The sequence below is a fragment of the Neolamprologus brichardi genome, chromosome 18 (assembly GCF_056152115.1).
Source record: "Neolamprologus brichardi isolate AB-2024 chromosome 18, ASM5615211v1, whole genome shotgun sequence".
Taxonomy (NCBI): Eukaryota; Metazoa; Chordata; class Actinopteri; order Cichliformes; family Cichlidae; genus Neolamprologus; species Neolamprologus brichardi.
Window position 1 is genome coordinate 13,664,823 of NC_142121.1, and position 568,676 is coordinate 14,233,498.

General features: G+C 40.3%; 16 protein-coding genes, 2 long non-coding RNA genes and 1 other non-coding gene across 28 annotated transcripts; 10 read left to right on the top strand and 9 right to left on the bottom strand.

Annotated features, from left to right (window-relative positions):
- Positions 1-36,829: 36,829 nt before the first annotated feature.
- trnaw-cca (transfer RNA tryptophan (anticodon CCA)) lies at positions 36,830-36,901 on the bottom strand. Its single transcript has one exon. It is a non-coding gene; the product is annotated as a tRNA-Trp (tRNA).
- Positions 36,902-52,847: 15,946 nt separating this feature from the next.
- piezo2b (piezo-type mechanosensitive ion channel component 2b) lies at positions 52,848-146,937 on the top strand. Of its 3 annotated transcripts, XM_006792301.3 has the most exons (54): positions 52,848-53,421; positions 59,442-59,537; positions 64,737-64,862; positions 72,197-72,239; positions 75,898-76,060; positions 77,629-77,896; positions 81,031-81,244; positions 85,956-86,130; positions 91,386-91,499; positions 92,181-92,216; positions 94,096-94,213; positions 95,236-95,405; positions 97,114-97,350; positions 98,059-98,179; positions 98,576-98,769; positions 100,521-100,669; positions 101,829-102,002; positions 104,980-105,266; positions 107,279-107,439; positions 108,937-109,113; positions 109,881-110,003; positions 111,347-111,547; positions 111,934-112,138; positions 113,188-113,274; positions 113,719-113,884; positions 117,482-117,725; positions 117,923-118,025; positions 118,532-118,688; positions 118,865-118,954; positions 121,086-121,207; positions 121,432-121,500; positions 122,652-122,758; positions 124,996-125,094; positions 125,860-125,980; positions 126,064-126,144; positions 126,737-126,903; positions 127,030-127,223; positions 127,579-127,752; positions 130,109-130,771; positions 132,214-132,472; positions 132,788-132,964; positions 136,033-136,360; positions 136,619-136,751; positions 137,717-137,864; positions 137,985-138,196; positions 138,388-138,546; positions 139,980-140,127; positions 140,621-140,809; positions 141,114-141,206; positions 141,737-141,906; positions 143,153-143,281; positions 143,998-144,077; positions 144,408-144,609; positions 145,324-146,937. In XM_006792301.3, the coding sequence occupies exons 1-54, from the start codon at positions 53,358-53,360 to the stop codon at positions 145,574-145,576; spliced, it is 8,940 nt and encodes a 2,979-aa protein (XP_006792364.2). In that variant the 5' UTR covers positions 52,848-53,357; the 3' UTR covers positions 145,577-146,937. The 3 variants fall into 3 exon arrangements, with proteins under 3 accessions (XP_006792364.2, XP_087688755.1, XP_087688754.1); XM_087832629.1 differs by lacking the exon at positions 92,181-92,216; XM_087832628.1 differs by lacking the exons at positions 52,848-53,421; positions 59,442-59,537; positions 64,737-64,862; positions 92,181-92,216; positions 124,996-125,094 and having other exon boundaries at positions 72,203-72,239.
- A 3,353-nt stretch (positions 146,938-150,290) lies between these two features.
- On the bottom strand, positions 150,291-156,611 carry napgb (N-ethylmaleimide-sensitive factor attachment protein, gamma b). Its single transcript, XM_006792300.3, has 12 exons — positions 156,440-156,611; positions 156,187-156,254; positions 155,996-156,080; positions 155,319-155,336; positions 155,203-155,233; positions 154,988-155,097; positions 153,920-153,986; positions 153,747-153,817; positions 153,458-153,536; positions 153,060-153,139; positions 152,693-152,822; positions 150,291-151,386 (listed from the first exon to the last, which is right to left on the bottom strand). The coding sequence occupies exons 1-12, from the start codon at positions 156,493-156,495 to the stop codon at positions 151,246-151,248; spliced, it is 936 nt and encodes a 311-aa protein (XP_006792363.1). The 5' UTR covers positions 156,496-156,611; the 3' UTR covers positions 150,291-151,245.
- Positions 156,612-159,287: 2,676 nt separating this feature from the next.
- On the top strand, positions 159,288-169,676 carry rab12 (RAB12, member RAS oncogene family). Its single transcript, XM_006792299.3, has 6 exons — positions 159,288-159,681; positions 160,806-160,866; positions 163,946-164,084; positions 164,490-164,579; positions 165,092-165,196; positions 166,603-169,676. Exons 1-6 carry the CDS (start codon positions 159,453-159,455, stop codon positions 166,708-166,710), a joined length of 732 nt encoding a protein of 243 aa, XP_006792362.1. The 5' UTR covers positions 159,288-159,452; the 3' UTR covers positions 166,711-169,676.
- A 284-nt stretch (positions 169,677-169,960) lies between these two features.
- mtcl1 (microtubule crosslinking factor 1) lies at positions 169,961-248,673 on the top strand. Of its 6 annotated transcripts, none has more exons than XR_015716755.1 (16): positions 169,961-171,302; positions 175,972-176,196; positions 176,909-177,067; positions 207,105-207,164; positions 208,307-209,695; positions 215,306-215,452; positions 217,953-218,054; positions 219,011-219,235; positions 222,347-222,517; positions 226,586-226,753; positions 232,706-232,978; positions 236,159-236,500; positions 237,021-237,100; positions 237,602-239,177; positions 247,471-247,969; positions 248,118-248,673. XR_015716755.1 is itself a non-coding variant. In XM_087831384.1 (16 exons), the coding sequence occupies exons 1-15, from the start codon at positions 170,469-170,471 to the stop codon at positions 241,740-241,742; spliced, it is 5,790 nt and encodes a 1,929-aa protein (XP_087687510.1). In that variant the 5' UTR covers positions 169,961-170,468; the 3' UTR covers positions 241,743-241,761; positions 247,471-247,567. The 6 variants fall into 6 exon arrangements, 5 of the variants coding, with proteins under 5 accessions (XP_087687510.1, XP_087687508.1, XP_087687509.1 ...); XM_087831384.1 differs by lacking the exon at positions 248,118-248,673 and adding an exon at positions 241,704-241,761 and having other exon boundaries at positions 247,471-247,567; XM_087831382.1 differs by having other exon boundaries at positions 247,471-248,673.
- A 16,275-nt stretch (positions 248,674-264,948) lies between these two features.
- On the bottom strand, positions 264,949-278,922 carry acss2l (acyl-CoA synthetase short chain family member 2 like). Its single transcript, XM_087831745.1, has 18 exons — positions 278,658-278,922; positions 278,310-278,505; positions 276,679-276,770; positions 276,429-276,532; positions 274,337-274,409; positions 273,634-273,709; positions 272,639-272,723; positions 272,206-272,343; positions 271,518-271,688; positions 271,294-271,427; positions 269,678-269,810; positions 268,823-268,879; positions 268,465-268,545; positions 267,977-268,085; positions 267,756-267,824; positions 267,423-267,599; positions 265,532-265,606; positions 264,949-265,449 (listed from the first exon to the last, which is right to left on the bottom strand). The coding sequence occupies exons 1-18, from the start codon at positions 278,779-278,781 to the stop codon at positions 265,322-265,324; spliced, it is 2,022 nt and encodes a 673-aa protein (XP_087687871.1). The 5' UTR covers positions 278,782-278,922; the 3' UTR covers positions 264,949-265,321.
- A 1,456-nt stretch (positions 278,923-280,378) lies between these two features.
- On the top strand, positions 280,379-288,713 carry ndufv2 (NADH:ubiquinone oxidoreductase core subunit V2). Its single transcript, XM_006792292.2, has 8 exons — positions 280,379-280,527; positions 283,376-283,429; positions 285,389-285,451; positions 285,880-285,996; positions 286,091-286,259; positions 286,688-286,797; positions 288,348-288,424; positions 288,517-288,713. Exons 1-8 carry the CDS (start codon positions 280,486-280,488, stop codon positions 288,608-288,610), a joined length of 726 nt encoding a protein of 241 aa, XP_006792355.1. The 5' UTR covers positions 280,379-280,485; the 3' UTR covers positions 288,611-288,713.
- Positions 288,714-290,442: 1,729 nt separating this feature from the next.
- ankrd12 (ankyrin repeat domain 12) lies at positions 290,443-328,564 on the top strand. 2 transcript variants are annotated; one of them, XM_006792290.3, is made up of 13 exons: positions 290,443-290,650; positions 310,498-310,612; positions 313,011-313,161; positions 314,448-314,519; positions 314,940-315,080; positions 316,824-317,027; positions 317,256-317,398; positions 318,763-318,910; positions 319,021-323,429; positions 324,298-324,396; positions 325,693-325,836; positions 325,938-326,033; positions 327,248-328,564. In XM_006792290.3, exons 2-13 carry the CDS (start codon positions 310,553-310,555, stop codon positions 327,431-327,433), a joined length of 5,853 nt encoding a protein of 1,950 aa, XP_006792353.2. In that variant the 5' UTR covers positions 290,443-290,650; positions 310,498-310,552; the 3' UTR covers positions 327,434-328,564. The 2 variants fall into 2 exon arrangements, with proteins under 2 accessions (XP_006792353.2, XP_006792354.2); XM_006792291.3 differs by lacking the exon at positions 314,448-314,519.
- Positions 328,565-330,685: 2,121 nt separating this feature from the next.
- twsg1a (twisted gastrulation BMP signaling modulator 1a) lies at positions 330,686-354,022 on the top strand. The gene is made up of 5 exons (XM_035908330.2): positions 330,686-331,084; positions 331,822-331,982; positions 343,858-343,957; positions 350,468-350,728; positions 353,527-354,022. The coding sequence occupies exons 2-5, from the start codon at positions 331,857-331,859 to the stop codon at positions 353,706-353,708; spliced, it is 669 nt and encodes a 222-aa protein (XP_035764223.2). The 5' UTR covers positions 330,686-331,084; positions 331,822-331,856; the 3' UTR covers positions 353,709-354,022.
- A 1,672-nt stretch (positions 354,023-355,694) lies between these two features.
- ralbp1 (ralA binding protein 1) lies at positions 355,695-366,008 on the top strand. The gene is made up of 10 exons (XM_006792289.3): positions 355,695-355,768; positions 357,708-358,010; positions 360,099-360,530; positions 360,612-360,961; positions 361,469-361,630; positions 362,359-362,490; positions 362,819-362,929; positions 363,010-363,131; positions 363,988-364,108; positions 364,286-366,008. The coding sequence occupies exons 2-10, from the start codon at positions 357,761-357,763 to the stop codon at positions 364,586-364,588; spliced, it is 1,983 nt and encodes a 660-aa protein (XP_006792352.2). The 5' UTR covers positions 355,695-355,768; positions 357,708-357,760; the 3' UTR covers positions 364,589-366,008.
- A 2,084-nt stretch (positions 366,009-368,092) lies between these two features.
- On the top strand, positions 368,093-378,740 carry rab31 (RAB31, member RAS oncogene family). Its single transcript, XM_006792288.3, has 7 exons — positions 368,093-368,293; positions 370,341-370,420; positions 371,630-371,711; positions 373,759-373,830; positions 374,145-374,251; positions 375,770-375,879; positions 376,749-378,740. The coding sequence occupies exons 1-7, from the start codon at positions 368,258-368,260 to the stop codon at positions 376,844-376,846; spliced, it is 585 nt and encodes a 194-aa protein (XP_006792351.1). The 5' UTR covers positions 368,093-368,257; the 3' UTR covers positions 376,847-378,740.
- Positions 378,741-383,396: 4,656 nt separating this feature from the next.
- LOC148097700 (uncharacterized) lies at positions 383,397-384,626 on the bottom strand. Its single transcript, XR_015716784.1, has 3 exons — positions 384,306-384,626; positions 383,969-384,142; positions 383,397-383,587 (listed from the first exon to the last, which is right to left on the bottom strand). It is a non-coding gene; the product is annotated as an uncharacterized LOC148097700 (long non-coding RNA).
- Positions 384,627-384,835: 209 nt separating this feature from the next.
- On the bottom strand, positions 384,836-386,605 carry LOC148097701 (uncharacterized). The gene is made up of 5 exons (XM_087832013.1): positions 386,379-386,605; positions 385,691-385,799; positions 385,282-385,371; positions 385,015-385,182; positions 384,836-384,902 (listed from the first exon to the last, which is right to left on the bottom strand). The coding sequence occupies exons 2-5, from the start codon at positions 385,755-385,757 to the stop codon at positions 384,850-384,852; spliced, it is 378 nt and encodes a 125-aa protein (XP_087688139.1). The 5' UTR covers positions 385,758-385,799; positions 386,379-386,605; the 3' UTR covers positions 384,836-384,849.
- A 364-nt stretch (positions 386,606-386,969) lies between these two features.
- LOC148097702 (uncharacterized) lies at positions 386,970-388,269 on the top strand. Its single transcript, XR_015716805.1, has 3 exons — positions 386,970-387,236; positions 387,357-387,420; positions 387,783-388,269. It is a non-coding gene; the product is annotated as an uncharacterized LOC148097702 (long non-coding RNA).
- Positions 388,270-390,352: 2,083 nt separating this feature from the next.
- On the top strand, positions 390,353-409,967 carry vapal (VAMP (vesicle-associated membrane protein)-associated protein A, like). Of its 2 annotated transcripts, none has more exons than XM_006792287.3 (6): positions 390,353-390,587; positions 396,372-396,524; positions 398,292-398,395; positions 399,373-399,453; positions 402,992-403,171; positions 403,497-403,702. In XM_006792287.3, exons 1-6 carry the CDS (start codon positions 390,530-390,532, stop codon positions 403,518-403,520), a joined length of 600 nt encoding a protein of 199 aa, XP_006792350.1. In that variant the 5' UTR covers positions 390,353-390,529; the 3' UTR covers positions 403,521-403,702. The 2 variants fall into 2 exon arrangements, with proteins under 2 accessions (XP_006792350.1, XP_006792349.1); XM_006792286.3 differs by lacking the exon at positions 403,497-403,702 and adding an exon at positions 408,922-409,967 and having other exon boundaries at positions 390,356-390,587.
- Positions 409,968-412,496: 2,529 nt separating this feature from the next.
- LOC102777074 (protein APCDD1-like) lies at positions 412,497-436,138 on the bottom strand. The gene is made up of 5 exons (XM_006792285.3): positions 435,750-436,138; positions 428,316-428,499; positions 426,911-427,436; positions 416,537-416,858; positions 412,497-415,229 (listed from the first exon to the last, which is right to left on the bottom strand). Exons 1-5 carry the CDS (start codon positions 435,787-435,789, stop codon positions 414,766-414,768), a joined length of 1,536 nt encoding a protein of 511 aa, XP_006792348.2. The 5' UTR covers positions 435,790-436,138; the 3' UTR covers positions 412,497-414,765.
- A 45,615-nt stretch (positions 436,139-481,753) lies between these two features.
- Positions 481,754-484,533, bottom strand: LOC102776778 (zinc finger and BTB domain-containing protein 14-like). Its single transcript, XM_006792284.3, has 2 exons — positions 484,410-484,533; positions 481,754-483,762 (listed from the first exon to the last, which is right to left on the bottom strand). The coding sequence occupies exon 2, from the start codon at positions 483,737-483,739 to the stop codon at positions 482,567-482,569; it is 1,173 nt and encodes a 390-aa protein (XP_006792347.1). The 5' UTR covers positions 483,740-483,762; positions 484,410-484,533; the 3' UTR covers positions 481,754-482,566.
- A 1,873-nt stretch (positions 484,534-486,406) lies between these two features.
- epb41l3b (erythrocyte membrane protein band 4.1-like 3b) lies at positions 486,407-530,535 on the bottom strand. Its single transcript, XM_087832267.1, has 27 exons — positions 530,399-530,535; positions 522,882-523,078; positions 518,721-518,864; positions 510,846-510,950; positions 510,569-510,611; positions 510,375-510,450; positions 509,951-510,169; positions 508,983-509,070; positions 507,744-507,788; positions 506,952-507,104; positions 504,658-504,755; positions 504,026-504,201; positions 503,547-503,752; positions 502,562-503,146; positions 501,157-501,210; positions 500,068-500,103; positions 499,571-499,636; positions 498,732-498,920; positions 497,963-498,022; positions 496,583-497,266; positions 495,731-495,763; positions 495,484-495,555; positions 493,909-493,992; positions 492,095-492,193; positions 491,293-491,373; positions 490,832-490,947; positions 486,407-487,542 (listed from the first exon to the last, which is right to left on the bottom strand). Exons 2-26 carry the CDS (start codon positions 523,065-523,067, stop codon positions 490,837-490,839), a joined length of 3,693 nt encoding a protein of 1,230 aa, XP_087688393.1. The 5' UTR covers positions 523,068-523,078; positions 530,399-530,535; the 3' UTR covers positions 486,407-487,542; positions 490,832-490,836.
- Positions 530,536-543,672: 13,137 nt separating this feature from the next.
- On the bottom strand, positions 543,673-548,710 carry LOC102776489 (transmembrane protein 200C). The gene is made up of 2 exons (XM_006792283.3): positions 548,595-548,710; positions 543,673-545,981 (listed from the first exon to the last, which is right to left on the bottom strand). Exon 2 carries the CDS (start codon positions 545,946-545,948, stop codon positions 544,401-544,403), a length of 1,548 nt encoding a protein of 515 aa, XP_006792346.2. The 5' UTR covers positions 545,949-545,981; positions 548,595-548,710; the 3' UTR covers positions 543,673-544,400.
- Positions 548,711-568,676: the final 19,966 nt, after the last annotated feature.

Consider the following 568,676-nt stretch of genomic DNA (forward strand, 5'->3'; position numbering starts at 1 on the left):
GAAGCTTCTGGGCAGCTTTTCCCTCAGCAGTGCTCAGCTGTTTGTTTTTTTTATTTTCATAAACCGTATTTATTTTGGTTATCAGGCCAAATGACGATTCATCACATCATAAGCAGAAAAGCTACTTTTTTTAAGTGCTCTGCTTTTTCCAGGTGGAGGGCCACTTGGTTCAGAAATGAATCCCATCATACCTTGCTCTTCTCCTGCATAATGCACTTCAGGGGGGACAGCAGCATTAAGCATACGTCTTGTTAATAGTGGCATTAAATTTAAAGTCATAGTAAAAAGAAAACTTATTCGAGTGTAATATCAGAACCTAAAAAAAAAATAGCAGGTTCTAAATTTTTTTAAATACAACCTAATGCAAACAACAGCACAATGACATATTACGCCATGTAATATTAATTTAAGAAGAACTGAGGGAAAATGCAGAAGCAGACAAGTGAAAAACTTCTAAAGGACATAAAGGGTAAGTAGCAGAACCTGCCTTCTTGATTGACTGACCATTAGTAATTATGAATGCCTCTTAAAAGTAGGTGTTTTGGCACTTAGCTGAGTTGGAGCATTCGGCTGTGTGTTGACACAATACCTAAAAGAAAAGACATCAGCAATGATCTTAGAGAAGCAACTGTAGCTGCCGGACGATCTGATATCCTCGTGTTGGTGTTGTTCCCTCGTCATCAAGGATATCAGATCATCCGTAGCTGCCCATCAACCTGGGGAAGGTTATAAGGCCATTTATGAACAATCCATCATTCTACAGTGAGAAAGATTATGTGAAAAACATCCAAGACAGCTGCCAATCTGCGGATGTCCCAGCAAATTCATCTGGGACACTCCTAGCCCCACTCCTGCAGTTTGAGTTAACATGTACTAGACTGCATGTTAATGTTTAACATGCAGTCTGAGCACAGCACAAGCCAGTCTATGCAGTGCTGAGAGAAACTGCAAAAAACCTTAGAGCTACTCCACAAGCTTCATTTAGCTTGTTAAATGTTGAAGTTCATAGCATTACAATTGAAGATATTTTTTTTGTCTTTAATCTCCAACGTGGAGATGTTTGGCACAACACAATGTTTTGCAAAAAAACAACAAAAAAAACCAAGCAGCATATCAACACAAGTACCTCATACCAACTGTCAAACACAACAGTAGCGAGGTGGTGATTTGGGCTTGTTTTGCACCTTGCAGTCACTGAGTTCACTTAGAGTGAAACACAGGACAGTCTGTCTGACAGCTAAAGCTTGACTGAAACTGGGTATGCAGCAGGACAGCGTATCAATGTTCCAGTTAAAGTACAGACCTCACCCCAACTGAAATACTGTGGCAGGATCTTAAGAGAGCTGTGCATAAAGGAATGCCTGCAAATGTCAATGAACTGAAACATTTACAACACTGTTGTAAGGATCAGTGGCCCAACATTCCTCCATGCAAGGGACTGATGAAGCCATAAAGAAAGTTAGGATTTCAAGCTATTGCTGGTCCTCACTGCTGCTGATATCTATGAATTGAAGGAAAAGCCAATGTGAGGGAGACCTTAACATTTTTATTATTGTTTCATTATTTTCAGTCTAAATTAGTACTTTTCACAGTATTCAGGTCTATCAAACCATTTCTCATTTGTATTTTGAATATATTTGTTCCACAGCTATAGCATTTTGGAAGCAAGAAGATTCATTTGTGTTTCAGTAGAAAAATTATTACACAAAATTTGTCTGTGGTGTCATGCTAACAAATAGCTCTAACATCAAAGATCAGAGTCTCAGAAATTTCTCAGTATGCTGGTGCAAAATTCTAGCTTTTATTTTAAAATCATGTTCAAGCAAATGAGTCAACACCAGCTTTCAGTACACCGTGCTCAGAGTGCTGGAGAAGCTCCAGGCAGCTTTCTTAATGACATTTTGCCATCCATGGAGATTTTATGACTCACTTAAAACTGAATAAATGAATGGAGAAACATGATGAATGCAGGTATCTCCATTAAAAACACATTAAATCAGATGAACATGTTTTCCAAACACGATGACAACATTTAGGGAGCCGATAAAGGATTTCAGCCTGGATAGGAGTCCTCCATGACGACAGTGTCCACATCTACAGGATGGTTCACCAAGTGATTTGACAACACAGAAACATGGCCAACAGACTCCTGGAAAAGTAAAATCTTGTTTCTTCTATGTCATTCCTGCTGACTGTTACTTTATCTGTGCAAAAATTGTGATTTTTAGCGACGACACTAATTTGTACAGATCTGCTTGCAATATGTACATATGGCAGTAATCCTTTCATAAAAATTCATTTATAATCTGTGAAAAAAAATGCTTTCATAATAACATCTGGTTACAGTGAACACAAGTGAATAGATGCAACTACAATGATTGTCAAATAAATAAATAAATAACCAATACCTCTGGTGTCTTAGAAGACTGGGTTTCATCTTTTTCAGCACAGATTTTCCTCTAAACTGTTCTATTTTCTTTGTTAAATTTTTACCACTCTTGTGTCTGTGTGGTATAGATGAAGAATGACCTTAAATATTGGAAACCCCCCAAATGTTTTAATTAGTTAGAATATTACAAAATCTGCTAACGAATTACCACTGTTATTTATTCTGCACACAAACAGAAATGTTAAATGTCAAAGCATTTTTTCTGATAAACAACACTTTATCCATCTGTGTATCCTCCCACATTGACTCACTGAGAGAAGTCTGACTTTCAACATTTTGGTTTCTGCACATATTTAAGAAATGAGATATAAAAAGTTCATTCCTGACCTTTGGAGATGCTGACAAATGGTGAAATAAGGCTGAATGTTTCCCTGAAAATAAACAAGTGTTTCCACAAATGACAAAAGAAATAAAAAAAATATAAAAGTAATTTTTTATGTCAAATTACTCAACATTCCGTTACAATTTAAATTTCAAACAGTGTATTAAAATAATAACTTTATGACCAAAAACTAAAATTTAAGTTGACCAATTCACCAGTGTAAAAATATAAAAAAGACTCAATGTGTTTTCCTCCTTTATAAAAAGGTAACATTTATTATGTTTTGACGGGGTAATTCTGACCTGTTGTAACAGTCCACTTCATGCACATTGACCAGTATGCTTTTCATCATCCTCTACTGAGCAACCTCTGAACTCTGAAGAAACTTTCCTTAACTTTAATGAATGATCAGTGGCATTTTTGTTTGAATATTTGGAAATTTAAAAAAGCATCCTGAGGCTCTGAACTGAGCTGTAGATCACGTTTGTTTACCCGCTCAACAATTAAATTACATGTTACTAGAGAAGATGTTTTCTTACATTGTTTAGAATTTGCCCGAGAACTGAAAACATTTTGGTAAAATTAATTTTCCTGCAAGCAGAAACAGACAAGGCCTGTTTTTGTGGTCAACTGGATTAGACTGGAGTGGTTATACTGCACCGGTAGGCGTCGCTGTTTCTCTCTGATATAGCTGTACCAAAAGGGATCAGGTCATAAGGAAAAGTCTCCTCTTGAAATTCATAAAATTTTCGTCTTGGGCGTCCTGCTTGTTTGGTGTTTAGAAATTTTATGATTAAATAGCAAACTATGCAATTATACAATTATAAGATTAAAGCAGACTCACGGCTGTTTATATTGCACGCCCCACGTTTTGCTTCCAATTATCTCAGGAGGCTGGCTCAGCAACCAGTCGCACTTCTGATTGGCTGAATCCGAAGTCAATCCCAGGCTTGTCCTGGAGCCTCCTGTTGGCGACCAGTCAGTCAAATGTAACCAAAAGAATAGAGGGACTTATGGCCTCAACCCACCTGCTTGTTTTTAACGAAACTCAAAAACGAACTGTAATGAGACCATGTAATAACCTAGTTATAGTCCCTCGTTCATGTGGTTTAGTATTGAAAGTGGGTTTAATTGGACTTGTTGGCTCCTTTGTCCGGTTTTTTTTACGCGCCGTGCCAGCGCAGCTGTTTGCGCATCTGAGTCCGCTGCTCAGCTTGTGCAGGGTCAACATGACTTTACAGCATCTGAGCCACTAAACTACCATGGTGATACTGTTTTCTGGCGATGGAGCTGGTGGGGCGAACCTTAGTGAATGCGCAGTGTCCCACTGTGGAATAATCGGAGTCCAGGTGTCACCAGCGGAGAGCCGATGTGTCCGTCTGGAGCAGCCAGCTGGGAGCGCATGAGTTTGGGATGCAACAGAACCCTTAGAGAGACAGTTTTCGGTGTCTTTTACGTGGATTCATCACGGCCTGCCCAGAACCATGGCCTCTGAAGTGGTGTGCGGGCTGGTCTTCTGGTTACTGCTGCTGGTTTTCCCTCTAATACCCACTTTTTTACATCTTTGTTGGCCTTTTGTGTTATTGACAGTGCGCAAAGTAAGAGTGGGTAATTAATAACATGTATAAATGATTATACATATTATTACTAATCCCATCCTGTTCTGTCCTTGTACTTTAAATGTAATTTTAAATAATAACTGTACTCTCGTTTGTGTTTTCCCGCCTTCCTACACTGATAAATAAGCTGTGACATTAATTCAAAGCCTCATATATATTAGAGCGCAGTTCCAGTATATTTGTTCAGGACATCAAGAGCAGCTTTCATATTTATTAACAGAGCCGTCAGCGCTGTCCTCCACCTGTCAGCGTTTATTGGAGTTAATGAAGGAAACACAGCCGGCAGCAGTGACTGCAGAGTCACACCAAAGGCATGGTGTCTGTGTTTCAGGTACAAACGTCTGATGGTGAAAATGAACTGGTATGTAATTCTTATTTTAGTTATTTGTAATTACAGACAGAACAACAAACTTAGAGTTTACTATTTTCCTAGTAATCTAACCCCTTGAATTTATTCTGAATTAAACATTTATGGCTTTCATTAACTGTGCTATAGCAGCTTTCACAGTATTGGTTGTTAGTTTTCATACTCAGTGACTATTAATGAATCATCAGTGTTGTTATTGAACTGTTCGGCTTCTGACAGTGTGATTGTTATTCATTATCATTTACATTACAATGACATTGTTTGAGCTGCACGTCTTCAGCTGTTTCACTGCTCTGTGTTGCAGTCAGCTGTGTTTTGGTCTGTTTACTGAATTTGTTACTCTGTTAACAAAAGTCGTTCTGTGAGAAGGAAGAATCTGTTGGTCTCTTATTAGATGTTAGTGCTTGATTTACTTCTTTCTCATGCAGATTAAATTTTTAAATACTAAATGAAAATCCTCTAGAACCTGTGGATTTCATCTGATGCTACATGCAGCTCCAGTTGCTTCTTGTTTGTTGGTCGCTTTGCCTTCAGCTTTGTCTCGTGTAACTAAAGTGCATGCTCTGTTGAGCTGAAATCAATTGACTGATCTTGCTATTGAAGAATGACCAATTTCTTTGACTTCAGAAACTTGCTTTTCCAGCTTTGCTAAGAGCAGGCTTTTAATCAATAGGCCTCATTCAGTAATACCATAATGGATCATCTGACAGCACAGACCCCTTTAATTTCTCACAGCAGTTGTGAGTCTATGCATTTTGTCCATTAATTTGTGGGAAGACATTTTAACAGTATGAATTAATAATACAATTCAGAGGATAAAATTAAATGCTTCAAGGTTCAATGGATAGCGTTCACTACAGCTGCACACACGAGTAACTGTCAAAATGGAAGAAATGTAACGTAGAAGGGAGCATGCATTCAGTGGGCACTTTATTAGGTACACCTTGCTAGTAAAGGGTTGGAGTCTTCAGAGCTGCTTTAATCCTTAACTGCACAGATTCAACAAGGTGCTGGAAATATTTCTCAGAGATTTTGGTTAATATTGACATGATCGTGTCACACAGCTGCTGCACGTTTGTTGGCTTCATATCCATGATGTGAGTCATGCTCCACTGCATTGAGAACTGACTTTTCGAGATCATTTGAGAACAGTGAATTCATTTCCATGTTCAAGAAACCAGTTTGAAATGATTCGATTTTGTGGCATGACGTATTATCCTGCTGAAGGCAACATTCTTAAGGTGGGTACACTGTGGTCATGATGGATGGACAGGATCAGCATCAATTACCTTTTTAAAAAAGTTTATGAAATGATGACATCACACATTCCTTATAGCTGATAGCTACAGGAAGGAAAAGAAAGGCTCTGTGTGTTATAGTCAATAAATAGACCTAGTAGACACATGGTTGGTTCCAAAATTAATATGGTTTATCTTCGAAACTTGCTGTCAGGATCTGCGGCTGCATATCGTGTGGACCCAAGCGCAGATGGCACAGGAAAACAGATACTTAATTACAAAAGGTGAGCCATTTATTTTGACTGAACACAAATGTACAAAAAAAGGAGAAACCAACAAGTAACCTAAACCGGGAAAATACAAAATAACCATGAAACCTGGAAGACATAAGGAAAGGTGAGCAGAGACTGGGACAAGGAGCAACTGAGTGATAAGGAAACTGGAAACACACGGGAGCACAGCAGGCACAAATTAAACATAATGAGACAGGGGAAACAAACTGAACAGAATGCACATGAGACAAGGGACCATCAAAATGAAACAGGAAGTGGCACGCAGACTGAGACCCAAACAAGGACATGTAAACTTGACAGTAGAACAGAAGAAAGACAGACAGAGAGCAAGGGACATGGCTGGGGAGACAGACTGACAAAACAACATGAAGACGAGACTGAGTAAACTGGGAGACACTGAGGAAAGGGCACAGAGATGAAACAAGGACATAAAAGAAGACCATATAACAAACAAGACAACCTAAACTAGAAATACAGATAAACTCAAGAGTGGAAGGAAGTAAAATAGGGAACATAAGTCACACAGAGAATAAACAGTAATGAATAAACAAGAGTCAAAAAATCAATAAACACAAAACACTGGGTCAACGACCCAGGTATCCTGATACCTGCAACACCACAGTAAGGTGGTAGGAAACCCAAAATCCAGCAAATGACTCAACAAACAAGGCAGGATGGTAACAGGTCTCACACCAACAACAACACCGCCACATTTATATTCACTTAAATCACCTTTCTTCCTCATTCTGATCCTCAGTTTAAACTTGGGCAGATCGCCTTGACCACGTCTCCATGTCTAAACGCAGTGACCCGCTGCAATGTGATTGGTTGATTTGCATTAACAAAGCAAATGAACAAGTGTACCTAAAAACATGTAGAATCAGCATCACGGATGACACATGCAATGCATGTAATCAAATGCAAAATATCACGATGCTGTGCCGTATAGATTGTCACGTTTGTTGTGTTGTAGTAAAAGAGTTTTTCTGTTGTTTTAACTGGAAGAGGCAGAAGCTGGATTCAACCATGTATGTGCACTGTATTAAAACAAGACCAGTTTATTTTTATTCCCTGTCTAAACTTCTTCAGATGGTGAGTCATACAGCAAAGGCAAAGGATCAGGAAGACTAGCAGTATGAACATCACAGATCAATACATCAATTAATGGATTTTGGAAGTATATACATATATATATATATAGCAGCTGCATAGTTTTGTAAAAAGTTCTACTTTTAAAAATGAGTCCATTAATTATCACTAGTTGTCCATTATTTACTGTTAAAACACTAAGTGAATTCAAACTAAGAAACTATTTTAAATGTCTTAATTTTACTGCCACATTGAACTGAAGAAAACTGAGTCGAATTCTTTCCTTTGACTCATTTAATTCTAGTAAAAGATGCATGAAACAAAATTGCAATCGCAACTGCAACAATGTCAGGAAGTTTTCTCTGTCTTTTCTATCTCTTTCATCTCCTACAGTAACTTTCCTTTGCTCTCAGGTGGAGGTGGAGGTCCGAGGTCCCGCCTTGGACTGTTTGTCAGCGGACCCACGTGTTCCTCATCGGTCCATTACCTGCAAATACTTAAGGACCAAGTTGGTCTGTTCCTGGGAAATGTGATTTTGCTCTCTTGTGAGTAAATTCAGGGGCGTTACCATCTTTGCTCCCTGCTTTGTAAGGAAATCCGAGTAAGAATCCTAAGATAACATTAACTCACAAATCTCCAAGTTTACACTGGTAACATCGGCTAATCTATTTCTCCTCCTTCACAGAAGCCCATCGCAGCTCAGTGAACTGAAACTCATGTGTGGATCTCTCTGTTGCAAATTCCTTTGCTTAGACCGGTGCACTTGTACAAAATAAACATTGGAAAGTTGCATGTTTTGCATGCCTTAGAAAACTCAGAATTCATCGTCTTCTGTGGTTGTGATAATTAAACTTTATTTTAATGCTCATTTGAAATCAGACTCTTTGAATGAGATTGCACACACTTCATGCTCCCGTATTTTAAGAGCATCTGGCTCTTGCACTGCTGCATTCAGTGATATTTTTGTGGCATTTCATTCTAAAAATGATCTGTTTTACAATCCCTGAAAATTTTTTAGGTTCTTGCAAAAATGAAATCTGCACTTGTGATCTAAAACTATGCTTAGTGAGGTATTTTACAGCATGCAGGCAGATATAACCGCAGGCTGTCCCTTTTAACATCCAAGGACTATCAGGTCTTTACTGTTCTTCAAAACAAAAGCCGGTTCATTGAATGATTTTAGCACAGGCTGTTTTAGTGATGCGGGCCAGATGAACAGATAATGAGGTTTGTGAGTAATGTTTGATGTTTTACTACTATGAGCCAGCAGGAACATTTTAATGAAAGAAACTAGAAATTATTTGCCCATACTGACTTCTCTTCATTGGCTCACTGTTAAATCCATAATCAAATTTAAAATCCTTTTAATCACATACAAGGTCTTGAATAATCAGGTCCCACCTTTTCATCCTACCTCATAGTCCTGTATCACTGTGTGGTAAGACTTGACCTAAGCGGCCAAAGAATGGCAGGAGACAGATGCTGTCCAGTGTAGCGAGTGATTTAATCACCATTTTTGTGACCAAACAATATTTACAAAAATAAATAAGAAACAACTCCATAGTTAACTCAGTTCAAATAAACATAACTGAATTTAAATCAACAGAAATTAAGGTCACATGCACACAGCTGCACTGACCTGGTCCTTTCTCCTCAAACACCTGCATCCTTCTGCTTAAATAGTCCACTTAACCAAACAATCTCACCCCTGGACTATTCCATTACGTAGGTAAAACAAACATTTCCCTACTCAGTCCTATACTGCTACTCTTTCCTAGCAATAAAAACTCTAAACATACTCTAAAAACATACATTTTCCCCTTTTTTTTATTATCCTGGAACACAGGTAGGTGAGGTGAGTTCAAACTACACAAATTAACATGTGAAATAAATAACATGTTAACTTAACAAACTTGTCAGAATTGATTTAAACCAAGATGTTACATTACGTAGTCTGTGAAAATGCAAAACATAAACAAACCTGGGATAGTACATGTTTGCCTGTTACAGAATACATATGGCTAAATCAAAACAAGAATGTTAACTAAGAATATGGACAAATGGTGTTCTCACCCACTTTGTCACACACTGTGTTAGAGCACTTTGAGCTAAGACTGCTGGTTTACTTGTGGTTCATAGGATATTTAAAAGAAGAAGCAGAGCTTGCAGCTTTTTGGCCCTTCTTCTTTGGCACCAGCCCCCAGTTTGGAGTCAGGAAACAGACACCCACTCAACTTTTAAGATTAGGTTTATGTATATATATATTTTACTCCTGCACAGTTGGCATGGAGCATATAATTCCATTGTACATGTACATTGACAACAAAGGGCTATTCTGTTCTATTCTAAAACTGCCCTTTTTGATCAAGCATATAGTAAGTGCTGGATCAGGTTAGGCTGCTGGGGGATTCCCATGATGCACTGAATGTTTCTTTTTCACTCACCTTTTTTTCACCCTCTGTGTGTTTATACACCTCTCTCCATTTAATCATTAGTTAATAATCTCTGTCATTTTTCACAGCATGTCTTTGGTCCTTTCTTCCTCCCCTCCCTGGTTTTCTTCTACCTCATCCATCTCCTGCTGATCCCACTCTTCCCAGAAACTACAAGCACAACAGTGGAAGGTAAACTCTACAATCCCATTCAGTTTGAAGCTGTGCACTTTCATTGGTTTTGTGCATTTCCTTGCAGATATTGACTGTTTCCCAAAAGCCTCCAGTTTGAACTGCATTGTTCTCTGTAAAACAAACCACCCCTTCTGCAGGAGAGCTGAGTTTCCTTGAGATTAACGTGGATTTGGAACATCTGTCTTTAGAAGATTTTTGTTTACTCCACTCATCTTCTGCTAGAAGCCTACAAGCTAAAACATAAACCTGATAAATCCCCCATAATATAAAATATTTATGTGAACTTATATAAGAAGGCTGAAAGACTCCCCTAAGGAAACGATTCAGTCAGTACTGATTTAAGAATGCAGCACATACTGTTAGTATGCTTGTTGGTCTTATGAGAGCAACAGCTTAGATTTTGTTCACCTCCACTGATACTACAGTTACGACATCTGAGAGTTAAAAAAAAAACAAGTTGTCACTGAGCGCATGAACGCTCGGGTGCTGCACTGCAGCTTTTTAAAGCAAAACACACCGAATGAATTATTCATGTCAAACATTTGTGTTAAATTAACATCACCGATTTAATGGAGCGCTGCAACAGACTGCGGCCTGTCCAGAGTCTTTTGCCCTGTTGTAGCTGAGATAAGGTTCATCCTTTCCCCTCGCCCTGGGATCCTGAATTAGACGAGTAGTAAAGCTAATGAATGGATTTAACTGCTGCAGAAAAAATGAGAAAGAAAGACACAAAGATAAAAATGAAACAAACCATCACAACAAAGCAGGGGATTTATGTCGATTGCCTTCTAAATCTATCCTGAATAATTTTAAAAGAGTAGCATTTGTGAGTTTTAGTCATAAAATACTTACAATGTGTTGTACGTCTAATATCTACAGTAAGATTGAAAAAGAAATACTTCAGAGGAATGTTTTGCTGACTGCAGCGAATGACAAAGTATTCAGCTGGATGTAAGAAAATGAATTATCAGTGTTTAAGTTCAATGAGGTGATGAGAGTCTGTAACCATAATTATAAAAAAGTATCCAAAAAACAAAAACAGTTTTTACAATATGGTCATGTATCCATTATTGACAGAATATCAATGTATTCATTATAAATATTCTGTTCGTCATTATACCTGATGTATGACTCTTGAAATCAGCAGCTATCAGCTTCATGAGCGTTCAGCTTTACTAGAAGTCTCTTTAAGTATTGATGAGACTGTAAGTGGTCCACTTTCTCCTCTCTCTCTCTTCCTCCTTTACTTTCTTAATGCTATTTCAGCTGGAGACGAGCAGAGACGAACCTCGGACTGGACGTCGCTCCCTCAGACAAAATAGGTTTATGTATTATTAAACACTACATGTGGTCTCCTGCAGAAGCCTGTATTATTAGAGGTCTGGGAGGTGTGCTGTTTAGTGTTTTGTGGTGGATGAAGTGCATAAAAGCGAGGCTGAAATCCCACATTCATCACCCGTAAGGAGAACGGTCACCTCAGTCACTCCTCATAAACCGCAGAGGTCCTCCGTGATTCATATTTCTTCAGAGGATGAATGGATTCTAAATAGCTGTCAAAAAATGATAATTAAGCTCTTTTCGAAACCAAAACAGCAGAAAGGTTAAAGGTCACCTCTACCTTCAAATTGGATGGATTAATGAATAGCAAAGACGCACACAGATTGTTGTATTGTGGCCTTGAAAGAGCAACTTTCTCACTTTCCCTTTCAGCAAGGTAATAGTTAGCTGTTTCCTCTCTTGTCTATGTGTTATGGTTTGACCGGGTTAGCTTTGGAGCCTGTTTGGAGTGAAACCAGCTGCAATGTCCCACGCTGAGCCTCAGTACCAGTGTGGATCTAGAACTGGCTAAAATCCTTTATGGCATTCTGGGAAATCAGCACACATCATTTATACTTCAGCATTTATTAAGGCCATTGTGTTGTGGTGTTGCACACATTTGATACAATTAGCTCTCAGCGACCTGAGGCTGAGGATATTACCCCACTGTAGTAAAACTGTTGTGATTAAATTTAATGAGATGGAGATGTTGCCCAGTGAAGAACCAAACTGTGCAGATAAGTAAAACTATTTGTTAAAACATTACAGTAAGACATTGCTGTTGTTTATTAATCAAAGAACCAGAGCCTGATCCAGCTTCATTCACCTTCCCTTGAGGATGAAGATTTTCATTTTCATAATTAGTGGGAAACCTGCTGCTGAGAATTTTGACCATAACAGCTCCTGAAATTATCCCAAATACATGTAGGTGCACCATAAAGTGGCCATGTGTTGAACAGCTGTGGCAGCTCCCCTGCCCGATCTCTTCCACCCTCCCAGGATCAGTCATCCACCGACAGCTGTATTCTTCACAGTCAACGCCTTCATGTTCACGGCCTCCAACAGCCAAGTCCTTAACTGTGAACACCAACAGACACTGAAGCTGAAGAACAGAATCAGGTTCAAAAACTTCGACGATAAGTTAAAGACTTAGAGGTCTTGTGGTCCACCAGAATGTTTATTTGACTTGTCAGTGAAAATTAGCTTTGCTCAATAGAAATGTTACCAGCTCTTGGCCAGGATATGTATTGTGATCCACTGAAAATCATCTTTAGGTGCTGTCCCAGTCACCCTCACTTTCTTTAATAATTACAATGGCAGAAAGAACTTGTGGGAATCCGTAAGCTGAATGATATTGAAGTCACTGTAGCTCCTCTTCTGTTTGAGGCCACACGGGGTGTTTGCTGCTGTCCCTCTTCCTGCTTCACATCACCTATCAGATTACTTCCACATCCACAGCTTTGTGGCCGGGAACTTTAACTGTGAGCATGTTGTACAGCTGATTATACTTTCTGTGTCTGAGTCTGCTAGAGTCCATGTGATGTTAATTTTGTCATCAGATACAGGTGAGTGTGAGGATTTGTTAGGACATCTGCGTGCCTGCCTGTTTCATTGTGACCACCCTGAGTCATCCACGGAGAATTTACATCATGCACCAAAGACACATTTGCACCAGCCCAGCAGACATGCCCTCTTGGGGCCCATGCGAGGTACACCCATACAGTCCAGACAACCTCCAAAAAATGTATGCCTTCTCCCAAGCTCGAACCAGGAATCTTTGTCTTAGTAATCAAACATGTAAACAAAACTACAAACTTAGTCATACTGAGAAAATGGAATATGTCCTTGCACATTTTGACTTCTCTTGCAGTGTATCAATAAAATGCAATTTAGTCGGTGCACCTCACCCGTGCCAAAGCGCTCACGGGCGGAGGACAGTCCTCCCCCAGCTGCTATCAGGGCAGGAGATGTTCACACCTATGGGTCCAAACTGCAAATGAATCGCGCATCAGTGAAGCCGCTGCTCCCGCACTGACTGTAACGCAGTCAGATCTTATTTTACTGTTATGCTGTTTTGTGGATCACAACTTTTAAAAATACTAATAAACACACACACACACACACACACAAAGTAACTCTCCCAGAGTGCCAATTTCGGGTCACTTTTGTCGGTCCAAGCCCGGGAAAAGGATCAGGGTTGGAATTGTGACATTAAAAAACAATAATTGCTAAAAGAAATTGAATTTGTAGTTCTAATTCTAAATGCATTTAGGACGTTTTTTACTCACTTTATGTCTCTTCCACGATGTTATTTCTCTCTCCAACAACGTAGGTTACAATTACATTAGCATGGCCAATTATTCAAATTAGGCGATGACATCATTTAGTGACTTCTAGCGACTTTTAGGACAACCAATAGCGATTTTCCTTACTGAGGAGTTGGCAACACTGAAGACAGGTTCAACTGTCTGTTTGTTGAAAAATAGTAACGCAACCGCTCCGCATTTTCTTGGTAGAAACGGTAACGGCGTTGTAACGATAGGAATAGTAATTAGTTAGATTACTTGTTACTGAAAAAGGTAACGCAGTTAGTAACGCCGTTGCTTGTAACGCCGTTGCTTGTAACGCCATTTCAAGACGGTTACAAGAAGGATCTCAGTGCCTTTAAACTTTAATGCTAAGAGAACCATCTCACCCTCAATGTCACAAAAACAGAAGAGATGATAGTGGACTTCTGGAGGTGTAGTAAAGCACATACCCACATCACCATCAACGGCGCTGCTGTAGAAAGAGTGAATAATTTCCGTTTCCTAGCTGTACATCTGGCAGAGGATCTCAAATGGTCAGTTCACACGAACAACATACCCCTTCATAGACGGCGCAGTGTGACGAGAGTGACAAACCGCGCTAGCCGTTAAACTGCGCTACCTGTGAAAATGCCAGTTAAACCACGCAGGCAGCACAGTCTGGTGGGTGTGACGGGCAGTGTGACGGCAGTGTGACGGCAGCGCGTTTCTAATCTGTGTGACTGATGTGACGTCATACAACCTTCGCAGGCAGCAGCGAGGTGCGACTGGTGTGACGGCAGCGCGGTGTGGCCGGTGTGGCCAGTGTGGCGTGGTGTAACGTCAAGCAGCCTTCGTAGACGGCAGCGTGGTGTTACGTCAGGGGTGTATATTGAACTCTACACCTACGACTGCACGGCAACTAGTATCTCCAATTTCATTGTGAAGTTTGCAGACAATACAACAGTGGTGGGTTTAATACCCCGGTGTGACCGATGTGACGGCAGCAAGATGTGACCTGTGTATCCGATGTCACTGGTGTGACGTTACGCAGCCTTTGTAGACGGAAGTGTGGTGTTACGTCAGAGGTGTATACTTTCATGTACTCACACTACACCTACGACTGCACGGCCACTAGTATCTCCAATTTCAATGTGAAGTTGGCGGACAATACAGCAGTGGTGGGTCTTATCACCAAAGGTGAAACCCGGATGTGACGGCAGCACGGTGCGACCTGTGTGACCGGTGTGGCGCGGTGTAACATCATGCAGCCTTCACAGACGGCAGCGTGGTGTTACGTCAGGGGTGTATACTGAACTCTCGTGTACTCACTCTACACCTTTGACTTCACGGCCACTAGTATCTCCAATTTCATTTTGATGTTTGCGGATGACACAATAGTGAGGGTGATGTTACAAGAAGGATCTCAGTGCCTTTAAACTTTAATGCGAACCATCTCACCCTCAATGTCAGAAAAACAGAAGAGATGACGGTGGACTTCTGGAGGTGTAGTAAAGCACATACCCCGATTACCATCAACGGCGCTGCTGTGGAAAGAGTGAATCGCTTCCGTTTCCTAGCCGTACATCTGGCGGAGAATCTCAAATGGTCAGTTCACACAAAAAACATACTTCCATTCCCTTCAATGACAGCGCAGTGTGACAAACCACGCTAGCCGTGAAACTGTGGTACCCGTGAAATCTTGCTGCCCGTTAAACCGCGCTACCCGTGAAACCGCGCTACCCGATAAACCGCGCTACCCGATAAACCGCGCTACCCGTGAAACTGCGCTACCCGATAAACCGCGCTACCCGATAAACCGCGCTACCCGTGAAACCGTGCTACCCGATAAACCGCGCTACCCGTGAAACTGCGCTACCCGATAAACCGCGCTACCCCCGTTAAACCGCGCTACCCGTTAAACCGCGCTACCCGTTAAACCGCGCTACCTGTGAAACCTTGCTGCCCGTGAAACCGCGCTACCCATTAAACCACGCTGCCAGTTAAGCCACGCAGGCAGCACGGTGTGATGGGTGTGACGGGCAGTGTGATGGCAGCGCAGTGTGACTTGTGTGACTGGTGTGACCTGTGTGGCCAGTGTGGCGTGGTGTAACATCATGCAGCCTTCGCAGACGGCAGCGTGGCGTTACGTCAGGGGTGTATATTGAACTCTAATGTACTCACTCTACACCTACGACTGCACGGCCACTAGTATCTCCTATTTCATCTTGAAGTTTGTGCATGAGACAATAGTGGTGGGCATTGTTGAGCAAGTTACTTTGAAAAAGTAATTTATTTTAGTTACTAGTTACTTCTTCAAAAAAGTAACTGAGTTACAAGATTCTAAAAGTAATTAATTACTTGAAAAGTAACTATTGCATTACTTAGGAAAAAAATTAACCCTTTGGGGTCCAGGGTGTAATTGGCCATTTTTCACTACATTTGGTTTTACCTCATTTCACTGTTAAAAACTATTTACTTTACCCTGTTTGGTATCATTCTTTTCAGCACAACCTCACGTGTCTGAATTTATATTTATATTTTCATTTTGACATACTGTATTAACACAATTGATCTAAAATCAGACGAAAAACCACAAACATGTTTACTGAATCATATTTCATGACTTTAAATGCAAATATAAGATGCCACACAAATTATTTGTGCCACGCCAAAAAAAATAATTTCTGTCCACTATAAAGGAGAACATCACAAGCCTGACACCTGCAGAAAACTATCTACAACACTACACACTAACTACACAAGACAACACATTAACTACACACTCCAAAGATGCTCTCTCTCTCTTTTTCTGCTCTCTCTCTCTCACTGTCACTCCTAAAACTTACCCCTCTTTCTAAACAACCAAATGTCATGTTGCCATATCATTTTTTGATTGGTCGACATGGTGCATTTTTCCACCAACATGAAAGGGGTAGGGTTTTTTTATTTGTTTGTTTGTTTGGTGTTTTTTAGTCATAGCAGAGAGTGCTTGCTAGTGCTGTCCTTACACAGTAAAACAGACGAAAATATTGAGGAAAAACACTACATATATATTGTTTATCATGACTCTGGTTTTATGTGGCCTATCAACACAATTAAAAGACTGGTTTAAATATCACCTTGTTGCTTTGTCATCTTGAAGTGGTCATGTGATTGGCTTATCACGACTACTTTATTCTTCCTCAGGCAAACAGCAACACTCATGCCATTGTTTTGCCCCCTAGTTCCAGGTGTTGTGCTAGAAAGTGATCGTCTGGCAGAAAGTGATTGCCGTCCGCGGAAGCTACTTAAAGCTGTAGCGCCCAGATTATGTAGAGCTACTTCTGTGCAACTGATATAAGGTGCAGTAAGCTGAAGACAGCCAGTGTTGCCAACTTAGCGACTTTGTCGCTATATTTAGCGAGTTTTCAGACCCCCTTAGCGACTTTTTTTCTAAAAAGCGACTAGCGACAAATCTGGCGACTTTTTCTGGTATTATTGGAGACTTATTTATGACGACTTTTTGACGTGAACACGCATATCGCTCTTACTCTCAACAAGCAGCGGTGCTGCCGTGGGCGCCTCACCCGTGCCAAAGCGCACCCAGGCAGAGGATAGTCCTCCCCCAGCTGCTATCAGGGCAGGAGACGTTCACACCTGTGCGTCCAAACGGCAAATGAATCGCGCATGAGCGAAGCCTCTGCTCCCACATTGACTGTAATGCAGTCAGTTCTTCCTTTACTGTTATGCTGTTTTGTGGACCACAAGGTTTAAAACTACTTAAACACACACTCTCACACACAAATTAACTCCACTAGAGTGCCAATTTCGGGTCACTTTTGCCGTTCCAGGCCCAGATAAAGGAGCAGGGTTGGAATTGTGACATTAAAAAACAATATTTGCTAAAAGAAATTTAATTTGTAGTTCTAAATAAATTCTAAATGCATTTAGGACGTTTTTTACTCACTTTATGTCTCTTCCACGATGTTATTTCTCTCTCCAACAACGTAGGTTACAATTACATTAGCATGACAAATTATGCAAATTAGGTGATGACGTCATCTGGCGACTTCTAGTGACTTTTAGGACAGCCAATAGCGATTTTCCTTACTAAGGAGTTGGCAACACTGCACGCCACACTGGCCACACAGATCTCACCAGTCACACAAGTCACACTGCGCTGCCATCACACTGCCCGTCACACCCATCACACTGTTAACCTTTCCTCGCCATCAGTCCCCTGACCGTGGTCGGGAGACGCGAGGGGAGATGCTTCCTCCAGGGCCGAAGTTTGTCCTCCTTCGGGGTTAACTCCCTCCACTTTCGTGGAGTAGTGAGGCAGACAGAAATCAGCCGAGGCACCGGAGAGTACTGAAGAGATGAGGCTTTAATAACAGTACTGCACACTTCGAAAACACCCTGCATAGGCTGTAGCCCGTTAGAACGCTGCTCCCGGTCGCCCTCTCTACCCATGACACACTCACTCTCTCTTTTCCCTCTTTCGCTCCCCGCGTTTCCTTCACGCGCATGCTCACACACACATCACATACACTCCTTACTGCACCCAGTCACACACAAGACAGCAATTCCCGCAACACTACCCCCACTCTGGATGGCAATTAAACAATAATTCCACTCCAGCATTGTAATGCATAAAACTGGTACACAATCCCCTTTACCACTTGGAGCCCACAGGAGATAAAAGTGTTAGCCATTACCGCATATAAGGTGAGGTTTAGTATCAACTAATGCACTTCAGTGACAAAGACATTGACTTAAGTAAGGTGTACATACATGTGCAAAATAAAGCATTGCAAGTGTTGTTAAGTAGAAAAGAAATTACACAATTGTAACTATTACATGGCGACCGGGAATAACTAACTTATCCTAGCATCTAGGAAGGCACAAATACAAATGGATAAGTGCATGTAGATAACCCCGATAACTCACTTTTTTAAAAAAAATGTAAACACTGGAACAATGAAAAATATAGGTCTCTCTTACACCATTGTAGCTAACAATGTAGAAGGCTGAAACGATTTAAACTTGAACTGAATCTTCAGTCCTACTTGGAACTGTCTATGGTAAGTAAACCAAGCTAAGTGATCCACACTCCATACCGGTGTGGAGCTCTGCGCCGACGAGTTGGTCGCTGAAACTGCTGGCCCAGGTGGTCTGGCTCACCCACCACACCCCCACCATTCTCATGGTCTACATGGGGAGGGGATGATGGGATAACCACAACCGGAGCGGGATCAGCTACAACTGAGACAGATGGCTGAGAGGAGCTGGGGCCATTGCCAGTTGCAGTAGAGAACAGACTGTGCAGACCCAGATCACGGTCTGCTGGGTCATCCTCTAAAGCTGGTGGTGGGACCTCTGTAGGGGACCACTGATGAGCTTGATCAAGGACCCAGGTATTGTCCAGGGGCTCGCGGCAGCGATAATGCTTTAGCTGGTCATGGTGGACAACTTTCACTTTAGACCTTGGGTTCTTCTGGATCCGATAAACTAGGTCATCCAATTGCCCCAGGACAAAGAATGGTCCTTCATACGATGGGAGGAACTTTCTGACCTTGTTCTTGATGTGACGTGTTCCTTTGATGAGATACCACACAGGATCTCCAGTCTTATACTGTGTGTGGCAACAGTTCTTGTCATATTGCCTTTTTGCGCGCTTGACTGACTCACCCAGGGCTTCCCTGGCGATGAGGTGGGCCAGCTCCAGCCGCTCACGCATTTGCTGCACATACTCTGGAGCTGATGGTTGGTTGTCTGGATCAGGAGGTAGACCTGCGACAAGGTCCACTGGCTCACTCAGTTCTCGGCCAAACATCATGAAGTTTGGGGTGAAACCTGTAGCACTGTGTTTGGTCGCCCTGTAGGCCATGACAGCGTACGGGATCATCAGGTCCCAGTCCCAATGGCAACGCTCTGCTGTGGAGGCCAGGATCTTCTGGAGAGTGGCATTGAAACGTTCAACCTGGCCATCTGACTGGGGTCGGAATGGCGTTGTATGAGTCTTGTCTATGCCAAACAAACTGCACACCCCCTGGAACACATCAGATTCAAAATTGCGCCCCTGGTCACTGTGCAGTGCTTGAGGTATCCCGTAGCGGCACACCCACTCAGATGCAACGACCTCGGCAACGGTTGCAGCCCGTTCATCTGGGATAGGAAAGGCTTCAGTCCACTTTGTAAAGTAGTCTTGTATCACAAGCACATATCGGTTTCTGCGCTCCGTCTCATTCAGTGGTCCCATAATGTCCAGCGCAACGCGCTCCATAGGGGCTCCTACCCGGACAGTTCCCATCGGAGCTTGCGGTGTCTTCTGGGGTCGGGCCCTGGATGCACAGCTGGTACAAGTACGGCACCAAAGAGCGACGTCTTCCCTCATGTGATACCAATAGAATCGGGTTCGTAGTCTGGCCACAGTCCTCTCGACACCAAAATGTCCACCCACTGGCCCTTCGTGCATCTGGTCCATCACTTCTGGTTGTAGCTTGCGTGGCAGTACGATTTGTGGATAGAACTGGGTCTCGTCAAGGCAGTAGAAGCGACGGACCAGAACTCCATCTCTGAAGTAGAGCCGTTTCCATTGAGCCCAGTATGTCTTAGTGGCTGGGCTGCATGGTGAAACAATAGTCCATGGGGGGCGCTCACTGCTGGCCTCCATCCAGGCGCGTATGGGTGCAATGTCTGCATCAGCGTCCTGGGCTTGGCTCAGCTCCCCCATGGTCCAGCCGTGAAACAGAGAAGCAGTATCAAGGGTTTTAGCCACATATACTTTCTCAGTCAGCTTTACAGTGTGTGTATTAGTGGAAATGTTCTGGTGTGATATGTCTGTTCTAGTGTGAATTGTCTGTTCTGAGATGTCTGTGTTGGTAGGAGCGTTTTGACATAAAATGTCTGACTTTGTAAGAGCAGTTTGGTCTAAAGTCTTTGTTTCTGGTGTAGTGGTGTTATGACTTACCCCCACTAGACACACCGCTGTAGTAGCCGGTTGTCCCTCCACCCTCACCGGACTCAGCAACAGGGAGCTGGTGTCAGAGTCCAACTCGCATTGGACTGCCTGATGACTGGTCCCCCCGAGATGTTTGGGAGGGTCCTGCACTCTGCATGGACAGGACTGGCGACAGGGTCTTCTGGAGAGGCTATCAGCATTGGTGTGCACTCGACCTGGGCGGTGGATGATCTCAAAGTCGTACTCGGCAAGCTTCTCGAGCCATCGAGCTAACTGTCCCTCTGGCTCTTTCATTTTTGTTAGCCACCGCAGGCTGCTGTGGTCTGTGCGCACTTTGAAAGGCCGTCCAAGGAGGTACTGGCGAAAATGGGACGTGAAATCCACGACGGCTAGTAGTTCACGTCGTGTGGTGCAGTAGTTTTGTTCAGTTCTTGATAGCTTACGACTGCTATATGCCAGCACACGCTCCACGCCCTGTTGCATCTGTGACAGCACCGCGCCGATGCCAGTGTCGCTGGCATCAGTGTCTAGTGTCATTTCTCCATGGTCAAGTGGATAGCCGAGAACAGGGGCAGAGGTGAGTCGACACTTCAGCTTGTCGAAAGCTGCTTGGTGCTCAGCATGCCACTGAAAATGTGCGTTCTTCTTGGTCAGGTTGTGTAGGGGTTCGGCTATAGAGGCAAAATCTTTCACGAACCGGCGATAATATGAGGCCAGGCCGATGAAGCGTCTGACCTCCTGGATGGATGTAGGTGTGGGCCACATCTGAACTTTTTGAACTTTGCTGGGGTCGGTAGCCACACCGTGCTCGGATACCACATGGCCAAGATAAGCAACTTCGCGGCGAAAGAGGCAGCATTTGGCAGGTTTCAGTTTCAAGTTAGCTTGTTGAAGTCTATAGAATACCTGGCCAAGCCGTTGCAGCATCCCCGACACGTCCTTAGCCAGCACGATGATGTCGTCCAAGTAGACCAGGCAGGTCTCCCACTGCATGCCAGCCAGGACGCGGTCCATCAGCCGCTGGAACGTTGCCGGGGCATTGCATAGTCCAAATGGCATGACGTTCCACTCAAAGAGGCCTGTCCTAGTGCAGAAAGCGGCGGCCCTGCGTGCTCTAGGCGTCAGCTCAACCTGCCAGTAGCCTGAGGCGAGGTCTAATGTGCTGAACCATCTGGCAGTTGAGAGTGTGTCCAGCGTGTCCTGGATGCGGGGCAGCGGGTAGGCGTCTGTTATGGTGCGGTCGTTGAGAGCCCTGTAGTCAATGCAGAGGCGGTATGTCCCATCTTTCTTACGCACCATAACGATAGGCGAGGCCCAGCTGCTGCAGCTGCGTTGGGCGAGACCGCTCTGTAGGCTGTCGTAGATCTGCTGATCAGCATTTTGCTGCTTTTCCCCTGCCATTCTTCGTGGATTTTGTTTGACTGGGGCACCAGGACGGGTTATGATGTCATGCTGCACAAGGCTGGTTCGGCCCAGGTCAGCAGGCCCTGTAGAAAACACATGTCCATAAGTGCAAAGCAAGCGTTTAAATTGGAGCTGTTCATAGTCATTTAGGTCTGTGGAGCTCTGGGCATAGAGCTCCTCCAGGTGCTGAGGAACCACAGGAGGGCTGGTCAGAGAGTCTGCAGCTGGGGAGACCACGGAGGGTTCCACGGCCTCAGCTGGCTGGAGGAGCCCGGCAATGGATCCCGCCTTAATTGTTACTGCTTTATTGCCGAGGTTAAAAAGGCGAAGTGGGACAGCTTTAGAAGGCTGTGCGTTGACTAGAACTCTGGCGATAAGTACTTTGTGCCTCTCAACAAAACCTTTGGTGGGACTAAGCATCATGTCACCTCGAGCTGCTGCACCAGGATGCACATTGCCTTTCACCAGATATTCTTGCCCCGGTTCCACCACCACAGTTCTAGCTATTCTCACTGCGTGTGACTTTGTACTGGCTTCGGTTTGGTAGAAGAGCACCTCTTCACCGAACAGGATGATGCGGCGTTTGCCGAAATCAAGACGTGCTTCAGCTTGAGTGAGGAAGGGATGCCCAAGCAGCACCTCATTTCCTTCTATATCTGCCACCAGGAAATCAACATTCACCTGTCGATTGTTGATATTGACAGGTATCTGGGCTTCACCTAGCACCGGCACGTCCCCAGGTCCCACACCAAGTAAGGTCTCAACAACTGAGGGCTGTAGTGGTGGCCTCACATCTGGGTGGATGGAGTTGTAGTAGGGCAGTGTCAACACGCTCCTCCGGGCCCCACTGTCCAAAACAGCACTTACCTCCACTTCGTAGAGGCGCATGGGGATACTCATTTCTTGGCTTTGGCACTTAAGGTGGAGCACGGTGGGTTTTGGGCTGTCCCAAGGGCTACTGTTCAATGTTAAGGCCTTGGTGGTTTTGTGAGGAGAAGGGCACTGTTTTTGGACATGGCCCCAACCTTGACAGTTATGACAGCGAATCCCACTCCTTTTAAAGTTTCTGTGATTGTTCGGTGTTGTTGAGGGTGTGTGTGGGACAAAACGATTCGGCGTGGGGCTAGCTGCAGGTGCATGCTCAGCAACATTCTCATCTTTGTCTTTTTCTCTGACGACGGCAGCTCGGGGCCGGCGTTCAGCTGCGTTACGGGCTCCTTGCTGCATGGCACTGGTTACATAAGACGCAGCCCTTTTAGTGGTTTCGTGTCGGTGGGCTATTTCGTATGCACAGGCAAGTGTGGCTGGGTGCCTCTCTAGCAACTTCTGTACTATTTCTGCATCACCCAGCCCATTGGTGAAAACTTCAACAGCTATGGAGTCTTGTTCAATCTCTGCTCTATCACCATATGCAACAGCCACTTTTCCATAAATGTCATCTCTGAAAACATGCAGGGCCTCCCCAGGTTTACGCACTCGCTGCCTCAGTTCTACAGCAACAGCAGCTGCATGGTCAGAAGAAGGGCCATATGCAGTTTCCAGTTCGTCCACCAGGCGGCGGTAATCCCATTTGGATGAGCGGGGATTTCTGTGGATAATAGCCCCTGCTGCTCCAACTAGGCAGAATTTAAGCTGAGTTGTCATTGTTTTTTCTGACCAATAGTTGGCTTCAGCGCAGCTCTCAAACCTGTGCAGAAATTCCTTCCACGGTGTGGTGCCGTCATATTGGCCCGGACGTAGGGTGGGGACTCTCTCTCTAGGGTCACCGTCCTCTTCACTGTCAGATGGGGGCTGACGGGGCACACAGCGGGTCTTGCCTGGTTTCGAGCGGGGTTTATGTTGTGCAGTGGTTTGCCCATAGCTTATGGCTTCATTAAGGCTACTGAAAGGCATACATTGCATGGGTGTATTTAACATTGCGTTAAATTGAGCCGGTGTGCTGTGTACAAAACTGTCCATGTGAGCGGAGGAAAATGGGTTTGAGTCTGGATAGTGGATTTTCGTTTGGGGAGTAGGAGCTGGATAATAGTTCATGCTGCTGCCTGTGTTTCTCTCACGGCCGTAGCTGCGGCATTCAGCGTCAACGAAGGGATTCGTGCGGGAAAACTGCGGCCGGGCAAGACCACCGGGCGGCGCGAATACGCCCTCTCCATTAGCGTGTGTGTTAGCACAACTTTCGGCACACAGGAATGGGTTCATATGTTCACATTCAGCCACAGCTCTGTCTCTGTTAGCTTCCCTAATGCTCGCGGCACCCTCGGAGACACTGGTCAGCGATATGAACGGGTTGGAGTAATTGGTCTCGAGTCCGTAGTTTTCACGAGAATGGCGAGCAGCGGCCATCGCGAGTTAGCTTAGCTACGGGCTAATGCACTTGTAATTACGGTCACTCGGCTTTATCGTTAGCCGCTTTAGCCTGTCGGTTTTTCTCAGTGCTCACCACTCCTTTAACAACGTGAGAGGGTCCCTTCGTGGTCGCCAGTGTTAACCTTTCCTCGCCATCAGTCCCCTGACCGTGGTCGGGAGACGCGAGGGGAGATGCTTCCTCCAGGGCCGAAGTTTGTCCTCCTTCGGGGTTAACTCCCTCCACTTTCGTGGAGTAGTGAGGCAGACAGAAATCAGCCGAGGCACCGGAGAGTACTGAAGAGATGAGGCTTTAATAACAGTACTGCACACTTCGAAAACACCCTGCATAGGCTGTAGCCCGTTAGAACGCTGCTCCCGGTCGCCCTCTCTACCCATGACACACTCACTCTCTCTTTTCCCTCTTTCGCTCCCCGCGTTTCCTTCACGCGCATGCTCACACACACATCACATACACTCCTTACTGCACCCAGTCACACACAAGACAGCAATTCCCGCAACAACACCGTGCTGCCTGCGTGGCTTAACTGGCAGCGTGGTTTAATGGGTAGCGCGTTTTCACGGGCAGCAAGGCTTCACAGGTAGCGCGGTTTAACGGGTACCTGTCAATTTAAGACTAAATTGACCCAAAAAAAAGAAAAAGAAAGAAAGAAATCACAAAACACAGAAGCAAACAATATAAACAATATCTTATATATAAAACAAATGAGTCATAATAAATATTACATAAACGCACAAAAAACTAAACACTTAACTTATTTGGTTTGGGCAACATTTTGAGTAAAGTCCGTAATTACTGATCTGAAAGCCAAACATCAGTGTGAATGTTACGTTTGCTGTTTTTTTTCTTCCCCTTAAATCTCCCAGAGAACACGGGGTAGCGCGGTTTATCGGGTAGCACGGTTTCACGGGTAGCGCGGTTTATCAGGTAGCGCGGTTTCACGGGTAGCGCGGTTTATCGGGTAGCGCGGTTTCACGGGTAGCGCGGTTTATCGGGTAGCGCGGTTTATCAGGTAGCGCGGTTTCACGGGTAGCGCGGTTTATCGGGTAGCGCGGTTTCACGGGTAGCGCGGTTTATCGGGTAGCGCGGTTTATCGGGTAGCGCGGTTTCACGGGTAGCGCGGTTTATCGGGTAGCGCGGTTTCACGGGTAGCGCGGTTTATCGGGTAGCGCGGTTTCACGGGTAGCGCGGTTTATCGGGTAGCGCGGTTTATCGGGTAGCGCGGTTTAACGGGCAGCAAGATTTCACGGGTACCACAGTTTCACGGCTAGCGTGGTTTGTCACACTGCGCTGTCATTGAAGGGAATGGAAGTATGTTTTTTGTGTGAACTGACCATTTGAGATTCTCCGCCAGATGTACGGCTAGGAAACGGAAGCGATTCACTCTTTCCACAGCAGCGCCGTTGATGGTAATCGGGGTATGTGCTTTACTACACCTCCAGAAGTCCACCGTCATCTCTTCTGTTTTTCTGACATTGAGGGTGAGATGGTTCGCATTAAAGTTTAAAGGCACTGAGATCCTTCTTGTAACATCACCCTCACTATTGTGTCATCCGCAAACATCAAAATGAAATTGGAGATACTAGTGGCCGTGAAGTCAAAGGTGTAGAGTGAGTACACGAGAGTTCAGTATACACCCCTGACGTAACACCACGCTGCCGTCTGTGAAGGCTGCATGATGTTACACCGCGCCACACCGGTCACACAGGTCGCACCGTGCTGCCGTCACATCCGGGTTTCACCTTTGGTGATAAGACCCACCACTGTTGTATTGTCCGCCAACTTCACATTGAAATTGGAGATACTAGTGGCCGTGCAGTCGTAGGTGTAGTGTGAGTACATGAAAGTATACACCTCTGACGTAACACCACACTTCCGTCTACAAAGGCTGCGTAACGTCACACCAGTGACATCGGATACACAGGTCACATCTTGCTGCCGTCACATCGGTCACACCGGGGTATTAAACCCACCACTGTTGTATTGTCTGCAAACTTCACAATGAAATTGGAGATACTAGTTGCCGTGCAGTCGTAGGTGTAGAGTTCAATATACACCCCTGACGTAACACCACGCTGCCGTCTACGAAGGCTGCTTGACGTTACACCACGCCACACTGGCCACACCGGCCACACCGCGCTGCCGTCACACCAGTCGCACCTCGCTGCTGCCTGCGAAGGTTGTATGACGTCACATCAGTCACACAGATTAGAAACGCGCTGCCGTCACACTGCCGTCACACTGCCGTCACACTGCCCGTCACACCCACCAGACTGTGCTGCCTGCGTGGTTTAACTGGCATTTTCACAGGCAGCGCAGTTTCACAGGTAGCGCAGTTTAACAGGTAGCGCAGTTTAACGGCTAGCGCGGTTTGTCACTCTCGTCACACTGCGCCGTCTATGAAGGGGTATGTTGTTCGTGTGAACTGACCATTTGAGATCCTCTGCCAGATGTACAGCTAGGAAACGGAAATTATTCACTCTTTCTACAGCAGCGCCGTTGATGGTGATGTGGGTATGTGCTTTACTACACCTCCAGAAGTCCACTATCATCTCTTCTGTTTTTGTGACATTGAGGGTGAGATGGTTCTCTTAGCATTAAAGTTTAAAGGCACTGAGATCCTTCTTGTAACCGTCTTGAAATGGCGTTACAAGCAACGGCGTTACAAGCAACTGCGTTACTAACTGCGTTACCTTTTTCAGTAACAAGTAATCTAACTAATTACTATTCCTATCGTTACAACGCCGTTACCGTTTCTACCAAGAAAATGCGGAGCGGTTGCGTTACTATTTTTCAACAAACAGACAGTTGAACCTGTCTTCAGTGTTGCCAACTCCTCAGTAAGGAAAATCGCTATTGGTTGTCCTAAAAGTCGCTAGACGTCACTAAATGATGTCATCGCCTAATTTGAATAATTGGCCATGCTAATGTAATTGTAACCTACGTTGTTGGAGAGAGAAATAACATCGTGGAAGAGACATAAAGTGAGTAAAAAACGTCCTAAATGCATTTAGAATTAGAACTACAAATTCAGTTTCTTTTAGCAAATATTGTTTTTTAATGTCACAATTCCAACCCTGATCCTTTTCCCGGGCTTGGACCGACAAAAGTGACCCGAAATTGGCACTCTGGGAGAGTTACTTTGTGTGTGTGTGTGTGTGTGTGTGTGTGTGTTTATTAGTATTTTTAAAAGTTGTGATCCACAAAACAGCATAACAGTAAAATAAGATCTGACTGCGTTACAGTCAGTGCGGGAGCAGCGGCTTCACTCATGCGCGATTCATTTGCAGTTTGGACCCATAGGTGTGAACATCTCCTGCCCTGGTAGCAGCTGGGGGAGGACTGTCCTCCGCCCGTGAGCGCTTTGGCACGGGTGAGGTGCACCGTGCCAAAGGACCGCTGCTTGTTGAGAGTAAGAGCGATACGCGCTTTCACATCAAAAATTCGACATAAATAAGTCTCCAATAACACCAGAAAGTGTCGCCAGATTTGTAGCTTTTTAGAGAAAAAAGTCGCTAAGAGGGTCTGAAAACTCGCTAAATATAGCGACAAAGTCGCTAAGTTGGCAACACTGGCGTGGTGTAACATCATGCAGCCTTCACAGATGGCAGCGTGGCGTTACGTCAGGGGTGTATATTGAACTCTAATGTACTCACTCTACACCTACAGCTTCAGCACCCCCAAAGATTTCTTACTTTTTTTGACAATATTTGTTGTTTGTGTGACACACTATTAAAAATATAAAAAGCATACAGTACTTAATTGAGACGGAACATTGTAACAGCAAAAGTTTAGATAACCCCTCCCCCCTCCCAAAATGGTTTGTTCCAGCTCGGCTCTCCCTTGCTCTGCAGCGCCGTTGCTGCCAGAGCGATAGTGGCTGAGACGCAGCGGAGCGGAGGGGGAAGTGCCTGGCTTAAAACAGGACATATTAGCTGCATTTAACCTTCATTTACTCTTTATATATAGTTGGTAGGAGTCAGACCATGTTTCTTTTTAGCTGAAAAACATTACACCAGGTAACCTGCAGTGTTGAAAATGTCTTTTCCGACGATGTTTGCTACCCTACAATCCGTCCTGCTCTGTAGTAAAATCAGTGATATTTGACCGTCCCGTTGCTGCCATTGAAATTTATGCAGCCTATTTAAAATCTAAAACTTAACATTATCTTGCCTGCTGTTGTTACCACTGTCCTGTTTGAAATGTAATGAGAGAAACTGGTTATTTTGTCATATGTGCATGTGCCGATATTGAACCCAAGTTACTAACTAGCTAACTGACTGGATGCAGTACAGAGAGGCAGCCTCTCTGTACTGCATACTCATTATGAGCATCATTCATTATCCTCCCGCAGTAATTAAGGTTAGGATATGTTTTTTGTTTTTTTTTATTCCAATCCATTCTTCTTTTGCAGCATTTAAATAACCTTGATCAGATTTGATGGTTTTGTTACAGACTTTTCAAAAAAGTGTTTTGCTTTTCTTTCACAAATGTGGGGATTAAATTGTGTTAAAATGTACAAAACAGTGATGTCATCTTTTGTGACGAGGAACCAGGCACAGAGAGACTTGATGAATTTAAGAATCGTATGATTTAATAAAGAAATTTGCAGACTTGCACAGAGAGGCTTAAATTTTGATGACTGATAATGGAGATGAAGTCAGCAGACGATGAGGACAGGGAGGAACAGGGGTTTAAATGCACCAAGGAGACAGTCAGAGGGAACTCGGGACAACTGGAGACATTTAAGGATGCAGGGACTGACAGAGACGGGGAAGACGCCTCATCGTGACGAGTAAAGTTTATCTTGCCTGGATGGGCAGCTCTCTGGGTGCTCAGCACCCCCAAAGCTCTGATCCTAGAATCGCCCCTGTTCCAGGCTCATATTTCAGACGATGTAATAAAACATTTTCATCTTCTCTGTAATAGTTCCCTGTATGGTGTGCCAACAAATATACCCATGCGTGCCCACAGCAGGTACGTGTGGGTGAATCGTGGAGCGGTTCTGTTCTGGCAAAGCAAACACACACCTATCCCATGTGAGCCCCAGGTGGGTGTGCTTGGGCAGGGATGAGCCCCATATCATATCAGTTTTCTGTAGTTGAGCCAATCAGATGTGGGCAGTGCTATTTGTTTGACCAGCTGCTGTTTGTTTTTTAAAGACTATGACACAATTATTATTATTGAAGGTCAATTTTGTTGCCAAATAATATCTGTTTCTGTACAGCTCTCTAATGGGAGAAATTAATAACAACTCTGCATATATATAAGATAAACAATAATGATACCGTGGGCCGTTATATTTTGACAACACGTTCAACGTTTGGCAATCTCAGTGATCTTCATGAGTCACAGTTCTCTGGTAAAGAGTTGCTTCTAAATGACCTCTCCCTCGATGATCAAGTACGGATTTTATGTAACCCAGATTTTGCCTTCCAGTTTTGGTGAATCAGATGCTTTTGACTGGTGAAATGAAGGTTTTTGAATATAAAAGCGTAGACACGTGCACATCGTCTAAAGTGCAAAAACACATTTAGATAGATGTTTACTTAAATTTTCAGTTAAACTTAATAAAGTGGCTGGTATGTACAATGCTTATGAGTGTATTTTACTGCCTGTATTGATCATAAGTCAGGTATACAGGAGTCAAAAGAGGTTTTGTAAGACTTTTCACTCAGACTGCTCCTTCACTTTAGTCAGGGCTGACCTTTGCAAGCTGTTTACAAATACCAAAGAATTATATGTGGGCATATTTGCTGTGGTCTGTATTCATGGGTTTTCACTGATTCTGCATGACTGAACCACAGAATGGCCAGTGTGTTGTGTTTGTTTTAAACTGTGTAATTACACATAGAGCCCATCATGAAGTGTGCAACACTTTAGTGACTAAACTCATATAAAAAAGGTTGGATGACTTTTTTTAAGAAGTTTTTTTTTAAGGTTTTAATGAAAAACAAAGGTTTGTAGACCACAAATGGACTAATGTGATGTGTTTATTAAATGTCAGGTGAATTTTTAACAGACCTCACAAAATCAACAATGTCTTCTTTTATTTTTTACTTTTTAAACTAGATGGAAGAGGAGAAATGGGGTTAATTGTGCCACCTCGTTAGAAACAAAGGATGCAATTTCGAAGGGGTAAACATGTTTTTCAGAGTTTAGTTAAAAACAGAAAACAACACTGCCTCTCTTGTGGCCTTTATAGTGGAATATAATTTAACTCCCTTGCTATCAGCAATATGTTTAAAGCCTCGGTTTATTAGAGAGGGTGTTGCTGCTCATACAAGCTGAATACAAAAACAAACTGGTTGCAATAATTACTGCAGTGATTTCTGTTCTCATACAGTTTCAGTCTTCTTGAACAAGCATCAGACAATTTGTGTGTTTAACCATATTTTCTCTCCAAAAGTCAGCGATAATGAGGGACCTGTGAGCATCAACCACAGGACAGGACCTTCATTTACGGGCCAAAGTAACTCTAACAAGTCCCTCGATTCCTCAGAAAAAACTGTTTCCTATTAGACTTCATTGTTATCAGTCTCGTCCCAATTTCAATCATTTGGTTGTGATACTACCCTCCAAGATTGCTCCAAATCACAGTTTTGGCATTTATTTCTACTTTGTGGAACCAGGCGTCTGCTTTCTATCAACATGTCGGTCCTCTTTTCTTTTTGCTTTTTCTTCTCCAGACTGAGTGAGTGCATATGCAAGAAATGGCATCCCAGAGATCTTCATGTTTGTTGTCTATTTGGCCATCTGTTGCGGTCTGGTCCAGAAGAGGGCGCCATTTATTTTTTTGTTTGTGTGTTTGTTTGGGGGTTTTCCATCTTTAAATGCAGCCCCCCTTTTTCAGAGGCTCAAAACTTTACAATATGGTCATATATCCATTATTGACAGGATATATGTCAATATAACTTTAAATATACGTTTTTAATACTTGGAAATCATTTCTAGTAAAAGACTAACTGAAATCTAAAGATCATGGACACATCACCAAATGCTGTGTTTATTCCCCTGAGATCTGAGCTCTGCTCGGCCTGGAGCCAAAATGTCCCTCGATTGTAAAGGTGGAAAATGATTCTCCTGTGATGGTTTGATGTTCAGAAACAGTTTTTGTCAACCATGGAAATAATTCTGTCATCCACATTTTCGTTTGAGATCTTTCAGGCCTTTAAGTGTTTGGACAAGACATCCTGTCCATCCTTGTCCTGAGTTGGACAAGACATTTATTCTTTTCAGGAATGAACCAGAGTGTTGATTCGGTCCCTCCTAATGTTCTTTGCTGCCTCTGTTAGGTTTATCTTGTTTTGCTCAGACTAGCGATGGCTTTCCTTATGCATAGATTTAAAGTAGCTCCAGTAACTTATAATAACAATAATGTAGTTTTCCAGACCGGTTGTGTAACACTGCAGAGCCCTTGGCGTTGCAGGGTTTTGTTGATCCCGTCATTTGTGAGCTGTGAGTCAGGAGCGAGGCTGTTTACAGCCATGTAGCTGAAACTGCCTTGATCAGGCTCTGTGCTCTCTCGCATGTAAACTCCACACAGAAATGGCCCCAGACTGGATTCAAACCCAGAAAGCAGCATTGTTTGAATAGTTACTTTAAAATGAACTTAACGGCTCTTTTACATACAGACAACTTTAATGCGATTAAGTTGATGTGTTATGCCTTCAAATTTACACATTACTAACCCTACATCTCATCTGTTTCTTTGGATGTGTTGTAGGCTTGAATGATAGAAACTGGCATATAAAAAAGGCAGTCTGTTTCCATTCTGTCTTAAATCAATTTAATCAAAAATTTGGAAATAACTGTTTTATTTATTTTTTTACTTGTGCTGTTCCTGCTGTCCAAACATTTTCCAGGCTATTGTTTATGTTTATTCTTCATTAGTCACTCATCCCCAGCAGAGCTGCAGCATTTTTTTTTTAAACATTTCCCATCTCTTCAGGCCTGGAGCGTCACGTACATCAGTTGGCTAATGTTCATCTTACTCATCTGGTCCTGCCTGCTGTGCCTGAAGCTAGACCGGAGACCGGCTGCCTTGTGGCCTGTGGCAGCACACTGATAGTTCTGGACTACATGTGGAGTTTGGACATGAACATGAACACGTTCATCTAATTTTTGGCAGCTAAAATTCATAGCCAAATACTTTGAAACTTTCCAACTAAATATCAAAGCAGTCACTAAACTTGATATTTAGCTTGGCAACCTGCAATCTGAAAACACAGCGTGGTTTAAATACGTGCAAGGATTTCAATTGCAGTCTGTATTGTTTTTTTTTCTGAAACAATTTCACTACCAAACTGAGACGTGCCGAAGGCCATTTAATAAAATAAGACTGTAGTTATCCATTGTGCTCCAGAAGATGGTCAAGTTTTAATAATAATAATAATGGATTGGATTTATATAGCGCTTATCAAGGCACCCAAAGCACTTTACAATGCCACTATTCATTCACTCTCGCATTCACACACTGGTGGAGGCAAGCTACGGTTGTAGCCACAGCTGCCCTGGGGCAGACTGACAGAAGCGAGGCTGCCATATCGCGCCATTGGCCCCTCTGGCCAACACCAGTAGGCGGTAGGTGAAGTGTCTTGCCCAAGGACACAACGACCAGGACAGAGAGCCCGGGGATCGAACCGGCTTACAGATACGCTTCCCAACTCCCTGAGCCACGGTCAGTTTTAGTGTTTTTTGACATGTGTTGGAATAACTCTGAGGCTTTCATGTTTCCAGTTTCTCAATTATGTCTCACTACAAACCTGAAACTGCCTGAAAATGGTTCTTTTTCTTTTGGTTCACCTAGATTTCTGCTTCCCCCCCAAATGGTTTATATGTGTTTATTAATTTTAGGAATATAGATGCAACTGTATTTCACACCTTTGTTAAACTGTTTTATGTTTATTTGATGGCCAGATAAATAAAGTATGGGTAATTAGTTAAGCAATAATTTGACAAACTCAATTCTCATTTCCGACATATAAAGAATATCTCCTCTTATTATTCTGACCATCAGCATTTTGCTTCCACAGAGTTAAAGTAAACTATGTCTCATCTCTTTTTAAACATTTATTGTGCGTAGGTCCTTTGCATGAGGACCTTCTGGTTACTGCTGAGACAGACGCTTACAGAGAGACAGAAGAAAAACAAAAGGAGACAGCACTGGTCTCTCAGACGTTCGTGTGAAGCCAGGCTGGACCACATACAGCCCGCTTTGATCTTGGGTGTGCCAGACCAGTGAAACTACTCTTTCTGTCCACGTAAAGAAGTTTAACTACACATTTAATCTCTGAGGTATCTTTAAATGAGAAAAAAAGTGCATATTCAACAGTACGTCTCAGTTTTTCCACATGATAAAGAAAAGGAGTAAATTAGAGAATTCTGTGGACACAGCTCTTTGGGTTTAAATTGTAAGAAATTACTGTGCAAAACAACAGAAAGATTCTGCTAGCTCATTGTCCAGACTGTCCTGTAATTATAAAACAGAAATCTTTTGTTTGTTTGTTTTAATAATGTGGATCTACTTAATCTACTTAAAAACAAAACAAAGCATTTTTTACAGAACTTTATTAGTAGAAAAAACTATAAAAGTCCAAAATGTATTTTCTAAAGCTGCCCAGTGGACCAGATTGTCATCTATGGTGTGCTGATTGTGGTCCCTGGGCCTTATATTTGTCACCCCTGATGTAGAGGATCAGAAGAAGGAGCAGGGTAAGCCCGTTGCTCTTTTTTTTTTTTAAACTTACAATAAGATATAAACTGTTTAATATGGGTTACAGGCAAAGTTAATAAACTAATTATGTTAAAGACAATGAAAGATATGGACAAATATTATATTACATGCAGGTATAAGAACTAGAACATAATGGGGCTGAAAAATTTACTTCATCTGTTTATTTTATTTGTGTCTGATCATAACAGGACAGGCTGTGCTTTCCAAAACAAAAAGAAAAAGGGGATGAAAAAGAGACAAAAAGTAAATGAGTTAAAAAGAATCCACTGAGATCTTCTAGGTGATGATGTTCCTGTTTTGTGTGGTATCAGGTACCAAAAAATACCGGACAATGATCAGGCTTTCTTTGTTTTTTCATATGCACCAAAAACCCAGCAGACCTTGAATGTGACACTACTCATCCCATTTTTGTCACACCCTGTTAAATGCCTCTTTTGATCGTCTGTTCTCATCGGTGATTGCGTGCTTTATTGTTCAGCTGTGTGTCATAACATCCTCACTTCACAGTCTGTGGCATGGGCCTTTTAACTTTATTGTTGTTTTTGTGGATTCCCCGTTGTTCTGCTGTCACTTGCTCAGCTCAACTTCCTGTTGCTTCTCTCTGTGAGCTGTTGCCGCCTTTCCTCTGTCATCTGTTTCATTCACGGTAAATTGATTCATGGGTTCTATTTAATCGTTGGGTATCTGCTCGCTTTTGCCATGCATCACCATCCCAGTTCATCTCTGAATTTAAGCGTCTTCCTCCTTTACCTCCCACTCTGACTTGTTCCTGATGCTTTGTTTTTGGTGGTGCTTTACATTAAGAATATAACTAACCTTGCTTCTAAAGTTCAGGTATTCTGCATGGCAAGTTCATTTTGTCTTTCTTTTTGTTTTGCCCGTAGCCAAATTCTTACCCTCTTTTAATCCTTTTTCAAATAAAATCTCTCTACTTCTGACAGACAACCTCTTTCTCATGCATGTTTGGAATCTGCAAGAAGTTCCTCCTCCAGTGGCTTTCTGATGATCCACACCCTGATCTGTCCACTGAACCCCAGAAAATTACCCCCTTCCTGAAAAAGCTCCCTTCCCCCAAAACCACTGGAGTCCTGCAGCCAGTTTGTGTGGATCTTGACAAATCTCCATGGATCTATTCTAGTTTCTCTCCTCACTGTGTATAATGACTTCTGTGTAACTATACTGGCCTGAGAAGCATCAAAGGAAAAAAAAAAACACTCAAATAAGTAAGTGTGACCACAAAATGGCAAAATGTTCGCCTTGACATGCAGCCAGTGCGTGCAGCCAAGCCTGAACTTTGACATGGCTCCATTATTGCCTGAGAACACATTAAAGTTTTAATGTCTTAATGCGATTATTTATCAGCTGCTCAAAGATCAGACACCATGAAATCAACACAGATTGTTTTAAGGAATGCAGCAGAAACGATTACAGCTTTTTGTTTAAAATGTCGGGTGAAACGCTGCTCTGCTGAGTCATTTGTACTATGTGTGTAGCATTTATGTACTTATGAGGACAGAATACCTGTAGGAAATTTACTGAAAATATACATTAAACACAGTACGAAAAAGTTAAAAAGCCCGTCAAATGTTAGAAAGTTACTCAGAATTATATTGGCTTAAGTCAGGCTTACGTGATCCAGTGACTCCAGCCCTCGAGGGTCGGTGTCCACGTGTCCCTGCTGCTACTTTATATTTTCTAATATGAAGTCAGAACGGCAAGAACCAAAATTAAACACAAAAAAAGAAAATCAGCATCTATCTATCCATCCATCTATCCATGTTATGTCTATCCAGATATACATAACATTAGACAACAACATAATGTATGAAAGTATGAAACAACATGAATGCCAAAAGTGTCACTTTATTGAACCATTTTAGGTGAAATAAAGAGTACAGGGCTCTTTGGTCTTCTGTTTTTTGTGTGAATTGTTTTGCTTTTCCCTTCTTTTTTGTCTGTTTGTGTCTGGATTGCTTGGATTTGTAAAGTGTTCAACAAATTTAGTAGACCACCTGTCGTAAAACAGGAAAGCACAAACATTTCTAATTCTTTTACTTGTTTAAAACTAAAACAAATTATATTGTTGTTATTGTGTATTAGGCAAATAATAAACTGAATTCACATTTTTATTCCCGAATTTGACTTCTGGAGAAGTCTGAAATTAATCAAGCACAACATTCAACCACTGAAACATCTTTTTTTCTGTTCAGGGATGTAACGTGTAGTGTAATTTGAAATCTTAATCAAAAAATAATAATGGGCTCTACTCGTTTTTTCTGTTTTTCATAACAACAATATTTTAGCTTTAAAATTATAATTCTAGTTAAAGAGCGCATACTGGTGGATTAACCACGACAGAAACAAAAACAATTACTTTGGTAATTACCAGTACTGTTAATTACATGTTTCTTGAGTAATAATAAAAAATAATAATGGGGGGAAAACGGAAAAAAGTTGCCAGCTCCAGTTTATATATATTCTTAAATACTGTAATGACAAAGTTGCCAAAAGTTACAGAATTTCAGTGTGGTAGTGGGTGAAAAACGCAACCACTACATAACATTTCATAAGCAACGCATAAACCAGAAGATGAAGGACAAATTACACGGACACGCTGCTGATCAGCAGCACCAGCGGCGATTATTAACCCGGTCACAGAGCCGGTATGGAAACCTCGATCTTGATGATCTTCATGTTTGATTGGACGTCAGATCTTCGCTGTTATAATTTGGGACGAGCTCTCCTTTAGTCTGCGTGACAAGACTAAAGGATTGACCCCGACGTGATTTGAACACGCAACCTTCTGATCTGGAGTCAGACGCGCTACCGTTGCGCCACGAGGTCGTCGGTTCTGCCTGCGTCGCCCCCCCTCACCCCCCACCACACAACAACAACGGAATAAAAATAAAAAATGTGTGTGTGCGTGTGCGCGCGTGTGACGAACGTGATCATTTATAGAAATTCACCACAGGACTGTCTGCTTTCCTGAGGAACGTTAGTCCTTAGCTCAACACTAAGAGCCCACGTGGAGCTCTGCAGCTGAAGCAACAAGAAGTGTCATAAAAACAACAATCGTGAAAGAGAACAGTCCAAAGACTGTCCGTGGTTCTAAATTGCTTATATTGTGAGTGTGAGTGGGTCTCTGTTAGTCCACTGGCCCTATTGCAGCTGGGATAACTGGGATCTGCTAAAGAACTGCAAGGTGCAGGTGACCGCCACTCCCTGAGCCTGGCTCTGCTGGAAGTTTCTTCCTGTTAAAAGGGAGGGGGGGTTGTCATATGATTGTTGGAGTTTTTTCTGCTTTCTTTTTATTATTGTAGGACCTTGACCATATAATAGAAAGCATCTTGAGGCAACTGTTGTTATAATTTGGTGTTATAAAAATCAAATGGAATTGCACTGAATTGAAGCGTGTAGGTGAGTGGACTCGAAACTCTACTTTCCTTATTTATTTATTTACATTTCCTGTACAGCATGGTGAGATATTCTATTCAGTCTTATCAAAAACAATCTAAATTAAAAGCCCTGTTTGGATTTCATTGTTTGCTGCTTGTTGTTAAATTGAACCCTAAAATGTTTGTTTTTTTAGTGTAAATCAGCGTGGTCTTTATTTTGACCCCACAGACAAATCACAGTGAACTGAAAATGTAGAATTATTGTGCATACACAGAAATTAAAACTACTGAAAGACTTTACAATTTGCATTCACAGATTTCATCAGTTTCACCTGTAATTAGAATACCTTTCAAACGGACTCCTTAAAGTAACTTAATTTTAACAAAAATTTGACATCAGTTCCACTGCTTCTCACTCATGGAGAGAAACTGAAACAGTTTGCAATAGCTGATAATTATGCACAATATTTGTATTGTGCTGCCTGGTTTTTATCGTGTAAAGATATTTATTAGGTTTCATCAAATGAATTTTAATGACATACAGGGCTGTGTTCCAGCTCATGATGACTTCTGTGAGCTCCCCAGTGATGACACTGAGAGACTCTCTGCTTTGTTTTCCTGCTGTTGCAGAGATGAGTCCTTATGAGCTGCTACTTTCTCCACGTGGTGGCGTATCACATCAAAAAACATCACAGACCCTCGCTTCTGTACACTCGAATGAGCCCGACAGCCACATAAAGCCAGTCAGGTCACAGGTTTGATGCTGGACTAACTATATTTGTGTAGCACACATATAACATAGTTACACTCTGGCATAAGGTAATATTTAAAAAAGCCAAAACATCTTTGTCTTACAAACTAACATTCCACAAAACTGGCCTAAAGATAACCTCAAGTGTTGACCATAAAACTGAAAAACTCCTCCGTGTAGAGAGCGATCTGTCAAAGTTGAATTTTTTGGGAATTTGGGAGGTCAGCAACTATCTTACTGATGACTGCAGCAAGACAGTTTAATAAGAAGACTGTGGTTTACTTTCAAGACCCAAAAAGAACTAAGAAAACGTCTTTGTAATCTGATGCCAGAACGATCGATTCAAGAACAGGACGGAGTCTGCTGTGTTGTTGCCACAGTTCTTCAGAACATCCTAAAGGACGTTTTCTTACGTGTGACACACACAGGCACACAAACTTAGACAAACATCCGAGTCATTCCATTCCTTCCCCCCTGGAAACATCTCCTGAGGTCTCCAACCTTACACCTCCTTAATGGTCACACAATGCCAAGCATTTGCTGGAAAAACAAACAATGATGGTATCATCCTCACATCATATTAATGTACTTTGTCAAAGAGTTGTGTTTCACTTTTAATTTTTAAAGAATGGTTATGTAATGCATCAGGTAAATGTGAAACTTGTTTTTCTATGTGTTCTTGAGCTTTTTTCCTATTTAAATGCTTCTCTATGTAAGCAGTGCTGGTCACTGATTTCATGCCGCAGCAAATAAAGTAACTCAACAGGCCCGTATGACTTCACCATGGTAACAATGGAGTATATAATCATGCATTTCTCACTCACTGTCATGCTTCCCGCTTTGACTGGCAGTCCAATTATGAGCCGAGCCAAGGTGCAGATGAGGATGGTAAAGTAGTGTCTAAGTGCATGAACATCTTGCTGATGGATTCAAGGAATACAAACAAGGACAATCAAAGACTCCCTCATCTTGACCTTGCACCTATAACTGCAGAGGCAGGCCTTAACGTCCCCTGCGCTCTAAGGAGAGTGGCCCAAAGACTGCCCCCAGCCTGAAGAAGAGAAATACCTTTTTGCTGAGGTACTTGAAGGCCTCTGCTCTTAGATCCAGATCCAAGCGACAAACTACAGGCCCCACCCTGCAGGAAAGACATTGTTCCCCCTTCTTGGGAGACCTGACAGGGGTTTGTGAGTAGAGTTGTGAGGATACGATAAACGCGGGTTAGACTAAATTTAAATTAATTGTTAAATTTACATTCAATAGTTAATTCATGTTATGGATGCTCCCTCCATGGGACTCTGGAAGAAGGAAATTGCAGTCTCTCTAGGCCTGGAAAGACTAACATATATTGCCAAGGGCAAACAATGGGACTTTGTGAATATGTGGAAGCCATATATGGATATTTTAGGGAGTGGAGGTGAAGGACATTTATGAAAAAGAAGGAAAAGAAGAAGGGAAGGAAGGGAAAATCTTGTCTATCCTAACCCATTGTATTTTTGTATTACTGTGAGAACTATGCTCATTTCTACATTTGAATGTGATGTAGGCAGGTTTGATGTATGGATGGGTGTGTGAATGTGAGGGTGTTCAAGATGTGTTTGTATTGTACTATAAAAAATTTCAATAAAAATATATGGAAAAAAATAGTTGATTCATGTTCATTTATTGCATTTATAACTGTTAAGCTGATTTTCACTAATCTCTGCAACTTCTGCAAGCATCGGCATCCTCTCCTCAATAATATGAAGTATTTCAGATTAGAGAGACGCAATAATGAACCAAAGTGCTTTCATGTGGTTGGCTAATAGGAGTGCTTATGATAAGGTTGCAGGAGAAACTTTGGGAAGAAGATTAATCTGAATATTTCACCCTTGATTAGACAGAAAAGCTAATGACACGGCTTTAATGTAAACGGGGGCCTCTGTACTGAGGTAACAACAGTCCCACCTGAGATCCTAAAATACAGTTATAATGAAAAACATTATGCCATAACAAACATATTTAACTGGCACCACTTTAAAATGAGTCTGGAAATCAAGATGAAGGATTAAAAACTGAGAATGAGCAGTCTGGGAAATGAGAAAGTGCTTATGTGTTTTCCCTTGTTTCTGGTCCTCCTGGGTGCTCGCCAGCATTCCTGTGGATGACTTGCTTGTAGTTTGACTAATGTGTCCTTTCAAGGGAAACTGACAAGTTTGTCACTGGTTATCTGGTGGAAAACATGCTATCAGAAGGAACTAGCTATGCAATGAAATGAAGTCAGAACACTCAGCAGTAACTGTGCAACAGGCTACCTATCTTTGGATGAATAACCAACAGTAATCCATGTTTTTTGCTCTTACAAATGTCAACCATTCTTCAATCACATTTTGTCTGTTTGCGGCGGTGTAGAGAGGAAAAACTACAAAGCCTACAAAAACTCTGTCGCTCTCCAACAAATTATAGACCTTAGTGTAAATGCCAGTCATGACTATTAAACATGTCTATGGCTGGAGTTTGCTAAAGCTAACATTGATGAATGATACAGCCTGGATAGTAAGTTACTCTGTCACACCAACACATACAGTCTAATTTAGAGAGAAGTAAAGAAAGCTGTTTGTGAATATAACTTAAAGACATAAAAACAACAATCAGCCCTCTTATAACAGTAGTCTCGTAGGAAGTACAAACACATGTAAAGTTGTATGTCAGTGTCTTAAATTTAATTTTTATTTAAAGTTTTTTTCTTCTAAGCTCACATGTCGAAAAACACAAAGTAAGATAAAAGCACATTAGCTCATTTTAGCTGATTATGATCAACTATTAAATTTGGTTCAATTACAGATAACCAGACACGAGTCATTAAGGAGGCTTTTGATCAGATAAATATTTCTCTACATTAAAGTTTTTCCTCAATCGATTTGGCTCACAGCAGAAAAATCATTCTCACCACTTTATTTGAAATTCTAAAAAACAGTTAAGACATTTTTCATAACACAGACTCACCTGTGTAAAAGACACCAAAACAATCAAAACCTTTTTTACATTTGTCAAAACATGAACCGTCAGTAAATCACACAAAACCATTCACGACTGAGTCATCCATTTTGTTTCTCAAAACTTTACTGACTTTGGAAAGACTGCAGTAAAAATGTCAGTATTGTAAAATGAAATGTGAAGGATTTTTTTTGAAGCATTATAAAATTATTGAAATTGAGAAAAAACAAAAATAGCATCAGAAAACAAAGAAAATATGCAATCTGAGAACAGCACAGACTACTGTATAGTCTGTACGCCTGTTCCACTGATTATCAGAGTAATCTAAATATCTAATCAGCCTTTTGCATCGGCAGCAACTCAAAGCATTTAGTCGTGTAGTCATGGTCAAGACAGTCTGCTGAAATTCAAACTGAGCATCAGAATAAGGAAGAAATATGATGATGTCAGACGGGATGATGTGAGTATTTCAGACTTTGTTGATGTACTGGGAATTTTTCCGCACCACCACCACATTCACCTGGGTGAAAACACTTTGTTGATGTCAGAGGACTTCAAACTGATAGGAAGACAACAGTAGCTCATTAACCACTCGTTACAAACAGAAAAGTATCTCTGAAAGTTCAACAGATCTGACCTCGAAGCAGGCGGGCTACAGCCCCACCTGTCAGCTAAGAACAGGAAACCAAGGCAACATTTCATACAGACCCAATGTGGGACATATCATTACAGCTTAATTTCAAAAACATCTTACCAGCATGAATGGAAGCTTAAGTTTTCTTTTGTACTTTTCTTGGCTGCGTAGTTTTTTGCACACATGTGTATTCACAGTTTTTCTGTCAAGACATCTGTCTCTTATTTGGAGTTTCAGAAAGCATGCTTGCAACCATCGTTCAGTTAATCATACTTTTGATTTGAGACAGTTTCACTTTTCTTAACTGGAGCCAATCAAATTAGTATGTATAATAATTAAAATTATATTAATTAAATTCAAAAGGCTAAACTTTTATGTTTTAAATTTGTTTTTTACACACATTTCGTGTAAAGTGTAAAGAAAAAAAAATGGCGAGCTTTTTTGTTTTATTTTGAAATTTTGAAATTTTGCTATCTCATAGCATATATATTTGGACTTGTCATTTTTAAACAACAACAACAACAACAACAACAACAACAACAACAACAATAATAATAATAATAATAATAATAATAATAATAATAATAATAATAATAATAATAAAGGCTGTTCTCTTTTCAATTGTCCCAGCAAGCACAGTACCACAAGAGCTTAATTGAGCTGAGGCACCATTAAAGGAGACTTATTCCGCTTATTCTTGGATGCCAGTAGAGGAGCTTTCCATGTGTAAATAGTTCATAATTATCTTATTATTTTCATGTTATACTGAGCCTTTGTGCAAACCCCCATCATTTATTTTAGCTTGGCTGCCTTCAAGCCAGCTTTCTTCTGATTGTCTGCTTGTTTTAAAGAAATGATTTGAACAGCAGGTGGGCGGGGCTCGTGTGCCTGCAATGACTGCGTGAAGAAAATGTTCTTGAAGGGACGATAAACAGACGCAAGAATAGAAAGAAAACTGTCTGAAACAGTGTTCAAAGCAGCCTGGTGAAACAGCTTTGTGGTCACAGGCATAATTTGGAGTTGCACTGTTAAAAAACGTGTCCATTCTAGCAGAAAATAAGGAAAATCACAAGATCTTTCATTTAAGGACAGTTGTAAGAGAATCTATTTTGTGTTTTCAGGTTGCATATTTGTAGGAATATGAAACAAGGCCAGCTCTGTCCAAATGCCACTGGGTAATTTGAGATAGTCCCAACTTTTTGAGTGTGCGATGAATACAGCTTTGCTTTATTGATATAAAAAGCACATAAAGTTGTGCCACCTTAAATCACAGGACAAGTAAAGTTGTTCAGCAGCAGTTTGGAGGCCTTCTGGGGTGGCTGTAGCTCAGGAGGTAGAGCAGGTCACCTACTGATCGGAAGGTTGGTGGTTCGATCCTTGGCTCCTCCAGTCTGCATGTCAGGTATCCTTGGGCAAGATACTAACCCCAAGTTGCTCTCCGATGCATCCATCGGAGTGTGAATGTAGTTAGATAGCACTAAGTATAGATAAAGTGCTTGTGAGAATGTGTGTGATTGGGTGAATGTGGCATGTTGTATAGAGCGCTTTGAGTGCTCCGAGAGAGTAGAAAAGCGCTATATAAGAATCAGTCCATTTACCATTACCATTCTTTTCCAGAGTACAAATCTAATGTTGTGAGTTAAAATAATTTTATTATGTTAATATATATGAAATATAGAAAAGGGGATTCCTTTGTTGGTCAAGTATTAAAATCCTTTTATCAGTTTTCTGCTTTCATTATGAAATTCTTTGTTTTACTTTTAACTCAGTCGTCAACAATTGAACATCTTTGAAATAGAAACCAGTACTGGGGCCAGTGTGCATTTTGTATGCTCAGCAGGAAACTTTTAAATAACACACTCAGCTCCCAGTTACAATTACATTACACTTAATGGAGTGCACATGATTGGTTAGGTTATATTGGAGAATATGAAGCTCTCAACAAGATTATTATGTTACAGGATGATGCTGAACTTCAGTGAGATCTATTTTTTTGTGTGGGGAATGGGTGTACACAATTGTTTGTACTTTAAATGAGTAAAGATTGGATGTGCATTAGGCACCTGATAAACTCTGAACAGGAAGTCTATAATTCAGCATGCTATTTGCCACATGATCCATCTTTAGATTGTGGTTGTTCTGATTATGCTGAGCAGCTCATGTTCAGCAGTAAGAGTAGAAAGAGGCACTTGTGGTGTTAAATATAGGAGATGGGTTCTAGAAATTACTTTCATAATTGCTGCTGGGTCCCAACCGTGGCTGGAGTGATATAAACACAAACATCAAAGCGGAATATCAAAATGAGAATAAGACTTTGTTTACAGAAAAATTCACTTCTATGTGTTTCAAATGGCAATTTCCAAATTAAGTACACATTTGGGTCAACTGTTATTTTTATTTTATTTTATTTTTTTAAAAAAAGATATAAATATACAGTGATAAGCTTTAATGTAGATTCTTCCTGCGTTCGACTGAGGACCTGTTCAGAATGAATCCTAATAAATCACAGAAATAAAGAATAAGTGAATATAAATATATTAAAAGTAAAAAAAATATAACGTGATCCCTAGAAAACATTTATATAATAAATAGGGGAAATGTGCACCGGGAGCTTCGTGGCGGGGGTTCAAAATCTCCTGTAGATGTTATATTTGTTTATGATAGCCATGCCTATATGACTCACATCACATTCAGTTTCAAGGAACATCTAAGTTAGCCCTTTACCCTGATGCATGAGCCATTCTGATCCCAGAATTGAAAGACAGAAATGTTTTCAATCATTTTAGCAGCATCGCACTGATTAGCATGAACTCTTCTAATGGACCCGAACTTGACAGTAAACTGCCGACACATCATGACACGGTCTGGGGTTCTGATACACCTAGGAAACAGATTTAACAAGTATATAACTACTGTATCTGTAGGGGTCAAGTTTCAGGGATCCCTGGTTTAACATATGCATACACAAATAAATAAATAAATTTGCTTAAAGAAAAAAAATTGCTCAAAAAAATGAATGATAGCCAAAGGAAAATATTCTACTTACACTCCACTAAATTGGTTTCAGAACTGGTCTATAGGTGGTTTTTAATGAAGTTTACATATTAAGATTTTACATGATCAGTTTAGAAAACACAGAAGTGATGGTCACATGCATATCAATTAAAAAATTATGATAAAAACAGTAATGTACAATCTGACTATGGGACAAATTAAAAAACTGTAATATTTATCAAATATAATGATTAATCATGAAAATGCCCATTAAGACATTAAGGAAGTGGGTGGTAGGACATCTGGGAACATATGGCAGACCTGCTATGGCTGCCAGATTATAAGATAAGGCCTTTTTAAATAAATACTTCTTACTTAGCAGATCTCAAGGATGCTCCACTAAACTGAGATCTGGTGACTTACTTACTTACTTACTCAAATATGTAAGTAAATACGTAAATGCTTTAATTGATTCTTGGAAATGGGGGCAAACACTAAACCTCTTTGAGAGAGGCTAGGATAGAGCTGGTAGCATACAACTGTAAACAGCACTTTATCACTAACTCCTGACTCTGTGTGGACACGTGACCATGGGCACAGGAAGGTTGTGTGTTGCTAGAACGAGTCACTGACCTCAAGTGAGTTACTGCTGCGGGTTTGAAGGTTGTGAAACATCCACCAAATCATTTAACTTTGGTCGTTAGATGCAAAGTAAACTAATCAAATCAGTTTGTACTTTTATCAGTCAGAACTACACATCTCCCACTTTTCCTAATACTATCGAGCATTGAAGGAGTAAAGCCAGCCACACACTCACAGTTGTAGTAGAGAAATTTCCTTTTATTTGAAGTAAATAGAAAGAGATGCTCTTGGCCTGGTATCACAGATGCACTGCTAATTACACACAAGCACTTTTATGTAGTGTGACTGTACTCTACCACACAGTACTTGGTGAAGGGATCTAATTTTATATTCTTTTGGTCTTTTTTTCTGATTTATTTGTTGTCCGGAGTGATTTGTGACAGAAGGATAGCAGCAACTTCACTACTAGACTATTCTAGATGCTTTGAGTTGCTGACATGTGAAAGGCTGATCAGATATTTGGATTAATAAGCAGTTGAACAGTGCACCTAATAAAGTGACCAGAGTATACAGTCATTGGCGCTATGTTCTCAGATTGTGTACATGTTCTTTGCTTGTTTCTGACACATACTGTGCAGTTTCAAAAGTATCATATTGCTTTTCACCATTTCAGCTTTTGTAAAGTCTCAAATAAATCAGTTGCAGTGAGTGGAAAAAAAACATTTTGATTGTTTTAGTGTCTTTTGCACAGGCGAGTCTGTATAGTGAAAAATGCTGTTTTGAGAACAGAATGACATTCCTGCTGTGAGAATTGCATCAAAGCAATTGAGAAAAACTGTCAAAGCAGGCACATTCAGCACTCCTCCTCCTCATGAAGCAACTTTCTCCATGTTTTTCAGACACTCCACCCTTCCAAAGAAGTCCATTGTGTTACCAAACACAGACACTGTTGTGAGCAGCAGGGCCAGAGGAATGAAGTCCCAGTGACCTTTGACCTCTTAGGTCATGATTGTTAAAAGCTGAACTCTTCCCCGCTTTGGGATTCCTGTAAAAGCACACACAGTCCTCAATAATGCATAGCCTTACAGCATATCCTTCATCATGCCACTTGCTGTTTCAGTGTGAAGGATGTAAATATTTCAGGATGTAAAGTGATGTTCGGTCAACACGTAAGTTCTTTCCAATGACTCCGACATCCTGTGTATGTGCTTTAACACGAGCATCTTCCTGCTTTCAAACGCTGAGGCCATAGAAGCTTTATTACACACAAAACAGGCCTTCAATCGCCCGTTAAGGAATGCCATTACCCTGAGTCAATTTGCACTAATAACATGGATAACGAGTCGGTCTCCTACACTACAGACAAATGGGAACATAGTCAGGGAGTTAAATAACGTTAGATCTTCCGATTTGCCTTGTCAGGTGCCGCATCTGTAATTAAGACAGTTTAATAATGAAATCAGAAGCTTGACTTTTCAGAAGGATGCTCTGCTGCTCTGTCATTCAGTTAAATCAACTTGATTTCCAAGCTATCTATAGATACTTGCAGCTAAGTTGGCAGATTACGACATATTTTAATACAAAATACTGCAAAAGGTATGAAATGTGATGCTTACTGTCGTAACCCCGACAGAGTATTGGCTCTGAGGGAGAACAACACCAGGATCCCACCTATCCCTGAATCACTGGATGCCCTCAGATGGCCTAAGTCTGATACAAGGGCAACCAGTGACTCCTAACCAAAGATGGCGCCTCTCTTCTCAATCACTGGGGCTCTAGCTGATTTTCTCCAAGTCTTTGTCCCTTGTGCCAGTTCCTCCAGAGACAGTTTTCAGTGCCTACACCACCTCACCAAGTGCCTGTTTTATGTGCCAGATCGGACACCGAGGTACAAGTCTACCTGTTTTCCTTATCAGCCTCCAGACAAGTCAAGTGGCTCCTCCACTTCTGTCGTTGGCTTCCTGCACAGCTTCTAATGAGATTTTGTCTCCATGACTGACCACATGTTCAATCTTCAGAGATCCCTCCGCTCTGTTTTGACTCTGTGCTGTTCCCCTAAACAGCTTCTCTCCACTCTTGGGTGACAACCCCCCCCCCACCTGTATTTTATCTGACCTCAAATTGCAGTTTTTGCTCTGTGACTGTTCTAATTGTCTTTACCGGTGTGTGTACGTCCATGTGTTTATCCACCTTTGTCTACTTACCCTCCTCTTGGTCATTCCCCAGTCAGCCTTACTTGACAATCAAATCCATAGAAAAGTAAAGACCTTCCCAGCAGAATGGGTTATAGTTTGCTCATACTTTCAGTATGGCTGTAAACTTGATTTTATTACATAACCACAGACAAAACAAATCACATGCATTAAACATATTTTTCATCTTTAACCTCCTAGGACCTGGCGTCCACATATGTGGACATCACATTTTGGGTTATTTAGACCAAAATACTCAATTTTGCTCTAGAAGGGCCTGATATACACCTACGAGGACATTATACTGCTATAGTTCTATCAAAATTTTAAACAAATATCCTCATATGTGGCTCTTATTTTTCTTAAAAACAAAAATAAGGTAAAAAATAAAATCTGGTAATTCTTTGTTTTTACATTCATCGGGCCCCAATATGCCCAAATTTTAAGAGAAATTAAAAATGAATGCCATGGAAGAGTTCGGGTCTTAGGAGGTTAAATTTAGCAGCCTGATTACAATGATTGTCAAATCATCAGGAAATTAACTGACATCATTAAAATATGGACAGAATCCAAACTGGACTTATCTGGTTTTCATATGAGTCTTAATTCCCGAAGAGACTATCTGCCCTCAGACCACAGAAAGACACTGAAAAGCCCACTTAAGCTGGGGCACCTTTAAAGTGCATGGAAAGTGCATCCATGTAAATATTGAACATGCTCACAGTTTGAATTTCACTGGTGGATCAATACTGAAGCAATCTGGGCCCTAATTTCATTTTCACTTGTGTTTTCGTCTTGGCAAATGCTGCTGCAGACTGGCAATAAAATCCAAAGATATTCAGGATTTAGAACAGTGCGGTGGCTTTCTGTGTTCTTAGATTTTACTTCTGATAATCGATATTTGTCCATCTAATTCCATGCTCATGCAAGCATTTTTCTGAAAGGCTGACTTGAAAGGACCGTTTTTGGTTGTAAAACCGTTAAAATCTGCAAACTAAAATCTGCATATTCTCCTTTTTCTGGCTTAACCTACTTCAGAATTAAAAACAATAAAATAAAAACATTTGTTTGTTCTTTTACTTAAACCTTGAAATTACAATGATTAAAATTAAAGTTATTTAAATAGAGGTGAAAATGTCATCAAGAATCTCATCTTTAATCTAACTACAAAAATCCATTCGGACTAATTTCACTCCCTATGTTTCCCACCTGTTGTAGCCCCACGTCCCACCAGTCAGCACTGTTTTAGAGCAACATTTTGAAATCGACTGTCTTCTCTATTTTATTCCTAGAAGTAGATCATCTCCTGGACATGTACAAATATAGAGGAATGCGGGAGGAAAAGCATAAATATAAATTCTCCAGTTTCAAATACCAGGAGCTCAAATACTCAGTGCTGAGATCTAAATTTGACCAGAGGGCTGTACAATACTTTTTTCCCCATTTTTTTTGTCAGACTCATGTATAAATCTCGCTGTTATCTGAGGAACTCTGTCTGTCAGACAACTAAAAATCAGTGCAGCGATACAAAAACAGGAATGTTTCAGTATCTTACCCTGACATCAGGCTCAGACCAGAGGAGGGCTGCTTCTCATGAGCTAAACTGAAATGATATGGACAAAATTGTGAAAGACTGTTTTAATGTTGAGGTCAGCCAGTTTAGGACAGATAAGCTAGATGAAGAAATGCTGGCTTCACTGTCCTCATTGTCATTCATGCTTCTTTGTTTTACTTTTACTTTTTTTCTTGTATTTTTCAGCCTCAGGCTTCTTTCTGTGCTTTGTTTATCTTCTTGGTTTTTGTAACCTTGAACCCACATTTTGTGAGTAAAGCTCAAGTTTTAGCCTTTTAAAATCCGCCTTCTCAGTCACTGTCTTGGCTCAGCTTGTCTAAATAAATAAAGCAAATAAAACCTTACTTTTTTTCTTTTCTTTTTTTTTTTAAACTTATTCTGACTTGCTTTCATTGTATTCCTGACCTTTAATTTGGAAACAGTCTTATTTACTTTGGTTTATTTGAGAATTTTTAGTGTACATTCGATGTTGATTTAGTGACTGTTGCATATAATGTATATTTTGTTACACCTGTAAAACACATTGGTCAGCTGAGGTTGTTTTAAATATGCTATAGCCATAACATTTGACTCTACTTGACATTTTTATGTTTATATGTTTGTTATTTCTGAATCCTCATATTTCAGTGTTATTCCATGTTGTGACATTTTATGTCCCATGAGGAGGGCGAACGATGTGATGCAGAGATGAAGTTATTTTGCACAAAAAAGTGCAAATTGGCTCCAAGCAAAACTAAGATGACAATATATTTATAGCATCACTATGCTAAAGTGCAGTCTTGCAAGACTGCTAGAACTGCCATAAGTGTTTAGTTTTTAGTCTAGACTAAAAAATATTCTGGATTTGAGACTCACTTTCACTGTCTTTAAGCTAAACGGTGCCCATTTAGAGGTTTCATGAGCTTCAGGCTCCTGATAAACAAAAATTATCCCTCTTGCTCTTGAAACAATCTTGACCTAAAAATTGAGGTGAGGGACTCAAGAACAACTTGACCCAGAGCGCCACAGCGTAAAACTGTTGAGTCCATTTTAACCAAGAGTTTATCAATAAGTCGCTCTCAAGAATCCGGTAAATAATGGATCAAAGACAAATGTTGCTTAAGATTCACATCCATCTGAAGGATTAGATCAGCAGGTCCAGACTTCAAACAGTAGAAACAAATCAAGGGCTCGCTGACATGTTTTGAGGTTGGTTATTGATTGTTGCTGGCTGCAGCTTAGGGGCATCGTGGGTCACTCTGACTGCAGACCTTTCAGCCGCTCTGGATCTCTAGTGAAAAGCGAAGCTTCTGGGTAGAGGTTGGCAGCGAGCAGCTTTTCCCTCAGCAGTGCTCAGCTGTTTGTTTTTCTTATTTTCATAAACTGAATCCATTTTGGTTATTAGGCCAAATGACGATTCATCACATCCTAAGCAGAAACTTTGCTTTTTTAATTGCCCTGCCTTTTCCAGGTGGAGGGTCAGTTGGCTCAGCATTGACTCCCATCATACCTTGCTCTCATTCTGTATAATGCACTTCAGGGGGAACAGCATCGTTGATCATTTCCTTGTCAATAAAGTTGTTAAACATATCAAAGCATGCTTTATTGATTGCATTTCTTCTTAAGTTAATGCACTTCAGAGTTTAAACTTGGATGCTCTTCCCTGTTTAACACACAGGTAAACATTATGTCAGCACTCCTTGCCTTAAAGGCCTTTGCTTTACTGTGGTGATAAGTAACCATTAATGAAAATTTGATATCTTTCAAATGAAGGAAAAACCAATACAAGAAACAGTTTCCTATATGGTTTTTTTTGTTATTGTTATTTTTAGTCCACATTAGTGCTTTTCACAGTGTCCAGGTCTATCAAACCAGTTCTAATTGGTCTTTTGGGTATATTTGTTCCACAGTTACAGTGTCCTCTAACATCAAACATCTGACTCAGAAAATTATGTTCAAGCAAATGAGTCAACACCAGCTTTCAGTGCATCATGCTCAGAGTGCTGGAGAAGCTCCAGGCAGCTTTCCTAATGACATTTTGCCATCCATGGAGATTTGATGACTCATTAATGACTCAAACCTGAATAAATGAATGGAGAATCATGATGAATGCAGGTATCTCCATTAAAAACACATTAAACAAAAAAAAACTTGTTTTGTGAGCTGGCAGAGAACATTTAGGGGGCTGATGAAACATTTCAGCCTGGATAGGAGTCCTCCATGATGACAGCGCCCACATCTACACCATGGGTCACTGACTGATTTGACAGCACTAACAGTTAGCAGATATCAACCCAATGGATGAAAGTTCAGTCAGGAAAACTGGGAAGTTAGAAAAGGCATCCCGTCACCTGCAAACTTGTAAAAATGCTTCTTTTCCTTCTCCTGCAAACTGTCAATTCAGTGTCAGATCAATGAACACCATTCACTTTACCATCATTTTAATCAGAAGCAGCATCCATGTGGACACTTTTTGTTTTTCTTTCATCAGTCACTTGTGTAATTAGAAAATAATGCCAAACACTCTGGAAAATATTCTCAGTTGCACGCTTTCTTTTGATTAGATGACGCCACGCTTTTGCCTCTGTGTTATAAATTAAGATAGAACTTAAATACTGGAGACTAAACAGACACTGTAGCTTGGCTCTTTTCTGGGTTAAAAAAATCTGTTAACACCTCTCACAAATGTATTGTGTATACAAACAGAAACTTTAATGGAAGAAGTGTATTTTGTGCATCTTCCTACACTCACTCACACTTTTTAGTTTGTGTACAGATGCAACAAATGAGACACAAAAAGCAAATTCTTGGATTTAGTTTCCAGTCTATGTGCCATTTTAACTTCACTTCATGGATCTTTGTATTTCAAAAGTAAATTTAAAAAAATATTTTCTCCTCAAATTATTAGGCCTTTGTTTAAAATGTTTATTTTAATCATTAAAAATTGTGCCATAAAATGTATTTTAAGCTGATGAGTTTAGGTGAAGAACAGGGGTCACCCATCTGACAGGGCGACATCTGCAGCTGCATCTGCACAAAATCCTATTTAAACAGCAAATATGCTTCCAACCTTTTGTTTGAATATTTGGAAATTCAAAGAAGCATCCTGAGGCTTCAAACTGAGCTTTAAATCATGTTTGTTTACCCGCTCAGCAATTAAATTACGTGTTACTAGAGAAGATGTTTTCTTACATTGTTTAGAATTTGTCCGAGAACTGAAAACATTTCGGTAAAATTAATTTTCCTGCCTGCAAGCACAAACAGCGCAGGCCTGTTTTTGTGGTTAACTGGATTAGACTGGAGTGGTTATACTGCACCGGTAGGCGTCGCTGTTTCTCTCCGATAAACAGTTGGACCTGAAGAGATCAGGTCATAAGGAAAAGTCTCCCCCCTGAAATTCATAAAATCCTCCTCGACGTGGCCGTGTTTATCTGGTGTTTATTACTTTAAAAATTGTGATTAAATAGCAAAATATGCACTAATATAATTCAATTATAGAATTAATAAAAGGCTGCGTGTGTTTCACGTTATCGTTTCATTCTTGTGGTATTTTCATCCATCTCCGCGTCCCACCTCTTGCTTCCAATTATCGCAGGGGGCTGGATCAGCTACCAATGGCGCACTTCTGATTGGCTGAACACGACGCCAATCTCAGGCTTGTCCCGTAGCCTCCTGTTGGCGAACACAATCCGGACCAGAAGTCAGAAAGTCAAATTTCACCACGGGGGCTAAGGAAGAAGAGTAGCGTTATCCGGTTATACTTTGGTCTTCTTTCATTCCTCCTCTGTTAAGAAGTATACACAGACTATGTAATCCGTTAAGGATTAAAGTGGTTTAGCATTGAAAGGGGTTTAATTGGACTTGAGGACTTGTTGGCTCCTTTGTCCGGCTTTTTTACGCGCCGTGCCAGCGCAGCTGTTTGCGCACCTGAGTCCGCTGCTCAGCTTGTGCAGCGTCAACATGACTTTACAGCATTTGAGCCACTAAACTATCATGGTGATACTATTTTCTGGCGACGGAGCTGATGAGGCGAACCTTGGTGAATGCGCAGTGTCTCACTGTGGAATAACCAGAGTCCAGGTGTCACCAGGGGAGAGCCGATGTGGCCGTCTGGAGCAGCCAGCTGGGATTTGACAGAGCGCAGGAGTTTGGGATGCAAGAGAACCCTTAGAGAGACAGTTCTCGGCTTCTTTTACCTGGATTCAACACGGCCTGCCCCGAGCCATGGCCTCTGAAGTGGTGTGCGGGTTGGTCTTCAGGTTACTGCTCCCAGTATGTCTTGCAGCTGGTGAGTTTTCTCTCTAATACCCAATTTTTACATCTTTGTTGGCCTTTTGTGTCATTGGCTATGGTAAGTAAGGATGTGTAATTAAACTAATAATATCTATAAAGCTTATTTACTGATCCCACCCTGTGCTGTGCTTGTACCTTTAAATTTAATGTTAATTAATAACTGTGCTCTAGTTTGCGTTGTCTCGGCTTCCTACACTGATATAAATCAGTTGTGACATTAATTCAAAGCCTCATATATATTAGAGCGCAGTTCCAGTATATTTGTTCAGGACACTGAGAGAAGCTTTCATATTTATGTTTGTGGGAAAATGTCATTGATTTTTTTTTATATGATTTGTGATTGACCTCACAGTGATGGAGGTCACAGATCACCTTTCATCACTGCCGAGGTCTTTTCCTCTAAAAGTGAATCCAAACGAAAAACGACAGACTGCACAGAGTCATGCACCAGCTATTAAACACAGATTACAAAGCAGAGCCGTCATTTACCAGCAATGTCCTCCACCTGTCACCTTTTATTGGAGGTAATGAAGGAAACACAGCCGGCAGCAGTGACTGCAGAGTCACACCAAAGGCATGGTGTCTGTGTTTCAGGTACAAAAGTCTGATGGTGAAAATGAACTGATGTGAATTAAATGGTGTATGTTTATTTATATCTAAATACAGAATCACAGCATCAAAGTTTTAGTTTATTATTTCCTTTCAATCTGATTTTTTTCGTCTGGAAATGAAACATGTATTGCAACACTAAATACACAGCCTTTGCATTATTGGTAATTCGTGTCTTTGTTTTTCACTGTGGTTTCTGAGTTTTCCTTTAATATTAGTGAATCATCAGTGTTGTAATTGAACTGTTTGGCTGCTGACAGTGTGATTGTTATTCATTATCATTTACGTTTCGATGACAGTGTTTGAGCTGCACGTCTTCAGCTGTTCCACATTCCTCAGAGTTGTAGTCAGCTGTGCTTCCTCGTTTTGTTGTTTACTGAATTTGTTACTTTGTTGAGAAAAGTGTTCTGTTCCAAGGAAGAAGCTGTGGCCGTGTTGATTCACTTCTTTGCTATGCAGATGTGGACGATGACTCATGCCGTCAAACTTTGGAGTTTTTTATTTTGTGACTTTTTGCAGGATTAATCTGCCTAGAAAAGCTGATGAATTTCACTGAAGGTGACACATTGTTCGATGGTTATTTGCATTTTGTGGAGATGATTTGGAGGCATAGTCTCACCTTGGATGCAGACTCCTTGAATTAAATGCACTTTACTTTGCGTTTTCAGTTGTAATCCTGTGGTAGGCCACAAGCGAAAAGTGATTAGTGTCTAACTGCCTTTGAGGTTCCAATGTGGTGTCTGTGTAAGACTTATGAGGGCGGGGTACTTTTAAAGCTAACAGCATGCTTTCTATAGATAAGCCCCACTCAGTACCACTATAATGCATCATTTGACAGCCTGATGCCCCTTTTATTTCCAAAAGCAATCGTGAGTCCATGCATTGTCTCCATTAATTCGTGGAAAGTCGTTTTAACAGTATGAATTAATAATGCGGTTCTGAGGGAGAGAATATTTGCCTTCCCTTTTATCGTAAACATACCTCTTAATATTTTATGTTTTTTCAAAGTGCAAATGAGCGTTCGCTACGCCTGTACACATCATTAACTGTCAGGATGGAGGAAATGTAAAGTGGAAAGAAGTGAACGTATAGAAACAGACAGCATCAGCGATGACAGATGCTGTTTTTGGTCATCAGAGTCACCTGATCAGCTGATTTTCTTTCCTTTTTGAGAACTAAAGCCCTTGCCATAAATAAGACATGAAACCAAATGCTATCAGCCGACAGACAGTATTGGTTTTTGTCTTTGGGATATAAAATATAAAAGTAAATTTTCTGGCTTCTCACTGCCAAATAAACTGAGAGGAAGTGAACTGCACCGCAGCAGATGTTATCTTACCCCAAACACCTACATAACAGTCGCACTATATGTTTAGTTGTGCGTTATATGCAGAGACTGACACTTTTCTCATGTCCTAGTGAAAGACTTGCCTACTGACGTTGCATAGTCTGTGTTTCCTGTTGGCCATCTGACAGCACCTCTATTGAATCCGGCAGAACTGCTGGGCCCATGTGTACACAATCCCCTAAACCACCACACACACACACACACACACACACATACACAAACAAACACACACGTCTGCACACAGCTCGAGTTTTGCTGATCAAACAGGCTGCTGTTTATGTGTTTACTGGCAGAGTTTGGAGTGCGGACTTAATTGTGAGCACGCACTTTTCCAAATGTCTGATCTGATATCGAACCTGCGGTGTGACCGTAAAGAGGGAGCAGCTAGTCAGCTGGGTTGTGCATCTTGCAGATGCTGCAGTGGCCATCGCTAGAACCACAATGCTTTAGGTGGTATTTTGATACGAAGATGCTCTGCTGTTTGATCAGATATGTTGACTAAGAATCTTTGACAAGGTGGCAAAAAGTGTTCTGTTTAGGCTAAACATCAATTTCAAAACTATAATATTCTTAAAAATAATTTTTTAGTTAGAAGATTGCCCAAATAAGGTGAAATCCCAGATACAGAGCAAATTCTTTGTGGAAAGCAAAGACATATTAATGCTTTCTCTCATGGGTAAAAACAGGCTGGAGAGAATTAAGCAATAATTTTATTATTATCAGAAACCATTAAAGAGAAAGGAATCAGACATCAGGCAAATTCTTCAGCAGTTGAACTCTGCACGATAGTTCAGTGTATGAATGTTTGAATTGAAATAGTTTTTAAATTGATCACCCAAATAAAAAATATCACATATGATAGAAAAAAAGCTGACTGCATGAAGTTCAGATGTTCTTGGTGCTTTGCTCAAAGTCTGAAGCAGTTAAATTTATATTAAAAGAGGCCTTAAAACCTTCTCTGCTTCTCATATGAGAATATCTGACACTAAACTAAACAGATGATATCCTTATTTTCTCTGATAGTAAATGGAACATATTTGGGTTTGAGCTGAGAAAAAAAGAATCCATCTACAGTAAAGTTATCACTTTAACCTGTTAAAGCTTTGACCCATCACAATTTGCCAACAGCTCAAACAAATAGTGAAGGAAATAAAATGTTGTTTAATAATGAAGATCGCTGTTTAATTTGAAGCCCAGATTAATCGTTTGCTCTCTGAACATATTTTATCTGGAAAGTAGTACAAGTGCATTGTGGATATCTGTCATGGTATCATAATAGACACAAGTTTTTAGTTTAATGCTCAGATGAAAACAGCTGATGTGGTATCTCGTTCATGACTTTCTTCTGAACGGCTTCATTTTACTCCTTTATCTCCCAGTGCTTGGCTTCGCTTGGCACTGCGCAGTCTTATCTCCTGCCACGTTTCATCATTTATGAGGCCTAAAACTGTGAAATTAGTTGGTTGCAAAATTCTGGGTTGGCTCGCCTGTGTTTAGGCTTTGTGTGTTTGTAATAGTAGGTTTAACTGGAAGAGACAAAAGCCCGATTCAACCATGAATGGGGACTTTTGCAGTAATCCGATGTCTCAAAAGAAGGGCAGTTTATTTTCATTCCCTGTGTTAAAATCTTCTGATGGTGAGTCATGCAGCAAAGGCAAATGGTCAGGAAGGCTGCGGTCAAGCGTCTGCAGGCTAGCAGTGGGAGCAGAGCCATATAGATACATTTGGATTATCTGTACGTCAAATATGGTTAGAGACCAATTTAGACTTAAAGCTCAGAGCAGACGATTAATGGGGTTAGCATGAAAATTTGCAGGTTTAGAAAGTGTTTAATGCCACATTTAATGTGGATAAAAATTCAAGTGGGTGGATTAAAACAGTGTAAGATGAAAAATAGATTGTGAGTCATTCCCTCCTCAATCACCTGAGAGGCTTAGGCTGAAAAACCCTCGCCTACTTGCTAAAAAGCTTTGAAAAAGAAAAGAAAAAAGATCAATAATGATAGTGCTCTATTTATGTCATTATATTTGTGATTTCGGCGTGTGGCAGGCCAAGCATTCATGCGTACTTGAAACGAATCCCAGATGTTTGCAATTTGCCCAAAGATGACAGCCCCAACAACTTTTATTAACTTTTGTTAGTTTTCGCTGGTCTGCATCTGAGCAGTGAGAAAACCTGAAGGTGCTCTTACTTCACAGCTTCAGCAAGGGAAAAGTCAGAGCCAAGTCAAATGTCAATGAATGGGTCCATTGAGCGTGCAAAGATAAATAAAAGCACCATTTTCAGCATTTAAATGTAATTTTTCAGTAGTTCAAGAGCAGTAGCTGCCGATGTCTGTGACTGAGACGATAACTCGTGCGGCCGACCAGGTTGTAAACTCTGAGCTTGTTGATATAACCGCAATGAGAAACTTAGGAGGTCAGACTGTGTGTCCACATTTTATACTAAGTCACTGTGTACTTTCTTCCCCGACTCCCTTCCCCTGACCTAAAAAGGTTCAACAAAATATAAGCAGCTATGCAGTTTATTACATTCGTTTTGCACAAACTAAGAAAAACTTGAAATATTAAGCAGATGTCACAGAGCAGAGTAACCGAGCAGAGAGTATACACGTCTGGGAGTGTGAGTCACTTTATTTGGACAGCAGAGCTGCTTAAATAGTTAAAAAATGAACTTGTCAGTGCAGATGGTCAGCCTGCTTCAGGAAATGAGGAGCATCATGGATCAATGCATCAATTAATGGTTTTTGGAAGTCATGTTTGCACTCAAGCTTTTTAAGACATCATGAAACCAAAAGGACCTTCTTCATGTGCCTGGATGGGGCGTGTGTATGTGTTTGTGTGTGTAATGCTGGGAAGGTGTTACATAAGCCAGTGTCATGTGTGGTTTTACATCCTAAATACTGAAACAGTGTTCTAAAGTGAAGTTTGACTAAATTCATAGTGGAAGCGTGACTGCAGGTTGTATTTTTTATTGTAAATTAATTCATATTATTGTGAAAGGGAAAATGTGTAAGCCAGTGATAAACACCTTATTTCTTTGATAGGTGAAAAATGGGGAAAATCTGAATATTTGAGAAACTGCAACCAGTGAACGTTTCGCCAAAACAGTCGTTTTATTTCCAGTAGTTGCCAAGTAATTACTGTTGAAGCGCTAAGGGGCTAAAAAGTAGCTAACAGCTTCACATTTATGTGTTTTACTGCTACAATAAACTGAATAAAAGCCAGCCCTGGTCTTTCATTCTGTCCTGATTTAAACTTTTGTTAAAAGATAAATGACATGAAATTGGAGCTGGAATAAAAAAAAAAAATGTAATAATTTTACAGCAGAATTAATTAACCTTCATTTTGTGTTTTGGTTAAAAATCAAACACTGTACTTTCAGACTTTTGTCATGGGATTACACACTCTTCATGCTCCAGCCACATGGCTGTGATTCATTTAAAGTTTTGGCAACCAGACGTTATTTTCCTGTTTTGAAATCTCCGAGGTACATCGAGTATTTTAAGGGCATCTGGTGCGTGACGCTCGCCGCACTGCTGCAAAACATTCAAAGATTTCATTTTGTAGAGTTTAATCCTAAAAAAATGATCTGGTTTCAATAACGTCCCTGCAAAACTCTGAAATCTGCACACGTGATATAAAGCTGCGCTTAGTGAGGCATTTTACGGCATGGAGGCAGATATAACCGCAGGCTGCTCAGTCAGCTAATTGTCCCTCTTCACATCCGAGGACTATCAGGTCTTTACTGTTCTTCAAAACAAACGCCAGTTCATTGACTGACTTAAGCACAGGCTGGTTTAGTGATGCGGGCCAGATGAACAGATAATGAGGTTTGTGAGTATGAAGTTTAGTTAGAGGAATGTTTGATGTTTTACTACTATGAGCCAGCAGGAACATTTTAATGATTCTCGCCACATGTTTGTCTCAAATATCTGTTCAGTGATGATCTGACTGCTGCCAGTTTCTGCACTTTATTTACTCCTACACGTTATGTAATGCAAACGAAGCTGTAAACACATTATTGAGCTGGTCAATTTTCTGTCTTTGTCCCTGCAGCTTGCCTGTTCAGGTACAATGTCCTGTCCTTCGTCTACCTCATCTATCTCCTGCTTATTCCACTCTTCCCAGAGCCTACAAGCACAACAATGCAAGGTAAGCTCTACAGTGCCCCTCTGAAGCTGTGTAGTTTCAGTGCCTTTGCCATCACCTCAAGAATCTTGACTGTTTCCCAGAGTTTGAATTGACTTGTTGTTCTCTATAATACAAACCAGCCCTTCTGCAGGAGAGTTGAATTTCCTTAAGATGAGCATGGATTTGGCACATAGCTCAGTCCATGAAAGGTAATATTGGTTAGCGCAGGCATGAGTCCATCTGTAATAATAAAAATGATCTGCGACCGGCCAGAGCTGAGATAGAAAGATGTGATCCATTAGGACCACATCTAAGGAGCTCTTCATGAAAATTGCCATTTTAGGCTCAGGTTTAGTTTATTTGCTCATATAATACCCATATAAATGATACAAAACTAAACACGCGAGTTGTTCTGTCGAGAAGACAAACACAAAAGAGCTTGTAAAATATCTCTTAGAGAAGAAAAGAAAAAGAAACTTGGGATGAGGACTGGTTTTGATAAGGCTAACCATTTTATTTGCAGAACAGAAACTGAGAAGTTTCTCTTTCCAGGCCATAACATCACGATCTGCGTGCGTCTGTGATGTTCATTAATTCATCCAATTGGAAGGTGGAGGTGACCTTTAACCTTTCTGGTGTTTTGGTTTAGATAAAAACGCAGGAAGTATACAGCCGGTAAACAAGCTTCCATATGATTTCTGACAGCTATTTAGAATCCATTCATCCTCTGAAGAAATATGAATCACGGTGGACCTCTGCGGTTTATGAGAAGTGACTGAGGTGACTGTTCTCCTTACGGGTGATGAATGTGGGATTTCAGCCTCGCTTTTATGCACTTCATCCACCACAAAACACTAAACAGCACACCTCCCAGACCTCTAATAATACAGGCTTCTGCAGGAGACCACATGTAGTGTTTAATAATACATAAACCTATTTTGTCTGAGGGAGCGACGTCCAGTCCGAGATTCGTCTCTGCTCGTCTCCAGCTGAAATAACAATCGGGAAGTAAAGGAGGAAGAGAGAGAGAGGAGGTGCGGGAGAGGAGAAAGTGGACCACTTACAGTCTCATCAATAGTTAAAGAGACTTCTAGTAAAGCTGAACGTTCATGAAGCTGATAGCTGCTGATTTCAAGAGTCGTTCAACAGTCATGACAGGATATACATTAAGGATAATGATAATGATATTTAAAAAATAATATATCGATAACGTGTCGACAATACTCATAATAATGCTGTTACTATTTGTGTAACAGATTTTTTTTTTGTCTAGCTTTTGCAAACACTGGCCAAAGTAAAATTGCCCCCAAAAATCACATAAACACTGTTATAGATAAATTAGACTGACGGACATTATTGTTGTTACGTTTTTGTCATATTTTCCTGCCTTAATGGGTGTTTTAATATCTATATTCTATATAAATATTCTTAAACTGCATGCTCCAAAAAACAAAAAATATACAAAGTATTCCTGTTACTAATACGGCTGAAATTAATATTTAATTTTACATCTGATTATTCACATTTAATGTCTAAACAACTCACTTTTGTCAAAAGTACCAAACCCAAAAGACTAATCTTCACCCAGGTAATTTCCCAATTGAGGGATGGAACTGGCCAGTTCATTAGGTACAACTCACCAAGTGCTCATTAACACAAATCTGATTAGCCAGTCACATGGCAGCAGCCCGGAGAGGATGCATTTCACACGTGCTCACCAAAATTATACAATAAAAGTTTGGAAAGCTGTTGCCTTGTCTGATGAGTCATTCTTTCTGCTTCGACTGTGAGAATTTGGTGTGAACACCATTAAAGCGTTGCTCCACCCTGCCTTGAATCAGCAGTTCAGGCTGCTGCTGGTGGTGTAATGGTGCGGGGGGTATTTTCTTGGCGCGCAGTGGGTCCCTTAGTACCAACTGAGCATCATTTAAGCTGGAGGATTGTTGCTGCCATTGGTTAACTTCTCAGATTCTGATTTTATGAACTTCAGAACATATTCAACAGGTTTAGAGTGCAAACAACTTCACTCTGGTATAAAAAAAAATACTAATAATAAGCACTGAAAAAGAAATAAACACTAGAATAAATGTAAATGTATTTTATTGTTGTTTGATTTGATTATTAACAATAATTGGTATGTTTTCTTTTCTTATAATCAATCAATGTTAATTATTTCGGCAGTCCTGAGCAGTAACTTCGAGTTTCCCTAGAGAGGCATTTCCAGGCATAATTACCAGCTGCTAAAAAATCTGTGGCTTATAAAAAGCTCTTCAGACCCATTGAAACAATTCAGTTTTTCTTACTTCGTAGTATAATTTTTTGTAGCTGCAAACTAAAACCAATCCACAAAAACGTATAGATGTCACAACGTCACACGTACGTGACAAGGGGCGATGACGTGCTGATTAAAAGGTCATTCAAACTACTATTAAAAAATGTTGGTAGACCGCCACCCCGACTCATCACAAAACAAAATGCCAGTTCTTTTGTTTACCCTTAAAGGAAAGTGGATTAAATTTTTAGTAGCTTATGTTTATGTGACCTTTCACTGCGCATTGTCAGAGTATCCAAAACAGGAGAGGAGTGAAGTCATCGGCGTCAGAAAGTATGAGATATCCTTCCAGTGCAACCTGCCAGGACATGCGTCCCATCTGTCTGCCTCAGCTGTCTGTCATCAGGGAGGGGGCTGCAGGCTGACAGGCTCACTATGAGGAAGTTATGGCAGCAGGACTTTAATAACAGGATAATACACTGTGTACAAAACAGCTGGAACAATTACGATGTTGTCATTGCACAAACAGCTGATTGTAGGTAGATATTGTTTAGAAAGTTGAAGGGGAGAAGCGTCTCATATTTCTACCATGTACAGTCCAATTCAGTACCTTTAAGATGCACATTGGCTTAAAATAATCACCATGGAAACATTTAATCAAATTCATTTGATCTCTGTTTATATTGTTACCAGATAATCATAATTTCTAGTAACATTCCTGTTAATTCATATGTTACAAATCAGCTTTTGACACTAAGCACCGATTAAACACAGGCAGCACAAACTTATAAAAAGCATCTTATTTTGCAGTAAAGACTCACATGTTCAAAATCATTTTAGAGGGAATTAGGTAAATAGATTGAGCTAAATTCACTGCTTTGTTTTGATGGTCTGTTTCATTCAGTCTTTTCATCTTCGAGGACATGCAGCAGTTAAATCTGTTAAGTTAATTTAAAACAAATGTTTGACATGAATAATTCATTAGGTGCGTTTCGCTTTGAAAAGCTGCAGCGCGGCTGTGTGCCCGAGGATACGTGAGCACAGAGACAATATTTTATGCAACTTGTTGTTGTTGTTGTTTTTGTGATTTACTCTCTAATGCCGTAATTGCAGTATTTAGCTCGATGTACCTTTGAAGGCATTCCCAGTGGAGGTGAACAAAATCTAAGCTGTTGCTTTTAAAAGAGCAACAAGCATTGCGAGAGCTTTAGCAGTAGGTGTTACAAGCTTAGCTGTCTTACATGACTTCACAGAAATATTTGATGTTATGGGTTATATGGTTATCAGGTTTATGTTTTAGCTTGCAGACTTCTAATTTGGCTTTTTGTCATGCTTTCATGCTTTTTAACGACCTGAGATGCTTTTTCTCTTATTGTTAAGTCGGACAGCAGGCTTCCCCATAAATTGAACTGGCCTTTAAAAGACTTAATTAGGCTTTTCTGAAACTGTGATTTGGCAGGACAGCGTGTTTTGTCAGGTCTTAACGCTGTCAGATGGATGAAGTTCTTTGACTGTTTAGGAAAAAGAAGGAACCGTTAAAACCAAACAATGGCCTCTGTTTTGAAAGGGGGGGAAAAAAGTGCTCTTGGGACAGAATTTTGAAACTGAAAAAGTGACGTAGATTACTTTTTCAAGATGAGCATTGGCAAACAAGTCAGATGGCCGTCAGGCAGCAAAAATGTTCTATTACAAATAGGAAAAACAGGGGGTAAAGCCAAACCAGTTGCAATGTCCCGAGCCTTAGTACCAGTTTGGATGCAGAAGCTCGCAAAAACTCCTCATACCTCACATTTACAAGCATTCTTTTCCCCCATTGTGAAAGCATTGGGAATTGCAAAGGGAAATTAGCACAAATTGTTTTTACTTCAACGTTTACTGCGAGAAGTTCAACGTGATGTGTTGTTGCACACGTTTGATAAGGTTAGCCCTCAGCGGCCCGAGGCTCAGCAGTAGCGCCTCACCTCAGCCAGGATATTACCCCACTGTAGTAAAACTGCTGTGCATTCCCCCACAAGGATGCAGTAAATTTAATGAGATGGGGATGTTGCCCAGTGAAGAACCAAACTGTGCAGATAAGCAAAACTATTTGATAAAACTTTGTTGATAGCCCAGCGCAAGACATTACTGTTATTTATTAATCAAAGAACGAGAGCCTGATCCAGCTTCATTCACCTTCTCTTGATCAAGATTTTCATTTTCATAATTAGTGGGAAACCTGCTGCTGAGAATTTTGACCATAACAGCTCCTGAAATTATCCCAAATACCTGTAGGTGCACCATAAAGTGGCCATGTGTTGAACAGCTGTGGCAGCTCCCCTGCCCGATCTCTTCCACCCTCCCAGGATCAGTCATCCACCAACAGCTGTATTCTTCACAGTCAACGCCTTCATGTTCATGGCCTCCAACAGCCAAGTCCTTAACTGTGAACACCAACAGACACTAAAGCTGAAGAGCAGAATTAAGTTCAAAAGCTTATAGATGGTAACTTATCGACTTAGAGGTCCTGTGGTCCACCAAAACGTTTATTTGACTTGTCAGTAGAAATTAGCTTTGCTCAATAGTAACGTTACCAGCTCTTGACCAGGATATGTATTGTGATCTACTGAAAATCCCTCTTGGGTGCTGTCCCAGTCACCCTCACCTTCTTTACCAATTTATTCAAAACAGCTCCAGACTCCAGGCGCTGACTTTTTCTATGAGAAACAGCTGTCTGTTTTCAAATCCATTCAGTCCTAAACTGAAGTCCTAAGAAAACTACACGAAATGGCACTTTTTAAATATGTCACTCAAACTCAAAAAGAAGCAAAATTTTACTTTTGTGTTTGATAAAGTTCTCAGTATCTACAAACCAGCGCATAGACTTTTCTGTGTTTCAGTGGATGAATGAACATGTGGGAATCTTTAAACTGAGCCCTGTTGAACTCACTGTGGCTGTTCTCCTCTGTTAGGCCACACAGGGCGTCTCCTCCAGTCGCTCTGCTTCACCAGTATGTCCTTCCTGCTACTCCACATCATCTATCAGATTACCATCCACAGCCTCGTGGCCGGGAACTCCATCGCCTCCAACTTCAACTGTGAGTACACTGCAGCCATTGTTGTAAACGCTCTAAGAGTAGCGACGTTTGTTCTGTATACAGAAATCAAAAAAATCCCTCACGGGTCAAGAATCCAAGAAGCAGGAATGGAGTTTATTGATTGAGTGGTCTTTTGTTGTTCTTGCCTTCTGGAAACATTTAAAAAAGACATGCAGGAAGCACCTTATTCGTTTTTAGAAAAGGGGATAGACTAATAAAGCTGAATTAATCCCTTTAAAATCATTTTCTGCCAAAGTGTGAGTCAAGGCAGAGGTATGTGACCGTTGCAGTTTGTTTCTTTGCACGATTACATGAAAACTAGCAAGGTGGAGTTCGTGAAACTTGGTAGAGTGGTGGAGTATGGGTAAAAGTAGAGCTCATTAATTTCTGGTGTAGATCTGGATAGGGCAGAGGTCGGCAGCTTACCTCTGGGTTAGGACATTGGCACTGGCAGAGCATTTAAGGGTATTTTTCTATAAAAATCATATTTTTATTGGATCAAATGTCTTTTGCAGGGAACTTATTGCCTTGGTTGTATTCACTGGTAAATCAAATATGGTAAACAAAAACACCATCTTTTTCTAACCTGTAAGAGCTTAACCCTGGTTTACACTTGTGTGGGTAACCTAACGGTAGAACCAGTAGTATTACTTAGATGATTTGGTTTAATTTGGTCATGTTGCACTTTGATTATTTACCCTGTAAACATTTCTTTTCTGAGATTACCACAAATACTGTGTTTTAAATCATGCACGTTGAAAAAATGTCCAGCCTGCTTTAAAAATGCAAATTACCTGCATTACTTTCAAACAATTTGAATTTAATGAGCCTAAGATGTCAAGCTGAATCAAATGTTTGTATCTGAGTTTTTAGGGCTTCAGTCGCAGGCCTAGAGAACATAAAGTTCTCTCTGATCAATCATAGACTTTTTTCATTCCCACATAGCCAAAATAGCTCCAGTGTCTGATTACACTTTTTAAAGAGGTGTACACATACGAGCTGTGATGTAGCCTCTGTGCTCCTGCAGCTGCACGTAGCTGCTGGAGTTATTGCGTACAGCAGAAATATAAATGAGGTTAAACCTGACTGTAAAGACATTAACCATGATTTACTTGCACAGAATGGATGTTTTTTGGGGGGTGGGAAAGACCAGATAAGGCGGATTCTCTTCCTGTTCATGACCGACTATGTGCACACGTGTGTCCCATCAGTCTCACGTCCCCTTGTATACCTGCACTCTGACCAGCTCCTGATGCAAGGTCCCAAAGTTGTATATCGCCAGAGAAAGTTGTAGCTTTTTCACAGCCTGAGGCAAGATTTCAATCCAAAATACTAAGTGAAGACACGCACCATTTGCAGGAGAGAGCACACTTCGCTCTGAATAGTAATTCAGTTTTTTTTTTTTGAGATACCTTCATTCTTATTGCATTTTGTCACATCATGAAGATTTATGGATCCGACACATTCCTCAGTGTAATTAGCTTCCTTGTGCCATATGGCAACGCAGAGAAAAAGGATACTTGGTGCCAGTAAAGCAAACATTGTAAGTTCCTGACTCAGTGTTGGGAAGGTGTTAATAGCTGGCCTTGGGTTTCTCATGAAACTCTGTATCAAACTGTAAAATATGAACGTGTCTAGACGGGACAGACCCTGACCTTATGTTATAATGACTTGTTCTCTCTAATGGAAGCGGCTCAATTTTCTCACAAGGTAGAACGAACCTTATCGCCTCAGGCAAAAACACACGGCACCTCTCAGAGAGGGTAGACTAAATATTCTGTCAAGGAAGTCCTTATTCCTAAAGTCTCAGGGGCTCCAGTTTTTTTGGCAGATCAAACCCTGGAGTGACACCATAAATTCTGTCCAGTTATTTTATATAAATTTGTATTTTTCATTCAGTGGAAGCACTTTGAAACGCATGCTTTGAACGTGCTATACAAATAAACTTTCATTATTATTATTTTGTGTAAAAAATGAAACAATCCAGTAAAAACAGTGAAAACAGCAACTTTCTCTCTAGCCAGAGCAAGTTGTTGTGTGACAGTAAACGTCAAGGATTTGCTGTGTAAAAGGCAGATTGTGTGCAAGGACTTGAGAAACAGGAGTGAACTTAAAAATCAGCTTTAATGCTGTTAGCTCACAATAATACAAAAGTCCAAACATCTGCATGGCAAGAGCTGGGTATCTGAACGCCAGGAATCTTTAGGAAAACAGGCTAGGGAGACACACGGCCATGAGGAACGACAATACAAAGGACAAGAGAAGACTCAGAAACAGATAATGTGGGGAGAGATAACAGGTGGGAGGACAGCTGTAACTAATCCAGAACCCGAGACAAAGGAAGTAAAACATCACTCAAGACACAGAGAAAAACAGTAACTAAAATAAAACAGGAAGAGATAACGGCAGCAGAGATTAAGCATGACACGGAAATAGAAGGAAGACGGGAATACCAGGAAATTCAAGGAATTAAATATAAAACAAATTCTAACCAAGAACAACCTAAATTTGAAACTGAAATCTGAGAATATGAATAAACAGACACCAACCAGGAAATGTTGTTATAAGAAAAATACAAAACTCAAAACACATGATTCGTATCTCCAAAAGAATCAAGAACCCATAAACCTGAAACCCTGCGGCCAAGACCCAGAGCCCATGATACAAAAAACTGTAGCGTAACCAGCCAGATGTTAAAGTTTCTGTAGCCCAAACCTTCTGCTGTAAAGCAAGAAATACAGATTATTGCAGTAAAGAACACAAATACATGACTTTTTAGAAATCAGCTGCATTTTAACTGACAATCTATTCACTCACACAGCAGATTAACTCAAGACAAATAAGATACGCTTTAGCTTTGACATCCAGAGTTAGCGTGACTAAATTCTGGAAGAGATGTATGAATCACAAGAGAAAGAAAAGAGAACATTTTACTGAATGAATATCAAATTGGTAGCACGGTGTAAAAACCCACAGATATGTAACATGCAGAAAAGCACAATGACCAGCTTTAAATAATAAGTCTGTTTATATTTTTTATATATTTTTGGTTATAATAAATCAAGTCAAAGTGAACTGCCGTCGATTTATTAATTTAATTCCGCTTATCCAGCTCGGATTCACGGGCTCTTGAGTCTGTCCCAGCTTCTAAAAAAGGACACGAGGTTAGGTACCCCCTAGACAGGTCGCCAATCTGTCGCAGGGCCAACAGAGAGACAGGAAACCATTCACGTTTTAGCCAGTTAGCCTAACATGATAGTCTTTGTGGGAGGAAGCTGGAGTTCCCGGAGTGACGGGCAAATTACACAGAAAGGCCTCAGCCAACCTTCTTGGTGGTTAGTTGAACTGGTTCTGCTATCAAATATTGTGTGTGCAGCTTAGCATGTTCTAGTTTTTATCTGTTTGCCAGCCCATTGTTACTCAGACACTATTAATAACACATTAGTGAAACACTGCTATTCTAGTTGACATGTTCCTTAATGAGTGCTCGGACTGTTTTATTCTGACTCGGTCCATATCCTGTCTCTAAATGCTCGTGCGTTGCCGTCGGACATTGTGGAGCCTTTTTAAAAAAGAAATTAAAATAAATATTTGTCAGTGGGTTTTAAGAATCCTGCTTTCAGCTTGAAGAAGTAGTGGATGTTGACACACTGAGGAAGTCAGAAAGTCCTTGGACTGAGCAGTACATTGTTTGTTTTGTAGATCTTTGAGATTAGCTGAAAGTAAGAAAGTAAAGGATATCAGACTTAATTGTTAAGACTGATTTAAATCAATAGAGTCTTTCAATTCAAATAGATACCCTTGATAATAGTTTGAGCAGGAACAGTAAATATATTAAAACAAAAAGCCGCTTTGTTCCTCTGGGAGTGCAAAAAATAATAAACAATAAATAAATAATTTGGTGTACATGACTTACTGTCCTCCCTTGAATGCACACCACTCCTGGTATTTTAAACATGCTTAGTATGGATTCTTGCTATCTAAAGTCAGGCTATTTATGCTTTGCCTTATCTCACACTGGAATTTCAGTAAAAACCACACTGAGTAGATCAAAAACATCCTCGTATCGTGTCAAAACAACATTTCGCAGCACACTTCTTTTAAACAATCTGCACCCAATCTTGCACAATATGCAAACCGACGATTTCGATTCACTGTGATGATTTGTATACATGTTGTTGGCTTTTCCACTTCCTGAAGTTAATGTCAGCCTGTTGATATTGATATTTTAATGTTATTTCTAGACAACAGGAAGTTAGGCATTACTCTTTGTCTTCTCATTCTGCCGCCTGAAAAATAGCCTTATCTCAGTTTTTCTATATCTGGCATTTAGCCTCCTTGACACCCTTTTCCTTTTGGCAGTCGAGTATAAACAAGGAGTCCTCCTTTGCAGTTAGGTGGTTATCCTCTCCCCGGATAAATTCATATAATTTCCTCCGTTCACCGCAGCCAAATACGCCATTAGAGCAGTAAGCTGAGTATGAATGAGAAAACCTTTCCAAAAAAGCTGACACCTCCAGCTGTTGGAGCAGGTCAGCGACTGGTCACCAGATGAGACCGGGGACGCCTTCCTTTGGAGTCATCCGTCATTCCTGCATGCTGACTCGACATTGCATTTACAAACATTTGTATTCCAGATGGGTGGAGTTCAATACATTGCAGATCTAAATTGCCAGTTTGTGACTAAAAAAAACAAGCTCCACTCACTTCCATATACTTTCCTTTGATTGTTTAAACTTTATGGTAGTTTTTAGCAGCAATCTTTTCACTAAGGAGCTTTTTTAAGTATAATAAAGGATTTGTGCATTCAATTTGTGTGATGGCAGTAGACATTTGTCCAGTCTGTAAGGGCTAAGCAGCCTAAAAAAAAACACGGCTGTGTAGCGGTGGTCTTTGTAAAGCCCCATTGTTATTCCCTTTTGTATCCACACATGTCTTTCCTGCTGTTTCCTTAATGTGCCACACTTACTAAACTCTCAGATTGTCTGATATAATTATGATGTGCTGAAATGTCGATTGTGCTTATCACCATCCTCTGTGGAAAAGGGGCAGCTGGCATTATGTCTCAGAGATAGAAGCGAGAGTGCAAAGAAATGCAGCACTGAGAGGTTAACAGCCCAGCAAGTACAAAGGGTGTTTTATGGTGTTCGCATAAAGTGTGAGGACAGGTATTTTTGGTGCCCAGCTGGGGTGAAATGTGGCCTCGCCTCGGCAGGCAGAAAGTCTCTCTTCTAGAGGTCTCCGTGCTGAGTTCAGTCTGCACTAGAAAGTATTCCTAAGACATCCTATGCATCAGACTGGCCTTGCTTTACCTCTGACATTCCTCGAGCATGATCTCACACACAGGATGGATTTCCTCTTACATTTGTAGGTTTGGTTTTGGGGGTGGGTTGAAGTTGCATGTTGCAAACTGACTGCATTTGCTTAATGCATCACTGGGTTTCTATTTTAAGATTTAAACAGGGCATTAAGTAATCTATGAACTCTATCAAGCTCTGTGGGTGATTTTTAGGAATTAGGACAACATGAGTGGAGCTTATCTCCTACTGTGCAAGTTTCTGGCACTCCCCTCTTTCCTGACCACTTAAGCTACTTGTAAATGACACAAACAGCAAAGCAGCGAGCAAAAGCAAAAGAGCAAAAGGTGCACTGAAGAGCTGGTGCTAGAGATGTTTTAATATTCACTGAAACTGCTGCTCAAAATCTCTAAAGTCTAATTTTGCTTATGTCATTTTGATTGGAGTTTTCACTGTTGTTTAATCTCATGATTAAAGCTGGCGTAAGTAATTTTGGACCTTTGGAGGAAAAAAAAGATTCCAAAGGAAAACACAGCCACGATAAACCGTTGGCTTGTAGGTTTGTTATGGTTACTAACAGATCCAGTGGACACAGACCAACAAGTTGTTGGATTCATGTTTCAGGTCAGTGGAATTTGCAGATTTTAAACTCAGGTTTGGTGCTTTTACTCCAAATAAAGACATGTGTGTCTTTAGCTTTTAACGTTGATGTTTGGCTCTCTGCTTTCTGCTCTTCTGAGCTTGTGTGGCTCAGTTTTATGCAAGTTACTGAGAATCAGAGCCGTACCGCTGTGTGGAAACGTGGCTGAAAGCTGATGAGAGCTACACAGAATCTTTTTTTACATCGAATTGAACAAATACTATGTTTAGCTTTGCTCTCAGCGTGCAAATAGATTGTTTGGTGTTTCAATTCTCTGCTCCACACATGATAAAATGGTTGCTAGTCACTGGTAAATGTATTGCAGTGTTGCTTAGTACCACAGAGACAATAATTACTAATTTCCTTTTGTTCTTTTGGGTGTTTAGCTATTACTGAATGAGTCATTCACACAACCTAGTTTGTTTCCTCCACCAGTGAGCTCTTTTAGATGGGAGTAACTGAGTGGAAGTGGACTGATGAGTCTTAAACAGTTGAGGAAGCGTTTGATGTCAGGGTATGTCATGTAGCCCCCTCCTTTCACAGATGTGTGTATGTTTGTTTTCTTTCTTTCCTTTTTACTTTGTAAATTTCTTAATAACTGTGGTGATTTTTTTTTTTGATTAACAGGAAGACATTTTATTTAAAGAAAAATATATATTTATATATGCCTCTCGCCCTAAGACAGCTGGGATAGGCTACAGCCCAGTTTGATCACTGATGAAAGATAATTGCACTTACTTGTTTTGCTCAATGTAGTAAATGTGTAACAAGAATTTGCTCTGTTTTTTTAGCTTGACAAGCTTGCAGTAGCTGGCTTGCACAGCGGAGACACGGCAGATAAGATGAAGATGAAGTGTTTTATCTGCTTTATCTGTGTTGAGCTAAATTCAGTTCAGCATATAATTACTACCAATATACAAAACAGATGGACTGTACTGATACGTCATTTAGTTGAGTCACACTGACGTTGTGTTTTCTGTGGCAGTAGAACAAAGGCCGAACGAGTGCTGTTCTTTCGTTCTCCCGAGCTCATGAATTGAATACCTGGAAATCTCCTTGTGGGTGTTGGAGTGATGGTCAGGAACACTTCAACCAATGCAAAGTGTGGAAACGAGGCTTTGGTTTTTATTTTCTCGTTTATACATGAAGGTTACACGAGCACCGCGAACGATCCTCCGTATGAAATTAAAAGATGAGCTGATGCTATCACTGGATACATTAATAGAAATGGTTTCTTTCTAATTATTAAGTTTTTTTTGTGTTTAATTTGTTTCTTGATCAACCAACTTCCTAATTGTTTCTAATGACTGTGATCTAACAATTATTAACTTTAAAGGTGCTTTTCTTTGCCAGACCTTACCTGTACTCACTAAATTACTTCATATATTTGTGTGCAGGTTCTTCATGGGAGAAATCCATAAGACAAATTGGCTTTGAAAGGTAAGATAAGATTGAAACTAATAATGAGTTATAAATAATAATGATGCTATAGGCTGTTATATTTTAAATCTCCTGAGACCCCCATGTCCACATTGGTCATCAGGCTATGGATTTCCTACAGCTTATACTTTTCTTTTAAACAATACTCTTTTAAAAATAACTTTCTCCTCAAAGATGATTTTGGATTAAAGATCCCTCTCAAATAAAGGCTTGTGTCTCTGCAGTAGGGATGGGAATTGAGAATTCCTTTGAATTTGTTTTTTATCCTGCTTGTCTGTTGATTCCACTCATCGGTTCTTCCTGCACTTGTGCTACAAAATGATTTCAGTTCATGTGCTGAAGGTGGAAAACAGTGGCACAGTCTACAGAGTGGATATGGATACTTTATTTATATTTTATAGCACAAAAACACGAGTGAGCGAGAGCGAAAATCAAAATTAATGTAAAGAGTAGAGTAACAAATTACTTTCTCTGGGAGTAATTAAGTAGCGCACTGCATGACTTTTAAGAAAAGTGTTCTGTGTTATATGTGTAATAATTATTTTTATTACAAATAAAAAATAAAGAGAGAAACAAGACAAAACCAAGGTGCTGTACACATTATGTGGCCGACAAAATTAAAAATATTTATGAAAAAGTCAGGATAACAGAATGTTAATGTATGATCAGTTAGTTTGGACACTGTTACATGCAGGGATGTAAAGCAGGGACACAGACATTGAGCATTTTGTCCAAGTGCCAACCTGACCCGAATGCACTGTTTTTTAGAGAAATAAAAGACCTTAGAGTCGAGTCTGAGCAAGGAATCAAGCAGTCTGCACCAACTAAAGATGAGACACTATGGACTGAGCGGTCTGCAGACACAGTGTGTGCAGTCAAAACTTTGTAATTTTCTGTGGAAAAAAAATTAGGTGAAATAAGATTTTTTAAAAAGTAGAATTTAGAAAATAAACTATTGTATAATGTGATAAACGAAATAACAAAAATATACCTTATAAAATAACTATACAAAAAAAGGGGTCACCTGTAAATCATTAAAAACAAACTAAAACTAAATATTTGTACGAAATAAAAACAAAATCAAAATAAACAAATTCAGTTTTGAAATTGAAACCCTACTGAGCGATGATAACACATAAATAGTACAACTGTGGTTGCAATAATAATGCAGTTTTCAGGAGATATCTTTAAAAATAAATTATTTTAAAATTCACATTTTCGCTTCACCTTTTTGTATCACCGCTCTGTTTGCAGGAGTTGGCACCGACTGTGCAAAGTGTCTTAAATATAGCAGCCCCATAATAACATTAAACATCACTTATTACTGTAGCTGCAGTGGCTCGTCATGTGCCCAGCTTCATAAAAGCTCCAAACCTGTCCCTGTGTCGATTCTTGTTGAACGCTAAACCCACTTATGTTTGACAGAGGGTGGACGGGCCTATTTTTCAAAGCTTTTGCTGTTGTGTCTGCCCCCCCCCCCCCCCCCCCCCCCCCCCCCACACACACACACACACACACACACATGATCATATTAGATGTGGTTTCCTGAGTACGGGAATGTCCTAACTCAGCCACGTCCTTTTTTCCAGTACTCAACATCCTTCATACTGTAAGTGGCGGAAGTAGAGCCATAAACATTTCATCCCATATGCATTTACCTGTTTGTGTCGAGGGTCACATACAGTATATGAACAGTGATTACAGTTGGCTTTGGTGCATTTTAATGCCTAAATGGACCTGAGCTCAGATGTATCCAAGCCTGAAAAAGATTCACAGCTGTTATGTGACTTTTTCAGTCATGCTGAGTGTTCAGTTTACTCTGACCTTTGCAGAGCCTTCATAAATACCAAATATTTATATACAGGGCATATTTTATTTGGTCTATATTTAAAGTTTTTCACTGAGGTGGCGTGACTAATTCCAGCTGTAGCTTGGACCAGTGAGGACAGGTCCGAACACTACTGATGTTTTTGTGATTCCCTCATACGATAACTATGGGAAAAGTGGGAGTCGCTGAAGTTACTGGCTCAGCCCCGTTTGGCTCTGATGGTTTCCATCTCTTTCATCCGTGTGAGGATGCGCGAAGCTTCACAACAATGAAGCAAATGGAAACAGGCGTCCTTGAGCAGATTAAACTCCACAACAGAAGCCAGAGGGGCATCTATTTATCGGTGTGTGCGTTTTTCCATCAAGATGATTAGCACTCTGGTTTCAACTTGTTAACTTTTATAAGCTTTATATAAGCTCAAGACCAGAATCCAGAATGACACTGGCTGTTTTTTTCTTCTTTTTTTTTTTTTTTTACAAGTATTTGGTCTGCTTTTTCTCTGCAGCCTGAGCCGCAGAATCACCAGTATGGTGTGTTTATTGTAAACTGTTTAATTACTCTTGGAGCCCAGCATGAAATGTAAAGAAAACACTTTAGTGGCCAAGCACAGGATGGAGCGCTATTGCTGTAAAACCAAAATAGAAATTGGTTTGGATGATAAAAGAGAGTTTTAAAGCTTTTGAAACCTGTTAGCCATTTCAGGGACAATTTTTATTTGATTTAATAGAACATGCAATCATGACACCTCATAAAGTGCGTCCTCGCGCAGCTTAAATGCATCTCTCTGGATTATTTGAAGTCTGAGATTACTGCAGCAGTCATGGCAACTGTCCGCCACCAGTGTTTAGCTTCCTGTTTGAACAAACCTTTTTGTATTTAATTAGACGTGAACGGACTAATCAAATAACAAATGTTGCAAAGGCGGTGTTTGTTCACGGCGCTATAACTACAAGTTTAAACAGCGTCATGTTTTAATATATCAGTAATAAAAAAAACCCGAGCTGTCTTCATGTAAATATGATTTGTTTATTAAGTGTTGTCAAGAGAATTCAGACAGATGTACAAACATCTCAAAATGATCCCTTTATTTAGTCCTTACTTTTCTTACTCCATGCAGATGAAAGAGAAAAGAAATGGGGCTAATTACGCCAGCTGCCTCCGTATGAACAAAGGATGCAGTTTTTAGGGAAGTAAACATGTTTTTCACAGTTTAGTTAAAAACAGAAAATAACGCTCTCGCTCTCTCATGGCCTTTTTGTTTGAATGGAATTTAACTCGTTAACAGCAATACGTTTAAAGCCCGATTTCATTAAAGAGGGTGGTACTGCATATAAAATCTGAGCACAACACATATTAAAAGAACAGTTGAGTAAGGGAAAAATACAGATTCCCATGCGTTCATGTGAACAGGTGGTGTTTTGCTTCAGTAATACCTGTTCTCGTGATTCTCAGTGCAGCTCCCGTCTGCCTGAAACGGATTAGAATGAATTAATAACTTTTCTTTATTTTAGTTTTAAAAAGTCAGAGATACAGAGGGACATGTGACGAGGAACTCAGCCAGGTTCAAACACAGGGCAGCACCTGTTTATGGGCCAAAGTAAACTAAACAAGCAACCAGGAGTCCCTGGATTTCTCAGAAAAACTGCTTCATATTAGACCTCATTGTCCACGGGCAGTTAAGCCTGTTTTGTCTTGTCCCAATTTCCATCCTTTATGTGTTATTGGCCTGCAAGATTGCTCCAAATCACGATTTTTGGGATTCATCTGCACTTTGAGGAACCGAGCTTTCCGTCAGTGTCTGTGTCCCATCTTTTGTCTGTTTGTCCCCAGCGTGAGAGGTGCAGATGCGGGGAATGGCATCCGAGTGTTCATCCCCGATATCGGCATGTTTATGGTCGGCTTGGGCATCTGGCTGCTGTGTCGCAGTCTGGTCCAGAAGAGGCCGCCTGAGGACATGGCACAGTACAATGAAGACTTCCAATCAGAGGAACAGGTAGGTTTCATTTGAGCTGAAATGAAGTCCGTCTGTGTGGATGGTTTGAAAAGTTCTTTTAATTTTGTTGTTGTTCATTGTAATATTTTCTTACTCCATGAAAACTCCACACAATTAAGATATTGACGGTGGGTGGAAAAACAAAGTATTAGATACAAAGTATTGGTCGGTTTCACGCAGCACGAGAATCAAGAAAGAGAAAGGAATGGAGAGCAGTCTACTAAATAAATACTAAATGTTTGAAATAGAAAGTGAAGGGAGGTGTGGGCTAAAGTGTGGATTTCATAAAAAAACAATAAATTATTTAGGAAGCTGAGTACAAGCAGATTTCTGTGCCTAAAACAAAGAATAAAAGTGTCTTGAAGAGAATAATGTCTCAGTCTAGTCGGAGGAACTTTCAGTTGGCCGTGAACTCCTATGTAAACAATTTCACACAAACTGATTACAGACTTCGGCGCTGAGGAAAGAAAAAGTTGTTCATTGTACGCTGTCAAAATTATTCCTATAAGTATATGAAAGGAGACTAAAAAGTTCACAAATCTGTTCATTATAAATACAAAAACCTGAGCTTGTTTAAATTGCACAGCTACTGGCATCCCCTTTCTGAAAACCTGTGTGCGCATTCGTGATTTCACCACGGACCTCCAACTCATACAGAGAGCAAATCTCAAATTCAAAGTGACCTGACATTTATGTTGAGAAACATAGCTGCATCTTTTCTAGACCTTAAAAAAAGAACCACATTTAACACAAAATAATAATAAAATATTTGTGTTTTTAATGACCGTCTAAACTAAATTCACCTTGTTACAAACAATCACTTCAGTTCAGTTTTATTTATATGGCACCAAATTAAAATGATAGTTCCTCGAAGGCGCTAAAATAGCCTCTTGTATAGGGCTCTTCAAGTCCTAACCTGAGCTCTATAAGCTGTAAGCAGCAGAACTCAAGTAAACTTCCCCGTGAGCGTTGGTGACTTGGACAACATCCCTCGTCTCCTGGCAAGTCCTCCCTTCTCTTTATGACTTGTGTTAATTAAATCCACATTCACTTTCACTTCCACTGTGCTACTCTGGTTGACACATGGCCGCTTTATTACTGAGAAACACCAGAATTAATCTACAGCGCCTGTATTGCGTTCTGTTATAACAGGATTTTCCGCCTGCTTCTTTCTTTGCCTAGCACTTTATGTGTTGAAGTGAGTGGCCTGCTTGCTATGATGTTTCTCTTTTACAGAGTCTTAGGGAAGTCAGGGACACATAATTGCTTAGATTCAGCAGCCAAGGAAGAGCTGACTGGATTAGATGTCAAGCCAACATGTAGTTCCAGAGGAAAACATCTGCTAAGGCTTTCAAGCAGCTACACAGGCCACATATATGCTCTGATATGTTGTGTTACATGCTAACCGTGCTGAAAGACCCTCGCAGGAACACACGTGACACACTTTACTTTTTTAGTATTAGTAGAGGTTACCTGTAAGAAATAGTTTTCAGCACCATGGAGAGCTCTGACCTCCGAGCTGCACCCGTATGTGCACCTTAAACGTGTCGCTGTTATCTCCTCCCAAGGAGGAAGACGAGAAGCTAAGCCTGGAGGACAACATCCTGTTGGAGGAAGACTATGAAGCAGGGTACGAGGCTGAGGAGGACGAGGAAGATGATGTGCTGGAGGATGAAGAGGAGGAGGAAGAGGAGGAGGAAGAGGAAGCAAAAGAGAGCACAAAGATGAAGATTCTGCGGATGGTGGCAGAAGTTGCTTCCAAAGTGAAGGAGATCATCGGGAATTTGATAACCACTGCAGGAAAAGTGGTGATCACCATCTTGTTGTGTATAACAGGTGAGGAAATCTTTTCTGTTTGTGGGGCAAATAAATAGTTTCAGATTATCATGAAACATACAGACTGTTTGCTTATGTGTTCAAGTTGGGCACCTTACATTCACTTGAATGATGTTTGCTTTACAATTCCACCAGTTTTTGCTCCTCCAGCTAAGAGCAGCCGGGTTTTTTGAACACTTTTGAGTTTAAAACATTTTTCTGTTTAAACTTGTCTCAGTGGCTTTTAATCAGGGCTGCTTTATAGACATTTAAATGGGGGGATTAGTCTGATGTTTTTAATGATTTTGACTGTAAACACCAGTCTTTTTTTGTGGAGGAGATGCAGTTCCCAAGCTGTGAAGAAACATGTATGAGATATACAGTGGGGCAAAAAAGTATTTAGTCAGCCACCGATTGTGCAAGTTCCCCCACTTAAAATGATGACAGAGGTCAGTAATTTGCACCAGAGGTACACTTCAACTGTGAGAGACAGAATGTGAAAAAAAATCCATGAATTCACATGGTAGGATTTGTAAAGAATTTATTCGTAAATCAGGGTGGAAAATAAGTATTTGGTCAATAACAAAAATACAACTCAATACTTTGTAACATAACCTTTGTTGGCAATAACAGAGGTCAAACGTTTACTATAGGTCTTTACCAGGTTTGCACACACAGTAGCTGGTATTTTGGCCCATTCCTCCATGCAGATCTTCTCAAGAGCAATGATGTTTTGGGGCTGTTGCCGAGCAACACGGACTTTCAACTCCCGCCACAGATTTTCTATGGGGTTGAGGTCTGGAGACTGGCTAGGCCACTCCAGGACTTTCAAATGCTTCTTACGGAGCCACTCCTTTGTTGCCCGGGCGGTGTGTTTTGGATCATTGTCATGTTGGAAGACCCAGCCTCGTTTCATCTTCAAAGTTCTCACTGATGGAAGGAGGTTTTGGCTCAAAATCTCACGATACTTGGCCCCATTCATTCTGTCCTTAACACGGATCAGTCGTCCTGTCCCCTTGGCAGAAAAACAGCCCCATAGCATGATGTGTCCACCCCCATGCTTCACAGTAGGTATGGTGTTCTTGGGATGCAACTCAGTATTCTTCTTCCTCCAAACACGACGAGTTGAGTTTATACCAAAAAGTTCTACTTTGGTTTCATCTGACCACATGACATTCTCCCAATCCTCTGCTGTATCATCCATGTGCTCTCTGGCAAACTTCAGACGGGCCTGGACATGCACTGGCTTCAGCAGCGGAACACGTCTGGCACTGCGGGATTTGATTCCCTGCCGTTGTAGTGTGTTACTGAGGTGACCTTTGTTACTTTGGTCCCAGCTCTCTGCAGGTCATTCACCAGGTCCCCCCGTGTGGTTCTGGGATCTTTGCTCACCGTTCTCATGATCATTTTGACCCCACGGGATGAGATCTTGCGTGGAGCCCCAGATCGAGGGAGATTATCAGTGGTCTTGTATGTCTTCCATTTTCTGATGATTGCTCCCACAGTTGATTTTTTCACACCAAGCTGCTTGCCTATTGTAGATTCACTCTTCCCAGTCTGGTGCAGGTCTACAATTCTTTTCCTGGTGTCCTTCGAAAGCTCTTTGGTCTTGGCCATGGCGGAGTTTGGAGTCTGACTGGTTGAGGCTGTGGACAGGTGTCTTTTATACAGATGATGAGGTCAAACAGGTGCCATTCATACAGGTAACGAGTGGGGGACAGAAAAGCTTCTTACAGAAGACGTTACAGGTCTGTGAGGTCTTGTTTGAGGTGACCAAATACTTATTTTCCACCCTGATTTACGAATAAATTCTTTACAAATCCTACCATGTGAATTCATGGATTTTTTTTTCACATTCTGTCTCTCACAGTTGAAGTGTACCTCTGGTGCAAATTACTGACCTCTGTCATCATTTTAAGTGGGGGAACTTGCACAATCGGTGGCTGACTAAATACTTTTTTGCCCCACTGTATGAGAGGGAGTCAATTTGTTTCTATAATTAGCACAAGATCTCCCAGCGCATATACTCTGATTTAATCTTAAGTAGTTATGTTTACAGTGATTGAGGATTGCCAGAAAAGGGGGGCGGGTGGGGGGGGTGGGGGGGTTCTTAATCTGTCCTAATATACTGAAAACAGATTTTCAGTGATGATTTATAATTTTTTTTTTTATTCTGTTGAAGTATGAGGGGTAGGTGCTGAAAAATATCTTCATGAGAAAGAAAGAAAGAAAGAAAGAAAGAAAGAAAGAAAGAAAGAAATGGCCTACTTCCAGTCATCCTATTAGCAACGTGTATTTAGCGTGAGTCTGCTGGCTTTAATTTCAGACCGGTGCTCATAAAACCTGTTTTTCCACAGTTTCCCACGTGTTGTTGAACTCACCTTGAATAAAGTGTTTTCAAAACAGTAACTACATAGCTATGACGTTGTGATAATGAAAACAAGTGTGATGCAAGGAATTTCAATTCAATTCAATTTTATTTATATAGCGCCAAATCACAACAAAAGTCACCTCAAGGCGCTTCAATTTAGAGGAATTTAGATTTAAAATCTCATAATCCCTGCAAAAACAAGGCAGCAAAACCCCTCACCTTCATTCAAGACTTTAGAGAAAACAAATAATTCATTAATTCTCATATAAAAAAAATATTGAGACTCCAGACCACTGTAACTACTGCTCGGTCATGCCTAATTTAAAATCACTAGTTAACCTGACATACATGTCTCTGGACTGTGAGAGGAAGTTGGAGGAAGCCCACACGTGTACAGGGAAAATATCCAAACTCCACACACAAAGGCCGCAGCTGAGGTTCAAACCAAGAACCTTCTTGCCAACAATGCTACCACTGCACTGGACTTTATCGCTATTCAGATTTATCTGGTGACAGTATATAATATAAAGTGTATTTGAACTGTAGTTTGACGGCCAAGACGTAAAACTGCATGAATAACTATGTTAAACCATATTTGGAATTATTTCTCAGTCATTATTTAACAGCATTAACGATGTGAAAGTTTTGCCACATTCAACATATTAAAACATTAAAAAATTACGGGAACACAATCTGAGGCTCCATGTGGGTTAAAAAAAAGGCTTGTATTTATATACCACTCTGGCAGATGTCTGACTGGTTTTTACTGGTTTTATGTTTGCAGGAATCACGCTGCCCTCGTTGACCTCAGCTGTTTACTTCTTCACCTTCCTCTTCCTGTGCACCTGGTGGTCCCTGCGCCGGACCTTGAGCACGCTGATGTTCAGCTGCATGTGTGTTCTGATGGCCATCTTCAGCGCCGGACATCTGATCGTCCTCTACCTCTACCAGTTCCAGTTCTTTCAGGAGTCCGTCTTGACCAATGACGGCTACATCAGGTCAGAAATGCGGAGCTCAGAATTCAGACATTATACTGCTTTAAATTTTTGGCTTCACATCAGACAAACAAGACTTTATATTATTATTGTTTTATTATTTTCCACAATTTACCTCTGTTGGGCAAAACGGATCACTGATCATTACAAATAATATGCTGACTCTATGTTGTTTGTATTTGTCATTCTCAAAAAATCAACAAAAACCAACAGGCTTTAAAAACTTTTAAAAAAGTCTTTTTTTATTCTCAGATAGGTTAGCGAAAGCAGATAATCAGACCTCAGAGGGTTAAACTTGGTCGGTGCACTTGACTTTCACTCGGCACACAAAAGGAAAGGAAACCAACTCAGGAACAAACACAAACTGTTGTCCCAACAACACACAGTGAAAGTTAAACTGTGGCATTACAATTTGTCTCTCTCCTGTCATTTTGATGAATTGCTGAAATGTATTTATAGTTAAACATCACAATCTGATACTAACGCTCTTTTATCATGTGAATATAAATGACGTGTTGACAGGGCTCAGGAGCCAGAGCTCCTTCGACTCAACGAGATTTATTGCGCCCGAGGCAAGTTTGTTTAAACAACAAATATTTACTGTTGTTACAACCTAGAAAGCAATGAAAAGAAAAACTTAGCTGGAGGGTAGATTCATCAGACTCCTACTCATAGCACATCAGTGTCAAACGCAGAGCTTTTAAGCTCTTCACTACGACCAGTGCTGTTTTATTATGCATGAAAAAGGAGGCAATCAGCTGTCTGTGGCTGCTGCGGTGAAGCGCTGTGGTTGGACTAAAGCCACACTGTTGAACGTCTTGCCAATATATGTTAGTCACAGTTGTTCAGTGAGCTGACTTTGTAGCAGGCAGCCTGTCAGCTCATTGTTTCTATTCTGACAGCTTGGGATGAGAATGATGCTGTTTATTTAATAACCGTGAAAACAAATGTACACTTTTAAAATATCTGCTAGAATTCTCTCTAAACATGTCCTCTATTGACTTCTGTTATTAATTTGACTTTGTTTTGTTCACTGGTGTTAATCAGTCATCTGATTTTAATTGTTTAATTTGGCTAACCAGGACATTCCCTGCTTTTGTTCACTTATCACGGACATTGGAGTTGGGGGTGAAGTTAGGCTCAAAGTGGAGGAGTTTAAGTATCTCTGGATCTTGTTCATGAGTTGGGGAAGAACGGAGAAAGAAAGATTGACAGATGAACCGGTGCAGATGCTGAACCAATCAATCTGAGATGGTTGAGCCATCTGATTAAGATGCATCCTGGATACCTCCTCAGTGAGATGTTTTGGACATGTACAACCGGGAGGAGGCCCCTGGGCAGATCCGGGACATGTGGGAGAGATAATCTTTCTCAGATGGCTTTGAAATACACCAACATCCTCTCAGAGGAGCTGGAGGAGGTGACTGCGCCTTAGAATGCTAACTGGACCTCGAGAAGCGAGGGTGGATGAATGGATGCCAATGTCATTTTAGTGGAGTAGTGCAGCTCAAAAAAAAACTGGAATATCAACAAAAAGTGAATGATTTCACAGTTTGATTTAAAAGCTTTCTTATTTAATACACATGAAGATAAATATTTCAAACTAATCTTTGGTTTAATTTTGATGAATGATGATTAGAGAATTAAGTCCAACATTAATTTTGTATTAAAGATAAAAAATTGGAGTCCAGCAGCCACAGTAAAAGTAATTTATCACAGTAAACTAAAAAAATGCAAATGTGATGCTTAAATTCACTAGTAACTCAGAAAGATCAATTAAAAAATGGCTTTGAATGTAAAGTAGAAAAGCTCTCTAAAGTTGATGTACGCCCACTGCTGCACAGCAGGTCCTTTAACTTATAGTAATGATGCGGTGTCTTCCAGATCTTCCCAGTAGCACTGCAGCTGTCTCTGTGTAGCTGGTATCTCAGTGCCCTTGGTGTTGCAGTGTTTTATTGATCTCAGACTTTCTCATTTGAAAGCTGTGCTGCTGTTACAGCTATGTATAGCTGAAACTGCCTTGATAAAGCCCGTGTCCTCTCCGTCCCGCTCCGGCCTCAAATGGCAGATAAGGAAGCGATTACAGTGTCCCACTGACAGGTTTTTCATTAGGAAACAAAGTCATTAGAATGAATGAACCGCTCACACCATCTACACAGGGTAATCTCTTTAAATCATCCAGCTTTAGTGACTGCGCAGTCTGAGTGTGTGATAAATTTGAGGGGTCATCACGTCACTCTAGTATGCTTTCGTTTACCTTTACTTCTTAGGTTTTCTAAAAATCCTCAAATTTAAGAGAATAATTGTTGTTATTGGTCCCCTGAAATACTTAATTAAATGCCAGATATTGGAAAGTAAAATACTCAAAGGTGAGTGTAGGCTCTCGCCTCCAGAAATCTTTTAAATGAGACATAAAAGGAAAAGAATCACTGCCGTTAACGCGTCACTGAGGAAGTAAAGTTGTGAAGGCCAAAATTAGACACACATTTTAAGGGTGATTGGCATAAAACTGTTGAGAACTCGATGCCCTGTGTACAAAGCATAAAAAGGCACTCTTTACTTTTTAAATCCCCTATTTTATATTTAGTTAGTGTTTTATGGGGGGAGGGTTCCCAAACTGTGGTCTTCTCATTTCGGAAATAAAGAAGGCCCTAATTTGTCTGTCTGAGGGCCAGCATTTGGAAAGGTTGTCACTGTTCCGACTCTTATTACACAAACAGACTGTCTGTTTCATCATTTGCCGTCTACTCACACGTTCATGTTGACTTTCCACATCACTGAAGTATTTCTGTCTGCTGCTGTGTAAAAACTGAGGCATGATCTCCTCTGCTCTGGCCTGTTTAGTTCGCACTTCAGGTCGTCAGAGGGAAACTATTGGCCCATATATACGTGTAGCCTCGATTTGACAATAGGCCACCTCGGTGCCTGTCCTAATTGTCCTTGCTGACAATGACTCGGCCTTGCTGTGGACCTGGTGCTGAGTGAGACTGTTGAGAGTCCTGGCTTCCACTTCACTTCCTGCCTCACCGCCTTAAAGTGGAAGTCCCCTGTCATGTGACTAACCGGCCTTCCCCAGCTGTAACAAGAAACTGTTCAGGAAATGTGCCGGGTTCTGGGGGTCGTTCGCTCCTCGACATGGCATGAAAGACAAGACTCTGGAGGCTTCTAAATCTGAGTGTTTGTCACTGGAATACGTCAGTGCAGTTCCTGAGTAGATGACCTTTATTCTGCTCAGAAGGAAAAGGAGTGAAACATATGACATCCTTTGTTTTATGAACACATTTTTAGCCTGGCTGCATTGTACAGAATCCAGGGTTAGAGAGCTTCTTGCCAAAATGACCACTAGAAGAGAGTTGCTACCAAAATCAGAAAGTATATTTAGGTTTTTAAAGTTCATTACAGAAGTCGACTGGAAGAAACTGTAACACTGGTTTTTATTAAAGTGGATTTATGATGATGATACTGTGGCCACTTCATCCACTGTCAGAAACAAACTGCTTTAACTCCTCTCCCTTAATCCCACTTTCTTCTGATTGGCTGCTTTTCATCAAAACGTTTGGACAGCGTGTGCGTTTGGCTTGCGTGCTCATAGCGAAACCTGTATACTTGAAGTGAGGAGCAATATTTGCCCTCCGTGAGATCATCATAAGCTAGTTTGATCATCATTGTTTATGTAGTGTCAAATCACAAACAAAAATTGCATAAACCATAAATAACTTGCAGTGTTATAGAAACTCCAACAATCCAGAAATCCCCTGTGAGCAACTTAAAGTGACTGTGAGGAGAGAAAAAACAACAGGCAGCAACAGGCTCAGGAAGGGAGCCCTCTGCCGCAGCAAGTTGGGGGTTGAGGGGAAACAGATGACAGAAAAGGTGATGAACAGGATCAGGATGATCAACAAACAGGATAAATCACTACCTATGGGAGAGCTTGGATGCAGGTTAATAACAAGCAGTAGAGGGAAATAAATGCACTGAGAGTCAAAGAGAGAAAGAGAGCATAGAGGAGAAGAGCTCAGTGCATCATTTTACAAGTCCCCCAGCAGCATCAGCCTATGGTAGCACAATAAGGGCTGTTTCAGGGTCAACTGATCCAGCTCTAAGAACAAGCTTTCAAGTTTTTAGCTTGCGTCTGTCTCCCTGACTCAAACTGAGAGCAGTTTTGACAGTAGTCAGACATAGATGAAGGCCCTGCCATAAGTAAGCCTGCACAGAGCGAAATGCTCTGCTGCGATCACATGGCACCATTTATTTTAAATTTCTTTCTGTACTGCCATTCTCCATAATTACCAAGCTTCCAATTAGATTTACCCTAAATACTGTTCCTTTAAATCATTAAACTCTCAACACTGAACTGAACTGGATTTACTCGGAGCATCTGAGCAAAACAGTCCAGACATCCGTCTCCCCAGCAACACGTTCCCACACCTTGCGGGAAATCTCCAGGTGAAGCCAGATGAGTTACATAGTCTCTCTCATGTGTTCTGTGCAGTCATCAGAAGATTTACTCTCCAGGATACGACTAAAGGAAGCCAGTAAACTCTGTTTGATTTAAATTTGTTTAGTAAAATGTTTCTTTTCATGTATAAACTAAAGAAATTTACAAAGTAAAACATTAGGAGACAAAAAAGCGTTATAAAATCTTATTTGTCTGCTGTTTTTACTGCTTAAAAACCTTTTTTCCATCCTCATAGACCTTTCTGTCTCTTCTCAGTGTGTTTGGCATCTCCCCCATTGTCCAGAGCAACTGCTCCTGCACGTGGAAGCTCACTGTGCACCCGCGGCGTAAGTGGTACCACTTTGTCAGTCCCATCATGCTGCTGATCCTCTATTACACCCTGGCTACTCTCATCCGCCTCTGGCTGCAGGAGCCCATCGACCAGCTGATGGTGAGGACAGAGAGAGCGCACACACGCCTTTTTTTTTAGTCAAAACGTTGTGACATGTTTTGTAAAGCACATCAATAATTTATTGATTTTCATTTATATCGGGTGTTTTTGATTTGAAGGCAGCTCCACAGCTGTATTTAGGATCTGGCTAAATTTAGATGTTATGGGTCAGATTTAGTAACAGTCTCCATCAGTCTTCTGTTCTTGAAACTGTACTGCAGGATTTACTAAATCACACTGTTTGTATGACATGTACATTTGTATGAGTTTAATATAATAATCCAAATCTCCAAGACAGCATATCTGCTGTTACAGACAGAGCTGAGTTTAGGTTTTAGTCACGTTCATATACAGAGATTCATCCATGAAAAAAACTTTCAGGGAACATAGAAGCTGCTGCATGTCTTTTCTCAAGACTGTGCACACACAGAACTCTGCAACATCACAATTCAGCTTTCACAGAGTTTGATCCTTTTCCTGTTTCTGTAGCGTTGGATCTGTTAAATAAATATTTCAAACAGCTTTTAATGGAACTCGGACAGATGTTCAGTTTTGAATATTAGCTTTGCAGAACAATATGAGCTACCTGTGCGTTTACTCACTTGTACAGTAACAGTAACTTCATTAGCACATGTTTGGGGCAGAATTTGGCGATCAATAATAAACAGATTTTAGGTTTATATGGCAGGGTGTTTGTGATAAAGCTGCCCCTCTCTGAGTAAACCCTACATCAAATCCTACTACCTGCAGATCGATTTCTTTCGGCTACATCTCATTGATCTGGGTTTAAGGAGACACGTGTGTCAAAGAGATCCTCATACTGAGATTTTGTTGGTTAATAGACTCCCTGACCTGCTAATTTGGGTCAGTTTGTTGCTGTTGCTCTGCAATACCTGAATTAAACTGGTGGACAATATCGACTGATATCGAAAATGGGGGGGAAAAAATCATTTTTTCACCAAAAAGCCATCATCAGTGTGATTTTATGTGAAATAACAATCACAGTACATGAAAGTTAGATGAGATTTCTGTACTAATCAAATAAAAGAGCCAAAAATTACTTTTTCAAGAATTGTATCATCACATTACCACTATACACAAATACACATGGGATATGGAAGGGTCAGTGTTAAAACTTGAACAGGAACTTTCCTTAATGTTTAAAGGGGCACTGTGGGTTCTTTCTTCTGTTACCTCCGTGTCTGGAAATCACAATTTTTTTAAATTACTTTTCCCCTACTAGCTCACAAGGCCATTTCAACAACTGGAACACAAATTTGGTTCTACAAGAAAATTTGTTTTTAATTTCTCATTTTTGACAAGAGAAAAATTACACATTTGGGCTTTACATTGTGACACTTTAAATTTTTTATTTTTTTTTTTGCTTTATCAGAGCGTAAATGTGTTTTTCAAGCTCCCTGACAATTTCGACTGACTACTTCCTGTATTTGAAGTTATGAGGGATAAACTATAAAAAAAAAACCTAAAAAGAACCCAATTTCCAACCACCCCAGTTTGAAAGCCGGTGACAGTTATTAAGTATAATGTTGCATGGATTAGGTTAATTTGCAAAAGATTTGGTTCTCAGGGATTCAGCAATGAACTTTTCTCAGATTTGACTGCTTTTGAGTGAAATACTGTCATGATCCTGGGCCATGTTGGCCCAGCATTCTTAGTTTCATGTATTTTTGTATTTTGTTCCTTATTTGACTTCCCCTTGTGACTTTTACCCCCTGTGTGCCCCTCTGTGCATCTGTGAGCCCTCGTTTCCCCTCGTGTTTTATTCCATGTTTTCCCCAGCCCGTTATGTCTGTGCTCTCCCCGTGCTCCCTCTCTCCTCCTGTCTGCGCCTCTGTGTACTTCCTGTTTTACTTTGACAGTCTCCCGTCAGTATGCGTCATGTTGTGTTGCTCCCGTGTGCTCCCACCTCCCTCGTTAAACCTCTGTGTATTTATGTCCGCGTCTCCCTCTGTGCAGTGTCGCATTCTCCCTCATTCATGGCCGTGTGTTTCTCTGTGTGCTAGTGTATTGCTTCCCAGTGTAGTTTCTTATCAGTTTGTTTCGCCGTTTCCCTCCAGCAATAAAGCTGTGTTTTGAGTTCATTCCTGTTCTGTGAGCTTGCGTTTGGGTCCACTTCCTGCCTGCCACACAGCCGAATCATGACAAATACACTGGGTTACAGACACCAGCTTTTCAATAGAAAAGTTACTTTTTTTAAAAAACGCCTGATGACATTTAGCTACGACTGCCTGATTTCACTCTATCCAATCAATCCAATATCACGCAAAGCTTGTAGTCAACTCACTTCATACAATTCTTGACTTCTTCAACTTCACACAAACTCAAAAATCTGTGACTATTAACACAAAGTTAGACCTAATAAATTATATCTAACTGAACAATAACAGTGTAGAGAAGAAACCTTGGTGGACAAACAGCATGTGCATATTTATGCTGCCCAATTTAAATGAGCTCCTCCTTTGGAAAGTGTGGATTCTGGATTAAAAGCAGATGCAAAAACTGGGTGGGTGTCAGAGACACGGTTTGAATGCAGTACACACAGCCTCCATGACAGCTCCACAGTAAATTCCAGACAGTGAACTGAAATAGATCCAGATTGAATTAAATGGGCAACCAGGTGGCCTTGTGATCAGAGAAACCGTACTGATGGAAGATTTCAGGGCGATCGATCACTGGTGGAATCTGTACACAGCTTAGGTGTTATCTGAGACACTGCTGGTCTAATTTTGACAAAGCATAAAGGGAGGACCGGTTTCGGCGCTACGTTCCTGTGTTACAGAGCTCTGTACGAGAGAAAAATGCAGCTCTTACATAATAACAGAATCCACTGCTCCAAAAATGTTGAATGAATGAAAGATCGGTGCTAAAATCTTTTCTATAGAGTCTGTAATTTCACACTTTTTCTCTTTATCAAGTTTATTCCTCACCTCTGTGAAATTATTTTGTATATTTTAAATGATTGCTTTGGGGTTTTATTGCTAATAATATTTTACAATTTTGTTTCTAACGTCTGGCCACAATAAGCAGCTCTTTAAAACACAAAAGTATCAAATGCACCCAGCACTTAGGTGTCACAGATTTGTTTTTAAGTGTAATCTTTGATTGCGTTGTGAGTTTCACTGCCACTGTACTAGTGGAGAGACGAATCACAGATATGGAAGGAAAAAAGGAAGGAAGGAAAAACCCACACTTCACTGACAGAGTATTTTATTTTAACAGTTTTGGTGAACTGACCCGGACTGTATTTTTGCTCCCACCACTGAGTTGAAACTAAAGTCCTGAGTGAAATGTTGTGCAATCATATTCAAGAAGACCGCCCCTCCTGAATTCAACCTGCCTTCCTTAACCTCAGAGCTCGAGCTCAGCTCCGTTGTCCTGTAATGGAGTTATAGATTAGTGTTTTTATAGAGAGATCAATACCAGCCTGTAAACTGGTGGGGCTGTATGCATTATTGATCACTTCATAGAGCGGTTTGTGTGTGTGTGTTTACGTGTACGCGTGCGTGGGTCTGTGTGTTTTCACCCACTCTTACACTTTAGATAATAAAAAAAATGATTGTGGCTTAAATCAGCAGCGGACAGGTTTGTTCGATGGTGGAGATGCCAGATTATGATGGACTTCATGTTTGCCAGAAAAATAAGGCGGATTATAAATCACTTTACAGGTTGATTTATAGTTTGTCATCTGTGTTTATTCAGCAGCAGTTCATCAAATTCTGAAAGCAGAGTAATAATCCAAAGAAGTGAGACATAAGGAATCTGCTTCAGATGAATTTGTAAGGTTTCACACTTTAAGATCTGTATGATGTCAGACACAAAGTTCAATACACATTGTTTTCTGAGGGGCAGCCAATCAGAAGAAAGTTGTGTTAAAGAAGCTAAAACAGCTTGTTCCAGGGAGCAGGAAAGGACCCAGATGCAAGACTTATAAACTTAAAAAATAACAAAACAAGTCATTTATTAAGGTCAGAAGCAAATAGTGTCAAAATTCAAACAGCTAAAGCCAAAAGCACACAGGACAATAAGCAAAAACACACAAGGAGGAAGTAAACAGAAAAAGAACATGATTAAATACACAAAAGAGGTAATTAGAAATTAGAGACACCTTGAAAACTAGACACATGTAAAACCAGTTAAGGTAAGAAGAAGCAAAGAAAGAAAAATGGCTACCAAAATAAGGGATTAACATGACAGGGATAAACTGACACTCAAGGAATTAAATATAATCTATGATCCTAACTACAAACAAAAACTACATTTCAAAGGTAGAAAAAACTAAGACTGGGAATATTATCATAAAGAAGTCAGCCAGTAAATATCTGCTACATAAAAAAACGTAAACAGAAGTCCAACACCATCAACACAAAGTCACGTGACGACTTGCCTGATCAGTAGTGGGCTAAGGACCTTTAGGACCACCTCCAGAGGGGACAGCCCTCCTAGCCTAGTGGGCTAGGCGTATCTTACCTAAGACTCTGCCAGTGCAGTTGCCTTTTTTCCGTCATTTAAGACTAACCTGGATGACTGAGAATCTGCACAGACAATAAAGTCCCTTATTTTACCAGGCAGTCTTAATAAACTTGGATCTCACTTTCTAGACCTGCTTACAAAACCCCAGTGCACCAACACCTACAGAGAGATAATAGAAAGAAATGCATGAAACATTTGCAGAATTAAGAAGTCAAGTGCAAGAATGAATGTCGTTACATAAATATAACAATTTAAAATGTTTCAATAACAAAATGTAGCTGCTTAAATTTGAATACTGCAAACTAACTGAATAAAGTAACTGGTAATATATAAATGGACATCACGCAGTACTGCTTCCTCGTGATGCAGTAAATGATGAGTGGAGAAATAATCAGCTGTGCAAGACAAAATCAAGTCCAGACAAAAAAATATAGACTGTACAATAGTCTTACCTTCTTTATTATTGATTTATTTATTTATTACAAAAATGCAATTGATTTTTGTCTTTAGTGTTCATGGTAGGTGCTGAAAATGAGCTTAACAGCTCCTCTTTAAATAACTTCATGTGCATTTTTACTTCGCGGTGACACTCTCGTCAGGGACGCTAACTCAGTTCATCCAAGTCCTCCTCAGTTTCTTCCCTCACAGACTGTAAAACAGTGTTTACTAGAAGCAGATTGAAACCATAACTCTTAAGAGTATCATCTCCGTTGCAGTGGAAAGATTCACATTAAACACGAAACTCTCTATCTGTGTTTTTTCAGGACGACAAGGACGATGATGTGTGCGAGGAGGAGGAGCTGGGCAAATCATTTATCTCAGCCAACAGGAAGCGGCTGCTGTGGTGGGGATCACGCCAGGGCACAGACGAGAAAAACGTACGTCAGGGTTAAGACACACGCGGACACAAGCCACTCAAAGTATTGATTATTATCATTTTTTTTCCACGATGCCGTCCTTTTAAAACAAACCGGATAAAGGTTCAGAAACAGAGAAAAAATAATAATTTTTTTAACTTTGTAAGCGAGAAAAAAAACACTTGTTTCTTTTTAACGTTGTCAGAACTGATAACAAATGTTGTCGTGAAACACTTTGATTTAGTTTTACGATTCAACAATAACAGGCAGTCTTAATAAAGCAGAATGGAACAAATCAGTAATATTAAAGTTTCAAATAACAATAAAAACAACTCTATTAAACTCTAACGTCAAGCTGCAGCTGTTGATTGTTTCCTTAAACTTCCATTTGCTTCATCTTCATGATAATCGACTCATCCCTGGAAAGATTTCAGACCAAGACACTTTGCCTCTCTCGCACACGCACGCTTATTGTGACCTTGTTCCTACATCAAGGCCCGTACGCTGTCTCCACCGTTGACCTCCTGAGGTTTAAAAGCTTTCAGGGTGTGCAGACGCAGATGAGCGATGGTCTCGATTTACAGATTAGCAGCACTCGGCTTTGTTCTTGCTTATCAACCACTATAAAGAACACGGAGGCCTTTGACTTCAGCAACTCATCGATAACACACCTTGCCTTGTATGCTCTTTTTCTCCTCTTAGCTCCTCTCCACCCAGGATGGAATCAGTACAACAGAGGTGCGGGTTGTTCTGGATGTGTCTTAAATCTGTGCATTTTCACCCCTTTTAGTCTTGCTGCAAGAAAGGAAATCGCTGCAAAGTGCTTTTCACACTGCATCCTCATTGAACGGGGTTCCTTTAATTTTTACATCCTGATTGGTTCTGTTAATCGAGGGCTTAAGTAAACATTATATATACACGTGTTGCTAACCTGATCTACCTTTATCTTCTCAGTTGAAAAGCTGTGCAAGTATTTCTTAGCTGGAAAAGTTGGAAGAGGGAGTACCTGTACAGCTTTTACAATACAAAAATCACAGGAATTATATCTGATGAATATTGATGATATTTAAAGGTTTGGTTCTTATTTTTAGACGCTCTTGAACACCCATTGGTTAAACTTTAGATTGAGGGTACTATTGCCTCCACTTTGAACTGTCCTCCTGTTCATATCAACATTGAATAAACATCTCCTTTATTGACTTCCAGTATAAGTGTGAAAGAAAATCTTTAGCCCTTTGTGTAAAAATACCTGCTACTGGCCATTACAAGGCTTCAGAAGACAACGTTCAGACCAGTTTATCAGTGGGCCATACAATCAACAAATATTGGCTGTTTTCAAATCTTTCAGCATTTATAACAGTGGAACATGAATTAAATTTTGAAAGTCATAGCGCATTAACAATTATAAATAACAAATGTTTTATGTTGCGTGTTTTTTTTTGTTATATTAGTATCAGTATTGTTCTAAATGTGTTCAAGGTTGAAGACGTCTTAGTACAAAAATGACTTCTTTGTGTGCAACATTTGAGCAAGAGAAACATTGTTTGCAGGAGCACAGAAAAGTCATTTTGCACCAAACTCTCAACTTACAGCATTGTCAGTCTGCTGAGGCCTCACATTGTTTTAGGTAGTGATTTTTTTAGACATTGTTTCTGCACAGGAAACACTTACAGCTAGCATTATGAAGGGAAATTATTACACTAGTACATATGTGCATTTGGCTATTTTTTTAAAGAATTTACAGGCCTGTCTGTAGAAACCACAATTTTTCAGATAGGGGACTGATGTTTTGTTTCTAGCTTCTCATATACAGAGGACATAATAGCCTTTTAAGCTTAACAGTGGGCTCCTGAAATTTTTGCCTAACTCTATTTAAGAAGTTTTTCTTTCCCATGAAACCTTTTTCAGGCAGATCTGTGATTGTCGGATGGGAATTTCTTTGTTTGTTTGTTTTTTAATTTTAATAAAATGGAGACCTACAGCCCACGTTGTATTTCAAAAACTACAAATGAGTAGAGATCAAACTAACATCACAATGTGAGAATGCTGTCACCTATCCACCACCAGCACACTTTCTAGTTTATCACAGCTCTATTTTCTCTCGATAACTACTTTAGTGCGGCAACAGCTTATTTACACAATGTATAGCTAACAAAAATTGAGTTAATAAAGTTTAACAAATAAAAATAAATGGATTTTAATGTATATCACATCAAATTTGACATTCTACAGATACAAATATAATATGGATGTTATTCAAATATTTTGATGAGGATAATCATCCATTAAAAAAATATGAAAGCCCTCGATCAAAGTAATTTTAATTTGATTTCATTTCATTACATTTTTTTTTTTAGAAAAGGGGTTGTATCGACTTCAAAAACCATGCAGTGTGAAAAGTAGAAATCGTGCCTCTATTGCCCAACAAAGCCAAAGTGTGGTAACTAAAGGCTAAAGTTTGCTGTGGAAAAAAACAGTGTCCAGTATCAAACAACATTAGTTACTCCTCTTTGCCTTTGTGAGGCATGCTAAACTGTTGTGTGAGCTCATAACAACAAAAAAAAAAGTTCCGCATCTACTGAAGTTTATTTGTTATTTATTTAAAAATGATCTGCAGGCTGTGCCCACTTCAAACGGGACCTCCTTTGAGTTTGCCGTGACTGAGAATGGACCAGTCTGTCGGGACTTGTACTCAACCCCTCAGTACAAAATGGACCAGCCCAGTGATGGCACAGGTGAGCTGTTTATTCATTCTATTATGAGCATTTCTAGTCTGCAGTGAATCTGTAAAATAGTGCTGCTACCACGTAAAACATTCAAAAATTGTCATTTTGATATTAATCATAAACACCTCTATTCAAAACCGCATTTTGTGTTTACTTGTTTTATTTAAATTTGTTTGATGATGTGAAACGTTTCAGTGTGACAAAGATATGAAAAGGAGAAATCAGGAAGGTGGTTGAATTCCACATTTGTTTGTAAGGGTTTAATTAAGTTTCATATGCTTAGTTACAAAGGCTAAATAAAATGTGTGTGAGTGTAACCGTAAATATTTTTTCTGATTAAATTAACTTTGTTAGGTTTTTTAAGTTAACTGTGTGAGGAATAAATAGTCATAATCATAAAGTGATTGGAAGTAATTAAGTACCTTTGATGAAGTTTTTACCAAATATGGTATGTATGGTGTATTTCCACCATAACTTTTAAAATAGACTATACATGTTATGCACTGAATTAAAATGTGCACAGTTAACAGTACATAAAAGCAGCAAAGATGGCTTCAAGATAAAGTAAATTATCTTTCATATTAAGTGTTAAATACATCTGCTACTTCACCCTTCCCGCCTTCATTTTGGTTTTATGTTGCACTTATTTGCAGCTGAGTTCACTGAATTGTTTTAAAGGTTTCCTTCACTTATTTTAGTTAATATAGTAATTATGAGGTGAGATACTTAATAGCCTGTGAATGGCTGTTTAATGTACCGAGGAACTTGTAAAGTCTTAAAAAACTTTTCAAGGGACATGAAAAGGGAAGATAGGGTAAGTCTTATTTGTGTTTCTGCCGAGTTACTTTAATGTGTAAAATCTGAGGTGTTTAGAGCTTTTTGCAAACTAAGAATCGAAAGTCAGAATCTGTCTTCTGTGCTTTGTGAAGTTAAACTCTCACAGTTGCCCCCAACTTTATGGAAGTGCAATAATAGATCCACACAGTTCCACAGTACAAGTGTTGTAACGAGCTGTTTGTTTGTCCAAACAGAGAAGAAAGAAGAGTGTGTGTATGAAGTGTGTTTGCCCCCGGAGGAGTCATCTGTGAAGGAGACCGAGAGTGAAGAGAATATAATAAAGAAAAAAGGAGTCGGGGCGATGGTCAAAATCTTCCACTTCATCATGAAACAAAGCTACATCGGTGCTCTCATAGCCATGATGGTGAGTAATGTTGAAAGTCAGTGCTTAGTTTTGCTTAATAATATGAATGAAATTTTAAAAATATACATCTTATTTAGTCTGTCGTTCCTACTTGTTCTCCAAAAATGCGCTTGCTGTTTATATGAACAGATTAATTTGACATTCAAGCTTTATATCCAGAGAGTAACAGGCCCAAACCCGCAAACCTGGTGGAAAAATGTCGTTTGCAAAACACTCCTGCCTGCTCGATCAACATCAATGCCCTTGAGCAAGGCACTGAACCTCTTTCTGCTCCAGTGGAACTACTGGCTGGCTAGCAGTAGGAAACTGTGGCTTTACTGGGCAGCGTCTATGGTTGCATGTGTGGCAGAATGCAACCAAAAATGAGCATCTGTTCTCAGTTTAGACATTCCTGGAGTAATTTTTTTTTCTTTTACAGAAATACAAGTAGCGCTACTGTTTGTTAAATTGTTGTCATGTCACGACAGCATATTTTGCTCCAAAATATCAGCATACTTGTCAGAGCTAATGGCGCCTTCACAGAACTGCAAGTTACCGTTCCCAAAGGCACTGACGCAACTCCAAACGTTGCTGGTAACAATCTGTCCTTTGCTCTGGAGTGCACAGCCTGATTTTACTAAAAGAGACCAGAAATATTGATTTGTCTAACCACACTGCAAGTTACCATTATATGACAGTCCATCGCACCGAGCCTCTGAGCACTGAGAAGCGGACGGCTGTGTTTTGCACGATGACATTTGCAAATTTTAGCCTAACGATTGCACTGGCACTTCTGTTATATCGCCTATAGATAAATATTTGTGATGTAGCACCTCAGGATTGGGTCTTTGATCTCTATGTAAATAAATTCCTTCAGAATCCTGAATTCCTGAAATCATTGAATTATGTTTTTCACTTAATTAATTATTCAAAAGTCTTCCTACCTTTCTTTGAAGAATATTGTTTAAAACCCTTTCTCTCATTCATTCATGGGAAAATGTCAGTGCTGAAAGGACTAAATGCTGCTTTTATAACAAATCATAATTACCATCTTCTAAATACATCAGCAGTCTCAAATTGCATAGTTACCATACTTTTTGTTTTGTTGCCATTACTGTTTTTTTTTAATTTGCGTTATTTATTTTAATCAGTTAGTTTAGCAAATAAATTTGTTCAAATACCTGTTAAATAATTTAAAATTTACTGTTTTTATTGTTATTTAACAGTAAGTTAACAATCTGTAATTCTAAACTTGACACGTTCTGATACACCAGTGCAAATCTCAGCTTTTAGGGAGGCCATAGACAAGATCTTTGCATTTTTACCAAAATGTTTGAGCATTAAATTGAAAATTAAAAAAGTTATTGATGCTGTTGCTTCATTACTTTGTCATGTTGTGCATTATAACAAACGTACACATTTTTAGTCATCTGTGTTTGGATATCAGTCGTTTTTGCGGGTCTGAATAGTAGAAACTGATTTATATTTAAAAATAAAATTAAGCCAAAGTAACGAATCATTGTTGTATTAATTCTGTCAGAAGTGAAAAACGGTTTGATGATCATCTGGGAATCTGCTTCCCTTTGTGTTTGTGTATATATGTGTGTTTGTGCGTGTGGTTTCTGCGCCAACGCACTATTTCCGAGCAGTGGTCATATTTGGCCTTTTTTAGTCATTCATGACTGCAGCATTTGTTGTAAATTTTTCTCTCTGATTTGTTTGTCTCCAGGCGTGGAGCATCACGTACGTCAGCTGGCTGACGTTCGTCTTCCTCATCTGGTCCTGCCTGCTGTGGATGGTCCGTGATCGGAGGCGCTACGCCATGCTGTCGTCTCCCTTCATGGTGGCCTACGGCAACCTGCTGATAGTTCTGCAGTACATTTGGACTTTTCCGGACATGGATTACAGCAAAGTCAAAGGCTTCTTTGTTGAGAAGAAAAACCCATTCCACTCACTTTCATCTAAGGTTTGGGAGTTCACATTAGCCAAACAACTAAACATCCGTGAAGCCACTAAACCTGACATTTAGCTTGACAGCCTGCAATCTTGACCACGTAATATGGTTTAATATGTGCAGGGATTGAAGATGTACTCTGCATATGCTGCACCAAGCTTTATTTTTTAAGATTCTGAAACAATCTCGCTAACAAATTGTGTCTCTCCACTACTCGGTTAATAATATAAGACAGTGTAGTTACGCAATGTGCTCCTGAAGAAGGTCAGGTTTTAGTGTTTTGACATGTGTTGGAATAACTCTAAGGCGTTCAGGTTTCCAGCTACTGAACTTGACCTGATTATGTCTGGAATGAGATTTTATGATTTTATACAACACACAAACTTGGAATTACCGTAACATATTTTTTAAATTACTCACATTTCTGTTGTAGTGCAGAGCGTATGTGTTTATTAATTTGAAGAGTGAAGATGCATTGCACTGTATTTCACACCTGGGTGAAAAATGATGATGTTTATTTAAAGAGTCGATGCAGACAAATTTTAGACAATCCAAGTATAGTTTACAATCTCAAGTCTGATTTACTACATGCAGTATACAGAATATCCTCTTGTGTTATTTTGACCATCAGTATTTTTGGTCCCACACAGTTAAAGTAAACTCTGTGTGATTTGTTGTTTCATCTTTTTGTTTTCTTTGCTCCTCGTCTTTTTTAAAAAGGTCCTTTGTATGCTGACCTTCTGGTTACTGCTGAGACAGACGCTTACAGAGAGACAAGAAAAACAAAAGGAAGACAGCACTGGTCTCTTAGACGTTCATGTAGAGGATCAGAAGAAGCAGGGTAAGCTCTATGCTATTATTTTGTTGTCTTACAGTAGTATATACGTAAACAGTTTATAAACAGGTTATAGGCATGACCTATGTTACAATAAACTTATATTGATAACATTTTAAAAAATGCTTAGGAAATATACAAACTTTGTTAACAACAATTAAAAACATGAACAAATATCTCATACAAGTATTAGAATTAGCACATAACGGCATTGGAAAAGTTATGATAGAGACTTTTAACACTGATCAGCAATGTCACTGGAGATCTTGGGTGGGCCCAAAGAATTTTAAAGAAGAAGAAAATATGCCTTTATTCATGACAAATTCAGGAATTTGGTTAGAAATTAAAATCCAGAAACAAATATGGTCTACTACACTGAAAAATGCAAAACTGCTTTTACAGAGGAAGAGGAGTCTGAGGAGGGAGGGGAACAGGACCTCATGCACGTCCTTGGTAACATGGTGATGGCTCTGATGGTCAAATATTGGATCTACATCTGCGGTAGCATGTTCTTCATCGTCACCTTTGAGGGACGTATCGTCATGTACAAGATCATCTACATGATGATGTTCCTCTCCTGTGTGGCGCTATACCAGGTACGCACCGAAAGCACGCCAAGTGATTGACAATAAACATGCTGACGTTTCTATTTGAGATGTACAAGTGCATCAAAAAAATGGAATATTGTGATACATTTTTTGTTTGTTTGTTTTTTGTAATTTAATTCAAAAGGTGAACAATGACAGTGTGTATTCATAGCACGTAAGGTGAAATATTTCAAGCCTTTAAGATTTTAATATTTATGATTACGGCTTTAAAAATCAGAAATTCAGTATCTTAAATTATTAGAAGACGAAATTTCAAGTTTGAGTAAATTACTATACAAAAAGTATAAATACTATATCTGTTAATATCTTGGTCTACTTCAGTAGAGGCAGCCTAGATCATGTGGAAGCTAATTTGACAGTTTTCCATATGGGTCTTCGACACCCTCCATATGGAGGGTGAGCCACCGGTCATTCCTGAAAAGGCTGGCTGTATCAAAGCACATTAATGGAAAGTTGACTGGAAGATAAAGGTGTGACAGGAAAAGGTGCTCAAGGAGCATCTTACTTGGGTTAAGGAGAGGAAGAAATGGACTGGTTGTCTGGTTACTTTCAGATGAAAGTACATTTCTCATCATGTTTTCAATTTCCACTCTTCCCCTACTCGTAAACAAAACTCTGAGACACTTAAACTCCTCCATTTCACTGCAACCTGTCCATGACAGAGGTGGGCACTCCACCAAGTTTGCAACCGAGAGCCATGGCCCTGGACTTGAAGGTGCTACTTCTTAGTCCTTCATTGATAATCGAACCGGCAACATGCTAATCACTTTCATGCCACACCACACTGATGCAGTAATTCATGGTAGAGGAGCCCCAACCAACAGGAAACTGGATATTTCTTTATTATAATTTAAAAAAAAATCTAATAATTTAAGATGCTGATACTTCACTTTAAATGTAATAAATATCAAATATTTTAACATCTATAAACAAAAAATGAATTTTTTCACTATTACATTTTTTTGCGTTAGGACCAGTTTGTGATGGTATATCATGGCTTTGAGGCCAAAGGTCAAATTGTGGATATCTTCAAGGTCACAGCAACTTTGACAAAACATCAGTATTTTGGGAATAAGGATCAGTAATGACTTTTAAATGTTTTTGGCATTTATTAACCATGAGACACATAATTCACAACAAAGAATTAATATAAACTGTAAAGTAAAATGTATTGTCATTGTATTTGATGGAAATGATGCAGTTTAACATTCTTCCAATTTAGGGCATGTAAATGATTTTCATTCTACTAAAAGGACAATGGACTAAAGATATAAAACCATAATACATATGCATTTAACAGGGGGAAAATATACAAGGCCAAGCATACTAACAGTGCTTATTATAAAGAATTGCCTTCTGTTTATGTGTAAATACCTTGCATATTTCTATATTATTTATTATTAACATTTGGGGAATATGTGGGATGTTTAAAATCGTGATCTGTATAATTGTTTTCGAAGCCTTCCAAATGTGGAAATAAGTCTGTGAAATAAGGATATTTAATGCTGTTTATATTATTTGGAGTATATATTTAAAGTGTAGATATGAATATGATGCCATAAACTTCCCAAATTCAATTTCCCAAACACAGAATTTGCTGTCATTTGTTAAGTGAGTTCATAAAGTATGTGCTTTCCAGGTTCGTAGCACATTTTGTATTCCTAACTCCCAGCAACAGCCAGAGGCAGACTGAGAAGTCACATAAATCCAGATGTCCTCTTCTAATTCTTGTCATGAAGGTGCACTACGAGTGGTGGCGAAGGATCCTGAAGTACTTCTGGATGTCGGTGGTTATGTACACCATGCTGGTTCTCACAGTTGTCTACACCTTCCAGTTTCCTGAGTCAATACACACCTGGGGTAACATGACAGGCCTGGATAAAAAAGGGTGAGCGCCACTGAGCAACTGCCGGTCTGAGCGGCAGGATACTGACTCACTGCCTACTCCGTTTCCCAGAGAGGCACAGCTTATGGCTTAGTCATCAAACCAACTGTTTGTCTTGAGGTTTTTTGTTTTGTTTTGTTTATTTTAGTAGCTTTGTCCTGCTAGTGTAGCAAAGCATATGTATAGTGGCTTTAGTTGGGGATGGAGGAAAATTTTAGAACAGAATTCACAGATGTCTTATTTTCTTTGATTTCTTTTAAGTAGACATATAGGTGGATATTCATGATGTTACCTAAAAAATCTATTACAAATTGTAGTAGTTCAGTTCTAGCTGGCCAGAGTAAAACTACTTTAGTATGTATCTGTTCTTCCAATTTATAGAGCATAGTTGCCTCACAGCTGTTCAAGATGAACCTGCATATTTTAGTAATGAAAAAAGCTACAGGAAAGACTGAAACTATTGTTTCTTGTTTAAAGAAATATACCTACACACTACCTCACGTAGTATACTTAGTTATGTTGATATACTCAGCCATGCAAATATAATCAACTATAGTTGATATGTGGTTGTTAAAAGCCAATAAACAGAAAATGATATTGTTACAGTGTGCCTGATTACTCGTGACAGCTGTCTCCAGGGACACTATGATATTAAACTGTTTTTCTGTAACATAGCATTGTAGTGATTTTTTTATTTTTTAATTTCATTTTTATTTTGAGTTTGGTTCAGATTTAGTTTTCAGACCTCCCAGTCTCAAACATAGGTGCCAGTGCCTCGTCACGCTTGCTGTGTTGGCAAATTTGACTAAATTACCTTAAGTACTTTAACTATAATTACAGTGATTTAAAGGGTAAGGGTCACATTTATGTGAGAATTTCTTTACATTTTTACGTAAACGGAATAAAGTCTTTTGGTTTAAGGTCATACTGTAGGTTGCTATGATGTCACAATAAACCCCCAACATATAATTATTACAAAACGTTATATAAACACCTGGTAGTATTAGATGATGAACAGATTCGATTTTATCTACAGAGTCAATATTCAGCTTCGCTGTGCTCAGTCTTCCAAACCTCAGCAGTTCTTCACACAGTAACCTTGGGAGTGATTTAAGCTTAATCTCACAGTTTTCTGTTTCCTTTCAAATGTTTGTGAATGCAGTCTGGAAGCCCTGGGCTTGAAGCAGTTCGAGCTGGGCGAGCTGTTCATCAGGATTTTCATTCCCACGTCCTTCTTGCTGGCATGTATTCTCCACCTGCACTATTTCCATGACCGCTTTCTCCAGCTCACTGACCTCCAGGCTGTAGTGGCTAAAGAAGAGAGCACTATCTACAGGTGAGACACATGCTGCTTTTTTTCAATTCATACTTATAACAACAGTAAAGTGATGGGAAGTTGTTTAGATATAGAAATGGTAGAAAAGCTGGTTTTATGGGGTTATCGTGATTCAGAATCATTGTAAGTACATTTTCTTTGCTTTGAAACTAAGTGTCTTTTCTCCTTGTAACTTGGAAGCTTTTGGTTTGCTGTAGAGCCCGACCGACACCAATACCGATATTTGGTGATCTAAAAATCCAAAATATCGGTCAGTATTTTGCTTTGTTTCATGCACACAAACAGATTTCCCTAACATTTATTATGTGTAGTTTTTTACAATTTCATACCAAGATAGTGCAAAATAAAAATAAACTTGTTTTATTGTGGATTAATTGTGGAGAATAGTGCCCTCTGTTGGGAAAACTATGCAACGTAAGCACTCATAACATCGCTGAAGGGTGTTTCCCCTTTTTCCTCTTTGCTTTTTTAAATTTTCATTTATCAGCCAGTAAATGAAAATGATATGCCTGATATATCGGAAAATATTGGCCCATGCGGTCATGCAGTAATGCAGTATATTGGTCATCCGATATATCAGTCAGTCTTTAGTTTGCTGTGCCGCCCCACCCCGACTTCTGCTTGTTACATTTTGTACTTCACAACTCCAGTGCAAATTAATTAATAGATAATTATTGCAATAAATTTCCACTACTCACGAAGTATGCATGTAAAACCCAGTTCATCCGCTTTTATGTCACACCTTGTCATATGGCCGCTGTAACCTCATCGGTCATTGCGTGCTGTGTCGTGCAGCTGTGTGTCATAACATCCACATTTCACAGTCTGCGGCATGGGTCATTTAACTTTAGCGTTGTTTTTGTGCATTTTGTTGTTCTGCTACCACTTGCTCAGCTCTTCTTCCCTCTGCTTCCCTCCATCACCTGCTGCTATCTATCTTCTCCGCCTGTTTCACTCACAGCCACGCCAAAGTCAATGGGCGTGTCTATTTAATCATGAATAGGTGGGTATTTGCTCGCTTTCTGTAGCATCAATCACCATCCCATGTCACCTCTGAATCTTAGCGTTTTCTTCCTCTTGCAATACATCCTCAGCACCCACAGTGACTTACCCCTGTTACCTTGTTTTTGATGGTATTTTATCTTGAGAATCTGAAATATCTTGCACCTGTAGATCAGGTATTTTTCATGACATGACTGGTTTTCTTTTTTGGGGTTTTGGGGTTTCTTTATTTTGCCTGTAGCCTCCTCTTATTTGGATTTTCTGTTAGCTTTCTGGCTCTTTTATGTTTTTTTGTTTTTTAATAAAAAAATGTTCTACTTCTGACAGGCAACAAACTTACTCATGCATGTCTAAAACTGCAAAAAGTTCTTGCTCCCCTCCACTAGCTTTACACTGATCCACACCCTGATCTATGCACTGAACCCCAGAAAATTACCCCCTTCCTATAAAAGCTCGCCTCCCCCAAACCACTGGAGTCCTGCAGCCAGTTTTCGTGCATTTTAAAATGACGTTTCAGTCTGTTTTTGTGTCAGTTTCTCTTCTCACTGTTTATGATGACTTCTGTGTAACTATATTGTTCTGAGCAGCATCAAAGAAAAAATTCCCACTCCACAGAGCAAGTAAGTGTGACTACCAAACACCAAAATGCTCGTCTTGACATGCAGCCAGTCCGTGCAAGCCAAACCTGAACCTTGACATGGCTCCATTATTGCCTGAAAAGACATTGAAGGTTTAAAGCCTCCCCTTAGTTGTTTATCTGCTGCTCAAAGATCAGACACCATGAATACAACACAGATTATTTTAAAGAATGCAGCAGGAATGTGCACTGCTTTTAGTTTGAAATGCCTGATGAAACACTGCTCTGTTGTTCAGTTAGCAGAACGAGCAGATTCCCATCCTGCATCGGAGTCATTTGACAGTCATCTTGACCTTGTGTATAATTTGTGTATAAGTATTTATATACTTATGAGGACAGAATACCTTAGAAAATAATAAAAGAGATTTTTTTTTTTGTTTTTTGTTTTTAGGGATTTGGTTTTTGTTCACTGTGCTGATGTCTTGGTCGAGTTTAAGATCAGATGCAGATAAATTTATGGAATATTAGGACGAAAAACTTATGAGGAACACCTCTTCTTATCTTACAATAATGATCGTAGCACATCCTTGTAGATATGTCTGTATGTATCCCGTCGCCTCCTTTTAACGTGTGGGCCAATCTTTTTTTTAAACAATTATCATAACTATTCATTAATAATCTTCAAATGTACATATATGACCCAATGGTTGCCAAATTTTGTATGCACTAAATACCAACTATGAAGTTTTTTATCACAAGAAATGCTGGTTGGATTGTATCGATAAAGGATTGAGAATTAAATATATTGTTTTATATCTCTAATACCAAACAGTTTCTAGTCTTTTTTATTTTTATATATTTCTTTTGGGTTTTATATGTCTTCACTTCCCATTTGTCCTTTACCTAAAGGAAATATGGGTAAAAACATTATCAAATCTAGGAGCATATTCATGCTCGAACCAATAATGCCTTTGGAAGTTTTGAATTTAGTTGCCACATGCTCCACAATTACAATTAATTTACAGCATATAATTTGACATTTTTTAATGGATTATTGGGACATGACCAGCAACAGCAGTGAGTGCTGGCATGAAGATGGCAAGTGGAAATAAGAACAAAAAAAGACACATTAGTCCTGAACCTGTACAAACACAACCATTACTGCTGTCCTGTCAGGTTCACACCATTCACACCCTATGGTTAACACACAAAATATGGAAATTTCATGTCAGTTTCATAACAACGTGATAAATAATAAAATGTTTAACAACAACAGGAGCAATCATATTTACAATCCGTAAGTCACAGAAGGTCCTCATATGTATATTAATACAGATCTGTGCCCAGAGTTGCGTGTTCGTGTGTGTTTTTGTGTAATAACTCCTGCCGTGTCTTCAGACTGGTGGACCCGGATGGCAGCCTGCCAGACCTCAGCATGCTCAGCGCCAGCTCGGTGGACGCGATGCTTCTCAGAGAGGAATGTGAAACACATGTAAAGCAGAACATGCAGGAGGGTTGGGATATGGAGAAAGAGAAGGAGCAGGCCCTGGTGGTGGTGATGGATGACACTGACATGACTAATGAGAAGCCCAGGAGCTTGTCTGACCCACGGCAGTCCAGCACAGAGGAGAGCCAACAGTGCAGTGCGAAGACCGAGCCGGAGCCGAGCACGGAGCAGAGCTCAGGTACCGAGCAGCACGGCGGGTCCATGGCCTTAAATGTGATTTCAAAAAACTGTGAAATATTTCACTTGATCTAATTCATTTTTGTCTAATCAAGCATAACATTCAACTACTAAAATATTTTTTTCTGTATAGGAACACTAATAAACATTTATAATTTATCATCTTAAAAAAAGTTTTATGTAAAACGATTAATTTAGAAGTTCATGGTTAACGACAACAATTATGCTTTAGTATTAAAAATACAATTTTGATTAAAGAGCAAATTCATACTGGTAGATTAACCATTACAGAAAACAAAAATGATTTTTGGTAATCATCAATCCTGTTAAATTAGGGCACCTTAGATTGGCTGGTGGTCTAATAAACTATTGCATTGTGGGTGAAAGCTTTTGGAAATATCTAAGCCAGACATTAATCAAGCGTAAACATTCAGCCACTGAAACAAATTTTTCTATTCAAGAATGAAAGTAAATCATTTTAATTTCACATCTTAATCAAAATAACACACTGTTTGTATGTCAGTAAATTAGAAATTTGATTTAAAACTGCAATAATTATGTTTTAGCTTTAGTTTCCACATAAACTTTAAGTCAAAACTGTGTTTGTGACGGAACATTTCCGTCAAAGCAGCGTGTTTCTTTTTTTATAAAAAGAAATGGCACATTAATATCATGCTGATTGCAAGTAGCTGTCATAGACATACGCGCGATGGTAATAAAAACCTAGCCAGCGCACAAGTCATGCATCGTGCATTTAGTGCATTTAGTGCTAAGCCTCTAGTTTTTCAGTTTGCTCTCAAGTTCGTTGTGGTCTTTAAAGGTCAAAGCTCTGTGCTGCCGCCCTGGTATCTTCTGCCTGCACTCACACCAGCCAGTTATTAATCACTCCTGCAGAATTTGTAAAAGTGGTTGTACTGCAGGTTTTTGGTTTTTAGCTGATTTATCTTGCACATAGCTCAAGCGCTTGCTTTTACCCTCCTGCTAAGGCCGACCAAAGCTGCATTACTAGCATATTTACACAGACAGTCTTGAATGAAAATGTTGTTTGCATGCACAGAAAAAAAATGGGTGATAAAACACAACCCTGCGGACCTGCAGGGCCTCTTAGTTTATAATGAGTTGTGGGCTGTACGAGGTATATTCTCTCAGAGTTTTTTAGCCAAACAATGGGGCCTCTATTAAAGCCTGAGATAATATGGATTTTGTAAACGTATACACGCTCTACCACAATGTAGTGGTTTTTATGGGAATATGAAACAAATTATAAAGTCCTGTTTCTCAGCTAAATAAAACAGCAGTTTGGAATTTGCTTGTTAATACATTTTTTAAGCTCATTCTCATCAAACTTCACAACTTTAACATTGGAAAAAAATGCTGTTAACAATCCTGTAGCAGCTTCAGAATTAATATGAAACACGTGTTTGCTACCATAAAGTAACCAAAAAATTGAAATTACATTTCTGGAATTTAGTTTCTAATAGTTTACTCTTCGTCTGTAAACAGACTAATGAAGTGGAGGAGTAATTGTTTTAGGCTTAATTAAATATTTACAGCAAGGTATTAGTGAGTAAAAGCTCTATTTTCTTTACTTTTTTACTTTGATATCAAACATTCTTTAAATTTGTTAGATTAATGTGCATTATTAGCTTCATATTAATCTAACATGAATCTGTATTGATAATTTTTTTTTTTATCAATAGAGGGGTTGACTCTAAAAATACCACGGCTGCGTCAATTACATATATATATATAAAGGGCTATAAAGAAGGAACTGTATATCTGCCTTTCATTTCTGAATTGTAGAAAAACTGTAGAAAACTACAAACATCTTGAATGGCAGCTAACGTTGTCCTGAAGTGAAGCTTGTGCAATCTCCCAGCTTAAGTTGACAAACTTGCAGGTGAAAAATAGAAGTAACAGGGATATTCGTTTTTAAACTCTTTCCGTTTGCACCTCTTCAGTCTTGTCGCTTTCCCATTTAAACGTGTCTGGTTTTTGTCTCTTTTTCCTCAGACCTGAAGAATAAATGGCACCTTGTGGTTGACCGTCTGACAGTGCTCTTCCTCAAGTTCCTGGAGTATTTCCACAAACTGCAGTTGTTCATTTGGTGGTTACTGGAGATCCATATCATCAAGATCGTTTCCGCCTGCGTTGTCATGGTTGCTATCGGAGAGGTAAGAAAGCTGAAGAATTGACTTACTTTTGTACCTGCAGCAAGACAAACTTAAACCTGCCTGAAAGTCATATTTTATTTTATTTGGCCAGCTTTCATATCAAAACACCACAGGTGGTAATGTGTTTCCCTTCCTGTTGGTGCTAAAACTGAGTACTGTTTATAACTGCTCTTACTTGGGTCCCATCTTCTCTTTCCTGCCTTTGTTAGCACTCCGCAGTATATCCTGGAGAGGCGCTGCTATTTTAGTGTGATTACTTCTCAGATACACAAATAAAGCTGATTTCTTTCAGCACTAATCTAAATTGAACTGTTTGCTATACAGCATACAAGCCAAATAATAGTGTGGGGGATTCTGGAGAATTGTAACAGCTTCTACACTTTGGAGATGTAAAGAAGAGTCTGAGATTTTTTGAGTTTACACATAAACAATGAAGTTTAACTTGGATAACCATACCAGTCTTATGAAAACTCATTTGACAGTCTTTACAGTCATAGTAAAAAGATAAGCTAAAAAATAGTGTCATTATTAATTTAACAAAAGTTAATCCAAAATGAAAAACTGTGTATTAAAACAGTACACCCCATTATTCGGTAGCTTAGAGAGCCACCTGAATAACTTAAAGCACAGTAATCATTTTCTATCTGGCTTCATCAGCTTCTCATGTCATTGTGGAGGAATTTTAGCCCACTCATAGGAATTCATGTAGATCAGGTTTTTACTGGGTCACTGCTTTTTAGATTAAGCTGGGTATCGATCGGTTTCTTTTATCGATTCGATTCCAATTCCCAAGGTCCCGATTGGAGTTGATCCCTGAATTAATTCGATTTGATTCAATTTTGACTGAGACAGTCAGAAATATTATAATTCTGATAAATTATCAGTACATATGCTTATTTTTATATCTATGTATACAAAGCTGAGGTGTGAGGATCACAGCAGATGTCTTTGTGTCAAAGTAACTGAAAAATATGAAAGAGATTTTCCTGGCCTGACTTTTTATATCAAATAAATTATTCTGCAGTAGATCAAAAATGAAAGAAAACCATGAATCAACATATGAACATTACTTGATGCTGCTGAAGTGAAACAGAGCAATGTTAAAGAGGTTTTATTAGAGACACAGCTAAGCGTTTTGCAATTTGGCATACTTTTAAAAAGTTTAAATTTTTTCGGTATTGAACAGCTTTCTTGTCGGAGGCGAAACAGCGAGCGACAACGCTGTACACAATTGTGTTGGCAGCAAAACAGCAAAAGAAAGAGGGAATTAATGACGATGTTTATCAAACATGAAGCGTAGTTTTGATCCTCTTTTGCTGCTGGTTCAGTGAATTTTTCAATCATCACTGATTTACACCTGTTTTCTTTTCAGCGTACAGTGTGTGTGTGTGTGTGTGTGTGTGTATTGTTAAAAATTTATAGCCATAGCTGTGGAAAAGAGGTATGAATGACAAAGTAGTTTTTTTGTCCTCATCACATCTATTGTCTTTTGTCCAGGTGTCTTTGTTCAACTATGTGTTCCTTGCATCCTGGGCGTTTGCACTGCCGTACAGCCAGTACCGGCCCCTTGCCTCTAGTGTTTGCACTGTCTGGACGTGTGTCGTCATCGTATGTAAAATGTTGTACCAGCTGGACTTAATAGATCCCAGCAAGTACTCCAAGGACTGCATTTTGGTAAATATTAATGCTTCTCAACCAAAGTTGTATAGAATACATGCTGTTCTTTAGCATTGTCCCTATTATCCTTAATTAAAGCCAGATTTTTTGTAGATTCTCTTGATTTTGATTGATGTGCGCCTGCTTTATGTCATGATTTTTATTGGCGTTTGGCATAAAAACTCTGGAATAAAATGTTTGCATTCCAAAAGAGACAAAAAGCCTCACTGCTAGTTTCCAAGATTTGAATTAAAATTCTATGGTTCTTTGAAGCCCCATATTTTTTATTCTTGGATTCTTCTAGTAAAGCTTTGGATGATTTACAGATCAACTAAGCCTTGTTTATCGTATACTCACCTTAGTTGAGCTACTCAGCTACTCACGTCATCCATTCCAGGAGATCTGAAACAACAAGTTGTTTTAGATCCTCTGCCTTTGAGCTAGGTGTCTTCCCATTGTCTGACCCTTATAAAAAGAAAGTTTAAATTACAGGTTGGTGGGACTTTTATGCTTACAACCAAAGCAATGTGTCTGAAATGACCAAAATAGGCTATATCTGCTCTCTCTGACATCATTCAGAGCCAAGGGTAGAAAAAATCTTTCTTAAAATTTGTGTTTAGAGCAGCCTGAATTTTTGGCTCATAGCGACTTACTCTTACGGAACTCGATATTTGAAACATTGACCATGTTTGATGAAAACATAATTCCTACTTTAGGCCTAGCTTTTAATTCTACTAGACTTAGTCCATATCTGGAAAACTGACCCATTGTGTTTTTGTCCACAGTTATGCAGAAACTCAACAGGTAAGAATTCAGCGTTACCAGAATCTTTGTTGTATAACGGAAGAGTGGATCCAGCCAACTGGGTGGGCCTCAGGAAGAATGACGACCTGCTGGGCTACCTGAGGGTAAGGTCGAAATGAACCACAGTTCTTTTATCGTTGTTATACACTGCCTATTGGACTCTTTATTCTTTATTCTTTATAGAGCAATTATGAATTTAGAACTTCCGTGTTTACAGGAAAATTGTAATGCGTTTTTTAAAAATTATTATTAACTTTTATGTCAGCAGTAATCTCTATTTCATGTTTAATTCAGTCAAATATGAGATGTTTAACACATCACCCACCTAGTGCTATTTGGCTGTTTAAAGTCAGTATTTAATTTGAAATAATATCAAAATTCCACAAAATGCAGTCAACTGAAAAAAGAACAAATAAATATTCCACTGCAATACATTCCTAAGAAAACAGTCTGTGTTGATGGTGTTTAATTTTTTTTTCTTTACTTTCCTGTGTCACCTGCCGAGTGTCACTCTGTTTTACCCACACCTCCAAATCTCTGTACAGGGAAGGAGGTGTTTTATTCAGTGAGATGAACACAAGACTTTTGGATTTTTAAAATAAACAAAATGTATAAAAAATGTATTTTAAAAAAGCTAATATTGAGTGATAACAGTTCATAGCAAAGGCTTTCAACTACAGGCTGTCACAGACAGCAGGCCTGGTGCTTAACTGTAATTCAACTGGTTGTAGCGCTCACCTTTGTACGGAAGTCTTATGTAGATGATGTTTGACAGTTAGGAGGAATATTTGTAAGATTCTTTTGTGAGTATCTTTCCCCATCCCCTGGACCTTTTAGGGGAACTTAATACTTGTGAGATCTCAGACTCTGAATACTTAGCATTTCTATTTTATTTAGTTAGCAGTGGTTTTCATATTGAAACATCTCATTATGTGTTTGTTGGCATAATGAAAAGCCAGACTGGGATTCAGATCATCCCTCCGTGTGGTTTCATCTCCACTGTCTAAGAGCAAAAGGGAATTTCCTATTAGAATTTCTTTGTAACTTAGATTGTTTCAATGAGCAGTACTGAAATCAGTCACTAGGGATACAGCAATAAAGAAGGACACATACAGACACACCAGCAAATCACATCTTGATTGCAGTCTTGTAAGTCGGGTTTGTGTTTTTGTTTTCTTCACACTTTTAGTAGTTTAATGTAATTCCCTTGACCTTGTGAAAATATGAAGTGCCAATCAAAGCCAATAACTGGAACTATTCTGCATTTTTTGTCCTTTAAATGAGTAAAACCAGCAATGTTAATGTTGGTCTCTGGATACTCCCCAACCCATCGTAATCCTCAGCCCATTTAATCACATTTAAATATTTTTTTTAAACTATATTATAAAAACACAGTTTATAAAAACTAAGCATTTTGGGGAATTTTCTCTTCCGACCATCTAAGCAGAACAACTTCTGGATGCTGGCTCTGTTAGCATTGGAGGTAACCATCTACCGCCATCAGAAATACTTCAGACTGAGGAACAAATTGTCACCTCCTGCTGCCAGGATTATCTTTCATGACATCACACGACAGCACCTGGACATCAACATTGTCTGCTTCATCAAATACTTCATCAACTATTTCTTCTACAAGTTTGGACTTGAGGTAGGTGGCATAATGAAGTAGAAATAGTCAAATTGGGGCGATCGTGGCTCAAGAGTTGGCAGTTCGTCTTGTAATCGGAAGGTTGCCGGTTCGAGCCCCAGCTTGGACAGTCTCGGTCGTTGTGTCCTTGGGCAAGACACTTCACCCACCGCCTACTGGTGATGGCCAGAGGGGCCAATGGTGCGATATAGCAGCCTCACTTCTGTCAGTCTGCCCCAGGGCAGCTGTGGCTACAACTGTAGCTTGCCTCCACCAGTGTGTGAGAGTGAATGAATAATGGAATTGTACAGTGCTTCGAGGTTCTCAAAAAGCGCTATATAAATGCAATCCATTATTATTAAAGTGTGTACTGTGCTTCATGTACACTCTTCTTGTGTTTCCCTTAGACTTGCCTGCTGTTGGTCGTCACCGTCATAGGGCAGCGTATGGACTTCTACGCCATGCTTCATGCTTTTGCCTTAATAGCGGTGCTGTACAGGCGTAGAAGGAAAGCCATTGCTGAGATTTGGCCCAAGTACTGCTGCTTTCTGGCATGCATCCTTACTGTTCAGTACTTCGTCTGCATCGGGATCCCACCTGCAGCCTGTAAAGGTTTGTGTAATCAAATGTGCCAGATTGCACTCACAATAACCAGACACTTGGTGAGTCAAAAGCTGATTAATTTCCTCGTAGAAGCCATTCTTAACAATGTGTCTGGTCCAGATAACTGACTGATTCTCTAAGATGCTTATCTATCTCATCACCATATCACCATGGTGAAGTAGGTGAGCAAAATGTTTCAGGCACCAGGAAGACAGGAAATTTTTACTGTGCAGATTTGTCTTTGCTTGTGTTCAGGAGTTAAAGTGGAATTTGTGAAGTAGTGAAGTGTGGGGAAGAGAATCACTTAGAAATTTGAAGTAGATTTGTTTTCTTTGCATACAGGCTGTGATCAGATAACATTTTCTGCTGCTGCTCTGAGAATTACTGCTGTTTGTGGATTTAGGAATCCAACTGAACTCAACAAGAATAAACAAACTTTACATGAGCTATAAAGCTTAAAAACTGTATAAAGATCGTATAAAGTTTATACGCTGATGAGTGAATCTAATCAGGAGCATCAGCTTATTTTAAATTGATACACTAAACCTAATGTAACCTAGCACTGACGATGAGCACCACAGTTTAATGCAGTTACCCTGCATTAAACTGTAAAAAATGTCTATTATTTTCATGCAAACCGTAAAACAAAACCATAGCGAGTTGGGATATTTTTATTTTATTACTGAGTAAGTCTCTCCATCCCATCAGCTGGAAGCAATGCCAGGCTGCAGCACAAAAATAAATAAATAAATAAACAAACTCACTCTGCAGAATAACACGTTACCATCGGATTTAATTACTCATTAAATGAAGGGTATGTAATGGTTTAAATAATGTAAGTTAAAAGTCAGTTCATTATTGTTTCAGAGATAAATTAAGGCTGTTTTTCATGTAATTACAAAAATTGTCAACACGTAAAAGGTGTTCTCTCTTTATGTTTATGATGCACTTTAATCCGTTAGCATGTCATGGCTCCGTTCTTTTACGGTTCTTCAAAGCGAAGCGTGATATTTTTATGATGTTCTTACATATGTCTGATGATAATGTTTTCTTTTCAGGTTATCCCTGGACAGAAAATGACAATGTGGTCAAGTGGCTCTATATTCCAGATTTCCGCAGCAGTCCCGATCCTTTGTTCCTCGCCTGTGAGTTTTGTAGTTAAAGTGAAAATTTGTTTGAAGAATAAATGAAAATCCTTCATTAGAAGTTAGAAACATGCATGTAAATCTTCATGCGATTAATCATATTAGTGGATTATTCTTACTAATATATAAGTATATCAGAAGCCTTTTGTTATTACAATAGTTCGTAGTTTAAACTCCAACATGACATAATTTTGTGTTAAAATTATAATGTATAAAGTAACTAGTAAATAAAGCACTCAAACACATCTAGTGGTGCAAACAAACTTTCGACCTCGACCGACTGTCTGCAGTCTCTAAATAACTAAGCTAACTTTTAAAATTTGAGACTTGAATACAGTAAAGCAAATGTACCGTCACAGGCAAAATGAAATAATTGTTTTATCTTATGAAGATTTAACACTGATTCCACAAATAGAAACACTTTCATCTCCTCTTCTCTTTTAGATGACTTCATGTTGCTCCTCTGCGCCTCCCTCCAGAGGCAGGTCTTTGACGATGAGAACAAGGCAGCTGTCCGCCTCATGGCCGGTGACAATGTAGAGATCTGCAGAGACCTGGATGCAGCTTCCTTCAGCGTCCACAACCCTGTGCCCGACTTTATCCACTGCAGGTACCACAGATAACACTCCAAATTAGATATACTTTCATTTTGCTTTTAGTAAGAATTGCTGGAAGTAGTACTTACTGAAAGTAGTATGCCTTAAAATGTTCTGTACATGTAGCTGAGGCAGAGAATTGTGGCCAGAAAACATGCTGTATTGTATACTACAAAATGCAGCTAAGTGCTGGTGCAACTCTTAGTATTGTTTTGATACATTTATTTCAACATACTGTGTATTAGGACATTTTTTTGCCATGTCAGTTAGTGTGGCAGCACTGGTGTTGGATCCTTGATTCAAAGCTTTGTTCACTACAGTGGTTGGCCTTGTGGCCTTGCATATTTCTATTAGTCCTACATGGATAAAGTGTATTGGTGTATGTACCTTTTTAAATGATTTCCAGTTTCTGAAATATATTTTACATTAGATTCTCTTTTCATCATTTTGTGGCTATTGCGTGGCTCAGCCACCATTAAGACAGAGGTCAACATGCTGAAATGGAAAGGAAGTGAAGTAGCCAGTCTAATTGATGCTTAATGATGTTGGGTGCCTATCTATGATGTCGGATACAAAACTGAAATGTGCTCCACACAAGTGGAGCTGTTAAAAGCTAAGTATATGTATTTGAAGCTTTTTGAAAGTATTTTACAGTCAAAAATTGGTTTTAGAAATTTATAACAGGCTTCAACATTAAAGAAAAACCCATTTGGTTATTTTAGTATCCATAATTTATTTCTACTCAGGACCTTCTGTCTTTGTCCCTTATTTCCTTTCTGTCTCCCTGTTGTCTCTATCTTTATAAAGCCTAATATATCTCTCTCAGCAAAACATTAAACTCAAATTGCTTGTAGTGAATAGTCCAGCACAACACATGTGTACTTGCAGTTATGTATGTACATGTGTGTGATTGACGGATTAATTGTAATTATTTCTTTAATGCATTTTCAGTGTTTTTTTTCCATGTCTCCAATTCTCTTTGCTTTTTTTGTGTGTGACCCACTCTCGTGACATCTCAAGTTGGTTCTTGTTTTATTTTGTTACCTTGCTTGTCTCACTCTGCAATTATTGCCCCAGAAGTATATGACTTGAGACAACTTTGGAATTACTAAATGATGGATACTAAACAGTTTTCACATTCCTGTTGCAATAACACAATTGTATCTCTTAGAGCACTGGTTTTCAGACTTTTTCTGGCATGTCCTGCTTCACAACCTGACAAAATAGATCAACAAACAGGCTGAACATCCCCCTTTTCCTCCATTTGCATTGTCAGAGGTGTGCTCTGAAGAAAACTGTTGTGCTTGCAAACTGTAACTGCAGAAATCTTAAGTGGGATGGTGCTGAATAAGAACGTTCTCAGTTAGCAAATACTTTCTCCCAGAAAAATAAAGGTAAGAAAAAAATGACAGCTGACAGTAGCTCATGTCAGAGGCTTAGTGAGGAATGTTATTAAATACATGCTGTATACATAATTTAGAAACTCGCCTGATCTGGATACTGACTTTGCACATAAAGAGTGAACGCAGGATGTTGAGGGGAAGAGGGCGCGAGTTAAAAAGACAGCAAGAGCATCCTGACCTGTCCACACTCATTGATTATGTGCTCTTCAGATTCCACTGTTTTGGTGTGCAAAGTGGACAAGTCTTTTATTAACGCACTCTGTGTCCATCAACAAGCACTAGTAGTGCAAGAGAAAGAGCTGTACAGCCCGTCTGTCCATGCCACAGCAGCTCTGCACTTATTCCATCGTTTCCCTCCAGAATCGAATTACGGATACGGGGTGGGGGTAGAAATCCATAATCCACAAAAACACTCTGTCCGTCACTCCCCGACTCAGACGCTTTTTCCTTGTACTCTAACTCAATAAATAGCTTTTAAGTATGGAAAAGGTATTTTCTCCCCCTGATGAAGAAGGACACTCACTCAGCTGTTCCGGCCCTTCAACGCATCGTCCCATCCAAACCCACTTCATCAGAGCTGCTTTCTAAAGAGTTGAAGCTGTTACTGTGGCCCCATGTATCTGAAATTAATGCACGCTACATCTCATGTTTCCACTCTGCGCATCATATCGTCAGCTTTTCACATGGAGCCATAGACATGCGCCTAGCATGTTAGAGACGCGCAAGACATGCAGCAGTGTACCTGTGCTGAGCGAAAGGATCGGGTTACAGCTCTCATTCCTATTCATTGATCAGATTCTAAGTGACATTAAGTGATACCCTAATTGTGAATGATGAGCAGATAATTCTCTTTTGACTTTTGCTATGTGGTAAACATGTACCCTAACCTGTAATAGCAGCTAGCTGGGGTCCACGGGGATTAAAATCAGCTCATCAACTACATCCACCTCCCTCATTGCTTTTTCATGACAGCAACAGGCCTTGTGTAAATATACGTCTTACTCTATGGATTTATTTGAGAATTAAAGTGCTCAAATAAGTCCACACAAGATGACATTGTGAGACATGATTGAAAATTGTTGAAAAACGCTAGTTGCTGAACACAGAGTAACGACTATTTTGCTAATTACTTTTAATTACCCAGGATTTTATTTTTTTAACTTTTTTTCCAAGCAGAATTCTAATGATTTCAGAATATAAATAAAAGCAGTCCAAGACTTTATACACCCACCAGCACTGAAAATGAGTTACAAAACAACTATGAATCGAGTCCCTGGATCTAGAAAAATATATGTAACTAGATTAATTTGGGAGGTTCAATATTATGTCACTCTCAATCTCAAAGGGAGAGACCAGCTACTCTTTGGAGAAAGCTCCTTTCTGCTGTTTGTATCTATGACAGCTTCACTCTTTGTGCTCATCATCAGCAACTCATTCCTGACCCGGAATTCGCCCTCCACCGTTTTCCAGATGAGGACCATTGCCTCAGACTTGGACGTGCTAATTCTTATTCCTGTTGCTCTACACACTTAACTCCAAACTAAATTATGAACTGAATCCATGACGAAGGGCGGGCCTGGTTGAGTCGAAAACCACATTGTTCTTCCTGTGTATCTGAGGTTTGACTAACAGGTGAACGTTTCTAGTACCCTGGCATAGATCTTCCCAGGGAGGCTGAGTAGTGTGATCCCCTCTATACAGCTGGAGCAAGATGGGACCCACTACCTCAGTCTAGCAATCCAGAGGCATCACCCCAGGTCTCTATGCGACGTTGCAGAGGCATGTCAACCAAGACGGCTGTTTTTGGGGTCATTGTCCACATGCTCGACCCAATTTCAGCCAACCATTAGCTGGTGGACAGAGTCAGTTTTCTAATTATAACATTATAAACATTTAACATGCTAAAGGTCTGTGGAGGGCGAGACGTAGCTCTTGTTATATAAATAATAATGACACTGTGATATGTCATGTGTTGCTGTTCATTTGAGGTTGTATTTGCCTAATGTTAGAACCTGATAGTCACCAGATGAAAGAGGATGCACTTTCATTTTCACATGACTCCATGTTGGGATGTCATATTTGATCTCTCTGTTTATTTATTTATTTTTGTGGAGGTTAGTAATTTTCATTCACATTTGGAGCTGCCACTGTGACACCAGACACTTGTTTGTCTTTTCATTTACAAAAACTGTTTTTCTCTATTTCTAGGTCCTACCTGGACATGCTAAAAGTTATCATGTTCAGCTACCTTTTCTGGTTTGTCCTCACTATTATCTTCATCACTGGAACCACACGTATCAGCGTCTTCTGTATGGGTTACTTGGTGGCCTGCTTCTACTTCCTGCTCTTTGGTGGAGACCTGTTGCTGAAGCCAATCAGAAAGATCCTCCACTACTGGGACTTCCTGATTGCCTACAACATCTTTGTGATTACTATGAAAAACATTTTATCTGTAAGTAATCTATGACAAACTGATTATAATACCATTATCATCATTATCATATCAACATAAAAAGAGATAAACCGCTGAGATTTGAAAACATTATCTGCATAGTATTTACAAAGCAATATAAATGTGAAGTTTTAACTGATACGTTGACAGTTAAAATGCAATATTTATAGTGTGTAATAAAGCAACATTGTTTTTAGATCCTGGCTTGTGGGTACATCAACCAACTGCTACAGGACCACTGCTGGTTAATCCAGGTGTTCAGTCTGGCATGCACCATCAAGGGCTACGACATAAATACAAGTAAGCAGAGGGTGAATTGACTCAAATTTCTACTTTCATTACTAAAACATTGCTTTAACTTTCACGAACAACTTGCAGGTATAATCCTATAACTTAGTTAATAATCATTTAAAAAAACCCATCCCATCCAAGCCTCCACGGATGGCACTTGTTTGTCCAACACATCCCAAAAATACTGTATTGGATTGAGATGTGGGAATTTTGGAAGCCAAGTCAAAACCTTAAACTTGTTGTGCTCATCAATCCATTCCTGAACCATTTTTTGCTTCATGGTAGGGTGAATTATCCTGCTGAAACAGGTTTTATGAAAGGGTGTACACGGTCTGCATTTTTCCCACTTCTAACACCTTAACTTTGATGACAAAATATTCACCTGCTCCCTGAGGTAGCTCACCCACTAACAGGTGCCATGACGAGGAGATAATCAGTGTTAATCACGCCACCTGTCAGTTGTCGTAATGTTGTGCCTGATTAATAAATATGGCTGTGTTGTGTGTGAATTCCAGATGCTAAGGATATTTGTGAGGTGCCAAGCAATGAGGCCGGCATCATCTGGGACAGTATCTGCTTTGCTTTCCTGCTCTTGCAGAGACGAGTCTTCATGAGTTACTACTTTCTACATGTGGTGGCAGATATCAGAGCATCACAGATCCTCGCTTCCAGGTATTTAACTGAGTGAGACAGCTACATGGAGTCAATTTAATTAGAAATACAGATTTGGTTTATTCAAGACCAATGCTCGTGCATTAAAATTTCTTCTCAAAGCATAAACTTTTCTACCTGACAAATACAGGCGTGCCAAACAAAATGTTTTCCTAATGTCTTTCTGTGTTTTTCAGAGGTGCAGAGCTTTTCCAAGCAACTATAGTGAAGGCAGTGAGAGCCAGACTGGAGGAGGAGCGCAAGTCCGTGGAGCAGCTGAAGAGACAGTGAGACTCCAAACATTTAACCTTCCTCTGATGAAATGATGTGTCTGTGATGTCACTGTCTTTTGAGCCAACACTGAATGGAAAAGTGATTATTTTCCTAAGACACGTAACTGCTCTGCAGTTGTCTGCACAAGAAAAAAGCAAAACCAATGACAAGTGAAGGATTTTTTTTAATCATGAAATTGAATTTTCTTTTAATTTTCTTTAGATTAAATCAGAATTCATTTTTTTCTACCCAGTAGCTGCTATAATTAGCTGCTTTTCTTTCCTCTTATCTGAAATCTATCCTTACATTCCTTGAAAAAAAATTTAATTTTACTACTTCCTGCCTTGCTTCATCGTGGCACTTGGGTGCAAATATATACCCACTGGTCATTTTACTAGCTACACCTGTTTGTTAACTCAACAGTAACTGAATTACTGCACATTATAATTAAGGTATGCAGAAGAACATCTCAGAATCCATAACAGGTCAAATCTTGAAGCAACTTGGTTACAGAAGGCCAAATGTGGTGCCACTTTGGGAAGCTAAGAACAGGAAACTGAGGTTATAATTTGCCCAGGCTCACCAAAATTGGATAACAGAAGGTTGGAGAAACATCTTCACTTCTGCTGTGATGAATTGTCTCAGGGGCCTCTATGCACAGCTTGCACCTGGGGTCTTGTCTGGTGTGGTAGATCCCATTCTCTAATGAACTTGTACCTAGAGCTTGTTCCTGTGTTTCCATGATTTGTGCCTTTATGTTGTCTTTCAGTCGGGTTTTTTCCAGCCATTGGTGGGATTTTTCTATATCAGTTACTTCTTCTATCTGTTGGTGGTACATGCGTTTTCTGGTTTCTGCTGACTGACGTATTCACCAAGCACATGATGAGTTGTGGCCATCTTCCTGAAGTACTCATGGATCTGTGTTGTTTCATCCTGGATAGTGGTTCTGACACTCACTAGTCTTCAGCCGTCTTCCTTCCACTTAGCGTCCAGTCTCAGGGTGCTGGACTTTGGGTGAAACCCTCTATGCATGGTAAGGAGCTTCCTTGACTTGATGTCAGTAGCTTCTATCTCCTCCTTTGGCTAGCTTATTAACCCAGCAGGGTATCTGACAACCGGCAGGCCGTAGGTGTTGATTGCCCGGATTTTGCTCTTCCCATTCAGCTGGCTCCTCGGGACTTGCCTTACTCTGTGCAGGTATTAAGTGGTTGCAGTTTTTCTTGTGAGCGCTTCTTGGTTCCCATTTGCCTGTGGGATTCCAAGGTACTTGTAGCTGTCTTTGATGCCTTCAATCAGAATCAGAATCTTACTTTGTGGTAGTACAATCCCCTAAGTTCTAGCTCCCTTCCCTCTCTTTGTTACTTGTTAACCATCTGGCTCAGCAGGTTCAGGCCTATGAACCCCCTCAGAAGCTCAGATCCCGTTGGACTTCCAGATACAGATGGACAAACTGGTGATAGCTAACCAACCGGACATAGATGAAGAAGGTTGCAGTGACATATGTAGCTACACCAAATGATAGCAACATCAGAAAGAAGGAACACAAAAAGCTTGAGAAATATCAAGAGCTGAGAGAGGAGGTGGAGTAGATGTGGAAGGTGTGGGTGTCAGTCGGAGCACTCGGGGTAATGATGAAAAGCGCGTCTTGCAGTGCAACATAGCGACTCAAATATGTGTGTTTAATTCGTTTTATATGAGAATTAAGTTTAGTTGAGTGACTTTAGCGGCACCAGATCTTTTATTGTTTTTGCCGACAATACATAAATGCAAAATATCAGTAAACACTGAGTTAAACTAAAACACAATTATGTCTGTTTCATAATTTTGAGTGTCTTTTATTAGGCCCCCTCTAATTTAGCTCACAGCTAGGTAAACATGATGCAGAAAAACTAGACTCAAAGTGTCTCCTGGCTCAGTTTCATCATTGTTTCTTCATCAAGCCAATGTATTTCCACCACTCATAGTAACTCAGGGGTTACTCACAAGCTCTGATGATGTCCACTCGCCCTCTCTAATGAGCACTCCATTGTTACATAATGTACAGTAATGTCCACATGAAGCCTGGAGGTGTTTATGGTCAGTCTGTTACACTGTTCCTCTGTGTCAATTCTCCGTGTCTCGTCACCTTCTCTTTGATCTAATCAGGATGGAGCGCATTAAGTTGAGGCAGCAAAAGTTTAAGCGGGGCAAGGAGAAGATGCTGAGCCTGGCTCAACATTCTGTAGATGGACAGACGATAGTCCCGCCCGAAGAGGATGACGATGATGGTATGACAAAGCCTGCTGGGTGTAGAAATACTATGAGTTTTGGTATTACTCAAGGAGGGTGGGCGTTCATGATCGTTTATAAGAAGAACAGAATGTCTATAATAGTGTCATTTCTATTAGCATCGGAACTAAATAAAAAGCTTCACATACTAGATTTGTGTCTTGAAGTTTACAGAACTGAATTTCTTATTAAATGTTGCACTGATGTATTTGTGAAATTTTAGGAGCACAGCCAACGAAAGCCAAGACCAAAAAAAAGCAGTGGTGGAGGCCGTGGGTTGACCATGCTTCCAGTAGGTTGACCCCCCCAAAACCTCTTTTTTCTCTTCCTCCACTCTGATTGGCCCTTGTGTCCTTGACCAGAACGCTGAGGATTCCCATACTGCCCATGGGCTCTAAAGGCAACATCATATAGTATCTGCCTTCTCCCTCCGGACTTTAATCTTTTTCTGTCTCTATTTAAGGATCCCCGTTACCTGTAGCTCTTGCGTAACTTTACAAAGCAAGTGTGGCAAGACTCATAGGTTTATAAAAGCGTAACAGTCTCAGCAAGAGTGCAGCACAGGGTTGCCTTAAATAGAAGCAATGAAGAAAGGGAAAATGACTAACGTCTGGAGGTTTTTTACTTGACGTTGTTTAAAACATAAACTTCATCACTGGTCTCACCTAAAGAGCCTACAGTAGAGAATCACTCCATTGCAAAATATTTTCAAGCAAAGAAATGAAGCTGACAAGCCTTCATTCTCAGTACTGGAATAAAGGCTGAAGGTTTAGTTCATTCTTTGCCTGCAGACATGATCACCAAACAGGCATTACCTAGGAGAAAATAGAACAGCAATCAGACCAGTGATTAAATATGTAAAATTATTTTACAGTCGGTTTGTGGTAAATAAAAAAAAAATGCCAGCATTTCCCTGAGTCAATACAGCGGTTGCCTGTTTGTTTTGAACTCATGTCTCATATCATACTCCACCCCCACATGACATTTTCAAATTATTTCTCCATTTTATCTCTTTGTCATTTGATGTTTCATCTCCATTTCCCAGCATCCTCCCCTCATCTCCTGCACACTGCGGTTCTGTTCAAGGACATAAGTCAGCCTTGTCTATCCCATTGCTTCTAACACTTAACTACTGTAGACTGGAGTCACTCCAGGACGACTGAAATATGAGAATAACAGACATTCCTCGTTGTGTTTTCTGCTCATACTTTCGTTCATTTTACTAACGTGTGGTTTGATCCTCTTAAAAATGCGTCTATATCTTAACGAGCCATAGATATATGCAAATGTTTGATAGAGAAATATGTAGAGTTTAATGTGGTTGTGTTTCTTCCTTACAGCAAGAGAACCTTCTGTTGTTGTTTTTTTAATGTCATAAAAGCAATAAATGACTTCAGGCCGCGTTTGAGTGAATGTAACAGTGCTTTGCGCTCTGCCCCTCAGTGGTTAGAAGTGGAGACTACTACTTGTTTGAAACTGACAGTGAAGAAGAAGCAGAGGAGGAAGAAGAGAAAAAAGATGACGATCCACCAAAGAAGTCAGCATTTCAGGTGGTTATATTTTGGCTTCAGAGTGGGAAATGCTGTGATTCTCCCAAAGAGATTTTAAGGAGAAGAACATGGTTATGGATGTCCTTTTTTACAAAATAGTTTTTAATTGGCTTCTCTAAGCTATTACTTTTCTTTACAACTATAGTAAACTATATGCAAAAGGTGGACGTAGCCTTGGTTCATAGAAGCAAAGTGAATGCAGGTTGCATTGTTTCAAATGGCCAGCAGGGGGCAGCTCCTCGCACTGTAAAAACAAATCTGATTACACAGAAGTCTATGGGAAAGTGACCCTATTTCTCACATGATTTATAGACACAGTAACACTTTCCTAAAGAGTTTATGATGTCAGTCACTATTTTCAAAGTCTTGCTGAATACAATGTGATCCTCTTTTTTAAAATGTATAAATTAGATGATAAACCAGCGTATACTTTCTGATTGACAACTTGTTACTCTATGAGTTTGCAGGTTCCTCGGTTTCTCAAGCACATCCACCCATCACTTCTGATAGCAACAGCCAAAATAGTGAATGATGTTATATTGGCTCATTTACTATGTTTAAAGCAGAAGTGGAGAAGCAAATGAAGTTTAAAACACAAAGGTGTCATTCTGGAAAGAGGAAATACAGCAGTATTTGTAGTACTGTGTACCTCTGTGTATGAGTGAGCAATGTTTTTTTTCTGTCCTCACATCCACAGGTAGACATAACACTTCATAACATTTCATTTGTGTATACAATGTAACACAATGGAAGACTACTTCATCATGTTGTAACCACAACTATAGCCTGTTTTTCTGGCCTCTTTCTCAACTCATGTCTGTAACCCTCCCACTATCACAAACACACCAACTGATGAATGAAAATTAAGTATATAAAGTATAAGTTTATATAATATAATAAGTATATATAAAGATATCACCTAGAAAGAGTTTTACACTTACAGTACTGTTCATTCCTGTTTTCCTGGGTTAAATGTAGAAGTTGGGATGTATGGTACTGTGCAAAAGTCTTGAGCCACCCTTTATTTCTTTATATTTTGTTTCCAAGGAGCCAGAGCTGTCATTTTTAAAGTGGATTTGAGCAATAAGTGCCCAGGCTTTCTGAAGGTTTCCCAAAGGTTTTCTTCGGACATTGACTTCTTTTTCGCTCATTTTCAGTCCAGTCCGTCTACCTGACTATTTTTATTAGAGGAATGCTTTTTCGTTTGTTAAGCCACTTAACACTGGCCTATGAGTCATCCAACCATTAAAATGCTCCTAACTTATGGGGTGAACCAGTATTGTGTCTATACATTTTTGTACAGAAGAAAAACACGATCTACTGTAGATGAACAGTATCTTAAAGTCATGTCCTTGAGAAACAGGGCACTGGTGTACAAGGTACACCAAATGCACAAACACAAGAACTGGAATAAAAATGTAAAATTTTTGGTTCAAATTCTCATCAGGTCAAGAAGAGACGAGTGCAGTCATCTGTAAAACACGGTGTAGTTTCTGTTACGGTTTGGGACTGCATGTCAGCTAGCAATGTTGGGGATTTTGTCAAAACTGGAATTATTATGGAATTATGTACACAGAAAAGTGCCACGAGATTTGGATCCATCGTGCAATATTATCTGGAAAGCATCTTATTGAGAGCAGCTTCATTTAAAAGCTTGACAATGATCCCAAACTTTTACTGCCAATGCAGTAAAAGTGTACCTGGATAGAAAAACCACACAGTGAAACACTGACAGTGATGGATTGGTCTCCCCAGAGCCTGGACATCAACATTATTGAAGCAGTGTGGGATCATCTTGACAGAGACCAAAAGACCACCAACATACAAAGCAGAGCTTTGAATGTCCTTCAAAAAGCCTGGAGAACTATTCCTGAAGACTGCTCAGGCTGTGTTTAAGAATACTGGTGATAATACCAAATATTGACTGTCAAGCTCATTAAAATTTAAACTCTGTATCTTAATTTACATACTGTGCACTTTCCATGCATGTTTGCACATGTTTAAATAAATAACTGGACCTATAGCCCATTTTCTTAGAAAAATATAAAGAAGACTTTTGCGCAGTACTCTATGTGATTTGTGATGCAGTAGGCACTAACCTTTCAATAAACACCTATAATTTTACTTTGAAGTCCTCCTCTTGTTTGCTGCCTCCTAACACAATTAACCTCTGTTGTTTCTAACAGTATGAAATTGTTTTCTACTAACCCTCTCCCCACTCTGTTCCCTCTCTTCAGAGAGCTATTGGGAAGTTTGTCTCCGCTCTTCTGGCTTTACCCAAATCTGTCATTAAGCTGCCTAAAACTGTGCTGCAGTATGTAGTGAAGGCAGGCAAGGTATTCACCCTCATCTAACACAGCTGGCTCTCTCTGTGAACATCTGCCAGTTCAAATAACAGCTAACACCACAGACAACTGCCTTTCCAGCTCGTGTTTGGTGAACATGCTGTAAATTAATAGATGTGTTTATTTGTCCGGTTCCAAAACACTAAACTTACACAGATCACCAAATTCGACTTGGAATGAGAATGTGTTTGTACCATGTATTGTTACTGTCTGACTGATTGGTGTTTGCATGTGTGTCATGGCCATTTTATGTGGCTCGCTGCTCTGACGATCTATCACATATGTAACGTACAACATAATTCAAATTTGATCTGTGGTCCCTATTCCTGGTAAAGATTTTTTTTTTGGGTGTAAAATAGGTATTATAGGTTGTTACACAAGTTTTAGAAATCAAAGTCAGAGTTAAAAAACTGTTTGGAAAACGATCTCCCTCACTTTTCTTTCCTTTTTTGTAAAGATTTGGTGTAAAGTAAGGTGATGGTGGTCTTGCATTAAAGAAATCTCAAGCATATTTTGTTTAAAAGGCAAACAAAAGATGTAATTGGTATTTTAATCATATGAATGTTCACTATGATGAATTGTTGATTTTATTTCTAGGCTAGATTTAAGAAATACTAAAATAGAGCAGCATAACATTTACATAACTTTTAATGATTATATATAAACTTTGTAATATATTTTTTTTCTGTTGTGGCTTTGGCATAATTCCCCTCAGTGACGTTCATTAAAACTTAACTGCTGCCCTCCTTTCTCCAGTATATGTATCAAACCTGGATCACAGACCCCAAAGCCGCTCTCAGGGCGCGAGGCAAAGCGAAGCGTAAATTTTGGAAGAGATACACGAAAGGAGTTAGACACAGAAAAAGCAAGAAAGATGGTAAGTCAGCTCTAGAAAGGAAATTTTTTCCTGACTTGAAACAGACTTTAAATTGATACTAAACTGTCTGCACTGTACATCAGCAGGTCGCGTGACCATCGACCTTGGCGAGCTGTCTGATGGGCAAGAAAAAGATGATGAGAACAAGAAATCTGGTGGCCCAGGTTTTATGACACTCAGTTTTACAAATTACAGCTCTCCAATTTACAATGACCAAATTCTCCATCATGAGAAAAACTGGTATACATATTAAAATGTATTTTCCAGTGGGAATCTTTATGCTACCAGTATTTTCAGTGATTAAATCAGATTAATATTTATTAGATTGCTGTTTCAGCAAATAAAACAACCAGAAATAATGTCATACTTTTTGGGCTTGATACTGTAATTGATTAACTTGTCTGTGTTTAGAAAACGGTGCAACTTTTGTAAATCCCCTGTAAAACCAAACAGATTTATGGGTGCAATAACCTTAGTTCAATAAGGAGTGATAATTATTAGGAATTAAATGTGATATATTAATATAAAAAATCAATCTAGCTATTTGGCAATTAGACTCCCATGGCCAATCACAGCAAATCAGGACCCCAATGGTGATAGGAACTAAGGCAGGAATTACTGAAATCATTATTTCAAGGAATTTTACTGGCATTTGGACATAAAACATTGTAAATTATTTAATGAAAAAGTTTATTTAAGTATGAGTTTTTAATTCGACCACGTTTAATGCATTTTCTGTCGTGTGCTCTTCCTCAGACAACATCATCAAACGAGTGTTCAACATCATCAAGGTCACTTGGATGCTCTTCCAGACGACGGTGGAAAGCTTCACTAAATGGATGAATGAAATGTGCAGAGAGTACATTGACATCTCCACTGTGCTGCGTTTAGAGCGCTGCATGCTGACTCGAGAGGTCAAGAAGGTATGCAGCTCTCTGCAGTGACCTTAAACATGTAGAAGTAGAGTTCATTTAAATGTGCTTTCACGGAATCATTTATAAAATCACTCAGTGGAATACGTATGATCAGATCTCTACTCCTCCCACCAGGGTAACGTGCCATCCAGAGAGAGCATCCATGTTTATTACCACAAGGCCATGAGGCTTAACATGTCCAGACAGGCAAGCATGGATGTGCTGAGCGAGGACGACTCAGTCTCGGGCTCCATCGGGGTCCGCAGAAGGCGAGGAGGTTACCGGATGGAGAGCCAGGAGTCCACGGCCTCCAGAGAGAGCATGTCCAGGTAGATTAGCGGTGCAATGTGGAGACTAAACGAGATGCCATCATGAACGGCTTCAGGTTGTCTTTATGTGCAGTATTGTCCAAATGTGAAAGAAGCAATAAAAACCTGTATACGTTTACTGCTTCAATGCATTAAAAACAAACTTATCATTGTTTTCTATCAGCACATTATCATCACACTGAGCCATTTCACCAAAATGCTTTACTGTATCTTTGTGTTAATCATCACATCATCTATGATCTTTACAGATGCTTTTTATTTGCAGAATATCATCTCTTTTGTTTAACATAACATAGATTTCATATCATCCTTCTTACCACTGATCATCCCATTTGTCACTCTCACAACCTATCAGTGGCTGCACTGATGCCACCACACTGTTTTCTCGCCAATCCACCTTGGAAGACTTGGATGCAATGCCAGAGTGCATTCCCAAAACCAGTGAGCGTGCCAGGCCCAAACTTAAAAGATCACCTAGGCTGGATATGTCCAGCTCATCAGTGGACAGCGGCAGCAGCTTCATATCCAGGTGCCGGGCCTTTGCATGTACACACAGAAAATATCATTGCATCTCTTCTGTCTTTTTTGTGTTTTCATCAGTCTTGCATTGATTATTAACGTCTGCTGAATCACTGCATGATTTCTTTTTCAAACTTTTTTACTTTTGTATTTCATTCTGTCACAAATCCATTTTTTAACCTTAAACACAAGTTGTTGTTCAGTAATAATATTGTTACAAGAAGGGGTTTTGTAAATTGTGACCTGCTTCTTTTAAACAACTGCCTCTTTCTTTTTTTGGGTTGGACTGAACAATAGTTTTACTTTGACAGGGAAAGTTCCTTTCTAATGGTTTGCTGTTCCAACTGTCCCAAATGATGCCTGCTTGATTTCTTTCATGGTCACAAGATGAACTTTAACAGCATATTTGTTAAAGTGCATCTTAGCCTTCTGCGCTAACCAGCTATTATTCTTCTGTTATGGTTATCGTTATACTGAAAAGGCAGAAGGACCATTATTTGGAATTGTGATTGTCCAGAGGCTCTGCCAGTCATGCAACACTTAGATGATCAATCCAGAATGTAATACATACAGCAGTGTGAAATAGTGTTTGACCCCTTCCTGATTTCCTATTTTTTTCTGTCTTTGTCACACTTAAATGTGTCAGATCATCAAACAAACTTAAATATGAGACAAAAATACCACAAGTAAGCACAAACCTAATAACTGGTTGAGCCACCCTTAGCAGCAACAACTGCAATCAAGAGTTTGTGATAACTGGCAATGAGTCTTTTACAGCGCTTTGGAGAGATTTTGGAGAATTGTTCTAATCTAGCCAGTTTTCAAGCATGAACCACTTTAAGGTCATGTCATCAGATTCAGGTCAGGACTTTGACTAGGCCACTCCATAGTCTTCATTTTTGTTTTCTAAAGCCATTCAGAGTTGGACTTGCTGGTGCGTTGTGGATCGTTGTCCTGCTGCAGAACCCAAGTGTGTTTCAGCTTGAGGTCAGGAACCGATGGCTGGATATTCTCCTATAGGATGTTTTGGTAGACAACAGAATTCCTGGTTCCATTTATCACAGCAAATCTTCCTGGTCCTGAGCCTGCAAAACAGCCCCAGACCATTACACTACCACCACCATATTTTATTCTTGGTATGAGGTTCCTTTTGTGAAATCCTGTGTTACTTTTATGACAGATGTAACACGACTAAAATCTTTCAAAGAGTTCAGCTTTTGTTTGCCGGTCCCCAGAGTATTTTCCCCAAAGTCTTGGGGATCATCCAGATGTTTCTTGGCAAATGTAAGACAGACCTTTGTGTTCTTTTTGGTCAGCACTGGTTTTCCCCTTGAACTCTCCCATGTATGACTTTTTCCCCCAGTCTCTTTCTTATTGTTGAATGATCATGATCTCTGACCTTAACTGAGACATGTGAAGCCTGTGGTTCTTTAATGTTGTTCTGGGGTCTTTTGTTACCTCCTGGATGAGTCATCAGTGTACTCTTGGAGTAGTTTTGGCTGGCCCGTCACTCCTGGGAAGCTTCACCATTGTTCCAAGTTTTCTCCATTTGTATATAATGGCTCTCATCGTGGTTCAATGGAGTCCCAAAACCTTGGAAATGGTTTTGTAAGCTTTTCCAGATGATAAATGTCAGTGTCTTTGTTTCTCAGGTGTTTCATTAGATCGTGACATGATGTGTTGCTTTTTGAGATCTTTTAGCCTGCTTCACTTTGTCAGACAGATTCTATTTAAGTGATTTCTTGATTCAACAGGTCTGCCAGGCGTCAGTGTGTTTAGTCAAGCTTAACTCAATTTTCCAGAAAATGTGGTTAATCACCGTTAATTCATGATTTAACAAAAGGGGCAATTACTTTTTCACACAAGACCAGGTAGGCTTGGATAACTTTTCTCCCTTAATCAATAAAAACATTATTCAAAAACTGCATTTTGTATTTACTCGGGTTTGATGATCTGAAACATGTAAATGTGACAAATATGCAAGACACTAGGAAATCAGGATGGGCGAAAACACTTTTTTTGAAGCACTATTAAAAAACAACTCCTGTTGTGTTAACCCATAATTTGTGAATAACTTGCCAATAAGTTAAAACAGGCTAAACAGGTGGATTAAAGTAATATAATTTTTTATGCAGAAATTTGCCCTTAAACATTTTTAGGTCCTGTCAGTGCTTACAAATAAAACTCCATAATATGGGTTAATGTAGTCTAAAAATGTATTAGTGTGTCTACACGCTTGCTTTCTGCTTGATGCCAGTTTTTTATTTATTCCAGATATAGTGAGAACCCAAATCAATATTTAGAAAGTACAAATAAATTGATACATCTGACACAATCCCTGTTTTGTTTTGTCTTCTCGTTCACAGTGAGCCAACCCAGTGTGTCATAATTTACTCTAGACAGGGAACTACTGATACCATAGAAGAAGTGGAGGATGAGCACGATCAAGGGGAAGACAAGCAGCAGGTTCCCTGGGAATCTCAACAGTTTGATGAGATTGGGGAGGCTGAGGGTGTGGCATTGAGTGATGGAGAGCCCAGGGAGAAAGAAAAAAAAGAAGAGGAAGAAGAGGTGGTGGAGGAAGGGCAGAAGGGATTAGAGGGTGAAGAAGGACTACAGGAACAGCAGGACCAGGAGAGAGAGGAGGCTCCCTGGGAGTCTTTTGGTCCAGACGAGGGCCCCTCCTTAAGAGTGGAAGAATTACACGCTTCTCCTTCTGCCCAGGAGAAAGAGTTCATCACTGAGAGTGAAGATGGTGCAGGAGAGCAGGACCTCATGCCTACGGAGGGTCAAACAGGGCTGCTCTACACTCCAGATACAGATGCCTCTAAAACATCTGATGCGGATGTGCCTCCCAGCTACAGCAAGGCAGTCAGCTTCGACCGCTTGGAAGTTAGTGACGATGAGAGTGACACAGATAGGAAGAGGTGCATGGTCATGACCTCAGACAGCCACTCAGACAGCAGGTCGGACATCATGTTGCCCTCTATGACTACTGAACTGACGGCCAGTGAACTGTTGCTCAACAAGTAAGTAAAAAAATATATATATTGATTAAAGTTTTAGACCTTAAAGCAGGGATGTCAAACTCATTTTACATGCTGGGCCACACATAGAGCCCACTATGATCTTAAGTGGGGCAGAGCAGTGAAATCATGTGATAAATATGTAAAATTTCTGCAAAAGTTATGGTAATTCATTAAGCAGAGTGTCCTGTAATTATAAGATATAAAGGTTTTGTTCATTTACTGTGGAAAAACAGGAACTTTCCTGTTATTTTATTGTTTCTCTGTTAATTACTTTGGTCTATTATGAACGGCAGCCCTTATAAATAGAAAAAGCTGTAAAACCTATGATATTACAGTTAAGAGTTCAAATCTATCCACTCCTCGACATTTTCTAAAGCTGTCTAATGGGCCGGATTCAATTCCTTGCTGTGACAATCCGGTCGTTAAGTGATGACGTGACGAATCCTACTTCCGGGTCTAAAGTAGTCTGCGTTTAATATGGCTTTTGTGTTGTTAACATGTTTAATGTTATGTATTTTCTTCTATTTAATCTCAAAAAGCTCCTAAAACAGTCAGTGATCACTGTTGACCTCCCTCGGCTTTTATTACCGCTAATCATTTATTTAAGCTCAGTTTTTAAAATCTTAGGATGTAACTACAGCCCAGCCCATGCAGCAGTATGTGAATGACTAACCTCGTATTGTGGATGGATTATCTCAGTTGTTCTCCTGGCTGAAGTTTGGTCCTTTTACAGCATCCTGCCATGCGATTACATTTGTTCCTGACCACCGAGAACACTCACGTTAACTTTTATCGAGTGGAAAAAAAGTTAGCTTGTTTATATTATGCTAACATAGCTGTGTCGCTAGCAGTCACGTAGCACATCATTATATACCAGCTAGCCAAACTTCAGTAACCCTACAAACGTCACTGCTGTTTAGTTTTCTGTCTTCATTTATGTTGGAAGTGATAACAGAGCTGTACGTTTTAATTTGTTTCCAAAACCCTGCAGTCAGGACATGCTATATTGTATTTAGATAGAAGCTAGCGAGCTAACTTCCTGCTAGCTTCTAACTCCATTAAATGCCATAAATTCCGTTTTCATGGATGCCTGGATGTTAAACTCAATTGTTACACCTGGTAGAACAGAACGCTGATAATTTTATTAAAGATGAAAGACTTTAGACAGTTTTTCAACTTTCAGTAATGCCATAGTGATCGTTTGATATATGGACCTGCAGCGGAGTTTAGGCCCAGACACGGCTAGTGACGTCAGACTGAACGACCAGATATTGGCCCCAGGCCTTATGTTTGATACCACTGACTTAAAGCCTTCTGAGAGTAAACTATCTGTCTCTAGAGTCATTCAGTTGTGATGTAATTTCTGTCTTTAAAAAAAAAAATCAAACATAAATAGTTTTTCACTGTTACGACCTCCATTAATGACTCCTCTGTCTGTCCAGGATGTTTTATGACGAGGAGCTGGAGCAGTCAGATAAATTCTACCAAAACCAGCCTCTGTTCCTCCAGCTTTGCTACGCCCTCTACAACATGCTGGTGGCTCACTCAGAGTTGGTGTGCTACCTGGTCATCATCATAAACCACTTGGTGTCAGCCTCTTGTGTTACGCTGGTCCTTCCCATTACCATCTTTCTCTGGGCAATGTTGTCTGTTCCACGGCCCAGCAAGCGCTACTGGATGACTGTCATCATCTATACTGAGGTGCAGACAAATATGATGATGATGTTGCAAAATAAATAACTAAGATTTCCAAGAAATTGTTAAGTAACTGTGTGTTTCTATCATTAATTTTCAAATTTCAGATGTCTTTTTTGGGGGAAATGAAGTAGATAAAGGATCTAAACATAAAGGAAAAGATTGTTGGTTTTGTCCACAGTGAATACTACAAAGTTAAGATGGAAAAAAAAGGCAACAGGGAACATAACAGCATTTAGTCTAACAGATGATCATCAGGTTCCAGGGTAAAAGTCGGACTTGGTGTGTATTTCAAATTGATTGATGATGTTTTCCTTCCAGGTCACCATCGTCATCAAATACTTCTTCCAGTTTGGCTTCTTCCCGTTCCACTCGAGCGTAGACAAGAACAAACCTCTTCACCCTCCCAACATCATTGGTGTGGAGAAGAAAGACGGTTACGTCCACTACGACCTGGTCCAGTTACTGGCTCTCTTCTTTCACAGGTCCATCCTGAAGGTGTGGGCAAACACAAAAATATATAGACGTCTCCCTCACATGAAAACAAAGACCATAAAAAACTATCGCCGCATACTGTTTTTAGAGTTGATTCTCCTGAAGTACACTCATTATATGTGTCTTTTTATTCATGACATCACTGACTTGATATTTCATCATGAATTAATTTTCAGAGAGAGAGAAAATATATTTCAAATATCTGCAGACAAAATAAAATTCCTTTGCACATTTTATGGACTGATATATGCATCTGAGAAGGCCAATATTAATAAGTACCAGCTTTTGACAGCACAGGCTGGCTGATACACAAAACTGAATGAAAAGCCAGTATTTGAGCAATTTAGATGTCCCTGCTGGATTGTTCTGCACAGTTTTCCTCTATTATCAACAAATGAAACAAAAGCAGTTTAAGACTGCATATCTCCAAAGCTGTAAACATGAAATGAGATATCCTTCTGGATACACAATGACACTTGGATCTAGCTAGTCTGTGATATTTTCTTAAAAATGAAGATAGTGTCTTTTAGAATCAGACTTAGATTTATTGACCAAGTATGTGTGCACTGACAAGGAATTGGGCTCAAGATCATTCTTTGCTCTCAATGTAGAGAAAAGAGTAAACGACAGACAATACTATCAACATGACACAGACATACATAGCATATTATGGTGCAATGGTACACATGATGGACTAAAATTATTGAATAAATAAGGGATGGAGGACTAGTTACTGTATATACTATAGGTGAGGACACTATAAATTTACAGTACAGAGCAAAACAGTACAGCATGCTTTGCTTCAACAGCAGGTATGGTAGTATAATGTTTAAGTATAGAGAGTGCTGAGCATTCATGAGAGTGACGGCCTATGGAAAGAAACTGTGCAGATGTCTGCTTTTTTTGGCATATTGGCACATTTTTTAATGGTTTAAATTGATTTGGATTTGTGAAAATATGTCCAATGTTGCCTCCTAATTCTAGTCTAAGGATCTTTGCCAAAAATTCCAAATCCCACCTCTTGTATCATTTTCTCCCAAATCCATCCAGAACAAACTAATCCCTTCTGTTAGTGAGGGGGGAAAGCAAAATATGAAGAGTCAATGTTAGGGTTCTTCTGAGAGAGATTTTCTCCCATGTGATTTGATTGATTTTTCAAAAGTAATTAATTACTTAGTTACTTGGTTACTTAGTGTTAAAAACACGATTTACAACCTGAATAGGTGATAAAGCGATAGATCTTTCAGCCCAATTCTACTTTTTCTGCATAATACATCATACAAAATGTAATCAAATTAAAAAGTCTCTTTTTAAAACTTGTTTTATTCGTTTTAATCTTTTAACTTTATGCGAGAAGCAAAGATATAATTACATGCAACATTCTCTGACTGGAAGAAATTTAACATTTAAACCTATTTTCTGCACATTCCAGCACATAAAGTAAAATATTTTTTTTGTGTTTACACTCAGTCTTTCAAATAGATGCAAGTAAAACACAGCAGAAAATAAATAAAGTCAAAGACTAGCGGTCCTGTTGCTCTATTTTCACCTGTATAGCAGGAGTAGGGTAGGCGGAGGTTTACTCTGGTGCAGGTGTGCCACAGCGGTCAGTGGAAGAATCCGCGAGTTTCTCTGTGAATTTCTCATTACGTCATATCGCACTCGGTGCTTGCTTGGAAGTTTAGGGGTTTTTTTTTTCGCTGTATAAAGAGGTTTTCTTCCCACACACAGCGGACACTAATGTTTTTGTCACTTTTTACGGAATCAAACTCAAAGTAAGGTCAGTACTTCCGCGCTTTAAACGCTGCACGCTCATACTCTCTCCCGCACTCGATATATGATCCATTGTTGATCTGCACACTGGCCTACGTCACTGTCATGAGACATTCTCGCAAAAAAATCACGGTTTTAGTAACGCAGTAACGCAGCGTTCCTACGGCAAAGTAACGGTAATCTAATTACCGTTTTTGCAATAGTAATCCCTTACTTTACTCGTTACTTGAAAAAAGTAATCGGATTACAGTAACGCGTTACTTGTAACTACGTTTACCACTGTGTAGGATCCCCTCTTCTTTTAACAACAGTCTGTAAACATGTAGCAACTAATGAAACCAGTTGTTGGACTTTTGAGAGAGGAATGTTGTCCATTCTTGTCTGATATAAGATTTAAGAACAAGGCAACAAAGGATTTTTTAAATTGATACCACATGTGTATCTACTAGGCTGAGGCTGAGGGCTTACACTAGTGGCTGCCAATATTTTTATGTCATATAATGACTAAAATGCGGGTTGTGTCATTATGTGTCATTGCTTTCTGATATTTTCCTTTGTTTTGTTTTTTTTCTTTTTTTTTTTTTTTACAGAAGACCAGCTTTTTTATGAAGCCTTGCATGTGATTTTTTGGTCACTTATACTTAGTTTACAGATTATACTGCATAGAATCAACCCATATAACAACAACAACAACAACAACAACAATAATAATAATAATAATAATAATAATAATAATAGCAAAACTGCTCAATTGAATATTACAAAAAAGAGCCAAATAAAAGTTCTATTATGCTGGATGTGTCACTTTCGTCGTGGGTGTCACGTGCCGATTTTAACGTCGTATTGTCAGCTGGTCGTGCACCTCTCAATATTTGAAAGGCCGATTACTGTGATCAATCTCATCTACTATTTCTAATGAGCCCTGTTATAAAACCTAATGATCAGTCACATTTAACATTAACAGGGGGGAAAAGGTAATTTCAGTGTAGCAGAGATAATATAAACTTAGGGTTTTTTTAATTTTACCTGTAGAAAAGGTAAAAGGAACCAAAGAAGATGTATTCATGTTGTTGGGAATTTGAAGTATTTGAAGTAACGCTGAGATAAAAATTAAAGATTTGTTACCATGATGAGGGTTTGTGGTTTCATTGGTTACATGTATCAGGGATTTTAGTGATATTTTTATGTTTTTCTTTTCTTTTTGGAGGGTAGGACAGCTTTATGACTGGGAAAAAACTCTGTTCACTTTCATCTTATTTGGATATGGAAATAACAGTCATTCCACCTTTCATTACCAGTGCCATGGTCTGTGGGATGAGGATGACCCCAGGGTAAAGAAAGAGGCACCTTGTCAGTCTGAAGAAGTCAGAAGTCAGTCTGAGTCTGAAGACGAGAGAAAAGACGAGGAGAGTGAGAAGGAGTCGGAACCGGGCTCATCACTAAACAGTGAAAGGAGAGGCTCCAATCAGACCCTGAGGTCCATAAACTTCGGCACCTCCATAGATTCAGGACACGTACAGGTGCCCTACTCGCAGCAGCAGCAGACCTACCAGCGGCGCAAGAGCTCCAGTGGAGGCTCACACATTTCTCATCCATCTCTCCACTCTTCTGCAAGATCTAAGAGAGGTGAAGGCTTTTTTTCCCTTTTGGCTATTTCCTGCTACTAAATGGTTGTTGGATGGTGGATTTAAGAAATCCCCTGCTGCAATATTTCTGTAAAACAAACACCTGGAAGAAATATGATATTTTGTGGTAACCGTAACCTTTGTTCTTTACAGTAAAAATAACGATAAATAGAAAGTCTTGCATTGGTATTGCGTTTATCAGTAACTCAGAGCTTTGACACAGGTCATTTAAAACTGAAAATGTAAATTGTTTCCACAGGAAGTACAGCTTCTCGCAACAGCAGCCGCAAGAGCGGCAGCGAGGCCAGCGTCCATCAGAAGACCCGCAAACAGATGATCATAGAGAAACTGAGGGAGCAGCTCTTCAAAGCAAAAGCTTTCATTATAAAGCGGTAGCACAACACATAGCTGCTTTGTAAAAGTTGAAGTGGCTGTGTTTCTTTTTTTTCATTCCACCCACAGCTTCTTACTGACTATAAAGTGTGTTTGTAATGTTATGAGAGCATTGCTGAGAAGTGTGCTCAGCAAGTATTCTTGATGAATGATGTAAGATGCACTGTGGAAAACCACCGTGGTGATACAGCAGCTTAAACCTTTCAAAGGTCTAAATTTAGATCTTTAATTACAGCATTCCCGTTAGACCGTTCACTGTCATTTTTGTAAGTGCTGCAACAGACACTCCAAACATGTTATTGTTCTAAATTTAATTGCAATGCAATGAGCGGTTTCCCAGATATAATGTGTAAGACAGTAACCGAAACCCAATGTTTTGCTCAAAATAAGTTCAGCTCTTCATATGATATAAGTGCTGTTATATAGACTTGTTTGAAGTGATTTTGTTTGAACGCACAGAAAAAAAAACCTTTAAGTCGTTTTTAGATGTAAAGCAGATTTACTATCTTTATTTCCAACTACATATTTTTATTCTTGGACTTAGAGTAGCTTTGTATGATTAATGGTTAAAAATAATCCCATTTTATCTTATCCTTTTGTAAGACCCCCAGTTCATTATTAAACTAAGTGAAACTACACATGACACTTTAAGCTCTTGTTCTTCTGATTGGCTGCCCTCAACAAACTGAGGGTTTGATTAGCAGGCAGATGCTCACACACGAGGCTGTAGATGCAAGATCAGAGTCTCACTGACATCATTAAAACCCAACAACTGAGAAATTCCTCCATCCTAGTGTTTAGAGTAGTCTGAAGGCTGATTATTCTCTTCTACGCAGACCTCAGTATGTGAAACTTTGTAAAAGATTCATTATAAAATGACACAGTCTCAGAAAGGTCACAAACACAAAAAGCTTCAGGCGTCTGTTTGATCGCTTTCTAATAACCCTGATTCTGCTCCCTGTAGGGTTTTGGGTATCTATCTTCCCATGAGGCAGTTTTTCTATAACTTGATTCATCCAGAGTACAGCGCAGTCACCGACGTCTATGTGCTGATGTTCCTCGCTGACACGGTTGACTTCATCATCATCGTGTTTGGATTCTGGGCATTTGGTGTAAGTTTTGAATTTATCTGCAGAAGAAAATGACAATGTTCACCTCAAGTGACAACAACAATTAGAATTTCCTTACGTGACTTAATAAAACTGACTTTTATGTTTACCTTTTCCTTGTAGAAACACTCAGCGGCAGACATCACATCATCGCTGTCAGAGGATCAGGTCCCGGGAGCTTTTCTCGTCATGGTGTTGATCCAGTTTGGCACCATGGTGGTGGACCGGGCCCTCTACCTCCGAAAGTCTGTTATGGGCAAGGTTATCTTCCAGGTCATTCTGGTCTTTGGCATCCACTTCTGGATGTTCTTCATCCTGCCAAAGGTCACAGACAAGTAAGTGCTTCATCTTAGCTCACGTGAGAGCTGAGATTAATCATCCTAATTAATTTGAATGATAAAATACATCTGACAGCATGGCGTCAAATATATTTGTGCTTTTTTTAAAGTTTTGCTCTTCAAAGTTAGAAAACCAGCTGCATTCTTTTTTCCGTTCAACAGCTGTCTTTGTTTTCTTCCTTTCATAGACGTTTCAGTGAGAACACAGTCGCTCAGATGTGGTATTTTGTCAAGTGCATCTACTTCGGGCTGTCAGCCTATCAGATCCGCTGTGGTTATCCCACCCGTGTTCTGGGAAACTTCCTCACAAAGAGCTACAATTATGTCAACCTCTTCCTGTTCCAGGGGTGAGTTATGCAGAGAGAGTTTCATTTCTTCCAGCTGGACAAACATGTCCAAGGCCCTGCTAGCTGCTGCTGCTGCTGCTGCTGCTGCTGCTGCTGGTGAAGCAGAATTGCAAGGAGAAGATTACGTCTCAAAAACTGTACAAGAAATATTTGCTAGAGGAGAAAAAAACACCTTTCCTCTTCTCAGTCCCTACATTTTAAATTGTATAGAAACATAAGCATTGGTTTTCGCTCTAGTTATGTTATATTTGATCAGTTTAGCATTTAGAATTTAATTCATTAATGCAGCTGAAACAGTAAGCACTAACATTAAATTTATAATAGATTCATAACAGATCTCTAAAATATGCTGTTTGGATACTTCAATTTATGAGCTTATTACTATATGCATTATTATTACTTATTTGACTGCACAGCTAGATCCAAAGATGTATTAGCTTGTGTTTTAGACTGACCTATTGCTAGCTGGTACTTTCAGCTGCATCTGTATTTCATCGTCTCTCACCCTTCTGCTTTTTCTTTATTTATCTGATCAACGTGTCTAACATTACATGGTTCACACTGCCTGCCTTGTTGACAGAAACAGAGAGAGGGAGAGAGTTTGCATGTGGAACCTGCGTGCATGGAAGCTGCAGAGAGAAAGAGAGAGAGCTTGCATATGAGAAAGTTGTGCCTGATGTGTAGATTTTGCACAGCTCTGTTTGCTGATTAAGTTCACTGTTTACCAGCAACAAGAAAATCACCATCAGGCCACTGGGAAGGCCTCCAGATCATGTGTGAACTAAAAAATATGAAAGTCAAGCTATGCATAAAAGGGTGTGAAATTAATAAACACAACAGTTTTTCTACCTAATCTATATCCAATCTTCCACACATCTATAATTGATAACAAAAAATGGGTTTTATTCACTTAATAGCAATTTAATGTGTGTTTTAAAATACATGGCAGGTCACCAGCAAAGGGAAGGGGTGTCAGTGTGAAAACAAATACAGTGCACTGCTGTTTCTTGTATGGTCATGCCGACTTTAATACAAAGGACTGAAACCACGCAAAACTACGACTACTATTTAAAATAAAAAATGTATTTAAAATTACAAAAAAATATTGCATATTGTTTAAAAGTAAGTTATTTAGTGAATTGAGGCAACAGTTGTGATTTGATGCTATATAAATAAAATTGAATTAAATTAAATTGAGTAGTTCTAAAATACTCTACATGTGAAGGCTATGCGCATTTTTGTATCCATCATGATACTGACATGTAAGATGATAATTTGTTGGCGTTGTGGTATTTTCTCTATGGTTTAAATTCAGGAAGCTAAATAAGTTTGGCATGTATGCTGTAGACGAAAGGAATATCTTGTTATATAAGCAATAATATCATGAGCTTTCACATTATGCCAGATTAATAAAGAAGATATGTGGTTTTCAGTTTCCGTCTAGTACCTTTCCTGACGGAGCTCCGAGCCGTGATGGACTGGGTTTGGACCGACACTTCGCTGTCTCTGTCCAGCTGGATCTGTGTGGAGGACATCTACGCTCACATCTTTATCCTGAAATGCTGGAGAGAGTCAGAGAAGGTGTTTATCATCGTGGCACAAGTGTAGTGTAAAAAAAATCTGTTTCAGGGCCAGTGTCTGTCATGTTGGAATTTAAACCGAAATTTACTTTTGTGATTTATGAAGGTAAATCTTTATATATCTATATCTATAGATATAGATATAGATATAGATAGATATAGATATATATCTATATCTATAGATATATATCTATATATCTATCTATCTATATATCTATATATATATATATAGATATATAGATATAGATAGATACTGTGTCTATCAGTAAGTGAAGTGAAAATATCTTTATTCACTGCTCTCTCGTAGTTGTTACCCAGTCAGTCTGAAATATATCCCTCCATGAAATTTTTTGCACATTTTTACTTTTACAAATTTGTCAAAAAAATTGCGTTGACTTTGTTGTTAAAGCAAAGGATCAGGGGGAATTCTGTGTTACGTTCTCCATCTAATACCAGTAACTTATTTCAGTGTCCTCTCTGTCATCCTTCTGCAGAGGTATCCCCAGCCACGAGGCCAGAAGAAGAAGAAAGTGGTGAAGTATGGGATGGGAGGAATGATTGTGGTGCTGCTGATCTGTATAGTATGGTTTCCGCTGCTCTTCATGTCCCTCGTGAAATCTGTAGCTGGAGTCGTCAACACTCCGCTGGATGTCTCATTTGAAATCACACTGGCAGGCTTTCAGGTGTGGACACAATTTCTTATATAAAATCATTGGCACCTCTTTTCACAGGTCCTTTGTCAAATGTCTAGAGGTAACATTTATGGTTATGTGGTACCTGTGGACTGAGGGAGATATTTTAGTGTATTTAGGGTGGAGGATTTAATGTAGTGTGTTTGTATGTGTGTGTATCAGGCATAGTTTCACGACAGTTACTGCACATTAATCTGTATGAATAAAGTTCACCAGAAACAAGTGCTTGGTTTAAAATCATTAGAGGTGTATTCACCTTTAACTAGACTTTTTTCAAAACGTCGTCTTTCCACAGCCCATCTTCACCATGAGCGCGCAGCAAAAGCAACTGCGGCATGTGACGGAAAAGGAATTTCGCAACTTTGTAGAACATTATAAGAAGAAAGACGTAAGTATACAAAATCAAATACAAATAGAAGATCATAATTTACAAACCATAATGTGTTTTCAATTTGAGAAATAAATACTTTTTTTTTTTATCTCTGATGTAAAGTAGTTCCCATATAATGCAAGTAGTTCTTTCTCTACTAAAGTACCATAGACAGTAAAAAGGATCGACGTAACAAGGATGATGTCATCAATTGGTTTTGGAAGCTTATTTTACGTATTGACTTCATGTCTCAGCTTAAGATGAGAAGGTCAAGGCTAGCAAATTTGGTTAGCAAGATCCATCCATACCCTTAAATCAGGGGATAACTTTTTCCTGAAGGGGACAAAAAGATATGTACTAATATTCAGTGGAAGATTATAGTTAGATAGTTGAATTATAGTTGAATCTGAAACAGTTTTAACAATCTACAGTCCATTTGTGCATGTGTGCATGTTGACCTTAATTTAAACTTGCTTAGCTGACAGATTATTGGTTTAATGCGACTGAATTATATTGATTCCAATTGTTTGATTTTGTGTTTGGATTAGAACGCCATGCAGTGGCTGGAGAGCTACATTTATGAGGACCTGACCATTGCTCAATTGAAAGGCAGCTCCAACTCTCTGTGGACCATCAGTCCACCCAGCAGAGCTAGCTTGATAGAGATGTTGGACTCTACCGATGATTTCTCCATCACTGTGTCCTGGTCTGTGCAAAGGTACGCAGAGACAAATGTCTTTCCAGATAGGTAAAACTTTATAATAACTGTTAGTAAAGGGTTAATTAATAAGTAATAACATTTAAGTTATTTATTTTATCATATTGAAACAAAAAAGATAATTATTAAAGAGCATCGACATCACATTACAAGTAGTGTATGACCAAAGACGTAAGATCAATGACATTCTGGCAAAAGTGCAATAATCACCTCAACTGGCGCCTATCAATGTGGAAGAGTAGCTGCTCTACTCGGAGTCCCTTCCAAAATACTACAGTCCTCACCCTATCTCTAAGGGAAAGGCCAGCATTCAGAGCACATGTTCCCCTATAGAACTGCCGGGCTTTTATCTGACGCCTTTCACCTCAGAGGAGCAACCTTGTGTCCAGTCTATGCTCTGTCTGTTTATATGGACAGAACCAAGGGTTTTAGACAGAATGACCAGCTTTTTGTGTGCTGGGCTAAAGCACAAACTGTGCCTCTCCCACTGGATAGTAGGAGCAATTGCCTTGGCCATATACTAACTGGGGTCTTCAGCCTCCTGCTGGCCTGGGGCACGTTAGGGGTCCCCACTACAACCTCATGGGCTCTTTTCAAATCAATTTCCATCCAGGAGGTGTGTTCAGCTGGATGCTGGCCCTCACCTCACACATCTGCACATCTGTTTTACAAGCTAGATGTGACAGCACTTAACCTGGTGCATTCAGCCCTCAGTGTAGGTTCTTCCCAGGAGGGAGCGTCTCCTCTGTGAAATGTTATTGGGGGACAGTTGTCTTCTTAACAGACATGTCTCGGAATCAGGGAGTCAGTATTTCTCCCACAGTGAGAGATGAAATAAATGCTGTGAAAGAGAACATAAGGTTATGCTCATGCTACTCAAGAGAACCGGGGACCACCCTCCTTGCTATGGAAGTGGGGAAGAAGTGGGCTTGTTTTGAATAACATATGACAATGTCAGCCTATTATATAGGGAGGGCCAAGCCACTCCTGACACTGGAGTCACTCAGCCATACATACACATTCATCATACCTCGTTGTCAAAGTTTTTGACCCACAGACATCAGCAAGTGCTAGTTAAATTGTCCCTCATTCACAAGACTTCTCCTCAGTCTACCAGCTTTGTTGCAAATCTGCTTTTTCATAATAACCCCAATTACCTTGCTTCGCATCAAACAACATTTTAATTTTAAATGTAAAGATACAAATTCCTTAAGCATAATTTAAGTATGTTTTTTTTCTCCTTTAGAAACACCAGCCTGGGAGCCAAGGCAGAAACAACATCTGGAAAAGTAACAAGATTTCTTAAAAACGAAGACAAAAACATAAAACAGAACCTTATAGATCTGTTAAACGATGAACGAAACATAACAGAAGTGTGAGTATAGTATCAGCCGCACATTTTCTCTTTACTCTTTGCCAGTTTGTGTTCTCTAGTAACCAGGAGCTGCTAAATGTTACCTCTCAGCTAAATAATTTTCGAAGGTGGCGATTAAAATTTTATAGCTGTACATAAATTAAGTATGGAGAGTATTAGTAAAGTAAGTCCACAGTTACATGTGAAGACAGGTGTCACTTATATGCATTTATTTAACATAATGACTGGAAACAGGGGCAAAACTAACCTAGCAAACAATAAAACCTAACAGCACTTAGTGGTAGCATATTTTTCGACTGACTGGTGTGTTTTGGAGCGAGACAAGGTCTTTTTAAATATAACATAATCTGTATATAAAAGATGGACGAAGCCATGCTGACATCATCCGTTGGTTGTGAAGCATCAATGGATTTTTTTTTTTTTTTGGTCAGAAAATGTATTAAAATGTGCAAAAAGACAACTTCTTTAATCGATAAACAGTTTGGTGTGATTTGGTTATAAGCGACGAATTCTGGAAGGAAAAATATGTGAATATGTGATGTTTGCTTTGTTAGACTGAAGTGGATTTACAAATCTGTTAAAAAGTAAACATTTTTACAATTAGTAAGGCACGCCTCTATAACATACAAAACCATAATATAATATAATCATTAGAATTGTTATAATATTTATAAAATATTAACTTGCAAGCACTTACAGCTTTTCTTTTCCTGCAGGACACTAACAAAAATTTTCCCTCGCTATGTTCGAGCACCCAGCGATGTGGAGTCCAAACCTGTTGAAAGCCTTTACAGAGGTGACCGAGTATTTGCCACTGTGTACAGAGTGTTAGCGTGATGTGAATTTTTCATCCTTGTTATTTGATTTGGTAACAGTAAAGAAAAATAATAGTAAAGATGCTCCATCTCAATAGGAGATGTAGTAGATTAGAATTTCTGACTATTAAATATCAAAACATATTCATGCTTTTCAAAAAGTACATAAGCCATTTTATTTAATGGGTGAGTAAATTTCTTTAACATCAATTTATATGCTTACTTTTGATGAACAAAGCTTTTGTATATTTTTTTCCAAAATAAATCTGATTTACATTTTCTGACAAAACTTCTTTATTTCTTTATCGTAGAAACGGACGGTCACCCAGAATATTATGACATTAAGGTGAAATTGAAGAGAGCTAATGACAGCAATGATAAAGAATGGTGGATCGTCTATCAGACAGAGCCTAGCAAGACCAATCTAACCAATCTAAAGTCTGCAGGCCTGGAACTGTTCGTATTCAGCGACCAAGTCAGCCCGCCCAGTTTGGGCTTTCTAGCTGGATATGGGTACGTGGTTTGTGATATTCTGTTGTGTATTTCAGTGAAATGTTTGTGTTTATATGTAAAAAATTATATTATGAAAGTTACTGAAAATTGTACAGCCAGTGGGTTAATAGCAGTTATAGCAGAAATAAAGAATAATGAGAGGAGTCACAAGATAAGTAAGGATAGGAACTGATGCGTATTGATTGAAACTAATCTGACTGATTAATTTCATTTCATATCAGACTATTTTAATGTATTTAAAACCAGTTTGAATGTTCAGTTAAAGACACTGACACAGAATAGTCAGGCTGTGTTGGTGGACTATATTTGCTTCACTGAGCTTTTGTTACCAAATTGTCACATTTCCCTTTTTTCATGCGAGACACACCCTTATCAGCAATAAATGAAATATTACATATTTTACATTCATTTCTACTATGCGAGATTTGTGAATGTTACTTTGACATGTATAAAATACCTAACTCTGATGAGACAGCGTGGGATCGATTCATATACTTTTTCTTCACAAAAATTAACCGCATCCTTTGGCAGTTGGGATACAGAACAATCAAATTAGTTCCTTAGAATATCATAGAGAAGTACAGCGTTCACAGCTTTTGTCAAATATCATATGTTTTACCTTTTTGATACATTATATTTGGATTTCTAGTCAGAGAAATAAGAATTTAAAAGAATCCAAAATCTGAATGTTTTCTTCTTCTCCTTCCTGTTTAGTATCATGGGCCTGTACGCCTCTGTGGTTTTGGTCATCGGCAAGTTTGTGCGCGAGTTCTTCAGTGGCATTTCCCACACCATCATGTTCGAGGAGCTGCCCAACGTGGACCGCATCCTCAAGCTGTGCACCGATATCTTCCTGGTGCGAGAGACGGGGGAGCTGGACCTGGAGGAGGACATGTACTCTAAACTCATCTTCCTTTACCGCTCGCCAGAGACTATGATCAAGTGGACTCGGGAGAAAACTCAGTGAGGGAAACTTTAATGAATGAAGTTGAATCAGATCTTTTCAGAGACACTGGATTGTCGCTCTGTTGGTGTGAGCAGCTATTTTAGCCTCCAAAGCAAATGAAGGCCAACTTTATCCTCGTCAGCTGAGCTCGGGCGCCAGTGATACAGTGTTAGCTCCAAAGGGAAACACCTTTTTATTTGGACTTATAAACTGGGGTATTTTTTACTAATTAATGACAACCTTGACTGTCACAATTAATACATTTGAGCACAAATTTCCAGGTGCTGTATTTATCTTGCAAAGGTTTTGCCTCCAGTGGATAAAATAAGCAGGCGGTTTTCAGTTCGAGGTGTTTAGGCGCAATTTTCCTGAAATTAAAAGACAAAAAGTCCCTAATTTCTCTTCACATCTGTCCCTAATATTTTCAAAATCGCATGGTAGGTGGAGAGAAACAGTAACTGGCTGCAGCATTACTCTTTAAGGGCTTCCCACTGACAAATAAGTGGACAACAACGACCACACAAGCACAATCACATATTTTTCCAACTGGAACGCTTGGATTTTGGGACTGTGCAATGCTGAGCTGCCGTTCCTATAAGATTTTTAAGAATGTGGAGCAAGGGAAATTTGACTTTCAGACATCACGATTACTTTTTTTTTTGTTTTTTTAAAGAAATGTCAGAGGCCACTCTGGAAACAAAATGCAAAACAAAAGATTACCAGACAATCTTTACTTGCCTTATTTTGTTTGTATGAGAAGAACTGAAACTCTTACGAACTACATACCTTTCTCAGGAAGAGCTGTTTTCACAGATAATCATTGTATGTTACGGTAATATGTAGGCTTTTGTGGATCTTAAAAAACATGATATTGTAGAAAAGATGAGAACTATTTAAATGGCATGAAATAAAATGTGGAAACTGTTCGGAGTTTTACTGCACAGTGACACAGTTAAAAGCTGTATTAAAGAAGGACTTTTTTCCTGCAGAGATTGACATTTTTTTGTCATTCATCAACATTTTGAATCATCTGCAAGCCGGTTTGAGTCGAGAGCAGCAGAGTTCTGGTTTTCTACATCAGGGTAATGTGCTTCGGGCGGTAGACTCTTTGACTTGTGGACCTCGCTGGCACCCACAGCTGTGCATCCAGTCATCAAAGAAGAAACACACAAAGGGCTGAGACTTGGAGCCCTTTGGTCCAAACTATGCATTAGAGGACATTTAGCATGAGTGAAAACCTTAATTATTGCCATGACTAATTTGCAATACTTGTACATAGGGGTTACATTAAAGGGAAAGGTCGCAGGGGAATGAAATGTGAAAATTGAACTTGTATGTTAAGGCAATGTCCAAAAATCTTCAAATAAAACATCTGGAAAGGTGTGGCGTTTTTTGCACTCAGCTGTTGTGTGTGTGTGAAGATGGTCTGTAAATCTGGGGGTTTTAACAGGATTGTGATGGAAAACAGCTGCAACATGCGCGGATTCGAACATCACCCCCCCTCCTTAAATTGTAGCTTCTCTTGCTTAATTTTATTTTAGTATATCAGTTTTGATTTGTGATAATTTATTTTTTTATTGTGTGTCACGTCAGTCCTGTAGTTCATGGTAAAAATGGGTAGTGGGAGATAAAAGAAAAGAGATAATAATGGGACAGATGACTAAATAATAGGATATTTTATGAAACTTGTGTTAGAGGTAAGTATACAGTGCACTCACGATGTTTGAAACAAAGACAGTTTTTTGTAGTGTAATTTTGCAACTGAGGGCCGCAGTTAAGGTGTAGCAGAGCAACTCCAGGGTGGAGACTTCTGGCAGATATCGGCTGTAAAGAGTTTGTTTTCAAGTATTAAAAAATACTCTTTAAATTTATGTTAGTTTGTCCCATTATTTTAATGGGAAATTGTGTTGACTGCAATTCTTAAACAGCTCGTGCAAAATTGTTGTATAATCCCTTGAATTAGAGCTGAAAGTCTCTACTTTAATCATATTGATTGATTTACAATCAACTGTAATGGTGGGCAAAGGCAAAACTGCAAAAGGGCACTGTACATGTGTTCTGTATCTATACACACTGTCCTGCAGAGATACAGTGAGAAGATATGGAGATACAGAGAAGTGTTAGTCCTTCTCCTGATTTCCTTTCTGTGTGTGTATGTGTTTATCGCAGTTAAATTTTTCAGATCATCAAACAAATGTAAATATTAGAGAAAGACAACACAAGTCTTGCCTACTGCACCCCCAGTTAGAGATACACCAGAGTTAATTTCTGTTCTAACCACACGCAGGCCTGATTACTGCCACACCTGTGCTCAATCAAAAAATCACTTCAATAGGACTTCCCTGACAAAATGGAGCAGACTCAAAAGCCAGAAATCATGCTGCATTCCAAAGAAAACTCAGGAACTGAGAATGAGAAACAACATAATTAAGATCTTTCAGTCTGTAAAATGTTATAAAGCCATTTCTAAAGCTGTGGGAGTCCAGTGAACCTCAGTGAGCGCCATTATCCACAAATGGCGAAAAAACTGAACAGTGGTGATGCTTCGCGGCTGTGGCCGGCCGAAGACTCATCCAAGAGTTCACAAAAGACCCCAGAACAACATCCAAAGAACTGCAGGCCTCACTAGCCTCAGTTAAGGTCAGAGTTCATGACTCCACCATAAGAAAGACACTGGATGAAAATGACCTGCATGGCAGAGCTCCAAGACAAAAACCCCACTGCTGAGCAAATGGTAAATGGCCTGTATTTGTATAGCGCTTTACTAGTCCCTAAGGACCCCAAAGCGCTTTACACATCCAGTCACCCACCCATTCACACACACAATCACACACTGGTGATGGCAAGCTACATTGTAGCCACAGCCACCCTGGGGCGCACTGACAGAGGCGAGGCTGCCGGACACTGGCGCCACCGGGCCCTCTGACCACCACCAGTAGGCAACGGGTGAAGTGTCTCGCCCAAGGACACGACAGAGCTGGGGCTCGAACCGGCAACCTTCCCATTACAACTCCCAACTCTTGAGCCACGATCGCCCCAGCAAAAGGAACATAAACCTCGTCTCAGTTTTCCCAGAAAACATCTCGATGATCCGCAAGACTGAAGGGATCTTCCGAAGCTGAACTCTTTTGAAGATTTACGTTTGGCGTAAAACTAACACAGCATTCAAAAAAGAAACATCATGCCAACAGTAAAATACGGTGGAGGTAGTGTGATGGTGTAGGGCTGTTTTGATGTCACAGGACCTGGAAGACTTGCTGTGGTAAATGGAACCATGAATTCTGCTGTCTACCAAAACATCCTGAAGGAGAATGTCCGGCCATCTGTCCATGACCTCAATCTGGAGTGCATTTAAGTTCTTCCGACATCCAGTCTCAGTAAACACAACTTGTTGCTGAATCCAAGAATGCTAGCTACAGCTCTGTGAAGAAACCAACAAGATTGAGAAACACTGCTTACTTCTCAGGGTCATGAATGTTGCAATGACGTCGTCTAACCACACACGGCATACAGCAGGCACAGGGGGAGAGGAGCCATCCAGCTTGTTATCAGCAGACAGTTGCTAAGGAAACGGCATTCATGATTTGGGGTACATTAGTGTACACTATGAGTAATTAGAACATCTGTTAATGATATAAACAGATTATGGAGTAACATATACTGCCTTTCAGGAAAACGTTTCTCACTTAAGCAAGACAATGCCAAACTACATTCTGCACGTTCTACATCAGGACAACGGTAGAGCTCCATAGTAAGAGTCTGGATGCTAAACCCCTCAGACTTGTCACTCATTGAAAGCAGTTGGCATATTGTGGAATGAAAACAAGAACTAAACACGAATGAAATCTGATATCAAGAATGCAAAAAATATTTTATACTGAAACCACAGGGAACAGTTCCTGAAAAGTTAACGCGAATCTTTTGTTGAACCTCTTGAATTAAAGCTGAAAGTTCATATTTCAGTTGCATATTGATTATTTATGCTTGTATGCACATTCTATGCATGTGGTGCTGTGCAGAGAAAAACAGAAGTTTGATGAGGAGAAAAACAAAATCTAGCTAATAGAAAATGTGTCATGCGTAAGTGGTTTGAGTGTGGAAATATTATGTTTGCATTTGTGGGAAGATTCCTTGAGTCTCTTATCTTTTTAAATTTGAGGTTTTGCTTCATCATGTTTTAACACCTGTAGAATCCATAATTTGGAGAAAGGAGGGTGAATGCGATTGAAAATATAAAGACCTAGAAACTAAAAAGGACTAAGCCCTAGAAAAAAAGATTTGTCAGCGGTATTTAATTATTAAATTGGGAATCTGTATATCAGCTCAAAACTGACTTAAGTCATATCGTGATGAAAGTTCAATTTAATTAAGAATGTTTTTCAAGTCCGATGCACAAGACTCTGTTCTAATAACCCACACATGAAACAACTTCTTACTTTTTTCTGCTAATTTGTTTTCCACTCAAGTCCAGCTTTGATCCACCTAATGCACAGATGCACTGGAGTCATTCAGTATGAGAGGCATCACAAAAAGAGCATGAATGGGTATACATTAAATATCGCTTAACAGGGAGAAAGCATTAGCCTCATCAAAGATAAATAGGTCTTAGGAAGCTACACAGTCATTACATGTCTGTGAGCCATTTTGGTGCAGACATCTGCAGCCGCTGTTAGACTCGCTGATATGGAAAATCTGTTTGCTAACTCATTTAAGAAAATGTACAGAGACCATAAAATGCCACACAACGGAAATGTTTATTGATGCATGTGCAAAGTTTGAAGATATGACTTTGAGGAATATACAATAAGTCAGCAACAACACAAATTAAAAAAATGTAAACAATCCCTTTAGTAGTGATATTGTTTTATATTATTGGCATTTAGGTGATATTGTACTTATCATGGGGTTTTCACATTTACAGCCCTGAACTCTTCACTGAATGGTCCCCTTTTTATTAGTATACTATCTTTAACTTTAGAGGAAATTAAGAAATAAAGACACAGCAATGACTATTTTATTATTAGGTAACACAGAGCTGGAGGTAGACAGGAAAACAGTCTACAGCTGGCTACAAGCTGCATTATGTCTTATTTTTAAAATACTCGCAAAAAAGTAGAGAGAGCTGATGCTGAAGATGACAGTGTGACCCATTCTTAAGCTTTAATATCGACAGATTTATCATAGATTTGATTTGATTTAATCATTCCGTTATTGCAAACATGCATTATAACAATCTGATTGCATATTGCTCCAGTAACATTTTCAGGCTCTAGTCATGAATACTGAATAAATTAACTCTGTACAAATAAACACCTATACACTGATCAAGTCTTTGTGTGATTTGAATATACCTATAGTAATTTTACACTCTACCCGCAAACAATAACAGCAAAATTTACAGCTTCACAAGAGACGAGAAATAATAGAACATGTACATACAACAGGCTGAGGATCCACCTCGAGAGATTACACAAAATAAAAGGCTGTTCAAACTCAGGTTGACGCCAACACCTACTGAACTGTTTGGGGTTTTAAAATGTATTTTTTTTTCCTTATCCTTTTTTTTTTTGCACATTTAAGATCAGAAAGCCACCCATCAGGATTTCAGAGCTCAGAGGTTGTTTAACTCATACAGAGAGGGTGTACTGGTGGCAGCAGATGGGTAGAGTCGGTGCTCTGGAGGCCGAAGGCTAACACAGCCCGCCTTCATAGTCATCCTCCTCTTCCTCTGGAGCTGGTGCCCCACTAGCACCACCCTGTGGAGCAGCAGGAGCCTTCTTCTTCTTTCCTCCTCCTCCAGGTACCCTCAGGGAAATAGCCAGTTTGGCATACTGTGAGGGGGAGGGGGGGGTGTCATTAGCCGTCAGATTTAAAGCCCCTCAATATTTATGCTTTAATCAGCTATTTTAAAACGAATAACAAAACCCATAAACACATTTCCTCCTTTGGCAGTGTTGAAATATGGCATCGTTTAAATCAAAATCTAATGACAGCTGTTAATCTAATCCATCCACAACAAATCAACACAGTCCTAATGAAGTTGTCAGTATATAACATCCAAGTCCACACAGGATTTATTTTCATCTTTCATCTTAGGTGATTTTAACATCACCTAAGAGGGATAATAATGTCAATCCCACCTGGACCATGACAGCTGTTCCTGCTGCATCTTTAATCTTCTAAAATACAGAAGTTTAATTAGAAATATTTCTGACCTGTTCAGATTTGAGTAGAAAGGTTCATTAAAAGTAAGAGATGGATGACTACATTTCAAACAGATAGCTTACAATCAAAAAAGTGAATAACCGAATACTTTAAACAACTAAACTAAAGCCTAACATACTACAAAGACAGCTAAAATGTCTGCCTTACAGAATGAGTGGAAATATATCTTGAAACACTGAGTGTTTCATACTGTTGGAGTATGAAGGAGCAACCAAAAGTATTGGACGAAAGGTAACAGCAGTGAGCTAGGAGTTGTTAATTAAAGCTGATAAAGTATTAAGTGTGTTAAATGAAGCATTAACATAATCAACTCCTCCAAGGAGGTGAGAGTATTTATACTTGTGTGCTGCTTGGCTCCCCTATTCTGCAATTTCACCACCAAAACACCACCTGGTGGCGGGGTTTCTCTCTTCCTGCTGATTCAAACTATGGCAGCTGAAGTAGCTTGAATCATTCAAACTGAGTTGTTCAATCACAGCTGCTGCAGTCTGCGTTGATCCAGTGTGTAGTTACTGGATCATATGGCATAGGTTTTCAGAAAGATAGAACTTGATGTTCTCAAAGAAACTTTCTCCAACTCATCTGGAACCAGGGCACCAACTCATGTGTGGTGTGGGGGGAATTTTCAGCCTTAAGACAGGTATTAAGCCTTGGATTGCTTTAGATGGTTAAAACACTGTGTGGAACAGTGATAGCTGAGGACATTCATTATTTTCCACCTTACTCTGTAAAGGCTATTAATTATATATCTAAGGTAACAGAGAAAAACCTGCAATCATGAATTCAGACGGGCGAATGATAAGCCTAGTGTTCTGGAAACTTAGCTAACACGTCAGACGTCGCTGCATTATCACAACGGGGCCAGAAGTCTACCATAATCACAAACCACAACAATGAAACCTTAGTACTCACATCATTGTCCATGTACTTCAGCAGAGGTGAGTTACACACGCGATAGACCTGGTCCTCATCCTGCTCATCATAGCCCTGAAGTAACGTCTCCATGGCAACACAATCTTCGCTTCCACTATAGCCAGGCAGGCTGGAGGAGATCAAGCAGTACATCATGTAACCATCTTTAAAGTAAGTGGCAGCAGCGTTACACCATGAATGTGACATCAAGGGTCAAACAAAGTAAGAAGCGAGCCGGTTCTTTCTCTGTTCTTTGATGTTTTGATGAGGATGAGGAATATTTTCCTGCCAGGCTGGCTCGAGGAGACTTTAGCCTCTTCTAACTTCATAATACAGATGGCAATGAAGTGTAGGTGAATTGGCTTACCTGTAACTTTCTCTGACACATTTATCAGCTGCTACGTAGTCGCCTCTGTGAAGATGAACCAGTACTTGAGCAGTTGTTTTCTAAGGAAGAAAAAAAAAACGTGATTTGAATGATATGAAAAAATTAAAAAAGGAAATCTCTTATATGATCGTTTCAGGTGCACAGTGCTGGCTATGAGCACGGCTGTCCCACCCGCCTGCTCTTCAAACCACTGCTTTATGAGGAGCAGACAATGAAAAGAAAGTTGTCTTAAAAACGGGATTGACTTAAAGGCATAGAAGATAAACCAGATTAAGAGAAACACCACAACATTGCCTACAATGGAAACCTGATTGTTGCACTGCTGATAAACTGTGCAAAAAAGATGTAAATGATATAAAAACAAACAGCTGAGCCACCTTGAAGCACATCGGGAAGTTCTCGATCTCTTTGTACATGTTCTTCTCTTTCTGCAGGGCGACTGCCGCTTCGTCCAGCCTGGTTAGAAAGGCCAGAAAAAGGCTGATGAGGAACAGGTTTACAAACACATCACTGACATGAAAGATATCAAACAGGCAAGAAGAGAAACCAAAGGAAATTCATTTACCAAGCCCAGCCTTCAAGGTTACCATATCTGATCCTTGGTAATATATATGTGTAAAACCAAAGATGAGTGTTAACATCCCATCCACCATTATTTCCCTTTACCTTTTTAACCTGACCAGAAGTCTGGAGGCTTTTCCCAGCAGTTCTACTGCCTGACGTAGGCGATCCTCATTCTACAAAACACAAAAAAGGATAAAACAGCTGACTGAACCCCCCCCCCCCCCCCCCCCCCCCCCAAAAAAGCTAAATTATTAAATCTTTGTTGATATCCATACCTCAAATACACCTGCTGCCTTCTGATACAAGTCCACAGCTTTCTCCAGGTTTATAGGCTCTATCAGTCTGAGGAGGAAAAATGTGTTTTAAGAAACACTCCTGAGTACACTTTTTCAGTCTGAGTATTTTTGTTAGAATTGAAAGTCAGTTTCTGAGAATAAAAAGTTAACATATGTATAATAAACAGCACGTAAATATTCATAATGGCAGTAACTATGCAAGCTTTAATTCTCATCACAATAAAGCGACTTGTGCCATAACCAGCAGCTGACAGCTTATAATGTTAATAGTTAAAATGATCTTCAGCCTATCTAACACTGCTCCATTGTGAGATGACAAATGGATCATGGTAAATAAACAAATATTAAAATTCTGCATATTAGCTATACCAGTGATTCCCAAAATGTGGGCCGTAGCTCCCAGGTGGGCTGCAATGGAACTGCAGGTGGGCCATGAGGTGATTTACAAGAAATCGGTTTTATATTATTTACTTTAAAACTGCCATTAGATATTTAGAAATCATTTTTAAAAAGATATAGAATGAATAAATCAATGTTGTGAAATTTCAAAATTAGATGATTAATTTTCTGATCTATTTTGATCCTGAAAAATCAATAGTAGAAAAAACTAACTAACTAAAGGTTTGGGAGATCCATAGAAAACGTTCATATTTTATAATGGTAAGGCTCTGTCTTAAGTCTGGGAACGGCTGCACTACAGAATTAGAATTAAGAGTTTCCTTAAATTTATGCAGCACTTTATCACAGTGAAAATTTAGCTTTTAGTTAGCTGTGGGCATAAATATAATGCTACAATTATTCTGTTCTTAATTATATTCTCATTGCATCTTTTTAATTACTAAAGAACCCAACAAACCTATTCATCCAATAGCTAAAACACTTGTACTTTGGCAGTGAATGTATGGTGCATATAAATAAGATGAACTTTCTCATGAATCAGTTATCAGGCAGACTTCTGAAAGGTGTTTATCAAATCCATTCCAATGAAAGAAATATGCTTAACCGGTCAGCACTGATCAGCAGAGTAAATTAAGGTAATATTTTTACTTTCCAGCCCGGTCCAGAGCCATGGCAGCAGTGTCCGGTGTCCCGTTCTCCATGTACATCATGCAGGCTTTCTCTATGTACTGGATGGCCTCTGGCATTTTCTTTTGTTCCTGATGCAGTGCAAACACAGCAGAGTTACAATTGTGCTACTGAATCATTATCTCCATCTGCTTTATTATGACTTCACTGTGTGGTTTTAGAGTGGCTGCACTCACCTTCATCATCATACCAGCCTGTTCAATAGCCCTGAGGAAATAAGAGTTTGAATCAAACAGGTGTTTCCAAGTTTGCAGCCACTTCAATATTACAGGTTATTAAGCATGATACTTACTTTGCAGCATGAAAAAGCCTGAAGGACAAGCTAAGGAAACAGCCAAACAAGAGTGAAACTGTGTCATGCTAACAAATATATGGCTTAAAATAAATCAGATTACATTCTCCATTAATAAAATGTTAAACCCCTGACACTTTCTGTTGGATTAAGACATCCTTCGATTTTTGACACAAGGCAAAATGAATCCATGCCAACGTATAAAGTGCTCATGAAATGAAAACCCATCAGAATCAGGGGTGTAACAATTCTTCGAAGCCAGATTTGTTTTACCAGGGTTTGAGGGCTTGGTTTTAGCTCAAATCTTAGTTTTCCTTAAGCGGTTGAATAACAAAATACAAATAATCAGTTAGACACAAATCTTGTCATTTAATTCTTTCATTATAAACTGATGACATTTAAATATTTCTACACAATATAATATAAGAGTTTTTCTGGTCTTGGTTCCAGAGTTGTTACACCCCTAATGAGAATAACTATGGTACAATGTTAAATCTGCGATAAGCAGGTACCCTGGACCCAGCTATAACAGGATCCAGGGTGCAGGGTTAAAAACGGGTACACCCTACACTGCCTGCACGCTTTGCGTTTCTGTTGTCTGATTGGCTAATTAGAGGTTTGCTTTAAAGAGCCGCTAACAAAGTGGCTAGTGATTTCCTTTGATCAGGAAAGGATACGTTTTGTTTTCTGTGTGGTACTCAGCTTCCTTCAGATAAGCATCCTTTGCTTGTTCATACTGCTTGGCATTCTTGAAGCACACAGCTAGAAACAAAGCACAGAGGTTAGCTCACTGTAAAATTATGTATTTTTAATATAATGATAAAAAAAACACTACAGTTTTAAGCAATAGTGTCGTTTCGTGTTTTACCTGCTTTGGCGTATTCTGATGCAGCACTGTCAAAGTCAGGCTTCCACTTTGTCAGACTCGTTTTTAAGCTGTAAACACACCACGAGGAACAAATAATAAACAAATAATACAACTATAATTCGATGGATAAATAACCATAAAGTCACTTTATGTCGCATAACCTTTCAACAGAAAATACACAGTGGCCTTACAGCTAGCTAACGTGAGTAGTAACACTACAGAGCAGGAAATAATCGTTTTTGTCCTGGCTCACCATTTCTCCGCTTTAGCTATGTGCTCGTGCGCTTCATTTATCTTCTGAGCAGCCATTATGTTGATCGATCAACTCGGTTATGAGGAATATGTTATTGATAAACGACTATGGATGTCGCTTCGTCGATGTTTGGATTACCAGGAACTCCTCCTCGGCCGCAACGTCACCAGCTGTCGCAGGTTACGGATGCCGCATTGGACCAAAAAACATCAACAACAGGGAATGCGAGAATCTGGCTCTAGTACTGTAATGCAGCTAGAAAATTTGCTTTTTGTTTTTTAAATGAAAAACTATACAATCAGATCCACAATAGCACATTTTTGGGGGTGCAATATCCCCTCTGTTCACCACCACAGTGGATTTTGTGTGTGAATGTAATTTTCAGGCCCTCGCTTTAAAACCAAGCTCAGTTTAAAACAACAATAGCCATTGCTCAAAGTCTGGATTATGAATTTGGAAGCAATCACAAGAAAGCCTGGTGACGTGGGAGTCTGCAGTTTGGTTTCAAATTCCAGGAGTTTTACAAAGCTTTAGTCTAATGTTTGCTGATAATATGTTTTGTAAATATAAAGAAAAATAGAGTGCTAAATTAATGCAGGATTAAAAGGGCCTTAACTTAACCCTCCATGACTAACAGGTCTAACAGAACACCATGACACTACCAGTGTTTTTGTTAAGGTTGCAGGCACAACAAAAGAACCATCCACAGATAATTCTTTAACTTTCCATCAGGGAATCCATCATAGGCACTGTTAAGTCAGGATGTGGGCCCATTGATTATCTTCAGTTCACAGTGTATTTATTTAAGTCTCTTGTTTTCATTCAGAAATTTCCAATCACATACTGCTGCTGTACTTTTTTTTGTTATTTTTTCGTAGTTGAGGACAAGTGAAGGCGCAGGAGGCTATAGCAACTTGACATAGTGGGCCTCTTTAACATTTTCCAGATGTGTGTGGAGTGAATGTATGGAACCCATACATGTTAATACCATTGGCAAAGTACCAGATGCCATGCTTATGAGAACTACGTCAAACTTTATAGGACAGTGCTCTTTTGTTCTCTTTGTCAAACTGCACTTTCCCTTGTGGTCTTTACATTTTTTTTCCTTGCCAAACATTAAATGAAATATACTTGAACAGAATTCCTGTTTTATATCACTCTGAGAAAACAGGACAACTTGCATTGATTCTCCACACTTAAATTGGATATTCACAGTCCTGTTTGTTGGACTGCAACCTCAAGTCAAATAAAACTTGTACATATCACAAATTTACCTAAAGGGGCTTTTTTTTCATGGTGAAAAGAAAGTATATCCGCCCCCTTTTCTAAGGTTTTACATTTCAGGTTATTGCAAAAAAGGAATTAGTCATTCGTAGGTCTTAAATTTAAATTAATACAGCTTGAATTGAACAACAAAACATGATGCATTACATTGTACCATTATTTAAGTAAACATAGAAACTGTGTGTGAAAAACTGAATGCACCCCATGATTCAGTAGCACCTTTTATAGCAATAGTTTGAAGCAATAATAAAGGTTTGCAGGGCATCATTTTATTCACAGCTCTCTTAAGGTCTCATTGGAAAACTGTGATCAGATTGAATTCCTGGCTTTGACTGTGACATTGCAACACCTTTATTATTTTCTTTTGTCAGCCATTGTGTTATATGTTGGGCTCACTCTCCAGTTGTATGACCAATTTCAGTCAGACAAATGGCTTCACAATTGACTTCAGAAAACTTTGGTATACAGAGTTCATAATCAACTCAATGACTGCAAGGAGTCCAGATCCTGTGGTTATGAAACAAGCCCAATCTTCAGCCGTGCTAACATTTGGTGTGAGGTGTTTGTGCTGATATGCTGTGTTTGGTTCTGCCAGACATGCCACAAGAAGTCTGGTGGTTTATTCTGAGGCAGTTTTCCAAACCAATGCCGTGCTGTCTTCCTTTTAGAGAAAAGATGCTTTTTCCTGGCAAACTTTCCAAACAAGCCATACTGGTTCACTCTGTTTCTAATTGTACTGTCATAAACTTTTAACATTTAACATGCTTACTGAGGTCTGTGAAATTAGTAGTTCTTGTTTTTTCTTTTTTGCAGTCCCTGAGCCTGTGCTTAATTTGCTTAGACATCCACTCTGGATACAAACTGACAACTGATATCAATGTTTTCCACTTGTTAATAATCTTTCTCAGTGTAGAATGATGGAATTCAGTGAAATTCATATGGGCTTAGAACTTTTTCAAGACTGATGGGAAGCAACGATTGTTTCTGTAACATCAGTGTTGATGTATTTCCTTCTTGGCATTGTGTTAACACACACCCGAATGCTCCAGACTAGCAAACTGCCAAAACGTCTGCTTTTATAGAAATCCTCAAAGGTACTGGTGATTAAATAATCAAGGGCATTTAATTATCAGGACCTGACCTCTACTTACCCTCTTAATTCTTTTGGGAGAAGGGAGGGTGTACTTATTTTTACCATGTAACCTCTACATTTTGACTTAATTTTTGTTAAATAAATAATTACATAGTATAATATGTCATGTTTTGTAATTCTTCTGAGGTTGCATTTACCCAATTGTAAGACCTAATAAGGACCAGATTATGGACTGAAATCTTATAATTGATATAACTGACATCCTCTTATAATTGACATTATGAGAGGATGTCTCTCTACATGCAGGCCTAATATTTGGTGCCTTTTTAATGAAAACGTTTAACAAATCAAAATAACATGTAAAAGTAATACAGTCTGATTACAAATGATTAAACGGTCTCTGTTTATAATTTTATAAAATTTATTAAAATAGAAATCATAGCCACCGGAAGCGGAAATGACATCACGATGGCCCCGGTCTCTAATGGCTGAACAACAACAACTGTCGGCGACTGACAAACTTTCGCAAACTTCATCAGAGACAAAAGAAAGTTGGAGATATCGGCTTGTGTTGTTTCTGTAACCGGTTAGGGTTATTTGTCTGTTCGTCTTATAGTCACAAATGTGGGATTACTGATGGATCCGAGGTATGATATTCCACGGAGGGCCGCCGGCGGTGGCGGCGGGGGCTCCGCGAACTCGTCCCCCGCTCTGGGGGCTCAGTCACGCCGCAGGAAGATGCCTCCCAGACCCGCTGATTTCAAACTTCAGATTATCATTATTGGCTCTCGTGGTGTTGGTAAAACAAGTCTCATGGAAAGATTTACCGACGACACTTTCTGCGAAGCTTGCAAGTCAACCGTAGGTGAGGACAGAAGGCATTAAAATATTTCGTTTTTTTGACTACTTTTCATTTAATCAGCTACAACATGTAGAAGGGCTCTGGCTAAATACTCGAGGAGAAAAGCTTAAACTACTGTGGGGTGCGCCCAGTGACCATAAATCCTCCAAGTTCACTTGCATAGCGACTAAACTTTATTTCTAATGCTAGCTGTAGCCCGCTAGGTATGTTGATAACAGTATCTTAGCCAGTTGACTATGGTGACTGAAGTAACAATAGCATTTCCTTTGACTTCAATCACATGAACTAGGCTTCCTTAAGCTTTTTTTAACGTTTGCATTGTAGAGATTTTAGACTTCTGCTAAAGGACAGCGTTTGTATTAATTAAATACAAATGAATAATTGTACTTTATTACTGTTCTGATAATATTTGCAGAATATTATATTATAGGTATTATGGGTCTGAATTACTGTTTACTTCTAGTAACCCTGTTTTGGTTATGTTAACCAGGAAGTAGTCTTATCCAATACCACCTTGATTTTACTGATATATCTCTACACAGAGAACTAACATGTTGCATATTTCTACATAAAAACACATTCTTTCATTATTTGATTATTTGACCCCTGGTATGTTTACTTACTAAACACGAGATTGCCTTGTGACAAATTGCCAGTCATGTTTGCAGATTAAAAATACACATGAGATCTGTTTATACATTCAGCTGGGTAAACAGTCCTATGACCAGTCCGGCAGCCAGCCATAGTGTCCAGTCCCAAAATAGTCTAAAAGAAGCAGCTGCTATAGCAGAGCTCCATTTTGTGCCCTGTCATTCCCCGACACAGCTCATAAGTTGTGTGAGATGTGTCACTAATAACATGCTTCTTTGATTAGGTACCACAGAGGGAATAGTTTTACAGCCTCCCAGCCTGTCTGAAAAAGTTGCCTCAGACGAGCTGGGTGATGCAGTGTGGCTTGTATTGTTTTGTGGATGGCTCAGTGAGTGCTCCACATCTATTAAATCTACTAACACTAGAACTTGTGGTCAAAGTCTTGAACTTAACCGGATACCATGTTAGCCATTTAGCAAAGCAACAAAGGAATTGCTTATATTTGCCTTTGTTCACATGTTTTGGTTCCCTCATAGGAGTTGACTTCAAAATCAAGACGGTTGAGCTGAGAGGGAAGAAGATTAGACTACAGATATGGTAAGTGAGCAGCTCCTTTACTTTCCTGCCTGTTGCATGTCCTCTGTCTCTCTGTCCGTCCTATCAGCATGCAGGCTTCACTAACAAAAGCTGCTGTTTGGCTTACTGGGTGTATTCCAGCTGTGTTTCTTGCATGTTTCTCCATGTCAACATGTTTTTGTACAGATTCCCAGTGTCATCATGCAAACCACATCATCATTACTCACCATGTTGTCTGAGGTTTCAGATTGCTTGTTTATATCAGGTACTGCTGTTGTTACTAGGAATATCTCGTCACTATTTCTTTACTGATATCTTGAGTATCTGCAGGTGCTGGTGTGCTCTTTTCGCCTAACAACTAAGCTGTTACTACTAGATTTGTGTGAATGCATTTGACCTAACTCGGCTATCTAAAAACATAAATGGTTCTACTTTCCTAAAGGTTGTACCTATGAGCTGTGAAATTATGTAGTCAAGACTCGGTGGATTCGTGTCTGAATCTGTCAGATCTGACCTAGGAGAACTGAGAGACCATGTGAGAATAAAGCAGGAAATTGTCTTGTGAAGTCACACGGAGTGGGTGTCATTTGTCAAAGCTCCTGCATGATCTGTTCCTGCACTCCCCCACAAAACAACCAGCCATGCATCCCTGTTTTAACTGATCCTGTTTCGAGGGTTAGAGCCTATACCAGCTATCATAGGGTGAGAGGCGGGGTACACCGGTTGGACAGGTTGGAAATCCATCAACAGAAACAAATAAAGTATTTTCCAGTACCGACAATCTTCTTTTCTCAATTTATTTCAGTTTTATTTATGTAGCACCAACTAAGAACCACAGTTGTTTCAATGTTATATAGTAAGGTAGTGAGACTATCTTTTAAATGATCCCCTATTAACCAAGCACTTGTTGATGGTGGGAGGGAAAAAACCTCCCTTTTAACAGGAGCTCAGGGTCATCTACTATCACCAATCTAGGGGTAAAGGGTAAAAGAAGGCAAAAAAAAGGAAAGCAAAGAAAGACCATGCACAATAGTTAATGACATGCACTAGTGGCCTATAAACACATGGGGGATGAAAAAATGCTTAGAACCTTAGTACCCCGTCCTCTTCCTAAATGTTATAATAGTTGTGTGGTTAAAATGGTAAAACCAAAACAGGGCAAATGCTATTCTTAGCATAGTAGTGATTCTATCCAGACCCCATCAGTGGGTTGCAATGAGTGTACTTTATTATCAGTGACGTCAGTGAGGTCTCACCTTGGCCAGTACACCAGCAGCTCTTTGTGGTTAGTAAGGACAGCATGACCTAATGTGTTCAAAATATTTTCTGATGAAGGTCCTTGGTGACATGCCCAGATTGAAATAGTTATATCCACAGATCCTGGTACTAATAAATATAAGAAATGTAATGCAGACTACACTTCATTAGGTTTTTCTAATAGTTGGGCTTACTGTAGCAGAAGACTTTATTTTCCTCACGTAATGCAAATGCCTGCAAAATTGTATCGTACCCTAACACAGGCAATCCACCAGGGTTGTTATCAACTTGACAAGCCAGCTCTGGGTTTTCCATTCAAACTGACTGTATTCACTTTTCCAGACAATTGCTTGGTCGCTAGGTTTTATGCTGACCTTTTGTCTTGGACGTGATCTACTATGGCGCACGTTACGTGTGCGTACGTGTATTAGTTACCATGGCGATGTAAAACTGGAAACCCAGGGTTAAGCCTAAAGTCACTTAAGCACCAAATCCTGCTTCGTGGTGGAGTTTTGAGGTTGGTGGTTATTCCAGCTTTTTGTTGTTTATCCGCTCTAAAGGAAAACTGAAGCATGAACCAAAACTATAGATTTGGAGGTTTGTTACATCCCTGTTTGTTAATAAAATAATTAGTAATAGCATTATCAGTCAGTTAATGGTACATATTAGACTGTGTTAAGTGTCATTGAGTAATTAGCTTTAACCATACAGTGACTTTACAAACATTACGTACTGTGCTGTTGCAGCTTAATACTCGCACTAAATGGCTAAATGTAATGTGCTCTTTGCAGAAATCACAGATGTATGCAGTGAAATCTTAAATCAGTCTCATGTTGTCTCATATCTCAGTCAATTAGTGACAAGATGTTAGTTGATACTGTTATCCTGTTGCCGTCTTGTGACCTCAGTTAGGCTCTGATTTCATTTTGAAAACATTTGGTGTCCAACAACTAAAGAGCTGCTTCAGCTACAGACTTATTACATGCAAGTGTGTGACGATGCTTGGTTAAAATGTGGGAGCGCTATCTCTTATTTCCATACATATCTGTCTTGCTTCCATCCACCATCACCGCAGCACATCCTCCCTTCACACCTCTGCCTGTCCTCCACCTGTCAGACGAGGAGTATCACTGTGTGTATGTTTCTCATGTTGCACTGCTCACATCAAGCTCCAACACTGCCGCGCCCAACCTTACCTAACCCTGCCATTGTGCTGCTGTCTCTGTCTGCTCTTCTGCTCATAAGCCTGACTGTGACTCACAGGGGGAAAGGGAGAGACTATCTGGCTGGAGGTACAGTAACACTGCACTGTGAGTGTGGCTCAAACTGCTTGTCATGCTGCCAGTCCAGACTCGGATGATCAGCCGAGTGTGGTCATATTTCAAATTAAATATGAAACTGAAGAGTTGCCTTCCGAAAATGCAACACAGTCATTATAAAGTGCATGTGTATTTAATAACCCGTAATAGCTTATATTGCTAATATTGACTTTATCTCATCTTCTTTCAAAGTCTAAAAGTGACATTTTGGAACAAAACTCTTCAGTGGTGTGTTTTTCTGTTTAGTTTAATAGATGACAATGTGAAGCTTTAGACAGTGATTCAGTAGACATACTATTGGTTTTAAAACACTATCTCAATAAATGACAAATTTTTACACTAATTTATGATGTTACATTTCTGCTAAATTACCACAGAAATGACATGTTCATACACTTTTATGTATTGTCTTTAAACACCAGTTACCTATTAATCAAATTTAATTAATGGAAAACACAATCAAAAAACTATGGGTTAATCTGTTCTCACATGATCGAGTTTTTATAATGTGTGATCTCTTTCAGGGACACCGCAGGCCAGGAGAGGTTCAACAGCATCACATCAGCATACTACAGAGGAGCCAAGGGAATTGTGCTTGTGTATGATATCACAAAACAGGAGACCTTTGAGGACCTTCCTAAGTGGATGAAAATGATTGACAAGGTAAACTAAAGTCCAGCGTGTCAGGGAGTGTGTATTATGTTTTTCTTTCTTTTTATTACAACTCCTCCCTTTTCTCTTATAAAATGAAACATGAATTTAGTTTATCTATTTATTCCATGATATTTATCCTACAGTTCTGCTTTTTTCTATAAAGGGGACCAATTCCAACTGGGACTGATCAAAAACTAGGCCTTGGTGTTGCCCCTCAGTTTAAATGATTTGTGCTGAATAATACTATAAGTATTTGAATATCCATGTGTGGGAATATGTGTCTTTTTACTGTAGATTTTCCTGTCTGTGATATGATATGATGAAGATTTAACTGCAGTAATCTGATTTGACTTTTGTGAGACGGTAGGCCAGTGATTTCCTGACTTGTGTCTGCTCTGGTCTGTTTTCCATCAGTACGCCTCAGAGGAAGCAGAGCTTCTGCTGGTCGGGAACAAGCTGGACTGTGAGACTGATCGCATCATCTCCAGGCAACAAGGAGAGAGGGTGGGTTCAACAGCAAAGTCCTTCACCGTCTTATTACTGCACCACACCTTCAGGTTTTACCCGTCAGCCGCAAAAGGTTAATGGGGTTACTGCCATTGTCCAGCTGGGCAGGCGGGCTGGACACACAAATTTGTGAGTCCAATAACTTGAGAAAAAGATGACATAATATTTTGAAATTGATACCATTGGTGGAACTACCAGGACGCTAAGTGGTTGTACTGGCAGCCACCAGTATTTTACAAATCTGAATAATCTAAACATCTAAGATTAGATAAAACAGGCCAAACAGTAGATTATTTGACAGCAAAAAACCCCAAAAAATCAGTAATGCAAATAGTTTGACAGGTATGTACTTCATACTAAAAACTGAGTTAATAATATGCCAGTGAATTAACTGTGCACTTGAAGAGTGTTTGGAGCTTTCTTCAGTTTAATTTGTGCTCCTGAGGATTGAGTTTGGGTTTCCATGCCGACTCTAACCCCGAGCTCGTTTTGTTTCACTTGTTTTATAGTTTGCCTCTCGAATAAGTGGAATGCGCTTCTGCGAAGCTAGTGCGAAGGATAATTTTAATGTGGATGAAATCTTCCTGAAGCTTGTGGACGACATTCTTAGCAAGGTGAGGTTAAGTGTGCCTGAAATGCATTTTACACAATGAATCCATTGTTTGGGTTATTTTGGTTCACTTTGAGTTTTTATGAATGAAAGTAGACGGGTAAACGTGAAGTCATGTAGATCAACACATAAAACATTTACTATACGTTTTTGGTGATGTCATCGTATAGCGCAACCAAACACATGTAGAGGTGCTCAGATTCTAGTGACTGATAGCAGGACATTCACTACTGAAATACTTATTTCTTTTCTATCATACAGAAGTAATTTATCAGCTGAGTCAAGTAGTGTAAAAATGATACATATATTTTGATGGTTTTGATTCTAAGTGATTAACTCACTATCTTGACAGTTGACATCATCACATTAATTTTATCGTTTTTCAGCTCTTCCATACATACTAATATTATATCTGCTTTCTCAGTTGTGCATTAATACACCAAAAAGGCTACACCGGAGTGTGCTTGGAACCAAAGTGCATGGAACACGTCCGAAATTTGTTTGATCTGAACCAAACCGACTGTTTTCACACATGAACTCCAGATAGTGTCCATAAAATCATGCCTTCATGTCTTAATGTTTGCAAAGGTGCCCTTTTTCAATCGTAGCACACAGCAGGAGATGATTTGCTTCAAATGCGATCTCTCTGCTGGAAGTATTCTTTGAGGTTCAGGAGAGGATGCTGCCTGGGTAGAAAGTGCAGGAGTCATTACACGTGACGTCCACTCCAAACCACCGGTTTATTATCTGTGCTGTTCTCATTATTGATTCAACTGGGCATCATGTGGACTTTGTATTGGGATACGGGAACGTTGAAGACTGACTGCGCTTGATATGTGTGTTCTCATTTTTATGTGGGTGTGATATTTTCCACTTATGTACATATGTGGGAGTCCACTCAGGTCCAAATTACAAAACCAGATCCAGGCTCTGCACACATCTGCATGTCTGCCAGTTTTTTTGTTTTGTTTTTTTGTAACACACTACATGTACTCTGCTGCAGAGATGCTGCAAAGCACCAAATATGCATTTGCATATTACCTCTACTTCAGAGAACTGTAACATGAGTGATCACTTGTCTGTGTTTGCAGCTATTCAGTGTCCATTAAAGCTAGGTGCTGCAGGACATGTGTGGGAATGACTTGTGTAAACGCACCCTTCACTTAGTGGCCTATTAAATTTGAATTGACATTTGTCTTGTCGCTTTTGCTTACTTAGATGATGGAAGAGCTGTTTAAAAACTTGCCTAATACACTCGCAGGAAAATTATCAAAGGAATCTGATTCTTTTCCATCGTATTGTTTTATTACTTTAGTCTTTTGTTTGTTTGTTTTAATCTACCTGTCGATGGTGTTGCTTGTCACACTCTGTTTGGCGGCTGCTGATGTCACTTTGTCTGTGATCCAACAGATGCCTCTGGAAGTTCCCAACAAGGAGCTTTCCAACAGTGTCCTGTCTCTGCAGCCTGAACCGGAAGTGCCACCGGAGTTGCCCCCTCCTCGCATGCGCTGTTGCTGAGAGTCGGAGTGGTCCCCCACCCTACCTATGCGCGCGCACACACACAAACATACACACACACACACACACAGCTCACACATGCAGAGTACCAATCTGGCCACTGGGGGGCAGCACACAGCAGCACTTTGGAATCAGTGACTGCTGAAATGCATGGACTCTTTAAACAAGCAGTGTTATCTTCCTTTGATTATTCTCCTGTTTTGTAACTGTACACTATGACCTGCTTCACACTAACACTTAGGCCTGATGAATCACCCACTTCCTTCCACCTTTTTGTCAACACTTGACCCAGACTACCTCATTGCTCAGATGGTTAGGCTAGTTGTGCCCCGCAGGTGCCTTCCAGGTAGAGAGTCCTCTGGTAGCAGTTGCACTTTTTTTTTTTTTCCTTTTTGCTTTGTTTTTGAGGAGGGCGATTACTGAGGGCCGTACAACTTGTTTGCTTCCGGTAGTCCTTTATCATCACGCCAAGTTTAACATTGTCTGAGTTGGGTCTGTTATCTCTGCATTTACTAGCTCACAGAAAAGGGATGACAACATCTCACGGCTTCCCTGCTTAGTTTAAACTCTTGAGGCTGCAGGTACATAGTTTTAGTGTACTTTTGTGTGCTTGTTAATATGTATGGTTTCAAAGGGGCTCAAGGTAAACAAAAGCACACGGTGTAAATATAGTGTGTTTCTGTAATGACTGGACATGGTGCAGGTGGTTGTGGCCAGCAGCAGGGGTTGTGTGGTGGTGATATCATATCAGTTTATATTGCTTCGCCTTAATAGTATTAAAATGGCTGCTTGTTTCAAATGTGTCTAAATTGTAATGTTTTGCACTACAATCCATCTTCGCTAGTTAAGCTGACATGCAGAAAAGGAAAGTACACGACTTGTAGTTTAGCACTAATAAAGATCGATCTGGCCTCGGCACTCTTCCACACCCGATCGGGCTGCAAGGAGAGATGGGTAGTGTAGTCTTTGAGGGATTTGTCTTTGTACAAGGGAATTCTCCCTGTGTTTGTGGCGGGTATATCAGAGCAGATAGTACACTGGCATATGTGGGTCAGCCTTTGTTGTGTTTTTGTTACTAATATTTGTGCTTTGTCTTTTCCTTTGAATTCAGATACAGGTTAGAGACAAAAACATGTGTTTCCCTTTTGGAGGGAAAAATGCAGGAAGGTTTGATTAGTATTTGAATGACTCAGGAATCTTTGGTCGGTTCCTATCTGTTGTGCTAGCGGCTCGATTGGCTTTGAGTTCTTTAAAAAAAAAAAAATGCTTAAAATTGTCATTTGCATTTTTTTTCTTTTGATTTTTATTTGGCAGTTTGTTACGGACCAGTGTGTGGATTATCTGTTACTTTCACATTTTCAGAAATACTAGGCAGTGCATATAATCTAAGCCTTCCTGTGTATGATTAAATCCTTTAAAGGGGACCTATTATGCTCTTTTTATGTTTGTATTCTTGGATTCTACTAGAGTAGCTTTGCATGATTCACTTATACTGGGCTTCAGTGAAGACCCTCGGTTAATCCATTGTCTGAAACAAGTCGTTTAAGCTCCCATACCCCTCACTTTGAGCCCGGGATGTCAAACTAATTTTACATGGTGGGCCACATACTGCCCAAATTGGTTTGAAGTGTGCCTGACCAGCAAAACTCCTCTCTCAATCAGTGTGAAGATGTTTAACTACACCTTTAATCCCATTTAATCTAAGAAAAACAAGTGTCAACAGTACATCACAGAGTTTCTACACGATGAAGACATTTTGCAGTAAGTGAATGAAATCTGTCAGCATAAATAAATAAATTTGTAAAATTACAGAATAAACATATTTTATTCATTCAAATCATAGAAACTTTTATAGGAACCTTAAGATGTTCCAAAGCTGTCCATTGGGCTGGATGGAAGTCTTTGCCTGGCCAATTCTGGGCCTCAGGCTTCATGTTTGACACCCCTGCTTTAATCCAAAAATATTCTGATTGGTTTCCCATCACATTCACAACACTTGAATGGCAGATGGGTGAAGTTTCTGTGTAATATCTCAAAAACAAGATATTGCACTTCATTGGTCTGGTCACATTCAAATCTCAAAAACCATGTTTTTTTGTTTTGTTTTGTTTTTAACGGTCTGAAAGTGAATATTCAGAGCAAACTTGACTCATTGCACATACACTGATTTAAAATTTTGAGTCAGTTCAATTTCTGAGCAAGCATCACCACAATGTGACCGACTGAGATGTGGAGAAGCATAATAGGTCCACTTTAATTCTTCCGTCTTTGTTTCCTATATGACTTCAAGTGTAGCGCTGTGTTTGTGTTTCGTTAGATGTTGCAGTAAAAGCTCGAGTCTGAGGGTGAGGAAAACTGCTCAAATGAACTGATTCAAAAGGAAGGACTTTAGTTAATATTTTCTTGTTTTGTTGTTGTTTTTAGATTGAATTTTTGTGTTAAAGTCGAGCTTTTGTGGTAATAAAATGGCACATTATGTATTCTAACAAATGAAAACGTTCATCCCAAAACGGAGATGTTGAAAATGCGATGCCTTTGCTAATGACACCGTCTCCGTCATCCAAGCACATCTCGCAATAAGACCATCAGCCAGCAAAACAACCTTTGAATACAAATTATCAGAAAATTTGGGGTTTTAAAGGTTGTGTTTTGAAATGTTAGCTGAGGATTTCTTGAGTTTTTTGGAAGGAAACATTTGATTTGTCCCTCTTCCTTTGACGTATTGCATTTCGCACTAACCCTGTGGTCTCTGTTTTAATAGCCCAAGCCTTACTTTACTACTCAGTGTTTAAAATATACATTAAACAAGTGCTTTTGTTTGAAATATGTATCTTTTAAGATGGAAGACTGTACTTTGTATTAAACCTGTTTTTGAGAGGTTTTGGCATGTTTAAAGCAGATTTATGGTATTTATAACTTGTGGCATTCTTGAACTAATGAAATACAATTAAAGATGTCTATATTTATTACCAGATTATGGTCTTGATTTATTTGACTGTCTCTGTTCTGTTCAATTTTGGGTCTGGGAACTTCCAAATGTCGTCCAAGATGCTATAAAAAGTGATGTTTTACTTAATACTAAGGATTATAAACGTGGAGACTTATTGGTCATCTTTGCTCCTCGCGTGAAGGTGTTCAATAGCCAATAGTGTGCGTGCCATTAGGACATGCGCACCAGAGCGTGTCAGACCTGGTCCCGCCTGGTCCCGGAGAAAACAAGGGGTGTGCTTGGGTGCTTGTGAAGCAGCAGCAGCGGCGCATGCGCCCAGGAGAAAATCACGGGCGTCGTGCCTCGCCGCAGCGATTGCAGATTTTTGATGTCAGATTGGAAGGAGTGAGAAGGGGTGAGAGACACTGGGGTCTAACATACCGAGCCCGGTGGAAAAGAGGAGTGGAAACCCGGAGTGTGTAAGAGGAGAAGAGGCGTGTGTGACTCCGACTTAATCCTTTCTTTCCAACTTGAGTCTTACAAGCCTGTCTGCAGATGCAACCTGTCTGTCATCCCATCCGTCCCAGTAATCCCTGTTTATTGCAGCGTTTCCTCCAAAGGGGACTACAATGACACCCTGGTGAACACGCTCAGGATGGAGTAATCATACAAACGCGCAGCGCAGGATGCGCATCTCCAACCCGACGACGGAGAAGAAGAAGGTAGAGAAACCTGGCTGTTATTCTGCTTTCGCATGTCAGAGATTTTCCGCGGCGCTGTGGATTGATCGTTTCCGTCATCAGCCTTCTGCTGCCGGTGTCGGTGTATAATGGAGAGCTCCAATGGCTCTGGCAGCGACACCAAACCGCAGAACCACCAGTTGGAAAAGAAGCGACTGAACCGAGCGCCTTCACCGGCCAGACCTTTCCTGAAAGACGTGCACACCCGCGGCGCCAAACCACCTGCCATCGTACCTAAATCCCCCAAACTAAGCAAGCAGCAGCAGTCTGCCACAGTGCCCTTAGCCCACCTGAACCGCAGCTCCAGACGCACCCCAGCTGGAGCCAAGGAGAAAGCAGCCACGGCAAAAAGTAACACCAAGTCTGCCGTCGCGAAAAAGCCCACCAAGGTGCCACAGCATGCCGCAGCTGAGCCCAAACCCGCCAGCATCAAGCTGGACTGCACCAGCAGTCCGATCCTCGCCAAAGGCAAGAAGGGAAAACTAGCCTCCGGTTCCCCGGGCCCTCTCAGCCATGGATCCCCGATCCGGGTACCGACCGGAGCGCCTCTCGGCCGAGTCAGCCAGACCGACAGCAGCTCAGACCTGTCAGACTGCCCGTCCGAGCCGCTGTCGGATGAGCAGAGGCTGGCACCAGCCGCTAGTAGCGACGCCGAGTCTGGCACCGGCTCCAGTGACCGGGATCAGCTGGGAGCAGAAGCTACCGGATCCACAGCTGCTGCCCCGCCGCGCACAACCGAGGCTTCCGCCGCCAAGGGAAGCAAGTCTCAGGCTCAGCTCGCTCCGGGCTCGCACGGAGAGAAACACAAGCAGGAGAAACCCTCCGCAAGCGCACAATCCAAACTGCCAAGCACCAAGCAAGCAACCGAGGAGGACATGCAACGGGAAATTGAGGACTTGAGATCGGAAAACGACTACCTCAAGGTATGACAGCCTGATTTCAACAAGTTACAGAAAAATCACTGTTTTTGTGTGTGCATTTTTCCACATTTCATCCAGAGCAGCTATCCAATCAAAATCGGTCCCGTCACAGGACATCTATGGGTTCTTTTTAAGTGTCCTTGAACTTCCACCTGCTCACTAATTGGAAGCATAATTACAATCCTAAGACATTTCCCAATGATGCACAGCTGTCATCCCTACGAAATCCCCGCTCTCCATTCATCATGTCATCACTCGTATTTTTTTTAACCTTCCCGGGATTCCCTGCTGGTTTGACCTTTATCAATAGGATTACATTGATAGTGTTTTTTATCCTAGTATGCCCTTTAAAATGTAGGTGTTTCATATTGTTGCTGTCAAATCACCAAAGTCTGTTTTGACAGAAACACTCAACATCCATTTTCCACTCTGTTGCATTTAGGGCATACATAAGTACATCTGTGTGTGCGCGTAATGATGCGAACAGACCAATCAGACGCGGTGCAGATCTTATTTCTGCTATTTCTTAACTTTTTGGAGTTGTGTTCAGAACATAAGTGGATGACAAACGAATGCATGTGTCTGCGGATCTAACCAAGAGTTTTCTTCTTCCTTTAAAAAAAAAAAAAAAAAAAAAGAAACCTCAGTTTTTAACAGGGTGTACGTATATAATGCTTTGTTTGCAGCTTCAGTGGACCTGTTTATACGCAGAATCCCCCCCCCCCCCCCATTAAGTAGGTTATCCACATAATTTGGGGAGGGGGAGGCAAACAGTTAATGCGGCATACACTCTTGCAGCCTTTTTTTTTTTTTTTTTTTAAATTCAATGTTTATTTGCATGTTACTGATGAGAGTATTATTTCAAAGTTGATCACGCATGTCAGCGTCTCTCTCTGGCTCGGTGGAGACACAAGAGAGTTAATCAGCTTTACTGGCTCCCGCTGTAATGGCTTTATCCCACAGGACTTGATAACAGTCAGATGTCCCATGTGTGCAGGGTTCAAATACCCTCCTGCTTGGCTGTCAGCCTGCCAGCTGGGTCTCTGAGGTTCTTTACGCCCCCCGCCCCCTCCCATGGCCCAAAAATGTATGGGAGCCCTCATTTCTGCTGCATCTTATCCTCATGGAAAAAATGTTCAACATATTTATTTTTCTTGGGAATTTATTATTTCTGATGGTTTGGCAGTTTTGATTGGGGTCAAGGGAGACAGGGGAGATATAGGGGAGCGATATTTGATCAAATCTGTCTGTTTATACGGTATTTATATACATGACAACATTACATTACTACCAAAAGACAAAAGAGTTGTTTTTTTTTATTAGAGCTGCAGTGATTAATTGTTAATTAAGAGCAAATTAATCAGCGAGCGATCTGATTGTTGTTTTTCAAGCATAAATGTGGCGGTTTGCTGTTTTTCTAGCCCGTTCAATATTATTTGACTTTGGAAAGTTGACAAGATTAAAAAAATATGTTTTTTTAAAACCTTTTTATGAGCTTTTTAAAAAATAAAAATAAATTTAATAAAGTTAATTATAAAATATATCTGTTATGAGAAGAAGAATAGCTGGAACCTTTTACAGATTATCTTATTATGATGATTATTATTTAATTATCTGACTGGCACTACTGGAAAGATAGATTACTTGTTTGATCCATTATTAGTCTATCAAAATTACTTTCAGCCCCATCCATAAGTATTTCAAATGTTTATAAGCATATAAAATGTACCTTTTTATATAGTATAAAAATATAGTTATTTTAAAAATTTACTAAAATTTCAACTCATGAAAAATCAGTGTTGTTGTTGTTGCTGTTTGTTTGGTCAGTCAATCAATCAGTTGTCTTATTGTTTTAGTTCCACTCGCTTTTTAAAACTTATATAGAATTAAATTATATATTCATTAATGATCATAAAATTTTCCATCTATTTCGCTTCATGTTAACCTTTATGTAAATCGATTACATTAGTGTTCTGGATTACTGATTTGACCAAGCATGCTAAAAATGATGGTAGTCAATGTTTAAATATGTCTCCAGCTTTCTGGGTTGAACAATAAATCAATTACAAATAAAATAACTGGCAGGTAAACTGATACGTAAAATCATCTGTTCCAGGTCTTCACTGATCGTGAATACAGTCCGAACAAACATCTCCAGCTTTCTTAAAGCAGCTGATAATTCAAAATAACCGCCCTTCCAAGAGAGGAATAAGTAGTGCTGGTGACCCCGCACGCACACCCTTCATAAACATCAGCGATTATACACCTGCTCCCAGGATGTTGCCTTGCCTCTGACTCTTTTATCCTGGCCATCGATTGGCTCGACCCCGTACGAGGTCATTAGCTGCTTCCTCCGGGGCCCTCCTCGTATAACAATGGACTGTGTGCTTTTCCAATCCAAATGAGGATAGATTTAGTTTTCATTAATTGACATACTCATCCTCTCCCTCTCTTTTTTCTCCGTCCAATTGTCTTTTCATCTAGTGGCGCTTAAGTCCTAGGACGAAACGTCTCGGGGGAAATCTACAGAACAAACTGATTCGTCGAGATGGGAGGCAAACTCAGTGGTCACCAAACAAACCTCAGTAGTGCCTCGGTACTGCAGATAAATCTCCCTTTTTCCAGACTGCGATGTTACATTGATAGGAGCTGGAGAATATGAATGCATCCAATCCGAAGATAAGATGCTTAGAACCAACTAGTAATGTTACATCATCAGCCCTAATAGTACCTGCATTACTGGAACTCATGTAATCATATAAAAGTATTAGTGTAATCTACTACCGTATATTACCGCAGACTGTATCGCCTTTCTTATATTTTTTTATCACACACCATTTAAAATTGATAGTTTAGGACTAAAATAAGTGTAGCTGTAAAACGTCGTCTTTTTGTAGAGTAATAAGAAGAACCAACAATTTTCGTTTTCATTGATGGTTTTGTCAAGTGTTCCACTTGTGTTTTTATTACTCCAAGACTCTGGTCAACAGAAAAATAAAGCAAACTATTTTCTGTGTGTATTTTCTAATTGGATATTTCAGCTGTCTTGTCTGAACTTTCTTCTTTTTTTTTAAGTCCAAGAAGATGAAATCTCTTATTTTGTTCTGAGATGCCGTCTGAGGGAAAAATGACTTATTATTAAAATCTAGCTTAAAGAATGCTTTGAAATTTAATAGTATTTTCTTGCTCATCTGAGGCTGAATATTTCGCAATTTTCTTATATGTTGGTGGTTAATATATAGTCAACAAAAATACAATGTTTTGAGACGATTAAAAAAAAGAATCCCCCATAGTCTTCTGTTTGCCACTGTGTAGGATAAATCTTAAACTCTAGTCCCTCCTCTGGATAATACAATACTGTCAGCATATTGCAGGTTTAATGTGTGTTATATAATGTAGAGGAGCTTAGAGCTGTAGTTTTACATTTCAGTGTCATAACTTGTGCCAGATTTATGTATTTATTGCTGTATCGCAGATGTACTCCTATTAGCGTGCATGTTGTCTGGTACTGGTTTAACAAAATGATGCAGAAAAAGAGTTTTAGGTTGGTTTCGAAAGGGTGTGATCATATTGTTTGTCTGCTGGAGTCGCTCTAACTGGTTTACTCGGCATTGTCTGCAGCACATGTAACAGAGCAGCATCACAGCTGATCAGACAGTCATGCAGAGTCAAGCTGGGTCTTTACAGCAGGCTGCTCACATGCATGCTAAACTGGAAGTTATTGTGTTCCTCACATCATGGAAATCCTGGGTCCATACACATCTTTTAGGTGAGGACTTTGTATGTTCTCACTGTGCCTGTGTGGGCTCTCTCCAGCTTCTTCCCAAAGACATGCATGCTAGGTTCAGCTAATTAGTTATTCTAAAGTGGTCGTATTTGTGAATATGAGTGCAAATCGTTGTCTGTCTTGATGTGTTAGTCTTGCAATACAATGGCAATCTGTCCAGGAGCCCCATCACAGGTGGGATAGCTCAACTCCGACCCTGAATAGGATAAGTGATTGAGAGAATAATGGATACAATTTGGAATCAGTGTAAGAGGATTTTTGAGGAATTGGAATTATCTGCAAAAACTTTTTTTCACCAATAAAAACATCGATATAACTGTAGAGCATCTGAAACAGATTATTTTGTCTGTCAGAATTCTTTTTTTTTTAGAAACTCACGAGTACGTCTAACTTTCCAATTCAGCATTGCAGTTGTGCTGGAGCCTGTTCCAGCTGTCACAGGGTGTGAGACGGGGTACACCCTGGATACATCACCAGCCTGTACGCATAGAGACAAACAAACATTCACACAAAAAGCCCCAGCTGGCCTGAGCTGGATCCTAACTCAGGACCTTCTTGCTGTGAGGTGTCGGTGCTAGCCACCAAACCACCATGCCAGTCCCATAACAAACCATGAGAGGCATTTTTGTTTTTCTTTTTTTCTCTTAAGTAACCAGATTATAATTTCTGGAAAGAAACATCAAGGCTATTTTTTTTCTTTCAAAGTGATTTTTGGTGCTTTTTGGCATTTTAATTCAGTAAAAGCAAGCATCTGGTAAATGGTGAATGGATCGGTATTCATATAGCGTTTTTCTGCTTTTCTACTCTAAATGAACACTCAAATCATATCAGTATTATTAATGTGCATTATTAACATAGTCGGCCTCTGTTTTCCGTCTTTCTCAGGATGAAGTGGACGAGCTGCGGGCTGAGATGGAGGAGGTGCGCGACAGCTATCTGGAGGAGGAGGTCTACCAGGTACAGGAGCTGCGGAGGGAACTGGACCGCTCTAATAAAAACTGCCGAATCCTGCAATACCGCCTGCGAAAGGCAGAGCAGAAGAGCCTACGGGTTGCTCAGACCGGACACGTGGATGGAGAGCTGCTGCGTAGTTTGGAGCAGGATCTGAAGGTCTGCGAGCTTGTCTGTGTATTTGTCAGTGACCGCAGTAACACCTGTCATCACTCAACACTTTTACACTGACATTTTGTCATGCCAAAGTATTGCATGTGTTCACACATAACGCCAAAGTTATGAAGAATCCTAAAATCAGGGATTTTTATCTTTTAGGATAATTAATAATCTGAGCTGTAAGTTTATTCACAGCATCTTTTCAGTGTGGCAACATTATGACTCTAAGCCAGTCTTTCTTTTTCTGGCATTTTAGAATTTGGGAAGCTGAAAAAAGTTCAACCCCCAAGCTCTATATTTTTAATCAATCAATAGCAATAAAAAAGCACAACATTTAATTTTACTTAAAGGTCAGTGTTTGTTTTACCAAAAAATCCCATATACCTTAGCTTAGCTTTGCTTCATTATTTTCACAGTGGACCTGAACCTCCCTAGGAGGTGAGAACTGAGTCCAAGAAGTCCAAGTGGAAACTGAAATAGTTCAATGACTGATAGTGTCACAAGATTGATTTAAGAGATAAACGAATAATCATTATCAACTAATCTGTCAGTTTAATAGTAGTAATGATAAGGAAAGTTTTTCCTATAGGGCAGCAAATTCTATAATAAAACGTGTGTGGATGTGCTAGGATGTAAGTCAGTAGAGGAGTACCTTAATCAACATATTAACACGTGCATTATGTTTGAACCTTTTGGGACCGTGTGACCTTAGGTGGCCAAAGATGTATCGGTACGTTTGCACAACGAGCTGGAGATCGTGGAGGACAAACGCAGCAGAGCTGAGGACGAGAACGAGCTGCTCAGACAAAAGATCATCGAGGTGGAGATCGCCAAACAGGCACTGGCCAACGAGCTGGAGAGGACCAAAGAGGTCAGAGAATAACAATGCAGTAGTTGAGAGTTTAGTTTGTGGCTTTGCTGTAAATTAACAGCCTGTAAATATGGATTTTCACATATAAACAAGGAGGAATTTTGGTTAATGTGACCATGTTTCAGATGAATGGTGATCACTGACCTGATCAGCAGGAGGGTCACTGCAGTCAAATCATTTTGTCTTTAAGTGCAGAATCTTTTTTCACTCCCATCAGGCTGCGTGAACACGTTACTTTCGCTGTATTACTCAAAAATAAGGCCAAAAAGCCCCTCCCACTCACAGCTCAGGTGTGTGAACAAGTTGTTTCCCATAAATGTGCGTTAGGAAAGAGGTTCAGCAACTTCTTTTAGCCAACATTCATAACAATAAACAATGAAAGAGCTCGTCAAAACCAGATGTCTTGCTTCTCGTGCTTCTCTTAGTTTAGACATTTTGACCTCGATGGCATTTTCCACTACACGGTTTGGCACATAATGAATGGCTACATCCCAAGAAGCAGTACATAACATTTTGTTCTAGATGTTATGAGCTTCAGATGAACTAAAGTGAAGGTATGTGATAGCTACGAAGTCAGAGAGGAAATTCCAAGTAATGTCTGAGCTCTGTTTTTCTAGTTTAGTGGTGAATCTGAATCATGGAAAGTCATGCTTCTTTAGGTGCTAGGAAGTACACTCCCACTTTAACTGCAGTGTACCCACACTCCCAATTTACCCATGTTCTTTAAACATTTTAATTTTGTGTTTTTGCTGTTGTATCAGAATAATTTAGGCTTTTGTTATACTTCAATATCACTGTTTACCTCATCTGTGAAGTAAGGCCGTCTCACAGGTAACGAGATGAGCAGGAGCTATTCTCACTGCTGCTCAGCTTCAGTTGATTAGACTAATCGATTCTGACAACAGGAGGTAACATGCCATCTGCCAACAAAGAAAAAACTAGGCTAATACCAGACCGGTCAGTCTGGAGATGTGGCTTTCTTTTGGCAGCAGGATGACACAGTTTCTCGTTTCCTGTCGTTATGTGCGCTGCTGAAGATGCTTTGATTTTAAGCTCATGCCACATTGTCTCCGTGAGACTTTGCATGCTTCTGCGTACCCTTCAGAAAGGTCTACCACTTTAGAATCTATATTCTAAAGATGTTTCTGACCTTAACTGTCAACATCGCTGTTTTCAAAGACAGCTTATCAGGAACTGATTGAGAGGCAGAATTCATGTCTACTATGGATGTGCTAATGCAGTCAACGCAACTTTTGTTGCTGTAATCCTGATAACCTTTTAAAGGAAAGTTATTGGGAAAGAGCGAGAGTGCAGTGTGAAGAAGCTGCACATTGTTCTTTTGACATTTTTCAGATATCTGTAATGCGGGGCGCGCTGTGTAACTCTGTAACTGTGGCTCAGTGCAGTTTTATGCTGCTCGGTGGTGGTGGGACGATGCATACATTTATGAGCATAAGATGACACAGACTGTCTTGTTCAAAGAGGAGGAGTGGAGGGAGTAGCAAGTAGAAAGGCTGAGACAGCGTCTGCTCCTTATGATTTTTTTTGTGTTTTCCCCCGAGCTTTGTCCCAGAAAAACATAAACCGTCTCTGGCTCTTTTATAATACAGCACCCCCAAATGTGTTCAGAGTTGGTATCCACATTTCTTTGTCCGTGGGCTCGCATAAAGTCTTCTGATTGCTTTAAAATTCAGGATAACCATTTCGGGAAGTTATTAGAGTGTTTACACGCAATTTATTTGGCGATCAGCTTCAGCAACTGAATCTCAGAAACTGCCCTTTGCTCTCAGAGCTGCTCAGTCACAGAGATAACATCAGTCACAGATAGGAAAGGAGCAACACACTTACTGATAAGAATGTAGCTCAACTGGATTGAGGAGTACTTCATTTCCTTTTCAGATTTAATTACACCTTGTAAACCATGGCTCAGGTGTACCGTGACAATATTTACAGAAGAAAAGGGAAGCGCATAATCCAGCACTGCTTTGAGTTTTGTTCTAGTTTGTATGAGTCAGCCCCATTAATTTTCTTAGGATATCTTTTCAGCTCCTTTATCACTAGTGTTGAATGCTAACATACACTTTAAATGCAGACGAGCACCACTGCATGAACAAAGCACCTTAACGTGGGCTTCTCAAATAAAATCATACTGCCGATCAAAAAAAAACCCCAGTTCAGCTCAAGTTCATTATAACCATCTATTCAAAAGAACTCTTCAGAAATTAAGAGTTAGATTTAAATCTTTATACACATAAAATGTACTTTAAATAAGAGCAGAGATGGCTAATCCAAAGAGCATTGGTTGGATCCCTGCCTCCTCCAGCCTGTGTATTTAAGTATCCTTGGTAAAGATAGTGAACCGCAAGTTGCCTCTGATGTGTCCATTGGTGTGTGAGTCTGTGTGAATGTTATATAAGTACCGGTCCCTTTACCATTTATATCAATACTTTGATCTGTTACTTTAAGCATCTTTTAGTAACCATACAAGTATTTATGAAAGCAGGAGTTGCTGGACTGATCTTAAAACACCAAAATTACACAATAGTACAAACAAACCAACCAGTCGAGACTAACAACTCCCATTTTTTTGTGGGACCTAAGAAATCGCATTTTATATTAATTTATCTACTTTAATGAAAGTTTTTGTGCTTGCGTAAAAGATACTGAGATGTATTGTGTAATCTGAGAGTAAACATCTTTGTTTCTGTACCTGAATTTGGCTTTTATACAAGGCGATCTAAAGAGCTGTGCTACAAACCTCATGTTTGACACGTTTCCCTAAAAACCTCTAGTGAAACACAAACATCGATATAATATTCTGTGTGTAAAATGACATGTTAAAAATCAAACTCAACTGTTTTCTTCCTACATTTAACAGCTTAAAATCCAGCCATCAGTAAATGTTATCTTGTTTGCCAATAGTTATTCTGATGTTGGGCATATGTTATATTTATACATATTAATCCTCAATTTGTTTTGAAAAAGTATTATGAAAAAAAAATCAGTTTGAATTTTTTCACTGCATTGCTAAAGGTCGGCTAATCTCCAACAGTTTGTGCATCTCTGCCCTTTAAAACCCAAGTCCTCATGTCCCTGCGCCTGTTCTTGGCTATTGGAGGCTGCACAATGTGACGCTGGCCCAGAGATTGGCACCCCAGCATGGATTAATCCAACAAGAAGGGCTGTTATAAAACAGCCTGGCGTGTTTCCCTACGCTCAGATGGGAGGGGAGAGCGAGGGAGAAAAAGACAGAGAGGTAGGGGATGGCTGTAAGCAGACGGCCATAGGCCACGTGTGCGTGCGCTATAACAACAGCTTTCGGCCCTGATATCAAACAGTTTAGCAGAGCTGCCTGACGGGATCTTCTTCACTTTAAATTATGGTCTCGTTGCTGGTCAGCACGAAGGCAAACAGTGATCAATTGGGAGATTTTTCATTCTGACATTTGAAGAAAGGCCCACTGATGTGTGTAATGAAATGGAACTAATGAAATGCCAACACGCAGAACACGAGCATCAGGTGATTTATTTGCAGTTCCCGCTTCGCTGTGATAAACTCATCTTTCATTAGGCCAAAGGATAATCCTTTGTGCGGTGGTTTTCCCCCTCAGTGACTCCCAGGTATGTTGCACGTCAGATATTTTCATATTGAAGCATTAACTTGACATCAGACGTCATGAAAGCAGTGATCAATAAAGTCTCATTGAGGGTTATGCTGGTAAGATGAGGCTTCTTTTGGAGTAGGCAGAGAGCATTTAAGTGTGATTTCGTAGTGTTTGTTCTGCTGAAGGAGTTCTAATAAAAGCCTTTCACAGCAGTATCTGTGGATTATTCATCTTCTTAATGAATTTGAGTGGAGGACATATCTAAAAAGGAAGGTGACCAAATAAAGGCACTATTAGTGGGGCCTACTATATTAATTTTGATTTAATCGAGTCATAGCGAAGCCCTAAAAAAGAGAATATATCTGGAACTAAGAATCTCTAATCACTTGATCCCAGACCCTGATGTGATGTTTCAAGAAAGCCTTTCTGGTCTGTCAGACAGCCCAAATTAATTTCACACTGGCCACTTTCTTTTCTTTTTTTTTCTCAGTCTAATTGATTATTGCATCTGAGATTTTGGCTCCAGTGATGTAATATTAATATGGCTAAAAGTGATAAATATCTCAGACACTTGTCTTCCTTAACAGCTAGCTTATCTCTTCGCAAATGTTTGAGAAGCTCTGTGAGTGTAAACGTCTGTCATTATTTTGTTACTCTTTTTTTCTTTAATAAAGAAAAACCTCTGCTGAGGATCATTTGAGATTGAAAGCTGCCATTTTTGGGAAGTGGAAAAGGGTATGTCACCTGAAATATACATTAAAACGAAGAGCATGTGCAGGCGGAATGTACTCGAGTGAAATTGTTTACATGATGCAATCTGTTCGATGAGGGTTGTATTCCAAAGGCTGATTTTCTTCAAGTGCTTGTGGATGCATAGAGTCGTCACCTGTGCTCATTAGCAAGCTTCTGTTTTGTGTTTTTTTTGGGGGGTTTGTTTAATCTCTGCAAAGCGATGGTGTGTTTTTCCTTTTATTGCCTTGTTTCATGTGCAGGTTGCAGTGGAGACGAATCAAAAATTTGCAAATGATGAACTGATTTGATGTGCATTATCAGTTTAACTACTAACTAACTGCAACACAACTCTGCTGGTTTTTAACTATGAAAGAGCCACAATAACTGGGTTCACTTATGCAGTATCTAAAAGTAAAGACGGAAGGTGTCTATGAGAGAAGTTCTAACCTTTCAGTTGTTTTGTTGTTGTGTTTTCCCCACTACAAAGATTTCAGAGGGAAATGCCTGCATTCTTAATAAGTCACATCGACAGTATCTGAGCCAGAGTCACCACAGACATTTGTTTTATGTCAGAGCTGCTGCATCGTTCCCCCCACTTCCTTGGCGGAAAAAGCGTTGGCTTTGAAGAAGCATCTCCTGATCCTTCTGTTCTCCTTGCTTCTCCACACCTCTCTCTTTCACATCTTCCCCCTCTCCTCTCCTCTGCCGTGGTTCCCCTGTTGGAGGAGTGTAAAAGAATCTCATTGACCTAGTTAGTATCTTGTGTCTGACTCCACCAATAGGAAGGAGAACAGGCGTGAGGAGAGGAGCAGCGTAGGGACTCAAAATTTGCTGCAGTGACACACATCCATATAAAGCTTATCATCGCGCAGCCACTGTGCAGTTTGCTCAATGTGCAGAAATTCGTCGTAGACGTGATTGAGAGGAGGACGCCATTACTTGCACATTTCTGCTGTTTTCAGGTGGAAACCACACCTTCAGCTCCGACTTAATGAGAACGGCATTAGAATAACACCATAAACGCACGTCTGAAATCAAAGCTTTTTGTTTTACAACAGTAATGTGTATCATGAGATAATATTGTTACCCTATAGGCAAGCTATCGGAGACCCAAAGCAAGTAATGGAAAATCGACAAGTGCATGAAACCCTGGAGTCATGTGTTACAACTCTGAGGCGTTTGGCCTTTGAAGTTAAAACCCTTGCAAGATGGAATTTCTCCTTTTCTATTTATTTATTTATTTTTCATGCACGCCGTCGTGTTGCTCAAACGTTTCAATTTGCAGTCGTATCCAAGCCGTCGTTTTATAATCAGAAAACATCCCGAAGCATTCGCCGTTCCAGCATGAAAGTGTGTCTTTAAATGTCTTCAGACACATGAAGGGGCATTTGAAAGAAATTCAAAAACATATTTGTCACCATCCTAAGCGCAGTCTTCAGAAATCGTGAGCCTTGGCATGTAGTTCACATCTGATTTGCATTTAAAGTGCTCTTACAGGCATCAAAGCCGGTAAAATACTTTATCTAAAACAGTTGATATTTGATGATGAAATTAAACTAAATGTATCCTGAGTTTTTTGTAATGTCTATAAAATGAAATCTGTATTTATGGAAGCTTCCTGGCAACTAGCCATGCCTGGTTGAAAATTCAGATGTTTCCATCATTTGATGTTTATAGTTGAAAATGGGAAAAAATCTCTATAAAGGCAAAGCTAATCTTGCATCTGTGCTTTGAGCTGGTAAGTTAACCCTGGCCCAGTTGGGTGTTTTTGAAGAGTGAATATTTAATGTGCTGCGAGATGATTAAGTAAATTAACTATACAAGGGGGAAAAAAATGAAAACAACAAGTCCAAGACAGAGCAGTGGTGCAACAGAAACGTGGCTGAGATGCAGGTGCAGCGGTTTAATACAGTTTAAATATAACAAAACATCTGAAAATTCAAATAAAGCCGGTGTCCTGAAAACATCACCTCATTGTCTCACAGTATTTTGTTCAGCTTAACCCAGATCTGAAAGCAGGAGAAATCCAGGGTTGGTATCATGGATGCTTCTCTTCTTCACTGTAACAAATGGTATTAGCAGTTATATTTAGGGTGTTTGACAGCAGCTTGGCAGGCTGTAACTCAGGCTGATTCATTGTGTTGCTCACCTCTCCTCCAAACACAAGGAACAGACAAGCCATCAGGAAAACAGAGCTCCCACTAGTATGTTGGGGGCCATCGCCTTGAGTGAAATATAGTCAGAAAAAACTGTTCTGGCCTCGCCTAAGGGTATGAAGAGAGACTATGTCAGTTCTGATCTACATTATCCTGCTGAATTGTTTTGGATGCTTCCAGACTATAAAGATTTTTGCTAAAAAAAAAATACATGATAAGGCGATAATCCTGTTAAGGCTCCAGGAATCCATCTTTTCACAATAACAAATAATACATAATGACTACATGTAATGCAAAGTGGGTCACTGGTAACTAAATTCAGACATTTTCGTACTAAGTTTGACTCTTGTACTCCTGTAAGGATCATGTGAGAACGTTTTAACTTTGTTTTGATTCTGCAAACAATTCTCCCACCCACAGCCTGAATAAAACAATAAATACAGCTGTAGTGTATCACAAGCCTATTTCATGTATAAATAAAAAATTATCCCTTGACACCCATCTGCTGTTTTCTAACAGCTTTGTTGTCTGGAAGAGCAAACGGGTAAATTTCTTCGGGTGCGTAGTATCCAAAACAATGAACTAATGCAGCTTAAAGTTATATGTAGATGAGCTAATATTCTTACTAGGTCTAAAAATTTCCAGATGTTTGAGCTTGAGAGCAGAAAAAGGCATAAAGAGTGATCCTGATGAAGCAGGAACTCTTGCCATAAGGCATTACAAGGAGATGATCTATGGTGGCCCAGTGTTACATCTTATCAGGATGCTTACAGCAACTCTGTGCTGGCCAGTTTCCATTTCTTTTACTCCAAAATAAGCCCAGTTACATGTTCCGTGCACACCTGCAGTCCTACTGTCAAAAGCTGCTTGTAGCCATGTTTATAGATCAGGCTACAGGGACTGTGTGGAGTCGGTGAGCTTCGCTGTAGTCTAAAAAAGTTCATTTGATGAGGCAGCGGTCAGAGATCGCCTGAGTCACAGAGCGCTGTCACCATGTCCTCACCGACAGCAGCAACAGGGCGAGACAAGGCTGCATCAACATAAATGTAAAATACAAGAGACTAAAGTGACTTATGGGAGGATTGTGCAGCCCTCCTGCTTCAGAAGAACACGTCTACTGTCAGGGAAAAGACGAGTATATTATTTAGCGCGACGCTTGTGCAAGACATTAAGCTCTGTTCTGGCCTTTAACTAGAATCTGTTTCCAGAATGAGTACAAAGGCACATAGAGATGCAATCATATCCAAAAAATGTTTTCCTTATTTTCCTTGTTGTTATATAACATGTAACATTTTGAAGAATGTGTTGGCTTTTAACATTTCCAGTAAAGCCAGAGAAGCATTATCACTCATTAGGAGTCCTATTTCTGGCACTGGATGAATATAAGTTCAATAATAACACATTTTTTAACTTGTCCAGGTCTCTGTAAACTCCTTGGGGAAATACCTGGCTGAAATATCTAGTTGATAAATGCTTCAATATGTACTTTATACAGTGAGTCTTTCATAGTGTTTTTCACAGAAAACAGCTGCCTGCCACAGCTGAGAGCACTGAAAGTGACCAGAACAGTAAAGCTAGGAGTTTTATAACTAACATGATCATTTAAGGTTCCTGATTATTCTGTGTGCTCATCACTCCCTGCAAAATCTTAATTATTCTACATGAAAGGCTTAGTGTTTTTTAAAAAATATGCCACTATGAATATTAAAAATGCAACTTAGGATATTGCATATGCACAGAAAATATACGGCTACTTTCATAAATAGAATAGCTCGTTTCTTTCCAAAAAGAGTTCGATGCACATTTTGATGTACACATTTTTCATCAAGATAGACTCCAATAGAATCACAAAGCTGTTTATGTTTTTACAGTCCAGCAGTGTATAACCTTCCTGAGAAAATAAAGAGCTGTGCCTGGTCAAGCTTGCAGTATCCAAGTGAGTTCTTTATCATATTTAAAGTGGTCTATTTCAGGCAATATATTAGTCTGGGCGGGGGGACTGTGTGGTCTCTCACTTGAAGTAGATGGGGCTGCATGTGTCTGAGAACTGTGGGAGCCTATAGATCTGTTTGTGCTTTAATCCGAAGTGCTTGTTACAGAAGAAACTATGAGACTGGGAAAGAAAACAGAGGCTGTCACTGCTTCCTCTCAGAGGTTATATGTTGCACGCAAACAGTCATAAGCAAATAATGACTTTGGTGATATGGACAGAGACCTGCTGCATAGCTTGTTAAGACTGAGGAAGACTAAATCAGAAAGCTGTGAAATCTTGGTGACTTATCCCTCCTTTAATTACCTCTTCTATTTGCTTTCAATCCCCTCTCTGTTAAGTACCTGGGGGGGTTTAGTGTAGCTTCCTCGCCCTCCTTTGCTGGCCTTGAATTTCGCTGCACTAATGATGACCTGGAGAAGAACATCATCACCGTTTGACTATACCAACACATAACGAAGGTCGAGGTATTGTAGTTTCTAGAGAGCTACTGCAAGCCTGTCGTTTCCATGTCATGCTGTGATATTCAGTACTAGATGAAGGCTTTTTTTGAAGCTTCAAACTGCTCTTTAAGCTATCAGCAGTTCACATGATAATGCACATTGCCTGTGAACAATCATCTGAGATAGAGCCAAACCAGTGATGATTTTCATTCTTTTTATGCTTAATTAAGTGTGATTCAGACATAGATGTTTATAGTGATAGGAACAGATATACTGACCGCTAGGCTCTTAATTTTAAGTGAACGCAAATGTATGAATACTTTGCCTTTAAAATACCAATTTTAGGGAGTTTGTACTGCGTTGATGCTTAGATAACATGGATAACATTAGTTTTGTGAGACTTAAAGTTAGACATATACCCCAATTACCAATATATCTCCAATAACCTAACATTGGCTGATGAATTAGCTGGCTCACGTGGTTGGTTTTAAAGTACAGCCCTGGAGTTGCAAAATGTTACAGGTTATGAGTGTAAACTACAATGTTTAGAAATCAAACACTGGTTAACCTTTAATTAAATAAGCGTATCAATGCCTTAGACCCCCTTTAAGGAAACTGAGAAAAGGCAAAGCTCCAGCCCAGCTGAGGGAAGAAGGCGGTCATCCCATAAGAATCAGTTAAAAGCTCCACTTCAGGAGCTGTGACATGACACAATCAAACACAACCCCCCGACTTAAACCATCATCTGGGCTAATAACAAGTCCGGGTAACAACTCTGTAGATTACTGCACTCCTTGGCCGCCACCTGAGCTCAGACTTCGTTATCTTGTACAACGTCCTGTGGCAGCTTGGTAGTCTGCTGGGATTTCATCATAGTTCAGTATTTCACCTCTCACTTTGCTCCTTTATTGGTTCCCCTCCTAACATTTTCTGGCCACGAAGCTCCCATGTGTGCAGAAGCGAAAGCCCCTCCGTCTTATTACCAACCTTTTGTGAACCTTTTGATGCACACAAGGGCACAGTGAAGTGCTGGGTGGTGGAAAAGTGGCGCGGGGGTGAGGCCGACCTCATTATCAGCCAGCTGGACACTCGTACGCATCGTTTTGACCCTCATCCCCCCCTAACCTACACCCTCCTCCAACTGTGCACTCATTCAGGCTCCTTCCATAGATTATAATAGTGCTCTGTTGTACGCTGTGTGTATGGTTCCTATTAGTGAGAAGAGGAGACATGGCTGATGCCTGAGGGAAAGCTCCAGATAAACAGACACAGGTTTATGATCATGGGGTTGTAAGGTTTTTATTTATCCTTGCTTTGTTACCATAGACACATGCTTGATGGTAACAGAACGAGGAGTCAGTCTTGAAAAATAACTTGGTTCCTGCTAATTATGAATTGCAGATGATGTGAGAAGAGGCTGCCGTTCCTAACTACATGATAATCATGGGCTAAAGGATAATAAGCCGCTGATAAGGGCTTAATTGGGCCTGGAAGCTATCTTGAGAAGTCTGTTTACAGAAACAATCAGATGCACCAAAGTCTAAATGGGCTTATTTCTTTTTGCACTGTTGCATTGGAGTAAGATTTGAGGGAAGTATCTGATCTTTTGATTGCACCAACTCTCAAAGAAAGTGATTTTCTGATCTTTTAAAATACCAATTTAAAAGATTTTTTGTTTTTACTGGTTTTTGAGACTTAAAGTTAGACATATATCCCAATACCAATATGTGCCCAATACTCTAATATTGGCTGATGAATTGGCTTGGCTTGGTTGGTTGATTTTACAGGACAGCTGTAACTGGAACAAATTTTAAATGTCCATCACACAATATCATTGCTGCTATAGCCTAAGTTTGGAAACCCATTGACTAGTCTGCTGGCAAAGTCTCTGAAGACAAGGAGCAATTTTTCAGGGCTCCTGATAGAGCTGATGCGTGTCTGAGCAATGACTTCCTGTTGTATTCAGTGATAGTTGTTTCCAAATACAGAGTTTTGGGCACAACTTTTTTTTCTATGCTAAATAGTCAATGTTTTCAAGATTGCATTTCAGCAAATACTCCCCCAGTCTCTCCTTACTCTTTACACAGAGTGTTTACCTGCACACAGTTAAAGGCTGCTTTAAATGTGTTTAGTCAGCAGAACTCAAGCTGACTGCATAATGACACCAGAAAACCTTTGCCTGCAGGTTCTACATATTCATAGGCAGATATCTGTTTATGGAGATTACCGTGACCTACTTCCACCATTGTAACCAACCCATTAGGAATGCAGCATGAACTGGTGTGATGATCAGCAAGACACTGGTGGCATTGTGGAAAAACAAAGCAAGCCTGAATGTTGGGACTTTTAACAAAGAGGAAAAACCAGTTCCTTGTTTCTATGATGTTTCCTCAAACTGTGACCTCACTAAGGAGGATGGCCAAAAACAAAACCAGTACACGAGTTGTAGCTGTACATTGTATTCAATGATTTAGTAGTTATTAGTAGGTATCTACATAAGTCAACCTTGAAGTTGTGTCCAAGTGTGTTAGAGCTACCTCTCACGATGAAGTAAACGTAACCCTAATCTTCCTCATCTCCCTCAGAGATTTTGGTTCATATTGACACAATAGCCTCACACAGTTGGTGCAGAATTGGGCAAAAAGTGTGCCAAGAAAATGTCCCTCACCTCACTATATCCCCAGCCTGAGTGGTTGGTTTTATGCTCTCTTGTTGTTCAGTTCTGACCCTACCATCTGAATGTTGGAGAAGAAATTGTGACTCATCAGACCAGGCAATGTTTTTCCAGTCTTTGAAAATGAATTGTAGCTTCAGTTTCCTGTTTCTGGTTGACAGGTGTGGCAGCCAGTCTGAAGATGTTCTTCTGCATACCTTGGCTGTAATGAGTGGTTATTTGAGTTACTGTCTTCCTGTCACATTGAAGCAATCCAACCATTCTCCTCAGACCTCTGATGTCAACAGGGCATTTTTAGTCCGAGAGCTGCCGCTCGTTGGATATTTCTCTTCTTTTTTTGGACCATTCTCTAGAAACCTTAGAGCTGGTTGTGTGGAAAATCACAGTAGATCAGCAGTTTCTAAAATACTCAGACTAGACCATCTGGCACCATTTCACTACATTGGTGGACCATGTAGTGGAAAGGGATGACTCAGAGATTCTGTCCGCTGTTCCCACTAAATGCATGCTGTATGCATGTACACATGAGTAAACTGCACAAGTGAGCAGGTTGTGGATGACTTCAGTTCTGAGATGCTAGAGTTGGGAAGTTGCAAAATACAAAGTTGCGAGTGATCTCCAGAGTAGTTCTTTACTTTTCAAGAGTTTTGATGTATTTTTTTTATCTCAATACAACTTTTTGTTTTTCTCTGTTTGCCATTAAGAAAGACAACAATGACCCAGTTTGTTAATTTATCAACATAAAACACCTACTAATGATATTCAGACAAGTGAAGACTTCCTACTTTTTCTTCTTTTTATATATTCGATCAAAGGAATCCCCCTCTCTGTTCGGCTTGCGTGGGAGTGCGAATGTAATTTTGAGAGGCATCTGTCTAGGTCACGCGTATAATCACTTTTGACTCGAGTAAAGGAGATTTACATGCCAAATTGAAGCAAAGGTTTGGAATCAATGTAATGAATGGTGCTGAAGTGGGTCAGCTACGAGAAATACTGCAACGGGCTACATTTGTTTGAGTTTTTGGTCATTTCATCAGATTTGTTGATAATAACAGAGATTCATCTGTGCGCTGCTTTGGACAAAAGCATCTGCCAAATACATGTGTGAAGGTAAAATATCACCAGCTTTATCCTTTATCCTCCCTTCAAAGATGAATTCTTAATCTCAGCTGCACCAACTGGTTCAAGACGGGTTGCACAAAAAAATAAGAGAGGATCTTTGTGTTCTGCATGTCTGTGCTGGAGAAATTTGTTCTGGCAGGAACAGCATGGGAAATGTAGTATCTCTTTACATTTCTGATTTGCCAGCATTAATTTGCCCGAGGGCGGGGTCGCCTCCGGTTGAGTGTAACTCGCTGATCTTATCCGTCTTCTCTGTATATCTTGATGAGTGCAGAGCGACATTCGCCTCCCTTGCCCTCCCCACATGGCTCGCTTTCTTGTACTGCACATTGCACAGCACTGGCACGCAGCCAGTCTGCTTTCCCAGAATACTCGCTGGACCTGCTGAAGAGTTTGGAGGCAGCTGACATGGCAGCTCTTCCCTCCTCCTGGCCTGTCTGAGCCACAGTGTCACTAATAGCTGTTAGTGGGTTGACTCCTAGTGACGCTTTAAATTATTATTTAATATATGTATCCATACGGTAGCTTCACTTAGACTCTGGGATGTTTGGGAGTTCAGCCTTTTTGGCTGGATGTGCACTGGATGACCTCCAGACAGAGCAGTAGTATGCAGCGCCAATGCCTTTCAGGTGTATTGGCCTCCTTTTTCACTTGTCTCTAGGGAAGAGTTTTGCTGTGTCTGCAGGCTTTTTAAAGCACTGTCCTGCAGCTCATTTTAAGTTACACACATTCCCACCTGGGAGCTGCCCTGTACAGTCTCATGACTTCACTGAGGGCTTTGTTATAAAGGGGTACGAGGGTGTCCATTCATTTTTCTTTGATTCAGAGGTGATCTCAAACAAACAGTCATCTAATATTTGTGGGATTGCTGCTGTTGTCCTCAAGCTTTTGTAGACTTCGGCAGTGAGACCTCACAGCAAGAAAGTCGTGGGTTCGAATCTGGACTGGGGCCTTCTTTGCATGTTCTCCCCGTGTCTGTAGGGGCTTCTCTATGGTTTCCTCTCACAGTCCAAAGACATGCATGGGGATGGGTTAAGTGGTAGTTCTAAAGTAGCTGTTGGAGTGAATGTGAGTGTAAATATCTGTCTCTGTGCATTAGCCAAAAGCCACAGCATGTCTTTTATCCTGCCGTCCTTCTCTCATCCGTGGTCGCAGCAGATGGCCCCGCCCCTCCCTGAGCCTGGTTCTGCCGGAGGTTTCTTCCTGTTAAAAGGGAGTTTTTCCTTCTCACTGTCACCAAAGTGCTTGCTCATAAGGGGTCATATGATTTCTCTGTATGTATTATTGCAGGATCTACCTTACAATATAAAGCGCCTTGAGGTGACTGTTGTTGTGATTTGGTGCTGTATAAATAGATTGAATTGAAACAGATTGGCGATCCATCATGGGGTGCCCAGCCTTAGAGTCACAGGGCAGAAGAAAATAGATAGATGGATGCCCACACTGCACAGTTTAGTTTTGTTTTGTTTAGCTGAAAGTTCAGAATAATGACGAATAAAGACGAGTGATGAGTTATGCAGTTAGAGCTAGGAGGCGATTAGGTGCATTTTAAATGTTACTGTAAGGTTACAGAGAATTTTCAAGAGTGTTTGTTTTGTTATCTGGTTAATTCATGCTGACATTTCATTGAATGCTAATTATTTTTGTAAATAGAGACTTTTAAAAGATACTAATTCAGTGCAGGGCAGCCTGTGGTATCTACAGTTACTGTTAAGTTACAAGGATAGCTAGCATTGGTTTGAAATTAAGCTCATGATGCTCTTTAGCACCATTTGCCAAAATCCATTTTTATGACTTTATGGAGACTGGAAATCAGCCATGGCAGCATAATAGTCCACATCACATCTGCATATATAACGCATTAGACTCAGAGCTGCAGCAGAGCAGGTTAAGTTGATCATATAGGAAGTTCATAGTGAGTCATTAAAGTTTCTCCACCTGCCTAATCCTGTCATGTACCATGTCAGTTGTACCATCATAGTATCAGCACGAACAAGGACATTAAATAATTTCTAAATTATAAAATCAGGTATTAGGCTTGGTAGCTGAGTTTGATTTCAATAATATTACCAGTCTTACAGCAAACAAATGCAGCTACAGCTATGTAGTTTTAGTTCATCTGTACTTTACAGTATTCAAAATGCAGTGTTGACGTAGTCAGGCAGACTATAAGAAGCCCTACCTTTGCAGCAGACTTTACAAGAAAGAAAATAACGAGTTGTTTGGACTTGGCACTTCTCTCCAGGCTGGAAATGTGTTCAGAACAAAATGCACTTGTTCTCTGAAGCTGGTTCACTTTGCCAGACTGTGTGCCTTTCATAGCAGAAATATCAATCACCACTCCCCTCCTCTCGCCTTTAGCGGTCGGGTGCATTCTCCACGTTCGACTCCACCACCAGCTCTCTCACCGAGCCACAGGGGGAGGTTGCCAGTTCTGTGCTTGTCATCCTTCCATAGCAGCGAGGGGGCTAAATCAGGCCCGCAGTCACTCAGAGTTTATCATTAGTTGGATCCAGTCTGTCAGCTCGCTCTTTTAGAGTCGCAGTGTTTGATGAAATTTTAAGGCAACTCACAGATATAAATTTTGTGGGACAGCGTGATGCACTCTGTCAAAAAAATGTATTTACCAAAAAATAAACTCAGATTCTTTAGAGTGCTCGTGGCAAAGTAAAAAAGTAAAACAAAACTTGGCTTATTTAAGATGTCCTTTGCAAATATGTTGGTTTTAAAATGTGCGAAAATATTCATATTTACCTAACCTTCTTATACCACACTAACTATGAACATTTTTCCATGAGATATAACAAAGAACTACAAATCATGGCACCAAGAGCTTTACAAATAGAGCCATAAGTGACAGAATGGGAGCAATATCGCTTGAAGTTTTTACACTGAGCCCCTCTGCTTGTGAGAAATACTGTTCGAATAGCAATGTTTAAAACAATATTTTAGATTTGGATAGCTCATTGCTGGAGGAGATGTCTATGGGGTTTTTGTTTTGTGTGTATAATATTATATTTTTCTTTTATGTTGATTTTCTTTTGTGCCAGTGATGATATTCATTGTTGATGTCCTACTACTTCATTTGTGTTTCTCAAACTCATGTTTTATATCACAGTAAAATTAACAGATAAAACAGAACATTTCATTCACTAAATGTACCTATTAATGTGTCAGTCATTCATGCACAGACTAGTTTTTTGTTGATAAAGTGTGGATAGACTCTTATCCACCCCAGATGTTTAAGTCTGATGGCAGTGAGGCTTCACCTTTCTGGGTGAAATGTCTGACACAAAGTAGGACATGTGGACGCTTTTTTATTTTATGTTATGTTTACTTCATTTCAAAAGTAAAGAAGTTTATAATAGTTATAATAAACAACAAAAAACGAAATAAAAGTTAATGCACATGCTCACTCTATGGGATGGTATTTATGTCAATATGTACGCGCGAGCAAAAATGTAACCTGAGCAAATAGTTTCATTTCATGGGTGGAATTAAATTCCTCGCACATAAATTCAACATCCACGTCCAGAACTCGGCAGCAGCGTGCACAAATACGCCATCCCACACGCCAGAGCGTCTTCTTTTCACATGCCGCTGCTGTTTCACAACTCTCTGTGCTCGGACGTAAATTCTGCTCGCTCGAATCGACTCACTTTTGACGTGTGACTGGTCACTTTGATGGACTCTAAACAGTGTTTCTTTACAAAAGCAACCCTGTTATCCCCAGCTACCAGATAACGATAAGCGGAAGCGAACGGATGGATGGATATTTGAACTTCAGCCTCCACACGGAGTCTCTTCAGCTTACATTAGAACTTCTTACTTTACCACCAACCTTAAAAAAAGCTTCATTGCATAGTTTCCTTTTAATGTTCCACTCAGCCACTGATCTGTTTAGAGACTAAACTGAAGATGTGCTTAATAAGGTGGATGGAAAAGTGCTCACGGAGATAAAACAATAACACGAAACTGCGCTTCTTTTTAAAAGCGCACATTATCAGTTGAAAAACACCTGATCAGAACATTGAGAGCAGGTGCTGTTAGTGTAATTATAACATCCGTCTGTGTTCAGAAGCTCCCGCTCCTTGTCTCACTTCTTCTATTTCCAGGTCAGATTTTTCGATTTGGCTGTCTAGAGCCATCCGTTACCTTGGCAACCAGTGATGGATAGCACAGCCAGCCACGGGTCATTAATTACTGTGAGAGGATTTTCTTGCTTTACTAGCTACTGTTCACAGGGCAACCAGGCAGTGTGTCCTTTGACTGTGAGCCAGCTGAGACATCTTTACCGTAAGTTAGTGGAAGCATTTTTGTTTGATGCTTTGAGGACTTGAATTCTACATTTCCTTATTATCTGCATAGTATTATGATGATGGATGCTCTTATTACAAATGCTCAAAGCTTCAGACAGTGAGTTCAGTTATGTGCCATTAGTGTGTGAAGATCGAGCTTCAGACTGTTTCAGGCACTGTTTTTTCTTCTTCTTCATACTCTTGAACGTGTAAATCAGAGGCCATCTTAGACACAGAGCTCTGAATATGAGATCATAGAGGCTCCGCTGACCTGCTGTTTGACCCTACCAAGGGGCAGCCAGTTAGAAGAAAGCTCTCTTAAAGCTGGTGGTCTTAAAGACAGAGGAGCTACTGTGTCTAGTGTCAGACAGCTGATGATGCTAAGGCTCAAAATAAGATAATCAGGTGATATTTTGAACTGTGAAACATGCAAAGCAGCTTTAGTAAAGTCAAGGAATAGAAAATGTGGAGGTGAAAATGAGGAAAATTCGCCCACTTTGATGAAAAAGTAAAAAATAATGAAAATATTCAATAATCTCAATGTCAACCGCCTCATGTAGATCAGTTCCTGACCTGGAGATCTGGATCCCATCACTTGGCCACAAGATAAACCAGAGTGTCTCAAACCTTTCGTCGCATTTCTAATTGTTACTGAGATGTTTGTTGAATTTGTAATGCTTCAACATTTCACATTTTAAAGAATGTGTCATGTCTGACTTTGGACATCTTTATGTTATTACCTCAAACTTCCAAAGCTCATGAGACAGCAGGTTTTTTTTAATCCTTAGAGTAAAATACTAAACAGTTGGTAGACAACGTGACCTCTTTGGTAACTCGACCATTTTGAAGCTGAATTTCCACTGAAATTAAACATCAGTGTCTACAGAAGCAGCTACTTGTCCCGCTTCTGGTTTCATTATCAATCTCATCAGTTATGTGTACATGCTGCAGACTCCTCGAGGTTGACAATAAGGAGACTACCTTCCTTTTCTCACTCTTATCTTTCTTTACCTGCTCTTATATCCTCATGACAAAGATAACAGGGGATCATTGCTGCCTGTCTTTGCTATATTAAATATCTTTTCCCCTACTATACTGCTTATAAATCAGCACTGGGCAACACAGTACTCTTCTGCGCCCTATAAGTTTTCATGCTTGGTCTCTGAAGCTTAATAAAGTACTCAAATGAATGTGGCCTGTCTGTGTTTCATGATGGCACCTTGAAGTGAAGCTGATTGTAATTATACGTTTGAGAGAAGCTTCTGATGCTAATGGGAGCACTCACTGAAGTGAAGCCTCTCCTCTCTCTTGTTTCCTCTTACCGTGGGATCTGCAGTGTCAGCACTGCACCTCAGCCATTCGAGAGCCAGCTTGCATGTTAATGTATGACACGTGCAACACAAATGCACACACATAATGACTAATGCATGTCTTACATTGCGAAATCTGATCCGCTTGAGGAAAACCCTCTCTTGCACAGTTATTTTGTTTTGCTAAATAGTTTCAGCACTCGCGCAGTGATTGACATAATTTGGTAACTATTAGCAATTAATTGCAGTTTTCTGTTGATTTATTTCGAAGCAGCATGAAATGACAACACTCCTCTGTTCTGTAAAAGGGATTAGCAGGAGTGTTTCTGCTAAACTCCTGCCGAATTTCTTAATGCCCCCGTAGGTTGTGTCGAACTTGTGTCTTTGGGTCGTGCCAGCTGGCAGAGTGGCATCGTGTTTTCCACGAGCAGCATGCCAGGCCGTCGGGTTGTTCAGGGAGATTTGTAAAGCGTGAGCGAGAGCGGTAGTGACATGCCCCATAAAAGCTCTTTTGTGCTTCTCTTTATTGCATGTTGGGTCTCAGACAGAGGTCAGGGACGGCTTAGTGGAGAGCAATATGGGAGTGACCCTTCGCTGCTCACGCGCGACCTCCTGCAGACACTCATCCACAAACATTTACTCACACACACACTCAGGTAGGCATATTGTATTCTCGCTGCCTTGCAGGATGATATATATATATATATATATATATATACATATATATACTCTGCATGTCAGCATAGGTTGCTACAGCTACCGGTGGTTACTCCTTTGAGAATTCCTAGCCTTTTCTTTCTTTTCCTGTCTACATGCTGCTGTAGGACCTGGAAATCTCTGGTGGGCATCCAGGAAAAGCAGCACTGTTGATGCTTCATGCAAAGCGCCTGATCTTTTACTGCCACAGGATTATTGCAAAAGCAGTAAGAATACTGAATGAAATTTGCAGTTTCGTAGATTTTAATTTTAATTAATTAATTTTTGTAAAACAAATTTCTGCATATCGATATTATGAAATTTTCTTTTTTATATATTTTAATTTGTCTGCAACATTGAAAGTCCTGTGTTTTTGGTGGAACATGCATCAGAGAATTCCAGTCATTTTAATGGTCTATCCATCCAAATTCTTCCACTTGTCTAATTCAGGGTCGCAGGGGGGCAGGAGCTTATTCCAGCTGCCATAGGGTGCAGGGTACACCCTACAGAGGTTTCCTCTCCATCCCAGGGCTAACACATTCACAGTTGCAGGGGTTTGAACCTAGGACCTTCTTGTCATAGTGCTAACCACCACACCACTGTCCCTCTCCAGGTTACTGTTACTAAAGAACTGATTTCTAGTTTGTAAAATGAACCACAATAAATATTTTTAATTCCTTCTGTAGGTGCTCTATTTGGTGTTTTTGTTGGGTGTTGGAATCTATTAGCTTTTCTAAATATATAACTTTACAAACTGTGTAAAGCAAACAAACCAACATCCTCACAAAGATTGGAAATACTCTGAACATTTTGCCACTGAAAAATATTAGAAAAAGATGACCGAAATCACACAGAGCTGGTTTCAAGTGTTTTGAGCTGAAGAAGATTGGGTAATGTTGCAAAATAAAATAATTGAATACATTCAGAAAGTATCTCGCAGCTGGAGTCACCAGTCATGCTTCATCTGTCACATCAAACCCTTCACACCCTGTAATAAACCCAGTTATGGACGTGTTTACTTTAAAGCTAGCATCAAAATTATTATTGGCAGTGTTGGGGAGTAACGGCATGTACCGCCGTTAGGTATTTAAAATACAAAATATGAGTAACTGTATTCCGTTACAGTTACCGTTTAAAAAGGTGGTATTTAGAATACAGTTACTTTGTTGAAATAAATGGATTACACGGCGGTACTTCCCTGTTTCATATTGTGGCGGGTCAGGACTGTTTGGGTTTTGTTTGACAGCTACGTTCTGTTGTTCCAGGTGGCAGCGTTACGGTTGCCATGGTTACAGGTTGATGCTCTCTCTCTCTGCGTGTTTCCTGGGTGAGAGAGGCCTTTTTGTTGTTGTTGTGCTAAGCTAATAGGCAGAATGCTACAGGTATAGCTCTAAAGAATGTAGCATCATAGGCAGTGTAGTCCGTGCTGCAGGGAGAATGGACTGCCATACACGTTATGTGTCTGTGAGCGCGAGGAGGGAGAAAAAGGAAAAGTACCAGCTGTCATCGAGCAAAAACGGGAGCTGGAAGCATGTAAATATAATAATAACCACTGCAGCCAAGAAGAGAGCCCAGTTGTGAGTAAGCTATTAAGACTCGACTGTACACGTGTTCGTGTTTTCCTCCAAAAACAATAAGTTCCATTGGAGCAGCCTTTCAACGCCTCTCTCTGTCTCTCGCTAGCAAAGTTGACCCAGACAACAAAGTAAAGCTAGTTTTCAGCTCGACACAGAACCCACCGTATTAGCCAGAGGTCCCTTTACTACGGTTCGGAGCCGCGGACCTTCAGTAACAGTAATAAATCAGCAATAGTATATTCATGTAGTTGTAAACAGCATGATAATATATTAAGTAATCCAAAGTATTCAGAATACATTACTCTCATTGAGTAACGTAACGGAATACGTTACAGAATACATTTTGGGACATGTATTCTGTAATCTGTAATGGAATACATTTTAAAAGTAACCTTCCCAACACTGATTATTGGTTTGACATAATAGTAAGTGAATGTGTGTGTGTGGGGGGGGCGGGTCATTAAGACTCGGATACAATAAGTCTCTCATATTTCTTATAGATAAGAATAAATAGAAATGAATATATGACGTAAGTTTGCAACAAAAGTAAAAGTTCTGTACAAAAATCGCACAAGAGGGACGTGATGGTAACAATAAGTCAGAGGAAGAAGCTGTTCGTTCTCCTTTTACCTCTCTATCAAAGAAAATATCTGACTGTACCTGTGAAAAGCGAGAGTGCATTCACCAGAAATGCTGCCTATTTTATTTGTCTGGTTTGCTTGATAATGGGCAAGTTAGAGTTTATCAGCGTTTTGACTGAAAACATCTGTGTCTGTGGCCAAACATGGTACTGAGTAAAGTACAAACCAAACAGTAAGATGCAAAAACCTGAACGTTAAGCCTCCAAAATGCTAAAAAGCTTTGCAGGGCTGAGGGGAACCACAGGGTTTGATGATACTTTTCAGTGAATTTGTCACCGTGAAGTGGCAACCTCTGGGGATGCAACAATAAAGGCAACACAGAAGGTGGCATTAACTGGCAGCTCCCCGAATGGCAGTTTGCTTGAAAAATGAGTCAGTGCCCACAGACTTCTCCAAATTTAGAGCAGAAATTTCAAAACTAGCTTGTTCTCTGCAGATAATTTCGTCCTTTGTCACAATTGTACATGGGGTGAATTTTTATATGACTCACCCATTTAAAGCATTTGAAGTTATACATGATTAAGGATTTAATGCTTTGAGAGACAAGTGGATGGTCTCACTGCAGCTTACCAGAGCATTGCCAGGTCTCAGCTAACCTGAGTCACTGAACTGGACCTCTGCACTGTGTTTGTAGTTTTGGCACCTTCTGGAGAAATTTTCATCATTTATTTGTCCCAAAAATGGCTAACCAAGTTAGCCTATAACTTGGCACACCACCCTCTTATCCAAAAACTCAAGGTTCCCTCTTGCTACACCTGTTTCGTATAGTCAATCTAGTTCACTACAAGCAATTACTTTAATAACACACAAATAAATTAGTTTCATTGCTTTAAAAAGCATCACTGAGTACAGTTTTAAAGTCTTAGCTGATGGTTTTACTTACACCAGTGCCATCCTTTGTGCCAAAAAATGCCCACTTGGAATTTTACCAGCTTTATAACGGCAGTTGTGTGCATTTTCTTCCACCTGCCTCTAAGTTCTGCTCCTGCATTCAGAAGCAAACTTTGGCTATAAAGACCTCTGAGGTGGATCAGAATCTCTGGACAGCTACTGATGTTAAGACAAAGGGGAGATGGAGATGCTTGAAGCTGTTTACAAGATCACATCCGCTGGGGGTGCCCTGACATTGGAACGACCTCAGAGTGCTGCATGAAGCCTGTCTTACTGCCGATTATACGGACAGACCAGCAACTGCCACAAACACGCAGTCGCAGCCACAGATGCACCAGGATGCCCAGACAAAAAGCACAAAAACAGGCACCCACACAATAACACGCTGTATGGATGTCTCGACAACGCACGCGTGTGCAGACGAGCACACACGTGCATCATATTGGAAGCCCACTCTGCTAGATTGCTTTAATTCATTTAGCTTTGATTGGTGAAAGGTTGTTGTTGTTTTTTTCTTCAAAATATCACCGCTGCTCCTGTTTGCAGCAACTTCACTGTAGCCTTGAGGAGGAATGGGTGGCGGTGCACCATTTTCAGCAGCAAATTGAATTTCAGTGGGTTGCATGGTGCGTATTTGGCTGATGGAGCATATCTAGAAGCTGTATATTTAGACTAATGCAGGTGCTGCAAGTCACAGATTGATTACCGGTGTAAAAATAAAACAGCTGTGTGCATCATGAAGTAGCAGGAGCAGCAACAGAAAACACTTGTGCATCAGAATGATGTCCTTGGATGGGGTGAAAAAAATTAAATCAAGTGACCAAAGAGAGGGCGTCTGACACTTAAATATATTCAGACAAGTGTGTGTGCGTGTGCTGTATTAATTAATTTATTGAAACGGATTACAGTCCAGATTGAGGGCTCATTCATCCAGATCTCCGTAATATAATCTGCCTCTAAACATTTCATAGCGACTTATCTCTCTGAGCTCTCCCGCCGGGTGAGCGATATTTATTCTGTTGTGTCGGAGTCTTAGCTGCCTCTGTCAGGGCTGAGAAGGGGTTTATCTGCATCCAGCGGCAGTCGCAGCTGCGTTTGTGCTCCGTTGCCACCCCCTTCCCTGCCAGCCCCTCCATCCCACCCCCCTCTTTTGCTGGTCACACCACACTTCCTGTTAAATCCCATTACCAGAGCCAGACGCCCCTCTCTGCAATGTGTTACGGTCTTTGAGCTAAATCATAAATAGGCCAAGCTGTTGAGTACAGATGCTGCTGAAAATACTCTCGCTGTGTTCCCATTTTTACTCATCCTCCACCCCCAAAATGTTTTTCTGTTTTTTCCCCCCTTCCCACATTGGGATGTTTGGGGTGATGTCACTGTGTATGTCAGTCTGCACTTGTTCCAAAAATGCCTGAATGTATTACGCAAACAGGCGTGTCAGAATACTCCATATTCTCGTTGCTTTTTTCCTCTTTTCAGCGCAACACTTGTTCCAAGACTGTGTAGTGAGACTGCAGCAGCAACATGAAAAATGAAATTTTCTCAGGGAAATTGAATTGTCAGGATTTTGCCCCACACCTAAAAAAAAAAGATATCGCCAACTTGTGACGCATTTTTAATTCTAAACAAATGCTATAAACACTTGTTGAACATAAACACTGTCGCACACAACTTCTGGGATACAACACAGACAGTAGCAGTTGATCGTTTCTTTATTTTCGAGGGTTATCGTTAGTTCCCAGTGTGACACCATTTTTCATTTTTAATGAGAGAGGCGCATAGACTGTGTAAAAGAATTGCCTTAGCCACAGTGATGCAGCTCATTGGTTTTCAGCCTCTTGACCCTCAGCTGAAGAAAGTTTAGGAAACTGTAGGCATTAACTATACATTCAAGAACACAAATAAATGTGAGATACAAGTAAAACACCAGGATTTCACTCATTAAAACTGAAAATACAACTTCTTGGATGGTCTGTACCACACAACAAGCTAAAATATTTACATTACACCGATGATTTGACATGTTAGTTTGGAGCCAGCTCTTTGTTGTTAATTTTGCAAGTTCAAAGTTGTGGAAGCCTGTTTCTTCACCTGCAAAAAACCAGGGGTCAGTCCTGGGAGGATATTTATGGAATAACTTCAACACCATTCTTATAATGTTAATGCCAGACATCATCTGGCTAATAAGAATTTGGTGAAATGTGAACATGCTAACCCGTCCAACCACCAATTTAACATATCAAACTGAAGCCGAAAGCTGTAATACTACAAACTCTCAAACCCTACATAACTGTTTATCATAGTTTTATTTATTTTTTAATACTGTTTTAATTAGGTTGTACCTACATGGGCATTGTAAAGCACCGTGTGTACTTTGTTCTCGAAAAACACTATATTAATGAACCTTACTTAGTTACTTAATCCAGCAGACTGGTGCGCTGTCTCAGCTGGGGCTATCAAAAAAGCCACAGATAAAGATAGCTGCATCCCAAGACGTCTCGATTCACCAATCAAAATATTCCAGAGCAAATTCTGATGATGGGAATTTAGAATTTGTTGACTAAAATTTAAAGAAATGTCTCGGGACTTGCTGGACCAGTGTACCGACTCACTGAGGGTTTAGAGGGTTTATAAGAGTGGAGATGTTATTTTTCAAAAATCTGCTTTTTGTGTCTTCTCTTTTTAAGAACCTGTCGCCCAAACCCCTCACTGACATCCTTAAAGTGTCACCTCTAAATTCCTGCCCCTCATATCTTGCGCTAAACCCTATCCTAACTTTGTCATCTTCAAATAAATCAAATCAAAGTTTTATCTGACCTCAAACTGCCAAAACAAATCCTAAATCTCATCTTAGCGCTCATTTATAATCCTTACCCAAGTGAAGCCTTTAAAAGAGTTTGAGAGGCTACATTGACCTCACTTTGATGATCTAAACTCAAGGTGCTTCTCAAAGATAGAACGGCCCACTTTGAGCACACACATATATAACTTTAGTTGCCACATACATTTCAGATGTCATTCAGGGGTGATTTATGTGGAGCTGGGATAAAGTAAGGAAATGTGGAAGAAAGAAAGAAGCAAGAAGGGAGTAAAACGGGATTAGGGAGTCCAGGAGGGAGGTACGTGAGAAGGCCAGTGAAATACAGACTGGCAGTCAGTCAGTCAGGGCCTGCAGCGACTGCTTCACTGGGTCCCACCAGAGTAACGACTGTGTAACTACAATCTGCTAATCCTGCAGGCTGGCAGAGGTCCAAGTAAAAACCAGCAGCACCAGTAATGCAGCCAGTTCTCACACCAGCTGGATCTGCCTGCCAGACTGCATGCTGCTCCTGCGTGACTGCATGACTGACTCTCACTAACCCGAGCTAACCGGCTGTTCAGAGCACCACACGTGGATGATGATAATGGAGGAACCTGTGTGCATGTTTGTGCTTTTGAGCGTGCAGGAGGACGAATGTGTGTTGAAGTGGAAGAAAAGCAATCACACAGAGGATGTGAAAATGTGGCAGAGCTTTCAGGAGGCACAATTAATCTCAGTGGCTGAATCAAATTTCAAAAAGTAGAGCAACAGTCATTCACACTATCAGGGAGCAGTAAAAGGTCTTTTAGAGGTGCAGATAATCATTTCCATTATGGAATAACGTGGTGATTATTTGAGCTAAATATTTGGTCTGTTAGCATGCTGCAGTAGTGTGGTCGGGATATTGTCTGGTGACGGGTTGTGATTAAAGTTTGAAATCAGCAGGTGTGGAGAAAGAAGTGTTTGCCAGACCTCCGCAGCTTGAAACTTTGTTAGTGATTATTTGCATAACACACCTGAATCTCAGTTCAAAAGGTCTCCACACACCATAAAATTGCCCTGTTCACAGACAGATCTGTGATATGAGTTTTAACACGTTTTTAACACAAAGTTTTTGCACGCTCGAATTTTAAAGTGACTACAAAAACATATCAATAGCTGCACTGGCGTTATTTTGAGGATTTGGTCATTTCAGAAGAAGCAACATCAATTTGTCAATTGTAGCGTCGGATTTATGGAGCCATGAGTGGAGTGCCAAGTTATCAGTTAAAGTTAGAAATGGGATTGAAAATGGCCTTCATTTATAGGACACTTGGTTAACAAACTGCTCCTATAAACTATACAGGTGCAATGCATCGATACTGATACCTGCTGATGGCTTTGAAGCAACATATAAATAAAATATTACAATTTAATTCACCAAACTTCTGTGTCTATGAGCATGGATTGCAGTGTCAGATAACTACAATAAAACAACAGTTTATTGCCAGTAAAAACAGCCATGCCTTTAATAATTCAAAATTTAAGCTGTAATATAATTCAAATGGGTATTTTATTAGAAGGAAATCAACCATTATAGTTTTCATGAAGGAAAGAATTGTATTTGTGCCAGGCTGTTTATTTATGCTCTAAAGTGGTACTTCAGTGTTGTCTTCTTTCAGCCCTGAAGTTTCCCGCTTCTATGACCCACTAGAAGCCAAAAAACTAACAGCTCAAAAAAACAAACCCTGTTACTTCAGTTTTCGTCATTAGATTAGAAGAATAACAATGCCATACAGATATCTGACATTTAAATGACTACTCACTGTTAATGTAAGTAATATACGGTCTGTTTGTGCAGTTATATTTGCAAGCGAATCGCAGATGAGTGCCTTTGAGTTACTTGATCACGTTGTTGTTTCTCTGACTCTCACATTGACTTGTGTGTAGAATAAACGGGGATCCCTGACAATGGCAGTCTGAGGAGCTTTGAACAAGATGCTGTCTAATCCGCTGTCTCCCCAGAGAGATTAGCCCCGTCACCAGGGTGGGGAATTAAACCACGGCTGGTGTTGGCGAGACCCTGAAAACAAAGCTGAAGTGAGACCCGAGGGGCTGTGGGGGTGCAGATGCACAGTTTTGATGCAGCTGATCAATAAATAAACTATGAATCTGTCAGTAATTGTTGTATTTAAAGAAAAAGGATTTCTGAGAAATATTGAGGTCAGGTTGTAGGGAAAGATCAGAAGAGGTGTAGTTTCCTTCAAGGGCAAACTGTGTCATCTTCAGTCATTTTGACATTTAACTTTTTCCAGTGTCTAAAAAGATCAGTTTGACAAATTAAATTTAGGGACAAATTTAAGAAATCTGTCTTTTTTTTCGAGGGAAACCCAGACAGTTGGTGCCACAGTTCGATCAAACAATCAGATCTTGTAAAGGCAGCAGGCCAAGGTTACTCAGCCTATAGAAAAAAAAACATTTTTTTTGGAGAACAGCAGCTCAGAGGTCAAAATGGACTGAGACTGTGGAGAGAGCGACGGGAGCAGATAAAGAAACATGTTGATAAAGGGAATCGAACAGCAGTTAGGAAATGAAACAAAACTATAAAGCTCTTTTGAGCAGCAACAGAGAAATGTGTCTCATCTGTGCCCTGCTTGAACTTCTCTGCACACAAACCTTATAAAATAAAATAAAGTTTCAAATCAAAAACTTTTCATTCAAATTTGTCACAGAAAGCAGCAGACACAGACATCTCTCCGTAACCGTTGCCGCCTGCAGTTTGGTTATGCTCATTTTTGCGCCACCGTTTCTAAGCGGGCGCTCCCTTCCTGTCGCCGAGCCAGCGACTGAGTCAAGGTCCGTTCCTGCTCTGGGCAAAACAGGTTCTCCCTCACACTTTCCATCCGTCTGGCCATGAATGATTCACACTGTCCTTCTGGTCTGTTTAGGATGGCAACAGAGCGTCTGCAGGGAAGAATCTGCTGTATGCCAAGTGAAAATGAGAGTGAGTGAGTGTGTGCTGAAAGAGGAGTAGCCAACGCTGATTCTGCTCATTGAGCTATTGCACATCTTTGGTGGGCAGGACAAAAAAATCAGTTTCGTTCAATTCAAATGACATGTTCATCCCACCAGTGAACATCCCACGTGCACCTTTCAATCTCTGCTACGTGATTCGACATGAATATGCGATTGGTTAGGTTAATGCAATGGTTTGCAAGCTTTGGTGCTTCAAACCACTAAAGGTTGGATTTTGATCAGCAGTGGATGAGTGGAACTAACAGACCATCTCACTCAAGCTTGCAATCCGAGTAAGACAAAAACAGTTTTCCCAAAAAATGAATAAGAGGAAGCAATATGCTAAAAACTCTTGATACAGTCGACTGCAGCGAGTGACTGTGCTGCTGCTTAGCTCGACCCCAGGGCAGTATTTTTCATCAGTGACCTGCAGTGGTTTATATCAGACAATTGGCACTATATAATGCATATATACAATATGTGCCTTTCTGAAGACTAAGGAGTATTAAAATTGTTGTGACAACATGTCACATTCACAGTTGTGGTCAAAAGGTCAAAAATCTGGAGCATGACTACCGTGGTAATTTTGGGCTTTAATTGTCTTTTAAACATCTTCAATTACTTTAAAATTAAAGATGTTTAGCACTTCAGCACTTTGGGCGACACTTGATGTCTTTTAAATGTGTTAAATAAATAAAGATGACTTGACTTGAAAATAAGATACGGGTGCACAACTTTGAATTTATTTTGGATTTTCTCTAATCCCCACACGGTTAAAAGTATACATACAGGCTCAAATATACACATACGTACTCCTCCGCTGACACAATAGTCCTGGAACATATTCGAAATATGTAATAATCTATTTAAGGAGAGACTTTAAGATGCTCGAGTTGGTTTAAAAAAAAAACATGGAGACATTTCACCTCTCATCCGAGAAATCGCTTTCTTTCCAAGCTCCTTAGACTACCATGACCTGGATGACAAGAACCTACACAGAGATGTGTGATTATGACTGTGACATCAGAAATATTAATATCAAGTTATGCTTCCTAGAAAGGAAGCCACCTGTAGCCCAACTGATCATCAAACCTTTAAATAACCCTGCCGGGGCAGCAGTCTGCTCCTGGAAAAGGCTCTGCATTTATAGAGGGGGATTTCTTCCTCCCTTTCTCTCTCTCGCTTCTCCTCCCCCCTCTCCCTTTCCCCCTCTCTGTGATAATGTATCTTGTCCCAGTCTGATAGAGCTGTAGCTGATGTAAGAAAGTGACTTGATAAAAAATGAATGATTTTATTAGTCAGTAAGACTAAGCTGGTGTGTAGAAGGCCCTGTTTGATCCAGGCTTTGCGTGCGATGCCTACTGTTGTATTAGCTACAGGACAGATTTCCCCACTGGACGGGCAGATGCTTTCCCCTCCGAGCGTCGTGGATGCACCATGTGTCACTGAATCTGAGCCGGGATAAGACGTCTGTCACACTGAGCTATGAATGGGATCTAAAGCACCCTGGTGCATCATACATTACCAGACATGACAGACATTAAACCGCCTTTATCTGAATTCTCAAGTTTTCTGAGTTGAATTAAAAGCAGAATCGTCTCAAGGGGCATTTTAGTTGATTCATATAAATCAAATATATTGTCTGTTCAATCTGCCGCTCCATTCAACCGCAGAAAGAGCGACATGCTAGCCAGATGTTAGCCTTGGATGCAGGCTATTACCAGGACAGTCTCTGACAGTAATTATGTCATGCTGTGCAATGTGATCTAAAGTAAACACTTCCTTATTAGATCTAGCTTTGACCTGATGATGCCAATGTTATATAACACATGCAGATAGATTAATGCGCTTCTTTTTTCCAGAGTCTTCTTCACATTAGGGAGTTGGCATACACATTAGCAAACGCCATCATCGTGATTGTCTATATAAACACTGGCATCGTGATTTATGGAAATATCAATAGAGCTGCAGAGATCCTCCCTAATAGCCTTCTTATGTCTTTATCACTCTGCTTTAATGTTGGCATGTTTTAAAAATTTCCTTCCTTTTGTGCAGCAGTGAAGAAGTTTGTTTCTGATGAGGCGTTTCTTCTGTTTTGCTCTTTTACAGACTGCACTGAGGCGACGAGGTAGCAGGGAAACATTTAAAGACAAGAAATCCACAAGTCAGGTAAATAACAAAAAGATGTCAGTGTTACTCACGCTGCAGAAAGAGAATAACGCGCTTTTTTCAACCCTTTACAGGCGTGGATTAGCAGATTTAAAGAGAAAAGCAGCTTTGATAAAATTAAAGAAAAAAACACATCCTGAAGGCAGAAACAAAGAAATCAAAACAAGAGGAAAGAAAATAGAAAAATAAGTGTGAAGTCAAAAGTTTAAAATGAGAAACCGTAAGTGAAGATAACAGGAAAACAACCAGGCTGCAACATTTAAGCTGAGCCTTCGGCAGAACATTTACTGTAGCCCGCTTACTGCTTTTATCCAGTTCAATAAATGTACCGTTGCCTTCTGGGCTAAATTATGTATCGCAGTGATTTCCAACCTTTTTTTTCAGTCTATGTTTGGTCATTTTGGTACATTTTGTAGTCATATGTCTATTTGAAGGCAGAACTGGATGTTCATTGAAATTAGTTAAACACTTGACTCTTTATCCCCCTGTTTCTCATTCTTTTTAGCTAATTTAAGTTGTTTCTTAAATTATGCATCAGTAATAAAACATTTTCTGTTGCACTGCCATATTTATCAATCATTTATGCAATCTCTATAATTTAATTATCAAATCTATTATTTTCTCACTTTTAGTTTTAACAATTGGTGATTAGACCTCTGTTTTTTTTCTGTCTCCGTGGCTCACTGTGCACATTTTCTTCTTTTCAATAAATTTAGATTTATCATTAGTTTTTAAACTGGTTAATCTATCCATGCACTCCTTGCTGCTATACTGTATTTGCCACTTACTATGAACAAACGGATTTGGTGCTACAAAGCCACAGTCTGGAGGCATCAGTATTGACTTTTTAAGATAAGATAAACCTTTATTAGTCCCACACATGGGACATTTTTTGGTTACGTCAGAAAGTACAAGTTTAAGAGCAGTAAAAGTTACGAAAACCGCAATAGGATAGAATAAGATAAAATAGAATAACATACTATACAACAAGAATAAAAAACTATATACAAAATAGAATAAAATGCTCTGTTATAGTAGGAAAAAATTGCTGTTGGACTGGATCGGCACTTTTATTGGATGTTTTTAGACAATAACAAAAGTATGAGACGACAGCAGCTTTACTCTCATTTTTATTTCATTAGGAGGACAGTGCGGACCTCAGGTGCCAGCTGCAGTTTGCCAAAGAGGAGTCCAGCCTCATGAGGAAAAAGATGGCCAAGCTCGGCCGTGAAAAGGATGAACTTGAGCAGGAGCTGCAGAAGTACAAATCAGTTTACGGGGACGTGGACAGTCCCCTTCCCCTCGCGGAGTGCTCTGGCGGTGGCCCTCACACCACTCGAGAAGCCGAGCTACGATTGCGTCTCAAGCTGGTGGAGGAGGAGGCTAACATTCTGGGCAGAAAGATTGTGGAGCTGGAGGTGGAGAACCGCAGCTTAAGAGCGGAGAATGAAGACATTCGCTGTCAGTATGAAAGAGACTGCTTTGGGCGCGAGCCTTTCTCCAGCATGCCCTCGTCTCCGTATGGCGGCGATGCGCTGGAGTCGGCCACTGAGCTTCGTCGCCATCTCCAGTTTGTCGAGGAGGAGGCTGAGCTGTTGCGCCGCTCCATCTCAGAGATTGAGGACCACAATAGGCAGCTTACGTCTGAACTCAATCGCTTCAAATTTGGACCAAGCAGCACCTCTGGGGCCGTTGGTGAAGAAGGCAGTGAGGGGGTACTGTTTAAACCCGGGAACGGGGGCACGGGTAATGGCTCCAGTAGTGGGATGTTGATGGAGGAGCTTAAATCAGCCAGGATGCAGATCAACGAGCTGAGCGGAAAGGTGATGAAGCTGCAATATGAGAACCGTGTCCTCATGTCTAATGTCCAGCGCTGTGACCTGGCTGCACACTTGGGCCTGCGAACCGGCAGCCCTCGAGACAGCGATGCGGAGAGTGATGCGGGCCGGCGAGAAGCTGCAGAGGATGAGGAAGCAGGGCGACTTCTCCTCCTCCAACCGAAGAGAGAAGGACCTATTGGAGGTGAGAGTGACTCTGAAGATCTGTTTGAGAAAACAGCGACCACCTCGGGGTTTGGAAGCATCAAACCATCAGATGGCAGCGAGCTCAGTGCCACTGAACTGGCCAATCGTAGAAGGGAAGAGCGGGAGTCATTCGCTAATGTGAAGCGAGAGGCAGATAGGCTCGGGAAGACAGTGGACCGTTTGATCACGGACACTGACAGCCTGATCTTTGAGGGCAGGCTCCTGGTGACGACAGGAGAGAGCCTCGAAGGCGGGGCAGCCTCTGGATCCAAACCAGACACTCAAGTCCTGGACACCATTAACACCCGCATGAAGGCTTTCCGCACCGAGCTGCACATCTTTATGGAGAAGCTGGACCACATAGGGGAGGGGCTGAGAGAAAGGACAGATGATCTGTCACCCATGCCAAACCTCACAGAGTCCAGCAGCTTCCTGTCCACCGTCACCTCCATGTCTCGTGACTCTCCCATTGGCACGTTTGGCAGAGACCTGGTGACCGACTTCCAGGTAAGTTCAATGGATAGCCTTCTTCTGACCTTTTCAATACCTTTCTGTACTGTAAGGTGACATGTTTTGGTACACAGAGATGTTCTTTTTCACTTTTGTTTTTCCAAAAAGAAAAACGTCTCGTGTTCTATAAAAATTGTGAATAAGAACATCAATTAGCATTAAAGCTCCTGATTATTCCAGACAATATTAAGCTTATGAGAAGCAAATATCAAGGCTTCATTAACTTGAAAAGCAGTAGGAAACATTAAATTGTCCAAAAAATGACTTTAACTAGCAGGCCAAATTAAGATGGATACGAGTATACCCAGTGGTATATTGTAAATGTGAGAATTCATTTAGGTTTGAGTTAAATGTCCCTAAGTGTGCAGTCATTAGTACACATTTATGGCCAAAATAAACTAAATGAGAGTCCAAGTCAGCAGAAAAAACATCTCTAATTAAAGGTGCAGCTCTAATTGGCGGCTCATCTTTAGCAGGACACACACTGCACAGCCGTGCCCGTCAAAAGGAATCTTATTAAAGAAAAACGGCGTGAAGGATGGGTTCGGACTTTTTCATTGTCTATCTTCATATAATGCTCGTATGTTGAGTTATGAGAGTGAAGGCTCAATATAATCTTTCAACTCCAATGTAAGAAATGAGGGGTAAAATGTAGGAAAAGTTCCTGTTCTGTGTAAAAATCTGCTTATGAAACTGCGCATGAAAACTTAGGGGAGTTCTGCTGCCGCTGTGGCTGCTTCATATTCTCGGCTCGAGGCTAAATGAGCTGCCACCAGCGTGCCACACAGGACGGGTCGTAGAGAAGACACTTTTACATTCACTATCTTGGGTGCATAAGTATGTTCATACTGACAAGTGAGACTGCATGAAGTATGTGGCTAGTATCATGACCGGCATAAAGCTTTGTGTTGGTCGCCACAGTTGCGTATTTGGAAAAAGAGAGAATCTTCAAATATTTATCAGACAAACCGAGGAGGACAGGTGGGGTTTCAGAAAGGAGATGACAGTGCCAGCTAGTCATTGATTAGTATTTGTGTGTTAAATTGTTTTCTTCACCATAAAAGAATTTAATATTAATTCTTATGTGAAGCTTGACAAGTTGCAAACATTCACAAGACATGATGCTAGATGACAGTTGTGGTCAGAGTTCTCGCTTGTCATTTCCAGTAAGTGCAGAACTTTGTTAAAACCTGTCAACATTCATGCAGTGCATCACGTGTCTGCCTAGTAAACTATGTACAGTGTATATATAGTTTATATACTAACTGTGGGGACTATAGTGTCCAATTTGGGGAAACAGTGTCTCTCTCTAATTGTATTAAAGTACTATTTGAGGACTTTTAACTGGTTGAAAAAAATGTCTTACGAAGACCCAGTACAGACTAAATTTGATAACGTTGATTCCTGAAGCTTTTTGCATAGAGTGAGTAATGGATGTTATATTTTTGTAGTGTGGTTTGGGTTAGTGTAGGTATATAATGGTAGTAAAGGAGAGGTAGGGAAAGCAAAAGCCTTCATCTGCTATCTTTGGGTATTTATCTTGTTGATTTTCAGTATCATTGAATCCTCCGGCCTGTTTACATTTAGTTTTGAAATATGTCTTGGAAGGTCAGATCATAAGTGGGCAGTGGTTAGTACTAGTGTAGATGTAGATGAGACGCTTTGTGATATGATAGCTTTTGTGTTTTGGTTAGGCCACAAATCTATTGGAGTATTAATTCTAATGTGTCCTTCAACATTTTTCCAAGGCAGAAATTAGGTTCCCCGCTAATTTCAAAGGTTGGAACAGTTCATTTAGCATTTTATTTTCTATGCTAGGACTTGCAACACAAATTGGGCACCTGATTGGTGTACAGGGACCTTTAACCTCTAGTGCCAGTATTCACAAAGTGTAGGCCAATGACAGCCTTTGCTTGGTGCATCAAGATAGGAAATAATGAGCTTCGTGTCACACTACACCAATTCAAAACAAGATTAAGAGAATTTCAACTGTTCTGTTTTATATGTCATAACTCTCTAATCCTTGGTACCTGAATACAGTTGATGTAAATAAATGCCATCGGTAATGAATAAAAAAATATAAAACTGTAAAAGAATCATAAACCACCACTCTGGAAGGATTTGTTACAAGTAGAGTGAGGGGAGTTTTCGCAAATGTTAGGCAAATATGTAAACCACTACACTGCAGCTCTTGGCTCCCTAAACTGGACCTCCGTCCTTGACAACCTGGACAACCTGTTTATGACTTGGACAGTAATAAAACACCTGAGAGGCACATGATAAACAAATGCCCAAGATGGATTTTAAAACAAAGTGCAAACAGGCTCTCTGATTCTTTAGATTAAACACGAGATATCAAAAGTTACCTAAGAGACAATGAGCTTGTTGCAGACAGACGTTTGGCAGTTAAAAGCTTTGAAGCATCTCAACTGGTCAACCACCAATAAGGAAACTGAGCTAAGGGTTAGATAAACTGGAAAAGATCCGAACCGTAAGCTTTGAAGGAAGATTGAGATTGAGGGCCGTAATAAACCTCCAGGGCTTTAATAACACACAGCGTCAGGCCCCACACTCACCCCAGCTCGACCACATTGGCACCACCGCCACCCCTCCCCAGACCCACTGCCACCACCATTGCTTCCTGCTGCTGCTGTTGCTGCTGCTTTCACATCTGCATCTTCATGTGCATCCTCATAGCCAGAAGCTCTGCCTGCCTGCCTGCCTCCCTCTCCATGCACTCACTGTCTGCAGCTGCCCTGCTTCCAGTCAGCCAAGGCCAAAGGAGAGTGGCTGGCTTAAGAGGGTGCTTGAAAGATTGCTTGGTGTGAATGGAGTAAGTACTAAAGGAGTTTAGCAGCTTCTTCCACTTGGCTCGACTTTCTTGACACTACAAATTGCCGCATGAAGTTCAGTTGGTATTTTTCTCTTTATAGCTCCGCTGCACGATACTATCATTACTGTGACTCATTATGACACAAAAATGGTGTAGCTGTTATGTGTGCACAACATATCATCACGCATACACAGACACACGTGGGATTGGATACTCCATGGTGTTGTCAAGGAGACAAACCATAAAAATGTGTGCACTCACTAAAATAACCTGTGCTAGACCAAAAAAAGAGTGAAACGTTGTTGCATGGCAGTGTGAGTTGCCTGTGGAAGAACCTCGCTGGCTGGCATCCTGCTTTCTGTCCTTGTTTTATCGCGTCCTTGTTTTATAGTTTAAATCAACATGTCAACATACAGTGTACTCTACCAAAGCAGGTTCATTAGTCCTGTGCTGCATGATCAGGCCGACATCTTGGATGTCATTTCTAATTAGCCAGACTGTCGTATGGAATAAAACAAACAGCTCTTTAAACATCTCTCCCTTGAAGAACCCAGTGTGCTTTGTAGAGATAATAGAGTGAAGCTGCCTCCATACTCATTCTGTCCAAGGACTTGTTTCTGCTTTGCTCCTCTGCCTGTAGGATTCACTTGTTAGTCTGGGTGAAGCTGGGTGGGTTAGTTAAAGCTAACCGCTGAACTAACAACCTTGACTTGTTCCAAAAGAAAAAGAAAAAAGCCTTCAAGCACTGAGAGCTGCTGAAGGTGGATTAAGCTTCAGAATGTAATTAATGTAGTTAATGTGTGTGTAATAAGTTTAAATATGAAGCTCTTTATAAAAGTGCATTCAGAAAGGAGTAAAAATAGGCATTTTCATATAATTATTTTGTCATTTTCTTGTAATTCTACCTGAAAATTATCATTAAAACGTCTCTTTATGACTAAGTATGTTGTGTCAATAAGAAGCATATTTAATGAACTATACAATTTAAGATGTGTTCTCAATTAAAACATTCATATGTATAGATTCACCCTTAAAAACACTGATTTTTTTCCTACATTATAACTAACCATCTCGGTATTTTCTCATTCTCAGATTTCTCTCAGTTATAATTATGACAATTTATCTATTTGAAAATATTTTTATTAACGTGAGTTCCAAATTACAAAAATGGCTCGGCAGTACTGAAATTTTGTAATAACATTGTGATAATGAAACCTCAATTATATTGAGAGCAAAATCCTTAAAATGAAAAATGCAGGTTTTGTGATTATGGGATTTTTATGATATTAAAATGTTATAATCAAAACTAATGACAAAAACCTCATATACTTATTTATGAGGCTCTGAATAAGTTGTTCTTAACTTAGACGATAGTTTCTGAATGATTCTCAAACACTCATGGAAAATATTGTCAACATTGCAAGATATAGAAAGAAAAACTATAAGAAATTAGAGCACATCCTGCATTAGGATTGCAACAACTGTAACTCCAATTATATCTCACACTGCAGCCATGTAAAATATTAAATGTTAAATATTCTCTAAACTTATTTGATATATAGAATAAAATGCATTAAAAGAGAGAGAGACTCTGTGACAGAGGCGTAAAGAGGGAAAAGGACCATGGGCCCCCTGGTGCCCCTTATTCAGTAATCATAAGATGGATCCCATCTATCTTTTGACCCCAGCTACCTATTTATTAAACTTTTGGGAACAACAATTTACAATGTTGCTGCATTTTTCCATTGACAAAACCCAAACAGACAAACACACATGACAAAATTCCCAAAGCTGCATTCGGGGGATTTCCAGCTAAAGTTTCGTTGGCAACGCTAAATTTTCGAAAGACGACACGGACTCACAAGGTGGAAACAATAAAAGTCGCTCTGTTGTAGCATATAAACTTACCATTGTTTTTTTTTCTTTGATAAATACCTTACCTCTTTGGTATGATGACTTACCTGCTTGCTAGTAGCAATATTACACTCGAAGAAACGTGTGAGCACTGCTACAAATGAGGCAACTAGCATGTTGCTACAAAAGCTTGACCGAAGCCTCCAATGACTTCAGTGTATTTTCAATGCTGTACTGTCTGAAAACAATGTGCATCATACAGGCTCAAGATGCAACTTCCCTTTAGTTTACTGCTTCTACGACACACACGGCTGTGCACGGGCATGTGTTGAAAACCTTTAGCGTGCTAGCTCTGCAGTTTGCCGCGGTATCTCTCAGCTGTTGGTTTGGACTCATGTATCCCTCATTGCATGCGCTTCATAACAAGTGTTTTGCATTCTTTTCCTCCCCGATTCCCTCTCTTTGTTCCTCTTTGTGTTCCCGCCAGATGTTTCAGCCCATGATTTTGTTCATCCTCATTCTCGTTCTCTTCTCATCTCTCTCATACGCCGTCATCTTTAAGTTGGTCTTCCTCTTTGCGCTCTTCTTCGTACTGTAGTCCGTTTGTGTAGTCTGTTAGTTGATTATTACCCCCACCCACCCCTCGGCTTATCTTCTTTACCCATTTTCTGTTTTTGTTTTTCTCTGCCCGCTTTCTCGTCCCCCTCACACTGTTTGGTGTCTTCTGTCTTTGTTGTCCACAACCCACCTCACACATCTTTCCCTCTCCAATACCACCATCACCACCACCACCTGCACCCCTGTATCCCGCACCTGTCACCCATCCCCCTAATCCCTTACACCCACCATCCACACTACCCCCCACCCCCTTTCCCCTCCCTTCCCTCTCCTTCCCTCTCCCCACCCCACGACACTCACAGTCCGGTCAGAGGGATGAGCTGGAGTGGCGTCTAGGACAGGAGCGAGGCGTGGAGCCCCAGAGCCAGAGCCAGGGTGGGGGCCAGGCCCAGAGCAGGGGAGCCACTGGACTCACTAGGTACCACAGGCCCCTGGCTTTAAAAGTAGAGGTCAGTGCCTCCTCCATCTCCCTTCTGCTAAGTCTGAACCATAAATCTGGACAGTTTTTCTTTTTTTTTCTTTTTTTGACCTGAACACTGTTTTTATATTACTCCATCGCCAACTGATTCAAATGATCTGCAGGGTGAATAACTGTCAAGTGCAGCTCTGCAGGATGAATGTAAACTCCAAACAGCAACTCCAAAACTAACTCAAACATTTAGATCTCAACATATTGATATGTGCAAAGCTTTGAGGCATCCTATTTACATACTTTATTTCCTCTCCTGAGAGTTGCAGCTCCAGATTTTTCTAGCGCTAACCTGACACTAGTATTTAAGATACCTTTGAAATGGAAGTGATCTGTGCATGCCAGCTGATGATATCTGTTCTGTTACACTTGTGACATTGTTTGGTGATAGTCAGGGGTTTCCAGTTTGGAGTTGATTTTTGGAGTTGACTCAAGTTGAACACTTAGGTACAGGTACAGGTCAAATGTAAAGTTCGATTTCACAGATTACTTATAAATTAAAGAAAAAAAGCACAAGTTATGTTGATCCCTAACAAAGGCATCTTACATTACATCCAAATACACTCCAAATTTGGCTGATTGTAAATGACAGTGGGTTAAATTTGAACTGTCCAGAAGGCCTCTAAGTCCAGCATGTCTAGTGACACTCCAGCCACGGTCACTTCTTGATGAACACGATGTCACTTCATCCACTCGCTCTACTTCCACACTAAAATCCACTCCCACGGCTACTGATGTTCGATTTATTTTATTTCTCCTTTGGTTTCACATTTTCTTCTTTCTTTGAAAATTTGTATCACCCCTGGAAGTAGGTTTGATTACCGATAAAAGTTCAAAGGAGCTTGAAAACATTTTGCTCATTCATTGCAGCAGATTTGCTGATCCTGTATGCATCTGCGGGTGGGCGGGCAGTTTGTTGCTCTTTTAAACAGCAGCCGTGTACAACTGCAGTACATTAGGATGACTTGTTAGGCCTGTGTGTGTATTTAGTGTATTATAACTGAATCTGCAGGCAGTGCACTCTGCAACGATGCCCTCTGGCTCTGGTTCATCACTGCCAGTATTGCTTTCGTGATTCAGCATATTTAATGTATGTAAAAGTGCAGCTGACACAGGGGAACCTCAATACCCACACCACTCCCCTCACACACACAGAAGATCAAAGACCTGAGCGCTACCAGCACACATCATCTCAGATCTGGTAGCTCGTTCGGTGACTCGGCTGATTAATAAACTGGCTGTGTAATCGCAGGACACCGTGATTCATAATCGCTGCCTCATGTTTGTGCTCATAGAGAAATTGCCGGTTGTTATGTAATGCAGAGCACTGGCAGCAGCGACAGCGATGTGACACACAACTATTACAGTTACAGTTATAGCACATTCGTGTGGATTTCTTTTTATCCCCGCGCTCTCTGCTGCAGTATAATCTGCGAGGTGCAGTGCATGAATGGGGAAAGCAGCTTGGATATGGCAGGATTAGCAGTGCACTGTTGGCCTGTGTGATTTGCATTTGACATTGGGCTGACAGGGAGGCGATCCAGGGTCAGTACACGCTGAACAGCTCAACTCGCTGTTGGAGGGTACAGTATAGTCCCAGCAAAGGATAGAGAAGAGAAATCGCATTATAAATTGCTGCAATTTCCAAATTGTCAGTCTGCAGTTTGGGGTATTTTTAGAGGGAAAGATGCGGATGTCTTATGAGAGAGCTGAAGACAAATCATCACATTCAAAACCATAAACATGGACATATCATTTCCCTAAGAGCATTTTTATCTCACTTGTAGTTAAACAAATTTTGCCAATTCCTTTTGCAGTTGGCATGTAATATTTTAGCTTTAATTTTTTTAGCACCACAGTTTTTTTTCCAGCATTTTAATTATTTTAATGCACTTTATCACTTGGTAATTTTTGCAAGTTAGTTAATATTTAATTGGATATTAACTCATTTTCATATTTAAAGTTTAATCAGTTGAACTGCAAATTCTCCATTTATTAGTGCATTAACAATTTTCGCATGTTTAGAAAGATTTATTTTGGAGATAGAAATCATTCTACACCTGCCCGATTAGACATGAAGCAACTCTTTGGTAATTCACAAAAAAATGAAAAAGTCCAGTGCTTGAAATTTGATCATAAAGCTTTGATGCTGCTAAATAAAGAAACAGTCCAGCCTGAAATGAGCAGCATTAAATCCTAATCATTTCTCGAGATGCTGCTGAAGAAGCTTTAATGGGTTTTTTTGCTTGCACAAAACTCGGATCTCATTTGAGGGGTTTTTTCCCCTCATCTTCCTTGGTGAGTTTTTATTTTGCAGTGGATTGAAAATTATAAATATGATCAAGTAGAATAATCTCGCCCACAAATCCCTGTTTGACTTTCAATTATAGCTTCAAGACCGATCGTGAGATATCGGTATGTGTGTAAATTTATCCAGGGATATGGTTAAATAATTGTTTGCTGTGCTGTTGTGGGTTCAGCTCCGGGACACGCCTGCTTCTGACATCCAGTTTCGTCTGGATCACGAGCGAAGGATGAGGGCGGCAACGGAGGAACGGGAGGCCGTCGCTTCTCTGCCTCAGGTACGGTTATTCAGTCTGAACACCTTCAGAGAATGAGCGCAGGAGCAGCGGCATCACTCTTTGCTGGGTTTTCTATCTTTGCTGGTTGAGCAGAATTTTAAGTGCACGACACCATCTGATGGGAAAGAAAGTTTCAGTATTTTTATTGAATGAATATTTTTAGACCAACACTGATGTGATACAGTCTTCAGTGTGCGTTATCAATGAAACTGCTCTTCATTTGATTCAAGTTTGAGTTTAATTCTACTTAGCTTTGCAACAAAATTTGTTTTTGTTCATAATTTTGTCTTTTTTTTTCCTTATGTTTTGTATTCTTGGTACTTTATGATTTATCCCAAAGTGTCTCTTGGGTAATTTGATTCCAAATCATCAAATTTCTGACCATTTTCTGCTCAACTGTCACCAATTTACATATAAACTTTATGGTCCAGAGTTTATATATACTGATTGGTGTGAAATTTTAGCTTTATATATCAGATATTTTTAAGATATAGTTTTTGAAAAATGAGCCATTGACCCACTTCCAACACACACACATCTCAAAAACTATTGAACATAAAAACCTGAAGTTTTCACTGGCCTCTTTATTACCATCAAAATGAATCAGGATCCATAATCTGGCACATAATACATTTTCTTTTAAAAACAAGTTTGTGGATTGGCTGGATAAAATGTGAAAATTTATTCAGATTTTTCAGTGCTGTAAAGCATTTTTGCAAAGTCTCATATTTGACGACACACTAAAGAAAAACTTCACACTGGAAAAGACGACTAGTGACAGTTTCTCAGGTGTATTTTACAATACCATAAAATAAAACATACGTTTTAGCATGCTGGAGTACAAAAACAAAGATATTAGTGGAAGGTCGAATCCAAATAAACAAAGATTTTATATGTATGTATGTATTTGATCTGTTTTGTTTATTTCACTATATGAATGGAGGGTTTTTTTGCAGCAGGATGATGAGCGTTTACGTCTGGAGGCCCAGCGTGAGGGTCTGGAGCTGCAGGGCCTTCAGACTCACGAGGTGCCCTGGGCTCAGGAGAGAGCCATGCTGCAACAAGAGGTCCGCCTCTATAGACGTAACATCATCATCATCTACATGAAGCTCAGGTGGATCCTTATGCACTGGAGGCTCGGACGCAAGGAAGACTCTGGAGACGACTCGGTGCACCCAGAGGTGAGTCCGACAGGGGTTTTGTGGACTTACTTTTTACTTCAGCTTTTATCGATGAAATGATTCTCTTCATTTTTTTAGCGCTTTGACTCTTCATTGCACCAGAAACCAGACACAAGTGATGATGAAGCAAAGAAATAATTGTTAATAAAATAATAATTAGGGAATGAAAGGGAAAGGATCAAAGAGTTGAAGCAGAAAATTATTTTTTTTCTTCTTTTTTTTAACTTTTGCCCCGCAGCCAGCTGAGTCTGATGAATTTTTCAATATTTTTCGCTTCACTCTCTTGTGGGGGACTTTGCACAGAATCCAGAAACAGTTGTTGGTTTTACCTTTTGCATCATCCATGAAGATGATCTGGTGCACAGAAGTCAGCATTTTGGATTCATTCCATTACTCTCATCATCCAGTGAGAATTAAAGGTAACCGTGGATATACTGAATAATAAATAAAGTTCCAGGAAGCTGGAAATCAGTGCAGATATGCTGTCGGAGTAACCCAAGTCCCTTAAAAATGCTGCAGATAAGGTGGGTTGTGGTTTAAGTCAATCATTAGGAACAACACGAGGAAAACGACAACAAACAAGTGACCCATCCTGATTCACTTCCAGCTGTGCCTCTTACTGGTGTGTACGTCCCACCTGCAGGACCGATGGTTAATTGGTTGGCCGGCTGATTGAGCAACTCCATTAGTTGCTCACCTTGTTGATTCAGCGGTCGATGTTTTCCTTGTTATCTTCTCCTGCCCCTGGTTGATTAAACTCCTAATTTATAAGATTCATGTGTTTAGTTTTGTTTTTCTTAGATGAATACACTCACTGGATTACTCTATGCACCGCAGCCAGCAGTGATAACTTCTTTTCCTTTAATTTTCTCCTGATGGACAATTTATTTTCTTTCTTCGAATGAGCTGTTTTTGCATAATTCTGTGCTGCTGTTTCTAAATCCCTCGTTTTTTTTTCTATCCTGACTCATCGAAGCCTAATTTGTGTGCAGATGGTGGAGCAGCGAGTTACCAGCAGGTTTCTTTCTGTGTGTTTATATCGTCCTTATCTTACCTTGACCTTAAATCTCAATTAAACGTGATTTTTTTAAAATATCCTTTAATCATCATAATACCCTCAAAGAGCTTTACAGTCCTTAGATTCAGAAACCGTAAAGCAAATTGATGCTTCTCACCTTTAAAAAACAAAAAAAAAGGTTGAAAAAAGAAAGAGCTGCTGAACTTATTTTGGTGTTTAGTCTGCAAAGGCTCAAGGCTGCTGAGACCATGTGTTTGAGATTTCACTGGCTTTGTTGTTAGAATAACTTCAGTTTATTGACGCTAAACATGATCGGAGAGGAAAACTCTCCAATCACGTGGAGAGAATAATTAATCTACTCAAATTCAAGTAACTTTATTTATTCACGATTCTATATTGAGAACATTCTCATTTGCACATTGTCCTGTGTCAGGACACTTGAAACAAAAGCCATCCTAGTAAGAATAATAAATACACTCAAATGTACACCACCAATAGAAGATGGTGTAGTTGTGAATAAGTTTACTTTACTTCGGGCAACTTTTACACAACTGTAAATCCTGGATGGGGTCAGCCTTCAATCAGAACATCCACCTGCAGGCTGGATAAGCCAAGGAACGAGTGTCCTCTAGCAAGACGGTGAACCTCAGATTGCCCTGATGGGTGAATGCAGGATGTAGTGTCAACCATAAAAGGTTTAAAGAGCATTAAATACAATTTAAAAAGCATTAATATGGTATAAGTATAACACATGAAGAAATCAAATGAGTCAGCTTCAGTTGCTTCTGCTGTGTTTTTTCTGTCAGAGTGTCGAGAAACATTTGAAATCTTTTGGATTTTTTTTGCTTGTTTGTTTTGGGTTTTTTGAGGATCTTCTGATTGATTCACTCCATAGACCTGAATGAATGATTTTTGCCTCTAGGCTATTTCACTGGAACAGAAAGCATAAAGAGCACTGAGCTCCTCTAACTGACAGGGAAGGCCATACTACACTTCTGTACAAGTCACACTGAGAAGGCTGTGATATGTAACGTCTAAAGCACAAAGCAGCAAGCACTCTATCCGCCTCAAATACGGAAAGATCTGTAAGTGCATGCTGTTCCTTCTGCAAATGTTCTCCGTGATTCCCTTCACTGCTGACCTCGGTCAGACGTATGTCTTTGCTGACATGCGTGCAACGATATAGGACGAAACTACATTTCTAGCACCAGGACCAGGGTTCCGTTTCACAGACTCAGAGTATAATAGAAACTAGTCCAAAGCAGTTCAGTCAGTGGCAATCTTAACTCGGTAATCCCAAGTATGTTTGAAACATGAGTTTTTTTAAACGTTTACATCATAAGTGTGATTTTGTGTGTGTGTGTGTTATTTAATGTGCAACTAGCTGCTATTTTTTTAAAGGTTTCACAGCATTACACCACGCTCGATCATTTGTTTTGCTTTCTATCTGTTGCATCAAATTTATTAGAGTTACAGCCGAGACTTTTTGGAACAAGTTCAATAACATCGGTATCTGCGGCGTTACAGAGCTCCCATTTATTAAAAATGCCCTTTTTCCTTTTTTCGCTGGAGTTTTGCCTCACTGTCACCTGGTGATAAGGAGACGGCGACTTATTGTGTTTCAAAATTCTCCCGTGTGTCTCTTATCCTTGGAGCCCAGAGATTTTCATTTGAGGGCTTAGAGTTGTGGAGCTTTGACTGACTGAATTTCGAGGATGTTTTTCAGGTGGAAAATTAAGGAATTAAATGGGTGAATGAGCAGATTATCCAGCTGTCAAAAAAGGGAAAAAATAATAATAATTTTTGGATAACTTAAGTGTGAGTTCATTTCCTCCAAAAATAACCCAGACTGAATACTTGTGTGGTTTAAACTCGCGGGTAGGGATTTTGAGCAGGACTTGTTGTTTGTATTAGATAGCTCAGATGTGTTGGTGAAAGACTTGGGTGTGTCTCTACCTTCTGTCTGTTGCATGCTGGGAAAGGCTCAGCGATTGTGAGCCTGAAACAGAATGTGTTGGTACACAACAAAAAAACCCACAAACTAAGCGCACGAATGAAAACATGGCTTTTTGTTGCTCTATCATCTGTTCCAGTTTGAGAAGTTGGAGGGCTTCCCAGAGTTGGGAGTGATCATGGAGCAGGCGGAGGGGGAGTCGGACCGAGACGACAGACTGTGTTTACCACAGACTCCAGGGGACGTCCCCGACACCACACCCATCATCCCTCTGCCGTCACCTGACCGTCACCTGCAGCACCAAAGACAGGTACAGCGCCTCTTACAGCAGCTCCACTGTCACACACGCTTTATGAAAAGGCAGACACCGTTTTAGAGACACCCGTTCAGCTGCTCATTAACATGATTAGTTGATTAGCCAATCATATGGCAGCAACTTGGTCTTTCGTGTCATGTAGGCATGGTCAAGACAACCTGGTTTAGAAATCGATGAGTCTCGACTTCTGCTGCAACATTCAGATGGTGGAGTCAGAATTTACTGTAAACATGATGAAACCATGAAACCATCCTGGCTTGTATGAATAGATCAGGTTGCGAGTAGGTCTGTAAGGGTGTGGGGAATTTCTTTTGGCACACTTTGGACCCCAAAGTACCGACTGACCGTCATTTACCTGCCAGAGTTGACCTGAGTATCATGTCCATCCCTTCATGACCACAGTGTGCCCTGATCTCTATCCAGTCAGAGCCTCTTCCCATCTTGAATCCGACACTCTTTGCAAATTCTCCCAAACTGAGCCCCAGTAATGTTTTAATTTATTGCAATTTTAATCCGTGTGGATAAGATCGTCTTTTTCTGTTGCACGTTGAGGGCAAAGATCTGAAATTGAGTCATTCATCTGGTGGAGTCTTTCTGGGCACTTTAAAAAGCAAAAGCTTGTTAATGGTCCCTCACATAATAACTCTCACTTACTGTGTTCAAAAGCATGAATTTGGCAACCTTATGAGTATAATACGAGCACAGCATGCGTCAGAAATGTAATAAACGATGACTGTACGATGGTATTACTGAATGAAAAAAGGGCTTTGGCTGCAGTTCTACTACTATTTGTTTCAAGCTACATCATCCTTAGTGCAGTTATGATAACACTGTTTCTTTGTTCTTTCTTCAGCACAGTTTTCTGGATGAACGAATTTATATTTTCAGAATGACCGTGAGCTCTAACACAAACAAAAAGGTTCAAAGCTGTGTTTAGTAAAACGGAGTGGAATACAGTAAAATGTAATGGAGACTTCAGTAACTGTTAAAAGAAAAAACATCAAAAGTTATACCCTTTTTTTTTACTCTTTCATTGTTTGCAAATGAGTGTTTGGCAGATATTCATTGGAGCTGCTTGGCAAAGTATGCACATGGGAATTTTGACCTACATAACTGGTTAGAGACGTAATTATTTTGGGTAAACCCAGTTTTATGCTTCTTGTTTATGCAAACATCAGGAGACAAAAGGAGCTTCCTTTTTTTGAGTTTCTAGATCTTTCATGTGATGAAATCTCCTTTCAGTACCTCAGCTGACCCCTCTGTTAAAGTAAAGAAAGCAGCTAGACATTTTGGGTCGAATGCATTATTAAGCAGCACTAAGTGCTCTACTTTGTCGTGTTTTGATTTTCCCCAGCATCTCAAAAATGGTGTGTACAATGATCTGACATTGTAGCTTCAGTATGTGAGCAGCGAACAAGCGTGCATAGTAGGTTAACGTGAGAGCAGAAATGCAGACTTGATATAGTAAGCATTACATGCAGCAGAGCAGAGCAAGCACAGATCATAGGTCCTGCAGCCAGAGTGCGATATTAGTGACATAAGATTATTTTAAGATGTGAAAGAGTCATTCACAGTTCTCAGTGACAACCAGAGAAGAAAGTAGGCAGAAGTCAGATTGGTGATGAAGAAATCCTTCATTCCTTCGAGTACTGCAATTGGCTGATATGATTGAAGTGCTTAAGCATATATGAATAGCCTACATACGGCAGATAAGTTCTGCAGTCGTTGTGAACTTTCATCACATTTCTTGTAGGGAGAGCTCCTCCTTTAATTAGACTAAGCAGTCTGTGAACGTGGTGTTTTTCCAGCAGCTGAATGTAGACGTCTAACCGTTGACTTCACAGCACTCGGATACTGACGTCACCGGTTTTGGCAACGACGTTTGAACCAGATTGTGGTTTTTGTGTTGCTGCTTAAACATGGGTGGGATCTTCCATTCACTCCACTTTCCTCAGTCATTCATACAAGGTTTAATCGCTGTTTCTGGTTGTTGATGCTGAGACTGATGCTAGAAATTCCCTGCTGTTGCTAGCTTAATACTAGCTTTAAATCACAATGGTAGATGATGTTGTAAAGTGGCTCATTGTGCTGTGACAAACTACATATTTAAGGGAAAGTAAAGAAGTAAAGAAATGCTTCATAGGAGCCGATTCATTTCTTTAAAACTTGGCCCGTGGTCCTCATTCTTTATATTAAACTCACTTGTAGAATTTGTTGTGTTTTATAGTGACTTCTGAGTGAAGGTGATTGCTCATTCCTGTGAAACCTTGATTGTTTTTATCCTGTGGCCTTACAAGCACAACAGGAGGCAGGCTGTAAAGGCAGAAAGTGAGTTTTACTTCAATAGTACAGGTTCAAGGTTACACAAACAGGCAGACGGGGAGCACAGGGAGGATCAGGCTGAGGCAGAACCCAAAGTATGAGGAAAGGTTAAGAAAACAGAATGCTTGAAAGGTCAGTCATCAAGATAATCTACCAAAGGTGGAGGTGTATGTACTGAGGACTGGTGGGAGTAGCTGGTCTGAAGAAGCATAGGAGCAGGTCATAAGAAAACAAAACCCAGGCTGAATGATTTTTGCGAGTGTGACGTCTGCTAGATATGAGCTCTTCTGGTGAAAGTGATATAAATGGTCAAATGGCCCCTTTGTTTTTAATCTTGTACGGGTGAAAATGTACTACTATGAAAACTGTAACAGCTGTGAAGGATATAAACACTAAGAGGGGAATAGATAATAAATGATCGATGAATCTGAATCATAGGAAATCCACCAGCAGGCTAAGCCTATAGCAGCATAACTAAAAGCTGATCAGCCTTGATTAAATCAGACTCAGAATCAGTTCCAGGACTAACTTTACGTGTTATCAGAAAGGAAACTTTTATGTCTCATCCTAAAAGTAGAGAGGGATATCTGTGTCCTAAATCCAAACTGGGAGTTGGTTCCTGATAGCTGAAGGCTCTGCCTCCCATTCTACTTTTAGAAACTCCAGAAACCACAAGTAAGCCTGCAGTCTGAGAGGAAAGAGCCATATTGGGAAAATATGATACTAGTCTTAACAATATGATGGAGTCGAGATCAAGATTTTAAATTCAGTTCTGGGGCTAATATGGGAGAAACATCTCAGGTTCTTTTCTCAGATCATTCATCGTGTACTCCGTAGATGGGTTGTTCATTAAATTTGAACATTTTTTATTGTTTTACGCTAAAAGCAACGGGAAAATTATGAGTTTACTGTGCAAGAAATTCTCTGACATGGCCCACTTAGGATCATATTGGGCTGCCTGTGGCGCATTAATTAAAATGAGTTTGACTTCTGTTATATAGAGTATGCTAGAAAGGTAAAAGCACAGCTATTTATATTCCTTTTATAATGAGAGCCTCAGTCTTTGGATACTTTTTCTTCTTATCTTTGTTTTGGTATTATTTACCCTAAAAACATAAATAAAAAAATGAACTATAGAAGACTCAAGCAAACAATAGTTTGCAACTATTGCGCTCATGTTATGTTCTCAGAGCCGGCAGCGCTGTAGTGACACCTCGAGGTGATCAGACTCTTTTTGTGATTCGCTGCCTCCTGCCAAGACCTGAAGCCTCTCCACAGCAGGACCACCAGAGGCAAACAGCTCTGCAAACACCTCTCTGAGCAGACAGCTCAGGCAAGCACCGCCGTTCGTTTCCCTGTGCTCGACTGGATGCTGCTGCTCGTGTAGCCATGAGCCATACAAATCCGAATCCAGATCCTGGATGACGAAAGTTTTTGTTGCAGCCGTAATTAGCGCATTGCTCAGAAGTTCTGAAGGAATTTTAAACAGTTTTTTATTCTCACCCAGCTTTCAGCTCTTTGCTCGATGAGGTCAAGAAAAGGACAAGGATAGAAAAAAAATAGAGTAGAAAAGTAAAAATGATTTTATAAAACGCTCACAAAGCAGGTTCATCCCGAGGTGATTCAGAGAAAAAAGGACGCGGGTTGAACGAATCACAGTTTTCAAGATAAGGATTCTGAGTGTGTTCGTTCACAATGTGTGTTTCTGATGATTGTTTTGTCTAAATCCTGTTCGTGCAGTTCGGCGAGACACGTCGAGTGCTGCAGGTCTTGCGGACGCTGCTGGAGGAGTTTCGAGAGGAGCTGCGGGAGGAGGAGGCGCGGCGATGCCAACTGCAGCAATCCTACGCCAATGACAAAGCCGCCTGGGAGGTCAAGTGGGCAGAGATGAAGTGCCATGTCGCCCAGGTACAGATGGCGTCTCAGCACCTACCTTTAAAGGGACAGGACACAATCTGCTTTTTTTTTTTTTTTGCCTATTCGCACTCAGAGAAAACCTGTTTTGTTTTCCCGTTTTCCTACCTGTAAGCTCACTGCTCCTCTTTGGCCAGTTTTCCATTTTGAAAGTAAAACGCTGGAATGAATAATAGCTCTAAATAGTGTCTTAAACATTATCACATCTGACAAACAAACGAACATTCATAATCTCTCCTCACCGATTAAATTTAAAAAAAGAACAGCATCCAAGGAAATAATGATGAATCACACTCTTGGCACTGCACAATGGATATAATCGGTCTTTGCGCAAACTAATTAATTCAGCTTTGAGCCTAATTGTTCAGTGTGCCTCTGAGCACATCTCACAGAACTGAAAACAGCTGTTAAAGCACTCATTCATATTCCTAATGAAATAGAAGTGCTTTGTACTTTGAAAGTATACCATCCTCATCTAAAAATGACATGGCTGTGTGTAACCTGATGTTTGTGTTAGTGTCATAAATGCTGAAGTCTGCTGATATAACAAACACATCCAGGTAGTTTTATTTGCTAAAGCATGCTTTCCTGCATCAGCACGAACTATTAAAAAGACCAGTTTTAGTAACGGATCGATGTATCTGATTAGTTTTGGCTAATCATATGGCTCGATGACAATTTTTCCAACTTCACCAAAAGAGAAAAGTGTTGTTGGTAAAGCCCTGTGTGATAGCACGGCTGCTGTCTGGCAGAGCAATAAATAAAATGACGAGGAAGCCGTTTACACAGTGCTGCATGCTGTCTGAAACCGACTGTCTGACAATTTTAATGGCAGATTGTGGTGGATTAGCAAATCTGTAAGTGTAAATCTAGTGTGGATTATAGCAAAGACGCATGTGGCTCAGGTCTGCTAATGTCACAAGCCTCCTCAGTCTGCATGTCGGAGTACCTTGGGCCGAGATACTGAAGGGATCGTGTGTGTTAGCGTGTGAATGGGTGGATAAGGCTCGTAGTAAGAAAGCACTTGGATTGCTTTCTCACAAACTAATTGAGTAGAAAAGCATCATGTCAGTACCAGTCCATTTATCATTTTATATTTGCTGAATAATGAGACCTCCCAATAGAAAATAAAATCTGCACCTCGCTAATAAAGTAATAAATAATTCTTCCAAAATTAAATTCGATTGTTTCCAGAAGTTAATCTTAGATAAAAATCTTTTTAAATCTGTCTGGTAGGAGGATTATAGATGGTTAACACTTCTGGTTTAGCTCGAGGGCCAGAATCTGCCCAGCAACAACTCCAAATTTGGCCCATTGGACAGCTTTAAAAAACATATGGAGTGTATAGATTTTGAACTTTTAACTGTATTTTGTATTAGTAAAGACCCCCGTGTTATAGTGGAATCAAGGACATTTTCTGTTACCTTTACACGTTCATCATGTAGCTTCACTGATATGTCCCACTTCACATCAAAGTGGCCCGTATGTAGCCCACGATGTAAAACGAGTTTGGCAACCCTGATCTACACCAGTCACTTCCTTAGAGGAGGTAATTAGTGTTTTATAAAAATGTAAAGGTTTGTTATAAAAGCACTTTTAAAACCAGCTGATTGGTGAGCCACATATTTTCCTTATGACTTGGTGGAGGGCAGAAGCTAAAAGAGCGAGTAATGGACTTAACCCTCTAAAGCCACGGGTATCATTTTTAATCCGTGTGTTTTTGTGAGGTTTTGACACCCCTATAGCATCAGTGTCATTTTCTTTTCCCTGGAAAACTTGAACAAATTGCACAACAAATTTTTAAGCAATAAATTACACAAAACGCGATATGGCAGCCTCGCTTCTGTCAGTCTGCCCCAGGGCAGCTGTGGCTACAACTGTAGCTTGCCTCCACCAGTGTGTGAATGTGAGAGTGAATGAATAGTGGCATTGTAAAGCGCTTTGGGTGCCTTGAAAAGCGCTATATAAATCCAATCCATTATTATTATTATTAAAACTGCTGGCTGTAGAAAAAAAAGATCTAAATTAAAACTCATATTTGCAAACTGATATTTTTTTTCTTTTTCATTTGTCAGGAGATTCAGTAAAAACTCAAGTTTCAAGAAATTATAATTTTTTGGGTATTATTTCATGGTTCAAACTTTATAGGGTTTAAAAAGGGAAACGTTTGAGGTATACGTATCTAGATCGATGGCTTACTCTTCTGATGTCATATTTCAAAACTCCCGTCACAGTCTGGCAGTCTAATTAAGATACCTGTTGTTTGATTCCCTCCCAGCTCCCACCTGTAGGCTCAGAGGAGATAATTAGTCATCAATCACTCCTAAATTTTGTTGTAACAGATTCAAAGGAAGCGGTGAACTCTGCTGCAACAAATCTGTCATTTTGAAAAGCAGTTCTCTGACTGAAGTGGCGAGATTGTGTTCACAGCGTGTTCCTAAGAAAAACTGTTATTTAAGATAAGATAAGATAAGATAAGATAACCTTTATTAGTCCCACACGTGGGAAATTTGTTTTGTCACAGCAGGAAGTGGACAGTGCAAAAGTTATGAAGCAAAAATTAGAATACAATAAGAATAAATACAGTACACAACTGTACAGAATAGAATAAAATAAAATACTATATACAGTAGAATAAAATAGAATAAAATATACAATAAGAAAAAAATAGAATACAATGCTATATACAACTGAGTAAAAATACAACGATGCCAGAAAAGATTATTGCACATTAGTGTTATTGCACATTTGTGGATGTGTGTGTTTGATCAGTTAGTCTTTGTTGTGGAGTCTGACAGCAGTGGGGAGGAAAGACCTGCGAAATCTCTCCGTCCCACACCGTGGGTGCCGCAGTCTTCCACTGAAGGAGCTGCTCAGTGCTGTCAGAGTCTCCTGCATGGGGTGGGAGATGTTGTCCAACAGGGATGACAGCTTAGCCGCCATTCTCCTGTCACTCACCACCTCCACTGGGTCCAGAGGGCGTCCTAGAACAGGGCTGGCCCTTCGGATCAGCCTGTTCAGTCTCTTCCTGTCCCCCGCAGAGATGCTGCCACCCCAGCAGACCACACCATAAAAGATAGCAGAGGCCACCACAGGCCACCATTTAAGGTCAAACATAATTAAACTTGTCTTTTTAGATTTGCGTTTAAATCTCACAGGAGGCGAAATAAACAGCAACTTTGTTCTGAGAAGCAGCACATTTGTTTGGCAGCGTTTGCTGAGTGTGTTTCATGTGCGGGCGTCTCTGTGGGTACCTCGCAGTTGCTGCGCGGGAAATCTAAAACTTTCTTTCCCGTTGAGAATCGAACCGGGTCCTGAATGTCCTCTCTGACCACTTTGCTGAGAGCTAAAAATTTGAAACCCTTGGTGGGTGGAGAAGTGTCTCTTATCAGCCTGAGCTGATTTTTTTTTTTTTTTTTAAGGGAAACTGCAGCTTTGGGAACCAATTAAGAGCCTCGAGTCAAAGGAGGAAGATTATCTTTTTAACTCTTGCGCTTTTAATCTGTAAATCTCTTACATGGTTCAATCCTTCCACAGAGGAGAGGTCGCTGAAGGCCACAGTGGGAACTAATGTACTTATTTGCTCTGATAACTGTGCAGAGTTCTTTACTTGCTTCACTTATTAGGACTTTAGAAATATACTTCTCATTCAGGATTATTATACAGCCCAGTAGACCAGAGTAGAATTGGAAATTGCTCTCACCTGTGGACATAACCAGTGATTATGTTATTGCTTACGCTGCCTCCTGTTTCATGCTCTGCTCTGGCCACCTGCTCGCCCCTACAGAGCTGTCTGTATTAATAATACCGCAGAGTCTGACTTATAGCATTCATTCAGCAGCTCTAAGTGTGCTCATCGTCTCCTCCGGTGTCAAATTAGGCAGGTTTAAAACAGATAAAAAGCCTACAAGGCAAATATTTGTGAATGAGAGAACGGAAGCTCGTGTTTGAGGAGGTCCGTGCGCACGACTCTCCTGCTGCAGACTCTACTTTGTACCATTATGTGTTGGAATGAAAGCCTGTCTGAAGACTACAAAGCTCCGCTCTGCAGAAAGAGAAGCTTTCCTCTCGTTGTTCTGCAGCTTTGAAGAATCTGCAGAATGTCTGATTCCCTTCTCCTTCCTCCCTCCCCGCTATTGTGTGGTTAGACATATAAATTCAGGTTTGAACTGTCTCTGCCTGCTGCAGAATAACCGCTTTGTCATCCTCTCTTGTCGTTTCTCTGTGTACAGCAGAGATTCAATTCATTTTAATTAATTTGAACTGGTTTAAAGTTGGGAAAAAGTCACCTAGCAGCAAGAAAGTCCTTTGTTCAGATCCAGGTGTGGTGTTTGTTTGTTCCACCTTGTTCCTATGTGGGTTTTCTCCGGCTACTTTAGGTTAGTTAGCAATTCTAAATTGAATGTAAGTGTGAAGGTGAGAGTGACTGATTGATTGGACCCCCCTCAGACCTGTGACCTGTCCGGGGGATACCCCCACCTCTCGATCCATGACAGCTGGGTTAGGCTCCAGCCTCACCTGGGCAATAAAGTGGATGGTTTTTATCGCTTATCGTGCCATTTTACCCTTTTATTTGGCCCTTAAGTTATAAAAGAAGATCATTCTCACCTGCATGTCTGCACAGTAATTGTGTAACGATAAAGAGTTCAGCGTGAAAAGTGGGAACAGTTGGACCGGCACAAGAACCGCGCTGCTTTGTTGTGTTGATTAGGTGAGTGAGCAGCAATGCTTTGGAGAGGGACCGAGAGCAGCAGTGCAGTGAGAGAAAAGTGAAAGGCCTTCTGCTGCTTTTAATTTTCTCTCTGCCTCGTCCTTTTTTTTAATGTCTGTGTTTGGTGACTTTCACCCTCAGTTCAGTAGAACTTTGATAACAGGCTGTTGAATACTGCTACAGGCCGAGTAAACGGACAAAACACAAGGAATATAAAGTTAGAGACTGTCGTTAGGTTTTTTTTTTTGATACACACAAGAGTAAAATGTTTCTGGGAAGCACTGAAAATATGATAATATAGTTGTTTTGTTTAATTTCATTTATTTTTGTCCTGTAGGAAGATGTGGTAAAGAGTTCTTAATTTGCTTTTGTTTCATTTTTTTCAATTTGAAATGCTCTGAGCTCTCAGGACCAACCTACATTCCCTATCTTTTCAGTTTTATTCTAAGCTAAGCGAACCGTCTTCTGGCTACAAGTATGTATAGTAGAAGCCTGAAAGTGATATTGATTCTCTTAAATTTCCCAAAGGTTTTTATCGACTACTCTCTTATTTGAGAATATATTTCTTCAAGCTGCTCTTTGAACCAACGTCATGCCTAAAACCTTCCTTTGTTAATTAGGATTCAAACCAAAATTTGCATTGTAAAAGTTTTCTCTTACTTATTAAAGACTACAGCGTCTGTTTACATCTTCATCTAACACGTATGCTGCTGCTGGCATAACACTGTGATTTTCAGCATTGCAAAATGACACCGATCAGTCCCAGTGAGCCGTTTAATTGTTGGCTCGTCCGCACGTGTCGATCATTCGTAGTGTGAGAGTGAGCGTTTGTTTCAGCCGACGCCTTTTCATTCGTTTTTCTGTTCTGTTTTGACATTGATTTATTATTTTGTGGTTTGGTGACCTGCTTGGCTGCACTCACGTTTGTATGTTACTGAACTGACAGAAAGTTTGGAAGAAGATCTTCTAATTGTCTGAAAACTTTCTATTTACAAATGTTGTGCTCTAAAATTAAAGCGGTCTTTCACAGAAATTACAAAACAGTAGGATGGTTTTTAATAATAAGTGTTTTGCCTTCATGTTAATAACGTTAAAGCCAAATTAAACAGAAATGCTATTACAAATTTAACAGCAAACTGCCACTGCAGAGACTTTTACTATTCTCTGGTATTTTCTCTTTTTCTGTGTTTTTTTATTTATCGTCTCTTTTCAATATTTGTCTCGTCTTCGACCAGCTGGAGGAGGAGGAGCAAGGTAAGGTGCGAGGCGAAGCGCAGGGAGGCGAAGGGGAGCCAGCTGCAGACACCGAGTGGGCCCTGAAGCTGGAGCGCGAGGAGCATCGTCGTCTGCTTGCCGAGAGCCACAACACGTCGCTGGACCTGCGCTGGAAGCTGCAGCACGGAGAGAAGAGGTGGAACCGGGAGAGGGTCGATCTCCTGGAGCACTTCGAGAGGGAGCGGCAGGAGTGGGACAGCAGTATGCGGGAGCTCCACCGGAAGATGGAGAGGGTGAGAGAAGGGCGGGAGTAAAAACAGACAGAATAGTAGTGGTAATAATGGCAAAGAAGGAGAGATTTGGCAACATTTGACTCAATCTGAGGTCTTTGCTGTAATGTAATCATTGGATTCATCTGTTTAAAAGGTTTGAAATTAACTTTAAACTGGACTACAATTTCCTAAAATAAATGTGAAGATTTACAGCTCCATGACAACTTCAGCAGCTCCTCCTGCTGAACGTTATCAAGAAACAACAGTAGAAGTTGCAGGTTTCATTCTGGGATTGAACTTTCCTGATTTATTGACCAGTAAGTAAGTTAAAAGAAAACTCAGACATTTCAATTCTTAACTCTTACAAATAGCCAAAACATTTTTCACAGTTAATGCCATTTTATAGACGTGTTTTCTCTTGTTCACAGGCAAAAAACCTAAATATTCCTTTTAAACATTGATATAAAACAGAGAAAAGCTTTAAATCTTCATATTTGAGAGACGGTCTTGTATCATTTTTTTTGTAGCACGTCGTCACGTTACTGCTTTCTGTGCTTTGATATAGAAAACATGAAGGAATTTTTTTTAAAATAATTTTGCCATATTTTTATATTATGATCATTGCATTCATCCGAGTCCTGGCATTTCTGCCTAACAAAGATGATAGACAGAAGTTCTTAAAGTTTATCTGAGGTTGCCTAATATCCCTCTTTTGTGAGGGAGACTAGGCAAAGATGGCAGCGTATAATCTTTATTTAATCTCTGTGAGCTCTGAATGTCTTTTGCACGAGTCTTAGACCTGAGACATCAGAGATAAAGAGGGAAAAAACTAAAGCTATTTAAAACTTTTTAGAAATAAAGTTTTAAGGGGAGACAATCAACAAAATTATAGCTAATAGATTTTTTTATGCATTTCTTTTGCTGCATCAGTGTTTTAATAAAGGTATGAGAGAAAGAAACCCAGACAAAGGACTCAGGGCGATTATAGTAGATGCAATAATTGAGCATAACTGAATAATTTATGTCCTTTGTGCGATTTAATTAGACGAGCTGTAGCATTGCACTTTTTTGCGTTTTGATGTTCAGGGCAGGAAGTAGAACTGCACACTGATTAATATGATGTGTGTGTGAGCGTATTATCATTCAGACCAGGGGACAGGAATACACCTCTCTGAATATAGTTTACGCTTTCCAGCTCAGAGAGGGGAAAAAACTGCTGATGCACCTCTGAATGGAGATGCGGAGCAGGAGGTGGAAATGCATTATTCAGCAATGTTGCAGGAAACTATAAAGAGCAGGTCATCCACTGAACTGCTCAGACTGGCAGGCTGAAAGTGAATGAGTAATGTGGCTGTTCTTCCTTAAACTTCAAGCCAGGAACAAGGTGCTTAACCTCAAGTGCTGCAGGTGGATTACTGAGCGAGTCACATTGGAGTAACAGAGCACAAGAATATAGCGCGTGTGTGGTAAAAGCCTCCTCTGCTTAACAGAAATGGATAATGTAAAAAAAAAAAAAGAGAGGTGGAGGTATGTACTGGAAAGAAGAGGAGTGAAGTCATCAGAGAATACATGGTTGTGAATGAGAATAATAATAATAATAATACATTTTATTTGAGGGCGCCTTTCAGAAACCCAAGGTCACCTTACAAAAAACACAACTAATAAAAGGAACAGTAGTCATAAAATACATAAAATAAGTTAAAATTACAAAACAGAGCGTGACAACAGATAAAATCACCATTAAAGCGAATAAGCCAGTTTAAACAGATGTGTTTTGAGCTGTGTCTTAAATACGGAGAGGGAGTCAATATTTCTTAGTGCAGGAGGAAGAGAGTTCCAGAGCCGAGGAGCAGAGCGACTGAAAGCTCTGTTCCCCAAGAAGAACACAGATGGAGATGTACATGTGCAAGGAGCAGAGGTAGTGAAGGTGGTAAGGAGCGTTGGTGTGACAGAGGGATGCTAGGGACAGGGTGAGAGGGAGGTGACCCCTAAAAGGAGCAGAAGAAGCTAAATTAAAGGATAGATACACTTTAATGGGAATTCCCATTTTGGAGCCTCGATTTAGGCATCATAGCATCACCAGGTTGGCTTTTTTGTTTGTTTTGTTTTTTGAGCTAGATTTAATGAGAGAGTTGAGTGCTGTGTACTATCAACTAATAATGGCAGACAAGCTGCATCCATGTACAGATGTAGGCTTTCTGATGAAACCCTCCCTTGTATCCAGGCACGGGTCCAGCACTGCGAGTGCACTAACGTGTGATCGGACAACTTTCTGCACTAAAGTTGTGCATTTTAAAATGGGAGCTTTTTTGCACACTTCCCTTGACTGCAGGACCACATAAGAGGTTTTGCATGCTTTATAGTGCTAGACCTGTGAAGGAGCCAGTAGGGTGAATGGATGAGTTTGGTTAAAACCATGCAGTGGCAATGTTTCATGTCTCAGAGAGGTGTGTTTAAAGATCACTCTTCAAAATTAATTTTAAGGGAACTTGATGTCAAATAAAAATCTGTTTTCTGCTGATGAAAAAGAAAAAAAAACTTAGAGCTTTTTAAATTCTTAATCATCGACCTCAAGATTCATTATGGCAAATGTGCCACTTTCACTAGCAGCTGATTAGCTTAGCATACATAGAGTAAAAAGTCAGATTGCTTTTTTTTATACCTTTGTACAAACTTAGGCCGGCTGGTCTCTGTGGTTCTGCCAGTCTGTGTTACCGTTTGGCACCTCAGTTGGTTTAAACTTGGCATGCACACATGAGATCTGTGTCATTCTTCATTGAACACATGCCACATGCCAGTGTTTTCCAAAATATCAAGCTGTTCTTTTAGTTTAGCTTCTTAATTGGATTTTATTATCCCATAAACTTATTTGACCACCTTGATAGCAATAAGAATAAAAGAGAACATATAAAATATGTCACGTGGTAAAAATTACATTTTTGCATAAAAAAAAATAAAATAAAAATAATGAGATCAGCACATCATGAATATACACTCAACACTGTCCGTCTGAAAAAGGAGCATCAGGAAAGAGACACAACTCAAACCTTTTTCGCATATTTATTCCGCTTATATTTGTTTAAAATTGTCCTGACACATTTAGTAATTACAGTTTTATTATGTTTGATGACTGTGCTCGCTGCATTTACAGGTAATAAGCTCCCAGACTCTTATCCAGCACATGTGTCGTACTTCATGCAGATGCAGAGGGAACTTAACTCTCGGCGAGGTGAGGGCTCTGACGTTAAAGATGGCAGCACATCCTACAGAGGCATGTTTTCACCTCAGGACAGTCCCTGCCAGGCTCCCCGGTCGCCTCACACCCCCCGCTCCCCCTGTACGGCTACACCTGTCCTGATGCCCCCCACACGTTCCCACTCTGACTCCGAGGCCATTCTGGAGGGGCAGGGGGCCGCGATGGGGCTCAAAGGCTCAGCAGACAACTTGTTCCTGGACGCACTGTCTCTGGACCCCATGAGTGGACCGGAGGTCCCTCCACCCTCCAGACTGGAGAGTGAGAAGAGGTTTCCCTGTATGAAGGAGGTAATGCACATCTGTATGAGTTCAACATGACCTTTGAAGAGACAAAGGAAAATTTGTGCATGTGTGTGATAGCTACACTATGTGAAAAAACATCTTCCTTAGATTTTGAGCTGTTACTAATGAAAATTCATCTTAATGTAAATTTTAATCTAAAATAAAGGTAAAAACAAGTTATGTTATGTTTTCATTTTAGTTAATAGCGTCATCTTCATCAATATGCGTGTTTCATTTCTTCTTTCATTGTTTTATATTTATTAGTTCATTTAGCTATGAAGTCAGAGTGTGAAACATTATTCACAAACACCAGTTTAGATTTTAAGAGGTTATATTTAAAAGTATATTAAAATCGAAGAAGCACAAATTTATCATTCAGTGTCTGTTTCTAGGAGAAGATGCACTTACTTCTCTAAACTGTGTTGCACAAGTGAGCCAAAATACCACAATATTTAGATTAAATAGGGTTATGCACTGAACCCCCTTCCCTCAACATGTTTTAACTGTTGTGTCCGTTGCCTTTCAGGCCCTAAATGAGATTTCGGAGAGAGAAGATGATGCTGCTTACTCAGAAGACAAGATGAGGGAGGGTGGGAGTCTGCTCAGGTAACCACCAGAGAAAGAATTATGTTAAACTGAGTTCAAAAAGCTGGAGTTTTGTAAAGTCTGCTGTAAATTTTTAACCAATAACTGGTCTGACTGGCTGCAGATTATCCGGCCTCCTGCAGTACTTTCTTGCTCGTACGTACTGATCGGCCCTTTTGATTCTGTTAAGTGTGACTTGTAGTGACGGGGAGACTGGTGATTGTTCTTTTATGGCAGCGATGAGATCCAGCTCACTACGCTGTTAAATAATTCACAAAGTTTTAAAACACGGACACGCACCGAGTTCCTTTGCAAAAAAAAAAAAAGCAGCCACAGATTTTTGGAGGTTTTTTGTGGGAAAATAAAGGAGATGTTATGAAGATCAGTTTGAGACATTTGACTTTAGCTGTAGTTAATGATCTCTGTGTGTGTGTGTGTGTGTGTGTGTGTGTGTGTGTGTGCGTGTGTGTGTGTGCGTGTGTGTGTGTGCGTGTGTGTGTGTGCGTGTGTGTGTGTGTCCAGAGCCAAGTCGGTGTGCTCCATGAGCGACTTCCAGCGGCTAATGGACAGCTCACCGTTCCTCCCTGACAAGACGCGTCATGGCGATCAGGGCCAAGACGACGTCACCCCGCCTCTGTCTCCAGATGATCTCAAGTACATCGAGGAGTTCAACAATAAGGGCTGGGACTTCCCGTCAGCCACCTCTGGTCCGGGACTGTTGCGGGAAGTGTGGACAGACAAATCAACAGAGGCCCGGGAAGGAGAGGCCGTTCCTGGTCCATTCCAACCCACTTCCTGGTTCCTCACCACCAGCGCCACCCTGACCACCAACACCCTGAGCAGCCCTGAGCACTGCCACAAGTCCCCGCTGAGAGGCAACGGAGCAGCGGCAGCAGGGGTGGGAGTAGAGCACTACGGGGTGCACATCCTCCACAGCCCCACCAGACCCGGGGCAGCTGAGCACACCACTGCCCAGGATCCCGATTTCCTGTATGCAAAGGGGACCAAAGCAAGGGGAGGAGTGGAGGCTGGGGTGGGCGCCAGTGGGCCGGATGAAGTGTTCAGCGGTGCACGGTGGCCTTGCCTTCTGGAGGGTGGAGGACTAAGGACTTCTCCTAGTCAGTCTCCTATCTGCCCCACAGTGGGCTATGCATCCTCTCTGGATCTTCAGCTCTCCAGAAACATGAGTGACGACATGAAGGAGGTGGCCATCTCTGTGAGGAACGCCATCCGCTCTCCACCGGGGCCTGTTGTCCGGGACACCGCCTGCCAGACCAACGGATTCACCACAAGAGGGACTCAGACCACCCAAACCATCAGTGTGGGTCTGCAGACAGACCTGCTGAGGAACCTGACCAGCAGCCCCCACCGCTGCCTCACCCCGAAAGGTGGCAACACGCCCATCTCATCCCCATCACGCAACACAAGGAAAGTTCAGTACTCTCCTGTGGTCCAGAGCAAGTTCGAGCGACCCTGCTGCTCCCCAAAGTACGGCTCACCGAAACTTCAGCGCAAACCATCCACGTCCAGTAAAACCGAGCTACCCAATAACAGCCGCGCCCCCATGCCCACAACGCCCCAGAAAGGGAACAACGAGTCGGCATGGGCCCGCTCCACCACCACTCGCGACAGCCCTGTGCACACTACCATCAACGACGGGCTGTCCAGCCTCTTCAACATAATCGACCACACCCCTGTGGTCTATGACACCATTCAGAAATTTAATAAGTCCCCAAGTCGCTCCCGCCCCACGCCACCCTCCACCACTGAGCCGAGCCCCGCTCACGGGCCTCTGTCTGCAGACCCCAGGAACGCGCAGGAATGTCTGCGGCCTGCTCGCGGGCGCTCACCAAGCCCTGTGCAGCTAATAGTGGAGACGCAGGGCGACAAGAACCCAGAGGTGGTGAGCATTCGGCAGGACCTATCGGCCCCGCCGGGCTACACGCTGGCTGAAAACGCAGCCCGCATCCTCAACAAGAAGCTGCAGGAGCAGAACTTTAGGGAGGAGAGGAGGCTGCAGACGGGAGGACCGAGCAGCCACGGCAGAGACAACAGCAGGCAGACCGAGTCAGACAGAGGACAGTCTGGATGCATGGAGGTAAATGCACAGATGCACTGGATTCATCGCTTCATCATTCATGTGATGTGGGGCCCATGTTTTATGACACGGTGATACTTATGGTACCGCCTTGGAGTTCCCGTGTAATGTCTGAAGACGTCTGTGTTTAATCAGACAAATGATGATCAAGAATTCACCTTTAACATGTGCACAATCACTAAAATGTTCGTGCTCTTTCCTCAGATCAAAAGCACTGACTGATGCAATGGTAATGTTATAAAACATCTAACCCTCCTCTGCAACACACTGAACTTTCTCTTATCGCTGCATGTAGAAACTCTTGAAGGTTTCTTCTTCTGTACTTTCATCTCTGCTGCAGTGGCTTCCTTGTAGTGTGGCTTTTACCTCTGTGCTTAAACCATCACCGAGGCCCGACTGAAGTCTGATTTATGTCTCTGATAAGTGGAGAAGTGAAATAAATGGTCTAACAACTGCGATCTGAGTGGGATCACTATTACACAGTTCCTTAATTAATCATTAGCAGCGCCTTCCAATCAAGTGTTCAAGCAGAATTTTAAGTGGCTCCGGTTTTTAAGGGAGTTGGATCCCCGCCCCCGCATACCAAAATAAACCTGGGAAAGCGCCAACTTCACTCGATGAAATCAGTTCAGGCTGTTTTCACCACCCATTTCTCTGACCTGTGCAAAAAATGTGACAGACTTTTAATTAATTAATATACGTGCTGAATGAAATAATTACAGTATCTGCCGGCACGCCTCATATTTGGCTCTCCATAAACCGATTAAAACCTATGAAAAGCAGGTCATGCTGCATTACAGCTGTACAAAAAAAATCTGTGTTCCCCAGACCAGTTGTATATTTGAAATTGTGTACAGGGAGCAACATAATCGCACATATGCTGGTTAATAACATCAAGAGTTCACCTGCTGCTGTTCACTGATGTGCAGGAGCAAGATTAGAGTCTGATATGTGACTTTATGAATGGCACTGGAGCGTGCGATCATTCATGAAACAAAACTGTGCCTCTGTGGATAATGATTACAGCATGATAATAGCACGAGAGTAATGGATTGCGATGGTGCGTAACCACGCTTATGTCAATTTTTTAGAAGAGGTATGAATGTCGATTTCGTTTTGGTGTCTCTGTTTGCTTTGTAGGAACAAACTCACAGAAAATACTTTTTATTTCTTGAAGTGGCGGGCAGTGTGGAGCAAACCTTGTGTCTTAATGCAGCCTTTGTCTTGTAATTCAGAAATTAATAAAAGGTAGCAGTAAATAAGCTGATATGAATGTGTGGCTTTGGTGAACCTGATAAATTTGGGTGTAGCTAAAGCTTACTCACTCTCACCACTGTTACTTACACCAGTATCATAGCTGCTGGTGACTGTTGCACAAATGTGGCCATTTCGATCAATTACCTGAGGAGCTTATGAGTTTGAAAGGGACCTTTTATGCTTTTCCTTATTTTCAGCCATGTACCGTTACACTGGTAGATGCTCATATTAATTATACCCAAAGTTTTAACTGTTAAGGACAGTTTGGAAGGAATCCAGGCTGCTCTTTAATGCTCAATTTCACATATTTCTTTTCTATTCCTCTTTCTTTATTTTGAAGAAATATATTTTCTGAGGGTTTTTTTTTTTTTAAAGATGTAAGCTTTTAATATCTATTCTAGTCACAGTTAGCAATAAAACTGACTCTCTGGGCTGCGAGTGGTGAAGTTGGACCGTAACCATGACATTGCCAAACTAACAAGGTGCTCCCAGCCTAAATGTTGCCGTGCATTCTTGTGCTTTCCAGATTTGCTGCTGGCTGTAGGTAGGTTAAACTGGTCACAAAGTTTAACTGCTGGCTGTAGGTAGGTTAAACTGGTCACAAAGAGGGTGCCGCACCAAAAACCTTGTGATTCCTTTGCTTGTCAGATTGCCATGACTCACCCACAATGTGCACTAAAGACACCAACTTGCTAGGTAACAATCAAGTTTCAATGAACCCTGAAAAGTTGTGGAGACCTTCCACCTTCAAAGTAAAACTTGTGCCTTGCTGCTGAAAAATGTGCAACCTTTACTTTGAAAGTAAATGGTCTCAGTTTCTAGTTCTAACTTTGCACTCTTGCTTTCATGTTCACTCTTCATAAGCACTTAGTGAGTAGTTTGTGAGTGGGGACTTTCTTATCAACTAAAGAAATAGAAAGGAGGTTTTTGATGTATACCACTTTGCAACCAACTTCACCTAACAACAGCAGGCAACCACTCCCTAGCAACCAGTGGTTGCCAGGTGGTTGCCAACCAGTCTCTATGCCCCCCTCCTCCCCTTTCAGAAGTTCCAGGTTTTAAGTGAAGCTGTGTGTGTGTTTATTGGGTGGTCCGCCTTATTTCTGCCTTCTGCCTTCGACATACCTGACTTTTCTTTGATCTCTTCCCCTTTGCTTGATTTTTACCAATTAACATTTCCCGCTCTATCTTTCCTCCTTCTCCTCCCCTCCCTCTTTCCTCCCCTCTGGGCTTTATCTCCTCCTCCCTGTCCTCTGTGCTCTGATCCAGAACCACACTGTCATACTAACAACTCCTTGGGGACTCTAAATCTGCTAGTCTCCGTGATGTAAGTTCCTCTTCCTCCTCCTACTTTGCCTCTATGACCTTTGGCGGTGGGTTCACCAACCACAGGAACCTCACGCCCCGCAGACCTCAGCCCCCCCACCTCCCCCCTCTTCATTAATGCATGCTTCACAGGATAGCACAGTGACAGTGTGTGAAGCCATTGGAGTGGTGTCAAAAGTCGTGCGACGGCCATGCATCTGTTTCTCCCAGTTAATGAGTGCATGCTCATATTTTTTGGTGGATCATCAATTTTTTGTAAAGGGCCATGCCGGTGTTTTTGCATGCTGCAGAACATTACCCATGATTCCCATCCACTATTGTAACTAACACCATACTATATGTTCTTGGCTTATCAAAATTTAAATAAAAATCTCTCTTTGTACTGTATAAAACAAACACGTTTAAGTGACTTGCATAAAGTGAGAGATGGGGTTTATTAAGCAGCACAAATCAGTGAGTTCCACTGCAGCAAAAGCAGCCAGAGCAGCAACTATGTTGCTAACTCTTCATACAAGTGACCTTACAGATTCTTACCTCTATATTTAGCACTTAAAGAATAATCTTTTGCAGAGAATGAAATCACACTCCTTCTGTGTGTGTATAATCTGAGTGTCTTCTTTTTATGTTTTGGTAGCCATTTGGGCAGTTTGTGCTTTTTGGTACACATAACTTCCTCAGTTTGAAACTATTAGCCCTCCCGCTTTGTTTATAAAGACAATTTCATACATACACTACAGCCCTAAACCTTTCTAGACACTATTCGGTTGAGGTGCATGTGAGAAAATGCATTTCTGATGCATTTGAATCGGACATTAGTTGGGAGGTTGGATTACACATCCTATCCGTGTAATGTCCAATTGAGCCCATGTCTGAAAAGCTAATAGTCCTGGAGTAATTTTCATGTGTGTGCATCCTTCTGCGCACTCTGTCCAGTCAGCACCTTCACTCAAACCACACAGAATCTCATCTGAAGCTCAGTGTTTTTGTGAAGATTTGATGCACAATGCCCATTTTTGCCTCAGAATAGTAAAGAATCCTTCCAGAAAAACTTCCTGGATCAACAAAGGTGTAAAAATGAGTGCTTGCAAATCTATTCATTACCTTTTGAGTAATCCTGCTGTAAAACAAGAAGTAAACACATTTCATAAAACCTTTGCAGACATAAAAATGAGATTAGATTTATTACACAGTTTCTGCTCTCTGTGCTGGATGTTTACTGCAGTATGTATCTAAAGAAAATTCAAGCTTCAGCGAGTAGCTCGTCACACTTGAATATAAAAGCTAAATAGTTTTGTGGTAACATAAAATATCTGCTATTTGCCACTGATTGGGGGGAAAAGAAGTCATGCAAAAACACTGGTATGGTCCTTAAATTCATGTAACCCAAAGAGTCTTCGGCTTACGTCTTGATCACTGGTGGATTTTAATATTTCTGCCAAAGTGTTTGCCAGTGAACATGACATAAAAGACGACTCTTGGACATTTCACACATTCACAGGTCAATTGTTGTCTGTTCGGGCTTCATAAGGCCTTGCTGGATTATTCTAACACTGTGTTTCTACCAGGTCCTCCTTTTTACGTGCACCGCTAGACGGACTGTGATGTTTTCTTGTAATATTGTATTTTTTTTCTCACATATTTGTCCACACAGCGCTTTCTTACGTCTTCTTACCATTTCCTCTCAGACTAACAAAGATTAACCAATGAAGACGGGCTGCTAACACTCACCATTTCCTCTGCACTGTCTTGGTTTTGTGTCATTTCTGGTAGAAATGAACTAAATATTCTGGTACACTGTGCATGCTTAAGGAAAAAATCCACTGTTAGAAACTGCAGGGAAGTGTGTCTATTCTCACCATGTCATATTGGTCATTTCAGATGTCGTGTTGGAACGAAGTGTTAGCAGGTCGTAACTTCTGATATTTCTCAAATGCTTTTGAAAGAACAGTGGCCATCGGTAAGCCTGGCTTATAGTCACTGCGTTCATTGTGACAACCGCCGCTTATATCTCCACTTGAGGGTACATCAGACTCACTACAGTCCTGTCACCACTCATGACAAGACTGTAGTGAAAAATACCTTCAGAAGTTTCCAAATCAACATTCTTAAAAAGACAAATAAACTAATGATCACAGAATTCTTTCCATGATGAAAAATCTCCTTCACAACATCCAACAAAGTGGAGAACACTCTGAGAGATGTCGGTGAACAAGATGCCTTCATGGATATAAATACAGAGCCTTTACAGCAGGCCTGGCACAAAGGGAGGAAATGCAGCATTTGGTTAAATTTAGAGGGGTGTTAAGACATTTCTACATTTCTCAGTAAGAATAACAAATAATCATCATATGTTTACACAAGTCCCAACAGCTGATATCATCAGTGACAAATGTATACGAACCTTTGTGGGCTCCCAGACTACTGTATTGCTCCTTGAGTGATACCGTTGGTCGGCCTTTCCTGTGGAGGGAAACGATGCTCCTGACATTCCTCCATTTGTACACAATCTGTCTGAATAACTTCAAAATCCTTAGAGGTGTTGAGCAGCAAAAACTTTTCTTTTCTAAAGTCCTCAGGAATCTTTTTCTCGTACCACGATTCTCGTCCACAAATGAGTTGTAAAAACCAGATTCCTTAGATAACACAGGATGTGAGTACCTGATTACGGTAGTATTCCACTGAACAGCTTTAACTACTGATTATCTTCAAGGTTCACATAATTTTCCCCCTCACATATATTAAATACTTGACTGTTTTGTTCAGTAGATAAATGACAGACTTTAAGATTTTTATTTAATTTGTTTATCTGGGCTCTTTTTTTTTATCAACTTGTACAACTTGTGTGAAAATCTGATGATATTTTAGGTCATACTGTAACTTCAGGCTAATTTATGGACATACATTTGATCTAAAACTGATTTTTTTTTTTTTTTTATTGTTACACTAGAGTTTTAAGGTCGATCTTTTTTTTTAAGGTCAAAAACTTAGCTGTGGTCCATGTACAGGTGTTGACTTTGCTGTTTTTAATATCCGCTCGTGTACACTGACTTCCTGTATACAGGTGCCTGACTTGTGGGATTGTTTGATCTGATGCTTTGGCGTCACATGGGAAATCTTGCACAAGCTGTATCGTCTGTATTCCCATCAGCTGTATTCATAAACTAATGATTTATTGATGGTTTGGCGCAGACGCCTCCTGTCAAACTCTGCGACCTGTTTTTCTGCAGGACTTGCTGCAGATTGTGTAGCACATCTGTCCATCCTCCATCCACGTGTCCATCCATCCCGGTTATTTTTCCTCCAGTTCATCCACTCACACCACCGCAGCCTGACTGTCATGTATTTTTAGCCGAACTAGATTGTTGCTTTTCGGTCTTCTTGTCCTCCATCCTTCAAGTGAAATCTAACGCCTGGAGATGAGCTATTAATATTTCAGGCCAGTGGTGTGATCGTTCACTCGATTCACGCTCTGACTTCACTCGAAGGGGGGAAAACAAACTCACTCATAGTTTTCGTTTTTTGTGGCCTTTTTTTCTACACTTTCTGTTTTCATCCAGGGGACAGATGCATAAAGCTTTGTTGCCAATTAAGCACTTAACAGGTTTAAATATTTAGACGTTACAATCAATGCAAAATTGCACAAATGGACTGCATGTATTTATGGACTTCTATCACCTGATGCCTGCAGTGACCTCTGATAGCAGATTTGTGGCACTCAAGTGATCATTCATCTGCAGTTTAGGACTTCTTTAAACACTGAGATGACTTCAGAGTTGGTTGTGTGAGGGTTTAAAATTCTGAATTAAATCTAATAAACTTCTAATTGTGGTCTAATTATGCCACAGTCATACTCAGGAAAACAGTGGTCTGAGAACGCAGCGCCTCCATAACATTGCCAGCTCTGTGGAATGAACTTGTGTGATCTTGTTCCCTTTGAAATGGTTGCTTTGAAGATGGGGACCAGTTATCCAACCACTCGCAGTCAGCTGCCATTTTCAAAGTAGTTTTTGTATGTCAAGATGAAAGAAGATTAGAAGTTTGTTTGTTTTTTTTAATGTGGAAAATCATAAATTTTTTGCCATCTGTTGGACAATCCAGTGATTTAATGCTCTGATTTTATTATAGGAATATGACCAGAACACAACCAGTTGGCAACCAGCTGAGTCAAGTCCTCATGAGACCTGTCACAGAATTAGAGTGATTGCAATATGTTGGCAATCTGTCTACATTTATAAATTAGACAGCAATTATTTGCTAACCTTCACAGTCTGTGAGCGACTATAGTCAGTCCAAGTAGGATTATTTGGACAAATGTATTATTTGAAGACAGCTTGCCTCCTACCAGGCAACCTGTGTGCAGTTACCTCGTAACTGAAAGTGGTCACCTACAAGAATTGTCAACCTCTGGGCAACCAGTTGGTTTTGTTTTTTTGTTTTTTTCCACGTGGAGGTTGGCATCTGATTTTTACTCTAGTGTACCTGAGACATTTCTTTGAACCGTGGATTTGGCTTTTTCAGTGTTTCTGTATATGTTTTCTGCATTATAAAGCCTGTCAGTCTTAAGCCTGTATTCTCTCTAATGGCCAGCAGGAGGTGGCTTCTCCAGTTGCAAAAAGTAGTTACATTGAATAGGAGTCTATGGAAAAATAGACCTCCACTTCCTGTACTCTAAGACCCCAGTAAATGCTTCTCTGATAAGTTTAGATTTGCTGGTTTTAAGTTTTACTGAATATAATATAATGTTCAGTTTGGAAAGTAAAGCCCTCATTAGACTGGAAAAAGACTGGGCAGTAAGGTAAGGTGGCCTTACTTTCCCCTTAACGAGTCTCTACCGTACTGTGTCTGTCAGTTTCTCAGTCGGTTTTTAAGAGACGCAAACGTTATGATGCTTGATTGCGGAGAATTCTTAAATTATATCTGTCATACCAATGATTTCATATTTGTGTTTTGCCAGTGTACCAGCCAAATATAACAAATCACTGAACAGAAGCTTCTTTAAAATGTGTCAAATGAAGTGATGTTAGGCGCTTGCACTGCTCGCTCGGCCAGTGATAGTGGTAGCAGGTGTGGGTCATTAGCTGCTGTGTCCCCTGAGTAACTGAATGCTATTAAGTGGCAGAGGGAAGGTTGAAACAGCTGCTCAAATTGACTCTTGTCTGCTTCCGTAGCTAAATGTCTGCGGTAACTATGTAACCTTTTTTTCTTGGTTTGTTTGCCTTTTTCACCAGATTGCACATTCCTGTTAGGTGAGAAGGTTAAACGTCTGTCACTTATTTAAGTTATTTAAAGGCTGACCTGCTGGTTTTTGCTCCAGCTTCAAGCAAACAAAATTAGTTTTAAGTTAAATCAGCATCTTTCAGATAAAGCAGGCAGAACAGGTCAGACTAAAAACGGCATTAGGAGCAGTATGTTAGGAGTTGACGTTCTTATATCCACTGAAAGAAAACTGCAACAAGAATAAAGTAAGAAACAATCAGGTGAAAACATAAAAGTTCCTCATGAAATGGCTTTCATTTAAAATTCTTTCATTACATTACTCCTTATTTTTGTTTCATGTGCACGTCACTTCTACATCAGCACCTTTGCTCGCTTTCTTTCGCTCGCTCCCCTTCATCTTTCTGTATGAATCTCCTCACTTCCTGTTTTCCTCGGTGGCAAATGGCTGCAGGCGCCCCGTTGCTCCTCTCTGACAGCTCCTTGTCGTTGGCAGGACCTGCCTCGCTCTCCGGTGGCTCCGCCTCTGGATTCCTGCTTCCTGAGACCGGCGCGCCCGGCCAACCGCCGACCTCCCTCGCGCTGGGCCGCACGCTCCCCCTCCTCCTCCCCAAAGTGGAGCGAGGGCTCGAAGAGGAGGTTCACCTTCCCGCCGCCGGGACACCGGAAGACCATCCTGGAGGGTGAGGAGCCGCCGTAAAGCCGTCCTCTACCTCCTCCTCCACCTCTGCCTAAACAGACCCAGTACCTCAGAAACCCTCCCCCAAACATATGGACTCCCTCTAGAGGAGCCTGAGAGAGGGGTTGGGATCTAACCAGTAGCACCAGCTGACCATCAAGGAACCAGAACCTTTTTTTTTTTTTTTTAAGAGGAACCTGGAATGTACTGTATTTAAAGACGACACATACAGAAAAATAAGTTTCCATAAGAGGTGCCTGTATACTTGAGTTAACCATCACCCACGTACGTGTGTGTGTCTGAACCTATTTTTCAGGTAAATACTCCTCCTGTGTTTACATTTTACTTTTTCTTCATCGCTGTCCCATAAACATTCATGCAAACCTTTTTTTAAATCCTTTTTTTATTTCTTTTTGTTTTGCCAGCCTTTAAAGCTTCACTTTACTTTTCTGTTTACCTTCAAGGAGAGGAAAGACAACAAAAACAAGGAAGCAAACAAACAAAAAAACAACTTCTGCTTCACCGGGTCTGAAGCGGAGACACATGATGTCATTTCTGATGCTCGTGTCCGTCTTTATTTTTACGTTGAGATGAATGTTTGACTCTGTAGACGTGTAGAAGATGGGTGACAACAAACGTAATAACCTTATGCATATTTGGAAGGCAGTTGTATAAATATGGGTCAAATATTTGCATGCCTTTTGAATACTAGCACTTTAGTGCATGTACATAAAGAGCTATAGTCATTTGTGAGTGCTCAGCTCAGCTGTTTGGGGGAGGGGACTGTTTTGTTGTCACATGATTTGCATTGATGAAAATAAGATGTTTTTAAGTAAATTATTGTACCTATCAGGCTGGCTTTGTACAGTTGTTACTATTGGATATGAAAAACCTTTTCTTTTGACAGGAAAAAGGGATTGTGGAAAACATGAATGTTTTAAATGAAAAGTCTATGTCAAAAAAAGTCTTAACGAGCTATAGTCCTATGTAAATACTAAATGGTAATAAATATGAATGTGTATTTCCAAGACCGCCTCTTTTCTTGTATCTCTCCATGACAGAGGTTAGCTGTAGCACACGATGGATTGTGCGCTCTTTCGTTAGACCCGAGTTTGCGTTCTTGGCAAACACGCCATCCTGAACCGTGTGCGTGTGGATTACGGTGCAGACCACAGCGTTACAGCGGGTCAGGGTGGGACGCGCACAAGAGAGCATGCGAATAAGAAGATTGTGTCCACCCAGAAGTCAAATCCTCTTGCATCACGTTGTGCCATCTTACTCTTGTTTCCCAGGTTATTGTGCAAGTCAAAGACCGTTACTACTACCCCCACTAGTTTATTTAAAGGTCTGCAGGACCGAATCTGCTGTTTTACCTACCCCTGGCACAGTCACTCACTGTAAAGAGATTATTTTTTGGACATTTTGCCCTTATTTAGATAGAACAGTAAAGGTCAAGCGCACTGGAGTCACACTGGGGACTCAAGCTGCTACACACCATATCTGACCCAAGTGGTGACCTCAAGAACTTGAAAAAAACAACAACAACACCAGCGTACCAGTTTCTTGTATGAATACTTCAGACTGACTGCGAAAGGGAGTTTCCGGCATCTGGACAGGATTAGAAGAGTGTTTCAGAAGGACGGCTCAGGTTGATTAGTTTAGAGACTAAGTTAAAGAGGCAAGGCTAAGATGGTTTAGACACGTGCAGGGATTGCGGTAATATTGGACAAACAATGATGAAGGTGGACCTTCCAGGCAGGAGGAAAAGAAGCCCACAAAGAAGATTCATGGAAGTAGTGAAGGAGGGTGTTGAGAGGGTCGGTGTGGCAGAGGAGGATGCTAGGGATAGGGTGAGATTGAGGCAGATGATTTACTCTGGTGAGTCGGAAAGGGAGGAGCTGAGAGAAGAAGAAGACTAAGAGCAGTTGGGGCCTTTGGATAGTTTCCTTGTGTGTGTGTAACCCATCCTTATGGGCAAAAAACTCAAGTCAGGGGTGTAGACACTCTGAGTGAGAGGAGTGCCAGCAGAGGCCACTAGTATTTAGCACTAGTTTACAGATATGTTTCTACACCATTATAACCTATGGATGCAATTGGCTCATCAGGTTAGTTAGAGTTAGCAGATATTTAAAGTCAGTTTGGCCAGCAGTAGCTTCAGGTTTAAACAAAGCATGAGGCTGAATTCACCAACCTATAGCCTGTATTATTAAAGCAGGAGTTCACCAACACACACCGACCCCTCTGAAAGCAGCTGACTTCCTTTTATGCTCTACCTGCCTCAATTGTTTTTATTTTGGTTTTTTTCAGTGACAGAAACAAGCTTCCATACATTAAAAACACAGGACCACACCCCATTTAACAAAATGTATAAATGAGAAAAAAAAGTCTTATCATTAAGGAATGTTTAACAAACCAGGTACAAATAGCTTTGGGTCTTTGTGGCTCTAGTAATCTTCTCAAATGTCACTCTGGCTTATTCCTAAAATGTTGTTAATTAGCCTGGTTTGTTTTTTAGTTTGCTATCATCTTGTGAAAAGTGATCAGGAAACGGGTTTAAATAAAACAATAAAACATCTCTGCATGATGTCATAGGGACCCTAATGTGGTCTGCTGAGGCACACAGCTCTGGCTTGGAACCAAGAAGCCCCACCCACCTGCTATTCAAGCCTTTTACCTGCTCACAAGGGGGAGCCAATCAGTAATAAGACCCTTTAAGTGGTGTTAAAGGGAGAGGACTTAAAACAGCTACTTTTAAACATTGGGGGGACTGCACTGAGAATCATGCAAAGCTACCCTGGAGTCCAACAATACAAACATGGAGCTGGAAATGTGCCTAATAGTTCCCTGTACAGTGCAACAGGCTCTTTATAGTACTTGACTGGCAGCTAATACAGACAAAGGTCCTATTTCTTTTCTTGTTTATTTGACTACTTTTCAATTTTTAATTCCAAACAACAAACAAAGTTCAAGAATTAAATCTCTCTCTTTTATTGGCTCAGAGGGACAGTGTGTGATGGTGGCAGAGAGGGGAAAGAGAGAGTGATGAAGAGGCAGAAGCAGAGAGCTGAAGGCCTCCGTATACCTTTCACTGAGTTATAAGAATGAATAATTAAAGCGTCCCGGCTGCACGCTGGGAGCTGCTGATGGTACTGAGTGGGTCAGCGGCTGGAAGGAGAAGATGCTCTTCTTTTACTTCCATCCACCCGAGAGGAACCCACCACAGCTGAATAATTTACTCCAGCCCTGAAGTCCCTGCTGAAACACACAGACACGCTGCTAAACACCGGCCACGGCAAGAAGGGTGTGACCTCTGCAAAATACAAGTAACACCCAAATACAGTACATATCCTGAAGCAGACACCGACATATGATGAATTTTATATCACTTGAAGGTCAATGTGATATAAATGGATGGTAATTTTACTAAATATTCAAGTCATTACAAGCTGAAGAGGAAGTTTTTAGCTTTTTACCATCGTGGTGGTGAGCTGAAAGTCTGTGTTTGATTTTTTTTCTTACATTTTTATGATTTCAGTTAGATGTTTTGCCATTGCCTGATTTTCCTTTCATTTAAAAGATTTGTGTAGAGTAAGGTGAGATTTTCATCAGCCTCAGTGTAGATCAGGGCTGATAATTTCAGATGAGAGATCAGCATTTCTCTGAAGTAGGCAGGACAATTTCCAGTATTATGCACATTACTGCTGGAATGAGCTGAAGTGGACAAGATGCTCTGTTTGGCATTTTTCTTTCCGCCCTAGTTTAATGTCTATGAGCAGAACGATCATAGCACTGACCAATATACAGGTGAGAAATGTAAAATATACAAAGAGGATTTCTTTCCTACTGTCGTGCATTTGTTTGGTTAGGGCCTTATAATGCATTTCATCCAGGTGATGTACCTGCAATGGCTGAAAAACACCTCAAAACATTCCCTTTCAATACAGACTAAATAAATGAAACACCTGGACTCAAACCAGGAAAATATTTATTTCTTGGGAGCAGTATTAAAAGGCAGATCAACACATGCGGTGTCTGATTTTAAGTGCTTTTGAGTATGTAGGGGAGCAGGAATTAAATGTGTGGTGGGACTGAACCAAAGTGCCTTGTATCCAAAGATCAAAGATCGAAATAACCTTTCTGTGTGTCTTTGTGTGTGATTTAACATGTGGATATTGTGTGTATATACACGAAAGTCTATTTATTCATAGATAGTAAAAGTAATACAAATTCAGGCTTTTATTTTTTCCACATTAACTGATCAGAACTATAGATACTGGGCTTGATTTCAGAATTAACATATACTAGTTATGGCAGGATCAGACAACCAACTCGCTCCGATGTTGCGCAAACATGCAGGTCCTCTCCCTTGTCTGCTCCACTGACATCAGGCTGTAATGGCAAACACGTGGCTGTTAGCTGACCTAATAGCTGATCAGTGTCGTGTTTTTAGTGCTTTTAGTGTAGTGAAGTGTTTTTTATGGATTTCTGTTTCTGTGTTGCTAGGTCAGGTTGTGGTTGGCATGAATCAAACCTCCTGACATGTAACCCCCTCCCCCCCCCCTCCCCCGACTAAAAACATGATTGTTCATTTCATATATAATAGAGATTCTAAGATTGGTGTAAATGTGAGAGTGCAGGGTTGTTTGTCTCTCTAGTTTAGCTCTGTGATGCACTAACACAGAAAGACTGGTGGTCTGTGGAGGGTATGACCTGCCTCACTCTTTAAGGTATATGAGATAGCTACAAACTCCTCTATTTCCCTGTAAAATAGCCCCTGTGCCAGCATTCACACCGACCTGTTCACCTTCAGCCATCCTTATGCTGCCAGATTGTTCCAGTCTCATCATTTATGCATTTCACGTTTGGCTTGAATTCTGCCTGTTTGTGTCCCTTGTGTATCCTGACTCATCCTCTACTACATGTAAACAACTCTTTTTCTTGTTTTACTGAGCTGCACGGTGCACAAAGCTAAAAAAATAAATAAAAAAATGTTTGACTGATGGACGATCGCTTGATTAGACTCATCGCATTCTGTGTGATGAGTTTTCCAGGAAAAGATTTACCAGAAATCCTGTGTTTGGAACCGCTAATGTACTTAATGTGCAGATACCGACAGAGCATACTGCAGGAAACAAAGGCTGCGATGGGCATTCATTGGCTTTTCCATCATCCGAAAACTCGTTTTGTGTTGTAACTCATTTATGCTTCGTTCTCCGGTGCATTTGCCACATGTGTTGATCAGTTTACATGTGTTAATTTATAGCCTCTGCGAATGCTGTCTGGGTAAGTAATGTGAGCTGCAAGTGAGACATTGTGTGAAAATTTGCTAATTTGTTTTATTTTTCTATGTTCATTTTGCTGTAGATGTTGTTTATTTGGAGAGTTTTCTCCTCTGAAAAAACAAAAAACAAAAAAGCAATCACCCAATGCCACCACCTCCTAAGATATTATGCTCCAGAAATGCAATATTTAGCAGACGTTAGTGTAAAAGCAGGATTTTATGCTTTTGTTTGTGTCTCTCTTTGCCCTCGCTTTCTTAAATGACACTCTGCTTTACAAAGTCACTCGAAAATGTTCCAATTAACTGATAAGAAAAATAAATCAGTCATCAAAGAGGTCACTGGATGTTTTTCAGGATTTTCAGTGACAAACATCTGCTAATGTGATTTTATCACTGAGATGGCACAACACCAAAAAACTGTTCTACCTGTCGTGACCCATGACTGAAATGCCAAATTCTTATTGCAAACAAATACTGTAAAGAAACCTCTCGCTCTTTCTTTCCAGCCAGCAGCTGTGACATTAGTCCAGGTTATTCTATGAAGTCTGCTAAGTAAAACTGTGCATGTTTATTAAACCACTTCTATAAATGACACTGCCTTTCAATGTTTACTCTGACATTTGGCTGTGATTGAAAAAGATAAAAAGGTCCACGTTTTCCATTTGGGCTGTGATGAATAATGCAGCGGCGGCTGTCTGGCCGTCTCTGTCAGATTGTCTAGAGCCATTTCCCCCTTGAGTTCTTAAATCTCCGTGCATCTCACTGAACAGATGAGACGAGCTTCGTGCTCTCTCTCTCCTTTGTGGAGTTTTGCAGCTGATGTCTGAGGACTCAGCTGACAGCTTAGAAGTCTGAGCGCTGGGGATCGACGTGCAGGGCTGAAGCAATGATACTGATTTTATGCCACTGGAAGATAAACAGATGTGCTGATTATGCGAAGGCTCCTGAGGATGGCTGAGCGTTTGTGTAGTAAATGAACAGTCTGAGTAACAACAAAGTACGATGCAGGAGAGACATGTTTCCAGTGACTTTCTATTTCTTCGTCAAGGAGCCCCTTTAATGCTGAGTTCCTGTTTTGTTTTTCAGATGGTTAACTAAATATATGTCTGACTGACAGGTGTACCTACTTGTCAAGGTTTTTCCTTTTGCATGGATTGGTCATACATAAGAGAGTAGTGGATTTCTAGATGACGGTTGGAGGGAGAATTTCAAAACAGAAAACAGCTTTGTAAAATTGTAGACCAAAGCAGTGAGATGGTGTATAAATTAGGCAGAGCAAAGTCTGAGGAATACAAAAGCCACTGGTCATAAACAAAGCAAAGCAAGACAACATCAGCTGATAGCAGGGAGGGGAAAAAATCCCAAAGCAACAGAAGATCAGATCAGTGCCAGTCCAGAGAACACAGGTATAAGTGTCGCAATCCCCAGTGTTTAAGAGACTGTAGACAGCAGAGACGCTGTGCTGCAGGATGTGAACATTTTATTAGACCAACAAATTTCTAAAGTAATTTTTTGAATGCAGGTGAGACAAAGCCTTAAAAATGTGTTGCTGAAGACATGAAGGATGAAGGTGTATGCACAGTAGTCTTGCTGAGTGCACATGTGCTAAGGGATTTCTACAATCCCATCAGCTGAATTTCTTCAATCTCACTGGACAGATTTCTTTATTCAATTCAATTCAATTCAATTTTATTTATATAGCGCCAAATCACAACAAATGTCGCCTCAAGGCGCTTCATAGATACAGAGAAAAACCCAACAATCATATGACCCCCTATGAGCAAGCACTTTGGCGACAGTGGGAAGGAAAAACTCCCTTTTAACAGGAAGAAACCTCCGGCAGAACCAGGCTCAGGGAGGGGCGGCCATCTGCTGCGACCGGTTGGGGTGAGAGAAGGAAGACAGGATAAAAGACATGCTGTGGAAGAGAGACAGAGGTTAATAACAGATATGATTCAATACAGAGAGGTCTGTTAATACATAGTGAGCGAGAAAGGTGACTGGAAAGGAAAAACTCAATGCATCATGGGAATCCCCCGGCAGCCTACATCTATTGCAGCATAACTAAGGGAGGATTCAGGGTCACCTGGTCCAGCCCTAACTATATGCTTTAGCAAAAAGGAAAGTTTTAAGCCTAATCTTAAAAGTAGAGATAGTGTCTGTCTCCCGAATCCAAACTGGAAGCTGGTTCCACAGAAGAGGGGCCTGAAAACTGAAGGCTCTCCCTCCCATTCTACTTTTAAATACTCTAGGAACAACAAGTAGGCCTGCAGAGCGGGAGCGAAGTGCTCTAATAGGGTGATATGGTACTACAAGGTCATTAAGATAAGATGGGGCCTGATTATTTACGACTTTGTATGTGAGGAGCAGGATTTTGAATTCAATTCTGGATTTAACAGGAAGCCAATGAAGGGAAGCCAAAACAGGAGAAATATGCTCTCTCTTTCTAGTCCCTGTCAGTACTCTTGCTGCAGCATTTTGGATTAACTGAAGGCTTTTCAGTGAGTTTTTTGGACATCCTGATAATAATGAATTGCAGTAGTCCAGCCTGGAAGTAATAAATGCATGAACTAGTTTTTCAGCGTCACTCTGAGACAGGATATTTCTAATTTTAGAGATGTTGCGCAGATGGAAGAACGCAGTCTTACATATTTGTTTAATATGTGCATTGAAGGACATATCCTGGTCAAAAATGACTCCAAGGTTCCTCACAGTGTTACTGGAGGCCAAGGTAATGCCATCCAGAGTAAGAATCTGGTTAGATACCATATTTCTAAGCTTTTCAGCGCCGAGTACAATGACCTCAGTTTTATCTGAGTTAAGAAGCAGAAAGTTAGTGGCCATCCAAGTCTTTATGTCTTTAAGACATTCCTGCAGTTTAACTAATTGGTGTGTGTTATCTGGCTTCATGGACAGATAGAGCTGGGTGTCATCTGCATAGCAGTGAAAATGTATGCTATGTCTTCTAATGATGCTGCCTAAGGGAAGCATGTATAATGTAAACAGGATTGGTCCTAGCACTGAACCCTGTGGAACTCCATAATTAACCTCAGTGTGTGAAGAGGACTCTCCATTTACATGCACAAATTGGAGTCTATTAGATAGATATGATACAAACCACTGCAGTGCAATACCTGTAATACCTACAGCATGTTCTAATCGCTCTAATAGGATATTATGGTCAACAGTATCGAATGCTGCACTAAGGTCAAGAAGGACAAGCACAGAGATGACTCCACTGTCAGAGGCCATAAGAAGATCATTTGTAACCTTCACTAAAGCTGTTTCTGTGCTGTGATGAACTCTGAAACCTGACTGAAACTCTTCAAATAAACCATTCCTCTGCAGATGATCTGTTAGCTGTTTGACAACTACTCTTTCAAGGATTTTTGATATGAAAGGAAGGTTGGAGATTGGCCTATAATTAGCTAAGACTGCTGGGTCTAGAGATGGCTTTTTGAGTAAGCATCTGTTGGGTATGGTGTGCCACAGGGGTCATTTATGGGACCCTTTTTATTTTTTTAATATACACTCTGTTCAGGCATGTAATTCAGAGACAGAGTGTTTCTTTTCATTTTTATGCTGATGAAATGCAGGTACTCCTGACCATTAGATCATCTAACCTTTGTTTAGATGAACCCTAAGTTATTATCATTTGATCACAGCTCATAGATAAACAAATTCTTCCATCAGCTGGTTCCCCATTGCAAAGAACACTCACTACTACTTTACTTGCATTAACAGAAAATCATTGAACAGTGCACAGATGCAATGGTTTAAAGCAGAACTAAAAAAAAACAGGATCACACCACTTAGGTTTTAGCCCTTTTACATTGGCTTCCATTATGTTTAAGAATACCCTTTAAGGTTTTATTGATCACTGTCAAGGCCTTCATGGGCTTGCTCCTCCTTACTCAGATTTGTGACCTCTTAGCACTAGTGCATGTCTTGCCTCTGTAGGTGAAGATCTTTTACCTGTTCCAGGCAAGTTGCTGCAACATAAACAGTATGTTAATGACTTTGGTCTGTTTCTAGATTGAAGCTTTGGATTGTGGGTTTTACTCACCCTCCTGGATTTGGGTATTCTTCTGTTCGGTGACTGTTACACCATATGTTACGGTGCTATTATATCACAGAGCTGTGCAGGAATCATGCACAATTTACTTATGATCAAATATTCAGATTTGTTGTGAACTTTTTTTTCTTTGTTAATCTCCCGTTTTCAAGTTAGAGGACTTTGTGTCTTCCTTAGTACTACTGTTTCATAAGAATCTGTTACATTTGGGGGGCTTTAAATGACTGGGATTGTTTTAAAATAAGCCAGTTGCGTTGCTGAAAACTGAAAATTGAAACTTAATTTTGCATCCACATTTAATGCACCAAAGACTACAATCTGCCACTTTTTAAATTAAATATTTGCTAATATGTAAGAAAGAATACATTCATCTTCAGTTTTCAGTAACTCCATGTCTTTGTTCACATTTTAAACCTGTTAAAAATAAAATGAAATGCTCTCCAGAAACTTAAGACAGCATGTACAATCTTTAAAAAAGACATGTTTTATTCACTTTTACTTAACTACCTTCATTTTCCATGTGTCCTGCTGACAGCATTAACCTTTCTGAGGGCTCCACGCTGCGTTGTTCAGCATGCAATCTGTCAAAAAATTGGACCCTAAATTGCACAAGCTTGCAGCTGTGCGCAAAGGCCTCGAACAGACAATGAGTGACACAATGGGCCTGGCTGTGCCATTAGCTGAGAGGTTGTCATGCCAACAGTACAAAAAGCCCCACACTCGGCGCAGGCGAGAGGTTTGGCCCCAAGGAGAATTCATGGAGAGCGAGAGCTTTGCTTAAAGGCCCTCCCCTTCTCCTCCCTCCCGTTACATCGTTATTCATCCTGAGGTTCCCGTCTAGAGCCGCAGACCCATAGTGCCCATACTGGGGAAGCAGCATGGCTGAGGCTGGGTGTCAAGTTTTTGGGGGTATTTGCGCCACAAGAAAAACACCATTGTACCAGTAAACAGGCAGACCCTTTGTGTGGAGGAGTGTGACAACCGTTTGAACCCTGAACTGAAGCAGCAGGGCTAGCGCTCATGCTGGCGCAGAATCAAAAACACAATGTCCACCAAAGAAAACATCTACAGGAAATGTGAAAGAGTACAGCTGCACTATGTTTACAAATGTAAAGATAATCTAAAAGTGAAAGTGTTTACAAAGTATTATTCCTAAAACATAAAATATCAATTGTTCTCTTGTTGTTTTTTTAAAGCTTTAATCAGAAACATGCTAAAATGCCTTAATCCTGTATTCCTTCTAATACTAAGAGGCAGGCGACTCCTTTGCTTTCAAAAACAAGTACAGAGAAATTAGTGTCCCATCAAATAAACAGTACATATATTATGGTTTTACTGGCACATTTCAACAGCTTCGGGTTGTCTAAATCCAAAGATGTTATGTAGGTCTTTCAAAGTTGGCTACTTTTGGCTACTTTTCTCTTACAAGCAATCTATGTATGTTGTGCAGTGTGTCCTCAAAAAATCTGAGGAAACTGGACAAGTGTAAAAAAAAATATCTTTAGCAAATGAACAGTATCTGAAAATCATCACTGAGGAAAAACTTGAGAGATGCACCTGTACCTTCATGTACTGTTGATCCATCTATTGTTCACTGAAGCCTAATCAGAAATGCTCTCAGTGGAAGGGCAGCTGTAAAGAAGCCTCGAGGATGGGGAGGAGGTAGAGAAAGATGAGGTATGCAAAATGTTTTAAGTCATCCTAATATGTACGGTAACAGTCAGTGTCTACAGCCACCTGTCAAACACAGTGGAGGCTCCGTTGTGGTTTGCGGTTGACTTTTAGTTGGTGGTTTTGGGGATCTTATCAAATTTGTGGAATTTCAAACTCAGAAGACAGCGTTCAGATTTTGATCCACCTGAAAAGTGTCCCATTGGCAAAGGCTTAACTTTTTAGCATGACAGTGATTCCATACACACTGCCAATGCAGTAAAAGTATACCTGGATAGAAAAAACACACAATGGAATAATATAGGTCATGGAAAGAATCCAAAACATTACTGAAGCAGTGTGGGATTATCTCAGCAAACAACAGGCAGCCAACATCCAAATAAAACCTGTGAATGTCCCTCAAGAAGCCTGGAGAACTATTCCTGAAGACAACTTTATTAGAAGAAAGCTTTTCTAAGAGATTTCAGGCTGTGTTGAAGAATAAAGGTGGTCATGCTACAGTAAATGCTGACAAACTTTGACTTTTATGCTGTATTGTTGTGTTTGTGCGTTTTAGTAAAAGACTGCGCCTGTTTTCCATTTTCCTTGCAAAATGTAAAGAAATGAGGGGTGACTTAGGATTTTTGCACAGTACTGTAACTTTAAGCAGTTTATCTGATTTTTCTATGCCATTCAGCTGTTTTCACATGCGTACAGACATCGCATCTGCTGCGCGTCACACAAGACTGCTGCTGATCCCAATCAGGTTATCTCAAAGTTTCCTCGCAAACACAAACTGAGAAGAAAAAAAATTCCAACAGGCTTCAAGTTCAGTTAGACCATCTGTCCGTCTTTTGAGGAGCAAAAACAAAAAGAGGCCATTCATTTGGTGCCTCCTTGATTCTTCCTTTGTCTGTGTAATTTGCTTTGGATGTGCCCAGTCTTCTTCATGGCACTGGCACAAACACACATACACACACAGTTCACATCTTTGTGTTTCCCCCAGCAGGCCTCTGTCTCTACACGGACTGAAATGTATGGTGATGAAATCTTTGGGTCTCATGGCATCTAATCCCACTCTGAGGATAGCTGAATCCCTGTCTGAGTAAAAGAACATGAAACAATGATGCCAGATTTTTGGACCATAATCCTTAAAGGAATAAGCAATCCTGCATATTCTAGATGTTAAAACGTCTTTGCAATGTTTAGCATTTTACCATATGAATATGTTTCGTGTTTAATATGAGCTCCAATTTTTTTTATGCTGATATTAAATGAAGAAAATGTTGCGTGGAGATCAGGGGAGGTACCTCAGGATTGGCAGACCGGGGTGGTGGTTCCCATTTTTAAGAAGGGGGACCGGAGGGTGTGTTCCAACTATAGGGGGATCACACTCCTCAGCCTCCCTGGGAAAGTCTATGCCAGAGTGCTGGAAAGGAGAGTCCTTCCGTTAGTCGAACCTCGGATAGAGGAGGAACAATGCGGTTTTCGTCCTGGTCGAGGAACTCTGGATGTGCTCTTTATCCTCTCAAGGATACTTGGGGGTGCATGGGAGTTTGCTTAACCAGTCTACATGTGTTTTGTGGACTTGGAGAAGGCATTTGACCGTGTCCCTCGGGGGGGTCCTGTGGGGGGTGCTCTGGGAGTATGGGGTGTTTGGCCCATTGCTACGGGCCATTCGATCCTTATACAACCGTTGCAAGCGCTTGGTCCGCATAGCCGGCAATAAGTCGGACTCGTTCCTGGTGGGTGATGGGCTCTGCCAGGGCTGCCCTTTGTCACCACTTCTGTTCATAATTTCTATGGACAGAATTTCTAGGCTTAGCCAAGTGGCAGCTTGGCTAAGCCTAGAAATACCTTGCCCCAAGTGGAAGAGTTTAAGTATCTTGGGGTCTTGTTCACGAGTGAGGGGAGAAGGGAGATCGACAGTCAGATTGGTGCTGTGGCTGCAGACGCTGTACCGGAGCGTCGTGGTGAAGAGAGAGCTGAGTGTAAAAGCAAAGCTCTCAGTTTACCAGTTGATCTACGTCCCTACCCTCACCTATGGTCACGAGTTTAGTTTAGTGTAGTTTATTTATTTATATAGCACATTTAATTAAAACAGTGGTATTGACCAAAGTGCTGTACAAACATACAAATTACACAATAAAATAACGAATATCAATTAACATCAATGCCAAATAACAAATAAATAAGTAAATAACTCTCATGCAGTATTAAAAGCCAATGAGAAGAAATGTGTTTTAAGACAGGATTGAAAAAGATTGACGGTAGGAGTCTGTCTGATGTGGAGAGGCAAATCATTCCACAATTTAGGCGCCGCAACCGCAAACACACGATCACCTCTAAGAACCAGCCTTGACCTTGGTGTGGCCAAGAGAAAAAGATTACCCAGTCTAAGAGCTCTAGCTGTGGGTAGTAACCGAAAGAACAAGATCACGGATACAAGCAGCAGAAATGAGCTTCCTCCGAAGAGATAGGGTGAGAAGTTTGGCCATCTGGGAGGGGCTTAGAGTAGAGCCGTTGCTCCTCCACATCGAAAGGAGGTAGTGGAGGTGGTTCGGGAACCTGACAAGAATGCCTCCTGGGCACTTCCTGCATGAGGTGTCCTGGGAGGAGGCCCCGGGACAGACCCAGGATCTGGCCTGGGAACGCCTTGGTGGAGAGGGAGGTCTGGGCGTCTCTGCTTAGACTGCTGCCCCTACGACCCGGAGAAGATGGATGGATGGATATATGAAGAAAACACAAATGCATAATAACTACACATTTGCTATTTATTCTTTTTATTTAAAAAAAAAGGTGATGTTGAAAAAGAAGCTACACACAAATGCAATAGATTAAAAAAATTATTCTTCATCTTTTTGAATTGATCATTGTGGTGGCGTCACTTCTACAAAAATTTGAGAAACAACTACAGTTACAGTGATAGGATGCCACCTGTGCAACAGGTCATGCTCCCAACTTTATGGGAACACTTTGGGAACGGTTGCTTCCTGTTCCAACTTGACTGGAAGGTCCATAAAGACACAGTGTTCAGTGTGGAAGAACTTGACTGGCCTGCACAGAGTTCTGACCTCAACCCAACATAACACCTTTGAGATGAATTAGAGGTGGGACTGTGAGCAAGACCTTCTCGTCCAACATCAGTGTCTGACATCGGAACAACAGTCAAATATTCCCATGAACACACTCCTTGTTGTGAGGTGGAGACTTTAAAATATTTAAAAGATAAACTCACTGACCCTCTATAAACTAGCTCCTGAAAACATAGCAAAAACTGTTGCATTCTACTTTATACTGTAAGTACTCCACTTGTTTTCTCTTTGTTTTTATTGTTTTGCCTCTCTTCTCCACAAAAGGACGGAGTTTATTTGGATTGTGCCACAGGCAAAAATATAATTTAACTAACATGAAAAAAAAGTCTGTGCTTTTTAAATGATGGAAGAACACAAAAAGTCTAAGGCTTTTAAAATGTAAACCAGAGAATAAGAAAAAAAAACATTAATTAAGAAAATTAAGAAAAAAATAACATAAAATTGAGATATTTGATTATATAAATCCATCCATTTGGTTCCACTTATCCAATTCAAGGTTGTGGGGCTGTTGGAGCCTATTTCAGTTGTCCTTGGGCAAAGTACACACTGGAGAGGTCACCAATCTATCACAGGGTTAACACGGCAACACAAGCAACCATTCACACCTACAGCCAACCTAAAGTCCCCGGAGAGAACCCACGCAGGCACGGGGAGAACATAAAAGCTCCACCCAAAAAGACTCCCAGGACCTCCGTGCTGTGAGGCCATATTGCTAACCATCACACCAACATACTCCCATGAATACATAATTAAATAAAATGAGCACATTTGTTCATAATATTAGAACATTTGCCTGAAGTTCTCACAAGTAGAAAGAACAGTGGCCACTGAGAAATGCAACCATGTGTCTTTAAGCTAATAATAGTAAAATATAAGAAGGGGTAACATAAAGAATAATACAATAGTGTAATAATACAATGCACAGCTTCTGAAGGTTAGAAATCCTAATTAGTATGGAGAGACAGATGGTGTTTGGAGCAATGCAGATATCCTACATCACAACATTTGGATGACGAGCAGCTCATTAATAATTCATTGTCTGTTGTTTGGAGGCTGGATGGCTTCTGCCTGTTGCTGCCACGCTGACTACAGCTTTGTCAGAGTGCTCTGTCAGCACTGACAGCTCGCCTTTTAAAGATACAGTTTGTCCAATTTAATAATTTTAAAGCGTTTGAGAGTGGTTTTGTGTGTGCGCAGATTGCGGATGTCACTCAGTGCTGCTGGTTCGGAGGCTGTGGAGAGCTGGACGGGATATTACCTTCTGCCTGATTGTTATATTTGAATTTTTATATGTGAAGGTCAAATCAAATTGTTTCCACATGAAGAATACACATAAAGACTTTCTAAGCTTGTTATGAACAGAACAGCGTGCTGCAATAATACAAGACCTCAGTAAGCCATGGAGCATTAAATAAAATTTCATCTTTCTTATTGCAGTCACAAGCTTTTTTTTTGTTGTTATTAAAATGTTTTTTTTTTTAATCTAATGATGCATATGTTTTTTGATTTATTACATTCGACAGTCTAGCCATTTGTTTTTCTGATATTTAGTCATGTCACATTAGGGTCAGAGTTTTTCCTGATGTTGACCATGACTCAAAAATCTCAGTATGAACCAGATCAGGGATTTAGAGACATGTTACACCCCTGTTAGTGTATGACTCTGAGCTTGAGTTACAAATCACCATTATCACTCCAACAGCTGAATCCTGCATCACTGGAATTGCAGTTAATACTGTTTTAACAACTTAAAGGACACTTTTCCCCCCTAAAATGCACAGCTATCTCTCTAAGGGGCAGAGATAGATTAGTAGGTAAAGTGGTTGCCCCATGATCGGAAGGTTGGGGGTTCGAATCCATTGAACAGCTATCCTGAGGTACCCCTGAGCAAGGTACCGTCCCTACACACTGCTCCCTGGGCGCTGCACTATTAAATAGTAATAATACACATTATTATTAATAAAGCAACACGTGTTCGTTACCTTTATAATGTGCGGCCCAGTCATGGTTAGTACTATCACCGTCCATAGTTTTATCCTCAGGCTGTTCGTACCTTAACCCTTTAAACTCTGAACCATGAAATAATTTACAGATTATTATTATTATTATTTCTTTAAATGGATTCTTTAGTGAACCTACTGATGGAATAGAAATGTGCATATACGAGTTTTAATTTCATTTAATCTTGTAATATATTTCTTTAAAATGTATCATGCAATTTATTTATATTTATTTATCATTCTTTTTTTGAGGCGGGGGGGGGGGGGGGGGAGTAACTGATGATGTAGACAACTCAAAAAGTCACAAAAACTCATTTATCAAATATGACACACTTGACTGGTTATTTTGATAAGTTGGACTCAGCTAATTTGGACTCAATAACTACTGGTGTAATGTACAGTAAACCTGTAAATCCGTATTTGAATTATTGATATATTTCTTTTCTTTTCTTTTTTGTGAAATCATAAAAAAATGCATCTGAAATTGCTCGATTCAGTTACTAATCCTCTAAAATGTCGGGTTACAAAACATCTGCAGACTGCTGATGGGACCAAACGAGGGGGAAGAAAAGGAGGGTGAGCCGGAGAGAGTTGAAGATGTGGGGTGGTGGTGATGGTGGTGAAGAGGTTGTCATGGTAACCACTTCTCCTGCTGCTGGGGGTGATGATGTAACACTGCCCATAGCTGGGTCTCTTTTCTTGTCCTTGTCCTCCCCACCTACGCTCTCACACATGCCTGCATGTGTGCGACGTGGAGGAGACACGCAGGGACAAAGCCAGTGTCCTCTGACTCTACACGACCCATTAACACTAAACGGCCCCTTTGAGCTAAAACCTGCTGCAGCCTAATCTCTTTCTCTTTTTTTAATGAACAGATTACAGTTGCCTTTTCTGTCTTTTTCAGAACAACAGATGCTTGTAGTTTCAAAAGAATCCACTGCTCTTAAGATAAAACAGCCCTCTCCTCCCTTTGGTCTCCCATAATCGCTGCTCCCCGCCGTACAGATCACATCATCAAAGCTGCGTGTGTGTGCACTCTTTGCATCATTAGACGACAAAAGGTAGAAAACCTCCGCATGGCAGTTAAAAGGATGTTGTAGTAACCCACAGTGCAGCCGATGCAGAGGATGATTCCTGCCACTTGAGGGCGTCAATCAGCTGCTGTGCTCAAAGGCAAAGAACAAAAACAACAGCTGGATTAAACACTTTATTCATAGAAATGTACCACAGGTTGGAAATATACATCAGTCGAAAACAAGGCGTAAATAAGGATTAAGGTAATCCTTCAACATCTTCACAGGAACTAGTACGTGTGACATTTTGGCCCAAACACAACCGCATCTGTTTAAAAAGCACATGTGGGATTCAATTTGACATTTTCAATTATGTTTTGTTTTCTCTCATACATAAAAAAAATCAGAACATTTTAATGTCTGCTGTATTTTTGAGCTGTGCTTTGTGATCCCATTCCCATCATTCACACCCAAAACGCAGCAGTTTGTGATTGTCTTCATCTGTACAATAGCATAGTTTGAAGCCAGAGAGTTTGTTTTCTTCTTCTTCTCCTTCAGGCTGCAGCTTCATATCTCTGGCTAAACAGAACCTCCACCACCTTGGGGTCAGCCAGGGTGGAGAGGTCCCCGAGGTCCTTGTCGTTGCGAGCAATCTGTCTGAGGATTCGCCTCATGATCTTTCCTGAAGTGGATGAGGACACGATGTTACACAGGAGGCAAGTAGAGGAAGATGATGCCGATTTATAAAGGTGTTGGACTGTTACCTGAGCGAGTTTTTGGGAGCGCTGGGGCATTCTGGATGAAGTCTGGTGTAGCGATTGGTCCAATTTTTTCTCTCACTGAAAAGAGAATGTAGAAAATAGAAAAAAAAATCAATCAAAAAAAGAAACAAAAGGCTGTTTTTATTTTGGAGCATTTCCTTAGCTTTTTTCTCAATTGCAGGCAATTGTGGCTCAAGAGTTGGCAGTTCGTCTTGTAATCGGAAGGTTGCCGATTCGAGCCCCGGCTCCGACAGTCTCGGTCGTTGTGTCCTTGGGCGAGACACTTCACCCATTGCCTACTGGTGGTGGTCAGAGGGCCCGGTGGCGCCAGTGTCCGGCAGCCTCACCTCTGTCAGTGCGCCCCAGGGCAGCTGTGGCTACAATGTAGCTTTCCATCACCAGTGGGTGGATGACTGAATGTAGTGTAAAGTCCTTTGCGGTCCATAGGACTAAGTAAAGCACTATAAAAATACAGGCCATTTACCATATGATAAAATAACTTACCCTGTAACATAAACAGTTGGCTGTAAACGAACTGCACATGAACTTTCATATTTGGCTATTTCAAAGCCAAATAATGAAAGTATTAAAGTACCATGTTCTGTTGGTGCAGAAACAGGAAGCATAAAAAAGTTGGGGAAACTTATTTGAAAACCCATGTATTATAGCCCCAAAGGGTATTTTTTTAGTTTTTCGGTTTGTTTTAACTGTTGTTAATTGTTCAAGAACATGTGGAACATGCTTGAAAAATATGAAATTTTACAGCATGTAGTCAACTTCAGTGTCCTGAGTGATTTAGATACTATAATAAAGACACTTTAACCTTTTGACAAAAGTGTATCCCTTACTGTTGGTCTTTCTTGATAAAGAAGTAAAAAATAAGAAGAAGAATTAGACCAGACAATATTTTTTTTTCCACAACTGGGCAAGTTTTCTTAAGCTGTATTAATTTTCAGTCCTGTAAAAAACTGAGTACATCCTTACTGCTTCCATAGCAATTAAGTGGGTAAGTAGCATTTAATTACCATCTGATTGACCACCTCAATAAAAGCAAATTCACCCCAAGGCTAGCAAAAAAACCCAAAGAGCTGCATGTCAGAGAGTCCAGGCCTCGATTAATATGTCAAATGTTGAATGTTCTGACTGTACAGTTAGAAAAAGACTGAATATACCTTTGGTTAAGAGGAATAGCAGGAGAAAGCCTCTTCTATCAAAAAGAACATGGAAGAACAGCTTATGTTAGGAAAATTGCATTTTAACAAATGTTCTTTGGACAAATGAAACCAAAGTGGAGATGTTTGTCCCCACATTGGGCAAAAAAACACAGCACAAACACCTCACACGAACTGTCAAGTGGAGATGATCTGGGCTGGTTTTGCAGTCACAGGACCTGGGCACCTTGCAGTTTCTTAGTCCACCAAGAACTCTTTTTGTATATCAGGCCATCTGTCCAAAAGCTGAACACTTGGCTAAAATTGTCCAAGCACACCTGCAAATCCACAACAGAGTGGCTGAAAAGGAGAAGAATCAAGGTGCAAAGATCGGGTCAAAGTCCAGACTTAAACCTGATTGAAAGGCTGTGGCGGGACCATAAGAGGGCAACAAACCTATCCAAACCTTAATGAACTGACACAACGCTGTAAAGAAGAGGGGGCCAGGGTTCTTCCCAAAGGTACGAGAGATTGATAAAGTCTTACAAAAAACAACTATGTCAAGTTACTGCACAGTTACTGCTTAGTTTTTCACAGGACTGAATCCAGCAGAAGTTGTATTTGTATTTAATTTAACATTTTATTTTAGATCAAATGCAAAACAAGAGACCACTAATACACAAAGACACAAAGACGCATGAATTTTAATGGACTTTCCCTTTAACCCTAATCAAAGGTCTCACCCAGTCTCTTGAGCTCATCCACCAGCGTGTGACTGAACTCCCGGCTGTCTTTGAGGGTGACAAAGCAGTAGAGGGACTCTCCCTTCACCTTGTGAGGTCGACTCACCACCGCAGCCTCCGCCACAGCCGCGTGCTCCGTCAGAGCCGCCTCAACCTCCGCTGTGCTCATCAGGTGGCCTGAGGGGGGATAAAAGATATGCAAGGCCATTGCAGAGATGAATAGCACAATTTCCTGGAGAGGCTAATAAATGAAAATGTGCTGAGAATATTTAAAGTTATTTATGTCAGATTAGATAACAGCCTTAAAATAAGTTCTGAGGGACAACACCGTACCTGACACATTCAGCATGTCGTCTATTCTCCCTGTGATCCAGTAATAGCCGTCCTTATCTCGCCTGCAGCCTGACAGAGGACAAAACAAAACTTTATATGGGGTCTCGTGGTTCACTTTGGTGCTTTAGTGAGAAATTGTTCATGTTGAGAACTAAAACTCTATCCTGAGTAATATTCAGTCTGGGAGTGATAGCCAGCTAGGGCTGATTCTTGGATCTCACCATCTCCAGTCACATAAAAGCCTGGGAATTTCTTGAAGTAGGTATTTTCGAAGCGCTCATGGTTCTTGAACACAGTGCGCATTATTCCAGGCCACGGCCTCCTAAATACCTGAAAGAGAGGTGTTACTGCCATTGCTATTTTGAAATTTTATTTGCATCCATACACTGACGAGTTCAACAACAAAAAAAATACACTACTTCTAATTTTTTATATAATTATTTAAACTATTTTTAAATAAAATAAATGTCACATCCAGGAAAAATACTTCCAGAAAGCATAAGAAGGTGAAGAATGTAAATGAAAATTTAAAAAATCTAAAAGTATTTGATTACATTTAGATAATAAACATGCCGCTGGTTCATTGGCCAACTTTAACAGGGAAACATCGTTTTCGTCTTCCTCTCCTTTTTACCACACATGTATTCGTTGTTGCTCGATACGATCACTCTGACAGAGAGAAATGAGGCTGTGTTGAATTGAAACTTACCAGATAACCCTCAGCTTCACCTTCCAGCTCCTCTCCGTGCTCGTTGAGGATGGTCGGCTCCACCCCAAAGAAAGGGAAAGTCTGAAATATGAGTTTTGGATTTAATGTGAGATAACTGTTTTGTTTCATTTAATAACTCCCCTGCAGCTGCAGCGTTTCTTCCAGATCATTATCTGGATCATAATAAGGAGAACCAGGCTGCATTTCCTGCCCTGCTTTTGTTAAATCATGCTCGACATTTTCATGCGCACAGGAAAAAACCCTTGCATACCAGCACGACTTGAACTAATGACAGTCCTCACATGCAGGTATGTTTTAGATTTAGAAATGTCAGTGTGGAAGAACAGTTATCACTTACAGCGGAGCCTGGTTTCAGCGGTGTAGCAGCAGGTAGAGGAGTCAAGACATGACCTCCCTAAGGAGAAAACAAACATAAAACATCACAGCAACAAAGAGGTAATAAAGCAAAACATTTGATATGCCTTGTAAGAATATAATCAATCAGTGGTGTATCTATGGGTGGGCTGGGATGTCTGTTGCCCACCTATGAAAAAGAAAGCAAACAAAAAAAAAACCAATCCCAGTCATGGCTTTTTTTTTTTAAATGTCATTGATTATCAAAAGGACTACTTTCCTATTGGGCATTTTAAAGGTTTTAGTATATGCTCACTACAATTCAATTAAAATTATTAATACCTTTAATTCTTCTACTACTACAAGACTTTATATACTGTAGTTTAACTGCTGTATTTCAATATTGTGGGAGCAGTGTTTTTCTCTTATGTTACTTCCATGTTAGTTTCCAATAATATAATTCAATTTTATTTATATAGCAGCAAACCACAATAGCAGTCACCTCATGGTGCTTTATATTGTAAAGTTGTTACAGTGATATAAAGGAAAACCCCAACATTCAAATTATCTGCTACAAGTAAGCACTTGGCGACAGTGGAAAGGGAAAAATCCCTTTTAACAGGAAGAATATGTGACTGGTTTGGGAAAATCCTGCATTGAGGTACTATATATTTTTATCATTTTATCCCTATTGACGCATACCTAGCATCATCTTAGAATCTAAGCACCTGCACATCCTGAGAAGAGCTATCCCAGCTCATCATACAGAAGTTGTTTCAGACCCTGCAGTTCTTCTGAAGCGATACGCCTGAGTACGACTTCCTAATAACACCTCTGTAGTCAGTTTCTTGTTTCTTACCGTTTCTGTTTGCCAGAAGGTATCAACGATGGGACATCTGCTTTGACCAACCACTTCATAGTACCACTGCCACGCCTCTGGATTGATGGGTTCACCCACAGTACCCAGAATTCTCAGGCTGGAGAGGTCATACCTGACAAATCAAAAGATTTCCCTTAGATTACATCATTGCGTGGTATTTATCATGCTCTTTGTAGCTCAAAGTCTAAACTTTCTTACTGACAACAAAGAAGGAAACTATCTCACCTTCAAACTACAACTTCAGTGCTCTATGTTGTTTTAGCCTTACCATAATGTTGATACTGTGCTCTGTTTAAATAGTGAATTAAAATCTGACTTCGGTGAGACTTTGCATTTTTAAGCTTTCATAGCTAATAATTTTAATTTTTCATAATAGTCTATAATGACTCATTTTTTGCATGTATTGTTGAGAATGTTTGTCTAAGTACGATTTTTTTTAAATTCTCTTGACAAATAGACTATTATTTGATTACGCTAAATATTTTCTATCTACAGTTCTACCAAAACTTGTAATTAGTGATTTGGTTTTTTTCTTTTTGTCGCTACTGTGCCAACACTGTGCTCCGATTAATTATTAATTTTGAAAAATAATCTTATTAGTGCTGAGAGCTAGATGAGAGGATTGACCCTCCCTTCTATACTCAAATATGCAGCTCCGGTAACTAGAAGGTTAGCTTAGCTTCACACAAAGACTGAAAGCAACTCCTAAGCTATGCTAACTGGCTGCAAAGTTAGCATAGACATTAATCCTTATTAATGTAAACATAGTATATTAACAAACATGATTTTAAATATTATTAAATATGTTAACTCTCATGAACTAAACAAAATGAATTAAGCCTTTATTTTATCACTACTTAGTAAATATTAAAAATGTGCTCATACTAATGCTTGGCTAATAGAGTAGTAGTTAAGGCATTAGCTTAGCAAGCAAAAGGTCGCTAGTGGGATTCCACTTGTGGGCATCAGGAATAAAATTGCCAAATTAAATGTGGTGGTACCTATTGTGGGAACTCTTTGTGACAAGGCAGCAGCTGAAAGTATCACACAGTTAATATTAATAATGCTAAATTATGATAAATTAATAATCTGAAAGAGGTCTTTTGTTGTCAATGCTTACAATAAGTACTTGGCTAAGATGTTAAACTTAGCTTTAACTTAGTACAAATATGACAGTCTATCAATAGTCAGATTAAAGCCCTTAAAGGTTTTGTCATAATACTCAAGTTAGATTTGCTAAGTTAAAATATTTGGTTAAAATAAACCATTTGTTTGTTGTTTGTCTCTTTGTTCAGAGAAAATAAAAATCTATTTAAACACTCAGTGTCTTCTGTTTTTATCCTGTAGTTTATAAGAAGAGGTTTCAATTATTCCCATATTGGGTCATATTGGCTCTAAATCTGAAAACACAGTAACCAAATTGTTATATAAGAAGTGAGCAAGTTGATGGAGGTCTTTCCAAATCAAGAGAGGCACCACATCAACTGCACCACTTCCCCAGTAAAACTGTGGCGTGAAAGCCAAAATATCTTGGAGCTAACGCTGTTTGTAATTATTTATTTAACTGAGCTGCAGCAGATGATGTGTCCACATACTTCTGTAGTGGCTCACGCCCATACTTCATCAGCAGGCGGATGGCTGTAGGAGCTGTATAAAACTTGGTCACTCTGTACTTCTCAATTACTTCCCAGAACCGGCCAACATGGGGGTGAACAGGGATACCTTCAAACTGCAAAAACATGCAGACACATGCACACGGAGGTTTGGTTTTCCATTTTTTGTTTAATGTGACATGTGACACCTTGCTGATTTCACTCACTAGGACGCTCGTAGCACCGTTTGCAAGTGGACCGTAGGTGATGTAGGAGTGTCCGGTGATCCAGCCAATGTCGGCTGTACACCAGTACACATCATCGTGGTGATGATCAAAAACGTACTTGAAGGTCATCGACGTGTAGAGGAGATATCCAGCAACAGTGTGGAGAACACCCTGTTTCAAGTGAGCAAAAAATAGGTCAACAAGGAGACAGAAGACAGCAAAAATAAGAGATCTGTTAATGCTGGCAGAAGAGACGTGTATGGAGGTGTGTTTCTGTGTGCATATTAGTCAAGTTCTGTTTACACGCTCTCATAGTGGGAAGTGCCCATAAGGTAAACCATAACATTTTAAAGTTAAAGTTTATGTCTTGAGTGAAAGAAACATGTCTGTGTAAAAGAAAAATCCATAAATTCTGTGTTTTCTATAACAACACACGCACACACACAAATAGAATACACAAATACAACAGTGGAGCTTGCAGATAACTTTCAAGGATTACATTTGTGCCTCTCAGCAACAGAAAACCATTAATTCTCACTATTTCATGGCAGATTATGTAAATGCTGGCCCGGTTAAAGTCATTACAGGCTTATCATAGTAATAAATAGATGCTGCGATTTGTGTAAATGATAAGATTTCCCTCATGCCTCTGGAAAAAAACTCGCCTGCATGTGAACGTCTGCCTCACCTTGGGTTTGCCGGTGGAGCCGCTGGTGTAGAGGATAAAGAGCGGGTCCTCTGCATCCAGCCACTCGGGCTCACACTCCTCAGAGGAGTCCCTCATGGCCTCGTCCCACCAAACATCACACTGTGAGTCCCAGGGGGTCTGAATGCACCACAACAGGAGGGAACAAATCAAACTCATAAACCGGATCATTACAGCTGCTTGCCAAGCACACCAGCAGGAGTGCAACATGCCAATTTCAACTCTAATTTAGAATGCCTTGAGGAGCTAAAGGCTAAATATTTGGAAAAATATGACAGAACCATTTTTTTGGTTCTGAAATATATTTTTCCCCCTGTAGTTATTCAAATAAAGACATAAATATGTATATAGAATCGTTTTACAATGTGACAAATATGTGTTTGTCACTGTGTGTTCATTTTTCGAGCTGACGAACCTGTAGTTTGTTGCATGCACCTCCACTTTTTGTCTTCAGTGCATGGTGCTTGATGACGAGGCATTTGGTGACACTAGCTGACCCTCTAAAAGAGAGGAAAAAAAGAAAAGCAGTGAAAAGGTAGTAAAAGCATAAAGTCTTTGCCTAATGGATACTGAGTGCATGCATGCTGCTCTGCTTTCCAAGGATTTGCAAATACTGGATTGGGGTCACATCTTGGTTCTTGCAGGTCGAGCGCCTGAAGTCCCATGTGATGAAATATTTTGTCATGTGTCCACAAGAACAACAAAAAAGTTTCTTTTTGGAAGTGATTACTGATGTTTGCTCCTTGTAGACTTAACACAGTTCTTTCCTATATTAGGTCACTGTGAACAGCACGAATCTTGTATACTTTGTGCACAAGATTAAAAAGCATACATTATATAATTTCAGGGGATCCATAGATGGGGGACCCACATACACATAAATGAACATATATACGTTCCTGAGCTTTATGTTTTTTTTCTCATGTTTCTCAACTCTGTATTAGTATCACCATAACAGTAACTTAAGTAATTAAAGTAAATACTGTAATTTGATGGTAATTATAGCAGGGGTTAGGGTTGGTATGAAAATTTGACATAAAATGAGTTTTTTCACATATGGCTTAAAAGTTACCTCTAACCACATCTGTACCCCAGATACTCCCATAATCCTTCCCAGCATGCTTTGCTTCTCAGCTAACATTCCTCGTAGTCGTGTTGCTACAGCAGATGAGCAGCTTGGGCTTCCCTGACAAAGGTGCTCCATGTTGCCCGGCAACCTCGTTAATGTAAAAGCCTTGCTGTCTGATTCTGTAACATCTCTGATATCAGCTGACTGCTCTGTGTGCGTGCGTCTGTGTGTGTGCAGTGACTCATAATCCAGGGGCTGACTTCCATTACCAGCTGCAGCCAGTGTAAATAAGGGTGGTTACTGAAATCTGGGAAAGTGTGGGCTTTGTAAGCAGGAGCTACCTTTCCCGGCACTTCTCCAGAGCCTCGGTTGCAATCTGCTTCAGGTTGATCAGTTTCTCTCCTCTGTAAACACCATCTGATAGGAGACAGAGGGAGGAACAGGTAGAGGCAGAGAGCTGTGATGAAGAAGTAAAATTAAACAGCAGGGAGTCATCTTTGCAGCTTCTGGCAAAACAAAACATCTCATTGTGGTGCTGCCATTTGGCACACATGTTTTAAACAGAACATTAGGAGCTACTGAATGAGTGAGGACCACAAAAGAACAATGTGCACATCAAGCACAGTTAATCAGTGTTTAGAATAGAGATTGGTGGTTTTTGTTTTTGATCATTTTTCATTTTGTGCTGAGTCCTACTTTTATAACCAAAAACAAAGCTATGTTTGTTCCTTTGTATATCTTCATATAACCAGATAGTGAAACTCTTAACATCAAGAGCTTCTTTTGCAGGAATATCTTGGATGAACTTAGGCAGCATTAACCTAACATGTTCTGTTTGACACATCAGAGCTCACAGAGAAAACTCAAACAGAAAGGCCCTGCAAAGGCGTAAACTTAAGAGTGTCTTGCAGGGTGGTAACAGTGCTTACTAGTCAGCTACATCATAATCTGATGTGTGCAAATGGATAAAATGTACAGTTTATCCTTCTGCCACACCTTGGGAACACAGGGACAGGACAAACACTTAGCTGCCTGAAGACCTACCTGCTGTCACTAGTACACTACTCTGGGCATCCACAATCCTTTCACACAGAGACTCACAGGAGAAACCTGCAAACTGAACATGCAAAGAGAAAAACAGAGGACGTTAGATAACAGAAACAATCATTTCAGGAGCATTTGCGCGATTTTTTAAAGAAAGCACTTTTGAATTGTTGTTTTTTTTCTCTAGTGAGAATAGGGACCAGGTGAAAGAGCAACTGGAGATGAGGAGGTGAAGAAGCCAGGAGTAGATGCAGTAAAGCTGGATGAGTTTATATACCTGGGCTGCTTTGAATCGGATCATCCGAAGCACGATGGAGGTGAAGAAAAGAGTGCATTCAGGATGGAGACGGGATGAGTTGTTACAGAGTAAAAGAAGATGGCGGCATTGACAAAAACACATGAGGGATAGAAGATATATTGGATAAAAAGGATGCTGAACATGAAGCTGCCAGGCATTAAGAAAAGAGGAAGATCAAAGAAGAGGGCCATGGGTGTAGTGAGAGAAAACATGGAAGCAGATGACCCACTTTGGCAACCCCTAAATGGAGACCAAACGAAGACGAATTCCTGGTTTTACCTCCAAATAAAGTTGTTTTGATAATCTTAATGAAGAACTGGCTAAATAACTACATTTTAAGGCACTTGCGGCAGGTGTAAATAAGGTTTTTACACAAAATCATCCAACCAACATAGAGCAACATTTAATGTATATTTGGAGCTGTGTTTGTAGCAATTCATTCACACTGACTGTAGCGTCGTGTTTCAGCTGTACCAGATCTTGAGGGAAATAACTGGCTCTTGATCTGCCAAATTCTCCACTTTGATGCCTATCAGCTACTCAATAACTGTGTATGTTGCCTGTTTGGGACTGACTAGGTAGCAAAGGATGGGTGCTGAGAGAGTTTTTTTGCAACTTGTTTCAATATAGCAGCTTTAGATGCTTTTTATTTAGTGTGTGTAAGTTATTTTAACTAACGTGAGAAATAGATCATAATTATTAGGAAACATCATTTACAAATTTAAAACTGAGTCAGAACCCTTGAGCCAGACTAGCAGATGTTGCTGAGTACTGAGCCAACATATTCCTTTTTTTTTTAAAGGCTGGAAGTTGTAAGAAGTGTGGAGCCTTCTAAAATCCTAAACTAAGCTGTTATGTCTCTGATATTACACCGTGATGGAGTATGCTGCTCCTTCTCATCATCATTTACAGATTGTTGAATTTTACATAACAAAGCAGACAGACATTAACTGCTCTTTTCTATGATTGTCATTCACATAGAATCCAGACAGGAGGTCTGGATATCTGGACAAGGTTAATGGTTCACGGAGCACAAAGTTTCAGTGTTGATGAAGCATTATGAATCAGGTCACTAAGGATTCTGGACTCAGCAAAATGTCACTGCATGATTGGCATTGGCGCTCCTGCAAGTTTCCATGGACCAATCCTTTTTGTTCATTCATGATTAATATTAGCAGTCACGGGATAATCTAAAAGGCTGGCGCTGTCCCAAAGATTGTTATGTTGCCATGCCAAGTGTTGTTCCTGTCGAAAGCAAATTAAACAGATCAAAACTGAGAGTTGGACGATGTACAACAATGACTAAGCAAAGACAAGGTCACTTATATCTAACTCTGCCAGCCTTTGCGAGTTATAAAAAGCGCCCACTTTGGAGTCACATTCTAGAGTTATTTTAAGCAGAGCTACTAACCTTTGCATGGAAGAGCAAGGTTAAATATCTAAAAGAGTGTTGGCTTGCTTGCAGAATTGCAGTGACTCTAGTGCCTTCTCAAACTGGAAACAGCCAGCAACTGTCTGACCTATATACTAAGTGCAGGTGCTGCTGGTGCTGTGTTCATGTAGAAGACAGCTGATAAACTACTGGAGCAGGGCAGTCTGCACTAACAGAAGCAACAGCTCGGGTTCAGACAATGTTTTCTTGTGGAAATCAGAGCAGCAAGAACCAGCAGCCTACTTCCTGACAGTCTGCAAAAATGCACCATGCAGATATTAGAGAATGCTGGACAGGAAAAAAAAAGACTTTCCAGTTTTGTAAAATTGTTGCATATGGTGCATAGTCATAATAGTACTTACCACAATAGAGTGAACAGCACCTATCCTGGCACAGGCCAGCATTGTGTACACAAGCTCTGGGATCATTGGTAGGTAGATAGACACTCTGTCTCCCTTTTTCACACCTTAATAAAAATATATTTACATATAAAACAAGTTACTACCACTCTGCATCTGTGAAACTAAGTTTGTCAGCAAAATCTGTAAAGCTATACTTCTGTATTATAATTATGGACTAATCATGGACATGACCATAAGCTCAGGTTCTCACCCATTTGCTTCAGCACGTTAGCACAGCGGCAGACATGGCTCAGCAGCTGGCTGTAGGTGATGGCCATTTGATGATCAGGTGAGTTTCCCTCCCTGATAAGACAGCACACAAGAGAGAAACTTTCAAATGTATAAATGTATTACAAAACCTGTCTGTGATTCTACAGAGGTCTCTTTGTCTGTTTTGGTAAAAAATTGCACACAAAAGTACTTTCCCACTTTCCCCAACAGTGTTGTCCGGTGAGTTCTTTGAGTTCACAGTAGAGATAACCTGTTCCTGTTTTTGCTAAGTCTATATTAGGCTTGGATGTTTGTCAGGATAGTTATTTGGAAAACAATTTGGCACACTTGAAGGGGCAGCAGAAAGCATGGTACCAAGCCAAATGGGAATGATGAAATAAATGACTGCACAGATGAAATTCTGCAACTGATAAATGACTTCAAGATGTGATAGCAAATGTTGTAACTCAGCTCTATGTGAAATAGCCTGCATATATGTTGTCAAAGTCTTTATTTTTTGGAAAATGTACAGCAGAGCAAACCAAATTCAGACATGGTGTTCCGCAGGGGTCGATCATGAGACCTCTTTAACTACAACATTTATATGACTCCACTTGCCAAAATATGAGATAATCAAAATTTCCCATATTTAATCTATACTGATCTTTACAAATACTATAGAAGCAGATTACTTTTATATTCATATGTGTTTATTTTTGATTTGTCACTTGAACTTCTTTCACAGCCCCTGATTTTTGTTGAAATGGGACTCTTTGCAGCATTTTTGCTGTTCTATTTTTTTATTTATTTTTTTTTTGCATTCTTCTACCTCTTTAGACAGTTGTTCAAATTATACTTGGACAAAGCGTGAGCTAAAGTCCCATGAGTGATCGACTGTTGCTCAAAACAAACCATGTGGAAATTGATAATTTGTCACCACAGCTGATAGTTATAGTTTCCTTACAGAGTGTACTAAAATAGTCACAGCAAACACGTAAGCAGGTATATCATACAAGTGCTTTGTTTTAGTGTAAATAGCATTAATGATCTCCTACAGGTGATTTCCAGGATGCCAAGTTCCACTGAACCCTTACATTGCTGAGCGTGCAGAACAACCTTCCTGCTTGCTAAGCTTAAACAGCTGACAGAGCAAATAATAACTGTCATAATATAATAGTAAAACATCATAAAGTAGAGGCTTTATTGTAATATGACAAGGGCGTGGGGTCATCAGCACGCAACTGCAGGTTCAAATCATTTAAATGACTTAAAATTTAAAGCTAGAATAAGTTTAAAAATGTAATGTGTGTACATTCGTCTATCAAGTGAAGTTAGTTGCTCTAGTTAGACTTTTTGTAGTTGATTAATCAAATAGAAATAGATTTTTGCATTATAAAAACAATAAGAAATTGTTGGACAGATAGTGTATAAAATCTGTAAATTTTTATCTTCTGCTTCTGACAGGAAGAAGAAGCACTGCTGTAGTGATGTGCGCTGCCAGTGGTTTGTTTTGGTGTTCTGGGGTCAGCACAGGGGACACAGCAGTTGTTTTTGACTGGAATACTTAGCATAACTCCAGGCAGCGTTTCCCATCATAGCTATTATTTCCTCTGGGGGCATGCTGGTGCTTACCAGTAATAGGCAACCTTTTCACCAAGGTTCCCCTCCCTCACATGTCTGTCCAAGACATTATAGCACATGTTGGTTTTGGCTCCCTCCATGCATTTCACATAAATGCTCCCTTTCGTCACATCGAAGTTGTATTGCAGCATCGGTGCTGTTGCAGGCTTCTTCCAGAAGAACTCATCAGCAACCTCTTTCCAGAAAGCTAAAACAGAGGATACTTTTTATCAGTGTTATGGGATGCAGATAAGGCAGATTAGCACAAAGAGATACTGTATGCAGACAGGCTCAAAGAGATATGAATGGCAAGGAAGCACTGCAAGCGCTGCACTAAAAATACAGACAAGTTTGACCTACCTTCTGGATTCTCCAGAGACTTTTGGTACAATGCCAGATATGAGTTAAAGTCAGGCACATGAGCATCCTTCTGCAGGTCATTAAGAGGGTAGTACATTTTGTCCTGAGACTCAGGAACAACCATTTTGGAAGTACAGATGCAGACAGGCCTATATCATTGGAGAGTGAGTCAGAAAATGGTATAATCTGAGTCCCTGCTGGTCTGTCTGAATCCTCCTGGGTGAGGTAACAACACTACAAGGCCTGTACTGAACCAACACAATTCAGCATGCAGAAAGACCCACCCCTAATCCCTGATCTGCAGGCTCTGGCTCAGTCTGCTTAGAGTCAGGGCAGCCAATCAGCTCATGGAGTGCAGCACTCCCACTTTTTCATTGGATGAGCCATCCCTGGCCTGCTGATCACATTATGTTTCTAAGCAAGTGGGTGGTGGAAGAGGACAAGGAGGCGGTCTACCCCCAGCAGGATAAATTCTGGGGATTCAGGCAAACATTTGTTTGAAGGGAGGAGGCTGATGGGTGCTGTTGGTGAAAAGAAGAAAATAATAATAATAGAGACGTATGCAACAATTATTCACTTTCAGAGTAAACAAACAAACCCTGCCTAATCCCCAATGCATGTCTGCTGTGAGAGACAGCTCCTGAATCCTTTTAACACTAGCATTTAATAAAACTTAGTCTTTTAAAACATAAATTTCTTATGGGAAAGCTCACTGTAAAACCCCTGCTTCCACCCTGCTTTGCTTTAATTCTCTGACATGGCAAACATAGCACACTTAAAAAATATCCTTAGAGAAAAGAAAACAATATTCCACTGACAAAACACATGTGAAAAACTTAAAAGAACCAAAAACAAATAAAGAAATAATAAAAATATTTTATACTCGGTAGAAAATAAGTCATAACAATTTAACTTGAGACAAATTATTATTCGCAATTATATAATGTCCGCCTCTACTTTCAGCTGCTCCCTTTAGGGGTCGCCACAGCGGTTTATCTTCCTCTCACCCTATCCCGCTAATGTCACGTCAACATTCTCCCTGTCCTGCTTCACTGCATCCACGAATCGCTCTGCTGATGCAGTGATTTCCAATCTTGTTAATCCTGGTCACTCCCAACGACCATCCTCAACTCTGACACCTCCAGCTCTACCTCCTGTCTTTTTGTTACAAACACCGTCTTCAAATACTGCAGGTCTCACCACACTCTTTTTCATTCGTGCACATGTGTTCTATTCTGACTATAATTCATTTTCCCTGGAGTGCATACCTCCACTTCTCCAGGCTTTTCCCACCTGCTACCAACTCTCACTACATCAGAATATACGAAGACTCCTGACCTCTGTCTGTCAACCTGTTCATCACCACAGCAAACAACAGGCTCAGAGAGATCCCAGACGTAATCCCACTAAATTTATATCAGTATTTTTACTGCAGTATGTTGTCTTTTTAATGAGCACGTTTATTAAAGTAATATTAGAAATTACTTAAAGGTTTGTTGTGAAGCATTTTGTATAATTTTGTTTGACCGTTTTTACTGCGTCTTTATTTTTTGTGCTCTGTTATTCTGTTATCATATTTTAAATTAAAATGTTCATTATATATTTGCATAATTTTGTTTCTTGAATGTAGAAGAACTTTTCGCAAACATTCAACGTTGACTGACTTTGAGCTCCAACTTGAATCTGGGATCGATTAAGCGCAGAGACGTACAGACGTCACGTCGTGCGTCAGACAGTATGAATCGAACCTGAGCGCGCTTGTGTTGATGTCGGCTACCGCTGTCCCGTTCATTTCCTAACGCACCGGGACCAAACTTCAAGCGACAAGATGTTTCTGTCTGCTGCTGTTCGCTCTGCAGTGTCGCAGGCGGTACGGTTGTGATTTTTTATGGTTCTGGGGAAAGGTTTGGGTGCAATTTTCGATAACGTGGAGAAAAAAATGCTATGACTCTTCACAAGGGCATGCAGTGGAGGCCGCTCAGCAAAATGACGTTGGGTAACACTAGCATGCTAGCTAAATTAGCTTTCTGCTGTCAAACTTTTAAAAGGCGATCGCTGGAAAAATGTGCAGCGAAAGGAATACATAGCCACTAGAATGGGTTTTTAGCAGGGTCGTGTACATGCAATTGGCTTTAACTTCACCCTATATAACTGCTTGCATGGCTACTGTAAATTCACAGTATGGGAAAACACAGCAATATTAATCTAGCTGGAAACTTGGATCAGATAACACTGTTTGCAATTTACATAAAACTGATTTACATGAAAGTGGCTCAGCACAAGAAGTTGTTTTGTGTATAATAACAGCTTGCAAAAGCTTTACATCCGTTAAATATCAATTATACTGCAAAGTTTCTACTAGTAAAGTAGTAAAACTACACATTTGTTACTGTACATGTACTTAAGCTATCTAAGGTATTCACTATGCAGAATGTCACATTTCACAGTCATACACATTACATCGTACTATCAGATCATAAATATTGATTATATAAGTATAATCACTCCAACATTTCAACTGGGGCTCATTTTAATTGTTTTGTATACAGCTGTGCAGCTTAAACTTTAATAATAAGGCATAATTTGTTACAAGATGTATAGTTAATATTATGGGGATGTAGAATTGTTCGCAGCTTAAGATTTCAAGAAAATTCAGTAGTACAAACGTAGTACAATTAATTTCTAAATATAGTGGACTAGAAATAGAAATCTATAGATTTGGGGTTATTTAGTTTTCATATCTTCTTTCGGACTAGTGGGAAACGTTAAAATATACACGAAGAGGTTTATTTTACACAACTTTACCCACCTTTACGCTATTGTGTCATACTTTATGTAAATATGATTTTCCAGTAACAAACATTTTAGTTTAGTTCCACTTCATCGCTTTAGAGGAAGATTTCTCAAAATAATTTTTTTCTCATACTAGAAAACAAAAATCTTGACTTTAGGCACAAACTAGGACTGGGCGATATATCGAGTTTTTTAAAAATATCGATATATTTTCATACGAGATATAAGATGTGACAATATCGTTTATGTCGATATAGTATATGTTACGTTATAATTATACTTGTGGAGCCACAAGTTTGCCTGTCTTTTGTCCACTTTTGTCTCTACGCAATGTTACGCTGGCTCGCCTCTCTCCTTCACTGAACACAACTCCTCCTCCCCCATCGCTTCACCTGCAGGCAGCGACAAGATGGACACGGCAAATCTCTGTTAATGAGTTACTGTGCATCGCCCCGTGCGTGGGGCTGGACGGCGTCAACGTGTTAACAACCTAACCATCCCAAAGGGGCTGCATGGCCTAAAATCCTTTCATTTTCTCAAAAGTTGACAGCGCGCCTTATGTATGAATTCTGGTTGTGCTTGATGACCGCGAACCGATTTTATGTGGTACACGGCGCTCAGCAATCTGTCAAAAATGTTTGAGTACGACTTTGGTAAGCTACGGAGCTGCGGAGTAATACGTACTGTGCTTCAACGTAATATTACCGTACTGTGTGTGTATAAGGACCATAAATGGCTCCTGTTCAGAGTCATGGTTACGAAGCGGATTTCAAACTCCAGGCTGTCAGTCACGCAGTAGAACTTGGGAATAGAGCAGCTGTGAAATCTGTCTCTTTGTTATTATGCTCAGCGTCTTTTAGTTTACATTTTGACTGCACAATTGTGAGCTTTTTGTTATGCACAAAAACAACATTGTTTTAGTTTTTTTTATGGAGCATTATTAATTAATAAATGCTCATAATTTATTTTTGAGTAATTCTTTCATGTACACCTATGCTGTATATTAATAAAAGTGCCTGTGTGACATCTGGGAAACAGCTTTAACTAAGAACTCTCTTTTTGTTCTTACTTTATGGCTTAAAAAAATTTCGAGATATATATTGTATATCGCCATCCAGCTAAAAAATATCGAGATATGAATTTTGGGTCATATGACCCAGTCCTAGCGCAAACCTTCCATTTTATTGCTGTATGTATTTTAAAGCTTTATTAATAATATAGTTGTGTACAAATCAAGGCAGGCGCAGCAGTCACTATAAAGTTTACCTTTTACATTGAGCCAGTCAGTCAACAATTGCCTACAGTCTTTAGTCTTTGGGTCAATCTTTGGGTCATTGATGTGAGATTCATATTTTATTATGTCTAAGTGCATCAGTTCTGTTTAAAATATGACTTGAAGGAGTTTAATCCACAGACTAACATTTAAATAAAATAAATAAGAGGTTTAGAAAACTAACAGATGATCTTAAATCATAATGTTAATTTGACATCTGCAGTTTCACCCCTTCCAGTTCCTGGTTCATATTAAACTTTAAACACTTCAAACTTTTTTACTCGAACACCTGTATTAACTTACCAAGGGCACACATATAATTTTAAAATGAAAGTTAAATTACATAGAAATTAAGTTAACGTTTACTTCAACATTATCCTAGTTTTACATAAAAACCTCATGTTTTTGGTTGCACCACCTGATATTTTTGGGTTTTAGTTATCGCTGAACTAACACAACTTAAACTTGGGTCTTAGAGAATGAACCCCTGCAAGTCATGAATTGGATTTGTTATTTTTAACATATGGTATGCACTCAAAAGTATTGCATGTAAGTAGCATGTTTACTGTAAGAAATGTTGGCATTTGAGATCAGTTTGAATTTAGCTCCATGACATCACTAGGTATTTTACCTGTTTTCTTCTGTTTTGCAGGCCAGGAGTCTGCATCAGTCTGCTGTACGTGCTGGAGCTGGTGGCATTTTTGTGGTGAGTGGCACTTTCCGTTCCTCAGTGCACAAAATGTGTAGAAGGTGACAGACAAAAACAGACCGTGATGCTGTACGGGCTTTTTTTATACATTGTGTGAGCTCATCATGGTGGGTTACTATAGATCAGCAGCTCATGGAAAATTTTGTAAATTACAGCAACAATTTGTAGTCATTTCTAATATTATCTATATCTATATTGCTGCTAAGTTTAATTGTTACTGTTCAACGCAGTCAGTCTAGCTGTTATTATGTCACACTAACATTGTTTTTTTTAGTTACACTGGGGCAGAAGTTCACTTCTGCAATGTTTGTCTATTATTGGAAAATGAATAATTCATGTTAATACATTTTTAGAAGGGTTAAGAAAAAGATTTGCTGATGGGCTTCATAAAACAGGATTAAACAGCAACACCATATCAGCTTTCTTTACTTGGTGTATGCGTAAACAAATTTTCACAAGCATGGACTTTAATCACAAAACTTTTAGAAACTGTATTTATCCTCACCTTGTCTTATTTCAAAAGTGTATTCTGTCTTAGTGAGTGCTGCTCCAAAACCAGGGTTACACAGGTCACAGGAGAAGTGGGAGTCCCATTTGCATGTAACAATTGAGGCAGAACGATGGTCAGAATAATGTCAAAAATGTTTAAATGTAACCATTAATATCAGATACAGACTGACCTATTACAACATTCTCCATCAAACTTACATCACGCCACAAAAATTAAATAAATATAAACCAGAGTTTATAGAGCATTGAGGAGCGTTTGTGTTTTTGCACAAAGGTAAAGGCATTCTGGCATGAATTTTCCAACATTATGTCAAAGGTTTTAGAGCTACTCTTTCCATTAGATCCTCAAATATGTTTGTTAGGGGATTTTAAAGGTTGGTACCCAATTACGAAAAAGGCCAACAGAAGTTCCTGGAACTGTCTCTATGCCTTGTTAGAAAGTGCATAACCATTATGTGGAAGTCCGACTTCCAACTACCTATTTTTAGATGGATCTCAGAGATATATAGATGTGTCTCACTTGAAAAGATCACTTACATGCTCAGAAACAACTATAAAACCTTTGTTAAGATTTGGCAGCCTTACCTGGCCTATATGAACACTATACCAACTCCTTTATTGGACTGATAGGATCAAATGCAAAGGTTTTTAGAACTTATAAACCTACTGTCACCAGTGTCAAGTATTGTCCTTATGCTGTATTTTTGTTATCCTGATCTGTTTGGGTGGGTTTGGAGATGTGTTTTGTCCACGCTTCACTAACTTGAAAATTTTGCAAAAAAAAAAAAAAAGGCTCAGCCATTAATTGAAGACACAGCTCTGCAGTATGTTTGTGCAGGATTGATCCCAGTGGTATCTTTTTTCCGAAAGACCTTAATTTATCCAGGGAGGAGCCATTACAGCCACACGAAAACATCTTGTGATAGTTTTATGCAGTGGAAACTCTCCTTGGTTCCATAGTCCCCCGGTAGTAACGTTGTTTTTAACCTGTGCTTGATTTAAAAAAAAAAAAAATGCTTATGACACTCTTCTTTAATTAATGCATTGGTTGGCTGCTTTAAATTAAAAAACAAAAAACATTAAATTTCTTCCCCCCTCAATTTTTTTATTGCACAAAGGAGCTTTGCTGCTCACAAGGGGGCAGTGTGTGCAGAAGCAGAAATAATAGTTGTCTGTGTTGAGTCTGTTCTCTCGTTGGGTAGTAGCACCTGTTTCCCTCTGGGCTTACATGATGAACTGTTAATATTTTATCAGATACTGTTTGCAGCTCACAGATCTGTTACTCACGCATGAAAGTGGTAGCTGTTGAGGAAAAATTCAGCCTCAGTAGAAGCTTCACAAGATTTAATACATACACAGATAATTATATACCGAAGACGGTTGTGTGTGTGTGTCTGTTATAAATAAAGTTTAATCTACTTTAATGTTATCCTTATTCTTTTTTAGCACAGAGATACTCCTGACAACAACCCTGACACACCTTTTGAGTTCACTGAGGAGAACAAGAAGGTGAGCCTCGCATCTGTGTTGAACAGTATTTTTTTAAGGATGCACTGATGTGGTTTTCATTACCAGTAATAGCAGATAATTGCAGGTATTGATTTTGTGTTATTGCACAGAAACTGGAATTTCTTTTCAGAAATACCCAAGTTGATTGGCTTAGGATGTCTCTAGCTTTATTTTGTAACTAATTTAGTAGTTATTTAATTGCCTCTCCACCTTACTACACCAGACAATGTATTTTCCTGGTATTTTTTGTAGAAAAAAAGCTCAACGATAGATGGCCTACCTACTACTGTACAGTACACTACAATTATAGTATCATTTAATTCATGTACTTGAATTATATCAGGACTATTTCACTGTATAAATTGGCCTTGTTAAAATAAAAATGGGAAATACAGTCATGGAAAAATATCTTTTTCTGTTCACTGTAGAGGATTGAGGCGATTACTTCAATGTACCCAGACGGACACAAGCAAGCAGCCACCATCCCCGTGTTGGATTTGGCACAAAGGCAACATGGATGGCTCCCTATTTCTGCCATGAACAAGGCACAGTCATATTTTTAGTGTTTTCCAGCAGAGTGATGCTCGTCAAGCTTTTCTGATGATAACGAACACATTTGATATAAATTTCGTATTTCAGGTTGCAGAGGTGCTGGAAATCCCTCCAATGAGAGTATATGAAGTAGCAACGTTCTATACGATGTTCCTACGTAAACCTGTGGGAAAATACTTCATTCAAATCTGCACGACAACACCCTGCATGCTCTGTAACTCAGAAAGCATCGTGGAGGCCATCCAAAACAAACTCGGTAAGAGTGCTTTTCCATTTTATGCTGAGAAACCAATGAAGAGATGAAAACAGATGAAAACAAACTTTTTTTTTATTGTGTATGTTTGAGATAAACAGAGACTGAGAACAAATGTATAAATATACAGTTGCCATTGGTATTCAAACAATATCAAGCTGTAGCATCAAACAAGATTGAAATCAAGCAAGGAAACTGTCAACACACTTGAGTGAGCCTATGTTACATTTAATAGAGGACAACGTTTGTTCTTTAAGTCAACCATAGTGAAGTTATACTCTTCTTTTTAACTCACATATGTGGCTAACAGCTGTGGCACGTCAGGCTTTAGTGCTCGAGTTAAAAATATTTGTTGTTTTAGTAAGACAATCTGTAGAGTGTCAGATGAGACTAGCTGAAAATGAAGCGTCTCTCCATTTGGTTCTCCACAGGTATCAAACTTGGGGAGACTACTCCAGACAAGATGTTCACTGTAATAGAGGTGGAATGCCTGGGTGCCTGTGTGAATGCTCCAATGGTTCAGATCAACGACAACTATTATGTGAGTGCTCGAGTCGTCTGTGCAGACGGCTTCCATACTGAACGTTTTAACTAAATTAACCAAATTAGATTAAAGCTCAAACGAGTTTCACAAAGAATGTGTACAGAGCACCGTTTCTGGAGTGCTCCTCTCATGTGGAAAACAGTGCAGGTGTGACACAGCCTGCAACATGGAAGACTCTAAAGGAAATTAAGAGCAGGGAGAAAAAAATAGAGAAATAATCAGCTATAGCATGAGTGTTTTCTTATTCATTATATTAGTTTGGAAAAATATCAACTTCTTGAACCAAGTGTGATGTCAAAAGTTTTCTTTTTGGATTCTTTTGTGGTTAAGCATGTGAAAATAATTCTACCATGGGAAATTTACTTATTGCAAGCCGAGCTTAAGTGAATTACCCAATTAAAGATGACTGTGAAGGAGGAATTCTCCGCAACACCTCAGCTTGCTGAGGTATCATCATTAGCGAGAAAAGGCACGATGTGTTAATACCAAGAGTACCTTGTGCTGAGGTTGGCATTTTCTTATGTGAATAATTAACACTCAAGCCATACACACAGCCTTTGGAGATTAGATTAATTCAGTCATCAATTACACATTTAGTTTTACTCAGGATGACACAGTTTGCAAATAAGAGCTTGAACTTGTGTCGGGTTGTTCAGGGGCTTCTAAATATGAAGGTAGAAGCAGCTTTGGAGCAGCACACAGGCAGTATTAATTAAGCAGACCACCCGATTCAGTCTTTGTACTTACGAACATTGTGAGATTTGAAAAAAATGCCATAATGGTTTTGGGCAAGTCTATATCATTCATTTTTAACACTATGGTTCAGCTCTGCAATATCATAAAGTAACTGTACTGGTTTGAACTTTACTGACAGTTAAAGTCAGAGTTATTATTGGCTATAGTTATTAGTGCCCGATACTGATGTTTAAAATAAGCTGAAGACGGTATATGTACTTTTCCCCCCCCTGTTTATCCTTTTTCTGTTGTTGTTTACTTCCTCTTCTTGGTTTCCTCTTGCAGCCAAACCAAAAAAAATCTTCATTACAAAAATCCTTTCCTGTTTTAAAGTCGATTATCTGTCTGTTATGCTGTATACTTTATAGTCAGGGAAAACTGATATTATACAAGAGATACATATCAGCCACTGATGCCTATAAATATCACTGCAGATGTCAGTATTTTAGTTTTAGTGAACAAGGGTGATATTGGCTCATATTGGTAGGCTCATAGATCTTACTATTGATAAATTGGTGCTGCCCTGCATGTCCTAAAGATCAATAATAAGATATTTTGAAAGTTGGGAAAAGTTGCTGTTGGGTGAAATACAGTCACTGACTGACATGGTCAATCTGACATTGATGTAGTATTTATCCATTTATCAATTTAGAATAAATCATCATAATTTCCTTTGAATTACAAAGATAGTATTTAAAGTATTCCCCTGTCTTTAGAATATAATAGATCTTCTTACAGATTGGAGGATGTGAAAATCAAAACATGGACCATCAGATGACCAAAAGCTAAGCTGCTCTCATCCCTTATTCTAGGAGGACCTTACACCAAAGGATATTGAGGATATTATTGATGAGCTTAAGGCAGGCAGAGTCCCTCCACCAGGACCCAGGTACGTGCACAATTTGCATAATAGATTCTTATATAATTTTAAAGTCATGTGTGAACTGATTGTAGATGAAGACGTTTGTTCTTTTTCTATAGGAGTGGCCGATTCTCCTGTGAGCCTGCAGGCGGACTGACTTCCCTGACAGAGCCTCCTAAAGGACCAGGATTCGGTGTAAGATCGGACCTGTAGACATTTCTGGGCCACTATCTGCTTGCTACAAAGGCAAGCTGTCAGTGAAACTGTTATGGTTAAGTCAGATATATTGTGTAAATAAATTGTTCCTGTACATGTTCTCAAGGTGTCAGTGTCTCACTTACATGGATTCCAACAAGGAAAACAAAACTGGAAACATGAAATGCAGGATTTGTAGCAGTTGTTATATTTCTACATACTTCTAAACAAAGCTGTCTAAAGGACTGGAAGAGTAAAGCTTAATACGTCAATGTAGGCCTAAAGCTAAATATTTTGTGTGCATATTGTGATACTACATAAATAGTATGTATTTCTGCCTCAGTAAGTTATGTGACAGTTTCCACTGTCATTGCCACTTCAGTGTTGGCCCCCTATGGAAACCTTATGAAGGGTTTTTACTTAAGTATGAATCACATCCTTTGAACACTCAAATTCATTCAAATATGACATCTCAAAATTACAGCATAGCACATGCACAATAAGATGCATATTCCTACCATGTATGCCCCTATGGAAAAATCATGTGATTAAAAGCTCACAGTACAAGCTAAAGCTATTAGATGTTTGTTGAAGTACTACACATGCTAAAACAAAAAGTATAAAGCCTTTTTAATTAACATTAGCTCTACCAAATTCATTTTTGGTCCTTAATATTTTGTTCTGAATTTTACTGGATGTAAATATATTTTAGTGGACCAATTTTAGATGTCTTTCAATTACTGTGGTTCAGTGACATTTAAATTGTTTATTCATAAAGAAAACCTTTGGTAAACAGTAAATACCACCAGATATGCTGCTATGCATGGTGTAACAAATTATGATTAAATTGTAAAGTTATTTTACTACATGTTACCTCTTTAGTTCATTTCAAATGTGGTTTATTGACATTGTTTCATTATATTTGGTTCTGGACATACATTTAAGACATTAATAGAGACTACATGATGGTTCTGACAGGAATAATATAAAAATTCTTTCATCTAGTACATCTCCAATTAATATACTCCAAACTAGACTGTGGGTAGTATCATTGTGACTGACTTTATTAACAAAAGAACCACATATTGACCTTAAGATTCAGCCTGCTTAAATATCTTTAAAGTTGATTCATTCAAGACATTACATGATAAACACAGCCCCCTTTGCCTTGAACAACACCCCGCTTCCTACAACTGGTCCTGTCGTTTCATTTTCATCCCATCCCGAGGCCGTTTTCATGTCTAGCCGGTACCCCTCCCCCACTTTCGTCGTACCAATACGCTTTCAACCCAGCTCTTCTCTGCAACATATAACATTATGCACGGTGACGCATGCGCAATGCATGCAACATGATGCAAATGTCACTGCGCAACCAATTCTAAGCTGGCTCATACACTGAATTGGCGGGCTAATAGGTCGACTTAACCAGATCGGCTAATTACTGAAACTGCGGCCTAAAGTCCGCAGCCATGCTCACGACAAAGAAGGAAAACGCCATTCCTCTGTTAACCTCAGCCGTGATCTTCGAGAAAGTTCCCACTGACCGCAGCACAGCAGCGGAAAAGATGACGTCAAGTGCCCATTCCTGTTCTCTCTCTCCCTCTCTCTCCCTCCTTTCGGTTCAAATACACACGCTCAAAAGCCACTTTGAGGTGCTACACACGCCGCTAACGTACAACATGTCTCAGCAAAAAGCGTATTCTTAAAATTAAAGATGCGAATTTACTCACGGCTTCGGTTAAATGAAAGTTAAACCGTTTGACACATACCCATCTACAGTCTATCCAGCAGACGCAGACCTTATAAGCTCGGTGGTGCTCTGGTGGTCACATGATTTCTCCCTACCAATGAGAATGACGCTTGCATGTTTTGCTAGGTTTTTCTCCGAGAGGACGAGCGACGAACGGCTTGGATGTTTTCAAAACCAGCGATGAACGTCACACAGCCGTAGGCTACGGTTAACGTCCAGTATTTAGGAAATTAACTGTTAATATTGCGCAATAGTCACATATAGCGGAACCTGAATGAGTCGGTGGGAACGTGTAACCCCTTTTAAAGGTAAGCGCAAAACGAGGTTTCTTGTTTGACTGCCTCGGATCAGGATGGGTAAAAAAATCCTAGCAATCTGGCTAAGTTGTACTGCAAGCTGGCTAACGTTAAGCTAACTTGACGTAAACTGCGTGCGAAAATGGGAATGTTATGTGTTTGCGTGGGCTTGGTATAGTTGTGCGCCACGTGCGTTACACACATTGAGGACTTATTCTACGCTAACTGAAATTTCCACCCCAGTAACTGCCTTTAGTAGCTCGGTGCTTTCAAAGCGAGGATACAGAGCGCTGATAGGAAAATGTCGGGGCGAAGCAGAGCGAGCTGGGTTAGCTTCAGACAGCCAGACAGCCAACGGGGCTGTGTAGGTCTGGGAACAAGCTCGCTAGCTAGCTTAGATTAAGCGCTGGGGAGGGGGATCGTTGTGAGGGCAGTAAAGGAGCTGCAGTGGGCTTTTGTCTCGGGCTGTGCTGTGCTCCCTGTGTTGACTGTTGCTGTTTAATCGCGAAACGTGAACTTGAATTTGCCTTGTCCTGGCCAAGCACTAGCATTAGACAACATATTTACTCGCAAGACGAATTTCACCGCCAGATTAATCAACTAACACCACAGCTCGTGTTTATTATCTATGTTCAAGTTGCGAATTTTAGCGCTCAACAACATTACTTTTTGATTATTGGAAGCACGAGCGGCATTAACGTTGGTGGGTGGTGGTTTCTGCAATTATCGAGCCAACGCCACTTCGTTTATTTACAACCAGCGTAGTTTGGCGGGACAGTAGCAGTCAATATGCTGTAAAATGTAGTTATGATTTGTAAATTCTCTCAAGGAACTAGCATAGCTATGAGAAATCCGGAGCTTGCGCCTCCCAGGCAGTGACTGTGACATCTTGGGGGTGTGTTGCCTGATACAAAAGCTGCCTGTCTTTACATGGCTATCTGTGCAGCAACCCGTCTGAATCAACCAACACGTCAAGCTGAAATTGAACATACGTTAAGTTAAAGAGTTTTATTGGATTGCAGCACGTCTACACTGTTAAATGAAGCTTTAAAAATTTTTTTAGAATCAGTCCGAAATTGGTCCTAGTGGCAGTATTTTTAAGTGACATCTGTGTATTCGTCTTATACTATTATATTGAATGCAGTATGTAGACAGTGTAATGGTCATATTGTAATGGTGTTTAATTAATCTGTTTTTCATACAGTTTAAAAAAAACAACAGTATTAAATGTAAAATATATTTTTTATGTCTTTGTTAAGGAACAGCACATGTAAATACAGTTAACTGGCCATTTTAAAATGTTTCATTTTCAATATTACAAGAAATGTTCATTTTGGGATCATGAAGAAGAATGCTATTTAGAGTTGTGTCATGATCAGAGATGAATTAATCAAGCAGCTGCTTAAAGGTTACATCAAAAATAAAACCATAAGAAACCAACTGTCAGAAACACATACTCTTATTGTCTCTTTTGGGGGGCTTATTTTAATTTTGGAGACATGAATATTGACTTGAATACTGCTAGTGTTCTAGAAACCTCCATTTAGAATTTGACAGTTGCTAAAATAAAACATTATTTGTTACAGTTCAACTGTTGTGCTGACAATTGATTGTAGCATCAGCTTGTGTCTGTGGCCTTTTAGATAACCAAATCTTACAGGAATGCATGAAAATACTCTTAAAACAGGGTGGTCTGTTTGTCATTTCACTTAAAGTTATATTTAGTAATTTCACTCTTTAGCTGACCTTAAACCAGGAACTGATTAATTAAACTGAATGTGTTAAGGTTATAGAAGGTTGTATAACAACAAGCATACTTCCAGTTCACCATGATACATCATAATTGACCTTACTACTCTAAGGAACAGCACTTAAATACCTTAAATGGTGAGTCCTCAACGATGAGTAAATTCTTGCGCAATTGTAATTACAATTCCTTTAGAATTAATCTTGTTAAATCATTTTTTAAAACTTCTTAACCTCAACTGCAATTTAGATAAATCACGAGGACCATGCTGCAATTATTTGCTTATTAACAATGTATTAAGGAGCAAGTTAGGATGTAGTAATATGATACTTTTTCATATTAATGCTTTGTTAAATGTAGTCCACTGTTAATCTGCTATTCCTTTAGATACATTTTATATAGACAGAACAGTAAATAAAAATGTTATTCATAGACTTAAATTGGCAGTAGCTGATTTTTATCAATAGAACATATCACTCTCATATTAGGGAACACGATTCTTCAGGCATTAAAGTGCTGTCTTCTCCCTTGATTGATTGATTGATTGGTCACTGCTGTTTTGGACTCAATTGTACGTGGTGGGATTAGTAGGCTTTTCATTAGCGTGCTTGTGTCACCTCGAACTTTTGTTTTTTAAATACTCTTACTTTCTGTAATGAGTTTGTACTAACATCTCTCTAACTGGCAACTAAGTATCATGTGATGATGATTTGCCTCAGGATGAATGAGACCTCCCACGGCACTAAAGGTTATGACAATACGAGTAGGACACATAATTGACACTGCAGTATATACCAAGCTCTTTCTTGCAGTGCGTCATGGGTGCCTTTTTTGTGGTGCCATTGAAGAGAAGATGCTTCTTTTTGTTTGAAAGGGTTTTCTTTGTTCACTTCAGTCTTCTGGTAGTTTAGTAGCTGACACTGATAAAGCAAATTAAATGATGGTGTCCAATAATAAAATGTCAGTTTTAAGTAACAAAAAGGCACTGCCCTGGCTTTTGTTTATCGTTTTGTTCATTGCAAACAACATTTATTTAGTTGTATTACCTAATTGGTGATTTTAAAAACACATAGCCTCAGTGTAATGGTGTGATTCTCTACAAAAGATTAGGTTCTTTGGGGCGTATAGGTTTAAGGGTATATTAGGGCTCTCCAGTTAATCAAAATTTACATTCAATCTAATGATTTAAAATGAGATTAAACAATTAAGGCAATTCCTTCTTTTATCACATCTGTGCACTCATTTGCCCTGTGTTATAAATCCATGGCACCTTTTCCTTTGCTGCGTGTCAAACTCATGCTCCTCTGTTAAAGTTAAGACACAACCTAATGTGCACATCGCCATCGTCACAGTCAGCACAAGCACCAGCATATGCTACATCCTAAGCTCTACATAAATTCCCAGCAGAAGCATAAAGTCAGTGTTCTGTCCTTCTATTAACCTCCAGACGTACTCCTTGACATGCTGTACCAGATTTAGATCATCTTTTGGTCAGCACTAATATTAAAAGAATTTTAGTTGTCTGAAAACACTTTGGTTTTAACAAGTAGAGAAAGGAGAATTAAATTTGAAAAAAGCTGCTTTCATCTGCTCCCTTGTTCATGAGGAATCGCTACAGTGGGTAACTCCAGATGTTGAATTTGGATGAATTTCTTTTTGTACTGGTTGCCCTTCATGACACAACCCCACAGGGATTTGTGTTTCTTCACAGCACTGAACCGGGGATCTCAGGCTTCTTAGCTGAATGTGTAAACCACTACTGTGGAGCCACTGGAAAGGAGCATCAAATGCCATTCCCGGCTTTTGTACTGGCAATCTGTGCTTGATGCTTTTGTCTGTGATCTCAATGTGAATTGCCATAATTGAGCAGACTTGGGGTATGGGCTCCATGGACTGGACTTGTTGTGCTGCATCAGATAGAGGATAGATTGCATGGGTATCCAGAGAGTTTGTAGGTCAAGTCAATACTTTGAACTCTTTGGTTTTTGTTGTTGTTTTTTGTTTGTTTGTTTGTTTTACTTTTCATGTGCTTCCAGAGAATACTTGTGGTGTGGTGGGATACATTGTCCTGCTGTTAGCTGCTACCAACAGCCATGGTGGCTGCTATTGGAGGTGTTGTGTTACTAATCAGCAATTTCAAAAACAATAAGTTGCTTTTTTGTTTGACTTTTCACCTCAAGATTTTAATTGAATCAGTCCCAAGTGAAATTAAAGATAGCATTAGGGTTTGGTATGTTCTACTGTTAACCTTTGTGCATAGTGTAACAATAGTTGGGTGGGTGGTAGGTGTCAGTATGATATTTTTTATTTATTTATTTTTAAATACATTTCTATAAAGGTTTCCAGAAAACATTTCATTGTTGACCCGTTAGTGGTTTTGATGTTGGGGTATTAAAATAATTAAATTTTTCAAAATAGCTGCCCAAACAAGTACTTAGGAGTAATAAAAGACTTGCACATGTGCCGGATGACACACAAACGGCACAAAAGGACAAGAGAAAAGCTGTGTAAATACTACTATCCCCTTCAAAGTTTCAGCATGTCACACTCAAACTCATCAAGACATACTCCAATGTCGTGTTTGTTTTGTTGTTATGTCTGCATTGCTGAAGCACCAGTTCACTTTCTTCTGTTTCTGCCTGGCTACCTTTGCTATTGGTGCGGTAAGACAGCTCAACATTCTTCAACTTAAAGTCTTTTTTGTGGGTTTCATTGACCTTTAGATATAATTTAAAATGAAAAACAAACACCTAGAAAATGTGAGGGAGGTAGGGAAAGGTAGGCTTAGTACATTAAAAACATGAATGGTTACATGTCCTGACCAGTGGGTGTTTTTTGATAGTAAAGTTCCTCTTCAGTCTAATTGCATAAAGTCTGTGGTTGCATGTGGGGGTGAAAAGAGCCCCAGGCTCATGAGGACTCGCATGTCTTGAGAGGCCTGCAAGTTGGCTATGGGGTGAACAGCAGAATCTCAGAGCAAATGGTCAAATGTTACAGTTTGTCAAAAGTGGACCGGGCGATCTGGAGACAAAGGCAATCATTGATTGAAGGATCATTGATCCTTCCACAGGTTGATCTTCAGAAATCTAGTGAGTTTTACTTTCCTGAGATAGATCTTGTCTACCAAAGGCTCCATTTTGGCCATTTTGGTTCATGGTCCACTAAACAGTAAGTTAGAGTTTTTAGGGAAGGACTAGAGCAATTCTTCCCCAAATTCCCAACAAGCTGAATTTACATTGTTGTCAAACTGCAAGGTAAATGGGCACATTTCTGCCATTAGATAGCAGGCATTGCCCATTATTCCAGAACCCGTTGAAATTATAATGACATTAACCTCCTAGGACCCGAACTCTTCCACGGCATGCATTTTTAAGTTCTCTTTGATATTTGGGCATATTGGGGCCCAATGAATGTAAAAACAAAGAATTACCAGATTTCTTTTTTTTTTTTTTTTTTTTTACCTGATTTTTCTTTTTATGAAAAATCAGAGCCACATATGAGGATATTCATTTAAAATTTTGATAGAACAGTAGCAGTATAATGTCCTCGTAAATGGATATCAGGCCTGGTAGAGCAAAATTGAGTATTTTGGTCTAAATAACCCAAAATGTGATGTCCACATATGTGGACAGCAGGTCGTAGGAGGTTAATGCACTTTGTCTGCAGTTGCCAGTCTGTCCATCCTTTCCAGTTTGGCTGTTTGGAAAGACAAAGCTCTAACTTCAGTCATGATCACACTGCACCAACCCTACTGGTTGTAAATGCATTGAAAGTTCTATTATAGTGTATTTACTCACAGGCATATGACTAACTTTACTTTTAAAAATCTGCTTTTGATAATAAGCTGGCTGACACCTTCATCAAAAATGTCTACCACATGTATGGGGTGAAGAGCCAGTGGGCAGATATCGGTTGACATGTAGCTTGATGACGATCAGTTTCACAAGCCAGCTGGCAAATCTTTTTCTGTTTTTCTTTTTTTATTTAAAATTCAACCAGTTTCCGTAAGCGAATATGACCTGTTGTTCTCTGAGAGTATTTTTGTTAGAACTGGCATATGATATGTTAATTTCCTCTTTCTCATCGATTGGATCTTGTTTTTGTTGCTCTTCCAAAGCTTTTGCTTTCATTTTCACTCATCCTTCTTTCCTTTAGACACTAAATTAGCTTTTATTGCTCATCTACAAATCCCTTACAGAGTTTGTCTCATGGCGTAGTCAATTGCAGGTGAGACTTTGCTTTAAATGAGGGGCATGTTAAACAGCTATTCAATTGTGACTCAACTGTCACAACTGCGTATCAATCCATGTCAATGTGATATGACTTCCTGTAACGATGAAGTTTTTGATCTGCAGAAAAACTGTTATTTAAAAGTAATGTCACTAAGCAAGTTAAAACTATTTATGTTTAGACAGAGCATTTTGTTTTTGTATTTAACATTGTAGCTTTATGTCATATACTAATAAAGTGATCATCTGAATAATTGCTTCTTGTGGTCGCGCTGTGGTTGAGACATTAATTATAGAGCAGTTTTGGTCAGTTTGAAATATTTTCTCTGGCTGTCTTGGCAATATTTAATGCCAGCATTTATCTTCTGATCACACTCGCATGCATAGTGACAGGTCTGGATTCTCAAAAATCAAATTTTCCTCTTATTTCTGCCAGATCATGGAAATCAGATGGTGGGAAAGAATCTGCAGTCACATCAGTTTTACACGTGCCGTCCAGGCAGATCGTCATAAGAGGCACAGACAGAAACGTGCTGAGAGCCATGCAGACGCTTGTAAAGAAATGCAGCCCAGTACACAGTTAATACTGAACTTAAAGTCCAGCTACGTCAAATTTTCAGATTTCTTAGATTGTTATTAGACTCCTTCCAATATTTTCTTGCTTAATAATGCAAGCACAAAGAGGGCTTGCTCTAAAAATAACTGGAAAACGTTAGCATGACATCTATAGTATAAAGCCTCTCCAGACAGACTATAAGCTTCTTAGAGAATAGGGTATTGACTAAGGTGCTGTAATGCCTGAGCAATTATGTAAGGGCATACGTTATTCCCTCTTTACAGTGCACTTCTTGAGAAAATTTGTTTGCATTACAGTTTTCATTTGGATTATTTTTCATACAGTGGAAAGTACATAATACTTACTTCCAGTTTTTATTGTTTTTGTCTCAAGTATTATACAATATTTTTTTTTTTATAATTTGTTTTAATCCTTCACACAATGCCAACTTGTCATATCAAATGTTTTGTGCGTTATGCATTTTTTGGGTGAGAAGTAATTTAAGAAAGGGGAAAAATAAGAGGCGGCAGATTAAAGGAGTAACATTCACATGGAGGTGGAGGGTTCTAAATGTAGATCAGTGCAATGGAAAATGTCTTAAGCTATTTAGAAGACATTCTCTTAGAGAACAAGAGAGAAAGGTATTAACCCTTCACGGGTTTAGGGTTAAGCCTAGACACAAAGTGATGTCTTAGATTTTATTTATTATTATTTTGGTCCCCTGATTGCAAAATTCTGATGGAACAAAAGCCAAAAATCTCTTGTCTTTAAAGCAGAGAGATTTGGGCTAAGGTCTGAGGTACTAGTTACTGATGACTTGGACATCACTGAGTGAAGGAAAGTAATGATTTCATATGAGCTTAAGCTTACTAAATGTATTGGTTCATTTCATGTGAAACATAAGCAGTCTGTTTGAGACCTAAACTTGTGCCTTTTGTACTCGAGTCCTTCACATTGAGAATTTTAGCTTGGGTATCTTTGGTATTTTGGGCCTATATGTTGTCGGCTTGGTCTGATCTTTGCCATATTGCAGCATTTCACAGCAACAAAGAGCAAGAATGACTTATGGTTGTAATAAAGCTGTTTTACTTTACTAACATTGTGATTGGGGTTCCTCTTTTTTTGTTTTGAGTGCTCACAGCAGGGCCATATCTTCAGGGAAATCCCCCCCCCCAAACAGTCAGTTTTTTTGTTTTTTACTCGTCACTCTTCAGCAAAGTGAACACCACTGCCCACTGAGTATTGATAAATTGCCATTATTGGTCATTGAGGCTACTGTGGCTGCGCCGTTTAAGCTTTGTGATGGTAAAGAGTTTGGTCAGCTTAGAAGATGGAGTGAAATTTAAAAAGGTTACAACAAATGTGACGGGAAAAGCTCCAAGCACAATAAGCCAAAGAAATTATCTGTTTCCTCTATTTGAGGCAGCTTAAAATTCGGTTCTGTATCACTTTCACTTCAACTTGTCGACTGCACTTATTGGGTTGCAGTTCAAAAGGGAGCATGAAAGCAAGCAGTGGTCATGATGTGATGTGCCTCAAGCTAGACCAGAACCTGCAGTTGGCTCCATCAGCCGAGTATCTGCGTCTTCAAGAGGCCTAGCAAGCGTGTGTTTGTGCATGTGTCTGTGAAGAGGGTGGAGCCTCCTGATTTCACAACATGTGCTGGCCTTTGCCAGCAGCTGAATGTGTGCAAAGTGTTGTTTTTGTTTGGTACGTTGAGCGCATTACCTTTGTGTGTAACGGCTTGATAATCTATTGTACGCTTTTAAAGGCCGACAGTTCGAGAGCCTGTGACCTTCCTGCGTGACTGTGAATGCACCTCATGCGCACAGGAAGGAAGGAACAGACTGGGTTGCAATATTACAATGCTGTAGGTTTTTAAATTATTAAAGAGCTCTTAAAGTTTTATTTTATGAATGAGCAGTGAGAGAGATATCTGTCTGTTGCTAGTTTATTATGAAAAAAGACAATTTGACAGTGGGCGTGTTCCTTGCATTCTTCATGGACTGCTTTCACTTCACTGATGCCAAAGAAAGCAGTCATATCCTGTTTACTCTGGCTCGGTTTTGTGACCATGCTTTCGGAAGGATGAGGACCCTCCTGCTGTAAAATAGGTTAATGAGATTTTCATTCACAGGACAATTTCAGTGGATTCCTTTTGGTTGTAGAATAAATTGCGTCACTGAGCTCTTTTTGAGTGGAGAAATGTGATCAGATTGTGCTAATCATTGGCAGTACTCTGCATGCTGCTTTATGCTATTCATGACTGTGCTAGTTTTCATTTTAAATGGGTTTAAAGCTAAGGTGAAAACAGGCTACAATTGAGATCTCTTAGGGTTATTATACAGGAAGTAACCTATCATATTCTCCACTGTATGTTTACATAAAAGTTAGGGTTGCTTTTGATGATGGGTTTTATGTCTTACTAGCTGTTTAAAATATTTGAAGCAATGGCAACATAGCAATGTTGGCTTGTTATTTTTATTTATTTTTTTGTAGGGAAGTTAAGTGAAATGGTAACTGGGACTGGTTCTTGTATAGCACGTTTCTACTCTAGCTGAGCACTCAAAGCACTTTATACAACTTGCCTCATTCGCCCATTCATAAAAGCGCTATTGTCTATGCTTTTTCTACATAAGTGCTTTCTGTCTAACATTCACACACATTTATACTCCAGTGGATGCACTGGAGAGCAACTTGGGTTTATTATATTGCGCAAGAATATTTGGCATGCAGACTGGAGCAGCCAAGGATCGAACCACAAACCTTCCAATAAGTAGATGACAGCTCTACCTCCTGAGCTACAGCCAGCCCATTAAATTTAAAGGATTTTTTTTTTGTTATTAAAGTTAATTGCACATGTAGTAATAAGGAAAGACATATATGTGGCAGAACTCATACATTAATCAGTTTCATTTTGTTTTTGTAGACACAATTGAAAACAAACATTTATTGATTAAATAACATGAAAACCAAGTAAAGCATGTGCTCAACATGCTTGTTTAAAGTATAATCAACTGTGGCCCTTTTCATGCACAAAGCAGTTTAGAGCAGTTCAGATATGTTTAGAATTAACCTGCTGAAATTGGGCACAGTTGTTGAAATTCTTCATGTTTCTGCATATGATTACAGTAAAGATTAAACAAACGTGGAAAGGGCTGACTTATATACACTAATAAACCACAACATGAAAAATGTAGGCTCCTTTTGTGCCACCCAAACAGACATGGGAACTTTGGCAGATTCTGAAGGACACTCCCAAAGATTTTCTTCTTTTGACCTGCATGCAGCAGCCAACTGCTCCAACAAGATTGTGTAATACAGCCCAGACTGCAAACAGAAACCAGAAATCTTGCAGTACAAAAAACCTTTTACCTTGTCTGCAGGTTCTGCATGTTGAAGATATCTGTTAAGATAATTTCTTACACATTCTGGGGTGGTTCAGTTAGACTTGGATCGTACTGCCACCTTGAGTTTCCCTCAGCAGGTTTTGCAGTTTGGTGGGGCACGTTGTCCAGACAGGGAGGCCTTTTGGTACTGCTCCCAGCTGTCTACAACAGCATTAAAATGGTGGAACATGTCAACGTCAGACGCTCAGTATGGCAGTGCATTGGTGATGGTTCATAAATATGTGGAACAACATGCAACGTGGGCTATGCAGTTTTTTTCTGTTTTTGTTTTTTTCTGTTCATGCTGTTTATGTACTACAGCTACTGATTAGCCTGTGCTGTACAGAAGGCGGAAGTAATAATAAACAGAGAACTTCTTCACATTGAAGTGAAACCGAGCGTTAAAAACAGTCGAAGTAGCATCTCTTCTATCTAACGCTAACTTTACAGCCCATAGCAAAGCATCATTGCCATCAAGCTATACACCGTCACCTTTTTGGAGGCCTGCACAAAGGTGCGTTAACATAGGCTCTATGTTGGTTGATTTTATAGCAACAGAGATGTAAAAGGATGATACAGTACCTTAAATTCCCCATAACACACACGTGAATGCCCAGACCTAAGGTTTCAATGCAGAACATTACATTGAACCAAGGTAATCAATGTTATTTACCTCACCTCTTTGTGGTTTTAATGGTGTGGCTGTAGTATTATGGTCCATGGATATATGTAGTGTTCCAGTATTGACCACTTCATCAAAACACTAAAGCACAGTAATATGAAATTGCGCAGGAGCACTGAGTGCACTGTAATGGACAAATCTAACCAACTGTCCTAAACGCTGTAAAACCTCATGTAATTTTTAAGCTAATTGATGTATTTTAGTACCAAGGTCATCCACTTTCAGTGTAAAATGATCGAGGGAAGGTAAATGGTTAACTCCTTTCAATGAATATCTAATGTTTCTGAGTTTGTGTCCTTTAGCTCCACACAGCCTCACTCTTTAAAGGAAACACTTTAGAATACAAATTGGTATAAAAAAACATTAATATGCTGCATGTCTTGTGGGGCTGACTGTAAAAAATATACCAGCTCTGAAAATGGTTGCTGTCTCTGCATTGTTGATTCAAGGCATCTTGTGTCTTCTTAAGCATTAAGACTATAGTGTTGAAATAAGGAGAGGTTTAAATATTTTACTCAACCAGGCCTTCAGACAATTAACTGATTAGCTTCCAGCTATTCAAGAGCAATTTTGGTATTTCATTGTTGACTTAAGAGGTTTAAATCAAAGGTAAAAGGTTGGTGTGCTATGTAATCTGTAGACTCCTCGCAGCATGAAGCTGAAGTTGCTTTTTCAACCTCTCCACACACACTGCTCTCATCTAAGCTTACTCTGGCACTGCAGAGCTGTGGTTTTGGCACTGCGCAGGCAGCCATGTGTCGGGCCTGTGATCGGATCGGCAGCTCATCGAGTTTAATAGGATTTGACAGGTGTAGATGGAGTCGTATCTTGAATGTCATAATGAAAACTGACACAATATTTTCCTCACAGTTTATTGTTCAGACTGTGGCCAGCTAGTTGCTCATATGGAACCGAGTGGATAGGATTCCTTGTGGTTGTGACACCTTGTTAGCTGCAGATGTGTTTTGTTTCATAGCCATGTAGGTAATGTCTTTGCCACCAGGGGCTTTAAATCATTGCCTACAAATTCTCTGAAAGGAAAAGGAGGGCGTTTTGTTTTAGCAAACATGTTGCAACAGCGATGAGGCTTTTTTTTTTAATTCATTTTTTTTAACATGTATTAAACAGAATGTTTTTCAGTTAATAGTTTTTGTTACCAACATGAGAAGCATTTCTGTTGCATATTTAGCTCACTGTTATTAATGCCAAGTCTGATAATTGCTAATTCAAAGTCAGATTTTTAAAAAAACATTTCCCCAATTCTCCACCCATACTGTGGATATCAATATTTCCTCGAGCAGGAACAGCTCTCCAGTGTTTGATTGAGTCAAGTGAGCTTGGCCATGTGGTGGAAATGAGAACAAGACCTACGCCTGGGTCCTAACCTTTGGTCTAATCCCTCCCACATTCCCTCCCCCCTCCTTTTAACCCGTAATCAGCAGTAAAGGCTTCATTGTTCTTGTCCTCTGCTTGGGTATCTGATCATTAACCTACATTCGGAGCAGTGGCGGTAGGCTTCTTAAGGCTGTCAGACTCTCTCGAACCAGTTTAGTGGGCATTTTTCATCAGTCCGGGTTAGAGCCTTATTCCCCTGCCAGTGAAGTTAACCCTATTTACATCCTCTCATGTACAAACATGTTATTTGACGAGGCTTTTATTTGTGTGCAAGCCATGTCCCGAGCCTCGCCCTTGTAGATTTAGATGAGTTATTATTATTTATTTTTTTAAGTGATTTAAGTGAAGGATAAGACTGAAATTGTTCAGCACTCTGTCTTGCATAATAAAGCTCAAAAAAACTATTTCTGGTCTTTAAATGAATTTATTACGTCTTTCATAGTATTGATTTGGCAAAAGAATTTGGTATTATTATAGTATTTCACATTAGCAAAGTAAATGCTGTATCTAATGGAGATGAAACATGAAGTGTACTTAGTTGTACAACAAAACTTTTTTGTTGTTGTTGTAAGTGACTAAATACACTTATAAAGGTTGCTGTCGTACTACCAAAAAGCTATTAGCTTCAGTGTAGATTTGGCAGCAGCTGACTGGTACAGGTTTGAACAGTTACTTAATATTAATATCCACCCATGTTTTTCCCATGCCAGAGAGTTTAACCAGTACTCTCTGCCTCTTTCCACCAGTGTGCCCGTCTTATTTATGAAAGCCAAAAACTAGTGGAACAAAGGCCAGACGCTCTGGTTGGAGGCAGCGTGTTTCGCCTGTCTGGGGTTAGGGTAGTGAGAGGTGAACGGCCTCCTCAAGGCATCCAGTGTCTCTTTTGCTGTTTGTCGAAATGTGCCTTCAGTTAAGATGACCCAGTGATGGGAGGAAGAAAGCTGCACTTACATTGTGCTGGAAATGTTATGCTGCTTTGAATTTGGTGCATAGTTGAGTCAGGAGAATGACAAGAGAGTGACTTTAAGAGCCCAAAGATATGAAGGGCTTATACAACCTCTTTTTGTGACTCTGCATTTAAAAAATAGACAGGTTGTGATTGCATTTTAAAGTCTGTGGCTGCAGGTAATATTATTTCTTTTCATGAGTTAAAAAGTCCAAAATACCTCTCATCAGGATAATGTGTCCAGAACCCAAATATGTTGTTTTTGCAATACGGCACAATATTTTTTTTAAAAACTGTTTTGTAAAAGAAGCTGTTTAAGGTGTTGATTATACCTGTAATTAATTGCTAGTATAATAAATTAAGTAACTGATTGTTGCTGCTCCAGGCACCACGCTTACATGTTGTTGTTGTTGTCACAGCTGACAATTATAATTTACATCTGTTTATTCCCGGGGTTCCCCCCCCCCCCCCCCTCCCCTCCCCAGTATAAATTTTGAGCACCATTTTAAAAATATCAATTATACTGGGTGGAATAGTAAGCTAACAGCTCTTTATGCTTTTTAAATTGCTTGCTTACTTTGACCAGACACCACAAACCCTTAATTTGAATATATGGCCAGGCATTCATTACAAATACAAATGATAGACTCTTCCTGATATACTGCTGTTTCTTCTTTGTTTTTTGTTTGATTTTTTTTTTTTCTTTTGTCTTTTGAAGGGGTAGAAAATAGAAGAGCCTTTATACCTCATAGATTTTGTGTAAGGTATTTAAGGACATCTAATTCAGCTTATAGTCCAGATATTTATATGTGAGACATGGCACTTTGCTGGGTATTGTTACCTCCCCTACCCCTCCAGTATCGGGCCTTTGCGGTTGGCTTTGTCCTGCTACTCATTAGGGAGTCGTTGTTGGAGGAGGAGGATGGAGAGAGCGAGTGAACGTGCAGCTGAGAGAGACCTCCCCCACCATTTAGCCCGATGGCGTGTAGGACCACAACCACGTGACCGGCTGTTTACCGTTGCAGCAGGCGTCGAGCGTCTCCTTGAGCATGTCACAGTCTTCCCTACATCCTATTGTAGGAAAAGCTGAATACATTTTCTCTGGATTTGTAATATTCGTGATAATAATTAAGCAGTTTTTATTTCTACTGCAGTGTAACCCAGTGGTTTAGTCAGAGCTCACTTTTCATCAGGGGTTTTTTGGTGTGCGTGTGTGTGTGCCTGCAGTCGAAAGTACAGCCACATGGGAGAGCAGGGGAAAATCACATGTATGTTCCACATGGTGTGTGTGAGAGCTCACAGCAGGCAGTACTCTCGCAGCTGGAGTGGAGTAATGTTTCTGCTGCTGGTGGCGGCAGCGTACTCTGCTCTGCAAGCTGTGTGTCAGGCTCGGTGCTATTCTTAGCCCCCTTTCCCTCCCTGTCCCATCCTGCAGTCAGTGGATCAGGTTACCGTACTCTGTGTGCTCGTCATCCTTCCTGGCTACATCTCCACCATACACTCTCCTCCATCCTCCCCCAGTGAACATACCCCAACACCCCCAGAGTCTTTTACCACAATTCCCCTCTCAGACTGCTGCACTCACGCAAGGACACGCACTAGCAGCCGCTCTGCTGTCAGGGCCGGCGCACCCGAACACTACAGGGAAATGGTTGTTATTGTTGTTAGTCAGGAACCAGTGGAGTTAAAAATGCAGGAACGCTAGGTTATAAATAAATGGAGACAGAGACCAGCAGTGCAGCAGCACACTTGGCTTGGGATTTCGCTGTCTTCCTTCATTCAGATTTAGAATTTACTTCTTTTGAAATCACACATTTTGCAATGTTATAGGTAAAGAAGGATGGTTAGTAAAGGGTGATATGTTGACCTCCAACCTTGATTGTTTAGTTGCAGTTTATTTTTATGGGAATGACTACAATACATGAACCATGCCACACACCACAGCATTTACGGCCTAAGCTATTTTTCAAAGCCCATCCTTAGGTTGGGCTTTTAAAACACAGACATAAAAAACAACATACACAATCAGTGCACACATTAAGAAGCAAAATAAATTTTTTAATGAATATGTATTTATGTATAAAGTGTTGGTCATTTGTCTTTTTAAATTGGAAATCTACTATACTTTAAACCTTTATAAACTTAATATATCAATTAAGGCCACAGAAAATTGTCATTTTAATTTGATAAAGCAGTCACAAATAATCCTAAAAATCATTTGCTTTCTAAAACATAACAGGAAAAATCTTCCTCCCAGTATCGGAGTTTAACATATTAAATTGAGGCAAATGATTGGGAGTGGGAATATTTGAATTTCCCTCTAAGTCGTTTCACTTTGGCATTTTTTGACTGCTGCTCATTTATGAGAAGAAACTGCTAAGTAATTATAACCGAGATTTTTAGCTGGTATTTCAACAGATATATGATTATTGAAAATATTTCAAAGTGGCCCATGTGTTGTTAGTGCTCATCAGTGTCCTTTTCTGCTGAATTGTTAACCACAGTGATGGCGTTTAGACTGAGAAATCCATCCAATGATTTTTGTAATCACATCTCTCAACCTTTTCCCACTCATGGGTTGTTGTTTTTTTTTTTTTTTCAGGGGGGGCAGTTTGATAAATCTGCTTTAGTGATATTAAGTGGTTTGGAAAATTTTTGCTCACACTGTTTGCCACAGTATGACATCTCATGCCAATCTAATCTCCGCTTTAGTCTCAGTGAACTGTAGCAGTCATCAAGGCGAGGTTTGATCTGGACTTGAAACAGCCTGAGGTTAATGGCAGAGCGTGCAGGGGCTTATGCAGCCCTGAGCTGCACATGAAACGCAGTAAATGCAAATGGCAAATTGGCGAGTGCCCAAATACCTCTGTAATTATAGTCCCACCCTTCTCGCCTCCTCTCTGTGCCAGATTGGAGTCCTGTCAGCGTTTGTTTTCTGGTTTGGTCCTGGCCTGTCCACACTGCTTTAATACCCCCAATACACCAGCCTCTTTACACCAACAAGTTCACTGTGGGCAGCTCAATTCTCCCTTTCAGCTGCGTGAATGACAATGCTGCTGCTTACTGGCTATCTGCTGACTAATGACCTCTCACTGGCCTCGGCTGTGCAGTTGGTCAATGGGGTTGGAAAAAACTGTACCTGTCAACACCACAGTATCACACAGGATCGGCAAAGATCATAAAAGGTATCAGAAGAAGCAAAATGTGGGATTACTGAAAGAAGTCTAGTTGCCTTATTAATGTCAAAACCAGCACGACTGGTTTCTCCCCAGAAAGGTGAATAGCATGTGTAACATGTGCACTGCTTTCCAATAGAGATTATTATGAGTGCTGATGTTATGGAGAATCACGCAGTCAGATTATGATTAAACTGCACGACGAGAATCGAAGTTTAAAGCCTCACAACAGCAAATTATTTCCTTTATACATTAAGTCAGTAAGTAAACACAAAAAATCTGTATAAAAATTTCTTTTTTTTTTTAAAAAAAAAAGCATGTTGCAACTTCTTAAGAATGGTTAGACTGAGCAAAGTTTTGTTAGACTCTAAGAAGACATCATATCCAGTACCTACACATTACAACAATGCCATATTCAAATAATTCATGTCAACCTGAGAGTTGACATGAATTTTGACAGTCGAATACATTAAAAATGTCAACCACAGAGCAGATTACAGCAACAGCAGTTTCCTCCTTAACGTGCGTCAGCGTTGTCACTTTGTTTACGACAGACATGCCTTTTGTCTTAGTAGTAGCTGATTAAACTTTCAGTTGTGGTTTTTGTATACATCCTAAAAATGGCCCCTCGTAAAGGTGATTACATGAAACATTGTGTCACTGCCAGAACATGCTTGTTGCTCAGCTTACATCTGGATGGTGTCTAATTGAAGGCTTTTTATATGTTCTGATCCCTTCAAACCTGGTATGTTGGGCATCAATTGCTTGCACCGTAATGATTCTGTAGTGTGCCACAGGCTGTGCTTCTTAATGCTAAAGGTTTTAAATTAGAAGAAGCCACTTGCATTCACTTTTCTTCAATTTCAAAGGCGATATTTGCATCCTGTTCAGCATCCTTAAATGCTGAACATTTGGTAGTTGAAGACTCTTAAATATGACCACTTAATTTTAGAAAACTCACAAAAACATCACCTGACCTTGAACTTGTGATTAGTGTTTTGTAGACATGGAACGTAGTGGATATTACCATCACTTGTATACCTACTAACAGTGGACTTTTCACTACTAATAGTGTAGAAGCAATGCCAGTCTTTCAAGGATACTGGTTGCCCTTGTCCTTCCAATTTTAACCCTGTATATGAGGACAGGCTCCCATTAGAGCACAAGTTAAAGACAATGAGGCCGAACTATGCAAGCAACAGTTTCGTTCCCAAGTAATCTTGACAGTTAATCAGAATTTTTTTTTTCCATTTTATAATATAACAATATGATGATTAAAAACGCACAAGTTGACGTCAAGTTGACGTTAACATGTAAAGTTGATATGTTAAATATGTATGCATTTTCCTGAAGAAAAAACTTGACTCAATTGCTTGTAATTGATAGATAAAGTGGGTTTTTAAAGCATTTGAATGGTAGAACCTCTCTGTGTTAGAAAAAAAAAATGCAAACAGCCATAAATTTTGAGGTTGGTCATGATTTTCAATTATTTGAATAGTAAATAAATTATAAAATCATTTTTAAATGACTGTTTCTTGTCTTATATTTTTCCTTGTTAGTACTTAAGTTTTTAATATACTCTGTTGAAGACATAAGCAGCTGAGCAGTCATTCCTGTTATACTTCTTTGAAATCTGCTTAAAGTCTCATGCACAGTCGGTGCATTGTAAAGTCTCCAGACGTCTGTGCAGTCATAAGAAATTGGCAAGCATGCGGACATTCTTATGGACCCTTGCACTCACCTAATAATGACATTTACATCACTTAGACCCTATCAGCCTTGTAGACCCGGCAGGAATAATCAAGGTTTTAGTGTGTAACATGCCACTACTGTTTGAATATGGTGGCAATGCAAGTAAAAGCTATTTGTCAGCCACTGAAAGTAAAAGTTGTTACTACATACCAGGCTTTGGACCTGTGATACACATGTGCCAAGGAGAGATTAGATGATACTGTGTAAATAGGAGAAACTTGCAAAGGCAAAAGCAAGTGCAGCTGTCAGAAAGTTCTCTGCAGAACGTCTTCAAAATGAAAAAGAAAATACAGTCCAGTTCAAACCCAGGTAAAGCGAGCCTGTCACAAGTAGTCCACATCATAGACAGTATAAAATATGGATGTAGATTCTGTGTTTGTAAAGTGAACCCAAAGCAGAAGGGCCACAAACCTGCATTCATTCTAAACTCCTTTTGAAAACAGACTCACAGTTGTATAAAATCTTTCCTGTGTTTATGGGCTCATTTGCTAGTTTTAGGACATATTGAATAAAACATGAAGTTCTTTTTGTAAATTATGCTAATTTTAAGTGGTTAAAAACAAAGTTTATCTAGGATGATATCCTATTATTTAATGACTTAACAATCACGGGTCTTAACAAGGATGTAAGAAATGCTCTGATCAGGGCATTATAATGAGACTACTATTCACTGGATTGTACCGTGGTGGCTATGTCCATACTGTATATTGTCTATGGGTGGGAAGTGATCTTTAAAGAGTCATTAAATAGTTCCCAGTGAATATGGGCTAGGATTCTTCCTGTGAAATGTCCTTTCCTGCTTAAAAACCCAGAAAACATGCTAGCCAGTGCCAAACACTTTGTCACATTTTGTTGTCAGAACTTTCCTGTGAGAGATTGCTGATCTGATTATTTAATCATAAATTATTCAGCCTGGAACTTGCCAGAATTGTTGGGAACAAGAGCTGTGCTATTTACTGAGATGGCTTACCCCTTAACACAAAAGCCCTGGTTGTTTTATGAATAAGTGCAATACTAAAACTGCTATCATGCTTGTTCTCTTCTTGGAAAATTAAATGTCTACTATGAAATTTAGAGTTCCCTTGTATTTTTGATGCCTATGAGTAATGGGGGCTGCCCCAATCATTTTGGAGGCTGCTTAACAAGTAATCAATGGCTCTCAGGTTTCTTAATATAGAGTAAGAGTGGGACTTTCATAAGCAGCGGGAGGCTATTTCTGCTCAGTCATCATGGTCCTGGGTGTGTATATGTGAGCGAAAAAAGGAAGCAGGGAAAGTTCATTCAAAGTACTAGATAATAGAGGGTCTCATGACTGAAAGCTGCAATCTTCATGTGGCAAGATAACTGACAGATGCCATGTTGGCTTCAGGTGCAGGCTCAGCTTCAGTGTTGTACTTTCTCTAAAGTGCTGGCACCCACAGTGCACCCCAGTGACTCTGCAGCTTGTGTTACTACACCGTCACAAACCACATCAGAAACGAGCTCGGTTACACTGATGAGTAGGCCACAGGGACAACATACAGAGGGGGACGTTTTCCTCTCAGAAACCCAAGAAGTCCCTAAAGCTGTGATTCATGCTGCCTCATGTAGTTTTTTCCTGCCGGTGCTTTAAGGTCAATCTCGAGAGATGCAATGGAAATTTCAATAAAAATCCCTGATTACAGATCCACTCAACCTACATCCTGAAACACAGCTGAGTTGCGCTCGGTGGCAGCACTATTTCATACCCTGCCCCTCCATTGCTCTGTGGGGGTTAAGTGACTTTTCTTTACTTGGCTCGTTTTCTCTGTAACACAAACATTTGCTGAAAGCCTATAAACAGTCTCTGAAAGAATGTTATTTAATTGTACCTGCATTTTAAAACAATCTCCTGCTCTTGCCACTGTCTCGTGCAGGCGTGCTCTGTTTGCAGCAAGAATTACTAGGTCAGGCAGTGATGTGGCAGGGTTGAAATCCTCCTCACTGCTGTTGTGGTCTCTGTCTCCAGGTGCATGATGAACCTACTGTGCTGTAGCTGTCTAAGCTAGTCAGGTTGCCTCACCATGGCAAAACCTGGGAGCGACAGAGATGGAGCCATGGTGGATAAGCAGGCGGGGAAGAAGGTATGTGACTCTTTTACTTCAAATAGAAGCTTCTATTACCATCCTGTGGTAAACACAAGGAGTATTTCCTGCAAGTTTACAAAAGTGATACTTGTTTTCTTTACATTTTCTTGGGGAAATACTGTGCAAAATTGGACCCCAAATAATACACAGGTGATTCTAAATACAACTAAATGAATTCAGAGTTTGGCAGAAACTGTCAATATGATCACATGATCAATGAAAATGGCATTTGAATAAACAAAGATTGACTGCTTGGTTCACATGATATTGTAGAACAATCTGGTTCATTCACATTTTCTTTCATCGAGCAAACTAGGTAAAATAAAACTAAATTGAGAAGCTGTTATTGATGCTAAATCATGTGGCATGCAGAGAGAGTTGGCCTCCAAGACAGCTGACTTCTTTTAATGCTTCTCTAGAGTGTGTGTCTCGTTTTGCTTCCTGAGTGACAGGGTTTTTTTGTTTTGTTTTTTTGTTTCAGTTCTCAAACATCTGCATGAATGTTTCTTGGGTTTTAGAGCTCTGATGTGTAAACACTCATCACCCACTTGCTGAACACTAACATCTGGGCACCAGCAGGGAGCACATCTAAGCTTGTAGCGGCATTATTCATTATATCGGCTTGTTCTGTAAATGTCAGTGCACTTCAGCTGCCATACATATACGTGTTGACATCGATGCGGTTATGTTCGGCCAACATTGTGATTTGATTGTATGTAGTTTACCAGTGATAGAACGAGATAAATATTGTGGTTCATCAAAAGCATATTCTTAACACAGCATATATTTCTGTGGGTTTTTTTCCTATTGTGATACAGTACTCTGCTTTAACCCAGAGATGCACTCGAATGTTGTGCGTGAGAAATATCTGACGAACTATCTTCTATATTACCATGCAAACAGGGCTTAATTGCCCTTTTCTACATAAATGCAAGGAAGCATTTGTGTCTGCCTTTATTTTCAAGGCAAAGGTACTTCACATCTTAGCTCTCATCTACTTTCAGTCGTGCCAGACACTTCAGCTTTGCACAGCTGGCACATTGCTTCACTGAGATCAAAGAAGCACCATGCTGCAGACATTTTCCTCCTGCCAGAAATGTATTTTACTGCACCAAAGTGCAGCTCACTAAAAGTAATGGTTCTGAAAAAGCTTTGTCTGCAGATCAGAGTGCAGAATAACCCAGTAACTGAAAGACACTGTGATAATGGCGAGATTAGTGGTATTGCTGTGGGTTGTGTTTGATGCTGGAGTGTTTTCGCTCCACCTCCACCGTGTGTATTTTCTGTAGAATCAAATAGTTTTATATGTGCATGGAGTGGCTAAATTCAATTCAGGCATTGAAAACCAAAATTACAACCATAGAAGCAATCAGCAGCTGCAAGTGGGAGGGATACAATTTAACATCTTGTGTCTTTTGAAGTGGGTGTTGTCGTCTTTTCTGCTCAATTATGGCTCCGATTTTGGTCACCAAAGAAATGCAAATTATCCAAATGAGGTGGTACTTGTGTTCAACAGGAAGCCACCCTGTATATGTAGGTAATTTTCTTGCTTTATCGTCCCATTTCAGGCTTTTCGTGGTCAACCTTGCTTTACGTGTTTTCAGTATTATAGCTATTAAATTTGAAGGGTTTGAGTTAGGAATTAGTTGTCACTGCAACATCAGTTAATCTGAGTGTCTCACTCAGTTTGTCTATAAAATGTCTGAAAGTTGTGATGCAAGTATGAGATAATCTACCAAAGCTGTGGGGGACGACCCTAAACAATTTTTGTCTGACCAGCAGGCTATATACAGTTTATAATGCAATGCATTTGAGGACTGGAACTGCAGATACATTTTTGAATCGGATATGATTTAAACTGATGATCAGTAAAGGTGCTGTTATGCATTAAAAAGAAACCGTTAATCTATGAAGTCTGATGGTATTGAATGCTTGCCTGGCAGTGCAGGTTGCACAGGTGTGAATATTTTCATACTCCGACAGCACAGTGCCATAGCAATGGACTTATTTTTCTTCCCTTTTTTCTCTTTTGTGTGTAAACTGATGGGGGGAAAGCTCCAGATCTTGTATTTTTCCCTGGAGACTTCGCCTTGGGAACAACATTTAAGTGAGCCTCGCAAGCGGCACCCAAATACCGTATTGCAGTCGATGTTATCTCTGCAGTATAAGTCACGTAAAGCAGGAACTACCACCTGCGTACTAAGCTCGATCCTGTTAGCTGTCAAACTAGTTGATATGGCTTTTAAAATGAGACTGCCAGGGTTTATTTGAGGCCATTGCTCCTTTGTTTACATATCCAGACACACTCGGCACTCAACTGAGGCCACAGCTCTGCCTCGTTTGACCCGATTTTAATTCTTTGTGTGTGTTTTATTTCTTCCTCACCTTTTGACAGAGCAAAGACAAGTTGTCGCCTTTCACCAAAACTCCAAAGTTGGACCGGAGTGAATTGCTGGGGAAGGAAGGGAAAGCAAAGTCTTCCATGAAGCGCAAGCTCTCCTTCACTACCAGTCCGCCCCAGGCAGAGGAGCGAGACTCCGACACGGGTAAGGAGTGTTGCTGTTCCTCCCTCCAAACAGCCATGCTGCTGGCTCACTGCCATGTCTGTACACTGCCCCCTGGTGGCCTGCTGTCAAACAGGTCTTCAAATAGTCAACAATGGGGCAATATTGTTTCGAAAACGGGACCTAAGTCAGGTCTCACTGATGAACTTGTGGCCTGTTGTGTGTATTCTGAGATGGATGAAGAATCATTCTATGAGAATGTATTTATTTTTTAGTGTTACAAATCCTCCTACCCCACCTCCTAATATAACACCATGTTTTGTTTTGTTTTTTGTCTACATTCAACACATTATGTCCTTATCTACAAAACCCATTTAAAAAGAAAGACCAAAACCAGCAGTGAACTATGTAGCCGTAGATATCCAGTGTATAAGTGAACTGTAAAAAGCCCCCCAAGAATCTTCACTGTTTTACATGTTCCCTCATTTTCAGTCCTCAATAGTAGAATAACCCTCTACAAATGTACTGCAATGCTGTATTTAACATTTGTTTGTTAAATACACTATTTGTATTTGTATTTTTACATGTTTTTATAAGCTGCGCTGTAGAAAGACCTTTGCAGTTGTCTTGAACCTCACTGATGGTGTACAGATTTCCCAATAGCTGTCACTATGTAGACGATAAAAATGCACTCATCTTAGCAGTGCAGACATGTCGTTCTTCCTCTCACTTGTGTAAACACTGTTCTAACCCCCTCTTTCAGTTAAAGTTTAACTATATGTTTATCAGATTCAAGGCCTAAAAATAGGTTACTGTATCGTACAGCTGTAATTATAATAAATAAACTGCATGTTTATGGACTGCTTGAAGTCCTGCAGGTTTGCCTTCATCTCCTCTGTAGAGCAAAGCTCAACGTGATCGTTTTCATTGTGTGGTCCTGTGTCATTCTAACAGATGATAACCATCAATTTTGGAAGTATAATTTATGTCGCACACGTAATAAACTAGCACGGAGAGTGGCTTTGCCTTCCAGCAGCTTCCCCCGGTCCTTTTGTTGAGCAGCTGTAGGACGAGGCGAAGAAGCGACCCCAGTGACCGCCTCGGACCGGATCTCCTCTCCTGTCTGCTGTGTTGCCATGACTCATAATCTGTGCGTGGAGTGCGAGTGTGCCTTTGTGGCTGTCTGTGTTTGAGTTCATGTGAAGCGAGGAGGGTGAGAGAGAGCGAGCGAGCGTTAATGCAGTGCTTTCCCACCCTTCCACCCCCCCACCTTGCTCTCCTTTTCCTCCCCTCTCCCCCCCTCCCATCCTCTCTGCTTTGCACTGTAGATGACTCAGACCCAGGCCAGTCGAGTGAGACCTGGGGAGAGAGATTAGTGCCTCCCTGCAGGATATACGCAGGTAATCGCTGCAGCCTGATCCTCAGCCCCCGCGCCCATCCACTTTGCGCTGCTATTCTGCTGTAAACACACATGCACACATGCACGCGTGTGTGTTTTCGCCTTGCATCTCCCCCCTATTACAGCTCACGCATGTCTGTTTAGTAACAACCGACCGGTGGAGACTGGGGGGGCCCGAGGAGTGCCATGGGCACTTGGCTGGCTTAAGAGAATGCCATCTTCTTTTTGTTTTTGTTTTGTTTTTTTAACTGTTTGTTTTTTTTGTTTTAAACCTCATGCTTGTCATCTGTTTCTCTGCGCGTTCAACAGATACAAGGGGAAGAGGAAAACTGTGATGCAGTCACAATGAAGTTGCATCTTGTAAAAGAGGACCTTTTTTGGTGTTTTTTGTAATTTGTCTCCAAACTCATTCTTGTTACAGATAAAGATGGACCAGACAAGAAGAAGGTGAAAAAGGAAGCTGGGGGCAAGAAATCCCAGGCACCCAACTTTTTGTTTGGGTATCCGCTGTCGGAGCGCAAACAGATGGCTCTCCTAATGCAGATGACAGCCAACAGTCCAGGTTTGTGTACTCACCCGCTCACCTTGTCCTCAAGAAGGGTCAGTGTGTATTTGCTGCTAGATGAGTCATACTTCAGAACGTCTCTGTTTTTGTTTTGTTTTTTAGGAATAGGATAAAAATCTTATCTGTGGTGTTTGTTAGTGATACTGTACCGCTGCTGTAGATTAGATCTGAAAATAGCTGACTTGGAGAGGGGTTAGGGTTACTGTGTTGTTTGGTTTTGTTTTGTTTACGTGTTTTCTAGTAGTTATTGCAGTTTGGTTTTGTTTGTCTTTTGCTTTACTCATTAAAGGAGCTGTTTGACAGTGTTAAGCCTACAAAAAACTGCAACTTTGTAAGAGCACAAAAATGAGCATTTCCCAAACTGAAAAATTATTCCGTTAAATGACTCCAAATGAATTTGAGAGAATCGGGTCAGGATATTTGGGAATTAAGCAGTGGTGCTGGAAGGGGATGAAACTGCATTGTGGGGGGGCGGTACCATGCCACTTCCTGCTGCCGTAGTCTGTCTACTACAGGAGATGTCTGGTTTTGCTGTACCCTGTGCTATGTGAAAAAGTTACTTCCTCTTGATAAGTTGGATAATATTTGTCATTTCCTTTCCATTACATTGTTGGCAGTTTTGAGAATTTTGAGAATTTTTCTTTTCCCCCAAATATGGTCTCTAGTCACTAGACCTTTTTTTTCCCTTTCTTTCTTCATTTGTTCATGTATGTCATCCTTCGTCACCGGTGCTCATCAGCAGTCGATGAGAAATGAGCGACTGTTACAGTAGACAGTTTGAGGGGAATGATAACCCTCATTTGTTAGGAAAATGGCCTGAAATGTACACGTACACGTACCTTCTCCATTGCACAGTCTGACTGTGCTTTATATGATGTTATCTGTAATGCTGTAGTAACGGACTGCTCCGTTATTGCCAACAAATGGGATATTCAGTGGTGGAAAAAGTACTCAAATGATCTGATGTTTGCCAGTTAGTCCATTTCCATATCTTATTAAAGTAGCTCTGATAAACATTACAGTGCATCTTCCGGAAATCACGGAACTGCATTTGTCTGAATTTGCATAGGTATACATATGTGCATGTCCTCCAAAGTAACCGACATCACGTAGCCGATGAAGATGATGGTGTGCACAGATAAAACGGAGGGACTGCAGAGTTTACCGCTAAAGGAGAGAAGTAAAAAAATCAATAAATAACATCAGTATTCAAAAAATGTGACGGCACACAGATACATTTTGTTGATGACAGTCTGCACAGCTGTGTGTAGGTTCTGTTTAGCACCAACACACAACTATGCCAGTCCCATTAGTGCTATTCAGTTTCCAATGCTATGGCAACCCCATTTTATGTTTCATAGACCCATACATGTTCTTTCAACTATTGCTGTTTGTCTACAGCCTGAATTTGTAGCAAACAGCATTAGATCTAGTTTGCTTTGGGTGAAGATGCTGTCTTTCTGTCTGAGTGGGCCAGGATGTTGTGAATTCACTGAACTTTGTACTGACACCATGCATTCAAACGTGCATGTGTACTGCCTAGAAAGGTCCAGATGCATGTATGCTTACTCAGACATGGGTTTAAGCAGCCTCTTGTTCCCAGTAAAACTGGATTCACTGTAGTTGTTCAGTCTAGAGAGAAAAGCAGTTGTCTTAGTGTGTGATGTGCTTTTTTTCTGTCTCTCTTCCCTTCGAGCATCATTTAAGTCTTTTTCGCTCTCCCTCTCCCCATGTGTCCAGACTCTACACCGAGTCACCCCTCACAAACGACCCCAGTGCAGAAGAAAGTCCCCAGCAGCGCCTCGTCTCGGCAGAAAGACAAGGTCAACAAGAGGAACGAGCGAGGGGAGACTCCCCTTCACATGGCAGCAATCCGGGGAGACGCTAAGCAAGTTAAAGAGCTCATTAGCCTGGGAGCTGATGTCAATGTCAAAGACTTTGCAGGTACGACGCCCCAGGAGATGATCATTTAACAGCTTTCATCATGTCCCAGCAGTTGTTAATAATGACATTAGACTGAGTAACAGATGCTGATGCAAAGGCAATGTCTCAACATGAGCTGTAATCAGTCTGCGCATTACTACTGCTTATGCAGCTGTTGGTATGTGGAGTAGTAGAATTGAGAAAACAGCTGGTAATTTTTTTTTAAGACTCTTCTCCTGTCCTCACCAGGTTGGACGCCTCTGCATGAAGCCTGTAATCTTGGTTACTATGATGTGGCCAAGGTCTTGATAGCAGCGGGTGCAGAGGTGAATACGCAGGGTCTGGATGACGACACACCACTTCATGATGCTTCCAGCAGCGGGCACAAAGATGTAAGAGCTTTGAGTTAGTCTGTAACTGAAGGTCTTAAAAGTATATTGCACTTAAAAATTTTGATTAAGGACTCTGCACAGGTCTGATGTGTGAAATTGTAACAGAATGTAAGGACATTGTCTCGGTGCACTTACAAAATTTGATTAAACATTTCTGAGAATCAAAACAAAAATACACAAATTGATTTAAATTTGGCTTATCGCCATTTCAAGGGATCAAACCCGGACAGCTTCCAGGCAAATGCTACTTTTAGGTCGCTCAGCAGAAGACCTGTTTTGTCTTCCTGCACTGCCTCTAAGATACATGGTGCATTTCCTTCAGCTTTTCAAGACGGTGACCTTTCAACTTTGTGGAATTTGTGGATTTGGCAGGGAGACATATTTGGCATGTAGGGAGGTTGGTGAGCCAAGATTATGTCAACATAGCCAGAAAAACGTACGTGTTCTTAATGCGCTCTGTGCCAGCACAGGATGGCACGCATCACAGTTCAGGTCGTTTGTGCTGAATATTTTCCTTAGGCGTCTCAGGATGTTAGATGAACTCGAGCGAGTTGTCAGTGTCACCTTGGGGGATAAATTTACAGTGAATAACAATCTTGCGAATGTTGACAAGCATGCTCCTGTTCGCACTCCTGTTCGCTCAGGAAACTGTGGACTCTGTAACTGAAACCTGCAAAAAAAACTTTTGTCATAGCTGGACACCCAGACCCCCCCACCCACTATGAAAGCAGAGTCAGTCTGACAGATAGACGTTGGCTGCTTCAAGTTTTGAGGGCTGTGGTGAAATCATAGACCACACATGCAAGCGATCAGAACCTAGCCTAAAAATGAGCAAGCTAAAAATAGCAGCAGCACTGAAAACTGACCCAAGAGGATGACTTTAAAAGGGAAATCAGCCAAATTTTAATCTGGTGTGCTTGTATGTATTCATGAGCCAATTCTTTTTTTGATCGCACCTCTAATATAAAGGTTGCACAAGTCCATCCTTAATGCAGGAAGAGTCAGAGTGCTGTTACATTTAGATGTGGACATTGCATACATGTTTTGTTTTTTTGTTTTTTTGTTTTTGTTTTTTTTGGGTGTCTTTAAATTAAGTCAAATATTTATTTCTGTTGCATCAACTTGCAGAATGTAGTATTTTATGATGATAATAATAAGAAGACGGCCACTCTTAGGTCATCAGCCAGTAAATTAGTTTTTAAGTTGTTCGAGTTTAAAAATGATCAAAATGCATCAGATTGCGTTAAAGTGCATTTTGTTCCAATTTTAAATGTCTTGGTAAAATGTTAGATTTTACCTTTTAAAAATCTAAGGCATGTCTGTCTGTCTAGGATTTCTCAGTGTAATTGTTGCGTTTTCTGTAGATTGTGAAACTTCTGCTTCGTCACGGCGGTAACGCTTTCCAAGCCAACAAGCGCGGCGAGCGCCCGGTGGATGTGGCAGACTCTCAGGAGCTGGAACAGCTATTAAAGGGAGAAGGAGCTGTGTCGGACCATGATGACAGCTCTTCAGGTGATTGTCCCTCCTGTGTAATATTTATGTTTTGTTTTTTTACTCCCCTGTCATCGACATCCAGTAATGTGTTAACTGTAAATGAAGCTTAAGTCTACTGTACTCCACAGAATCTGAAGACCCGCCATCTGTCAATCCATCCAGTGTCGATGACAACATGGAAGACTCTGATACTGAAAAGGACTCTGCCACGAAAGCATCGTCTTCCATGCCGGGGATGGATGAGTACGAATTTAAGGACGAGGAAGAGGAGGACAATCTCAGTAAAGCCCTGAATGACAGACACATCCTCAGGAGGGAGCTACGACAGCCGGAGAAGGAGGAAAAAGACAGGAATCACGTTGCAGTAAAGCAAAGCAACAAGGGGGATTCCTCATCAAAGTCCAAGAAGCAGAAGACGTCTCGTGTCCACTGCAGCTCGGATACCTCCAGCGACGAAACGGAGAGCCTCTCAGAGAAGAGAAGCTCCCCCACCTGCTCTCATAGCTCAGAGAATGTCAAGCCGGACACGAGGTCGAAAAAGGACAATACTGAGCAAAAGGACAAAGGTAAAGTTAAGAAGAAGAGCAAGAGCCAGAATAAAAACAAAGAAAACCAAGAAGATGGGAAAGAAAACAGCAAAACGCTAGTCCTCTCTCTGGCAACGGTGTCTGAAAGCACAGAGAAGGGCCGGGAGGAAGACTCTTTCAAGATGTCTTTCAGTCCCAAAGATGACTCATCCGTCCACCTCTTCCACTTGTCAGCCATCAAATCTCCTAAACTGAACCACAGCCTGACAGATAAACAGACACCACTCAAACAGGAAAATGCAAAGATGTGCGTTTCTATCACTGACAGCTCGTGTCCAGTGGACGGTGTCAAATACAACCACTACACAGACGCAGACTACTGCACTGAAGGCTCCAGCACGAAGGGGTGTAAGCACAAGGAAAAGAGCAAACATCAACAGAAAGACTCCAGTGTGGACGGCGACGACGGCCACTCGAGCCCCTACAAAGACGGCAGCATAGGAAACAGCATAGACAGCGAGGGTGCCTTACGGAAGACTGATTTGGACGGAAAAGTCGTGAAGAAGCATAAATTTAAACACAAAGAGAAAGACAAACACCGCAGGGAATATGAGGCAGAGCGGAGCCGCCAAAGGCAAAAGGAGGCCAGGAAAGACAGCCACAGGAATTTGGAATTTGACAGAGAGTTCTGGAAAGAAAATTTTTTCAAAAGTGATGAGACAGATGAACCTCTGCCAGTAAAAAAGGAAAGTGAAGACAACAGCTCGCTTCAGAAGACTGCTGATTCCTCTCCTGTGAAAGATGAGCGAAACCCAAAGGAGAAACACTCCGGCAGCAAGGAAAAGAGGCCAAGAGAGGAGCGAGAAAAAGACAAGAGCGTGAAAAAGGAGCGGAAGGAGGCGGCAGGAAGAGAAGAGAAGGTGAAGGATTCAAAGCTCAGCGAGCATGACGAAAAGGTGGACTGCCACGGCTCAGGGCGGATTCCTGAGGAGTCGCAGCAGAGCAACAGCATGAAAGAAGAGACAGAGGAGAAACCCATAAGTGGGATCACAGCTGATCAAGAACAGCTGGAGCCTGCAGAAAAAGGCTCACGCGAGAAAACTGACAAGAGGCTCCCAGGAAAGGAAAAGGACTCAGACAAAATGGAGAAAAGGCATCTTGACAAGGAAAAAAAGGTCAAAACAGAGCACTCTGACAAAACCGAACCACAGAACTCAGTGGATCGTTGGAAGGAAAAGGAGCGCGCGGGATCCATCGCTTCCGTTTCGCCTGGAGAGAAAAGCTACAAAGAAAACGAGAAGCTGAAATCTTTAACCACAACAAAAAAGCATGAAGACAGCAGGAAAAGTAAAGATAAGTTTGACAAACGGTCTGATAAGGAGAGGCAGGACAGAGACTATAATGCCGGGGATCACAGAGAAAAGGATCGCACAAGCTCTGATAGGAAAGGAAAACCTCTGGAGAAGACCACGGATCACAGTAAATCTGATCGCGCCAAAGAAAAGGACTTTGACAGGAAAAGAAGAGATAAAATAAAAGATGGAACGCTGTCCTCGACCTCCAATCTGAAATTACTTTTAGAGGAGAAGAAAAGCCATCTCTCTGAGAGCGGCAAGTCCTTATCTACAAAATCAAAGGAGGAAGCAGTGAGAACGCCGGAGAAGGATCGCGATAGGCGAGACCGTGACAAAGACTCGGATAGACACAAGGATAAAGAGCGACACAAAGACCGCTCCCAGCAGGCCAAAATCAGCAAGGCCAAATCCAGTGAGACGGAGGCAGACAAGGCCAAATTGAAAGCCCCGCCAGCAATACGAGACACCAAACCAAAAGAAAAGAGACTTGTGAACGATGACCTGATGCAGACCAGCTTTGAGCGCATGCTCAGCATGAAGGACCAAGAGATTGAGCTGTGGCATCGGAAGCACCTAGAAAAACTCAAACAGAAAGAGCGGGAAAGGCTTAAACAGCGGCCTGTGGCAGATCCAGGGAAGTCCAAGCCTAAAGACAGAACAAAAACAGAACCATGCTTGAGTAAGGAGCTAACACGCTCAAAAAGCTCTGATACATCTGATGTCCACAGCAGAGATAAATCCCTGAAGGACGGCACTAGCCCCAGAACGGTGTCACTTGATGGGAAGAGTCTGCCCTCTATCAGCGCAAAGGTCATATCAGCCGTGGAAAACTGTCTGACGAGATCACCCCGTCCTGAGAATGACCGTTGTGGCATCATTTCCAGGTCTGTTTCTTTAGTCTCTGTTGCCAGCTCGGAGGATTCGTGCCAGGCAACGACATTAACTCCCAGAAATGCCGAATACGATTCTGACGTAAACATGGAAGCCTCAGACTCCCAGCCTGCATTTCTCCAGTCTTCCCTCGTCATTCAAGCTACAAGGTCGCCGTCTGTTCACGATAAAGACTGCAACAGTCTTCCAGATGTTTCACAAGGTAATCGAGTGATGTCCGGCAGGCATGAATCTCCTTACCTCAGGGCTATTCTGGATGAGGATGCCAACTCATCAACTGAAGGCAAAGCTGTTGAAAATCTGCCAAAATCCAACCTGACTGCGATCCCAGCAGAGGAGCCGAGAATGAAGGAGGCCTCAGAAACCGAGGAGAGCCTGAGTACACAACAAAATTCAAATTCAGTTACCGATTCAGTCACAGAGGGGGAAGGAAGCACTGCTGGATGCTCGACAACACAACTGTTAAATAAAGATCTTCCCAGTAAAAGCGTGACTCTTCCACAGTCCAGCAGCTCACAGTGCAGTAGTTCTCAAAGTGGGTCGGCGGAGCAGAAACCTCTTCCTCTATCTGAGCCTCCTGCTGTCCAAGACATCCAGTGTCAGATGGAGACTTCACAGGCAGAATGTGTTACTAAAGAATCTGATCAGCCGTCAGTACCTACAGCTTCTCAAGCTGCTGAGCTGTCAGCACTCACAAACACAAAGCTCTTCCAGCATAGAGAACCACTCCCGTCTTCTGGTATTGAGAATCAGCAGCAGGCCGAGTTGGTTACCACGGAGGTTTCTGACCAAAAAGACACACTCGTGGAGACCGCTCACGGAACAGAACCAGAAAATATGGAAACGGATGCAGAAAACTTGACAACAGAAGCGGCGGGGAGTCCCATACCGTCCACCAGCTCGCACATTCCCACCTCTGCTGCCAGAGAATCCTTAACGGGTTTCAGCAGATCCGATGAGTCCAGGTCTTCTCAAGAGGATGCCGATGCAAGTGGCCAAGACTGCAAGAAATCACAGCCTTCCAGCGACATCTCAGGCCCATGTCTCGATGCTCTTACGGAAAAGGAAAGCATGTCCTGTTCGAGCCCTGAACACAAGACTGAAGGGACAGCAGATGTACCACAAAGCTCGCACAACAGCGGTGGTGGTGCTGCTGTCTCTTCTGCAACTGAGAGTTCATCCGTTGAAGGCAGCCTGAGTACAGACAGCTCACCTGAATCCAAAGCAGAGACCTCCTCGGAGCCCATGGAGGTCACACCTGCCGAGGAGAAACCAGAGTCGTCCTCAGCTCTAGAAGAGCAGAGCCAAAGCACCGTCCAGTCAGCAGATCAAACTGACGTCAGCAGCAGCGCCTCAGGGAGTTCCTCTCCGCAATCCGGAGACCGGGAGTCCGACTCCTCAGGGGCGAAACTCAAGATTCGCGCAGCAGACGAGGAAATGGACATTAACGTGCCCCATCCACGCAAGAGGAAGATGCCGAAGGTGTCGCTCTCCCAGCCGTGCTCCACCACTCAACAAGAGAGGGAACAGCAGTCGCTAGCGGCTATCGTTGACTCTGTAAAGCTGGAGGAGATCGAACCTTACCAGTCGGACAGGGCTAACCCATACTACGAGTTCCTGCACATCCGCAAGAAGATCGAGGAGAAGCGTAAAGTGTTGTGCAGCGTCGCCCCGCAGCCGCCGCAGTATTATGACGAATATGTGACCTTTAATGGCTCATACCTCCTAGACGGGAACCCACTCAGCAAACTCTGTATACCAACTGTGAGTCATCATTGTTATTATTGATTTGATTTGATTTTTTAGACAAAACTGCAGCAGGGATGATGTGCATACTCTTTTATGATTCAAAATGAAGCTAGTGACCATTTGACCTTTAGTGCAGAGAACGGAGCACAGTGATGGTTTGATCTCATTATCTTGGCTTCATAACATGATCCATAACTGCAGTTGAATATAAATTTACACTAATCAGGCGGCTCTAATTTATATATATTTCTGGGAAGAAAAATCATTTGCTCTCCCTTTCACTGCATGTCAAAGTTAACATTAAATTTCTGTCACATCCTCTATCCCTGTTTTTGGCTGTCGTGTTAATCCGGCACGTTGCACCGCTGCAGCTGTGTTGATGACAGTGGGGTCAGTCATAGATTATACAGGGGGAGGTTATACATTTTGAAGAGATGAGACTTTGTTGGAAAAATATTGAAAAGAGAATTAAATCTTATCAGTGAAACAGAAGAGTGACAAAAATAAGTCTAGTAGTCAGATGAGCTAATGGCAAGGCGAGCCATCCATCCGTCCACAACACAATCATTTATGTTTTCACCCAAACTGTGAGCACACCATTGATGTCTTGCTGTTAACTGCTCATTTATTAAGGCTCAGAGCCTTAAGCATTTCATCTCCCATGTTTACCAGGACAGCTGCTGCAAGCCAAAGTGTATTTTAGATCATATTAGAGGTCTATGTGCTGCTCATGCTCAGTTTTCTGCATAGACGCACGGCATCACTGCTTCACACCGGTACTAAACTTTAAATGATAATATTTTCTCATCTCCCAGATGTCAAACTGCAGTCCTGACCAAGTTTGTAAAAATCTTTCTCCTTTTTAAACGGTTCGTTTGGACAGATAACTCCTCCTCCGTCATTACCTGAGCAGCTCAAAGAGATGTTCAAACAGCAGGAGGTGGTCCGCATGAAACTACGACTGCAACACAGCATTGAAAGGGTACGTGGTTCTGCTGTTGGAGCTTCGCATTGTTAAATGTCGTCTGTGTTATGCCTGCAGTTATATTAACCATGACTGTGTTTGGTGCTGTGCTACATGTGCTTTCTTTTTTTCTTCTTCTTCTTTTGCCTGTCCCGTTTGGCTCTTTTGCCATCAGAATTATTGTCTAAAGGCGAAGAAAGATGCCCAACAGATTTACTTTACCAAATTGACCATCCCAGCCTTGCCGTAATGGTCCATTTGATTCACCTTTTATTGTTTATTTTATTTTCACTTGCTGAATACGGGACAGACTTGACTGGGGGAAAGAAAGAGGGAAGGAAAAACAGCTGAGAAGAGGGACGGGGGAGAAGGGCAAAAAACAAAAGCCAACAGAATAAGCAGAAAAAGAAAAAAAAAATACATATATCGATCACCTGGATCACCTGTTGAGAAAGAAAAAAGAAAATAAGCAGAAGAAAACGAGAGTAATACAATAAACAACATCACAATGATATATGGGAATATGACAGTAAATACTAAATATTAAACATTATTGTGCAGCACGTAAGATCGACAGCACAGTGTGCTTTGAGGTAGGAGCCAAAAGGGTGTAGTTTGTGTGTGTGATCACCCGTGTGTACACCTGTGAGCATGGAAGCGCTTGTTTTTAAAAGGTTCCTTCATGTAATGATCTGCTAGAGGGTGTGGGGGGCCACTGCCCCGTCCTCCAGGGCATGAAGCAGGTATGGAGGAGATCAAAACTCCAGACATCCAGAGGCCCCCAGAACACAAGAGACCAAGGAAGACCAACAGAGGGGCAGCCGCGCCACTGTCCCAGAAAGAGCTGAGGAGAGTCCCAGATGATGGGTCACTCAGCAGCCGCGGAGCAGAAGCCAGGGGGGGTTGCAGTGACGTGCCCGTGAGCTCCGCCGGCAGCCAGATGTGCCTGAGTGACCAGGCCCCAGACCGAGAGGCTGGGGGCACCCCACCTCCGAAGTGGCCCCAGGCTCCAGGCCCCGATAAGCAGCCGCCAAGGAGTGAGCCGGTGTGTACCTGGACGCCCATCCCCGGACACAAAGAACCACCAACGCACCGATGTCTGAGGGAGTCCGCCACCGGCAGGGGAAGTGGTGGGGGGAGATAGGCCTCCAAACCTTGGAGGGCCTGAGATGTCCCCAGAGAGGTGGCGTCTGATACCCAACCTGACATATAGACACAGACAACATGTGCTTTCTTAAAAAGAGTTGAGTTTCACGCTAACACACAAACGTTGGATTTATGACACTGACTGGATTTCTTTTTTCCTTCTTTAAGGAAAAGCTGATTGTTTCAAACGAGCAGGAGGTCTTACGAGTCCATTACCGGGCAGCAAGAACACTAGCCAATCAGACTCTGCCTTTCAGTGCCTGCACCGTTTTATTGGATGCTGAAGTGTACAACATGCCGCAGGACGTCCAGGTAATTAACACAAGGACGTCCATGGGTTTATGTTTTACAGTCCAGTGTTTTTAGTGTATTTTGGGGAGAATTTGTGAGTTTATCATTTGTTTGTCTCATAGAGTGATGATGGCAAAACATCAGTAAGGGACCGATTCAACGCCAGGCAGTTCATGTCGTGGTTACAAGATGTCGACGACAAGTTTGACAAACTAAAGGTGAGCAGTGAATCTGAAATTATAAGGAAATGGTCAGAAATATCATTGCAGGAGATTTTTATTCTATTCCAAAAAATGTAGAAAGAGTTGTTTGTTTTAGATGGTCTTATTGTCTCATATGTGAATGCTTTTAATCTTTCCGTGATTGTATCCTGCTAGTTGTTGCTTTTTTACATCTAAGATGCAGATCTCTCCCTTTCATGCATCTGAGATTTATCTTGTGACATCTTGGCGTCCGTGCTCAGGAAGCCAAGAGGCAGCCAGGAGACTAAGAGAAGGGTTAGGGGTAGCCAGAGAGCAGCGACTTCCAAGTTTAAAGCAAGGGGGATGTTTATAAGTTAATTAATTGCATATGGCTTTATTCTCTGGAAGGGATGAAAAATAAATGTGCTAAAAGGAACCACCAACTACACTTCCTGACCATTTTATTAGGTACACCTAACTAGCACTGCATTGGAGCCCCAGAACTGCTTTAATTTTTCATGGCACAGATTTAACAAGGTGCCTGAAACATTGCTGAGATTTTAATCCATATTGACATGATAGCATGACACAGTTGCTGAACATCCATGATGCTCACGGTCCACCATATCCCAAAGGTGCTCTTTTGGATTGAGATCTGGTGACTGAGGAGGTCATCGGAGTACAGTGAACTCATTGTCAATTTTTTTTTTATTGAGGTTTGTAATATGGCACAAATACGTGGTCATTTGAGTTACTGTTGCCTTCCTATCGGCTCGACACGGTCTGGCCATTCTCTTCTGACATCAGCAACCCTCAAAGTGTTTGTGTGGTTAAATGTCTGCAGATGGGCAGTTTCTGAAATACTTGTGAATCAACAACCATGCCACAATAACGTCAATCGTCTCCCTTCTTCCCCATTCTGATGCTCAGTTTGAACTCCAGCATCTGACCATGTCTGCGTACATAATTGGTTAACAAGTAGTTGAACAGGTGTACCTGATGAAGCACCCAGGGAAAGTTTCTCTGGTGTCGATCGATGGTACAGTCCAGTTTTTTGTTTTGAATTAAGCGTGGAGGAGAGCGTTTATGGGTTTAGCAGCAGGGTGGAGAAAAACGTTTCACTTCTTGGTTGCCTTTGTTTTTTCTTCCTAGCCTCTCCTCCACCAGTTCCTTCTTGGAGACGGACACTCTTGGTCTAAATGAGAACAGCTGTTGGATGAAGTCACGACCTCTTTTTCTTCCCTCCACAGACGTGTCTTCTGATGAGGCAGCAGCACGAGGCAGCAGCTCTGAACGCAGTGCAGCGCTTGGAGTGGCAGCTCAAGCTGCAGGAGCTGGACCCGGCCACCTACAAGTCCACCAGCATCTTTGAGATCCCCGAGTTCTACATCCCGCTCGTGGAGGTCAACGACGACTTTGACCTGACCCCGATATGAGCTGTAGGACAGACGCGCTTTGCCACAGCGGCAGCTAAATTGCTGACACGAGCGGGCAGCCTGCACAATCGGGGAACAGGAAAGGAAAAAATGTGAAGCACTTATAATGAGGCAGTGATAAAAAAGAGCACTTAAAAAAGAGACCGTTTTAATTCCAGAGCTCTTAGAGTCCAAAACAGGCCGCCCGCCCACGAGGACGGGGAAGGAAGACCGTCCAGGCAACAGACGTAGCCGGGGAGCCGAGACGAGAAGCAGGGCCAGGCGGTGCAGCGAGAGGAGGCGCCGTGTGGACGACAACACCTCATCAAGCAGGGTCACACAAGTGAAAGATTTCAATTGTTTTCAAACTGAGTGTTCATACATTGTGTACAGACTGTGCTCTTAATTTTTTTTAACTTATTTTATACATAAATTGTGCATTTGTAAATAGCCATGTAATTATTGTTTTAAACTTGTAAAAAAACAACAAAAAATGATAGATATTTTGATTGTAAACTTGTTCTGTCTGATGTTTTAATGGACCAAAGTTCTTTTTCCCCCCCTTTTTTTCCTTTTTTTGATATCGAGTGTCCTCTTTGTTTGTGATGTTGTCGTTGGCTTAAAATCTTAAGCATGTGTTGGCTTCGGTTGCTTCTTCTTCTTTTTTTCTGTTTTGTTTTTGCTGTTTCTTCCTTCCTCATCTGGACATCCACGCCACAGCTGGTGTTCTTTGACTTTGGCAATTAAATGCTGTGCATGCGTTGCATTGTTTGTACTTTTTTCCTAAAGAGCTGTACTGTGGACTTAATTGTGAGGTTTACTGAAGTGTTCAGACTTTTTTTTTTTTGTTGTTTTTCTTTTTCCCCTTTTTTGCGCCATTGTGTTATGTCCTTATTGTGGCCTCACTCCTCATGTTGTTCATTGTGTCTTGTGCACATTAAAGTCTGTTGTGGCTTCCAAGGAAACAAAAAAACAACAAAAAAAAAATCATACTTTTACAGTTTCATTGTGAGATCACAACAAATCCTATTTTTTCAGCATAATGCCTTTTGAACGATAGTTCTAAAAAAGTCTATTTTAATATTTACTTGTTACATGACTTGTAGATATTTGTAATATATAATTGAATAAATTTTATTTGTTGTGAAATTACATTTTTTGTTGGTGTGATTCTTGGTAAAAACCTATTTTCATAGTACAGTCACCTCAGCTGAACACTATTTAGTGGTAGTACTATGTTTAGCCAGTAGATGTCACTGTAAGCAGCACTGCACCTCCAGCTGTGACTTTCTTTTTCCTGTTGAAAAACAGATGCAGTAAAATTAAAAAATAGCCCCTCGATAAAAGAGCAGTTTTCTTTATATTATTTATTTTAATTTTTTATTATTTTAATCATGTCCTTATCGTTAAGCACGTTGCTCAGCACTTGCTGTTTTTAAACCACTAAATACACATAAAGTTGGCTTGGCTTGTGTTATTCTGCTGAGGCAGCCATCAGAAGATGGGTACATCGTGGTGATAAAGGGGTGACATGGTCTGCAACGATACTCCGGCTCTGGCATTAAAACAATGTTTGTGTAAATGTTGCAGATGAATTCATCAGACCAGGCAACATTTTTCCACTCTTGGTGAGTCTGTGTAATGGCCTCAGTTTAGTTAACTGGAGTGGGACCCGGTGTGGTGTTCTGCTGAAGTAACCCATCTGCTTTGACATGTTGTGCATTTAAAGACGCTCCTCTTGGTGTTGGTTTATTTGTCATCTAAAACCCGAAACTCATGTGACTGGCTTCAAAACAGTTTGAAATGTTAGAGCAGTCCCGCTCATACACGCATGTCTTTAAGCTCAGCTTAAAGCTGAGTTTAAGTTTTCTCCCTTAGCAGATGAAGGTGAAGAGAGTCCCTTAATGTAAAGCTCTGCTGAAGCAAGTAGCTTGGGTGGAACAATGTCAACAAGCTGCTTACACACGATTGCATCAGCATTATTATTCCAGTAAGATGCTATTTAAAGGAGTATAATTAACATGATAATACTAGTCCTACTTGGACCATTAATACTGACAAACATAATGTGTTTTAATAGTTTGGTTTTATTTGGCTTCAACAGATTTTATTTGTCACCTCAATCATTCCTGCACATCAATTTTATGAATGAAGGATTTACTGCGGGACCGTTACTTTCGACACCATAAGTTTGATCAGTGTGGAGCTTTTCCACTGCTTTAGTGTGTCTTTAAGGTATATTTATACATGACAGTGAGGAATGATGTGGCACCAGCCCTTCCTAAAACATTTTTAACCTGTCCTTGTGTTGCTCTGTCTTCATCTTGTGCGTTCCCCACTTTTTCACATATTCTGGCCTTGAGAAATGCAGTTTCATGCCACAGTATTTTACATACGGCTGGAAAGACAGACTTGAAACTTGAAGCACCGTTTAGGATATGTAAACACTATGCTACATATAAATTGTCTACTCCGCAATATTTTGGATTCAAATATTATAGTTTGAATCCTTATAAATAATTTTAAAGCCTTGGTTAATTGTTTTTTGGAGCTTTTAAAATACAAATCTATTAATATCTTGCTGTGTTATAGGTCAGGGTTTAAAATCATCAACTGTAACAGTAAAGTTACACATATCCGTCAATCAGTAATTATGATTCAATAATATAATGTGTAGGATTCTTAAGAGGGACAGTTTGGATGAAAAGTATTTTACTTTAGGTACATTTTCGTATATTTTGGTTTGGTTATACATCACAAAATAATTCTCTGATTTTTTTACACTTTCTTTGACATATTCATATTCCCTCTGACACCCACAGAACTCATAACAAATGAAAATAAAATAAAATAAACCTAAGCAATTGATTAAACTAATCTTGACAACTTTCAAACCTGACTTTTAGTCCAAAACATAATTTATCACAAATTTAAAGTTAATTAACCTTTGTTAAGATAAAAAAAAAAAAATTCCTAAATCCGATTAAAATTTTAATTTGCCTTCCTCCCCTGCAGCTATGGAAGTGGTGGCCAGTTGGGTCTTTGATGAAGTTTCACAAAAAGCCATGTAAACACCTGTGGAGTTAAACGCCCTATCAGAGGGTTTCCGCGGCGGCAACAAATGAGCGAAGGGTGGCGTCGCGGCGGGAAGTCTGATCAGCTTCACGGCTTCAGATGACCTAATGAGCAACCCACAAGGCCACTAATGAGAGTGGAGACAAACGGGGGTATGTAATTGGGCAGGGGGTGGAGTGAAAAGTAAATACTTCCTTTGTTGTTGGAGGAGAAAGAAAAAGGCAAACATAACCCACCTGCGTTGGAAGAAGCGAATTTTACGCACGACACTTTTACGCACCGACCTCTCAAACTTTGCTCCGGGCTCATATTTACGTTAAAGGTGAGCTGAATGATTCATGCGCGTCACCCGGTGACCGTGTGAGACCCGAGACCCGGTGTTTTCCTGCACAGACGCCGGATAGAAAAGGGAGTGTGTGTGTGCCTTTAAGGCGCCCGACTGCCTGTCGCTTTGTGCTGCGGAGAGACTGACGCCCTCTGGACACAGTGGACACTTGAGCGGCGGCAGAACACCATCCTGGAGAGGTTCAAAGAGAGCACAACCCCAGTCCTCCTTAAAAAAAAAGTGAAAATCTCGAGCTCGTTAACTGCGTTGTGGTAAGTTTGAGACTCTCTAATATCTGCATTAGCTCGCTGTTATTTTTTCTTTTCTTTTTTTGCGCACTCGATTCTCTTGTGGCTGCGTGCGAGTGAGACAAAGTTTTGAGCGGAGCAGGGGAGGGGAAAAGGAGAGGTGAAGAAACGCGTTGAGGACTCGGGGAGCTAATGTTCCTCACATGTTTTCTCTCGCCGTCATGCGAAATGCAACAATGTGCGGCAAGTGTTGAAGTGTAGGAGCAGAGAAGCGAGATGGGAGAGAGTGTTAAAGCGCGACAAAAATAGAAGGGGGTGAAGAAAGGGGGGAGAAAGGGAGCTGATGTTGCCAGATGTGTGTGTGTGTGTGTGTGTGTGTGTGTGTGTGTGTGGTGTTGTTGTTGTTCTTCAGTAAAGTAAGCAGTGCTGACTTTGAATGAGATGTGACGCGAGCGTTTTAGAAAAGTTCAAATTAAGACTTTACAGAAAGGCAAAGCAGTGAGTTCCTGCACACGTGACAGCACATTTGCATCTACTTCAGGATGAAACTTTATTCCTGTGTGTGTGTGTGTGTGTGTGTGTGTGTGTGTGTGTGTGTTTAACAGTAGAAGTTAGATGTTAACTCTCACACAAAATGGAGGAGAGCTCTCCAGTCGAACAGAGCTTCACTTTCCTCTTTTGGAATTAAACTGTTGTTGTTTGTTTGCCTTAATCCTCCATTCCTGATCTAAGATCCTGTGCTGTGTCTCTCATTGATGTAGGACTTTTCCCAGTGCCTTGCTGGTGAGCCGTCAGGATGAGGCCCGGTGAGCTGATCCTCCCCGCTGTCGCCGTTCTCCTCTTCCTCCTTTCAATATTATCTCTGACCTCCGGCTGCAACAAAGCCCTCTGCGCCAGTGACGTCAGCAAATGTCTCATCCAGGTAAGGGATGCTGAGGTTTTCCCACGCCTCGCGACCTGCGAGCTGCTTTTGGTTTTTGCACCTTAAACACGGAGCCGAGTCCTGGATGTTTGTGGTGAGGCGGTGTTTTGAAGCGTGTGTGAACGAACGAGTGTTTGCAAACAGGCTTCGCCTCCCTGAGGTAACTCTGTGGTTGCAGACACATAATCTCAGGTGCACTTAACTCGCGAATGTGATTATCTTCTCTGGAGATTAAAGCGGCGAAGTGCAGCCAAGTTCAAGCTTTTCATCCTCCAGGGTTTACAGCTGTTTTGTGTAAACAGGCACAGTTGTGTCTCTTGGCTAAAACACAAGTCAGGAGTTTAAAGTGACAGCAGTAGGTGGACGAGGAGTCCGCTTTTTTGCCGCTTTGCTTCCATAAAAGCAGCAAAACTGTACAGCGGCGCTTCTTTGAGCGGTAGCTGAATTCACTGAGGGGAAATAATGCCTCCGCAGTCGGTCTGTTTTGTACAAGTTCTTCTCGTAACAGTAAATATCCAACGGCAGCCAAAGTCGAGTCTACAAATCTGCCAGGATAAGATGAAGATTTGGACCTGGGAACAACGATGGAATCTGTTGTAAAGAATGCAGATACATTCCCTAGATAATCCTGGAGGCGTCTGAAAGGGAGCGGACCTGTGAAGCTGTCCAGCCTTCAGCTGATAGGGAGCTGGATGTCTTTCTTTCATTCTGTTCCGTTTGTTTGTATTTATTTATGTGAGGTTCTTTTAGCTCTGCTTTTAAAAATCTCACATCAAACTCATTCATGCTTGTTGACTTTCTAACATCACTTCCTTCATGTCACTTTTTCCTCACACGTTCGGATGAGGGGTTCAGCCCACGCGTTAACACGGATTCCTTCATGAATTCTTGTTTCGAGTTGGTTTTAGAAAAATCAAGAGAAGAGTCGGCCTGACTTTCTTTCAGCTGTCAAGCCAGATTTTTGCTTGGCTGCTGTCCTGTAGGTCAGAGCTGTGTGTTTAGCTTCCCTGCCTCTTCCATTACAGTCTTTAAAGTACTGTCATTAACCTCAGTGGCTATTTCACCTGTTTAACCCCTTGTGAACGTGAGATGCAGCTCTGTTTTGACCCAAACTCTATTCTTGGAGCAGGATGTTTGCAGCTGGATGTTTGCAAGTAAAGACAGGTTGTTGTTGTTGTTGTTGTTATTTTTCTTTGTTCAAGACTTGGCTTTTAGATTGTTTAGCAGAAAAATGAATGTATCCAACAAAATCCTGAACATATTCTGCTTCCAAAGTTTTTCTTTTCTTGGATTTAGATTTATTTATTTTAATTTAGTTTGTTAAAACAAGACATTTTGAAGGTCTGGCTTTAGTCATGAAGACCAAACTCTTCTGCTTAATTAAATGAAATAATTAAATGTATGCAGTTTCGAGTTGATTTTAACCACTAATGTGGTTACCATGCAAAATTTAAAAAAAGCATTGCTGCAGGATTGCAAAATACATCAGTACTACAGCGCCGGCTTTAATGCAAAGGTTCAGGTTTCTGCAATTAATTAAGTTACCAAAAAATCTGCTTGGCATGCTGTGAATCAGAGCCCGGAGGGGTCTAAGCAGCCCTGTGCTCTTCCTCCGTTTTCCTGGTTGGTAATCCAACCTTTCCCCCTTTTAATCACTACGTTGCTTTAAGGAAAACTTTTCGTGCAGCAACTACCAACAGTACAACAAGACATGTAGGACATGGTTAAATGTAAGCCGTGAGCAGTGGGTATGAAAAGAAACAAGACTTAGAGGCAGGAGATGAATCCAAACTGTAGATATCGAAAATGACCATAAATCGCCCTGCAAGATCTTGTCTCACGGGGTGAGGATGATCATGATGGTGGGGGATCAGCCCAGAACTACAAAGGAGGAGCTTGGTTACACACTCTACCTTATAATGGACTGAAGTCATCACTTCATCAAACTTACAGATTCATCAGAGGATCGAATACTTATTTCCCACATTGTGTGCAGCTTTAGAAACCGTTACAAGGAATTTTATCTGTGCTGTTTTCACACATGCACCACAGCCCTCAACTTTTCTAAGAGGTGCCCGCCGAGGATTTGTATGAGGGCGCGTAAGCATCTGATACAGCCAGAAGAGACGTCCTTTGGTCTTTAAGAGTTTGCTTTGTGTGACTGATGCACTGATGTGAGAGTAGTGCAGGTGATGGTGCGATGAATACAGAGATACTGATATTTTCAGTTGGGGAAAAATGTGGCTGAGGCGAAAGGAAACTTAAGAAGGCGTCCCGAACTGATTCTGCAAACATCTTCCTGAGTTCATGTGTGAAAATGCCTCAGGAAAATTGAGAAATCCTCACGTGAATCACTGTAGCCAGGAAATTCCTGGATTTTGTTGTTTTGCAAAGGTCTTAAATTGCGAAGTGATCTAAAAACAGTTGAGGAAAAATGAGCTCTCTTCCAAAAATCTTCAGAGGAAAGACAGCCTCTCGTGGCTTTTTTTTTTTTTTCTTTCTCTTTTTTTAAAGCTTACTTCTTTTTGGATTAAACTCCTAAACAAATCCCTTCTTCCTGGCTTGAGTTTCCCCGGAACATTTGAGGCCCTCTATTTGTTCTTTACTTCCAGGTGGCTTATTTCGCCTGATGAATCACTGCTCCGGACAACAGCTCTGTAGCTTCCGCGACCCCGTCGACACCAACTCGCTAGCTGTCAGAGGCGAGAGCGATTTATGTGTGTGTGTGCGCCGTGAAGGAGAAACTTTCCTGCCTCTCCAGCCCCTCCGTAGACGCTCCATGTTGCTTGTGATTAGTGGGATTTGCTGTCCGACGCTCACTTTTGCGCTCTGCTGCCATCTCAAGTCATTTGTCTTGAATTCCCTAAACCCCCACCAAGGGGTGGGGAAACATGAGAGCAGGAGGTCGAAGAGGAGGGAGGGGAGGTTAAGGTCAGGAGGAGGTGTGTGTGCGTCTGTGTGGAGAGAAACCTACAGTTTTGAGTCTAAGATGTGTGCAAAACTTCACAATCCAGCTCTGTCCAGGACTCTGCACACCAGGCTGTTTAGCAGGGTGGGGCAGCAGATTTCAAAGCTGAAACACAATAGCGGTCGCTCGGTGGGACGAGCGCATACTCACTTTCCCTCCAGAGCCCTTTTGTCCCGCTGCAGCCGGGCTTTGACTGATTGCAGCGGTTTCCACTTGAGAGCAAGGGTAGCCTAATAAGAGCTCTTTAAGCCGTTAAGATAACCTCATCCACCTCAGTGGGGAAATTGTTGTTAGTAGGGTTGCAACTACCGCTTGTTCTGATTAGTCTGTCCATTCGTTTTCCAGCTGTTTCCCGACAGCGTCAGGCAGAGGTGAAGGAGGTTCCTCGAGCCCAAAGCGATGTCTTCAAGCTTCTTTTGTCAAACAATATGGTGAAAAAGCAAAGAGGTTGAATTTACTATCACAGGAGATGAAGAGTTTAAGAAGCTTAGGCAAGTCAATCTTTAGTGTTTTTACTTGGTGAATGACTTAAAAAATTTATTCCATTTTATTGTTTTCTGGTAATTAAAAGCTGAAACTTTTGGTCCTTCTGTCCTGTCACTGTTCTGTTTTTGTATGCTGTTAAATTTATATGAAATCGGCTTTAGGGTGATACCAGCCAAGGAAGAAAACTTGAAAAGAAAAGTTGACAAATAAATGGGACGAGACCTTGTTTCCTTTTTGTTTTCCTTCAGTAAAAAGAATGGAAACTCTACTTTTGGACGTAGTTATATTTTAACACTAACAGACTAATTATGTCTGTGCGTTAACTATAAAGGTAGAGCCAGAAGACAAATTGCTTGTCTCAGAATAAAGGCAGAAGTGGCTGTGTCCAAATCAGTTTGCATGTTAGCTCTTTTTTTTTTTTCAGCCTTCACTTTTTTTAATGACCTGTAATTAAAAGAATAAATCCAGTGTCCTAACACACAGTAATGAGGTCTGAGTGCAGGCCTAACAGATGCCATCTTTCAGCTGTTTCTCCAGACGGCCATCCCGTCCACTGTGATATTGTGCAGCAGATTAAGGCTCTTACATGTACAGATGGATTTAAGAAGTTGCCATTTCCAAAGACGAACTGTATTTTATGTCGTCTTCTTTTTCTTTGTGCTGTTGCTGGTGTCCTTCAAACCACTGGTGCTCTGGGAGAGAATACATTTATAAAGATTGTAGCTATAAATCTGAGTCTAGCTTCTTGATGTTGGTTTAGACAAATGATAATAAAGGGCCATTACGTAACCTTCACACTTACTGGATGATGAGGTTGTGCTCACAGATGCTAGGTGCTGCCTCTCAGCAGGCTTCTAGATATCAGCTGGTTGAGACAAAGTCGGTTTTTGTTAATATGTCCCATCTTCATGTGGCTGCTAAATGGAATTAAATAAAGTAAAAGGAAAAAAAAAGTTTGAAGTGATTTGTGTTATCTACTCCCGTAAATACCCAAAATAAAAACATGGAGCTCTAACTTAGTCTTTGCACATAGCAAAGATTGTAAAAACAGAGAGGTGCTTATTTTAAAGCTAGCTCCCTCTAAGCTTGAGCTCATTCTTAACAAATATAAGGTAATTAACATCACTTCTTAAATTCTTACCCCTAAACATGTGAGCAAGTTTCCCACAAAACACTCCTGAAGCCTTCCTTAAGTTTTAAAATGTAAGCTATTTTAGCGGTTATTTTAGTTTTAGCTTTATATTTGACACTTTCCCCCCTGTTTTGCCTACATCTTCATAATAAATAAGCAAATTTACTTGTAACTGTATATTAAGCTAATGAAAAGCATTCTTGCTTTAGTGCCATACGTCACATAAAGACATGGTTCTTAGATAAGATTCACTAAAACGTTTCTTCAAAAGAAAAGGTGATTATGTACTGTTATGTATTTTTTATTTATTTATTTATTTTAAGTGGATACGGCTAAAGTAGCAGTTAGTAGGCAGTTAGCCGTTACTGTTTTAAAGCCAGGCTAAATGCAGGTCTATGAGTCTCCTCCATCCTTTTTTTAAAAAAAAATTAATTTATATTTTTATACGTTTTGCCTGATTTAAGGCTGCATGTTTTCTTCCCAGGAGCAGCTGTTTAGTTTTTCATAATTTCACCCTTGAGAGTCATAATTACTCATGGGATCTGATGTTGATCAGAGGTTTGGGGATTGAGAGGCCAGTGATTAAGTGAGCTCTGTGTGTTTCTTGCAATCCCTCGATGGTGAGTCACTGAAGAGAGACTGTCTATGTGTAAAACATGGTTTCTGCAAAACTGCAAAGGAGACTCGGGAAGAAAGGAGTCATGGAGGGAGCAGCCCTGTCCTGTTCTCCAGGTGTTTTCTTCTCCCTCCCTCCTTCTGTTCCTCCCCCATCCCAGTGACCTTGACATGGAGGAATGTGCTCCCTGTTTAGTGTCATGGGGGAACAGGAGGGAGGAAGAGGAGCTCCTCTGGCACTCTCACTTGCTTTTTAAGCCCACCAACTGCGCTTTTTTTAGTTCTGTGTCGTTTTAACTCTAAACGCAAACTGCACTGCAGCACAGGAGTGCTGTTTCCATGTGTTTGTACAGGAGGTATTGCATCAGCAGTGGTTTCATGTTTTTGGATGTTTGCAGAAACTTGTAGCTTCCATCTAAGGAAAGGAAGAGAAAAAAAAAAAGCATCGTGAGCAGTTGAGCTCAAGCCTGTGTGTGTGTATGCGTGCATGCATGTGTTAAGCCTCTGTATGAGATCATGTCATTACAAAGACTTTTATATTTTCTTTCTTATTTGCACAGCTGTTGTTTTTATTATAGTTTTTAATAAATGCTTTAGATTTCACTTCATGTACCAATATGAGGACTTGAGCTGTGAAAGTCTTTCAGGACTCTGGTCTGGAAAAGACTTGAGACTTTAAAGGATTGTTCCAGTTTGAATGTTTTGGACATTCAAAAGCATCCACATGAATGTTTTTGAATGTTTGTGTCTGTTTCATGCAAACTCTATCATCACTGTACAGATATGTAGAAAATGAGTGGGACAGGAAAAAAAACACAAGATCTTTGCACACATTCAACTTGTGTGCATTTAATAACCGTTGTTCATTTTGTTGTTTGTTTGTTAGTTTGTTTCTTTTTTTAAAGTCACTGAAAATTGCACTTCTTGAAAATTTTTCAAGATTTTTTTTGGCATTTACCTGCAGACAAGCAAACCAGAGATTTTTGTCTTGCAATGTCAAATGTGTGTGCTGTTATCTATCTTGTTGAAATCAGTGTGCACTGTGTGTTATTGTTTGTAGGCTTCTGATTGGCCAGCATGGTTTGGGCTGTATCATCACCTGTTGCTTTGGCAGGTTTTTTTGTTGTTGTTGTTGTTGGTTTTTTTTTTTAAATTTCCTTAATTTCCTCTTAGAAGTTAACCTGGATCTTTTACTTGTTAGCAAACTTGAAAACCACTTTAATCCTCCTCCTCTGTGAGAATTTGGCAAAACCTTCCTAACAGGCAGAAAAATGAGTCTTAATAATTGTCCTCAAAGTCTGTGGGCCGACCTGGATGTCACCAGCGAGCATGTTCAATATCCGATTCTCCTTTAAGTGTTAACTCTCATCTGATGGGCTGGATTTGATCTTGTGGATTTCATTAGGATTCGTAGTTTCAGTAGAAAAACTTCTTTGGGGATTAGGGACTACAAGAGAAGTGGAATTTTTAGTTCCACTATAATCAAGAGAAGGGAGATGATGCTCTCTACAGCTGGCGTCTCTAAAATTGGTCAGCTTGCATAACAATAATGGCACTACTGCATGAAAAAGGGTTATTTTTGCCCTAAAGTCAAAATGAAGACATCACTGACTAGGGCTGTTCGATATATCGGATGATGATGTAAAAACATCTATCGTTTCATTTTACGTTTGTTTCGTGGTGTCGCAAAATAAACTGTTTACGGCAATATTTTTTTTCATCGTTTTGATGGTCACTGTAGTGGCTATATTAATTTCTTAAAGTCCTCTCTTTCTCTTATATTTAATATAACCACACTATGGACGGACAAGCCTGCTTTTATGCTGTGGTTAGCAACAACAACGGTAAAACCATCACGTGTCCGCTTGTTTATGTTCCACATAAACCTTTCACAATAAAGCTCAAGATCCTGTTGAGACTTTTCAAAATAAACTGAATCACGTGAAAGAGTATGCAAAAACAAAAACAAAAAAAAAAAGCGGAAATATCCTTAGTTTTAGTATTTGTTTGAATATAAAATAATTTCTTACCACTTACAGATGAGACATTGATGGTGTGTTTGTTGAGCTTTGAGATGTCAACTGCTTTTGGTGAAGTGGGGGTTTTTGTTTGTTTGTTTTGTTTTTTTTTATCACTGATTTTCCTAAATCTTGCCGCTGACACGTCCTCCATGCAGTAAAAATTTTAAAAGGCTAAAACCAACACTGAAAGTAATAAAAACTAAAATAAACATTTTTTTAAATGATAAAATATGAACAGAAATCCAAAAAAACAAAATAAAACAAACCCATCAAATTAGAAAATGCTGAACCATGGTAACCACTGTTATTGATTACATTATCCTCAAGTAAATTGGTTAACATGTGGTTATGTGATGACTAAAAGTACAAACATCATCAACATAATTAGCCACTTTAATGTGAATCAGTTGAATTCTTGGTTTAGTAAACCAAAGTTGTAACAAAGTGCAGTTTTTCTTTAAAGAACATGTCAGATGTTTAACTCGATCATAAACCGAGACCTGTGATGTGAAAGTGTGGATTAACGTGTCCGGACCTGCTGCGGTCATGAAAGGAAATGCCGTTTCTTTTTCTTTTTTTTCAGTTATTCGAGTCTGCGGTGACGTCTCGCATTCTTCGATGAATGCCACACGCAGAGCGCAGTCTTGTAATGGCCTGTGTGGGCCCTGTAATGTTTTAATGGTACGTCTGCTGTTTGAGCAGCGTGTTTGCTGTGATTTGAAGTTTCTGCTGCACCTGTCAGACACCTCCGCATCAAATTCATCAGGACTGAGATGAGTTTAGTAGTCGGGTTTTGTTAAGCGGTGTTTAATGCACACGGTCCTGTGAAAACGAGGTACACCCCACGATTCAATGGCTTGTAGGGCTACTAAATAAAGTCATACACAATATAATTATTTATCAGACTGCTGCATCACTGTTGAGGAATTCTTCTTTACGGCGTTGCTTCAGTGCATGTAGGGTGAGGTCCGGACTGGGCTGTAGAATCTTTTCTTTTTCCGCCTGTTGTAGATTTGCTGCTGTGTTTGGAACCATTGTCCTGTTGCTCAAGCCAATTTGGCCAGATACTTTCAATTCAGTTTTATTTATACAGCAAATCACAACAACAGTCGCCTCAAGGCGCTTTATATTGTAAGGTAGACCCTACAATAACACATAAAGAGAAGAACACAACAATCATATGACCCCCTATGAGCAAGCACTTTGGCGACAGTGGGAAGGAAAAACTCCCTTTTAACAGGAAGAAACCTCCAGCAGAACCAGACTCAGGGAGGGGCGGGGCCATCTGCTGCGACTTTTTGGGGAGAGAGAAGGAAGACAGGACAAAAGACATGCTGTGGAAGAGAGCCAGAGATTAATAACAAGTATGATTCAATGCAGAGAGGTCCATTAACACATAGTGAGTGAGAAAGACTACTGAAGAAGACATACAGAATGCACTGACTAGAGTTAGGGCTGTGCGATATGACCAAAATCTCATATCCTGATATAAGAATTCTATCGTCCTGATAACGATATAAATCACAAAAATGTAACATTTTCTGTAAATTCTGTGAATCTCGGGCAGCTCGTCTTAACTGATGCATGAAACGATACATTTTTAGACAGTTGTAAAGGCCACCGTTTTCTTTGTGAGTATTTATTACACGGCGTGCTGCGGGGAAAAGCCTGTTCTAACGTTTGAGTCTAAGGTTTATTTTTTAGCACCTGGCGGCTCTTTTTTAAATTCTCATCCGTAAATAATCTGCTCTTTTACGTGATTCAGTTTATTTTGAAAAGTCTCAACAGGATCTTGAGCTTTATTGTGAAAGGTTTATGTGGAACATAAACAAGCGGACACGCGATGCTGTTACCTCTTTGTTGCTAACCACCAGTGTTGGGTAAGTTACTTTAAAATAGTAACTTAGTTACATTACTAGTTACTTCTATCAAAAGTAACTCAGTTACTTCAAGTTACTCGTTACTTTCAAAGTAACTAGTTACCAGGGAAAGTAACTTTGGTTTTACTCAGAATTCTCTTGTTAATGTGTTGCTTCCACAACTTTGCCAGTCTTCTAGCTTGCTTACTTGCCACAAGTGCACTGTGCCACCTACCAATAGAAAGGAAAAGATAATGTGCATATTTCCACGAGAGAAATCCCACGCCTGGACCGTCATTGACTGCTGCCATGATTCTAGCCTACGTCACAGCGTCATGTGCGCCTTTTACATCCAACACAAAAACTGCAGTCGTGGTGCTTTGATTGTACTCAGAACTCGGAAATTCTGCCTTCTGAATAGGAAGATGTAGATAACAGCAGACTGCAGATGAGCTGCTTACAGGGCTGGACTGGGACAAAAAATCGTCCAGGGCATTTTGACTAGAGACCGGCCCGCCATTATAGGAAAAATCATAAAGCCTTTGAATGAAAACAAACACTGTTGTGACAGTGATGTACACTGTTTTGATGGTATATATGCATCAATCTATCAATCCTTTGTTGTAAGATTCAGATAATTATTTTTTAAAAGCTAGACATTTTAAATGAGAATAAGAAAGAAAAGTATTTCTTTGTGCCCACCTCTCCCTGTTAATGCCCTACCTGGCCCCCCTGGCAAAACTTTGCTAGATCCGCACCTGCACAGTTACCAGCTGTCAGCTACCTAAAAAAGGATCCTGGGGTTATCTGTCTCTCAGAAACAGTTCATAACTTCCCTTTAACTCATTTATGTCACCTAAAAGATAAACCTGTTTTTCCATCACCTGTTCAGCTCTGATGATTCAGTAAGGACGTCTCCTGGTTTCATCTTCATGTTTCCCTCTCAGCAGATAACCAAACCAATATCATGACCAGCAGCTTTTTTGCAGCTGTGGCTCCAGCAAACATCAGCTGATACTAGAAATTAATATTAAATTCAAACAACAGCTGATCAAGCTTAAACGTGCTGCTGTTGTTTAAGGCAACATCGGCTGGTTTCCTCTTTCTGGCGCAAAGTGGGCGATAAACAAACAAGAGAGCCGATCAGCTGATCATTGATCAGTTTTCATGATTGAAGTAGAAACGGGAGAGGGAGGGAGAGAGAATGAAAGAAGAGGCAGCTGTGCAGCAAAGACACAGAATAACTCCAGCTTTGTGCCTTTTTCATTGTAGCTGAAGTACGGGACAAACTGTTCCTTTTCACCTCAATAAGAAACGCGTAATATTTTCTCTGAATACCAGACGGGATGGTTGGCAACTCTAATAACTTATGAACAAAATAAAGTTCAACATCATTAACTTCATAGCACCCACCCAGCTGTATAGAAACTCCGTCATGCTAGCTAGTACGCAGTACGGAAAAAGTCAGAATAACGAAAATAAACTCCACCTAAACTTGGTTTATATCTGACCCAGATAGACTGCAGGTCATAACTTCTTACCTGAAGTTCAGTTCACACTTGGACCGGCGGCCGCCTCGGGTCTCTTTTCCTTCTGCGTCCCCTTTCCCTCATCCACCTGCTGGCCTCCACCACTTGCTAATGTTACAGAATCTGTGGAAGCGCCGCGATAGCCACCACACGAAGTAACGAGTAACGACCCTATCTAAATCCCAGTAACGACTAACGCGTTCCTGATTTTGGCATAATAACTAGTTACCGTGCTCGTTACCACAATAATAACGTAGTTACTGTAACGCGTTACTTAATAACGCGTTAGTCCCAACACTGCTAACCACAACGCATAAAAACAGGCGCTTGTCCGTCAGTAGTGTGGTTATATAAAATATAAGAGAAAGAGAGAAATTAAGAAATTAATATAGCCACTACAGTGACCATGAAAAACGATGAAAAAATATTGCCGTAAACAGTTTATTTTGCGACACCACGAAACAAACGATGGCATAAAATGAAAGAGACATTTTTATATCGCCATCCGATATATATCGTTATATCGAACAGCCCTAACTAGAGTCATATTTGACTCTAGAAAACTTCCATATACACAGGAGTTTGAATGAGGTGTTTGTGCATTCAGGTCAAACATCTCCACTTTGGATTGTTGTTCAGAAGACGCTTTGCAAACAAAAGCCGTGCTGCCGTGTTCTTTTAAGAGAGAAGAGGCTTCATCCTCCAACCTTTCCAAACAAGCCATATGTGTTCAGTCATACTTTCATTGTCACTAACTTTAATATTAGACATCCTAACCAAAGCCTGTACAGTCTGCGGTGATGTCTGTATTGGACACAGTGGACATCAAAGTGACTCTGCTGGACAAACTACCTGATGACACTGTTCCACATAAGCTGCCATTCTGCATCATAATGTATCAGTCGACATCTCACGTCTGTGGCTGGCATTATTGCTGCCATTCCTACATCATGGACAAAGTGTGTTTGTGGGTGTATAGCAAAGGAAACATTTCGGTTGGTCATGGTTAAATTTGTTCATTTCCATATTTTTACCTTCATAAAATATAATTTCCAGTTTGTGCACAGGTCTCTGTAATGGTTTGCTTCTATGCTCGCTGTCCACACTCTTTATCTCAGTGGAAAAAATTACTGATGTGTAGCAAGTATTCTTGTACAACCAGTAGCATAATAATCAGGACAGCAGCCAGTACTATCCAGTGTTTTTGCAACGAGTCACGAGCTGCTGTTTCTGCTTTACTGATGCACGTTTGTTTTCTCCTGCAGGAGCTGTGCCAGTGTCGTCCGTCTGATGGGAACTGCTCCTGCTGTAAAGAGTGCATGCTGTGTCTGGGGAATCTTTGGGAGGAGTGCTGCGACTGCGTGGGTGAGTGCACGGGACTCCGTTTTTATTAGCAACGCATTTTAAAGCTGACAGAAAGTTGGTCCGTATTGTTTTAGGTTTGGAGAACTTCACTGTTAGTTCAGGCTTCTGCACACTGAGCAGGTTGGTGATATCTGCTGAGCTCAACGTGTGCGACATTAGTGTCAGCAGCGATGGATGTGTTTGCCGCAGTGCTGAATTTGTGAAGTTTTGTTTACAAGGATTTATTTCCAACGGTAACCAGCGACGCAAGACTGAAGTGCAAACACAAACACGCACACATACAGCACCACGTCACATTTTTGTTTTGTCCTTCTGAACTGTATGACTCAACTTGAATCACCTCATCGCTCACTCTACACTCAAAAAAGGTGACACGAAAGCGCTGCCGTCCCCTCCTCCGTCAGAGAGAAATGGGGTGAGACATCAGGCCCAAGGTCTCCTGCTTTTTTTGCTGCCTTTTCTGAAGCATAGTTTTTGTTTTTTTTCCTCCATGTTGAGAAAAAACATGGACAAATGGCTAATCGTGCATCTTTCACCACTTATTCAGGTTTAAGACGAGGCTTTGGGAGCTATACACAGTGCTGATACTGGACTCTGTTGTGAATCCAGCCTATGTTCAGAGGGTTGCATAGGGAAAAGTACCCATAACAATGAGAATACATGGCTTTAAGGCCAGCTCAAGACAGAGCTTGTTTCAGTCAGAAGTATTACACAAGTTCCTCTGTGTTGGAAAAATGACTCTGTCCTCTTTATAGATCAGATTGACTTGAAGAAAAATGTGGTGAGAACTGTGCAGACTTCTTCTGAAACATTCATGGTGTGATTTGAAGGAGGGAGCAAAATTTGATGGAAGTGTTGTGGCATAGAAGCAGAGCCTGTGTCATGCTTATTTTATGCTACCCCAATTGTTTCGATTTATGGAGGGATTTGTCCACGGAGAGGGGTTTTCAAACTATGTAAATATGCTCCCGACAGTCCTCCAAAATCCATGCTGCATGGTGCTTGACATGGATGAGTGTGTTCGTTGCTGATCGGTTGATGAGTAGGCGGGGACAGGGAAGGTAGCAAAAAGGTAGAAGTTCAAAAAAATTCCACAAATTTCCCCAAATCATCTTCGTGTGCTAGAAGTTTACTATTCTCTGCACCTGATGGACCCACAGCAACCTAATCAGCAAAAGTGGCCACGTATTTAGGACACTGCCCTCCCCATCTGACCACAGGCGTGCTCTGCAGGCAGTGTTGGGAAGGTTACTTTTAAAATGTATTCCATTACAGAATACAGAATACATGCCCCAAAATGTATTCTGTAACGTATTCCGTTACGTTACTCAATGAGAGTAACGTATTCTGAATACTTTGGATTACTTAATATATTATCATGCTGTTTACAACTACATGAATGTACTATTGCTGTGATTTATTACTGTTACTGAAGGTCCGCCACTCCATAGTAAAGGGACCTCTGGCTAATACGGTGGGTTCTGTGTCGGGCTCGTAGCCGAAAACTAGCTTTACTTTGTTGTCTGGGTCAACTTTGCTAGCGAGAGACAGAGAGAGGCGTTGAAAGGCTGCTCCAACTGAACTTATTGTTTCGGAGTAAAACACGAACACGGTGTACAGTCGAGTCTTAATAGCTTACTTACAACTGGGCTTGTCAGGCTCTCTTCTTGGCTGCAGTGGTTATTATTATATTTACATGCTTCCAGCTCCCGTTTTTGCTCGATGACAGCTCGTACTTTTCCTTTTTCTCCCTCCCTCGCTCACAGACACATAACGTGTATGGCAGTCCATTCTCCCTGCAGCACGGACTACACTGCCCATGATGCTACATTCTTTAGAGCTATACCGGTAGCATTCTGCCTATTAGCTTAGCACAACAACAACAAAAAGGCCTCTCTCACCCAGGAAACACGCAGAGAGAGAGCGTCACCCTGTAACCATGGCAACCCTAACGCTGCCGCCTGGAACAACAGAACGTAGCTGTCAAACAAAACCCAAACAGTCCTGACCCGCCACAATATGAAACAGGGAAGTACCGCCGTGTAATCCATTTATTTCAACAAAGTAACTGTATTCTAAATACCACCTTTTTAAACGGTAACTGTAACGGAATACAGTTACTCATATTTTGTATTTTAAATACGTAACGGCGGTACATGTATTCCGTTACTCCCCAACACTGTCTGCAGGTGAACCATAATTTCCCCATAAAGATAAGCTGAGCTCATCAGGGAACCCAGTGGCTAGCCTATTAGCTCAATCATTTAGCTTGTGTGCACCAAACATTAGTTACGAATGTAGATGATTCCAAAGATCTCAAGAGCTAAATCGTTGTCAGATGATCATCAGTGGTTCCAAGCTTGCATTTTGTCAAATGAAATCCCAGTTTTGTTGTAAGAAACCCTGACGCCTTGTCACAGCAAGTGTTAAACTCCCCCCAGAAAAAAGAAAGTAATGAGCACTATTGCTCATATTTTAACTCGTAAGGTAGTTCAAATAATTCTGACACTGATCTGTATCCATACCTGAACGTGCCAGTTGAAGTCTCATCTCTGAGCTCTTTCTCCCAGTAAAAGCCTGAGAGCGAGGCTGTAATGCGCTCGACAGCTGAGAAGCACACAGGTTTAAACCGCTGCAGTTTGCTCAGGGTGTTGCTGCTGTGATACCAGAGTGTGAGGCGAGCAGAGCCAGATATCAAACGTGTCTCGGCCTCCGTGCGGCGAGGACGACTGTTTATCAGAGCACAGGAAATTAAAGTAGCACTTCCACATATGGACAGAAGTCTCGAGGTGCTCCCGAAGATCAAAGGATGAAGAGGCCCCGAAGGGACAGCGAGGCCGAGCTGCTAAAACGAACTCTTGACTTTTGGTTAAAACTGTAACTCACTTCAAACCAGCAGGGGTGGTTTGAAAACCAGACTTAAAGGCAGATTGGTAAAAAAAACAAGAGAAACAGTGAGCTGTTAAAGCTATCCCACCTCCGCTACATGGCTGCACGACATCCAGACTGTACGAGTTTTTTTTTTTTTTTTTAAAAGCTGTAATTTAGCTGTGCATCTCATTATTCTCATTTTGTGTTTGACTCTCGCAGGTATTTTTGTGTCACTCTCACTGTTTTGTGTCCTTTTTGTATTTTATCTTGTAGTTGTTTGTGTGTCTGTTCTGACTTTCTTGCTTATTTTATTTCTTTGTGGTGTTTTTGCCTCTTGTTTTGTGGTTGGTCTGTTCCTCTTTAAAGCTGTTTTGCACATTCTTTTCTGTGTCCTTGATAATTTGTGTACATTTGTGTGTGTTCTGCTTTCCATTTTGCATCTCTCGTTTGATATTTCTTTGTTTCTGTCTCTGGTGGTTTTGCGGCTCCCCCTAATGCTTTTATATTTGTTTGTTTTGTAAATCTGTATGTAGCTTAGCATGTGGATTTAGCTTATTTTGCACTTCTTTTGGTTTTTATTTATTTACTTATTTATTTGGTAGAGGTTGTTTAACCCCACCCCCCAAAATCCCTTCCTGTGGAGGGTGCCTGCATCTGTTAAGAATTTTATCCGTAGCCATTTTCACACGCTGCACTTGCATAGATTGAAACGCTCTTAATAACCTTCCAGATCCCACAAAGTCTGCGTGGCGTAGGAGACTCCCTCATCTAAATAAAACAGATTTCCAGAAGCGATAACACTCGCACACACACTGTTTAACACGTTGAAGCTGTGTGCTACGTGTGAGAGAGGACACCTGTTGACACGTCACGATTCCCCTCACGTTGTTTGGAGTTTGTGCGAAAACGCAAGCACGAGGTTTGAGCTCTCGCCCTCGTAAACCACTCTTCTCTCAGATCAGCTCCGACAGACAGATATTGCTTCACGTGCTGACAAGGAAGCTTTATTAAAGCTCTTTCATGTGGAACGCGAACACAAGAATCTGACACTGAGCTCTGAACTCCATCCTGCTGCTCCTGCTGCTGCTGCACAGATGTTACGTGCCGTTTTCCTCCCGGACAGGCCTTTTACAATACACCGAGGATGGCTTTTAGCTTTGAGCAAGTTTATACTCCTCATTTATGTTTTTGCTTTTCCGCCTTGCCGCTACCCTTATGTCTACTTTAAGTAAGTTTTCACTCTAAACACGCTCCCTGTGCCAAATTCCATCTACTTTGAAGTGTGTGTCTGAGAGCCGTTAGCGCGGCCGACTGGAGGGGAGAGGACGGTTTATATTTTAGAGGGAGGGAGGGAGGGAGGGAGGACCCATGTGTACATTTTATCAAAAACAGCTGTTCTGGCTCTGCTTTTAGCATCAGTTTTGTAATCCAATTCCTCTGTCAAACTCCGTTCTCCATAAAATGATTTAGTCATTAACTATAATTCACTTTGACTCATTTGAAGGCTTAGGAAGATCATATCTTGATGTGGGGACTTTGTCGAGTGATTACTACTGTATCTGGAAATTAAATGAAGTGTTAAAAAGGCCTTAATTGAGACGAGACGTTTTTGACAGTGGTGTGGTTTTACACAACGGCCCTTTGTGAGTTGCTGTGTCTGTGTGTGTTTGACCGTTTAGCCTTTAAACCAGTCTTTGTATTTAAGATTTAACTGGATAATTCAAGACTGTAAAGGGGGAAAATGTCTTAATGCTCAAAAATGCATATCTATTTTGACATTACCTCACTCAGTTTTACTACTCAAGTAGATTTGTGACCCACAGTCACGTCCTTGGTGATATATCTGAATAAAAATGTTTACTCTTCACTTGAATCGCACAGTTCTCAGTGAGTAGGTTTACACAGAGCCTAGTTTTCTAATTGTTCATTAAAAGACTGTAAATTATAAAAGAAGAGGGTAAGTTGTAGGATTTTTAATTTTCTTAATTATAATCTAACATTTTTCTTAAGATCAAACATCAAAATATTAGACTTGGATTTTTATTTGCTTTTTTTTTTTTTCTTAATGAGGGAAATTATTAACGTTGTGGATTAGTGAAGGAAACAAACGTGTGTGAACCTCGAGGAAATCAAAGGTAATCGTTTCTCAGGTGTGAGGCAGCGGGAATCTCACAAGGTTTATTTTTCACAAGACAAATGAACTGAGGCTACTTCCACACACACTGATATTTCTTTTTGTTTGTTTGTTTTTCAAGTGGGGATTTTGTTGTTTGTCTTAAATATCTACAATATGCTGAGCGTGCCGAGGCAGCAGGTAGTGATGTGTCGAAATGTTGTCTAATCAGAAAGCTGCAAACGCCACAATTTTGTTGTACGTGTACAAAGACTAGAGCTAAAAAAATATGATCCACAGTGTGACATCAAAAAAGATATAAAGAAAAACACCTTTGATGTTGCAAGATTATCTTTTTCCTTTTTCTCATGTAAATGCAGAAATTGAGTTCATCCGTAAATTAATTTGTGGACTAGACCAAAAATTGACTAGACCACAGAGAAAGTTTACTAAAATATTTACTTGCACTTGTGCACAGGACCTGAGAGCTTAAGAAAAGAAATCACATTGTTGCCTCTCAGGTGTTTCTCAACTTTTTTTAATAAAATAGAAGTTTTATAGGAATGAAAGCATGAAATAAATTTAGGGGAAACCTCAGTCTTGGCTGTTCGTATGTAGGATTAAAAGTCCTCCGTGCTGCTGTGTAGGACTGATAACAGTCACAAGAAAGCGTTTAACTTCCTGGTGACTTACCCCTATGAGAGTATCAGTCAGATTTCAGTAAAACAAGATTAATTTGTCCTAAGGACTGACTGTGAGCCTCCTCAACTTCTCACCAGATTTGAATTCTTATTCATTTGTGCAAAAGAGCTGACCAGTGACAAGAAAACCTCACACATTAAAATAACCTGTGATTGTGATGGATCGTGAGCCGGCCCGTTCCTTCACTGCTGTTCTAGTTTTTTGCTTCTGTCTCTTTTTCTTTTTTCTTAAACTTTGTGAAAGTCTGCTGCTTTACGCTGTATTTATACTGAAATAAACATGATCTCAAAGATTTCACGAGTTTTGCAACTATACAAAAGCCTCCATCAGAGAATTGTTGATCAAAGCAAACACTGTATCATGTAAACTAATAAACCTGATTCCTTCCAGGCTACTGAGTGTAGTAAATGACTAGCATAAGGTTTAAAATTTGAATGATTTCAGTTAAAAACAAAACAAATGGCTCTGCATGTAACTGAATCCAATGAATACAATTGGACAATGTAAAAAAAAAAAAAAAAACTGAGGGAAAAATTCTTTATATGTAAATTAATGGTCTTTGATTCCTATTTTCCAAGTTTCATGGTTACTCTGGATAATCCAGTAACTCCAATAACTGTTACTTTTATATGAATTAATAAAACCTGACAGTGATGTCAGTGATGGGGAAATTGCCTCGTGAGCGTCAGACCTTAAATTTTATTTAGCTGCGTTGTGTTGGTGAAGTCAGAGTTTCAATCAAACAAGACTTCCAGCAGTTTCTGCTTTCTGAGATGATTCCTGTGACCTGATCCTTCACTGTGCTCTCGCTGTTTTCACATCAGGGATGTGTAACCCAAAGAACTACAGCGACACTCCAGCCACGTCCAAGAGCACCGTGGAGGAGCTGCAAAATCCCATCCCCTCGCTGTTCCGCGCCCTCACGGAAGGCGACGTGCAGATCAACATGATGGTCGTGTCCTTCCCCGTCTCAGAGGAGCTGTCGCATCACGAGAACCTGGTTTCCTTCCTGGAAATGCTCAACAGCCAGCACGAGAACGTGACCGTGCCTGGCAACAGCATCCACGGCAGCCTCGACAGTCAAGGTAACGCCGCTGTGTTAGCATGGAAAAGTACCTGTTCACACTTTACTACATTGAGGTGTGATCATCAAGTTTGAAGGAAGCGTATTTCTGTCACTGAGGCCAAAAAATTAATTAATTAATTGGGGAGAAACTATTGCAATCCAATCAAAATTTGGGCTTATTATTACGTCAAAATTTTGAGTTGGAAATCTTTATTATTTTCTCACAATTTTGGTAAGTTGGTAAGTTGAAATTTTGACAACCTGCATGTCCTTTCCTTTTTTTTTTTTCCCCCACCTCGATTGGCGGAGGTTTGTTTCATCCTTAGAATGAAAGTGTGTTTTGTTTTGGGGTTTTTTTGTGTTACTTCTTTGATCAATAGAGGGTCCTCATTGATGCTCCTCACCTGAATAGACTCATAAATGGGCGTCAGGTCAATTACACGAATACTTCAAGTACAGTTTTGCCGTAATGTTTTGTTGCTTTAATCATGTGTTTCAGCCAGTAAAAGTTTGCATGAAAGCAAATTTTTACTGGCTTTTCACAGATGATTGATAAGTTGCTAATGTAATAAAAGAGAATAAAAATAACTAACTTAAAGCACATAAAGAGAAGTACATTTAGAACATAAACAGGGCAAAAAAGGAATAAAGTTATGTCAGTTACTGTAGATTAAAAAGACAAAACATGAAAGTATATTTTTATCTAATAATCAGTCCTAGTGAGTGAATAACATAAAGCAGCAGATTTAAACTTAGAATTAGAGTAAAACGGCAGTGTAGCAACAACGAGATAAAGAAATGTGTATAAATTATGTTTCAGAGATGGGTTTTAAAATTTTAATGCTTCCAGCTGCTGTTTAGTTCTTTGTAACTGGCTCGTTCTTTTAATGTGAAGTTTAAATGCTGTGTGCACACCGATGTATCAGCAATCGGCGTGTTTTTGGTTTTTTTGTTTGCTTGTTTCTGTGGCCGGCGGATATCCAGGCCAAGACTTCCTCTTCTGTCTGCAAATTGTTGTTTACGAAAGCAGATAACTTTAAAAAATGACTTTTTGACAGATGCAATCTGTCCGTCTCCCTGCACACAGATGACTTACCTGCACGCAAGCAAAGCCCGCTCAAATATGATTGGTCAGTAAAACCAGTTCATTCAGTAAAACTTGGACTAGGAAATCGAAGCGTGTCCAGTAATAAAACTTCTTGTCATGCCTACAGATGTTCGTATATTAATATACAGCTTTCTGATCATAGAGATTCATGCTCACGTAAGAAAGTCGATGCTCTAATAAAGATTCATAATCAATACAATTGTTGGTTTTAATAAAGTAAAAGATTTGTGTCGTTGTTTCAGTGTTTGGGATCTTTCAGGGCAGTTACTTTAACACATGTGGTCACAGTGGTGCCAAAACAATAAGCTGAATCCCTGATCAATAATAAAATCAAAAATAAAGCAAGCTTGTGCAAGAACATTAATTATGAGGTAAAACAAAAGACGTGCACATTTAAAGTTCAGTAAATAATTCCTCTGCTTTACATCTGTAATATTTTTCTTTATGGTGTGATGGACCACCAGGTGGCTCCAGGGGAAGTGAGAGGGTGATGTCAGTTGTGTGAAGCTGTGATTGAAGTCGGAGTAAAATATTGGGATCTCTCATGTTGTCTTGACATACCTCCACAATGGCATCTTTGATATTCTAATAAGGGGTTATGTGGTGAGAAGCTACGCTGAGTCATCATGGGTATGAATGTCATGGTAATTTGGGGCTTTTGAAGATTTCTTTAAACTGTTCTTTTTCCAGGGTCGAACGATTGTGCAGCATAAATCTTGACTTTAAAAAACAAGTTTGAATTTACTTTTGGATTTTCAGGGTCAAAAGTATTCATACACTCAAATATTTGAATAAGCGGTGATAAATATTCTATAATGGCTCTGGACTTGACATGGCAAAAGTCTGTTAACTTCTTGTTATTAATCATGGTACGCTTTGCCAGCAGAAAAAGGTTTTCACAGCACTCATCGGACTGACCGATACCTGGATCTTCACAGAGTTCCTTGTACTTTCAATCCTCGTTAAAGACGTGAAAGATGTATGCTGTACAATCATTCTCCCCTGGAAAGAAAAGGGTTCAAAGGAATGATTAAAAGCCTAAAATTACCATGACATTCATGCCTGAGATGAGTGTATGTAAACCTCTGACCACAAATGTACATGAGCAAAACCACCGTATTCCACAGAAATTGTAACTAATGATGAGAAGCCACATGGTCCACTAAAAGCAGTCAGTCTTTTCCTAAATGTGCCGTCTCATATTGCTTTACGTTTTTGAATGGCTCGCACAAAACACAAGCCTTACTGCCATTTAATTTTTCCTTTGTTCCCATCGTCTCCTTGTTTTGTTCACATTTAGGCTCACTCACTGAGGGTAATAAAATGTGACCTGACAGGTCAAAGTCTTGAACTGTGACCAGATTTGGCTGGATCAGACTTTTGCATCATTACAGCAGGACTGTGCTGCCAGAAGATCTCCAGCTAAGGGAATTAGAAGTGTTACGTTGCCATTTTTATTTGAATTTGAGGCCATTTTGGCTCTCAACCTCTATTGCTTTATTTGCTATAAAGCAATAATGAAAGCAATCCCTCAGAGCTGAGCTGTTAACTCATTAAGCTCACCAGAACACACAATCATACTTGACGCAGCAATTTGACCTCAGCTTTTAAGGAAAAGCAGGAAAATTGAGGGTTAAATGTTTCGTTTTTTCTCTTTACTGGATCTGTGACTCACACCATCATCTTCGCGTGTTGTTCTTTAATTTCAGAGAGCATGTGCACTGTGGTCTACTTTGACGACTGCGTGTCCATTCGTCAGTGTAAACTATACTGTGAGTCAATGGGAGGATCCAAGTACCGCTGGTTTCACAACGCCTGCTGCCAGTGCATCGGACCGGAGTGCCTGGACTACGGCAGCAAGCTTGTGAAGTGCATGAACTGTCTCTTCTGAAGTGCGGGCACATATTGGTACCAAATGCTTGCCCCATACCGCAGGACTGGGGACAGAGGAAACTATGACTGTTATGTGCTAGCATTCCTCAGTTACCTTGTAAAATGCCCCCTGCAGCCCTCCTCCTACCCCTGCAAACTTTTATTCTGCTGTTTTTGTTTCACTGTATATTTTTAGATGTTTTTTTTTTATAGCATTTTCTTTTCTTTTTTTTTTTTTTTTTTTACTAGAGTTGTATATGAATAATGTATTTTTACAATTATGGTCCGCTAAATCCCAGTCTCATGCCAAATAAAGATACGTTTTGGTGACTGTTTCCGTCTCTAAGAAAGTCTTTCATCATATATTCTGGGGAGGGGAAAAATGTGTGAAAAGCTTATGGCATGAGTGAAATGGTAAATATTTGTCTTCCTAGTTGCCTGTCTCCAGCTCTTCTGTTGCCCAAGTCAGGAAACGCATCATTTCCTGGGGAAACAAAGTTGTTATTATACCATTCTGGTCCACAGGTGTTCCACTGCTCACCGACCGTCTCATGCAAGCAATGGTGTGGGGAGGGTGGGTGGAGAAGGGAACATTTACCGATGCCAATCTCTCACCGCCACACACAAATGCTCTTTGTAATGCCAGTACATTTTCAAAAGGCAGCAGGGTGCCCTATCACTGATTGTGTTCCCAATTGGCATGCAACAGCAGTTTGCACAGACTCCTCCACCGGCTGACACAATGAAACCTTGTTTGTCTTTTTTTTTTTATATTGAATCACGACCTCATTTCACCACTGCAGCTGTGCGGTTTGGAGCCGACGGTGCCAACAAAGATCATCAGAGGGATAATGTATTTCATATGTGAGGATGACCACCAGTCTTCTGGCTCCGACCGCAGCACTCGGGAAAGTACACATGATTGAGAATAGCATGTGGTTTCACCAAATTTAGATTCTAGCTGCTTTTTAAAAACACAGTTTGACAGTTTCTCTTGTACACTGGCTTGAATAGCAGTGAACTTGTGGCTAAGATCAAAACGATACCACAGCCTAAACATACGCCATTAGTTCCAGATTGTTTTCAGCCAGGAAACCTATAAAGGAAAATACATTTGTGGTAGGATCTCCAAATAAATGAAGCACCCACTTCTACCAACTACTAGGTGTATTTTTACCACCTACTTTGCCAGAGTGTTGCTAACAGACTATATATAAAAAATGAAGTAGCTTCTGGATGTTGGCAGACATGCCTTAAAATTGCATTAATCCTTATATTGGAGTCTATGAAAATGGTGACTTCTGACTTGATACAAGAAATGAGTAAATGCTTTTATGGTGAGTTTATGGTCTCCATAACTGGTTTGCAGTCTTAATAAATATAAATTAATGTTTCTTTTATAAATTATTACTTTAATCTGTAATTCGGGGGATTGAAAAAAGGTTTTGCAATAAACATTTAGGATTTTTTTTCACGCACTCTAATCCTTTTCCGACACTCAACAGTAATTAATTAGCAGTTTCATGGCCATATTATGCCTGCTCCCTTGTTTAAAAAATGCAAACAGATGTGTCATTGTCCAAACACCTATGGACATAACTGTGGCACAGCAGTGTGTGAACAGCTGGGACAGGTTCTGTGCTGCATTCAAGAAAAGCAAAGGCAGATGGAAGATTAAGGAAAAAGAAGAGATGCTTCAAAATAACCTGTGACCGAGACGAGGGCTGTGACTGCTGTTTGGAAGTTAGAGTAACAACAAACTTGCTGAGTAAAATATGTGTTTGTTAGTTTGAAGACAAAGGTTTGGTGTGATAGAGGCGGATGCTATGGATGGGGTAACATGAAGGGAACACATGAAACAAGAAGAAGAGGACTATGATATTTCTCAGTTATATTTCTCCTGTTTTCCCCTCACAGATGTTTCACTATTTCTTTCACTTGAGTTAAACACGTTTCTATTTGCTTTTAACTCCATTTCCCGACACGCACTTGTGCTTGAGCGCAAGCGCAGATGGGTTTATTTGGTATACAGGCAGCCGGAAGCTATACTGTGAAATAAACGGAACGGGATAGTACTTGGTAAAGTTTCTCGCCTTTTGCGTTTTGCCTTATTAAACATAATGCAGCGGTTAGCAAATATAGTTTACCATCTGTAGCTAACTGTGTATCAGATGTTGGTTTTTGTTTGGACGGATCTTCGGTTTTTATCGCTACTGATAGGCTGGCTAACCAGCTAGCTTAGCAGGATGGCAGCTAGCTGAACTGTCGTTAGCATATGGGGCCCTACGTTCACAGGAGGGCAGCTCCCTGTGACAGTTTGATTGTAAATTCATTTTAAATTCATCGAAGATACAGAAACGAACCTTGCTATTTAAACAAGTGAGCAGATAATAAGTAGCCAGCTGTTCTAACGTCATTTTTAAGGAACCCAGCAGAAAATGGTGATTTAATTTGCCCAAAGCTAAGGAAGATTAAAAGAGAGTCAGGCTTGAATAATCTGTTTGCAACCAGTTAATTTAGGATACTTTAATGTGGCTGCTTATTTTCTTGAAAAACATGAATTCATCGCACCCTAATGAAGCTATTTCTGTTATGTATTGATGTCCATCATCTAGGAGATGTTAAACAGAGTTTTCATACCTGTATACTTTTCATCAGTTGTCTGTCTTCAAACGATCATTTTGTCAGACCAGGTTAGTTGTAGACTAGCTTCCAGAGTGGGTTTGCCAGCTTCAGCTTGGTCTTTACTATTGAACTATGTGTAGCTTTTCTTTATTTCAGTCTTAGTCTTTTATATATGTAATATGATGGGTATTTGTAAGTAGCTCTGATAAGACCAACACAACACTGATGAATCATCTAAACATCACAGTCTTAAAAACAAACAAACACTTGCGCTGAAGCCTCCTCATGTTTCTTCAGAATTGACTAAATTAGGAAAAAAAATAACCTTGACATTTCCTGTGTGCACTTATTTTCTTTTATCTCCTTTTATAGATACTCATGACTGGTTTAAAATGAAGGTTTCATTTCTTATTTTATATCCCAGTTACCTAACATGTTTCTTTTTCACATCTAGTTTTAGTTAACTATAATAATCATGATGTTCAGCCTACAAAACCTTAGAATCAATAGGTGCAGTCACGTAATTTAACTCACTTCCTTAAACATGTGGAAGTACTCAGCACTTCCTTTTTCTGTTTGCCGTCCACAGTGCGGACAGCCATTGGGCTGTTTCAGGTAGCTGTCTGTATACAGCCCATCACATGATTTACAGTAATGTGAGATGATGAGCTTCAGATAAGTCACTGTGTCTCTGACTGGTGAGGTGATCGTTTGGTTTTTTCCTACTCCAGCTGTCTGGATTGACATGTTGGATGCGGGATTGTTTGAATGACAGAAGCCCCATCTGGTGGGTGGACATTACTGGTGCAGTTGTATTTTTTTTAGGGATTATCATCGTACTGTTTAGAAACAAAAGAAAACGACGACACAGGAAAGAGTTCCAGCTTGTTTTACTGTTCTGCTACCTTAACATCTAAAGCTCGGTTACAGATCGTGATTATTTTACATACATTCTCTCAGCTGTCTGCAAAGTCTTATGTTAAACATGTTTAACTTTAAGCGGTATGTTGTCGTTCACTTTAAAAACTTGATCTTAAAATGAAGATTTCTTTTTGGTGGTAGACATACTTCTCTGACAATGATTGGATTCTGTTTTGAGTTTATCTGCACTGCTGTGAAAGTATATTTCTATCGTTGCAGTGTGCTCTAACATAGAAAATTAAGCTCTGTTATACCGAACAGGTTGTAAAAGACAGCACATGGTATCCACAGGATATATCTAAGTCACTGGTCCTGAGATTAAACAAAAAAACATTAACAAATGAGCTAAGCGCTCTAGTCTGATTATATGGCTGAAAAGGTGCACAATTACTGATGTTTTTGTAGAAAAGATTTTTGAACAATGAGTTGAAGCACTGGTTTAAGTCAGAATTTTGTACTTCTGTCACTGCAGGTGTGATGGAGGGGTGACGTGTGAATCAGAGGAGTGATTAGGCCAAAGCAGCCATGACCGAGTGCTTCCTGCCCCCCAGTAGCAGCCCCGCAGAGCAGCGCAGGGCCGAGCACCCCGGGGGCGTGGCCCGCACCCCGAGCTCTGAGGAAATCAGCCCCACCAAATTCCCCGGGCTGTACCGCACCGGGGAACCATCGCCGCCTCACGATGGACATCACCACGAGCCTCCCGATGCCTACGTCTCCGACGATGACAAAGAGCACAGCAAGAAGAAGAACAAGTTCAAGAAGAAGGAGAAAAGGAGTAAGATGCTTTTTTGGGAAACATGGATTGAGGGAGGGAAGGACAGTATAGCACAAGTGAACTATTTGAGATTGCAGGCTTATTTTTGACTCTGAAAATAGCACTTTGAAAAAGTTTTTTAGCACCAGGTCATCTAAATATGTATACCTGTGTAGAAAAAAAAACAAAACAGTTTTCTTGGATGTGGAAATATGATAATCTGGTTCTTCTCCAACATGCACTACAGCCTTTTACTTTTCCAGGCATTACCTGAAAAAACATGCACGCGAGAACCCAAATGTTAGATCTAACATCTAAACTTTAGCTCCCTAACACAAAGTGTGACTGAAGTCCAGTCTTGGGAACAAAGAACTTAATTGTTTGCTGACTTCAAAGAGAGTGAGTGTGTACACTGAGGACATTCTAATCTAAACTCCAGTAGTGAGAACTTCCCTCTTATCGTCTCCTGCTGTGTGCTATGTGGGAAAAGGCAACTTCAGACAGTATCGAGTTCTGATTAGACGTAAACTCTGATGTTGTCCAGAGTTTACATAAAAGGCCTCGTGTTTCCACGTAACGGTACCCAAGCAGGGTGGCCAGAGTTTACTGAGTATATCCAACTCTGCAGTATAGATTGTGTTATCACCACTATCGCTATGTTTGCTTGTGCTTGAATTATCATGTAGTAAACTGTAGTAGCACCTTAATTCTAGTTGTATTGTAGTATTATGGCAACCAATAGAGTACACTGTACAGTTGAAAGAAAAAGGTGCTTTTATAGTGGCACCCATCTCTCAAAATACTTCACAAGACCTTTTTTTCACTTACTTTGTGTTTATACACCACTTTCCCTTTAATGATTAGTTCTTATTAGCGCCTGCTCTATTCCGCAGTGTTTTTCTTTTTTTGTTCTGTCTCCTCCTCACCTGCAAATGGTATTGGCAGATGACCCCGCCCCTCCCTCAGCCTGGTTCTGCTGCAGGTTTCTTCCTGTTAAAAGGGAGTTTTTTCTTCCCACTTTTGCCAAGTTCTTGCTTAAAGCAGGTTGTTTGAGTTATCTATATTATTGTGGGGTTTCTGCCTTACATTATAAAGTGCCTTGAGGTGATTGGCAACATATAAATAAAATTGAATTGAGACCAAGAGGTTAAAACAGTGAGATAAACAGAAAATACTGACATCAGTAGAACACAACAGGACACACATTTATAATCAGACTTGGGCTGGTTTCTGAAATAAGCACGATTTTATAGCTTTGCAACCATTTTCAAACAACCAGGAAATGAGGTCTGGTAATAAAAAGCTGTCAGATGTTGTTCTCACAGGCTCAGCAGGACAGGTTTTACATAATAGAAATCACTACAAACCCTATAATCTAGTTTAATTGAGCCAAAGATTAGATTTCAACATTTTTTTTAATATACGTTTTAGAGGGCGGCACATGGGTGTGTTATTCGTCAACAAGGAGAAAAATGTAGAATATTTCAAACATTGTATTTTAACAACTGGGAGCTACCGAGGGAGCTAAAGGTCACATCAGTACTAATGAGGCGAGCTACTCCCACGTTTCCATCCTGATGGCTGCAGTGGTGAGAAATGTTCCTCTGCTGGGGATGTTTTTCACCGTCGTCCACTTTGTGTCATGATTTTTCCATGCCTGGATTTAGCTCCTACACCAGGATATGGTGGGAGAGAGGAAGAGATGGACAGATTCAGCACACGCCCACTGAACCCAGCGAAGGTGTGTCTCAGGCAGCGGTGTGATACGCAGAGTCCATTCTTGGGGAAACCCAGCGTAGATAAAATTAGGAGGTTGAAAGCGACAAGGGGCCCCTCGCTATCACTTTAAAAAAAGCTTAGAGTGAGCTGTTCTGGAGAGGAGCGTTGTAAGGTGCAGTGGGAGCTATGCTAAATCAGTGGCTGACCTCTTTTCCTAGTCCTCACTCTCCCCCTCCTCTGCTATCTTCTCTCTCTCACCCGTTTCTCTTCCTGTTTCTGTTTCACTGCTATCATAGTTCGGTTATAGGACGGAGATTAGAAAACAGAGGTGCTACTCCCTTCAGATCTAACCTGGTTTCTGCCTCTTCTACTCTTTATTTACTTTCACAGCGGAAGGATACGCCGCCTTCCAGGAGGACAGCTCGGCAGACGAAGCAGAGAGCCCGTCCAAAATGAAGCGCTCCAAGGGAATCCACGTGTTCAAGAAGCCGAGCTTCTCCAAGAAGAAAGAAAAGGATTTTAAGGTGAAAGAGAAGGGTCCCAAAGAGGACAAAGCCAAGGATAAGAAGTCAAAGGACCTGACAGCTGCAGATGTGGTGAAACAGTGGAAGGAGAAGAAGAAGAAGAAGAAACCAACCACAGAGGCAGAACCGGTCCCAGTGGAGACCCCCACCTTCAGGCCCATCTTTGGAGCCCCGCTGGCTGAAGCTATCAAGAGGACAGCTCTGTATGATGGCATCCAGCTACCAGCCATCTTTAGAGAGTGTGTGGACTACATTGAAAATTATGGGATGAAGTGTGAGGGCATCTACCGGGTTTCAGGTATCAAACATTTTGATTTTACCTCCTTTTTTTTAAAACAACGTCTCTGATTACTCACATTGGCTCTTTTTTTTCTTTCAGGTATGAAGTCCAAAGTAGATGAACTGAAAGCTGCGTATGACCGAGAGGAGTGCCCATGCCTGGAGGAGTATGACCCTCACACGGTCGCCAGCCTGCTGAAGCAGTACCTCCGCGAGCTGCCCGAAAACATACTCGGTCGAGACTTGGCCCAGTGGTTCGAGGATGCTTGCGGTCGGCAGGTCGAGGCCGAAAAGGTGACGGAGTTTCAGAGGCTGCTGACCGAAGTGCCGCTGGAGAGCCGACTGCTTCTGTCCTGGCTCGTCACACACATGGACCACGTCATTGCCAGGGAGGCAGAGACGAAGATGAATATTCAGAATATCTCCATCGTCCTTAACCCCACCATACAGGTCAGTGGGAAGGAGATCAATCAGTGAAAATGCAAATGCGCCGTTACATGGGAAAGGGAAGAAATATGCAAGAAGATCATGAGCTGGGGCAGAGAACATCAATTTTCTAGCAACAGGAAAACTAAACATCAAATAATAATGTGGCGCTTTGGCTCAGGCTCAGATATAGCCAAAAAAAACAAAAAACAACCCTCCCCCTAGCAACAAACCAGTGAATTTTTATTGGATCAAAGAGTCAGTTCATCTCTGAAACCCTGGCCCAGTTTAGTGAAGCTAATTTATTCCCATAGGGGACATCTCTGTTGGTGCTCCACTTATTCTGAACCAGCAGCTGCAGCCACCACAACTCTGTTAAATAAATACTTCTCCCACTTAATGAGCATAGTCCAGGGCCAGTTTAATCAGGCTAAATAAACATGCAGGAATTTGTATTGTGGAGGAACTGGTGCAGATACAATTCAGCTTTGTGCTCGTTTCCCTCTGGTGATCCGTGTGCCTCCTTTCCAGATTGGGAATCGTGTCCTTTACATGTTCTTCACCCACGTGAAGGAGCTGTTTGGGGATGTAGTGTTGAAGCCAGTGGTGCGGCCACTCCGCTGGTCCAACATGGCGACGATGCCGGCTCTGCCCGAGACCCAGGAGAGCATCAAAGAGGAGATCAGACGGCAGGTGGGTTCGGTCCTGTGGCAACTAATGACTGCCTATTTTAGTGTTTGAACAAATGAGTTTTAAAACAAAAGAAAGTTTATTCTTTTGCTTCATATCGTAATATCTGCTGCAAAAGGATTTTTTTTTTTTTTAATATAAGCAGATGATGATTTTCCGTTAAAGCAGGTTTTAAAATGTTACAACATAGTACATAGTAATGCAGCTTTAAGGCCTTTTCTATTTATATTAAAGTGTCTTGTCAGCAGTACACATCTTTATCTTGGGTTTGTTTCTCAGTGTGCCAGAACTCACCTGTATATAAAAGAAAATGCCAGAAAACACTGGGCTGAAGTTGTTTCTTTAACATTACAAAATGTTCCTTCGTGGCCTGGATTTCCAAAACAATAAAACATCCCAGAGGAGGCTCACACATCTCAATCCCTCCTAGATCACCTAACTTAGAATATACTGAAAAGTTATTGTAGATTTTTTTGTCCTATAATGCTCAAATCATGTTGATTATCCACAGCAACTACCTTTATTTCTGTCATTTATAAGTGGTTATGCGTGAATCTCAGACCGCCCTTTTTAAAAAGATTATATGGTTTATTTTGCTACTTAATACTTTGACTTTTTTTATTCTCATATTGACTACTTTATTAAATGTGTTTGGCTCCTCTACTTGTCTTGAGCTGATTGTTGTCATCAAGTAAATTTCAGCCAATATTTATGAAGGTATTTGTGTGTAGGAGTTCCTCCTGAACTGCCTGCACCGGGACCTGCAGGCAGGGGTGAAGGACTTGTCCAAAGAGGAGCGGCTCTGGGAGGTTCAGAGAATCCTGACCGCTCTGAAACGCAAACTGAGGGAGGCCAAACGTCAGGTAATCTGTCTATGTCAGTATTTATGTTTCTCTGGATTCAATAGCTGTTCGTATACCCAGTAATATCAGTGAGGGTTTGAATTTCCACCTCTTCTGAGATGTATAGAAATTATAACCTTCATTAAGGTAGGAAACAGCAGTAAGATTGTTTCTTTAGTCTGTATTAAATTGAGCTGGGAGTCCTTAATAAACTATAATGTGGCCCTACACAGTAACAACAAAAAGGCAAATGCAGATGAATCGACCAAGATTAAAGCATTGTCTTGTTATTTCATCTAGAACTACTTTCTAACTGTGCTGTATGCGTCTGCTCTCCGTGGGGCTTTAGGAGTGCGAGAGTAAAATAGCCCAGGAGATAGCAAGCCTGTCAAAGGAAGACGTTTCTAAGGAGGAGATGACTGAGAATGAAGAGGAAGTCATCAACCTCCTTTTAGCGCAGGTGAGTAATTCATAAAAACACATCGATCAACAGCTTGCCAAGAAAACCTTTAAACGTCTTCTCGTTCTCTCGATAATCAGGAGAATGAGATCCTGACGGAGCAGGAGGAGCTGATCTCTCTTGAGCAGGTGCTGCGTAGACAGATTGCTACTGAGAAGGAGGAAATCGAGAGGCTGCGGGCAGAGATTGCAGACATACAGAGGTAAAAGAGGACAGTGATTAAATATGAGGTGTGAACAAAGAGTTTCAGTGTTGGAAGTGTAAAATTTATAATCTATACCTGATGTAAAAGTGGTCAATGTCCCAGTCAGGTACATTTTCTTGCGGATCTTTAGATCATTTTCAGTGTGACTGCTGATTTCAGATCCCTCAGTGGACGTCTTGTTGTGTCCTTTGATTTGTGCGTGAAGGACCATATTGGGTTGTTTTCAGCACAACACTCTGGTACCGTTGCATTGTGTGAACCCCTGTGAATGTCTCCTCATTAGCAGCAATACCCCTGATGACATTTGAGCCTGTTTGAGAGAAAACCATGATGTTTTCCCTCTGGTTTTATGGTCGAGCAGAAATGGTGCATTCGCTGTCCACTCAAGTCCGGGGATAGTCCGTCTGCCTGGAGTGAGCTCTGTTGCCAGATAGAGGCATTATACAAGTATGTGGCCCAACAAGTGTATGGGCTACATGGGTCTATGGGCCACTCTTGCTTGTGCTGTTGTTGGTCCATCAGCCAGTCACAGAGGAGAGCGAAGTGATAACACACAAAGAGCTGAAGTGAAACCGAGTGTTAAAAGCAATGAAAAGTGTCCACTGCAGCCACTGCCTGTGCTTTTAATACTCTGTATTTTGATCTTTGAAGTTTTTTCCCATTCCCAGTGAACTCCAGTATCCCTCCCTGCTCTATTCCAGCTCACCTGTGAACCAGTCAACATTTGGCAGCCGCTTTAAGTTGCTTTAAATTGCTTTAAGACCGTGTACGTGGTCGGGACAAGTTTATGGGACCATGAAATAAAACACGACATTAGATCCTAGCAGTAAGCCAGCATTGTGTTCCTCCGCAGTCGGCAGCAGGGTCGCAGCGAGACAGAGGAGTATTCATCAGACAGCGAAAGTGAGAGCGAGGATGAGGAAGAGCTGCAGATGATACTGGAAGATCTGCAGAAGCAAAACGAGGAACTAGAGGTGAGAAAGCATCCAGCCTCCACTACCTGTTGCGGTGGTCCTGCGGTGTTTGACAAAGTTGTGGTTATTCATATTCCAGAAGCTCAGCATGCTTTTGTTTCTGGTAATAAAATAGTGAAAGTATTGGCTGGAGTTTTACAGGATCTAACTCTGAATGTGTACTTTGTTGCCCTGAAGAACAAAAACACTCACCTGAACCAGGCCATCCACGAGGAGCAGGAGGCCATCTTGGAGCTCCGCGTTCAGCTTCGCCTCCTGCAGAGCCACAAGCTACAGCAGGAGTTGACCGCCCAGCCGCCAGCCGAGCAGGCTCCACCCACACAGCCGAGCCCGGAGGCCCGCAGCGATGAGCAAACCAAGCGCTCCGTTGTTGCCGTGGCTCCTACCGCCGATGCAGCTGCTGCCACCACCAACGGAAAGGCGGCTAAGGATCCATCAAAGCCTTCACCAAACAAAGACAAGAGAGACACCAACATGTGAGACCTCTGTGATGCTTTTGATGGTCGTCTGTGCTGGTGTTCGTCTCTACCGTGGGCCAGTTGTCCTGCAGCGTTGCTCGCTATCCGCTGGAGATTTCACATTGCAGAGCTCATTAGTGACCGTGTCCACCAAGTGGCAGACAAGGAAAAACCTTTTATATCGTCTTTGGTTTCCTAACCTTCTTTTTCACATCCTCATGCAAAATAAAAAACAAACAAATGCTAGGTTTAGCTGGTGTAGCGGACAACTGACTACCACTGTAAGAGACTAGCAGGGACCACGTTTTCAAATATGCCGTGCCAAGCCTGTATGAAGGAGGAAGGAAGGGGCAGGAAGGGGAAATGAAGGCAATGAGAGTAAGAGAGGGTAGATTGCAGATTATGTCTCACTGGTGAGCAAGTCAGGAAGCGATCACTAGACCACAGATGTCATCAGTCCCTGTCGCTCAGATTCGTCCCTTACCTTGATGCAAATTTGACTTTTTCTTTTGGATAGAGACCACTGTGCCATAACTTGAGGATGCCCCAGAGAACCACTGATAACAAAAGCTTTTTGAATGATGAAGAATTTATGATCGGTCTATCTATATATTATATATTTAAGTAGTATTCTGAAGTACACAGATGACTATTCAAGAAGTACATTAATTTTAAGTTGCAGCTTTTTAGTAATATATGAATATACAAATAAATATATTGTAGAGTCTCTGGTTCGTTTTCTTTTTTTGAACGGCAGATTCATACAGAGAAGTGTTGCACCTCGCAACTAACCAGTGGATGAAAACACAAACAGCCAAATAACAAATGTGTGTTTATCGCTGCAAAACGCAGACGAACAGCTGGAGGCCACACTTTGCTCCGTAGTGCAGTCGTCTTCTCAGTTACCTTTGCCTGCGCTGCACTAACGAGGAAGAGCGGGAGATCATATTTGACCAGTTTTAATGAGGATGTAACAAGTCTCTGCTGATGATTTATTTTTTGCCTCCTATATGGGTGGAGACACTTTGTTTTGTACTCTTCATGTGTGGAGGTTTTCTTCAATCCTTTCATTTCACAGCTGATCCGTGTCTGCTGCAACGTAACGTCATTGTTCGATAATATTTAAGGCAGAGATGTGTCCTGACTTACTTTTTCTGTACATTATTGTAAAATTGCAAACATACTGTATTTTCAGCTCTTCGTGTTTTGTCTTCTTGTTGCTGTTTTCTTTTCTTTTTTTTACCATTAATAACCTGTATGGAGTTACGCGAGTGCGACTGCCCTGCTTTGGTCACAGGCAAATCCATGCAATCTCATCTGGACTCCTGATTCCATGAAACTGCTAGAACAGGCTCAGAAGCTTCTCGTGAGGTTATTTTCATATTGTTCTGAGCTTTTGTAGCTGATTGTTACAGACAGTAATGCTGTGAAGAATAAAGTGTCAGTCTAAAATAATTATCTCACTGTCTCTTTTCCTGAAGTTTACCTGGACATGTATTCCATATTTAGTACTTCTCATTTTCCATTACACAGTATCTGCCTAAATACAAACCTGAGCATCTCTGAGAGAATAGAAAGCTGGACTTTGACTCTGAAAACAAATTACTCAAGAGATAGTGGAACCACCCATCTTTTTTTTTTTTTGGCTTTAACTGGTTTCCGATTTGGAAACTAGGCTTGTCAAGTAGGACTAAAATAACTAAGAGAACAACGGATGTTAGGAACTGTCTTTTCAAAATTAAAGCTTGACTTGAATTCACATAACATGATGACCATTTTCTCTTGGAAGAAAGCAATGGTTGTAATTTAAAAGAGTAGATTTGCATAGTCTACTGCATTTCAGGAAATGTTGGCTCTATAGATATACAATTAATATTAACCATAGAGCTATACATACCTTCACTGGGCATTTTATTAGGTACAACTTGTTATTACAAAGTTGTAACATTTTTGTTCCTTTAGATTTGGCTTCATTCTTATGTCTTCATGGCACAGATTGAACAAGGTGCTGGAAAAATTTAACCATAAAGATAATGACAGCATTACACAATTACTGTTGAGTGGTTGGCTGAGTCTCCTGTTCCACCATATGTGAAAGGTGCTCTATGGAATAGAGATGTGGTGAAGATATTTGGAGACATTTGAGTACCGTTAACAAAAAAGGGATAAAAAAGATGTCTATAAGGATATGAACATGTCAGCAACAATACTCAGTTAGGTTGTGTTTACAAAGATGCTCACTTCACCCAGCATGTGCCAAGAAAATATTCCCCTCATTATTACAACAGCAGCAGCAGCTTAAATTGTTGATAGAAGGTGGGATGGATCCATGCTTTCATGCTGTTTACAGCAGATACTAACCCTGCCATCCATATGTTGCAGCAGAAATCAAGACCCACCAGAACAGAATGTTTTTGCATTAATCATCAATTACTGGTGAGCGCATGTAAATTGTAGCCTCAGTTTGCATGGTACAGGTTTGGTATTCACCATGTCAAGGAAACCTACAGTATTCTACCTAAATGCCAGATATGGTCAATGGTCTTCATGAGTTAACTGTTATTTTACCTGGTGTTCTTTTTCTTTTTTAACCACAGATTTCTTGCAACATTTACAATTACTGTGTCACAGTCATTCCTCACTCTTCTATGAAAAATAATAAAATCACAAGTATATGACTGAGAATTGCCTGATAAGTAGCTTATTCAGTCTTGATTGTTGTATTTTCTTTTATTTGTGGTCATTTCTATCATGTACCACAGAAACCTGCATAGCTTGTGACTCTGTGGTTACTGTCAGTTTTCCTCGGTGCCCTTCCCACCTTTCTTTGTTTCGTGATGTTGTAAAGTATGTTAACAGATTGGCCAGGTATACAAAACGGCTTGGCACCTTAATGGCCAAAATCAAGTTGATTTATAAGAAATGCCTTGGCCCATATTTGGTAGTAGTTTGGGTGCTGAAAGTGAACGAAGTCTTTATCTTGTCAAAAGTCAGACTACCAACCTTGGTCGGTTTTTCAGTCCTAATGTAGTGTGCGTGCATTTATTCTGCCAATTCTCAGTCCAAACTGGCCCAAGTCCACCCAAACCTGGTAGCCATTACTGGGCTGGAGCACATTCATTTTTGGCTGCCAGGGCACAGCTGGCTGTGTGATGATCCTACTTTAGGCTTTTATTTTTGAAATAAAAACATCATTGTCACAGTCGTCATTGTCTTTGGTTAAATTAGTTAATTGCAAAAATATGTTAAGAGCAGACCGACATTTCACGGTCCTGTTATACTTTCATTGAACTGAAGACCATTGTATGCACTTTTATCTATTCTTAACTAAAGAACACTGTTTTTTAGGGTAAAAATATGTCTAAAATCTTTCATCTCTTATTTCAAAATATAAACATGTAACTGACGGGCAGAGATAAAATTGGAAACGAAGTTGTTTGTTGGAGCCTTTTCGCATTATCTGTGCCAAAACGGCTGTAAGATACCTTTATTTTGAAAGTCACCACCGGATGTTGTAAAATTTATTTTATGCGCCTTGTCAGCCGCTTAGTGGAGATGTCTGTCTGTATCAGGGGCTGGGTTTCTATTTTATCCAAGAAGAGGGGAAAATAATAGAGTTTCAAGCATGAAGAAACAAATACATTGAGTGTACACTGACAAATGATGATTTAAAAACTTTCCAAAACTTACCATGGCTATAAGGGAGCTCAAGGTTTGCCTTTTAGGGGTAAGTGGTTGATGTTTTTGTTGATCCGTTTTGGGGGCAAATTCCTTTAGTCTGCTGCAAAACTGCAAAAGCCGACAACATGTTGATGTTAACAGCTGCTCGTTTACAACTTAATGGTAGAGTCGGTACTTTGTCAGTTCCGGTATTTTATTTAAAAGAACTCTTTGTCGTCTTCGTGAAATAAGTTGGGAATTTAACTAATATTGGTAGCTAGTAGTTGGCTTAAAACTAGCCTCAACGGTCGGCAGTCATTTTGAGTATGTCCTCTCGCATGTATTTTGTAGTTCTTAACAGATTAAGCTCTGCTGTGTAGTGTAAATCTTTACTTTATAACGGCTCTGACAGTTTATCGGCCATTACGTCATCATCGGAGCCAGCGAGCCGTTAGATTTCTTGCTGCGTTAGCGAAACACGTCAGTCTGTCTTTATAAACGGTGACAGGGACGGCGAGAGCGCTTTGGACCGCAAACTGCCGCTTTATCGATGATGTTGAAGTCGGGAGCTGCGAACTTTTCAGAGCCTCATAAGGTTTTTAGGCCCCCGCATACCTCCTCAGGGCCCTGACATCCTCACTAAAATATTTTTTTGAGTCAGCCCAACGCTGACTTTACCCATCTTTTGTTACACCTCTGCATGCTTATAACAAGCGGGAGGAGCAGATTTTATGCACATTTAAAGTCACATAAAACCGTACAGGGGTGTTTATACGATTAAAAAAATGGGGTGCCACATTAGGAGACTAGGAAGTGGTTGGGTGGGGGGGGTCCTATTTTCTTCATCAGATGTGTTACATGAACAGTGGGACTGCATGAGAGTTTAAATTATAGACAGACTCAAAGATTAATGTAGATACAATGAGTTGAGCATTATTACTGTTGACATGTCGGTCTTTTGGAACCAGAGGTAACAATTGAGGGGGGGGGGGGGGTCTATCCAGATATCGGTAGTATCGATACCATCGATACCAGCACTGGTTTTGGTATCGATACTAGTGCGATAGAATTGATACTTAGTTTCTATGATCTAAATTCAGTATGTAGTCCATTTAACTGTATTAAATAATTTTTGGGGAAAGGATAAAACAGACTTTAATGTCTATTTTATTTTTACCCTATAACCCATTTAAACAACAGAAGTCTTTTTGAGACAGGCACACTTGTGCCTTTTTTCCACTAGTACCAATTTGACTCAACTCTACTAATTTTCAGTTGTTTTCAATTACAACTGAGTACCACCTAAAAACCGAATTGAGTTGAGCCATGCTGAGCCCAGTAGGTGCTAGTGGGGCAAAAAGGCATTACGTTCCAGGTCTCCAAAAAACACAGTTTCAAGATACACAAAAAGCTGAAAGGTGTGTTTTATTGTGTTATCCAATTACTGTGGTCAATAAAATGTATTCAGAATTTGCAAATTGATATTCTGAAAAGTCAACTTACTAAATGGAGTCTGTAAGTAGGAAGTGAGTCTGTGATATCAGTAAAAAAATGTATACCAGTATTATCTCGGATGATGTTGGACATGATATAGCCACTGTTTGCAAGGGAAAATGTGTATTCCCAGAGTGGTTGGTGAGTAGTTCCCAGCGGTCGCTTGGCTGTTGCTACAGTAGGTGAAATCAGTTGCAAAGAGGACGCTGTGCACAAAAGCCTCTTTGTGATTGCTTTGGTGGCTAGCAAATTGTTGCGCTCACCTGGAGTTAGCACGGAAGATGCTGATTACAACTGGAACCTTTTGCAACCACAAGAGTTGCCCCCTTAGTTAGTAAGAATGCAGGTGAAGTATTCATTGTGAAGACCCTTTATATAAGTAAAAGTGATTATAGTACAAAAGTTTTACCATCAAAATATATTTAAGAAATCTAAAGTGAAAGTACGTGTTACACAGAGTCATACACCGTGTGTTACTGGATAATTTCACGTTATCATTTTAATGACTTAAATACTGCTGTTGCATACTCTTGTATTTGCTATGGTTGTATAATCCAGTAGGTTTAATAGTGACCGCTCACTCTTTGTGTGCATGTCCTGTGACTGATCGATGTTTGCAGGACACTGGAGTTGGGAAATCCAGCATTGTTTGCCGATTTGTCCAGGATCATTTCGATCACAACATAAGTCCAACCATAGGGTGAGTGTTAATCAGCAGAAGGCTTAAGCAGCAGGAAACTAATCAATCGTGTTTGGACACAAAGCTGAAGTAAAGATGTACAGAAATGTACATGGAGATTCAGCCAGTTAATCAGTAATTTGGCTGAATGAAACTATGCGCAAGCTCAAGTTAAGCTTGTGTTTTTTAGTGATCTCAATCCACATCATTTGTACTAATGGGTAGATTGATAATCCTATGAACTGTCTATAAGCTACAGAAGTTAAACCTAATTATAGAAGAACTGATTACTCAAGAGATAAAACTGAATGTACCTTATTTCATTTGGGTCTTTTATCTTAGCTGAATACATATATTTTAAAGGAATTGCACAAGCCACTATTACCAGACTGTTAAAACTTTACAGACCTTTGTTACTATTTAATATTTCTTTAGTCCACACTAAAATTGGGCGGATTGGTGATAGTCATAACCTCCTAGACAATGTAGAACATGTACAGCTCAGCCAAAAGGTCTCCTTCCTGTAAGGGAAACCTCAGCAGGTAACACATAGCTTATTCTAAACAAACTTTAGCAACTGAAATAAAGACAAACCCACCTGGGAGTCATCCTGCTTCAGCTCCACAACTCCAATAATTCTCATAAGGCGTTTTCATTTTATTACAAATATGTGATTTAATGACATTTTTGAAGTACAAATTTTAGTTAAGTGTTTGCAAGATTTAATGCACAAATAGGGTACGACTAGTGGTTGAAAACAGTGTAAAAAATGTAACTAATCGGAAAATGGGTTCAAATGAATAATTGCAAATCCAACTTCTGTAAGCCTGTGAAAAAACCTTGATTTTACTATGTCATTGCGTCAGATTTTTTTTTTTAAAAAAACCTCTCACTTTGGAGTAACACTTTTAGGCAAAAAGATTGTAGAATTGTTTAAAAATTATAGTTTTTTTAGTACTTGGTGCAATAAACACTGAAATAAACTGATCATTACCTGTAACTTCAGCTTTTGCCATCTATACCAGTCTTTAAACCCACTGTTGTGACTATGTTTTTCCTTTTTTTTTGTTTGAAGGAGGTTTTACATGCCTCTATAGCAACAAACATGCTGTCCCAAACATACTTGTTTTCAGTGTTCTTACTTTCCTGCTGACATGCACAATTTTTTCCCTAGGTTTTTAAAGAGTGACCTAAAAATAGCTGTTGTGAAATGCTTTAAATCATCCACAGAGCGTCATTCCTGACCAAGACAGTGCCATGTGGAAATGAGCTACACAAATTTCTAATCTGGGATACAGCTGGGCAGGAACGGGTAAGTGTACGCAACAGAAACTCCGCATGGACTCGCTATTAGCTTTAAGTTAACACATGTGATGTTGATTTTCCATTAAACTTTGCATCAGAAAGCTGGTACTCGTGATAGGTAGATATTTATAGGTTATGAAACAGGATGCTTGACACAAGAGTTCAAAGGTCATGAGACATCACGGTGATTAATTTGATGGCTAAGAGGGGGAGGTGGGGTATAGCTGAAGCTTGCCAAACCTGCTTACTGCATGAAAAAAACTAATGCGAGCATTTCCTGCTTATGTGTGAAAAAAGTATGCTGGGACTTCTGCTGTGAGGGTTCTATTATTACATTTGACCGACTGATCTTGTGTGATCAGTGGTGCTGATGGTAAACATCTGTGAACAATACAACTGTGGACACTCTTGAAATATTGATGTCACTGTAGTGTAGTGTTATCATCATGACTGTGGGCTTGCTGATTAAACCTGTGACGTCTGAGTAATTAATATAATTTTAAAAACATGCCATAATATTTTATTCTACATTTATTATCAATCAAACACCATCTGCTTGTTTAAACACACACTTCCCTTACCTGACATTTTTGGGGTTTTAGATACCAAATATAATTGAATATGTCAGTGTTTCTCAAACATTTCAAAACGAGTACCACCTCATAAAATATATGGCTCTTAGAATACCACCCTTATGACCAACATTAAAGTACAATAGTATACGCCTATTTAACACCATATAGTTTACATGAGACAATTTTATTTCTTATATGAATGTTATTTAACTGTCATAAACAGGATGTGACAAGTGATAATAATAACAAATGTACTGCATTAAAACATTCACAGCAGGTGGGATATCTGATCTTTAATTGATGACCACAGTTTGAGAACCACTGGACTATGTTATTTGAAGGCACTGATAATGTTTTTAAACTGAAAAGGGTTTTATAAAATAAACTTCTGCAAGCCATAAATGTAATGAATTTTTTAAAACGGAAATGATGCACTCATTTGATTTCTTATTTAATTGGCCACACATTGTCTACTTTATTAAAATACATACGAGCGATCGTGGCTCAAGAGTTGGGAGGTTGCCGGTTTGAGCCCCGGCTTGGACAGTCTCGGTCGTTGTGTCCTTGGGCAAGACACTTCACCCGTTGCCTACTGGTGGTGGTCAGAGGGCCCGGTGGCACCAGTGTCCGGCAGCCCCAGGGTGGCTGTGGCTACAACGTAGCTTGCCATCACCAGTGTGTGAATGTGTGTGTGAATGGGTGGATGACTGGATGTGTAAAGTGCTTTGGGGTCCTTAGGGACTAGTAAAGCTCTATACAAATACAGGCCATATACCATTCCACCGATTGACTTTTTTTATGATTGTTGAGTTAACTAAACTGCTGCAACTTTGGGATGAATTGTATCTTCTCTTATCATTGGCAATAGATATATAGTTGTACTGATGATAGTTGCTGAGCAATGTGCCGGTGCAGAGGAGAAAAGCTGCGCAAGCTTAAGGGAATGGTGCCGGTTTTGACTGATAAGAGAAACCAACAGTAACTTCAGTACAAAATAGAAATAATTTTGATACAGATGCCATACATTGGTATAGGAAATGTAAAAGAATATAACCTGAGTGTGATATTTATTCTTAAATTGACATTTGTTTTTGGATTCACTGTTTATAAATGATCTCAAAGTTTGGCACGTGTTGGTACATTATTAGCCGACGCATTCACTCATCGTTTATCTGCAGTAGGCTAACATTTAGTGAGGTGATTTTTACATTCAGCATTTCTTTACAAGCTACCACAGTTTGTAAGTCAAAGTGAAGGTAACTGCTAAAAGTTAGAAAGGCCTGGGGACTTGAGGAAGTAACTGTTTCCATAAACTCATCATGTAAGAATGTATGGGCATAGTACTCTGCCTGGCTTTTATAAGCTTTTTTTTCCCCCTTATTAATCATAGACTGAGCAAATTGGATCATATTTATGTGTGATATACCAAAAAATTAAATCAATCATGCTAACTAATATAAATGTGTCGTCTTTTTTTAGTTTCACTCGTTAGCTCCTATGTACTACAGAGGATCGGCTGCTGCTGTCATTGTCTATGACATTACTAAACTGGTAAGTGTAACAGGAAGTTTACTATTGCTAAACTGGTTAAAGTGTCATGGCTGTTAGCTCCCTGGAAAAAATGAAAAACATCAGTAACAGCTGTCCTGAACATTTGTAAGTGAAGAATTTTTGCTACTTTTCCATCACTGTGGGATGCTGTGTTTCGTGACCTACAAATGTCATTCTTTCCTGGTTTGTTAATGGAAACTCGTCTGGGAAAAAAAAAGCAATGAATATATGACAGGAGTCGGAAAAAAACTGCTGGGCATATTCTCATAAACGATCTCTCCCAGGATTGACCCCAATGTCTTCTTGTTGTCCAGGATTCATTCCAGACGCTGAAGAAATGGGTGAAGGAGCTGAAGGAACACGGTCCAGAAGACATTGTAGTAGCTATAGCAGGGAATAAGAATGATTTAGGAGACATCAGGTGGGCTTCTTTTTTTTCATCTTTTTTTTTTTTATATTTGTAGTTTTTATTGGTGATCTTGTACAGAAGGAACTTTACAACATACATGGGGACAAAGATCAGATAGCCATATACATTGTTGGTCAACATATCCAACAGAATTTCAATTTCTCAAAACTGTAGTAAGATGTAAGTAATAGTTCCCAGTTGTATTTCTTTAACTGGAGGCAGTTGATCCAATCTTGGTGTGATGTCCACCTTATAGTTGCTTACCTAGGTAAGGAGAGTCACTTAAATAAAATCGCTTCTCAGCTCTTTAATGTACTGGGTCCATCTGGACCAGAGTTTGTTGAATTTGTCTCTTTGAAGCTGCAATTTTTCATCTCTTTTGTTACAAAAAAAAAGTTTCTACAGACACTGTTAGACTGAGTTAACAAACAAATGTGAAAATGGAAATAATTTACCTCAAAAGGGGTCCAAAGTTGAGGGATTTTCACAGTGAGCAAACTGCAGACAAGAAGTACAAAGCATTGTGTTGCAAGTCTTTAAGAGTGAAACAGGACAGCTGTTAATTTAATCCGGGCAGAGATCTGAATCATCGTCATCGTCTAGCCACGTCCTGTCATACCACACTGAAGTAAGGTGGTTAAGCCAAGGACCTGTGCATTTCTTGAATTTCGTCACATGTTCTGTCAATGAATAGCTCGTTAATTGTGGTCGTTTTCAGAAAGTACTTCTATTTTCATTTTATTGCCTGACAGACTTGAGACCAAACTAAAATATATATGTGGCCTATGAACTAAAATAATTTTGACACCCCTGTTATTGGAGGTCTGTGGCATCACTTCAAAGGACTTATTTGTACCAAAGCAGCAACATGACCTTTCTCTTTATGTTTAGTGATGAAGAAGTTGTGTTATTATTCACTCTGGTCCCAATTATAAGTCTTCTTTTATTGTATCCCTTCCTTCAACAATATATGTGCAGTAAAGTCACACAATACCGTACAAAGGTGTGGAGTCGCCACCTTATTTCTGTACATTTTGTACATTCTTGTACCTGACTATTTTCAGTGGACTGACTTTGTTTGTTGAGCCACTGACCTATGAAACAGTCAAGTTTAAAAAGTCCCTTTTTAAGTGTTGCCTTCACATTACAGACAACTTAGCAAATAAACAATTTTCAGTTGTATCTGTAGACATTTTGTTACTGGCAGCCTGTCACAAATACACATCTTTTGTTAACATTTTTAGTTGAATTCATGAGAGATTGCAAAGATAACACCCTTTGACAGGCATAAAATGGCATTTTTACCCCAACAAACTGATTCCCAAAGTGTTATAAGTTGAAACCCTGATATATTTTGGCACGGTGTGCAGTTTGTCCTTAAAAAAATGGAGGAAACTGCACAATCAGAGGTGAGAAGAAGTGTCAGGCTTGAAAAAAAAACATGTCTACATCCAGTTAGAAACTCAACTGGTGAAAGTGACTGATTAAAATGCAGATTTTCCATCTGAACTCTGTTCATCTTTTTTACAGGGAAGTTCCTATGAAGGAAGCTAAGGAGTTTGCTGAATCAATTGCCGCTATTTTCATTGAGACGAGTGCCCGAAATGCTGTCAATGTTGAGGAGCTCTTTCAGAAAATCAGTAGGTTTTGTGACTTTTTGTTTTCTCCATAAGAAGTACTAGTGTGCACTGTCTTGTGCTTGATTTAGAGTGGCCTAAGCAGCCTGCTGCACCTCCCCAGAAAAGTAACTACACTTTTATAGCAAATCAGCTCTAAAATCTTCTCTCTTGTCTGCATTTCAGTGAAAGTAACTGTTGGTCATGTTAAACACTAGTCTATGTTAATACCCTAGGGAACTCCAGCTTCCTCTCACAGTCCAAAAACGGATTTGTTAGGTCAACTAACGAATCTAGATTGGCTACAGGCCCTGTGATTGAGGGTGTCCTGTCTAGGATGTACCTGGCAACTTGCAGTATGACAGCTAGAATAGACCCTGAAGTGGATGACCAGTTAACAAAGTGGATAAATGTGACAAGAGACAGATTTTTTTTAAAATGTATCTTTTGTTTGTGCTCAGAATGGAAGCAGAAAAAAGCTCTGACTTGAATTATTCAGTTCCAAATAAAACCCGGACTCTACATTTCCCTGGAGCCTGCAACACAGCATGACTCCAAATGATGATATGAAACATGCAGTTTGTAATGCACATTTTCTGTTTCAATTGCATTAAGGTTCTGCCATAATGTGGGGGATACATTTTAAATCAAATATAACACAGTGAAAGTTTTATTTTTTTGTCCGGCTAAATGATGCTGGGATGTTTTGGTTCAACGCTGTGTATCCTAAGCTAAGCAATCTCCTTTCTTTCATGTGGTCATCAAAAAAACTGCTCTGCCTTAATTTTAGTAGTAGTGAAGCAATGCCAAATACAACTCAGCTTAATTTATAAAACTCATGCTTAAGATTACTAAATCTGATGTGGAATCTCTTTAAATGTCTGTATTTTTAGGTAAACAAATTCCACCCCTGGAAAATTCTGAGGTGGACAGCAATGATTCCTTTAAACTCACACGACAGCCTGCTCCATCCACCAGGAGGTGCTGCTAGTACCAGCAGCGGCTGATAAGATTACTTCCTTCCGCACTAAGGACCCCACCAGCACAGCAATCCACGCGGCGTCTTACCCTAGTGACAGCACAGTGAGCAGACTGAAGTTGGCCTGCACGTGTGGTTGATTGCAACATGAAACAGAAAAACCTGCCAGCAGTATTATATGCGTCAATCCACCAGTTTTAACATGCATGTTTATTTAATTTATTCCTAGCTGTTTCAGATCTGCTGAAGTCATGAAGCAGAAAGCCTTCAGTTTGTCCCCCTCAGGTGGTGTTCTGGCTGAACTACTGTGTGGTGTGATACATACAGAAGCTCATTCAAAATTTCAACTCATTTTATACTCTGACTTTAAAATTGAGCACAAATTAAAAACAAGCGGAGCTGACGTGTTTTATAAAGACAGGAATTTAATAGTTGTTTTCATCACTCTCCTTCTCTGTAGACGATCATAGCACTGTGGCTCTTAAACACATTGAAATTCTTAATATCAATTTTTAGCAAGTCTAACTCCTCCACCCATGAAGCATTTGTGCACATGTGCCACATTTAAATAAGAGGTCGTTAAGAACAAACTCAGACGAGCATTTATCTCTGTAGCTCAAATGCGACAGGTTTACATTCCTCACGTGTTTTTCACGCACATTTGCTTTAGACAGGTTTTAACTGTAGTGCTGCAGTGGGAACAGCTTGAATCACAATTACAGCGTGACACCCCCGGCTGAAACACTGTGACCAATGCTAGAACTGTTTACATAGTGATTTGTTAAAGATGTTTTCTACATGCTGAAGTGTATTGAGATTTCATTGCAGGGAACGACTGTATACAGCTGCCAGTCGTGTTTTTGTTTTTTCATGCATTTTACCTGTAAAAGGGGTCACTTTTATATTGTTGATAAGAGACAAGAACTGCATGTATTTGACTTTAAACATGTGTGCAGCTGTTATATTGCATATACTAACCAAACTCTAAAGGAACTGTGGGAGCGCAGCCCTAACCGTTTAAACCGTTCATCATGCTCATAGCAGCACTTTGCATATTTACACAGTATCAGCTGGGAGTTGCTTTAATAGTAAAAATGTTAACTATTGCAGTTCTCCTTAACTTCAGCATACAGTAGAAATTATTTGAAGGAACATGAAAATTAATTACAATACTGACCAATTAGTTTTGCATTGTCATAGCTTACATTTGTAGTTTACATTTGTACTTGAGTTACTTATTTACATTATAACGTGTACAGTTTTTATCAACAGGTATGATGGGATAATAGAATCAAATTTTGACTTTGTAATGCCATAAATATAATGATATTTACTGCCCTATATATGGGAAAATATACCAGCCTTCATTCAGAAATCTTCTAGTCTGTGGGGCCTTGCTTATCTGAAAAACATACGGTGCATACCTTTAGGTATATGATGCAGTTTTTTAGCTCAGAGGTTAATTTGGAGCAAATGTGCAGCATGGGACTACAATCTTCCACTAAAATGTACCACTCAGTAATTGGCTTAAGATAAAAACTCAAATGAACTTAAGAGCTTCTTAGTACCAGATATAAACAAAATTATATCAGCTGGAAGAGTTATGATTGAAAACAACCTTCATACAATGCAGACTGGATTTCTCAGTGCGCGTTGTTTGGGCCCCTTTTGTGTTGAGATGGCGACACAAGTGCCTTTTGTATGTTTTTCTAAACAAAATGTATGACATGACTAAAATGTGCCTACTGTTAGAATTAATTACTCATGTCTGACCAAATATATACATAACTGCCATTCCTTTACAGTCACACTCATACTGTATGCTGCAGTCATGCTTCTCTGTTTACTCTATAGACCAGATTAACATCTGTATATTAATCAATGTAATAAAGAAGTAAAAATTCAATTTCTCTTCAAATTTTACTCTTTCCAATAATGAAATACTGAAGTGTCATCAAAGATCTCAAACACTGCCAAAGGATTACAAACTAAGCTGATGTCTGTACAGGTTCTCAGTCATCCAGTAGTCTAGAGAGCTTGAAAACAAAGAGGCAACTGAACTGATGATATTTGATCTATCAATCATCCAAGAGTCTTCTTCAGCTGTAAAAGTAAAAGGGGGTGAATCCCACTTGTTGTCAAAGAAACTCTGGAGAATTTTAGCCAACAAGCTTGACATCCCAGAACACTTCAGACCCAGCGACACACTTGACAAAAGCTGGTTCATCCCAAAGACAAAACTCCCAAACACAAGCTAAGTATCATAGTGTCTCACTGGAAAAAAACAAACAGCTATTCCATAAATGCATGGCACAGCGTAGAAGAGCCACCTCGACAGGACAAGACTGAGCTACACATCTGCATCTAAAGGATAAAGGCCACTCTTTGGAGGATGCCAGAGTTCAAACTTTAGACTGAGAAGACAGACGGTTTGAAAGAGGAGTAAAACAGGCCATCTGTCCACTGATGTGGATCGTCATTGAACAGTGGCTTATGACACCAACGAGGTCTCGCAGTACTTTCACTTTTAACCACCCTTAAGGTGTTGGTAATGACCCATACCTTTCATTTTTAGAACCGAACAAGCCTCTTTTCTCAAGCTCTCTAGACTTTTACGTTTTGATAATAGGTAAATGAGTGAGAAAGATGCAGTCACTAAAAGAGGGTTGTATCATGACATTAACATCTTGACATTGTGAAAACACTCTATGCAGCCTTATTTAAACCCAGGGGCGATTCTAGGATCAGAGCTTTGGGGGTGCTGAGCACCCAGAAAGCTGCCCAGCCAAGCAAGATAAACCTATCTCTGTCAGTCCCTGCATCCTTAAATGTTGTCCCGAGTTCTCTCTGACTGTCATTTTGGTGCATTTAAACCCCTGTTCCTCCCTGTCCTCATCATCTGTTGTCTTCATCTCCGTTATCAGTCATCATAATTTTACCATCTCTGTGCAAGTCTGCAAATTTCTTTATTAAATCATAAGATTCTTAAATTCATCAAGTCTCTCTGTGCCTGGGTCCTCGTCACAAAACACGACATCACTGTTTTGTACATTTTAACACAATTTAATCCCACATTTGTGAAAGTAAAGCAAAACACTTTTTTGAAAAGTCTGTAACAAAACCATCAAATCTGATTAAGGTTATTTAAATGCTGCCAAAGAAGAATGGATTGGAATAGAAAAAATCCTAACCTTAATTACTGGGCGAGAATAATGAATGATACTCATAGTGAGTAAAAAGTAAACTGAGTGCATTTTTTGGACAGAGATTCACTTTTAATGTGTATGTATAATATAATACAGATACATAAAAATACACTCCCAGAACAGAATAAATTATTAAAAATAAATTATTACAAAATATTAATAAAAACTATAAAAATTGAGGCAACTTTGCCTGTGGTAGAATGTATACAATGTATGAAAAAATCTTTATTGCAGATACTAATTTTACTAATTTAATAATACTAATTTTGTGTTGTAAGATTTATGAGTTTCATGCTTTCACAGTGGTACTTAGGAGAGCTTAACATTTTTATCAGGTGGTACACACTGTAAAAGGTTTGAGAAACACTGATAAGTGTATGTGTGCTTTTGGAAAACATTTAAAGCTGCTGTACAGAATCTTTGAAACAAGCTTAAAACATTTTTAGAATATAAACAGAGCATCTGCTTCTCTTTACAGCTCCTCACTCCACCAGGGCTGTTTGGCACTTTCTGTTAGTGCGCAAATGTGACGTACGTACTGTGGCAGTCATACAGACAACTGGACGGTCCAAAAGTCGGCCTACCTATTACTGGCTGAGGTTTTAGTAGAGTTGTGGCTGAACCACATAAAAATATATCATTACTTTTAATCTCCCCAATCAATTATAATGTTATGTTGGAATGTTGTTAAAGAGGGTCAAAAATGTTTCAACCCAGTTTGTTTTGCAGATTCTGTATAACAGCTTTAATATAGGGAGGACACAACTTCCAGATTGTATGAGTAAAATAAGTTGTTGTTTTTTTTCTTTGCCAGTTTAACAGTTTCTGTTGTGCCTGTCACTGTTCCCTGTCTGTTTTCTTACCTGGTTCTTCCTAACCTTGACCTCATGTCCCCCTCTTTCCTCTCTCCCTCTTTGGACTGACAATCATACACAAATAGATTGTATTCAATTAGATGAAAAATTACATTAATATGAAAAAAATACTATTAAGATCACTAACAAAAAGTCCTCTCTCAGTGTACTTTCAACCAAAAGGAAAATAACCAAACCACATGAACATCTAATAAAAGATATAAACATTGAAACACTGATCCAACATTATTCTTGATTGATGGATCATTTGATTTTACACTTTTACCTGAAGGTGGCTCCTTTTTTTGAAAAAACTTCCTCATATCCATTATGAACCTGGCTGTCTCTCTGTACACAAACACACACACACAAACACACACACAACAGGAGTTATAAGGTTAATGGGCATTCAGTCAGTTAGCTAGTTAGTATCCATTTCAAACAGGACGTGGTAACAACAGTAGGCTGCCGACAATTTAAAGTTTTCGATTTTAAATAGGCTGTATACATTTCAATGGGAGCAACAGGACGGTCAGATGTCGCTGAATTTACTACAGAGCAGGACGAATTGTAGGGTAGCAAACATTGTCGCAAAACACGCTTTCAACACTGCAGGTTACCTGGTGTAATGTTTTTCAGCTAAAAAGAAACATAGTCTTACTCCTACCTAACTATATTAAGAGTAACTGAAGGTTAAATGCAGCTAACATGTCCTGTTTTAAGCCAGGCACTCACACCTCCGCTCTGCTGCGTCTCAGCCACCATCGCTCTGGCAGCAACGGCGCTAGAGCCAGAGTAGGGGAGAGGCGAGCTGGAACAAACCATTTTGGGAGGGGGGGTTATCTATACTTTTGTTGTTAAAATGTTACGTCTCAAACAAGTACAGTACTGTATGCTTTTTATATTTTTAGTAGTGTGTCACACAAACAGCAAATATTGTCAAAAAAAGTAAGAAATCTTTGGGGGTGCTTTGATTCATTTTCGGGGTGCTGAAGCACCCCCAAAAATGGGCTAAAATCGCCCCTGTTTAAACCACCTTATACTGCACTGTAAAATGTAATATTGTGTTTAATTAAAACTATTAAATAGGCTGAACTCAATTTTTATCAATTTGTTATTAGAACTCAATTTAAATAAGTTACAAGTACTTTTTATGCAAAAAACGCTGATAAACGCAATTTATTTGAGTTGTGTTAACTTAGAAAAACTAAATAAGCTGGAAGTTTTGCTTCTTGGTGTGGAAGGATGAAAGATGTGTTTTGAAAATGCCACGTGACTACCGTCCTCCCTCCCTCTGGGATCAGTCCGCATGTTCATGGTGCCAGCATTTGTTATGGAATATGTTGAGCAAACCTGGTGAAGCGTCAGCTCAAGAGATTATTGTCATTGCTGTGAATCTTTACCTGATACACTGACTTGGTGAGTAAATGTTTACTCTTATTTAAACTGATTTTGTGGCTGCTCTTAGTTTAGCACCAGGTTTATAATCTTGCTAGCTAGTTAGTGTTAGCCTAGCGTTGCTGCTGCCGCTGGGCTCATGTTACTTAAAAATTAACATAGCCTTAAAAACCTTACATAAAACTATGTCGGTGAAATTTTCTGTTGATTGTTTGAAATAAAAAAGTGAGATAAGAGCACAGACAAAATTCTTCGGGAGGTGCAGCCGTTAGGGGTGTGGTGTGGGGGGTATTTTCAATCCATAGCCATAACTAACTAACTAACTAATTATATATCATGTTTAACCTGAGTAGCAAAAGACGCAGGGGGTTGAAAACAATAAGCCAGGAGTTAGCTGTGCTCGCGGACTCTATCAAGCCTTGACCTCCCGGTCAGCTATCGTGCTGGTGGATAACAGAGCTCTCCGAAAACGTGGAAGCACTTTTGCAAATATGTGATATTTTGATAAATTAAGTAGATATTTGAGCATTACACAGCTACATTCTCGCCTGAAAATATCTTAAAAGGTTATTTTGTGAACCAGAAAGGCTACCCAGATAGCAAGGAAACATTGAAACAATGTTGAGTCAATATCAGGCGACATCATTGAATCAACGTTGAAGTGTGACGTTGATCTAACGTCACTCTTGCACCCTTTTTTAACATTGAAACAACATCAGGTTTTGATGTTGAATCAATGTCAGGTTTCAACATTGATTCAACGTTATATTTTCTAATACTGTTGACATTGAAACAATGTCAGATTCTGATATTGAAACACTGTTGAGCTATGGTGTTGATTTTCCACCTCTTTCGCACAGTTGCTTTTCATTAAAACAACAGTTAAATCATGACTGGAAATCTACCTTTCTTTATAGGTATTTTAACCAATACTAAACTACTGCATGTTTCCATCAATACTTAAACCACCTAAACACATAATTGTGTTTTATAAAAAAAAGTCTCAAAATGTATTAATATCCTAAAATAAGAAAGCATTGCATGTGATGTAACAGAGAAAAAAAATAAACAAAAAAGGTCAATAGGCATGTTTTGTTTGCTAAATACTTTATTAAAAACACAATTTCCTATTTAAATTTATATGTTTTACAGAAGTTTTTCATTTTTTTACTCCGGGATGGGGATGCGTCCTGCACCACCCAAACGATCTGGGGCGTATCGCAGCCATTTCTGCACTGCTTGTGCAAAGACAAACTCTGACATAGAGTTTGCCCCTAACTGCTGCGTCAGGCCATCTAGGACAAAAATACACACACACACACACACAAACAAAAAAAGTGAATTAGAGCACATGAATAAGTTCTTGTTAACTGTCTTCAGCGGGGAGAAAGTATGTAAACTCCTAGGCTGATAAACAAGAAAGTCACCAGGCGTAAATCTGCAAACTGCCGCGTTTGATTCCCAAAGAGCTAGAGCGGAAAAAGTGATAAGTTTTAGCATAGTGTGCCGTGTATCCTTTAAAACAAAATAAACATGGGGTCTTCGGGCTGTACAAACTACAACCCGAGGACTAAATAAGCCAAAGACCAAAGACTCCATCTCCAGATTAACCGGACATGAAAGTCTTGTTATTAAGAAAGACAAAGTAATATAGCAAAAAAAACGGTAAAACTTACCAAATATGCATTTGCAGAGCACTGTATCTTTAAATGCCCTCTTTTGCTTTGTCTGGTCCTTTGTTTTTTTCCCTGCCCAGTTCAGTAGCGAGGCCAGCTCATTTGTAATGGCATAATTACACGGCGGACTCGCACCTCCAGTGTGGTCCCTCCAACCAAGGCAAAGCGTCTCACCTATAGACACATTTTAAGAGATGGAATTAGCGTGTCTCATGTCTTAAATGTGTATGCAAGTGCTTGTGTGTTTAATCAACAGGCCGTTGTTATGTATTTAAATCACATCTGACAGCTATTACACTTTATAGTTACAAAGTGTACATAACCTTTATATACTTACCATTGCCTTATTGGCCTCTTGTGATAGAAGAGCTGCCTCTGCATTATTTAGCTCCTCCATGTTGTGCAAGGGCAAATCCAGAGGCAGTACCCCAGCATCTACCGATTGATTGCAGCCGGTATTGCGGATGGCTCTGACCTCCTCGCGGATGGCTCCGACCTCCTCACGGAGTTCGTTAACTGCTCGCGTCAGGTCTGACAGCATAGTTAACATCTTTTGTGAGGTCGCATCTGTTTAAAAAAAAAACAATTCTAGAAAGATTAATGGCTTAAGCAGTGAGAGGCGAAAAACTAATGTATCCATAAGTGATGGTGTAACATTCTGCATTCAAGTACAAGTTGTTCTAACTGCTAAGAGCTTTTGCTAGTTTTTGCCTGTCACATATATTTGATATTTGTATATGTAGCTGCCATCACCAGTGCATGAATTATGTGTGAATGGGTGGATGACTGAATGTGTAAAGCGCTTTGGGGTCCTTAGGGACTAGTTAAAGCGCTGTACAAATATAGGCCATTTACCATTTATACCATGTAAAATCTGAAATTCAAAGACTTTCGAACTTGCCTTGTAATAGTGGCCTTCCAGAGTCTCTGGAATCTACAGAAAAACAAATCACAACAAGATGACATTCAGGAGTATAAACTGGTGTTTTGAAGATAAGAGTACAATGACATTGTGATTCAGCTTTAAAACAATTTTAAAAGCATACCATCTATAGGGAAGGCCTCGACATCAGACTCAGCATGCTGGGGAAATCGCAAAGCTGTGTCGGTTGTGCTGGAGTTGTGCTGGAGTGGAGAAAGGTGCCGGCAGCTGGGTGGGGCATTATGATGCCTGCTGTCAGTGGGCTGGGGGGAAGACTGCGGAGTGGTGAGGGCTGTTTAGAAAAAGATTTAAGAATACAGACAACTTGTCAAAAAAGTTTCCTTGTGTCACACACAGATATGTACAAAGACACTAGACAGTATTTTATTACCTGGTATTTTCACTCGAGGGGCCTGGGGAAACCTTTTTTTTTGTGGGCTGCTCATCCTCTGAGTCACTATATGTGTACAGGGGATTTGGTCTAAAGACAAAAAGTTGAAAACGGTCATAAGTAATTACAAATGTGCTTTTGGAATATTTTTTCCTAAAGTTACAGTTTGATTTATAAAAACACACACAGGAAACGGAGATGTGCAAGAAGGTACAGTATACAAGGAATTTTTGAAGTGCACAAGTGTACACGGCTTTGCATTTTTAAAAAGTTTACAAGCTTCCACTTTTTGGACTATATTATGTGGTGATATTGCAGTATGCAAGCACCACAGATATGTATAAAAGACAAGATCATAAATTCTTAGCAATCAAAGATATGTTTGTGAAATAAAAAAAAAAAGTTTTACTTGTGCTTTCTTTTATGAGTGGTATGAGTTTCAGCTTCGGACTGAAGGTCAGACGTATAGTGTTCATTTAGATATTTCTGAAGACTGCGTTCTGCTTCGTGAAATGTGTCTGGAAGTACAAACACAATGTATGGCCAGACATAAATTGAGCGTGCAGCGTAAAGTTAGGTGAGCGTGCAGCGTAATTTAGGTGGGCGTGCAACGTAAAGTTAGGTGGGCGTGCAACGTAAAGTTTGAATTGAGTGTGAATCGAAGCGGGTGCTCTGCAATCATTAAAAGTAACAAAGTCATTGAACACATTTATACAGCTACCTTTACGTTTATCAATCATATATCTCAGATTTACAATTTTTTGTAGTACTATGCTAAAAAGAAACTACAGAGCGAAAGTCTGGGTCAAGCGAAGCGACGGCAAGAACAAAGGAACCCTCGAAGCGTTAAAGCTAGCTAGCTAGCTAGCTTTGTAAGGGAATATAACGGAAAAGTTTGAAACGAAAATGTCTTCTTTGTTGATAGACTTTATTCGCTGTGCAATTTATTTGTTGCCGGATTGTAAGATGAAAGTAAACACAATTTCGGGTTCCCATATTTTGTCCGAAACTTTACATTAACAAGTTTGTTTGTTTTTTACTGTTATTCAAATGCAACTGTGGAAATAACGAATAGAACAAAAATCATTCATTCTTACCTTATACTAATCGTGGTGCAGGCCAGTGCAGTGCATAAACTGATGCCTTCTCCGGTCCGCTGAGAGTAATGTCCCGCTCTACTGTACAAGACAATGGTTACCTGGAGGGATGTACCACTGTGAGAGGGGGTGCTTTGGAATAGTCCAAGTGGTAGCAGCTTAAATTTCCCGCTCAACCATAAATATATGGTTTTTCAACGTGATTGTTGTCGCCTTGTCAACTATAAATAGATCAACAATCAACGATGACAGAACAACAGTGAATCAATGTTATTTCAATGTCAGTGTCAGGTTTCATCAGTATTTCAGTGTTGTTTCAACATTGGTTTTGTGTTGACATTTCAACCCTGACGATTCTGATGGTTCAGATGGAAAATCAACATCTGTTCAATGTCTCCTTGCTATCTGGGTAGTCTGGGGGAAAGGAGGATCGCATTTCTCGGTTCCGCATACTTGTAAGCGCGGCAATGGCGGAGGAGCGCGGCTAAAAAAACTTATTACTTTTTCTAGGTCACAAAATAAACTTTTAAGATATTTTCAGGCGAGAATGTTGCTGTGTAAAGTTCAAATATCTGTTAGATTTATCAAGACATCACATATTTGCAAAAATGCTCAGACATTTTCGGAGACGTCCATTTTTTTCATGCTTTGTGGCAGCTTTTGAACATCTGTGACATCTATTAATGTCAAATCTAGCCTTTATTTAACAACATAAGCAAACTCTATGTTACAATGATTGCACAGCCATTAAGGATCAAATCAGTTTCTGAAAAATGTTCTGTTTTTCTTCCTCTGCTTGCTTCTTACTGTCTTTGAGGCTCGGGACCAGCACTCCTGCTGTTGGACAGAAAGACATCAGTAAGTATTTTGGTTTTCCAATATATTAGCAACTGTCAGTGACATTTATATTAATCAGGCTGAACTTTAATCATACCTTAGTTGTTTCTGTACTGATCTTTTCCTGTCTTCTGTTATTAGACTTGAGATATGACTGCACTATGCTGTTGCTGGTGACTCCAGTTAATTCTACAAGACATGCTGTGTAAGTAAACAAACAACAACAGTTTGGTTTGCATTTCTTGAAAGATCACATCCCTCAAACTTAGTTTAGAGGGTCTACACTGTATATAGTGAAGTCTGCAAGTTTTCTAACAACAAAATTTGTTTTGTGCCCACATTATTTTGCACATCTTTAGAATGAAAGTTATTGGCCATGACATTATTGTGTGTTGGGTGGTGGTCAGGGCTATCCAGACTGACAATTGGGACATTCAATGTCACCTCTCCAGTGGGGAGGGAGCCTGAGATTGTCTAAATTTGAGTCTGTTTATACCAAATGCAGAAAAAATGTTTTAAGAAAGCAATTAAGTTCACGTTCCAAAAAATATGATTGTTTGCTTGCAGGACAACAGGAGAGATGAGTCCTCCGTCACACATGGTGTGGTCAGTGAAGATGATCACCTGCAGGTTCAAGCTCATTGCATCTCCAACCCACATCCACTGCCACTGTACTTAAGGGAAGTTAAAGACTTTCTTCTGCACCTACATTTGGATCACCTCGATCCATGACAGTCATTCAGGCAGTAATGCCTGGACTGGAAACAAGCCATCCTTAAAATATTACAACATTCCAGCTCATGTGTTGGAATGCAAAACAAATGTGTTGTTTAAATCAGAGACTGCACTTGTGACAGAACAATAAATATTTTATTTTGATTATATAAGTAATGTAAGTACAAAACAAACTTGTGGTAGGCCTAAACTTATTTTCAGAATAATTAAATCTGAGACTTTGTTTCATTGTAAGATTATAACAGTGATGGCAATATAATTGTTTGATGTTCAGCAGAACAGTGTCCAGTATGTTGGCTGTTATACTTTGTTGTGTTTGAAAATAAAAGTTGGGCTGATTTTTAACATCATTACAAAAAGTGTTGTTAATTATTTTTTAATGATATTCAGGTTACCACAAATTGTTTTTTCATTTAGTTGAACTTGAAATGTTTGTCAGTAGGTAAACAATTAGTATTGTACAGTCAGAAATGTCAAGCTATTCTTAATACTGTAGACTTGCACTGTATAAGTTGTCCTAACAGTCATCTTAAGTAAGCTTTACTTCGTTTTTTTGAGGCAATGAGTTTCCTTAATTTTTTTGAGTTCTGGGAACTAACAAGGCTGTACAGTGTACTCAAAATGAGTAAGTTGCCCTAACTTGGTCATCTTACGTAAACTTGATCCAATTTTCTTGAGTTCTGGGAACAAATGAGCTTGTACAGAGTACTCAAAATAAATAAGTTGTTCTAATTTAGTCATTTTTAGCTAAGCTTTACTCAATTTTTTTGAGGCAACGAGTTTCCTCAATGTTTTTGAGTTCTGGGAACTAATTAGATTTTACAGTGTGGAGTCATATGGAAATGACTGAACATGATACTGGTAGGGAAGGTATATTATGGAAGAACAAATGTCTGGCTTTCGCCTAAAAAAAACGATATCACTATAGAACAACCTTTTATCTTTAACAGCAAGAAATGATCATTATTTCTGAACATGCACAAGCGTGACACTCTGAACTGCTTCAAACACCTCAAATCACATGTAGACTGTGTCCTATTCAGTACAGCTTACTGAGGAGAAGTCCTCAATTCCCATAAAAACGATGGATCGCAGTTGTCAATGGTCTCTAAGAGAGCAAGCCTCAGATATTAATAGTTCACAATGACTACACACACTGCACAAAATCGCTGGATTCCTCGCAAATAGCCTCTTAAATTCCCCTTTGTAGCATTCCCCTTTTCATCTACGCTCACATGATGGCCCAAAATGTGTTAAGTTTCGTCTCTCGAATAAAAAGTTTTTTTTTTCTTTTTTAGAAAGAGTGCTCCTCAACCAGTTGGTGGTTTTCTGCATTGACTTCATTATTAACTAAAAAAGAAACAGCTGCAGGAAGATTTTCGAACTAGTTAGGTTAGTTGGCAGCAGGTCACCAGTCTGCGTTCAAGCAACACTGCAATAAAAACAGTCATGATTCTGTCATGGAAATCACTACGTGGGCTCAGGAACACTTCCAGAAATCACTGTCTGTGTCTGGGAATTAATGCTCGTGTAACTGGGAGCTCGCACACCTTTTTCCAGGTGGAAAAGCAATCATCACTGCTGAAAGGTATATACACTTTTTAGAGCAACATAAAGCTCCCATCCAATGACGTCCTCTTTCAGGGAAAGCTTTGCATATTTCAGACTATGCTAATCTGATTACTGCCTTAGTAGGAGAAGAGTCCAGGTGCTGACCTGGCCTGCCTGTATATCAGACTTTTCACCAATGGAAAGCATTATAAGTATGATGAAATGAAAAGTAAAAACAAAGAAGGAGACCTGGAATTTTTGAGCAGCTAGAGTCGTATATTAGACAAAAAACAGGCGACATTCCTCTCCCAAAAGTCCTACAACTGGTCTCCAAATGTTTCCCAGAGGGATACAACTGTGGTTAAAAGTAGTGGTTAAAGGTTTATAAGATCTCTTCTGTTAAAATAAGATACTACTAAGGGACTACTGATTAAGTAATCTGTGGTTTAGTTTGTACACATTGATTACGTCGTAAACAAACATCTTTAAAGGCTGACCACTTCGGTACTGTTACCAGGGCAACATGTGACCCGTGCTACACAGCAACCTCAACATGTCCTTTAAACCACAAACAACACATTTACGTTACATGTACGTTCACTAATACTTCTAACAGGTTTAACTAGACTACTGCAGAGTGAATTTACTGCGTTAATGTGTATACATTGCAGACATGCGATTATCATACGTCCCAGATTAAAATTCTCGATTAATCAATAAAGCACAATTTAACTTGGTACTGGTCACGTCGGGATTTTATAAGATTATTTTATAACATGTTTTTCCTCCCCTGTACGTCTATTTCAGTGTCCACACATTATAACTCGTTTACTGTACCATAATCGCATCAGTTGCCCTACCACGAGTGCGCGCAACAGAGGGCTGTGCACTCGCGCGTTCAAGTATTTGTACCCACATGCTCGCTGAGCTCAGTCAGCGTTTGACTCAGTAGTGGCAGAAGGGATCCAGGATTTCCACTTGTTAGTAAACTCCACGATAGCGAAATCAAGTGCATCCCTTCAGCCAACATGTCAAAGTTGGATCAGATCCTTATCCTCGACCCTCCGTCTGACCTCAGATTTAAAGGTATGTGAATGAAATATTATTTATTTACTTGTTGTCGTGTCAAATGTCCAGCGAGTAGTAGTAGTGGTAGTGGTGGTGGTGAAGCAATGATTTCACACTCCCTCAAGCGAATTTCGTTGCTAGCAAGCTAGCTAGCATTCACCGCCATTTTAAGTTAGCCAGGGAGCCGGACGGGCCGCTGCAGCCTGGCGCTATAGTGACGTGGATAGCCGGGCAGGCGTGCACCCAGGTGGCCTGCTATTCAGTACCAGCTTACTGACAGTACCAGGCAAAGAACTGGAAGGATGTGGTTGTCAGTGACTGCTTAAAAAAAAGGAGAGTTAAAGTCTACACGTTAAGAAGCATGTTTGTGTATGTCTTCACTTTTAATATCAGCTACTATGCTGTTGCTAGTTGTGTTAGCAGGAGTAAACTGTTGTTTCTTGTGGCTTAGGCTATTCCCTGGAAAGAAATTAATTTCAGAATGAAAAATCCGGCGTTCATCTTGATGCACCTGTGGCAGAAACTTGTGAAGCCAGTTAAAGTGACTGACAGTTGGAATGACAAACTTGGTTAGCTAACGTGAACTGTAACAACATAGATAGTTTATTTTTTATTTTTTTAATAGCAACACCGGGCTAACGTTAGTTCAGTTGACCTAAACCTATTAGCTAGATATTGACTAATTTTAAGCGTGTGTTCGTATCCTGGACAAAACAGGACGGCACATTCATGGGAAAGCAGGGTGCTTCGCGCATTCAGCACTGATTGCTTTTCCTGGTAGTGATAACGTCCAGTGATGTGTCAGTTAACCGTTGGCTAATGATAGCTTGGCTAGCCTGCTAATGCCAAAGTTGATGTGTAGCTGTGTAGTTGTATAACCGTGTTGTTTTGCGTCTGACAGACCTGAAGAGACCCATATCACATTTTTTAAAAGTCCTAGATAGAACATAACTTTTGGTCATTTCTGAGTCCAACTGTTGCTCTTGTGGGCAAGTGAATGAAGTGGCAGTAAACGGCGCTGATTTCAATGAAGCTAGCCCTCCCAGGCCATGGGTGACACAACAATCTCCACAGTTGGACAATTTATCCTCATCATTATTCATTTTGACCCAAAATTCCGCACAGCACTTTTCGTATTTGTCCCAGTTACCAAGCTCTGTGCCTGCTGGAGGCATTTTTGCGAACTACACAGTTATTTCTCTTTCTGTTGAATGTACCACTTTCCTGGACGAGGTTATAAGAGGACACTGGTGTTTGGACAAGGTGTGAATTGATGCTGGTTGTAGCCTGACAGGATCGTTAGGAAGGACACAAGCTCACATTCCAGACCCACTGTGTCTTTGGGTGGGGTGTAATAATTAGAATGTTTTGGTGATGAGGTGTCCAGGGTGAAACTAAAAAATTTTTTTTGCCTGTATTTAATGATGACACAGGTGAAATAAAGGCACCCCCCCCCCCCTCATGTTAAAACTCTGAAACTCATAAAATCTGTGTACATTGATTAAAATCCGAGAATGTTTTTATCATGCAAGGTGCAACAGAAAGTGCGATGGTGAATGGAGCCTTTTCCAGCAGGCTGACATTGTAATTGGACAGGGGTAAGGATGTAAATCAGTAAAAACTTGCTCTGGCTTAAGTTAAGACATCTGGAAAAGGTTAGTAACCATTTGATTTAACACACATTTGTTATGTCATAATAACAGCATCAAACAACAGGTTAATGGTGCTATTATGATAAAATTCTTCAATCATATGGTTGGAAAGCCACCAATAGTCTTATTTGTCTCGGGCAGGTTGTTTTTTGGGAGCAACGAGGTAAACCAGAATATTAAATGAAATTTTCTCCAGCTGAACTTTAAAATTTCATGGGTATTTAGCCTGATGGTAGACACATGGTTCGTCATAATCTGATCATGGACCTCTACTTTTTACCTGATTAAGAAATTCTACTCTAATTTGACTTATGCTTGTTACTGATAAGTCACACGGTTTACATTTTCCCTCATCAGATTAAACTTTTGGCTTTTTATATTCTGGATTGGATGCAAAGCTAAATTGCATCAGTATGATGCTGTTCATACTGATCATTGTTTACTGATCATCATTGACTCGTTTTGTTCTTTAGCACAGAGGCCAAAATGTTTAATCCACTGCACATGTTAGAATGTGGTTTATGACCCAGAAATTGGGATTTTCTTACAATTTGATATAAAATGTAAATTATAATGAAAATATGTTTATGTCCTTGCAGTAGAACCTGGAAGCATATTGTATGTTGTATATCAGGGTTTTGGTTGTATCAAAATAGTCCTTTTGTAGGGACAACATATGTTTATGACTCTGTATTACTTAAAAAGTCTGTGAGCCTTCCTGTTATTTATGGATAATAAACAAATAAACAAAAGTGTATTTTATGCTGTGGTAAATTAAACCCTAGTTTAGAACATGCATGAGAATTCCAGAATAGTGGCCCATTTGCTTTCATACAAACCAGAGTTTTGTCATACTTTTAACGGGTCGTGTTTAGAGACTCAAGTCTTAATACGTGTTAAGCCCTTTGGCCACTTAACCCGTTATTGAACCAGCATCATATTAAATCTTACATTGGGGGGGGGGGGGGGGGGAAACATCTAATCCGAAGTACTAAATCCCTAAAGAATGCATCACTTAAATTTGGGAGCTGTGGTTCCCCCCCCCCCCTGTTTTTTTTTGTTTGTTTGTTTTTTACATTTTTGTATGGCCCACATTTTAAGTGGCTTCGGTTTTTCATGTGAAGAAGCAATCTGAGGAGAAGGACGATGACCACAACTTCTTTACCTTCACAGAGACAGAGCTAAATCGGTCTGCATGTATTGGAAAGCTGGACTGTTTTAGAGCCTCTGCTGGGACTCCTCCAGCAAGCTAGAGGGGGCAGCCCTCCTTTCCTTGGTTGGTATTTTTAGAGCAGCACTGGCCTGGGGGACCCTAACTCAGCATACATGCAACAAGATGAGAGAGGTGCTGCTAATGCTGCTTGAGAAAAGGTGGCATCTCAGTGTTGGGCAGTGGATGCAAGCTGCAGTATGTGGGTGGGATATCTGATGCACACAACTGTTTTCCAGTTTTAGGCTTTGGTGTAGTAGTGATCATTGTGTAAAACGCATAGAAGGTAGAAATATTTTGGGCTCAGTTAATTTCCAGCTTATAGAAGCAGTTACTCATCTGTGCTAGTTTTCTGTTTAGGTCTATAAAATAAAATAAAAAAGTCATGGTTTTTACCTAGTCTTTCCAGCATCATAGTGCAAAAGCTAGTATAGAATCGCCTGCACTGATAGTTAAGTTATTTATTTACCAGGATATAGTTATATATATTACTTTGTTAGAGTTATCCGATACCATGTCTTGCACTATCCTACTGTATATTACTGTACACTACTATTCTTATTATATATATTGTATATCTTATATCTTATTCATCTGTTCCTCTGTCTCTCCTGCTGCTTCGAGCATGTACATGACAAAAGAATTTCCCTCGGGATAAATAAAGTTATTCTTATTCTTATAGCATAGTGCTGAAGCTATAATAGACATTGTTTCTGGTTCTCATACTACTACAGGTAGGCTCTGTTTTGAACAACCTGGTATTGTTCTGTCAGGAAGCAAGTCATTCTTTATAACTCATCTGTGTAGCAAGAACAAAGGTCCTCGAAGTACACGGCATTAACAATGAGGTTTTTCAAGTTTGTATGAAGGCCTTTTGTGACTCACCTGTGATTTTTGAAAAGCAAAAAAAAGCCCCAGTAGGCACACAAGTGTATGTTCTGGTATTAGCTGGGTGGAGCCATTCTGCTCTGGTCATGCATTGCTTCTTATCTTTCAGGGCATGAATCAAGGCTAAATGCTGACTTTGAACTCCAGAAATAAAGCCAAGCTTTAGAACTTGTGGAAGCAGAGAGAATATTTCTGTTTCTTGGTTTGTTCTGATATTTTTAGAAGTGTAAAAAAAAATAATGCAGATATGGGGGAACTAGTTTGGATACCTATGTAAAATTTTTGTACTAGTAATTTAAATGATGAAAAATGTGTATTTCAAATTTTGAAGCCTGGCAGCTATTGGGTAACAGGTTTTATTTATTGGTAATATATGACTCATTTAATATGTTAGGTTAGGTTGTTACCTAGGAAACCGTAACCTGGACCCGAGACCACCGTCAGCTTCAAAGTGATACACAACAAGCAGTTTGGTCCTTGTCTGGATGCAAGTTTGCGACTTGTAAAGCACAAGTTGTGTGGCATTAGATCCACCCTCCATCATTATGGCCAGGCTCAAAACACCAAAATGTCATCTGCTGAAAATCCTGAACTTGAAGCTCCATAAACAGTGGGTGAAATCACTGTAGTAAAGCACATCTTTTATACTTTTTGCATGCATGAAGATGAACACCTGTTAGCTGCTAACAGAGCCCATAAAAATATTAAGTTGTAGCTGTGTCTAAATTCACAAATTTGGATATTTTGACATATGTTACATCAGAATAATCATATGAGCTTGCGAATTGTCTGGCAGGTAAACTCTATAAGCATGATTTATAACATCCATGCTGTGCTCCCAGCTAACCAAACATCATGAGACATTGTCCAAGCTCCCAGCCTAATTGTGCTGATTGAGTTTGGGGTACCTCTGACTTGGCAAGAAGTTTTTTTTTGTTTTGGTTTTTCCAACATGATATGTTCAATCTGTGCTCTATAGTGCTGACCGTAGTTAAGGACCTAATTTAATGCCAGTGCTGTCACAAGATGGTGGGCTGTTGTGCAACTTTTGATCTCCTGATACGTGACCAGTCTGCATCATCATGGGATGTCTATATGAAATTAGCTGTTTTGGAGACATGAAGGGTAATTGATTCAGGTGATCACTTGAGCGACATACAGGAAAAAGAGGTAATCTTTGATATCCCAAGCGAAACTGTGCTGTCATAGGTCGTTCCACCCCACCATCCGTATTGGATAGGCTATACAGTTATTAAAAAGAACAAAAAATAAGTAAAGATTCTTATTTTAACATCCCCAAGGAGTGAAAATTGGTGTCTTTCTCTCAAGGTTTCTTTGCTGTAACCTTGTATGTAACCTGACGTGCACCTCCTGAGAAATTTAACTACATGTTGGGGCGACACAGCCCGCAACGTTAGCTGGACATAGGACATAGATTTCTCGCAGAAGTCTAAATTAAGCTCATGTCTTCATAAAGCCTGTGTTATAAGGAGGAATGTACAGATGACTCATCCTTGTTGACTGCCATCAGTTTATCGATTAGGTGTGAAAAGGAGCAGGAAGCCTAAAAAAATCTGTCCAGAATTTCACAGCTGATGGATTTCTAGTTGTTGTACTTGTGGCAAAACTACCGTACAGTGTAGCCTCAAGCCAAGAAACTTGCTATTCAATAAGGCTTCTTAATCATGTTGTTGTAATTGAGTTACATGTCAGTATTTTTCAGCTAATCCTTTTTAAATGTATTTTTGAAGCTTGGCGCCAAAACACAGCATGCCTCTTTGTCTTCCAGGGAGGAGGTGTAACCTGAAATATTGAATTTCTGAACTGCTGTGTAAACATGTAGCCATCTTCTTCAGTATTGTGGCTTTTTTTGAATCTAGCAGACTTACTGGGGGAAATAAAAGCTTAATTCTTGGAGTTTCAGTCATCTGTGAAGTTTTCAGAATTTTGGATTTAAACCATACACCAGTGTTGGAGACTGTGCTCTGACATACAAAGCTAACGCTGCTTTGTTTTTTGTTTTTTTTTTTTTTGTTTTGTTTTGTTTTCCAGGCCCTTTTACAGATGTAGTCACCACCAACCTCAAACTGAGGAACCCTTCTGACAGAAGAGTGTGTTTCAAAGTGAAAACGACAGCACCACGTAGGTACTGCGTACGGCCAAACAGCGGTGTCATCGATCCTGGATCAAGCGTCAACATCTCTGGTAAGTTTTTATTTGTTAACTGTCTTTTGGCCGCCCATTTGAACATGTAGTTTCGGACTGAGTGTGAGCGAATAAAGGAAATGTTCAGTCGTAGGTCAACAAGTTGGAGATTTCAGTTAAGGGGGAAAAAAAGTCCAAGTGACCTATGCTGTTTTTACAATGATTTCTGTATGATGTTTTTCTCATGACCCTCAAGACCACAAGCAATAAAGTTGTTCTGTGTACAACAAGAGTTCCTTTAGCTTTAATTTCTTCAGGCTTTATCATCTTCTCTGTCTACCTTTTGGAGTAGATCAAGTTGTACCAGAGACCTTATCTCAACAGTTTTCCTTTAAGCAAGTTGACATATCTAAGATGCTATACATTACTATATCTCTTGAATGCTGGGTTATCTTATGTTTGCTGATGACATTAAGGTAGCTTGGGTACCATCTGTTTGTGTTTAGGCTCCACAATTGTCCATCCAGGGTGGCCACTGGGGCCTAACAGAAATATTGGAGTTGAGATAAAACAAAACTTCTTATAATGAGGAATATTAACAGAACACCTCTGAAAGCAACCCATATTAGCATCTTAATTGAAGTAATACATTACTCTGATTAGTGGTTATAATTTCATCTTTTTTGGTATGCAAATTTGGCTGCAGGCAAAATGGGGTTTATTGGGCCAGATTAGTTTCAATTTGGCTGGTTATTAAGATTCATTAGTCATTTTTAAAGACAGTTGCCTGCATTGTCTACAAGCACTGTTTCAGCTCACGGCAGTGAAAGAGGAAAATGGGTTGCTTGTTTTTAAAACAGTGACCCTTTTCCTCCAGCAGGTTTAGCAACTTAGTTATTTGAGCTCCAGCGTGCTCAGCATTACTATATGTGAATGTCTGTAGAAACGTCTCACTTTTGCACCATAGTCCCGGTAATGTTTATTGTGCTTTTAAATTCCATAATGGTTAAATGCACTGCTTCTGTTTGTTCTTTGCAAACATTGCCAGTTTAGTGTATGACAAATGGCATTATTTCAATGTTTGTGTGCAGAAATATCCACACATTAAAGTTTCAGAGGGCTTTATTTCTTTGATGCTTTTAGTGAACAATGACATTGCGAGCTTGTATTGAATTAAGTTGGAAAATGAATGACATCCTCTTGAAACTCAATAGATCCTTTAATGAACCTATTTAAGAAGGGAGGGAGGATCCCAAAATGGATCTCTTGTGAATGTCTGACTCGCTGAAGTGTGTATTAATTTAATTCAAGCAATCAAGAACTTGAGTTTCGACATCGGTTGTATCATTCGTGAGAATATTGTCAGAGGTTTTTAGGAGCTACGAAAGTTAGATTCTTATTGGTCCTTCAGTGTCATTGGGGAGGTACCCGTTTGGTCTCACACAACCACATTAAAGTATAATAAGGACTCCGTCAGAAGATGGTGTGCCCCCCTGGTTTTAATGGCATGAAGTATAAAGGAACACTGAGAAGGTCTCGATGCTTTGGAACAATCATCCTCCAAAATACCTTGAAAAACTGTAAATTTACCTTTTTGTTTAAAAAAAAAAAAAAAAAAAAAAAAAAAAGTTATCCTTTTTAATAAAAGTTGAGTAAAGAGGAAAAAAATCACTGATAAATTAAAAAAACATGCTGTAAAAACAATGCCTCAGATGTTTTCACAGGTCATTTCTGGTGTTTAGTATGCTGACTGTTTATGCGATCTGTTTTCTGTGTATAGACGTGCTTTTATTCAAACAGTTCTCATTGCTCATTTCTGTTTTACAGTCATGCTACAGCCCTTTGACTATGACCCCAATGAGAAAAGTAAACACAAATTCATGGTGCAGACGATTTTCGCCCCGCCAAACGTCACCGACATGGAATCATTGGTAAGTGACTGGGATTTACTTTTGAACCCATTATTTTGCTTCTAATGTTGCAGCGAATAACACAGAGGTGTACCTTTGGTTACGGAGCTCTGAAGTCATTTAAATGTGTCAAAGTGGAAGCATGACTGTAGTATTTGCACAAACTAAAACAGTAAACCTTACTAGTTAAAATCTGTTGAACTGAATAGTTTTTAATGCTTATTGAATTCTTTCACATAAAACAGTTGATCAGCTTAAAAAAATCCCCATTTAAATCTTTTGTCTTTCTTCCACATTTCCTTTTATATGTAAAAACAAACATTACTTGTACGGTCTTTATTGGTAAAAGGAGCCCTATGCATTCCAGTATCACATGCACATGACTTGTGCTTTAAAATATTAACTTGATTCACTCAATGAAAACATTTCATGTATGATATTTGATAGTAGAAAGTCTTTTACTGTTAAACTTTAAGTTGAAGGGTTATCGTCATCTGCTGAGTTAATTTCCTTACTCTGAAGCATTTTCCAGTTATCCACCAGGGGACAGCAGAGACTCGGTCAGCCAGTAAAACCTGTACATACCTTGTCATTGTATTCATGAACGGACTTGTTTTGAATGAGGTTTAAAATTCAGGAAGTATAGACAAACTGAGGTCTGACTGGTGCTGATGTATAAAATGGAGTCTCATGTTGTGAATTAATCTTTTGTTTCTTTTCTATTTTATCGTCTGTACTATACTTTTCTACTTTATTTCTTTAAAAATTCAGAGTCTGGGTGGTGCCATTTTGAAATATGTTGAAAATAGTTCAAATAAACAGAAATAAAAGGAAAAGAAGCTGCGCCCGTTTTATATAGATTTAAGGCTAAATTGCTTGTACATACAATGTGAAGGAGTTGGCACAGTTTTAGTGTGTGCATGTGTGAACAGAATCTATCTGTTAGAAGTTTAAGTTGATGAATAACATGTTTTCATTTGCTTTTAAATCCTCACTAGTGGAAAGATGCAAAGCCAGATGATCTCATGGACTCCAAGCTGAGATGCGTCTTTGAGCTGCCATCTGAAAATGATAAAGTGGTAAGGTGCAATGATCAGAGTCCTTTCTTGAACTGGATATGTGCTACTAAAAACTCTAGAAAAATAAAAATTGTCTGGCATAATGTTAGCATGACGTTCCTGTGTCGAAAACAGAGTGTAAGATCTCTGCAGCATCTTGCAGCTACAACAGTGTTCAGCAACTAGGTGCAGTTAGAATAGCAGTGTGATGATTTACAGGCTGAGACACTGCCCATGGAGCAGTGGTACTATATGCTTCTGAAAGTATGTCAGGTTGGTAAAGAGGATGAAGCTTAAATGGGTCAGATAAGGGCTGTGCGATATGACCAAAATCTCATATCCCGATATAAGACATCTATCGTCCCGATAACGATATAAATCACAAACATTTAACATTTTCTTTGTAAGTATTTATTACACGGTGTGCTGCGGGGAAAAGCTTGTTCTAATGTTTGAGTCTAAGGTTTTTTAGCACCTGACGGCTCTTTTCTTGCTTCTCATCCGTAAATATTCTGCATACTCTTTCACGTGGTTCAGTTTATTTTGAAAAGTCTTAACAGGATCTTGAGCTTTATTGTGAAAGGTTTATGTGGAAAATAAACAAGCAGACACGCGATGGTTTTACCGTCGTTGTTGCTAACGACAATGCATGAAAACAGGCACTTGTCCGTCAGTAGTGTGGTTATATTAATTATAAGAGAAAGAGAGAACTTTAAGAAATTAATATAGCCACTACAGTGACCATCAAAACGATGAAAAAATATTGCCGTAAACAGTTGATTTGCGACACCATGAAACAAACGATAGTGTAAAATGAAACGATAGACATTTTTATATCGTCATCCGATATATATCATTATATCGAACAGCCCTAGGTCAGATCAATACTGCAACGTAGCCAGAAAACCAAAAAACTGAGTGAACGGATTCTGATTATCTGACTGATAGCAGGGTTTACTTTTTCACAGCTAATCAGTGTTGACTGATTAAATAAGTTATATTTTGTAGCACCAGTGTTGCTTAGGATAATTTTTCTATTTCTAGCAGCTGACTGTGAACTGTGTGTAAGTAGGAGCACATTTCCCTCATCTTAATAGGACATACCCCGCGATATACATGATCAGGGTTAAGTTCCTAATCCAAGATATGCAACTCTGAGTAGGATTCACTCTTATTATGGGGACCACTGAAGTAGAAACTAGATAATATTTTCCTCTCATTTATGTCAGGACATCAGTATGTGTCACTTTTAATCATAACCTTTTTTTAAAACTTTTTTTTTTTGTTTTGTGCTGGCAGTTTAAAAACAGAAAAGTCCAGATCAAAGACCTGGCCTTAATTTGATCAGTCTCATGTACTGCAGCGGTTGTTTTTATCTAGACCTGGTCTGATGTGGTTTGGATCGAGGAAAAGGGACTATAAAGACTATAAATCCTAAATTGTGCTTAAATAATCAGTTTAATCCACTTGTTTTAATCAAATTCAGGTTTCATAAGTGTAAATGTTACGCATTAAACTTAGATTTGGTCTCATTGTTGTCTGGATGGAGATGAAATTTTCATATATTTGTTCTGTGTAGGTATCTGGTGTGGTGGTGTTTTTGTTTTGTTTTGTTTTTTTTAAAAGCACCTAGTGAAAAAAAGCACAGACAGTACGGCTTCATGATGGGATACCTGTTACAAGACCCCTGCTCAAAAGTGAGATCTCTCCCTGTACTATTCAGCAAAAAAAAAAAAAGCTTAACTTCTTGTCTCTGAGAAGTTATTTGTAAAAGTAGCCATAGCTGAAATCTCTGTGCACGCGGTTATCTTTATATCGTGATATTTACTCGGCTGATATTCGCAGTTTTAAATGCCCTGAATGTCTCTTATTTTTCTCTCGTCGTGTACTCTCAGGCACTACTACATGATACTGAACAAGCATCTGGCATCTGTAGGACTTGTACTCTCTGTTCCACAAGTTCTTTTTGTAGCTGAAGGGAGTTCTTTATGAATGAATTGAGGACCGATCAGGCCACGTGCCTCCTGGATTGTACTGTGTGTGAATAGGTTCCATATTTTAAACACTCAGAGTACCGAAGGTCATCTTCTGCTTACAGGAACATGTTAGCGTGGGTCATGCCAGCCTTGTGTCAATGAAAATATCCCTAAACTATTTATTGAAAACTTGGGAAATGTGTGCTGCTTAACTCCACATAAAAGTAATCATATCCTGAAGTTTCTCCTAAAATACATTAATTAATACATTAATTGTGTTGTGCTCTATTGCCAGTTTTCCAAACTTTGAAAAATTCATTTTGTTGCCCAGATCTGCTCAGATCAGTGAAACCACCGACTGTTATGTAAATGTACCTTCTTGTAGCTCCAGGTGTTGGCAGTGACAGCAGTTGTGTGCACCATGTATCAGGGTGTAGCAAGTCGCACAAAGTGAAAGACACAGCAACGTGTTTTACTGTCACACCTCTCTACTTAAATAAAGACCAAAGGGACATGTGTAAGCAATACTGACGTTCCTGAGCATAGGAGAAATGTCGTATGTAAATGTTTAATTACTAGATGCATATTTTTTAGCATGCATCAAATTCTTGTGGCCCACAAGAATCGTGGCTCGTCAGTGCATTTTGCATTTCAACAGCTAACTTTTTCTTTGTTGCTGATGTGAAACACTGCGTGAATAACAAAGGCAGCTCTAACTTATTTTTGTAAGGTGAGAAAAGGTGAAAGCTGTAATGAAAAAGATGTTAGTGTGATTAGTGCCTCCACTGTATATCCTAATAATTTAAAGAGTAGTTCACACTTTTTTTTGTTGTTGTTACAGAGTTACCTAGGTTAGTTAGGTGTGTGTGTGTGTGTGTGGTCCCCCATTATATAAGTAACTCCTCTGCAGGCTCACATTAGGTCATTTTTAAGACTGAAAAAAATTGAGTTTGTGTACGATCAGTCATCCTTGTTTTCATTGCTTATCTGAGCCTTAGTAGGCCTCGTTATAAATGCCTGACTTATGGGAGCGATATGATGTCCAGAGGGTTATTTTTGTTACCCTCCAGGAAGATAGCCAGGACTGATTTTAATTTTAATGTAGTTTTATTTACTCAAGCTTGAAACATGTTTTTGTTTAACAAATGGCCCAAAATGATCAGAATAAGCTTCTGTTAAGTACTCAATGCCTTAACTATGTGCTGGCCAATCATCCTCAAGAGCGTAGTCACTCCCTAAAGGTCCGCTTTTAAGCCAGGAAAAACCCAGATCCTGCCCTCGTACTGATTGTCAACTTTCATCTGCTACTACGCAGCACTCTTTTTCCACCCCTCATGTTGTCATGCTGTCTGTGCCACTACACAAAGCCACATCCACCATGACTTTTGGAAAGACATGTTTTTTTTGTTTTTTTTCTTTTCGCTTGTCTCTTTGATCTGGCACCATGAACCTCGGGGCCCTCGAACAAGGCCGCCTTTCTTTTGGCTCATGCTTCCGTCTAGAGGCTAACCTCCATACTTAGCCCAGGGCATACTTAGTCCAGGGCATACTGGGCCTTACCTCATCCTCTCTTTGTTGGGCAGAATGACGTGGAGGCGACCCGAGCCGCCCCCATGATGAACTCCGTGAAGGCGGAGTCGTCGGCAGCCGCGGTGCCTGTCGCTGCCGGAGCGGACGACGTGGAGATGAAGAAAGTGGTGGAGAAGTGCAAGAGACTGCAAGCTGAGTTGAACAAGCTGAGTGAGGAGAACCGGCAATTAAAGGTTGGATATGATTGGTAACTAATTGTAGTCAAACACTTGGATTTTTAATGCTAATGCATTCCACACAGAATAAAACTGAAACAAAGTGTGAACGGGGATTTGCTGTCAAATATAATTGTACGAGCCTGTGAGTACACACCAACATCATACTACTCTCTGGTAGTTTTGAGTGTGTTTGTTTCAAACTCTGTAGAGGCTTGTGACAGCAACATGTTTGAATGCAACACAGCATGTTGTGTGGGTGTGTTTTGCTGGGTACTTCTCACCTCTGGCTCTTCCAGAGCGTTGAACTGACTGCTCTAACAAATCTCTCTCTCATCCTCAGAGTGGAAACATGAATTCTGTGTAGTTGTATGAATGTAGAGTTTTATTCTAATGCACGCTTCACAACAACCAGGCGGTGAGAAGGCCTACCTACACTGAAGGCCTACCAGTCAGTCTCAGCATTAGCAAGGGAAAGACACGTCCCTCTGCTGGAAAACAGCAGGATGAACGCACCTCTTCTGTTTGAAGAATGCAAGATGATATCAGTTGAAACTAGAAAAATTTGCATTTCCTGCGAAAATGCAGTGTGGATGCTTTAAAGCTGAAGCTGTCTGCAAAAACTAGCTGAAAAAGTTGAAAAGTTGCAGAAATTGTAAAAGCTTTGCAGAAGCAAAGGAACTTTTCGAAAAAGTAATAACTTAGCAGAACTGCAATTAATAGAGGAAACATAATACTTGGCAGAAATACAATAGCATAGCAGAACTTGGCAGAAATATTGTAACTTACCAGAAACATGAAAACTTCTCAAATATACAAGAATTTAGGAGAAATAGTATAAGATAACAGAAAGAATATATTTAGCCAAAAATACTTAAACATTACATAAACACTATGATTTAGAAAAATAGTACAACATAGCAAAAAGACTGTGATTTAGCAGAAATACTGTAATCAGCACATATACTGTAACATGACAGAAATTCCTCCACTTAGTAGTAATACTATAACATAACACAAATGTTATGATTTGGCACAAAAACCATGATTTTGCAAAGATACTATGATTTAGTAGAAATGCTATGATTGAGCAGAAGTACTAAGATGTAGTAAAAGTACTTTGATTTAACAGAAATACAATTATGGAGGAGTAATTCTTTAAAATGGGAGAAATATTGATACACACACATACACAGAGCCTAAAGGGAACAGTATTTGTGCCATGGAGTGTTAACAAGAATGTGAGGTCCATATTAGAAAAGCTGGTAAAATGATAAAAGTTTGCAGAATTGTAATAAATGATGACTATGAATTACTGGTCTGTGATAGTGTATTAATTTGTAGGGAAAAAAACGTGTTGACCAAGGTGGAATCGAACCAACGACCTTTGGCTTGCAGACCTATGTCATTACCAACTGCGCCCCTGGGAAAGAGAGCGGGCGTCTGGAAAACAGGGTGATGAGCAGTCAGAATTAGATCGCGGTGAGAGGCGAAAAACGCCGTCTTTTGGAGTTACAAAACGTCGTGTAACTCAAAAACTAGGTGGACTAGAAGCATAATTCTTGTACTGGGTGAATCGGCGGACTTTGGTGTACTTTGACTGTGATTTTCATTGCTCTTTGTACAACCGTCGCGGAGATATGACGAGAGAAGAAACGGAAGACCTCAGATATGATTGGCTGGCTGGGAAGCCGTGCAGGCTCTGATTTGTAAATTTGAATTTGTCAGACCTCACAGAGGATTGGCTGCCTGGGGACCTGGCAGTAATATATAGAAATAGTATGATTAAGCATAAATACTACATTTAGTAGAAATACTATGTTTTAGCACAAATACTGTATTAAGCAGGAATACTATAAAAAGCAGAAATACTATAAAAAGCAGAAATACTATAAAAAGCAGAAATACCATAATTTAGCAGAAATACTATAAAAAGCAGAAATACTATAATTAAGCAGAAATAATATATTAAGCAGAAATACTATAAAAAGTAGAAATACTATAATTAAGCAGAAATACTATAATTTAGCAGAAATACTATAATTAAGCACAAATACTATATTAAGCACAAATCCTATAAAAAGCAGAAATACTATAATGTAGCAGAAATACTATATTAAGCACAAATACTATATTAAGCAGAAATATTATAAAAAGCAGAACTACTATAATTGAGCAGAAATACTATATTAAGCACAAATATTATAAAAAAAAAAGAAATACTATAATTTAGCAGAAATACTATATTAAGCACAAATACTATATTAAGCAGAAATACTATAAAAAGCAGAAATACTATGAAAAGCAGAAATACTATAAGAAGCAGAAATACTATAATTTAGCAGAAATACTATAAAAAGCAGAAATACTATAATTTAGCAGAAACACTATATTAAGCAGAAATACTATAAAAAGCAGAAATACTATAATTTAGCAGAAATACTATCATTTGGCAGAAATACTATGTTTCAGCACAAATACTCTGGTTTAACACAAATATTATAACATAGCAGAAATACAATTATATAGCAGAAATGCTATATTTAGAAAGAAAAATATAATATAGTAGAAATAGTATGATTTAGCAGAAATACTGTAATCAGCACATATACTGTAACATGACAGAAATTCCTCCACTTAGTAGTAATGCTATAACATTAATTTGTAGGGAGAAAAACATGTTGATCAAGGTGGAATCGAACCCACGACCTTTGGCTTAAAGAACCATGTCATTACCAACTGCGCCACTGGGAAAGACAGCTGGACTCCTGGAAAACAGGGTGATGAGCAGTCAGAATTGGATCGCGGTGAGAGGCGAAAAACGCCGTTTTTTGGAGTTACAAAACGTAATGTAACTCAAAAACTAGGTGGACTAGAAGCATAATTCTTGTACTGGGTGAATCAGCAGACTTTGGTGTACTTTGACTGCGATTTTCATTGCTCTTTGTACAACCGTCGCTGAGATATGACGAGAGAAGAAACGGCAGAACTCAGATATGATTGGCTGGCTGGGAAGCCGTGCAGGCTCTGAAAATTTGAATGAGTCAGTCCTCACAGAGGATTGGCTGCCTGGGGACCTGGCAGTAATATATAGAAATAGTATGATTAAGCATAAATACTACATTTAGTAGAAATACTATGTTTTAGCACAAATACTATGAAAAGCAGAAATACTATAATTTAGAAATACTATAACACACATAGAAAGAGAGAGAAGCAACTTTGTAGATCAGTCAAGCTGCCTGGGAGCTGCTGGATTTGAATCCACCAATCAGAGAGGCTGTGTACATTTTCCCGCCAAAACAGCTGCAGCCGTTTTTACACACGCAGCAGAGAGACAGGATTTTGCAGTCTATTTCCCATTGTGACGACTACCCTCCAAACAAATGGCCATAATTTCCTAACCGTAGGGGCTAGAATGGTCATTCTTACACCGTTTTGTTCAGAAGAGATGGGGGAATCTTCAAGTGTTGACAATTTATCATTAAAATATGAATTATTAAAGATATTTGACTTGTAATGCACCATAACTGAGTAGAGGCTAAGCAAAAACTGCCTTGACTTGCCCTCAAACAGCGCTTTCTAACTCTAAATCTATTTGGAGTATCGATATCATTTTTTCACCGTAAGAGACAGCAGGCTTTGGTGAACAACCATGGAAATTTTCAGGTCTTTGTGGAAATCTATCAAAAAGATATGACGAGAGAAAAAAGTGGCTCATTTCCAGAGTTTGAAATCTGAAGAAATCTGAGCGAAGAACGAATTTCCTACCCCCAAACAAGTCTAACTCATCTCAGAACGGTAATAGGTGAGAAAAAAATTCTTGAATTGTGAGCGTCAGGAGTGTCTGAAGATATACTGGGACAAGCCTCATGTTTTAACTTCGCTTCGTTAAGGAGATATGATGATTCGAATATGCCTCTCATTAGAGAAATCCAGCGGTGATTTTGAACAAACTCTCCATTGACTTTCTATGGAGAGTTTTCAGACTTTGTGTTGGTCTGAGGAGATTTGCCAAAATTCTATAAATTCCACAACAATGATAGTGACATTTTCTGAAAGCCAGCAAAAATACCTACATTTTGATGTATAATTTGTGGGAGTTGAGTGAAAATTGAGCAAGTAGCAAGAAGTTGTTCGGACATGAAGAGAAGACTGCAAAACTTACAGTGCCTCACTTAGAACCAACTGCATAGCAACCATAACAACCCATGTATTTTGTGAAAAATCACAAAGATGAAACTCAAAACTTGAAGAGGGATAAGATGAAAATGGTAACAGATATGAAAAAGCTGAATCATACATGAATAGCCCAATAATTTGTGAACATTTTAAAGTTTGAATGGTTGTTCTAGGTGAAAGTATGAGGAAGTAGTTAAGTTTCAAAAACAAGCAAGTTTTAGCAGAATTGCGGAAGTTTTCCATTCATTTCAATGGGACAAATTAAAGGAAAAAAGCTTAATATTTTAAAAAGTATAATAGCAAAAAATAGCAAAAGTCATAGCCGGAATTAGCAGAAATAGCAGAATAGTTTAAAATTTGAATGGTGAAAATCGGCTGAAAATTGTGGAAGTAGTTAAGTGCCAAAAAACGTACAAAAATTGGCAACTAGAATAATAAAGTATAAAGAATAAAGAGAAACAGGAAAACAATAGTGTGGATGCCTTAAAGCATCCACACAATAAAAGATTAAAATGTATGGATTTGCATGTTATTCCTCTGTTTGTGGTATAAGCTAGATAAGTGACACAACTGGAAATTCCTGAGACAAACTGGAAAAGGGAGAGAACATTTTCAGGGTATTGGACACTCATTTGAACTATTGCAGTGGTCCCCAACCTTTTTTGCGCCACGGACCGGTTTATGCCCGTCAATATTTTCACGGACCGGCCTTTAAGGTGTCGCGGACCGGCCTTGACAACAAAATACAACTAGTACTGGTACCAAAAAAAAGAAGATTTATTCATAACACACGTGAAAAGACCCAGGAAAACAGAGTTAACAATAAAAACGATAACAAAATAACGCTGAAAACCATACGTTTCACACCTGAGCCTCAACTCTCGCGGCCCGGTACCAAACGACTCACGTGCCGGTCCGAGGCCCGGGGGTTGGGGACCGCTGAACTATTGGATGACTTGTTGGCATCTCTACAGAGTATGACAGGATGTGCATCTAGTTTGATGCTCTTGTACTTAGAAGTAGGAAAATTACACTGCCTTCTCCACAGTGAGGTCACAAAGTAAAAAGAAATTTCTCAGTTTTCTGACAGTTTCAGTTGTCATTGGTGACCTCTCTGCTCTGCAGAGAGATTTGCAAAGAAATAAGAACAGATTTTCAGCATCTGCTCTCTCACTGTGTGAGATGAGGGGAATGGCCTTGGAAAGTGTGTCTTAGAGTACATATGTTAAAAGGCTGAACAAGTTGCAAATGTAACTTTTTTGACTTTGGAGATGGTGTTACAGCAGCCCAGCAGGACGCTGGACACCTTTTTTCTCTCTGTTTACATGTACATCATTGTTCCTTCCTTAGTATCACTATGAAATCCTCCAACTCGACTGCCATGTTGGAATATTGTGGTTGCTTATTTCGTAGCCCGTCTCTCAACAATGGGGAGTGAACCATGAGTTTAAGTACAGTAGTCACTGGGACAGAAAACTGCAAGTCTGGGCTCGAAGTTTGAGAATTTCTGTAAACCTGCTTGTGTTTTACTAATCTTATTACCTTATTCACTCCTCTTCTTTACTTGTTTTCTGTTCTTTACACAGGACGAAGGTTTGAGAATGAGAAAGATGCCCCGCTCAGACCACATGACACCAAACTCGACCAGCCTGCTCGGTCGGGAAGCCAGCGCCGCCTCCCTACCATCCCTCCTCGTTGTCATAGCAGCCATCTTCATCGGATTTTTCATAGGGAAGTTCATCTTGTAGACTGGGAGAAGCATGCCAGCCGTATCCCACGCATCGGCTCTGGAATTTAAAAAAAAAAAAAAAAAAAAGGAAAAAAAAGAAAAGGAAAAAGGCCTGGAAAAACCGAGAAGTCTTTCTGTTGACTTTTGCCATATCATTGGTAGTGTGGCCTACAGTGAACACATCTGTACAGTATCATTTGAAGGCGCCGCCTTTTTACAATCTCACACAGTTAGTATGCACAGAGTTGAGTGAGGAAAGGCGAGAAAAAGCGATTGCTCCCCCCCCTTTTTTTTTTTTTCTCCCTTCTTCTTTGTTTTGTTTTTTTTCTTTGCCTGTATAATCCAGATATCCAGTGTGGTGGGACAATGAAAGTTGTATACTATCAGTCAACATGGAAGATGCACCTAGAGTTAACCATGGGCAAGAAGCACTCAAAAGAATAATATCTCTCTCTCTCTCCCCCCTCCCTCCTTCTACTTCTGTTTTTAATAGGAATTGAATGGAATGTTAGGTGTCTTGTAAATGTCGTTTTAAATCCTTTTAAACAAAAAAGGAAAGAACTTCCATCATAAAGACGTTGCTACCTGTTGCTGGATTGCCTCTGAAGTAAAATCTGTTCGGTTTGTAATTTCTTCTACTTGTGTTGGAATGTTCAGGCCCAGCTGGGGATATAGGTGCCTCCTTCTTGTACATTTGTCTTGATCTCACAATACAAATACAGACTTATTATTATTATTATTATTATTATTATTAATTATTGTTATTATTATTATTGCTACTACTACTATACAAATCGTATATCCTTCTGAGGCAGTTATTGACTGAAATAACGTTTCCATTCTTAAAGTCCTGTCAAAGGTATTCAACATTGAAAAATAAAAATGAAAAATGTGGTTTTCATAGCTGTCTTTTCCTGCTTATTTTTGCTGCCAATGTGTTACTTTGTGTTTGTACAATGCAGTACAGTATATGAATTACCATGCGTTTCTAAATTTGCTTTATATCTCTGCAGTGGATATATATGTATATATTTTGATGTAACCTAGATTGGTCAGATGAATCAAGATGGAAGTTTTGGGCTGTACTTTAGTTAGTGAGGAAGGGATTGTTGTACATTTCTTGTGGTTTGAGCTCCCACAAACTAGGCGCTGTCACTCAGTGTTTGCGAGCCGGTTACGCCAAGGTAATTTTATGCATTTCTGGTACATTATAGTATTCCAGATGAGGGAGGGGGGACATCTGTGGTAAGCTTGTTCCTAAATTTTTATTTTATTTATTTTTTAGCCTGATTGGTAAAACGAGAAAGCGTTCTTTACAAGATGCTGATTATTTTCTTTTTTTCTTTTTGCACAGAGTTGAAACCTACAATTATTCTGTTAAAGCGCAAAGTGACGTGATTCACTGCAGCATTGGTAAAAGACCACTTTTTTGTCTTTCTCTCTCTCCCTCTCTCTCTGTTTGGCACTAGATAGTGGGAGAATTGCATGTTAGACTTTGGCTGTGTGACTATAGTGTTAAGAGACGAGCTGAAAGTTGCATAATTGTATGCTTGAAGTACAGAGTGGCCCCTTTGAGTGAGTCTTCATTCTTTATGATATAGATTCAACAAGATGCTGGGATCATTTCTCAGAGATTCTCAGACATATTGAATGATTGTATTGCATAGTTGCTGCTCATTTGTCAGCTGCACATCCATGATGTGAATCTCGTTCCACCACATCCCAAAGGTCACTGTTGTTATTGTTACTGTGGTTAAGGTTGCCTTCATTATCAGCTTGAAGCAGTCTGGTCCTTCTCCTCTGACGCCAACAAGCCATTTTTACCCAGAGAACTGCCGCTCACTGTACGTTTTTTGTTTTTTTGGTTTTTTTTTCCCTTTTCAGACCATTATCTGTAAACTCTAGAAATGGCTGTGTGGGAAAACCCAGCAACTATGTTCAAAGTTGTAAATCAACTTTCTTCTCCAATCTGGTGCTCTGTTTGAAGTCCAGCAGGTGTTCTTACGCATGCCATGAGTTGCTGCTATATGATTGGCTGTAGTAATGACCAATTATACCACCAATTATTTTAAGCTGTAGGTACCTTCTCCCATCAGCAGCACAATCAGCCATATTTATGATTTATCCTGTCAGGTTTGAGCATAGTTAATTTGTTGCTATAACAATACGAACATGCTAATTTAAATACTGGCTTAAAATGAGCGGTGAGTTGGAACACTCGATATTTGGCTCACAGATGGAGGATGTGGCTAATGTAAGTAATATCACTCGAATTGCATGTATAAGTTTCTATTCAATAGAGCTAAGATTTTTTTTTTTCTCCCCCTGCCTCCCCATATTTTTTGGGGGGGTTAAATCCTTTGTTTTTCCACCTTACTCATTGCGCACAACGGAAGACCTTATCAAATGTGAGTAAACGCTGCTGCTTCACAGTAACTTTGTACTGAGAATAAATTACAGCAGAATGTTACAGACCTGATCATATATATGTATATGTCTAAGGATAAATTTCGCCTCCATCTGCTCCTTTAAAGCTGCTCAGTGGACAGTTTGTCCTTGGCAACTTCCATGTAAGACTCCCTCGTACATCCACTTTGCAAACCCATAAAACTGGGGTTTTTTAAATGCCCTGCTGGGAACCATAAAGTGTAACAAAGGGATTAACAAAAATATGTTCCCTGTTAAATGTTCAGTAAGCTACAATATACAAAATCTGGCTCTAAGAGCAGTAATGAACACGAAGGAGTATCAAACCTTTGTAATCTCATACATGTATCCAGTTATTGAGACATTTCTTGGAGCCCGTTAAAGCTTCTTTAGCCTGGGAACACTGAGAGAAACTATGCTTTATTAATGATGACACACAAAACCTCAAGCTTATATTTGACAGAAGCATGCTGGGAAACTGCAATCCTTGTCCATGACCCAGAGGGAGATCGAAATGACAACACATGATAATGATGAGTGAAACCCCATGAGCTTAATTAAGGCTGAAATAAAGATCCCACTGGAGGAGTGGAGTTTTGATACTGAGCCACACACGAGGACCTTAATCCCATTAAGGTATTTAGAATTTATTCCACCCTCAGGTTCAAAAACCACCTGAAAGAAGCAACAAACACTAATCCCTTTGTTTCTTATATTACAGAGGCCTTTGCTAGAAGACCACAGTTACAACTCCACATTGTCAACGGGTAACACAGCTGACTACGCACAAACATCTTATTTGTGTTAGACGCAGCGAGAGTCTTCGGTAATCTCACGGATCGGTTCAGAATCCATTCCTGACTGTACTGAAATGATTATATACAGTAGATTTTCTTCTTCACACAGCTACAGTGGAAACCAAACAATTAAGATGTGACTAAAGGGAAAACTCTCAGCTTTAATTCAAAAAACTTGAGATGAGACATTTTTATACACAGTCCCCCATTTTCAGAGGCTCAAAATTAATTGGACAAACAAACAACTTTTAATATAAGGTTAGTTTCTAACACTTAGATAAAAATCTTTTGGAGTCGATGGCTGCCTGAAGTCTAGAACTCATATATAGCTAAATGCTGATTCCTCTCTCTGCTAGGTCTTTACTGCAACATAACTTCAGCTGCTGCTTATTTTGGATCTCTCTGCCCTCATTATGCACTGTTAGGTTGAGATCAGGTGACGGAGTCAGAGACTCACAAATATCACATTTCTTCACCTTAAAAAAAAGAAAAAGAAAAAACAACTTTTGGAGTGATCAGATCAACGATGTTGTGCGTTCCTGCCAGCACTGCAAAACCAACCCAAGACTTTTTAAGCCTAGCAATGGCCTCTTTCAGTGCAGTGTCTCCATGAGTTCTTGTGAACTAATACTAAATGCAAGTTCTGCACTTGTAATGGAATAATAGGGAAACAAGCATCACCTGAGCAGCAAATTGTCCAATTACTTTGCAACTTTACTTTTCATTAAACCTCAGCGCTGAAGTCAGCACTTCAACCACACATTAGTTTGATTTTAAAAATCCACTGAGTTGGTATACAAAAGCAAAACAAAACATTTTAATTGTCCAAAAATTAGTTATTTTTGGTTGTAGAGATGTAAAGTTTCCACTCTTCACCGATGAGGTATCGTAAGCGTGAACAGTTAATTATGATCAAATTGAAACACATCTAAGTGGTTGTTGATTTATCACTGAAAAATAGCTTAAGTTTCCAGAATGGATGGAGTGAAACTGAAACTAGCATACTGAAGTATTACCCTTAAAAAAAAAAAAAAGAAAACAGTTTTTAGTTACTGTAAATCATAGAATTGTCATTTTATTACACAATTAAGTAGATTTCCCAAAATTTAAGGGTTTAATTTTATTTTAAGAAAGGATAATCCTCTTAACCTTGACAAATGAGTTCCTATTCATGCTTAAAAAGGGAGTAACGTAGTAAAAATCCTTCCTGTAGTACTAGCCCAGAGGTTGTAGTTCAATAAATCCACTGATTTCCAGTTCCATTAATAGCAATTATAATATGAATGTAAAATTACTGGCAGTATCATTACAGAGCTAACATTAAATACATGGCAGGGAAGTTTTAGGTTATTTTTCCAAGAGGAAATCTTTCCAGATGTCCAGTTTCCATCTCATATGGATTTCACTGCTTTCATATTTGTTTTAAATAGAAATGGACCTCTTTGAATGTTTGTTTATTAAATGTTACAGCCATTTGATGACAGGTTTTATAGACTCAACAATTAATCAAAGTAACTGGCAGAAGATCTAAACCTGCCTTTAGATCTCTGCGTATAGTCAGAGAGAAATAAAACAGTCATCGTTCACAGTTGCAATAGTTTGATAAAGAACCAAAATATCCACTTTATTAGTAGTATAGAAAATGATTTGGACAAACTAATGTAGCTCTCACTTGAAGTGATCTCCTGCATTCTCGGATGTGGTAGTTTGTCACTTTTCCAGGTGTCGTTCCCACTGTGAGCATTGCGTAACTACAAAACCGCCTCGTTGGACTCAAGGTCGAGTGTCTGCCAGCGAGGAAGCAGCTGTCTGAGCGGTGAGGGAACAAAAACCTCTCTCTAGATTACATGGAGGGTAACTGTTGGCACATGAAAGCGTTTTATTTCATTCAAGACAAGAGCTTGGTCATTATTTGGAATAGGAGGCCAATACCTGCTGCCGACTTCACCATACTTCAAGGCTATATGTCGAAGAAAAAAAAAAAAGAGATTCTAACACGTTAAGTACATTTTATTGTAAACGGTGACGAGCGTGTCCTCCGATGAGTGGGGAAGAGCACTGTCAAAATTTCACTGTAGAAAATGTTTCCTTGTATGAGTTTCTCTACGAAGGTGGAAAAAAAAAAAAGCATGATCTAGTCGAAGCTAAATAGATCAGATAAAACAGTCGCAGGTAAATAGATCATATATAACATATTCTCATGTCTGTGTGTGGATATAAAGACATCTTTGTATGTTTGTATAAACACAGGTCAGTCTTTGGTTCCACTCTAAAGTGCAGTTTCTGTGGTGCAGCAGTCTCAAGTCTTTGGTAAAGAGTTCAGAGGTTTAGGGACCAGTCTTTATGCTCTTTACTCATTAAAACAACAAATGTAAACTTAGTCTACCAATGCAGTCTCTGTGACCCCCTCTGGGTCTCTGATAAATCCACACTCCTCCTCTTTTGTGTCTTTGTGGATAAAATACTCAACCTGCTCTCTAGCTTTGCCAGAATAGAAGTTGAGCAGTAACGAACGCGGCGATGGCCAGCGCGGCACGTTTCTGGCCGCCTCTGTGCCATCCCGTGCAGTCGTTGTGGTGCACCGAAGGCCTGTCTGTGTCATCCCTTTGGCTGGAATCTGATGGCTGGCTGCTGGATGAACACTGGACCAGGGGCATCTGGTAGGACGTGGCTCGCTTCTCCGGGCGGTCCGGACTGGAGCCGTCGCTGGGGCGCTGGCCGTTGTAGAGCAGGTAGCGTCCATGAGCGTCCTGCTCCATGCGGAACAGCTCATACTCTGTGTGCGGCAGCCGGATGCCCAACGCCACGCAGCCATTGGTTATGGTGACATCCTGCTCCACGCCGACCTGCCAAGACCCCTGCACTCCACACTCATTACCACTGAAGACATTGAGGAGGGATGTGGTGGCCACGTCCATGGGAGTCACTCTCATGTGATTCACTAAAAGAAGATGACATAAGAAGACCTTTAAAGCAATCTATTGTGCTTATTTTAAGACTTTTTATTATTATTACTACTAGAGTAGCTTTGCATGATTCACAGCTCAAAACACACAAATTTATCTCGCACTGAGTGTGTGAGGAAGCCCCAAATTTCATCCTTTTTCAAAATGTTTTATTTCCCCTCTTTTTAAGCCAACTTTGCTCAAGCAGAAGGTCTGATCAGCAGGTGGTGGAACTGCTGTTCCCGCAGCCAGAGCTGTGAGCCTGATATGAGCATATGATGGATATCAGCTCTCACTGACATCACGCACAGCCAAATTCTCTAAAATTTTTAGAGCAGTCTGAAGCCCTGGTCTTTTGTTTCTCAAGTATTACTTGTTGAAACCCTGGCTGGCCATTTCTTGTTTTCACTGAGCTCTAGAGCAGGGGTCCCCAACTCCAGGCCTCGAGGCCCGGTGTCCTGCAGGTTTTAGATCTCACTCTGGGTCAACACACCTGAATCAAATGATTAGTTCATTACCAGGCCTTTGGAGAACTTCAAGACATGTTGAGGAGGTCATTTAGCCATTTGAATCAGCTGTGTTGGATCACGGACACATCTAAAAACTGCAGGACACCGGCCCTCGAGGTCTGGAGTTGGGGTAACATTGTTGCGCTCTGTGCACAGTCAGTATACAAGATGGGCATCGCTTTTTAGAAAGTAAAGTCTGCTAAAACTCCATATCTTTGAGGGTGCCCCATCTTTAAGAAATGTGGGAAAGAAACAACTACTTTCTTTATCTAAAAAGTGACGCTAACACAGAAGGGCCTCACTCACTCATCATATCAGGTTTAAAGAAAAAAACTCAACAACAACAAGATCATGAGGCTTCAAAGTGAGACTTCACAAACCAATGGTCGATATTAGGGTAGGTACATCCATCTTTCATACAGCCTATCTCCAAATGGCAGATAGACAGACTTCAGTTTTAAATGACGTGTCACTGAACCAGTTTATTCTGCTTGTTGAAACAACCTTGGTCTTATTTCTGTCCTTCCCTTCTATCGATTGTGAAAACACTGTGTCCGCGAAGTCAATAGGGATCACATGGATCATAACACGACTACCAGTTAATTAAACAAGCAACAGTTTAACCTTTTTATTCAAACACTGCTCAAAGTGAGCACGCCAAAAATGTTAGGAACTAGTAGAGAAACATTTTGACTGTGTTTAAACTACACTGTGTCAATCCCTCAAAATCAGGGTTTGGTAGTATTTTTAAGAAACAGCATTACGGTAAAAATGCAATTACACCACTAAGTTACCTTTGAAGACAAAATCTGTTCCTCCCATGACGCGGGTTGAGTGAAGCCCTCGGCTGTAGCGGCCACGGGCGTAGATGGTGAAGGTGGGGTGTTTACAGATGGGGTCCGAGTAGTGGTAGTAATGGCCCTCCCAGGTGTGGTTGTTATCGTGGAAGATGAAGTGGCGGGTCAGGAAGAGGACCTCCGGGCGAACTTCGCAGCGCTGGCTCACCCACTGACCGTACAACCCGACGGTCAGGTCGGCCCGCGGCGGCAGGATGGGAGGGTGGAACTCGTCCGAGCGGTAGATGATACGACAGGCGATGCAGCTGTGGTCGTGATTCTAAAAAAGAAAAAAAAATTTAACTCATAACAACTGATTTCATTTTACCAATAGTAAGTTTAGATTAAAAAAAAAAAAAAGCACTAAAGTCATATTTACTGAAAACATACAAACTAGGACTATAAATCTCAGTCAGTCAAGCTTTAGTCACAATTGTAGTTTTGGCTTCCCACAGTTAAATGAGCATAATCGAGTGATATAGAAGATACATGCTCTGCTATTTGGAATGAAAAATAACTTCCTAAATCACTGCCTGATGATGTGCCTTCATGTGTCATAACAGCTGTTTCCTGCAGAGCTCAGCTGGACGTTTCTTGGACTAGTCTGGATGAGTAACAATGCATTCAAAGACAGATATACAACAGAAATCAGATGTCTGGCAAGGCAGAACGTGAAGAGCTTGTCCCTCAAAGAGGATCATGATTCTTTTTTTGGAAAAAAGGAAGCAAAAAAAAAAAAGAAAAAAAAAAGAAGTTCTGTGTGTCTACACTGCAAAATAACACAATTTATTTAACTGCCTGAAGATACCACAAACTGCAATAACAGTGCATAAAGGGCAAAAAACAATCCATGAATTGTTGCCAACACCGATTGTCCAACATCAACTCAGATCTCCATAAAAGCCAGCCTGCACAGCTGGTCAGTGTATCCACCCAGCTCACAAAGATGCACTGAAATCGGCATCCAATCACATTTCGCCAAAGATGTGTGTCCACTAAACCGAATAACAGATGTCTCAGGAAAACTGTCAACATACTGGACAAAAGATCTGTCATCCCCTCAAGTAGTTATTTTTGGCAAAACCTGGATTATCTGCAAAACGTTACATGAGGGCATCCATTGTGTTTGCATTGACAGATCGTGCCAATAATGTGCAAACAAAAATGCCAACATGCCAAAGATGGCGAGGTCTACTAGCAAACAAACAAACGCTGATTTGCAAATGTCAAGAATAACATTTAAAGGCTCCAGATGCCTGAAATACAAGTACTCAGTATAATCTTATAGCTAACAATAAAGTCTTTGCTGCTCTCTGCGGGATATACCATGTGATTAAAAGGGATGTACACACAGGAAGAGACTAACAGCAGTGTGGCCTCCAGAGGCCATTGGATGTCAAAATGGATTCTGGCGACTCATAAGCGATGACAGTCCAAATAACCATTGGCTAAACTAAGCGAGTGGGTACTGTGTCCTGAGTTAAACCGATTCCGAGTGGAAGGATTGGTGACTGAAGCTATAAAATAAAAACAAAAAAGGGGGAGAAAAACAGGCTGTTAGCAAATATACTGTAAAGCGGAGAATATATTAGAAGGTGGTCTAAATATTCCAGACCTTAAATGTCTAACCAGTGACAAACTGTCAGATACAAAGCACTGGGAGATGAGCCAATCTCTTCATATGTTGACAGTGCTTAATATGCTGTTTGTAAAGCCATTCTTACATTTTTTACTGTCACAGTTTCCGTTAAGCAAACTTTTTTCCCCGACGGAGACAAGACGATGTAAACACTTGAGAGGAATCAAAGAGTAGACATATGGCGGTATTTCACATTTGATGTCAATAAAAATAAGAAATTTTCAATTCAATTCAATTCAATAAAACTTTATTGATCCTGAAGGTTGACCCCGAAGGAAATTGGTTTTGTAAACCATGTGGAACAACTCTCACTGGTAAAAACACTTATATGTATTTACTCTACTACAATCTTATGATATTTGCTTGACTAAAAGTAAAACAACTGATCCCTAAAATAGAACTAAAACTAAATGACGTTTTAGTCAAAAGACTGAAATGAAATCAAGATTTGCTGTTAATACTGACACGGTTTATATGTCATTTTTGGATGTGTGATAATCATGGTGATAGTGTAGGATCGTGTGAACAAGTCTGATCTGCAACCATCTTGCAACCGTTTGCCTTCAAAGTAAAAGTTGCACTTTATGAAACATGTAGCCAACAGCAGCAGTAAAAGTTACTTTAATGGCAAATTTTCTCAATTTCTGGTTTACATTGAACTTTTTCCAAGTTTTACTTCCTCTGGGCTAGCAGTTAGCAAGTATTTGAAGACAATCATAAAAACTGCAGACGACAGTGACACTCTACTAGCAACCAAAACAATCCCAAGAAGCCTTCTTTGAATCCAGTTTCCACGGCAGTCAGTGGTCACATCATGCCTAAATTGGTACACAACATGACGTCATGTGAAAAATCTCAATAATCAGAACTCCACTCACTCATCGTGTCTGAGTTCAAATCACGAGATGACAGTGGTGAAAACACTGGTAGTGAGTGATTTCACAGTGGTTACGTCTGTGTTTTATACCGTCTATAGTCCGACTGCATCCAACATTTACATTTATACAGGTGGATGATGGTGAGAAGATTTCCGGGCTCCACAAGAAGTGGTCATAAAAAAAAAGAAAAAGTGAACCATTTATGAGACAACCAGCTTATTATAGTGCAAACTGTTTAAGTTTAGCCTGCTACTCAAACAAAAGACAAAACAGAAGCATGTTCACTGAAATCTGTTTGTCCTGAAAACCTTTCATGACATCAGCACATTGTGTCATGAAATTCACACACAGAACGACTGGAATCTGTTCGGAGGAGAGTAAGGAAACTATTTCATTCAGTCTGACCCTCTGGAGTGTTTGGAGGCAAAGAGAACACACTGTTTCACAGTACAACACAGATGTCGGGACTACTTAAAGCCATTACACAGAAAGGTTTGTACATGCATAAAAAAACCCTGTTAATCATATTCAGTTAATATCACTAGTCAGGTGGAGCAGCGTGTGTCCTCAGACAGGACGGCCGGGGCTCTCCAACAGACTCAGAGCTGGAAATCTACATCCCATATTCCACAAAATCTCTTCCAAAGACTGAACTCCAGGGAACCAATTGAGTTTTTTGTTATTTGAGGGTGGTCAAAATTTAAGACCTGACCTTCTCAACTCGATCGCTCTTTTTCCCAGACAACATTATGTCTGCATGAGATTTATGAGGAGTTTTAAAAGAAAGAAAGAAATGGAGAACGGTAAAATGAGGAGAAAAAGCTGGAGTATCACTACATCCTGCAGATGAGATAATCCCAGTGCAGCGCCATAACCGCCTCAGAGCGAAAGGTTAATGGGACGACTGGAAGGGAGGGCTCCCACCAGAATCCACCAGTGTATGTGTGAGAGAACAGTGTGTTATTAAAAGCTGTGCACTGTGTGTTTATATAAGAGTTGCATATGGAGAGAGGAAAATACAGCATGTGCGTATATTTTAGCATATATATGTGTGGACATAAGAAAAAGAGCTGGAATCCGGAGAGTTTCAGTCGCAGGTGTGGAAAATGTTTTGTATCTGAAGGGACTCAGAGCCCATAAAATACAGACTTCCTGTCTGGCCTAACAATGAATATGTCCTCCTACTGATACCCATCTGTCCCATATATCATGACACTACTGATGATTTAAACCAGTGCAGGGTTGTTGTTGTTTTTGCTTCTTTTCCTGATAATGTCATCTGAAAATATAAATCAAACAAAATTACACTACAAGCTCAGAGTTTCTTCCAGAAAAGTTGTTGGACCCCACAAATGTGAGTGGGGGGCTGGAGGTGCTGCATTAATATAGCAATATTTAACTGTTGTAATCGTAATCATCAATTATGAAGGAAAAGAATATGCTCACTTTGGACAATGGATGAAGAGAGCGATGGACCAGGGAGTTTATTCCCCACATCCACAGCATAAAGAGTAAAGTGCATAAAGGAGAGCATTAAATCACAGATGGCCTCATTCACAAAGGATTATGGGTAATTGATCCTCTCTTGATTAGTGGACATAACTGTACAGATATCAGCTCTGCAGCTAATGATTTAAACTGCCTGGTGAGACGGTGAGGTGTACCAGGGAAAATGTTCAGGAGCAGAGGGAGTGAACGTGGATGAGTTCAGATACTTGGGGGTAAATCATCCAAAGCAACAGACAGTGCACAGGAGAGGTGAGGAAGAGAGCGCAGCATCAGGGGTGATTTAAGACCGAAGGATAGCGGCAAGAGTGAAGATGAAGGTTTACAAGATGGTAATGAGATCTGCTACGGTGTATGGTTTGGAGACGGGGGGCAGAGTTGGAAAGTCAGACGTTTCAAATGAAAAGAATTTGCTTGGGAGTGCAGCTCAACAACTGCTTATTTTTAATCCGGGATGTACAGGATTAGAAATTAGCATATCGGAGGAACGGCTCAGGCAGAGATAGTTTGAACATGTGCAGAGTAGGAGAATGCTGAACATGGAGATTTCTGGATATAGTGAAGGAGGACATGCAGATGGTTGATGTGACAGAGGACACTAGGGAGAGGGTTAGATGGAGGCAGATAGTCTTCTATGGCCACCTGTGAATCTGTAATAATCATAAGAAAATTATGAGAATATGAAAAAGATTAAACTAACCAAAAATGAATCTAAATTTTGTGTAAAAACAAATGAATAAACAGGTCTCTAACAGGTGTGACAGGGCTCATCTTAGCCAGAACAAGGACAAGCCATGCTTGTACTCGTCCTCATCTAAACCGTGTAAATGCAGTTAGTTCAGTGTTCAAAGAGACTTTCAGTAGAAGACACCAGAGAGTAAAAGGCTGCATTTCTTGACCAAAATTTGGAATTTTTATCTTTATTTGAAACTCTGATTTTAGTTACAATTGTTGACAATAATGTGCATTAAGAAATTCTGTACATAATAACAACGGTAGTGTCATAAAGCATGTATTAAATATTTATAAACTACTTACTGATAAACAAGCTGGTGGTGGTGGAGAATATTTGAATATTTAATTGTTCAATTAAAAAAAAAAAACTACATTTAAAACAAAAGGCTGCTTCATCAGAGTAGTTCCCTTTTATTCACTTGTAAACGGGTTAATTATGTTTGATGTACAAGTTGGATAAATGCCCTCATGCTGAAAAGTTTAAGTGGATCTGAGCATGGATGGGTTTTCAGTGTGTCAGTGACCAAAGACTCCAGCCAAGAGTTCAACCTTGTATTTAACAGGAAATCATTAGCAGGCAGGTTTCTTTGCCGCGTTGAGCCTACAGTGTCATGAAATGCTGGACGTACTTTTAGGTAGAAGCAAAGTATTTTATAACTTTACTGGAAATGAAGAAAATAAAAACGGAGGAAATGAGGGAGGATATTACTACCCTTGCTACATATAAGAGACTTTTTTCCCCCATTTCATTTCATTTTTTTTTTTTTTTTACTATACTGAACAGAGGTGACGCACAAATAAGGTGCAATCCAAGTCATGGCAGATAAAGGAGCATTAGGGCTGAATTCTTCCATTTGGGACGTAGTTCAGGGAAAGCTGATGTCCAGGAGCAAACATTTTATGAGAAACTGAAACCATATCAGACTTTCAAAACCTTCCATAGAGACCTGTTGGCAAAACAGACAGTCCTAATACTTTTATTTTTTAAACTGGCCTCCATTAAGCTATACCAGTATCCCTTCTGTAAGACGATTTCCTGGGAATTCATAAAAAAACCTTTCATCTCAGATTGACCGGCTTTATTGCTCAAGTTTCGAGGTACTTTCATGAAAGAAATGACCAAGAGCAGCATAACAAGTACACACAGAAAATGAGCAAACACAACACTTTAAAAACAGCAACAATATAGAAAAAAAAATCCCTTTTTAACAAGGATCATTATCAAGTGGTCATTACGCCGCCTCAGTGACGCAGCAATGAGCCGGGGCGACAGAAAACTTAAAAACACAGTCCCCCGCTTTGCTCTTGCATCACTGCTGAGTTCCACCCAGGAACCACAAATGAACATGCTGGCACCAGCAAATGTTCTGGCCTGGGACCAGTCCTGGGACCAGCCCTGGGTACACTACTCAAGATTAATGTATTGGATCATCACCATGGCAATAAAAAAAAATCCCTGAAAAGAACAACCTCAAGAGATGGTCCAGTTGAGTGCTTTTCAAGTAAGAACGAGTGCGGTATTCTGTACTGCTGCTTTACCAAGAAAATATACAAAACTTAATTTACTGTAACTGAAAAATGCCGTGAAAAACAATACCTGTAATGTAGACCTTTGTGTTATTATAGAAACAAATGACCACGTTTGCCCAAATAGGGAGTTACTAAGGAGCTACTTTTTTTTTTTTTTTAATAATGTTCACCTTCAAGAGTTTGGTTTCCACTCAAATACAGTGGAGTTTCAAAGAATCTATTCTGGATTAAATCAAGTTAAACCGTATTTTATTACCGTCATGTCCAGTGTTTATTCCTTGAGCACTGTTCTGGTCTCCAACATCTCTTTTTGTAAATATCTTTAGCTGCTAAAGGCTCCACTATGTTTGTGTCTGAATGTAAATCAAAGCAGTGAAATTGCTGGTTTTAAAACCAGCACGCTGAGTTGAAAGATGCTGAAATCACAGCCTGTGTATCTGAGATGACATCATACATTGGTCTGTGAACAACACCCTCAAGATAGGACTTTCAGCCATCACCATATTTGTTTTTAAACTAAACTAAACATGAGGAGAGATTGCTGAATCTGAGAATTGCAGCACATATCTTCTATTCTACTTCATTATTTAGCAAGCGATCAGCACAGTGGACTGATCTGCATGTTTGTTTTGGCACAGATTTTATGCCAGACACCATCCCATTCATTCAGGTTTAGGATTGGAGCCATGAGGATATCAGCTTGTGAGTTTCTGGGACTTTTGTCCACACCCAATCTCTAACCGTAGGTATTTTGCGAGTATGGTGAATGTATTTACCACTACATCACGGAGAAGTAGTTTAACTAAACTGGACAAACATCAAGTCATGTTTAATAAAAACTTAAACGAGTGATTAACTGGTAGGGTCATTTTAAAATTTCAGATCCAATTTCTATTTGTAACCTAAAGAGTCGCCCCCTGTTGGTCATTAGAAAGAATGCAGTTTTAAGGCACTTTGACACTGGATTCACCTTTTAAGGGGAAATTATAGTACAGCAGTGGCTGTGTGCTGGCAGCTAAATACTGCCCATCTACCTGCAGACAGCATCTTGTCAGATGGGGGCACACCCATGTGCGCTACTCTTGCTTGTGCTGGTCCATTAGCCAGCAGTGCAGAGGAGTCAAACTGAGTGTTAAAAACGATGGAAAGCCAATTCTTGTGCACTTTCCTGGTGCTCCCTTCCCTTTTCTGGCACATTTTTCAACCAATCAGCATTCAACTGATACACAGACTCATCCATATAGCGCGCCATGCATTTGGGATTTTGGAGGACTGTAGGGGAGCGTGTTGGCATTGGCTGAAAGGCTCTCTATAGGTTCTTCATAGGCAAACACATACATAAACTGGCATAATTAAGCATTAGGTGCAAAGACTACATCCATTTTTTTAATGTGATTAAAATGATCTAAAGTGCAGCTGTAGTGATTGGCAATAATCTTCTGTATGTAGATGCATGCAGCGTTTTAATTAATGCATTTAATGAAAATCCCACAGTCCAAAGACATACCATGGGGTTTTGGTTAATTGGTGACTCTAAACTGCCCATAGGTGTGAATGCGAGTGTGAATGGTTGTCTGTCTCTCTGCGTTAGCCCTGCATCAGGCTCGTGACCTGTCCAGGGTGTACCCAGCTTCTCGCCCTATGGTAGATGGGATAGGCTCCCCCCTGAAAAGGATAAGCAAAGAGAATGGATGGATGGGATGGCATTTAAAGAAATTAAGAAGAGTATTTCTGTGACAGAAACACTCTTCAGGTTACTGAGAGACCATCTTTGTTTCTCAGTAATCTGAAGAACACACTGAAGAGTTTTTATTGGAACTGCTTCCTGGCAAAGAAACAGTCCCTGTTCTAGCTTGACAGCAGGACGTTTCGAAAATACACAAAAAGACTGGCGGTGTTTCAGGGAAGAGAATACTTTAAGGTTTGTTAAAAAGAAATTTCACTGACATTAACTGAACTGGAGTGGTAACAGAAATGAAAGAGACAGAAGCAAAAAACTCCCTTTTTTCCCTTCAAGGCTGCAACTCTTTGATTCCCAGTTTGGAAGTGTCACTGAAAATTCCGCCAACAGTCCAACTTCCTTTTTTTATTCCAAAAAGATTGAAGACAAAACGGAGCACATGCAACAGTTTGATTTGAGCCTCAGGCACGCATAAGATCGGAGCTGGTATGTGCTCACTGGACTAATTCATATGGCCGCATCAATCCAAATTCTAGGAATACCGCATGATGATTGCTCCCAGAGATAGGCTCGGTTTCACATTGCATCTCTGCAGGCCAGAGGGGCTTAAGGAGAGCAGCTCTGGTCATTACAGCGCCACAGGGGAGCTTGTCTGATCACAGCTCGTCACCCCACACACTGTTTACATTCTGATCAGCAACACCAAGCCCCATCAGCCCCATACATATGAATGTTTATTTAGACAGCGGACCCGAACAGGATTTCATTGTAATCTCTGTAGAGGGTGACAGTGAAAACATCACTCTAGGGTTTCAGCCAGCGGGGAAACTCCTTTTCAGCAGTGTAAATACAGAAATTACATCCTGTAAGCACAGTGGAGATGAAATCAGTATGTCAATAGTTTCTGGTTTCTTTTAGTGCAAATATTTAGTGTGCAAAGGTCTAAGCTCAAGATTATTGACTTACACAGAGATCCTAACACAGACTAGGGTTTTCTAAATAGATATCAGTTAGGTACAACAGATGGGCTTAACCGCCTCAGAATAATTTGGATTATCAATAACTCGATAATTCAGCAGAATAATGTAATTCCCCCCCTAAAAAAACCCAAAAAAGCTTCCCTCTAAAACACAATAAACACAATTAGTAAACAGTTTATCCTTGTCTCCTCACCGATTTTGGTTAAATTATACATAAGATAGCTCCCAAATTAAAATGTATGTTTTTTAGGTCAGCTCAGGTTCCATCTGGTGTGTGTGGTCTTTGTGGCGTGGAGGGTCAACACAGCAGGGATGGAGTTCAGCTGAGGTTGCACACTGAGTTGCATGCTCGGGACAGAAAACAAAACCCTACCAACGATCCAATGAATACAAACGTCAGGTTTCTGGGTGGGAAGAGTTCTCATTCCCGTCGCTCAACTAAGGACTCCTACTGGTAAGTCATGGTTCCTGCACAGTGAGGCAGCTATCCCCTACAGGTAATAACTGTTGTTACTGGCAGAGATTCTGCACAACTACAAACTTCAACATAGTCCCTGCCTTACCAACTTTAAAATAATACTGGCTGTTTACTGACAGAGAAACTTAGTGTCTTAACCACAGACTGTGCATAAAAGATGGAAGTAGCTTCCAGTTGTGACATTTGAAACCGAAGTGGGTGTGCCTTAAACTTGCATTCTTTCTAATGCCCAGAAGGGGGCGACTGCTGGTTTCAAAAAAGAGCCTGGTTGCAAAGAAAGTCTGTTAGAAAATGCTAAACAAACATTCTGCTGATCAGCTTTTGAGCTGAGTTACTACTTTCAAGCTGTCTTTAATACAACATAATGTTCATTTTGTAAATTAGTGTTCCCACTAGAGTCAAAAGAGGATCAAAGGGTGCATGTTTCAGAATGAGATTTCCGTGCGAGGGTTCAGTGTCTAAGAGTTTCACAGTCTATCCACTCCATGTCTGGTTTCAAAACACAAAGATGGCGACAGTGATGACACTCAGCTTGATGCGTCATGATGGTACTTAATTGACTAATGAGTGTTGTCATCTTTTATATACAGTCACACTATTGCTGATTTAAAAAATGTAGGCTTTTAGACAACCCAACAGGTTGTGCTGGAGTACAGCAGAAGACCTCTGTATTGCTACAACAAGGTGAGTAGTTAAAGCTGTAGACTTTTAAGGCTATAACAGTAGTTCAATCAAAGTTATGGACACCCCAAAACTTGTTTTTTAATGTTTTGTAATTATAAAAACTCTTTAATTTAATATTACGACCCACAAGTGGACAAACTCTGTTCTAGAATCAAGTCTAAGGCTACATAATAGCATCAATGCACTAAGCCCTAAGCGAGGGAGGATCATTAGGGACTTGCCTTGGCATTTTGCAAAGCGGTCTGGTAGCTGGACGGCTTGTAGTACAACCTCTGCGATGGGTCAGTGTGTATGTCTCCTAGAAACAGCTCCTCCACCAGGTGATCCAGGTTGTGGTGCAGGTACTGCTTCTCCACTCTCAGCAGCTGCAGCTCATGCATGGCAAAGTTAAGCTCTCTGGTGCAGTCGTAGTCGCCCTCCTCGCTCACCAGCTCGTACATCGCGTTGGGTTCCCAGGCGCCCTTCACTGCCCCTCGGCAGCTGTGGTTGAGCCTCTGGCTGAGCTCTTTGGCCACGGTGGCTGTGTGATACACCATCTGGACACGATGGAGCTGGTACTCCCCCTCTGTGCCACCGCGGATGATCCAGGAGGCCTGGCGTAAGCGCAGTCGACCCCGAATCACCAGCGTGTAGATGGGTTTGGTGCAGTGGTTGTCCTCATAATAAAACTGGTGAGCCTGGAAGGTGTTGTTGGGGTAAAATCTGTAGGAGCGTGTCAGGAACTCTGGGCCTGGTCTGACCTCACAGCTGAAAGAGAGGACAGATGGCTGTTAAAAAGAAACAAAAAAAAAAACCCTTAAAAACATTTATATTTGTGTGAAGAGCTGAGTGGTATTCATGTTCCTTGCCTCGAGTTTCACAAACAGCATGTTTGAAATATAACCCAATTAATCTGCACAGAAGATTGACTAGCTTCAGCCTTTTTTATTGGTTGTACGTCTTTGGTTTATTCTTTTGTGAAGAATGTCTTGAGATCAGCGTAAGTTTCTGTCTGGTGGTGCATTCAGAGAAGCTCAGACATGTCAGACCTGACAGTAGGAGGCTGAAACTAATCTGTTTCTATATATCTATATATAAAGAGCAAAAGCCCCACCCACTTGCTGTTGTTCTTTTTTAACATCATAACCAATGAGTTTGTCTATTACTATTCGTGTTCCTGTTTCCCCATTGTTGAGTTGCAACCATTAGTTTAAAGGAAGCCTCCAAACCACTCCCATGTGCCTGTGAACCACATCAGTGGGTGTAAAAATAAAGAAATGTGGTGAACACACATCAACTCACAGTGAAAGTAATGTAAGCTTTAATTAAACAAAAAAAAGGAAGCTTTAAGCGAGTTCCTGAGAATCAAGGGGTAGACAGGTTAAACACATTCACACGAGTAAAACTGAAAATAATGATGCCTTTGTGTCCTAAAAATTCCGAAAATTTTGATGCCACCGACCTCAAATTGTCTCGATGAACAAGCAACAGCTTAAAAAAAAAAAAAAAAAAAAAAAAAAAAAAAAAAAAATCACCTCCTGCTAAGAGTTTCTTACTATAATGAAGTGAAAGTAGTAGCTTGCTAGAGAATAATGCAAACTCTTAAAGATTACGGTTAGGGGGAAGATACAGAGAAAAGACGCCAACCTGGTGGACACCCAGTGGCCCTCCACGCTGGGAGGCATCTGCACAGTGATCCGGGCGCCATTGTGAAGGTGCTTTAGCATGTGCTGGCACTGGGAGTCTTTGATGGATCGGCCAAAGGTTTTCTCTGGATAGAGGCGACTTGAGCGGCTTTCTGAGTAGTGAAGAGAGGAACCTTCAACCCAAACTGTGGGAACAAGACGATGAGAAAACAAAGATGATGATGACGAGCCTTTACGTACAATAACAAATGTAAAACAATCAAATAGAAAATTACATTGTAAACAGCTGTTTAATTACTATTGAGCAGCGTTTGAACATCAAATGTTGGGGTCACCGAGTTTGAAAGGCTGGATAAACCACAGAGGAATCTGTTTATTCTGGCATATATTTACCTCCTAAAAAATTACCGCTTTTAGGACAACTGGGAACGCCAATTACGCTGAGATCAAACGGAACAGCAGTCTCCCTCATGCTTTCAATCTGCCAGGCCTCTTTGAAGCGTTTAAAGGTTTAATTTTGTCATTTTAACTCATGTCATCGCCAGAGATTACATGGCTGCTCCAACAACCTGTAACACCTGGTATGAATGAAAATGAGCAGATCATGAGACGGGTTGAAGGCCAATTAGTGAATTTCGGCTTCCACTCACTTTTAACAACAACATTCAAACAAACCAAGACAAATGACGAAGATTGCGCCGATTTGTATGCTCAGTTCCCACACCGCCAGCGTGCCCTTGACGCACCACATGGAAAAACAATACCTTCAGCGATGGACTGAGCTTAAAGGGATAAAATGTCGGAAATGAAAGTACTTAAAAAGCCTACAGCCAGAGAAAAGCCCCGAAGCTCACATTCCCTCAAGGATTTATGCCATGTAATACTCCGATATCATCAAAATCTACCTTGAAATATGAAGACTTTGCCATGAATTCTTTCTATCAGACCCGACTTGCCTGGCAATATCATTTAATGCCCAGGAATGCCACTGCGGTCGCCTCTGAGCTTTTAATTTGAGACTAATAACACTGAAGGAGGGAGAAAAACATCTGATTAAAAGAAGCCAAAAGCTCCATGAAGAACAAAGCTCCATCCAGCTGTTTTACACCCAGTCGGGCAGCTCCTATGAGAGCTAGCCCAGGCTTGTGTGTAAATCACCACATCACAGCACTGCTGAATGGAAACACTGGACAGTGGGAGAGACTTGATCCCCCGACTCAGCTGGTGGCATTAGTAACGCTGCTCTGTTTGCTGTAGCTGATCTTAAAAATCAAAGGAGATACTTCACAGTTTGCTGCATGTTATGCGCGTATGTATATAAAGGTTTTTTTTAAACACCTGCACTCGGCTTGGACCACAGCAACGATCTGAGCGGCTGCCAACAGCTTGTTTTCACTATGATGAGAGCAAAAACTAACAGTGTGCGCTTGAGAGTGTTAAAAAAGGAAACCTGGTGAGATGTATAATCTAAAACACACTTAACACTTTTATGCATCCCCTCAGGTTTAATAGCAGGTGAATTTAAGGGTTGAGCACATCCAAAAGAAAACGAACAGAAATCTAGCTGCGAAACTGCTACCCGGTTATAAATTAGGTGAATAGAACAAAAGTGGTACACCGTGCCATTATGTATTTAACAGAAGAATTTTTTAAGAGAAAATGCAAAAGCAGTTCGGGGGTGTGCTGGTGTGGAGCGTTCAAGCAGGAAAGAAGTCAGAGATGATCTCAGAGAAGCTTTTGTTGCTGCCCATTAATCTGGGAAGGGCCATTTCCAAACAGTTTGAAGTCTGTCATTATGCAGCGGAAAGATTATTCACAAGTGCAAAACATTCAAGACTGTAACCAATCTTCGAAGGAGTGGACGTCCCAGCAAATTCACCCCAAGGTCACACCGTGCAATGCTGAGATAAATTGCAAATGCCCCCCAAACCTAAGCGCTACATCTTAGACCGCACAGGCCTTAATTAACATGTTGAATGTTAAAAGTTCAGGACAGCACAATCAGAAAAAGAATGAACAAGTATGGCTTGTTTGGAAGGTATGCCAGCCTCTTGGCTCTAGAAAGAACAGGAAAACCACAGGACCTCTTGGACAATGTCCTTCAAACAGATCAGACCAAAGTGGAGATGTTTGGCAACAACACGCAGCAGCACGTTTAGCAAAAAAGCAAAGGCAATATAATAGAAAAAACAGCTTATATCAGTGTTGATTGAAGGTGATGATTTGAACTTGTTTTGCAGCCAGGACCTGGGCACCTTACAGTCATTGAGTTGACCGTGAACTCCTCTACTCTACAGTCAAATGATCCCCATGGCTGAATAGCTGAAAAAGAAAAGAATCGAGATGTTGCAACGGCCCAGTCAAAGTCCAGACCTCAACCTGATTGAAATGTTGTGGTGGAACCTTAAGAGAGCTGTGCCTAGATGAGTTCATGGAAACCTCAATGAACTGAACGAAACTGTAAAGACGAGTTGGCCAGAATTCGTCAGCAATCAAACGAGAGCCCGATCAAGTCGCACAGAGAACGATTACTTCAAGTTAAAAACTGTTAGAGATGATTCTACAAGCTAAAACCTCGGGGGGTGTACTTAGTTTGTCACACGCTTCTGCATTTTGGCTTCATTTTGGTTAAATTATGACGGTGTAATATGTCATGTTGTGGTTCATCTGAGATTTTATTTGCTGATTTTTTTTTTTTTAATTATATCCTACATGTAAAACTAATTTTATCCATCAGTCTGCTAACATATTGTTTTTTGAAGTTTGTGCTCAGTGGAGACCCGGGGATTGTCTGGAAAAATGGGGAATAATACTATCGGATCATTTTTTTTCTGAGAAAAATGAAGATTGGAACGGGAATTTCAATTAGATATACTAGTTGATATTGACAGTGCTCTCTCTTTTTTTTTTTTTTTTTTTTTTTAAATGGTTGATCTGTGATCTTCTAGCTTTACCTGGCAGAGTTGGTCTGGAATTTGTTCAGAAACGTCATATAAGCCAGAAAAATGGAACTAAGAAGAATCCTGGATAGAAATTTGCAGTTTTCACACCATTTGAGTCAGTCATGTTGCACTGAAGCATGCGCACAGCAGAGACGGAGTTTCAACTGAGTGGTGGGACACGAATCTGCTGGCTATTGGAGTAAAGATGGTACTTGGTGTACTTTTTTCCTCACATTACTGTGTGAGCATAAGTTCATTAACCAAAAAAAAGGACAGAACTAAGTCTTTTTTTAATTTTTTTGAGGAGAGAGTGGTTTCTAAAGGTTACTGAAGCTTAATGTCGGATTTACGCAACAGCCTGAGAATGAAGGAGGAGAATAATAAATTGTTGTTTCTGTGAAAATCTGCTGTTTCGTTAGATTAAGACATAATTTGTTATCTCCAACAATGTTTTCCTAAGTCGTGGTCAAATGTTTTTTTCTCTTTGTGATAAGATTGTGAGCAGCACCGCTGATATCTTTCTGTCATGACGTTAGAAAGACCTGATCCAGAGTCAGCAGTGTCATAGCGAAGCCTGTGCAAATATCAAAATTATAATGAAACATGAGCTTCGTTTTGAACCACAGTTACAAATCTTCTTACATTACATCAAAGACAAATGTGGACCTACTCGAAATGGAAAACAGACTCAGACAGGGAAATAAATGAGGAAATGATTATATGGAGGTTATGTGTAGCTTGTTAAAAATGACTTTATAGGAGGAGGCATCAGACGCCTGCTTCTTTACACTTTTTAGTGTTGAATGTGTGACTTTCTTCCACTAGTTTTTTTTTTTTTTAACTCTTCGTTCATGAAGGCAATAATCAGAACGGCTCCACTCAAACTCTTTCTGGCCCTTCGCTGCTGCTGCTTTCCCAAACTGCTGCTCTATCTAAATCAAAGCACCCACAAAACTCCCAGAGTCCCAAACCACGGCGAACATTTCCAGTTGGCCCGATCTCACTGGTGAGGTAAGAAGGCTGGGACCCCTGACAAGAAGAGAGACTGTACAGCATTTATGGGAAGAGAAAAATCCTAAATTTCCAGAGCAGAGACCAGACAAAGGACTTTTCTTCTTGTTATCTCAGAGTCTGGCAGTGACCGCGCAGGAGTTGAAAAGGGTAGACAAAATGACACTTCAACTTCAGGGCAGCTACATCCAGAGGTGGGCAGTTATAGAGTACATAAAAAAAAGAGAAAAGTGGAGGTGCTTGAGTATTTTGCAAGGCTTTCTACTTGGAGATCAGAAGGAAAATTGCACCTTTCGAAAGCCAGTACACATTTATCTAAGTTACTTACACAGATTAGGAAGTAAAAGCCATAAAATACTGCTTTGGTTCAGTAACAAGAGAGTAGAGCCAGCTGTCAGATTGTACTTGCATGGGGGAAATGCCAAAACAATGTCAAAGGAAAGAGGAGATTTGAGCTACACTTGACTCCCTGTTTTTGTATTTTAGATGCATTTAGGTAAACTTATATAAACTTGAGAGAAAAATAAGTAATAAGATACAGTACAGCAATACAGGCTGTAATTTGGCACAGAAAATGCTAATGTTTAGCAGGTGTAATGCACGCTAGCGGTGAGCATTAAACATTAAGAAGGCTGAGCCAGGAGGGAACGTCATTGCTTGTAGTCTAAGTTTTTACCCGAGGGTGGCAGGAGGGGGAAACCCAGTTTTAATTTTCCTCAGTGGGACACGCATATCTACAAATTTCAAGTTGTCAAGACAAAACCATGATCGTCAACATCACAGTGGTGCCAAGTGAAAAGCCATCAGAAACAGCAGGTATTTTCAGGCTCTGGGGGTCATGGCAATCGGGTTGATGAGATTTTTTACTCTGGACCAAATGTTGGAAAATACATTTTCTATTTTTGTTCAGAATTTTCCTTCATTTGGGACAAATTAAAGACATCCATCCATTTTCTTCCACTTCTCCAATTTCCTTAATCCAAACCTTTGACTGTTTTTGAAAAATGTTGAAGAAATAAGAAAAAAATTCACCACCATAATTACTGTTAATAAAAAAATAATACTTTTTTAATTCTGAAAAAATACACCAACATAGACCACACACAAATGGAACAGGAGTTTCACAGAGCCCCTGTAGTCTCATTTTAGAGTATTTAGCAGCTGCTTTGGCACTTTAAAGGTTTTTGGGGGATTTTTCTTGGAGGCCATCTGATTCTCGTAGCTCAACCTTCAAGAGGGAAAATGGAAATGTGAACATCTGCATTTCGGTGTCAACAACAACACCTCCAACAGCTGATGTGGACCATGCTTCACATAAAAGTTACAGAAAAGTGACTAAATGGACCTTGAGATGAGATTGTTTTGTAAGCCATCCAAACTTCACAACCAGCACTTTTACTGCATTCCTGCACTGGCTGCTGATACAGATGTGTGGGACAAACCGGGCTACAAATTGTGCCTCCTACTTCCTTTCCTTGCTTCCTTTCGCTGCAGTTTGATTGCATCTCTCTCAGTTATGCCGGCACGACTCTCCCTCTCGCTATGAAATTATTGTGCAAATTGTCTGAGTGATGCTTTGCAATTATGGCAATGGTTATTTGGCGTCTTTGGAGATCTGCTAGTCTCAAACTGCTTTGACTTCCAGACCACTTTAACAGCTGATAAATGCTGGTAACTGGCATCCAACCCAGTGCAACCCCAAATTACAGCAGCTTTTGCAGAGCCAGACCGACGCATCGGCAGACTGACAGCACTAGCTGATACGATATATTATGTTTTAGGCCATAGGTGTCAAACTCTGGCCCGCAGCCTAATTACATTTGGCCCGCGAAGCCATACCAAATTACTATTAGAGCTTGCCTACTGGTATTATACAGCTAATATATATATTGTTTAGTATTAAGCTTTGCTTGTTCCATATTCAGTTTTTCAGCAAAATGTGTTTGAGTCCATAAGAAAAGATTCATTCTTATATCTGGAGGAATAAATATATTTCAATAAATATTAACGTTAGCCCGCGACTTTGTTCCAGTTTTGAAATTTGGCCCACTGTGTATTTGAGTTTGACACCCCTGTTTTAGGCATTTTGCACAAATGCTTTTATGAACCTTCAAGACATCAACACAAACTCCTTTAAATGATTTCAATCACAGTGCGTCAGCAACGTAGCTGGTGTCTCCAGAAAAGTTTTGTTGGTGTATTACCATTCACTAAAGTTAACATCACAGTAGTCACTGTAAAGTAAGTACAGAATTATTGGCTATGATTTTATAATGCAATAGCACATCTGTCCAATCTGGATTTCAGAGGCAAGCATGAGATTAAAATGTGTCTTTTTTTCTATTTTTAACCCCTTTTTTGAACCAAAATGCCAATTTTGGCAATATATGTGTAATATTAGTCAAATTATAGCAAATATGGGTGAAATTTATTGCTACTTTCTATTCTTTCAACTTTTCTGAAAATTTAAAGAAACTATAGCCACATACCCACCACACACAAAAGAATATAATGATAAAAAAAACAAAACAACAGCAACTACTCTGAAATGAACATTAAAGTAAAGCTGTCAGTTAAGCCAATATCTATATGCAGATACAATGAAAACTTCATGGCTCCATTGAGGTCCACTGAGCAGAATAGATTAGATTCAGTAAAAAGGTGAAATAGAAGCAGCTGCTCTTCCGTGGGTCCATTTCTTGGCTTTTTTTTTTTTTTTTAACCTTTCCGTTTTGCTCTCCAAAGACACGCTGAGGTTTTCTCTCCCAGTAAATTTACAGCGCACTCTAATCTAGCCTGACAGTGCATTTTCATTGCCACTCTGAAAGGCTGCAATAACACACCACTTAATTGAACGTTCGGATTCACTTAAACACACTTAAGGATAAGTGGACCCCAAAATGTCGTTTTTTATCTCAACCAGGTTATTTGAAGTTGCTGCCAAATGTTGTCTTCCACTGTCAGCGGCAACAGATGGATTGGGTCAACTGCAGTCCCATAATCCTCTGCTGCTCAGACAGGGTTTTCATCAGGATTGGATGTTTTAAGTGGCTCTTAACTCTCGCAGCGCTTTCATCTGCCCAGCAGCCTCTGGGAAGATTTTTATTGCCTTCTAACCTTTATACATCACTATGGCATAAGGCGCAAAGTTAATACAAAGTTTGTCCTGAATGGAGGCAAACATCAAGCCATGATAGTGAACAGGTGTGATGAAGGGAATTTTAACCTATGAGTGACCCACATCTTACATATGTGCGGTTTAAATGATTAGCAAAGTAAATAAATTAACTTAAATGACCGTCTGAAATTGTTCTAACTGTACAGCTTGTATAGAAAAACAAATACAAAACACACGGACATGTTTCCAAGCGCACGTGGAGTAAAACATGCTTTGAGCTCAGTTTTTTTTTAACACTGACACTTGTTGCAGCGCATGAAACCTCAGAATAACAAACACTAGCACATGGGGAAAAGTTTCTTACCCAAAAAAGCAACAAGAAGCAGCTTAGATGACGGCCCCATTTCAGACTTGGTTGGATTAAAACGAGCTTCACGCTGGTCACAACGGAGATCAAGCTTCCCTTTATTCAGCGTCCGTAGTTATTCCGACAGAAATCCTCACATTTTGGATCCAAAGCGTGGAGAAAACACTTTTGCAAAATCCGAGCATCATATGAAGAATGCTCTCGATACGCAGAGGGAGAGAATAAGAAGCCCGCTGTACATTCGCATCCGAACAAAGAATCCTCTGGAAATCAAAGTAAAGTCTAAACTTTACAGCGAGCCACCCTGAAACAATCAGAGATTGTGGTGCTGAGTTCAAAAGAGTCGGCTTTCTTACTTTAGCGCGCGTCTCGTATGCGTCCTGTGTGCTGCGCCCCGGAGGAGTGTTTGGAAGTGTGTCCAGAGATTGGACTCACCCCGCCCATTTAGATATTATATGGGCGTGGAGAGGGTGCTTAAGCTTCCCCAGTGAAGTGCAAAAGCCAAAGAGAGAAAAAAAAAAGTATTTTTCACCTTCTCATATTTTTCTTGGGGAGTACATTGTCTGTATTTTCGGGTTGAATATGTTATTTTCTCATTGCATTTTAAATATCCATGACTGTAAAAATAAGATGCCATAAAAAAACCAGATATTACTGGTCCAAAATTTGAGAACATTTTTGGTTTTGTCTCTTTTTTCTCACTCAAAAATATCTTCGCATTACCTGATACCTGCCCCTAGTTTCTCCTGCAACTCTCTGGGGTTTATCAACAAAAAGCCAGAAAGGGTCTAATGAAGAGGTGAACTGATCAAAAAGTAGAGGGGTGTATTAAAAAAAAGTCCCTTTGTCAGTGATTAAAAATGCCTTGCACCGAACATGAAAGGGTAAATAAATTAAAAAAGAAAAGAAAATCTCATGTTGTTTAGGATGAATTAGGGTTAGCCTTTACTGGTTCCTCCTTTCATTAGGTCCCACATCCTCCTTCTTATCATCCATGATGGATGCTGCACATTTTTCTTGACCGTGGCTTTCAAATTATACACCTTCAGATCGTATCCTCCTGCCTGGAGGGAGAACAACAGAGGTTCAGTGTCCTTCTCCTAGAACACCTGTTATGTGTGTGTGTGTGTGTGTGTGTGTGTGTGTGTGTGTGTGTGTGTGTGTGTGTGTGTGTGTGTGTGTGTGTGTGTGTGTGTGTTTGATAAAGAGAGACTGTGGCCTTGAGTTTCCGACTCTTTTCAATTTGAGGTTTTCTTGTCTCTTTGATCTTTTAACCCTGAGGCTGCACTCCAGCTCCTCCATCACTCACCCAGTCTGTTGGAGGCTGAAAGTTGGAGGCTGAGGCATCTGTGGTACATTTGCTTTTAAAACTCTATTGTATCACTGCAAAAGCACCAAATCCATTTAAAAATTGAAAATCAAAAACTTATTTGGTAGGGGCATCTTACTAGCTTATAATCACCAGACTATTAATTATAAACATCAATTTATGACTTTCACTCAGTTTTAACTCGAAATGATCTGTTAAAAGAACAAAATTAATAAAAACTTACAGAGTAAATGATCTTGGGAAAATTTTAGAATAATTTAGAGGTCAGTGAAAATGATCTTTTAGAGATCATCTCTGCAGCTCTGAAAAAGGTTTTTAGCAACTTACTGGGAGGCAAATACACTAAAGAGTCACATGGCACATCAAGAACAGGGGTGGACCTGCAGGAGTCCTTCGACTACATTTCCCCCACCAGTGTGCAGCAGTGTGGTTTAAATCTCTGTGTATTAGCACCTAATGGCTTCATTTAGAAATGAAAATGGGCTATAGAGGTTTGTATATGTTTTTCTGTTTTTTCATTTTTAAACTAGTAGCCTTTAGCACCAACCAATTTAACCTGAAGAGGCATAAATTAAAAACACTTCACAGATTTCAGACAGCTTCTTCCACAATCAGGCTTTTCTATAACTTAAAAAGTTTAATTTCCCTTTAAAACTTACTAAGCTGTAGCTCAGTCAGACAGTCAGATTTTATATTCATAGTTTTTTGTCACATGTCCATCACAAAAGTTGAACGCGCAAGCCAACACTATACTGGACACTTGTCTGTCCGGCCCATTCTCATCCTCAGGGTGCCAGTTGCTGCTCTTTCGTCAGTTTTGTGTTATTAAATGACAGTAAAAATTGAAGGGTTGGCCTCTGGAGAACTGCAAGACATGTTGAGGAGGTAATTTAGTAATTTGAATGAGCTGTGTTGGATCACGGACACATCTAGTTGGCAACTCCAGGTGGGGAACCCCAGGCCTCAAGGGCCGGTGTCCTGCAGGTTTCAGATATCCCCCTGAGTCAGCACGCCTGAATCAAATGATTGGGTCATTACCAGGCCTCTGGAGAACTTCACAACACCTTCAGAACAACTTCAGAACACACAACATGTTGAGTTTCCCCACCGCTGCCCTAGAGGATGGCATCATATCCGTGTGACTTTCTGCATGTTGCCACTTTCTTGCACACTCTTTGATCTTCATCCTCCCTCCAGCTGAATCTAACTCTACTCATCTACAGGCAGGGGGTTAAGTTCTCCTTTGCTTGTTTATTGTTCATTTATTGTATGGCTTGGAAAGGACTGAGAGATTTCTGTCACAAGACACCTTCAAATTAATTCCCTCTGTTATCAAAGAACAAAGTGGAGAAAACTTAAAGAGATTTAAAAAACATAAAGTAGAAAAAATTCCTCACAGAGAGCTTGGTTTTCCATTATTTGAGTCAACAATAAATGCAATGTGTTTTGCTTGTTAAATGTATTTTGATGGAGATTTTTTCCTCAACCTTAAAAATGTGTAACAAGCTTTAACTTGTGTTCTGGAGTACCAGGTGCGATTTGTCTCATAAGGTGCTAAAACATATTTTGCAGTGTGAAGCTTATATCCACACCTTCAAGATTAAAAGAGTAGCCTTTTTGAAGGAGGCCTCACCATATACAAAAACAGTATTTCATGTGCTTATCCAGTAATCCTCCAATCCTTAATCAGTAGAGCAATGCTCCACTGAGGGAGTTCTAATTAATTCCTATTGTTTGGAGTCTTAACCCTCGCTGCTGCCTCCCCTCGGTATGCTCCACGGTATTTGCTCTTTTTCCTCTAATCCTGTATCCACGCTCTGGGAGAGTGATTCCTGGCCTCCTCTCTCTCTCTCTCTTTCCCCTTTCTCAATTTCTTCTTTTCTCAGGATCCGGAAAAGCCGTTGAGCAAGATCCGGACAAACAGAGTGATGGGATTTAGAGGAAGCCCGGAAGGGGTATTAATAAGAAGGCTGTATAGAGGAGAAGCTGGAGGCAGGGAGGTGAAACTGGGGAGGCTTGTTCTGGTGTGTTGACCCTTGTGTTGTCCTGTGTGGCTAATCAAAGCATCACTGCACCCTCTTTGTGTTGCTGCAGGAATGCGATCTATGAGAGGTGGAAATAAAGCTGCTTTGGTTGTCAAAAGGCTCAATGGGACAGTAAAGCCCCCGAAAGCCTGTATCTGAGGTATTTTGGCGTCTTTTTTGTCTGCCTTGGTCAACATCAATTATGATTTTATCTGCAAATGATAAAAGCTGTTATTCCCTGTTTAAAACACCAAGGCTCTTTCTGACATGTTTTTTACATTAAGTATCATCAGTGTCGCTAAACATGTCAGAATAGATGAATGTAAGAGGGGACGTTTCAAAGATGCTTTCTCTCTGTTTCTGATTAAGCCTGTGTTCTGGAGAATTGGATGACTGTGCTGTTTTCTGTTTGCCTCTTTCTTCACGTCTCCCTGCAGACATTTGTGTCATTTCTGGAGAGCGCTGCAAAAGGCGGAATGAGAAGGGAGTGGCGCGCAGTGAGCATTAAACTCACACTGAGTTATGAGACATTAATTGTTTAACCGTTGATTATTTGTTACTGTATATCAGGACAGAGGAGATACTGATGGCAGCTTTGTGGTGGGTATATCAAGTTAGAGGGTGGCAGCCAAACATTGCAGAGAGCCACAGGATTTTTAAATACAAGATAAGTTTGAGGATATGTGTTAAAAACAGAAGAAAGGATGCACAAGACAAGGATTGATTTTAATGGAACTGTGCAATTATATTAAACATAGAGTGTCATGTTTAAAGATTTATTAAATGTGTGTTTCAGATATAAAAAACATACTTCTGAAAAACAAAACAAAAACTGTTTAACTCGGGAGGATAACAGTGATTTTCTTTGGTGGTACCCTCTCACAAACAGCAGTCAAACATGTGAGGTAGCCTAGAGACCAGCTGAAGAGGCCTGGTTCCAAGTACAGTTCCAGTATGGCCAACATATGCTGCTGCACAGACAGATGAAGCAGTACAGTTAAGTCAATCCAGACTGGGAGTGGGAAGCAGAGACAGAAAGGAAGGAGGAGGCAGGCGAGGAGTGGAGGGAGGTCTTTTCATCTGTGTTGCCTTGGTAAATACTCCCATGTGCAATGAGAGATCCCATTGTGTAGAAGGTCTCTGAAATAAAGTGGCCTGCAGGGTCAAGGATAAACTGTCCCTGAAAATATATGTTAACAACCCCAAAACAGCTAGGAAGGCTTAAAAGGATGAAAAGTGCCAAAGCTGAAGGAACACATTTAGTTGGTCTGATTTTCTTTCCATCAATCATTTAACAGATATTTTATCATTTGCAAATCGAAGCTTTTGTGTTCGGGCTTTAGAGGCTTGAAATCTGAAATCTGTCCTCCTTCAGAAAAACCCATATGTTACACCACATTTCTGAGACAACAAGCTTTTGAGCAGGTACTTCCTCCCAGAGACCTCCAGGTCCTCCTGCGGGTGTGAGGTGACTGACAGTGAGCAGAGCGTAACCCAGTGCAGCGCTGATATGAAAACACTCTGCTCGGCACACAGGAATAATGATAAAACCGAAACACTGACAGAACCCATAAGCTGTCATGTTTTCAGTGATGGATTGTTTACCTTGGGCGATTTTCAGGACTGCTGAGGCTGTGTGTTTTTTTTTAAAATAGCGAATAAGAATGAGCGAAAACATAAAGCCGGGGGAGAAGATTAATCAGTGCGCACAAACCATGAAAAGGTAACAGTCTTAAAAGTCACTGGAATCCATGATGCAGCATGGATCCATGATGCATGCCTGTTTCTCCTTCTACACTGACCTAAAAGAGGGCTAAGCTGTTGCTCTGCCTTGCCAGAGTTGGGATTCTTGTGGTTTCTGTGGCCTCTGGCCCATCCAGGGGCCTCTGGCCTTCTCTGACAGGCCACTGTTTGTCCTCCCTGGTGCCAACTGCTTGTGAACACACAGGCTGACTTGGCACTATCCTGGACTGCCGGAGCAGAGATCTTCAGCCAGTGGAAGCTGCAGAAGTTTATGTTAAAAGGTCCGATTATGACATAGATATACATGACAAGTGATTTTAACGTGTTTGAAAAGAAGATGTACGAGGAAAAAACATAAAAAGAGAACGGTACAAGTGCACTTTATTAAGAGTGAATGTTGGCTGGTCAAGCAGCTTCAATTTTGAGCACGAACAGCTGTGAGGACGTGAGAAAATGTGCTTGGTTTGAACTCCTATCTCACACGTTCTTTTGTCATCTGTTGTATAACGATCCCTGTCTCTTTTCTGGCAATATCGAAGGAAATGATAGAAATATCTTTCAGGAGAGAGCCTGAAAACATCAGCCGCACCTCTCTCCGTGACAGATCACTCACATTGTTGTAAAATGTAATCAGTAACTGAATTAGAAATGCATTTCTCACTGCAGCTGTCGTAATGCGAAAGGAATCTTATAAAAACACGTAGCCCGTTCTGGACACTTTTGGGTAACTTCAAAATCAAACGCTGACAATTTTGCACAAAGATTCACCTAGCCATGAAACTTCTCACAAATATTTGTTCCGTCTTCACAGATTTTCAGTGCAAAAAACTACTTTGCAGTTGGACATATTATTGATACAATCATGCCAAAGAAACATTTTCACAGTACTCTGTGCAGTCCTATTAAAATCCAAATCATAACTACCCCATGCTTTGTTCTTTGTGTGACTTTATCAGTATGTCACGTTGTTTTGGAGGAATTTTGGCCCACTCTTCTTCACAATATTGCTTCAGTTCATTGAGGTTTGTGGGCATTTGTTTAAACACAGCTCTTTTATGGTCCAGCAACACTATTTCAGCCGGGCTGAGGTTTGACTGGGCCATTGCCTCGCTTTGATTCTTTGCTTTTTCAAACATTCTGCTGTAGATTTGTTGTTTTGTGTGGGATCATTGTCCTGTTGCAATGACACAGTTTTGGCCAGACAGATGTCTCTCTAGAGCAATTTGGTATACATAAGAGGTCATGGTTGACTCAGTGACTGTTAGGTGCCGAGGACCTGTGGCTGCAAAACCAAACCAAATCATTACACCTCCACCACCGTGCACTACAGTTCTCACCAAATGTGCCGCTCTACATCACGGACTATATTGGTCTGATCTCTTCAAAGGATGACATTGTTCCAGAAGTCCTGTGGTTTGTGCAGTGGCAACTTTGCAAAACCTAACCCATGCTGCCATGTTCTTTTTAGAGGAGAAGCTTTGTCTTTGCAGTCTTTCCAAACACTCCAGGAATTTTAATGTTTAACATCCTAACCGAGGCCGAGATGTAGCTCTTGGGGTTTTTTGCAGTTTCTCTGGCTATTGCATGGTCTGACCTTTGGGTGAGTTTGCTGGGATGTCCACAACTGGGAAATATTGTGGCATGTTGTTAAAACAATCATGGATGCTTTAGACCTGCAAATGGCCAAAGCTTCTGCTTTTATACAAGTCCACTCTTGTTGATGATCAGTTAATGAAGTGGTTTGATTAGCAGCAACTGGTTGCTGCTTACCCTCTTAATTCCTATAAAAGTAGGAAGGATGTTTAGTTTTTACATATGACTGGATCAGATCCTTTTTTTTATGAGTGATTGAAGCCATCAAAAAGTAATCAACCATTTCTTGACAAATACAGCTTTAATTACACAATTTTTCAAATGTAAGTCTATTACATCTGTTATGGTTACTTTTTTTGTTAATCTGATTACGTAAACTTTATGTACATCCTACTAGTATCCAATAGGAGAACTCAGTGCACAATCTTTTCTATAGACACAGGGCCAATATCTAGTTTATAAGAGTCAGAGTTTTTTTTCCCCTGAATGCCAATTTAATTGTCAAATAGTGAATTCAAAAATTTTCTGATTCAAATATGTTAGCAAATGCCCAGCAGACACTCACTATATGAATCCTCAGCCTAGAGTAATTAAATTTTGTCCTGTAGTTTTATTGATTGTTGAAAAGCAATTAATATACAGAAAATCTATATATGGCAAGTGGCAAATATTTAAAAAGAAACACATGTTGTATTTGTTGCATGTAGCAAGTTTAGTAAAGACTAGTAAAAGAATGATAGATCAGAAGTGAAAAGTGTGTTTTTGTAATGAGTCACAATTATGCAAAACCTACCCAAGTTGGAAAGTTGGCAGCCTTGATCAGTCTCTTTGTCTAAATTTGAGGTATCTGCAGGTCAAAATGTGTTTTTTTCCTTCTTCTTTGCCACAGGACTCAAAGGTTTGACAGTTTTTAAACAGAAGCACTGGGCACAAAGTCAGACACAAAGATTTCAGCTTGTCGCTGTGTTGGACAGCTGCAAGCATCAAAGAAATGCTTCCTGTCCATCCAGAACGTCCTGCACACAAGTGGCAGGAAGATGAAAACAGAACGCACAAATCACACAACTCACTGACAAGAAGTCATGGCAGGATTGCAACGACGCTGGGAGATGGAGAAAGGCCAAAAGGCATCCATCATTTAAATTTAAAGTCCGTGGCACCAATTTTAGGAGATTTAGTAAATTTGTGGAACTTTTTTAAAGATCTGTTTTTTAAAAAAAAACACAAAAAACCCCAAACCCACACACATTGATGACATCCTTATTTATGGCAGAGCTTTAGAGAGATGAAAGTTTAATGTAATAAAAAAGAACTTTCCACATCAATAAATCTACTTTGACGGTTGGTGCCACTCATTAAAGGTTTTACATTTGGATGCTGTAAACATCTATGAGAGAGAGAGAGAGCGAGAGACCCTTTTTGATGAGAAACATGTTGGAATAAGAAAGCTGAAGCTAAGATTATTCACTAAGGGCTGACATAATTTATTATGTTATATACATATGTAATATTAGGGAATCATTAGTCATAATTAATCATAAAACACCCCACTTTCAGGCTCATTTATTGCTTATTACCCCAATATTAGTTACTTTTTGGCATTAAGTAGTTATTCAGTAGCTCCCCGTTAAACAGGTCATCCATGTTTCTGTCCTGTTTTGTACTGTTACTCTTAAGTATTACCAATATGATAAAATGCATAGTAAATGTTAGTGCATAAACCTTTTTAATGAAATATGACCTCCAGTTTTGGTATTTCTGTTTTTCTTGTATATGTTCTTGGCTCTGTCTGCTAAAATGACAGGTGGATTTGGCCTTTGCACTTCCTTGATAGCCTGAAACCAGAGGGTTTTTGACCCTTGGTTCCCGAGGTGACGTTAGCACACGGCTGCCATTTATATATTTCATTAGCTGCGAATTACTCACAGTTAAATTAAAAATATATCATACATACACTAACTGTCCCCTTTATTAGGTACACCTGCTCGACTGCTCGTAAACGCAAATATTTAATCAGCCAATCGCATGGCAGCAACTCAGCGCATTTAGGCATGTAGAACTGGTGAAGGTGATCCACTGAAGTTCACACCAAGCATCAGAAAGAAGAAGAAAGGTGATTTAACTGAGACTTTGGCATGGTTGTTGGTGCCAGACAGGCTGGTCTGCGTATTTCAAATACTGCTGATATACTTGCATTTTCCCACACAACCATCACTGGGGTTTAAACAGAAGGAACTGAGAAAGAGAAACTATCCAGTGTGAGGCAGTTTTCTGGGAGAAAAAACCTTGTTGATGCCAAAGGTCAGAGGAGAATGATCAGACTGCTTTGAGCTGATAGAAAGGCAACCGAAACTCAAATAATAACTTGTTACAACCAAGGTACAGTATGTAGAAGAGAATCTCTGAATACACAACATGTCCAACATGACAGGCTGAGGCAGCAGAAGGCCACAGTGCCACTCTTGTACAGAAAGAAGAAGAAGCTGAGGCTACAATATACACAACTGACTCACCTGAACTGGAAAAAAAAAATACTGGAAGATTTTTTGTCTGGTTCGATGACTCCAGGTCAGAGTTTGGTGTGAACTAAAGGAACTGCCTTGTATCAGCAGTTTAGATTGGTAGTGGGATGTAATGATTTTCTTGGCACAGAAACCCAGGGTTTATAAGGACATTTTAATGTTTTGCCTTATGGATTGTAGGTATTTAAGAACTCTCTGCATTCACCTGAAGTCAGAGGAAGACGGTTGTGCTTGAAACATTTGACAGTTAATAACAGCATCTCAGCTGCAAGACATACATTTAAAAAAAATCTCCAGTATGATTACCTTGAAGTGTTAACATTCCTAAAACCTATCCAGTAACTCAACATTTTTTCCTATTTCATGGATCATGTGATGCTAGACATACATCTACCAACCTCATGACACCAAATTCACATTGCGATAAAATCTGTTTAACCGAAAACATTTTTGGAAGCCCAACATTAATGCATAAATGCTTCTTCTTCACAGCTCTATCCATAAACTGGCGACCTGTCCGGGGTGTACCCTGCCTCTCATGCTATGACAGCTGGGATAGGCACCAGCCCCCCTCAACCCTGATGTGGATAAATAGAAGAAAATGGATGAATAGATGGACCGCATATGCATGACGTTATGCTTCTATGCATTCTTTTAATAATTAAGTGACTGTTTGCATTATTTTGAAATTCTAAAATGAATATTTACTCAGCCTGGACAAACAGTTTAAAATCACAAAACGTCCCACTGTCACAAAAGACTGGATCAGACCCTTGCTGAGGTGAGTTGACGGGGCTAAACCACCGAGCAGAATTTCATGAAAGCTGGTGGAGAGGTGGAGCACAAGCCCAAGCATTTAAAACTGTAAAATACTGGGTTGGATTTTGGTTGAAGATTTACTGTCCAGTGATGGATTGAACATCTCTCTGGTTTAATCTGACTCACAGCTGTCAGAAGAGATGAACATCTTCACTACACATTACAACAAAAGCGTGCTTGCTGAGGAATCTTTGCAGGTATTCTTGCCCAGCAGCACTACAGCACTGTTGGGTTTGAGTCAGTCTTCCCTTTGCTTTTTAGCCCTGCTCACCACTCAGCTTTCATCTGTTACTAATTTAGATGACATAGAGCGGAGCCTAAATGCAATTTAATAGCAATTCATCATTCTTCTCATCAATCGTCAAAACTTGTCTGAACGGAGTAAAAAAACCTCTTCTCTCAGATCTCAGCTGTCTCACACGGAGAAGCAGGACGAGGCAGGTACACTCATGTTTGTGTTTTGGTGCCTCTGAATGACGGGAAAATTGCTGGAGGGTCGAATTTCAAAACGTGCCATCACAGCCCTCAACATTTGATCTCTCAGTGTGCCTCAGAGTGCATGTACGTGCCCAAGCCTGAAGACGGGAAAGGCATTAAGAGGACTTTTGATCGCCGCTGATCTTTTTCACAGCGCAGATTTGTTTGTTCAGGAATTCCTTTTGATTTCTTTTTTCAAACACACGTTAAGTCCTCACAGTTTCACACAGACGGTCTGTTTAAAAATGATGCAACACTAATAAAACAAAAACTGACAATAGAAAAATGTCCACCCAAAGCCTGTGAGGCTGTAAAAAGGATGAGCGTGGGAGACAAACTCAGACTATCTGTATGAGTGAAGCGGTCGCAAAGATTGATGGATTCTCAACGCAACACCACTGATGTGAGCTGCACTTTATTTTTTCCATGAGCAAAGACAGATTTGCGGTACGTGTGTGAAACAGAATTTGTCCCAGATTTTCTCTCTTCTTCTTCCTCCCTCTTTGCTCTCCTCTCTTCTCTGTGGGCTGAATAGAAGGAGCTTTGATGTGGCACTCTGTCAGTGTTGTGACCGCAGGCCCAAGAGGAACCAGATGCTCTTTGGACTGGCTTGTGGTGGAGAGGCATATATATAAATAAAAAAAAAAGAAATAGAGAAGAGAAGATGGGTGCAGGGCAAGAGGGGTGGGAGCTGCCTTCATGCCAGCTAAGTTTACTATAAAATTACCTTCACCAAAGCAGACAGCTTGGTCATCATCTGAAAACATCAGAAATTAATGAATACACAGAGATGACCAGAGAATATTCAACTGCTGACACAACAAATGACAACAAATTTCAAACTTTGTTTTGTTAAGGAAATAAATCACATCATCGGCATACGTGTGTATATCACATTGTAGTTTCAGGGTTGAAAGATCTTCTGTCTAAAACAAAATTGCAAAGTCAAGACTAAAAATATTACCTATCAACAAGAAAACAAATAGCAATAAATAGCAACAATTAAGCACATTTGTTGAATTTGTTAGCTCAGGCGGTAGAGCGGATGTTCTGCAAATCACAAGGTTGGTAGTTGGAACTAGATCCAGTACAAACTAGGTTTTTGATGCCACAAACATTCAGGTTTCAGTTTGTAGTCAGGTTGTTGTCCAAGTTATACTGACCAATCATATCTGAGCAAGCTTTGATTTGAATTTGGAGAGCAAAAGGGGAACGTTACTTTGCCAAAGTGCAGTCTTGAAATGATCAGATATTTAGGGTTCAGGTCTAGAGAGCTGTTGGCTCTCTAGGCTTGTGGGAACCTAGGGGAAAAATATCTATTAATCAGTCAGCTGACAAGTGGCAATAGCTGGGTGAAAATGAAGAAAGCAGGTGCTGCACCAAAAAGTTCATTGTGATTGCTTTAGCCACTAGAAGGTTGCGAGGACTGGCTGCAATTTGCATGCAAGATGTTGAAATACTCCCTAATTTTGCACCAAGTAAAACCTGATGACATGAGTTGTGCAAGTTTACATGTCAGACAACTGCAACAGCAACCTGCAAACCATAAAGCAATCACAAAGGGACTTTTCAGTTCAGAAGATTTTTTTGGCAGTTTAACTTAGCTGTGTGGCTGAAAGACTTGTTGCTTTGGTGTTAGCAGCATTGATCATAATGAATGGGCAAACTGAACAGTGCAACATAATATCCACTTCCAATCAGATCTGCGTGAAAGACTTTAGCTGTTTTTTTTTAAACAGAATGCAATACATTCATTGTTTTTTATCTTCTGACATGGTCTCTAAAATAAGCTGTTATCAGAACAAAACTTTAATGTCAGCAGTGAACATCGTGACTTTCCAGCCCCCACAAAAACATTGACAATAGATAGCAGATGAGCAAGTAGACGTCTCTCACCACAAAACCATGACTGCATTTCATGTGACTCATGGACAAAAAAAGACGTTTTATTGAGGAACAATTTTTAATGTCCTGGGCAGAGTTTTAATGAGAATTGTAAAATCCACATCCAGAAAAAGGCCATCGGAGAATCACAAGAATGGCATTCACAGTTATTTAAACGCTTTAAGCAAGGGCAAAACTTAATTTGTCTACATGTATTGCTTTGCCCCTTAACTTTCCCTGTGTTTGACGAAGTCAGCGGTTTCCTACATTTCCCAGAAGGACTTATGACTGCACACCAGGAGGCAAGCCTGAACTTGTTCCTTTCAGCTGTAGCCTTTTCTGTGTATGCAGTGTTGGGAAGGTTACTTTTAAAATGTATTCCATTACAGAATACAGAATACACTCCCCAAAATGTATTCTGTAACGTATTCCGTTACGTTACTCAATGAGAGTAACGTATTCTGAATACTTTGGATTACTTAATATATTATCATGCTGTTTACAACTACGTGAATGTACTATTGCTGTGATTTATTACTGTTACTGAAGGTTCGCGGCTCCAAACCGTAGTAAAGGGACTTCTGGCTAATACGGTGGGTTCGTGTCGGGCTCGTAGCCGAAAAATAGCTTTACTTTGTTGTCTGGGTCAACTTTGCTTGCGAGAGACAGAGAGAGGCGTTGAAAGGCTGCTCCAGTGGAACTTATTGTTTCGGAGGAAAACACGACCACAGCGTACAGTCGAGTCTTAATAGCTTACAACTGGGCTCGTCAGGCACTCTTCTTGGCTGCAGTGGTTATTATTATATTTACATGCTTCCAGCTCCCGTTTTTGCTCGATGATAACTCATACTTTTCCTTTTTCTCCCTCCCTCGCTCACAGACACATAACGGGTATGGCAGTCCATTCTCCCTGCAGCACGGACTACACTGCCTATGATGCTACATTCTTTAGAGCTATACCTGTAGCATTCTGCCTATTAGCTTAGCACAACAACAACAAAAGGCGCTCTCTCACCCAGGAAACACAGAGAGAGAGAGAGCGGTACCCTGTAACCATGGCAACCGTAACGCTGCCACCTGGAACAACAGACCGTAGCTGTCAAACAAAACCCAAACAGGCCTGACCCGCAACAATATGAAACAGGGAAGTACCGCTGTGTAATCCATTTATTTCAACAAAGTAACTGTATTTTAAATACCACCTTTTTAAACGGTAACTGTAACGGAATACAGTTACTCATATTTTGTATTTTAAATACGTAACGGCGGTACATGTATTCCGTTACTCCCCAACACTGTGTGTATGCGAAGGGAATGATGGCAGCAGTAAAAGCAAAGAAGCACCCTGATCTATTAAATGAAATACTTTAACATACTTTAAAAGTAAAATACTAGAATTAAACACTTTGAAGTTCAGCATAAGGAAACATGGCTAAAGCTTCGATCGCTGAGGTCAGTGAATGTACAAGTAATTAAACATGAACCATCCACTGCTCTTTATGCTCTGTTACATATATTTCTTCTGCTGTTGGCTCTATACTTGTAACATGGTTACCTCAGGCACACAGATCTAGGTGCAAGCACTTGCATCTCCACCCACCTGCTGCGCAACCTCCAGTTGGGAGGGGTAACTAATCAATGAGCAGAAAGTTGGTTTAAAAAGAGGGCGGCCTTTGAGTGTGAGAAGATAAAATGGTTTGTCTCACACAGAGGATGAACAGAGGGGGTGCACCAAACTCCAGTATGAGATAAATAAGGATTATTTTGACTTGCAGGCCTACTTGTTGTTCCTAGAGTATTTAAAAGTAGAATGGGAGGGAGAGCCTTCAGTTTTCAGGCCCCTCTTCTGTGGAACCAGCTTCCAGTTTGGATTCGGGAGACAGACACTATCTCTACTTTTAAGATTAGGCTTAAAACTTTCCTTTTTGCTAAAGCATATAGTTAGGGCTGGACCAGGTGACCCTGAATCCTCCCTTAGTTATGCTGCAATAGACGTAGGCTGCCGGGGGATTCCCATGATGCATTGAGTTTTTCCTTTCCAGTCACCTTTCTCACTCACTATGTATTAATAGACTTCTCTGCATTGAATCATATCTGTTATTAACCTCTGTCTCTCTTCCACAGCATGTCTTTTATCCTGTCTTCCTTCTCTCACCCCAACCGGTCGCAGCAGATGGCCGCCCCTCCCTGAGCCTGGTTCTGTTGGAGGTTTCTTCGTGTTAAAAGGGAGTTTTTCCTTCCCACTGTCGCCAAAGTGCTTGCTCATAGGGGGTCATGTGGTTGTTGGGTTTTTCTCTGTATCTATGAAGCGCCTTGAAGCGACTTTTGTTGTGATTTGGCGCTATATAAATAAAATTGAATTGAATTGAATTGAACTTGAGAATCATGTAAAGATTGAGTGCATACATATAGAGTTGGGAATAAATAGTCTGTGTAACTCAAAGATGGCACTTCACTAATAGCAGCCATAAGGCTTATGAATGCCATTAGATGAGTTATAAAGTAACTTATTCAACGTATTTCTCATGGAAATAATTCAAAGTTATTTAAAAATAATAAATAAATAAGTTAAGTGAAAACACTGGAATAAAATGCCCAGCGTGACCAATGTGTCTCCTCTCTTCTTATTGCATGACAATATCCAAAAAGATAGATGCTGAATTTCACACAAATAAATCAGAGAGTGGAAATATTTGAGTTGAGTTATTGAAAAAATAAATACAAATAAATGACATTAGAAAACAAAAACAGACAAAATGATTTCTCTGGAATCCACTGTGCATCACCGGCCGGTGTTTTCCCTTGTTTCATTTAAGGACTCTTGAGCCGGATATTTGCTGACACAGCGGGTTCTCTTCCTGTCTTTGAAGGACACTCTGTCTGACCACAAGGCCACCAACAACCACATCAGCATCAGCTGCACGACGAGCCGAATCAAATCCATCTCCTCCACGACTCTCCGTGACGGCCCGCACTGTACCATTACAGAAACCTCATAATAGTTTTGATTTATGACCCCCATGTGACACCGTAGAGTTTGGCAGGAAACCTATGCAGCTCCGTCTTCAGCCACGACCACAGAAACATAAAGGCTTACATTAAGAATTTTCCTCAAGCTGCTGGCCGTTTCTGTTCTCTCGGAAAGGAAGGAAAGATTACGACAGAAAGAAAGTCAGTCTTTCCGTTGTTGTCCTCTCCCTACATCGCTTCATCGTTGTTCTCTTTGTGAGGCTTACATGACATGAAGTGTTTATCTTACATGTCACATAACTGTTTATGCAGCAAACCAAAGCATGGCAATACAACGAGTCCGTAATGGATGCTAGATGCTAAGTACAATGGAATGATCCGGCTGTTTTGATTGGAAGACAACCGAACCCGGAGGAGAATAACCAGAAAAAAAAAATAGAAACTGATTTTGTTTATTAAGATGAAGACAAATCACAGAGAGCCATTTTTTGAGCGATAGCGTTTTGAGCCTCTCTGCCTGGTGAATGTCAAGGCATTTTAAATGATCTACAGGATCAGAATCACTTTAATCATCAGCATTCGCAGAGATTGGGAAACTGAGTGAGAATGACAAGTCAAATAAAGATCTAAATCACTCTGCATCTTAACCATCAGGCCACCAGGATGCGCAGATTTAATATGCCTAAGATTATATTGCTAAATTAAATAACAACATTGCAACTTTTTGTGTTTCTCCTAAATGAGAATGGTTACAGTGAGGGACAATGGGGTGATCAAAAACAAACACACACCATTTAAATTTAACTAATAATTACAGCAATCTCCCTTTCAAAGTAGTCTAGTTGTGCACCTTACCGCTCGGCTATTCCTGCTCTGAACACATGCAGTTCATGTAAAGTCCTGCAGAGCACAGTGGGAAACATTACAGTTCACTTGGTTTGTGCTTACTGCGCTCTCTCATATCTCATATTTAAATAGTCAGTCCAAAGACCTTCATAAATGTTTGATCGCTGCCCTCTCATTGTCCCAGGGCAGTAATGGAGGAGCTACCCTGCAGCATGACTCATCTGTATGCTCGTAAATGTATATTTTTATTGGTTTGAGGTTCTCATGGTGAGCTGAACCTGCTTTATGACCAGGATCAGTAATGATGTTTTGTTTTCAGATTCTTTGAGCTTATCTTGGATTTTAATAAAGGAAGACCACAAATTATTTAGTGATTTAGTTTTGATGCATTCCTTTGCTTTGGGTTACATCTGTGTTATTTCACTGGCACAAATATTGCCTCTGATTTCAATGTTTAATATTAAATATGGTTCATATACAAAGCTATATATTGAGAAATTTTTCTTTTTGTATCTTTGGACAAAGACATACAATTCAGCACGCACTCTATTATTCAACTTGTACAATGAAAACTGATATAAAAGCAACAGGAAAACCAGGAAAGACACACGTCACCTTCAAAGTAAGTTGCACCTTTTGAATATAGTAATAAAATTTCTACTATAAGAAAAAAAAGGGAAAAAAACTCACTAAAGAAGGAAATAATTATTTTTAATGACTTCGTAACACAAAACCTACTGCACTCAACAAGTTAATGTTGATAACTTGTATATGTTAATATCATCATTTGCATTTTTCTGTACAACATAATGTCCAAAAAAATACCCCTCACACAAAATACAATACAACATGATAATGATACTGACACACATGAATCTTTGAAAAATTATTGCATTTTCTTTTTTTTTTGGAGAAATTCCAGCTGTTTTGTGGACAGTGGCTCTTTCAGACGTTTCACAGAGCTGCACAAGGAGGGGACCATGCAGGGGAGATTGGCCAAATTAAATCAGGAAACATTTTACAGGTGTACTTCTGTAATTCTTTGATTGCACCAATGACATCACAGGATTTTTGTTCCTTTCCTTATGGGTTTTAAGGCTCATACTGTTATTAATTAAGGAAAGTGGCCACTTTTTAATGTATCTCAAAATATAAACATAAAAATTTAATATAAATCAAGTTAACATTATGTTTTAGAGGAAAAATTCAAAAGATGTCTATTCTATTTTATTATATTCTATTCATATCAGCAGGTAACCAGCTTGTTCAAATACAGAGGGCTTCTTTGACTCCGCCCACTGATAAGTCCTTTGTCCAATAAGATGTTTCCTGCCTCAAACAAACTGTTGTGTTACTGAAACCTATAAAGAACTTGTTTAGAGTTTTAAAATGGAGCTTTTTCCACCAGGCGACGAGTCAGATGAAAGTCGTTGACAGAAGAACTTCAGAACTATGTCAGTGGTTTATTTCATGTGGAAAAACCGTGGCAGTTTAAGGATCCTCTTTAGTTTCCCTCTTAAAGATCAAAGGATCGGGGATAATCTATTTGTCTGGGGCCCACTGTCTCCACGACAACAAGATCACAGACAGGAAGCCTGTCCTTCCTTCACGGCCCCTTGTCATCAACAATACAGCCCCTCAACAGCGTCTGACTCTCCCATAAGTCACAGTGTATATGCGAGCATGATTGTTTGCATTTTTGTGTAATGCAACACCATAACGCACAAAACGCTTTTTCCTTTTTCTTCTGTTTTATGTTTTTGTGCAGTTGTACCGGGGAGTTGCTTGGAAAAAGGTTTTCATTTTGGAGTTAAGCAAAACCCGTTGTATCTTTTTTATCCAAGACTGTTTGTGTGTCTGTTTCAATGTGTGATGCCAGTGAGAGAAAGCACTGTGCCTCAGTGAACTACAAAGCATCTTTTAACACTTCATGCTGAGGTCATTACAGAGCTGCCCATGTTTGTCCAACACAAGACTAAAAAGCGAGACCGAGCCTTTGTCTTTGTCTCAGAGAACATTACCACAATGTATTGGCATAAATTTAACAAAGTAAAAATGAAGTAATGGGATTCTTGCATGGAACTCTAAACACACTATTTTCATATTTCAAACTGCACCACTCTAAACAGTTCACAATGAGGTGGTAACCTATGGAGATGAAAACTGAAGCCAACGCAGAAGTGCTAAAAACTGCAGTTGTTCAACGACCACTTGAGTCTGGCTTCACAAATGAGTCAGTCTCTGCAGTCTTCTATTTTAAAATGCCCAACTCTGTGTAATGTGTCATATGAATAATGATGTGGATTTGTATTAATTCTGCTAACAGACCACCTAGGAGATCTGTGAAGCAATTTTAGTGGCTGAAATCTTAGTATTTTATTAGAGTGTTATTAAGCTGTAATTAGTGTAGCTAAAATGAGCTGATAGCAGTACATCATCTTGACATGCCCTTCTTATACAAAAAAACCAACAAACCAAACAAAACTAAGCTGATGGCCCACAAGCCTGAGGCTGCAGCCATCTTTTGTATACAGTCTATGCTTAGAAGTAATTAGTACAAAACATTGCCTGATCACACAAAGGTGGAATATTTTGTGTTTCATTTTTTAAGCGCCCATGAAATCATAGAGACTGGTGAAATGTGAACCTAGATACAAACTTTTAGGAGAATGTGGCTGGATTTATCTGAAATAACATAAGTGCAACAAATGGAAAATGTTATGTATTCTTTATAAAAACATATATTGTTTTTTTACGTAGATTTTTACGTATTTGTTAAAGAACTTTGGCCAACAAAATTAATTTCTTCTTTTCTGGCAAGAAAATATTTGGTTATCTGGCGAGATGCATTCATGACATCTAGAGGAGCATTAAACTCTGGATCGAATCATTGGAAACAACATGTCATCTACAACTATTAAGAAAAGTATAAACACATCATAACTGCAGTAACTTGAACTACATCTTAAATTAGGTGCTGTTACACTGTGCAACACGAATTTCATAAGCATCCTTGAAGGATTGCACTTGGTTGCACCGGCTGTATGCTTAAAAAGTGATGGATGGATGTGAGGTCAGAGTTCAAACACTGCCGTACATTCAAACCACCACATATGTAGCCACATCCCTCTAATCTGATGAAGCTCCTTGTTTGAAGCATGATGGCAGCTTGCCTTTGTCATGTGTTGCTGTGTGGCAGGCAGAGGTGTGGACCCAGTATGCAGGACTGAACTCTGAGGAGGTTTACCGTTGGATTAAAACTAGGCAGGTACTTGAGCACTCTAATTAGGAAACACTGAGCAGACAAGACACAGCATCAAGGGAGATCACCACAAGGAACAGAAGGAAACTCAGGGCTTAAATACACACAAAGTAATCATGGAGATAGAGTACACCAGGGAACACAGGTGAACTAAATCAGACTAACGAGACAGAGGAAGCAATGCACACAGGACTATCAAAATAAGACAGGAAACAAACATAGACAGAAATCCAGACTCCAGACATACAAACCTGATGCAGGGAAAAAGGTAAACAAACAGAGATGAAACTGAAACCATGCAGCATGGGGAAACCAGACAGACACCAGCACACAACTGGGGAATAGACAGTGATCACAGGAAATAACAAAACAGATGAGACAAGGAGGACAGGCTGATAAAGTGAAACAGGAAATAACTGAACAGAAATGCAAACTTGACGCTGAGACAACTACAGAGAATATAAAACGGAAAGACAGGGAGACAAACACGGAGACGAGACTGACTAAATATAAGGGAGAACACACACAGACAAGACTAAGACAGACTGGGCATGAAGGGGAACCTAATAAACTAAACTAAAGGAACTGAGAACTAGAAATGTAGATGATAAAACGTAAGTATTAGCAAAACCAAGAAGCAGAACCATGCATCTATAACAAAGACTCAAAACACTGGGTCCAAACCCAGGGATCCTACTATATATTATTTATTAATCAGTGTAATAACTGCTTTTTACACTACATTTTTAAACAATAAGGACTGTACAAAAAGTCACAACAGGCAAAGCTAATAAGAGGCTTCGGTAGCAGCCCGATTTGGTATCTTTCCTGTGGAAATTATGTGTAGGTTTATTTTATGTGTTTTGTTCCAGCACTCCAACTTCAAGGATTTTTTTCTTTTGCACCAAGTCAGCAAGGAAACAATTTCAAGGGAAATGCAAACAAGGAATTTCTTACTTAAAAAGGCTTGGAAAACACCCACTGACCACAGTTAATCTCGGTTACTGGAACTAGATTTTGGCTTGTTCACCAATATTTGCAAACTGGATTTTAAATCAAACTGTACTGAAAATCTTACTACTCATCTGTTCCCAAGTTTCCAGAAATCTAACTTAATTGTCTTTGGGGTGCTCTTTCTTTTGCCCCTTACAGTTCACAGTGCATGGTGAGCAATGTGCAGATGATCGCCTCTCTCTCCTCCGAGGCAGTGCCTGATGGGAACAGTGTGTTTGTCACAGACTTTTGTCATCTTCAGATTGTTTCAAGATGAATGTGAACAATATGATTCGGATGCCTGCAGGCCTTTACAGTGTCAGGGAATGTGGCGTCTGCATCTGATTAAAAATCTGTTATAATCTTGTGATTGAAAGATGGAATGAGGCTATGAAAGCTGAGGGGATCAGCTGGAGAACATTAGGACTTAAAGCCTCGCAGATCTTGCTCTTCTGGGTTTAAGAAATAGATTCTGTGATGTCCAATTAACCAGATTTTCCCTCTCCTCTCCATCTTGTTTGCATAACTTCAAGGGCTAAGAAAATTGAAAAGATAATCCCTGTTCTTTTATGTGTTACTGTGTGCCTATGAGACTCTTTGTGCATTATTGGACACTGGACATGAAGGAGAACCAGTCTGTATGAGGAGATGAATATAAGCCACACTTATGAGCTGGATCAAACTGCACTCACATAAATAGTTTTTTAATGGCTTGTTTGAGGCACAAGGTGGTTTTGATTTTCCTGTCAGTACATTAACGTTCAGCAGTATCACTCCAGCCATATTATATGAAAGGTAGCCGTGGCTTTAGAAATGGTAATGATCCTTTGCGGGTCATATTGATAAGAACGACACTGTGTTTGGTTTCAACGTAACTTTATTATTTGAAACCAAGCACACCATTGTTTTTCTTGTAACATTACCAATAAGTTTGATGTGTCACATGGCCCTCTTCCTATTGAAAAAACAAAAGTTGTATCCAAGATGGCTGACTTCTAAATGGCCACCATGGTCACCACCCATCTTGAGGAGTTTGCCCCCTCACATATACTAATGTGCCACAAACAGGACTTTAATATCACCAACCATTCCCATGTTATTACGGTGTATCCATATAAATGGTCCACCCTGTACTTCATATTTACTTGGTCATACCGGAGCCAAAGCACATCCTCCTCATGGTTTTAGCCAAAGGCAATCAAACACTGGCAAAAGTAGCTGCATCAAAAGGAAAGGGCGGATTGCTCAGTGGTGCAAAATGTCTCACCCTGACATCACACCCTCAATTGATGGTCTAATACCCCCAATTTCTGCTTTATTATGCCCAAGAGATGTTGCTGCATGCTATCCAAATTTGACACTGCTTACCCTGCATGACCTGTGGCTAATGCAACATCATTGGCATAAAATGGAAGGAGAAGAAGGTAAAGAGCATCAACAACAAGACTGTAGACAGAAATATCGAGGTAAACTTGCAATCCAAGACTACAATATCTTTGAACAGACACAATTCAATCTAACTGAAGAGCTATAGTGAATGAGCTCCAAAAAATGTAGCAGTGCATTTTTAGTCCTAGATCAGATTGAACCTTTGCTATGTTTCAATACTGAGACGTCTTGTGGTTCACTTCAAGAACCACTCACAGAGTCCAGGTGGGGTTCATTCACCCTCACCACATAAAGTGAAACATTGAAGAAAGATTAAAAGTCAGTTTACAAGATAATGATTGAGAAAAGCGATCATGAGCACTGGACCTTATTGATGATCAGGCCAAAGTGTTGCATGACTCTTTCTGCCATTAGAAACTTGCAGAGGATTTGTCACTGAGCCTGAAGCCACTCTCGCTCCTTCACTACTCTCCAGCCCGCACTGTTTCAAACACCTCATTACTGATGAGTTGCGAGGCAATGGATTTTCAAACACATCACTGACAACATCTCTTGGCAGGCTCATTTTGTCTGGTCTCGCCAGCAGGTTGGAAACAGACTGCAGGAGCGACCGAGGAAAATGCTGGACAATATCTAAACTATCGCAAACACTTGTCTCATTATTTGTCAGGGCGCCCACGAGGATTTTCAAAGAAAGCCACGGCGCAGCTGCAGAACTCAGTGAAATATAGCATGCATTTCTAAAAACATGAAGTTGTTCCATCTACACTCTTTTTCTTTTTGGCCTCCCTCTTAAATAAAGGTAATTTATTGGCACTTTCAGCTCTCTTAACCCAAACAAACAGTTACCAAGGCAAAGCATTTTTTTTGCTTATAGAGGACTTACTGTGTGCAGCAGCAGATAATTACTTTACTTTTATGTGCTTCAGATGGAGACAGTCGTGTTTTCTATTGACACTATTATTTTCATGTGGGATTTTTTTTTACTCTTTAATTCAATGGAGCTTATTCAGTATAGTGTGCAGATAAAGAAAGAACTGTTTATTGCTTAATTTTATTTCTTTCTTCTTTTTTTTTGGTGCAGTTTGTTGCTCAGAGCAGGAGAAGGAATGCATTTATTCAGTGCTGTGACACATATGTTTGCACGCTAAGCCAAGTAACTCATCATTTACTTACATTTGGTTTCCATTTTTCAGATGCATATTGCTTTTGTCAACAGTGAGACTTTCTCGCTGCCAAGCTGCTTTTGTTGTACGCCTGCTTTGAGAACTTTAGAACGCAAGGCAAACTCAGACTCCTTGTATGTTCATCAGACATTCTCCTCAACGTTTATTTGAATATTCTTAATATCCTTATATTATTATTAACTTAAATTAGTCAGGTAGAGTACAAACTGTATAAACATGCCAGAATATCCAAAAGGCTTTACATTTATCAAAATAAATATTTAAAAAAACTTAGATCTTAAATCTGTAATATGAAGATATAAAATAAAGTATATATTCCAGTACACTTTGTTCTCAGACTGGTGGTTTACTTCCTAGAATATTAAAAAGGAGAATGGGAGGCAGATCCTTCAGCTTTCAGACCCTCTTCTGTGGAACTGGCCCCTAGTTTAAATATGGTAGCCAGACCCCCCACTACTTTTAAGATTAGGCTTAAAACTTTCCTTTTTGATAAAGCATATAGTTGGGTGTTTCCTCTTCACACACCTCTCGGCCTTAAAAGATTAGTTGTTTTTCATCTCTGGCTCTTCCACAGTGTGTCTTTTGTCATGGCTTCCTCCCCCAATCTCCTTGAGCCCAGTTCTGCTGCAGGTATTTTCCTGTTAAATGAGAGTTTTTTTCCTTCCCGCTGTCACCAAGTGATTGCTCATCTGATTGTTGTTATTTTCTCTATACTATTGTTGATTTCGCATTATATAAATAACACTGAACTGAACTGAATTAGTCTATTCAACAACAAGAATAATTCAAAAAAGTTGCCCCTGTTAATCACAATACAAAACTTTGAACCTTCAATCTTCAGATGGAGTTTATAGAAACAGATTTTTGAAGAGTTGAAATGAAAATATAGTTTCATGTTACAAACTCAGAAGTGCCAGTTTTCAATGAGCAACAAACTTTGCATTCAGCCTCACCACAAATAATTTCCTCTGAAGATTATATGTGAACTGCATGCAACAAACAGAGTAAGATATTCACCTACGTGCTAGTATATGTTCTCGTGATCTTTAGAAATAAGTAATTTGACTGTTGGGGTGTTTAGGAAGAAGGTGGAGATACAAGTGACTGGGCTGAACTTATAATCAGCTGAAAGATGTTAGAAGACTTTTTTAGTAGCTGGGACATGTAGGGATACTACAGTCAGGTAACTGCACATTACAGTCAAAGAGCCTTACTTTGGTAATGAAACTCTTTATAGTTCAAAGACTTTGATGAATTAGATTTCTGAAGCCCTGGTGGAGGAAATTACATAAATGAAGTTCATTGCATGTCTTTTTAGAGTCCACTGAACAAATTTGTTGTCTTCAGCTGCAACTGACATGAACTCAAGTGAGGCAATTTGATTTTCATGTATTTTAAGTGTCTGATAAGTCTGATAAAGTCAACCAAAGGTCTTTGTGTCTTGGCTGCATCATCGTAGGGCTGTGGAAACACGCCATGAGAAGAAGGGTCAACATACCGAACAGCGGTCAGAACCAGCATTAAACCTGTCATCGTATCGTATTTCAGGGACGTGTATTGATGTCTTTGGTACTGTTAAAGAGTGGGCAAGTAAAAGATTTATTTAGTGTAAAGTGTTTGGAATACTACAGTGACTTTTTAATGGTTTATTTTCTGTAAAAAAAAAAAACCCATACTAATAAATGGGGTTCAATGTACTGTAGAATTTCTAAATACATGCCTGGAAAAAAAAACTCCACCCACAACAATATTTTTGGAACAAAAAAGTTTGCGTGATTGTGATCAAATATAAGCTCTAAAAGTCCTAAAAGTGTCACGGGCTGCCGGGGCAGACTGTGTGGAGAGAGTAGAGGACCCAAGCGCAGACAAAACTGGAATTAACAAAAAGCGAGCCTTTATTTAGGGCTGAAAACTCACAAAAACACAAAAGGGCAAAACTGAGGGCAAACCTGAACATAAACTGGAAAACTAGGATTAGGACTCTCACTGTGACTAGACAAGATAACAACTCTGACTTAGTAGGACCAGACTGGGAAACTGTGACAAAGGGTAGGGAAGATAACACGGACGGCATGACACTGAACACAGGAAGACTGAGGAATTAAATACACACAAGAGTTGATTAGGGGAAGTGGAGACACATGAGGACACAGCTGACTGGAATAAAAATAATGGATTGCATTTATACAGCGCTTTTCGAGGCCCTCAAAGCACTTTACAATTCCACTATTCATTCACTCTCACACTGGTGGAGGCAAACTACAGTTTTAGCTACAGCTGCCCCGGGTTAGACTGAGAGAAGCAAGGCTGCTATATCACACCATCAGCCCCTCTGGCCAACACCAGTAGGTGAAGTGTCCTGCCCAAGGACACAACAACCAAGACAGACAGAGTAGGGGACTGAACCGGCAACCTTCCGTTTACAAGATGAGCTTCCCAACCCCGTGAACCATGCCTTTTCAGTAAGCACCAAACACTGACCCAAAGACTGTTAAAAATCATTACTACTCTGTGTTTGGACAAGGCAGCGTGTTGGCAAATGAAACATAATGACACAGGGGAGAGTAAATCAACCACATGAACACAGAACACAAGAGCCTTTTCACAATAAAACAGGAAATATGAAGACTTAGACACAGCAACACAAGCTTAACAGACCTAAAACACATGACAGGCTAGACAAGGAACCAAACACAGAAACCAAGGAGACAGATGATAAATAGTCACTATCCTAAACCTCCACTAAACCCTAAATAAGAATAACACACAAACATTTGACCAAACTAACATGAAAACTTCAAAAATTACAAAATAGAACTCCATTTACAGCCTGTGACAAACAGTCACGCCCTTATCTAAAAAAGATAAAGTAATAAAACCAGTAAAGGAATACTGTCTCAGCCAGTATATATATATATATAATAATATACAGTGTTGGGGAGTAACGGAATACATGTACCGCCGTTACGTATTTAAAATACAAAATATGAGTAACTGTATTCCGTTACAGTTACCGTTTAAAAAGGTGGTATTTAGAATACAGTTACTTTGTTGAAATAAATGGATTACACGGCGGTACTTCCCTGTTTCATATTGTGGCGGGTCAGGCCTGTTTGGGTTTTGTTTGACAGCTACGTTCTGTTGTTCCAGGTGGCAGTGTTACGGTTGCCATGGTTACAGGGTGACACTCTCTCTCTCTGCGTGTTTCCTGGGTGAGAGAGGCCTTTTTGTTGTTGTTGTGCTAAGCTAATAGGCAGAATGCTACAGGTATAGCTCTAAAGAATGTAGCATCATAGGCAGTGTAGTCCGTGCTGCAGGGAGAATGGACTGCCATACACGTTATGTGTCTGTGAGCGAGGGAGGGAGAAAAAGGAAAAGTGGGAGCTGTCATCGAGCAAAACTGGAGCTGGAAGCATGTAAATATAATAATAACCACTGCAGCCAAGAAGAGTGCCTGACGAGCCCAGTTGTAAGTAAGCTATTAAGACTCGACTGTACACCGTGTTCGTGTTTTCCTCCAAAAACAATAAGTTCTGTTGGAGCAGCCTTTCAACGCCTCTCTCTGTCTCTGGCTAGCAAGGTTGACCCAGACAACAAAGTAAAGCTTGTTTTCGGCTACGAGACCGACATAAACCCGACGTATTAGCCAGAGGTCCCTTTACTACGGTTCGGAGCCGCGGACCTTCAGTAACAGTAATAAATCACAGCAATAGTACATTCATGTAGTTGTAAACAGCATGATAATATATTAAGTAATTCAAAGTATTCAGAATACGTTACTCTCATTGAGTAACGTAACGGAATACGTTACAGAATACATTTTGGGGCATGTATTCTGTATTCTGCAATGGAATACATTTTAAAAGTAACCTTCCCAACACTGATAATATAACACTATAAAATAAACAATTTTTGTTATGTAATTGTAGAGTAAAGACAAGTCCTGGCATTCTTTTAAAATGTGAAAGTTATGCAGTATTGACTGTTTCATACCCTAATGCGTTTTTGCGCAGCTTAAAGGGCCGGTGGGCTTGTTTGCAGGTGGTGAGGTCTCGAGGGCCAAATCAGATACCGAGTGACAGAGCAATCTGTATGAGCTCAAAGACAAACTATCGGCATTCTAGTGATGGGTCGTTCGCGAACGAAATGGCTCTTAGAGCCGACTCTTTGACGTGAACGACGCGAGCCGGCTCCTTATCGCGAGTCGTCACGTGGGTTTTTTTTTTCTTTCTCTCAGCCTCTCTCTCGCACTTTTTTTCTGCTTCACTCTGCACTTGAGCCTTGTTCTTTACGCTGGGCAGAGGGGGGAGGGGTGGTAGTTACACTCAGTAGCACAGGAACAGAGCCAGAGGGAGAGAAAGAGAGCCAGGGACAACAACGTCACATTAGAAAGGTATAGTAATCATCCACAACTATTTTCAGTTGCAGATGATAAAGAATTCAGAAAGTTTATTCATGCGGGCCCATATGACAGAGAATATGCATGTTATTTTTGTTTTCATATTTTAATTTATATTTAATTGTGTTGTGGTTTGCAGTGTTTTGTGTTGTTTCACTTTAAATTTGTAAAAGGAAAAAGCTGAAAATTTAAATAGTTAAAAGTTGAAATGTGAATAGTTGATTTTTGTATTATATGATTTATTTATTACATTTTATGTGGAGTGAATAAATAAAAGTATATTTACGGTGGCCCCTATAGACAAAGCACATACAAACTTCAAATCACGTACGAACTCTGAAGCACGTACAAACCCTGAAGCACGTACGAACTCCAACACACGTACAAACACGTACAAACTCCAAAACACGTAAAAACTCCAAAACATGTAAAAACACGTACAAACTCCAAAACATGTAAAAACACGTACAAACACGTACAAACTCCGAAGCATGTAAAAACTCCAAAACATGTAAAAACACGTACAAACTCCGAAGCACGTAAAAACTCTGAAACATGTAAAAACACGTACAAACTCCGAAGCACGTAAAAACTCCGAAACATGTAAAAACTCAAAACACGTACAAAAGTCAACAGAAGTGCTCCAGAATGCAGGCGCAGTGTTGAGCTTTTGTTACCTAGTGGCTACACAAGCCAGCAAGTACCAACGACCAGATTTGGTGTGTGGTAGTAACAGGTAAATGAACATTGTTTTTAAATTATTTTAATATATATGAGTGCCTGTGTATAAATACACAAACATGCTTTCAATTGTGTAATTTAAGTGATCTAGTAGCTCTGCTTTGGAAGTTCAGTTCATGCTAGAAATGTGTTTTGGAGTTTGTACGTGTTTTGTCTCTAGGGGCCACCGCATATATTTATATATAAACATATATAAATAAAACCACTTTTTTTTATGTTAGTAATTCCTTTTGTGCATAATTTAATATTATTGTTAATGATAAATTAATTAAAGCAACAAAACAACCTGAAGAGCCGGTTCGGAGCCGAAAGAGCCGGCTCTTTTTAGTGAGCCGAACCGAAAGAGCCGGATCTCTAAAAAGAGCCGGAAATCCCATCACTACGGCATTCCTCATTCGGGGGCGGACCACCCAAAAAGACCCCCATGCTGCCCCCTGCTCCCGCCTTCTGAGCTCACTCAGCCCTCCCCTCTGTCTTGTGTTACAAGGCATCGCTGATCTCCAAAAGAAAATGTCACAAAAAAGGAACTTGAACTTCAAAAGAGGACTAATCTGAAGTAGCCTGAGTTAATCGTGTGCATCTGGTCCACAGCTCCGAGGCTTCTGACCCACAGAAGTCTCATGCTGCTGGCTGCCTAACCATGCAGTAAGCACCAAACACTGACCCAAAGACTGTTAAAAATTATTACTACTCTGTGTTTGGACAAGGCAGCGCTCTGGCAAATATTGTTGACAAACCCACATGGAAAGAGAGATTGTCTTGGAGACTGCAAGGGAAGGTGTTTCCTCCAACAGATTTGAATTTACAACACTGAAATCAAACAGATCTCTTGACCTCAACCGTGAGTTTTTGCAAATGCTAAAATCACTTTACAAAAGGCTACCAAATAGTACTTCACTCATTATATTAGCAACTCTAAACGTAGGTAATTACTCATTCTTGGAAAACAGAAAATTATTTGAATCATAGACCACTGACACATTTAAACTTGTTCAATATTCTCTTTTTTTTTTAAAAAAAAGAATGGCACACCCATCACCTAATAATTAAATTAAATAAAAACAAATTGCAATTGCTGGAGCCAACTCCTTAGACCAGGGGTAGGCAACTCCAGGCCTCGAGTGCCAGTATCCTGCAGGTTTTAGATCTCACCCTGGGTCAACACACCTGAATCAAATAATTAGTTCATTACCAGGCCTCTGGAGAACTTCAAGACATGTTGAGGAGGTAATTTAGCCATTTAAATCAGCTGTGTTGGATCAAGGACATCTAAAACCTGCAGGACACCGGCCCTGGAGGCCTGGAGTTGCCTACCTTTGTTACAATCGACTGATAAATTGGTTCTGCTCCTAATAATAAGTACGTTTCAGAGATATTTAAACAGTTATTTTGTAAAAAGAAACCAACCAAACAAAGGAAATTACCCAAAGAGACCAGATTCATGCTGCTGGATATTTTAACATGTTGGTCTCTGGAGCTTTTTTAGCTTTTTTGGCTGAAAACGTGTGCGCTGATGTTGGGAGTGTCACCAACGAGAGAAGAGAGAGAAGCAGAAAGTGAAAAGAGAACTACACAGTCAGGTGACAATTATCTGTGGTTTGCCTCTTTCACGTTACCCACAGTCATCTGATCTACATCTGATTTACACATACAGCAAAAGCCCATTTGCACGCACATCTCCATTGCCCGACAAGCAGATTTGTGTTTGATGTCTCTGCTAAAAGACACTATACACACTCTACTTAAAACAAGCAGTGCAATTTGTGCTACGCTTAACTTGATAAACAAAGCTGAGACAAACTGAAAAGTTTACATGGAGACAGGCTGCAAAAAAAGACTTTGGTTGCCAGATATTCCAGATGTGGCTCAGTGTCCAAGAGTAATCTATCCTGAGACTCCTTTTTCCTTTGGCAGGTGCTAAACAAATGAGTCCAGATGTCTTATTTACCCACTTTTAGGGAAGTAGACTAATATACCAACACTACTGCACTGCCACTACAAAAACCAGCAAAAGCTACAATAACAGTGTATTGATGTGAATGTGTTAGAGAGTTCAATTCAATTCAATTCGTACCTAATCACAAATCACGCCTCAAGGCGGTTTGTGTTGTAAGGTATTACACGACAATAATACAGAGAAAACCTCAATAACCAGAAGACCCTTATGAGCAAGCAATTGGGAAACACCTGGAAAGGAAAAGTTCCTTTTAACAGGAAGAAACCTCCAGCACAACCAGGCTCGGATAAGTGCAGCCATCTGCCATGACTGGTTGGGGTGAGGGGAGGGAGACAGGGCAATAGATACGATGTGGAAGAGAGCCGGAGATGGATAATAATTAATAATTAATGCAGAGTTGTTTCTAAACACTTACCTAACTATAAGCTTTATCCCAAAGGAAAATTTTTAAACCTACTCTTAAAAGTAGAGGGGTTGTCTATCTCCCAAATCCCAACTGGGACCTGGTTCCACAGAAGAGGAGCCTGAAAGCTGAAGGCTTTGCCTCCCATTCTGCACTAGGAACCACAAGGAAACCCACAGTTTGAGAGCGTAGTGCTCTACTGGGGTGACATGCAACTAAGAATAGAAGTTTATTGATCATTTTTAAAATTGTAGTTTCAAACACACAGACGAAGACTGTTCAGTTCAAATACTCATTTGAACTGAACGGTCTTGGTCTGTGGATGGAGTCTGGTGAGTTGGCATCTGGGTGGATCTACTTTAAGGACTTTGTATTTGGAGATAAATGCTGCAAAACATGGTTTGAAGTTGCTGCAAAAACTAGCAAGTGCAGATGGGGACAGTGGGAGGACCTTGAGTTGGTTTTGAAATAGCACAATTGTTGTAAAATATGGAAACAAAGATGGAAAAACAAATCACAATAATTGCTTAGTGGTGATCTTCAAAGCAGTTTGATGTGTTACACATCTGTGTGAGTAACCGCTTTCTGATGCTGCATATCATGCAGTAGGAAAACGACAGAATAGCTGGCCTTAACGACCACTTAGGTTAAGTTTAGCTAATGTTAAAAACTGAAGCTGTCTCTGTTTTTCTGCATCATTTGAAAGCAAAACAGCCAAATGATGCGTTTTCCTTGCATGTCATGTTCAGAAACCTAAATAATGCTATACACTAATATTATCATAGTGAATCTGTAAGATATTTAGTGTTTCCAAATATATTTCTTATTCTGACCACTACATAATTAACACAAAAGGTGATTTTTGTGAGCCTACATTAGTTTAAATCAATTATGCCCTTTGAAGCTAACCTCTTGAACCCTCGAACTGCTGCAGATTCGTGGTATGTGGCCAAGCATTGTTCAAACCCATACAAGTTAAACTTAAATTCTAGTGGAGACGCCCATGTTCTCAAAGATACCACATATGTCAGACTGAATTAGAGGAGCTGCACATAAAATCAAGCGTGAGAAATCTGGTGCAGCCATAAACAACACTCAGATAAAGTGCTGGAATGAGCAGACATCGCTGATTTATTTAGCTTTAAGGGCAAAATTGAGGCTCAAGAGGTTAAAATAAAGCCTAACTATTATGCATTTGGAGTAACATGCCCCTTATTAGTTTCACCTGTTCAACGCTTTTTTAAACCACTGAAGTTTTAACGACTCAGAATAGCTATGCGAGTTATTTTAATGTCATTTACGCTGTACTGGATCAAATTATCTGCCATCATACGATATGACACACAGGAGCCAGATGTCAATGACATCAGTAATGGCAACGTTACATTTCTGTCTCTCCGGGAATAATGGCAGACACCCCCCCTCTCCCTCCTCCCACCCCCAACCAAACTGTCTGCATTCCTCACTGTGGGACAGAAGCAGAAAAAAAAAAAAAAACCCAGCAACTATCATATTTCATTCACCTTTGCCAAGCAGATAGCAACTCCTGCAACATGTGGCTGCCCCTGAAGGCTACCCGAAACCACATGTGTGAATCCCCTGCCCCCTCAGATGCACACACACACACGGGCAACCTGGTGTCACTGGAGCAGAGCAATTGAGGGGAAGCCAAAATCAAAGGTACAAATCTTGAAAATTAAAGGACTTGCAGATGGGCCATCTCCCCCCCCCCCCCTCTCTCCCTCTCCGAGGCAGGAATGCTTCTCATTAAACAGCCGCCTCAACCAGGAACCACAGATGCAGATTAGAGTGGGCGTTTGCTGTTCGAAGCCTCTTTGGGCAAAACAAGCCAAAAAAAAAAAGGGTTCAAACCCTTTATGTTACACTGTGTCTGAATCGTATTGTAACTGAATGTGTTGTGGATTTAAGTCGGCTTCACTGTTGATGCACAGTAAGGATGAGCTCACAAAAATATGGTTAAGGTTAGGAAACTAAAGCTCTGGCTAAGAGTTTAGAGAGGCTCTTGGATACATGCTATGTATTACTCCAGACCTCCACGGCTTAACTTTATCCATAACTAAAGTGCATATGGAGCCTATTAATTTTTGCACTGGCACTGGACATAAATCTCCCATGTTGGAATCATCCAACATGGATGCTGTTTCTTGGAATATCGCGCTGGGTAATCCACAGGCTGCAGTGTAAACAGTTTTTCTTGAAACTATTAGTTGTTGTTGTTTGAAAGTTCTGCTTGCATAAAAAAAGAGATGGTGGAGCGCAGAGAGAAATTGGATAAGGTTCTGCTTGCATAAAAAGGTTGAAGAAGAAGGAAGAAGGTTGTTAAAATAACAAATTAGTTGGTGATAATGAACTTGGACACTGAGGTGTGGACTAGACCCCAAATTACCTTTTAAAATTACACTTATGTGGTGTAAACAGAGTGATATGACTACACTTTTGAAAAAAGAGCAATGCTGGTGTTTCATTTCTATTACACTCATAAAAATCAAGGTTTTAGTGGTTCAAGCTGACTCAGTCCACCACCTACTGTTTTACATCATCCAAATCGATTTCTAATAAGTCCTTGGTGCTGGAAATACTGTTTTAGGTGAGGGTGCCAGGTGGACAGAGTATTCAGATAACTGCTCTTTCTTAATGTGCACCACAGGGTAACTGTAATGGTTGCAGAGCATGCCTGAAAATGTCTACAGAGTCAGCTCTTTACTGTGTATCCAATTCATAAACGTTTTAATGTTAAAAAATGGGCGTTAATGGGCTTTGATTCAAAATGACGAGCCTGCTTCCTCTAAACTTTAATGGCAGTGTCTGACATCAGGCTGTTTCCAACATTTGCTTCACAAGAGTTTACGAGTTTTTACTGAGCGTCTTTCTTTGACAGAATGCTTTGGATTCATGCTTTTAACATCTGCAGAAGCATCAGTGGAGTGCACTGTTTCTCTTATGCCAAAAAACACTGGACGTCATCTCGGCCAAGGCCAAACTGATGAAATTCTGAAATGTTCTGGCAGTTTCACTAAGAAGGTGAGTCATTATACTGGCCCCCTCTCTATCAGTATCAAATCATCTCCTAAGAATCTTGGTGTTATTTTTTTTAACAGCATTTGATGTTTAAATCTGAACTTTTTAAGCTCATCCAGTCGTGTTCTTTTCATCTAAGAATTAGTATAAAGAATTAAGCCTTTTATTGTGTGCCAGTAACCTGAAACTTTTAGTATCCGCTTAAATTCTCTCTAACACAATTTAGTCGGCGTTCGCACATCATCGCACCCTTGCTTCCCTTCATTAGCTTCCAATAAAATTCTGAATTCTTTTTAAAAAGTTGACCAGACTCCTGCACTGCTGAGGTTCCAGCAGTCATAATGTGATTACGTTTAGGTGCTTTTGCGGTTGTGCCGGCTAAACTTTGCTGAGTCATTGATTTGTTTTAAAAGACTGCTGAAATCTCATTTTTATTGCTTAGCCTTGTCTTAATCAATCAGCCCACACTATAGCTAAATAGGCTATAGTTCACACAAAATGTATCTGTGGATGTATACGTGTAAGAAGGAATGTAAGGGATATCCACACGCCTGTAATTTATAGTCATTAACAAATTCATTAGACCAGTTGTTAGAAACATAAAAGAAAAAAATAATTCAGAAATCTGTCAAAAAACCTGTTTAAACCTAAAAAATTATGTTATTTTTTGGCCAAGTAGCAAAGTTAATTTACATTGTTGTACCCACATTTGAGCCATTCACCCATTGAAACTCATTTTCCTGTTCAGGAATCCAAGTAGTAATTGTAATTTGGCATCTTAATCAAAAATGAATCATGCACTTTTACAAAACAGTAAACGTAATCATTCATGAATAACAGCAGTCATTATATTTTATCATTAAAAATATCATTTAGATTAAAGAACTTCCACATACTGGTGGATTAACCGTTACAGAAACATTAAAAAATTATTTTAGTTTTTATCCAGACTGTTAATTTAGGACATAAAAAATGTGTTAAGCACTTTATGTAAATTACATTTAATATATTTAATATATTATTATATTGGGGTTATTATAAATAAAGTTCCACTTGTTTCTTTGCATTGCTGTGCATCCTTGTTAGATAAGACAGACCTGTTGGTCTCTATAGTGACTTAAATATCTGTTCCCCCATGAAAATCAGAGTGGATGTAGTGTTAGGCTGAATGAGAAGAAAAGTAGAAGAAGCTTACATCTGGCCAATAAAAGGGTGGGTTTAACAACATCTCTAAACTGCTGTGAACTGTTAGTGTTTGCTGCTAATAAACTGAAACTGCTGGTGGCAGAGAGCAGCTAATGATCAGAGCTGGATAAGTTACATCGATAACAACACTAACTGAATAATAATAAAAGATATTTAATCATTACCCCCACTTCAGTTTTCACGGTTAGCCTAACCTTAAGCAAATTTGTCAAAGTCAAAATAAGTGGTGCCTTCACCTCTTGGGAACATTATCCTTTGCCTTTCCTCAGGAAGAAACAAGTCTATCACCATTACTGGAGAAGGTGTGGAGAGTCATTAAAAGATTGTCAGTGAATCATATCCCCTCCTCCTCCTTTCATCTGTCTGTGCTCATGACTTGATGGATAGGAAATGCTAGCTCACATGTTTACGTTTAAAGGGCCTCAGTTATCAGATCCGTAGCCCAACACCTATGACCATGTTTAACTTGAGTTTGTGTCTGTGTGTGGAAGGTGGCGGTGATGGGCGAGGAGGAAGCACCCATTCAGTTTATCCGCTTTTTTCATCACTCATGTTGGGTTTCAAGTCTTTAACGCTATCAGGCTGGTAAATAATTCACCTTGTGAGCCATTTAATCATCCAAGTTTCTTTAACCCCCTCAGAAAGCCTGTGACAGCCAATGGACTTGTGTCATAGGTGTGTGTACACTGCAGGGAAAGGCATGTGCTAACGGAGTGTTTGTATAGAATTAGAGTCAGCGCTGTATCCTGTTTACATTCACACACCGCGCTCCGCTGTAACCACCTTTAAGTCTGGTATAAATCAAGTGATCCATCTAGAGTTTTTAAAATTTCGACTGTGTCCCCTTGAATGTATTTTTTTAAACTTAGCAGATTAGCAAAAACAAGAAAACTAACCAAAACTACCCAAAGAAAACTTTGCACTTGTGCACTTTCATGTAAGAACTATTTTCTACGGTGGCCCTGAAAGTTCAAATGCATTGCAACTTCAGAAAACTCCAGTAAATAGAAAAATTCTGCAAAAGCACATCCAACTATTTCTATTGTGTTTTATTCAACTTTTGTTGTATTTCGTGCACCTTTTCAGCATTTTAAAAAATATTTGCTGGGTTTTTCTTAAGCTGCGGTCCTCTTAGACCTCTTAGGGCCACCGTAATTTTCTTTTTACCCGACAATGTGTCATACCCCATTTTTGTCCCTTGCAGTGACACGGTCGCCATCACGCCACCTGTTCCCTGCACAATGTGACAACTTTGAGCTGAAACAGCAACTGCTATGCAGGAGGGGATTGAAATCCATGTGAAGGAAACCTGTCGACTTCGTGGCCCTCGAGGTGTTTCAGGTCAAACTTTAGGCGCTTGTGCGTTCCTTGTCCATGGCTGAGCTTGGTTTAAAATCTTATCTTGTGGGAGTTTGGAAAGGAAATGCCCATTTTTAATCACTGCTCGAGTCGTTTGTATCAAGAGTTTAAAGTCTGGTTTGATGTTGATAACTGTGCCTTCAAATGATTTCCCGGGAAGTATGTGCACACAGCAAACCTCACACATCTTTCCATTACCCTCTTTGTTCTATTGCGGTCATTCGTTGGGCTGGCAGCCACTACCTGGAAAATAAAGGTTTCCTTTGAACATGTCGGCCACAAGATTAGTTTGATTCAATAAGCGCCTAAACTCTCTGCTCAGCCACCACATTACATGATGCGGGGCGCTTGTTGTTAGATAGTGAGTTCAAAATCGTTGACTGTGGTGTTGTTGACCGCTTGTGCTGGTTTTGAGACAAGGCCGTCACTGTTAATGGAGCAGCTCTCAGAGGATCAGAGCAGCTCGAGGACGCCGGAGCAGCCGATAACAACAGCTCTGGGCTGATGTGAGTCATGTGTGAGAGGATGAAAGCAGAACGGTTGATGGTGATACTTAAAGCCATAATCGGAACATTCACGTTGCTTTGATTTTGGTGACATCTGTGGCGGAAAGCGGTCACTGCTGCTGTTTATTGTTTTACACAGAAACCCTGGAGATAATTTGTCAAAGATTTCACTTCCTTTGAAAGTGACATGAAAAAAAAACGCATCTTTCAAATCTAAAGACTGTTCAAAGATTGCACAATTTGAAACTGGAAAAGAGGAAAGTAGATAAATATTGCTTTTGAGCAAGAGATATACTATATAATCATATACTTACTAAAGGCTAGAAACCATGTGATAAACTTGAAAACAGAAGTGAGGCAGCCACAAACTAGGATGGTTACAATGATGTTAATGTGTGCTTGAGTGATCTGGAACGGCTTTCCGGGACATTTGGTTAATAAGAAATTAGGCAGGTTAACTCACATTACTATCAAATGAGTTCATGTTTCATGTGCTACAGGCTGGCGGTGCACTGGGCATGCAGATACCTGTTCAGTAATAAGAAAATAATGACATTTAACAGCCTGATTACACCTTTAACACATGCCTTTTCTCTTGTCATCCCCGTGATGTGTTCATGGTTCTCATGTACAAAAGTTGTTGTACGCCACCATTACACCCTTTTAAGTGGCAGGTATATTCAAATACACATTTTTAAAACAGCTCAACAAATATCACAAAACACACAAACTGCTTCTGCCAAGCTTATCTGTGAGCTAATTGTAGTAGTGGCTGCATTTCACTTTCATATGTGGAAAAAGACATAAGATAGAGAGGACAGAAAAGGACTTTGGAAAAGTAAGAACTGATTTTAAAAACTTGCATGTATTATTATTTTTTTTAATTAATAAATGTATTATTTCAATTTTCTTTTTTCAATTTTTTAGGCTACAAAATGTGTCGCCAAAGTATGTTGTTGTCAAAAGTCTTGCAGAACAAATTATGGTAGATTTATAATAATTTTGTGCTATTCCAAGGTTGCATGAAAACACCAGGCGATTTCATACAATTTAGTGAGAACTGTGGTCAAGGTTACAGTAATGCACTGTGCTGGGCTGGTGCAGAGCAGGCTAGTGTTCATGGTAAGTGTTACGTTAAATCAAGGGTAGCAGAAATCAATTCATGTTTAAGTTAATGATGCTGATTGGATTCACTGGAAAAAAATCTACCTTTTTACTACTTTGTTAGTGTCTGGGGGTTTGGAAATCATCCGTAATCTGCAATTTGTGAAACATTTGCTTATATCTTGTTGAACACAGAGAGCAGTGCATATATCAGAGCAGCAGAGCAGGTCAGCTGATCACAGCATGCACATAAAGAAAAATCTACTGGAGCTCATAAAGCTAAATTATGGTGACTGGTTTCTTTGTTTTATTCACACTCCACACCCATGGACACCTAACCTTAGGTGTCCCCCTGCAGAATCACACACAGTCATAATTACTTATACATAATAATATTGTATTATTCATTAGCAGCTAATGAACAAGTATTTCATTGAGCTGTTGATTCTTAATAAAGAATAAATACTGGAATTACTGAACATTGCTGAAGTGGTCAGTGGTAGCATGAAGTGGCAAATGCATGCTAATTTCTTTTTTTACAACAAAAACTGTCTACTTATTCTTTTTATGTCTACATCTATGCATTTACTGTATGTACTTCTTACATGGTTTCAGAAAAGTATAAAGAAAAGTAAAACCGATGAAAATGACTTGAGTTTTCTGTAAACTGGTGTGTTTACTTACCTTTTCTCCGAGCAAAATGGGGATCATTACTATGTCCACACGTACCCGGGTATTTTTGAAAATGTAGATTTTTCTATGAGTTTGCACCTTTCGTCCACACGTAAACGGCGTTTTCGGTCACTGAAAACGGAGATTTCTAAAAAACGTCTGCCAGGGTGGATATTTTCGAAAACTCCGTTTTTGCAGCGTCAAAGGTGTGCGCCTTTTTTGACGTCACACTGTGCGCCACGCTATTGTTTCGGTGAAACTAATTTCTACAATGGCGGACGTAGACAAAATACTGTTACTGTTAATTTTACTCTCTACAGTGTTTAAATGCTTATATATACACACACAGTTACTGTCCCTCCACGACTCAGTTCTGCTTCTATGCGCCATCTTTGTTTACTATTTCCCGCCCAGGCTTATTGACTTATGATTGGCCAACATTTCTACACGGATAGGAATATAGCGCCACCTGTTGCTTTGGCATGTTCCTAGCAGAGCTTTCCTTCATTTCTGCGTTTATGTGTGGACGGGATTATTTTTGAAAACGAAAACGGAAAATCTCCGTTTTCAAAAATATCCGTGTACGTGTGGACGTAGCCCATGTTTGTTCAGTTTTTGCACCTTTACAGTTGAGCAGATGGTAACTAGAGGATTTTTCAGATTATGTGACATTATGTCAAGCATGGAAGTGTGCTCAAGAAATATCAAAGATCCTTCATCCTCCCTACTCAGTGTTGGTCAAGTTACTTGAAAAAAGTAATCAGTAATTAATTACTGATTACTTCCCCAAAAAAGTAATCCCGTTACTTTACTGATTACTTATTTTCAAAAGTAATTAATTACTTAGTTACTTAGTTACTTTTTAAAAACATGATTTACAACCTGAATAGGTGATAAAGTGATAGATCTTTCAGCCCAATTCTACTTTTTCTACATAATCCATCATACAAAATGTAATCAAATGGAAAGGTCTCTTTTTAAAACTTGTTTTGTTAGTTTTAATCTTTTAACTTTATGCATGAAGCAAAATTTTAATTATATGCACCATTCTCTGACTGTAAGAAATTAGTTTAATATTTAAACCTATTTTCTGCACATTCCAACACATAATAAATAAATAAATATATAAAATTTATTTATTTATTTATTTTTTGTGTTTACACTCACTCTTTCAGATGCAAGTAAAACACAGCAGAAAATAAATAAAGTCAAAGACTAGCGGTCCTTTTGCTCTATTTTCACCTGTAAAGCAGGAGTAGAGTAGGCGGAGGTCTATCCTGGTGCAGGTGTGCCGCAGCGGTCGGTGGAAGGATACCGCAGTTTCTCTGTGAGTTTCTCATTACGACGTAGCTACTCGGTGCTTGCTTGGAAGTTTAGGGGGTTTTTTTTCGCTGTAAAAAGAAGTTTTCTTCCCACGCACAACGGACACTAATGTTTTTGTCACTTTTTACGGAATCAAACTCAAAGTAAGGTCAGTACTTCCACGCTTTAAACGCTGCACGCTCATACTCTCTCCCGCACTCGATATATGATCCATTGTTGATCTGCACACAGCTGTTGTCACGAACATCACACTCGCTTACGTCACTGTCATGAGACATTCTCGCAAGAAAATCACGGTTTTAGTATCGCAGTAACGCAGCGTTCCTACGGGAAAGTAACGGTAATCTAATTACCGTTTTTGCAATAGTAATCCCTTACTTTACTCGTTACTTGAAAAAAGTAATCGAGTAATCGAGATGGGCAGTAACGCGTTACAAGTAACGCGTTACTGCCCATCTCTGCTGACAACACTGCTGAAAACGTGTTAATAACATGGTTGTTATCTTATCTTACGTCAAACTGGTTCTGATCTATTTACGTGCAGATTAAAAATCTATCTGTAAAACATGTTTTTATATGAAATGTCCCAGAAGTGAAGCTCTTGCAGTGCTGGTGTCTGGCTGAAGAAAAGACAAGGCCCACTTTTTATGCAGACCTACATCAATGCTGCCCTCCACACTTGGACACATACAGGACAAAGAGTCCAAGTGGAACAAGATTAAAGCAATACCCTTTAACAGCAGCTCAGGAAACAACAACTTATAATTGTTATTTTAACATCTGGTGAGGAAAAAAACATTAAGGATCCAGACTTCAATCCAATTGACATGTGCTGCTGTTTTCCCATAGCTGCTGCTCTCAGTGGAGTCATTGAATGAAATGTTTGTTTCACCTCCTTCCCTGTTTTGACAGGTCTTTATAATAATATTGTTGAGGCTGTCTAGGCTGACACAGCTCTTGAAAACAGCAAGACATGCTGCTGAATCCCAAATGGAGACGATCAGTACCGACTTCACAGCCTGAAGTGATATACAGGGTGACCTCCCCTTTAGAGATTGGTGACCTTTTCTTCTCGGGAAGAAGCCACAGTGCCACTTGTGGTGAAGCCATAATCTGGGAGGTGAACGCTGAAGACAAAGTGGGCTGTCTTTACCTCGATGTCTGGATAGCTGAATTGGAAAAGGATCAGACTCTTTCGACAATTCTTTAAGTGAAATGCAATTCGTGTAATTCACCATGTCAGCATATAAATCTATTATATACATATCATATAATGGCATTACACCATTGTAGTTAGGAACCCAAGTGTCCCCTGTGAGCAAGCACTTTGTGGGGAAGAAAAAAACTCAGACAAGCCCATGCTGAGAGAGGGCGGCCATCTGCAAACAGAAATATTCTCAAGAGTTTATAACATGTAGTAGTGAATAATAATAATAATGGATTGGATTTATATAGCGCTTTACAATGCCACTATTCATTCACTCTCACATTCACACACTGGTGGAGGCAAGCTACGGTTGTAGCCTCAGCTGCTCTGGGGCAGACTGACAGAAGCGAGGCTGCCATATCGCGCCATCGGCCCCTCTATCGCCACCTACCACCTACCGCCAAGGTGGCGGCAAGACACTTGGGCAAGTGTCTTGCCCAAGGACACAACGACCAGGACAGAGAGTACGGGGATCGAACCGGCGACCTTCCAGTTACAGATGCGCTTCCCAACCCCCTGGGCCACGGTCACCCTGTAATATAATAATATAATAATCTGATAAAAAGGGTTTATTTTAATGTAAATGTCCTTAACCTAAAGATGAGCAAGTAGTTTTGGTGCCTTTAACAAAGTTTTTATTAGTGCTTAAACCTCAACTGTGTTTTTACTGAAAACATTAAGTCCAGTAAATCCAGGTTCACATGTAACACAAACCCCAGTCTGGTGGGTGAAAGTCCTGAATGTTATGCCTTCATCCACCACCACCACCTAATCTTTTATTGACTTGCTCTACACGCTTTCCACCACTCTAACCACACCAACACAGTGAGGTCAGACACACGTTTCAGCAGTGGCATAAATGCACAGAGTGGACGACGGATCAGCTCTAACTGTAAGCTTTAACACAAAGACAAGTGTTAAGCCTAATCTTAAAACTCCCAAAGCCAAAACTGGAGCTTTTCCCACAGCAGAGGATTTACTGCACACATCTTTGGATTGACCAGGGAAAACTGCATTTCCGGTTTGGTAATTGTTAAAACTCGTGGATTCTTTGATCAAATGTGTTACATTTCACCAAATCTACAAGTTACTTTAATCAAATCTTCTCCTAAACGATTCCACATTAGGACAGACTCCAGATAACATTTTTTAGAACCAGATTACAGTTGCTTTTCCTTTTCATGCCCTCAGCTACTCCCCAGATGTGGTCTCCCAACAAACACTGCCTTCAGATCCGTCAGAGTGATCAGCAGGGGAATTTCATTAAAGCGAGACTTCATGGCGGAGACTGATAACAAGAGGTGGAAGGAGGGGACGAAGAGAACAGCGTGAACTGTGTTTGACCAAAGTGAGTCCCTCGGTTGTTATCGCTGAGGAGGACGGGAGAGTAAAATGAAGGTAAGGAGGAAAGAAAAACTGATTAAAAGAAAAAGATGGAGGGAAAACAGGTGCATCAGGAGTTGAAAGAGGAGGAGGAAGAAGTGAAGAATAAAGAAAAGGATGATGTAAGGAAGGGGAGATGAGGAAATAAGGAAGGAGAGGATACACTATGGAAGCAGGGAGTAAGGGAGGAGCAGAAACAGGAGAAAAGAAGGGAAAGAGTAGGACGGAGATAAGTAAGAAGGGAGCAAATGTTGTGGATGTAGAGAAAACAGAGCAGGTGGAAAAGATAAGGGATGAGAGAGGAAGGGGAGACAGTGACGTAGGACGTGGAGAGTGCGGCTGGACTCCCCACTGAGGAGTGATATGATGGTAATCTCTCAGCTGGAACATCTGGTCTGGGCCTGAACAATGAGTCCCGCAGGCAGATTGCCGCGATCCAGCCGACTCTCTCAGTCCTCTGAAGATGGCCCGATAACCTACCTCAACTGGTCCGACTCTCGCCATCCTGATCAACAAAGACATACATTGTCTGTGGACACACAGGGTCACAGTTAATAAACCTACATCTATGCAGTCTGATGGGAACGGGAGGGGAAGCAGGTCAGATAGGGAGGCCCATGCGTTCAAGGTGATGAGTGAACCGCCCCAGGAAAATTCCTCAGAGATCCTCCTTGCATTAATGTGACATTCACTCTGAAGACGAGCCGTTAATCGAGCGTTATTTTACAGTCGTGTCACTCTAAGTGCTATCCCACAAATCAGTTTAATAGCCCGAGTGTGTTTATACAGTACATAAACTGGAGATGCACAGTTGTTCAGTGATTTATACTTTTCTTCTTCAACATTTAAGATGCCTCAGAGATCATATCGGGAGCATAAAACTACTCGTGAAAAGACAGCAGAGGACAGAGCGACACACAGCGCGATCAAAAAAAGTCCCTTTAGAGCTGAAGAAATTCCAGATGGCGCTCAAGTGGAGGACAACATCGGAGACTATATGGCTCGTGAATGTCAGCAACTCTGATTAAAAGCCGTTCTCCGCCTGGGAGGAAATAAAACAAAAAAACCCAAAACAAAACAAAAAAAACCTGCTGGCTTGGCCTTTCATTCTCATCTATCACAAGGAATTGTTTATATACAGTTATATTATTCTCCCCAAGCGTGTGTGTATGTGAGTGCGAGAGAGATGAGATGAATGTAATTAAAGTTTTTTAATTAGACACTGTTCTTTTCTGGGAAGCCTGTGGCAGCGCTGGGTGGAGCCACAGTGGAGACAGGAGGTTTGTGGTCTGGCTGAGGGAACCACGCCGGCCTGGGTAATGGAAACCGGGTGTTCATTGTACACATATACACATACATGCCAACACACACTGTTGTACACATGCACTCGCGCCCACACACACATATAAACCAAAGCTGAAGAGAGAGTATGCACGCAGAGAAAGCCGCATAAACTTCTGCAGACATGAATCTGAACGCACAGCCCCCCACACTACTAATGTATGCCACATTCAAATACATATATTCATTCATGTGACGCGGAGCATTATGGAATTCATACTGCTGAAACAAGAATTCCCTAAATAGTGTTGATGTGTGCTTCTGCACGCACGCGCAGGCAAGCTCATGCATACGGAAGAACATATAAGCACTGACACACAAACGCATAATCCTAACACAGGCACGAATGGGTGCGCACGCACGCATGAATACACATTTACTCGTTGCCCGTCACTCACACAAGAATGTGTGTTTGCACACAGAGAGCTCATTATAGATGCATGTAGCGCACAAAAACACTCAATGCAAGCGGACACACACACACACACGGATGCACGCTATCCACCAGCCCCTCCTCGCTCAGTCATCACACATGCATGCACACGTGTACGTGCGTGCACGCACATATAAATGCGCTACTTTAAAAAGCACACAAAAAGCTCTCATCACACCAATCCCTAGGCGTGCACAAACACACACACACACACACCAATTCACATACACATTACATTTCAACCTCCTTCACAGATACTGACGTGCAGGCAGTCACGACACAAAGACGCGCACACCCAGCCTCATTCAGCCTAACAATGTGATACAAACCCATATCCTGCATCAGTCACTGGCTTTAATGCACACTCCCACAACCCCACACACACACACACACACACACACACACACACAGTACAGTCCAGCAGGGCCAGGAAATGCAGAAAACAGATCTCGGGCATCTACTGACATCAGTGAGGCAAGGCTCGCCTTTTCCATTAGACACTGACGTCAGTTTCCCCACAAAAACGGCTTCACCCCAAACTACAGGCGATCAAACCTGTTGACAGTTTAAAATAGATCAATGTGAGATACAGGCATCAAACAGGATCAGCGCTGATGATGTTCTCCCCTTCCTTAAACTGTGTGGTCAAACTGTCATAAATGAGAACAGAGCTTCTCCATCTGCCCGTCACTGCAAACAGAAAGGAGACTGTAAGGCCCCGATGCTGCAACTGGCCTCGCTCCAACCACTGGAGTCAGATGTATGTAAATATATGGAAAACACTGAGGTGTGAGAATGCATACATTTTCAACACACAGGAACCATATGTGCTCTTTTTTTCCCTCCCCTCTTCTCCTCCCTACCCATGAGCTCAGCATCCATTCGAAACCGAGTAACTTTTATACTGATACCTATATCTTTAGCTCCGGACAGTCAAAGAGAGAGCAGGTCAAGCTGGGCAGCAACAGGTCAATCACTATGAACAGGGCACCATCTAGTGTTGCATGCAGAGTATGAGAGAGCTGCACTTATGTTTGTCTTTTTTTCCCCCCTTCAAGATTAAAGGACAGCCATGTTGGGTGCGCTTGCTGGCTTCATGCCGTGTGCAAATTGGCTTTTCGCTCACATGATGCTCGGGTCAGGGCGAGGTTCGTCGCATGTGTTAAAGTATAGAGATGCAAGAAAGCTGAAACAAGCTGGACAAACACACAAAGGGCTCAGCGGACTTGAGCGCTGGTTAAAGCGGGTGGGAGCAGGGAAACAGATGTGATTGTTTGCATAGGCCAGGCTTATAAACCAAACCCCGAGGTGCTGCTACATGTGCGGGAGAAAGGAAGTTTAAGCTTCAACTACCTGCAACATGTTTTGTTTTTTTTCCCCACTCTCAGTGAGTCTGTCTATTTTAGAGAAACATTTTTGAACAACTAAATTATTGAAAAACACTTAAAAAGAACCAACCTAAAAAATAAATAAAAACAAAAAGCTTCCCCAAGATCATTTTGGCTTAACAGGAGGGCAGGCACAAGTGGATTAACGATGGCTGCGGTCCAACTTTGAGGAGCTCCCGCCTCTTTGCTGGTTTGCCATCAAGGCTTACTGGGAAACTTAATGGATTGGAGCCACTTGTGCTTTCTCTGCTGTGACGAGTGGACACGCCTGCTGCTGTTTCAGGCAGCTCTTTGCTTCATGTAGCAGACCGAACTCCATCATTGCATGTTGCTCAACTTTAAAGAAAAAGAAGATCAGATCTGTGTCCCGCGGCTGATCTGGGTGTGGCACCGTTACCTTCGTGGTTTGATATGACAGGAAAAGTTATTCTGCATGACACATATCCCACGGAGCGTGCTCAGCTCGCTTCTACCTTCCAAAAAACCCCTTTGACAAAGCAATAAAACACAGCAAATGGTGTTTATTGTCAAAGTGTTGGAGTAGGACAATGTTATATGTGCATAATTCATTATTGTGTACTCTAATTGTGCAACAAACTAAGCTACAGTATATACAGACATCTATCATTAACTGTTGATAGCTGGATGACAGTTATACTGTATAACAGTAAATCTAGTTGGCCGGTTGCTTGGGCAGGACAACCTCAATAAAGGCGATCCATCAAGAGTCCCAAGACTTTGGTATCATCTGCGCTGAATGCAAAATGGTGACTCTTACTCTTACAGTGTAATATCAATCAATACAACTAAACACAGCCATTAAAAACATCCACATGAATATACTCAATGCAACAAATGTTATGCAGAAATATCTCCCCGCCCTCCCCCTTTCTGTATTACACTCTCTCGTTTCATCTCCATAAAATCCAGTAAAGGTTAAACAAACATTTAAATGTTACATATCCCATTAAAGTAAAAGAGAATAATGTTATGAGAACCCTCAGTCTACATAGCAACAATGCTTTGTGAAAAATATATGTAGAGTGTGAACTAAACATTTACATGATTTTACAGGTGGAAAGGAAACATCGCTTTGACATAACTCTTTAGAATAATAATACAGCCCCACAGTCTTATTAACATGCTATGATCTCTTGTTACTCACTCCGATTGCTGTTCATGTGATGTCAGGCCACGCAGCCTGTCACAGGTTTGTGGTTGTGTCAGTCTGTATACATATTTATTTGTATGTAAGTGTGTCTGCGTGTCAGTATGCGTGTCTGTGTGTGAGTGTATGCACGTGTGCTTGCAGGCTCAACAGTCCCCAGAGTTATGCGAGTGTAGCCCGGTCTCCATTTTCCAGTCTCTCTGGTCGGTGGCGTCTCCCTGGCCTTGCTGGGAGGCGGCGGGAGACAGCGACATCTGTCTGCGGGGGTTGGCGCTGTGCATGGTGTTCCAGTGGCGCTTCAGATCCGACGCTTTGATGAAGGCTTTGTCGCAAGAGCCGCAGTTGAAGGGCCGCTCGCCCCGGTGCTGCCGTTCATGGTCTTTCAGGTGGGACTTGTGCTTGAATGCCTTTTCGCACATTTGGCACGCGAAGGGCCTCTCGTTGCTGTGGACCCTTTCGTGCCTCTTCAGGTCGGGCCCCCTGATGAAGGCCTTGCCGCACACCACGCAGCGGTGTGGCTTGAAACCGGAGTGGATCTTCAGATGCTCCTTGAGGTGAGCGGCAGTGGTGAAGGCTTTGGGGCAGTGCTCACAGCCGTAGGGGCGGTTGGCGGTGAGCAGCCTCTCCTTTTTGGCGTTGTGGTCCATGGGCTTTGCTCCCGTGCTCTGGCAGGAGCCGTGGTCGCGGTGGCCATACAGCAGGTACTCCAGCTTCATGTCGCTGGAGGTCGATGAGCCCCAGGTGTGGCTGTGCGGCTCTTTGCCCATGTTGGTGTTATAGTTGTGCGGCTGAGACACGTGTGAGCCACCAGGCCCCATGCTATCCATCCCCTGATCATAGAAGCTGTTCTTCCTCACCTCCTCCATAGCCAGCTCCTTAAGGATGGCATCCTGAGCTCTCATCCCATGGTCACCCGGAGCCTGGTTTTCCCGCGTTTTCATGTTGGTCAGCTCCCGTTTCTGGGTGCACAAGTTATCCAGGAAGTTGATGCCCAGAATCTGACCAGACGACATCATCATATTGATGTCCTTCTTCCTCACAGCCAGCCTGGCTGTGTACATGTAATTAAGCACCTCCTCGAAGATATCCGAACGGATGAAGTCCAACTCCACGATGGAGTTGTCCTCGTCGCTCTGTTTCTTAAAGAGCTTTTTGAAATAGTTGCTGCAGGCGGCCAAGACACAGCGGTGAGCCCTGAACTCTATGTTTTCCACCACGACCACCACATCACAGTGCTCACCTTCCAACCTCTGCTGGTTGAGCATCTTCAGAAAGGTGGCTTTGTGGTCATAGTCGATATATCTTAGTAAATCAGACATGTTGCAGGACAAACTGGAGCAACCTGCAGGGGGGGGCAGGGAAAAAAAACAAAACAAAAATCAGCAAACTTGTCAAATATTTTCATTCCCACCAAAGAACGAGGGCATGCATGCACCCTGCACAGCTGAGGGGTGGAGCTCTATTTGCATGCCACTTTGGAAAATATATACAGGTAGCGTATGCAGCGCGCCTAACAAACAAAGTATCGGAGAAACTTGCAACCGAAGGTGAACCTGTTCATAAATAAGCGCCCGACAGACAAGAGAGCAAACAAGTGGCCAAACAACCGATGCAGAAACCCCGAAGAAAAAAATACGGCAGGGCCCAGAGCCGCAGTAGCGCTAATAATAAGAAGCAAAAACAGAAAAGTAACGGCAGCAGAAACAAACACGCGCACTATTCTGCACTTAAAAAGCGCGTTTTACCGCCGAGTTCGCGTGACAGTCGCGTCGCGTGCAGGAAGGATAACCTTAGCAAGAATATTTCACATTTCACTGCGCCCAGCCATTTTGGTCAGCAAGCCTCCATTGGCATGTTTCTGGTGCCTTTAACTGAGTTCACAAACAGCGGAGGAGACGGCGGCGAACAGACCGACAAACCTCCAAAAACCCGCCGCGCGCTGTTCCGCGCCGCCCGAGCAGACAAAGAGGAAATAAAAAATGTTATTACCCGAAGCCTGAACGCGATTCCCTGTGTTGTCACGCAAGGCAGTCGACGACGATCCAGAGCTGTCGTTTTTCCTCTTCCTCCTCTTGTTGTGACTGTGCGGCTCCACAGGAAATGCTGCATTGTTCTGCTGCCACCTACAGCACCGGAGCGAAGCGCGCTACCGAGATCGTCTATACACGCGACGGTGACTCACTCTGCCGGAAATCAGACGACGTGCTGAATATGATTGATTTTTAAATATAATACAAGCAAACACCCATCAGATAGCCCGTCTGTTCACGTCTTGAAGTCAAAATTAAGAACATTTGATTACAAAAAGTATTTATTTATTCATATTAACTGAACAAAATTCCCAAGAAATGCAGATACACAGTGACACTCAATGAGACACGTGACACACCCTCTTAAGGGACAATTCCCACTAGGATTTAAATACCCGGGACTCTCCACCATTTGGTTTTAGAATTGAAGAAGTCTGTTGGATGAAAGGTGAAATGTCTTCAAGAAACATAAAGAAGTCCACTCGCTTTCAGTCCAAGTCTTAGACATAACTGGATGTCCGAAAACCTACCTACAGACACAAAGTATCATCTGGGCTCCAAGCTTTTCTTTTTGATAAGCTTTTAGCAGGGGGAGACCTACAGGGGGGCACGGGGAAGCAACAGCCCCCAGCTGCCCACCACAACTTTTATGTTCATCACCCCAGTACAGTAATTTAAGTTCTTTTTCTGTATTTATTTTGGGGAACTTTGTGGGGGGGGGGTCTCATTTAAACAAAAAAATTCTTTGTTTTCTCAAAAGACATAATAATACAATAAATAGATTTAATAAATAAATAGATTTGAAGTGTTTTTATGGATATTTTGTTGACTCGGTTACATGTAGGGATTTTCACATACTTGCTGAAGAGGTATGTGCCCCTCCTTTGCCCCCCGCCCCACAAGTACAATTTTCTGTTTTTCGGTGGCTGAAATTAAGGTGCTGAAATTTAAGAGTAGCGTTCACAAGATTAGAAATGAATACGTGAGGCAGAGTGGTTTAGAGAGGACAGGCTGAGATGGTTTGGACAGGAGGGATGGTAGATATACTGGACAAATGATGCTGAAGATGGAGCAGCCACGGGTGTTTACTCCAATATTGTTCAGCAGGAGTGTTTGTTCATGGGCCCAGTGTGGTCTCAAGTGGGCTAGAATGCTAAAACACTTACATAATACACCATTGTGCCACATGTTTTCTACTGTCACTACATGTGTGACAATTCTTTAAAAAAAACCCCAAACAAAAACAAACAAACAAAACATTTCTATTGTAGATTTTTAAGAGTTTCAAAAGTTTCCTTCCACCTGGAAATACTTTCACTTTTTATAAATTTCTAATCCTGTGTTTAATTAATATTCTTTGTAACCACTGTGGTGACATTCATGCGACTCTGAGGTGCACTTTAGTAACAAATGCACATTTACTCACACAATAAGAAACGGAGTGAGCGCTCTTACTCTCTATAAATCTTGGGAAATAACCGCACGTACGCAGAGGGGCGGGGCGTCCGCGTATTCACAGTAATTACCTCTGAGTGCACAACGCCTGTCTTAATTAGCCCGCGGGCTCTCCTTTTAACAGGTCAATTAAGAGTTTGGAGCATTTGGTTTCATAAATAATAGATGGGCTGCAGCTTACAGCCTCATCCGCCTCCAATCATCATATTTAAACATTAATTTAACTTTAATTATGTCATTTTTAGATAGTCTCACCCTGCTTAAGTTTGATTTTACCGCTTAAAGATCGATCCGTTTCTGCCGTGTGCTCAGCCTAATTGATTTTAGCATATTTCCATAAAGTGAAACTTTAAGATTTAACAATTTAATATCAAATTAAAATCAAAGTTACACATAATTTTAAATTAGCACAACTATTCAATCATATTTCCACTATTTTAACTATATTTGGAGATGACAAAAACTGATACTTAAAGAGGCATAAATGAGTGCTGACACAGGTTTCAGTACTGTGGTGGTTTTTATTATTTTAGAAGAGACCAGCAAATTAAAAAAAAACAAAACAAAACAAATGCACTTGCCACTTTTGTTGCACCTTTTTGAGGAAAACACAGCTGTACATCAATAATACTCATTTTTTTGGGATACATTAGAATGGATAAGAGGGGGGCAACACAGCTGATGTGTTCAGGGTGGGCGAAAGTGGAGGGGGATTATAGATCTCTCTTGGCTTTGAATGTAAATCAGGGGAGAGCTCGCCAGTCTGAACCCTTTGCCTCACAGTCACACAAACCTGGGACTTGTGCTGCAGCTGATCATCTACCCTGGAGAAAAAACAAACCCTCCACAGGCAAATAAAATCCATTTCATGCCCAGAAACCTTTGATTCCTTGACTTTTTTGCCAGGACATAGTCTCTAAAAACCTTGAAGTGGGGGAATCAATCAATGAGAAATGATGAAACACTGATATAAAGGAAAATGCTATTCAAGTAGACATGACAACAACAAAAAAAAAATCAACTGTGAAAGATAATTTGCTATTTTCCTAGGAAAGCTTTGATATGTACAGTACGTAGCTGTAGTGATTTCTGTAGTGACATACCTGCTGGATAACCATGGAGCTGTTTGAAGGAATGAGGCGATGCTTGCTTGTAAATAACGTTGGCACTTCTACTGCGAGGTTAAATAGTGTACGCTCTCTAACATATACAGCCTACAGCGATTTTAAGTTTCCGGAGTGATGGCTTTATTTCATAAATAAAACGTTGCTACAATAATTATTCTCAATAATCATAAAAATGCATCAAAGTCATATAAGGCAGTGAAAGCAAAAGGTTTTGCTTGCTGCACACAGGGATTTGGCGTGCAGATGGATTGAGGAACCACTTGGAGAATCACATGGTTTCCTGTATAATCTTGTTTGATAATGCAACGTTGCTTCCTTCTCATGCAAAATGCATTTAGTTGTTTTGCAGATGATGGCTGTGACTAGCGGCGGAGCTGCAGCACTTGGAGAGTAGGAGGCCTTTCTAGTCTTCTGAGAGTCCCGACGTTATATGTGGAGTTCTGGATGCTGGATTCTGGGAGGGTGCAGAGGTTTAAAAAAAAAAGAAAAAAAAAGCCCTCAGAGTTATTCCTGTAAGAGGAGAGGAAATAGAAGTCAGTGAATCCTGTAAGCTGAACAACAAAGAGTGAAAATGAGCCTCACTTCAGCTTAAAGCAGTTAAGTTAAACAGACGCTCAGAGAGAAGTTAGAAAAATGCAAATATACAAGACAGATACACACAGGCTAGTCGGGCAACAGGAAATCCACAAAAGTACCATCCTGACAACTGATTCAACAACTCCTACACGTGTTTAGACCAGGGGTCTCAAACATGTGGCTCTTTTACCCAACCAGCAGCTGCTTGTAGCTTTTAGAAAAAAAACCCAACAACTTCACTTTAGACCCAATTTCCCTGAACTTTAATTACAGTAGCTAGCACAGATGTATAGCACGGATGTATACACACAAATGATTTATCATTAGTCCCCCCGACTAAGAATTATTATTTTATTTACTGTATTTAAAACTGCCTCCACTTAAACCCAGCTCCACTTTGTTGGTACTTGAAATAAGTAAACAATAACTAAACAACTTCAGTTATTATGGCTCTAAAATAACATAAATGCAACAAATGCTAATGCAATAAGAAGTCCAAATACCAAATAATCATAAACATCTGCATAGCAGTCACAAGTGGTAAATATTTGAACTATTTACACCTATTGGTAATGTTTAATGGTATTTATACTTTATTAGGTTGGGAGACTTTAGAAAAGTTGAGGTATTTTTTAGTGACAGCTGGTAAATAAGTTAAAAACAACAACCGCATCACTAATAACTTAAAAAGGCAATGTTATAAGGCCTACTTTTTAAGTTATTTTAAAAAGTTAGGTGCTATCATTACTTATATCTTCACTCATTGATTTATTGGTTAAGCAGAGGGAATATTTAGGAATCATTAAAATCACATAGTAACACTAACAAACTAGTTTATTTTCCCTTAAGAAGAACATGTTTGTTTTTACCTGTGGCACTTCACAGTTTGACAGCTACTGATTTGTTTTTTAACTACCATAAATCACCAAAAACAAAGAAAAGAAAAAAAGAAATCATCATTGTCCTGATGAAGACGCCCGTTTGAGGCATCTCATAACAGTTTTTGTTGCGGGAAGTAAACATGCTTCCAACTGACATTTGTTTCCAGGTTGTGTTGACCGTCACAGGCGATTTGTGTCCATGTCACATTTCACTTTTTCAATCTGTCATGAGGCTGGGCTGTATATTTTTTTGCTAACGGTCGGTCTGCATGCATGTGGGAATTTTGGAAAGCATGGCTTTATTCTATGTGTTTTGGCCTTTCATCCACACGTAAACATCATTTTAGGTCACAGAAAATGGAGCTTCCCCCCCGAAACTCTGTTCTGTGTTTACATGTGGACAAGGAAAACCAGGATTTTGGCTTGCAATGTCAAACTTGTTCACTTTCATCTTCTTTTCCTGTGTCACACTTTATCGCCCTTACTGGTCCCCTTACGGCTACGATTGGCCAACATTTGTATACAGCTAGGCCTTGAGTCACCACCTGTTGATATCAAATCCTTCACACCCACATTAAACTGCATATAAACAGGAAACTATCTCACGCAATTTAAAACAAAAAAAGTTAAATTTTGACTTCATTGTGGACGTGTTCCTAACATGGAAAAAAAGAAAGAAAGAAAATGGTGATTTCCAATTTTTCTGGTTGCACCACCACTCTGTGTGTATCTAGCACCCATGGGAAACAACAACTACCCAAAACATTACCAACATTTATTATCATGTTAACAGAGCTGTTCAAGCACACTCAGATAAGACAGCACACACGCAAACACAGGACTGAGGGCAAGGCTGCAGAAACAAAGTCAAGCATTCCCATCTGGTGAGTCACACAAGCACACACATGCACGCTCGCTCATCCCAAACGCAGCGCCTTGGGACCGTTTCAGTCAGAGGATAAAGGAACAAGTTTCACTGCCAAAAGGTGAACTAGAGTAAAACTTGACAGCGAGCACTTTCCAGAGACTATAAATGCTTGAGAGAAGGCAACTAGAATGACATGCTGCGCTGCAGTGAAATGCAAGGTTCTTTTATAACAGCTCCACACATGAGAAAATCCTCACAATACCCACAGTGGACAAGTTGAAACACAAATGGCTGTATTTGCAGAGTTTGTTGAAACGCCATAAGGACTGCTGACCTATTTTTCCCTTCGTGCAAAAACATGGAAGTGCAACTGAAAGCAGAAGTGTGTCACAGTGTGCCCTAGAATCATCTCAGGGATGAACCCCAGGCTCTGGTGTTCATTTCCATGAAAAGCAGGCTGCTGTCTGCTGCAAAATTATTGCGGTTTTCGCCTTTGTGTCACAAACTTTTCATAGAGTTTTTAAAAGAACAATTAGTGAACAACTTTCAAATCAGATTAAATCTGATATTTTATGTCACATGCATATTCAGTAGTTTCAAAAAAAAGCCCTAAAAATGAACTTCTCCAAATGTAATTGTTTTTGTGACCTGTACAACTGGGTACACAAGGATTTCTTCAGCTAACATATATAATTTCAAATTTAAGAGCAGAGTTGAAAATAGACCAAAGCACATCTGTGTGCACTCAAGATCAGATTTCAGTCCATACGGGCGCGTCTGCAGTCGCAGGCTCGGAGCGGAAGCCGGTTCAGCCGGAATTTAATCGCTCATCCCTGCCTGTGCTCTTTGTGAGCTACCACAATGCAGGCAGAACAATATATGGAAGATGTTTTCACTCAATGTTTCACAACATGCAGGCATAATTTCAAACATTTTTCCACATGTGTGTCTAATAAACATTTAGAGAAGAATACACTTCTTATTTAGAAAACTGTAATATTAGCACAGCAATTTAAACTTACAAAATATCTTAGTAAAGACTTCTTTAAACACACAGTACATGACTGTAGATCTTAAATAAAAGTTCATTGTGTTTCTCTCCAGCAGAGGGAAGCGTTGTAGCCATATTGCACTAGATTGCATGAGACTGCCGGCAGCATTACTGTAAATGTTTTTAAGCCTTGTCATTATGAATTGAGATTGTAATATCCGGCCTGTGTGCACAGATGCATCTGCAGTCCTTTTCCCTGCAGAGGGGAATGAAATGACAGCAGCATGATGCATTAGTTGTAAGTACCACAGAAACAGGGCTATCTGCACCAGTGAGAAGAAGTGCTGATGAAAAAGCAGCATGCCTAAGAGAGGAAACCAGCTTGAAAGAAAAAACAAGAAAAACAAAGCCCAGTTCAACCAAATTAAAACCAGACTAAACAGGACAGCGCCGGGATCGGGACTTGGGGCCTTGCTGTCTTACCTGGTTCAGTCCTCCCCCTCCTCTGGCGTGATCTCTGTCTCTTTATGTACCACTACTTTGGTCACTGACATGTCAGGGTGCTGTTCTTTAGCCTCCTTTATGGCCTGAGCCAGAGCCTACATACGGGAGTGCAGTGCCAAAAGGGATCACCAGGGGGAGACAGAGAACGGAGAAAGGCAGGGAGGGAGCGGGGATGTTGGATTGTAAGTCAGTATGCCAACAGGGAAGTCATTTTTAGTCACATTTCTTATACGTCCAGAACTTGTTAAGCCATATGATGAGTTAATTTGTTTAAAATGTCACGTTAGCCCATTCCTGTCCTAAATATCCTGACGGTTACTAAGTCACCGCTCAGCACTTGACCTTTTTAATTTACCACACAATCAAATAATCAGCTTTGCAGAAACAGAAAAATAATGAGTATGGGTAAGCAGAGAAACAGTATGAAAGGATTAAAAGACCTCGTCATGGTCGATGTCTGCGTCTCCGGTGATAACGATCCTTTTCTCGATTCTTGTCTCCGATATGCCTCCTTTCACCGTCTGACCAACAGAAAACACATAAAATCACTGCAATACTCCCATCTGTCAGCTCGTCATAAGAAAATCTTAATCTAGGTATCTGAACTTGTTTGGCCTTTTTTGTAGCTTAAGCAGCTGATGATAATACTAATGATAATACTAATGATAATAATAATAATAATGAAAGCACTGATAAAAACAAAACTGTAATAACTCATGAAAATAAAAACCAGGGGATGGATATATGCAGAAGAACCTCCATCAGGTTTCTGTTTTCATCCCCTTGGGCAGGCACACACTTGCGATCACTTGATGAGAACACTTTCCCGGCTTATTCAGCGATTCAGGTTTCAAACTTGCCAGAAAGAAGAGAGACGCTCAGATGTACAACAAGCGTGAAGAGTCTAAAGCATAGGTGTCAAACTCTGGCCAAATTTGGCCCGCAGCCTAATTACATTTGGCCTGCGAAGCCATACCAAATTACTATTAGAGCTGGCCTACTGGTATTATACAGCTAATATATATATTGTTTAGTATTAAGCTTTGCTTGTTCCATATTCAGTTTTTCAGCAAAACTTGTTTGAGTCCATAAGAAAAGATTCCTTCTCATATCTATAGAAAGATTTTTTTTCCCAATAAATATTAATGTTAGCCTGCAACTTTGTTCCAGTTTTGAATTTTGGCCCACTGTGTATTTGAGTTTGACACCCCTGGTCTAAAGCAACAACAGATGTGCCCTGACCTTTGTGATGTGTGTGGTTGTCGTGGTGCTGGTGGTCTCTGAGGTTATCGTCTGAGCACTCAGCAACACTCCGGGGTCTGCATCACCGTTAGTCTCAACCTGTTGATACACAAAACACTCTATATGAGCACTGTACATAAAACAATCCAAACACAGCAGCAGTACTACCTTCTTTAAACTCCAATAAATACTGATTAGTGGAAACCTCAAAGCTCAAACTCATTCACGTTTAGTTCTTTTTCAATTACGTTTCAGCCTCAACTAACTCCTGAGAAAATTATCTGGATTGTGCTACATGCTGCTACATGTTCACTTTTCCCACCATATAGTAGATAACTGTGTGTGTGTCTGTTGCTGTGCAGGTAGTGTGTTTCAACCAAGTCTGCGGCTGAAGACAAACAGTGAGCCAAACTGCAGGTCAGACGATAACTCTTGGTGGTTTTAAGTGAGCCACACATTATGCACAATCATTTAATCAAGTGCTTCTCATTTTTCCCAGTAATGCAGCGGTCCCCAACCTTTTTTGCGCCACGGACCGGTTTATGCCCGACAATATTTTCAGACTGGCCTTTAAGGTGTCGCGGATAAATACAACAAAATAAAACTAGTACAGGTACCGAAAAAAAGAAGATTTATTCATAACACACGTGAAAAGACCAAGGAAAACCAAGTTAACGATAAAAACGATAACAAAATAACGCTGAAAACCGATAAAAACCCTGAAAACCATATATTTCACACCTGAGCCTCAACTTTCGCGGCCCGGTACCAAACAACTTACGGACCGGTACCAGTCCGAGGCCCGGGGATTGGGGACCGCTGCAGTAATGTACCAACACTGACATGTTTATTCAGCCTAGGGAGTCTGTTTGTCTTGTGTGAGAATCTTTGTCTCTCTTGGTGGCAGGAAAGCAACTAGTGAAACACTTCACATTTAACAGTAACCAGTAATGTTTGTACTGAATAAATAATTAAATGTTGCCCCATCTATCAATGTTACACAATCTTTCCAAATATTCCTGGATCCAGATTGACTGCATCAGGTAATCACTCCAAGTTGTGCTAAGCTCCACCTCTGGTGAAATTTTAATGCAAATCCCTTCAAAACTTTTCCAGTAATTTTGCTAAAAACAAACAAACAAACTGAACCAATCACATAACATCCTTGGCAGAGGTAGACATACTTACCCCCCTGCAGTTTTTAAAAGCATGCCTAAGGGATGCGAGTACCCCATTTAACAAACGCTGACTTAATCCATCGCTAATCCATGAAAATTTATAGTTGAGCTTTAAAGCTGCAGTAACTCCAACCGCTGCAGTTCCCATCAGCTCTACAAAGCTTCAAAAATGTGTTTTTATCTCATTTCTTACTGCTCAGACTTTCCAGTAACTTCAGTGTTTTGACTCACTCTCACTGGTCGTCTGCTGTCACAGCAGGCAGTTGCTTTACCTTTTTTCTTTTTGCGTTTCTGATAACTGTTCTCCATTAAATGCTGGCTGCTCACCAAGCAGATGATAGCCAGAAACTAGCAGCTGAACACAATCCAGCTTTAAGCTTCAAAACAAACATTTCTCACAAGAGGTAGTGGAGAGCAAAATGGCGCTAAAAGTCGGGTTAATATTTGACCTCCCAGGCAAATGCAAACACTGCACTCAGTGAACGAGTGCTGCTCTGCATCTTCGGCATGTTTAAGCAACATGATTGTCAGTTTACCTCAAATCCTGTTGCTAAATTTCTTATACCAACTCGTACACTATTCCTCAATCACTGCCATCCAATAACTACGACAGTCGCACATTGTGGTCACATGTACCTCTGCAGCTTCATAGGTGATCGTTTTTGTCTCAGTGTGGATCACGGGCATGTCTTTGGTAGCCACTGCGGTAATGTCGGTACTCTGTTTGACAAATACACAAAACAGGGACAAATAAATGCCTGCAGGGGAAGACCAGCATTATGAAAAGCACCCTACCTGAGCCGGATGTTATGCCTGAAATCAAATGCTACAGGTGTTCACTGTTAACTGTGTGCTTCTGTTCTTAAAATAAGTAAATCACATTGACTAAAATAAGCAGCGCATGCTAATAGCTAAGCCGAGGATGGTCACCGAGTGCCTCAGATCTCTAAAAGAGCATGCAGTCATGTGTTAGTCCTTCATCCAGTGCAGGGGAGGACACTGAAGAACGGGAATCACAAGTTTTCTATCAAGTGTGTGCACCACATCAATTAAAAGGTCAGCTGATCTGCACAGCAACAAACTGCGAAGTTAGGAGCTTGAGAAATAAATCCATGAGTTTGGCAGAGCTAGATCGATTACTAGTGGCGGGCCGTGATGCGGGGGGTGATGGTGAGTCTGTAGTAATGAGGCTGAGGCCTCTGAAGCTTATGCAAAGTTACCTCCAACCGAGGCACAGCAGAAGGCGAGTTGGAAGCTGGTGTGTGTGACCTAAGGAGTTCAGATGAGTCCCTTTGTGTGGGCTTGTCTGGCCTCGCACCTCAGTTTCTTTTTCCAGTGCTTTGCCCTCTACAATTTCTTCTGATGCCATCATGTCTCCTCTCCCTTCTGACTCATTTTCTTCCATTTTTGCAAATTCACTTCTTTACTGTCATACTTGTGATGTACTCCCTTCTTTACAGCCAATGGTTTAACCTCTGCTTCCTCCGTTTCATCTTCTGGGCTTTCCATCTTAACATGGTAGTATTTCTCTTTTTCAAACGGCAAACGGTTTGACATCTCTGAAAGTTTCTTTGAGTCAGCCTCTGTACACTCAGGGGCCACTGGAAAACACTCCACCACCTCTTCATCCACCTCCATACCATCTTCTGTCTTTACGGGGAATTCTTCTTTGAAAAATTGTACCTCATCAGAGAACTGGACCCTCCTGTTCTTCACTTCTGTGTGCTTCTTCTCCCCTGCATGTTTAAAAGCTGCAAACTTCTTTTCTAAAGACTCCAAAAATCTCTTATTTTTTTCTTCATCGGGTTCGTTCTTTGTTAAAGGCAGCTCTCCTTGCTTTCCATAACCACTAATGTAAACAGGAAGAGTAAATCTGAACCCATCATTGCCATTTTTTAACATCGGTGCCTCCACCTCTACATCTGTTAAGCTTAGCTCCCCAGCATTTTCATCTACCCCAAAATGTTTTGCCACTGGCTGCCTCTCTGCCTTCACCTGCAAAGCTGCCCTTGGCTCATTTTTTAAGAATGTGGCACAGTCAGGAAAAACAGACTCTTCATCTCCTACCCTACAGCCACATATTTCTGATTGTGGCATTACTGCATAATCTAGTACCCTCTTAGCAGCCTCTGCTAACACTACTGCAGCTGTGAGCTCTGCTGTAGGGTGCGATTGCTCGGCCTGTACAGCCTCTGTGGTCTGGATATTTACCGTTGGCCCTGCAGACTTGGCTGGGAGTGCCTCCGTCTCTATCACTGGTTTCTCCTCCTGACCAGCTGGTGCCTGTGAATGATAATCATATCATTAGATAATGTCAAAATTCAAACACACAGGGCAATTTCAAACCTGTAAAGGGAAACAACTGTTAGTTATGAGCACGTGTACAACCAGTACAACAATTACATACAACCTGTGTTCCAATACTTATTTACTGTAAGGGCCAGAGAGCAGTGGTCACCTTTTGAGAGGAGGAAACACACTCCAACGTAGACTAATGGGACAGGAAGATGGATGGACACAAGAACAGAGAGAGAGGTGAAGAGGGAACAGTCAAAAGTCACAGTCTGGATTTAAAGAGCCAAAGGAGAGAGCATGGAAAAGGAAAAAAAGGACTGAAAAGTAAATAATGTAACGATTGTATGGAATACCATTATGTAACTTATTAAATGTGCTGACTTATGACAAATCCTAAATCCTTTAAACAAAAATCCGGTTTTAGAATCACTAAATCCACTAGGAGCAAATTTCCACTAATCTGCTTTTCAAAACTGCTCCATAAGAACAGTGAAATCTCTTCTCGGGTAGATCCATACAATTTTCCCCCCCGACCTGTTTATGAGGCAGAGGGGATTTTGGAGGATGAAAGCTGCAGCAGTGGCACCGAGCCAGGGCTATGAAGTCACCGCTTTCAGGGAACTGATAACGGAACCGAAAGAAAGAAATGGTGTCGCTTAGCAGAGCTGTAGAAACAGACAGAGACCCAATTTCTTCCTTTATCAGCTGCGGGAGTTAGCTGCTACTGTAAGACAAGCTGTTAGCTGTCAACAAAACTCAAAAACAAACCCAAAGCAGCTGCACTGAAAAAGAAGCAGCGGGCCCGACTGCAACAGAAACCGGCGGTTTGGCAAGAGTGCGTGTAAACGCTAGGTGTTAAGGGACTGTTAGCCATGCACGGGGCTTGAGTTATTAGACCGGTTTGGTCGCTGCTGGAGTGAAGGCAGTAAATGGGGCTAGGCAGCGGGTGGTGGTGGTGGAGATATGAGGGGAGGCAGCCAAAACTGAATAGTTACTTTTAGTTTTCATACAGTACCACAACTAAAGATGTAGTTGAAGATTCAGAAACTGTAATCTGCTCAGACTGGACTTCTTTGAAAGTGAAGATTTCTGCTCTCTCCTGTAGTCCATCAGAAGTCTTCATATCTTTTACTTCCTTTGTTGACACACTGATGAACTCTGGAGTCTGCGTCTTCACCTTCTCAGAGATCCATGATGCCATAGCCTTTTTAGGCGAGTCAATACCTTTAATCTGAGTCATGCCGTCTGTTTTTATCTCCACCTTCGGACTCAGCATCTTGGCGGCTGTAGTTTGAGCTTCTGTAACAACTGAAGTGTCTGCTCTGGGGATTTCTTCCTCTTTAGAGGCCATCAGCATTACATGCTCATCAGCTTTAAACTCTCCAGGGACAGCACTTTTCTCTTTGCCCTCAGTGTCTGATTTATCCTCGACGTCCTTCAGGATAATTAGCGTCCCTTTCTTGTCGCTGATGGCTTGGGACACTTCTTGTCTCATAGCTCCGGGGCTGACCTTCACCACCAACCTCTCTGACACCTCATCCTGGGACTCAGGGGTTTTCTCCTCCACCTCCCTCAGGGTCCCGTCCACAAAGACGTCGTCGTCCATAGTGGTTGACAGACTAACCCCATGAGGCCCAGAGGAGGTGGGCCCATCAGCTGTCATACTATCCACCACATATTTCACCAGATAACCTGCTGCCTGGGGAGACACTTGGCTTATTGGACATGGATCGTTCAAGTTAGTAGACAGAGGACATGACAAAGCCAATACACAGCAGAAATAAAGAACGCACAAGGAGAAAACACACACACACCTTTTGCTAAACAAACTTAAATCCCAGTTTTACATATTTCAGTACATTTAAAGACTGAGCAGTCCCAAACACTGGCCATAGGTTTAATTTGAGATTTCTTCTGTTGTTTTTCTGTGATTTGCTAACCAACTTTTGTGGATGTGGTCAAGTCAATTTAAACTCTTACAACAGTTTAATGGTTTGTTCAACTACAATCAAATCTGGAAAAAACAAGCATTTGCACCACAACGGCGTCCTACTCTCAACGACCACAGGCAATTTGCAGCTCTTAGTAATCACACTTCAATTTCTCCAAGAGCTGCAAGTTCTAGTGTCCCTGCGCAGAGACAGAGGTACTGTCACTATAAGAACTAATGAGTCTTTAGCAGTTTCTAAACTTGAAAAGACAAAAAGGAAGTTTTAAAAGCTTTCAAACTGTGGCCAAAGAAAGCCTAGAGAGTGTTGAAAAAAAGCAAAAATGACAGAAACACTGTTCTTTCAAAGAACCACATGCCACAATTAAATCCACATAGATAAAGGTAGAAAAACAACAACAACAAGTCTCACACATGTTCAATATTAACTCAGTGGAAGCAGCTTACCTCAGTGATTTTAGGTTCCACCTCTTTTGTCTCATCTGCTGCTGGCTCATCTTCTTTAGTCTGCAGAGGGAACAAAACATAAATAGACATTTAAAGAAAGTCACATATATCCAAGAAAAATACAAGAACGGACACAACCAGTGGAACCGCATGTTCCATTGTGGCAACTCTGGATCCTAAAGCTCCTTCACCTCCTTGCATTTTAGTCAGACACACTGGTTGTCAGTGACTCGTCTTCACAGACTTTAATTAGTGCCGCTCATTTGTCCTGCGCAAGTCCATCAGATAATTTTACACATCACAAGTAAAGGAGAAACTCTGATAAAAATGCGTATAATGTCACTGAGCACAACAATCACACCACTGATTAATGACTTCATCATCCATTACCGAGACAAATTAATATGATAATCAGTTACCGAAGACATGAGCTGATAAGAGGGAAAGAGAAACACACTCACTGAAATTAACTTTATTCAGCTCTGAATAACTTTACAGATAATTCTCCTCTGTCAAGGTGCCCATCGTCTCCTTTCATATGCACTAACACCATTTGGGATGCAAAATGTGTGACCACACTTGCTCCGTTTAAGAGAAAAAAAAAAATCAAGGCTCATTATGAATATTAAATTTACTGCAATGTGCACTAAATCCTGAACTGACTACTTTTTTTTTTTTAAAAGCAAAAAATCCAAAGGAAATCTCCTTGGTGATGTCATGCTCTACACACACATGCCATCATTCAGTCTGCTATGGTGCTCCAGCTTACATCCAGCTCCAGCGGCTCTATCATTGGTGCCTCATCCGATCTAGGTGAGCGCATAGGGGACGAGGAGAGTCTCTTCTCCCACTCTGTCAGACCGGGCGTGGTGACGCTTCCGTCGGTCTCCAGGAAGGAACGCTTCAATTCGCTGATGTTGGTTTGGTGCTTGACGACCTCCGCCGGAGGCTCTGTGTCCTAAAGTGGCCGATCAACCGTGATACAATGATGAGGGCAGGAGCAGCGCGGAGGGAACGACGGCCATGCTTCATGTACGCAATGGTAGCTTGCATTTCCAAAGAATTACCAAAAATACGCGGACAGCATAAAATGCAGCTCGGAAAAGATCTGCGACATAAACTTCCGCAGACCTAAATCAGTTGCATTATTTGCTTCCTCGGCTCTTCATACTTAATGTTCACAGGCCTGTTTAGGACAGCTAGCACAAAACGCAAAACAAAAGCAAAAAAAAAAAGGTACACCCACATGGCAGCTGTTAAGAAAGTAGCAGCTTGTACTGAAATGCTAAAGAAGCATTTAAGACTAGCTTAATTTTCTGGGGGGGAACTGGTTTCATGCAGAGATTTACAGATTTAGTTTCATAGGTTTAGTTAAGAAGAACACTCCCAAATCTCATTCAAGGTTAATAATGACCTATTTCAACTTAGCCTGTTTTGTCATAAGAATGCATTTGGATGCTCACAGCAAGTCTAACTCCCCAAAATCTCAAATACTAGCAGCCACTCATCAGTTAGACACATCTGTTACCACTTCGATTACCAGTTAGGTTTCCTCTTACCAAAGTAACCTGCATGCACATTTCAGTCATGCATTTTTTTCTTACCAACCTCTAGCATCAGATTACTATGTCTGATAAAAACGTTTTCCCCTTTTACTCGTCTTATGAAACTATACTGCAAAGACAAGAAAGGGGGAGAGGAACTGTAAATAAGGGAATTAGATGCTTTATTAAAATCAAAATAGTTTTAGGAGAAACTGGGAGCCTTGGTTTGTACAGTATGACTGACAAATGAGGGTAAGCTTCAACGCACTGAAAAGTCACAGGTTATGAAGAACCTTGAAAACTGAAATCTGAGTCCTGGGTGTAGCAACAGCAGGAAATTAAACATAACCACGACTCCACAAAAAAGCAGCAGAAGTCTGCGCAGTGGATTTAAGCAAGAGTCTGATGTAAGGTATGATAGTGAGCAGCAGCAGCAGCAGCAGCAGGCAAGCGAAGGCAGATGGATGGAACAAAATGACTGATGGCTGATTTGTGAGCGGCTCAGTGCATCTGATGTCGGTGTGATGCACTGAGCAGGGCTGCGAAGCAAGCCCGGTGTACCTGCGTCCGCATCTCAGAGTCCTCATCTGCTTCAGACTGGCAGCAAGTAAGGAGGAAAGCATAGAGACAGTGAGACAAGACAGTAATGCGCTATTAAAGAAGAGACGCAGATGGAAAAACCAGGTGAAGGGAAAGAGAAAGCGAGCAACAAGGACAAGCAAGCAGAGGTGAGAGAGGGAAGGGAAGGGTAAAGATAATGAACAGAAACTGACAGTTAGCTAATCCCCGGCTCTGAACAACTACAGTCCACAACAAAATATGTAACAAGGAACTGCAGCCATGTCCACCTTTGGATCTTTCCACAGGTTTAAAAGGACCGACAGCAAGTTTTATCAGGCAGCTGATTTCATTTGAACTTTCCAAATCAAAAAGTGGAAGAAACTGAATAAACAGTGACTTTCTCTGCTCTATACTACACAGCTATTGAGCTTATTCTTAAATTAATAAACAAGTATTACCAACATCCACAAACCAAGTGGACGTTGACTTGTGTGCTGAGTTTTTCTTTCAAAAGCTCTCTTTTCTGACTTCAAGTGTAACCACCAGTATTTAGCCATTAGCTTCTAGCAACAGCTATTTCTGATGCTGCCAGACTTCAGCAGCGATTAGATAGAAACATCCAAATTAGTTTGGGATGGTTATGTCTCCCCTTTATGGCCAAAATGAGCGTAATCTGGCAATATTTTTCACTTCAGATGATGAAATCAGACAGACACAAGAAGCCTGTCTGAAATCCTCTTCGTTTAAAAAACGCTTTTGTTTTTAGGTATTACAAATTAAAGTCTATCATCAACAGACACTGCAACAGGTGCAGGGCTTAGCCAACAGTCAGTATTAATGGAGTCTGTATAAAAGACTGATAAAGAGATAAAAGTGCAGATATTGTGACATGCATTTTAATACATAAAAAAGGGAAGGAACTAAAATGGCATAACAAGATCCAGAGCATGACCTACACGACTTTTGCATTTTCGCAAAAACGTTTCAGTGGTTACCAGACCTATAATTCCCCGGCACTTCCTTGCTTTTCCTTTTTATTCTGTATTTCCTGCATGCCTTAATTATGATGGTTTTCCTTTGTGTACAAACCTCTGTAGCGGTCATCTCTCCATCAAAGGCAAAATCAGTTTGTTCGCTGTCAGTCTGCATTCACAGACACACCCAAACGGGTCCAAGTCGAAAGCAAGAAAAACAAGAACAACCAAACTTGTGAACGTTTGACTATTATCATTTATGCTCTACAGAAATTCTTCATAGCCACAATAATGGGGAAGATGGAAATGCATTGGCTGTTTGCACTGTGAGCTACAGATTATTAGACAATAATGCAGATACGTTCTGCAAAAGAACAACCACAAATCAAACAGTTAAAAAGCAAATGAAAAATAAGCAGAAGCAAAACAGACTCAGAGGAAGATGAAACCTTCGGTCAGTCACTTTGACATTTCAGGGTAACATTTGATATATATTTTTTAAATCAATAATACAAATTTGTGATTACGAGAGGCTACATCCTGGTTTATGTCAATCACTCCACGTGGATATGACATTTGCTGTGTAGTCACTGTACAAACACAAAACACTTGACAGTAAAAATTTGTTGCCGAACAGTAACCTGACTTTCAGGCCCTCCCCCTCCTCTCACGTCATGCATGCTGGGATGATTAGGATGCATTTATCTGTCACCGTCTCTCTGCATCACAGCGTGTATTACACTACACTCGTAATTGGTGACTGCAAAGAGTGCTGCTTGAGGGAAAGGTAGCACATCTTTGCACTCCACATGGCAAGCCTCTTCACCGAAACACTCGGTGCCCTTTTCAGCTGATGTTCAGTTTGAATGATTCATTTTAATTAGTGCTGCTCTTCTGGATGCAATGCAGAGAGACTGAGTGCAGATATATATGGATGTGTTCCCATGCAGCTGGTATGGATCACGGTTTAATCTATAAAAGCCCTGAATGTGTATGATAACACTGAGATGGGTTAGCCACAAAAGCCGTGTTTTTCTTTGTGGGGTTTGGTGAAGGATTAGTGACTAAATGAAGACAGGTGACTTCTTCTGATACTCATAATCTGTAAACACAATGTGCTCATTCAGATAGTGAAATAGTCACATGATGAACTGTTTTTTTCTTCAGTGGGAGTTCATGGTAACGTGTCACTGAAGCAGCTCAGAAGCTCTTAATGTCCCTGACTATTTGTGTCTAACCCTCTCTTTAAACATACATCAAATATGAAATGGTGAGACTTGCAAGTTCATCTCCGTGTACTCGTGATGCTGATGAGGATGTAGCCTACAGGATGAATGTGACTGGGCAGAGATGAGGTTCTGAAAGTAGGAGACTGACAGACACTGGGACAGACACAGTCTCCAGGTCGGCTCTGAACTGGTGAAACGGCAGAGGACACGGTAAGGGGTTAACCGATATCATGGACTGTCATTCTAAGCCAGGGGCGGGTACTGGAACATACAGGCGTCCGCAAAACACACCTCCTCTTCCTCTGAACTGTCATGGTCATGGTAACTCTGGGCTAGGGAGGCGGTCAGGGAGGCTGCCTTGGGCTCCAGGTAGCAGAGGCACAGCGCCAGCGGGAAGGAGAGGGTGAGGGCATAGGGCACAGAGAAGGAAGTGGAAAGCAGGAAGAAGAAGATGAAAAGGAAGCAGGGGATGAGTGAAGGTGACTTAATGGGGAGGAAGTTCTGCGCACACTCGGGAAGGAAGCGCATCTCTGACAGGTCAGGGAATGTGATGTAGCCATCCTCATCTAGGATGGACGACAGGTCTGGCAGGTGCAGGGAGAAGGAGAAGAGCGTGCCGCCCCGGCGCTTGCCCTGCTCCAGCCTCTGCTTGCGGGCTGACAAAAGCAGCGCCTGCTCCTCCAGCAGGGCGGCTTTATGGTCGGCGCGGGCTTGCCGGCGGCGGCACCCAGTACCGCTCTTGACTGGACTGACTGATGAAGCCCGCTTGCGGGCGTTCTCCCTGTGCCTGCGCCGTACTTTAGTTGATGAAATGGGGGATGAAGGGAGCGAGAGCTCAGAACGGAGGGGGTCAGATGTGAATGCATGAGGGGTGCACTGACGGAGGGAAATGACAATGAAGAGATGGCCGTGTGTGTGTAGGGGAAAGGAAGGGGGCGAATAAGCATGAGCACACACAAGTATAGTGTGAGGGTCAAAGGAAAAACAAGAAAAGAAAAGCTAATTAGTAAAGCGCACAGAAAATGAGAAAAAGCATTTAGGCCTTGTCTACTGCAGAGGGTTAAGCTGATAGCAAGTGGGAAATTCTCATCAGCCAAGAAGAAGTCTATTAAGAAAGAAAGCAAAATTAAAACCTCAGAAAGGGCTTAAAACATAATAACTGCAGCTTCTAAGAAACAATCTTAGTCTTTCACGTGTAGCCCCTCTCTGAATCAAACAGAAAACATCCAATGTCTCTGCAAGTTTCCTTGAAGTCTAAATGTGGACAGCAACTTACCTTTGTGTCTTGTCTGAGCGGTGATGTGGCAGCAGGTTCTGGTGTCTCTGCTGTGTCCTTCTTAGCGTCCCCCTCCTCAGCCTTCTCTTCCTCTGCTTTTTTCTCAGTTGTTACAGTGGTGATAATGTCTCCCTTGGCAATGACTTTGGCTTCCCCGTCAGCAGCACTGTCCTTCATCAGGATCTCATGGTTCTCCATAATTGGAGCTGAAACACCAGAGGACAAAGATGGATGTGATAGCCAACTGCATGTCATTCACTGTGAAAAAGCTTTGATTTGCTCCTGGACATTGCTGCTATTATATCCTTTATGCATTTGTCACTGTGCTGCTAAACATGCACCAAAAATTTAACAGCTACGTTAACATTCAGGTGTAAACATTTTTCTTCCACTTTCCCGAGGCATAGCAACTTCCTCTTGTACAGAAACACTTCCAAGAATCTCTGTGCTCAAAATAAGCTGAAAAACCAACACCTCACCTCCATCTAAGCTGCGGGACATGTTGTAGCGTTTGCTGGAGGTGCGTTCAAAGAACGGAGCAGGTCTGATGATCTGAGAACTGGCCCTGCGTGTCTGAGCCTGTGTTCTGCCGCTGTAGCGAAATTTGGAGCCGAGAGTCAGGAACTTCTTTGGGGGTGCCTCGGGGGATACGAGCCTGTCAGAAGTTACCAACACTCACATTATTCAAACCAAAAATAAAAACACAGATTTAAGCATAGTGCTCTGAAACACTAACTGTTACTTTAGTAAACATTCCCCAGAGAGCCGTGGGGCTGAGCACACTACTCAAAACCTCCCTGGAAACCAATTTTTTTTTTTTTTTTTTTTTGCTTAAATGAACAAACTTTGCATGTTTTCCAAATGGCAACAACTATTAAGAGTCTGGACGATGCTTCTCTCACGACATGAATTCGTGTATAATGATTAGCAGTAAATCTGTGCCGACAAAGCTGTAGGATCACATGTCTGATTCACAAATTCATTTGGGAAACAATGTATTATGCATGGTATTGAGTGGAGAATAAGCTTGAGCTGCCGAGGTGCACATATTATTTATAATTAAAACTTCTCAATGCTGTGTTCTCATCACAGGTCTGTTACTTTTTCTTACCTGAAGAAGGTGTGGTGTTCCACACAGACTTTCCAGAGCCTTTTGGCAGCACGATGATTTGGAAGCTTGAAACCAATCGTGCTTTCAAACTGCTCGAACTGCAAGTGAGACAAAATGCTGTGGTTGGAGTCACCATGGAGATCCCTTTGATAATCACAATTCATTACTTTTCCCCCCTAATCATATTAATGTGTTTTTATAAGGTATTTGTCTTTAATTAAAAGGATAACTGCTTTGCATTCTAGCTTGATAATTTAAGTGAACACAATTATTTATTAACATTTGAAAACAAAGAAGGAAATTCGCCCAACTTTCTTTTTCCCCCAAAGGGTTGCTGAACTTAGCCAGTAATTGCTAGATGCCCAGAGGCAGCAGCAGTTATTGACTCTTCTCTACTTCATGAGATTTCTGCAAGAACTGATGTCAACTATTCTAGGAATGTTTGGTTTCATTCTTCTTTCATACATGAAACAGTAACTGAACTGTTGATTTATTGTCAAATTACTGCATGAAGTCACTTTCATTATTGCGGTTTGAAAGTACTAAATATAGTAAAGTTAAGCTTGATGGCGTTTGAGTCAAGTTTCCTCAGAGTATCAGTGGTACAGATGGTGTGTGTAACACCGATAAAGGCTCTCCCTGGTTGCTCTAGACACTGAAATTAATTCCCTTTGCAGTAAAAGTACATGCACTTTGAAAAATCCAGCAACTAAGCACTGTTACATTTAGAAGGAAGCTGATGTTAAAGTATCGTTGTTGAGGAGCTACAACCCTGCTTGCTTCTAAATGTAACTGTTGTTAGTTGTTTGCTATTTTTAAGCTGTAAATGCACACCACTAAAAATAAATAAAATAAGGTGACACTGTGAAGCAGAAACCATTGCGTCACCTGTTTTTGTGCAAATCAAAGTGACTACAAGTGCACTGAAGAAGCAACAACAAGACAGCCCACATAAAGGGAATGGTGGTGGCTACAGACTTTTGCTGTCTGATATGAGGAAATGGGGGCTATTACAGGAGAGTTGGACTGAAGAGCATCAACCCAGCTGCACAACAAGCATCTGCTGCTTTATGTGAGGGGAAACAGGATGAAGGGTGCACGAGCACATCTCCTGGTATTTTGTCCATACTCTTGAGACACAGCAAACATTCTTGCAACAGCATGTACGGATGTGCCATCCTGGAGGAGCTGCACTACCTGTGCAACTTGACAGGGCTGCAGGTACCAGCAGGTCATGCTATCAGCAGTGACAAGGGCCCAAGTGAAAACCAAAAGTAATCAGGAGGGACGACGGGAGGCGCAATGGTTTGCTGCCACCACCCGCAAAACGATTCTCTTTTTTGGTGCTTGTCTTGTTGTTGCCACTGTGCACCAAGGTAGAGGAAATGAATTCACACTGGTTAACATATCCTAACCAGACAGATTGACATCCCCGAAGTTTGACTGACTGTGTGCAATCTAGTGTCCCCTTTGAAAACCTTTGAAACAAACATGCTAAACAAGAAAGCTTTAGTTTAAATGCAGATGCCTTACTTTGTTTAATACTTGCAAAAGCTAAGAGCAATAATTGGTAAAGCTGCATTCAATATTTAGAAGTGCAGCCATTCAAAAATAAATCAAAGTTAAAATCATCTGTTTCTAAATTACATATAGTGGTTCCATTATATTCTTAACCCTGGAGGTTGTTCAAAAACTCATCAGCTCTTAGAGATGTTTCATGAAGTCCAGAAGAAATGCTACCCACTGCTGCCACAGGGTTTTTAGTAGCTACTGGCTGAATGCAGACGCCCAGCCAGGCAACTGAGAGCCAAGTTGTTGTTACTCAGTCTCTCTCTACTCCAGCTGAGAGGTCCATTGCTCTTCAGAATATTGCTTTAGTCTCCAAGCAAGAGGAAGTGCACTCCAACATACCTCCATCCCACCATTCGCCTTAGCAATCAAGTCAAATAAAGCGTATAATGGATGGCATGATCAGGCCCATGACTGCTTTTTTGCTGTCCTTGTGTTGTGGATTTTTAAAAGTGCTCTATAAATATGTATTTTTTTAGTTTAGCATAGTGAAATCCCAGTGCTGTACTATCTTTTGCCACAGATCTCAATGACACATTTTACAATCACCCAATTCCCTGCCCTAATTTTATATTCATATTTCCAACATAAATCAGCTACAGACTACAATGCATAATACCCCATAGCAGAGATGGGGTATTATGAATGTAGTGGCAAAAAGGTTTCAAGTTTATGTTTGCTGCTGCAAGAAAGTCATTTCCAATATGTTCATAACGTATCTTTACCTCGCCGGGCCGGATTTTGATGTAGAAGTTGTTCCTTTTGTAGGAGATTTTGAGGATTTTGGGCCAGGCGAATCTGTTGATCCGCAACCTGTCTCTGTAGATGAGTAGGCCACTTGCACAAACTCCCAGCATAATCTCCACACCCTCCGAGTCCTGGAAACAACACAAACATCAACACACGACAAAGCAAAATATGGAAATACGTTATGTTTGAAATATTGTTTACAAGATGTTATTTAACACAAAAGTCCTTGACAAGCTTTACAAAGAAGTTCACTGACCACGGCACCGTTTTCTTTTTCTTTTTTTGTGGTCTCTAAAATATGAACTTCCATAGACTCTACAGGATATACGGGAGGCGTTTAGGTGTTGGTGCACAGCAGGACAAAGTGGAGTTTAAGATAAGAGCCAGGTTTGTGATAATAACAGGGTTAAGCAGGCAGGTGGAGAGTGGATTCAGGCATATGGCACTCTAAACTCTTCTATGCAGGCTGTGTGGAGTTTGAATTAAGACTGAAGGGGTTCCAACTGGCAAAAGGAACAGTGAAGTTTCAGGAAACGGTAGATGAAGCACAAAAATGACGCTCTTCACTGCACAAAGCATGAGATGAGCAGGTAAAAATGAATGACGACGTTTTGAAAAGGGAGGCGCTGATCCAAAGCATGAACAACCAGCCTTAAGTGATTTGTGGGGTGCTTAAAATGACACCTTTGAAGGAAACCATGCACAAGTAGAGACCACATAGACACACACTCTCATTCGGGCAAAGCACATGGAAAGCAGCCTCTTACCTCTCCCTCAGCTGGAGCCAAGCATTCATAGAGATTCCCTACCAACTTTGCATTTAGTGAGAGAGGAGAGAAGACAAAAGAGGGATGCTGGTCTGATATGTACATCTTTTTCTCGTGTATCAAAACTGTGACTCACAGAAGCAACACTGAGCATTGATGTCTGCTCGGTTTGATCAAGGCCGCTTCCGCATCTCTGTCATCTCCTCTATTCTGATCTAAATCTGTGAAGGCAATTTCCTCCCCATCATGTGCATCTAGACCCTTTTTTGACTTTCAAAGCACATTTGATAACAGATTCATATCAAGAAGACTGATGGCTGTAATTTTCTTTTATGACAACAGCGGCCCCGCTGTCCTACACCAGCTCTCTGTTTTTACCGCCCGTTTTCCAGTGATATATTTGATCCAATCTGGACAGTAGAATAAAACAGATGGGAAATTATCCAAGTCAAGCTGGGCTCCAGACCCCCTCCCACCTATCACCCCTCTTAAACCCACCCCAACCCCAGAGAGGCAACAGTGACACAATGTCAGTCAGTCAGGGGAGCAGCAGTGGCATGTTAAATCGAGGCATTACTGTGGCAGCCATGATGTGTCTGAAGCAGCAGTGTTGTGGTAGCAAGCGTCAATACCGAGTGCATGGGTGATGTGTTTGTATAAGACCTCACACAGAAAACGCCAAAAACAGTTTACGTCCACATTCTGAAAAACATGAATTGTTTTGAAACGCCCACCACATCTGACGAGGTGAAAGTCCTTCAGCTCCACCTCTTTGTTTATAGTAACAAATTAAATAACTAGTTTTTACATTTTGGTGTTTTTATCTTAGGCCTCTGTGATATCGTGGTAGCTAAGTCTATCTTTTACACAAAGACTATTCTAACCTCACATAAAGGTGAAGCTTCTCATTTAATTTGTGTAAATTAGCGATATATTCATGTACTGGTGGGAGAGAGACTTTTAGACTCTGTGCCAATGTTAACTTCATATTTAATGAGTAAATATGAGACTGAGTGATGGTTGTTTGCTTTCTTGCACATGTCGACTGTAAAGAGGGGGAAAAAGTTACTGTTTGGTTTGCATGTATAATAAAGCACGCTGTAAAAACTCACAGGTTAACCTTTAAAAAAAACAACTAAATTGTTTTCCACAGTTAGGTTGAATTCTATAGACTGATATATCATTGTGTTGTAAGAAATATTAATAAATAAATAATTAAGATTTGTTGCAATTTGCTACCTTAGCGTGGTGGAGGTCCACACCGTACATGGATAGCTTCTTGGCATTTTCCAAGAAGTGCATCTCGGCATCAGCCGGTGACATCCCCCTGAATGCACACAACAGAGCACGTCAGACATAAACACGTAAGGCAAAGAGATTTAAACCGCTCTTTTTTTCTTAAAAGCAGACTTAAACCTTTCTGACCAATGTGACAAGAGAGAAAATCTCTACATGGATTATTAGCAGGATTATAGCTTGAAAGATTTTGGAAAAAGGCTGTTTTCATGGATGTTTTTAGCTGAAGTTCTATAGAGAATTCTAAGTGTATCCATTTTTAGATTGTCTTTAGAGAAGACCCTAATCCTGGCAATGTCACTGCCTCACTGCAGCCAATGGACCAGCATCAAATTACAGACAAATCATTGCAATAAAGGGGAATGAGGGGGCTCAGAAGAGAAACTTAGGTTAGATTGTGAATGTTCACTCAGATTCACAGATTGATTCAAGGCCTAATAATGACATAAAAACTAGATGTGCAATTCAACTTCAGATTTATGAAGAATTTGATCAGAGGACCTTATTACGCACATGTCATCACTAAATGCAAACAGAGCATTTTATTAGTAGAAAAACAATGATGGGTCCTTTTTAGTGCTGTCAACGTTAATTTAGTTAAAATGACGTTAACGCGCTAACTCACTAACGGCATTAACATCATTTTAACGAGATTAACGCTGACAGCACTAGTCCTTTTATGTTCTATGTATCATATGCGCTCCATTCAGCGAGACGAGAAAAGCCGTTTATATTTTCTAAAAACATTCTACGAACATGTCATGTGTCATTTCCACAGAAGAAATTTAAAGTGACATGTTTATGACCACCAATAATAAATTCACTGGACTATATGACTCCCTTCTGACTCTTTCTATTAATAATCATTTTCTTGCATGCAGTGTAAATGAAATCGTACTACAGATACTAACTTGTAAGTCTTGTGGAGCTCCATGACCTTCTCCTCTAGCTCTTTGGTCTGGTTGGGTGCGAAGCGCAGTTCACTGAGGTAGTCGCTGGCGAGTTCCTCTGAGTCATAGTCTCCAAGTTCAGACTGCGCCGTATAAGAGCCCAGCACCGTGTGGGTGGCAAAGGAGCAGGGCAGGCGACCTGAAACTACATCATCTCTCAGCTGCAAGCACAGGTAGTACCTGAGAGAATGAGGACAAAATATACAATATATATGTAAACAAAACTGCAATTTCGTGTTTTTAAAAAAAAATCATATCTAATGTCTGGATTTTCTCATTTCTTTGAAAACTTCCTGAGATTTTTAAGTGCTAGAAGTACATTTTTATGCATCCAAGTCTATAAAAGGTTTATAGAAGAATATAAGCAAAGGACAGCAAAACCGACCTTGTGATGTCCTCAGTCAGTTGTGAGGGGTCTGGTGGGTAAAACTTTACATTGAAAGCAAAGTTCCAGGGTCCAGCTGAGGTATCGACAGAACATGAAAGGATTAAAAATCAACATTCAACAACAGCAAAGGCTTCACTTGAAAATTCAGAGCATATAACATTCAGGTAGCGTCACTGGATTGCTGCACTTACTCCTGATCTGCTTCTTCAGCTCCTTGGAAGGATCGAGCCAATTCTGCGAGACACAACCACAGAAGATGAAACATTAAATCATTGCTAATTTGGGAGCAAATTACCAAGAGCCCAGAGGGGAAAATCCTGCCTGGTATGCATATGTAACAGTTATCTCATAAATGTCTTCTCGAAAGAAACATTTAACTTCATTTCCTACTGTCGATGAACCACTTTCCAAGTAAAAATATATAACATGTTAGTTAATAAGATTGCCTTAAAATAAAATAAAAAGTACCTTTTGATTCTCTACATCTCTATAAGTAATGCCAAAATAGTCCTTCTCTAGTAGGTTGAGGTGATCACACACTTTATCAAAGAGGAACTGGCCCTTGGCTCGTTTCTGTGAACAGAAAAAGAATAAAAGCACATGTTGAATGCAGAGTCATTTGATGGGTATACTGATGTGCAACATTTGAACATACAGAACACAGAAACTCATTTAAAATAAACCATCACACCAAATTAGATTAGTAGGATTGTGTAATTTCTTTTAAGAGTTTTTCCAGTAATGCAAACCCTTCATTTGTCCTGATTTGCTTAACAATTACACACAAAATAATGATAAACACGAACAATAAAGCAATATTATTAATCCATGTTGCAGCTTAAAAAGCTATTTTATGCTGCCGTGGAACTGCGTTCCCCTTCAAGTCCTTCTCTTCTTATTGTTATCTCGATAATTAAATGAAAGTGAGCTCATCTCTGCAAAACCACATTAAGAATATAAATTCGTGAAAATGAAGCAAATTATTATTATTATTATTATTCTGCTGCGTGATGTAAGCCTCGGTACCGGAGACACAATCCACCAACCTGGCAACTCTGGATCAATTCCCTCTATAAAAAGCATAAACACACTTTCAAATTCCTGACCATTGGTTGCGTGAATGCATTACATCGATCGACTGCACATCTGAGTGCTGGACGTCATCAGCTGGAGCTTTGTCATCCCCCCCTCGTGAAGAGGTTGGACTTCCAGGACTCATTTGACCAGCTCACAGGGGATATTTTAAGGCCTGAGTTGCCATGACACAGACGTCTCCTGCTTGCACAAAACCAATGCCAGCTCATCACGTCTGGATCGGCTGAAGCCCACAGCCACAGCCTAACCTATCCAGAACACGGCTATGTATCTGCCACACTCACATGGATGCAATAATACATCCTGGATGTGAAACGAAGAACTAACGGGTGTGTGCATGAGCACACACACATTTTTAAATAAGAAGATTCTTGCATGTGTGTGCGCGTGTGATTTTAACAAAGCTGGTAGAGGTGCTGGTGGCAGAGAGTTAATCCTACCAGAACATCTCCGAGGGAATTAGCACAGTTATGTCAGACTACTGCTGCCTGGGTGTGACAATCTCCTCTTAATGCAACACTTAAAGCTGGCTGGCTTAAATGACACAGACAAAAAAAATGGCTGTGATTTGGAAACAGAGGTTTTCAGATCAGTCAAATAAGCTGCCAATCATTAAACTATATCTATAAATAAGCTAATGGGGTACTGTACACGTATCCCTGGAGTTCTCTAGCAGAAGAAAGACCAGAAATCAGAAGTATACTGATCTTAAATTGGGAAAGCTTGATCAATCAGGACAGTGAGGCCTTCACAGAGGTTAAACACTTCCAAGGATTAAAAATTGATTGTGCATTATGGTTTATCTGTTACTTTAATTAGAGTTATCTAGTCATTTTAAGAACACTTTCAGTCATTACTTGACCTATAAAATGTTAGACAACACATTTTTCCAGAGTCTTTGTTCCCTTCAGTCATCTTGTGTCATCCAACTGGCTGTCCAAAAGCCAACAATATTAATTTCACAAAGATAAAAGACTAAATTTGATTAACTGACTATCAAAATAGGCTAAATAACTGCCTGCCAACAGACTCACTGACTAATCACTTTAGCTCTAATTAAAGCCAAAATTTAGCATGAATTCTCATGTCCTTTAGAGAAAGGATGATTTAATTGAAAGCAATTCAACACATTGTGTGGGATGTTTTTCTGCCTCCACTTAGACTCAACAACCTTTGAAGTGAGGGAGAGCGGTTCAGCTGTTCTGTGTCATAGAAAATGATAGGAAACGATTAGTGCGGACATTTTTCCCCCCCCCACAGGAGGAAATTGAATTGAGCTGGAAAACTACAAGGTCAGGAGGATAAAAATGTCAAATCCTGACATTCTGGACCAGTTTCAAGTCTTTACTGGGAGGAGGAAAAGAACTCCCTGGCAATTATCTGAGGGTCTTCTGACATCAGCTGTACCACTGTGTCAAACACCATAAGCTGACCTGGCTCACCCTCAGCTGCAGGAGCACACAGAGCATTTTTTCCCCCTAAAGCTGAAATTAAATTCTTCTGACTGGTCATGTTAGTGCCTTAACTGCTGCTATGAAAAGCCTTACGGGAAGCAGTGAACTTATTAGTCTCCTGCTTTATATCATAGTGATTGTAAGTATTAGTCACTGTTGTAAACAATGCACAAATGGAGACACCTTTACTGTGATTAAGAGCATTATCAAGCAGGTGTCATGCACGCCACTGCATCGATTAACACAGCTTGATTTTGTAGCATTACTTGTTAAAAAGGTGTGCAGAAAAGTAAATGTCCCGAGTAGGTGTAAAGAGGGCTTTCCACTTTTTGATGCATTTGAACAACACACAGCACACTTCTTTCTGCACCCACAAATTAAAAAATACAAATAAAAAAACAAAACAAAAAAGCACTGCTTTTTAACACAAAGTGTCACAAAATGTCTATGTTGTGCATTTCCTAAGCAGAACACTGCACTGTAACAATAGTGTTATTTATTTAACCAGGGGTGTCAAATGAAAGGCCCTGGGTCCAGAATCAGCCATGTCAGACTCCAATTCGACCCACTGGAAGGTGTTGGAAAATGTGAACGAATGTATAGATTTTGAACTTTTACAGCTTTTCCTATGAATAAAGCCCCCCCCCCATTACCATTTATACTGCACCAAAGTAGTAAAGTCATAGATAAACAATTAAATAAGACAAAAATTCCTGTTTTTACAATCTAGCATTAAAAAAAAAAAAGAAAAAAAGTTTTTCTGGTTCAATTGGGTCCATGGTAAAAAAGAAAGAAAAAAAGTAACATTTTTGACACAAACTAAATAAGCACTAACTTCTCGTTTTATAAGTACAGGAAAGTCTAGGCAATGAGCTACGCTTGAGCTATGCTTGAAAGGTTAAATGTGAATTTTCTCATTTTTGCTTGATGTTTTTGTATAATCAAACATTTTAGACGATACAATCGTCAACTTTGCTCTGATTTATATTTCTTACTCCACAGAGTAGTTCATATCCCCTCTAATACACCAAATCCACCGTCATCTGGAAGTATTCCCTAAAATAATGGATCTTAGTGTTCAGAAATAGTAAAGTGGGGCAAAGAAAGCCTTTGCTTTGCACATCCTAGCAGGTGGGCAGCACTCGGAGCTTACAGGATAGTAAGCAGATGGGATGCAATAAGTAAACACTAAGTATTAAGATGAAAAAAGAAAAGAAGAATTTAAAATTAGATTAACCTTTATTTAATTATTAAAATTAAAATTTATTTAATTATAAATTTTTCTCTTTTCTAAGAATTGTGAGCTCCTTATAACTGACCGTCTATTCATAATAACCTGAAGTAAACTCAATTAAAATAAACACAAATGTACTGATACATTATAAATAAATCTCATGAGGTAACATGTTTGAAAGCACACGATTAGGTCACATCTTGCTGCTGTCTGGTGTAACCCTACTTATTACACACACAAGATCAGTTTGCTTAAGAAAAACATCAATAATGTTTTCTGTGAATCTGGAGGAGTGGACTTCAGTCAGAAAAAAAACTAAAACAACAACCCTTGGTAATAAAGGTTATCTCAGCTTTGGCTTAAAGACCTTTATCTCTTAATATTAAGCTTACTTTAAACCATTTACAAGCCAACCAAGCCAAACTAAAACCAAAGATGCTGCTCAGTTGTGTTTGAATCCTGTGTTTTGGTGCTTGAGCCAAATGGGTCCCTTTTTTCACAAGGGTTAAATTACCTGCCATTTGTGAAAGAAGGCTTCAGAGTCATGTTTTGAATTTTTCAGGTTGTGTAACACATTTATTAAACATTTTAATAAAACATGAAATGTTTTTAATTGAAAATTCTCAAAAATGTCTTTGTTTTCTTACAGTGTTCATATTTTAGACCATGTGTAGCTCTTTCAGCATAAACTAAAACAAATAAAAAAACTTTTTCTGACTTAAGGTTAACAAATCTGGACTGATCCCCCACTTCCACGTCACCATCCTTAATAAAAGTCCTTCCAGAGGCACAGTGGGCCTTCGTAATCATGCCAACCCACTGTGTCAATGACACTGATTCCCTCCAACAATTGCCCCCATTGCCCCAAACCAGCCAGCCAATCCCTCCATCCCAGCCCCTGGTGGGGAGGAATCCGCTAAAGGAGATTTGCAGAGGAGGGTCTGCTTCTCTTTTTCAGCCTGAACACATTTTGGGAATCCTACAAAGTTTCCTAACTTTGACAAAAGACTCAACTTTGCTATGGAAGAAATATTTCATGAGCCAAATGTCACATAAATTCAGAAGTCAGACTTACTCCTGAATTAATGACACTCAAGACAGAAAGAAAGACTGTTTGAAGGAAAGAGAGAAGGACAGAAAGACAGAAAGCAGCTGTTCGGCTGTGGAGCTAAACTCATATTTGCCACTCAAGCGAACAGAGTTCTGCTTTAGAAAAACTTTACAAAGCAGAGATAATGAGATAATACAAATGGAGAAATTCAAAACAGTCTGACACAGTTGGTCAAAACCACACAGCAAACCGACAAATAAATAAATAAAATTCTTTGACAGATTATCGAGCTCTGAAAGTAATGACTCCATCCACACCCCGCCATGCTAATAATGATTAACAACCAACTCATGCTCCATTTCTTCTCCTCCCCAAATATCCCATTTCCATATTTAATTTCCCTATATTATGATAAAAGCCATGCTTCTAGGCTAGTGTGGGGTTCCGAGTTTCACATTTACAACACAAAGACACATGTTTTTCACTGATTGTTGGCTCTCTTTTCCTCAAAGGGTTTATTTCTGGAGAGCAGATGAGCTTTGAAGTAAGAACTGAACATTTAAGAACCATTACATGAATATTTTGTTCCCCCTAGAGACTATCCAGAGAAGGTTTGGAGGAAAAACAAAATCCCATAAAACAGTTTGACAATGCAAATGCGAGTGTGCAGAGAAAAGCGTGAAATTACTGCTTCTAAGCAGCGCCGTCAAAACAGCAGCTTTATTCGGTTAGTACAACGTGCATGGATCATAAAAGTAACACACAGATGAATTCTGGGTAATGGAGAAGACCACTGGCACAAGCTATCAAATCATGTGAGTACTGATGATCACTGACGCCCTGACAGGAAACATTTGTTTTATATATTAAAGCAATACGTAAGGTTGCTCCCATCGTTCAACTGTAATAACAATAATAATAATAATGCAGTGGAACGCCATGAGCTGCATTTCACATGCAGAAGGAAAAATAAAGATAACTTTACTTGACAAATGTGATGGAACAAGGCTCATAAACAAGTTCTTATATAAACACGACATAAAGGGAGCCAACCAGCCATTCAGCAGTCAGAGCTGAAAACACTAGAAATCAGCTGATTCCGGTCCCCACCAGGCGATCGGTCCATCTCTACAAAAAATTTAACTGTAATATAACTATAATGTAGACTGGTTCATGTTTACCTGTTACTATATTTGCACAAATAATTTGTATGTTCAGTTTAGTGTCCAAGAATGATATTTTTCATTCAGCATCTCTCCCCCTCTAATGACCACAGTATTGACAACCTCGGAGTATGTGGCAGGGACTAAACACAATCGCAGACTTTAGAGGGAAAACCAGCACACCGCAGACCACGGCCTCTCTGTGTGAGGATCTAAACGTATTCTATGCTAGATTCGACACAGCGAACACCATGAGTCCGGACAGTGTGCGCACCGCGGATGACGTCAGTGCGCACACTGTGTCTGAGGAGGATGAGCGGAAGTGCTTCAGGAAGGTGAACGCACGCAAAGCTACTGGTCCTTGCGGGGTTCCTGGCTGCGTCCTCAAGTCATGCGCGGCTCAGCTGGCTGGAGTGTTTACACACATCTTCAACCTTTCCCTCTCTCTGTCTGTAGTCCCAGCCTGCTTCAAAATGGCCACCATCGTCCCTGTACCCAAATCCTCCACCATCTCCTCATTGAATGACTGGCGACCTGTAGACCTGACCCCCATCGTGAGCAAAGGCTTCGAGAAGCTGATCAGGGACTTCGTTTGCTCTGCACTACCTGACTCACTGGACCCTCTACAATTTGCATACCGCCACAACAGGTCCACTGATGATGCCATAGCCCTGACACTACATACTGCCCTCTCGCACCTGGAGAAGAGAGACACGTATGTGAGAATGCTGTTTGTAGATTACAGCTCAGCATTCAATACCATCATTCCCTCGAAGCTGGACAGGAAACTGCAGGATCTAGGACTGAGCAGCTCCCTCTGAAGCTGGATCCTTAACTTCCTGTCTGACAGACGCCAAGTGGTCAGACTGGGCAGCATCACCTCATCCCCCGTCACACTGAACACTGGTGCTCCACAGGGGTGTGTACTGAGCCCTCTCCTGTACTTACTCTACACCTACGACTGCACAGCCACTAGCAACTCCAACATCATTGTGAAGTTTGCGGACGACACTACAGTGGTGGGTCTTATCACCAAAGGTGATGAGACGGCCTACAGGGAGGAGGTCAGCGCCCTGACCCACTGGTGTCAAGACAACCATCTCACCCTCAACGTCGCAAAGACAAAGGAGTTGATAATGGACTTCCGGAGGTGCAGAGAAGTACACATCCCCATCACCATCAACAGCGCTGGCTGAGGATCTTACGTGGTCAGGACATAAACAAAACAGTGAAGAAGGCGCAGCAGCCCTTCTTCCTTCTCAGGAGACTGAAAAGATTCGGCACGAGCCCCCGCATCCTCAGGACCTTCTATCGCTGTGCCACTGAGAGCATCCTCACTGGATGCATCACCACCTGGTATGGCAACAGCACCGCCTACAACCGCAAAGCTCTCCAGAGAGTAGTGCGGTGCTCTGAACGGATAATTGGAGGTGAGCTTCCCTCCCTCTAGGACATCTACAGGAAGCGGTGCATGAGGAAAGCGGGGAGGATCATCAAGGACTCCAGTCACCCCAGCAATAAACTGTTCAGACTACTTCCATCAGGAAGGAGGTTCTGCAGTATCTGGTCCCGTACCAGCAGACTGAGAGACAGCTTTTTCCATCAGGCCATCAGACTGCTGAACACTTCATAGACACCTCACCTTCACTACTGGAACTTCAACATTATGCACTCCACACTGTACATTAATGCCACTTGTTTTGCACAATATCCAACTACCAACCTCTGTATATTTTATATATTTTATTTTATTGTTTACTGTCTGTGAAGGTTCTCAGTCATCCAGGTCATTGTAGTCAAAGGAGCTTGCAAAGAAAAGCGTCTGGACTTCTTTATGTTGCTTGAAAAGCAAGCAACTTAAAGAAGTCCAGACGCTTTTCTTTGCAAGCTCCTTTGACTTTATTGTTTACTCTATTTAATTTTTAAATATGTATACACACACACACACACACACACACACACACACACACACACACGTAGATATACATATTTAGTATACACATTCAGTAATATGCATACACTCTTATATTGTACATATATTTATTCATATAATTCTCAGATTTAGCCATTCTTATATTTTGCATGTTCTTATGTTATTGTATTTTTGCACACCTCTGTTGCTTGTGAAGCTCACACACAAGAATTTCACTCACATGTACTGTACCAGTGTACCTGCACATGTGATGTAACAATAAAAGTGATTTGATTTGATTCTTGCCTTCTCTTTTTGGACCTGAACAGATTCCATGTGGCTCGAGTCTCTTACATATTAAAGTAGTGAAGAAGCTGATGGAAACAGAATATTTAAAATGACCACCACTCTGTGTTAAACTTAAAGCGTCTCACCTCTACATTGAGCGTGAAGTCTAAGCCATCCAGCAGAGTGACTTTACACTGCATGATCTTCACCTTCTTGACTCCTCTGAGCGGAGACCTAGACAGACGACTGGTGGATGACCTGTGGGATACCAGATCCTCTTCCTGCTGCTCCTGGCAAAAAGAGGAAAAAGTGTCACTTAAAAATAATGAGAATAACACATTTACAATAACAGTTTTCTACATTTGGGATAGAGCTGAATGGAATTTCCTTGTTAAAAGTAATGAGCTGCCTCTACCTTGTCATGCTAATTGTGGATAGAAGTATTACCGTCTCTAAATGTCCACCAGAAGAGAAGTTTCCTTACCTAAATGACCGTTAATGTAAACCTAAAAATAGACACTGGGACCCTGACTGAGTGTAATCAGGTCCCACTGAGAACAGCTAGGGGTGTACCGCCATTTTGTCTTAAGGAGAGAAAATCCAATTTTCCACTTCGCTGAAAACAAACCCTTTGCTGACTGACTTTATGCTGAATAGACGCCTTTGCTTCGAGATATTATTCTTTCTTACATACAGTGAATTTAATTCCCCCCTTTGAACATTTCTTATCTTGCTCTTCAAGCCATTTTTTATTGCATTGTTCCTGCAGTATCTACTGCAGCTCATGTGGACTACTCTCCCTGTAGACTCATTTTGATGTAGTATTAAACAATAGAAGAAGAAGAAGATGACTCTAAAGAACACAAGAATGAAAGGTCAAGTTAATATTTCTAGGAAATACCACAAGACACATTTCCCCCCATTTGTTTGACGCATGACTGGTGAGAACAGGCACCACAGATGTATGAAATCACAGTTACATGTGCACCCTGCTGGAGAACGTGCCTCACAGGGAAGGCCGACAGTGTTGTGTCAGACTGGTGCAATTTCCCCTCAGTCTTGCTCCTGGCAATTCACACAGGTCTAACACTGATGGTGCATCACTGATCATCCTCAGTGTGGAAAAACAAGGGGTGCATAATGTAGCTGTGTGAATTTGAAAGAATCCTGGGGTCGATCAGCTCAGTGGGCAACACTGCAAGTTATAAAAGAAGATCATATATATATGTATTACTATTCCCCTGGAGCTACTTGGATCTAGGAGAATAGCAATGTTCACTTTGGACCAAACCACAAACTGTAGCCTGAGAGGTGAAGCCAACAGCATTTTCTCTAGTGGCCAGCAGGGAGCGACTCATCTAGATGCAAAAAGAAATCTCAGGTAGAAACCTGTAAGATAATGATCCCACTTGCCTTATTATCCCAGCAGGTGCTTTCCTAATCACTTTATGGTAACAATTGCCCATTCAATTGCTTCAATTCCTGATCCCGATTTAGATAAAAGCAGATGACGGAGCAGGAATGCTTTAGGACAGCGGTCACCAACCTTTTTTGCGCCACAGACCGGTTTATGCCCGACAATATTTTCACGGGCCGGCCTTTAAGGTGTCGCGGATAAATACAAAAAAAATAAAACTAGTACCAGTACCGAAAAAAGAAGATTTATTTATAACGCACGTTAAAAGACCAAGGAAAACCAAGTTAACGATAAAAACGATAACAAAATAACGCTGAAAACCGATAAAAACCCTGAAAACCATACATTTCACACCTGAGCCTCTACTCTTGCGGCCCGGTACCAAACAACTCACGGACTCGTACTGGTCCGAGGCCCGGGGGTTGGGGACCGCTGCTTTAGGACATGGCTATGCTGTGACTGACGAGTCACTACTGTGTGAGCATGCAGTGTCCTCGGTTTCTCAGAACACATGTTTGTGGTGGCCATATTACACCCATCTTTTATATCCAGTGTCTGCATACATCTTAAATATCTCACCAAGTGCTTGACTAATGTCTGAGAAATGCAGCACAAATAAGCATTACCCTGGGAAGACAGGGTAGTAATTGGATTCCCAGTATTTTGAATCCAAGATTTTTGGTTTATGACTAAAAATCCCATTCCTAAGGACAACTGAGGCCAAAGGGAATATGATGCTCTTTTAGCAACGCTAAATAGCTTTATAAAGATTGCAGACACAGTCAAGTTTTAGCATCTCAATGAAAACAATGCTGCGCCCGTGTAAAGCCTAAAGCTGAAATTAAAATCTGGCTACCACAGAAGTGTTTAATGTAGACAAATGATATCAATAACATCAATGCAAAATATTGTACAAGTCAGACTTTGTTAACATGAAAATATGTCATCTATTTTATCACCGTTTCACCACATTACCCTGCATTGTATATAATTAATTTATCCATCACCTCGCCCTGCGACTGCTGCTCTCTCATTACAGCCTGTTATGATTCACGTGTAAGCTTCTTTTCAACAAAGGCACCATTTAAATCCTTCTCCTTTCCACATCATGATAAGAACCTGCTGAATGAGTGGGGTTGTGAGCCTGAGCACATTCAAACTATGGTTACACGCTCCAACATATTAAGGAGTTAAAAGATCAAAGTCACTCAGATGTGCAGCTTTTGGGGAAGAAAGAAAATTGCTATTTAATATTAGTTTTCCATGCAAAATAAAGCCTACACCTTTAAATATAATCCAGAGTTGCAGTCAAATACAGCCCCCAGCTTCATGCCTGGGATGGCATGCGAAAGAAAAAATAATAACAGCTCAGAGCTAATCCCTACTCTAATGCGATCTCAGACCCTTCATATATCAAAAATCAGTCAAACCTATTACAGTTTTTTTTTTTTTTTTTTTAAATGTCGACTAGGTGAAACCCAGCAATAGAAAAAAATATATAAAACATGGATTTAAAGTTTTCTGAGTGAGTAAACACATCCTAGACGTTTAAAGCAACACAAACACTGTAGACTGGGAATGTGAACTGTTAAGTTGTTTGAGATGTAATTTTTTATATACATTTTCCACTAACTACCACAGTAAGAGGCCACATCTACAAGCATGTGCAGCTGGTGAAATGTTTTTCTTTCAAGTAATAAATTAGAGAAGAAGCAGGGATCTACCTCACACTGAACCTCTGAAGTTTGGAAGCACTGGAAATTCAATCTGCAGATTGATTAAATAGTGAGCCAAAAGGCTGTTTGGGCCAAAACCTGAAGACAAGCACTTAGTGCTCAGATAACATCAGTAGCTTCCCAGGCTTCATCAGATATAACATGGATAGGCTACAGGGTATGATATTATACTACCAGAGATCACTGTTCTCTGGTTTTAGACTCGTCCAGCTTCTTTGTCAAACATAAAAATAAAATAAAATCACTTAAACATGTTCATGCGTCGAAGTGGTGTGCAATCTTACGGATACATTTTAAAATACACCAAAAGTCTTCATCATAGTTCCGACTCAACTCAACGGGTTTAATTCCAGGTTGTTCCCTAAATTCTTCCAATCATTGTCCTCACAGCTGCAGGAAGTTGCAAATTGGGAGAGATGTAAAAACAGTCAGTACAACAAATGATTGTTGTGATGATTGCAAATAATGCCAGGTTTCTACTGAACTACAGTCATAAGTTATTCAACATAACAACAAGGATGGCTGTGGCATCCTTGTTGTTATGTAGACAAGTTATTTAGAAAACCTGTGAAAGAGGCAAAACACAAAGACGGCAAAATAAAACAACTAAAATCATCCCTCACCAAACTGCCTGTGCGTGTGGCCAATCAGTGACAGTGACTATATCTGTCAAACTGCCTTAGTTGCTGTAAAGCCTGAAAACAAAGCATCCACAATTGAAGGTTTCTTGATCTATCCGTCTTCCCATTTCTAATATATAAGAAGCATGGAGCTCTAACTGAACACCAGGCTTTCCTCACAAACAAACAAATGCATCTGACGCATGGTTGTAACCGCCATGGAGGACTGAGGTCACGTCTTCACATTCTCTCCCCCTCCCCACGTTCATTTCCATTTTTCCTCACAAAGCCACAATTCATTCAGAAGAGGGATGAATGGTGTGTAATGTTTTGTCAAATTCAAAAGGATCTATACAATGTTTACACCACAAAAGAATCATTCTTAAATAAAGTGGCAAAGTTTGTTTTGTTTTTTTCCTAATATTAAATTCAGTAAAAGTATGTTTAAAGGAAAATTATGGTGGATGCGATGGACGGATGTTCCATTTTTAAAAAGAAGTGACAGTGGGTGGATGTGGTTACAAAGAGGCTGACCTGTTCTTTCCTGGCCGGGGTGCTGTGTCCGACGGCGGCTGGAAGCTGCTCCGGTTGGTTCTGAGGCAAGGCGGGCTCGGCTGCCACCTGGCTGGGTTGGGATGCCGCTTTTGCTTTCCCCTTTTCTGTCTCCTTATTCTCCTGTGGCTGCTTGGCCTCTGAGTCGGCGCCTGATTCAGTTGTCATGGTAAATCACACTGGAGTGGAGGAAAATGGAGGGTAAAGAGGAAAAGTGGATGAGTCAGCTGACTTGTTATGAATTGATGCAGCGCCGCTTTTCGGGCCCGTCTAACGATAAGCTCCCCTCTGAGGTAAATGCAGAGATGTGGATATTGTTTGACAGCAGAATAGGCATTAATGCAAGAGGCTTGGGTGCACTCACATCCCCCTTTTAAGTAATCACAGTAGTGTCAGTAGCTGACAATGCTAAGGGCTTGGACTGCTTGTACCATGACGTCAACAAATTCTACAATATATCCAAAGCTCACTAAGGGGAATTAAACAAATTTAAAATAATATCTACAACTGTAACAAATATCTATTTCCGCAAGTATTTTTTTTTAATAAATTGGTTTCTAAAATATGAGAAAAAAGAAGTCTAGGAAAATGTCTGAATATATTTGCCAATTACTTTTCTGCCAGTTTATTAATCAAATACTTTATGAACTTCTGCAGTTGTTTCACATTCTGATAAAAGCATCTGTGAAAAATTTACATGTGTAAATCAATTAAATTGGGCTAATTTGCTGATTAGGAGGAAATTAAGTGACAAACCATAATAAAACAATTTAAATTGATTAAATATTTGAACAAAATCCAATGGAAATGTCAAACATCTCAAGCTCTCCAGTGTGGAGCTCCACTATTTTTTGCACAAGACAAAAAAACGTCACTTTATGCTTCCTACCTGTTGTTCAGACAATTCTGGGAATTTAAAGTTGGAAAATATTTTACATTTTCGAAGCAAATATCAAAAATAAACAAAAAAAAATCAAACTTAAATATATTAATTCCAGAGGAAAACTAAATGAAAAGCAGCAATTCACTGGAGAAAGCAGAAAGTAATCTGCCTTTTTCTTATCTGCAGTTACTTTAACAACACAAAATATCTGATTAACTCTGTGTTAAAGTACAAGCCCCCGGTTTCTCTGTAGTGTTTACACTCAGGAATCCAAAGTGTCTGAGCTGCACCAGTACGTGTTTTTCATGGCATGACCTTCTGCTTCTGTGAATAGCAGCATACCAGCGATGGATGTAGTCCCAAGGGCCTGAGGCTGGGTAATGAGGATATATCTAATGGCTAGATTTGACAAACAAAAATGACAGAAAGGACAGCTCACACCAGAGGCTAACTGTACCCACAGTCTTTGACACTGGGATGTGGGGTTTGGAGGCTGTTTGTGTGTGGAACAGCACACTGCGCCTCTGCTGCACTGAGCCTGGGTTTTGTAGTATGGATGCCTGTCATTCTGCTGCTGGTATGCTTTTCCCTGAGCTCTATTTATAGGGCTGTGTTTACTGCAAGCACAGAAGATTCCAAGGAAGATCTACTTCTAGCTGTGGGCATGGTCAGCACTGTCTGGATCAACAAAACCAACGCTTCTTAGGGGCAATCCCCAAAATAATCAAACAGTCATTAAGAAATGGCAACATCTGCAACTCAAACGTTGAGCACATTAAAACAAGATAACATCTACTTGGTATGACTGATTACATCTGATTGTTACAAGCCTTTCAAGACATTTTACCAGACTGAAAAAAAAATCTCTGAAAACCTTAAAGCAGCGGTCCCCAACCATTTTTGCGCCACGGACCGGTTTATGCCCGACAATATTTTCACGGACCGGCCTTTAAGGTGTCGCGGATAAATACAACAAAATAAAACCAGTACCGAAAAAAAGGAAGATTTATTCATAACACACGTGAAAAGACCCAGGAAAACAGAGCAACGATAAAAACTTTAACAAAATAACACTGAAAACCGATAAAAACCCTGAAAACCATACATTTCACACCCGAGCCTCAACCTTTGCGGCCCGGTACAAAACGACTCACGGACTGGTACCGGTCCGAGGCCCGGGGGCTGGGGACCGCTGCCTTAAAGATTTAAATTTGGCAAACACGTCCAGCTCCATGCGTCTAGATTATCAACAGCTGGACTACATGACCTCATGCCTCGGCTGTGTTGTTCATCTTGGACTTTTTAGCTTCAAAATAGTTTTGAGCTGAATAGACTCAAGGTTGTGTTGTCAGCCACTTGATTCAAAGCCATTTGGTATTAGTTGCTAATTCTAATGCAGAACGATGCTTTACTTAAACAGGCAATTGCTTTTTAAATGCCAGAAAATATTTCATCTTTGCTAATGAGCACTCCTCTTAAATCCCGATGGAATTGCTTCAAACTAGCAGTTCAAAAATAATGCAAACTCAAACTTTGCCAAGTAGCAGAAACACTTCAAACCAGCATGTTGTTGGTCATTTAATGGATCAGAATGATGCTGATATAAAGCAACAGTAATTCATGGACTCAAATCAGTTGAAACTATGCTTTCTAAAAAGTCATGAGCATTCTAAGCTCTAAGGGTCACTGAATGCAACGTGCTGATCAAACACTTTTCAACTTCAGACCTCATAAAAAGGGCTATAAAGATGACCTAATCAAGATTAAAAGCCTGAGCAGCAGCACTTTGAATAAAGGAATGAAGTCACAAGGTCCAAATTCCAACCCATGTTTTCCAAGTGAAGACAAGAAATGTAAAACACCACTGAGCTGAATTCAAGCAAAAATCCTGTCAAAACCTCTTTCGCTGCAACTTTGTTGTGTCATGTGTGGCAGAGTTGAGGCACGGATCACTAATCAGCTGACTGAAGATGGCTGCGTAGCTAACCTTTGCCTTTCTTAATCCTTTTATGAAAAAGGAACTATGGAAGGAGTGGTGGAACGGAACATCTTAGCACCATAGAAATGGAGGAAGAATAAGTTCAGTCACTGGTGACAGGCACTCTTCACAGTGCAACACAACAGCCTACACAGTAGTCCTGTGTGTGGCCCTCCACCATGGACTGGTACATAAATTATGCATTCAGAAAGAAAGCCATGTATTGCCCGGGATTACTGCTAGTAGCTGCCCAATATTGTACCAATATAGAATACAAGTTTCAGCCAAAGTACTTCAAAAATGTGTTTAGAAAAGAAAGGGTTCAATGCCATTTTATCAAGTTCAAGTCTTTTTGAAGGCTCTAGTAAACTTACAAGATTTACCTTTTAACAGGTATATAAGGACAGAAATAGACAACTCAATGTGCTGACAAAGCAACTAAATTACTGCTCATCCTCTCACCTCAACTTCACTAATGTATGTACTTGATCTAGAATCAGTTACATGTAAAACATTTTGTTGACTGGGAACCGTCTCTAAAATAGAAGCGTATTATAAAAACGGGAAGTTTTAAAACATCTGTTTGTTCCCCCTGTAAATTCTGGAAGTAATAAAAGTGAAGTCAGCACTTGCAGAAGAAAAAAAAAGCACTTAGTGTCAAAGATATAATCAAATTTACCTCTTGGATTAGTAGCTTCACGGTCAAATGTGAGCTGATGAAAGCAGATATAGTCTCCTCAGTCACACCTTAAGATAAAAGCTAATACTCTCTGTGTTATGGCTTCCAAGGAAGGACAAGTAGAAACCACCCACCTCTGAAGAAACATTAATACTGCTTTATCATGCTTCATCCTTCTGTGAATCCAAAGAGGCCCACAGTTAATAAAACCTGCTGTCTGTCACTGGACAGACCAATAAAATCCCACTGAGCTGCAATGGTTGGGTAGTACACTGCAGTGGATATTCACATCCATCCTAAAAGTGCAGCCAGGGTTTTATCGGTGTGTAGCTGCATTATTACATAATTGATCACAGACACTAAATACTGTAGTAGGACTGCCCATGCATGCAGACCTCCATTTAAGGGCCATGTGTGATTGTAATGCACACTGCTGGAAAGGGGCCTGTGCACATTAAGTCTCAGGCACACACATGGGAGGATGAGGGACTGCCATCTGTGCCGAGTGCTATTAGCCAGAGTACACCACAGCTGGGTCCATCCCTGCCGCCCCTGCCCCCACAATCATTACCCCTCAGGGACTTATGGAGGTTACATGGAGGGGAATAGTCTGCGTTGCTTGACACGTCAAGGCCCATCCCGAGCAGGCCTGCCAAATAAGATCTGACCATTTTGCAGATTTGGCTGCAGGGCCGACAGCTGTCGCAGACCAAAACCCAGCCGCTGTAACAAGATATCACGTAGCTGGTCTGGACATTCAAATTAGGCACCCCTGCAGATCCCCAAAGTCTTATCAACTGTCCTGACTAAGAAAATTATTGACATGTTTTTGGATAAGTCTGTGGTTTAGTAGATAAATCAATTAAGTTTATTACTTAAATAGCTATTTATCAAAATAAATAACTTAAGTAATTAAAACATTTTTTATTTAAAGCTCTACCTCCTCTTACTTTGCTAAAAAAAATTAATTAATTAAAAAAAAATGTTGTTTTGGGTTCGTGCTGTACTTGTGACACAAAAAGACATCTAAAGATTACCGCCATATATAAGAGGCCAAGTGCTGTCTTAACAAATTCAATTACCAGATTAATCAAAAAGATTTAATCACAGCTTTAGAACTTCTTAAACCTTCAAGACTTCTGCCAAAAATGCTGTCTAGCATCATCCCAGGAAACTTCAGAGTTTACTGAAACAACAAAAACCTGATTGGACATCACACAAGGTGACAACAATGAAATAGAGGTCATTATTGCCATTTCCACTTAATCAAAAGTTGAGTTGAAAACCTTCCTTACAACATTTTCATATGACATAGCTTTGTGCATTTTAGTTGTGCACTTGAGTCAAGAATTTTATACAACCCAGATCTGTTTTATACCACACTGGGTTGAATGTTCTCCCGCTCTGGTGTAGGAAAAATTGAGCATGTCAACAGTTCTAACAATTAAAAACATGGGTTTCATTTGAAGAGCCAGCAAAGACATTCCAAAAACAACTCTCTGTAAAAGGTCCCTGCAAGACAATAAATGCGTGAAATTGTAAAATCTTAGACTCAGCAAGCATCTGAGGCAGATGGTTTATGGCTTCTGTGTGTACGCTCCATTGCCAGTTTACAGCTTAAGAGTGCAAGTCATTCAAATGAGAAGGTTTCTCTGAGACTTCCATGAAAACGGCCTTGTGACATCTGATCAAATAGTATTTGCACATTTGATTATATAATTTAGCAGCAGTTTCAGATGTAAATTTTAAAAAGCCCTCTGGTTGAACCCTCACAAATCTAGCTGACACGTGAGACCTCAAGAGCAGAATTTGGGGAACGTAGACTGGTCACATGAAGGTGACTCCAAGCAGGGAGCATTTTTGCTGAGGCGGCCATAAATCCTGTCGGCTTTCTGCGTTTACATTCTTAGCATTACTGTCTTTAGCAGTGAGGCCTCCGATGATTCGGTGGGCAACACAGCTAGCTTACTGTTATTGCATTCTGACTATGCACACCGTGCGACACAATCAACGCGGGATTGTTGACATGCAGTTGCTTAAGGCCATGGATGACTTCTGTGAAAGGGTAACACAAACACAATCTGTCTGATAGGATTTGTTGGAGTTAGTGGCTCTCGATTGAGTTGTCTGCCTTAGTTGACAAAGGAAAAAACCCCTGTTAATGTAAAAGATTAGAACTAAGTCTTTGTATATTGATGAGAAGCTAATAACTTCTTATACTGTGGCCGAGACGGACCAGAAGGGATTAAGCATTTTAGGAGATTTGCAATCAGTAAATCTGACTTAATTACTAATAATGCCTGCTGGCACTAATAAAAAAAAGTTTAAATAAGCCTTTTATTTCCCCGTTTACATTGTTTACTGTGTAAATTTGAAGGCACATTTGCTCATTATGTTTTTAAATTAGTTTTATGCTCACTGGACAGTAATAGGCCAAGAATGACTAACTTGAAAAATACTGATGGAATACCAGTGTATTCCCAGTAAGAGCAGTCACTAAATGGCATTGTGTCTACTAGAACTTAAAGGTAACATTATTCTACAACCTAATCCAGCTTGATGAGCTGTTACAGACAAAAAAAAATACAAAGATACACTGATGTCTGAGTGAGCTAGCAGAGCCATAGTCTTGTGGTTTACTATTAAAAATATGTTTTAGTAATGATCAGATAATTAAAAAGCTATTCATGTGATTTTTGTGTTACAAAATCCTGATGATGAAAGTGCTATAATCAAGTCACCTGTCTATCTAGACATTTTTACATTATATATACACACAAACACAGTTGGACAAATAACTGATGAGTGACATTTAGAAGTAGAAAAAAGTTACAAATGGTCCTTGCTCATCTTTGTAGCCTTTGACATGAGAGTCACCATTTGTATCACAGCTACAGATGTCAGAGCATCTTATTCTTTAGTATATGAGACAAATTATGGTTTATATGTGTATAAATACAAGCCAAAAATCATGATTCAACAATACTGACCAATATAAATTTGGGTCTTCCTCATATAAAATCAATGGTCTCAGCAGTTTTTGTTGAGTGAAATGAAAAGACTGCCTCCTCCATTGTCACTGTGCAAACTAAAGCTGTAAACAGAGGTGCAGCCTCAGTAAACGAGCTATGAATCCCTGCCTACAAGGCCCACAATGTTCTTGCCTCTCAATGCTACTGCAACAGCAGCTTACTATGCATCTTAATTAAATTGTCAAGTCAGTCTCCAGCCATTGCATGCTGTGGCAGCAAGGATGTAAGGATGCTAAAAGAGGATCCAGACCGTGTCATCCTGCCCCTAACCACGCCTACCGCACTGCAGATCAAAAACACCGAAGTATGTCGTCTTAACCTCGGACAATCTGACAGTTTTAATCCATTAATTGTCTGCAAATTGTAACATTGCCTGCCAGTGACTCAGCGCTCTCCTTCACTGATGTAAAAACGGGAGGGATTAAAGGTCGGACAAGCATCTGTATCGTCTCGTTTCACCAATTTCACCCACTTTCTGGCCCCGAAACTTGAGCACGTTAGCCAGCTTCACCTCAAGCGGTGCGCTTCTTTAAAATATCCGTGCATACCCCGACTTTTAGCTTCAGATTAACCACCGCTGCAGGCAGCTCAGTCGGCAAAAAGCAACATTTTCTGCTTCAGTGTTACGCGCCGAATGGTTACAATGTGAAACGACAGTGGGATTAAAAAAAAGAAAGAAAACCATATGACCTCCGTTTCTGACTCGGTTAACCACGTCCACTAGACTTTTTCCGCCTGAGTAGATACAGTAAAACTGTACTCTAATGTTAATCATCTGTCATCGGCCGCGGTGAGCACGCGATCGAAAATGTGGCACGAGACAAAACCTCACAAAGAGCCGTTCAAGCCGCGAAACTTGCATCTTCTCTAAGTGAGCCTCGGTGTAATGGTACAAACGACAAGCAGCGAAGAAAATGGGTTTATTACCAGACACGGCGTCCTCGTTCAGCTGGTTATGCGAGTTGCATTCGTAGTGGGCTTCTGTTTCCTGACAGCGGTGCTACTCTGCTGCAGTTCCCCTCTCCACCAGCCTATCAAACTCCACTATGCAGCCGAGAGTAGAATTGTGGGATATCAGGACAGCCGGGGCATTATTTTAGCAGCACCCTCCTCCCAATACACATACACGCACGCGCACAGCAGGGTAATTAATGGCACGAGGTTTGTTGTTTTAGTGACGAACAACACTAAGAGTCATCTCTATGTACGGACATGAGATTAAATTAAAGTCAATCAGTGGAGGAATGTAACAAAGGAAGGATGATGTGCTCAACTGATTGTTCAGTTTAAAGGTGTCTGTGGGCCGATCTACAGTCTGCAGGGTATTTTCTGTCCCACCCATGAATTTGAAAATAATGCATGCGCAAAAGACTAAAGCATACTTTTGTTGCGTAAACTGCACTTTTCCTGAGAGAATTTTTTTAAAAGCCTTAAAATACAAACAGTTATTTGAGAACATTTTCTCAACTTCTTTGTAACCAAATAGGATGTTAAAATGACTTAGAAATCCACTTAAAAAATAGTTGACACTTCTTTTTTTACATCAACATATTTTAAAGAATAATTTTGCAGCGCTGTTACCGGAACTCATTTAAAGGAAGAGACAACACGGTGATACGACATGCAACTTGTGCTAACACCATGGGGACACTAAAGGCCCTCTTTGACATATTTCGTATTTTCCCAGTACTTTCTGGCTAGATGGAGTGTGCCACTCCAATCAAGGCAAAACACCCTTACCCATATTCCCCAAAGAACACAAATCAAATTCCAAGTTTCCTTGCTTTATTTCCACTGCTAGCATCTTTCCCCATGAAAACACTAACACTTTGCCCTAACAGTGATCAGTCTGTTATTTCCAATCCTGTTACCATAAAATAAATCAATTTAAAACAAACATATGCTACAAACATTTAAAATATTAATAAAAAAATATATCTGCGGTCCTGAGTATTTACTTATCATATGTATGTCATCTGTTAAGCCATGTTAGCGTGTACAACCCCGTTGCTCTAACATGTAATTTTCAAAATGGTTTAATCTGTTGCCTTTATAATCACTTGAATTATTATGTGAATAATGTGTTTGAGAAAAATATTTCAAAATAGATACAAAAATTTCTAAAATAAACTGACTATTAAAGAGTTGGGCAGGATAGATTTCAAAAGTTGTTTAAATTAATCTAAATTAAGTCTTATCTAAAATTGAGTTTTCAATGTGAGTAGGACCATTTTTAACTGAATGGTCAAGAATTCATTAAACAATTTTGGTAAAAAAAAAACAAAAAAAAAAACTACTGCGCCAAGCATAGCACACAGCAACCAAATCTCATAGTGGACCTTTTTATTTGTTTAAAAATTGTTTAAAATAAAGAAAATTTAAAAACTATTTCTGAAGCCTATATTGTTCACCAATATGCTTCATTCATTTACCTAATGTTTTATAGAGGCAATTGTTGTTTACAACACAAATAACAAATCATTGCAAAAAATATCTTCTTTATAACACTGGAAAAAAACCATTCCACCAACCAATCCACCAATATTGGCATCCGTGTATATATTGTCTGATATGTGCCATTTGGTGATGTAAAGTAATGTCTTGCATGTTAGATACAGAGCTGGAGACACAAACTGAAAATATCTATAGCAGAATGCTTTTAGGCTACAGAAGCAGGATCGGCCACAAAAATCCAACATAGGTCACGCTCCAAGAATTAAAAGCATAAACATTATCACTCTGCCATGTTCTACTGCAACATTTCAGAATCTTGTGCGTATAATATAAATGTTTCTAGACAGAGTGGTGACTTGAATCTCAGCTCAACAGTGTACATTAAACTGTGTTTCACTTTTCTACTTTCTGATATTTATGTAACGGCTAAAGTTACTTTGCAGACTAGTATTTCAATTCAACTTTATTAATATTGAGCCAATTTACAACCACAGTCACCTCAAGGCACTTTATATTGTAGGGTAAGGACCCCAAAACAGATATTCAACATATATAAGCAGTAATAAGCTTAAAAAAACATGCTTTAGATTAAAATAGTCACCACCATTAAAAAAAGCTCACTTTGACTATCCACAGGAACAAGTTTTTGCATCAGTATCATTTTTCCAGAAATATAACACTGACAGAAACTGCACAGCAAGCACTTTCACTATTTACATTTCAAGTACATTTTTCCATGAATATTTCTGAACAATGTAGGACATTTACTCTGTGGTATAGTAGTAATTTTACTTGCATAAAGGATTCAAATACTACTTCTGTCACAGAGCTGAAGCTAGACAATCTCTATATCATCCACTGCCAACTGAAAAACAATCTAAGGCACAATAAAAAAAAAGGAAATTATGAGGATGTGAACGCAGCGACGCAAACGCACATCTGCAGCGCTCTCCCAGGCATACATATTGGTTTGTGTGCATTCACAAATACAGACATAAAAGCGAGTTCTTAATTAGAGTCTGGGTTGTTCCCTCTGGGGATTTGTGGGTTTTGCCTCCCGCCTCCCAGTGGGAATTTGACCCAACTCGATCACCCAGTTGACTTTTCTTTCATTGAACTGCTTTCATGCTGGATGCCCACACTTACAATATGCTGCACAAATATAAACATGCAGTTGTGAACACTAATGAGAACTTTCTGCTGAATTCATACATAAATAGTGACAGTGACAAAGTGGGCGTGCACATAGCAGAACAACACACAGTGACACTTGTATACAGAAAGCAGACAGCTGCTTCCTCATTCAGTCTCTCGGTGGACAAGTCATAAAACAAAACCATAAAACAATGTTTTATATTTAGTGGATATAGTAAAGTAATTAAACTACACTATATACAGTCTTGTTCTTCCAACAACCTGTACTTGTGTAGTTAGGAGATGATGTAATACCTGTAATATATAATAAATGTAAATGTAATAAATGTAATAACTTAAAGGGCTACCTGCCTGAGTGTTAAAGTGATATGTCCATTAACCACAAAAAAGTGAAAGGATTTGCTTTTGTCACGTACCCTTACCACCAGTGGAGATCAGTGATGGTCTGTTATACACCCTCGCCTTCACGTCCTGTCTTGTTTTTGTAATGAGTACTATAGCTTATGCTTCCAAAACAAATTGTTGTGCACATTACCACAATGAGGCTCTCTGAGAAAACATAGTGTACAAGAGGCTGTAACAACTAGCTACAATATCTTTTTTTCTGTCCAGCTAAACAATGGTTATCTACATTTAGAGCAGGTGGAGTCTGGCGCAGTATGACCAGACTGATCGTTTCAGACATTGCTCATCAGGGCCTGTCTAGCCAGCGGGTCGCGGCGGTATGACTTTAATGCAGTGAAATAAGGGATGAGAGCTTGCATATTAGCTTGTCCCTCCAGGAAATATCAATGCACATTGAATACTTGAAGCATTAAAATGTAATGGAGCTTGGTCATTAGATAACAAATAAAAATGCTTAAATGTTGAACATTTAAGCTGCTTAACAAAGGCAAACAGACAGTACTTCATTGCTGGTCATGAAAAACTACTTAAAAAATATGTTGCAAATAGAAGATAAAATATGAAACTTGTTTCAAATCAATCATCCTCATTCCTCCCACTTTCATATTTGAGGGTAGGGAGTAGCTTAAATATATTTTGGGTAGCTCTGTAATGAAGTTGTTACAGTCTGTGATGGTAGTGACATTGGGGGATTATCCCCTAAACACCTCATGAGGCGGTTTTTGGCTACCACACAGCAAAAAAAGAGACCAAAATACACCATCAGAAAATTGATCCTTGTTAAAGCAGACACTAATACTGGGTTGGATCCCCTTTTTTGCCTTTAGAGCTGCCTTAACTCTTCATGGCAGATTCAACAAGCTGCTGGAAACACTTCTCTGAGATTTTGCTCCATTTGACATGATAGTACTACAGTTGCTGTAGATTTGGCAGCGACTCATCCATGATGCAAATCTCCTGTTCCCCCACATCCCAAACATATCTATCAGACTGAGATCTGCGAGTGTGGGGGCTATTTGAGGAGGGTGATCTGATTGTCATGAAAGCAATTTGAGATGATCTGAGCTCTGTGACATGGTGAGTTTTCCTGCTCGAAGCAACCATCATGTGCACACTGTGATAATAACGGGATGGACAAAGTCAGCAACAATACTCAGGAGGATGTCGCGTTTACACATCCTGTTTTTTAAACACTAAAAAATGCCAAGAAAATATCCCCCACACCACTACACCAGCAGCAGCATGTTGTTTATGCCAAACTTTGACCCTAGGGTCAGAAATCAGGACTAAGAAATCAAGAGACATTGACAACCTTCTATTGTCCATCTTTGGTGAGCTGGTATGAACTGTAGCCTCAGTTTCCCATTCCTAACTCACAGCAGTGGAACTCAGTGGTCTTCTGCTACTGCAGTAAATCTGCTTCAGTGTTCAACATGAACAGGGGACTGTATAGACTAGGTCTTAAATATGCTAATATTTTAAGCCTGGCTTTGTCAGCATGCCTTTGGTTTTTGTCAGCTGGTAGCCTAAAAACAGTTCCTCAAAGTGGAAGAGTATCTATTGTAGGCAGGGTTTCACAAATCCATGACTGGTCTGATTTAATGTTAAATTAACAGCCAGTTTTGCATTTCCAAAGCAATGTTCAAAATGTGTTACTGTCTCAATTGTTTTGAAAATCCCCAAAAAATTCCAAGTCCGTATCTATTAGAAGGCAGAAGGTAAACAGTCAGAACTGTTCTGCAGAAAAATATTTAAACACTTGTGTTTTTTTAATATATAATTGTTAGCTCAACATGCAATAAAACAGGCTGCGCGTGTCACCCTTTCTCAATGGTTATTTAAATCTGAGGCAATGAAGCCTTGGCCTTTAACTGTGCTGTGACTTTCTATCTTCACATATAATTACTCACAGATAAGTGAGTGCACATCGGTGACTCTTCCAAGTCTCTAGAGCAGCCCTTGGTCAGCAAAATGATTAATACCATGCAAGACAGACAACATGTGATCTGTGGACTCGACTTAGCTTATGTGGCTGCTTAACTCTTCACTTTTTTCTGCTGTGTACAGACACCGAGTTCCTGTGCAGGTCGTCTGCTGAGAACCCTGACCTTGAACCCAGTTTACTTCTAAAACCTTTTCTTTTCTTAGAATCAAAACAAGTATGAACAAAAGCAGAAAGCATAAGACAAAAAAACAATAGTTAACAACTCTACCACTGTCTCTTTTATTTCAATTGACTCAAAACTGAAATGTAATAGAAGTTGCACTCAGCTGATCTTCTTACATTTCACTTTCATTTAACACAAGAACATAAAAAAGTGAGAAGTAATAGTACAAGCCCTAATTTTTTTGGGGAAAAAAAACTTTTTCCTTAAAATTCACACTGTAAAGCTTGTTAAGTATAAATATGTCTATATGCTCATTCTCTATAATCAGGAACCTCATGAAGTTCATTACAGCAATCCAATTTGCAGTACTGTGGTCAGAACAAGCAAGCTGGCACTTCATCAATGTACAATTAAGTTGAAGCATGTCCCTTACAAAACCTGGCAAATCACCCGTGTGATCCAATTACAAAAAGAAGAAGAAAGAAAATTCCAGCAGTTTCAGCAAATCCCAGGTCCGGGGGAAAATAACTGCAAACAACCATTTTGTCTGCTGGGTTTTCAAACACAGTAAGAGAAATACTTCACTAGACGATATTTCTATGCTTACCTGAACCATTCCGATAAAAAGGCATTTTTAATGATTGCAATCTGTGGCTTTTATAGGGTTTTTTACAGTTCCATTATTCAAACTATGAATGCATTTTTGAGAGTTTATGACTACGTTAGTTCGTCTGTAAATTACACTTTGAACTGAATGAACTCAAATCAAATGGGCTGAACTTCACCTCCAACCAGTCACGACTACCATCCCCTACTGTCCAGCTCAACTCGGCTGCGAATGCCTTCACTCCCAAAGGGCTGCAGGTCAGCAAGCACACAATGGAAATTAGAGTCTGATTTTGACACCCCACACTGGGCCAAAGCTTCCAAATCAACCCCCCACCCCACTTTGCGCACACCCTCATTACACCACACCTCCTACACTTTTTTCAGCTCTGGCTGAAAGGCACACGTTGCAGATTAAGAAGAAATAAAAATGAAGTAATAATAAGATACTTGCTTTCTGCATGTAGGAAGCACATCTTATCTCGAGGCATCATAAATGAGGGCTGTATTTACAACCTTTGGAATTCACAGTTTTGCCCATCAAGTAACTTTTGGTTAGGAACTGTCTGAGTAAGCGATGGGCGGCACGTGTGCAGCACGTGGCAACAAGGAGAGAAAAAAGCTTCCTTTTTTGGCTTTGCTGTGAATACCAGTTCGTGAAAAACAAAGCACTTTAAGGAGGATTTTGACTATGTAATCCAAACCAGCCTGGTCTACAATAAATCACACTTTTTCCTCTCAACTGTTGCAATTAAATCTAAAATATTTATCTGTGTTGATTTCATGAAAACCAACATTTTCAATAAGCACTCAACACTGTTTCTCAAAGGGAAAAGCTCTTTTTTCCCCTTCCCAGCCAGAGTTAGATGTGAAACTTAATCTACCTGCAATAATTATGAAGCTGCCATCAAAAGTCAATGAGCTTAGCTTAATATAGCATAAAGGCTGGAATGTGGGGGCAGGGGAAGCTAACCTGTCTGTACACCTCCAAAGCTCAATAATTAGCAAAGGAGCTCTTGTTTAATTGGTACAGAAAGCTAGGATTAAAAACAGCAGCCTGTGCTGTGGTTTTATAGGAGAGATGTTCTAGACTATTTCCTGGAGTGCTTCTGCGAGACAGAGGAAAACCAGGGGATATTTCATGAATAGGTGAGCCTTTCTTACCAATTTGAATCTTTGTGCTAAATAATGCTAACCAGGTAGCATCGTTAGCCTAAAACAGATTCAAGATTTGAGTTAGAGTCAACCTTCTCATCTAAAATCATTTAACTCTCAAGCGCAGAAACCCACTTAACAAAAGTATGAAGAATTTATTTTATATCTACTGAATATAAAATATTCTATCCAATAAGAGTCTTAGCTTTACTCTGATGTAAACTGTTGGAAGTCCTGCCCAGCATCCCATTGGAGGTTAAGCTGAAAGAGTAACCTCTTTGCTGCCTGTGACTTTCAGGGTGCCATCGCGCAGACTACGGCTTTATAAGGCAAAGACAGCTCCAGACCGCTTTCAAGTGGTTGGGCATGCTGGGAGATAACAATGCTCCCAACAAGCTTATCAATGCACTGCAACAAGATTGAGTCATACGTTTTATCTCCTCCAGCCTCTGAAGACGGCAGCGCTGCACTCACGCGTTGGGTTCAACTTGCTTTAATAGACTGAACTAGACTGTACACCTGAAGGCACAAAGTCTGTGATTATCATGGATTAACACTTTGCTATCGAAACTGTAAATAGACTGGTACTTATGTAGTGCTTTTCTACTCAATTGAGCACTTAAAAGTCGTTTTTACTACAGGGCTCTTTCACCCAGTCACACATACATTCAGACAAGAGCTTTTATCCAACATTTCTCTCTCTCTCACACACACACACACACACACACACACACACACTCTGATGGATTCTGAGGGAGAAACACAGATCCTGCTTAAGGATATTTCGATGTGCAGACTAAAGAAGCCATGGATTAGACCACTGACTTTTCAATTAGCTGATGATCTGAGCGACAGAAACCCCATGATCATTATATCTATCTATCTATCTATCTATCTATCTATCTATCTATCTATCTAGAGAGAGAGAGAGAGAGAGAGAGAGAGAGAGCAAGATATAGATATATAAAAACTCACAATTTTGTATTAGAATTCAATCTCACTATTCAAAAGCACCCAAGTTTCACTAGAACTGCAAAAATATATTGATTTGAAACACTCAGTTTGGTATAACAGTATTCAAAAGCATATATTGCTTTCCACAAAGATAATGTAATATGAGCTTTTAAAATCCAGCATGTGCACCATGGGAAAGTTGTGGCTTTAATGTAATAACCATTTCATTCCATTTAAAGTGCACAGACAATACTCCAACCTTTGCCTTACTTATCTATGAATCGTTATAACAACAAGGGTTTGCTGGCTATTCCTTTTAACCTTTAACCTCTTACTTCTGAGTCACACACCTAGCCCTTCCACGGGTTTTCATACAGCAGCACAATGAGTCACAGCAACAAAGAGCAGCAGGTAAAATAACGTATTCTCCTGCAGTCCAAACCTAGTGCTATTGATCATGTACTAAACTGACAGCAGCATTGATGTAAATTCCTAAGATGAATAGGCAGAGATAGGATTTATCAGCTACAACATTACATCAAAACAACAGTAGGAAATCTGTCTTTGTGTAGCTCTTAAAGCCTTAGATGTGCGACATAAATGACTCTTTTTAAACCACGATGAAGAGATTTTATCTGGTTTTGCCTGTATATAGTGTAGAGGCAGCTAACAAAGTAAAAAAAACAAAAACAAATAAAATTTAATACAACTTATAGAAAATCATCTGATTCTCAAAAGGCTATACAGGCAACATGGGGAACTCTAAAGGACTACTCCATTATAACATCAATGTATCCTCAGACTTAATATCTCATGAACTATGCATGTTTGAAAAAAATAAAAATATACAGCTTTTGGAATTTCCCAGCTGCTTGCCTGTAATTACAACCTTCCCATGTCCCACTGGTCCAACTTGGAAAAAAAATCAACAAGCAACATGGACACCCAACACATTTAAATAGCCTTTTCCATGTTCCAGCTGTGTCACATAAATCGCAGCAGCTAAGACAATGTTTTACTGGCTAATCTGTAAGTGCAGCTTGCCATTTTCAATTTACGGTGTACCTTTTCCAGAAAGAGCTGGAGGAAGAGCATGCTGGAAAACTCTTGTTTGGAGTTAATGCATTTCCTTAAGTGGAATTCATCCTTTAAACAGGAACTCTCCTAATAGTTTTATTAGCTTTTGCACATTTTTTGCCAAAGTTAGAAAAGATCAGCCATTTCAAAAGGTGGACATGTCTGGATTTTTCTATATGGTGATCTTCTCAAAGTAGTGGTCAACACAAACTTACAAATTCCCGGTGAAGAAGCAAATTAGCAGAGATTTTGTGGATTAAACTTTTCATAAATAATACTTATTTTACCTGCTTTGAATATTTAAACTGGCTGTATTATTATCATCATAGCAATGTAGGAAATAAAAACAATGCAGCAGTGAGAGGGATGCTTTTAGCAAATGATTGAAAGAGTTTTATCACCCAAAGCTCGCTGAGGCTTTATTTGCATTTGCAGAATGCAAACTGTTTACCTATCCTGACAGGAATGTTAGCACTAAAGTAGCTTTGCTTGGGCACCATCTGCCACTGGATATAGAGACAGCCATTTCATCCAGCAGTTGGTAGAGACCAAAACAGTGCTGGAAGAAGTCGAACAGACTCTCCAATTCTTTGGCGATGCATAACAAGAAAACAAACATCTCCACGCAGTCACGACAAACTTGCTGGTTGGCTGATGGCAAATTTTATGTTACTCAGAAGCTCGCATATTTGTGTACACAGAAAATGTAACACCAGTGTAAATGATCCACTGTGACTGCTGGGTATGTAAAACAACTGTTAGCTAACAAGTTAAAAAAAACAAAACAAAAACAAACAAACAATATGTTAACTTGACCCCAAGCAACCAAAATAACAAAATATATACTACTGAAGTACAATAATAATAATAATAATAATAATAATAATAATAATAATAATAATAATAATAATAATAATGGTAATAAAAGAAACGATTTCATAGGAGTTAATGGGTTTAAAAAAAAATAAGCTAAAATGTGTTTTTAGTTAGAAGGGTTTAAAAAAAACTATTTAAAAAAACCCCAAAAAAACCCCAACCATTCTTTGTGGTCCAAGTTGTCCTTAACGACAACGCTAACATATCAGTGAAAGACACAAAATTAAATAACACTACTTCCTCTGGTATGACATAGAGTGAGAACATTTTGGCCAGTCCAAGCCAGCTCATGGGGTACAAGAAATGTTAAGCCTCAGCAAAATGCTACCAATCATCCGCAGAAACATCAAAGACTGCACACACAAGCAAGTGAACAAGACAAGTCCCACGGACTTTGGCCAGTGTTATCTCCTCAGTCCTGTACATTCAACCTCATCATTCGAGCTTATAAAACTGCTGAAATTACTCAAGCGCAAATGGTCAGATGGCACTATAAAACGCACTGTCCCATATTAAAATACATACATATCTAAAAGATTAAATATGAAATAGAATTTCATTGCAGCCATATGGACCTCCCTATTAACAATGCCGTGAGATGAATGTTCAGTTCAGTGTAGATGAAAGAGAATATTATAACAGAAACGTCTTCCTTCTTTGATTCATTTACATCTCTATTTCAAGGAGAGGAAACACATGCTGTGACAACTTCCCCTTTCCGAATAGCCTGTCTGTGCCCAACAAACATTTAATCAGGTGTCTGTGTGTGTCTTGTGTGCGTGTCAAAGAAAACAAGAAGTGCTTCCTCAGCAGTTATAAGAAGAAACGAGTTAAGAAATAGCCCGAGAAAAATGCTGATGAGGAAATTATAGACGCATTCAGCAAATTGTAAAAGACTTGAGTTAAAAGTGTGACACAGAACTTAGATTTATCAAGGGCTTTGTATTTGTATCGGGAAGAAATGGATCCGTCTTGTTTTCACTTTTAAACAGCTGTTACACAAAGTTTCTCAACGCTCCGTCACGTTAGATTTTCAAAATAAAGCGAGGTAAAGTATTGATCGCGTCTGTTTGGCCCTTTACTCTGCAGTATAACGTGTGAAGAGGCTGCCGCTTGAAATGTATTTTGTTCTAACTCCAAATTATTCCTTGTGCTTGTCTCTCTGTGTGTTTCACATTGTTGCCCATAAACACTTGTACTCACCATTTGAAATGTAACAGATCGCCGGGAAAGCAGCAGGTCAAGTTGTGGTGGAAAGCCCGGTGATTGCAACGGAAAAAAGACATGAAAAATGAAACAGAACATTACTAAGATATGTCACACGACGAGAATAACCCTTTAGAAATATTAACAACCACATATAACATCCTAATGCTGCATTAATTACAAAAAAAAAAACCCGACTTAAGTTAGCTCATGCTCATATAGTGACAGTCTGTTTTTCGACACACAAACTAAACAACAGTGTAAACACAAGCGAGCACTTTACCTGAGTGTTCAGCGAGGGGACACAAACTCCCCAAACGCCAGCTGTTGGTCAGGGAGCGCTACGAAGACCAGGAATTCCCTGCGTGGGTCTCGTCCGGGTGAAAGGGATCACACACCTGTGAGCGCCAGATTTGGCAAACCCTCCCAGAGACGGAGCGAGCTGACCCCGCCCCCTCCTGCCTCTAAAAAGAAATCGGCCCCGTGGTGCTCGTAAACGGGCACGCCCACGACTCAACCAGCATAGACCCAGTGCCACCTGCTGGTCGCTTTTATTTTTGTACTTCTTCTTCTTCTTCTATTTTTTTTCAAACATCACATGACCACTAGATGGCCACGTTAGGCTGAGCTGCGCTGGCTCCTCTCGTGAATAGTCTGCAAACTTCAAAGTGGACTTTGTGTGTCCGATCCTGTAGGAACTGTTAACAATATGTAGGACTTGGAAGATGAGTGCTGTGCAACAGTCTTGAAGTACCCCTTATTTCTTTTTATTTAACAAAGAAAATAAAAATAGTCACAGGAATTTATTGAAACGGATGCAAGCATACATAGAAATGTGTATAAGGCAAAAACAGAGTCTGTGTACTTCCAATGAGCTTGAAAGTCAACGTTTTGCTATAGCTACCTTTACTCTTCAACACAGCCTGAACTCTGAACTGTTTGTTTCTTTAAGTATACTTAAGGAATTGTTCTCCAGGCTTGTTGAAGGACTGTTGGTTGACATTTGATCCCACACTGCTTCAGTAATGTTGAGGTCCGGGCTTTGGGGAGGCCAATGCATGACTGATAGTGTTCACTCATGCTTTTACTGCAGTGGCAGTGTGTTTGGGATCATCATCATGCTGAAAAAAACAAAGCCGTTGCTAATCGGACACTTGTCAGATGGTATTGCATGGTAGATTCAAAATCTGATGGCACTTTTATGAACGACATTCATAAGCCCCGGAGAACTGTTGCTCAAGATCTCTTAAAAAATACAAGAAAGCATTTTAGAAGCCTGGCTCAATAATGTGCAGCACTGTATATACAGTGAAGTGGCAGTGGTGCAACATGCATTTACAACAGTACAAGGCATGCATTTATCTCACATAAGTAACTATATTAAAAAAATATAGGGCTGGCTATAGAGTAAGACTATTGCATTTTATGTGTACAGCTTAAAGGTGTAACTGCAGTGAGGTTAAAAAGTACAATAGTACAGTAGCAGATTATGATGAAGTCATGTAGACATATTATAAACTCTATGTATAAATTGCCACAAAACAGGAGTATTGATGCACTTAGGATAACTGAATACTACCTGTTTGGGTTTTTTTTTTTTGTGCTAATCATACAAGTTGTACCTTTATGGAAAAATCTGTTTAGGTAAATGGAGAAACAGTAATAAATGCACCTGCTTGCATACAAGGGATTGTTGAATGATTAGCATCTATCTGCCAGATCTCAGCTGAACATGATTTTCAAGAGATTTTTTTTAGCATTTTGAGGCCTTATTTGACAATACAGTAGAAGAGATTGTGCGGAAATGACACACAGGAAACTATCTGATCTAGACTTGTGCTCAGACCCCTATACAGCAGCCTTTGACCTCCGGGTCACCTGCTCAACCAGGTGAGTTATTGGGCACTGACAGTTATGACAGTCACTATTATCAGTAAACGCCCATTTTATTTTTCCCCTGTTTATTTTGTCACCCATTTGAGCAGATACTCAGCTGTTAACTTCCCTTTGTAATAGTGAAGACAATTATTAAGAAGACTGTTGTAAAGGTCACTTATAGGTCACTGGTCTCGGTTCAGCTGGCAGAAATAATAAAACATCAATACCACTGCAGTGTTTCCCAGTAATGAGAAGTACGGCTAAAGTCCAGGAAAACAAAAATCCATACAGTCTCCACGTTTGCCACACAATCAATCATAGTCCGACTTCCAGTTTTTTAATCCTTTTAATTTTTCTTAACGCAAGTGAAACTATTTGGAGCAAACAAGCCATTTTGCATTCGTGGCATTTAATCTAATATCACACAAAGACATCTATTAGACCCAATGGAGGTGTTACAGTCAAATTTATTAAACCATGAATGTTTCATATAAACAAGTGTGTGCACATAGGGAAGACCTTGTCCTCAAGGTCCCGATCCTAAGCCAGACATCTACCTGAGATTCAGTTCAGTTCACCTATTCACGTGGTATTCACATAACAATGCAGAGAAGCAAATCTAGACTATTTAAATATCTGTGGCATATGTCAATGCTACAGTACGACATGTTGGACAGTAGTTCATAGTGAAAGTTTTGGCAATTCTACAAGCTACAATGTTTGCCTTACTCTTATACAAAAGAAAAAAAACCCTCATCTGATCAAATTTTCTTTTCTTTCTTTTTTTTTTACAAACCATTTCTAAATGTCCTTACAAGTCTTTAGTATTGCTCTTGCTACATTGAAAAAATAGAAAAATTACATCTGAATTTTGAACTGTTGGCCTGGTGTATTTATAAAGAGTCTTGCTCTTGAGTATTCATGGCTATGTTTCAATAGTCCTTAGTTGCTTACTCTCCGTGTTTCCTTTCCTCTCTAATGGCCAGCTTCACCCATTAGCAATCACATAAGAGGGTGCGAAGCAAATAACAAGACATCAAAGAGTTTTAAGAGGCCTAGGATTCTCCAGAGGTGCTCGGTGTCACCAAATTGTCCTGTCCCTGAGCTTCTTCCTCCGCCGCTGCTGCGTCCGTTGCTACTTCCTGTTTAGGGGCCACCAAAGAAGTGTCTGCGTCGGGGGCTTCGAAGGATTCGCCCCCCAGGTCATTCAGTTTTATGTAGCCCTTGCTGTTGGAGTGCTCCAGACGGGGGTAGCTGAACCGCCTGGCTCTGTCACCTTGACGACATCCAGACACAGACAGGCTGCAGCGGCGTGCTGGCCTGGGCTGATCCGTGAGAGAGTTGAGCGACAGCCGTGAACCCATCGCCCTGGCAACGGGAGATGGCGGAAACAGCTGAGGCCTCTGCGGTTGAGGCTGAGCCTGCGGCACCCCCTGTTGGATACCTGTGTCGGTGTCCTCGTGGCTCCGGTGAGGAGGAGGAGAGTCCATGATCGAAGCCTCCTTGTGCTTACCATACATCACGTCTCTCTGGCTGCTGCTGCTGCTGGCCTGTCCCTCCTCACTTATGTTTTCAGCAGCAGCTTCTATAACAACCTCCTCCTTTGAGCATGCCTCTGCTTTCTCCCCCACCTCACAGTTGTTCAGTTTGATTACTGGCAGGGTAAAAGCGTTCACAGAAGAGGTGACGATGGAGGTGGTCTCCCATTGTCGGGGCTGAGGTGCCTGCTCACTGCTATTGCTGAAGTCTTTATAGATGCTATAGACAGTCTCTGTGAAGGTCTGCACATCTTTGGACAAGCTACGAGGCCTGCTGACCAATGAGGAGCGTCTGAATACCTCCTCGCCATCTACCTCACCTTTGAAAGTGATTCCAGTGGAGGGCCAGGAACTGCGAGTAAGCATCCCACTTGTTGGGAATGAACCCGACGGCCCTTCTGCACTCTTTGACTGGGTGTAATTCACCATGCCGTTCAGAGGCGAGTACTCCTTTGATCGTATGCTGTGCAGATCTATCACTGTGGAGTAGATATCCCTCAAGTTTATGATTTTAGTTTTCTTGTCTCGGTTTTCATGGAGGACGGCGTTAGCACAAATGAAGAGAAAGATACCAATTCCCATCACAAGTGGTCCGAAGACTTTCAGGTTGTCTGAATACAAATAGTTATCCAGGAAGTCACAGAAAAAGCCACAGTGACGGGACGGACTGGAAACACTGGTGTTAGAATGACTCTGGTTGAACAGATTTGATTGGCCAGAGGAAGGCTCACCACGGGTCAGGTTGGAGGTAATCTGAGGACTTTTGGAATAGCTCATCCTGCTGGTGTGAAATCCCCCGGTTCTGCGGCGCTCCTGGTATTCCTGCTGGTTCTGGCTGGGCCAGTAGCCCAGTACAGCCATGGAAATCCCAACCATAAGAACTATAATTCCAACAGCGGCCACCAAACCAGCAGGGGAGCAGAGATTGAGTTTGCCCTTCACCACCACCACATCGTTCTTCTTCTTTTTCTTGGATTTCCTCTTCCGTTTGTTCTCCGCTCGGTTTTTCGATCGGAGCGAATCCTGGCGCCTGTTCATGCGCAGCAGGCCACCCGTGGCTATCATGGTGGCGACTACCCCACAGGCTTGTCACTCAGTCTGTGAGAACACAAAACAAAAGAGAGAGAATATAAGCCTGAGGAGAGAGCAGAGAGGATGTTTACTGCATACTGCATACTACTACAAGTCAGATCTCGGTAAGCTCAAATGATAAGAGTCTTAGCATATATCTAGTTTCACTCCAAAAAAGTAAAAATGCTAACATGTGAAGGTTAGTTTAGAAGAAAGGTGTAAAGCATGGGGAGAAGTTAATTCTTTGGTGAGCTTTAGAGAACCTGGCAGAGGGATTTCATTACTACTGGATACAATGAAGTTGGCCGTTTCAAATCTTTTGCTCAAGCTGTGTATCTGCTGTACAGACATGGTTTTTTTTTCATCAAATTCTGTTCAAGAATTTCTTTAAGGTGTAAACAAATATCAGAGGTGGAATACTAGTAAGATGTTAGCAACAAAATCTGTCCAAGGAGGACCTAAAGGAGGGCCATGGCTAATTTTCGTGGTCTGCCAGTGATCTAATCCAGCCCTGAATCTCAGATTACGCAACAGGTTTATTTAGCCTGCTTCTTTGCACTAATCCGACTAAAGGCAGAGGCAAATATTAGTCATCAGAAGGAGTCTAAATAAAAGATAGTATACATCTGCTGCTGCTGGATCTACAAATCTGAAGACGTAAGCAAAAGACAGACAAAAACCCAAGTTGACAGCGTAGAACAAGAAGTGCTTGTTATCTATATTCAGCTGTGCCGGTGCGATATCAGCCTATGAAAATGTAATGTGTCCAGACAGGAGGCCAGCAGGCATGTTCTCTCCACCTCACTCTGTTTTTCTTGCTCTCCTTCTCTTTCTCTGCCTCTCATTTCTTCCACCAATCTCTCCCATAAAACACTATCCCTTCCTGCTTTCCACCCAAATCCATTTGGTCATCAACCAGTGCAGCTGTGCTTCAACATGACTGCATCCACACACACGCCACATCACAAAGGCAAATATGAGCTATTAGCCATGTGTTTACACAGCAACACAGCCATGCAGGGTGTTTAAATTTGCGATTTACGATTATGCAACGCAGACCAGCCACTGCTGACTGATCGTATAAGCTCTGGTTCAAAGGGCAACGAAGCCACCAACACTTATCATGATTACAGACATCTGCTGATGCGCTCCAACCACATGTGGTGAATAACAATCAGATGATAAGAATGATTAATTAGACAGATTCTAGCCCCTGTCTGATCGTGTCTATAGCTAGATATTTAATTTTATAAATCACGCCTGACTGTGTACGACTTAGACCTTGGGTTCGTGAATAACTTATTCATGACACTCCTTCCATTTAATAAGACGTTTTCAAAAGCTGTTGTGGGACAAAATAATAATCACGATGGCCTTCGAAATCCCTTTATAATTCAAGTTGTTACATGCTGTTCCAACGAAAGTAGAGCACGGACCTCTGCACCTGAGCTTCAGCAAACATCACACAGGTACTCAGCTGCTGTTTATAGCAACTTTCAGTGTATATCACATCCAATAACCACTCAAATACGTCCTAGGCGAGAGCAACTCAACCTGCACTAAAACCGATAAGGCGTAGGCGGTACTCTCTCTATGTTTGGGGAGAGAAGGGCAGCGGTAACGTGGACCAAAAGTGGGTGTGGACAAGTCGGATTTTGTCTCTGTCTGCGGTGCTGAACAGGAAGCTGCCAACCCGTCGGTTCGCCCCCCCCCCCAAAAAAGAAACCCCCCCAGCTCATCTGGCAAAACGGAGACCATGGTGGTCTTAACGCTCAGTCCGTCTGAGCTGCGGGGGCGCATTTTTCGCGCAATGTTGCGTGAGTAATCGGCTGTTGACATTAGGGCGCATCTGTTTCCCGTCTGTTGTAAAAAACCCCGTGAAGCAAACACGAGCTGCCGTGGAGCTGGGGGTGCCGTGAAAATGCCCAGAACCACGACGCACGCTTCTCGCTCCAACACAAAGCCAAATACGGTATTGGAGGAGGAGGGGGTCTCAAAAGGTGCAGACAGATGACAAACATCCATATTTCTTCCACGGCCCCGACGAAGCTCGTGGTTTCATAACTGAAACTACAATTCAGAGTTGTGTCGTAAAAAAAAAAATATATATATATATATATATATATATATATATATATATATATATATATATATATATATATATATAGCAAGCAATGCCTTCGGCTCTCCCTGCTTTGCCTTCACAACTTATGCGAAATCGGTATCTATTGGCAACACCACGACCATAAAAAAGTTCAGCGGCATGAGCCGATCCGCATTTGAAATGGTGCTCTATTACACGTTTTTATCTGTCGTGCATTTGAAAGAGGAGGCGTGCTATCAGGAAGACCAATCGAAATATTTATATATGTATAAAAAGCAGCATCACAAATGAAAGTAAACGGACTCGAGTGCCCAGTGCTCTGAGTCTACCGCCTTCCCGACACCAAAAACTCATGTCGACTTACTCGATTTTCACAAATACTACCAACCTAAACGAGGCGGTCGCAGAATTAAACCACTTCACAAACCTCGTTCTACCTCGACACCGGGAATCAGACCCGCTTCTTAAGCGCGAAAAATAGCCCGCCTGATAAAAACCGCAGATTAAATAAAATCGTAAATCAGCGCGTCTCTCACCAGAAATTGTAGCTTGGCAATCAAACATCTTCAAAGGCGCACTCCTCGTTCAGCTGTGCATGTCGTGGTGCGCCACTTTGGTGCCAAGGCTGGAAGAGTGGTACCCAGTTGAACGCAGATTCACAATAGACCGGCAGGGGCGGGCCAACCGCATTTCCATTGGTGGTGATTATTGAGTAACGAGAAAGGGGAGAGCTGTTATCATACTGCAAACACCTCCAGATTTTTCAGGATTTCTTACCTCTATAGAAACACAAAGATTCTGCACCATGAGACTTTCCTTGATTTATGTATTCGCACTGTTGTTTGGGGAGTTTGATGACAATTGCAACTTGTCATCCAGGCTTTTCATTTGCATGTGGTTAAACAAGCAGAAATACCATGCAGGAGTGAATTACTACAGTATGGGTTTAAAACTGCACACAGTGGAGTTGAAGTCCACATTTAAATACACCGTATGCATCATCTATCATTTGGTTTTCTATCCTTACCTTCCCCCCAGTTGGGTTACATTGCTATAATTGCTTATATGCTGTGTCTTTGTGTTTAACAAAATTAAATATGACAGAGTCCAGATGTGTTTTAGTGATGTGAGACTGGAGACAGAGGCAGCAGCTCTACACTGGCCAGAGGAAGCACACATAACAAAGCTCAGCTCTGATGCTCCAGAGAGTTGGCTGCAAATTTATGACCCAGAAATGTGTTTTGTTTATGGCATAAATTAAAGGAAAGGAACAGAGAAAAAACTCTAGCGTGCATGCCGCAGTCGGAGTCGAAATATACAGAGACATGGTAAATAATCCGACGGGGTTTTAAAGAGCTGTCTTTAATCCTCAGTGTTGACTGGTGCACTGTAGGTCTGTAGGTCTGGAACAGATTTCTGTATAGCTCTAAGCTTGTGCGGTAGACACAGTGACACAACAAACGTTTCAGTGTTTCTGACAGAGACTTAAAATCCTGCTACTGCAAACAAACATTCCAAAATATGATGTTCCATGAAAATAAGTCAACAGATAGTGATGCAAAAGAATCAGCACAGATTGTGTCTTAACATGATTTGTTGAATATTTGATTGAATATAAGTTGTGTGTCTGTTATTTTTAAGGGCAAGTGAAAGCATCTCTTGTCTTGATGTGGTTACACTTTTAAGTCAGTCACTTTAAGCAGCTTTTGAAAGCAGTTTGGTGCAAAAAACAAAAAAAGGAAATACTTACCTCCTGCATCTCTTAATCGTTGATGTTCTAAATATACATCTGGAAATATAATTTTTAAAGATAGCAACAGATGCAATCCAAAGCACTGCAGTCAACACACTTACTCACATCATTATCTGCACATCAATTCTCTAGTACGATCTCATTTTCAAGAGATTACGCCCCCCTTCAACAACACTTCATTCCAATCAGTAATCAGCCTGAGATCACACTCTCAGATTCACAAGTTTAGCCTGACACTTTTCTCTATTTTTTGATTGCACTGTATTTCAAAGGGTTTTTTTTTCTCTTCTTGCTGTTTATCAGTACAGGCGAGATAGGAAATGCAGGAAATTCAAATAAAGTTTGGGCTCACTCTGCTGTCTCAAATAAAGGATGGGATGGGATCCACTATCAGCGCCTTCAATCTATGTGTTCCACGCCAAAGATGTGTTCCACTGTAACACAAGGAAAAAGAGCAGACTGCAGACTTTTGTAGAAACTGCTACTTAATCTGCAGACTTCCCAACTTTCCCTAATGACTATGCCCTTGCATACTTAATCATTTATTATCAAGACTTCCCCAGGTAATTAAATTCACCTACAGCACAGTGATAAATTACAGCTGGTTTTCACTACATATGGAAAGAAACGAAGGGATATGAAAAAGTAAAAAGATGGGATGGAAAGAGCGCTATAGAGCTTTCACTATGTTTTAGTCTTCTAATACTGGGTCTTCCATCTTTGAGAGGGACATCAGCAGTAATTCAATAATTCAATTTATTCCTCAGTGATCATATCATGTCTGTCACGGTTATTTAAAACACCAGCCTCCGGTCCTGCTCACTATGAATGATGTACCCTGCATATACAGTTCTATTCAAGCCCTAACAAATCTGCTTCTATAGAACATTCTGATCCTTATCCAAAAAAAAAAAACCAAACAAAAAAAACCCCCACATCGTCTCTCACATATCGAAGTATCTCCACAGAGCGGCTCTCATATACTGTAGTGTCAAAAATAGCTCCAGCGCTTCTGCAACTGAAACATAACCAGCTTTGTTACTGTATCTGCACAGCCACAGCACAGAAGAAGACATTCACTTTGTCCTTTGGCTCCATTTCCTCATCCAACATTCTTTTTGAGTGTAATATGCCGGTTAACAGCTAAAAGATCCGTCTGAAGCAGTTTCAGGAGCTGCGGGGCGTTCAGTTCATTTCTTTCTTAGCTCGGTCTCATGAGTTAATTGGGAATGTAGGAACTTGGAATGTGGGTGCAGCGAGAGATCAGCTGCCCCCAGGAAATGCTGCCACAATTACACCTGAAGTTAGGAGTCAGTTCAAAAGATCAGGTCATGCCACATTTCTAGCCCTTAGAGGTGATGACCAAGAGTGATGATGGTTCATCAGTTAAGCTGATTTTTTTCTGTTCTGAGCTCTCAGTGATTAAAGGATAAAGGATTTTTTTCTTCAAATCAAATCCAAGCAAAACAAAAGGCAACAATGTTTAGGGCTCACATCCCTAGCCAGTGCCCACTGGTCTGTACAAAAATATATTCAGAATAAGAACATGAATTATATTTTTTAATTCTTTGAAAAATAATCTCCTTAAACCGTTGGGCACTGACCTTTAGAAAACATTACTCATACTAAAATTAAGGGGCCTATTTTCAGCTGCAGGTGAATACACAATTGACTCTCTAAAAATAGCTACAAAAGCAGAGGGATGAGTGGTGGACACAAAACAAATTACATTGCCCATGTTCATTATAACAAACAAACCCCCAGCAACAATGTGCTTCATATATGTTTTTAACTAGTTTAGCTAAATTCGTGGAGCTCTAAGTCATTAGAATATCGCCATAGGCAATAGTTGTTAGCAGCATCTATATATTTTGTGGGTTTTGCCATTTTTTTGTTATTTCCAAGCAAATATGAAATATCCTCAGACTTATCGTTTGACTAGTTTATCTGTTAGAACTCAATGAATCCACCAAGCTCTCCAATTGCTGCAGGTATATAAACAGGGTCAAAAAGCTGAATTTCTACTCTTTACCAAAACCCATTGCAATGAAAGCTTAACTCCAGACGCATCAATCTCTTGGCCCATAGAGCCACTATGTTCATTATCTTCCACAACATGGGAATGTTGGGCCTCCTCATAAATCACACCAAAGTTTCCCAGAGTAACCATCTTCGGCACCACTACTCAGGTGCTGTGGGGAGAAGACCTCCATTTGATGAATGACCATTTGGGTCCATGTGCAGATTGTGGTTGTGGCTAATGAGATGCATGACAGCGCTAAGACTGATACAGGTCATGGAGACATATGGGCATTTCGGGTCCGTCCGGTTCTATGTTCAGCAGCCATGCGTCACTGACATCATGCAGCACGCTGGAAATGGAGCAAGACGCCCAGTCATCGCAGGAAGAGAGACCAATAAATTGATGAGGAAGTATCAGGAGAGGGTGTGAATAGAGAGCAGCAGGTGAATGCTTGCTCCCAGCAGGTAGCTGGTTCCCACTGGTGGCCCTGTTTCACTTCCACATAGTGTAAATGGCTGATTAATAGGCGAGCAAGGACCCAGGACTCGGATAGAGGCCAATATTAGCTCACATATCATCAGCTTGTAACACTAATGGGAATTCATGGGTAAAATATGGACCCAGTGTCTTTTGCAAGATAAAACAGACCCAGATACAAAACGCGGACAACTTTTAAGTTTGAACTGAGTTGTACCAAAGTTTTTCAAAAAGTAAACGCATATATTGAGCCCTAGTTTATGCACAACTTTCTCTGAATATGATTATCAGTTGGGCAACAAAACAGAATTTTGCTGAGTATGCATTACCTAAAGAAAAGGCAGTAACTGCAATCCTGAACATCAAAAAGCTGTGCAATTCCTAAACTGCAGGATCATGAACCCTGTAGGCTGAACAACTACAAAAGAAGCTGTTTTTCCATGCAGTGTTTGCCTTCATGGCCACATTTTGCAGGGGAGCGAGGCTGTTGCGCAATCTGGACTAATTCTCGGGGCTTGTAAGACGCGAGCTTCATAAGATCAGTGAGGAAGCCTTCTTTGATCTCCCATCCTAGATAATATAGGTCATCTCTTCAGGGAGAAACAACAAAAACCAAAATGAGGCGGAAAACACCATTCAACTCACTGTGGAACACGAAGCAAGCAGCGCCTCAAATGAGGACCACAACATCGCCCGCCAGACCTATTTTTAGGGTCTTGATCTTTGGCATTTTTAACACAACAGTCCATCAGCCTGTGTGCTGACGAGAGAAAGAGGAATTTCTGAAATGTGAAATATTGCATCTGTCATTTTCTATTCTGCTGCCTGTATGTGGAGCCTGTTCAGACTGGGTATCCATGGCAACCGTTTCATAATGCCTCGCAAAACACCTTAGAAGAGGTTCCTTTTTATCTAGGCTGGAGGGCTGGGACAGAGGCAACAGAGAATCAAATGAGAGGGCAAAAGTGATAGCTGACAGACTGTACACAGCATATTCTTCAGCTGACATTTTTAGAAGTCGCCCCCTCAAAATGGGATGGGGAGATAATGAAAAGAGCTCACCCAGAGAAACCAGGGAAAAAATAGGATGACATAAGAACATTTGATATTTATTGCACTGCACAACTGTCAAAGCAACCCTCTTTCGCTTGCAGATTTAGAGCTTCTACTTCCGCAGCTTGTGCTACATGCATAGAAAGACAGCCGTCAGTTCACGTGATTCAGTGAGACATGCTGGCACTGACACTCACTGTATAGGAGCATGTTCTCTGGGTCCTGGAGGACGAGTCCAGTCATGTGGAATGCAGCAGGCGTGAGCTTGATGGGAGGGCAGCATACAGCCAGCTGGGTCTTCTGCAGGGGTGAGGCAGAACCCATGCCAGGAACTGACAGGACCAATCAGTAAAGGGCTCAGGCCTCATCCATGCATGCTAATCAGCCCGTCAGAGGAGCCTGGGTCGAGGGCATTTGCAGGGGTTCATTGCTATGGATACAGCAGCAGGAGTCACACGATATTACCTGAGCAGGTAAACCAAGTGGAAGGAATCTTGGCGTTGGCCGCACAGGGCTACGTGACCTTTGGTTACGTCATGCATTCTCAGATGAGTCAAAAGCTGCAGAATGAGAAAGCTAAAGTACTGATATGACTGCAAACACTGCTTGATTTATGGAAGAATTCAAAACAAAAAAGTTGAGGAGGAAACTAGAACACTATGTTGGAAAACGGACACACGCACACACAAAACCCCCCAAAAAACAAGAACACAGTCTTAAAAACATGTAGGCTATAGCAAAAGAAGCCTTTCATCATTTTAGCACAATCCTATAAATGGGTTTTAGGCTAATGTGGCCAGTTTGTCTTTTTCACAGCTCCACTCCTATTTTCTGTTGTGTAACACATATAGTGTTACCTCAACTTTGTGGCACAGAAAGTTTGGAGACTAGGTGCCGCGATGGGACACAAACAAGCCAATTGTTCCCCAAAGTGTTTTTCTTCTTTGGATAAGCTCTTTAATCATTTCAAAAGACTCTAGTGAGTCACCAGATTGAGTGACACAAACAGCAGTGGATGATAGATAGATATGACTGCTGGGATAAAGGACTCCATTATATTAGTTTGACTTTGGAGAGTCGAATATGCTGTAAATTTGACAACACGGATTGTTTAGAAACACAATTTCCTTGTCGATCCTACAGTGCATATATTTAGCACATTAATCACTTATCTCCATCACAACATTCCCAGTTGTGTAGCAACAGCCGGAAAATGTATTTCCAATCAAAAGGGTTTCATCTCAGTGGCTGACCTAACACAACCACTTTTGACTGCTTTTATCCAGAGAATCTTTGAGGTCATTCATCTTTTCATATGCTAATATTTTAATCAACATTTCCCAATGAATTAAGCCTTTGCAGGCCTCAGGCTCATTTGTGTTATCGGGCAAATTAACCTCTACTGCTGGAAGGACAGTTGAAATCCCAACTGTCCGAGCATACTCAGAGGACGGCAGTTTTCCTTCTGCCAACAAAGTGAGTGAATGGAGTTACTATTGTATATCATTGTGTGTGCATCTGGACGGATAATCAGTTTCAGCCACAACTGCAAAATAGTCTAACCTGTTTGACCTTCGTTTTCATCGCGACTTTAAATGGACAATATGACAAAGCGATCATAGATTCAGACCTCTCTTTAACAAGCATGTAACAGAGACAGAATAAATACTGATTACTGGCTGTGAGGCTCAGAGAAGCGCAGCCAGTACTGTCATTATTCTTCGTTATTAAAAGCTGACATTAGAAGGATAATAATGGAGAAACGCTCAAAGCAAAGCAGGAAAGTTTTGAGGAAGATGTAATAAGGATGCACTCATGTAGTACATTTCATTTTGAGTGGAGAAACAAAGTGCTTCACAGAAAACCAAAGAGCATCACAGGAATCTTTCCATCTGCTTCTGAACGATGTTAAACCCACATTAATTGATTTTTTTAACCACTTGGGACAGCCCATCAACAGCTGTCAAGACAATGCACACATATTGTCCAACACGTATCTGTCTGCTGAAAGATCTAATTGGAAGGTCTGTAGTTTCAACTTTGGAACTATAGATGTTGATGTGTCCTTGGGCAAGATGTGGAAACTGCACTAATGTATCATTAGTTCTTTATGAATGGGAGTGTGTGTGGCTTGAAGTGTAAAGTGCTTTCAGTGATAACATCAAAAAAAAAAAAAAAAAGCACAGTGAAAATTTTAACAGCCAGCTGATATCCATTACCATTAGCTTCTGTTTGGGATTGTGCTTTCCGGCTAAATGATAACAGTAAATCCAATATTCACTTTCCTACCAGCTGTTATTGGTCTGCACTGCACCAACTCCTGAGGGAAACATCTGTTTCTAAAGCAGCTAAATATTCAGACATGTTCATCAGCTGGTTGTTAATCTTGTGTTCCTCCTGTGCTCCAAAAGCATGTTTCAGTACCATAAAGAACCTATATAACATACACATATTTAATTCAGTGTTCCAATATATAAATCAAAATGTTGGTTATCTACTTACAGATGTTGGAGTTCAACAATCTGGCAAAACCTTTTTATTTGGTCCCTGAAACACCCCAAAAGAATGCGGAAGTAGACTATTGAGCAAATTCACACAGGGCATAGATATTATAGTTTGTATTTTCTAGTTACTTTTTATTTTGTTTCAGTTTAATTTTTTGGTTTCAATATAGCTTAGTTTCCAGAGTGAATGTAATGTTCTTTGAAAATTTGTGGTTTTACTTCTGTTTTTTGTTAGGTGGAGGGTATTTTCCACAGGAGACATTTAGGAAAGTTAGAACAGATATTACAAAACATGTAATGTAGACATCCTAAATCTCTGTAAACATACTCTAAAGCCTGCACCAAAATGTTACATGATATGTACTAGGAACCTAGTTGCTATGTTCTAGCTTGTTAGCTAGCATAGCTAGAACGTCATGAAACCAGTTTGAGATTATCTAAACTTTATAACATGGTGCGCTATCTTTTTGGAAGCAGCTATCAAAACATGGTTACACATGGCGCCAGTCTGTCGCAGGGCCAACACACAGGGAGAGACAACCATTCGGACTCACACATTCACACCTAGTGGCAATTTGGATTATCCAATTAACCTATCCCCACAAGCTGCATGTCTTTGGACGGTGGGAGGAAGCCGGAGCACCCGGAGGGAACTCACGCAAACACGGGGAGAACATGCAAACTCTACACAGAAAGACCCCGGCCTGATGTTGGAATTGAACTCAGGACCTTCTTGCTGTGCGGCAACAGTGCTAACCACCGTGCCACCGTGCTGCAAGTTGTTCACATCAAATTCTGACCCTAAATTTTGAATTTTGCAGCAGAAATCATGGCTCACCAGACTACACAATGTTTTTCCAGTCTTCAAGGTCCAATATACTGCGTGTTCAGAGATGCTCTTCTGCTTTGGTTGTAACAATTGGTTGTTTGAGTTACTTTTGCCTACCTGTCAACTTGAAGTAGTTTGGCCATTCTCCTCTGACCTCTGGGATCAATAACACATTATCACTAAGGGAACTGCCCTTCACTGGATATAGTCTATTTTCTGGCCTTTCCCTGTAAACCCCACAGATGGTTGTGTGGAAAAATCTTTGTAGATCAGCAGTTTCTGAAATACTCAGACCAGCTGGTCTGGCACCAGCAACGATGCCATGTTCAAAGTCACTTAAATCACCTTTCTTCCCCATTCTGTTGCTCAGTTTTGAACTTCAGCAAGTCATGCTGACAATGTCCATGTTAGCATGAACATGTAGCTCAGCTAAATCCACAGCTGACAACAGTAGGTTTTCTTATTTTACATGGTAAAAGTCAGCTTTGTTATGCTGGTTATCTGGCTAGGACATGTGAGACAAGAATCAACAACATGACTCTGATGTCTGACATTTGTTATGAATCGTTTTATTATATTTCCTAAAAACAGAGCCCAGAAGGCTAAAAAAAAACCCGACAAAAAAAACAACACACACATAACAATTTTATCACAGCCCTGGCCATCATAGTAAACAGTACCCACTGCCAAAAAGGCTCCAAAAATTATGAGTGCACGCAGCGGAACATGTTGTGTTAAATTACTCGAACATAGTGTACACTCACCCACTGCCACCTTTTACTAGCAAGAGTGGGAGACAGGAAAACAGGAAAGGAAAGGAAAATAGAGCAACAAAGCAGTCTGTACACTGGCCTAAGATCAAATGGTCCAGCGAGAATGCCTACTCATCACTATCCTGTGTTCCCGAAAAAAACCCACTTCGAACTGTGGAGTGTAGCGGGACAATGACCGATCTACACCTTTGTTTTAACTACATTATTGATGCAGGCAGGGCAGAGCCTAATGTCTGCTTATGTGCTCTGAGTCTGCTTTGTTTTATGTCAGTGATCCTGTGCATTTTGCTGTGCTTTGTAAACGTTAACAATGATTCTTCTTTAAGGAAAAATCAATGGCCAGGAAGTGACCTGCAGATCTCACTTAAAGAAGCTATAATTCATCTTCCTTTTATAAGATCAATTTATCAAATGAAAATGAGAGAACAATGTGACAATGTGCATGGATTGCTTACAGTAATTATACTCTAAAGCAGGGGTGTCAAACATAAGGTCCGGGGGCCAGAATCGATCTGGCAAAGAGTCTAATCGGGCCCACTCGATGCCTTTGGAAAGTGTAAAGGAAGTCATAAAAGCTTAAAATCTCCCCCGTTTATCCATATTACACTGAAGTAATTAAATAGATAAATAATTAAATAACAGGAAAGTTCCTGTTTTTTTTCACAAACAGAATAACTTTCTGTTTTATAATTACAGGGCCATCTAGACAACGAGCTACCAGAATTTCCTGTTATTTTACACATTTATGTCTTATAACTGAAGCCCAAAGAATCACGCTAAAAGATTTATTACAGCAGAATTGCTTTATCATCTGGAAAAACTGAGATGTGCTGTTGAAATCTGTACACTAGTTGGATAGGTCACCAGTTAATCACAGGGCAAACATGCAGGCAAACACGGACCACCATATATCCCTTCATTCATTATATAAGTTAAAAAGCAATTATATGGTAACAACCTGCTCCACTCTATTGTTTCCAAGTGGCCACATTAACAATGAGGTGCCAGTGTAATGAGTATCATGCCTTCTTGTTAGTTTTTTACAGTTGTCCCATCCATCCATCCATCCATCCATCCATCCATCCATCCATCATTTCCTTTACGTCTTTATCTTTTGGTTTATTTCATTCAGTCTCTCTCTAACTTTTGGATTTGTTTGAATAAGCACTAATCCTTCCTCTGGCACTGAGTGTTCAGACACTCAGTTATCCAAACATTGTGAACTGGACAGATCAATTGTTAACACTAAATTGTACCCCCGACGTCAGTATTTTGTGACTTGCATTACAATCCACCCCACCATTTTTCACCACCGCCAATCATTTTTCCACTCAATTGTCCATTATTGCTGATCAGTGAGGCTTTATCTATTTGTCAGCTGCTGTTGTTCATCCATCGGTGACAGATTTGCCTGGAGTGCTTAAATGGCTCCTTTAAGGTGGAGGCTGAGTTCCTGAAGGCAATTCCCACTGAGGGACAAAGGAGTGTTACGCCAGATGCTGCCCTGAACAACAGGAAAGAAATGATTCAAGACAGAATGGCCTAATAAAACTAGCACACACATCTGATGGTCTATGTGACTTCGCTGCTCATAGTGATGGATAGATGTGCACGCTGAGATTAAATGCAGAGCGTGGCATACGTATATCCACAGAGTTGCGTAGGCTGAAACGAACACTGTGGGCACATTCTCCATAGGGGCTGAATGTTGCTGAGCTGTGATTTTGATGTCAGATGCCAACTGTGGGTAAAGCTATGACAGTGCATAGCTTTGTGCATCTTAGCAGAAGACTAGTAAGAAACTGTTTGTTTAACAACGAGGTCGTATTCACTGAAAGCGACTGACACTCTAAAAATCACTACAAAAAGGAGACTTTCATGCAGTTTTTACACTAATATCATTTTGTTGCCCTCAAAAATTTTATAATATAATACTGGTTAATTAGAGATATTTAGAAGAAGGCCACATTAGTAGTTGTGCAGTACTTACAGTCCAGCTCCAGCATGAGGATCCATAGCAAAGAATGTTCAGCTGATAATGTCACTTCTGGCTGGGTTGTGCCAAAGCCCTTTAACATCTCTGTTTCCACCAGCTGCGCGACTGATGAAAGGTGAATAATGTAACAGTGTTATCAAGGACAGCCTCCATAAGGTTGCATGGAGTCATCTTGATTAGTGAGGTAAATTCATTTAGTGTAATTAGATGAAGAGATGACGATCTAAACCTGCAAAACTCAATACTCCATCTCAAGGTGAACAGTTATGTAATACACTTTTCATGCTTTGACTGTCAGTAATTAAACCACAAAGCCTCAAAGACTTTATCTTCACACATAAAAAAGCTGTTGGGAAAACACTGTTTTTAATCACATTTCATCTTCCACCTTTAATTTTACAGGCATCCTCATATACAAAAATGCACAGGCTTCTCGCTTCCTCACGGACAATAACCACAGTGTTATGTTTTTTTCTTTCTTTTTTTTATACTGTATCCAGGCCAATACAGAGAAGATTAGAATTTCCTTTCTAGCGCTCAAAGCTACAAAAAAATACATATAAAAAATTAAACACCTTTCTTTCCTTAAACAGTGCCCCAGTTAGATCATCATGTTTTTTTGTGAGCTTGTCAGGAAACAGGCATGCAGCAATCCTAGACCAAAATCATCACTTGTAAGATATCGATCACACCCCAAAAAGCCTGTTTTACGTTGTCACATAATGTTCACATTCTCATTTGATGTCATGTTTGCATAAAAATATTCCTAACACTGCCTTTAAAGTGGATTTATGAAATCCCTGGCTCTATTGTCGCTTGTACATATTTAAACTGGTTTGGTACATACTCACTGTGACTGCACTAGATATGACTCCACATATCCACTCATTCTGATACAAAGTGAGTCAGCTGGAGCGTCCACTCCAGGCTACCTTGTTAGGCATGTCTCTAACATCCACCATCTCTATGTATCTCCTAATTAGCACCCGATGAGCACACTGCACATCTAAGCAGAGATCCGTTCTGTCTTCTGACATCTACTTTCTCCCCCTTCGGCTCCCTTTGTCTGCTCACCATGTTGTAAGTACTGAACGTAAGAGAGCTCAGCTCAATATAATGTGTTGGAAGATAAAGGAAGTGACTCCCTGCCATGCCAAATCTATCCAGAACGCTATTACGGTGCCATGGCAACAGATGAAGACGTGCAGGCCTCTTTGGATGGGGGCACCGCTGGTTCACTCGTCTTCTCTGTTAGACTGACTGGCAGGAAAGCTCCAAAGGGCTGCTATGGCAACAGACTGATCATATGCAGAGTGGGGCTGTTGGCTGCCACGGCAACATAGGGGCCAAGTCGTCGGTTTGCCTCTGAGTTACAGGAAATTAGATTGATTTTGATGGGTCCCAATACTCGATTGCTCAAGGATTTTTGTAATGAAATGTGAAAAAAAACCATAAATGTGTGTGTGTGTGTGTGTGTGTGTGTGTGTGTGTGTGTGTGTGTGTGTGTGTGTGTGTGTGTGTGTGTGTGTGTCAGGGGTGAAAAGGATTAAATATGGCAGCACAAAGCAAGTACAGTAAGTACAAAAAAACCTGCAATTTGTGCAATAGCCACTGGTGGCCACCTCCAAATATCAACTAATACCTATGGGATCCTATATTTAGGTGCTCTGCTTTAAAGTACACATTTAAATGGTCACAGCCTCTGAAGTGAATATCCCAGTTAATGGCCACTGGGATTTTTTTTCTCTTCTTTTCTTTCCCCTCACCCCCAACTGGTCAGGGCAGATGGCTGCCCCTCCCTGAGCCTGGCTCTGCCAGAGGTTTCTTCTTGTTAAAAGGCAGTTTTTCCTTTCAACTGTTGCTAAGTGCTTGTCTATAGGGGGTCATCTGAGTTTTGGGGTTTTCTTTCTAATATTTCACATTCTTTACCCTACAGTATAAAGTGCCTTTTCATACAATTAGGTCCCTTCTGGCTTAGAAAAAATTGGTGCACAAATATTATTCACAAAAAGTGAAAAAGTGGAGAAAAGATAACGAGCGCACCAATCTGACACGCTTTGCGCTTTTCTTTTTTATAGCTTAACACCCACGAGGAAAGAGTCTGGGGTGTTCTGGATTCCTCCATGAATTACCATCTCACTATTGTGAAGATCTTTCTAGGCCCCAGTGATCCCAGGTGCTATGTTATTGGGGGATTTTGCCCATGCGCTCATGTGTTTAATGTCAGTTCAGAATACATATCCTTCTGGGAGTTGTTGAGACATATTTTGTCAAGCTTGAGAAGGCATTTAACTGCATCACTTGGGGTATCCTATGGCAGTATCGGGGTGTCTGGCCTGGTCTGTATCGCCAGCAATAAGTTGGACTCATTCTCAGTGGGTGCTGGACTTTGACAGGGCTGCCCTTTGTTACTGATTCTGTTCATAATTTTTATGGACTGCATTTCTAGGCAAAGCCAAGTGGCTCTCACCTTGGTGGCCTCAAGCTCTCGTCTCTGCTTTTTGCAGATGACGTACTTTTATGGCTTGAGCAGGTGGTGGCTTCCAGCTTACACTGGAGTGATTTGCAGCTGAGTGAGAATTGGTGGGAAAGAGAATTAGCATCTCAAGGTCAACGGACATGATTTTTGGCTGGAAAAGGTCAGTGTGACCACTCTGGGTCAGGGTTCAGTCGCTGCCCCCAAGTGGAGGAATTTAGGTATCTCGAGGTCTTGTATGCTTGAAAATCTGGGATCACAAACCAGTGGGTGCTGCTGCAACATCGCTGCTTGTTGGAACTACAACAAAAGAGCAAAAATAAAAATAAAAATGCAATATGCCAGCCTTACAACAAACTATGGTATTCACTTGTGAGTTGACACTAAGCTTGAAGCTTTTAAAATATGTAGTCTGAAGCTACTGAAATATGTATGATGAGTCTATACCCAGGAACACTGCTTCCCAAACCTTTCCTCATCTAACCAGCTCAGCTAACCAAGAATATTAAAGTACCAGCAGACTCTGATGGCTGACAGTGAAATCACATCAAACTGTCAGAGTAATAGAAACAGTGTCACGAGAGCGGAGACATCTTACTCTCCCCTTTCTGCCCTCCATCTGCATGAAAATGGAGGAAATATGAGATATGGATTTGTCTCAGATGTGAGCGCTCAACAGGGGTGCTCTTTTTGTTTGCCGAGCTGCTCCACTGATTGATTGCTCGCTCCACTTTGGAAAACACTGGGCTGCAATCAAAAGCAAATACAATGAAGACAGTTCAAAACAGCTGCTACACGATTTTCCAAAGGAGAACAAGGAAGGATTAGGAATTTCAGCATCATGTATTTTTAGATTTTGTTCAGTTCATACCATGTGAGTGATAATTCATATTTTCACCTGAAGGCCTCTCTGTTGCACTAACTTGAGACACGTAGAACGGAAAGTCAAGAGGGGATAACTTAAGCAGTTGTCCTCTTCTGCACTCCCGGAGATTTACGGTCGGGTTTCTGCAATGATTCGCTGTAGTGAAGCAAAGGAGGGGGCGTGGATGATAAAGCGATGAAGGCAGCGAGAGAAAAAAAAAGAGAATAATCTCGTCCCCGGAGATATAAACAGGCTGTTGTGCTCCAGTTGCTTTAGCTACCCTTTGACCTGTATGTGACTCTGCGCTTGTGCTGCATATGTGTGTGTGTATGTGTGTGGATGTGCACGCACGTGTGCAAAACTCTGCAGCAGCGCATGTGGGACTGCATGTGCAGGGTTACTTGGATGAAATTCAGTGAGCATCTCGATTATAAGAAAGTACACCACTTAATTTTTTATAGGCAATTGCAGTGTGATTAATTATTCATGGGGTTATTCATTACATTGTTGCATCAGCACAGACTGTGTGTGAGATAATATGCTAACAAATTCAGTATGCGTAATTCTAAATCTGTATGCCATTTATATCCTCTTTTTCATCTATTGCACATATGCAGGAAGGCTGAATCATTAGTGTCAGCGTGCAAACATCGTAAAAATTAAACAAATTGCTTTCTTTTCAGTTTTGTTTAACTGCCAAAGTTGTTTCAAAGAAATATAATGTTTGAAATGAAGCAAAAATTAGGTTTAAAGGTCATTTCACAAACAGAGTGAAGACTTCCCTCCATTAGCTGCTCTTGAACTTCACTGATGATGTGCGGCTGACAGCATATGCTGCTCTACATCGCCATCTCTTGGATAAGTGTTGCCATGACAAGCAGGCCTACATGGCTGCAGCTGCAACCTTGATTTTGAATCCAGGTTTAGAAAATGTAAAAAATAATGTGATATTTGGGTTAAAGATACATTTTTTTACTCATAACTTCTTATTCGTTTATGTTCTTTAGTGGTGGTTTGATTCTTTCTAGATGTTTCTCAATATTTTAAGTGTACTTTTGCCTCCCTTTGTGTTTGTTTTGCATCACTCTGTGCACCTATTGCTTCTTTTTGTGCCTTTCTTTCACTTTTCTACTAGGCAAATATGTTCTTTGTGGTGATTTGGAGTCATTAGATCACAACTACTACATCTCTTTGGTGCTTTGTGTTTCTTTGAACCTTTATTTGATTCTCTGTAGTTGTTCTACATCTCATTGCAATTATTTTGATAGTTTTCAAGTTGCATTTCTGTAATTATGTGGTTTTCATCATTTTATAGTTTTTTTAATATCTCTCTTGCTTTTTTGACTCTCTTTGCAGATATTATGCATGTAGATACGGTTATTCTTGGATGTGATTGGATATCTTTAATCGTTTTAGTGTTTCTGATGCTTTGAGTAATAGTTTGGCATCTTTTTCTGTCTGTACACTTTATAAATCTCTTTCTGGAGATTTTGCTTCTCTTGCTTATTTTTTTGATAGATTTTTGAGTGCTAATACTCACTAATACTGTACTGTACTGATAGTCACTAGAGTCCCATTGGTTGTTTTGACTCGTGTGTGTGTGTGTGTGCGCGCGCGCATTCATGACCTTTGCCAAGATAATCTACCTATCTCTTATTTTGGATTTCCATTCATTTCTGTGGCTACAAATGGTCCTGACCACTGTTGTTTAAATTGCTGGACAGATTACTTCCCATGTTCATGTTTCCATATGTTGTGCCTTTGCCTCTGGACATTAACTCGGGAAGCATCTGGTGTTGACTCCCTCAGCAGCTCCACTCGTATACAGGCTCAGCAGTAGGAGCAGCCCAGAGTCTCTTCCCTCTTCCTCCCTTCCTCACTCTAGCTCGTCAGCTCCCCCGTCTCCATGGATAAACACAGGAATAATTCACCAGCACTCTTGCAGTGAAATATGAAACCATCTCTGGTGCCACAGTGCCTGCAGGCCCCGACCAGCTGGAACATTCTGTAAAGGGAAAAGATGAGATCTTCAGCTTCCATGAAGATGTGCCAAAGATTTCCTCCTTTTTCTCCAAGAGACGGTCTTTGAGGAGCTGCTGGGGCTTTCCAGAGACAAACGTGATTGCAGAGGCAATTAAAACCAAATATCACATGTTTTAGGAACAGGGATGTTGTTGTGTCCTGTGTTTGTTACTCTGTAGTACATGAAGGAGGAAACGTGGAAATTGCATTTGGTTTTCAATATTGCGAGCTGCTCATTAGCCAAGGCTTTATTTCAGGGACTAATAACTGTAGAATTACCAAGAGATGCATCATGTTTGCTCAGTTAAAGCAGCCTTATTTCAGAAGAGCAGAGAGGGAGAAGTAGAATAACTTAAAAGAACCACTGACTGACCTCTTGTGGTCGAAAGCATGTGTAATGGCACGTGTAATGCCGTTGTTTGAATTTCTGCATCACTGAAGGGAGTAAAATAAAAAAAAGATTTAGTGTAAAGGAATAAGACTTTATGTTGTCTTAATTTTCAATAATTTCTTGCAGAAAATTATACAGCTTTCACAACCTTCAGCTCAAATTTATAAATCTGTTATTAACCATGTAAAAGTAGAATTTTAGTGGCTCATATATGTCATAAACCACATTCATTGAACTTTATGACTCTACATATTTTCCCCTGGTCCTTAACATAACCGTGCTGTGGCTCTTTGCCCCATCCCGATGTCCACACTCACATAATTCAATTAAATTCAGTTCAATTCAGTTTTATTTATATGGCACCAAGAACAGTCACCTCAAGGGACTTTATATTTTAAGGTGAAGACCCTACATAAATAAATAGCAACCCCAACAATCAGATGGCACCATATAAGCAAGCACTCAGTGACAGTGGGAAGGAAAAACTCCCTTTTAACAGGAAGAATCCTTTGGCTCAGGGAGGCAGGGGTGCCTCCAGAATTTTTTCATTGGGGTGGCCATATGGGGACCACTAAAAATATGGAAATACAGAATTTCCATTTTGATTATGGTGTTGTCATAGGCTACTTAGAAAATATGTCAAAAAAGAGAGAAAGAAAAGAATTACATGCCTGCTTAAGTTTCTGCTATTAAGGTTGATATCACTGAATAAAGTGACAAATGAAAACCAAATAAGATTTTGAAGTCCAGGACAATCCGTTTGAAGCTTCTCTCTTGTGCTCATGTTTATTAGAATCATTACCAACACAGGACAGTATTGTCGGGTGGGGCCACTGCAGGGAGGGGCAGCCATCTGCCTCAACCTGTTGGGGGTGAGGGAATAAAGACAGGACAAAAGACACACTGTGGAAGAGAGGCAGACATTACAAATAACTTATAGTTAAATGCAGAGAGGTGTAAACACAGCAAAAGTGAGAAATAGGTGAGTGAAGAAGAAACACTCAGTCGGAGTCCATCATGGGAAACTCTCAACAGCGAAGTCTTACTAGACATACTTTGAGGAACCCTCCTGCAGATTGAGTGAGGGTCCTCCCATTCTTATAGTCATTCTGACCATTTAATCCAGATTTTTTTGTTTTTTAATCTAGGTCTGCATTCATGCAGACTTCTCCAAAGGGAATTACCAACAGTTCACAGCACTATGATGGTAAAACCAGAGTTACTGGAGCATTGGAACAACCAGTCCAAAGATACAAAAAAAAAAGATGTCTACAAAAAGTCGAAAAACACAGCTTGTGCTTTATTACACACAAGTTCATTTATCTATTTTTTTAATACTGTTGCTTAATGATGATGTTTTGGCAGAAACAAGAGTCTGGGAAATGAATAAATTAGACAGGCTCGTTAAGTTCACTGGCCTCAAAGTAAAAAAGAAATAGTTCCAAGGCCACAATTGTAAGAAACACAATTTGGTTTCATGTAGTAATGTCATGTTACTATCTTATTTTGTCATTTTGAGCTCACACAGTCAACAACTACCACAACTGCTAACACAAGTGATTCCAAGTCTGTGTCGGGTGGACACTGGGATAAGGTCTTTTTCCCAGCAGGGGGCCATTGGCTTGTTTGCAGGAGTTCAGATCCCTGCTTTGAATTTTTACACTTTAGGTCTATAATTAGCCAAAACGTTTTTGATTGCTTCACCTCCAGCGGTGTGGATATGACCCATAAGTGCAAAGCAGAAAGAATTATTCTGCTTTTTCTTCTATTTAAGATTGTTAGTTTCTTGTGAAACCCACTGAATGCCTCATAAATATGGGTAGTTAAGCAAACCTTTATAACAGTGCCTGATGTTCCCCTAATTTAGACCCAAATGAGCTTTTAAACTGATCCAGTTGAACTGGTCACAGCCACATGTAAACTGTGCGAAACAATCATGTGGTACAGGATATGGAGGCAATGAGTGTGTGATAGATTTCATGTTTACTCAAATCTAAAATTGTTTGCAGAGATATTTTAATATAAAAAAGAGCTTAACTTTAGTCAGTTGACTATTACACCAAGCCTTCATTCTCAGACTTTTAAAGACTCAAGACTTCATGTTTTCTTCCTCAGTATTTCGTTTGTATTCGATAAAAATCTGTACTGTAGGTGCATTCTGCAAATATCTATTGGATACCTAAGTACATAATATTTGTTCATCGTACAGGATGTCTGCATACTTTATCAACTACTAGTTCTATTCAGGAAAAACATAAATTACTGCAAAGGTAGTAAAAATGTTTATATTTCTATATTACAAGTAATCTTTTAATTTAAGCAATCTTTTAATTATAGTTTATTTAATAATAGAATAAACCAAGACTGTGAAGCAAAATGTTTGGATCTAGTTTTGGTAAATGAAAAAAACAAAACAAAAAAAACCAACAACAACAACAACAAACACACCCTTAATGTTAAAAGTTTCTCACCACACTTGGAGTGCCAGTGGCCAGTGCTCCGTTTGGCCATTTTAGAGAAAGCGATCTGCATCTGTGCCCAAATTTAGTGAGTTTTTTGTTTAGAAAAACTGTGTTTAGTGCTTTCAGACAAGCTGAACTCAAATAGGCCGGGAAATGAACGACTTTTAAAGGTTCTGGAAAAGTACTCTAGGACACCACTAGAGGGAGAAAGACCCAAATGAATGAATCAGAAGGCACAAATGTGCACTGGGGCTCCAGATTTGTAAGACTTTATTGGCACTAGATTTGTCCTGATGAAATTAACCTTCATTGTAAGTGAATAAATCATGACCAAGAATTTCTACTTTAAATTATCTTAGATGTGTAACGTTGGATGTCAATGACACTTGCCCCTAAATCCTCAAAGATTTGGAAACACTCTCAAATATCTTTGGATATTTATGTTAATAATGTATTTATTTTAATCAATGCCATTTATCAACACATCACTCTAAAATATGGCGAGGCAAACATTCTGTCCATTAAGCTTCCATTAGGAGAGTCGACTTTTACATTTAAAAGCAAAGGAACTAACTTTCTGAAACCCATCGTAATACGTTTGAATGTTCTCACTGCGGCAAAGACTTGACAAGCTTCTTCTAGGTCAGGCTTTGATTAAAACGGAAACAAGCTCAGGTTTGTTCTGGTTGGTCAGGTTGCATAAAGGCTGAAAATGTGGTGTCAAGCAGCTTGAAAGTTTGCTTTTTAAATTCAACTTTCAATATAAAGAATGTTTCAAAAAGAACTTTTTCAAAAGGAGCGTGTTCACAGGCTAAATGAGAAGATTCAGCCATTTGTTCAAGGTTAAGCTTTTTGAGTCTGGAAATGATGTAACGTCTACACCACCCCATACTACACAATATAACCATCACACTAGAGTTGAGCTGGAACATCTCTAAAAATAAATAAAATAAATAAAACAAAATACATTAAAAGTGTCTTGTCATGTCCCTGG

Bases quoted from the DNA above. Each gene is read 5' to 3' on its own strand.
- rab12 (XM_006792299.3), top strand. From the start codon at position 159,453: ATGGATCCGAGGTATGATATTCCACGGAGGGCCGCCGGCGGTGGCGGC. The intron at 160,867-163,945 runs GTAAGTGAGCAG...GATCTCTTTCAG, and splicing joins AAGATTAGACTACAGATATG to GGACACCGCAGGCCAGGAGA. The intron at 164,580-165,091 runs GTGGGTTCAACA...CTTGTTTTATAG, and splicing joins CCAGGCAACAAGGAGAGAGG to TTTGCCTCTCGAATAAGTGG.
- vapal (XM_006792286.3), top strand. From the start codon at position 390,530: ATGTCAAAGTTGGATCAGATCCTTATCCTCGACCCTCCGTCTGACCTC. The intron at 396,525-398,291 runs GTAAGTTTTTAT...TCTGTTTTACAG, and splicing joins ATCAAGCGTCAACATCTCTG to TCATGCTACAGCCCTTTGAC. The intron at 403,172-408,921 runs GTTGGATATGAT...TTCTTTACACAG, and splicing joins AGGAGAACCGGCAATTAAAG to GACGAAGGTTTGAGAATGAG.
- LOC102776489 (XM_006792283.3), bottom strand. From the start codon at position 545,948: ATGATAGCCACGGGTGGCCTGCTGCGCATGAACAGGCGCCAGGATTCG.
- ralbp1 (XM_006792289.3), top strand. From the start codon at position 357,761: ATGACCGAGTGCTTCCTGCCCCCCAGTAGCAGCCCCGCAGAGCAGCGC. The intron at 362,491-362,818 runs GTAATCTGTCTA...GTGGGGCTTTAG, and splicing joins TGAGGGAGGCCAAACGTCAG to GAGTGCGAGAGTAAAATAGC. The intron at 362,930-363,009 runs GTGAGTAATTCA...CTCGATAATCAG, and splicing joins TCAACCTCCTTTTAGCGCAG to GAGAATGAGATCCTGACGGA.
- ankrd12 (XM_006792290.3), top strand. From the start codon at position 310,553: ATGGCAAAACCTGGGAGCGACAGAGATGGAGCCATGGTGGATAAGCAG. The intron at 323,430-324,297 runs GTGAGTCATCAT...TCGTTTGGACAG, and splicing joins GCAAACTCTGTATACCAACT to ATAACTCCTCCTCCGTCATT. The intron at 326,034-327,247 runs GTGAGCAGTGAA...TTCCCTCCACAG, and splicing joins ACAAGTTTGACAAACTAAAG to ACGTGTCTTCTGATGAGGCA.
- LOC148097701 (XM_087832013.1), bottom strand. From the start codon at position 385,757: ATGAACACTATACGTCTGACCTTCAGTCCGAAGCTGAAACTCATACCA. The intron at 385,372-385,690 runs GTAAAACTTTTT...TTTTGTCTTTAG, and splicing joins ACTCATAAAAGAAAGCACAA to ACCAAATCCCCTGTACACAT. The intron at 385,183-385,281 runs GTAATAAAATAC...TTTTCTAAACAG, and splicing joins CCCTCGAGTGAAAATACCAG to CCCTCACCACTCCGCAGTCT.
- acss2l (XM_087831745.1), bottom strand. From the start codon at position 278,781: ATGGTTGTTCCTGAGTCTCAGGACAAAATGTACTACCCTCTTAATGAC. The intron at 273,710-274,336 runs GTAGGTCTTCAG...GTCTCCTATCAG, and splicing joins TAGTGTACTAGTGACAGCAG to ATGGTGTTTACAGAGGAGAG. The intron at 272,724-273,633 runs GTAGCTCCTGCT...CCTCTCTTTTAG, and splicing joins CTGGAGAAGTGCCGGGAAAG to AGGGTCAGCTAGTGTCACCA.
- rab31 (XM_006792288.3), top strand. From the start codon at position 368,258: ATGGCTATAAGGGAGCTCAAGGTTTGCCTTTTAGGG. The intron at 373,831-374,144 runs GTAAGTGTAACA...CTTGTTGTCCAG, and splicing joins TCTATGACATTACTAAACTG to GATTCATTCCAGACGCTGAA. The intron at 374,252-375,769 runs GTGGGCTTCTTT...TCTTTTTTACAG, and splicing joins AATGATTTAGGAGACATCAG to GGAAGTTCCTATGAAGGAAG.
- ndufv2 (XM_006792292.2), top strand. From the start codon at position 280,486: ATGTTTCTGTCTGCTGCTGTTCGCTCTGCAGTGTCGCAGGCG. The intron at 285,452-285,879 runs GTGAGCCTCGCA...TGTTCACTGTAG, and splicing joins TCACTGAGGAGAACAAGAAG to AGGATTGAGGCGATTACTTC. The intron at 285,997-286,090 runs GCACAGTCATAT...TTCGTATTTCAG, and splicing joins CTATTTCTGCCATGAACAAG to GTTGCAGAGGTGCTGGAAAT.
- LOC102777074 (XM_006792285.3), bottom strand. From the start codon at position 435,789: ATGGGGCCGTCATCTAAGCTGCTTCTTGTTGCTTTTTTGG. The intron at 428,500-435,749 runs GTAAGAAACTTT...TTGTTCCCACAG, and splicing joins GCTTCTTGTTGCTTTTTTGG to TTTGGGTTGAAGGTTCCTCT. The intron at 415,230-416,536 runs GTAACTTAGTGG...ATCTTCTTTTAG, and splicing joins AACAGATTTTGTCTTCAAAG to TGAATCACATGAGAGTGACT.
- LOC102776778 (XM_006792284.3), bottom strand. From the start codon at position 483,739: ATGTCTGATTTACTAAGATATATCGACTATGACCACAAAGCCACCTTT.
- napgb (XM_006792300.3), bottom strand. From the start codon at position 156,495: ATGGCTGCTCAGAAGATAAATGAAGCGCACGAGCACATAGCTAAAGCG. The intron at 153,818-153,919 runs GTATGGATATCA...TGTGTTTTGTAG, and splicing joins AGGCAGCAGGTGTATTTGAG to AATGAGGATCGCCTACGTCA. The intron at 153,537-153,746 runs GTAAAGGGAAAT...CTTTCTAACCAG, and splicing joins CTTCTGGTCAGGTTAAAAAG to GCTGGACGAAGCGGCAGTCG.
- epb41l3b (XM_087832267.1), bottom strand. From the start codon at position 523,067: ATGACAACTGAATCAGGCGCCGACTCAGAGGCCAAGCAGCCACAGGAG. The intron at 518,865-522,881 runs GTCAGCCTCTTT...TCTTTTTGCCAG, and splicing joins CCCCGGCCAGGAAAGAACAG to GAGCAGCAGGAAGAGGATCT. The intron at 490,948-491,292 runs GTCTTTTAATCC...TCCCGTATGTAG, and splicing joins CAGACATCGACCATGACGAG to GCTCTGGCTCAGGCCATAAA.
- piezo2b (XM_006792301.3), top strand. From the start codon at position 53,358: ATGGCCTCTGAAGTGGTGTGCGGGTTGGTCTTCAGGTTACTGCTCCCA. The intron at 97,351-98,058 runs GTTTGGGAGTTC...TTTTTTAAAAAG, and splicing joins TCCACTCACTTTCATCTAAG to GTCCTTTGTATGCTGACCTT. The intron at 113,275-113,718 runs GTGAGTTTTGTA...CTTCTCTTTTAG, and splicing joins CGATCCTTTGTTCCTCGCCT to ATGACTTCATGTTGCTCCTC.
- twsg1a (XM_035908330.2), top strand. From the start codon at position 331,857: ATGAGGCCCGGTGAGCTGATCCTCCCCGCTGTCGCCGTTCTCCTCTTC. The intron at 331,983-343,857 runs GTAAGGGATGCT...TTTCTCCTGCAG, and splicing joins TCAGCAAATGTCTCATCCAG to GAGCTGTGCCAGTGTCGTCC. The intron at 343,958-350,467 runs GTGAGTGCACGG...TTTTCACATCAG, and splicing joins GGAGTGCTGCGACTGCGTGG to GGATGTGTAACCCAAAGAAC.
- mtcl1 (XM_087831382.1), top strand. From the start codon at position 170,469: ATGGAGAGCTCCAATGGCTCTGGCAGCGACACCAAACCGCAGAACCAC. The intron at 226,754-232,705 runs GTACAGATGGCG...GTCTTCGACCAG, and splicing joins TGAAGTGCCATGTCGCCCAG to CTGGAGGAGGAGGAGCAAGG. The intron at 239,178-247,470 runs GTAAATGCACAG...TGTCGTTGGCAG, and splicing joins GACAGTCTGGATGCATGGAG to GACCTGCCTCGCTCTCCGGT.